Source organism: Pongo pygmaeus, chromosome 10 (genome assembly GCF_028885625.2).
Source record: "Pongo pygmaeus isolate AG05252 chromosome 10, NHGRI_mPonPyg2-v2.0_pri, whole genome shotgun sequence".
NCBI classification, from domain to species: Eukaryota; Metazoa; Chordata; class Mammalia; order Primates; family Hominidae; genus Pongo; species Pongo pygmaeus.
The window spans coordinates 68,344,884-68,921,599 of record NC_072383.2 but is presented as its reverse complement, the minus strand read 5'-3'; the positions used below and the strand labels follow the sequence as shown (position 1 = coordinate 68,921,599).

At 38.3% G+C, this 576,716-nt stretch overlaps 3 protein-coding genes and 2 pseudogenes across 5 annotated transcripts; 4 read left to right on the top strand and 1 right to left on the bottom strand.

Annotated features, from left to right (window-relative positions):
- Positions 1-112,968: 112,968 nt before the first annotated feature.
- Positions 112,969-115,461, top strand: LOC129010280 (NADH dehydrogenase [ubiquinone] 1 alpha subcomplex subunit 2-like). Its single transcript, XM_054444300.2, has 2 exons — positions 112,969-113,060; positions 115,001-115,461. Exon 2 carries the CDS (start codon positions 115,048-115,050, stop codon positions 115,345-115,347), a length of 300 nt encoding a protein of 99 aa, XP_054300275.1. The 5' UTR covers positions 112,969-113,060; positions 115,001-115,047; the 3' UTR covers positions 115,348-115,461.
- Positions 115,462-126,332: 10,871 nt separating this feature from the next.
- Positions 126,333-399,746, top strand: PTPRR (protein tyrosine phosphatase receptor type R). Of its 2 annotated transcripts, none has more exons than XM_054445132.1 (14): positions 126,333-126,738; positions 153,839-154,137; positions 274,778-274,891; positions 277,861-278,016; positions 285,131-285,241; positions 293,381-293,649; positions 342,141-342,327; positions 345,117-345,201; positions 359,937-360,016; positions 360,456-360,593; positions 375,338-375,448; positions 376,843-377,000; positions 381,078-381,191; positions 398,544-399,746. In XM_054445132.1, exons 1-14 carry the CDS (start codon positions 126,681-126,683, stop codon positions 398,635-398,637), a joined length of 1,974 nt encoding a protein of 657 aa, XP_054301107.1. In that variant the 5' UTR covers positions 126,333-126,680; the 3' UTR covers positions 398,638-399,746. The 2 variants fall into 2 exon arrangements, with proteins under 2 accessions (XP_054301107.1, XP_063502573.1); XM_063646503.1 differs by lacking the exon at positions 126,333-126,738 and adding an exon at positions 138,385-138,479.
- On the top strand, positions 323,523-323,603 carry LOC129011119 (U2 spliceosomal RNA; annotated as a pseudogene).
- LOC129010634 (fumarylacetoacetate hydrolase domain-containing protein 2B-like) lies at positions 365,103-366,046 on the bottom strand (annotated as a pseudogene).
- A 637-nt stretch (positions 399,747-400,383) lies between the features above and the next one.
- PTPRB (protein tyrosine phosphatase receptor type B) lies at positions 400,384-517,689 on the top strand. 2 transcript variants are annotated; one of them, XM_054445024.2, is made up of 34 exons: positions 400,384-400,486; positions 401,773-402,168; positions 414,756-415,012; positions 428,380-428,650; positions 441,400-441,678; positions 443,003-443,260; positions 445,184-445,447; positions 447,488-447,757; positions 450,452-450,712; positions 456,394-456,657; positions 461,020-461,283; positions 465,570-465,833; positions 466,369-466,632; positions 467,720-467,983; positions 471,310-471,579; positions 474,880-475,143; positions 477,051-477,314; positions 478,361-478,642; positions 481,871-482,149; positions 482,711-482,860; positions 485,027-485,270; positions 493,332-493,438; positions 497,001-497,100; positions 497,937-498,020; positions 498,115-498,132; positions 498,255-498,336; positions 498,940-499,030; positions 499,723-499,799; positions 501,782-501,916; positions 502,953-503,075; positions 503,262-503,425; positions 505,743-505,878; positions 513,158-513,278; positions 516,219-517,689. In XM_054445024.2, exons 1-34 carry the CDS (start codon positions 400,432-400,434, stop codon positions 516,239-516,241), a joined length of 6,645 nt encoding a protein of 2,214 aa, XP_054300999.1. In that variant the 5' UTR covers positions 400,384-400,431; the 3' UTR covers positions 516,242-517,689. The 2 variants fall into 2 exon arrangements, with proteins under 2 accessions (XP_054300999.1, XP_054301000.1); XM_054445025.2 differs by lacking the exons at positions 400,384-400,486; positions 401,773-402,168; positions 414,756-415,012 and adding an exon at positions 427,387-427,959.
- Positions 517,690-576,716: the final 59,027 nt, after the last annotated feature.

The following is a 576,716-nucleotide window of genomic DNA, read 5'->3' as shown; positions in this document are numbered from 1 at the left end:
ACACACATAGGCTCAAAATAAAAGGATGGAGGAAGATCTACCAAGCAAATGGAAAACAAAAAAAGGCAGGGGTTGCAATGCTAGTCTCGGATAAAACAGACTTTAAACCAACAAAGATCAAAAGAGACAAAGAAGGCCATTACATAATGGTAAAGGGATCAATTCAACAAGAAGAGCTAACTATCCTAAATATATATGCACCCAATACAGGAGCACCCAGATTCATAAAGCAAGTCCTGAGTGACCTACAAAGAGACTTAGACTCCCACAAGATAATAATGGGAGACTTTAACACCCCACTGTCTACATTAGACAGATTAACGAGACAGAAAGTTAACAAGGATACCCAGGAATTGAACTCAGCTCTGCACCAAGTGGACCTAATAGACATCTACAGAACTCTCCACCCCAAATCAACAGAATATACATTTTTTTCAGCACCACACCACACCTATTCCAAAATTGACCACATAGTTGGAAGTAAAGCTCTCCTCAGCAAATGTAAAAGAACAGAAATTATAACAAACTGTCTCTCAGACCACAGTGCAATCAAACTAGAACTCAGGATTAAGAAACTCACTCAAAACCGCTCAACTACATGGAAACTGAACAACCTGCTCCTGAATGACTACTGGGTACATAACGAAATGAAGGCAGAAATAAAGATGTTCTTTGAAACCAACGAGAACCAAGATACAACCTACCAGAATCTCAGGGACACATTCAAAGCAGTGTGTAGATGGAAATTTATAGCATTAAATGCCCACAAGAGAAAGCAGGAAAGATCCAAAATTGACACCCTAACATCACAATTAAAAGAACTAGAAAAGCAAGAGCAAACACATTCAAAAGCTAGCAGAAGGCAAGAAATAACTAAAATCAGAGCAGAACTGAAGGATATAGAGACATAAAAAACCCTTCAAAAAATTAATGAATCCAGGAGCTGGTTTTTTGAAAGGATCAACAAAATTGATAGACCGCTAGCAAGACTAATAAAGAAGAAAAGAGAGAAGAATCAAATAGATGCAATAAAAAATTATAAAGGGGATATCACCACCGATCCCACAGAAATACAAACTACCATCAGAGAATATGACAAATACCTCTATGCAAATAAACTAGAAAATCTAGAAGAAATGGATAAATTCCTCGACACATACACTCTCCCAAGACTAAACCAGGAAGAAATTGAATCTCTGAATAGACCAATAAAACAGGCTCTGAAATTGTGGCAATAATCAATAGCTTACCAACCAAAAAGAGTCCAGGACCAGATGGATTCACAGGCGAATTCTACCAGAGGTACAAGGAGGAGCTGGTACCATTCCTTCTGAAACTATTCCAATCAATAGAAAAAGAGAGAATCCTCCCTAACTCATTTTATGAGGCCAGCATCATCCTGATACCAAAACCTGGCAGAGACACAACCAAAAAAGAGAATTTCAGACCAATATCCTTGATGAACATAGATGCAAAAATCCTCAATAAAATACTGACAAACCGAATCCAGCACATCCAAAAGCTTATCCACCATGATCAAGTTGGCTTCATCCCTGGGATGCAAGGCTGGTTCAATATACGCAAATCAATAAATGTAATCCAGCATATAAACAGAATCAAAGACAAAAACCACATGATTATCTCAATAGATGCAGAAAAGACCTTTGACAAAATTCAACAACCCTTCATGCTAAAAACTCTCAATAAATTAGGTATTGATGGGACGTATCTCAAAATAATAAGAGCTATCTATGACAAACCCACAGCCAATATCATACTGAATGGGCAAAAACTGAAAGCATTCCCTTTGAAAACTGGCACAAGACAGGGATGCCCTCTCTCACCACTCCTATTCAACATAGTGTTGGAAGTTCTGGCCAGGGCAATTGGGCAGGAGAAGGAAATAAAGGGTATTCAATTAGGAAAAGAGGAAGTCAAATTGTCCTTGTTTGCAGATGACATGATTGTATGTCTAGAAAACCTCATTGTCTCAGCCCAAAATCTCCTTAAGCTGATAAGCAACTTCAGCAAAGTCTCAGGATACAAAATTAATGTACAAAAATCACAAGCATTCTTATACACCAATAACAGACAAACAGAGAGCCAAATCATGAGTGAACTCCCATTCACAATTGCTTCAAAGAGAATCAAATACCTAGGAATCCAACTTACAAGGGACGTGAAGGACCTCTTCAAGGAGAACTACAAACCACTGCTCAATGAAATAAAAGAGGATACAAACAAATGGAAGAACATTCCATGCTCATGGGTAGGAAGAATCAATATCGTGAAAATGGCCATACTGCCCAAGGCAATTTATAGTTCAATGCCATCCCCATCAAGCTACCAATGACTTTCTTCACAGAATTGGAAAAAACTACTTTAAAGTTCATATGAAACCAAAAAATAGCCCGCATCACCAAGTCAATCCTAAGCCAGAAGAACAAAGCTGGAGGCATCACACTACCTGACTTCAAACTATACTACAAGGCTACAGTAACCAAAACAGCATGGTACTGGTACCAAAACAGAGATATAGATCAATGGAACAGAACAGAGCCCTCAGAAATAACACCGCATATCTACAACTATCTGATCTTTGACAAACCTGAGAAAAACAAGCAATGGGGAAAGGATTCCCTATTTAATATATGGTGCTGGGAAAACTGGCTAGCCATATGTAGAAAGCTGAAACTGGATCCCTTCCTTACACCTTATACAAAAATTAATTCACAATGGATTAAAGACTTAAACATTAGACCTAAAACCATAAAAACCCTAGAAGAAAACCTAGGCATTACCATTCAGGACATAGGCATGGGCAAGGACTTCGTGTCTAAAACACCAAAAGCAATGGCAACAAAAGCCAAAATTGACAAATGGGATCTAATTAAACTCAAGAGCTTCTGCACAGCAAAAGAAACTACCATCAGAGTGAACAGGCAACCTACAAAAAAGGAGAAAATTTTTGCAACCTACTCATCTGACAAAGGGCTAATATCCAGAATCTACAATGAACTCCAACAAATTTACAAGAAAAAAACAAACAACCCCATCAAAAAGTGGGCAAAGGATATGAACAGACACTTCTCAAAAGAAGACATTTATGCAGCCAAAAAACACATGAAAAAATGCTCACCATCACTGGCCATCAGAGAAATGCAAATCAAAACCACAATGAGATACCATCTCACACCAGTTAGAATGGCGATCATTAAAAAGTCAGGAAACAACAGGTGCTGGAGAGGATGTGGAGAAATAGGAACACTTTTACACTGTTGGTGGGACTGTAAACTAGTTCAACCATTGTGGAAGTCAGTGTGGTGATTCCTCAGGGATCTAGAACTAGAAATACCATTTGACCCAGCCATCCCATTACTGGGTATAAAGGAGTATAAATCATGCTGCTATAAAGACACATGCACACGTATGTTTATTGCAGCACTATTCACAATAGCAAAGACTTGGAACCAACCCACGTGTCCAACAATGATAGACTGGATTAAGAAAATGTGGCACATATACACCATGGAATACTATGCAGCCATAAAAAATGATGAGTTCATGTCCTTTGTAGGGACATGGATGAAACTGGAAATCATCATTCTCAGTAAACTATCGCAAGGACAAAAAACCAAACACCACATGTTCTCACTCATAGGTGGGAATTGAACAATGAGAACACATGGACACAGGAAGGGGAACATCACACTCTGGGGACTGTTGTGGGGTGGGGGGAGGGGGGAGTGAGGAGGGATAGCTTTAGGAGATATACCTAATGCTAAATGATGAGTTAATGGGTGCAGCACAGCAGCATGGCACAGGTATACATATGTAACTAACCTGCACATTGTGCACATGTACCCTAAAACTTAAAGTATAATAAAAAAAAAATTTTAGCCTTTAAAAGTAAAGCCTTTATATAGCTGTGATGACAATTCTTAACTTTCATTCTGAGAATCATTTAGAGATCATTTAGTTTGTTGGATGGTATGGAAATGAGATGTAATCCATAAAGCACTTTGAATTCCTTAGGAGATTTCAATTAAATCAAAGGGTGCTAATCTTTTATAATACAATCTTCTTCTATATTGACCCTAGAATACATTTTCTCAAATTACTTAGTGTTGAATTTATTTAGATATCTGGTCAGGGAAGGCCCTGAAAGTTTTAAGTAGAGGGATTCCCTTGGAAAATTTTCTCATCAAAATTCTTATTTTGATACGAGACTATTTTACCTATTCAGAAAACATAGAAACTCCAGGATCTATGAAAAGTGGATAAACACTTATTTTTTAATGTTTCTGAATTGTATTACAGAACGTATTAAGGAAAGCTTTTTGCCTGTATGAGCACATTGTCAACAAGAAGCTAGAAGCCAAGTTTCAGTTGCAGTGTAAATTGAACTGCACACAACTTAGCTTCTTAAGTGGCATCTCTAGAGAGAAGTACACACAGCTTCCCAACTTGAAACAACTGAGAAAAATGAGAAGCATGATTTTGGGGAAGTTGAAAACCTTGATGCCCTGTGTTCTGGCTCAGGCTGTTTGCAGGGCCCGCTGTCTTTCACCCATAATCCTGGGGTGCCCTAGAGTATTTTCCAAGCCTCAGTAGCTCCTAATGGTTACAGTGACCCTAGCCCAGCGGTTGCAAACACAAAAGCACACAAGTACCAAGCAAAAGATGGAAATGAGTGAAGTGGGCCTGGGGCGGGGGCTGTAGTAAACAGGCAGCACACCCTTACAAAAGGAGACTTTTCTCAGCTCCCAAGCAGAATCCACACAGACCCAACATTGTTAGAGATTCCATTCTTTAATTTCAAAAGAAACACAAGATCCAGGATTTTTTAGATGATCTCTTATATTTTTAAATATTCTATTGTTGTTCAAGTATTTTTTAGAAACAAACAGCAGACTAGATCTGGACTGTGAGCTGATGCTGTGACTTCTTCCTTAAATGAAATAATTAAACCCAGGAGGAGACTTCTAAACAGTTCACTTCTGTACTCAGTGATTCATTATCCCACATTTTAAGGCTTTGCCCATCTTTCTGGCTTATGAGGAATCACAACAAAAACCTAGAGACTATTCTAAGGCTACATGTAGAATGTATGCAAGAGCATCATGGTCTTAAACACTCCTGATCATTAGAGATCATCTACACACCGTGTAAGAGGAAAGATCAGTTAATGTGGTTTTGTGTTCTCCAGCTAAGATCTCACTGCAGATTCTATTAACATCAACCCTACAACACTTTCTCTGCTTTAATGAGAAGAGAATATCAACAGGATGAACAAACCATAAGGAGTCCCTTTAAAAAGGGACCACCCAAAGAGAGGCTGAATTAAAGTCTAGGTAATACAAACCATCACTTGTGGGAAATGAAAAGTACTTGAGCAATGACTAATGTTTCTAATATCAGACACATTTGATCTCCCTCCCTTCCCCAAAAATAAAATTGTCTCATTTCAGGTGATTATCTATTGCTTGTGAATGTAAGAGTTATTCATTTAGAAACTGAACACATTTATTTCAGCATGCAGCTACGGTCAACCCAGAGTTAACTGGATCATCTCTTCTCACTTTTATGATTATGCATCTGGCTTACCTGGATCTTATAAACATAAACTGTATGATGCAAAGTAAGATATATACATATATACAAATATGTGTATGTGTGTGTACACATATGTATTTTAACAACTGATTACTGAGCTTTATGCTAAGTGGTAGAAATTAAAAAGATGATTCTAATAATCCCTGCTGTCAAAACTATACAGTGTAATACGGTAGATAGAAATATAAGCAATTGAATTAAGTATAAGGCATTACTGCTGTGATAATGGTATTTGCCAGTCTATCAGCAACTCCTGCTGATTCTACTCCAATGTATATCTAAAAATCTATCCACATTTATCCATTGCTACCACCATTACCCTCATCCAAGAAACTGTTATCTCTCCTGAACTATTGCCAAAAACTTTTATCTGCTTCTCATACTTCCCCTCCAGACACCACCATCCCATTCCAATTCATAGAAACTAAAGTGATTAAAAAACAATAAGAAAGCCCTGTAGGTCCTGGCCATTGCTTATCTCTCCATCCTCATTTAATAAAATTAACCAACTCCGTCTGGGCTTCTGTTATTTCTCACAAGGAGCTAAGCACTTCCTCACTCAGAACCCTGGTGCCTGCTGTTTTCCCTGAAGGGAAGCTCTCCAGTGGTTTACGTGTCACCTCCTTAGAAAGGTGTCGGTGACCACAAGTTCTCCACTTGAAATTCCATTTCTACTTTGCTTTTAATCTTTATTATAATGTGTCCTTATATTTGTTTGTTTCGTTGGTTTTTTTTTTTTGTCTGTCTGCCCAGTAGATTTTATAAAATCACATCTTTGGCTGGGTGCAATGGCTCACGCCTGTAATCCCAGCACTTTGGGAGGCCAAGGCGGGCGGATCACGAGGTCAGGAGATTGAGACCATCCTGGCCAACATGATGAAACCCCGTCTCTACTAAAAAACAAAAAAATTAGCTGGGCGTGGTGGTGGGCGCCTGTAGTCCCAGCTACTTGGGAGGCTGAGGCAGGAGAATGGCATGAACCTGGGAGGCAGAGCTTGCAGTGAGCTGAGATCGCACCACTGCACTCCAGCCTGGGCAACAGAGCAAGACTCCGTCTCAAAAAAAAAATAAATAAATAAATAAATAAATAAAATCAACATCTTTGTCTGTCTTGGTCTCTGTTGTACTCTCAACATCTACCAGAGTGCTTGGTATACACGACAGACATCAATAATATTTTGTTCTAAGATTGAAGGGAAAAACAAAGCCTTATGGAGGGCAATTAATTATTTCAGGATTGAAGAAAGAGGGGAATATTGTTTGTCATTGTATTAGTTTCCTAGAGCTGCTGTTCTAAAAAGTACTATAAACTGTGTAGCTTAAAACTTAATTTATTCTCTCACTGCTCTGGAGGCTAGAAGTCTAAAATAAAGGGGTATCTGCAGGGTTAGTTTCTTTTGAAGGGCTCAGAAGGAGAACATGTTCCACACCTCTCTCCTCGCTTCTTGTGGTTGCTGGCAATTCTTGGTATTCCCAGACTGTGGCAGCATTAATTTCAATTTGTGCCTCCCTTGTCAAGTAACATTCTTCCTGTGTGGCTGGCTGTCTCTGTCCCCAGCACTACAGCTGAGGCAGCCCCTGCCCTCCTAGGGCTCCAAGTCTCTGGTACGTTGGAGCAGTTTCATCTTCTAGAAGCACCACAAGTGATGTGACATCCCACTCCCAGGGATTCAGAGGCTCTGGCTGACCTATGTGGCAGTGCTTTCTCGGACCAATCAGATGCAGTGCCTCGAATCCAAGGTAATCAGAGCCTTGGCTGAGCTGTGCTACACTGTGAAATACCATCTCACACCTGTTAAGACGGCTATTATCAAAAAGTCAAAAGATAGCCAATGTTGATGAGGGTGTAAAGAAAAGGGAACTCTTGTATACTGTTGGTGTGAATGTAGATTGAACTCTTGTACATTGTTGGTGGGAATTGTAGAATTTCCATAAGGGTACAGCTCTTATGGAAAACAGTATGGAGGTTTCCAAAGAAATTAAAAACAGAACTACCATATCACCTAGCAATTCTTCCTCTGGTCATATATCCAAAGGAACTGAAATCACCACCTTGTTAAGATATCTGTACTTCCATGTTTATTGTAGCATTATTCACAATAGCCAAAATATGGAAACAATATAAGTATTCATTGATGGATGAATGGATAAAAATACTATGGTACATATGTACAATGGATGTTATTCAGCCGTAAACAAGAATGAGATATTACCATTTGCTACAATATAGATGAGCCTGGAGAACATTATGCTAAGTGAAATAAGCCAGACATAGAAAAAAAATTGCATTATCTCATTTATATGTGGAATCTAAAAATATACATAGATAAAGAACAAAACAGTGGTTAACAGCAATGGGCATGAGGTGGGGAGGAAATAGGGAGATGTAGTCAGAGGATGGAAAGTAGCCGATAATGTACGATGAACAAGTCTAGAGACTAAATGAACATGAGGATGATAGGTAATAAAATTACACTGTATATGGGATTCATGCTACATGAGTAGATTTTGGTTGCTCTTGAAAAAAAAAGGGTCACTATCGTAAGATGATGGACACGTGAATCTGCTTCACTGTAGTAACCTTTTAACTATCTGTATGTACCCCATATCATGTTGTATACCTTAAATATAGACAGTAACATTTGTTTTTAAAAAGCACAAATTTCCCTCTTTTTATTAGGGCATGGATCATTGGATTAGGGCCCAAATGAATCCAGTATGACCTCATTTTAACTTGATTACATCTGTAGCGACCCTATTTCCAAATAAGATTATGTTCACAGGTACCAGAGAATTAGCACTTGAACATAACTTTTGGGTGAACACAATTCAACCCATAAGAGTCATCTACCTCTCAGAGAATGTGACATTAGAGTAGTGTCTGGAAGAGTGAATACAAGTTGGAGCGAGAGAAGTGGGAAGGTGTGTGGTTAGAGGAATAAGCAGGACAGGGCATTTAGCATAAAAAGACATGTAAGATCGGATAGCAGTTGGCTGGGGGCAGACTTGAATGCTATATAAAGGGGGTCTGGATTTTATCCTATTGTCTTAGTCTGTTCAGGTTGCCACAACAAAATACCATAGATTGGGTGGCTTGAATATAGATATTTATTTTATCACAGATCCGAGGACTGGAAGTCCAAGATTAAGGTGCCAGCAGGATCAGTATCTGGCAAAGCCTTTCTCCTCAGATTGCAGACAGCCACCTACACTGTGTCCTCACATAGCGCAGAGAGAGAATGCTGATATCTCTTTCTATAAGGACACCATCCCTATCAGATTAGGGCCCAGCCCTTTAGACCTCATTAACCTTTATCACCTCCTCACAGGCTCTATTTCCAGGTAAGGCATACACGTTTATGAATTTCAGAATTTCTCTACTTTCCGTGTTATATAAGTAGGACTGTACCCCAATTTCCCTAACTCCTATTTTTTATTTCTCAACTCAGATTTTCACTATTAGTTCTTTCTAAAACCCTGGCCTGTTTGATTGGTTCCTTATTCCCCAACAAGTCCTTCTCAGTCATGTCTTCTAGGAGGTTAGGTTCTGTCCTTCAAACCACCAATCACAATTCAGAATTGATTGTGATCCAATTATCCCTGCCTAATTTTCTTGTAGTAATGTTGTATGGCTCCTCTCTGCTGTCACTTACCCATTACATTCTTTTTTCTTGGTCCCAGCATCTGCCTGTATCACTTTTGGCCTTGCTAAACCATTTTGCCTTTGTACATTCAACTCTCTGGCTGTTCCCACAAAAGTGAGCTTCCTCCAATATACTTCCTGCCCATTCTCAGCTTTCTCCTAACTGGCCTTTGATTCTGAAATCTTGGCTGGTTTTTTCACTACCCAATTTTTCTTTGTGTTGGAACTTGCTAACTTAGGCAGCCGAGTTAGAGTCAATTTAGATAACCAACCCTCCCCCTCTTTGCCCTGTATATTTGGTTACCTCAGCATTCTTTCCGCAATGCTTCTGCATCAGAGTGAATATTCGTCCTTTCAAAACAGTGTAATTTGTGTAACTTTCAAGTTCATATCATCATATTGATATAAAAATTCCTTCTAGACATGAAAAGCCTGAACTGAATGTTTGGCCCTGTAAGTTCTTCTGCCTGGCTGATCCTGATTGGCCAGTAAATTTCAAAATAAAACCTCATTTATCATAGGGCACCTCTCTTTCCACTGCCCTGGTGAGTGTTTCTAGTCTGTAAGAACATGAGAGAGGGGCTTCTCTCCCTTCATACTTCTCATGGCCAGCTCTTTTACCTCTCGCTGTGTGTTCAGGACCTTTCCTGAAGGTACTATTGTTTCCAAGTATCATTTTAAGGCTTTAGAGACGTAAGAGTTTTTTCCATAGAAAACATATGGAGGCTTCCTTTAGAAATGTGATTAGTTATACTCCCATAAGACAGCCTAAAGATAACAGGAAAATTGTAATTTGTGAAATGGTGACTTCACATATGAAAATATGTAAACATAGTTAACTACTCAGACTTCATCCAAATTGTTTTGGTTTTGGAAGTTCCATCAAAATTTATAGTTAATTTGTGAATGTGTGTGTGTGTGTGTGTGTATGTGTGTGTGTACACACACATATATATCTTATAGACTATATCCTGTAAGCAGTTCATTGTGTACTAATATAGAAAATAATTTGGATTTTAATATGCATATTAAACTACTTAAATATAAACTTTGTGTATTAGTCTTCAGAGAAGAAAATAAAAGTTTCTTCTGGAAGAGTAAGACACTGGATGGTGAAAAACAATATTTTACAGAGCAGATTGAATTATAAGTCAAAAGTACTCAGCGAACAAGTTCAGTTATTTCAAATATATCAAATATCAAAACATAACTTTCAAATAAAAAATACTATTAACATTAATGTCTCAATTTTTATGTGGCTTGTTACTGTTACTTTATGTGGCTTATTCTTTTCCCTTTGTGCTTTCCAAAATCTGTAGTTATTCCATTCCAATATTCTTTGCTATATTTACATATAAAGTATAAGTCAATAGCTTTGAATACATTAAAATCAGATTGAAAATGATGTTTCATCACTGAGAAAAATCTATATATATTTTACATATAAAATATCAATTTATAGGTATGATTAGGAAAATTAGGAAGAACTCTTTAGTTTTTTATCCTACAAAATTAGTGGAAAAAATCATAATCCCATTATGGAAGTCTTGTCTGAATACCACTGCCTATGGTCAGTGTGCTTCTGGTAAGTTGGTGATTTCCCCAATGGTTGCTTCATGTTTGCCATTCATAAAGTGAATTGGGACCCATAAGATATTGGTGCTGGCGTTGATAAATGATCTTTTCCTCTTAGACTCTGCTAGATCCAGTTTTGTATTGACTGTCATTATTAGGTTTTAGAAGCTTAATCTGATACATAGTCCTTGAAATATAGAAATAGTCTTTATGTTACAAAATTATTTGCCATAGAGTTCCTCTTACAACAGTAAGCTTCCCCTATGGCTCCACTTCCAGCTGGGCCAGGATCTGGTCTGCATTTGAAAGGATTATATTTGTGGCTGTTCTTTTTTCATTCATCTCTCAGAAGCTATTGTTGCAAATCAGAAGAGAGAAGCCCCAACTTTCCTCTGATGGTCCCTCCATGCACAGGGCAGCTTTGCTCAAAGAACTAGGAATCCTCATAGACTCCGCCTTTACATAGTAGGCTGCCCATACAGGTTTCTAGAATATGGGACTAAGGTGAGTCTGTCCCTATTCTTGGAAAAAGTACCAGAAGCTCAGGCCTTTGTCCAGATCCAAATCCTGAGTTCCCTGAATCTTGGGTTCAACCACGGAATCCTCTCAATTTGATGTCTAGATCTCAGAATCCATCCACTTTTCTTCAACCTTACTGCAACCAGCCTAGCTCAGGTCACTGTCATCTCTTGCCCATATAACTGTCAGAGCTTCCTACTATTACCTCAGCCTTCAGTCTCGCCTCCCACAAATTTACTGTCTATATTTCAGTGTTGCTGAAAAGCAGACAATTTAGATGCTTCCTTTTGCCACCAGTATAAAGCCCAAACTCCTCAACATGGTATAATTTTTCATGTTTTCAACTTATTTGTATTTCTTTGTATTCTCTCTTAACTCTAAACCTTTGGGTATTCTGCCCTTGGCCTGGGAAGCTGTTCTTGGCTCTCCCTCTGTCTCTTCCATTGCCTTCCCTCCTTACTTCCTGAGAAACCATCTTGGCTGCTGAGTTGAAACCATCCTTTAGACCTAAGTCTTAATGCCATGTGCTCTGGAAATCTTCTCTGACTTCCAAAACTGAGTTATGTGCCCTGATTGTGTGCTCCCACAATACACAGCACTCTGTGTGTAATGGGCTATTTATTTATTACCTTCCCAGCTAGACCATAGGTTCCTTAAAGACGAGTTCAGTACTGCATCCTCAGCACCTATTTTGCCTAGCACATAACAGGTATTCACTTTTTTGTTAAAGGAATATTGCTTTGTGCCCACTTACCTTTTGACCTTGATTTCACTTCTACATTTCATTGACTCCTAGATATTTGGGCTTCTCTCCTCCATGCTACCTTGTGCCCCCATTAAATTTGACATCTAGTCTGACTTTTCTTATTTTGATCTTGGCAGTTGCTGTCTCTTGGATATGGTTTATATCAGCCCTCTGGCTCTCTCTGCTTTGATTGCTTTGGAGAACTTCCCTCACCCTGGTACTGCCTGCCAGCTGATGTTGCTTCTGAGCCTGTGTGTGTAAGGGGGATAGAAGGGGGATGGAGATTGGGTATTTTGTTCCTAATTATCTATTTATTACAGTATCACTATGAAAAGGTAAGCAAACTTAACTTTTCTTTTGACAGCTAGCGAGCTACCCTGGAGTCTAAAACTGTCATCTTAATTCATCATGCCACAGTCACGTTTTTCTCACTAGGTGACTGTGAGTGGTAACTCTGCTAGAGTTTTCTTACTGCTCTCAGCCCATTAACTAAAAGCACTGTGTCTCCAATCAGCTACCTACCTTAAACCCTTAGCTAGCCCTTGTCTTTATTCAGCAAGCCTTAGGAAGACACAGGGAGAAACAACTGTTTCCTCAACAGCCTCTATCTTCTTTTTTCCAAGTTCTAACACAAGAGGTAGAGACAAAAATGTTTTGCCAAATCCTTCCCAAACCGCCAAGATTTTCCTCCCAAGAAATGAGAGTGACTAAATTTCTCTCTTCTCTGCTTCCTGTTCTGTTAGAATGTCCTTGTTTTGTTTTGTTTTTGTTTTGTTTTTCTGAGATGGAGCTTCACTCTGTCACCCAGGCTGGAGTGCAGTGGCTTGATCTCAGCTCACTGTAAACTCCGCCTCCCCAGTTCAAGAGATTCTCCTGCCTCAGCCTCCCATATAGCTGGGATTACAGGCCTGCACTACCCCACCCAACTAATTTTTGTATTTTTAGCAGAGACAGGGTTTCACAATGTTGACCAGGCTGGTCTCGAGCTCCTGACCTCAAGTGATCTGCCAGTTTCAGCCTCCCGGAGTGCTGGGATTACAGGCGTGAGCCACCATGCCCAGCCCTGTTCTTGTTAGAGTGTTTTCTGCTCCTAAAGAGTGACTTTGTTAACTTTGATTTGGGCTTCCTGTTGAGACAGTTACCCCCATCAGTTTAAGGCATTTTATAACATTCTATGCATTCTTGCTTCCGGGACATTGAATGATTTTTCCTTTTGGAAACTGAATGGCTCGAACAGTACCGTATCTTATAATAGCATCAACCTCTGCACTCCCCTCAGAGAGGTCTCCCAATTTAAAGAAAAAATCATGGAAATGTCTTTGTTCATTTGTGACAAAAATTGATGTTTTCCTGGTAGTCAGAAGCAGGGCATGAATTTTTTGTTCTAAACATCCAATGAACAAGTTTATGAGTTCATCAGAGCCCTGTAGAAGAAAACTTCCTAAATTATCCTCAAATGAGAATGGTGATTTTGATTTTTAGAAAAATTGAAATAGATTTATTTCTACCTATAGGACTTGATATCTAAGAATATCTAAGCAACACTGTACAATTGAGCCAGAGTAACCTCAGTTAACTTTTTCATAATAGTTCCACTAATCTGCAAAAATACTAGGTGTAATATTAATGGAGATGACTTTGCTTGACTAAGGTAGCTTTATGGCTGGGAGAAAGGAAGTGACCAGAGATCCAGAGACGTGCTGCCCAATGGAGATAATGCAATCCATATATATAATCTTTATATTTATTTATTTATCTTATTTTATTTTTTGAGACAGTCTTGTTCTGTCTCCCAGGCTGGAGTGCAGTGGTGCAATCTCGGCTCACTGCAACCTCCGCCTTTCAGGTTCAAGCAATTCTCATACCTCAGCCTCCAGAGTAGCTGGGACTACAGGCACCTACCACCACACTCAGCTAATTTTGTTTTTGGGTTTTTTTGTTTTTGTTTTATATTTTTAGTAGAGACAGAGTTTCACCATGTTAGCCAGGCTGGTCTTGAACTCCTGACCTCAAGCAATCCACCCACTGCAGCCTCTCAAAGTGCTAGGATTACAGGCGTGAGCCACGGCACCTGACCCACATATAAAATCTGAAAGTTTCTAGTAGCCGTATTTTACAAAGTAAACAGGTGAAATTAATTTAACAATAGTTTCTTTAATCAAACATGCCCCAAATATTTCAATATGTAATTAATTAAATATTATAAGTGAGGGAGTTCTTTGGTGCTAAATCTTTAATATTCAGTGTGTAGTTTACACTTACAACCCATTTCAATTCTGAATAGCCACATTTCAAGTACTAAACATCACAGATGGCTACCACCTACCACACTGGATAACACAGATCTAGAGCCTGAAGAATGTTGCTGTCTCGGGTAATATCAGAGTGGCTATAAAATGCAAACTGAGGATTATAGTTATCCTCACTATGATCCTTACCATGCCTCTCATAAAGTCCTCCAGTACTTAGATGCCAACTCGGGGGAAAAAAAAGGTTGGCATTCGTAATACAAGTAAGATTAAGTTATCTCCACTTCACAGAATAGGGGCTTAATGTACAAATTAAGTTTCGTTATGAATAAATTAGAAATTTGTATTTCTTATACTCTTCAGTTTGTGGTCTGAGTTCTCCACCTGTTGTATTTACCTCAGAGTGGTTTAGATTATTAAATAGGTAACTGTATATAACAATATGGTATAATTTATGTGTCTTAGAAAGAACTCAATAGTCTACCATTTCTTAAATTGATTCAAATCCAGAGATGACCAAGGCCGTCCTATCACTCTTAGGACCAACAAACTTTCACAGCTGGATATCTCAAGATTTCAGGATGTGGGCACAGTGGTCATTAGATGAGAAGGTATAAAGGAATAAATTGACTAACAAGTCATATGACATTCTGAGAAACTGACATCTCTACATCATCTATGAAGAACAACACTTAAAATTGGCAACATATGGATACTAAGGAGTGCATTAAGTATAGGTGTATAGATTGGTCTATTCATTTATAAACAGACTAAACAAAAATGCAGAAAAAAACATATTTAGAGCAAAGTGTTTAAATTGTCTTAAAAGAGAGAAAAGCATCCTAATCACAGGAAACATCCAGGATCATGCTTTTTACTATATTTGCAGGCACGTGTTTATTTTGTTCTTGTTTAGATCAAACTTGAGTGGAATCCTGCCATTTATTTTGTCAGCAATGTTTAAGTTTAGCCAGTAGGAAAAGGACATTGGAAGCACAAGCTAAGAAGGAAAGATATGTAGCTGACATTAACCATACATATAAGAAACTATAATTTATATATAGAATATAATTATATATGGAATATAATTATCCACAATTACGACAGAAAAATACTATGGAAATATCTTATAAAGAAGATTAGGGTTTTTGGAGAAAAGATTTGGGTATTTCTTTGTATAATATTGTATGGCAATAAAATCCAGGTAACCTGCCTGAAGACACCTAGCATCACAGTTAGGATATAGGTATGATTATTATAACAAAGACTCAAAATAGCAGTAGTATAAACAATATAAAAATATGTTTATTTCTTATGAAAATATTTAAGAGTAAGTATTCTAGGGCAGACATGATGGCTCCCTGTGTCAGAGTTATGAATCTCTTTATCTTGCTTCCAGTGACATCCTTAGACTAGAGCTAGAATGGCCCCTCCCCTTAGCCCTGTCTTTGAGGGTTTTGCCTTGTCCCTTCTCCAGATGTGTGCATTTTCCACAGAGCAAGAAATCTTCAAAACCAAGGATGTACGCCCATGTGGAACCTGTTTGTCTCCCCACCACAGTCTAGACCAAGTGCTAGGTACTCGCAATTCAGTATACCCAGTTTAAGTGGACCTGAGTCTGCTTCCAGGGCCCAAGCATACCTCTACCCCAGAATGGTCTGTGTTACTGGTCTGTACTCCCTTAGGCTCAAGGCAAGGGGTGGCTAAGTGGCAACTGTTCATATGAAACAGATCTGTGAGCTGGGATGGATATACATGCCATGAGGTCCCTTGCAGTGCAGCATGGAGCTATATTTGGGTGAGAACAGTCATGGGCCAGGAGCCAGTGCTAGGTGGGTATTCCTGCACTCACCATATTCTGGTGCATTATTCAAAGGACTTCAAGGATTTTACACTTTAACTTGGCATACAAGATTATTTGATATTTGTCAAGATAGGAGGTTAGGACATATTATATTTACTAGTTTTCTCACAGATGTATAATTTTTAAATATTTGTGTCTCTGGTATTTGGTCTTCCATCTGAACTCTAATTCCCAGACCCTAAAAATATTATTGGTGGGCCTGCTTGAGGTTCTATAGTTTTCAGCCTAGAATTGATACTTCATGGACATAAATGTTTCCTTTAGCTCCACTCATCACATCTGCGTTTTGGCCAATAGGAGGGAAAAAAGGAGGATATAGAGGTTCCTTTAAGGACATAATCTAGAAAAAAAACAAAAACAAATCACAACTTTTGGGATGTATAGATTTTTACTGGGCATCCCATATTCTCAGCTGAAAGTTCTGTAACTGAGGAAAAAGCAGAGAATAAATATTGGGGAAGACAATGAGCAATCTAACATATTCTGTCTCTTTCCAAACGAGTCAATCTCAGAGTTCAATTCAGTTACAGAATCAACTACAAAGTCTAGGGTCATAGGTCATGCGTGGTCCTCTCCATTAGGAAGATGAAGCTTATTATGGTCCAGGAATATGACAATTAAAAAAAATCTGTTTCTTCCTCTTCACACCCAAACTTAATAAAAATGGTAGAGGAAGAACAGAACATCCAAATGCGCAGTTGAAATAGGGAAGAGTGGGAAACCCAAGAACAGTCACTGGTTTTTAGTAATCATCATGTCTTGCTGAGGAGGATATTGCAAACTGTCTGGCAGCTTGATTAGTTCATTTGGAAATGCTGATTCTACTCTCTGAGGAACTTATTTCTCCATTTGCTCTGTGGCCCTTCTGAGACGTTCTTCCTTGTCCATTTTCCTCCATAGTAACTTTAGGAAGTGCTGGAGAGTATGTTGCTCTTGGGAAATGTATAGCTTTGGAGGTTTGGGCTGCTTTGTAGGTCCAACTGACACAGGTTTTTTTCATACTAGAAGTGTGTTTTGTGGGGGGTAATGTATTTTTCCCAAAATCTTAGTTGGCTTATAGTCTACTGGCTTCCAGCTGGTTTCATAACTAAGTAGCCAAAGATATTCTCTAGTCAGACTTCTTACATTTGGAGACCTTTTCTTTTTTAACTGGACTTGTGCCTTTGCCCATTCCCATTTTATTAGTAGCCTATCTGAGGCCATCCAGAACAATAGCATTGATTGGGAAAGGGCCAACAATAATCTGATCATTGCTTCTGGACTAGCCTTACTGACTAGCAGAGAGTACTTATGGTGAGATTTATGAGAGAAGCCTGGATACAGTTTTAGTTTCCGCTAAGCCTTCATCTTTAGAGCTATATCTTAGCCCCATTTCAGTTTTGGAAGAAGTAATTAACTTTTTCAGTGTTGCGTATTTCTAAATTACTAGATTCTTTGTCCAGTAGATTTCAGGCTACATGCAGAGAAAAACTACCTTATTCCCTTCGATCTATGCTCACAAACCTTCTAGTTCTAGCTTGAGTCCTTCTTTTCTCTAGGACTTTTCCAAAAGCTTCAACAGGCTGCCACACCAGCCTTCTGATTTTTGTTTGTTTGTTTTTCCAGTAATCTCCTAGAGTCGCAGGCTACACTCATATATGTTCTGTCTTCTGAGGCATCAGAGGTAACAATTTTTCTAAACATGTTTCCAAAATACTGATAGAATCACCATTTTCTAGCTTCTAATATCTGTGTCTTTTCTACCTACTGTCCAACTATTAACCCAGGAAGTTATATTCTGTTGTGGCAATCCTAATCCTTTTTTTTTTTTTTTTTTTTTTTTTTGAGACAGGGTCTCACTCTGTCTCCCAGGCTGGAGTGCAGCTGTGATCTTGGCTCGCTGCAAACTCTGCCTCCCAGGCCCAAAGCCATCCTCTGTCTCAGCCTCCTGAGTAGCTGGGACCATAGGCATGCGTCACTATGGCCAGCTAAGTTTTGTATTTTTTGTAGAGATCGGGTTTTTCCATGTTGTCCAGGCTGGTCTCAAACTCCTAGGCTCAAGAAATTCACATGCCTCAGCCTCTCAAAAGTGCTGGGATTACAGGTGTGAGCTGGCAACACAAATTCTAGTATCAAATTCAAAATTAATTAGGCTGTAGATACAATTGTTGTTATACAGTTCTGAAATAACAGTAGTTTAAACAAAATGGTTTATTTCTGGCTCACATGGCAGCCCAGGTGAAAGGCATCCAGTGTAGGAAAGGCAGCTCTGTGGACAATTTCCACCTTGTGGATTACGATGATTTCTTCAGCTCTAGTCATCATATCCACATTACAGCCGCTGGAAACGGGAAACTATTAAGGGGAATGCACACTGCTTTCTCTTAAATGCATGACTTACTTTCATAAGTAAACAATAACTGATTTTTTATCAACAATAATATGGCTTATGCTCATGTTGCATTAGCCAGGACTTAATCACATAACCGCACCTCATTGCAAGGAAGGCTGCAAAATAAAGTCTTTAGCTGGACAGCCATGATTCCATTGTAACTATGGATGGGAGAAGTTGAAAAGACAGCATTGCCATTCATCTTCTTTACACACATTGAGTGGCCTTCATACTCACTTCATAACGATTCCCTTCTTAGGAACTGAATAGGCAAGGCTGAACTTATGTGATGTTCATACATTCCAGTATAGCAGAACATTTTTGAAGAACTTCTGTTTAGTTTGGCAAAGAAAATTAGCCTACTGGAAGGAACAGTGTGTATTTCTTGGTCTTGAAGATTTCATAATATTTCCATAGACCACAAAACTAATATGACAACTATGAACAGAATATTGGAAATGACAAAGGCCAAAAGAGTGTCTCCCAAATAAACATTTATTTTTTACTCTTCCTTTCTAGACTTGCTTTCTAGAAACAGCCCTCTTCTTTTTTATTTCTGTGTAGTGTGGTCTTTTATTGATAACACAGAAAGAACATAGCATTAAAGTCTGGATTCAAATATTTTTATTGTAGTCAATGTGGCAGTGATAATTTTCACCTAGGCAAATACTATTAGACCTGACAAGGTTTAGGTGTCACAACTATTCAGCAAAGTGTATTCATCTCCTTATATTATGAATTAAATAGTAGTGTTTGAACACTAAAGCTTATTAATTTCACTATGCATAAACCTAGGCCTGACTGCTAGCCCAGTTGTAAATACAAAGTAGTGGTAAGTGCACAGTCTTTGGGTCAGACAGACTATGGTTCAAATGGGACTCTGTTATGTATGTCTTAGCCATTCACTTACATAAAGAAGGGGAAGCATCCTTTTTCTTATCTCTTGAAATTTCGTATTCATGATTTCATCTTCAACTATCAATTTTTAGTATATATCTCTAGCTCAGATATTTCTCCTAACCCTTTTCCTCCTACATTTCTAATCACTCAGAGAGTTAGGGATAATCATTGAACTTACCAAGGATATTAGGTGACTAAATGAGATCATATGTAAAAATCGCATGACAGTCAAAGGATAACTATTACTATTGTGTTCATGTGGGATGAACAAATTGATGCCTATCATTTATATTATACCTCATAAGACACAGTACAAGGTTTTGTGTGTGTGTGTGTGTGTGTGTGTGTGCGTGTATCTGTAATATTATAATAAAAATCATTCAAATTAACACAGATACACTAGGACATTTTTCTTTAAAAAGAACCTATAATTGAAAAATACCACTCTGCCTAGCCTAGACTTTTGCTTATTTCCTGTACAATACTTTGCATATAATAGGTAGAGCTAATAAATGTTTGGAATTTGTTTAAATGAATTTATTAACGTTCAGATTTTAAAATAAATTTACCTTAAGACTTGCTACCATTAATAAGTTAACATGTTAATACATTAATAGTAATAATATTACTATCTGTATGTCAATCACCATTAAGTACACAACATACATTTCTCATTTAATCTTCACAATTATACTCAATGGGAGCTCTTATTGTTATGTTACAGATTAATACACTGGTGCTCAGACAGGTTAGTTCACTTACACACAAGCACATGGCAAGTAACTGAGAGAGGCAGTAGAGCTCAGGCTGGTTGACTCCAAAGTTAATTTTTACCCAAAATATTGTATATAAAATTTAAAATATGCATGAAAATAGCAAAATGGTGGTATAATAGTAGTATTTACATCAATAACACAATGTTAGAACTTGAAAAACATTATCCTCCAACCAGCCTGAGAGCCAGTATTTATGGTCTTGCTCTCTGAAGCAAAGTATACGTGTAGAAATGTAGAATTCACCTGCAGTAGGAAGTGTCAATCAAAATTGTCAAATGTATCTTACTGATGCTTTTTGGCTTCTTGCATTTTCAGTTTCATTTGGTTCTAAGAGTAGGAGAACAAAAGAGGAAAAGGAGATTCAAAGAACTAGAGTTCTGATACACATAATTCTTTTATTCCCCATGCCAAGCTTCAAAGGAAAATATTCTCCAGTTCCATCCTTCCTTGACTAACATATACAGAGAAATGATAAGTCATCAGAATGATCAAATGCACTAGAGAGATTCTGTGTACAACAAAACAGCAGCTACAGCATCTCGGCAGATCAATGCTATTATAAAGGAGATTTTTCAGTTTACATTTTTAGCTATCGTTTAGGAAGGTGGTCATAAAAATGGTACTGGACTCTTCGAAAAAAAACCTTCTCATTAGAATGTAATGGGACTGTTTAAATTATTCAGAAATGGTAGCCTGGATAGGGTCACTGTTTTGGCAGTGTATTGTTTTTCGATTGCTGTAGAACAAATTATTAGAAACTTAGCAGCCTAAAACAACATGCATTTAACATCTCAAAGCTTCTGTAGGTCAGACATCTGAGCATGACATACCCGGGTCCTCTGCTCTGTGTCTCACAAGGCTGCAATTGAGGTGTTGACTGGAGCTGCAACCTCATCTGAGGCTCAGAGTCCTCTTCCAAGCTTCTGTAAGGGTTGTTAGGATTCAGTTTCCTACAGTTGAAGGACTGAGGGCCTCAGTTTCTAGAGGCCATTCTAGAAAACCCTCAAAAATGTAAACTACTTAACAGTGAGAGAAAGCAGATTAGTGATTTTCCAGGGAAGGAGGCAGGGGAAGGAGGAATGGGTTACCAAGATGCAAGAGAACAATTTCAAGAGAATAGATTTGTTAATTATCTTGAGCATGGTGAGGGTTTCATGGGTGTATTAAAATTCAACAAGTTATACAGTTTAAATATATGTAGCTTATTGTACGTCAATTATATACCAATAGCTTTTTAAAAACAAATATAATGGAAAGTGACCAATGTGCAGCATATACTCAAGTCTTCTGTGATAAAGAACAGAGACCTCAGCTTGTCACAGTGGAAACTAAATTAGGTGGCAGGACAAGTTGGCTGAGAATTCTTCAGTATCTATTTTTGAGCACCTGCTACATGCCTTGTTCTACGTCAAGCATTTTGTATGTATTGTGTTATAATATTGTCCTGATAACTCTGTGATACAGTAACTTTGGGTGGCTTAGGTCACTCTTTCCATTAGATAAGTGTTTTAAGACGCTACACACAGGCCAGGCACGGTGGCTCACACCTGTAATCCCAGCACTTTGGGAGGCCGAGGCAGGCAGATCACGAGGTCAGGAGATGGAGACCATCCTGGCTAACACAGTGAAACCCCATCACTACTAAAAATACAAAAAAAAAAAAGCCAGGCATGGTGGCAGGCGCCTGTAGTCCCAGCTACTCGGGAGGCTGAGGCAGGAGAATGGCATGAACCCAGGAGGTGGAGGTTGCAGTGAGCCGAGATCACACCACTGCACTCCAGCCTGGGCAACAGAGCGAGACTCCGTCTCAAAAAAAGAAAAAAAAAAGACACTACATACAAAAACATTAACAACTTTTTGCTCCAATTTGAAATCCAGTGTTCTGAGAGATGCCACACACAGCAGGGGCCTCTGATTTCTAGAATACTACCAGATGTAATTACCTGGATTTGTAATCCAAATCTTCCTTCATAAAAGATATATATACGCATAGGTCTGAAATGAGCAATCCTAACATAAGATTTAGAAATATCCAATAGCTATATAACTACAATTTTCAGAGTCATGGAATGATACATAGATATATATATGGGTTTCTCTGGTTCTGAAAGTACAGAATTTAGGGAAGAGAAAGGGATAAATTTTTAATTCCCCTGATATTAATGAACAACAAAATTTATAGCCAGTAGAAGGTACTTTAGGAAATGTATAAGTTAGCCTAACATTTTGCTACCACTATTTAGCCCAATGGGTGGAAAGGTCAGTGCTGTTAACTGGAAGGGAAAACCATGTTGAGATTGGGTTGTGGAAAGATGTCAAGATCTGAGATAATATTGAGCCTGGAGCAGTGAATTCCCAAATGTGTAAATAAGATGTGTAAATAAGGAGGAATATCAGAATTGGAAGAGCACTTTCAAAGCACTGCTGTAATGCTAAAATGGAATGGTTAGAAGGAGAAGGTAGTGTCATCATTATGTCTTAATCAGGCCTAGAAACTTGTCAGAATAAAATCAGATGAGTGAGGTGATCCATGACTCTGAAAACTGTGGTTATATAGCTATTGGACATTTCTAAACTTTATGTTAGGATTGCTCATTTCAGACATATGTGCATATATATATGCACGCACACAGACACAAAGTAGTATGGTTTATGGAACTTCTCTGATCGATTATGCACATGAACAGCAGACACAATGGGAAGATTCAGGAAACTGGCTATTGATCACACATACCAGTCTAATCCAACCATGAAGTGGAGCATAACATGAGTGAAGATATGTCAGGGACTTCAGGAAGGCTTAGGAAGGCTGGCTCTTTAAAAATTGTTTCATGTTTCACATGTCATACATCTTAACTTCATTTGGAAGCTCTGCTCACTATTAAATAAAAAAAGTCTCTGAAAAAGTTAATATGTGTAGGTTCAGAACATTTTGAGAGTTGAGGAAAAGCTAGTAATGGGGAAAGAATTATTTGGTTTCACAAATTTGTGAAGAAAGTTTACATTAATTTTTAGGAATAATTATAATTTGCAATTATAGTTATATAATTATATAATTACAACTTGGTTATAATTATAATTATAGTTTTATAGTCTTTATAAAATTATAATGTTTTCTGTCGATAAATCCTTGAGATTTAGTACTTACATTGCTTTTTGGTCTTCACTTCCAATGAAATATTTTTATGCCATAGGAAAATTGTTAATATAGAAATGTATGCAATTTTAGATTATTTCACTGGATACTTAGGAACATACTTATTATTAATAAAGAAAGGGTCTTAGAAGTAAGCGACATTTCAATTGCCATATCATTAGGCAAAGTCACACAATTGCAAATTATCTAAATCCAGAAAGTAATAATTGGAATCTAATGCAAAACTAGATCTCCACCAAAATAAATAAAGGCAAACAAGCAGCTTTTGGAGTGAATGATGGAAATATACCTTCGATGCCGCAGAACACCTTTTGTCTAGAGAGACTTGGCCCAGCAACGCAGTCTGGGACTTTGCAAGTATGTTGCAAAATACTTGTTAGACTTTTGAACAGACTCCAAATCCCTCTTGGGATCAAATTCCTGTTGTTTCAGATTCCATTATTTTTTGTGGTATAAATTTGTATCAAATCAACAAATAAAATATATGAATATATATATAAAATAAACAATTGTTATTCAAATTGGGCACAGGCCCAGGTTCCAAAATTTAATTTAGTTAATACAGAGTGATAAAAGAAGCTGCTAATGGTTGTAGCTTGGTTTTAGGGGACAAAGTTTATATGAGGAGAGCTGCTTTCTTTTTTTCTTACTTTTCTGGGAGCAAGTGGTCTTTTTACTTGTTTGATATTAGTCATCGTAAATTTAGAAAACCTTGATTATTTTGCTTGGTTCTCACCTGAGAGTTTTTATTATTTTCATGTATTTGGGATCTTCTAAAAAAAAAAAAAACAATAAAAAAAGAAGAGATGCCAGAATGACCTACACATACCCTGTAAGATAACAACATCAATCCACCTACCTGGACCAAGCAATATATTGTGTTGCCTCTTTGTCTTTGCATATCTTACTCCCTGTGATTAGGACAACCTTCCCTTGTTAACTTAGACATGGACTCCTTAGAAAATATGATGCAGTTATGGACTCTTTTCTCATTAAAAAGAAAAAAAAAACATACGCAGAATTTTGCATAAAGTGCCCTGACTTAGACACAGTTCTCTACAAAGTTGTCCTGACATGTCCAGACATTGATAGGGTGTCCTCGTTTGTCACTGTATTTATTGGACCATCTTCAGTATGCTGAACTCCTAGGTGATGAGGGCTTTCCCTTATTCAGGTTTCATTTCCAGGACAGTTAGTAAATATTTGTTGAATTCGTTGAATGAATTGATTCCTTGAGGTTCAGCAATTGAGGCTCAATTTGTCTTCAATTATAAATATTTAAGATCAAATTCAAAGACTTGGCACAGAGAGGCATCTCAACAAATGTTGAATGAGGGCTACAACCTCTTAATTGCCTGAATGAATGTATGGTACATTATAGTGCAAAAAAAAGGTTTTCATTGTGTTAATTTCATAATTAAGCCAAGTTTTACACATACACACACACACACACACACAATCTCTCTCTCACTCTCTCTCTCAATAGAATTGAACAATATAAGGAAGCCACTAAAACATCCAGTTGTGCATATTTAATATGTTGATGCTCTGAAATTGTGATTAAGGCTCCTACTTAAGGACAAAGATGTCTTAATCATTCCTCCAATCTCCATCATTCTGAGGAGTGTCAAGAATTTCATCCAGATAGTCCTAGGTTTGCTATAAAATTGCTGAATTGGTCTTATTACCTTCTAGATATAATGCCAGCACCAACCCTCACTCTAGGATAATCGAAGAACAGAAAGAGAAAAGAGAAGTTTACAAGTTCTATGTCTGCATAACAAATGGCTTAATGGCCAACATTAATTGCTTAAGAAAACGTGAACATATTATCTCAGAGATTCCTTGGGTACAGTTCAGCTGAGTTCTCTGCTTGGAGTCTCACAACGCTGAAATCCAGGTTTCAGCAAGACCATATCGTCATTTGGAGGCTCAGCTAGGAAAAGATTTGCTTCTAAGCTTCCTCAGGAGATTTGTCAAATTCATTTCCCTGAACTGGTAGCATTGAGGTCCCCCTTGTTTTGCTAGCTATTGGCGTGGAATTGCTGTCAGCTTCTAGAGGTCATTCTGAGGTCTTGGCTACGTGGTCCCTGCCATGCCCTCTTATACATCCAATCTTTCTGCCTTCATGAAGGGAGGGCCAGTTCCTTTTAAGTGCTAAACTGATTAGATTGGGCCCATATAGACATCTCCCTTTTGATTAACTCAAAATCCATAATTGATTCAAAGAGTGATATATAATCAGATTCTCAAGTTCTGCCCACTCAAGGACAGAACTTTACACAGGGCATGTACACCGATGGGCAGGAATCTTGACGGCTATCTGAGAATTCTATCACAAAGTATGTTATAAGAGATGTTTATAGAGCTCTGCGAATATAGTAAGAGGTCACCTGAGATGAGGAGACATGAATCCCATTCTTCACTGCAGTCCTGTCCTAGTGGCCCCAATGGACAAGAGCAGAGCATGGTAGGGGAGTTCCAGGGAAGGTTTGATGCCCATTCTTTGAAGTTTGTTGGTATATGTAAAACTCATTATTGGTGCCAGCACATTTTCTGCAAAGGAAGAAGACTTGAAGGAATATCTGGCAGCAGAGAGGCAATAACACATGGTAGTTTGGTGTGCCTTAGGAGAGGATAGAGGGTCATCTCATCCCAGTTCTCAAAGCTCTCAGGGAGAGGGGAAAGGGAGATGCCCCACTCTAAGGGAGGTTGGGACATGGACTACTTAAGAGAGACTAAACAGAGACAAAAAGGCCCCTTTTTGAGGGATCCCAGTGGCTAAGGTGGCTGACTGAAAACCTTCCCAAGAAAGCATGCACAGCATCTGTGTGGAGACATTATATCAGAAGAGCAGACAGAATCAATCTGAGTCGTATTGAGACCTTGGTTACCTTCTCACCAGCAGCAGGTAATCTATTACCCCAAAAGATCTCTGCCTGCCCTATGTCTTCTCCCAATCCCCCAAATCAGGGGGAAGTGAGCTTTGAAATAGGACAGGGAAGGAAGTAACTAGAATGAGACCATTCCTTCTCCCCACTCCAAGTATTTCAAGCCACAGGGCTGGACAACTGGGGAGAGAAAAGAGGTGAAGGGAGGAAAGGGAACAAATGAGAAAGCCAATATGAGATCAGAGTCTTAAACAAGCCTGAACTTTTAGTGAGAGGTATGGCACATTTCCAAGAGGTGCTTCAGGAAGAAGGAAGTGACATTTGACAAAGCAACAGGAGAAAAATAAAAATATTTCATGTTTATAACCCATGTTGAACTACTCAATAAACCAATTATACATATATTTAAATTTCCCCCAGCTTCCAACTTTTGTATGCTCAAAGCAAATTTTCCCCCATGACTTTCAAATTTCCAGAAAACAAATTATATCCCTAAGTCACATATTAGAGTGAATTAGATCCAGATATGTTTTCTGAGATCAAGTTTTGATAAGGAAGGATAGAATGAAATCCGTGCACAGAATATATCAGTGGGATGGCAAAAAAGGAATGCCACTGAAATTGCTAATTAGGGAAACAAGCTGAAAAGTATTTCTAGATGGAAAATAATACACAGTTTGAAGTGTTCACCTGCTATAGAGAGGACATTAAAATGAGTTCCTGATATTTGTTTCTGATTGCAGCTATGATCTCATGTTCTGCTCAGCATTTAAAAATAATGTGAAGATACCTCATGTGAAAATACAAAGACATTTCACAAGAACTCAAAAAGCCAAAAAACCATGACAACATAGCTGATTTTGTACATCCCCCTCTAAAACAAGTTGACTCACCATGAGGTAAAAAAGTAGTTCCTATGATACTCAATCATCTGAATATAATTGTATTGAATGTAAGGTGCCTGCAAAACTTAATGATAAAAGAGAATTGTACTAATTGTTATTCTTGGATTACTGATCCAACTGACATTCATTCCATTTTGAATTCCCATAGTAAATATAAAACAGTAGGTATGTATGTGTGTGTATGTATATCTGTGTATGTGTACGTATTTGTAAATCAACATAGCACGTTAACCCTAGAATCTGACTTCAGAAAGGTTATGTTCAACTCTAGGCAAACAGTAATAAGATCAAATTAGGATCACAAGAAACTAATCTCTTAAAATTTAACAAACAGTACTAGGTTTAACAGTAAATATCACATCCATGTGCTGGAGAAAAACACATGTTCCACAGAAGGAATAGTAGGCGATAAAGAACTAACTTAATTTGCTAGTTTAGCACATGGATAGTCAGTACAATAAACAGAACATTTGAACACTAAAATAACTTTTAAGACACAGCACCATTAAAATCAAATGTTATTAAAGTTCTTGATTTTAAGACAATTTAATGTAAAATTTCGATCTTTTACAACAAATACTTTAAAGTATTTGAAATTATTACTTTAGAGATAATAACTACCTTGCTTGGAAGTCCAGTGTGCTACGTATTTCATGTATGTGCAATCAATTATACACTGTACTGACATAAAATAAGTACAGTAGACAGCAAGCCACTAAGGAACCGTGAGCCCTTGACTACCCATTGACAACACAGTGGAGGCCAAATGGCATGCATTATGCATGATTTTAAAATGTGATTAGCCATGTAAGATTTGTTCTCTTTTAAGTGCAGATGTATCTTTTTATAAAAGAAACTTAGCTATCTTAGGCTGTTGTTTAGGTTATGGACTTTTTCTATTTTGGATAGTTGAGAAATTGTTAAAAGCGTATGTCATATATATATGCATATATATAAACATACATCCAAAAGCAGGCCCTAAGTTAAGCACTGGGTGCAGGTATTCATGAGATGTGATGGCAGGAAGCACAAGTGTAGGAGTAAAGAAAGTGGGACAGGAAAGGGAATAAAGCCAAAGAGTGTGTTAATGAGCATGTTGCCACTGTGGGCAGAAAGAGCTCAGTCTCGCTGGAGACGTTTTCAGAAACTACGTGAAACACTTCAAACTTTACCCTCCAGAGGAGAGAAAAGGAAGCTTGGACATTTATCCACCCGCCTCCAAACCCCACACTGGTTGAGAGTGGCCCCAGGATATTAACTTCTCCACACTTGCAATGCAGAGAAGAGAGACTGGGATGCTGGAGATGGGAAGCTGTCATCTTGGCCCCAGAGATTTTTTGGGGTGGGGGAAGGCTGGGAAGAATGTATTTACATTTCTTTGAGTCACCCTGGCCCTGAGTTTCTGCTTCCACGGTTCTGTACTGCTTCACCCCCTGTAGGCCCTGCTTACCATCCCCAGCCGGTTATTCCCCACACACTTTCTGTGCAAGGAATTGTATGTAGCAGACTGTATGACAGGTTCAGGATAACAGAGCCTGGAGAACCGAAACAACTTAAAACTGATTATCTGCATCTCTGTTCTTAAAAGGCAGGTGGCAATTTTCTTCTCCCCACAGGGCTTCTCGCTGGAATCTCTTGACCATGGTTTCCCACCATGAACTTTAGCCTTCTGTCTCTCCTCTAAAATCCCTTTCTTTACTGATTCATCATTCCCAGGGTTGAACATTCTTAAGATTTCTTGTGCAGAGTAGTTTGACTTCATGGCTTGCTGCCTCCTTCCGCTGTTCACAGGACTTCACCTTCTATACCAAAGAGTTAACAATGTTATTTTCTTAACAAAAGCCATTCTCACCCTAAGAGTAAATTTAGCTGTTACTGTTAACAAATTTTAAAATTATTTTTACCCTGCTACATATGGAAGGTTGTACATAATAAACTATCTTAATGATGCGGTGGGTTCTGATAGCATAATTTATTAATTATATTGCTTCAAGCTTGATTCATTTAGTTCTTATTTCCCTACCATAGTCTGTGTTGGAATGTCTACCTCTTGCTTCAAAGTTCTGACCACTGATGTTTTTTAGGTTTCTTTTGTTTACTCGGGGAATCAATGTGTAATGCTTTGTGCTACAAGTTCCCTGCCCACAGTGTAACTGGTTGTTAACTTTTCTCCTCTTCCATGTTTTTGTGAAGGATTGGGGTTCTTATTGCAGAAAGGAGTTTCTCTGGCTGTAGTTTAAACTGAAACAGCCCTCGTTCTCCTGCTCACCAATTTGATCTTCCTTTCACCTTCTGGGTAATACTATGGCACTTGCTATGTAATGCCATTAAAAGCTCTCCAGGCCACAGAAGCTCTAAACATTACTGTTAATCACTTTACAACTGACATCATGTGCATTCCAACGGCACCAGTTGACTTCCTTTTATAATTATCAGAGGATACATGAGAAATGCTGAAGTTTGAGAAAGACTTGTATTTCAAGCTCCAAATCCTCTACCCCAAGCTGAGATGAGCAGTTAATTTTGGTAAGCCTTTGGGGAAATCAACAGCTCTGGAAGTTTTGATATTGACATTATCACTCCCTTACCATGAGGGAGTTTGACTAATGGCTTATCCAAGACTGGAAATTGGAGAAGAAAAAAGTAAAGGCAAGATTCTCTCCAGTCGCCACTCTCATCCTCAATCCCCAGGCCAAGATGCAATGTTTACGCAATTATCTTCTTATGAGAAAGATAAAATCTGATGAAAATACAATTTTAAACAAGTGCTAGGCCTGCCTTTTCTTCTTAGCCTAATTTGTAATTGTTCGCAATTATTTTCTAAAAGCTTCATGCAATTCAACATTCAATTTAAAAAGCAACATCTAATAAGCCATTAAGCCAGGTTATATGATTTTAAGACAGCACAAATTTACTTGCTGGGGATTAGGTATCTATGCAGAGAGGCTTGTTCATTCTCAGTCATCTCCCAAATTATAATTCTATCATTATTATTTTCCAAATATTTGGCATTCTGCAGACTGGCTGGGAGGTCTAGTTATTGCTCTTTGTGTCAACTCCTCAGTTTCTCTTATGGCCAAATGCAGATAAAACTCCCACGCAGTCTAACATCATTGCAGTGACTCATAACTAGCAATTCTTGTTTTAAAGCACTTACCAATTAGAAGGATTTTATACAAATTACAGTTTATTTTAGAAAAGAAATAAGCTAGCATATGGAAAATATTGGATACGATGGTAAGATATATACCATACCACCTGCTTTGTCTAAAAATCTCTCAAATAAAGAAATGCAAATTTAAAGTGATTATTCCCTAAAACTAAACACACAAAAAGACTTGATTAGCTATTTGTCTATCTATTAGAAAGTAATCACCTCTTAATGCTTGCAAAAATAAACAAGAAAAACCTGCTTATACTATGTCACAGACATACAGGCTCAGAGAATAAGGAGAAACTACAAAGCAGGAGAAACAAATCCACTTTCCCTTTTCTCTTCCTCCCGCCCCACCATGCCCACCCAGGGTGATTGGTTACAGCTGAAATGTATGGGCTACTTATGCCAAGTCTACGAGCTCAACTGAAGGAGATGATGATGTTAATAATACTTCACATTTGTATAGCATCTTATGGCTTCCAAAGGGCTTTCACGTAGACTGTTTCATTTAGAGAAAAGCTTTGCACAGATGTTTTGTGGACTTGCAAGCATTAAAATTGCTTCCCATTAAGTTTGTCTAATATTTCAAGTTCTGTTTCACTCTCTTATTTTATCCTAAATCTGGTTCACAAAGAGATTTTATTATGCTAATATAAAGTGACAGTCATTGTCCCATGATTGAAGCTCTTCCTCAAATGCAATCATAGAGAGTTTGAGTTAGAAAGAACTTTGGAGGACTTGTATTCTACCCATTTGATTTTGTAGATGTAATACCGAAGTTTAGAGAGACTTCATGAACGACCCAGGGCCAGGCTTGGTTTTCTGCCTTGCAATATAGAAGATTTGCTGTTATCCCCTAAAGGATGCCCTTCTGACTCTTGTCTATGTGGGGGAGAATAAAAACTTCAGGAAGAAAATGATGAAGCAAACCAAGCTCTAAGCAGTACAGTGTTTTTGAAACGTTTATTTTTATCCTTCCAGTGTTTTAGAAATTTTTTTTCCAAAGGAGATTCATTGAATATTTAAAGTAGGTACACTCCTTTTACTTTTTGTCCAAAATTACCAAATGTCTTTTTCATTTTTTTCATTAAACCAAAGATCTTTATATTCCTAATCAAATGCTATTTTCGCTTTTTTCTCATTAAATTCTTATAAAAAATATGTTTTGTTTGTTTTTTGTTTTAAAGCAAGGCAAGTATTTTTAGCCACATTTATTATTATTATTATTATTATACTTTAGGTTTTAGGGTACATGTGCGCAATGTGCAGGTAAGTTACATATGTATACATGTGCCATGCTGGTGCGCTGCCCCCACCAACTCGTCATCTAGCATTAGGTATATCTCCCAATGCTATCCCTCCCCCCTCCCCCCACCCCGCAACAGTCCCCGGAGTGTGATGTTCCCCTTCCTGTGTCCATGTGTTCTCATTGTTCAATTCCTACCTATGAGTGAGAATATGCGGTGTTTGGTTTTTTGTTCTTGCGATAGTTTACTGAGAATGATGATTTCCAATTTCATCCATGTCCCTACAAAGGACATGAACTCATCATTTTTTATGGCTGCGTAGTATTCCATGGTGTATATGTGCCACATTTTCTTAATCCAGTCTATCATTGTTGGACATTTGGGTTTGTTCCAAGTCTTTGCTATTGTGAATAATGCCGCAATAAACATAAGTGTGCATGTGTCTTTATAGCAGCATGATTTATAGTCCTTTGGGTATATACCCAGTAATGGGATGGCTGGGTCGAATGGAATTTCTAGTTCTAGATCCCTGAGGAATCGCCACACTGACTTCCACAATGGTTGACTAGTTTAAAGTCCCACCAACAGTGTAAAAGTGTTCCTATTTCTCCACATCCTCTCCAGCACCTGTTGTTTCCTAACTTTTTAATGATTGCCATTCTAACTGGTGTGAGATGGTATCTCATTGTGGTTTTGATTTGCATTTCTCTGATGGTCAGTGATGATGAGCATTTTTTCATGTGTTTTTTGTTTTTAGCCACATTTTAAAGAAATCTCATACTCAAAGAAGATACATGAACTGTACAAGGTCACATAGCTGATTAGTGAAATTCATAAGAATAGAAACCACTTTGTATGATTTTAAGTACAGTTTTTGTTTTGTGTTTTGTTTTCTATAACTCATTACTCCTGGCCCTGAAATAGAGTTGAAGATCATCAGATTTTCCTCAAGTTATATTTTTGACATCTTCCTAAATGGCTTGTATAAGGTAATCAATATATGCATTAAATTGGATTCAAATTGAAGTTTGTAATATGCACACTTATTTGTAAAAATACCTGACTGTAACATTATAAGTTTCTTTTTAATATTATTCCTTATTTCTAGAATTTCTAAAATGAGGTTGGGTGCAAGAATTTTGTATAACATGAATGTATTAAATTCTAAACCAAAGATTTTACATTTATATTAGACATGGAGTCATAGTGTTGTAAAAGACCCTAACTGGAAAGCGGGTTTCTAGCATTTAGTATGTATCTATCATATGCCATATCTTATTTCCTCAGTGTAAATAACCATAGCAAACCTGAGCGGTCCCTAATCTTATCTCCTTTTTTAATGATAAGGAAACTGAGGCTCAGAAAACTGAAATAACTTGCCCAGAGTCCCATCTCTACATGATTCCAAAGTTCATGCTCTCTTGGCAGTATTTCTCATCTTTCTCAAAAAAAAAAGTATTTCTCATCTTTCACAAAGAAGCACATCTCAACACATATAGAGAATTATTTCACTCAATTCTGAGAAAAAAAAAAAAAAACTTGCTTTTGGCTGGATAGACCTGTAAAGATGTCTCTTTAGTTACATTCCTACTCATTTTGTGCCAACAAAATACAACATATTCTAGAATACATGGCTAATATTACACAGTGGTCTCTTTCAGACTAATAGGATTAATCTTATTTTTAATTGAGTTATAAAAAGCATCCTTTTCCTAATGGTTAATTTGTCTTTATTAAATTATATTATTAAGTATGAGTTAATAAGAACAAATTAACCATTATTATATAAGCATATATGCTTATGTATTAGCATATTTATTAATAAGTTAATTTCTTAAAGAAATAAAACTTGCATTTTGTAGGTTGCCTGTTCAATCTGATGGTAGTTTCTTTTGCTGTGCAGAAGCTCTTTAGTTTAATTAGATCCCATTTGTCAATTTTGGCTTTTGTTGCCATTGCTTTTGGTATTTTAGACATGAAGTCCTTGCCCATGCCTATGCCCTGAATGGTATTGCCTAGGTTTTCTTCTAGGGTTTTTATGGTTTTAGGCCTAACATGTAAGTCTTTAATCCATCTTGAATTAATTTTTCTATAAGGTGTAAGGGAGGGATCCAGTTTCAGCTTTCCACACTGACAAAGGGCTAATATCCAGAATCTACAATGAACTCCAACAAATTTACAAGAAAAAAACAAACAACCCCATCAAAAAGTGGGCAAAGGATATGAACAGACACTTCTCAAAAGAAGACATTTATGCAGCCAAAAAACACATGAAAAAATGCTCATCATCACTGGCCATCAGAGAAATGCAAATCAAAACAACAATGAGATACCATCTCACACCAGTTAGAATGGCAATCATTAAAAAGTCAGGAAACAACAGGTGCTGGAGAGGATGTGGAGAAATAGGAACACTTTTACACTGTTGGTGGGACTTTAAACTAGTCAACCATTGTGGAAGTCAGTGTGGCGATTCCTCAGGGATCTAGAACTAGAAATACCATTTGACCCAGCCATCCCATTACTGGGTATATACCCAAAGGACTATAAATCAGGCTGCTATAAAGACACATGCACACGTATGTTGATTGCGGCACTATTCACAATAGCAAAGACTTGGAACCAACCCACATGTCCAACAACGATAGACTGGATTAAGAAAATGTGGCACATATACACCATGGAATACTATGCAGCCATAAAAAATGATGAGTTCATGTCCTTTGTAGGGACATGGATGAAACTGGAAACCATCATTCTCAGCAAACTATCGCCAGGACAAAAAACCAAACACCGCATATTCTCACTCATAGGTGGGAATTGAACAATGAGAACACATGGACACAGGAAGGGGAACATCACACTCCGGGGACTGTTGTGGGGTGGGAGGAGGGGGGAGGGATAGCATTAGGAGATATACCTAATGCTAAGTGACGAGTTAATGGGTGCAGCACACCAACATGGCACATGTATACATATGTAACTAACCTGCATATTGTGCACATGTACCCTAAAACTTAAAGTATAATAATAATAAAATAAAAAAAAGAAAACTTGCATTTTGCGCTGAGTTTACTGTCATTTAAATCATGACATAGAAGTTCACTGTTCAAAAAAATCAGTGAACATTATGACAAATAGCTGAAGATATACATCATCAGACACAATTATATTTGTTATTGCATCTTTAAGTTTAACCTCTGAAGGTTAGCACTGTTATTGCCTGTATGTGCTTTCATAGACATATAATATGAATTATTTTCTTTTAAAAATGTGTGTAAACATTTTGACACGTGTATAATACAGCATATGCACAGAAAAATACATTTAAATATACAGAATACTGGATTATTATGAAGTGAGCTTTAGTACAATGAATAAATGAGATTAGACATAAATACTGACAGCATTCCTGAAGCCCCGTCCCTATGTATTCATTGCCTGTTCTTTTGAGGATTTCTTCTTTCAGTTGATATTACATTGGTTAATTCCACCTCTGTTATTATATATTGCTCCAGTTGCTCATTTTTATTGCTTTATTTTATTCATTTGTTTGAAATCTTACCATGTTTATTTATCCACTCCACTGTTGATGGCTATTTGGATTATTTCTAGTTTGTTGCTATTACAAGTCAATGCTGCATAAATATTCTTGCACATTCTTCTGACACACATATAATTACATTTCTCTAGAGTATATGCCCAGGAGTAGAATTTCTGGGCTGTGGGATATGTGTATGTTTCAATTTAATAGGTGATGTTCCCAGTTTTTTAAAAACAGTTTTATCAATTTATATATCTGCCAATCATAAATCATAATTCCTGTTACTCTATAGTTTTTAAAATACTTGGTACTTGTTATTCTCTCAGACTTTAAATGTTTTTTTAGTCTGGGGAATATGTGCAGTAGTTGGCATTTTCTTTTAGTTTCAACTTACTGTTTTCCAGAAAGTTATTAAGGTTTGACATTTTGTCATATGTTTGTTGGTCATTAGGATTTTTCTATTTGGTGTTATGCCTGTTCATATTTTCCCTCCATTATCATGTTTAATCTTATTTTTCTTATTGATTTTCAGAAGCTCTCTATTCACTGTATAAATCCCTTATCAGTTATATAGTTTGAAAATGGTACCTCCCCTTCTGTGGCTTTTAAAAATTCTCCTATTGATGTCTTTTGAAAAATATAATGTAGCTGAACTCTTTTAATGAGACCAACATGCCCTAAATACCAACCTTTACAAGAACATTACAAAAAACCAAACTATGAGCCAATTTCTCTCAAGCACACAGATGCCAAAATTCTAAACAAAATACTAGCAAATAAAATTCTGTGATACATATATGAAAATCTACATGAATTTATGTTTGTATATGTGTATACACACATACATACATATATCAGACCATGTTAAGATGTTTTTCCCCAGAGACAATGGTAGTTTAGCATTTTTAAAAGATAAATTAATGTAATTCACCACATTAACAGAGGAAAGAAAAAAAATCATAGTCACCTTGATGCAAAAAATTAATTTGGCATAATTCAACACTCATTCAACAAACAAGAAATAGAAGGAAACTTCATTAATTTCATAATAGAAATCTACAAAATAACATGAGCAGACATCATAATTAATAGCAAAATACTAAAAGGTTTCCTCATGAAACAGAAAACAGAATGCCTACTATGATAATTTCTATGCAACAATGTAAAGGAAGTCCTTGTCAATTCAGTAAGGAATATAAAAATAAATAAAATGAATAAAAATTAGAGAAAGAAATACAACTGCTGTTATTCATGGATGAAATATTGGTATACATAGAAAATACAAAAATAACTAAAGACAAATTATCAGAATTAATATGTGAATACAAAGTCAATATATAAAATCTATTAAATTTTCACATACTAGAAACAAATGGAAAACACAATTTTTGAAAAAGTGAAATTATTATAGTAGTATTATGAAACAAAAAATATCAAGAAATTAATTTAACTTATCTAGATTATAAGCTTAAAACTATAAAACATTATTGAGATTTACTAGACTCAAGGTATTAGATCTTTATGTAAGTTTATGCTCAAAACCAAGCCATTTTTTCAATTTTTATTTCTTTTAAGTGAAACTCAACTATATGCAAGATGTTGTAGGCAACATGAAGATGAATAAAGCTTAGTTTTTTTTGGCCCAGAGGGAAATCAAACTACACTTAAATGCTAAATTAGAAAACATTATAATTATAGTAACACAAATAAAGTTCTGTAAAGTATTCAGAAGATAATGTTAATTCCTGCTGGTAGGATCAAGGAAGGTTTTACTGATGAAATGTAAAATATCCTGATTTTTTTTCTTGTTGTTAAATTGTAAATCTCTTCCAGCTAGAAGCCTTTTGTTTCTTCTCTTGAATGAGATGATGAATGTCTAGCAGCTATTTCAGTGCCTTACACAACATAGATACTTAAAAAAATGCCTCTCTATCCTCTGGTCAGAACCAAAGTTAGTTCTGGCTGTAGTAGGGAGACTTTCCACCTGCTGAAAACTTCTATGATATAATAAAAAACCATCTACCCTTCAAGCCAATTTAATATAGTTTTTCTTTACCTGGAACATCTCTTCCCCTTCATTCCCCTCTCACCTTCTATACATACCTGTGTGTAACAAGAATCCTCATCTTCCAGTTGGGAAATAACTAATATTTGTTGACAGCTTGTATGCACCAGGACCAGTTCTAAATGTCTTACATATATTATCTCAGTATTTGTTAAATGTGATGGAATCAAATTCTGTCATATATGCTCACCCCAAAATGTGCTTCTACTAGAGTGGATAGCATGGCACAAAACTGAGATTAATAATTTAGGCTCTGGAATCAAACTGCCTGAGTTCAAATCTCATCTCTAACACATACTAGACATGTGTCTGTGAACAAATGAACTTACTGTTTTTTGTTTTGTTCTGTTTTTTACTCTTCAGTTTTCTCATTTGTAAGGTGGATATGATAATGGCATTATTGTGGACTGTGGTGGATGGTATTTTCCTAAAATGCTTAGAATAATATCCCCCATCCTTCATGTTCTTCTTACAGTGTGATTTTTGCTACTCCATCTCCAAGAAGTGGAATATATACTCTTTCTCCTTGACCCTGGGAAGAACTCTGACTGTCTCCCCAAAAAGGAATGACAGAAGTGGAGGTAGGTGACTTCCAAGGATAGCTCATAAGACTGTGCAGCTCCTGCCTGGCTTTCTTTTAAGATGCTCACTCTTGGAACTCAGCCACCATAAAGAATCCCAGACATATAGGTCAGCAGACAGCTCCAAACGAAGTCCCAGACAATAGCCACTATTAAATGTCAGCCATATAAGTGGGGGAGCCTTTGAGATGACTACAGCCCAGGCACTGTCTACTCCAACTGCTTAAGAAACCCTGGGTAATAACTGCCCAGCTAAGCCAAGTCAACCCCCTAAACCATGAGACATAATAGTAAAGCAATTGCTGTTGTTCTAAGCCACTAAATTTTGAAATATCTTATCAGGAAGCAATAGATAATTGATACAGGTCAGCTCAGATTTTTGGCTACAACAGCTAGAAGTGGCTTTATGCAGCCTGGACTCCCTCACAGCATGGTGGCTGGATTTTAAGAGAACATATTCTAACAGTTCCAGGTGAAAGCTGCATTATCCCTATGATCTAGTCTTGGAAGTTGCATTGTGTCACTTTCACTGTAGTCACAGATTCACTCAGATTTAAGGAAAGGGAACACAGATCCTGCCTCTCAATGGAATGGAGATGGGTGTAAACATCATGTTATAAGAGCATGTAGGATGAGAAATTCTGTTGTAGCTGTCCTGAGAAATACAATCTTTACGTGGAACATAAATAAATTGATCTACAGCCGCTTTTAGAATAATGCCTGGCAGCATTTAATAAATGCTAGTTATTATTCTTATTGTTCCAAAAGTATAATGTAGGACTAATGGTGTAAAAGGAAAAGCAATTGGGGAATAATTAAGTCAACGAGTAATTAAAACAAGAATAAATGTGGACTGTCCCAGGCATCCTAGGATACAATTTCCCTATGTTTGGCCCTATTCCATGTCTTGATCCCCTTTCATCCTCCATAGGAGTATCATTGTTATAAAATTCATTGTTATGAAGTTCATGTGCATCCATCTAGAATGTTGCTCTGTATTTACATTTGTAAAATTATACAGTTTTGTTTTTCATTGTATTTTTCCCAAAATATTGTATTGTAGTATACTCATTTGTGATCTACTTTTCATTGTTTTGATTTTTGTCCTTTTTGTTTCTACCTAACCATGACTTAAGAGACTTGTCATGTTAGTATATGAAAAAATCTACTTCATTCTTTAGTTCCCATCCTTATAATAGTGGCTATTCAATTTGATTCCAATTTTTATTCTACAAACAAATCTAAGGTTCACACATTTCCAATTTTAACAGAGCTTGCCAAGTTGTCCACCAAGATGGCTGTGCCAATTTGCACTGCCCTTTCTGTGCAAAGAGCACACATTGCTCTAATTCCTTGTTGACAGTTGATATTATTAAACTTTTGCATTGGCCTCTCTGTGAGATTAAAATATGGTAAAACTTTTCTAACTGTTAGTAAAGTAGGACATAGTTTATAGATTATGCCATAACTTGTTACTTATTTATAACTGGGAAAAAATTTACTGCTTTTTGAAAATGAGATATTTTAAAAGTATAATACATATCTAATCTGTTTTTGTTTGTGTAATGGAAAGCTATTAATTTTTGTATGTTAATATTCTGCCTGGCCCACCTTGCTGACTCCTGTATTAGTTCACATACTTCCAAGTAAATGTCTTTATCTGTTCTTTTTCAATCTATATACATATATAGTTATTTTTATTCCAATCCATATACAATTTATTTATTGATTTGGATATTTCCACCTACAGAGTGTTGAATTTTAGTTTTATTCATTTCTATTCATCTAAATTTTCTACAATAAGCCATTATTGCTCTTACAGTCAGAAAAAAAATCGATGTCATTTTTAAAGAATAATACCTTCTTTAAAATATTAAAATGCTTTTTAATGTCTTTTCATCTTTCTTAAGTATCCCAAACTTTTAAGAAAATTGTCTTGGAGAAGATAATTAAATATTGAACTTAGAAAATATAAGTCAGTGTTTTCTACTAATTTATCTAAATAACCATTGTCATATTTTAGTTCTTTTATTAATTCTTTGTAAAAATATTAAACTTTAATATTTGTTCTGAGTCTATTTAAAGTTACTTTGTAAAGTTTTATTTTCCCCATATTTACTTTTGATTTTGAATACTATCGACTTATAGCTCCAACTAGATTCTGAAGATGTTCATGATACTGCTCCTAACTCAGATTTAACTAGTCAAGCTAACTTTTCTTGAAACTATCAGCAGCATTGAAGAACCATTATATTTGCTTGAAGTTTGGTCTTATTTATTTGCCTTTGCATTACTCTACCTAATTGCTCCCTTGTGTGTTTCATTTCAACCATTAAGTTCAGTGATTTACTTTAGCAAATTGTTTATGGAGAGTTATCAATTTCTTTCCCCAAATTTCCACATTTACTCTGGTTTATTTTCTTGTCATTGTGTATGAATGTATATGGGTGTGTGTCTGTCTGCTTGTATATGATATACATAAATGTATATGTAAACATAGTTTAACTTATACACACACATACATTACTGTATATCAGTTTTTCTCAAATGGGCTCTCATGACTTCTCAGAGAACATCTGGAATCATTTACTGTAACAGTGTTTCCAAATATGTTGTGATATGTATTTTAAGTGCAGAACTAATATTTCACCTTTAATTAAAAAGAATATGCTCAAAATATTACAATAACACAATAATGTCTATGGATATTTCAGTAGGTACAAGCTATTGCTGACAATCCTTGCCTCCTTCATTACTGGTGACATTATTCTCTGACATAAGGTCATTTGATAGTTGTGTCTATGAGAATGAGGTTCATGGATATAGTTTACTTGTAGTGCGTATTGTCCCTGTTGTATGATTTGGGGCATGTATAGAAGGAAAGGAAATAAAATGTGACTAGACCATTAACGTGTAAGAATTCTCTGTCCTTCTCTTTTTGGGTGTTGCCTGTATCATCCTATGCAGTGGTGGGGTATTTGCTCTCTCTAAAGTAGTTGAATCTACAAAGTCCAAACCCAATAAAATAATTATTTCCTATGGGTAATCATGACTGATATTGAGAGCTGCTTTCAGCTAGAAGTGCTATTTCGGCTTAGGCCAAACAAAATGACATCTTTCCAAATACTACCCTTGAAAATAAAAATCTGCAAAATAGCTAAAAGAGAATTGTAACGTTCCCAGCACAAAGAAAAGATAAATGCTTGAGGTGGTAGATATCCCAATGACGCTGACTTGATCATTACACTTTGGATATACGTATCAAAGTATCACATGTACCCCCAAAAATGTGCAACTATGATATGCCAATAAAAATACAAAAAAAAATATTAATTTTAAAAAGAAAATAAAAATCTGCATGAAATAAACTGAAACTATTAATAAATGTTAGTAGCAATTAAGAGCCATTGCAGTTTGTTTTCCCTGAAAAAATAGCTTCTGTTTTTAACAAATTCAGTTCAGCTAAGCAATTATAACCTAAGTGGATTATTACCATTGGGGAAAAAGTTACTTCAAATATTTGGGGACTATTTCAAATCACTTTCTCTCATTTAGTATATTATTTAACTATTTTTATACATGTAATGATCATTCATGGGAGTACATTTCTGTAGTGTCTTTTAGAAAAGATTAATTCTCAAAAGTGGGAAAATTTTTTATCAGTAAAAAATTCACCAGACTTAAATTGATTTTTTCTCAATCTCTCTCAGCACAGAGACATTAATAAAGTTGGCTCAATGAAGTGGGTTGGATATTTTGATTACTAACTCAAACTATCAAGACAGTAAACAACATAGGTTGTTCCATGTTGAATAGAAGATTACGAGTACAATTTTCAACAAAGTTTGTGTGCTACTTTTTAATATAGAATCGCAGGCATTGATTTTTATTTACATGATTAACACAGATTAAGAACTGAAAGCATGTTATTGCAATCTCTGGGACTAATTGGGGCAGAAAGTTGTTATTGATCAAATACCACATGAATGTATTGAAAGAATATGTCCATTTTAAGATTGTGGCCAATTAAATATAATGAAATAGCAAACTGAAAGTAAAAAATTGAGTCAATCGAAGGATTTGAGTTCACTCCCCACTGAATTGCCTGGTTGGTGTGGTGTCATATAAACAGAGTGTTAGTTTATTCCTTTGTGCTGATGGGGTTGACATAAGTAAAACTTAATTTCAAGATGTAAGAAAGACTACAAGTTTCTTTGACAGGTATTGGAAGTTCTTCAGTTCCTCATCTCTTTCTGGGCTGTTGAATCAGTTACTCTGTGGTTTTGACTCACTGACAGTTGGAAGAAATTTGAGAAGAAGTTCTTCAGGCTGTCATTTCTTCTCCATTAGAGCTAATCTTTGCTGCATTGTTGGCAATATCACTTGGCTTAAGACTATGGTGAAGCTAAAAATGAATTTCATTTGTTCCCAGACTGCATAACACTATTGCATTTATAGGGTTGTTGGGAAAACTATGCAGGTTCTATTGGAGTTAGAGTTGTGCTGTTTAAATAGAAATGTTTTCTGATTTTTTTTAAATGATGAGAAAACTTTAGAGGCTTTTGGGGAGTTGAATTTTAGTCAAAGAACCTGACCCAAAATATTTTGCTATTGTAAAAAGAAAGGAGATTTTTCTTTGCCCTTAAAAATCACATTTTCCTGTGTGTTCTGTAGTCTGCTTTATTGCCAAGAACTTTTCACAGTTTGATCATTAAAAATGTAGGACAACAAATGCATCCCACACACTGGCCCAAGCAATGTCTTGGATGCAGTAGTGTTTCCTTGTTAAGAAAGAAGAGTTAAAGTAACTTGTGAAAGGTGGAAATGGCTTGGCCATTCATTGTTATTAGGAGATCTTCAGTTGGCTGATGGGTTCATGAGCACAATATGCTGTGTTAAGTTTCTGGAAAGTGCATTCACGGAGCAGCACTGATCAGTGAGTACTCAGAGGTCGACTGGGTGTACACTTAACTCAGTCTCAGTTAATCTCACTCGGACTGGGTCTTCTATTTAACACCAACCCAACTCATGTTAATTTTGTGGCTGACAAACAATGAAAAATAAAATGGCTTCATTACCTCTGAATTTATGGATTCTTTGCTCTATATATAGTTCTAGATTCTTTAACTGAAAGGGTCATGAAAATCTAATTTACTCATGTAGTGTTGAATAAACAAACATGGAGGTTGTGACTTGCTCAAGGTCACACAACTAGAAGCAGAATGAGGACAATTCCAACATAAAGGGCTTTTCATCATCAAAGAGTGGAGCCAAAAAGTGAGGTCTCTTTCCAAAGTAAGCCCTTTTCCTTTTCTAACAATGGTCTGATATGTCAAGAAGAGAGCATGTTTGGTTATCAACCTGGAATCATCCGTATATGTTTGTTTTGAAAACGGTAACACCATGTGTTAGATCACTCATCTGCCCACATGATCACACTACAATTCATTGGGAACTTAGAACAGATAAGACATTTACTGGAAAGAAAAGTCATCTTCTACTCGGCTCTTAAATAAATCCATTTATCTGTAGCACTGCATTTCATATCTGCCCATATTTTCTCTTTATGTTAGCGGAAACTAAAGCTAAACAAGATTTGAAAGCTTTAAAATACATCAGTTAAACTGATAAGACTAATGACTGACATAAGTAGCTAAATGACATGGTTAAATGGTCATGATATAAGCCATGAATATCAAATTGCCCGGCACCATCTTTTTTTGGAGTGGTTCAGATCCAAAGAAGGAATCCTGAAAAGGACATAGGAATGAAAAGACTGAATATGGACAGGAGAGTGTTTAAACAAAAGAGATTTTTTCCCATTTAAATTAATATGTATTTGTTGATTTTTTAAAAAAATTAATTTTATTTTCCTTTTAAGTTCTGGGATATATGTGCAGGATGTACAGGTTTCTTACATAGGTAAATGTGTACCATGATGTTTTTCTGCACCTGTCAACCCATCACTTAGGTATTAAGCCCTGCGTGCATTAGCTATTTATCCTGATGCTCTCCCTCCCACTCCTCCCTGACAGGTCCCAGTGTGTGTTTTTCGCCTCCCTGTGTCCATTTGTTCTCATTGTTCAACTCCCATTACTAGTTATATGCCCAAATGAATATAAATCATTCCATAATAAAGATACACGCACGTGTATATTATAGCACTATTCACAATAGCAAAGACACGGAACCCAAATGCCCATCAATAATAGACTGGATAAAGAAAATGTATATATACACCAAGGAATACTGTGCAGTCATAAAAAGGAATGAGATCATGTCCTTTGCAGGGATATGGATGGAGCTGGATGCCATTATCCTCAGCAATGAACACAGGAACAGAAAACCAAACACTTCATGTTCTCAGTTATAACCAAAAAGAATTTTTATTCTCTACCCTGGAAAGCCAAATGATATGGGCAAGGGCAGATAGCTTCAAAGAAAGAATCAGGTGTTTAGAGATCTGCATTTTGTATTGGCTGGAATTCGAAGATTGGATATTAGGGGAACCTGCCTAGAAGAAGGGCTTGAGGGAATTTTCATCATCCTGTTTGGGGAGGTTGACCAACCCTATGTGCAAATCCCTCCCTATAGGCAGTCTTAAGGCCACAAGGAAGTTAGCCTCATTCCAAATGCAGCAAGAAAAGACAAAAGAAAACATTTGATACTGAAAACAATTTTAGAAACCAAGAGAGGGAGACAAAAAGGGAGAGGGAAACAGATATCAGTATCAACTGTGGAACTTAACATCAAAAATTGAAGCCCCAAATTGGATGACCTTGACTCTTGAAACTCTATCTGTGACCTCAGTTTGAGACTTGTTTATAAAAATAGAATGTGTCCTTTTAAAAAAACAAAGGGACACATATTTAGAAAACTTCTTTCTGTCTCCAGGGATCTTCCATGATTAGATATATTCTGGACTAAAGAAAGCTACAAAGTTCTTACCTGAGAGTTTAAAAATATAATCCCTTTATCAAAACAGTCAGAAACTATCACCCAAACTCTCGGCTTTTTAATATTATGACAGGTCAAAAAAATTCTTTGTAAAATCTGCTGCATTAAATCTGCTAAATTGTTCAGGCATGTAGTCAATAACAAAGCAAATGGAAAAAAAGAGACATTCATTACAAAAGACTATTAGTTCTTCCTTGATTTAAGGAAATGAGTTTGACTAACCAACTCCAGCTTGCCAAGTTCTTTATTTAAAAGGCTACCATGTAACAGAAAACTGACTTGGCATACTGATCAAGCTGGTGTTCTGGGTTCAATCATTTTGTGGGTCAGTTAGCTGTGTTGTACTTTAAATTCTGGCTAAGCATTTCCCCTATGTATACTTCGGTTGGAGACAGAAAGTAGAATAATATGTAAAAGAATCAAAGCCATCCCTACTACCGGAAAAGCAAATAGATGCCCTCAAAATGTACATCATACATTGGTTGATGGTTTGTTGGCAGCATTGTCTTTCTGCAGAAAGATTAGCAAAAATAAAATGACCTATCAAAACATTAAAATAAAATTTTATTTAGATTTTTTAAAAAATAGAACATAAATCTAGATTATATATACCATAGCTTGTGGAAGCACCCACAGGAAGATATATTAGATTCAGTGCAACATTTTTTTTTTTTAGATGGAGTCTCACTCTGTCACCTAGATTGGAGTACAGAGCAGCCATTTTGGCTCACTGCAAGCCCTGCCTCCCGGGTTCAAGTGATTCTCCTGCCTCAGCCTGTAGCTGGGACTACAGGCATCCACCACCACACCTGGCTAATTTTTGTATTTTTATTAAAGGTGGGGTTTCATCATGTCGCCCAGGCTGACTCCTGACCTCAAGTGATCCACCCGCCACAGCCTCCCAAAGTGCTGGGATTACAGGCATAAGCCACCGTGTCAGGCAGCAACACATTTTTAATGTTGCCACATGAGCAATGGGAGATAATGTTTATAGCTTCTTTATTGTTTGTAGAGCCTATAAGTTGGCTTTAATCAAGCAGTGGCTTCCCCCCAAATTTTTTTTTATTATTCTATGACTTCTTAAATGCATGCATATACACTTTAAATTCAAATTCAAAATAGGTTCTTGGATGAAAAATTTTATACATTTTTGTGTAATTGTGTAAGTAACAGTTGCCTAAAGATAGAATGTAAAACTTCTTACAAGTGGAACAGACATCCAGGTATAGATTTACCTCTAGAGCTGCAGTTAACTACTACACTTGCTTCCCTAAGGGATTACTAAGCATATTAGTTTACTAGTCTATGAAGCATTTGCCCGGAATGGTCAACGTATATGGAACCTCTTAGGTCTGTGTTGAAATATGTATGGAATTACAGCACTTTGAAAATGTTGTGATTGATCCACAGCTCAATGGGCCATGAGGGAGAGTCACATTCAGAATGATTAATGTAAGACAGAGCAAAACTCAGGAAGTGCCAGAAAGGAGAGAAACTACTTGTTCCTCCAGGGCAGCCATTTTCTCTGGTTCTCCTGTAAAACTGAGTAAAGCAAATTAAATCCCCTCAGCTTCCCAAAGTTGGGATCTAACGAGTGACACAGCGTTCTATCCAACTGTGCTGCTGTGCACATCTTTGTATAATTTCTGACTTAAGCTAATGCCAATATCCAGAAGGCCTGGATCCATTTCCAGGGGCAGGTGGGAAGGGGAGGGACAGACACTTCAAACCTGAAATACTAACCCCTGAACATTTTCAGATGGACTTTGGCATAAGGTTTATTGAGAAAGGAAAGGCAGCCTTCATTATCGACAGAATGTACTATTTGCAGGTCATTGGCTGAATGCTGCTGAACTATTGACTGAATAACTGAATGCCAAATCAAGTTTTGTTGCTATAACAACCAAACTAACTGGCCCGTAAAAGGTTGATTCAGGTTAGTAATTCAATCCGTTATCCAAAGTATGATTGTTTTGACTGTCTCAACAACCAGTTCCTCCAGGAGACTGTGGAATTGGTGCCTCAGGTCTCAGAATGTTCAGCAAGGACATATCAAGGCCCTTAGTTTCTTTTTGGAGTGTGAGATGGCGCAAAAGCAAAACAATGGATGGATTTGCTTTTTATTTCTGATCTCCAATTGCAGCATTTGGCATTTTGGGGACAATTCAAAAGTAGAATGAATACTTTTTGTTAGTTTTAAAACAAGTAAAAAAAAAAAAAAAAAAAGAACCGATGACTAAGGAACTTCATCTGCTTCCCTTACACTTGAAAAGGTTGCATTTATTTCCAAATGTCAGAGCTACTAGAAGAAACATAAAAAGTGAGCATGGAAGTGACAATGCTTAAACCTGCTAGTGATCAGAGAAATACAAATTAAAATGATAATAAGGAGAATGTGAGACTGGACCAGAAGACCAACAAACTACCACAGCTGCCAAGCAAGTGTATTTGTAAATCTATAGAGATGTTTTGAAAAACTATTTGGAAATAAATGTTAATAACCAGAAAAATATTACTTGTATCTCTGAAAAATTTTTATTCTAAGGAAACAGTTCATAAGAAGAAAAAGGTTTTATATATTTGCACAAAAGTTTATGGTTGTGTGGTTAGTCCATGCTTTTAAAATGGGGAAGTGTCTAAAATGTTCAAACTTAGGGAAACAAATAACATCACAGTGCTTAATAGAAGATTACTAAACAGCCGGGAAGAATCATGGATATGGAGACTATGGGGCAATGTGAAAAATGTTAAGTGAAAAAAGCACACAACATCTCTATATACTCTATGATTACAATATGTACTACTTGTTTATATATGGGCAAGCAATGGAGTGGAACAGAAAGAACAAAACCAGTTGTGTTTGAGTGGAGAAAATTTGAGGCAATACAGATTGAGTCATAAATGTATATGTGAACAAGTGTATCTCTTTTAAAATTGCTAAATATGTTATTATAATATAGTTATAACATAAATGAACCAAAAATGTTCTATTCTAAGCTCCTAAGCATTTTGAATTTGAAACATGGGGAATAGTGAGAAACAAAGACCTAAAAATATTTTTTAAAGCTATATTTTCACTTTTTCAATACAATTGCTCTTATTTAATTCTGTTGCCTTTTTTGAAATTACAAAAGCAATGTATAAGCACAAAAATACACAAAAAACAGAAAATATACACAAAAAAAGCAAAAAGAACAATCATTAATTCACCTTCCACACTCTTTCTTACTTTATTCCAATCTTCCTTTTTTTTTCCTTTGTAAAAATGAGATCCTACCATGATCTAATTTGGTGACTTTATGTGAAGTAATGTGAATTTTTAAAGCAAACTTCTATCATTAAATAGATTACTTCCTTTTTCTACAACCTATTGTCAGCTAGTAGAAGCTACCATTTTTTGATTTGGGCAATGTGCCAGTTGCTGTGCTATTAGTTGTGGGGCAAATACCAAGTAGGTGACAAGAGAGAGATCTTAGTCCCACTTTTACAGAAATGAGAAGGCTGAGACCCAGGGAAGCAATTTACTCAAAATTACATAACCAGTATTTGGCAAGTGACAGGGCTTGGAATCCAAAGTAGTTCTCTCTGACGGGAGAAAACGTGCTTTTCAACACTAAAGTGTCTACAGTAAACAGTGCCGCACTTACAGCAGAGCCACCGCAGACCCAAGAAAAGGATCAAGCCTCAGCCCTCCTTCTCCCAATCCCCCGCCCCATGTTTTGTAAATCCTTGTCTAGTGACTGGGATTGGCCAAGCAAGCAGTGCCCCAGGGCGAGGACACCAGCCTAGACCTAATCTCCTTTTTACCCCAGCTTTGGTGCCCTCTCCTACACTCTACCAGAGGAGTTTCAAGCAGATGGCCTGAGGGGCTCCTGTATTCACAATTTGAGGTTATCTCTTAGATAGGCCCTGGTTGTAGAAGAGTGACTGACTCTAGTGTCCTCCTGCTGGCCAGAGCAGTCTTTCTTTCACAGGACTGTAGGGGGTGCCAATAATAACACTGGGGTATTAACTTGCATTCCTCTAGAAAGCCACTCTGATCCTGAGATTTACTATTTTGTATTATATTAATTTTAGAGAATTTTATTATTCTAACATCTAACATATGACATGAATAGTCGCCCAAAACAGCAGTTGAGCTCCTCTTGCCCTTCATTGTATAATCCTCCTTTTACCTCCTAAGAGCCACCTGGCATGTCTTGACCCAGGCTTCTCCAAAAGTGGCCACTTCTCCCATTTATCTTCACCTTGCCGTCCAAAGAAAACAACCAACCACTCTCTTCTAACCAGGCAGGCCTGGGCTAGAGTCCTAATCCTATCTCATACCAGCCATACCAGTCCCATTCCAACTCTCTATTTCCTTGTCTGTAACATGATAACATCAACATCTAATTCATGGAGTTTGTAAAAATTAATGGTTTTATACCTTGCCTCACACACATAGGTGCTCAGAAAAATGGTAAATATATACATACACTTTATTTACTTTTCCACCTGAAAAGAAACTAACATTTAGCCATTCTCAATCCTGCCATCTCTATATGCTAGAATTTCCAGGCCTTCTTTATTCTCTGACCTACTTGCCATGCACATTCCTAACCTTGAGTGCTCGCCACCATCTGCTTTTCATGTTTCAACTCCAGAACTGCTAACTACAGTATTATGCTGGTAGTTACTAATTCATGCTTCATAATCTGGGCTTTCTGACCTCAGCCTGCTTGGATCTCATTGCAGTGTTTTATTTCTTTCTTACTAGATTAAAATCCTCATAGTAACTTTCCAAATTTTTCATACTTTTGAAGATCCCAATTGCATGCCCACCTTCCTTACTCTCAACAGGAAATCTGGCTTCCTGTTACAAAGAAAATCACCACCGTATTTTAAAAGACCATGGCAATATAAAGATTATTATAGTAATCTCTCTAAAGCATTCCTTTTAAAACTATAATTTCCTTCCTAAAAACTGTTCAGTGTCTATCCCAATATGCATAGAAAGATCCTGATCACAATTTGTGTAAGTTTTATTTCCCCTTTATAAGCCCTAAATTTTCACTAATCTGAACAAGAACCCCAAATGCCTTCTTATTTCACCTTTGCACCTACGCTATGACCATTTCTTTCTTTCATTTTAAAATGTCATTCTCCTCTCCTTTTATAAACCAAAATTCTGCCCATCCTTCAGATCTTAATTAAAATTCCATATGCTCAAAACTTTCTATGATTATTCCAGCTTACTTTTGTATTTTAAAACATATGGCTCTTTGTTCTACTTTTAGGGTGCATTCCGCTTTTTATTAGGTCATTTGTCTACATTTTGTCCCTCCGCAGAGAGTATAAGCTCCTTAAGAGAATGCAACCAGGAGTTACACACGTTTTATAGATTCTTAGGAAGTCCTTGTTGAAGTAGTTCATAGGCAACGAAGAGGGCAGGTTTAGAGAACCCCATCAGCTCTTTTCCTCTCTCTGTCTTTGAAGTTTCTTTGAAGTTAAAGAAACCTCTACCCAGAGAAAAGCTCCCCAGGGAGACAGGTCAAATGAGGATCAGGTCCTGTGTGCTCCAGTGGGAATCTTTGGAACTAAGGAGACAAAGCAGAGAGGGAAGAGCGTACACTTTGAATGTGGTCCATAGGGCTTTGCTGTCTCCTATTACTAACAGATGTCAATGACCCTATAACTTTCTTTGGCGCTGAGGAGTCATTTCAATCCCAACCTTCAGGTTTAGCAGATTTTAACTTTGGCAAGGAAAGTTCCCTCTGCCTGGAACTTGATATGCAGTGATCTCAGCTTCTGTGTCTTTACAAAATGAGAAATATAAATGTACTTGCCAATATGTACTCATAGCATGCCCTTTTCCTTACAGACCTTGAGTTTAATACAGAAAGAATAGAGAACCAGAAGGGCAAACAAAATAAGCATTGGCTCAAAATGTGCGTGCGTGTGTGTGTGTGTGTGTGTGTCACCCTCAATACCACGAGCAGCTAGGGAACAGGAATTTTTGCCTTTTCATTAGACCTCATCTTATGCATGGAGACCCTTTGAAACTAATATAGTCTTCTACTACTAAGTTGGGCTAACCTTTCAATAAAAGTAAGGCTTATGGATTTTTAAGCAAAATGCTATAAAATGTTGGGTCCCTCGTTGCATATCTTTTAGACGTAACATTAATCATAAATGTTTTCTCAAGAAGCTTATCTCTATATAAAAGGGAGGCAAATCTGTGTATGTCTCTTATAAGTATCCCATTTACAACCAGAAATATGCCCCCTTACTCCTCTTTCTATGAAACAGTGACCTCTGCTGCTCAGTGGGGCTGATCCTGGGGGCTGTTCTAAGACTGCCAATTTCTTTTGCTCTTTAGCCTTCAGAGCCAGAGGCAGAGGTACAGTCACAATCCGTCTTTCACTTCCCCATCTTGCTGAGGCCCCTCCATAATACAGTCATGTTTGAATATCTCTACAAATTGGATTCTCCTCTTTCTGAATTAGTTTATTCTACAACAATTCTATTATAAAAATCCTTCCTCATATGGAACCCGAACTTGCTTCCTTTTAACACATGACCCTCTCTTAGCTCTGTGGTTACGGTAACAGACAAGTAAAATTCCTCTTTCACATGACATCTTTGAAGGCAGAAAGATGTTATATTCCTTCACAGGGTTTTATTTTTCCATCTGAACAGCCTTACTTCCTTCAGCCCATGTGGATATTATTTCAAGCCCCTCTCTATATTCTTTCTATTCTCTGCATGTGTTTCTATTGATTCACATACATCAGGAAAAGAAAAAGTGTGCATGCCACAAAAGTCCAACAATTGTATAAATCATTTACTTCATTCTTAGTATACCCATCGCAATGTGTAAGTGAGGGGAATTTGAAGAGAACAAATCTGGGTTCAATCCTGGCTCCCCTGCGTGAGCCGTGGGTCATATGCAAATCATTCAACTACTCTATACTTTTATTTTCTCCACTGCAAAATAAACATGATAATAATAACTACCTAGTAGGTTTGTTCCAGGGCTTACATAGAATTCAACAAGGCATTGTGCTAAGAGTACTTAGCAGAGTTCCTCACAGCTAGCTACTCAATAAGTATTCAATAAAAGAAGCCTTTTTGTTATTTGCTGCTGGACTAGATAAACAAATATGAAAAAAGTTAAGGAGAAATGGGAATTGAGAAGAGATAGAAATAGAGTGTACATGTTTTAAAAATAGAGAATGCACATGTTTTAAATTAACTATAAAACGTAAAGTTTCTTAAAGTCCAGGCCAATTTTATGCATATTTCTATGGGCTGAGCTCATATCCAGTGTCTGGCATATAAAGGGAGATTGGTAAGTATTTGTTGGATGAATGAACTTCAAATAGATCAAAATATACTATATTGAAATGAAGGAAAACATCATGAAGTTAGTCTTACAGTGACATTTCCTGTATGAAACATAATACAATATAAAAAGCTCAAATACAGCAGATGGTGAGCAATGCCTAAGTTGTATGGTAGATTTAGTAACCTGAAAGAAGCTTTTCTTTCCGCAGTTTTTATTCATTTGGGAACTGTTGGCTCCCAGTTATATGCATATATTAAATTGTCTTCTACATAAAATTATCAACAAGCATTTATTTTTAGTGACCATCTATATTTAAGCATAGGTGCTAAGAATACAAAGTATAAATTATCATTTCTTCTCTAAGAGTTAACAATGGTTCATGAGGAATTAGCAGTACAGTTGAGCAAATAATAAGGGCAAAAAATGATCACTAAAAATACAAAGAACTAAAATAATGATATAGTCAGTAGTAGTCAAACCGTTCTGGCAAATATCTCACATTATACCTAATAATCAATGGAACCATTTTCTTTTATACGTGATTCAAGCCAGCCAGACTTGGAGGTTTATTGTTTCCACTCTAAGTGAAATGCCTAAAGAAGGAAAGGCATATGGGGAAACCTGAGAGTAATTGAATGAATCAAAACTCATTCAATTTATACTATAGTTACTGAAGACATGGCACTCAAGAGAAGTAAAGTTCTTCAGTGGTATTAAGTAAGCATGCTGGGTACTGGAGTGTGCTGAGGTCTTAGTTAAAGGAATTGTATTTTCTTGTTGACCATGTTTTCAGTATAACCTCTCTTTCTTTGGTTTCATCGTTTGCATAATGGAGAGAGGAATAACTGTGTTGTTTAAATAACAGAACTGTCATGAAAATAATAGGAAATAGTAGAAGGACCTTTGAAAATCTTGCTATGCAAATGGAGGTTCATATCACTATTGTGATATCCTGCCTGTCTAAAAAGGTCATGCCTGAGTAGGTTTACTCTCACACCTCTCCCATGAGTCATCTTCACAAAAAAAAAAAAAAAAAAAAAAAATCCATAGTCTTATTTTTTAATGACCTTAAATAAAGACCTACTGAATGGATCTGTACACCAAAAATAGATGTTCATTGTGGCAAATTGTTTGTTCAGCCTTAATATTTGATGCAGATTCTCATAAAATCAATTTGGCTGCAGTAATCAATATTGATTATAAAAGTTGCTAAAATGAATAATTTGGATGGGGGATGTGAAAATTTACTTGTGCCACTACCTTTCCCAGCCTCTGGTAATCATCCTTTTCCTCTCTATCACCACGAGTTTAATTGTTTTGATTTTTAGATCCCACAAATAAGTGAGAACATGTGATGCTTGTCTTTCTGTGCCTGGTTTATTTCACTTAACATAATGACCTCCAGTTCCATTTATGTCACCGCAAATAACAAAATTTCATTATTTTTTATGGTTAAATAGTATTTTATTATGTATATATACCACATTTTCTCTATCCATTCATCTATTGATGGACACTTAGATTGATTCTGTATCTTGGCTATTGTGAATATTGCTGCAATAAACATGGGAAGGCAGATATCTGTTAGACATACCGATTTCATTTCCTTTGGATATATACCCAGTAATGGAATTGATGGATCATAGGGTAGTTCTATTTTTAGTTTTTTGCGGAACTTCTATACTGTTTTCCATAATGGGTATACTAACTTACATTCCCACCAACAGTGAATAAGAGCTCTTTGGTCAGGGGCAGTGGCTCAAATCTGTAATCCTAACACTTTGGGAAACTAAGGTGGAAGGATTGCTTGAGCCCAAGAGTTTGAGACCAGCCTGGGCAACTAGCAAGACCATATCTCAAAAAAGAAAAAAAATAGAATTCCTTTTTATCCATATCCTCACCAGCATTTGCTATTTTGTGTCTTTTTGATAATAGCCATTCTAACTGGGATGAGATGATATCTTATTGTAGTTTGATTTGCATTTCCCTAATGATTAGTGATGTTGAGCATGTTTTCATATGCCTCTTACCGTTTGTATGTCTTCTTTGAGAGAGTCTATTCAGCTCATTTGCTCATTTTTTACCAAATTATTCATTTTGTGGGCTTTGTGTGTTTGTGTGTTGAGTTGTTTGAAATCTTTGTAAAATTTGGATATTAATTCCTGTCCAATAAATAGTTAGTCAAATAAATAGTTAGTGAATATTTTCTCCTACTCTGCAGATTGTCTCTTCACTCTGTTTCCTTTGCTGTACAGAAGATTTTTGGTTTGATGTGATTCCATTTGTCTATTTTTGCTTTAGTTGCCTGTGTTTTTCCAGTCTTTTCCATAAAATCTTTGCCCAGACTAGTGTAATAAAGCATTTCTTCTATGTTTTTCTTCTAGTAGTTTCATAGTTTCAGGTCTTACAGTTAAGTCTCAAATTTTGAGTTAAATTTTGTATATGGTGAAAGATAGGGGTCTAGTTTTATTTTGCCGCATAAGGATATCCAGTTTTCCTAGCACCATTAATTGAAGAGACTGTTCCTTTCCAATGAATGTTCTTGGTGCTTTCGTTGAAAATCAGTTGGCTGTAAATATGTGGGTTTATTTTCGGATTCTGTATTCTGTTCCCTTGGTCTATGTGCCTGTTTTTATGCCAGCACCATCTGGTTTTGGTTACTATAGCTTTGTAATATGTTTTGAAATACATCAATTTGATGCCTCCAGCTTTGTCCTTTTTGTTCAGGATTGTTTTGGCTATTCAGGATCTTCTGTGGTTCTACACACATTTTAGAATTTTAAAATTTTTTCTGTAAAGAATGTCATTGATATTTTGATAGGGATTGCATTGAAACTGTATATTGCTTTGAATAGTATGGTCATTTTCACAATATTATCATGAAATTCATAATCATAAATTTCTTTCAATTCATGAACATGGGATGTCTTTCTACGTTTTTGTTTCTTTGGTTTCTTTCATCAGTGTGTTTTATAGTATTATTGTAGAATTTTTTTTAACTTCTTTGATTAATTTTATTACTAGGTATATTTTTGTAGCTATTGTAAATGCTTCCTTGACTTCTTTTTTGCTAGTTCATTATTGGTGTGTTGGAATGCTACTGATCTTTGTGTGTTGATTTTGTATCTTGAAACTTTATTGAATTAATTTATCAGCTGTAAGAGTTTTTGGAGCAGCTTTTAGGGATTTCTATATAAGGGTTTTCTTACATGTAAGGTTATGTTATATTATCTGCAAATAGGAACAATTTGATTTCCTCCTTTCCTACTTGGATGCTCTTTATTTTCTTCTCATGCCTAATTGCTCTGGCTAAGACTCCCAGTACTATGTTGAATAAAGGTGATGAAAGTGGGCATCCTTGTCTTGCTCTAGATCTTAGAGAAAAAGTTTACAACTTTTCCCAATCTGTATGATGTTAGTTGTGGGTTCGCTGTTTCTGGCCTTTATTGTATTGAGGTGCATTTCTTCTATACATAACTGGTTGAGAGTTGTTAATATAAAGGATGTTGACTTTTATCAACTGTTTTTTCTGCATCTATTTCAACTATTATATTCTTTTTGTCCTTCATTCTGTTGATGTAATGTATCATTTTTATGAATTTGCATAGGTTGAAGCATTCTTGCATTTCTGGGATAAATTCCATTTGATCATGGTAAACAACCTTTTTAATGTGCTGCTAGAATTGGTTTGCTAGTATTTTGTTGAGAATTTTTGCATCTGTGTTTGCCAGGTATGTTGGCCTATAGTTTTCTCTTTTTTTGTTGTGTCCTTGGCTAATTTTGGTATCAGGATGATAATGACTTTGTAGAACGAATTTGAAAGAATTACCTCCTCTTCAATTTTCTGGAAGAGTTTGAGAAGAAGTCATATTAGTTCTTTAAATAGTTGGTATAATTCAGCAGTGAGGCCATTGAGATTATTTTTTAATGAGAACATTTTCATTGCAGATTCAATCTCATTACTCATAATTGGTCTGTTCAGGTTTTCTATTTCCTCTAGGTTTAATCTTGGTAGGTTGTATGTGTCCAGGAATATATCCACTTCCAGTAGCTTTTCCAATTCTGTGGTGTATAGTTGTTCCCAGCTGTCTCTAATGATCCTTTGTTTTTCTGTGGTGTCAGTTCTAATATTTTCTTTTTCATATCTGATTTCACTTACTTACTTGGGTATTTTTTTCTATTGATTAGTCTAGCTAATGGTTTGCTGATTTTCTTTACCTTTTAAAATAAGAACTTTTAATTTCATTGATCTTTTGTAATTTGTTGTCTTGATTTTGTTTATTTCAATTCTGATCCTTAGTATTTCTTTTTTTCTTTTAATTTTGGATTTGGTTTGTTTTTGCTTTTCCAATTTCTTGAGATGCACCATTAGGTTGTTTATTTGAAATATTTCTACTTTTTTGATATAGACTTTTTTTTTGCTATAAACTTCCTCCTTAATATTGTTTTTGCTGTATCCCACAGGTTTTAGTATGAGGTGTTTCTATTTTTGTTTATTTCAAGAAATTTCTTAATCTTCTCCTTAATTTCTTCATTGACCCATTGGTCATTAATTTCTTCATGACCCATTGGTCATATATATAAATGGAGTATGTTGTTTAATTTCCATGTATTTGTATAATTTCCAAAGTTTCTCTTATTATTCATTTCTAGTTTTAGTTCATTGTGGTCAGAAAAGGTGCTTGATATGATTTCCACTTATTTGAATTTGTTGAGACTTGTTTTGCACACTAAGATATGGTCTATTCTGGAGAAGGTTCCATGTGCTGATGAAAAAAATATGTATTCTGCATCTGTTAGGTGAAATGTTCTGCAAATGTCTACTAGGTCCATTTGGTCTAAAGTGCAGTTTAAATCCCATGTTTTTTGTTTATGTTCTGTCTATATAATCTTTCTAGTATTGAGAGTAGGATGTTGAAGTTCCCAACTATTATTGTATTAGAGTCTATCTCTCTCTTTAGATCTAATATTTTATTTAGATGCCTGGGTACTCTGATATTGGGTGCTCATGTAATTGTTATATACTCACTGAATTAATCCCTTTGTCATTTATAATGACCTTTATCTCTTTCTACAGTTTTTTACTTGAAGCCTGTTTGTTTCTGATATAGGTATATCAACCACTGCTCAATTTTGTTTTCTATTTGTGTGAAATGTCTTTTTTCATTCCTTCACTTTCAGTCTATAGGTGTCTTTACAGGTAAAGTGATTTTTCTGTAGGCTGCATATAAATGGGTTATTTTTAAAATCCATTCAGCCAGTCTGTATCTTTTAAGTGGAAATTTAATCCATGTACATTCAGGTTATTATTGACAGATGAAGACTTACTCCTGTCATTCTCTTAATTGTTTTTGGTTGTTCATGTGTATTCCTTGCTCCTTTCTTCCTCCCTATTGTTTGTCATTGCATTTTGGTGGTTTTCTTTAGGGATAAGGTTTAATTCTTTCTTTTCTCTTTCCTTTTTGTGTATCTGCTCCACGAGTGAGTTTTATGCTTTTGTATTTTTTCATGATAATAATATCATCTTTTTACTTCCAGTTGTAGGACTCCCTTAAGAATTTCTTGTAAGACTGATCTAGTGGTAATGAATTCCTTTACTTTTTGCTATCTGGAATAGACAATGGATTTTTTAAAAGAAGGTATGTCTTTATCTCAAAAGATAATTAGTAAAGGCAAAATAAATCTTCCTTCTGCTCAAATCTCTTGTCTGTTAGGCAACATCCTATTCCAGAGAAAAAATGAAATATATATAAATTTATAACCATATGCTGCACACTTTTCTATACAAGTATTCAAAAGAAGTAAGCTAACTGGTTGTGGTGGCTCTTGCCTATAATCTTAACATTTTTGGAGGCTGAGATGGGAGACTTGCTTAAGCCAGGAATCCAAGACCAGCCTGAGCAATATTGCAAGACCCTGTCTCTATTAAAAAATATATGTATATGTATATATTAGCTAGTCATGGTGGTGCATGCCTGTGGTCCTAGCTACTCATGGTGGCACATGCATGTAGTCTTAGCTGAGGTGGGAGGCTCATTTGAGTCCATCCAGGAGTTCAAGATTCCCATGAGCTATGATCACACCCCTGAACTGTAGCCTGGGCAACAAGTGAGACCCTGTCTCAAAATAAATAAATAAATAAATAAATAGAAAGAAGAGGAAGGAAACCATTGTAACAGCTGGAGGCGTTGTTTCTATGTGTTCTATGTGTACCCTTAGCACTAATTTTCTATTTCTTCTTAAGCATATATCATACCTTTCTTTAACTGTCACCTAATTTTCTACCACTAGATCTTAAGCTGTTTGAATTTAATGACTGCTTAATTGATTGTTGTATTCATATGCCAAGTATAGTGCACAGTATATAGAAGGTCCTTAATAAATTTTTTAGCTTGAAATGTGTGTGAGTGAATGAATAAAGTCTATTACATAATTAAGCAAAAATTTTGAGAAGATGAAATTTTATATTTCAATGTGACTTGCAGTATCACTTTCGATAACCTGGCCTTATAGTTTGATAAGGCAGAAGATATTGGAGAACAAGTGGAGTTGTTTTTAAAATGTGATGTGATATTTATGCAACATGTTGCAACAGAAATTTTCAACATCAACCAAAACGTTAAATATTTTTAGTTTCTCAGCTGATATGGTCCATGAAAACTCAGACTGTGTGCTTTGATTTGCTCACTTAGATAAATAAAACAGGTCTTTTTCCATTGAAACACATAGAACTAGACAAAAATTTCATTTCTGAAGAAAAAGAAAATGACCTGACCACCTTCCCTTTCTCCTCATCTGCTTTTTCAAGATCTTCCACATGGCAAACTTTACATGCACCAATCACAATTAAAATTGTGGAATTTTAAAATGTCTGTTACAGTTTATTTCAGCCTCTCTTTGCTTGAAAGACAATTATTCAAATGGGGGATAAAAAGTAAAGTGAAATGCAGATGAACAGTCAAAATCTAAATATTCATTTTAATCAAATGATCTGGATAATTTATTGGGCAAGTGGCAGTAGCACTAAAATATTAGAGAAGTAAGACCTTGAATTTTGGAGTACCATTTCTTTAGTTATAGCAACAATTAGACATTTTTATCTTTAGAAATTGAATTGTCAAAGGTAAACTGAAATTTGCATGATCATCTGGTCATTGGTAGAAATGATCTTATTACATATCTAGGAGCTATTTTATCAAGATCACCATGAACATTTTGCAGTTTTGCTAACTTAGAAAGGCTTTTATAAGTGCGTTTAAGTAGGCAGAAGCATTAAAACAAAAATAAATGTATTAGCAAAAGGAGAGAAAGAATAAAATATGAAAATTTTGGAAGAAAATATGTAGGTGTTTTAAGTCCATCTTCAAAAAAGAACATGTGAGATCACTAGTGATTAGCAAACACCTTGCCATTGTAGCCATTACCAAAAAACAGCTGAAAGATTACTTGAGGAAAATTGAAAACGTACATTTCAGCAACCACAGATATTAGGATTTTGAGGGTTATTTTGATGATTAACTATTGGCCAAGAAAATAAAAGTCATGAGGCAAATGACAAGCTAAATGAATGTCTAAAATTGGCTGATGCCTTAGAAGTCAAACAGAAACCAGAGAAAATAGGTTTAAGGAAATAATCACTATCTCAAAAGGGGAATTGTGTAATATTAGAATGACCATCAAACAAAGAACTTCAATCCTCCTCTGAATACGATGGAAAAAAAGAAATAAGGGCCCAAGGATCTTCTTTACTTTCAGCTATGTAATTTGTAAACAAGAAACCTTGATTTTATGTTTAATGTTGTCAACATTAATGGACAGCACTGATGATGTATTAATACATAAAAAATTGGGTATGGAAAATTGGACACATCGAAGACCCATGAAGAAAATTGAAAAGGGATCTCTTTTTAGAAAAAAAAAAATCTATTTGTGAGTTTCTAACCTCTGGAGCCTTCATGGAAGATGAGCAAGGTGTATGTTTCAAGAATATCATTCTAAAGGATTACAAATGCATTTTAAAAATGCCTTAAATGTAGCACAAAGGGTGGTAATGAAATCTTCATTACTATTGTGTAATAAGTTTTACTGGAAATGGCTCAGGCTTCAGAACTAGGTACCTACAGTTTACTTGCTGCTCATTATTGTACAAATTGTACAAATAACCTATATGAACCTCAACTTCCTCATTTGTAAAATGGGGATGATAACAGTATTTGCTTATATCGTTCTATCAGAAACTAATATGTGTGGAGTGACTAGTTCATCTAGTTAGCACTAAGCATTGCAGGGAAATAAACTTTATAAAGAGTTTGACATTATAGTTTTAAAACAAACTTTGACACTTTATATACTTAAATGAGACTATTCTAGTTAAAACATGTGTCAGGAAAGTTATGGAATCTGACCAAGGTGTTATGAAGAGACCCTTTACCCAGTTGGAAGGTTGGAGTCAACATAGAATAGTTGGGGGTAGTTAATAGAATAGATCTATATTACCATAACATCCCAATGAATTACATTCTTCAGTCAACTGGTTACGTGTCTACGTTTTCACACTCTAAGTAATAACTTCTCAAGCTACTTAATATTCCAAAGAATATGACTTTGAAACATGGATCCAGTCTTACAGGAGAATAGCACAGATGTCTAAGAGAAAATAGCTATTCTTATAAAGAGTATCTTCTTAATACATTTCAGAGTTTCTGCTATTAAAAGAGAGATGCTTGGTTTTTTTCCATCTAGTGTGTTGTATTAATGACTGGTAGACATTTTTCTACTATCATCCTGATACAATATGAATAATCAACAGGCATAGAAGTTAGTTTCACTGAAAGAAAAGGAATCCAAATTGTAAGGAGAATGGTACTATTATAATATTTATTTTCTATTGAATATGAGAACAAAATATTATAATATGAAAAAAATTACCATTGTATCTTGCTGCTGTAGAGAGAATTATTTGAGAATCTGTCTGCATTTGCTCAAAAGCATTTTCAGAGCATTACACAGTGATCTTTATGGAACACAGAAGTGAGTGGCAATAGCCTGCTATCCCATGATTTGATATTCCCACTGTTATGAACTGCTGCTCATCCCTTTCTTATAAGCAGAAGGGGATATCGGGAGTAGTCATCTCTCCAAAGATTACAATCTCAATAATACCCAGCCCACACAACCCTAGCTATATGTAAGTTCTGAAGAATAAATACCCTGTTGAACCCACACATCAGGGATCTTCTGCAAGAAAATCTAATGAAAAAGAAAGTGTTGATTATCCTTTTAGTATTAAGCCAATATCTTCAGTCATCTGTTTACAAATAGCATTGGCTGGGAGGCTATGTCTTTTAGAAAAGGAGTTGTTTCGAATGAGAGTGTCAGACAGCATCATGTCTTATGGTTTAATGGTTCAACTTGGCCTCCTCTTGTATGACTCAAATCAAAGAAAATATTAGTAATACTGTGTTGTATACTTGAAATTTGCTAAGAGGTGATCTTAAGTATTCTCACCACACACAAAAAATCATAGTGATAAGAGGTGATTGATATGTTAATTAGTTTGATTATGGTGATCATTTCACAACATGCTATACACCTTTAATATATACAATTTTTATTTGTCAACTGTACTGCAATAAAGCTGGAAAAATTAATAAATACATTACTCTACCGGACTGACCAAAAAAAGGAAAGAAAATGTTAATTCAGTTTTCATCTTGGTCAATTTCACAACCACTAGAAACAGACTTTATTTAGTGCTTATAATATGGCTCATCTTAAAGTAAGTTTGTGTATTTGGACTAAATTCTTAATCTTTGCCAGGAAAATATGATTATATCAGATATAAAACAACTTAGCCTCTCCAAAGAAGAGACTAAAGCTAGGATAAACCTAGAATCAACCACAGTTCTCAGAGTCAATTTGGAGAAGGTACATTCCCCATAGAAAGATAACCATGTTAAGCGTTGACCACAGATGACTGGGAAAACTGTTGGCATCACATGAACTTATGAGTCTTAATAAATCTAGCTTCGCTAATGTGGAAAAAAAATCAGGCACTGGCTATCTCAGAACTTTATACTAATTAAAGAGTTCTAGGATGAGTTCTAGTATAGACAGGAAAGAGAACAGATGCATATTAATGCAGGAGATGTCAATCTTATGTAAAATACTATTTTTCCCCACATGGGCAGACTTTTATACATAGACCAGCATTTATTCATTAATTTATTTATTCATCCATCAAATATTCATTGACTTCCTATCATATGCCTAGCTCCATGCTGCGTTACGGAGACGCAGAGATACTCATTTTTGTATAATGCCTATGCTTAAAAGCTTATAGGTAGGGGCAATAAAGACTCTATTGTATTATACTTGATTATAGTGTATCATACCAAGTACAGGAAAAAAATGTGTAAGAGAGGGTCTCATATAAAAAACCCTTTTTAGTAAGTCATTTTGTGGGTCTCAACTCACCCACAATAAAAACCGATTGTATCAAATAATCTATCTGTTCTTTTCTCTCAGATCTCAAAATTTCATGTTTTATACCTCTATAGTGACCTTTAAAACTTCCTAAAAGGCCATTTTAAACTGTAAAAATTATTTGTTCTGATGTTTTAATCATAAAAATCCCTCTTTTTTTCCAATGTTAGGTAACATTTTGCAAAGCATTCCTCTGTACTTTGTTATAAAGTCTGTTTCTTGTATTAGCATAATTTTTAATTTTAGTTTAATGCTTGTCTTAAATTATTTATTTCAATTTTTAATTTTTTAATAAAGTTGATGCTTGTATTATTATTTTAAAGCATTCTTTCAGTTTTAAAATTAAAGATGATCAGGGAAATGCAAATTAAAACCACAGTGAGATACTACCTTACCCCAATAAGAACTGCCATTGTTGAAAAGTCAAAAGCACAGATATGATGCAAAGGGAACACTTATACACTGGTGGGAATGTTAGTTGGTAGGAATGTTAGTTAGTACAACCTCTATGGAAAGCAGTATGGAAATTTCTCAAAGAACTAAAAGTAGATCTAACATTTGATCCAGCAATCCTACTACTGGATATCTACCCAAAGGAATATAAACCGTAATATCGGAAACAGCTGCATTCATATGTTTTTTTCCCAGCCCAAGTCATAATTCCAAAGGTATGAAATCAACCTAAGTAGCCATCGACTGGTGAGTGGGTAACTACAATGTCATGGATTTATATCATGGAATACTACTCAGCCATAAAAAAGAACAAAATAATGTATTTTACAGCAACTTGGATGGACCTGGAGGCCATTATCCTAAGTGAAATAACTCAGGAATGGAAAATCAAGTACCACATCTTCTCACTTATAAGTCAGAGATAAGTTATGAGTGTACAAAGGCATACAGAGTGGTATAATGAGCATTGGAGACTCAGAAGGGATGAGGGTAGGAGGATGGTAAGGGATGAAAAAATCATCTATTGGGTATAATGTATTCTACTAGGGTGATGGGCACACTAAAAGCCCAGATTTCATCACTACACAATTCATCCATGTCACCCTAAATCCCATCCATTTGTACCACAAATCTATTGAAATAAAAAAAAACTTTTAAAAAATAAATAAAATTAAAGATGAAGAATGTGTAGAAATCAGTTCTTTGCCACAATTAACCTGGTTTTTAAGGGTGGCTTCATTAGATAGCTATTTCATTTCATTTTAGTTGAGATTACATCTACTCCAGACACTATAATAGGCTTTGTTGTACAGCAATGAACAAGAAGATGATGTTTTATAATGAATTTTATACACTTCATTTTGTTGTTGTTGTTGTTGAGATAGAGTTTAGCTCTTGTTGCCCAGGCTGTAGTGCAATGGCATGATCTCGGCTCACTGCAACTTCCACCTCCCAGGTTCAAGAGATTCTCCTGCCTCAGCCTCCCGAGTAGCTGGGATTACAGGAATGTGCCACCACACCCAGCTTATTTTTATTTTATTTTTTTGGTAGAGACGGGGTTTCGCTAAGTTGGCCAGGATGGTCTTGAACTCCTGACCTCAGGTGATCCACCCGCCTCGGTCTCCCAAAGTGCTGGGATTACAGGCGTGAGCCACTGCACCTGGCCTATACACTTCATATTAAAGCGTCCTAAAAGATTTTCTCCACTGAAGAGATTCTTGACTCTAAGGTGAGTCATTGTATGTAGGCAAATATGTAAATAGACAAATAGTATAACACGACCACACACCCTGTTGAGAACCAGCTGTGTGCCAGATAACTGTCCTACTATGGACCCTCAAACCAACCACACACATAAACAAATCGCCAAGAGTGCTGAAACATTTTCTCATGGATTTTTCAGCTACCTTCAGAACTTACCCAAATTGACACCAATTTGCCTGTTCTGTCTCACTGCTCTCTGCACTCATCTGTCTAAGTCTCAGATTCCCATTTGGCTCTCAATCTTGGCTTCTCATGCTTGGCTCAGGTTCCCTAGCTGCTTGTAGACAAAATTTCCTGGCTCAAAATTTCCTGGTCTCTCCCCCTTAGAGACTATTCTGGTATTTGCTCTGTGGCCTAAGCGTCATAAGCCAAGGATAAAAGACACTACTGACATCTGCTGTTGTCCCAGAATATAAAGACCACCAAAGCCAGTCCTCCAAAAGAAGCTAGACACCAAATATATCTGAGTCACCTTTGTTCCAGTACATACAAGGCTGTATTACTTGGGTTCTTATCATCTTCTTACCAATCATTCTTTTACTTGGCACATTGTGACCTAAAATACAGCACTGCTTGTCATCCCCCTAAATGCCTCCTGTGCTTTTGTACTTCTGAGCTTTTGTATATTGAAATGTTTTCTAGAACTTGTTTTAATTCTAGGAATTCCTTCAAATCAGCAAAGTCATGTCAGGTGTCATTTCCTCTTGGAAGCATTCTGACATTCCATGCGGAGTGAGAGAAACTCTCATCTGTGACCACACCTTAGTTAATTCACTCTTCAGTAATTGTATCACTTTCTCAGCTGTTTTCCAAATATACTGAGAGTTCCATATTGTCTTAGGCAGCATCTTGTTCACCCCTGAATCCCTGGTGCCCGGAATAAAACTTGGAATGAAGGACATGCATCATTAAGTGTGGACTGAGCATGTGAATATATTCATAACAATGGCTGCTTGACTGTTAATGTCATTGTTTATGGGTCAGTGTCAGGTTCAGAAATAGTTTCATCTTTTTCATTTGTAATTACATTGTATTCTCCTGCTGCTGTTTGCTTTTCTCAGGTTATTATTAGGAATAAATATTTATGTGAATTTTTTCCCTGTGGTGCTTGGGGATATCTGTTAAACTTATCTTGGCATTTGTCCCTTCTGGTGGGACACCAGCAGTCATTTAGTCAACACATTTTTAAGTGTGGGAAGTATTGTATAGGGTATCCCAAGCACTGTATCTTCATTGTTTAACTTACTGTTTATTATGAAAACACTTTCTTTCTACCACCTTACTTCCTTATATCTTTCATCAGAGCCCTTCAAATTCAGTACAGTCTTCATTGCTGGAGATTTATCACAAACTTCTGAAATTAGCCATCTTTAAATTAACTTGAAGTTTCTCAAGTTTATTCAGGTGGCAAAACTGTAAGAATGATGCATGCTGAGGTATTGAACTCCCATTTAAAGGAGAAGAAATTTTACTAAAAGAAAACATGGCTATATTATGTGTGTACAGTATAAAAATCACAGCACCGAATGCACGTATCTTTGCAAAAGAAGCAAGTTGGTCAACACGATATAATTACTGAAGTTATTCTTTGCTTAATTCTCTCTATTTGCTGTGAAAAAACAGAATAGAAACATTCCATGATACGATTCCTCAAGGATCTAAAACTAGAAATATCATTTGACCCAGCCATCCCGTTACTGGGTATGTACCCAAAGGATTATAAACCATGCTGCTATAAAGGCACATGCACACGTATGTTTATTGTGGCGCTATTCACAATAGCAAAGACTTGGAACCAACCCAAATGTCCATCAATGATAGACAGGATTAAGAAAATATGGCACATATGTACTATGGAATACTATGCAGCCATAAAAAAGGATGAGTTCATGCCCTTTGTAGGGACATGGATGAAGCTGGAAACAATCATTCTCAGCAAACTATCGCAAGGACAGAAAACCAAACACCACATGTTCTCACTCATAGGTGGGAATTGAACAATGAGAACGCTTGGACACAGGAAGGGGAACATCACACACTGGGACCTGTCGTGGGGTGGGGGAGGGGGGAGGGGGGAGGGATAACATTAGGAGAAATACCTAATGTAAATGACGAGTTAATGGGTGCAGCACACCAACATGGCACATGTATACATATGTAACAAACCTGCACGTTGTGCACATGTACCCTAGAACTTAAAGTATAATTTAAGAAAAGAAAAAAAGAAATATTCCACAATAGTACATTTCAGACTGTGCAATTATGCCATGTCTTGAAAAGTGGTTTTCAAACCATGTTTCTGTAGAACATGTGTATTTCTCCACTAAATTAAATAGCAGCAATGTTTTTCCTAATTTATAGCTAAATTTAATAAATATCATTTAGTCCATTTCCTGTTTTTCTCTCTTAATATTTTTCACTCAAATTCTTTATATGTTCACCTGCTAGTAGATGGCAAAATTAATTTACAAGTAGTGATGAATGTCAATGCAAACCCTCCAATAACAATAATAATAATCACACTTAGTCATCACTTTTACATGTGCCAAGCACTATGTAAGAGCTTTACATATACTATATAATTTAGTTTTCCCAATAACACTAGAGAATATTATTTCCATTTTGCAGTGAGGAAATTGAGGTTACAGAAGATAAATAACTTACCTAATGCCTCTTAGAGTCTATAATTCTTTATTACTCTTCTGCTTAGCTTTTCTGTTGTCTTCTGGGAACATATTGAAGTAGGTAGAAGATAATATTCTTACCAAAACTCTTTGTGATGTTTGTGGGATTGAGAAGGTTAATCCAGAACTTGTAGGCCTATGTTCCACAGAGCTTTTGCTGTGTTTCTAGTTTTGATAGTGAGTGGGTCTCTTTTTTTCCCATTTGTTTGGTTTTTTGCAACATATAAATTGAACTTGAATACTTCAAACAATGGTCTGCTGCCACAAGGGTTCTGTCATGTTAGCAAGGTTTTCCCAGTTAATTCTCAGTTTAGCTGCCTTCTTTCAAGTTTTATATCCATCACTGGTAGGATGCTAACTTGAGTTGTTTTGTTCTAACACATGTGGCTTGAGTGAAAAGGAAGTACAGTTAGTACTATATTCATTGGGACTGAATTCAGGGGCTATGATATTTTCCCTCTTCCAGAGAGAAATATAATTCTCTGAATTTATAGCCACCAGATACTTTTATGAAACATGAAATTTTGTACATCATTTAGATAAATTATTAAGTTTTGTGCAGATCTATCACATGATTTGAGATGCTTTCCAGCATATCTGGGTTCAGAAGTCAATGAATGGATTATACTTATCAACACAGGTCATTCTTCATCTGTGACAGACAGTGTATGGAAAGTAGATTCACGTTAATTTTTAATAAGATTCACAAATAACATCCCTTTAGGGAACAGAAAAGGATAAAGATGTGCAGGGTTTACTTTAAAATACATTAAAAAACCCACATCAAATATACATCAAGGCAAATATCAAAGTACTCACAGGTATAGTTCAAATGATGGTACACAAGCGCATCAATTTGCTTAAAATGTGTCCGCAGAGCTGTCACTCGGCACACACAGCTCACTGTCTGTGGCATCCCATTAATGCTCAGCTGGTACAGCCTCTTTGGTAAGAGCACCTCCACAGGCCTGCTCCCTGCCTTCTCAGCATGATGTGGAAGGTCGTGGTTCTGAACAAATGCTCGTGCACCTCCTCTATTCTGTAAGGCATTATGGTTCAGAGCACACTTAGTGGCTTAACAACTGGCTCACATCCTTTTCAAAAAGATATTAATGAGAAAGTACTATATGATGACAAGGTACAACACAGAAGAACATTACTAAAACACTACTACTAGAAATACCATTTGACCCAGCCATCCCATTACTGGACATATACCCAAAGGATTATAAATCATGCTGCTGTAAAGACACGTGCACACGTATGTTTATTGTGGCACTATTCACAATAGCAAAGACTTGGAACCAACCCAAATGTCCATCAATGATAGACTGGATCAAGAAAATGTGGCACATATACACTATGGAATACTATGTAGCCATAAAAAATGATGAGTTCACGTCCTTTGTAGGGACATGGATGAAGCTGGAAACCATCATTCTCAGCAAACTATCGCAAGGACAGAAAACCAAATACCGCATGTTCTCACTCATAGGTGGGAATTGAACAATGAGAACACTTGGACACAGGGTGGGGAACATCACACACCGGGCCCTATTGGGGGTGGGGGGAGGGGGGAGGGATAACATTAGGAGATATACCTAATGTAAATGACATGTTAACAGGTGCAGCACACCAACATGGCACATGTATACATATGTAACAAACCTGCGCTTTGTGCACATGTACCCTAGAACTTAAAGTATTATAATAAAAAAATTTTTTTAAAAGAAAGAAAAAATAGTAATGCTTGTCTTATGGTGTTGGACAGTGTTGGCCTCTCATGCCTTTTGATACAACCAGGTCTTGAAACTTATCTTGTCATCTTATCTTTATGACAGGTAGAGCCTCCCTTATCTGCTCCCCTGTCTTTGATAATCCTCAGACTTCAATATCTAGCCCATTGCTTTTTTCTTGTCACACACAGCTATTGGGTTATGTAATTCTTTCTGATGTCTCTGTCTTCCAGCTATATACATTTGTCTTCAGTTATGACTTCTACACTGTGATTCAGACATATAAATCTAAATACATTGGGACACCTGCACTTCACAGTACTCAAATTCAGTATAACAAAAACAGTATCCATTATCTCCACACCTTCCACACTGATTCTTCTAGTTGGTGGTCTCATCTTCTCCAGGAAAATGGAAATCATTCTTGACTTATCCCTCTCCTACATATCTTTTATCCAATTCATCACCACGTCATGCCAACTTTATCTCCCAGATGTTCTAGCATGTACTCCCTTCCTATTCTTCTCCATAATTACTTTTTACTAACCAAGTTGAGGCCTTGATCATTTGGCTACAGAATTTCAGTTGCTTACTATCTATTTTCTCTTACTTCAGTATTGCTCCAATCTCATAATCAATTTTCTAAACACCAACCAAAGGGGTCTCTCTACAACATATACCTGGTCTTCCTATCACTCTAGTCCTTGAAACACTTAGAGACTTCCTATTAACATTGAGATGATTTAATTTAAGTTCCTTAGGGTAGCACATAAATACCTTTATGTCCTGACATAGTTTGCCTTTTAACCTCACCCTCAATCTTATATTTTATACTTTAATAAATATATTACTTTTTTAGGTTTTGTGTCATTCGTTCACTTTAATTGAAGAGAGACATGCATATTTCTTCTGTTGGCTAACTTACTCATCCTTCAAGGTGTCATTTTTGTCTGGGATACGTACATTGATCCAAAGATGGACTAAGTGCTACTCTGTACTTATAAAATACCCATTGTATATCCATGTCATTTTTCTTACTTACAGTATTATATGCCATCTTATCCACAAATATATAAGCTCTTTGGGACCTACCTCCCTATTTTATTCTTTTATTTCTCTCTTCTACCCCTAGTGCCTAGCATAGTACCCGACACGTAGTGAGTGCTCAGCAAGTGTTTCCTGATCTGAACTGAGAGATATTTTGAACATTGCTAAGGATACATGGAGGAGCATGACTTGAATTTTGAGTTCCTCATGACTATATCTTATTATCCAATTTGAAAAGTGTTTAGTATTCCAGGCATGGAAGCTCAAACCTGTAATCCCAGAATTTATGGAGGCTGAGGCAGGCAGATTGCTTGAGCTCAGGGGTTCAAGACGAGCCTGGCAAATATGGTGAAAACACATCTCTACTAAAAATACAAAAATTAGCCAGGTGTGGTGGCAGGCACCTGTAATCTCAGATACTCAGGTGGCTGAGGCACAAGAATCACTGGAACCTGGGAGGCAGAGGTTGCAGTGAGCCAAGATCATGCCACTGCACTCCAGCCTGGGTGAGAGAGCAAGTCTCTGTTTCAAAAAAAAAAGAAAATTGTTTAGTAAATTCATTTCTGATGCTTTCAAGGTTAGGATATAGGAGGAGGTTAAGATAGTTTTGTTTGTTTGTTTTTTGTTTGAGACAGAGTCTCTCTCTGCCGCCCAGACTGGAGTGCAGTGGCGCGATCTCGGCTCACTGCAACCTCTGCCTCCCAGGTTCTAAGGGATTCTCCGGCCTCAGCCTCCCGAGTAGCTGGGATTACAGGTGTGCACCACCACGCCCAGCTAATTTTTGTATTTTTAGTACAGACGGGGTTTCACCATGTTGGCCAGGTTGGTCTCGAACTCCTGACATCAGGTGATCCACCCGCCTCGGCCTCCCAATGTGCTGAAATTACAGGCATAAACCACGGCTCCCTGCTTTGTCCCAGGGACTTGGGGCTTTTATCTATAAGTCCCTGACTGGGGCTGCTGCCTTTTTTTCAGAAATGCCCTGCCCAGAGAGAAGGAACCTAGAGAGGCAGTCTGGGTGCAGCGACCTCGCTGAGCTACAGTGGGCTCCGCCAAGTTTGAACTTCTTGATGGCTTTGTTTGAGATGTTACATTTAATGTCACAGTGAACGTACACCCTGTGATATTATTTGTAATATCCTAGGGGGGTGTTATACTTAATGTCACAGTGGGTGTGCACCAGGTGTATACACCCTGTGACATTATTCATAATATTCTAGGAAAATGTTACTCCTAATGTCACAATGGGTGTACACCATGTTTGTGCACCCTGTGATCTTACTTGTAATATCCTAGGGGGATGTTACTCCTAATGTCACAGTGGGTGTACACTATGTGTATACTCTCTGTGATATTATTTGTAATATCCTAGGGGGATGTTACTCCTAATGTCACAGTTAGTGTACACCATGTGTGTTCACCCTGTGGTATTATTTGTAAAATCCTGGTGGGATGTTACTCCTAATTTCACAGTAACTGAATGCCATGTGTGTTATAGGGGGACGTTACTTCTAATGTCACAGTGGATGTACACCATATGTGTACACCCTGTGATAATATTCATAATATTTGGGGGGGATTTTACTCCTAATATCACAGTGGTCATACAGCCTGTGTGTACAAACTGTGATATTATTCATAATATCCTAGGGAGATATTACTCCAAATATCACAGTGGGTATACAACCTGTGTGTGTGCAAACTGTGATATTATTCATAATATCCTAGGGGATATTGTGCCTAATGTCACAGTGTGTGTACACCCTGTGATATTATTTGTAATATCCTAGGGGAATGTTACTCCTAGTGTCACAGGTGATGTATAATCTGTGATATTATTCATAATATTCTAGGGTGATGTTACTCCTAATGTCACAGTGGGTGTACATTCTGTAATGTTATTCTTGATATCCTAGGTTGATGTCACTCCTAATGTCACAGAGGGTGTACACCCTGTGATACTACTGGTAATATCCTAGGGAGATACTACTCCTAATGACACAATGGGTGTACACCCTGTGATATTATTCATAATATCCTAGGGTGAGGCTCCCAATGTCACAGGGGTTGTACTCCCTGGGATATTATTTGTAATATCCTTGGATTATATTACTTATAATGTCACGGGGATGTACACCTTGTGATATTACTCGTAATTTTCTAGAAGTTTGTTACTTTTAATATCCTGGTAGGTAGAGGATGATATACACCCAATATCACATGAGGTGCACACCACTTTTATGATATTGTTCATAATATCCAGGAAGATAAAGGATGCTATCATTCCCAAAATCACAGGAAGTATAACCCCCTTGGTGATATTCTTCCTAATATCAAGGGAGGGGGAGTACGATATTATTCCCAATATCACATGAGGTGTACAACGCCCTGATATATTATTTCTAATATCCACGTGTGGAGACGATCATATTATTTCAATATTGCAGTGGGTGTACAAATCCCCTATAATATTGTTCCTAATGTCCAGGGGGAAAGAGGGTGATATTATTCCCAATATCGCAAGTGCTGTACACCACTCGTGATATTGTACTAAATCCACGGGAAAAAGGATGAGATTATTCTCAATATGGCAGGAAATGTACACTCTCTGTGATATTGTTCCTAATATTTAGAGGGGAAGAATATAATTTAATTCCCATTATAGCAGAGGGGTTTACCTCGCATGTCATATTGTCCCCAATGTCCAGGGGTGGGGAGAATGATATTACTTCCAATATTGCAGAGGGTGTACACCTTCCCTGTGATATTGTTCCTAATATCCAGGTAAGAAAAGGATGATATTACTCCCAATATCGCAGGGGGTCTATACCCCTTCTGTGATATTGTTTTTAATATCCAGGAAGGAGATTATGATGCTACACTCAATACCGCAGGGGGTGAACACCTCCCCTGTGATATTGTTCCTAATATCAATGAGGGGAGAGCATATTATTCCCAACATCGCAGGAAGAGTCCACCCTCTTTGTGATATTGTTCCTAATATCCAGGGAGAGGATGACATTACTCCCAGTATTGCAGGGGGTGTACAATACCCCTATAATATTATTCCTAATATCCAGCGGGAGAGAAGATTATAGTACTCCTCATATTGCGAGGTGTATTCACCCTCCCTGTGATATTGTTCCTAATATCCAGGATTAAGGGGATGATATTACTCCCAATACCACAGTGGATGTACACTTCCCCTGTGATATTGTTCCTAATATCCATAGGTATAAAAGATGATATTACTCCCAATGTCATAGGGACTGTGTACCCCTCCTGTGATATTGTTTCTAATATTCAAGTGGGGGAGAGGATGATATTACTCACAATATTGCAGGAGACGTACACCCTCGCTGTGATGTTTTTTCTAATATCCAGGGTGATAGAGGATAATATTACTCCCAATATTGCAGGGCGTGTACACCTCCCCTGTGATATTCTTCCTCATATCCAGAAGGGAAAAGGGTGATATTATTCCCAATATTGTAGCAACTGTATAACCCCCTGTGATATTGTTTCTAAATCCAGGGGGTGAGAAGATAATATTACTCTCAACATCGCGGGAGGTGTACACACCCCCTGTGATATTGTTCCTAATATTTAGTGAGGGAACATATGATATTACTCCCAACATCGCAGGGGATGTACACCCCCACTGTGATATTGTTCCTAATATCTGGGAGGTAGAGGATAATATTACTCCCAATATCGCAGGAGGTGTAGACTCCTTCTGTGATATTGCTTCTAATATCCAGGAGGGAGAGGATGATATTACTCTCAATATCACAGGGTGTTTACTGTGATATCATTCTTAGTATCTAAAGGGAGAGAGGATGATATTACTCCCAATATTGCAGCAGGTGTACACCCCCCATGTAATATTGTTTCTAAACTTAGGGGGTGAGAAGATGATATTGCTCCCAATATCGCACAGGGTGTACACTCCCCCTGTGATATTGTTCCTAATATTTAGTGAGGGAAAGGATGATATTACTCTCAATATCACACAAGGCGTTACACATCCACTGTGTTACTGTTCCTAATATCTGGGGAGGGGAGAGGATTATATTACTCCCAATATTGCAGTGGGTGTACACCCCTCCCTGTGATATTGTTTCTAATACCCACAAGGGGAAAGGATGGTATTACTTTTAATATCGCATAGGGTGTACACCCTTCATGTAATATTGTTCCTAATATCCAGGGGGAAAGAGAATATTACTCCCATTATCGCAGGGGATGCACACTACCCCCCTACCTGTGATTTTTTTCTGTATACAGAAAGGGAGAGGCTGATATTCCTCCCAATATGGCAGGGGGTGTACACCCCCTGTGTAATATTGTTCCTAATATCCAGGGGAGAGAGGATAATATTACTCATAATATCACAGGGGTTGTACACCCCCCACAGTGATGTTGTTCCTAATATCCAAAAAGGAGAGGATGATATTACTCCCAACATGGAAAGGTATGTACACACCCCTTGTGATGTTGTTCATAATACACAGGGGGAAAGAGGATAATATTGCTCCCAATATCGCAGCTGGTGTACATCCTCCCTGTGATATTGCTCCTAATATCTAGATGAAGAAAATATCGCAGGAAGTATACACTATCTCTTTAATATTGTTTCTAGTATTCAGGGCAGGGAGAAGAAGATATTACTCCCAATATTGCAGGGTGTGTACACTCCCCCTGTGATATTATTGCTAATATCCAGGTGGGAAGTGAATGATATTACTCCCAATATCACAAGGCGTGTACACCCATCCTGTGATATTGTTTCTAATGTTTAGGTAAAGAGAGGATGATATTATTTTCACTATCACAGGGGGTGTACACCCCACCTGTGATGTTGTTTTTAATATCCAGGGAAGGACAGGATGACATTACTCTCAATATCACAGAAGGTGTACACCCTAACACTGATATTGTTTTCAGTATCCAGGGAGGGAGAGGATGATATTACTCCCAATATCGCTGAGTGTGTACACACCCCCTGTAATATTGTTCCTAATATCAAGGGAGAAAAAGGATGATATTACTCTCAATATCCCAGCGTGTGTACACCCCCCCATGATATTGTTTTTAATATCCAGAAGGGGAGAGGTTAATATTACTCCCAATGTCGCAGTGCATGTATACCCACCCTGTGATACTGTTCCTAATATCCAGGGGAGGAGAGGATGATGTTACTCTCAATATCTCAGGAACTGTATGCTCCCCCTGTGATATTGTTCTTAATATCTAGAAGGAAAGAAGATGATGTTACTCCCAATATCGTAGAGGGTATACACCCCCCACTTTGATATTGTTCCTAATATTCAGGAAGGGAGAGGATGATATCATTTCTATTATCGCAAAGGGCATACTCCACTTCTGTGACATTGTTTCTAATGTTTCAAGGGTGAGGATGATATTACTCCCAATATCGCAGGGGGTGTACACCCCCACTGTGATATTGTTCCTAATATACAGCAGGTTAGAAAATAATACTCTCAGTATCACAGGGGGTGTACACTCTTCCTGTGATATTGTTCCTAATATCCAGGTGGGTAGAGGATGATATTACTCCCAATATCGCAGGAGGTGAACACCTCCACATGATATTGTTTCTAATATCCAGAAGAGAATAAAATTATGTTATTTCTAATATTGCAGGGAGTGTATACCCTCCCTGTGATATTGTTCGTAAAATAAAAGGAGAAGAGAGGATGATATTACTCTCAATATCGAAGGGGTTCTAAACCTCTGTGATATTGTTTCTAATATCCAGGAGTGAGACTATTACTTCTAATATTCCAAGGGGTGTACGCCTTTCCTGTGATTTTGTTCCTAATATTCAGGAGAGAAGAGGATACTATTCCAAGTACCACAAAAAGTGTAAACCTCCGTGATGATATGGATCCTAATATCCAGGTGTGAGGATGATATTACTAACAATATCGCAAAAGGTATAAACTACCCTTTGATATTGTTCCTAATATTTAGGCAGGGAGAGGATAATATACTTCCATTATCGCAGGGGGTGTACATCAATTTTGTGATATTGTTCCTAATATCCAGGGGAAAGGGTTTGATGTTCATCACAAAACCGCTAGGGAAGTACACCCATGCTGTGATATTATTTCTAATTTCCAGAAAGGTAAAGGATAATATTACCCCCAATATCGCAGGGCTTCCCCCCTCCCAATAATATTGTGCCTAATATGGCGGGGGGGAAGGATGATATTACTCCCATTATCGCAGGGGGTGTACACCACCTCTGTGATATTGCTCCTAATATCGACAGGGCAAAAGGATGATACTACTCCCCATATCACAGGAAATGTACACCTCCCCTGTGATATTGTTTGTCAGATCCATTGGGGGAGAGGATGATATCACTTGCAATATCGCAGAAGTTGTACATTCTCCTGTGATATGGATCATAATATCCAAGGGAAAAGAGTATATTACTCCCAATATCACGGGAGATGTACACCTCTTGTGTAATATTGTTCCTAATATTCAGGGAGGAGAGAATGTTATTACTGCCAATATCGCAGGAAATGTACACACCCCCTATGATATTATTTCTACTATTCAGGGAGGGAGAGGATGATATTACTCCCAATATCTCAGGGGGTGTATACTTCTTTGTGATATTGTTTATAATATGCAGGAAGGGAGATAATACTGCTGCAAACAGAGTAAATACCATGTGTGTACATTCCCCGTGATAAGGTTCATAATATCCATCGGGGGAGAAGGTCATATGGTTCGCAATATCCAGGGGGGAAAAGGTGATATTACTCCCCATATCGTGGGGGGGTGTACATCCCCCACCCATGATATGGTTCGTAATATCTTGTGGGGAGAGGGTGATATTACTTCCCGTATCGCAGGGGGCATACACCCTCCTCTGATATAGTTTGTAATATCTTGGGGGGAGAGGGTGATATTACTCCCCATATCGCAGGGGACATACACCCCCGCTGTGATATGGTTCATAATAGTCAGGAGGGGAGAGGGTGATATTACTCCCCATATCGCGGGGGATGTACACCCCTTGTGTACACACCACACGTGTACACACCGTGTGTGTACACCCCCGTGATATTACTTGTGATACCTGGCGAGATGTTACATTTAATGTCACAGTTGGTATACACCCTGTGATATTATTGGTAATATTCTAGGAGGATGATCTACCTAATGACACTGCATGTACACCATGTGTGTACGCCCTGTGATATTATTCATAATGTTATAGGAAAATATTATTCCTATTGTCACAGTGGGTGTACACCATATGTTTTCAAGCCGTGGTATTATTCATAAAATCCTAGGCAGATGTTATTCCTAATTTCACATAAGTGTACAACCTGTGTGTATGCCCTGTGATATTATTCGTTTAATTATAGGGAGATGTTACCTCTAATGTCACAGTGGGTGTAAACCATATGTGTACACCCTGTAATAATATTCATTGTATTTCAGGGGGATTTAATCCTAATATCACAGCGGTTGTACAGCCTGTGTGTACAACCTGTTATATTATTCATAATATTCTAGGGAGACATTCCTTCTAATATCACAGTGGGTGTCAGACCCTGTGATATTATTTGTACTATCCTAGGGAGATGTACACAGTGGGTGTACTACCTGTGATATTAGCAGTAATATTCCAGGGGGGATATTATGCCCTATTTCACAGTGTGTGTACACCTTGTGATATTCTTGGTAATATCATAGGAAAATGTTTCTCCTAATGTCACAGGTGATGTATAACCAGTGATATTATTCGTTATTTTCTAGGGTGATGTTACTACTAATGTCACAGGGGGTGTACATTCTGTGATATGATTCTTAATATCCTAGATGGATGTTAATTTTGATGTCAAAGAGCGTGTACACCCTGTGATATTACTGGCAATATCCTAGGGGGATGTTACTCTTAATGTTACAATGGGTGTACACCCTGTGATATTATTCGTAATAATTGGGGTGATGTTACTCCCAATGCCAAAGGAGTTGTACTTCCTTGGATATTATTTGTAATATCTTTGAGTGATATTACTTATAATGTCACAGGGGGTGTACTCCTTTTGATATTACTTGTGATTTTCTAGAAGTTTGTTACTTTTAATGGCACGGGGGTGCACAGCTTGTGATATTATTTGTAATATTCTAAAAAGATATTACTTCAAATATAACAGTGGGTGTACATACATCGGGTACACTTTGTGATATTATTCATAATATTTTAGGAAGCTATAACTCTTAATATCACAGTGGGCATATACCATGTGTGTATACACACACCATGTGTGTACACCCACTGTGATATTCATAATATCCTAGGTAGTTATTACTTCTGATATCACAGTGGGTGTACACCTTGTGATATTTTCATAGTATTTTAGGGAGATATTACTTTTAATAACACAGTGAGTGTACACCATGTGTGTATACTCTGTGACATTATTCATAACGTCCAAGGGAGATATTACTCCTAATATCACAATGGGTGTACATTCTGTGATATTATTTGTAATATTCTAGGACTATATTACTCCTAATATTATAGTGAGTGTACACACTGTGATATTACTTGTAATATTCTAGGGGGATGTTACTCCTAATTTCACAGTGAATGTCCATCCTGTGATATTTTTGGTAATATCCTAGGCGGGGTGTTACTTTTAATGTCACTGGGGATGTACACCCTTTGATATTATTCATAATATTCTAGGGATATTACCCCTAATGTCAAAGGGGGTATGCACCCTGTGATATTATTTGTAATATCCTAGGGGCATTTTACTCCTAATGTGTACACTCTGTGATATTATTCGTAATATCCTAGGAGAATGTTACTACTAATGTCACAATAGCTGTACACCCTGTTTTATTATTCATAATCCTATAGGGATGTGACTTCTAATATCACGGGGGTGTACTCCCTGTGGTATTATTCATAATATGTTATGGGGATGTTTCTCCTAATGTGTACACCCTGTGATATTATTTGTAATATCCTAGGAGAATGTTACTACTAATGTCACAATGGTTGTACACCCTGTTATATTATTCATAATCCTATAGGGATGTGACTTCTAATATCACGGGGGTGTACTCCCTGTGGTATTATTCATAATATGTTATGGGGATGTTACTCCTAATGTGTACACCCTGTGATATTATTTGTAATATCCTAGGAGAATGTTACTACTAATGTCACAATGGTTGTACACCCTGTTATATTATTCATAATCCTATAGGGATGTTACTTCTAATATCACGGGGGTGTACTCCTTGTGGTATTATTCATAATATGTTACGGGGATGTTTCTCCTAATGTCACAGGGGGTGTACATTTTGCGATATTATTCATAATATCCTAAAATATGTTACTCCTCATGTCACAGGGGGTGTACACCCTGTGATATTATTTGTAATACCTTAGGGGGATGTCACTTTGAATGTCACAGAGGATATACACCCTGAGATATTATTCATAATATCCTAAAGTGATGTTAGTGCTAATGTCACAGGGGGTATACCCCATGTGGTAAACCACCAGGGATATTACACACAGGGGGTATACCCCATGTGTGTAAACACACCGTGTGTGTACACCCTGTGATATTAATCGTAATATTATAGGGGGATGTCAGTTCTAATGTGACAGTGAGTGTACACCACGTGTGTACACCCTGTGATATTATTCGTATTATAATAGGGGGATGTTACTTCTAATGTCACAGTGGGTTTACACCCTGTGATATTATTTGTAATATCCCGGGGAGATATTACTCCTAATATCACAGTGGGTGTACACGCTGTGTGTACACACTGAAATATTATTTGTAACATCTTAGGCAGATATTACTCCTGATATAACAGAGGATGTCAACCCTGGGATATTATTTGTAATATTCTGGAGAGACATTACTCTTAATATTACAGTGGGTGTACAACTTTGTATATTATTTGTAATATCTTGCGGAGATATTACTACTGATATCATGGTGAATTGACACCCTGGGATATTATTTATAATATCCTGGGGAGATATTACTCCTAATGTCACAGTGGGTATATAATCTGGGATATTATTTGTAATATCCTTGAAGGATATTACTTCTAATATCCCAGTGGGTGTACACTCAAATATATTATTGGTAATATCCTAGGAAGATATTACTCTTTATACCACAGTGGGTGTTCACCCTGAGATATTGTTCATAATATCCTGGGGAGATATTACTTTTTATATCACAGCTGGTGTACACCCTGGGATATTATTCATAATATCCTGGGGAGATATTACTTTTTTTTATTATTATACTTTAAGTTCTAGGGTACATGTGCACAACCTGCAGGTTTGTTACATACGTATACATGCACCATGTTGGTGTACTGCACCCATTAACTCGTCATTCACATTAGGTATATCTCCTAATGCTATCCCTCCCCACTCCCCCAACCCCATGACAGGCCCCAGTGTGTGATGTTCTCCTTCCTGTGTCCAAGTGTTCTCATCGTTCAATTCCCACCTATGAGTGAGAACATGGGGTGTTTGATTTTTTTGTCCTTGCGATAGTTTGCTGAGAATGATGGTTTCCAGCTTCATCCATGTCCCTACAAAGTATTCCTCATATCACAGTGGATATACACCGTATGGGTACACCCTGGGATATTATTTGTAATATCCTGATATGATTCCTAATATCACAGTCAGTTTACACCACGTGTGTATACCCTGGGATGTTGTTCGTAATATCTGGGGGAGATATTATTCTCCTAATATTACATTGGATGTACACCATGTGCATACACCTTGGATATTATTTGTAATATCCTGGGGAGATATAACTTTTCTAATACCACAATGGTTGTACAACATTTGTGTACAATCTAGGATATTATTCATTATATCCTGCAGAGATATTACTCTCCTAATATCACAGAAGGTGCACATTATGTATTTACACCCTGAAATATTATTCATAATATTTTGGGGAGATGTTACTCTCCTAATATCGCAGTGGGTTTACACCTTGTTTGTACATCCTAGGATATTATTCATAATATCCTGGGGAGATATGACTCTCCTAATATCAAAGTAGGTGTTCACCATGTTTGTACACCCTGGAATATTATTCATAATATCCTTGGGAAATATTACTCTCCTAATATCACAGTGGGTTTACACCATGTGTGTACACTCTGGGATATTATTTGTAATATCATAGGGAGATATTACACTCCTAATATAGAAGTGAGTGTACACCATGTGTATACAACCTGGGATATTATTAAAAATATTCTGGGGAGATATACATCTCCTAATATCACAGTGTGTGTATAACATGTGAGTACACCCTGGGATATTATTTGTAATATTCTGGAGAGGTATTACCCTCCTAATATCACAGTGTGTGATATTGCAGCCAATGTCGCAGAGGGTGTACACCCTTTCTTTAATATTGTTCTTAATATCCGGGGGGGGAGAAGATAATATTACCCCAATATTTCAGGTGTTGTACACCCCCCTCGTAATATTTTGTTCCTAATATCTAGGGGGAGAAAGAATTATATTACTCAAGATATCACAGGGGTTGTACGTTCCCAGTGATATTGTTCCTAATATCCTGGGGGGAGTGGATGATATTACTCCCAATATATCAGGGGGTGTACATCCCCCTTGTGATATTGTTCCTAATATCCACGAGGGGAGAGGATGATATTACTCCCAATAGCGCAGTTGGTGTACACCACTTCTGTGATATTGTTCCTAATATCTAAGAGAGGAGAGAATAATACTACTTTCAGTATCACAATAGGTGTACACTTTCCTTGGGATATTGTTCCTAATATCCAGGAGAAGAGACAATGATATTACTGTCAATAGCGCAGAAAATGTACACTCCCCCTGTGATATTGTTCCTAATGTTAAAGAGGAGAGAGAATAATATTACACCCAAGATCACAAGGGGTGTACAACCCCTGTGACATTGTATCTAATACCCAGGTGGGGAGAGGATTGTATAACTCAAAACATCACAGAGTGTGTACACCCCTCCTGTGATATTGTTCCTAATATCCAGGTGGAGAGATGATGTTACTCCCAATATTGCAGAAGGTAGACACCCCCCCGTGATATTGTTTCTAATATTCAGAAAGTGAAAATATATTACTCCCAATATATCCAGGAGTGTACACACCCCCTTTGATATTGTTTCAATATCTGGTTGGAAAGAAAATGATATTACTCCAAAATTTTCATGGGGTGTACACCACTCCTGTGACATTGTTTCTAATATCCAGGTAGGGAGAGGATGATATTACATCTAGTTTTGCAGGGGGTGTACACCCCTGCAGTGATATTGTTCCTGATCTTCAGGGGTTAGAGGATGATCTTACTCTTAGTATCACAGGGGCTGTACGCCACTCCTGTGATATTGTTCCTGACATCTTGGGTGGGAGACATTGTTATTACTCCCAATATTGCAGGGGGTGTACACCCACCCTGTGATATTGTTCCTAATTTCCAGGAAGGGAGATAATAATATTACTTTCAATATCTCAGGGGGTGTAGACCCCTCCTGTGATATTGTTCCAATATCCATGAAGGGGGGATGATATTACTCCCAATCGCAGGGGGTATACACCTTTTCTGTGATATTGTTTCTAATGTCAAGGGGTGAGATGATAATATTACTTCCAAAATTGCAGGGAGTGTACCACCCCCCATGATATCGTTCCTAATATCCAAATGGGTCAGGCTGATATTGCTCTCTATAAGATAGAAGATATACACCCACCCTGTGATATTGTTCCTAATATCCAGAGGGGGAGAGGATGATATTACGGTCAATATTGTAGACAGTGTACACCCCCGCTGTGACATTGTTCCTAATATCCAGAGGCTGATATTACTCCCAATATCTCAGAAAGTTTACACCACCCCTGTGATATTGTTTTTAATATTTAGGGAATGAGGATGATATTACTCCCAATATTGCAGGGGGTATACAAACGCCCTGTGTTTTACTTTTTTTAATACCCGGGGGGGATAGGATGATATTACTCCCAATATCGCAGAGGATGTACACCCCCCGTGTGATTTTTTTTAATATTCAGGGAGAAAGAGGATATTACTCTCAATATTGCAGGGGAAGTACACCGCTTTGTGATATTGTTCCTAATATCCAGGGGTGGAGAGGATGATATTACTTCCAGTATCGCAGGGAATGTACACCGCCACCCCCTATGATATCATTCCTAATATTCATGGTTGAGAGGATAATATTACTTCTCGTACGCAAGGGGTGTACACCCACTCCCCTTGATATGGTTCCTACTGTCCAGGGCAGAAGATGATATTACTTCCAATATTGCAGAAGGTGTACACCCCCCCGTAATACTATTTTTAATATTTAGGAGAGGTGATGATATGACTCCCAATATTTCAGATGGTGTACGCCCCTTCCATGATATTGTTCTTACTTTCCAGTGGGGGGAAGATGAAATTACTCCCAGTATCTCAGGGGGTGTACACCCCTCTGTGATATTTTTCTAATATTCAGGGGCAGAGAGGATGATATTACTCCCAATATCACAGGGGGTATGCAACACCTGTGATGTTGTTTCCGACATCCAGGTGGGGAGAGAATTCTATTACTCAAAACATCACAGGGGTGTGCAACCCTCCTGTAATATTGTTCCTAATATCCAGGTTGAAAGAAGACGATATTACTTACAATGTCACAGTGGGTAGACACCCCCCCCCACTGTGATATTGTTCCTAATATCCAGGAAAAGAGAAGATGATATTACTCCCAATATATCAGGGAATGCACACCGCCCCCCTTTGATATTGTTCCTAATATACTAGGGGAAAGAAAGTGATATTACTACCAACATGGCATGGGATGTACACCTCCCCTGTGATATTGTTCCTAACATCCGGGTGGCGGGGAGAAGATGATAATAAACTTAATTTCATAGGAAATGTACACCCTCAGGTGTACAGTATCTCCTCCCTGGAGAGGATGATATTACTTTCAATATCGCATGGATTGTGCACCCACCCTGTGACAATCTTCCTAATATTCATGGGGGGAGAGAATATTACTCCCAATACCGCATGGGGTGTACAGCCACCCTGTGATATTGTTTCTAATATTCAGGGGTAAAGAATATAATATCGCCGGGGTGTACACTCCCCACGGGATATTGTTTCTAATATCCAGGTGGGTCCAGGATGATATTACTCCCAGTATCGTAGGAAGTATACACCCCCGCTGTGATTATTTCTGAATTTCCAAGCGGGGAGAGATTGATATTACTCCCAAAACCTCAGGGGGTGTACACCCCATCAGTGTTATAGTTTTTAGTATCCAGGGGCTCAGAGGATGATATTACTCCCAATATCGCAGTAGGTGTACAACCCCCTGTGATTTTTTTTTAATATCCAAAGAGGGAAAGGATGATATTACTCCCAATGTCGCTGGAAGTGTATATCTCCTCTGTGATATTGTTCCTAATATCCAGAGACTGAGAGGATGTTATTACCCCAAATATGGCACGGGATGTACATCCCTTATGATATTCCTAATATGCAAGGAGAGAGAGGATGATATTACTCCCAATATCACAGGAGTATACACTCCCCCTGAGATATTGTTCCTAATATGCAGAGAGGGGAAAAATTTTGTTACATTCAATTTTCACGGGGGGTGGACACCCTCCATGTGATATTATTCCTAATATCCAGGGAGGTCAGGATGACATTACTCCCAATATCACAGGGACTGTGCACCCCACCTGTGATATTGTTCCAAATATCCAAGGGGGGAAAGGATGAACTTACTCCCAGTATCGCAGGGGGTATACATCACTTCTGTAATATTGTTTCTAATATTCTGGCTGATGGAGGATGATATTACTCCAAATATCTTAGGGGTGCAATGGGCCCTGCATAATATTGTTTCTAATATCCAGAAGGGGAGAGGATTATATTACTCCCAATATCGAAGGGAGTGTACACCCAACCTGTAATATTGTTTTTTGATATCCAGGTGTGGAAAGGATGATTTTACTCTCAATATTGCAGGGGTGAAAACCCTCCCTGTGATATTGTCCCTAATATCCAACTGGGGAGAGGATAATATTGATCCCAATATTGCAAGGGGTGTACACCTTCCCTGTGATATTGTTCCTAATATCCGGGGGTGGGGGCAGACAGAGTGATATTACTCCCAATATCTCAGGGATGTACAAAACCCCTGTGATCTTGTTCCTAATAACCAGGTGAAGTAAAGGATATTATTCACAAATTTCGCAGGGGGTGTACACCCCCTCTGGGATATTGTTTCTAATATCCTTGTAGGTAGAATATGATATTACTCCAAATGTCTCAGGGGGTGTACACACCCCCTGTGATATGGTTTCTAATATATAGGGAGAAAGAGGATGGCATTATTCTCAATATTGCAGGTGATGTAAACCCTGACTGTGATATTGTTTCTTATATCCAGGCAGGGAGAGGGTGATATTACTGCCAATATCACAGGGAGTGTACACCCACCCTGTGGTATTGTTTCTAATATCCAGTGGGGTAGAGAATGCCATTTACTCCCAATATTCCAGGGGCTGTACATCTCCCCTGTGATATTTTTTCTAATATCCATAAGGGAGAGGATGATATTACTCTCAATATTGCAGGGGGTGTATACCCCCTCTATAACATTGCTCATAATATCCAGCCGGGGGAAAGAAAATATTACTCCCAATGTCACAAAGGGTGTACACCATCCCCCCTGCAATATTGTTCCTAATATCCAGGGTGGGAGAGGATGATATTACTCCCAAAGTCACAGGGAATATACATACCCTCTGTGATATTTTTCCTAATATCCAGGGGGTAGAGGATGATATTACTCTAAATATCTCAGAAGTGGTAGACCTCCCCTGTAACATTGTTTCTAATATCCAAAAGGAGAGAGAATTATATTACTCCCAATATCCCAGGGGGTGTACACCGCCCCCCGCCATAATATTGTTTTCAATATCCAGGTGAAGAGTGGATATTACTCCAAATATCTCAGGGGGTGTACAACCCCATGTATATTGTTCATAATACCCAGGGGGAAGAGGATGTTTTACTTCCAATATAGCAGGGGGTGTACACCCCTCTGTTATATTGTTCCTAACATTCAAGAAGGGAAAGGATGATCTTACTTGCAATATCGCAGGGGGTGTTCATCCCCCTTGTTATATTGTTCCCGTTATTCAGTGGGGAAGAAGTTGATACTACTCCCAATATTGCAGGAGATGTACACCCCCGCTGTGATATTGTTACTAATATCTAGGAGGGGAGAGGGTGATATTACTCCCCATATCGTGAAAAGTGAACACTCCCCTGTTATCTAGTTCTTAATAAGCAGGAGGGGTGGGGGTGACATTACTCCCCATATCAGGGTGTATATACAACCCCCTGTGATCTGGTTAGTAATATCCATGGGGGGAGAGGATGATATTATGCCCAATATTGCACGGAGTGCACACCCCTTTTATGATATCATTCTTAATATCCAGAAAGGGAGAGGATGCTATTATTCCCAATATTGCAGGAAGTGTAACCCCCTCTGTGATATTGTTCCTAATATCAAGTGGGGAGGAGTATGATAGTATTTCCAATATCACAGGAAGTGTACAGCACCCTGATATGTTATTTCTAATATCCACATGGGGAGAGAATCATATTACTTTCAATATCACAGTGGGTGTACACCTCCCATGTGATACTGTTCCTAATATCCAGGAGGAAAGAGGGTGATATTACTCCCAATATTGCAGGTGCTGTACACCACCCATGTGATATTGTACCTAACATCCATGGGAAAAAGGATAATATTACTCTCAATATCACAGGAAATGTATACCCCCCTGTGATATTGTTCCTAATATTTAAGGGGGGAGCGTATAATATAACTCCCATTATCGCAGTGGTGTTCATCTCCCATGTGATATTTATTGTCCCTAATATCCAGGGGGCAGGGAGAATATTACTCCCAATATTGCAGGGAGTGTATACCTTCCCTGTGATATTGTTCCCAATATCCGGGTAAGAAGAGGATGATATTACTCCCAGTATCACAGGTGGTCTACACCCCTTCTGTGATATTGTTTTTAATATCCATGAAAGAGATTACGATACTACACCTCATATTGCAGGGGGTGAACACCTCCTCTGTGATACTGTTCCTAATATCAATGAAGGGAGAGGATATTATTCCCAATTTCACAGGAAGTGTCTACCCCCCTTGTGATATTGTTCCTAATATCCAGGGAGATAAAGGGTAACATTACTCCCAATATTGCAGGGGGTGTACACCCCCCCATGATATGGTTTTCAATATCTAGGCGGGTACAAGATAGCATTACTTTTAATATTGCAGGTGGTGTACACCCTTGCTGTGATATTTTTTCTAATATCCAGGGTGATAGAGAATAATATTACTCCCAGTATCGCTGGGGGTGTACACCTCCCCTGTGGTATTCTTCCTCATATCCAGAGGGGAAGAGGATGATATTACACCTTCTGTGATATTGTTCCTAATATTTAGTGAGGGAACGTATGATATTACTCCCAATATCTCAGGGGATATACAACCCCACTGTGATATTGTTTTTAATATCCAGAGGGAAAGGATGATATTACTCTTAATATCACAGGGTGTTTACACCCCCACTGTGATATTGTTCCTAGTATCAAGGCAGGGAGAAGATGATACTACTCCCAATATCACAGCAGGTGTATACCCACTATGTAATATTGTTTCTAACCCCAGGGGATGAGAAGATGATATTACTCTCAATATTGCACAGGGTGTACCCACCCCCCCGTGATATTGTTTCTAATATTTAGTGAGGGAAAGGATGATATTACACTCAATATCACACGAGGAGTACACATTCACTCTAGTATTGTTCCTAATATCTGGGGTGGGAGAGGATGATATTACTCCCAATATTGCCGTGGGTGTACACCTCTCTCTGTGATATTGTTTCTAATAACCAGAAGGGGAAAGGATGATATTCCTTTCAATACATCATAGGGTGTACACCTTCCCCTGCGATATTGATCCTAATATCCAGGGTAAAAGAGCATGATATTACTCCCACTATAGCAGGGGCTGTACACCCCCGCAGTGATATTTTTCCTTATATGCAAAAAAAGAGAGGCTGATTTTACTCCCAATATGGCAGGGGGTATACATCCCCAGTGTGATATTGTTCCTAATATCCAGGGCGGAAGAGGGTGATATTATTCCCCATATCGCAGGGGGTGTACACACCCCTGTGATACAGTTTGTAATATCCACGGTGAGGAGAGGGTGATATTACTCCCCATACCGCGGGGGGTGTACACTTCCCTATGATATGGTTCATAATATCCGGCGGGGGAGAGGTTGACTTTACTCCGCCTATCGCGTGGGTGTACACTCCCCTTTGATATGGTTCCTAATATCCACGGTGGGGAGAGGGTGATATTACTCCCACTATCGCGGAGGATGTGCATTCCTCCTTCATATGGTTCATAATGTCCACGGGAGGGAGAGGGTGAAATTACTTTCCCTATCGCGGGGGTATACACACCCCTGTGATGTGGTTCCTAATATCCACGGGGGAGACAGGGTGATATTACTCCCCATATCGCGGGGGTTGTCCACCCCCCTGTGGTATGGTTCCCAATATTCACGGAGGGGAGAGTTTGATATTACTCCCCATATCACGGGAGGTGTATACCCCACTGTGATATGGTTCCTAATATCCACGGGGTGAGAGGGTGATATTTCTCCCCATATCACAGGGGTTGTACACCCACCCTGTGATATTGTTTCTAATATCCACAAGGAAATAGAATATTACTTCCAATATCGGTTGAAGTGTACACCCACCCCATGATATGGTTACTAATATCCAGGCGGGGAGAGGATAATATTACATCCATTATTGCCAGGGGTGTAAATCCCCCCTGTGATATTGTTCCTAATTTTGAGGGGTGTAGAGGATATTACTCCCAATATCTCAGGGGTTGTATACTTTTGCTGTGATATTGTTTCTAATATCCATGAAGCAGACGATAATATTACTCACAATATCACAGGTGGTGTACACTCCCCAGTGATATAATTTCTAATATCCAGGGAATTGGAGGATGATTTTACTCCCAATATCATAGTGGGTCTACACCCCCAGGTGAATTTTTTTTTAATATCCAAGGAGGGAGAGGATGATGTTACTCCCAATATCGCTAAGGGTGTACACCCGTTTTGTTATATTGTTCCTAATATCCAGAATGCAAGAGGATGATATTACTTTCAATATTGCAGGGGGTGTACACCTCGCCCTATGATATTGTTCCTAATATTCAGGGTTGGATAGAATAATATTACTCCTAATATCGCAGGAGTTGTACACTTCTCTGAGATATTGTTCCTAATAATGCCGGAGAGGAGAGGATTTTTTTACATCCAATATCGCAGAGGGTGGATACTCCCCCTGTGATATTGTTTCTAATATCCGGGGGGTACAGGATGACATTACTCCCAATATCTCAGGGACTGTACACCCCACATGTGATATTGTTCTTAATATCCAGGAAGGAAAAGAGTAATACTACTTCCAATATCTCAGGGGGTGTATGCCACTCCTGTGATATCATTCCGAATATCTATGAGGGAAAGGATGGTATTACTCCCAATGTCGCAGATAGTGTACACATTTCCTGTGATATACTTTCTAATGTCCAGGGGGAGACAGGATGATATTACTTCCAAAATAGCAGGGGATGTACACCCCTCCTGTGATGTTGTTCCTAATATCCAAATGGGTCAGGCTGATATTACTCCCAATATCACAGAATGTGTTCACCCACCCTGTGATATTGTTAATATCCAGGGGTGGAGAGGATTATATTACTGCCAGTGTCGCTGAAGGTGTACACCCACAATGTGATATTGTTCCTAATACCCAAACGTGGAGAGACTGATAGTATTCCCAATATTGCAGGGATGTACAATACCCCTGTGATATTGTTCCTAATATTTAGGGGGAAACAGGATGATATTACTTTCAATAATGCAGGGGGTGTACACCTGTCCTGTGATATTGTTTCTAACATCCAAAGGGGGAGAATATGATATTACTCCCAATATCGCCGGGGGTGTACAACCCCCCCGTGATGTTTTTCCTAATATTCAGGGAGGAAGAGGATGTTATTACTCTCAATATTGCAGGGGATGTACACCATTCCGTGATATTGCTCCCAATATCAAGGAGATGTATAGTCCCCCCTGTGATATCGTTCTTAATATTCAGGGGTGAGAGGATAATATTGCTTCTCATATCACAGGGAATCTACAAACCCCCTGTAATACGGTTCCTAATGTCCAGGGCAGAAGAGGATATTATTCCCAATATCGGAGAGGGTGTAAACTACCCTGTAACATTGTTTTTAATATTTAGAAGGAGAGACTATGATATGACTCCCAATATGTCAGGGGGTGTACACCCCTTCCATGATATTGTTCTTAATTTCTAGTGGGGAAGAGGGTGACATTACTCCCAGTGTCACAGGGGCTGCACACCCTTCTGTAATATTTTTCATAATATTCAAGGGTGGAGAGGATGATATTACTTCTAATATCACAGGCGGTGTACACCCCCCTGTGATATTTTTCTAATATTCAGGGGTCAAGAGAATGATATTACTCCCAAAATCGCAGGGGGAGTACAACTCCTGTGATATTGTTTCTAATATCCAGGTATGGAGAGAATGACATTTCTCAAAATATCACAGGGTTGTACACCTGTCTTGTAATATTGTTCCCAATATCCAGGTTGAGAGAAGATGATATTTCTCACAATATCGCAATGGGTAAGTGCCCCTTCTGTGATATTGTTCCTAATATCCAGGGGAGGATAATAGGATATTATTCCCAATATATATGAGGGACTGTACACCCCCCTTTGATATTGTTCTTAATATTGTGGGGAAAGAAAATGATATTACTCCAAATATGGCATAGGATATACACCTCCCCTGTGATATTGTTCCTAATATTCAGGGGTGGGAGAAGGTATTAAACCCAATTTCACAGAAAGTGTACACCCCAGCAGTGATATTGTTCCTAATCTCCAGGGGGGAGAGGATGATATTACTTTCAAAATTGCAGGGGTTTATGCCCTCCCTGTGATATTGTTCGTAATATTCCCGGGGGGAGAGAATATTACTCTCAATATCGCATTGCGTGTACACTCACCCTGTGATATTGTTCCTAATATTCAGGGGTAAGATGATAATATCACACCCAATATCACCGGAGATGTGCACCTCCCCTGTGATATTGTTCCTAATATCCAGGTGGGTGCAGGATGATATTACTCTCAATACTTCAGGGGTTGTATATTCCCGCCTTAAAATTTTTTTTTTTAATTTCCAAGAGAGGAGTTATACTACTTCCAATATCGCAGTGGGTGTACACCCCGCCCCCCATAGTAATACAGTTCTAATATCCAGGGGGGTCAGAGGATGATATTACTCTTAATATCGCAGCAGGTGTGCAACCCCCTGTGATTTTTTCCTAATATTTAAGGAGAGAAAGGATGATATTACTCCCAATATCGCTGGAAGTGTACACCCTCTCTGTGATATTGTTCCTAATATCTAGAGCCTAAGAGTATGATATTACCCCCAATATCGCACGGGGCATACACACGTAATATTGACCCTTATATCCAAGGGAAGAGAGGATGATATTACTCCCAGTATCGCAGAGGGTATATACACCCTCTGACATTTTGTTCCTAATATGCAGGGGGCGGAATAATTTTGTTACATTCAATATCACAAGGGGTGGACAACCCCCTTGTGATTTTTTCCTAATATCCAGGGGGTCAGGATGACATTAATCCCTATATTGCAAGGACTGTACACCCCACCTGTGATATTGTTCCTAATATCCAAGGAGAGACAGGAGGATATTACTTACAATATTGCAGGGGGTGTACACCTCCCCTGTGACATTGTTTCTAATATTCCGGCTGGGAGAGGATGATATCACTCCAAATATCTTAGGGGTATACACGACCTGCGTGATGTTGTTTCTAATATCCAGAAGGGGAGAAGATGATATTGCTCCCAATATCGAAGAATATATATACCCACCCTGTAATATTGTTTTTAACATCCAGGGGTGGAAAGGATGATATTACCCCCAATATCGCAGTGGGGGCACACCTCCCCTATGATACTGTTTCAAATATCCAACTGGGGAGAGGATAATACTGATCCCAATATTGCAAAAAGTGTACACCTTCCCTATGATATTCTCCTAATATCCAGGAGGGGGGAGCGTGATATTACTCCCAATATCGCAGGGATGTGCACCTCCCCCTTCTGTGATATTGTTCCTAACATCCTGGTGGGGTAAAGGATGATATTACTCCCAAATTTGAAGGGGGGCGTACACCCCTCCTGTCATATTATTTCTAATATTCTGGTAGGTAGGGGATATTACTCCAATATCTCACCCTGTGATATTGTTCCTAAATATACAGGGGGAAAGAGGGTGATATTACTCCCAATATCGCTGGCAGTGTAAAACCTGTCTGTGATATTCTTTCTTATATTTGGGCGGGGAGAGGATGATATTACTGCCAAAATCACAGGGGGTGTACACTCACTCTATGATATTTTTTCTAATATTTAGAAAGGGAGAGAATGACATTACTCCCAGTATTCCAGGGCGTGTACACCTCACCTGTGATATTGTTCCTAATATCCAGAAGGGAGAGGATGATATTACTCTCAATATCGCAGGGGGTGTATACCCGCTTTGTGATATTGTTCCTAATATCCAGGAGGGATGAAGACTATATTACTCCCAAGGTCACAAAGTGTGTACAACCCCCTGGTGATATTGTTCCTACTATTCAGGTGGGAGAGGATGATATTACTCCCAAAATCGTGGGGGATGTACACACCTTCTGTGATATTTTTACTAATATCCGGGGGGGAGAGGATGATATTACTCCCAATATCGCAGAAGGTGTAGATCTCCCCTCTGACATTGTTTCTAATATTGAAGGGGGGAGAGGATTATATTATTCCCAATATCCCAGGGGTGTACACCCCCATAATAGTGTTTTTAATATCCATGTGAAGAGAGGATATTACTCCAAATATCTCAGGGGGTTTACACCCCCCATATATTGTTTTTAATATCCGGGGGGGAGAGGATACTATTACTTCCAATATCACAGGGGAGGTACACCCTCTCTGTGATATTGTTCCTAATATTCAGGAAGAGAGAGGATAATATTACTTGCAATATCGTGGGGGGCATACATTCCCTTGTGATATTGTTATTAATATTCAGTGGGGAAGATTATGATATTACTCCCATCATCGCAGGGGATGTACACCCTCAGTGTGATATTGTTCTTAATATCCATGGGGGCAGAGGGTGATATTACTCCCCATATCGCGGGGTGTGTACACCCCGCTGTGATCTGGTTCATAATATCCGATGTGGGGAGAGGATGATATTACACCCAATATCGCATGGGGTGCACACCCCTTTTGTGATATTGTTCATAATATCCACAAAGGGAGAGGATAATATTATTCTCAATATTGCATGAAGTGTACACCCCTCCTGTGATATAGTTCCTAATATCAAGGCGGGAGGAGTATGATATTATTTCCAATATCGCAGTGGGTGTACATCCCCCGATATATTATTCCTAATATCCACGTTGAGAGAGGATGATATTACTTTCAATATCGCAGTGAGTGTACACCCCACATGTGATATTGTTCCTAATATCCAGGAAGAAAGAGAATGATACTACTTCCAATATCTCAGGGGGTGTACACCCCTCCTGTGATATTGTTTCAAATATCCATGAGGGAGAGGATGGTATTACCCCCAATATCGCAGGGGGTGTACACATTTTCTGTGATATTCCTCCTTATGTCCGAGGTAAAGAGCATAATATTACTTCCAAAATCACAGGGGGTGTACATTCTCCCTGTGATATTGTTCCCAGTATCCAAATGGGTCAGGCTAATATAACTCCCAATATCGCAGAAGATTTACACCCACCCTGTGATATTGTTCCTAATATCCAGGGAGGAAGAGGATGATATTACTGCCAATATCTCAGACTATGTACACACACCCCCACCGTGATATTGTTCCTAATAGTTAAACGCAGAGAGGCTGATAGTATTCCCAATATCACAGGGGGTGTACGCAACCTCTGTTATATTGTTTCTAATATTTAGGGTGAAAGAGGATAATATTACTTTCAATAATGCAGGGAGTGTATACTCGCCCTGTGATATTGTTCCTAATATCTGGCGGTGGTAGAAGATGATATTATTCCCAGTATCTCAGGGGGTGTACCCTCCCTGAGTGATTATTTTTTAATATTCAGTAAGAAAGAGGATGATATTACTCTCAATATTGCAAGGGGTGTAAACACCTCCGTAATATTGTTTCTAATATCCATTAGGGGACAGAATGACATTACTTTCAATATCGCAGGGAATGTACATCCCACCTGTGATATTATTCCTAATATCCAGGAAGGGAGAGAATGATATTACTTCCAGTATCTCAGGGGTGTACACTCCTCCTGTGATATTGTTCCCAATATCCATGAGGGAGAGGATGATATTGCTCCTAATATCGCAGGAGGTGTGCAGCTTTTCTGTGATATTGTTCCTAATGTCCAGGGTGGGATAGGATGATATTACTTCCAAAATCGCAGGGGCTGTACACCCCCCATGTGATAGTGTTGCTAATATCTAGGTGGGTGCAGGATGATATTACTCCCAATATTGCTGGAGGTGTACACCCCCGCTGTAATTTTTTTAATTTCCAAAGGAGGAGAAAATATTACTTTCAATATCGCAGGGGGTGTACACCCCCACAGTAATATAGTTTCTAATATCCAGGGAGTCAGGAAGTGATATTACTCCCAATATCACAGTAGGTGTACAACCCTCTGTGATTTTTTTCTAATATCCAAGGAGGAAGAAAATGATATTACTTTTAATATCGCTGGAAGTGTACACCTCCTCTGTGATATTGTTCCTAATATCCAGAGCCTGAGAGGAAGATATTACTCCCAATATTGCATGGGGTGTACACCCCCCTGAAATATTGCTTCTAATATCCAACGGGAGAGAGGATGATATTACTCCCAATATCGCAGGGAGCTGTACACTCTCTCGGTGGTATTGTTTCTAATATGCAGGGAGGGGAAGGATTTTGTTACATTCAATATTGCAGGGGTGGACATTCCCCTCTTGATATTGTTCCTAATATCCAGAGAGGTCAGGATGAAATTACTCCCAATATAGCAGGGACAGTACACCCCACCTGTGATATTGTTACTAATATCCAAGGGAGGAGAGGATGATACTACTTCCAATATCCCAGGGGGTGTACACCCCTCCTGTAATATTGTTTCTTACATTAAGGTGGGGAGAGGATGATATTACTTCCAATATCCCAGGGGGTGTACACCCCTCCTGTAGTATTGTTTCTTACATTTAGGCGGGGAGAGGATGATATTACTCCAAATGTCTTAGGAGTGTACACGCCCTGCATGATACTGTTTCCAACATCCAGAAGAGAAGAGTATGATATTACATATGATAAAACAATATTACACCCACCCTGTAATATTGTTTTAACATCCAGGGGTGGAAAGGATGTTATTACTCCCAATATCGCAGGGGGTGAACACCTGCCCTGTGATATTGTTCCTAATATCCAACTGGAGAGAGGATAATACTCATCCCAATATCGCAAGGGGTGTACACCTTCCCTGTGATATTGTTCCTAATATCCAGGGGGAAGAGAGTGATATTACTCCCAATATCTCAGGGACATACACCTCCCTTCGTGATATCATTCCTAATGTTCAGGTGGGGTAAAGGATGATATTATTTCCAAATTCTCAGGGGGTGTACAGGTCCCCTGTGATATTGTTTTTAATATCCTGGGAAGTAGAGGAAGATATTACTCCAAACATCTCAGGGGTGTACACTCCCCTCTGTAATATTCTTCCTAATATCCTGGGGAAAAGAAAATGATATTACTCTCAATATCGCATGCAGTGTACAACTCCTCTGTGATATTATTCCTAATATCTGGGGTGGGGGGTAGATGATGATATTACACCCAGTTTCACAGAAAGTGTACACCCCTCAGTGATATTGTTCCTAATCTCCAGGGAGGAGAGGATGATATTACTTTCAGTATCGCAGGGGGTGTACACCTACCCTGTGCTGTTGTTCGTAATATTCACGGAGGAGAGAATATTACTCCCAATATCGCATGAGGTATACACCCACCCTGTGATATTGCTACTAATACCCAGTGGCAAAGAGGATAATGTCACACCCAATATCGCGGCAAGTGTACACCCCGGCTGTGATTTTTTTTAATTTCCAAAGGGAAAGAGAATTATATTACTTTAATATCGCAAGGGGTGTACAAACCCCAGTGATATAGTTTCTAACATCCAGGGAGTCAGGAAATGATGCTACTTCCAATATCGCAGCAGGTGTAAAACCCCCTGAGACTTTTTCCTGATATCCAAGGAGGGAGAAAATGATATTGCTTTCAATATCGCTGTAAGTGTATACCCCCTCTGTGATATATTTCTCAATACCAGAGCATGAGAGGATGATATTACCCCCAGTATTGCACGAGGTGTACACTCCCCTGTGATATTCTTCCTAATATCCAAGGGGAGAGAGGATGATATTACTTCCAGTATCACGAAGGGTGTACACTCTCTCTGAGATATTGTTCTTAATATGCAGGGAGGGGAAGGCTTTTGTTACATTCAATATCGCAGGGGAGGCACAACCCCCAGGTGATATTTTTCCTAATATCCAGGGGTGTCAGGATGACATTACTCCCAATATTGCAGGGACTGTACACTTCACCTGTGATATTGTTCCTAATATTTAATGGGGCAGAGGATGATATTACCCCCAATATCGCAGGGGGTGTACACTTGCGGGGAGTATATTCAGGCGGGGAGAGGATAATATTACTCCAAACATCTTAGGGTTGTACACACATCCTGTGTGATATTGTTTCTAATATCCCGAAGAGGAGAGGATGCTATTACTCCCAATACCGAAGGGGATGTACACCGAGTCTGTAACATTATTTTTAATATCCAGGGACAGAAAGGATAATATTACTTCCAATATCGTGGGGGATCTACACACCCCTGTAACATTGTTTTTAATATCCAACTGGGGAGAGGATAATATTGATCCCAATGATGGAAGGGGTGTATGTCTTCCCTATGATATTGTTCCTAATATCCAGGGGTGGAGATAGTGATATTATTTCCAATATCAAAAGGATGTACACCCCCCCGTGATATTGTTCCTAATAACCAGGTGAAGTAAAGGATGATATTACTCCCAAATTTCGCAGGGTGTGTACACTCCCCCTGTGATATTGTTCCTAATATACAGGGGGAAAGAGGATGATATTACTCCCAATATCGCAAGCAGTGTAAACTCCGCCTGTGATATTGTTTCTTATATCCGGGCAGGGGGAAGATGATATTATTGCCAATATCACAGGGGGTGGACACCCACCCTGTGACTGAATGGGTGAATGGGTGAATGGGACAGAATGACATTATTCCCAATATTCCAGGGGTTGCACGCCCCCCCCCCCCCGCCCCGGTGATATTGTTCCTAATATCCAGGGTGGGACAGGATGATATTACTCCCAATATCACAGGGGTTATATACCCACTCTGTGATATTGTTCCTAATATCCAGGTGAGGAGAAGATGATATTACTCTCAATATCGCAGGGGTGTAGACCTCTCCTGTGACATTGTTTCTAATATGCAAGAAGGGAAAGGATGATATTACTCCCAATATCCCAGGAAGTGTACTCTTCCCCCCAGTAATATAGTTTTTAATATCCAGGAGAAGAGAAGACATTACTCTAAATATCTCAGGGGGTGTACCCCTCAAAGTACATTGTTTCTAATATCCAAGGAGGAGAGGATGATATTACTTCCAATATCCCAGGGTTGGTACCCCTCTCTGTGATACTGTTCCTAATATTCAGGAAGGGAAAGAATGATATTACTTGCAATATCGCAGGGGGTGTACATCCACTGCTGTGATATTGTTCCTAATATCCAGGAAGGGAGAGGGTGATATTACTCCCCATAACGCAGAAGTGTACACCCACCTGTTATCTGGTTTGTAATATGCAGGAGGAGTGGGGGTGACTTTACTCCCTATATCGCCCATATCGAGGAGTGTGTACACCCCCCTGTGATCTGGTTCATAATATCCAGGGGGGAGAGGATGATAATTACACCCAATATTGCACGGGGTCACAACCCTTCTGTGATATTGTTCTTAATATCCAGGAAGGGAGAGGATATTATTCCCAATATCACAGAAAGTGTACACTCCCACTGTGATATTGTTCCTCATATCAAGTTGGGGAGAGTTTGATATTACTCCCAATATCCCAGGGGCTGTACAACCCCCTGAAGTATTATTCCTAATATCCACATGGGGAGAGGATGATATTGCTTTCAATATCACATTGGGTGTACACCTCTTCTGTGATATTGTTCCTAATATCCAGGGGAAAAGAGGATGATATCCTCCCAATATCGCAGGGGCTGTATACCACCCATGTGATATTGTACATAACATCCATGGGAAAGAGGATATTACTCTCCATATCGCAGGAATTGTACCCCCCTCCCCGTAATATTGTTCCTAATATTTAGGGAGGAGGATAGTATAATATAATTCCCATTATCACAAGGGGTGTTCACTTCCGATGTGATATTGTTCCTAATACCCAGGGATCTGGGAGAATGATATTACTTTCAGTATCGCAGCAGGTGTACACCTTCCCTGTGGTATTGTTCCTAATATCCAGAAAAGAGGATGATATTACTCCGAATATCGCATGGCATCTGCGCCCCTTCTGTGATATTGTTTTTAATATTCAGGAAGAGATTATGATACTACACCTCATATCGCAGGGGGTGAACTCCTCCCCTGTGATATTGTTCCTAATATTAAGGAGAGGAGAGAATATTATTCCTAATATTGCAGGAAGTGTCCACCCTCCTTGTGATATTGTTCCTAATATCCAGGGAGGAAGAGGATGACATTGCTCCCAATATCACAGGGGGTGCACCCCCCTATGATATTGTTTTCAGTATCTAGGTGGGTAGAAGACAATATGACTTTTGATATTGCAGGGGGTGTACATCCCCCTTATGATATTGTTTCTAATATCCAGGGTGGGGAGAGGATTATATCACCCCCAATACCACAGCGGATGTACATCCCTTCTGTAATATTGTCTCTAATATCCAAGTGGGGGGAATGTGATATTACTCCCAATATTGCAGGAGGTAGACATCACTCCTGTGATATTATTCCTAATATCCAGAGGGGGAGAGGATGATATTACTTCTAAGATCACGGAGGGTGTTCGCCCACCCACATAATATTGTTTCTAATATTCATGGGTGAGGGGATGATATTACTTTCAATATCGCAGTGGGTGTACACCCCTCTGTAATATTGTTTCTAATATCCAGGACTAAAAAAGGTGATATTACTCTCAATATCGTAGGGGCTGTATACCCCTCCTATGATATTGTTCCTAATATCTGGGGGGGGAGAGGATGATAATACTCCAATATTGCAGAGGATGTACACCCCTACTGTGATTTTTTCTAATATCCAGGGTGAGAGGATAATATTACTCTCAATATCGCTGGGGGTGTACACCTCTCCTGTGATATTGTTCCTAATATCCAGAAAGGAAGAGGATAATATTACTCTCAATATGGTAACAGCTGTGCAAGCCACTGTGATCCTGTTTCTAAATCCAGGGAGTGAGAAGATGATATTACTCCCAATATCGCAGTGGGTGTGTACATGGTATTTAGTACACTAATATTTAGTGAGAAAACATGTATTACTCCTAATATTGCATGAGATATACAGCCCCACTGTGATATTGTTCCTAATATCCAGTGGGGGAGAGGATAATATTACTTTCAATATCGCAGGGGGTGTACACCCCTTCTGTGATGTTGTTTCTAATATCCAGGGAGAGAGGATGATATTACTCCCAATATCACAAGGTGTTTACACCCTCACTGTGATATTGTTCCTAATGTCAAGGTGGGGAGAGGATGATATTACTCCCAATATTGCAGCAGGTGGACACGCTTCATGTAATGTTGCTTCTAAATCCAGGGGGTAAGAAGATGATATTACTCCCAATATTGCACAGGGTGTACACCCTCCCCGTGATATTGTTCCTAATATTTAGCGAGGGAAAGGATGATATTACACTCAATATCGCACGAGACGTACACATCCACTGTGGTATTGTTCCTAATATCTAGGGGGAGAGAGGATGATTTTACTCCCAATATTGTAAAAGATGTACACCCCCCTGTGATATTGTTTCTAATATCCAGAAGGAGAAAGGATGATATTACTTTCAATATCGCATGGGGTGTATACTCCTCCTGTGATATTGTTCCTAATATGCAGGGTAAAAGAGCATGATATTACTCCCACTATCGCAGGGGCTGTATACCCCCTTGATATTTTTCCTTATATCCATAAAAGGAGAGGCTGACATTACTCCCAATATCGCAGGGCGTGTACAACCCCCACCGTGATATTGTTCCTAATATCCAGGAGGGTGAGAGGATAATATTACTCCCAGTATTGAAGGATGTGTACACACCCCATGTCATATCGTTCATAATATCCCATGGGAGAGAGCATGATATTGCTACCAATATGGCAGCTGGTGTACATCCTCCCTTTAATATTGTTTTAATATCCGGGGGAGAGAAGAATATATTACTTCCAATATCTCAGGGGGTGTACACTTTCTCTGTAATATTGTTTTTAGTATTCAGGGTGGTAGAAAATGATATTACTCCAATATTGCAGGGGGTATACACTCCTCCTGTGATATTTTTGCTAATATCTGGGGGGAAGAGGATGATATTACTTTCAATATTGAAGAGAGTGTACACCCATCCTGTGATATTGTTTCTGATATCCAGGTAAAGAGAGGATAATATTACTGTGAATATCGCTGGGGGTGTACACCCCCCCCGTGATATTGTTTTTTATATCTAGAAGAGGAGAGATTGATATTACTCCCAATATTGCAGTGGGTGTATACTCACCCTGTGATATTGTTCCTAATATCCAGATGGGGAGAGCATGATGTTACTCCCAATATCGCAGGAAGTGCACATTCGCCCTGTGATATTGTTCCTAGTATCCAGGGGAGACAAGATGATGTTACTCCTAATATGGCAGGGGGTTTATATTGCCCCTGTGATATTGTTCCTAATCTCCAGGAAGGGAGAGAATATTACTCCTAATATCGCAGGGGGTGTACATCCTCCATGTGATATTGTTTCTAATGTTTCAGGGGTGAGGATGATATTACTCCCAATATCGCAGGGGGTTTACACCCCCCTGTGGTATTGTTCCTAATATCCAGGGGGGTAGAGGATGATGTTACTTCCAGTATCGCAAGGGGTGTACACCCCCCCTGTGATATTGTTCCTAATGTCCAGGGGGGTAGAGGAAGATGTTACTTCCAGTATCACAGGGGATGTACACCCCACAGTGACATTGTCTCTAATATCAAGAAGAGGATAAAATGATGTTACTTTTAATATCGCGGGGAGTGTATCCCCTACCCTGTGATGTTCATAAAATCCGGGGAGGGGAGAGGATGATATTACTCTCAATATCACAGGGGTTCTACAACCCTCTGTGATATTGTTTCTAACATCCAGCAGGAAAATTATTATATTACTCCTAATATTCCAGGGGGTGTGCACGTCTCCTGGGATATAGTTGCTAATATCTACAAGGGAAGAGGATAGTATTTCAAGTATCTCAGGAAGCTTACACCACCCTCATGATATTGGTCCTAATATCCAGGCATGAGAATGATATTGCTCTCAATATCTCAGGGGGTGTACACCCCCTTTGTGATATTGTTCCTAATATTTAGGCGGGGAGAGGATAAAATTACTTCCATTATTGCAGGGGTTGTACACTCCCCTTGTGATATTGTTTCTAATATCCAGGGGGGAGAGTTTGATGTCAATTGCAATACCGCTGGTGGTGTACACACACACTGTGATATTGTTCCTAATATCCAGGAGGGGGAAAAATAATATTAACTCCCAATATCGCAGGGCGTGTACACCACCACTGTGATATTGTTCCTAATATCCAGTGGGGGAGAGGATGATATTACTCCCAATATCGCAGAGAATGTACATCTCCCCTGTGATATTGTTTCTAATATCCAGTGCGAGAGAGGATGATATTACTCGCAATATTGCAGGGGATGTACACCTCCCATGTGATATTGTTCCTAATATTCAGGAGGAAAGAGCTTATTACTCCCAATATCGCAGGGGGTGTACACCTCTCATGTGATATTGTTCCTAATATCCAGGGAGGAGAAGGATGTTATTACTCCCAATATAGCAGGGAATCTACACGCCCCCTGTGATATTGTTTCTATTTTACAGGGAGGGAGAGGATAATATTACTCCCAATATCGCAGGGGATGTATAGCCTCTTGTGATATTGTTTGTAATATCCAGGAAGGGCTATAATATTATTTTCAATATAGTAAAAACCCTGTATGTACACCCCCCTGTGATGTGGTTTGTAATATCCAGGGGAGAAGAGAGTCATATTACTCTTCATACTCCGGGGGGTGTACACACCCCACCCCCGAGATATGGTTTGTAATATCCACGGGGAGGGAGGGTGATATTACTCCCCCTGTTCTGGGGGGAAGTACACTTCTTCCCTGATATGGTTCGTAATATCCGGGGGGGAGAGGGTGATATTACTCCCCTGATCATGGAGGGGTGTACCCCTCCCTCACCATATGGTTCGTAATATCCATGATCTATGGGGGTAGAGGGTGATATTATTCCCCATATCGCGGTGGGGGGGAGGGAGGGTTGTACACCTCCCCTGCAATATGGTTCATATTCTCCAGGGGGGAAGAGGATAATATTACTCCCCCTATAGTGGGGGGTGTACACATCCCCTGCGATATGGTTCATAATATCTAGGGGGTGGAGAGAGTGATATTACTCCTTCTATCTCAGGGGGTGTATGCCTCCCTCCCCTGCGATATTGTTCATAATATACAGGGGGTGAGAGGGTGATATTACTCCCCATATCGCAGGAGTGTACACCCCCCTGTGATATCTACCTTTGAATTAGGAGTAACATTTTCCTAGAATATTTCGAATAATTTCATAGGGTGTACACCTACTGTGACATTAGGAGTAACATCTCCCTATGATATTACGAATAATATCACAAGGTGTACACTCACTGTGACATTAGGAGTAACATCTCATTAGGATATTAGGAATCATATCACTGGGTGTACACTCACTGTGACATTAGGAGTAACATCTCTGTAGGATATTACAAATAATATAACTGTATACACACCCAGTGTGATATTAGGAGTAATATGTCCCTTAGATATTATGATTAATATTGGTTAATAATTATGATAATAATTAATATGATATTCACAATATTCTAGGAAGATGTTATTCCTAGTTTCACAGTGTGTGTATAACATGTGTGTACACCCTGTGGTATTATTCATAGTATCCTAGAAAAATGTTACTCCTAATGTCACAGTGGGTGTACACACTATGCGGATATGTAGAATATTATTCATAATATCCTAGGGGAATGTTACATGAATATACACCCTGTGATATTATCTGTAATATCCTAGGAGAATGTTACTCTTAATGTCACAGTGGGTTTACATTATGTTTGTACACCCTGTGTTGTTATTATTAATAATTTAATAGGGAGATGTTACTCCAAATGTCACAGTGAGTGTACACAATGTGGTGGTACTCCCAGTGATACTATCCATAATGTCGTACACACCACGTGTGTACACCCACTGATATTATTCATAATATTCTGGGGGAATGTTACTCCTAATGTCACGTGGCATTACACCCTCTGTGTACACCCTTTGATGTTATTCATAATATCCTAAGGGTATTTGACATTACACCTAATGTCAAAGTGGGTGTACACCATGTGTGTACACCTTGTGATACTATTTGCAATATCCTAGGGGGATGTTATATTTAATGTCACACTAAGGGTGCACAATGTGTGTACATCCTGTGATATTCATACTATCCTAGGGGGATGTTACTCCTAATGTCACAGTGAGTGTTCACCATGTGTGTACACCGTTTGAAATTATTTTTAATATCTTAAGGACATGTTACTCCTAATGTCACAGTAGGTGTATACCATGCCTGTACACCCTGTATTATTATTTGTAATAGCCTATGAAGATGTTACTCTTAATGTTAAAGTGAGTGTACACTATTTGTGTATGCCCAGTGATATTATTCATAATATCCTAGAAAGATGTTAATCCTAATGTCACAGTGAGTGTACACCATGTGTGTACACCCCGTGATATTATTTGTAATATGCTAGGGGGATGTAACTCCTAATGTGACAATGGGTGTACACCATGTGTGTACACTCTTTGATATTATTTGTAATATGCTAGGGGGATGTTACAGCTAATGTTACAGTGTGTGTACACCATGTGTGAACAACCTATTATATTATTTATAATATCTTAGGAAAATGTTATGCCTAATGTCACATGGGGTTTCACCCCATGATATTATTCATAATATCCTAGAGAAATGTTACTCCCACTGTCACAAGGGGTTTTCTTCCAGTGATATCATTCATAGTATCCTAGAGGGATGTTACTCCTGATGTCACAGGGGTTTTACAACCTGAGATATTATTCTTAATAGCCTAGGGTGATGTTACACCTAATGTCACGGGGTGTACATCTTGTGATATTATTCACAATATCTTCAGGAGATGTTACTCCTAATATTACCAATGGTGTACACCCTGTGATATTATTCATAATATCCTAGGGAGATGTTACTTTTAATGTCACAAGGGATGTGCACCCTCCAATATTACTAGTAATATTTTTGTGGGATGTTTCTCCTAATATCACTGGAGTGCACACCCTGTGATACTATTTGTAATATCCTAGGGAGATGTTACTCCTAATGTCACAGGAGGAGAGCACCATGTGTGTACATTCCCTGTGATATTATTTGTAATATCTTAGGGGGATGTTATTTTAATGTCACAGGGAGTGTACACCATGTGTGTACACCTTCTATGATATTATTCATAATATTCTAGGGGGATGTTACTCCTAATGTAACTTGGGGTGTACACCATGTGCATATACCTTCTGTGATATTATCTGTAATAACTTGTGGGATTTTACTTTTATTGTCACAGGATTGGTATAGCATGTGTATTCACCCCCTAGGGAAATGTTACTCCTAATGTCACAGGAGGAGAACACCATGTGTGTACATTCCCTGTGATATTATTTGTAATATCCCAGGGGGCTGTTACTCCTAATGTCACAGTAAGTGTACGCCATGTGTGTACACTACCTGTGATATTATTCTTAATATTCTACAGTGATGTTACTCCTAATGTCACAGGGGGTGTACACCATGTGTGTAAATTGCCAGTGATGTTATTTGTAATATCCTATGGGGATGTTACTCCTAATATCACAGGGTTGTACACCATGTGTGTACACCCCCTGTCATATTATTTGTGACATCCTAGTGGGATGTTATTCCTGATGACACAGGGTATGTCCACCATGTATGAACAACCCCTGTGATATTATTCATAATATCCTAAAGTGATGTTACTGCTAATGTCACAGGTGGTGTGGCCATGTGTGTAAACCACCAGTGATATTATTCATAATGTCCTAGGGAAATGTTACTTGTAATTTCACAGTTGGTTACAGGATGTGAGTACAACCTGTGATATTATTCGTAATATTTTAGGGGGATGTTAATGTCACAGTGAGTGTACACCATGTGTGTAGACGCTGTGATATTATTCGTAATATCCTTTGGGAATGTTACTCCTAATGTCACAGTGAGCGTACACCATGTGTGTACACTCTGTGATGTTAATCGTAATATTCTAGTGGGATGTTAGTTCTAATGTCACAGTGGGTGTACACCATGTGTGTCCACCCTGTGTTATTATTCATAATATCCTAGGGGGATTCTACTCCTAATGTCACAATGGGTGTACACCATCTGTGTAGGTTCTGTGATATTATTCGTAATATTTTAGAGGGATGTTACTCCTAATATCACAGGGGCTGTACACAATGTATGTACATTTTGTGACGTTATTTGTAATATCCCAGTGAGATATAACTCCTAAAATCACAGTGAATGTAGACCCTGTGATATTATTTATAATATCCTAGGAAGATATTACTTTTAATATCACAGTGGGTGTACACCCTGTGATAATAATTGTAGTATCCTAGGGAGATATTACTTCTAATGTCACAATGGATGTACACTCTGTGATATTATTTGTAATATCCTAGGGAGACATTACTTCTAATAACACAGTGAGTGTACACTCTGTGATATTATTCATAATATTCTAGGAAAAAATTACTCCTAATATCCCAGTGGGTATACATTCTGTGATATCATTCATAATATCCTATGGAGATATTACTCCTAATATCTCAGTAGGTGTACACCCTGTGATATTATTCATAATATCCTAGGGAGAAATTGCCCCAATATCACAGTGGGTGTACATTCTGTGGTATTATTTGTAATATCATGGGGAGATATTACTCTTAATATCACAGTGTGTTTACACCCACTGTGATATTATTCTTAATATCTTAGGGAGATATTACTGCTAATATCACAGTGGTGTATACCCTGTGATATTAGGAATAATATTCTAGGGAGATATTACTCCTAATATCCCAGTGGGTTTGCACACTTGATATTATTTGTAATATTCTAGGGAGGTATTACTCCTAATATAACAGTGGGTGTACACGTTGTGTGTACACCCTGGAATATTATTCATAATATCTTAGGCAGAAATTACTCCTAATATCACAGTGAATGTCAACCCTGGGATATTATTTGTAATATCCTGAGGAGACATTACTCTTAATATTACAGTAGGTGTACACCTTGGGATATTATTCATAATATCTTGGGGAGATATTACTTACTGATATCACGGTGAATGTATACCCTAGGATATTAGTCGTAATATCCTGTGGAGATATTACTTCTAATATCACAGTGGGTGTACACTCAAATATATTATTGGTAATATCCTGGGGAGATATTATTCCAAATACCACAGTGGGTGTACACCCTGAGATATTGTTCATAATATCTTGGGGAGATCTTACTCTTATATCACTGTGGGTGTACACCATGAGTGTACACCCTGGTATATTATTCATAATATCCTGGGGTGATATTACTCCTAATATCACAGTTGGTGTACACCATGTGGGTACACCCTGGAATATTATTCATGATATCTTGGGGAGATATTAGTCTCCTAATATCACAGTAAGTTTACATCATGTGTGTACACCCTGGGATATTGTTGGTAATATCAGGGGGAGATATTATTCTTCTAATATTACACTGGATGTACACCACGTGCGTACACCCTGAATATTATTTGTAATATCCTGCAGATATGTTACTTTTCTTTTCTTTCTTCCTTTTTTTTTTTTTTTTTGAGACAGTCTCGCTCTGTTGCCCAGGCTGGAGTGCAGTGGCGCAATCTCAGCTCACTGCAAGTTCCGTCTCCCAGGTTCACGCCATTCTCCTGCCTCAGCCTCCCGAGTAGCTGGGACTACAGGTGCCCACCACCACACCTGGCCAATTTTTTGTATTTTTAGTAGAGATGGGGTTTCACCATGTTAGCCAGGATGATTGCGATCTCCTGACTGCGTGATCCTCCCGCCTTCGCCTCCCAAAGTGCTGGGATTACAGGTGTGAGCCACCACACCCCGCTGAGACGTCATTTTTCTAATACCACAACGGGCGTACAACATTTGTGTACAAACTGGGATATTATTCGTAATATCTTGCAGAGATATTACTCTCCTTTTTTTTAAATTATACTTTAAGTTATGGGGTACATGTGCAGAACGTGCAAATTTGTTAAATAGGTATTAATGTGCCACAGTGGTTTGCTGTGCCCATCAACCCGTCATCTACGTTAGGTGCTATCCCTCCCCTAGTTCCCCACCCTCTGACAGGCCCTGGTGTGTGATGTTCCCCTCCCTGTGTCCATGTGTTCTAATTGTTCAACTGCCATTTATGAGTGAGAACATGTGGTGTTTGGTTTTCTGTTTTTATGTTAGTTTGCTGAGAAGGATGGTTTCCAGCTTCATCCATGTCCCTGTAAAGGACATGAACTCATCATTTTTTATGTCTGCATAGTATTCCATGGTGTATATGTGCCACATTTTCTCTATCCATGCTATCATTGATGGGTATTTGGGTTGGTTCCAAGTCTTTGCTATTGTAAACAGTGCCGCAATAAACATACATGTGCATGTGTCTTTATAGCAGCATGATTTATAATCCTTTGGGTATATACCCAGTAATGGGATTGCTGGGTCATATGGTATTTCTAGTTCTAGTCCCTTGAGGAATCACCACACTGTCTTCCTCAATGGTTGAAGTAATTTACACTCCCACCAACAGTGTAAAAGTGTTCCTATTTCTCCACATCCTCTCCAGCATCTGTTGTTTCCTGACTTTTTAACGATCGCCATTCTATCTAGCATGACATGGTATCTCATTATGGTTTTTATTTGCATTTCTCTAATGACTAGTGATAATGAGCTTTTTTCTTCATATGTTTGTTGGCTGCATGAATGTCTTCTTTTGAGAAGTGTCTGTTCATATCCTTCGCCCACTTTTCAATGGGGTTGTTTGTTTTTTTCTCATAAATTTGTTTAAGTTCTTTGTAGATTCTGGATATTAGCCCTTTGTCAGATGGATAGATTGCAAAAATTTTCTCCCATTCTGTAGGTTGCCTGCTCAGTCTGATGACAGTTTCTTTTGCTGTGCAGAAGCTCTTTAGTTTAATTAGATCCCAACTGACAATTTTGGCTTTTGTTGCTATTGCTTTTGGTGTTTTATTCCTCCCCTTTATCCAGAAGAAAAAACAAATTTTGTTATCCTCCAGCTATCCCAATAGTTCTTTCCTTTCATTCACAGTCAAGTTGTATAAATGAAATGTATCTATGAATTTTGTGCATAATATTAAGGTAGTTGAATTGAAATCGTATAAAAAATCAGTTATCAGGAAATACTGCGACCTGTCTCTAGAGAATTTTCCGAAATTTGTCCTATTTACCTGAGTTTCAGGAAAAGAATACCTTTATACTCCTCTTTTGACAATAATTCTGGTGTAGAATGAGAGAAAAAAGAGAAATATCCACACTTCATTGGTATCTTGTCAGTATCATTGTGTTTTCTACTTCTAGTTAAATTTTGTTGGATTGTGGTTTTCTAAAACTTGGTAAAACTTTATACCAGAAAAATCCCAAAGTATCATAGGGCATTAGGTCATTTTAGGCACCTTGCGTCTAATCAATGAGAATGTATGAAACCAACAAAGCATTGAAGATCTCCAATTTTAAGGATTTCAGATGTTGAGCCAAAAATCGTTAACACAAATATCAAAATGAAAATTTTTTGTTTACTCATTGCCAAGTTATTTAACCAAAACTCAGTAGAAAGCTTTCAGCAAAAATCTTCAAGCAATGTCTGACAAGAGGAGCAAATGTCTGCCTGTGAAGCACTCCTAAGTGACCTGCATATTCGTTTCTTGCATACATCAGATTACCAGTGGCTCCCAATGATGATTACCAAGCAAAAGGGGTTCCCTGCCCAATATCCTGGAAGCCATACTATGAAACCAGGTTTTAGAGAAAAGAAAAGCTTCTTATTGCAAGTCAACTAGCAAGGAGACAGGAGTACAGCTCAAATCTGTCTCCCTGTGCTGGCTTGATGGGAGTAATTTCATTAGAAAACATGTAGTGGGTGGATTCTGAGATTAGTAGATGACTGGTGGAAGGAAAGGAGAGGTCTGGAACATCTCTGGGAATGCACAGTCATCTCTTTTTGCTACCTCATGGATTGTATGTGTAAATTCAAGTGGAGTTAGTATAAAATATGCGGTGTGAATTCAGGCTGTGATGTCAGCAAGTTCATTCTGCATAAACTCCAGTTGGTCATATTGGTTCCAAATGATTTCAGCCAGTTTTGTTCTCTTACAAGTGGAGGGAGTGTCTGTGTGTCAGCAAGTTGTTTCTTTTTTTATCTGCCATCCTGCAAACTCGAGGATTTGTTAGTCATCAGTGTCTTTAATTCTTTGGAGCACGGTTTCATGACCATGTATAATAAGCTTGAAAGCAGAGTTCATAATACTTTTGATGTAAGAGGATTACACTGCTTTGAAAAATCCTTATGAGAGTAGGGTGACATTGTTGTTAATCCATGTCTTCTTGTTTATTGGGGCAAGTCTTAGTGACAAGTAGCACACATATTTATGAAATAGCTGATCAAAAAAAATGGTGTGCTTCTGGTGGTAGAAAAAAGAAAAATAAACTGGCCAGGATACACATTGAGTGAAGGGTATCAATTAATCATGTTCTTTATCGACCAAAAAGAAACAACACTTCTGTTACATTTTCTAAGCATGAAATTCAATTTATATTAAAAAAAAAAGCAGAGATGTGCTTTATTTGGCTGTGACGTCAGCAAGCAAAATTATTGAGGAAATACAATTTATTGTTGACCTTCTCTATCCCCCAAATGAACCTTCACAGTTATCCAGTCTAGAGTTTGAAAAGGCCTTTGACTTCTTCCAGCCAAGCAAACGTAACTATTATTGCAGTAGCAACTAATTTTGAGAAGCCATTTTGGACTATTAAATAAGTAGAACTAGAAGTAGAACCTATTAAATAACCAGATTCGCTTTCACAGATCTGTTTGATGTATTGACAGAGCTCTTGAGGACAATTCAAGAAAAAAAATCATGGTCCTGATTCAGCTTCCTGATACTGAGTAAATTGTACCTAACTTCTTGCTAGTGGTTATGTAACAATGCACTGTTGACAATATGAGATTACCAGGGTGATCTCACTAACTTGCGTTTTATATATTACATTTTTGTAGAACAACATGTGGATACAAGAAAAATACCTCATTTTTAGATTATAGAGGGTTTTTTAAGCAAAAGTTATAATCACCAACAGCATTATTATTGTTATTGCTATTGCTCACCGCCTGATGTATTAGAAGCCAATATGTCACCGGGATTTTAAGAAAAGAAAAGCTTTGTATTGCTAGTTGACTGACAAAGAGACAAGAGTCCAGCTCAAACCTGTCTCCTTGTGTTGGCTTTATGGCTGTAATTTTATTAGAAAAGGTTTACAGGGTGAATTCTGGGATTAGTAGGTGATTGGCAGAAGGAAAGGGGAGGTCTGGAAAGTCATAAGAAATGTGCAGTTACCTCTTCATCCCTCTTCATCGGACCTTTGTGTAAATTTGGAGGAAGTTGGTATAAAACAAACTGGAAGTTTAGGCTATAACATCAGCAAGCTCATTCTGTGTAAACTCCAATCGGTCATATCGGTTCCAACCAATTTCAGCTAGTCTAGTTATCTCACAGGCAGAGAGTTTTAGCATTTTAGCAAGTTGGGTTTTTTTAATCTGCTATGCTGCAGGCTCAAGAACTGTTGATAGTTACTGGCTTCTTTAACTCTTTGGAATGCTGTTTCATTTGTATCTTTTCTACCAAGTGTCAACGGCTGTTACGGCAAGTACATACAATGCTACTGCTTCAGAGTGTTCCAGAAAGAAGAACCACATAATAAAGAAGGCAACGATAGTACTCTCATTCTGATGAAATGGTGGGCTAAACAAACTTCTCCTTAAGTTTTCCAGACAAAAATACCTAGAAGTGATAAATAAATTATGACCGTTACGTTTAAAGTATAGTCAAATTCAAAATAAATAATGCAATATCCCTACGTGACAAAAAGTCATCAGAGAAATGAAAGTCAGGGAAATCAACACAAATTGGCACAGAGGCAGGGAGAAGAGGTGTAGAATAGTGGAATGGATGGTAGTGGCGGTACAGAGTAGGGGAAAATTAGGGAGGTTACCATATTGTGTAATAGCTAGGGTCCTGGATTTTAATTCTCAACAGACACAGATCATAAACCTGAAGTAAAATGGGGGAAAATGAAAGACCTCTACATACATTCGGAAGCATCAAAGGATTGACATAGAAACAAAAAATTCTGAGTGAAGATTCAGGTTTGCAAAATAGAAGCCAATGCTTTCACAGATACAAACCAAAACCACTAATCAAAAGATACCAAAAAATGGACTTGGTACTGGAAAGAAGATAAAAGTAGGTAGATTGTATTACAGAGGAGAGGTGGCATTTTGAAGGGAATGGCATGGAATGAGTTACTCATTTTTGTGGCATTTAGCCAGAGGGCATGCCAGAGTTAGCACATGGTAGTATAGCTCAACTGCATTAAGAAACAGGCTGGGCACGGTGGCTCATGCCTGTAATCCCAGCACTTTGGGAGGCCGAGGTGGGCGGATCACGAGGTCAGGAGATTGAGACCATCCTGGCTAACATAGTGAAACCCCCTCTCTACTAAAAATATAAAAAATTAGCTGGGCATGGTGGTGGGCGCCTATAGTCCCAGCTACTAGGGAGGCTGAGGCAGGAGAATGGCGTGAACCCGGAAGTCGGAAGTTGCAGTGCGCCGAAATCGCGCCACCGTACTCTAGCCTGGGCACAGAACGAGACTCCGTCTCAAAAGAAAGAAAGAAAGAGAGAGGAAGGAAGGAGGGAAGGAGGGAGGGAAGGAGGGAGGGAAGGAGGGAGGGAGGGAGGGAGGAAGGAAGGAAGGGAAGGAAGGGAAAGAAAGAAACCTGCAGCTCTTCTGAAACAAAGAACTAGGGGATGTCATTTGGGGAAACTTCTGCTGAAAATCAAGAAAGGACCCCATAAAAGGGAAAGGAAGAAAAACAGGGGGCCCAAACAATATATATAAATTCTGCTCAAAAATCTGTCTAAAAACCAAACCACAATGGGTGGAAACAGATTCCAGCTAAGTATAATGGACCTCTCTAATTCTATGTAAGAACCTGTAAAAGGCCCATGCTGATCGTATAGCTATACATTCATTTTACATACAGCAAAAATTTCCTTTATAAATGAAAAGGAAGTAAGAACATTCTTGGATAAAAGGAGACTGTGAGAATTAATTATCAACAGACTTGCTCTAAAAGAAATGCGAAAGGAAATTCGTTGGGGTAAAGGAAAATGACGTCAGAGGTTAATGTGAGACATTAAGAATGAGGGACAAAGATAAATAGTTTATATCTGGGTAAATATAAAGGACCATATTTTCTTAAGTTATCCAAAATATGTATGAATGTTGAAAGCAAATGTATCACATTGTCTGATGGGTTTTCAATGTATGTAGATATAATATATTTGAGAATTAGGACAGGATTAAGGAATCTATATGGATGTAATTGTAACTCATCTACATGTTACTTAAAGTAACAAAATAATAATTCTAAGTAGACTGTGAAAGAGGTATGCATATTTCACTCCCTAGGACAACCACCAAAGAAATCATACAAAGAGATCATATATAGCCAAAAAGTCAATAGATAAATTTAAATGAAATATTAAAAATAAACTTAATAATACAAAAGGAGGAAGGGAATGAGGTACAGAGGAACACAAAAAGAGAGGATGAACAGAAATCAAATAATAAAATGATAGTGTTATGTGCAATCATATAAATATTTATATTAAATGTAAATAGTGTGAACAAAGCAGTCAAAACATAGAAATTATCAGATTGTATCTTAAAAATTTTTTTAAAGACCAGACTATATGTTGCCCACAAGAAACCCACAATAAAAATAAAGACATTGATAGGTTCAAAGAAAGAAAAAAGAAACAAATAACAGAAAGATACACGGAAAATTCTCAAATACTTGAAAATTAACATATCCTAAACCACCTATAAGTTGAAGAGAATATTATGTAAAAAGTTTGAAATTAATTTGAATTGAGTGAAAACACAAATTACAAATTGTTGGAAAACAGCTGAAGCAATGATTATATGGAAACTTATAGCACTACATGCTTATTTTTTTTTAAAAAAGGTCATGAATCAAGAATCTAGGCTTCTACCTTAAGAAACTAGAAAAAAGGAATAAGTTAAATAAAAAAACAAATAGAAAAAGGGCTCTAATAAAAACAAAAGCAGGAATATTTGAAATAAAAAAGAGTAGAGAAAAATCAATAAAACCAAAATCCTGTTTTTAAAAAAGATACACAAACCTGAAAAAAACTCTGTAGAGATGAATGATTAATAAATATTACTATATTAAAATTAAGAACTATTGGCCAGGCACGGTGGCTCACACCTGTAATCCCAGCACTTTGGGAGGCCAAGGCGGGCAGATCATGAGGTCAGGAGTTCAAGACCAGTCTGACCAACATGGTGAAATCCGTCTCTAATAAAAATACAAAAATTAGCCGGGTGTGGTGGCTTGCGCCTGTAATCCCAGCTACTCATGATGCTGAGGCAAGAGAATTGCTTGAACCCGGGAGGCAGAGGCTGCAATGAGCTGAGATTATGCCATTGCACTCCAGCCTGGGTGACAGAGCGAGACTCCATCTCAAAAAAAAAAAAAAAAAAAATTAAGAACTATTAATCAAATCACATAATAAAACAAAAAATACAATGACAGACGATTTTAGCAACATAAATGGAAATTAAAACTTTAGTATCTAAATTCTAAAATATACAACTTCCCAAAACTAACTAGAAAAGCGAAAACAGTGAAAATAGGCAAAAGATATAAAAAGGAAATTCACAGAATAGGAAATGTTAATAGCTATTCAAGATTTATAAGCATGCTCTCGTTACTAGCCCAAAAAAAGACGTTTTAAAAATAAGATACCATTTTATATGCATTGACTTTGCAAAGTAATTAGAAAGTCTAATATGTATAAGCGGGTAAAGCTATATGATACTCTTTTACATTGTTTAGAATACAAACTGGAAGACCTGGAATTAGCGACTTCGGTATTAGCAAGGATGGCGGCGGCCGCAGCGAGTCGAGGAATCAGGGCAAAGCTGGGCCTGCGTGAGATTCGCATCCACTTATGTCAGCGCTCGTCCGGCAGCCAGGGTGTCAGGGACTTCATTGAGAAACGCTACGTGGAGCGGAAGAAGGCGAATGCCGACCTACCCAGCCTAATCTGCGAATGCTACGATGTGCAGCCCAAGCTCTGGGCCTGCTACGCATTTGGCCAAGAGAAGAATGTCCGTTTGTACAACTGCAGTGCTGATCAGGTAACCAGAGCCCTGGAGAACGTGCTAAGTGGTAAAGCCTGAAGCCTCCACTGAGGATTAAGAGCAACAGCCCCAGAGCCTGGGCTCTGCTGGACTTAGTATAATGTGAAAAAAAATGTGTTCTCCTATTCCTCATAAAGCTTGTGCTGTAAAATACTTTCTCAGGGTGTTCTTGTCCTCACCTACCCTCTACCCCTTACTGTGTAACCACTGAGGCAAAGTAGCTTAATATAAAAATAAAACTTTATTCTGTCTCATCAAAAAAAAAAAAAAAAAAGAATACAAACTGGTACTGAGACTATATAGAGCAATGTCGAGGTTTGTGTTTAAGATAAAGATGGTTATAGCCTATGAGGAAACAATTTAACTTTTATGTGTGTACCTTAGAGAAACTATGTTAAATATACTTGGAAAACATGCAAAAAGTATTAAAATAAAAAATACTGTTTCTAATAGGGACAAAAGTAGAAACAATTGAGCTTTATGGAACATAATTCTAATTAGTAAATTTTAAAATTAAAAAAATGCTGCATATTGTTTATGGATACCCAAATAAAGTTTAAAGATATGATTAGGAATGATGAACTACAAAATCATAATAGTTGTTACATTCAGAGGTTAAGAGAATAGGGGTGAGAGGGTAGCTGTATCATTAGGTTTTCTTGTTTGTTTTTAAATTAAAAAAAAAAAAGATCCAGTAATCCCACTACTGGGCATCTACCCAGAGGAAAAGTCATTATATAAAAAAGATATTTGCATATGCATGTTTATAGCAGCACAATTCACCATTGCAAAAATGTGGAATCAACTGAAATACCCATCAATCAACAAGTGAATAAAGAAACTGTGATATATATATATCAATCAATTATATATATAAATCATATATGTATGTAATTGTAAGTCATCTACATTTTACTTAAAGTAACAAAATAATATTTCTAAGTAGACTGTGAAAGAGGTATGCATATTTCACTCCCTAGGACAACCACTAAAGAAATGATACAAAGAGATCATATATAGCTGAAAGGTCAATAGATAAATTTAAAAAACTTAAGAACTATTAATCAAAACATGTACTAAAACAAAAAATACAATGACAGAATATTTTAGCAACATAAATGGAAATTAAAAGTTTAGTATCTAAATTCTAGAATATATAATTTCCAAAAACTAACTAGAAAAGTGAAAATAAGCAAAAGATATGAAAAGGAAATTCCATCTCATATTTATATCATCATATATATCTCATATTTTATATATATATATATATATTTCCCACTACTGGTAGATACCCAGTAGTGAGATTTTAACTTAAAAACAAACAAGAAAACCTAAAAAGGGGGAAAAAAAATATATATATATATGTACATATATATATATGATGGAATACTACTCAGCCATAAAAAGAAATGAATTAATGGCATTTGTGGCAACCTGAATGGTATTGGAGACTACTATTCTAAGTGAAGTAACTCAGGAATGGAAAACCAAACACAGTATTTCTCATTCATATGTAGAAGCTAAGGTATGGGGATGCAAAGACATCAGAATGGCACAGTGGACTTTGGGGACTCACGGGGAAAGGGTAGGAAGGAGGTGAAGGATAGAAGACTACAAATAGGGTTCAGTGTATACTGCTTGGGTGATGGATGCACCCAAATCTCAAAAATCGCCGCTAAAGAACTTACTTATGTATCAAATACCACTTGTTCCCCAAAAACCTATAGAAATAAAAAATATGTTAAAAAGATGAGAAGCAAAGAAAAACAAATTTTAAAAATAAAAGAAATAGCACAATTACTTATAACTCTTGTTTATACAATTCATGTTATAGTACTTTTTACACAATGGTATTTTTTGTAATTATATCAGTGTTAGTCAACTGAGTTATCCAGGGATCATGAAAAAGAGAAATGAAGACTCCTTATTCAAACTCTGCTTTTAGCCATCAGTCTTAAAATAGGCAGGTTCCTGATTGGAAGGCACACATTTAGATTATCCTTAATTTGCTGGGGATTGAGGTATGACTCAGAATCCCTGATGTCCCCTTCTTGATGCCTGGCTTTGACACTTTAGATAATTTCTTTTAATGGGGTGATGGTTTCACCAGAGCCAGATTAGAACTGCCATGTTGGAAATATATTATAAATATATAATAATTTTCATTATTTTGTACAGTAAGTGAGCATTATCTGAATGTCTTTCCTTGCTCTCCTGAAGCAATTCACCTTAACTGAGGAAGAGGTTGAAAAAATAAGCCAATGATAGAATGCTATGGCATGATGCTCTGCAACAATTAAAAATATGATTGTGAACAAACTTAAATGACATGGAATTATGTCTCACAGTATTATTAGGTAAAGAAATAGTTTCCAAATTCATAGCATGATCCCAATGATGTAAAAATAATGTTAAAACTAACAATAGTTATAGGTACATGCATGCGAAGACACACACATCCCCAAGATGAGGGTAGAGGAAAACCAGCTATGCCAAAGCATTAGCTGTATTTATCACCAGTTGGTAGAATCCACAGATCACATTCTATTTTGTTTTTTCTCTATTGTCTATTGTGCAATAGACACAATATTACAAAATTTTGTAATTTAGAATGTTCAATTTCGGTCTGAAGAGAATTAATTTAGATGAAGGAAAACTTCAGAAATATCATCCTGGTTTTTGCCTACTTCCTAGAAACAGTGAGGTAAAATTGGACTTCTATATATTATGTTTATGACTGATTCAAATAAAATTTCATTTTATTTCCAGTTTTAGAGCTGAATTTGGTTTTGAAAGGAGTTCATTTTCTAATCTCTATGATACAAACCTAATATGCGATTTTAGTTTAAGTTTGGAAGTCAAATTTGAGGGTAGATATCTTTCCTAAAGTAAAGTACTTCGAAGATTAGAGGTTCCAAATGACACCTTTGTAAGAGAAATGGTTTATATTTTCTATTTCTATTAACAGTAAGGTAGTTTTTTGTTTTGTTTGTTTGTTTGTTCTTGTTTTGTTTTTGAGACAGAGTCTCACTCTGTCGCCCAGGCTGGAGAGCAGTGGCGTGATCTTGGCTCACTGCAACCTCCACCTCCCGGGTTCACCCCATTCTCCTGCCTCAGCCTCCGAAGTAGCTGAGACTACAGGCGCCCGCCACCACGCCCGGCTACATTTTTTTTTTTAGTAGAGATGGGGTTTCACCGTGTTAGCCAGGATGGTCTTGATCTCCTGACCTCGTGATCCGCCCACCTCGGCCTCCCAAAGTGTTGGGATTACAGGCGTGAGCCACCGCGCCCGGCCACAGTAAGGTAGTATTTTGATGGGCACCTATCACATTAAATTGAATAAAAAAGGAATTTTATTTAAAAATAAAATGAAGTTACCTTCTATTTCATCCAAAAATAAGAAAGTATCAAAATGATTTGCTTAAGCCATCCTAAGAAGCAAGGAATTTGTCAAACTGTTTTCCTCCAGCATTTGGACAATAACTAACCCAAATATTCTGATGTCATTTGCCACACAGGAGGCTGAGAAAACAAAAATGCTTGCTAAGGCATTTTTCTCATTCTTTTCCTGCTCATATTTCTTCCTTTTTTTTTTTTTTTAAGACAGAATCTCACTCTGTCACCAAGTTTGGAGTGCAGTGGTATGATCTCAGCTCACTGCAACCTCTGCCTCCCAGATTCAAGCAATTCTCCTGCCTCAGCCTCCCAGGTAGCTGGAATTATAGGCATGCGCCACCACACCCGGCTGATTTTTGTATTTTTAGTAGAGACGGTTTCACCCTGTTAGCTAGTCTGGTCTCAAACTCCTGACCTCAGGTGATCCATCCACCTCTGCCTCCCAAAGCGCTGGGATTACACGTGTGAGCCACCACGCCCAGTCTCATTTCCTACTTATATTTCTCATTCATATTATGTTAGCTTGACTTTTTGCTAGTGGTTTTAGTATAAGGGCAGCTCACAAAGTTTCTCTTTGTTTCTCAAAATGAATAAAATATCAGAATATGCACCCACATTTCTAAATCAATAAGGTGTTTATTTTACACCAAAAACATGGAATAAAGAGCAGAATTCTTAGTTGGTACATCAGTTGGCTATGGGTAGTCCCAACTTCTGAATCTTGTTAATGGCTTTGCTATCTCACAGTTGTATTTGAAATCAGTGAAACATGAATCAATGAAAATCTCTGGTGTAAAAATATTCATTTAAACTAATTTGGCAATTTGCCAACTGGATTTCTCTTTATATATTTTATATATTTACAGGCATGCTGAAAATTATTTCTGATACTGTGGGGTTTTTTTTCAGATTGGTTAAGATATCTATGGAATCATGAGAGTCTTTGCTATAGCTATTCCCTCAGCCTGGGAAGTTCTTTAACCAGGTTTCTGCTCAGCTAATTTCAACTTCCAAGTCTTTCTCAATGCTCGCTTTCTCCACTTAAAGACCCTACTTCATTCTGCAAACTCCTTGCCCTCATATTCTTCTCCCACCCCACCCCCACCTGCCTAATTCCCCTTACTTTGATCTACTTTTTCTGTTTCTCATAGCAGTCATCAACTTCCATCATACTATGTAATTTACTTATTTCTTATATTTACTATTAAAGGTACATTTCACTTACAATTTAAGCTAAAGCAAAAATGTTTGTCTATTTTGTTCAACAATATATCCCAAGTACTTAATATACTTCCTGATGCATCATAGGTACTCAATATATAGTTTAATTATTTGAAATCAAACAACATATCAACGAAATGTCAGCAGATGATTCCACTATTTTTGGATTGTATGCGATATAGTATATCCTACCGTAAGGTGACTTCAAATGACTTGACTTCACTGAACATAGGCACCAGTGTTGCCCTATCACATATGGTTTCTGATGAATGAGTCGAACTTAAGACCATAAACAACTGCTTCATTGTCTGGGTGTATTAGTGGTTGTGTTATAGTCAATGGACATTTTTAGTAAGATTTCCTCTAACTCTTCATGGTACAGAGGTGCAGGTGTCTAACAAGAACAAAAAATTTTTTCTGAAATGCTTGCAACCACAAACTATAGACTAATAAACCACTCCATTCTCTATTATAGCCATCCAGCAGCAAGAATGAGTGAAAGAAATATTTTTTAAAAGTTTAAACTTTTATTTAATATCATTATTATTATTATTATTATTATTATTATTATTATTATTATTATTTTGAGATAGAGTCTTGCTCTGTTGCCCAGGCTGGAATTCAATGGTGCTATCTCAGCTCACTGCAACCTCCACCTCATAGGTTCAAGGGATTCTCCCACCTCAGCCTCCCGAGTAGCTGGGATTACAGGCATCCACCATCATGCCCGGCTAATTTTTGAATTTTCATAGAAACGAGGTTTCACCATGTTGGCCAGGCCAGGGCAGGTTTTCGACTCCTGACCTCAGGTGATCCGCCTGCCTTGGCCTCCCAAAGTGCTGGGATTACAGGTGTGAGCTACCATGCCCGGCCTTAAACTTTTAGTTTTAAAGAATGAAGAGTCAACACTGGGGTCTGTTGTGGGGCGGAGGGACCAGGGAGGGATAGCTTTGGAGATATACCTAATGTAAATGATGAGTTAATGGGTGCAGCACACCAACATGGCACATGTATACATATGTAACAAACCTGCACGTTGTGAACATGTACCCTAGAACTGAAAGTATAAAATATATATATATATATATATATATATATATAAAAAAGAATGAAGAGTCAGTGAGGGAGGCATTAAGGCCTATATTTGGGAGATGTTCTTTTAAATCATCTTGTAGTTATGTGAGAAAATAATGTACAGAAATGAGAGCAAGATTAAATGATCTAATCAACCCATAGTTACAATCCCAGGATATACTTAGTGTCCCAGGCTATTGTGTGAACAAGTTGTTCCAAAGTGGCCTCATTCAACGAAATCTAAAAGAATGGCCAAGCATTGCAGAAAATTTATTTGAATGCTCAAAGTAGATAGTCTAAGCCATAACAGAGGGCTGTCACATCTGTGTGCTGCTTAGGATGATGGATAGTATAAGTGCAGCCTGATTAGTGTCTTGGGATAAACAGAGAGCTAATGCAGGAGAGTCAGAGGTTTTTAAATAAATCTATTACTGACATCTTGGATGAATCTGACCTTTGCAGTGCCAGAATAGATGACAATACAATACATTGGTACCAAGGGCTAGCTCCAAGGAAACTTTATTCTTCGTTTTGAATAAAATTTTAATGATGAACCAATAGCAGAATCTATAGGTATATATAGCCTTTCTGCTTTTCATATTTTGTGTTTTACTACAATAGCATAATTCACATATGCACAGAAAAGTATATCTGCCTTGTTTTAGGTACCTAATTTTTTTCCTTAGGATACATATTGCTGCCTTTGTGTGTGTGTATCAAATGCTTTAATTTAACACAAAGCTATAAAATGTAATTGTTGTTATTCATCTTGAAGTCTGTGTCTTGGGATAAGAACACTGTTTTCAATTTAAGTATTAAAATAAGTTCTGTCATTAAGCAGGGATGTTGTACAATACAGCTGATAACAGCATAGTGCTAGGGGTCACCATACCTGAGTTCTAATCCCAGCTTCACCACTTACCAACTGGATAGCTATAGGCAAATTACTAACTTCATTGAGCTTCAGTTTTCTCGTCTATTACAAAAAAAAAAAAAAATACTTCACAGAGCTCTTGTGAGAGTTCAATGTGATAATATATATTTTTTAGAATTTTAGTGCTTTTCCTCCCCTATTCTTATTGCCCCTTGCTATTTCATTGTTTTCTTCACTGTATGCTTATGAAAAAGGGTAGATCATTCTTCTTGTTATGGTTGGGAAAATACTAAAAAATAATAATGGTGAATTTATATACCTGAACATGATATTTTCATCTGTGAATTTCCAATTCATTCCTTTTCATCCTGAGCTATATTCCACTCTGAATATAGCTTAATTCACATCAATTATTTACTTTGTAAAAAGAAATTATTTTTCTTCTTTTCTCCTCTTATAAAAGATAGCTCTCAGACAAAAGGAAATAGACTTTGGGATTGATAAAGTGGCTGCATAAAGGATGGGAAAGGGCAAGCACAGAACAAATCTTAATGAGGTGTTGATCACTGTTACCTATTGTTCCCTTAGATGTTCAGAAGTTTCTTGAATCCATTTTGCTGCTTTGTATCTCTGCCACTGGCTCACACAATTCCATGGCCTTTCTCTTTATGTAGAGCAGTTAGAACCTACTTATCCAGCCAGACTCAGTTCATTTCCTGTTGCCCACCAGTTTCTTGCCTGCTGCCCATCCCCTCCTCTGTTCCCACCCTCTATAGAAGAAATCATTTCCTCCATTCTTCTCCATTCTATCTTAAGCATCTTTCTAACACAGTTCCTCTAAGCATGATTTTACTTGCTGTCTTTGTTCACTAGATGCTAGGGCCCAGAGTCCACTGCCACAAGCAGTGTCTCTCATTCTCCTGGAGACAATCTCCTATGAGTGTTCCTCACCACAGAGCTTTACTGTGGGGCCAGGTATCTCATGCCCAGCCCTGATCTAATCATCTAATTCTAGTGAGCAACCTACAACTGAGTGTGTGTGTGTGTGTGTGTGTGTGTGTTATTAGAGGTAGTATAATATAGTGGTTTGGTATCAAATTATCAGATGTACATCTTAATTCTATCAATTTACTTTTTAACTGATTACTTACTACTTGATTTTGGGCAAGTTACTTCTCCATGCCTCAACTGTCTTATCTCTAAAATGAGATCATTATAGCACCCTTTTGTAGAAATATTATAATGTTTAAATAGGACATCCAAATGCTTAGAATAGAGCCTGGAATACAGGAAGCACAGTCAGTGTTAGCCATAATTATACTTAAATAATAGTAATCTAAATAACTTAAGTAGGAGATCCTTATAATCAATGGATCTGATTTCTCAATTTAAAGTGTCTTAAGGAAAGATGGCTGACATGAATAATTTTCATCCATTTATAGAGAAGTAAATATGGATGCTCATAATGATTAAATCCTTTTTGAAGGCAGGCTCTGAAAGGCTTCTTTCTCGCATAAATTTTCTCTAAGACTCACCTCATAAGAAAAGGAAATTATACATCTTATGTGGAGGAAAAGTCCATATGATATTTTTTATTTATCTTGTAAAATGTAAGTGATTCTAATATGACATAGCTCTGTACGCCACTACTAATTTTTATAGTTCTCTCATAGTAATTTCCATGCTTATTTGAATTAGAGCTAACTTTTTAAAACCCTGATGCAGTGTTTTAACCAAGCTTTTTTTCCAAAACACCAAGTCACCTTCACTAGCATTAGATCACAGTTAAGGAAAAACAGCACCTATCGACTCAGAATATTTCTGTATGAGTTAGGTGGTTGACTATTTCACTAATTGGCTAATTCACTCGTTGCTGTTTGACTTCATGAACAGCAATGAATGAATTAGCCAATTAGTGAAAAAGTGAACTGAAGTCATTACAAGTATGATATTAGATTGACTCACATAGGAATATGATCTTTTTTGTTACTTTATCATTTGTAAGTAAATTAATAATGAATGTCTAGTCACCAAAATTACAGCCCACTTAGGGTTAGTTTTACCATGCTGAACTAACTATTCTAATGATATATCCAGCCAAATTGGAAATTTGAAAATTTTGCTGCTAAAGGAATTTTCATGCATAGTTTAACAATTCAGCTACCTGCAGCCCTGCACAAAATACATTGCCAGCAGGATGCTTTTTGGCAAAGTCATAGTCAATTATAATAATGGAAATTTTAAATGCCCCACCAATAAATATTGGAATTATCTGTGGAAAAGGAAGGGGTTCAGAACATTACTGCAGCATTGTTTCATTACCATAAGTAAGTACATTTTATTCTTGGAGACCTATGTAAGTTTGATAATTAGTTATTTTAGGAAACAAGAAAATAAGAAAAATAGACCTATTGTAAGTGGGATACAATTATTTTTCCCTAACCTCCAGCCCTGCAGCAGTTCTAGTACCAGATGTTAGATGAGAAGAGTTATTCTTCTAAGCTTTACAGACTGCTAAATAAATTATCTCAAAGTTTGATTCAGTAAGAATTTCAAAGAGTTAATTGTCAGTATTGAACTTTATCAACTATCATTTTCATTTATTCATTTTTGAGTATCTATTTTGCAGGAGGCATTGCTCTAGGGAGTTGGAACATATCAATAAATAAAGTCATCAAAGTTCTTCAGCATTGGAGCTCAAATTCCATTTGGGGCAGGGGAGTAGGGAAATAGATACTAAACAATAGATTTTATAAGTAATTATTTTGGTTTGTTAGAGAGTGATATGGGAAAAGCAAACTGGAGGACAGTGAATCAGGAATAGGCGAAGAGGTTGCAGCTTAGAGTGGTTTGGGCTGAAATGATAATGCCACAGAAATGGAGTGTGCCACACGCATGGGGGAGTAGGGGGTGGAGCACGTTGCTAGAGAGGGGCTCCATATGTCTCTATTTTCAGCAGAGAAGGCTTGTCAAGATATTAAAAATACATCTCATTGTCCCCTTCTCCCACTTGTTGGAGTGCTTCCTGGTCTTGTTCTCAGAGCTGAAGGTAACATAAATCATAAAAGAAATAAATGGTACCGCCTGGGCTCTCTGATCTTATAAGGTCCCACCTAATTCAAGCTCTGGTGGATAGCCTATTTCCCATTAGTTGTCTCAATTCACAGAGGATGGAGAAAGAAAGCACTGAATGAGATGTGCAGCTCAACTCAATGGGCTCTTGTTAGCCCCAATTATTTGGCTAGGACAACTTTATTCAATTTAATGGAATACAAAACTCAGCAGTTCTTACGGAGACTTCAATGTGCTGTAAAACAAACCACAGATAAATGAACTGTCTGAAAGAATAATATGAGGCACTGCTAAACAAGTGTTGTGGAAGAGAAAGATCACTGTAATCTAGAGTTAGTTAGAGTTAGGGCTTTCTGGAAAGGTGAGACCAACATTACACCTTTGAAAACTCTAGTGTGGTGGTGGTGAAAGTGGAGGAAAATAGGAAAGAGGTAACAGTGTCCATGAAGACACAGAGGCAGAAAGGGCAGTGGCCCTGGGATAGTTAAAAGAGAGAAGTCTAGCTGAGGTACTTCATGACTTGACTAGCAGCAATTAGCCATGACTAATAAGGCTTTCCACACTCCAAAGACTTAGATGGGGGGACAAAAAACCATCTACATTAGGCAGACTGTGGTAGCCTCCCTAGAGACACAGAGCTGGGCCTGATGAGTCCAGGCACTGAAGTGATCTATTATCTTTCACCTTAAAGAGTAAAAGGGAAACTAAAGTTAATTACCTCCATGAAACAAAAAGATGCCTTCTTTTGCTTCAATTACACGGATATATTCTACTAGTCTAAAAGTATCGTCTCACTCCTTTCTGTCACTGTGAGGACTTGAGTCAGAAGAAAGTTTAAATACAGTCATTGAGCTGGAAAGAGTGGAAAGAGAAGCAAAGAGGGGGAAGCTGTAGGAAGGACGAAGTCACCCCCGAGTTACATGGTTACTGCTTACACCAAGCAAGCTGCCTTGGGAACGCTTCCCCCAAGCAGCCAGAATGCTCAGCAGTGGAAGACACCTCTATTCCTGTAGGCGAGTCCTGGGAAGCTGGTCAATCTGCAAATGCCAATTCCCAGCAGTGAGCTCAGTCCACGTGTAAATCAAGATTTGGGGAAAGAGTAGGGTGGGTGGCATGGTTGACGCTGTCATCAGCTCCCTCCTCTGACTCCTCTGGTCATGCCCCCATCTACTCTCACTCAGCTACACCCCACCTTCGGATTTGTGATGGACGCTGGGTACCTAGTAACCACAGCAAGCGCCTCCCCCGCACTTCCCCCTTCCCCCCCCCCCCACCCCCAACCACCACCCCAGCGATGGAGCCTACTCTGCTCCAAGCCGCCGCTAAGACCCGGAGAAGCGGAATTTCACTTTGAAACTCCCTTGCCTCTTGAGGGCCGGTGCTGGGCATGCTCAGTAGCCGCGGCGCTGCTGCTGGGCTGCTGGGCTGGCGCGGAGTCCACCCTGCCGTCTCCGCCTTGGCTTCTGGGCGTCCAGAAGGCCAGGCATTTGCCGCCTCTGAGCGCTTCTGTTCCCCTTACCCGCAACCTCCTACTCCTCTTCCTCTCTCCCTCTCTTAGGGAGGTTGAAGCTGGTGCTGGTTTCTGTCGGCGCCACAGACTGACTGCTCTGCAAACCCCAGCCGAGGACCTGAATCCCGGAGACTAGAAGACCCTTGGCGGTGGCTCTTTCTAATAACACTTTACCTGAAGTGGGGTCGTGGTGGAGTTTCTTCTCCACCTCTCAATGCAAACACTATGCGGAGAGCAGTCGGCTTCCCTGCGCTGTGCCTGCTCCTTAATCTTCACGCTGCAGGTAAGGGGTTGCCAGGCTTAGAGCCGGAGCTGTGCATGAGATGGGAAACTGCACATGCTTAAGGACTCTAGGAAAAGCTTGCCTTGCGAAGAAAGCCTTTCTAAAAAGGTAAAGCAGGACAGTACCTGACAGGGAAGGGGTGAGGGAGTCGTGCACCTGTTGGAAAACTGAGGCCGAAAACTTAACCTAAAATTAGCTCTTGATTTTTATTTACCTTATACGAAAATAGTGAACATTTTCAATATGAATACAGGTTTGCTCCCCCCTTCGCCTCCCCTCCGTCTAGATTCCCTGCTCTTGTTTCTAGGCTATGCACTTAACTGTCAATTTTTCAGGAGAGGGACAAGACATCCTGCTGGATGTAACCTTTTCTACTGCAGCGGCTACTACATTCATAAGGTCTCTTGGTCTAGCGAGCGCTCATAGGAAGGCATTGGCTGTAACCTGATGGACCACATCTCCGCCCAAAAGATCGAAATATATGGTCCACATTAGTGATGCTGCACCAGGCTCTTTTGGCCCCTGCTCTTGTCACTCGAATTTTCTAAACCAATAAGAGGAAGGAAAGGTTTCAAATAGAATCCTCTTGTCTCTTTCAGCACCATGGCTAGCGCCCGCTGGCACTTTAAAAAACAAAAACAAAAAACAATTACAGTTCCAAAGCTGACAACCCTGGGTTAGGCACTGCCCCTCGGACAGATTTAATAAGGTGTAATCAAGAGTAACAGTGAGACTGCTCCCAAATATAAATAGATTTGAGGCACCAGAATCAATATCAAGTCTCGTGTGGAAGCAAACCTTGGGAAGTACCTGGGAGATATTATACGTGGTGTCCCTGCTTTTTGCATACATAGCACCTCTATTTAATGCAGAGAGACTTGCTAGGCTGAATTCCTTATCATTGTCACACACACATGAACCAAAATAAAATATGGCTGGGAGATTTTAGAAACCCTACTGTGACAGCAGTTTTCCATGCAGTAGTCCTGTAACAACCAGAGACTAGGCATTTTCCCTGAGTGTGCTTCTCATCCAATCACACATATCCATTCATTCCTTCAAGCAACATTTGCTGAGTGTATACTATGTTCTAGGGGTAATGAGTAAAAATAATTGTTCTGAAATTACAATCCTTGCAGTATCTTTTTTAAGAGTGGGTGAATTTTATTCTCTGTGTACAATAGTGGGAGTGAAATATGGTACTTTCTTATTCCAGCTAATGCTATTATTTAAATGTATCATGAATCTTTTGAGCAAATAATGCATAGGATTATTAAAACTATTATTAAATACACATGTTAATTGTTATAATTATGATGTTATATTGGGGGGTTTTCAATAGTTCTTTGGTACATTTTGAAAACCAGAAAATAGCTATGACTTGATTATTAAATGATTTGCAAACAGCTGTAGTGAATTATTTCATTACCACATACAATTCTTCAATGCTGAAATGTGGGATGAAAACATACACATTGGGTTGAGTTTTATTTATAATATTGCTTAATAATAGACTGATAAAAACCTGCATTACAGAAAAATCTCAATTCTTACTAAGGTAGCAATGATTTAGCTGGTCTGCCAACAATATCAGTGTAGTCATTTTTTCAAAACTAACATATAAAAAAGTTTAAAGATCACATTTGATACATCTTGAGTAATTATACCTTAAAAGTTATAAATAAACTGAAGCATGTGAAAAACATGTCTTGATTTACTGTAGATGAATATTTGGGATGAGAAAAATGAGGATTTTTGCTCATCAGATGAGAAACCTAGAAGCCTGTAGCCCTAGATTATACCTGGAGCTCTGCCAAAGGGTATATTACCAAAGCCAATCCAATCCATCTCTACTTCAACTTTTTAATTTGCAAAACAAATATAAAAAGTAAGATTAATCAACCAATTTTAATTTAATAAGAAAATGCATTTAAGGGCATTTTTATATTTCAATTGCACGATGCTAAATATTCATTGTATTCATATTTAATACAGTGAAATATATTGGTGTTTTATCACAGCAGATTGCAAGTTTAATATTATAGTTCTCTTGCCAATTTCATTTTAAATGCATTTTAATTTGAAACAGCAATTTGTGGGTCACAAGCTGCCATCAGATTAAGATTTATCACAGTTATCTAATAACATTGTTAGGGCTTTTCATCAGAACTAAAACAAACACAGCTCCTTGGTCTAAGCTTCTATACATTTGGAGATTAAGAAAATAAGTGGACGGGATGACAAAGATCAAGAAATCACTAATATCTCTACTTGTTGAAGGTGTGAATTTGTTACTTTTATGGAAGACTTTTCTGTCAGAACAGAGGCTGACTTCATAAAGAAGGGAAATGAATTCTATACATTCAGGCCTCTTTAACTGTGAAGCTAATTGATCCATTTTTGTTATGCACGGGGTATCAGCAACTGCTTTATTCTGGTGGAACTGATGACATCTTATAATGCTTTAGAGATGGGAGGAATGGGCTAATGGGATGTAAGTGTTCTTTTTAGCTATACTAGGAACTGTTGCCTTCAATATAACCATGCCTGTAATGATAAGTAGCAAACTGCTTTCAACTTGAGTGCCATCTTCCATTATTTTGGTTATGGTTGCCTAAGACACCGTCAGGGGAAAAAAGAAGATTATGACTCGGATTCTGGCTAGGGAGAAGTACTGTGGTCTATAATAGCTGTGGGAGAAAAATGAGGAGTGGGTACAGTGCTGTGTAAGTGGCATCTCTGGGTAAATTCACACTAAAGGATTACTAAGCATGGTTCTTGTTAAAGAAGCTGGACACAACTCTACCCATGGCAGCCGATTTTTACAGATCACCTAACAAGGAAGTTGTGGTTATTGTCCATCCAACTGCTCATTTTACAGGTGAGAAAATGAAGATCTAGAGTATTAAAGTGGTAGTTAATAGCATAGTCAGGATAAAAGCCCAGGTTTGCAGACCCGTGGTTGCATACTATATAAAATTATACACTGGTTCTACAATAGGTGAGGCCACCATTTATTAAGTTAGTGGTGCAAAATACTTTTTACCTAACTGTCCTTATTCTTTACTCTTTCGTTAACCAGTTTAATATATAAACTCCAGTTGAAAATACCACTTCAGGAATATTCAAGAAGGCAATTAAAAGCCACCACAATAATATGAATGGTAAAAAAATATTATGTGGAAGATCCACAGAGCTTATTTTCTTCAGCATTTCTCCTCTTCAAAGGAGAGGAATATGCTTCTTTGTCCAAAGAAGCATATTCCATTTGTGGAGATATTATTTATAGGGTTGTATTTTAGTTGCAAAAGAGTACATTTTTGAGATATATTAAAAATTCTCATGTGAAAGCTTTCTTTTTCCTAGGGAATGTTTTGCTAACAAAATACAGAAACCGATTTCAATCCATTGATTTCTCTTTGAGTTCTGGGAAAGGTTCTTTCAAATTTCCGTGTTGTTCTTACTATCAGCCTTTTTGAATGGCACAAAGACTACCTTCAATGTATCTCCTGAAACTATCTCTTCACTCTCAGAGAAGTGCATAGTCAATTTCTCTAGTCTCTGAGAAGAAAGGTATTCTATGATGGTGCCAAGAAGATCTGGGAGGTGATTTGCAGAAGTACCACCCTCAAAAGAAAGGATAGACTAACAGGTAAATGATACATTTTAAGATTTTAAGATGTTCCTTAGAACTCCAGAATTCATTTCTCCTGTTGAAAATCACTCAATATAGACCTTACAATGGTCTAGAGTCTCTCTCCACATTATTTCTATGATATTATCTCTCACTACTTTCTTCTTTTTTTACCTCTCTCCAGCCATATTTATCCTTCTGTTTCTAGAAGATGCCAGGAACTCACCTTTTCATACTGTTTTGCTTTTTTCTTTCTCCAGGTATCTCCATAGCTTAATCCCACAATAATTTTAGGACTTTAATTAAATATTACCTTCTTAATGGGGTTATCCTATTTCATATTTCATTTTCCCTTCCCCACATCACCCAGATAAAAATTCTAACACCATTTCCCTGCTTTTCTTTCCCCAGAGGTCTTCACCACCTAACATACAATATATTTTACTTTTGTTTATTGTAGTTTCCCCTCTCTGTATTAAAATGTAAGCCCGTTTAGGGCACATATTTTTGCCTGTTTTGTTTATTGTTGCATGTATTGGAGGTCCTGGGCTACCTAGTACCTGGGGGCAGTTCCTGACATAAAATCTTTCTAAAGATTAAATAAATATGTTAAATAAATAACATAATACAGTGATATTTCTGATCTCTTCTTTTTGCATTTAATATCTTCTTAACACCCACAAAAAACACACATAGTCCACTTAGCCACTTCCAGAATGGACTTAAACAGAGCTCATTTGTCCAAAACTCATGTTGCCTCACATGCCCCCAAAACACACTATCTCTAACAGATTTTGCTGTCATTGTGAACTGAAGGGCAATAAAGGGTGGGTTTGTGTTAGACCAGAACTACTAATCAACTCAGTGAAAAAAGTCTTTCAAACTGATTGCCAGATATTGTGCAGCCCAAATGCTTTGCTGATTGGCTACATTTTCACTTCTCAGTGAAATGCCTTGTACATGTAGGAATGGCTACAGGCATCAGCTGATTTACAAACAGAGAGTCTAATACACTAGGAAAAACTGATTTGCTTCTTTGGTACTTAAAAGACATAGGAATATGTATATTGGAGATGACATATTTCTAGCACCTCCAGTAGAATAGCACCTCGCATATTCCATTGAAAATCACATCCTGCCTAACACCCTGTAAAAATTCTGGGATGCATTATGCGCATTCAGCCTTTTCTTCTTTATTTCTCACCTACTTCTCTATCAACTTCAGCCCTCATCCTATCATCCTATGGTTGAGCATAATTCAAAAGGTTATTATGATGTACGTTCTTGTTGTCAATGCATTTCTATAGTACTTGTCTATTTTGACCCCTTTCTGAATTTTAAAATTTTTCCTCACTTGACTTCCACAGACAGTCATTACTTCCTAGCTTCCCTCTTATCTCTCCAGCCATTTCTCAATTTGTACTTTTAGATCTTCTGCTGTGTATTATTTAATAGTTAGTGCTCTCTACAGCTTGTCATTGATTTTTTGTTATTTTCCTCTGTATACAGTCTCCCTGGATAATTTTACTCAGACTCGCACGTCAAAGATTCCAAAATCCACATTTCCACCTCAGTTATCTCCCCTGAACTCTGGTTCTATATTTAAAATTACCTAGAAGTCATTGTATATTCCATAGTAATCTTTTTGTTTTTGTTGTTGTTGTTGTTATTGTTGTTGTTATTAGAGACAGGGCCTCACTCTGTCGCCCACGCTTGAGTGCAGCGGTGCAATCATGGCTCCCTGCAGCCTCAACCTCCTGGGCTCAAGTAATCCTCCTGCCTCAACCTCAGAGAGTGCTGGGATTATAGGTGTGAGCCACAGTACCTGGCCCCACAATAATCTTATATACAACTGTTTTTACTCAACACTTCTCAACACAATTACTCTGATAAATATTCTCTAACATTGTGAATAACACCAGGATTCCTCACAATGACCCAGGTCTGAAAGGAATAATTGATCCTAGATCATCCGTTTGCTGCTTTCGTCTTAAAGGTTTCCAGCTCTTCTCATAAGATGTTCTCCACTCTCCATGATCACGTCACTGCCTTGAGACAGATTCTTATTTCTCACATAATATCTTGTGATGACCTCCTATCAAATTTGTTCTTTATAATAATGTCGGAGGTGAAACTCTTAAAAGCATACCTGATCATATTCTTTCTCCATAAAATTCTTTAATACAGCTATCTCCTTTTCTTTTAGAATAAACTCTAAACTCATTAGCAAGGCAAAGTCTTTTGCGATGAGGTCTTCTCATCATGCCCTCCTTTGCACACTAATATCACACTAAGACAAAATTTCCGTTGGTTTGCCATGTCTTGAATCATTTCACTTACTGTTCTATTTCTCTTAAATACCAATTATCTGCTCCTTTTCTTAGATGACTCTTTCTCCAACTTTAAATGTTGATCAGGCATAGCCCACTTTGAGAATCTTCTTTTTTTTGGATGCCTCACCTCATTCAAGTAGCTCTCCTACATTTCCCTTTTCAGTCCTGTATATTCCCCATCAATGTACTTAACCTGTATACTGAAGTTTTTTGAGAACAATAACACAATTGCAGCTTTATTTCTATATACTTATTCCCTAGAACTATGCTTGTTACCTAATATGGCATCAGTAAGTGTTCAATGAATGAATACATACATTAAGTGTATTTGGTAAAATGAATTATGATAAATTAATTTACATTGACCAAGAGATTATATCTCATCTTCATGACCATAAAGAAGATAATTGACTTTACTACTGTTACCTGAATGCAATTTACACTTATTGACAACAAGTAAATGGAGATGGAACAGAAAAGTTTCTATGTAAATACAGTCCATAAGATAAGTTTGTGTCCCATGGGCATGATGCTATTTGTAGTGTACTTGTGTGCTGAACTCTTTCTAGATGGATAGACATTCTTGCATGATTTTCCAGTACTACTTAAGAACAGAATGAGATTTTTTTTTTTTGACTTTAAAGAGCTCAAAGAGTTAGATAAACAACATAGCATGATAGTTGTCCACTACAGAATGGACCTGGAACTCCTAACCCTGATTACTGATTGGTTATTATCTACCTATAGCAAATACAAGACATTTACACATTCAAAATCAGGTGGGAGTGTGAGACAGTGGCTTCAATAAATCAAGATCAAAAATTATTCAACCCTCCTTTTCTCTCTGAAATAAAAACCAAATCATCACACAAAATGACTGAATATTTGAGTGGTTGTATACATTTTTTCTCTCATTTTATGTGTATACGGTCTTTATAGAACCATAAAGTTTTTGAATTCCACATGTTTTTTCTTATAGAAGACATTCTTACACCTGAAGAATGGAGACTATTTTGTGAATTATTTAAAAATCGCTTTATGTGAGATGATCAGATCACAAATCAAAAGCCCATTCATTGCCATTAGTATTAGAGATAACATGGATGTTATATTTTATGGTAAGTTTATTGTTAAATCTTAAAAGTTGTTCTGTGAGTCAAATTCAAAAGCTAGTGAAAGCCATTTTTTCCTTTAAAAGGGGATTTGAAAGATTCTACTTGGCCCATGAGTGCATTTTTCATCTTCAAGGCATTTACAAATGCTGACACACTTAGAGTAGCGTTGATGTTTCCCAACATAAAGGATGTTAGTAGTTTCGAAAAAGAAAGATGTAATGCTAAAATATTATTTTAAGATCAAATATCCTAATGCTTATGTACCATATAATGTAACTATAAGTGCCTACTATAGTAATGATATTTACCACAAAAAGACAATTAGCAGGTTTATATTGTAAACATTAGCACTTTCCATTTAAATCATTTTTATTTATAATGACTGCATAAACTTTCCTCATAATCAAATCTCATTTGATTTTAATATGTTAAGATGTTGATGTCCACTAAAATTGCAGCCACATGGACCAACAACAAAGCAAAACTATTGTTTATATTATGCAGCAGTCTAGAACTTAGCAAATGCCAAGTTCATTGGGGACATGAATTATTTTTTCCTATTTCTATTTTATTTTTTATTTCCTTTCTTTTCAGATCTAAAGCAATGTCCATTTTCTGGCTTAAATGAGAAGACTGGCCTCAGGCAGTCCTAAACTACTGATTCTTTGGAAAGGAGCACTTAATGAGCACAGAGTAAAAGCATCTCACAGTGATTCACTGGCCTGTACAGCAATATGGACAGACCAAGACTCTACAACTATTTCACTGTACTAATGATCCAATTCCTGAGGCATACTGGAGAGAAAAGGAAGCAATAAGTGCACAGAATCAGTTCACCACTGGATGACTTTCACTTATCTGGGAAAAATGATTAAACATAATATCATAGTGAGTTAGTTAGGTTGAAAGACCATCAATCCGTTAATGTAAATCTATGGCTTTCAATCATAAGCAATTTAGTTTCTTTGTCTTCTTGACTCAAGGTAGTATTTTTAAAATTCTCCCTGAAGAAAATAAAGTAGCTTAAACAGAAGAAAGGAGAAAATTTAAACAAGGGGAAATATCATGTTTCTAGATAACTTTTTAGCAGAATTCCATAGTAGTTGAGAGTTAAGTGGGATAATATATCCAAACTTGCAGTCTTAGAGAGTGCCATAGAAGTGTTAGGCATTATGTGATTAGACTAAGGAGATGATAAATGGTTAATTTATACCTTGGAGGAATTTCTTATTCTTTTTATGTTTATGCCAGTACTGGGTAAGCATACACACCTAGATAAATTCTGGATTCTGAGTGTTTTTTTTTTTCAGTTGAGCCTTTTCTTGATAGTTTTCATCTGTATGCTATAGGCAGGAGCCTGACCATATGTGCAGGTTTGTAGTGGACTATGAAGCTCTAAAACATCTACCTCCCTGCAGATATCTCTCCCAATGCCTTTTCTAAAAGTTTCATCTAAACATGAATTCTAGCATCATGTCCTCAGCAAGTTCTACTTAAATGAATGTGAAATACAAATTTGTCTTGGATATGCCTGATTGTGACTGAAAATGTGTAACATTTACATAAACATCATAAATCTGAAGTGTCTTGTTCCTGCTGCACTGCCTTGCTTAGCAGGTAGTCTAGACTTGTCCTAGGATACATCTTCCTAATTAATCCCTCTAGGGACCCACAAAGGGTGAAAAGCTCAAGCATGGACCAGGGATGCTGCTCATAGGTCTATAGGCTTCTCATCTGTTGTCTACTCCTCTGGCCATCCTTCTTCTCTACTGACCAACTGATACTCTCCTATTTACCATCTGTAGCCCATGGAATTTCTAGACCATGGGGCTGCAGGTCCATGTTGGAAGGACCTGCAGACACCAGCCAAGACAGGGGTGTTTGAATGTAAAGGGATAGAAGGAGGGGCATTGATATGGGAAGAACATAATGGAAAAGGTCACATGCAGCCACAACCTATTCGTGGAACTACTCACCACTCCCCTAAAACCCACGCTACTCAGCTGACCCTGCTTTTCTAGGACTCTTCTCACTGCTGATTTTACCTCAGGTGACCTATTATTTATAGCTCCAGTTTGACTCCATTGGAGACCCATAGTTCACAAGAAAACTCAGAATTCAGTTATAGAAACTTTTTCATGATGCTTCCCTTCTCTATGCAAATCCAGAGACACATCTGGCAGCTGTTTCAGTGCCTCTGAACATTTCATGACATTTAAGAAGCTCACTAGGGCAATTCTCATGAGTCCTCATAAGCCTGGTCTCCTTGGGCATTTGGGCATGGCTCTTGGCATTGCTGGGCACCTCTGTATCTCTAGAGCATCAGGATTTCCCATCAGGCATTCATTGGTTACTTTTGATTGTTTTATTTCCTCAAACTGGGAATGCCTGATATTTAGAAGGCTTAAATTATAAATTTTATCATGTTATTTGTAACTCCTAAATCTGAGCATTAACTGAAGCTACAGAAATATAATAAAAAGTCTTCCTCTCAAGGCAAGCATTGGATTTCATATGGAAGAGGCAAATAGATTTCCTTTTAAGACAGGAAGGAGATAACAAATGAGTATTTCCTAAATCCCTCTGATGTGCTAAACTCTACCCAAGGTGCTTTTGTAAGATAATTGTCTTACCTTTTAGGATTGAAAAATGTTTTGAAATGGCATGCTTATACTTCAGAAACAACAAAAATATGCCTTAACTCATGTAGTACAATAAAAACAAACAAAAAAAAAAATTGGGGCTCTAGGATCTGACTACCTGAGTTCGAATCCCATCTTCTCCCATTTAAAAAACTAATGTATAAGGCCCTGCAGCATGGAACCTGGAACACTGAATATATTCTATATTCAATATTAGTAGTTGTAGGAGTTGTATTAACATGTGAAAACTTTCATTGGTGCTGTATTTCCTATAGCTGAAATATAAGACCAATGAAAAGAAAATATAAAAAGAAAAATGGTGCACATTGACTATTGACCTATTAAAACAAATCACTCTAAAACCTTCGTTTGTGAAGAGTGTATACTATGAAAATCAAATAAGCATGTCCCAATTTTTAAAATACTAGTAAAACCTTCACCTTATAAATTTTTAAATGCTCATAATTAGCAAGTTCATGTTGAAGAAACAAAATGCTGCTTTCAAAACAAGTATATAAGAGAAAAAAAACCTCTAACCGCCAGAGGCACTGCCACCATGGGCAACCTTTCTTCTGACAAAGTATCTGTCAGTCTCAGGGATTGGGTAGGACATGTGGTATCATCACTCCTGCTACCCTGCTCTACAGACTATATGAATCCACAACATCCAACAAAGGCCAAAACACTCCACTTCTAATGCTGACTTTCAGTCTTAGAGAAATATGTATTAGACAGGGAAAGTTTGACATCCTACAATGAGTTTATGTGAAGGGGGCCCTGATTAACAGAGGCTTTGCTTATACTAATGTTTTGTTCCTTTGAGTGGAGACTTGAAGAAGTTTTTCTATCCTGATGGAGAGATTCAGTTCAGATTAAGTGACAGGTGTACCTTTTTTTTTGTAAAGTTTGATGAAAAGCTTTGTTCTGGAAAGGAGTGCCAGCATGAAATGTGTCCTTGACTATAGGTACATTCTGAGGCAGATCAATTTTAGAAAAAAGCTGAGGATCTGGACAGTGATTCTTCATGCCTGTGCACAATTTGCATACTCCGATTTGAAAATCCTGTCCACATATCTTTGATGTGTGTGTGGTGGGGGAGGGTATTCACTTTATGAAATCAAACAGAGTTCTCACACATGCAATTAGGGAATCAGGTGTCCTGTCTCCCCTTAGGTTAAGTTTTGCCGAGTCTGCAGCAAATTCCCAGTGGGTGCAGGATCAATTCTTGCCAGTCCAGGCCTGTCTTGTGCCTCTGGTACCCAACACCTCACCCTGCAGCATCAGCTCTCACTGCTGGCAGCGCCCCTCACGTCCTCCCTCCACCAGCCCTTCATGTCTTGAAGTTTACACTTGGGAACTGTGTTTCTAATCTGAGCTTCAATCTCCAATTTTCTCTTTCTTCTCCACCCTCAGCTAAACTGGGTAGTTCCTTCTTCCTATTCCAGGAGAGATCTCTTCTCAGAAAGGAGGTGCCACACTGATCTACTTCAGATAAGAATAGCTGTTAATTATATGGCCCTTCCTTAATTTTCATTTTTCAAAGAATCATTAGAAAGCAGAGCCTTAGCCCAGTGCCATTAATTTCAAATGGTGGATGAAGGAGCAAGAACAAGATGGAATAGCAGTGTTGAAAGGGTCTACCAAGTGCCCCTCAAATCCCAAAACACAGGCAAGGGAGACCAGGACAGGGATCTCTTCAAGTGGCCAACTACAGACATCTTTCCCCATTGATACAGTTTGGCTGTGTCCTCACCCAAATCTCATCTTGAATTGTAGTTCTCATAATCCCCACCTGTTGTGGGAGGGACCAGGTGGAGATAATCGAATCATGGGGCGGTTTCCCTATCCTGTTCTTGTGGTAGTGAGTTAGTTCTCACGAGATCTGATGGTTTTATAAGGGACTTCCCCCCTTCGCTGGGCACTCATTCGCTCACCTGCTGCCCTGTGAAAAGGGATGTGTTTGCTTCCCCTTCTGCCGATTGTAAGTTTTCTGAGGCCTTCCCAGCCGTGCGGAACTGTGAGTCAATTACACCTCTTTTTCTTTATAAGTTACCCAGTCTCTGGTATGTCTTTATTAACAGCGTGAGAATGGACTAATACACCCACTTTCCTCTTACCCTAATATATGAGCATTTGTATCTCTGTAGTATCATTACTATGGTGAGATTTTAATATTTATGTGTTCTAATGTTCATTTTGCTATGTTTTAATATAATTCCTAATCTGCTATGAGAATTATTCTTAAAACAGACACTTTTTTTTCCTTTGTCTTGAAATTGGAGCCCAGTTTTTAAGTTGTCTGGAGAACTCTGCTATGAAAACAATGGAGATAGTTTCTAATCTTTATTTGAAAACAATTATATTTTAGCTGTTTGTATAACAATGAACAACGTATAAATTAGTTTCTAAATGTACTACTTCATTATTCAGTGAGTGCATACGGAACTGAATTCCTGTGATTTCTGCAGTCTTAGCTTTCTAGCCATATGAGCATTTTTCTGCCTTTTCCCAGAGGGTGTAGTTTGATAGTCCTCTCTTAATGGCTGTATAACATTTAACATATAGTAGCATTCACTCCTGTCAACCTCTCCTCCCAGTATCCTTTGACTCAATACTTCAGAAACTGGGGGACATCTGATTGCTATACCTCAGCTGGCACACATTTCACTTTTTCCAGCAGAGTCTGAGGCCCAAGGTCTTAATGCTCATTCTTTCTTCATGACTTACGTCTAGTCACATTGTCCCAAGGTACTGTTTTAATTGTATTATGTTCCACTCTGTAATAGATATTTATCAAATGAAAAATAGCTCTATTAAAGCTGGGCAAAAATCAGGAAACATGAACCCCTTTCGTTGCAATTTTACCACCAGCAAATAGCAGACAATGGATTTTTCCTGAAACGGCTGTCAATTCTGTGACTCCCAAATAGAGGTTTACACTGTTCAGCTCAAGTTTCAATGGATAAACAGGGAGAAGTAAGGGATATCCAGAGTATTTATGCTGGGCTGAGAGTGGAAGGAGGAGCCACTTTTCCTAATAGAATATTTTGGGAAATGTGAAAAAACATGTGAGGAAACTTCACAAGGTGATTAAAATCATCCCTTACTCTAATGGGATTCAGGTGCTTCTCTTAAACAGAAGCGATCAGAGCTAGCACTATAAAAACAGAACAATTACTTTGCTATTGGTTTCTTTATTTTTATTATAGATGTATTGGACACATCACTGGTCAAATATGTGGAGAGTTTAAATAATATTAAAGAATGTCACAACACTTCCTGGTAGAATTATATTTTCATATCTTAGTAGCCAGTGCATAGACTGGATCTTAGAAAAACCAGACCTGGAAGGACGTGTTAAAATTTTATTTTAGTTTTCTTTAAGGCTAGTCAATTGAAGGAGTAGGAGTGGAGAAGGAACAAAGAAATCTGCAACTGGTTGTGATCAATTAGTTGTAAACACCACTGCACTGGGACCAGCCTTGGAAGTGTTCTTTTAATGGAAAGTTTATCCAAGTGTTTTTTGGGTCCATGTTTATAATTTTGGCAAATTTAATTATTGTCATCTTATAGAAACTGATTTTTAAAAAAAAAAAACTTTTTATAACAAAATGGCTGGTTTAAGGATAAATATTTTTGTCAAATTGGTTATTTGGTGGCAGGATACAAAACAAAACAATATGTGTACATACAAATATATACATACATATGCATATATTGTTGGAACATAACTAGGGCACAGAAACTGAATTCTATAAAACTGGATTTGTATATAGCATGTGTTATATTTTGGGAGGTTATCCTAACTAACATTGGTTGTCATATTTTGGGAAGGCTGTAATGTTTATCAGTGGGGTTTAGTGTTATTACTGTTGACACTTTTAACTGGAGATTAGTATTCTGGTTATCTCTTGTTACCATTACCAATAGAATGATATAACAACTAAATAATAGATTTAATATTAGCCTCCTTACATCCCAGAGTAGAATTTCTGAAAATCCCTGCTTCTATAAGTTCCCAAAGGGTCTTTTATACTATTTATGGAAAAACTTATTTCTTTAAAAAAAAATCAGGACCATGGAAAATCTAACTGAATCGTGGCTTCTTTTTTACTGAAATATATTTCTAATCTAGTTGTAGATATGCAAGAACCACCTACATTTTCTGATAAGAAAACTGAGGCTTATTGGGGTGAGCTAACATAGATGAGAAGAGAGAAGTTGGGAGGTCATTTAAATTACAATATAGGTCCCTCCTTTATTTCTTAATTCTTTCCTCTTAATAAAAAGCATGTTTCTTTCCTTTCTCAATACTAAATAGGCATCTTTCCCAAAAGAACTTTTATTGCTACAATTATGTATTTTTAATTTTCCTGAGAGGCATTAACAAATCAAATAAATGGGAGCCTAATCATTTCTCATGCATAAATTCTCAAGGGAAGCCCTTGATGCTATCCATTTATCTCTCCTTTCTAGAGAAGAAGGTGTTAACATTCCTAACAAAACAATGATTGTTTCAAAAAATTATCACACAGTAAAAGCCTTTTTTGATTGTTCACTTTTTCAAGTCTCTTTAGAGACCACTGTTTTATTCTTTCCTTTTACAAGTTATTGACATTGACTTAAGTACTTGCAATGCAAGGATTTATTCTGAGAGAGCGTACACAAGGCCATCCTACCTTATGCATTCAGGAATAACCAACAGTGAATTAGAAATAATGAATCATAATGTAGTCTAACTAAACACTGTAATTTCATTCATTTCTCTTTCCTTCGTTAAAGATCTCTTCAGAGGCTACCAAGGTCATACCCAGAATGAAATTTCAATTGTGCAATTTTATGACCATCAAATCTCACTGGTTATTTTCATGTAAATGTTGTTTTTATGATAAAAGTTCTTTTATTTTAAATGTAGATTAGTATCTTTGACAAGCTACTTACTATAAACATTCTGTAAGAGACACTCTATCCCTCACAGGTAGGGAAAACTGTCACTGAACTCTCAATGAAGACAAGAAATCCTACCACGTATTTCATATCAACTTTATTTATAATAACTCTTTCAATTCCTCTCCATTCTCCTGAAACCTTCCATTTTTTCTCCCTAGTCCTCACTCTCTTATGAGATGACTTCATCTCCTTCTACACAGAAAATATAGACACCATCGAAAGATAATTTTCTCAACTTCCAACACCAAACCCATTAACATCCCTAATCTCCCTCCCTTCTACCTATAATGAAATAAATACCTTCCTCAAATCCAAGGCTCATTCCTCTGCCTGTACTCTGGGTCCTCTCTTCTCCTATCTTCTGGGGGAGTTCAGTCTACTAATTATTCCAGCTGCTTTCTCTTATATCTGATCACTCCTTTCAGCTGGCTCCTTCTCCTTGAGGATTAAATGTGCCAAAATCTCTACTTTCTTAAAAAGAAACCAAAAACACATCCCTCAACCCTATCTTTCCTTCCTGGTAACACATAGTCACTCTCTTATTACACCCAAACTTGATTTTTCCACTTATTTTGTTTCTACTTTATCTCCTACTCAGTCCTCATTTCAATTAAATTTAGCTTTCTGTCCCTTCCCAACACACTGAAACTACTTTTTATAAATTCATCGATGATATTTCTTCTGAAAAAGACTTAAATTTAGTGATGAGAAAAGATGTTTGATATAGTTATGCTTGAGAAAAGTAGCTTGCAAAACATAGTATAACCCATTGACTTTTTTGGTGTATAGTTCTATGAATTTTCACACATGTATAGATTCATGTCATCACAACCACAATCTGGATACAGAACAGTTCGCTCACCACAAAAAACTTCCTACTATCTTTTTGTCTCCAACTCCTACACCCAAAAAACCACTGATCTGTATTTCATAACTTTTTTTTTGTCTTTTGAGAATGTCATATAATGGAAAAATACAGTGACTTTTTGAGACTGGCTTCTTCCACTCAACTTAATGCCTTTTATATTCAAGTTGTGTGGACCAATAGCTCATTTCTTTTTACTGATGAGTGGTATTACATTGTTTAGATGTATCATAGTTTTTTTATCTGTCCACCCATTGAAGGACATTTGAGTTGTTTCCATTTGGGGGCAATTATGAATAGACTTGCTAATAAAATTTGTTTACAGACATTTGTGGGAATATACATTTTTATTTCTCTAGGGTAAGAATGTAGAAGTGAAATTGCTATATCATATGGTAAGTATGTGTTTAACTTTACAAGAAACTGTCAAACCATTTTCCAGAGTGCCTTTGCCATTTTGCATTCTCACCTGCAAGGTCTGAGACTTCCAGTTGCTCCAGATCCTCTCTAGTATTATTAGTACATTTCATTTTAGCAATTCTAATATCATATCACAATTTTTAATATGCATTTTCCTATTGGCTAATAGAAATGGACATACTTTCATTTGCTAATTTGCCATTCATGTATCCTCTTTAATAAAGTGTTTGTTCAAGTCTTTAGCCCATTTTTAAACTGGTTTGTTTTCTAATTGTTGAGTTTTGAGAGTTCTTTATACATTCCAGTTACAAACCTTTTGTTGGATATGTGATTTGTAGTTATTTTTCTCCCACTCTCTAGCTAGCTTTCTCCCTTTCTTAACAGTATCTTTCACAGAGCAAATTTTTTTTTATTCTGATGCCATCCAGATTATCTTTTTCTCTGTGGATTGTAATTTTGATGTCATGTCCAAGAGACCTTTGCCTAACCTTAGGTAATAAAGATTTTATTCTATGTTTTCTTCTAAAAGTTCTATAGTTTGTACGTTACACATTTAGATCTGTGAACCTTTTTAGTTAATTTTATATAAGGTGTGAAGTTTAGGTAAATGTTCATTTTGTTACATATGGATGTCTAATACTTTAAATGTAATTTTGAAAAGACTGTCCTTTATTGTTCACCTTTATCAAAAATCAAATGGTAATACTTTCTCTGAATTCAGTTTTAAATTTTATTTAGTAGTTATTTTATTTTTTATTTACATTATTTTTAATTGACAGATCATAATTATATGTATGGGATAAAATGTGATGTTTTTATATATGTATACAGGGTAGAATGATTAAATTAAGACAACGTATTTATCACCTCACTTGTTTAGCACTTTTGTGGTGAGACATTTCAAATTTATGCTCTTAGATATTTTGAAATACACAATAAACTATTGACTATAGTCACCCTGCTGTGCAATAGATCTCAAAATTTATTTTTCCTGCCTATTTTAAACTTTATATCCTTTAACCAAAAACTCCTCATTCCTTCCCCATTCCCTGTCCCAGCCTTTGGTAACCATCTTTCTACTCTCTACTTTTCTAGATTCCACATATAAGTGAGATCATATGATATTTGTCTTTCTGTGCCCACCTTATTTCACTCAGCATAATGTCCTCTAGGTTTATCCATGTTGTCACAAAGGTTAGGATTTCCTTCTTTTTATAAGACTGAGTAGTATTACATTATATGTACATGCTACCTTTTCTCTTTTTCCCATAGGTTATTGGGGGTACAGGGGGTGTTTGGTTACATGGGTAAGTTCTTTAGTGCTGATTTGTGAGATTTTTGGTGCACCCATCACCCAAGCAGTATGTACTGCACTCTATTTGTTAGACTTTCATCCCTTGCCCCCCTCCCACTCTTCTCCCTGGTCCCCAAAGTCCCTTGTATCATTCTTATGGCTTTGCATCCTCATAGCTTAGCTCCCACATATCAGTGAGAACATATGATGTTTGGTTTTCCATTCCTGAAGTTACTTCACTTAGAATAAAAGTCTCCAATACCATCCAGGTTGCTGCGAATGCCATGAATTCATTCCTTCTTATGGCTGAGTAGTATTCCATTGTGTGTATATTTAGATATAGCTATACATATATATAGACATATATATAATATATCTCAGTATCTCATATAGACACAGATCTCAGTCTCTCTACCCAGTCGTTGATTGACGGGCATTTGGGTTGGTTCCACGGTTTTGCAATTGCGAATTGTGCTGCTATAAACATGTGTTTGCAAGTATCTTTTTCGTATAACGACTTCTTTTCCTCTGAGTGGATACCCAGTAGTGGGATTGCTGAATCAAACAGTAGTTCTACTTTTAGTTCTTTAAGGATCTCCACACTGTTTTCCATAGTGGCTGTACTAGTTTACATTCCCACCAGCAGTGTAGAAGTGTTCCCTGATCACTGCATCCATGCCAACATCTACTGTTTTCTGATTTTTTTATTATGGCCATTCTTGCAGGGGTAAGGTGGTATTGCATTGTGGTTTTGATTTGTATTTCCCTGGTCATTAGTGATGTTGAACATTTTTTCATATGTTGGTTGGCCATTTGTATACCTTCTTTTGAGAATTGTCTATTCATGTCCTTAGCCCACTTTTTAAATGGGATTGTTTGTTTTGTTCTTGCTGATTTGTTTGAGTTTGTGTAGATTCTGAGTATTAGTCCTTTGTCAGATGTATTACAGGAAATGGTACAGAGGTTCCTTAAAAAACTAAAAATAGAATAGATTGTGAAGATTTTCTCCCACTCTGTGGGTTATCTGTTTACTCTGCTGTCCTTTTGCCATGCAAAAGCTTAATTAAATTAATTAATAATTAAATTAATGATTAAGTCCCAACTATTTATCTTTGTTTTTATTGCATTTGCTTTTGGGTTATTGGCCATGAAATCCTTGCCTAAGACGATATCTAGAAGGGTTTTTCCAATATTCTAGGATTTTTAGAGTTTTAGGTCTCAGATCTAAGTCTTTAATCCATCTTGAGTTGATTTTTGTATAAAGTGAGAGATGAGGATCCAGTTTCATTCTTCTACATGTGGCTAGCCAATTATCCGAGCACCACTTTTTGCAAAGGATATCCTTTCCCCACTTTATATTTTTGTTTGCTTTATCGAAGATCATTTGGCTCTAAGTAGTTGGGTTTATTTCCAGGTTCTGTATTCTGTTCCATTGGTCTATGTGCCTATTTTTATAGCAGTACCATGCTCTTTTACCCATTCGTCTATTGATGGACACTTAAGTTATTTTCATATCTTGGCTATTGTGAATAATGCTTCAGTGAACGTGGGAGTGCAGACATCTCTTTGACAATTCATTTTAATCCGGGGGAGATATACACCCAGAATTGGGATTGCTGGAACATATGGTAGTTCTATTTTTAGTTTTTTGAAGAACCGCCATACCATTTCCCATAATGACTGTACAGGTTGAGGATCCCTAATTCAAAAATTCAAAACCCTAAATTCTCCAAAATAGAGAACTTTTTGAATACCAACATGATGCTCAAAGGAAATGCTTGTTGGAATATTTTGAATTTTGGGCCTTTTAATCAGGGATGCTCAATTAGTATATATTCTGCAAATATTCTGAAATCAAAAAAAATCCGAAATTCAAAACGTATCTGGTCCCAAGCATTTTGAAAAAGAAATTACCTGTACTCATTTACATTCCCACCAACAATGTGCAAGAGTTCCCCTTTCTTCCCATCCTGGCCAACACTTAAGTTTCATCTTTTTTGATAAACCCATTCTAACAGGTATGTGGTGTTACCTCATTGTGGCTTTAATTTGCATTTTCCTAATGGTTAGTGATGCTGAGCATATTTTCATTTACCTATTGGAAATTTGTAAGTCATCTTTTCAGAAATATCTGTTCAAATCTTTTGCCCATTTTTTAACTAGGTTAATTGTTTTGGTATTACATTGTTTGAGTTCCTTATGTATTTTTGATATTAACTCCTTATCAGATGTGTGGTTTGCAAATATTTTCTCCCATTCTGTGGGTTATCACTTGACTTTGTTAATTGTTTCCTTTGCTGTGCAGAAGCTTTTTAGTTTGATGCAATCCCATTTGTCTATTTTTGCTTTAGTTGGCTGTGCTTTGGGGTCATATTTAAAAAAAAAATCATTGCCCAGACTAATGTTGTGGAGGTTTTTGCCTATCTTTTCTTCTAGTATTATTGTTTTGAATTTTATATGGAAATCTTTAATTCATTTTTGTATATGGTATGATATATGAATCCGATTTCATGCTTCTGCATGAAATCTCTATTTTGCACCATTGATCTATTTGTCTATTTCTTTGCCAACACTACACTACCTCAATGACTATAGCTTTATAGTAAGTTTTAGAATTGAGCAGTATTTTTAAACTTTATTATTTTATCAAAGTTGTTTTAGCTTTCTATTTATTTTGCCTTTCTATGTAAATTTTAGAATCAGCGTATCTATATCTACAAAAAATTCTAGTGATATTTTATTGTAATTGGAGATGATTGACACCTTCATTATGTAGAGTCTTCTAATTCATGAACATAGTATATTTGTTGTTTATTTAGGTCGTCTCTGATTTTTGTTCAACATTTTATAGTTTTCAGTATATATATATATATATATCTTGCACATGTTCTGTTAGATTTATACCTAAGTATTTTATTTTGGGGTCAGTTTTTGTTTTTTTTTTTACTTTTAGTTTTCAATTATACATTGCTAACTTATACAAATGCCATTTCGTTTTGTAGGTTGCCTTTATATTTTGTGACCTTGCTAAACTGACCTGTCAGTTCTAGGAAGATTTTGGTAAATTCCTTGGGATTTTTTATATAGACAATCATGTCATCTGCACATAGAACAGTTTTATGTCTTTTGCTCCTTTTCTTTGTCTCATTGCACTGACTAGGACTCTTAATACAATGTTATATAGCAATGGTGTGGGTGCCTTGTTCTTGTCTTAGAAGGGGAGGATTCAGTTTTTCACTATTAAGCATAATGTTTGCTGTGGGGTTTGGTTGCAGGTACCTTTTATCAGGTTGAGAACATTCTCTTCTATTTCTAGGTTACTTAATTTTTTCTTACTATGAATAGACATGAATTTTGTCAAATAGTTTTTTCCACCAATTAGTATGACTATTATTTTTCCTCTTTAGACTCTCAATAGAGTGGGTTACGTAGATTATTTTTCAAATATTGAAGCAGCCCTACATTCCCAGGAAAATCAGCCCCATTTGGTAGTAGCATATGTCTTTTTATATATTTCTGCATTCAATTTGCTAATATTTTGTTGAGGACTTTTACATTTGTGTTCATGAGCAGTATTGGTCTATAGTATTTTTTTTTAGGATTGTCTCTATCTGCTTCTGTTATCAGGGTAATTTTGGCTTCATCAAATGATTTTGGTGAATGTTCCCCCTTCTATTTTCTGGGAGAAATTATATAGATTTGATGTTATCTTTTTCTTTAAATGTTTGGTAGACATTTTCAATTATGCCATTTGGTCCTGAAGATTTTTATTGAGAAAAGGTTTAAGTAGAAATTTCATTTCTTTTATAATTTTAGTACAATTTAGATTATTTCATCTTTGAGTTTCAATAGTTTGTGGTTTTCAAGGAATTGATCCTTTTACCTAAATTGTTGAATTTATGTGTAGAGGATTGTTATTTTCCTTTTCATACGTTTTTACATTTGCTGAGTCTGTAATGATATACCTCCTTTCATTTCTGATATTAGAAATTTGTTTCTCTCTTTCTCTGTCAGTCTTGCTAGAGTTTTATCAACTTTACTAATCTTTTCAAATAACTAGCTTTTGTTTCACTCATTTTTCTCTCTTGTTTTTGTATTTTCAATGTAATGATTTCTACTTTTAACATTTTAATTTCTTTACATTTATTTTACTCTTTTTTCTTGTTTCTTAAAGTGGAAGCTTGTATTTTTTATTTGAGACCTTTGATTTGAGACCATTTAATAGTATAATTTTTTCTCTAAGCACTGTTTCAACTGCATCCCACAAATCATGATATGTTACATATATATTTTTTATAGGTTAAGGATTTGTAAAATATATATATTTATTGAATATATAATATGTAAAAATTATTTAAAGTATATCAAGGAGTTGAAAAAAGACTAAATGATGATGAAAAGAAAAACATAAACTGTAAAAAAAGATATAAATAAGAGAACAACTAAAATAAAATGAGATGTCTTTTTAAAAGTGCATATATTAACTAGTTAATGCATTGGGTTCACATTTATAGAAGTATCACTTTGAATTAGAAATTTGAAGACAAGCAAAACTTCATAATCCCTATACTCATTTACTAGGTTGGCTTTTTTTTTTTAAAGGTTTCTCTAATTGCTTTAATTCAGGTTATCTACATAGATTTCTACATAGGGATTCTCTTTATTATTATTATTATTATTATTATTATTATTATTATTATACTTTAAGTTTTAAGATACATGTGCACAACGTGCAGGTTTGTTACATATGTACACATGTGCCATGCTGGTGTGCTGCACCCATTAACTCATCATTTAGCATTAGGTATATCTCCTAATGCTATCCCTTCCCCCTCCGCCCACCCTACAACAGTCCCCAGTGTATGATGTTCCCCTTCCTGTGTCCATGTGTTCTCATTGTTCAATTCCTACCTATGAGTGAGAACACGTGGTGTTTGGTTTTTTGTTCTTTGATGGTTTGCTGAGAATGATGGTTTCCAGCTTCATCCATGTCCCTACAAAGGACATGAACTCATCATTTTTTATGGCTGCATAGTATTCCATGGTGTATATGTGCCACATTTTCTTAATCCTGTCTATCATTGTTGGACATTTGGGTTGCTTCCAAGTCTTTGCTATTGTGAATAGTGCCGCAATCAACATACGTGTGCATGTGTCTTTATAGCAGCATGATTTATAATCCTTTGGGTATATACCCAGTAATGGGATGGCTGGGTTAAATGGTATTTCTAGTTCTAGATCCCTGAGGAATCACCACACTGACCTCCACAATGGTTGAACTAGTTTACTGTCCCACCAACAGTGTAAAAGTGTTCCTATTTCTCCACATCCTCTCCAGCACCTGTTGTTTCCTGACTTTTTAATGATTGCCATTCTAACTGGTGTGAGATGGTATCTCATTGTGGTTTTGATTTGCATTTCTCTGATGGCCAGTGATGATGAGCATTTCTTCATGTGTTTTTTGACTGCATAAATATCTTCTTTTGAGAAGTGTCTGTTCATATCCTTCGCCCACTTTTTGATGGGGTTGTTTGTTTTTTTCCTGTAAATTTATTTGAGTTCATTGTAGATTCTGGATATTAGCCCTTTGTCAGATGAGTAGGTTGCAAAAATTTCCTCCCATTCTGTAGGTTGCCTGTTCACTCTGATGGTAGTTTCTTTTGCTGTGCAGAAGCTCTTTAGTTTAATTAGATCCCAAATTGTCAATTTTGGCTTTTGTTGCCATTGCTTTGGGTGTTTTAGACATGAAGTCCTCCCGCATTGCCAAATCAATCCTAAGCCAAAAGAACAAAGCTGGAGGCATCACACTACCTGACTTCAAACTATACTACAAGGCTACGGTAACCAAAACAGCATGATACTGGTACCAAAACAGAGATATAGACCAATGGAACAGAACAGAGCACTCAGAAATAATGCTGCATATCTACAACTATCTGATCTTTGACAAACCTGACAAAAACAAGCAATGGGGAAAGGATTCCCTATTTAATAAATGGTGCTGGGAAAACTGGCTAGCCATATGTAGAAAGCTGAAACTGAATGCCTTCCTTACACCTTATACAAAAATTAATTGAAGATGGATTAAAGATTTACATGTTAGACTTAAAACCATAAAAACCCTAGAAGAAAACCTAGGCAATACCATTCAGGATATGTTATATTTTTATTTTAGTTCAGTTCAAAATATGTTCTAATTTGTCTTGTGACTTTCTCTTTGGCCCATGGATACTTAGAAATGTGTTTTTTTAATTTCCAAATTTTGGAAATATTCTTCTTTTCTTTCTGTTACTGATTCCTAGTTTAATTCCTTCATGGTCAAAGAGTATACTTTGTATAATTTCAGTTTTCAACATGTGTTATTTTATGGCCCAGTATATGATCTGTCTTGATGAATACCCCATAAGCACGTGAAAAGATGTGTATTCTGGTGTTTTGGGTTGTGTGTTCTATAAACACCTATTAAATCCAGTTGGTTGATGGTGGTGTTCTTTTACAACCTTGCCTTTGCTTCTTTTCTGTCTCCTCATTCTACTTACTATTGAGAGGGAACAGTTAAAATCTTCAATGATAATTGTGAATTTTCCCATTTCTCCTTTCATTTTTGTCAGCTTTGCTCCATGAATTTTAAGCTCATTTTTGATGCATATATATTTAGGAATATTATGTATTCTTATGTACATTGCATCATATGTCCATCATTATGTAATGTCCCTCTTTATCCTCGGGAATTTCTTTGTGCTGAATTGATATTAATATAGTCACTCCAGCTTGCTTTTGATTAGGTTTTCATGATATGTTTTTCACTCTTTCACTTTAAATGTGTCATATCATTATATTTGAAATGAGTTTCTTGCACTTCTACACCTGCATCTGAGTCCCGGGTCAGGTATTGATAGGAGAGAGAGGGAAAAGAGCTATGATTGTTGGCTGCTTTAGAATTACGACTTCACTAATAGATAACTTGGCTTCTCAATCTTCACTTTTCCAAAATTTTTACTTGAGTATATTCATAAAGCTGAAGTGAAGGAGGAAATAGAGAGGTAGCATTTGAGGATAGAAAATACAAAACTAATTCCAGACACTAGGTCAGTGATCCTCAAACATCAGAATTTGAACATAAGAATTCTATTATAAATCCAGATTCCTAGGCTACATCTATAGAGATTATGCTTTGGTAGTTCTAGTCTGGGGTCTAAGAAACTGTATCATCATGTCCCAGGTAGCTCTGATACAGAGAATCTAAGGACAGCATTATGAAATTTTTTTCTTACCTAATGATTGTGGTAGGACACCTAATATTACACTGCTATCTTAGAACTCCTTACTCAGGAACAAGGCAGGACTAAGTTCATTCACACAGACAAGTGGATAAGGTTGAGAAATTTTCATTGTGTTTCAATTGTGCTTCAACTTAGATTTTGTCCCTTTTTCAGTAGGCCAATTTTAGCACACATTTATTAACTGGACTTTTCTATTTAGATAAAGTGGCTCTGAAAAGACTTGGTGTGATTGATAATATATAAAAAGAAAGATTGAAGATATTTGTGTAATTTATTCAGTTTGTCAGTTATTTCTCCTCTTTTAAGAAATCTACTTTCTCCAGTCTTCTAAGTTGCTTTTTTCTTTTTATTTATTGTTTATAGAGAATCCAGAGTAGAGGAATTGCTGGTTTTTATAGCCTCTGCTTTCCATCAAGCCTTGTATGACCAACATATACGTCTTGCATCTTCAGCAACTCTGTTTCACCAATATTCCTTCAACTTTCATGTGGGGTTATAAAGATAGGTTATTTTCTTAGCCCAAGTGCTTTATTCCATGATATAATAGATAGTATGAGAATCATCTTCTGTTACCAGTAGCTTTATCTTTTTAGACCACTTGAGTTATATTTTATGTGGATCCTGAAATAGTAATGGAAACTAATCATCATGTCTTCAGTTCTGAGCATGCTAAATCGACCATAACTTTTTTTAAACAATCAAGCCACCCATAGTTTGCCAAAGATGATGATTGGACAATGATGACCTTTAAATAATTGTACATTTTATTTCTCCATATTAAATGAGTTCCTCAGATTTGGAAATGAAACTATCATTAAGAACATATGTAGTATGATGGAATTCAGAACAGGATACCTCAATGTTGTTATTCTTATCACTGTTTTATTAATGGAAAATGGTGCTAAAATGTTTTAGATGTATATGAACTTTCTGACCACAAGGTGTTTATTTAGTATTTTACTGAAAAGTAATTTACTAAATAATACTGTAGTGTCCTAGAAGAGTTTCTACATTTCTGAAAGGAGAGTAATTTTCTTCTTTCCCTCTGAAAAACTATCTAATATCACTACAATGAAGTGATTCCTTTGGGGTTAAGAAATAAAATAACATACTACTTTCATCCTAGTTTACTTTTCTAATACCACTGATTTAGAGATGATTCTGTGCTTTGGGAAAGGTATATTGTATGCATAAATGAACTTGAGTCTCTCACCTAATAGCATGAGGACTAGATCTGCCATGATAATGCTATTGAATTTGGGCACGTAAATAGGTGAAATTTGCAAGAAAAACAAAACAAAGTGCAGATGCTTGCATGACTTGGGAAGTAAAAGATAAATATAGTAGGAGATTGGAGAAGAATTCTTGTAAAAAGAGGTAAGTAATTTTCTAAGGACAGCACTTGTTACCATAGGCATTTCCAGGGAAAATCTGGGGTACAATTGCTAGGGACTATGTTATATAACAGATCTCATGTTCACTTTTCTAATTGGTATTTGACCTAGTAATATACTTTTTCATTCATATGTATTATCTATTTCCTCCTGTGGCCAGTAGCAAACAGGAGAAGCCGTTATTCAATGCAATGAATATTTATCTAACAGAAGAAATAAAGATAAATGTATTTATTACTAAATACAATTGCTCTAACAAAAATACTTAAAATAATAGCAGGTAAAACAATAGAAAATTGTTTTTCTCTCCTCGAAAAATTGGAGTGGGAACTGTGAGGTTGGTATGGTAGTTTCACTTTCATCAGGGATCAGAATATTTTGTCTTAGTGCTCTACCATCTTTGACACATGGTTTCTACCTCATGCTCCTACCAGACCATCTGCATTTCAGCCAGCACAAAGGAGGAAATGTAGAAAGGAAGGCCATATCACATCTCTGCTAACATCTGTTTACTCACATTCCAATAGCTATAACTTGATCAAATGGCAATGCTTAGTTGCAGGGAAGACTGAGAGAAATGTAGTCTCTATCTAGATGGCCATATTACTTACACAAGTAAGGAGACGATGGATATTGTTCGGACTACTGAAAGTTGCTACCACAATAAGTACACTCAGATTTCTTACCTCAGTGAGCTTAAATACTCTGTAAGCGTGAAGAAAACTGTTCATTGTAATACAAGCAATAAGTATGAAATAAGAATTGTAGGAAATGCTTATATTTAAGGAAAGCTTAAATATGATAAAAAATATTTATAATTTCAGCAGCAGATAGGACATCCAGGAATAGAAGCCCAACTAGGTATTGAAACTATGGGTGTAGATAAAGGAGGAAATTTCTTAGTAAAAGTGGCATCAGAATATCTGAAAAATAGAACTTTTTCAAAGTACACCCACTTTTATCCACCTAAAGTCTTTGAGAGGCCTTCATACCACCAGGTGTATACTATTAGTTGAGGATCATGAAGCAGAGAAAGAAAGATGGAGACTAACCTAAATCCTTCACAAGTCTTAAAGTCTCTCAAGAAAGGGTAAGTATCTTCATCAGATATTTCTACCTCTCTTACTGAATAGGGTCTTTGATATTGTTTCTGCTTCTTCCCTCTTTCAGGGTGCTTTTCAGGAAACAATGATCATTTTTTGGCAATTAATCAGAAGAAGAGTGGGAAGCCGGTGTTCATTTATCAGCATTCACAAGACATTGAGAAGAGCCTGGATATAGCCCCACAAAAAATCTACAGACATAGTTACCATTCCTCTTCCGAAGCTCAAGTAAGCAAACACCACCAGATTGTCAATTCAGCATTTCCTAGACCTGCATATGACCCGTCTCTCAATCTGCTGGCCATGGATGGTCAAGATCTTGAAGTGGAAAATCTCCCAATCCCAGCAGCAAATGTAATTGTGGTGGTAAGTAGTATGTTAAACTGATGCTGAGGCTGATGTTGATGTTTTCCTGTCATTGATGCTTGAAAAAAGAAAAACACTGATTGTGAATAGTTATCAATGAATCCCATCGGGTATGTATCACAGCACTTATTCTGTGATACTTCTAATTTGTTACTTGACTATTGTCGGTTTTCTTCCTCTTATGAAATCAGAAAACTTGTCTGTATCCTCCGCTCATAGCAGAATGCATGGTACATGGTAGATGCTTAATAAATATTTGAATAAAAGATTACTTTAGGAAGGCCTTATAATTATAGTTGATTATATCTTATACGGAGCCTCCTACCTTCTGTGAGAATCTGTTTTAAGCAGATAGGCCTTAGTCTCAGCCTGTGTAAATAAATAATACTTACTGAAGATCCTCTGGTCACTTGACTCAAATTACAATAAATGAGACAACTGAAAGGGAGAGATGTGGTAGAGGGAGAGTAGTTTTCTGTCACTGGAGCAAACAAAATGAGTTGGGAGTAATTGATAGATAACATTTCTGATATTACTGAATAAGCACCATTCTTTATTAATAAAAGTGATATAATGATCCCGTTGCTTATGTTCTTAAAGTTCCCTTGCTTGTATAACCCAGGTCAGAGGTTTCCAAATTGTGGAGGTTATCATAGTTTAAATACATACTGAGGTTGACACCCTATTTGGACTATAGTCACTCTCTGGTTTAACATCATTATAGAAGGATCCACATTGGAACTACAAATCAGTAGTTAAATGGTTGTTATTGCATCTCTGCTCCAAAATATAATCAAATGAGTTGATTTGTGAGGCCAAGATAATTCAATGAAACCATGTTTGCATTTTGGCAACTTCTCTACGCACCAAATGTAATTAAATTTAACAAGCTTCTTTTTTTTCTTTATTTTTTTAAACCTACTACATATAGTATACTTTACTTAGTATTGAGAATCAAAGTTCCATTCGTCAATATTTTCAACTAGCATACACTGAGTATTTATTATGATCTAGTTTCCCCTTGGGATATCTGGAAATAGAGACAAATGAAATACAGTCTCTTGTTTTGCTTGGAAAATGTCCAGAGGGAAATATCAATAATTCAATAAAAATCATAAGCTAAGAACACAAGATGAACTCTTGTTAAGAGAAAATATGTGGGTCACTTGGCATCCTGAAATACTTGAACAAGTTTTCTGCATTTACATGAGTAGCAGATGTTCTGAAGGTGAAAGTCATGTACTCTGTCTATTCAGTGAAGATAAATGATGTTAATGATGTCTCTGTATCTGGAGATGCTCCTGTTAATGCTAGGGCTCATGGGAGATATTTCCTTAGTGACCATCATATACCCATAGTCATCAACTCTTCGAGTCACTGTGAATTACAGTTCAAGAGGCTTGTTCTATCTTGTAATGTCTAGTTAATTTAATATTATGGACAATAAAAGGCATCAATGAGGAATTCTGTCAGGTCATTTCACTTTCAGCTTATTTGTGGTTTGGAGATTGATGAAGAAGCTGTGCTTTTCCTTTTGGGTGATGATTACATAGAGGCAATAGGCAATTTTGCTGCATTAGCTTTCCCTAGCCTCTAACCATGCTGTGGCTGTGGTAGCTGGCAATGCCAATTGCCAGTCCTAATGTTTCCTGTAATTCACTTAGATTACTTATGCACCTGATGATTTAGCAGCAAAACTGGGGAGGCAGGGTTATTTTTAAAATAAATCAACAATGTTTAGCTTCCTCAAAAAGCAAAGGGGTGATGCAATTAAATGTCAGCTGATTTGAAGATCCATTCCATACAGAAAATGGATGTATGGATGGAGCAGGAAGCAAGGGATATATTCTGGGGCAGCATAATGACTTTAATGGAATAATTGATGTGTGTTTGTGCTTATCATGTGTATACGTGTATAAAACATATATATCAATGCAGACCTTCCTGTTTGAGGGATATTGCAGTGGTACTAAGAATTATTTTGAGACTTAATTTATACTCAAATAGACCGTGTTCATGACTATCAGTATCTTGAACTAGAGAAATTATAGGCATTTTTTTTCCAGCCAGGGTGAAAAGCTACACTCAACCTCTAAAATTTATATGTAACTTCTAAGACTTCCTAGCTCAGAAGGAAGGATCAAGCATTTTTCCTCCAATACTTTTCTCTTTCTTGTTTCAACTATCATTGGCAATGAATTTTAGAATGCTACCTTTAAAAAGGACATGAAAGTTGTGTCTCTTCTTCCTTCCTGATTCCCAATTGCCACCGCAAAGCATTTCATAAGAGCATTTGTCCACAAATGAATTTTTTTCCTCTTTCTTCTTTTTATTAGTAATCAGGAAAATTTATAGTTTATTTGTTACAAGGAGAGTACAGCACAATTAGAATGTTTATCCCAAATAATGCTAACTATGTTCCGGAACTCAATGAAGAAGCTGTTATTCGGATTTCTGTGCAAGTACAATGTAGAGAAGATACTGAATGCCTCAAGGTCAGTGCTATGGTAAGAGGAAAAAAATACCGCTTTAGATAAAAGTATGCTGTAAAATCCATAGCTCTTGTCACCGGATCCTCAGGATATTTGTCAGGACGCAAGGCCACAACACCAGGAAGGAGGGAACTCAGAGGTGCAAGTGAAAATGGTGGAATGGTAGCAACTACAGGCCATTTCAGTTCAGCATAGGCTGCTGAGTGAAGAATGTTCTAGCCTGGACAGAATCTGAGCAAACTGAGGACTAGTAAGGCTTGGGAATATAAGGGGTGGTTTTTGACGTCAGTGAAAGGGCATGGAAATGGGAAGATTATGATTTACTCTGTGAGATGGACTCGTGGGTAAGAAAAATAAAGGAGAAGAAGATGGAGGAGAAGAAAGAGGAAGAGGAGCAGCAGAAGGAAAGGAGACAAGGAAGAAGGGAAAAAGAAGGGGGGGGGTAGGGAGGAGAGGATACAGAGGCAGTTTTTAGGGAAGCAGGAAGCATTCTGTGAGCACATGGGAAGATGGTGGTGAGTTTCCAGGGGCTTGCGATCATCTCCTTGAGATCCTAGAATCCTAAAATTTCTTGTCTTGCTCACTACTCACCCAGATCAACACATAGACAGACATTCTATTGTTTCTGTGACACAGAACATTCTTTGCAAATACTTTTTATCAGGTATTTGACTTAGAAAGCTATTAAAGCAAAAAACATGTGATATCTACGGGTTTTAATTACATTCTAAACTCGGGTTTATGGCATACCTCAGCTTTGTTCCGCTGTTGACTACCTTTTGGATTCATCTTATAGGTAAAGTGATAATCTCTAGATATTATGTGAAGGGCTTTGAAAGTCTGGCTTTCTCATTGCTTTGCCACAGTAAAGAAATTTTGTAGCATTTACTGTGTGATGTGGATAAATAACTGTTGGATACTTTTTCAATAGACAAATTGGTTTAATTATAATTTTATATTTGTGTAGTGGATTACCCAAAGGATGGGCTTAGTCTATGTACATATCAACAGAATTCAGCCATGTCATAGAAGATGTATTGGTGAGGAATATTTTGTTGCAAGTGATGACAAATCCAACCCAAACTGGAGAAAATTTATTGGTTCAAATACCAACACTTTTGTAGTACATTTAGCTTTAGAATATGGTTCAATCAACATTTAACATTTCTCCTGACATAAGAGAAAGTTAAGATCCCTGGGATATGTCTTAAAATTCAGACTGTTTGCCATTGAGCACTCTGCTTTAGTACAACCTATTGGATTCATTATATTTTGACCCCAAAAAGTCTCAAATCTGTGAAAAACTACAGTAGCCTGTATACTTCTTGACAGTGATTACTTACGTAGTAGGGACAATAGGTCTGTGTTGAGCTGTGGAGAAGCAGATGTCTAGGCTTATTCTTGAGCTAAGTGACTTGCTCATGGTGGGCAAACTCAAAAAAAGCATGGTTCGAACACATGCTTTGGGAAATTTTTTGAATTAATATGTGTTAAGGGCATATGGGATCAAAATAGTAAATATAATACCAAGTCCAAAATACTAAATTGGTGAAACACACAAGCCTACTATAATGTGAGGTGTGACTCAGATGTGCTTCAATATAGTTCCAGAACACCTGTCGCAAGTTCCTAGATGGGATGCATATAAAGCCCTAAGAGAATAAATCTGATTTTAAAAGTTGCAACACAAGGAGGTTGGTTAAACAACTACTGAAAGTATATGCATGCAAATTTACAAATGGAAAAGGAGAAATCATAGAGCAATCTGAGTCTATATGAGAAATTAAAGAATGATAAGGGAGGCATCACAAGTGAGTGGGAAAAGATTATTGACTACGTGAGATTGGCACAATTGAATAGCTTTTTTGCAAAAGATATCATGATAGTGATAAGTAAATTATTTTTTGCTAAGCATAAAACATTGATAGTATGCTAAGAACTATGCAAGTATTTTCTCATATAATTGTTACAGCAAGCCTGTGGCAACAACAAAACTATTATCTCTGATTCTTTGCTTTTCTTTCTCTCGTAAATTATTGGAACATGCTGCTAACTAGTCACTGTATCCACTCTTTCCCATTTTTGTTATGGTGATCTGCAGAAAGTTTGAATCAGATCATATCACACCACACACACACACACAGACACACACACACATACACACATTCACGACTGCCTTCTCATTGCCATTGAACTAAAATTCAAACATTTCCCCATGGCCCACATCCTACATCACCTGGGATCCAAGATTCCCAGAACTCTTGCCTAAGGATTCTGATTCCATAGTTCTAGGATGGATCCCAGGAATCAATGCATTCAGGAAGCATTCTGGAGGATACTTGGGTTTTCAGAGGTTTGGGAAGCATAGCACACCACCTGGCCTATTCCTGTGTCTCTGAGTCCATCTCCTACCACACCACCTCTCCTTGACTCCTTGCAAACTGCTCTGGCCTTCTCTCTTCCTCAGGACAGCGAGCCTATTCCTGCCTGAATCAGGAATTTTACCCTTGCTGTTCTACCTAGAATAACACACTTCCTGCAAATCTTTTGTCTAGCACATAATGAAGGCTCATTAATTATTTTTAAATTAATAAATGTCAAATAACAGAATGCAGTTGTTTTGGACAATGAGATGATGAAAGATTTCTTATTGCATTTTTTTACTTCAACCTGTAGTAAATTTCCTACTTTTTTCTTCACCTTATTACTTAATTTTTTTTTCAGACGGAGTCTCGCTCTGTTGTCCAGGCTGCAGTGCAGTGGCGTGATCTTGGCTGACTGCAACCTTCGAATCCTGGGTTCAAGCAATTCTCCTGCCTCAGCCTCTCAAGTAGCTGGGACTACAGGCATGCACCACCACACCCAGCTAAATTTTTTGTATTTTTAGTAGAGGCGGGGTTTCACCATGTTGGCCCAGCTGGTCTCAAACTCCTGACCTCAAGTGATCTACCTGCCTCGGCCTCCCAAAGTGCTGGGATTACAGGCATGAGCCACTGCGCCTGGCCCCTACTTAAATTTTTAACAGACAGCTTGGATAGTTTTCAGGAACAAATTTCAAAAGTAGAAATGTAAAACCAAAAAGAAAATAAACATTGGAGATACCATCTCACACCAGTTAGAATGGCAATCACTAAAAAGTCAGGAAACAACAGGTGCTGGAGAGGATGTGGAGAAATAGGAACACTTTTACACTGTTGGTGGGACTGTAAACTAGTTCAACCCTTGTGGAAGTCAGTGTGGCGATTCCTCAGGGATCTAGAACTAGAAATTCCATTCGACCCAGCCATCCCATTACTGGGTATATACCCAAAGGACTATAAATCATGCTGCTATAAAGACACATGCACACGTATGTTTATTGCCACATTATTCACAATAGCAAAGACTTGGAACCAACCCAAATGTCCAACAATGATAGACTGGATTAAGAAAATGTGGCACATATACACCATGGAATACTATGCAGCCATAAAAAATGATGAGTTCACGTCCTTTGTAGGGACATGGATGAAATTGGAAATCATCATTCTCAGTAAACTATCGCAAGAACAAAAAACCAAACACCGCATATTCTCACTCATAGGTGGGAATTGAACAATGAGAACACATGGACACAGGAAGGGGAACATCACACTCTGAGGACTGCTGTGGGGTGGGGGGAGGGGGGAGGGATAGCATTGGGAGATATACCTAATGCTAGATGACGAGTTGGTGGGTGCAGCGCACCAGCATGGCACATGTATACATATGTAACTTACCTGCACATTGCGCACATGTACCATAAAACCTAAAGTATAATAATAATAATAATAATAAAAGAAAAAAAAAAAAGAATGAAAACTCAGCTAAATGCTGATTATTTTTATTTTAAAGACCCTCTAGAACTGATACCATAGTTGACATAAACTTTTTCTCTCAATTCCGTACTCTCAAGACATTTAAAACATTGATATAAGGATGTTTTGTATGTCAAAATCACAGTTCAACTAATTGTGATGTAATATGCCTTTTATATATATTCATTTATCACTTCAGAATAATTTCATAATTATTAAATCAGCTTTACTGTATAAAAAAAATAAATAAAAAAATAAATAAAAAAGAAAATAAACATTGGGAACATAGGCCATCACTGAAAGAAGGAGGGCGCTGTCTTACACCTAGCCAGAGTGACACTGTTTAAAACTACAGCTTCCAAAGACATTTATGTCCACCTGCCTGCATTATTTTTCTTCACAGTACTTATGAAGCGCTTCTAGCTAATATCTTTTATGTCTCTTTCTTCTCGAGTTATAATGTATGTTCCACAAGGTTGAGATTTTTCTATTTTGTTCCTGCTGTATTTCCAGTGACCACAATGATATAGGGGCTCATAATTATTTATTTGATGAAAGAATGAGTTGATGCCAAAAGAAACACAATTCAAAAGCTTGTAATTAAATAAATAGTACATCTCATTATCAAGAAAATATGATTGAATATGCAATTTTAACACTTAGTTACCTATTATATGATCTCGTTTTACATTTTCTCTTCCCACCTAGAGTGGAAATTCCATTAAAAGTATACTTGTTTTATATCTATAACCTTTCAATAGCAAATGCAAAATAGCTAGTCAATGAATATTGATGATTGCTTAATCTATTCCCAGGATTCAAAATCATTTGAGTTGACTTAAAGGATCCACAATAGCCATTTCACAGATACTAATAAAAAATAAAATACAGCTTTTAGTTAGATTTTATTTTTAAGAAAGTCTAGAAAAAGAAATTCAATGATCTACTCCAGAAGTTTGGTTGAACTTTTGTTCTTCTCTTAATGCTTCCTATTAAATTATAAGATCTTATATAATCACCTTCTTATATAATCGCCAGACTTGCATTGCAGAAAGCTTCATGCTTAGATTTCCCCAGCTATTACTGTATCCTTGCAAAATAGTCTTGAAGTAGAAATTCCGTTCTTGAGCTTGGCATCCTGACAGTCATAACTGTCACCATCTGTTGCTTTTCCCCATTTCTAGCTATTAAAGCAGCAAGGAGGATGCTGGAATGCACTCTGGAAAAGCTAGAGGCTAAGCCTCAGCAATGTCTGTGTGAGGTTACAAACCTGGACCACTCAGTGCATCTGCTTGTTGGGATCATACACATTCAATATTAGGATGATTCAAGTCTTAAGAGAGCTAGTGTAATTGATTGTCATTACTAAAGATAGGCCTTGCTCTCCAGGTGCAATGAATGAGCAGGGAATAACTTAGTAATATTTTTGTCCTGATTCCAAAAATTATGCGTTTTCATACAGTTGTAGAATATTTAGAAAGTTCAGATAAGGAAAAGGGGAAATAAAAACCACCCATAACCAGCCAGGCGTGGTGGCTTACGCATGTAATCCCAACACTTTGGGAGGCCAAGGCGGGCGGATCACCAGGTCAGGAGATCGAGACCATCCTGGCTAACACGGTGAAACTCCATCTCTACTAAAAACACAAAAAATTGGCCAGGCATGGGGGTGGGTGCCTATAGTCCCAGCTACTCAGGAGGCTGAGGCAGGAGAATGGCATGAACGCAGGAGGCGGAGCTTGCAGTGAGCTGAGATTGTGCCACTGCACTCCAGCCTGGGCGACAGAGCAAGACTCCATCTCAAAAAAAAAAAAAAAAACAAAAAAAAACCTTAACTGTTAAATAATCAAGGTAATCTTGTTCTCTATATATATTCTTTTCTATGTACAGGTATGCATGTATTTTTTACAAAAGTATGAAATCTGCATATATGTGCTTTATAATTTTTTAGTTTATATGTTTACATTATGGATGGCTTTCCAAGTCATTAACTATCTTTGTACAGCATCACTTTTAACAGCTGCTAAAAATTTCATTGTATAGTAGATTTCACCGTTTTATATATTGACTTATATTCCCAATACAGTCATTGATTTAAGGCCACTCATCCTGAGAAGGAGAAATAAATGATGACTATATCAAATATAGTATTATTTTCTAAGCAACTGCCCAATTAATATTACTGAGAGAATTTGGTGAGCTTATCTCAGGGAAAGCTACTTTCTTTATAAATTTTTCATATAATTGTAATATAGGATCTAATTTTTTTCATTTGGGCAAATTATGTACGTTTCATAGATCTTAGACCTTAAATCTTAAGTAAGGTGAAATATTTAAAATAGCCGAAGGAGTAAACAGAACAAAAAAAGAGAATGTTCTGATTAGAAGATACAAAACATTCTATTTCATAACTTATCTTTGAGGAAGAAGGACAGTGCTGTTCCTCTTTATGTTGGAGCCTGAAAAGCTTTTTTTTTTTTTTTTTTTTTTTTGAGACAGAGTCTTGCTCTGTTGCCCAGGCTGGAGTGCAGTGGCACGATCTCGGCTCACTGCAAGCTCCGCTTCTCGGGTTCACGCCATCTCCTGGCCTCGGCCTCGGCCTCCAGAGTAACTGGGACTACAGGCTCCCGCCACTACGCCCAGGTAATTTTTTTTTGTATTTTTTAGTAGAGATGGGGTTTCACCGTGTTAGCCAGGATGGTCTCGATCTCCTGACCTCGTGATCCGCCCGCCTCGGCCTCCCAAAGTGCTGGGATTATAGGCGTGAGCCACCGCGCCTGGCGAAAAACCTTTTTTAATCCAAAATTTCCACAATAATGTCAAAAAATGGGATCTGCAGATAAACAAAAATAGTATCTTTTCTCTGGAGCAAATATTTACTTGGAGCTTTCAGTTCTCTCTAAAATTGCCTTTGGTTTTCCAGTTGTTAAGAACTGTTCTCCCGTGTGTCTTTTATTAATGACTTTGTCCCCTTTTCTTTCTTTCCTTCTTTGTCTATTTATCTGTAATCATAAGTGCCTGTAAATCATGCTTACTACCTTGTTACTATGCAATAGTTCAGTTAAAAATCTCACTGCTAATGGATGATTATACTGGGCTTTCGGGGCATTTGGCCCTGCTCCTGAGTGATGGGATTGGCACCACTTAGCAAAATGCTTAAGTTTCTCACTGTGATCCCTATGACTCACACGGTAGAAACGTGTTTCTTTCTCTTGCTTTAGGAAAAATACAAAAGCTAAAAGTCCCTAGAAGGTTCTCTCCCTGGACAAAGTTAAGAAGCTTAACTCCCAGTGCTAGTCTACAATTGGAATGTGAGTCTAGAGTTCAGACAGGTCACAGCCAAAGCTTTAGACCTGGGAGATATCCACAGACCCACGCATGGCAGTTAACACTGTTTGAGTGGGTGAGAGAATGCAGACAGAGGGAAATAATAGAATAGAATAAGCGATCACTGTGGCAGAAGTGGAAAGAGGACCAACACGGAGAAGGAACAGATGGCAATGTAGGAGCTTCATTGTATAAATTCTTCTGGCAATCTTGACCACTCAAAAGATTTCAGCCAAATATTAGATTTTCATGACAATTGAAGTCTGCTTCCTAACTAATCCTTTCATTTTTTTTCCTGGGAGGGTATAAGACCCCAGATCTGGCTGTGACATTATTAAGACATGTGAAATAAAACTCAGTATTTTAATAAAGTAACACGGTATCTACTGACATTTTTAAAAACTCAAAAAATGAAAAGCACGGGGCTTTTCATTTAACTTAGTATAGTCCTTGGCACACAACAGTTCTTAAATACTTGAACCAAAAAGAAAGAAATTATCTGCAGGTTAAAGGAGAGAACTGGGGGGGAATGTGGAGAAATTATCAAAATAAGCCAAGGTCCTAGCTTAAGCTGTGTGAAGATATTGTTATTGTTAAGATATTATCCACACTCAGGTAATCTTTCGGCTTACTAGAGAAGTGGTAAGACTGGGGAAAACATTGAAAGTAATTCAAAAATAGCTATAGCATAATAGAATGGCTCAAATCCTTGCTGTTTCCCCTCTAATTTTTATGTGACTTAAGTCTGTGTTTCATTATCTTTTTTATTGTTGTTTTTTGAGATGGAGTTTTGTTCTTGTCACCCAGGCTGGAGTGCAATGGTGCGATCTCAGCTCACTGCAACCTCCACCTTCTGGGTTCAAGCGATTCTCCTGCCTCAGCCTCCCCAGTAGCTGGGTTTACAGGCACCCGCCACCAGGTTCAGCTAATTTTTGTATTTTTAGTAGAAACAGGGTTTCACTATGTTGGCCAGGCTGGTCTTGAACTCCTGCCACCAGCCTTGGACTCCCAAAGTGCTGGGATTACAGGCGTGAGCCACTTTACCAAGCCTTCATTATGTTTTAAATGGGAGGATTAAAATTACCAACTTCATAGAGGTGTATAGATTAAATGTTAAAGCACATTGAATACTCTTACATGTCACCTAGTGCATAGTGAACACTCAATAAGTAGTAACTATAGGAAGAGAAATGTTATTGCTATTTTATAGGCAAAGTACAGATCAAAGTAACTCGTTAATATAACTGGGACTCAAACCAGCAGCAGAATAGGTGAGGATCTGGAGCTTACAAACACTTGAGGATATGAAGCCTCTTTGGATCAGTGTTGGCAACAAGTGATATAAGTCTAAACATTAGAAAATGCCGATCAAGGAAGACCAGCAAGAGGTTTCAGATGAAGATTTTGGCAAATTTAAAAAAAATGGGTCTTATTCAATTATCATATTCCCAGTCACTATGGGATAATAAAGTTTTTATAAATAAATGTAAACACAGAGGCAAACTCTTGCGTCTTGCTGGACTGGCCTCCTTGACTCTTATTTCTTGTTTCTCACTTTTCTCCAAAGTGTTTAGTATGATAAGGGCGGGTCTCCTGGTGATGTTTTAGTCTAGAGTGTTCTTGGTGTTCTATATCCTCTGGGAAGCCAGGGGGGGTGGGTAGCAGTCACAGTAGTGACTTAGGATACAGATTCTGACCATCACTACCTCCTATTTATCCTACCTAGTGATGGGGTGCAAAGAATCTTGGAATCAGCAATAACAAGTAAAGGAATAGTTCCAAAAGGAAATACCTCCAGGGCTAAGCCAGTGTAAATATTTAATGACAAAGCTTCTAGATTTGGAGATCTCTTCACTTTCTCTTGCGCAGGATTAGATTTCAATTTGCTTCTTGGAGTTTGGAAAGAAAGATGTTGATGTAGGGGATTCAGTGGTCCAGCCACGGGATGACAGAATAAAAACCTTTAACCAGGTTGAAGAAGATTGGTAATAGAGTTATCGGTATGAAACTAAACAAGAAATCCAACAGAGTAACGCAAATGCTGTGTCACAATAGTGTCACAATAAACACCCAATACTTCAGAAGAGAAAACAAATATATGAAATGTTCAACTCTCCACCTTTTAATTAAAAAGAAAATATCCTTTCCTTATGCTTATTATAAGAGAACTATTTCAAATATATTTGCTTCTTCTCGCTGTTGAATTATTCATTGTGTCAGAATGACTTCAGAAATACAAACATGCATGTTGTCACCATAGCTATTTATCATTGTCCTTTCATAAAGAAGATTGGTCAGAATCTTCTACTTAAGACATTTTCTAAATTTTGTTTTTGAAGGATGAAAATATAATCCAGCCAATATTCATATCTCAAGTTGTTTCTTTCCTTACTAGATGACGTATTTGAACCCTTTGAGTCTAGCAAAGTCAAGAGAACATTACCAACTTTAGATATCTTTCCATTTGACCTAGATTTTCACATGGTTTAGGCTTTTGACTGAAACAAGAAGTTAGCAGCAAATAACTTCCAATAAAAAGGCCCATTTTTGAGGGGATAGGCCAAATGTTCACAAACAATTTCTACAATTGTGGGAAGAGGTGGGTGGGTGGGGTGTGTGTGTGTGTGTGTGTGTGTGTGTGTGAGATGTTTGCCCTCCTCTCTGAAAATGATAGCCAGGTGATGCAAATTCCAAGACAGCCTGAAGGACTTAGAGAATACTGAGAATAATACATGTTAGGATGACCAGGGTGAGGAATCTGTCTTACTGCTAAGTTTCCCCTAATTATTTCATGCTCCTATTGCTGACCTAGTGAAGCTGCATTATTTAAGAATTTGTTTATTTTTCCTGCCTGAGAACATGGCAACTAGAATTATGGTTTTTAACCTGAGCAAGTACATGTTGTTTCTACGTGCCTTGAGCCATCAAGTTCATTTCTGTTTCTTTTTTTTGAAGCTGGTCTGTTTTTAAATAGGAAATTTTAGGCAGCGTATAGCAAAATCTACTTGAATGGGCTGCTAGGCAAATTCTTTGGATATAGGCTTTAAAAAATCAGCAGTCATTGTGTGTGAGAAAATGAATTAAAAAAATTTGTTTCATGTATTACAAGTGATGATGTCATCTGTATGTTAAGTATCTTTTAAAATAAAAAATCAAATTGATAAAATCAAGTCTATGCCAAGCTGGATTATTAAAAATAGCCAAGTTAAAGGAAACAATACATTCTGGTGAGGAGCATAAATAAGTCATGGAGACTTGAGAATCTGTAAGTAATATCTCTGAGGAACTAGAAATAAGTAAGGACAATGGGCTTCTCAGATGTGTAAAGATTTCTAATGGACACTGAATTCTTGCTCCTTGAAACATTCATTCGCTCAAAAAAGTTATTGAATTTCTACTGAACTCTAAGCAGTGCAGTAGACTCTAGGGATACAACAGGGAACAAGATAAGATCATTGCAGCTGTGTAGTTTATATTCTAATTGAAGAAAGACAACAAAACAAGTAAACAAATGAACATGATAATTTTGGATAGTGCTAAGTGCAATGACGGAAACAAAACAAAGCCATGTGGCAGGGAGAAAATAGTGGGGACTACCTTACACTGGATATTGAAGGATTCTATTAGATATTCAGAGATACTTTGAGAGTAAATCAAGGTATACTTAGAAGCTGTGTGGTAGAATAACTATGGAGTCAGTAGAACTGTGTTAGGATCCCAAATTAGGCATTTACTAATTAATTGTGTTTCCTTCAATGACTAAGTTAGCATCTTGTATTTCAGTTTCCTTGTTTATAAAAAAAGTGATACTCATAATACCCACCCTATGGAATTATGGAAATTGAATGAGATAAGGTATTGGAAGCACTTAGCATCACTCTTGACACATACTAAGATCCTTATAAAAACTGACTGTTACATTTTTCACTGTTCCATATAATGTTAATAGTATCTTTCTGGCCTCAGTACCAAGAATACTTGTATTTCTCCTAAGCCATTGGTTGGCTGGTGATTATATCTTTTAAATGCTGAGAATCATGATTATTTTATTTCCTTTGACTGCTAAAAAGCTGAGGGCCAAAATTGTTGTTTACATCTAACAAATACAGAGACCTTTACTGAATGCCTTGTTTATTTTGTGAACTAACCTCATTCTTGGCTGGATGTTTTCTTCACTCATTTTTCCTGTAATTTAATTTTTTTATTTCCTTACTTTTTATTCAATTATATTTTGTATTATGCGTGCTTTTGCAAGCTGCCACAAATCTTTTCTGTAAGATTTCTATTCTGTCTAAACAAATAGTCACTACACCAAAATAGCAATCAGTGTGGACAAGTTGAGTCTGAATACAACACAGCAAGAACTCCCCTTACAGGGAGAAATTGTTTATCCATTGAGCATGGAAAAAAAAGAAACTATATTTATTAAGATAGAATTACAATATACATAATGATCTGTTTGGCTCATTGCTCAGCAGGCCCCAACATCAGTCCAGTCTTAAATGTTGGGGACCAATTCTCCTTCCTAATGTGAGCAGCTTGAGGCAGTGGTAACAGAATGGTTTTGGAAGTAGACATGACGGGTTCATGTGCTTGTTCTACTGCCGACTGCCTTTGAGATCATGGGAAAAATCAATGAACATTTCTGAGTCTTTGTTTCTTCTTTTTTTTTTTTCTAACAATAGGATCTGTACACTTCTATTCTTCAAATTGTTTATCAACATTAAAAATAAAAAGGGAGGTAACTACAAAAGGATACCTTGCTTTACAATATAATGTGCCATCAGTTTGTTTTACATATCGTTTTTTTCTTTTTAATTATACTTTAAGTTCTAGGGTACATGTGTACAACGTGCAGGTTTGTTACATATGTATACATGTGCCATGTTGGTGTGCTGCACCCATTAACTCGTCATTTACATTAGGTATATCTCCTGATGCTTTCCCTCCCCACTCCCCACACCCCACAACAGGCCCCAGTGTGTGATGTTCCCCTTCCTGTGTCCAAGTGTTCTCATAGTTCAATTCCCACCTATGAGTGAGAACATGTGGTGTTTGGTTTTTTGTTCTTTCGATCGTTTGCTGAGAATGATGGTTTCCAGCTTCATCCATGTCCCTACAAAGGACATGAACTCATCATTTTTTATGGCTGCGTAGTATTCCATGGTGTATATGTGCCACATTTTCTTAATCCTGTCTATCATTGTTGGACATCTGGGTTGCTTCCAAGTCTTTGCTATTGTGAATAGTGCCACAATAAACATACGTGTGTATGTGCCTTTATAGCAGCATGACTTATAATCCTTTGGGTATATACCCAGTAATAGGATGGCTGGGTCAAATGGTATTTCTAGTTCTAGATCCTTGAGGAATTGCCACACTGTCTTCCACAATGGTTGAACTAGTTTACATTCCCACCAACAGTATAAAAGTGTTCCTATTTCTCCACATCCTCTCCAGCACCTGTTGTTTCCTGACTTTTTAATGATTGCCATTCTAACTGGTGTGAGATGGTATCTCATTGTGGTTTTGATTTGCATTGCTCTGATGGCCAGTGATGACGAGCATTTTTTCATGTGTCTTTTGGCTGCATAAATGTCTTGTTTTCAGAAGTGTCTGTTCATATCCTTTGCCCACTTTTTGATGGGGTTGTTTGTATTTTTCTTGTAAATTTGTTTGAGCTCTTTGTAGATTCTGGATATTAGCCCTTTGTCAGATGAGTAGGTTGCAAAAATTTTCTCCCATTCTGTAGGTTGCCTGTTCACTCTGATGGTAGTTTCTTTTGCTGTGCAGAAGCTCTTTAGTTTAATTAGATCCCATTTGTCAATTTTGGCTTTTGTTGCCATTGCTTTTGGTGTTTTAGACATGAAGTCCTCGCCCATGCCTATGTCCTGAATGGTATTGCCTAGGTTTTCTTCTAGGGTTCTTATGGTTTCAGGTCTAACATTGAAGTCTTTAATCCATCTTGAATTAATTTTTGTATAAGGTGTAAGTAAGGATCCAGTTTCAGCTTTCTACATATGGCTAGCCAGTTTTCCCAGCACCATTTATTAAATAGGGAATCCTTTCCCCATTGCTTGTTTTTGTCAGGTTTGTCAAAGATCAGATGGTTGTAGATGTGTGGTATTATTTCTGAGGGTTCTGTTCTGTTCCATTGGTCTATATCTCTGTTTTGGTACCAGTATCATGATGTTTTGGTTACTGTAGCCTTGTAGTGTAGTTTGAAGTCAGGTAGCATGATGCCTCCAGCTTTGTTCTTTTGGCTTAGAATGGACTTGGCAATGTGGGCTCTGTTTTGGTTCCATATGAACTTTAAAATGGTTTTTTCCAATTCTGTGAAGAAAGTCATTGGTAGCTTGATGGGGATGGCATTGAATCTGTAAATTACCTTGGGCAGTATGGCCATTTTCACGATATTGATTCTTCCTATCCATGACCATGGAATGTTCTTCCATTTGTTTGTATCCTCTTTTATTTCATTGAGCAGTGGTTTGTAGTTCTCCTTGAAGAGGTCCTTCACATCCCTTGTAAGTTGGATTCCTAGGTATTTTATTCTCTTTGAAGCAATTGTGAATGGGCATGTTAATGGTAATTGTAATACCTGACCTGGATACTCATTTGATTCTTTCTGGCATCAGTGAATGTGTTCTGTAAAGCACATTGAATTGTGATTTTGTCAGTTATCATGGTTGTGGTATTGGTGGGGATGATCATGATGATAATTGACAGGGTTTTCATTCTGTTGCTGATCTACTCTGATTTTGGAGTAAATCTTAGAACTTGTAATGGGCTTCTTGCCTTGGACAAATTTAGGAGGTACCCTTCACACTTCAGTTTAAGTAAATGGCATTCCCTGGAGCTGTGCATCACACAGCCTACACAGCCACATGTGCTGGCCTTACCGAAGCCCTACTTACATTCCATTTCTAGTTACCTCATCTTCCCTGCCTGAGTGTCTGCTTTGTTGAGCCAACTGGCACTTCAGTTCCTCCGAGACTGGAAACCTGCCTTCTTACTAGTTTTGACTTTGAACTTTGGATCTCACAGCCAGCCCACTTCTACCTGCTGGTAGCTTTTCATGTCACCATGGTCCACCTTCTTGTGAGACACCCAACTGCTACTCTTATCTGCTGAGAGTCCAAACATCTTTTCCATCAGCCAGAATGTGCTACCTAACACTTGCCATATGTTTACCTCTTATCACCTACTTCTAGATCTGACTCATTCATTTCACCTAAATTTTTTTTAATTAAATAATGTAGCGATTTTCCTTTGAGTTCTTAACATTAGCTATATTATCAGCAACTTCTGTTAGAAAGAAGACTATTTTTTTAAAAAGATGTTATTAATCCAAATGCAAAATAACTCCCAATTTATTAGGGAAGATCAAGTAATAAAGATGCCATACACTTAAACACACACTCTAGGTCATTGAAGCTTACACTTGCAATCATGTAGGGATGTAAATCTTTTTAATTTATATTTCCTTTAAATACATACATAAATTTGTATTGTTCTGAAAATTGGGTCATACTTACTCTGCAAGTGGCTTTTCTTAATAATATGTCATAGATATAACTCAGTCTTTAGATATAAAGTCAAATTATTTCTTCTAAATAGCTGCATAATTTTCACGTTTGTATATACCCTACTTTCTGAAACTATTCTTCTGAGTCAATGTACATCTATTTCATTTACAGTGTTCAGTCTTTGTGTATGTGTTTTATGTTTGCCACACAAAATTGCTACAATAATCATCTTTTATAGAAATCTTTGGAGAAAGAGGAACATGTCTATGTATGTGTATAAATGATACATATTTATGTATATATTATATATACATACATGTTTACACATTTACATATATATGTCAATTGGATAGATTTTCAAAAGAAAGATTATTTAGTCCGAGTATTTTAATTAATAAATTACCAAATTATTATTTTTTGAAAAGTTGTAGCAATTTACCTTCCCACCAGCAATGTGCATAAAGGTGCCTGATTTACTCATAGTCTCACCAGGAGTAGTTCATTGTTGTTCTTTTTAATTTTTGCTGACCAGGGAAGTGAAAACTGTACCTCATTATTGCTTTCCTTTGCATCTCCCTGACTATAGAAAAGGACAACATCTTTCATATGTATCAGTTACTTGGAATTCCTCTCATGCAAATTGTTTAATCTTATCTGGTATATTGGGTTATCTCTTTCTCAACAGTTTGTAGCAGCTCTTTGTTTATTGGAACATAATCCATTTGTCTGCCATATGGGTTACAGATATTTCTTCCTACATAATCACTTTCCTTTTTTATGGCGTCTTTTTTTAAAAAATTGTTTTGTGTTCAAACGTTTTTGTCTCTTTCAAAAAACTACCTTTTGTGACCGTGTCTCTTTTTTTTTTCTACTTAGCAATAAATCCCAGTCATTCTTACAAGGCGGATTTAACTTATTTATCATTCTCTAGTTTCTTTATATGTAGATAAACTTATGCATGTATACTTCTACATAGGTAAGAAATCATTGACTTCATTTTTGTTGCAACCATTTTTGTTTGACATTTATTGGCTTCCTTCCCCTCTCCTCCATTCTTTTACCCACTTCATTGTCTTCTATTAAACCTCCATATCTCCTGGTCCATCATGCTAAGAACCCAATATGTATATGTATTCTTCCATTTATTTTCTTCATGTTTAAATAATCATACACTCATACATGCACAATCACACAAAAATATGTACATTTATACCTACACATATCCATATAGAAATTGTGTTGTTTTGTATTCTACCAACGTGGTCTAATATTACAGACACTTCTCTGCTTTATTTTTCCTTTCTGTCTCAGTGATATCCATGGAAAACTTTCCTACTCAATGGTCATGATTCTAACTGATTCTTTTTAATGGTGCATATTACTTCATGGTATGGTTATACCATAACTTATTCAACCATTCCTCTATGAATGATAATTCACAATGTTTATTCCTTTATTTTTGGCCCTATGAATAATGTTATAAAAAGATCTTTGTACATTTGCTGCTACATGCTAGTGCTTTTATTTCTGTGGAACAGATTTCCAAAAGTGAGGTTGCTATTTTTTTTTTTTTTTTTTTTGCGATGGAGTCTCGCTTTGTCACTGGGCTGGAGTGCAGTGGCCCGATCTCAGCTAACTGCAACCTCCGCCTCCTGGGTTCAAGCGATTCCCCTGCCTCAGGCTCCAGAGTAGCTGGTACTACAGGTGCACGCCACCATGCCCAGCTAATTTTTGTATTTTTAGTGGAGACAGGGTTTCACCATGTTGGCCAGGATGGTCTCGATCTCTTGACCTGGTGATCCACCCACCTTGGCCTCCTCCCAAAGTGCTGGGATTACAGGTGTGAGCCACCGCACCTGGCTGAGGTTGCTTTTTAACAAAAGTTTTATATAACTGAATTGTTTCCCAAAAGATAATGACAATTTGCATTTCCACCAATAATTTCTGGAGTATCCACCATTCATCCCTACCAGAATCACTCTTTGTTTTTGTGACTGAAAGGCATAAATTTATATCTCATTATTATTCTAGTTTCTCAAAGAAGCTACCAAAAATAACTTGCCCTTTCTGTACAACTCCAGATCATTCATCATTCTTTACTGCATCATACAGTCTGTTAGCTTTGTGAGTTTCCTGACCCTCTCTGAATATCTTGGTCACCACCTGTGCCTGACTCCAGTGGTCTCCTTGCCCATGCCACCACTCTACTTATTTGGTTGTCTCTGATACGTTTGAAAAGTTTGGGCATTAAAATCAGGGGACTTTTTTTGTTCAAAATATTTAAACATCAGTCAATAAGACTCTTACTGAAGAGTAAAAGTAACGGGCCAAAAGAGTACTGTTTATGATTTTAACCTGATATTTTAATAATTTTTCAGTTCTTAAAGAAAATTTGCCTTCCAGAAAAGTATCTTAGTTAATAAAGGACAGTTAAAAGGCTTGAGTTCTGCTCTTTAAAGCTGTTGAATACCATTTTTAGTCTAATTAGGGTATTAGTAGCCTCAGAACCCACTTAGCACATAGCAGGAAAACTTTTTAACCTAAAATCATCAGCTTAGAATAGAGTGGCTACCTCCATTATGACATCCTGACAAATTCTATAATGCTGTATGTTTACACTCCCCCACATACTGCTATCACAACACTCACATTCACAAACACTCTGATATTTAGAGTGTCCCAACCACTGCCATGTGGAAACATGTATTTTCTTTTACCCACCCCCCACCGCTCCCCGACATTGTCCCTGGTATATTCTCATGATAAAATTGCAGCCTAGACATAAGACTTCAGGAAAAGATAATAAAGATATCACACAGAAGGAAAAGTAACACATGGTAAGTGTGGTCCTGTACATCCAGCACTCTCCCAGGGAAGCTAGTCTTCATCAGAGTATTCAACATATTTTTGTTCCATAGATTCATCCACAGTGAGAAAATCCCTCAGTTCTCTTAAAGACGTTGCATTGGTCATTTCAATTCTTTTTACTTTTATTGTAGACTCAACAAAGCTGACTTCTGTTTAGAGATGGGCATCTCATCCAGCTTGACTTCAAGGTGAAACTTCATCAATAAAAAGGATTTTAAGAATTCTGGTTCCTCTGCAATTGTTTCTCAGTGTAAATAAAATCCCTAGGCACCTTCATTTCCCAGGCATTTTGACTGGCATGAGTTGATATCTCAGGGTTCCATCATCCCTGGGCACTGACAAGAGGGAGTGAGTCTCAAGGCTCAGTTCCACCTCATGGAGAGCTGGCAGCCTGATCATTTTGCTCCACAGTGGAGTCTTGATCATTTCAGTCACTTGATCTCCAAATTTATACAACTACTCATAGGAGTAGGAGTCTTACCTACCACCTGTCCAACTCACTTACTTTGTGGATAGCGCCAAGAAATATGAGATGGCTTGTTTGAGACAGGAAGCTCATCAGAGACAAAAAGAACCTTGAACTGGATCATCTGAATTCATTTTTTTCTCATAAAAATCAGGAAATTGATATCAGTTCTGTTTCCCTCACAAGGATTTTAGTAATGATCAAATAAATTAAAACACTTTGAAGTATTTATATTATGCACAAATGCTAGATATCATAAAATTGTTTTAAAGTTCATTGTTATATTTCTTCTAGTAGGAACATCAGACATCACTCGATGGATTACAACAGCCATAATTTACTGAGTTACTGTCTATGAATAGGCTTTCTAACAAAGTCATCTCATTTAAGATTGTCATTGTCGCACATTTACCCTTGCCCTGAAAAGGCAAAATGGTTGACTTGATGGATTCTTTTTTTTAGGCAGAGTCTCACTCTGTCACCCAGATCGGAGTGCAGTGCTGCGATCTTAGCTCACTGCAAGCTCCGCATCCTGGGTTCATGCCATTCTCCTGCCTCAGCCTCCCGAGTAGCTGGGACTACAGGTGCCCGCCACCATGCCCGGCTAATTGTTTTGTATTTTTAGTAGAGACGGGGTTTCATCATGTTGGCCAGGATGGTCTCAATCTCCTGACCTCGTGATCCGCCCGCCTTGGCCTCCCAAAGTGCTGGGATTACAGGTGTGAGCCACCGCAACCGGCTGACTTGGTGGATTCTATAAACAAGCAGGAGGATGTTTCTACTTATCTTTCCTTTGAAAAACATTTAAGATGGGCAATATATTGTATGCAAAGCCTCAAACTCAGGAAGACCATTTCCAGTGTCCACATGCTCAATAACCCTGGTTCCTAAAGCCTACTTCATGTGCCATTATGTGATCTTCTATAGAAATAATATGAGTAATTTTACAAGCATGAAATAAAAGTTATATCTAAATGTAAGTTCTATTTACATTTTCAGATGGCATTTTAAAGAATGAACTTTTTTAAAAAAAAAAACCCTAAATGTGGCTACAATCAAATCTGTTTATGAAAATCACCTCTATTTTATAAGAAAAAGATAGTGTAGAGCTAAGAAATAAGATTACTAAATTTATTTCTGTTGTTTGGTGTTCAGACAGATGTTTGTTTTTACAAGAACAGGCTCAAGAGAGCCACTCTGAAGGCCAGTGTTGTTACCTCTCCAAACTCTTCTAGCTGTCTTCACTCATCATTATTATAATCTTTATGGGAATGAGGCCAAGGTGTGTGACCTGAGGTGATAAGAGTTTCCCTGCTCAAAAATAAATACTCAAGCAGTTTGTCACAGCCTAAAATTTCACTATCAGAGAACAATTTACTCTAACAGGAACATTTAATTTCTAGGATATCGGAGGTGATTAAAGTCTTTAATTTTACTTTTAACTGACAAATAATAACCATATATATTTCTGGAATATCATGTGATGTTATATCTCTGTATGCATTGTAGAACTTGATGTTTACCATACTCAAGTACTGAGACAGTCCCCATATAATTTTTCTAAATATTGCCAACAAAGTATTCATTTGTACAGCATGCTTTATTGATCCTGAAATTAGAATATATATTGCTATACCAGGGAAACTGTAGATTCCTACCCTTGTCCTAAGGGAATGAATGAGCCTTCAGATACATGATTTTGCCCTTGGAGAGAAAGAATTATCTAGGTTTGGAATAGTCTCTAAGCAGAGCAAAGTCAGGCCAGGTGCGAGGGGAGATGTGAGCAGTCAGAGTGCAAAGCGCAGGGCGTGCACACCTAAGATGTAGGAGTGGGAGCAAGGGTGATTTGTGGAATGAGCAGCTCTGAAGACAAACTTCTAATCCTATGTATCCCTCAGGCTGAGTTTGCTGCTATTGAAGTTTTAGGCAAAGTACCCATTTGCCAGAGGGGCTACACATCACAGCCTATCAGCTAAAGTTAACCCACAGAGAGTCTGTTAGTCTGTGATGTTTGAATGGAATTGAAGGGGAGTGCCCTCAAGCAGAGCCTACAACCCAATTTGCTACAAGCCTTAACACTGATAGATCCCTCTCTGTTACTCACTGGGCTTCCTTCCTGGCTCCTGAAATCATTTGAGTTTGTGATGCTGGTTTTGGATTTCAAAGTTCACTGAACCTCTATTTCCCAAGTGTTGGTTATATTTTTAGTCTACTCTAAAATGTGTTTGTGCCCATTGCCTGTTTTATTCAAAACCAAGTCTGTGAATTCATGTTGCTTTACATATTCTCTGCTCATGTTGCTTTACATATTGCACAGTATTAATTAATGCAATAATACTGTGGAAATCTTGGTGAAAATGTTACTGTGCATCTTTGCAGAGCCTGAAGACTGCTGAATGCCACAAGCACACAGTCTGAAGCTGCTACAATTGAACTCTTCTTTAACAAGCATCAGCAACACAGTGTACATATTGGGCATGATAGTTGTCAGGATGACTTAGGATGGTGAACTTCTTGAGAAGCCTCTCATTCTTCTGACATTCCAGTGACAGGAGGTTTTATTGTAAGTCTAACATTTTAACAGTGCTGGAAGCATATGTTCATTCACTGTCTTTGGGAGATGAGGACATTGAAATGAGACATAAAGATTTTTGTTGTCATTCCCATTGAGCACTAATTTGCTGAGAATAGGTAGAAAAACTTAATCTTGTGATAATAGCAAATCTGCAGAATAAAGAGTAGCAATAGGGAATAACAAATCAATTTCTTCCATTTATAGGGTTCCTATATTCACGAAGCACCATGGTAGAGGTTTTTCATTCTACTGTCTCATAACTCTGTGTGATATTATTATTCCCCTTTTGCAGATAATGACATCAAGGCTCAGGTAGGCCATCACACAAAGTATCTCATTTATTTTAAAGATGATGTTCTTTCCATCATGTTGCTCTGCATCCTCTTTCATCTGTGGGCTTTGGAAATGGTCTGATCAGAACTGGAGATGATTGGTGGCTACTGTCCTGGGCTCCCAGCAGAATAATTGTTTATGTAGAGAAGGCTGAGGGCCTTCTAATAGACAGTAGGTTCCTTCAGGGCCAAGGAGCTCTTAAAATTCATGGCAAGGGTCCGGTGAAAATATTTCCTCTTTGACTCTCCCCTCCCACAGCCTTCTCGCTGACCAGAAGAGGTTGTCCAACTCTTTGTGAGCTTCTGTATGGCTGTGTTAGATTCCTATGGCTGCTGTAACATATGACTGCAAACATGGTAGCTTCAAGCAATACAAATGTATTATCTTATAGTTCTGGAAGTTACAAGTCCAAAATCACTGTTTTTGGCTAATGTCAAGGTGTCTACAAGGCTAATTTGTTCTGGAGATTCTAGGGGAAAAATTGGTTCCTTGCCTTTTCCACCTTCTATAGACCACTTCATTCCTTGGCTAATGGTCCCCTTATAGCAATGCCCCATCTGACCTCTCCATCAGCCATCACATCTCCTTCTCTCTCTGATTCTGACCCTCCCTCTTGTAAGAACTCTAGTGATTATATTGGGCCTACTAATCCAGGATAATCTCCTATGGCAAGATAAGTAACTTAATCACATCGACAAAGTCCCTTTTACCATGTAAAGTAACATTCACAGGTCCCAAAAATTAAAACACCGACCTCTTTGGGGGCCTATTATTCAGTCTACCACAGTTGCTAACCCTGATGATTTCTCCATGGATAATAATGTCCCACTTTGGGAAACTCAGGACAGCTCCATCAACTTCTAGGACACAGCATCTGGAGTTCCCCTCGTGTGAGTCTCCTCAAAGCAAGATTATGAGTGCCAGGTCAATCTGCACTCTTCACTGTCAAACAGGGCTTGCAATTTATAGACCACAAACTGGACCAGACATATTTTGAGTGACACTCAGTGAGCCTTTTTTCTTAAATTTGGAATTCTATTGTCTAAAAATGCATTTTAAGTTTTTCTTTTTTTAATTTTATTATACTTTAAGTTTTAGGGTACATGCGCACAATGTGCAGGTTTGTTACATATGTATACATGTACCATGTTGGTGTGCTGCACCCATTAACTCATCATTTAGCATTAGATATATCTCCTAATGCTATCCCTCCCCCCTCCCCCTACCCCACAACAGTCTGCAGAGTGTGATGTTCCCCTTCCTGTGTCCATGTGTTCTCATTGTTCAATTCCCACCCATGAGTGAGAACATATGGTGTTTGGTTTTTTTGTCCTTGCAATAGTTTGTTGAGAATGATGGTTTCCAGTTTCATCCATGTCCCTACAAAGGACATGAACTCATCATTTTTTATGGCTGCATAGTATTCCATCTTGTATATGTGCCACATTTTCTTAATCCAGTTTACCGTTGTTGGACATCTGGGTTGCTTCCAAGTCTTTGCTATTGTGAATAGTGCCGCAATCAACATACGTGTGCATGTGTCTTTATAGCCACATGATTTATAATCCTTTGGGTATATACCCAGTAATGGGATCGCTGGGTCATATGGTATTTCTAGTTCTGCATCCCTGAGGAATCGCCACACTGACTTCCACAATGGTTGAACTAGTTTACATTCCCACCAAAAGTGTAAAAGTGTTCCTATTTCTCCACATCCTCTCCAGCACTTGTTGTTTCCTGACTTTTTAATGATGACCATTCTAACTGGTGTGAGATGGTATCTCATTGTGGTTTTGATTTGCATTTCTCTGATGGCCAGTGATGACGAGCATTTTTTCATGTGTCTTTTGGCTGCATAAATGTCTTGTTTTGAGAAGTGTCTGTTCATATCTCCTTTGCCCACTTTTTGATAGGGTTGTTTGTATTTTTCTTGTAAATTTATTTGAGTTCATTGTAGATTCTGGATATTAGCCGTTTGTCAGATGAGTAGGTTGCAAAAATTTTCTCCCATTCTGTAGGTTGCCTGTTCACTCTGATGGTAGTTTCTTTTGCTGTGCAGAAGCTCTTTAGTTTAATTAGATCCCATTTGTCAATTTTGGCTTTTGTTGCCATTGCTTTTGGTGTTTTAGACATGAAGTCCTTGCCCATGCCTATGTCCTGAATGGTATTGCCTAGGTTTTCTTCTAGGGTTCTTATGGTTTCAGGTCTAACATTGAAGTCTTTAATCCATCTTGAATTAATTTTTGTATAAGGTGTAAGGAAGTGTTCCAGTTTCAGCTTTCTACATATGGCTAGCCAGTTTTCCCAGCACCATTTATTAAATAGGGAATCTTTCCTCATTTCTTGTTTTTGTCAGGTTTGTCAAAGATCAGATGGTTGTAGATGTGTGGTATTATTTCTGAGGGCTCTGTTCTGTTCCATTGATCTATATCTCTGTTTTGGTACCAGTACCATGCTGTTATGGTTACTGTAGCCTTGTAGTATAGTTTGAAGTCAGGTAGTGTGATGCCTCTGGCTTTGTTCTTCTGGCTTAAGATTGACTTGGCGATGCAGGCTCTTTTTTGGTTCCATATGAACTTTAAAGTAGTTTTTTCTAATTCTGTGAAGAAAGTCATTGGTAGCTTGATGGGGATGGCATTGAATCTATAAATTACCTTGGGCTGTATGGCCATTTTCACGATATTGATTCTTCCTACCCATGAGCATGGAATGTTCTTCCATTTGTTTGTATCCTCTTTTATTTCGTTGAGCAGTGGTTTGTAACTCTCCTTGAAGAGGTCCTTCACATCCCTTGTAAGTTGGATTCCCAGGTATTTTATTCTCTTTGAAGCAATTGTGAATGGGAGTTCACTCATGAGTTGGCTCTGTGTTTGTCTGTCATTGGTGTATAGGAATGCTTGTGATTTTTGTACATTGATTTTGTATCCTGAGACTTTGCTGAAGTTGCTTATCAGCTTAAGGAGATTTGGGGCTGAGATGATGGGGTTTTCTAGATATACAATCATGTCATCTGCAAACAGGGACAATTTGACTTCCTCTTTTCCTAATTGAATACCCTTGATTTCCTTCTCCTGCCTAATTGCACTGGCCAGAACTTCCAACACTATGTTGAATAGGAGTGGTGAGAGAGGGCATCCCTGTCTTGTGCCAGTTTTCAAAGGGAATGCTTCCAGGTTTTGCCCATTCAGTATGATATTGGCTGTGGGTTTGTCATAGATAGCTCTTATTATTTTGAGATACATCCCATCAATACCTAATTTATTGAGAGTTTTTAGCATGAAGGGTTGTTGAATTTTGTCAAAGGCCTTTTCTGCATCTATTGAGATAATCATATGGTTTTTGTCCTTGGTTCTGTTTATATGCTGGATTACATTTATTGATTTGCATATGGTGAACCAGCCTTGCATCCCAGGGATGAAGCCCACTTGATCATGGTGGATAAGCTTTTTGATGTGCTGCTGGATTCAGTTTGCCAGTATTTTATTGAGGATTTTTGCATCAGTGTTCATCAAGGATATTGGTCTAAAATTCTCTTTTTTGGTTGTGTCTCTGTCAGCCTTTGGTATCAGGATGATGCTGGCCTCATAAAATGAGTTAGGGAGGATTCCCTCTTTTTCTATTGATTGGAATAGTTTCAGAAGGAATGGTACCAGTTCCTCCTTGTACCTCTGGTAGAATTCGGCTGTGAATCCATCTGGTCCTGGACTTTCTTTGGTTGGTAAGCTATTGATTATTGCCACAATTTCAGAGCCTGTTATTTGTCTATTCAGAGAGTCAACTTCTTCCTGGTTTAGTCTTGGGAAGGTGTATGTGTCGAGGAATTTATCCATTTCTTCTAGATTTTCTAGTTTATTTGCGTAGAGGTGTTTGTAGTATTCTCTGGTGGTAGTTTGTATTTCTGTGGGATCGGTGGTGATATCCCCTTTATCATTTTTTATTGCATCTATTTGTTCTCTCTTTTCTTCTTTATTAGTCTTGCTAGCGGTCTATCAATTTTGTTGATCCTTTCAAAAAACAGCTCCTGGATTCATTAATTTTTTGAAGGGTTTTTTGTGTCTCTATTTCCTTCAGTTCTGCTCTGATTTTAGTTATTTCTTGCCTTCTGCTAGCTTTTGAATGTGTTTGCTCTTGCTTTTCTAGTTCTTTTAATTGTGATGTTAGGGTGTCAGTTTTGGATCTTTCCTGCTTTCTCTTGTGGGCATTTGGTGCTATAAATTTCTCTCTACACACTGCTTTGAATGTGTCCCAGAGATTCTGGTATGTTATGTCTTTGTTCTCGTTGGTTTCAAAGAACATCTTTGTTTCTGCCTTCATTTCATTATGTACCCAGTATTTCTTTAAAAAATTAAGAGATCTGGTATAACAGTGTCTTGTTTTGAGGCGGTTGCATCATAGCTTCTCTCTTTAGACAGAATATGTGCTCTCTCAATCACCTTAGATCTTGCCATATTATATCTGGTATGTTCTACTCATTTGTTTGAACTGCTTGGACCCTGTATTAAGTATCTGAGTTTACAATAGTGATTCTAAAACAAAGCATTAACATACATCTTAGAGGACATTTGTTCAGATAATTTTGTCAGGGACTGTAACTTCATATATATTATAAAACTTTGAGTTAATCCGCATGTATTCAGACAAAGCAGAGGATGAGCCTTATCATTCAGTATCATCCTAAGATTTGTAGGTTAGCTGGATCTTCCCTTTGGATATTTCTTTTTTGTGCCTGACTCTCTCAGCCTTTAATCCACCAACACCTAGGCGAGGCATTTCTCATCATCATTTTAGTATCCCTTCCATTTCACTGGAGACAAAATTTTCCACCTGTCCTCTGTCACTTGGAAGGTGACCATCCTTTCCTCTTCCCAAGCTGTCTCATAAGTATATCAGTTCCTTAAAGTTTAGGATCTGCTTTACTTCAAATAAAGACTTTCTTCATCTATATTAGTCTGTTTTCATGGTGCTGATAAAGATATACCTGAGACTGGGTAATTTATAAAGAAAAAGAGGTCTAATGGACTCACAGTTCCACGTGGCTGGGGAGGCCTCACAATCATTCTCAGAAGGCAAAAGGCATGTCTTACATGTCAACAGGCAAGAGAGAAATGAGGGCCAAACAAAAGGAGAAACCCATTATAAAATCATCAGATCTCAGCAGGGCTCAGTGGCTCATGCATGTAATCCCAGCACTTTGGGAGGCCAAGGCAGGTGGATCACAAGGTCAGGAGTTCGAGACCAGCCTAACCAACATGGTAAAACCCCGTGTCTACTAAAAATACAAAAAAAAATAGCCAGGTATGGTGACACATGCCTGTAATCCCAGCTACTCAGGAGGCTAAGGCAGGAGAATCGCCTGAACCCATGAAGTGGAGGTTGCAGTGAGTGGAGATCACACCACTGCACTCCAGCCTGAGAAACAGAGTGAGAGCTCCATCTCAAAAACAACAACAAAATCATCAGATCTTGTGAGACTTATTCACTACCATGGGAACAGTATGAGGGAAACTGCGTCCATGATTCAATTATCTCTCACCAGGTCCCTCCCACAACACATGGTAATTATGGGAGGTATAATTCAAGATGAGATTTGGGTGGGGACACAGCCAAACCATATCATCATCTTTATGTCCAGTCTCAGAGAGTGACTGGCACGTAATGGAATATTAACAAATATGTGTTGAATGAATGAACTGTGATAGTGATGATGGTATTTATAATGATAGCTTACGTTTATGAGAACTTAATTATGCAACTTTGTTTGAAGTAACAATAGCAGTCATGATGGAGACAAATTCATTGTGAGTGCCTGCCTCCCACAGGCCCTGGAAAATCAACCCTATTGATCATGTGACCCTCTCTCCTGACCACAGATTAGGGGACCACAGAAGATTCCTAAGCCAGGGACTCCCTATCTTTGGCTGACCAGAAACCTATGACATGGCCTGTTGCAAAGAACATTCCCAAGAAATAAGCTTAGCATTTCAGAGCTTTTCCCTTTTCATTACCTAAACCAAGAGACAAAGTGGAGGATGCTTGGTCAAATGGGTCATGCTAGGGATTAGGGACTAGTTGCCAGTCTGGTCATGCACAAAAGGAATATGCACAACTAATGCAGTCACTGGGAGATAGAAGAGAATTTCAGTTTCTGATTTTCCAGCTTCCAGATACAATATACGTGAGTCTTGGCTATCTTTGGATGTCTACAAAATTACCCTCTTGTATCCTTACAACTTTCCTCTTCTGCCTTATCTCAGCGAGGCTATCTGTTCTTTATAATTAAAACACTTGCCTGGAACATTACCTTAACCCAGGATCCTAGCATGGCAGTGGAATTTACTAAAGGAGGGCTTGTGGAGTAGTAGCATTGCCAGAGTAAAGATCACAGGCAACCAAGAGTTTCGCTTTGGGCACTACAACTCCCAGAGAGTTGTTCTGAACAGAATGGAGATTCAACGTTTTAAAGTACTGGACATTTTCTAAGATATGAATGTTCCTGAATCCTTAAATTCTGAACACAAAAACAGTGATGGAAATACCCAAGAAATATTTCACCCTGTTATGAAGCAAGATGAAATGATAATTGGTTCATTAGAATTATTGGACTAAAAAGGACGTCAATTAAACAAAAAAAACTATTAAAATTTAATTGACCATTTTAGGAATCAGCTTGCTAAATTTAAAAAGATGACATATTTATATTTATAATATGCTTCCTAGAATGGTTACCTTCAAAGGGGGTATAATCTATATAAAATAACCCCAGCATTAATTTTTCACAAATTAAAAAGCATGCTAGGGGATTAAAGCAGAATAATAGATGTAACATTACATAAAAGTAGGACAGTCATGCATCATTTATGACTTCCTTGCTCATCAGGACTTGGCTTTTTGAATCTTAATTGCAAACTGGTGTGAATAGATTGTTGAAAAAAGTAAATTGGTTATTCTGATAGCAGACAACTTGCATTAGGGAGATAATTTTAGGAGGCTGAGATCCTGGTATATTAAGCATAGTTACATAGTCATGTTTAGTCAAGAGACTTTAATTATAGTCTTCTTCTGGTCAGGGCACATTGTTTATATTTTGTTTGTAATTTGATCAATGCTAGTTAGATACAATGTAAGTTATTACGTATTATAAGTGTCTGTAAAAGCAAAGAGTAGGGTTAGACCTCTAGTAGAGAATAGGGCAATTGGTCGCTTAAAAGACATATTCTACTACAGCCTTAACACTAGTCCATCTGTTCCTCCATCGAGTTTCCTTCTTCCTTTTATGCTTTCTTATCTGTCAATTGCTATGGTAAGCTTGGACATGCTTTAGATTGCAAATGAGAGGCTATTATAAAACATAAGTTGATTGATCTTTTCTTTCTTTTTTGAAAAATTAAGCAACAGGTGGAATGGCTGGTGTACTTCTTTTTTGTTCTGGAATTATTTATTTAATTTCTTTAATTTTTACCCTTTGAATTTTCTAACCACCTTAGTTCCCTCTTTAATAAAAATAATTAAGTCTACCAATCGTTGACCACTTAACTACACTAATTATACTACAACTCTGTAGAAAAGGTACCCTTATCTTCATGCTATGTATGAGGAAACTGAGACTCAAGTAGGTTACCCATAGGTAACTTATCCAGGGCTGCAGAGCTGAAGCTGGAATTTAACCTGGTGGAGACATAGCTTTCAGTAGGCCTTAGAGAATTTGCTCAAACTCTCCTAATTTTTTGCACATTGCTTCACTTTCCTGGGAACTATGAACAACTACTTTACTTTCTCTACTACTAATCATGGACTTTGTCAAACTGGCTGTGCTTTGGTGTGAGAAAGGTCTGGTCATGAGCAATTCTGATATATTTACCTTGTGCCCTCACTCTCTGACCAGATGTCACTCTGTTTAAAATTCTTCCTTAAAAGAGCATGACCATCTGAGCATTTGCTCCATTTCTGAACTCAAGTTTACAGTCTGGTTTTGAAATCCAAACTGTACCCTTTAAGAACTAGATCAGGAAGGTAGTAGCCAATTAAGGCCACCTGTTTGTATCCACAATGTTGTGCTTGGATGAATCCTCATATAAAGAAAGAGATTGATGGCCCTTTAACAATATCATAACTCCCTTAGACAGATGACTGTAATTTGGTATGAGGAGAATGGGTATATCTGCTTACCTGGCCCCAGGACTACACAAAGGTCTCTGTGATCCAACTGTGTTCACTGCAGCCTAGAACACAGCCCCAACTGTGATCAATCCCAGTCATTCCACAAGGCTATGGGAAATTTGCATGGATGCCATTGGAATTAAATCTCCATAAGGATATTTGGAACAGAAAAGCCCATCCTTCTTACGATTTTATAAATTTTACAATCTGACTGATGGCCTCTACATAAGCTTATCCTATTTTTCATATGCCAGGCAGTTCCTCAAGCTCAACTTTACAGCCACCATAACAAAAACGTTTGGGGATTTGAAAAATACTTACCAATTCTAGGAATGGGAAAGACCACATGTGAAACTAATTTTACAGAAACCCATGGCAAGGAAATGATTTAACCATTACATTAACAGATGCCCTCAGAGACTGTGCTATGAGACACTCTGTCTTTCTCCTTAGCTGGCATCTTCTCCCCATGTGAGCATCCCACCTCTCATTCCCTGCTAGGCCAAGAGGACTTTCCTCTATGGAGCTTCTTGAACACTGTTAGTTTATATTAGTCTTGCCCTACTCTAATTCTAGTTTGCAGGAGTTCTTCATTTATTCAACAAATACTTATTGAGCATTTTTATGTTCTAAGTACTGCATTAAATTCTAAGAATTCAAAACAAACAAAAAATCCCTGCTTTTATTCCAATGGAGGAAGACAGACCATAAACAAATGCATGCATACTATTTCCAGCGCTAAGTTCTAGAAAACAATTTAAAATGGCAAAAATAAAAATAAGCAAAGGAATAGAGAGTTATGTGTAGAACTGGTTTATATAAACTGGTCAGGGAAGAGGCTTCAGTTGTTCATACTGCCTAGCACACATATGACACATAATAGGAACTCAAACATCCAGTACATTAAATATTCAGTAAGTGCTTTTTGATCAGATATTTTGTGTCTCAAGTACCTTAATATCACTGACTAGTCTACATTGTATATGTTTTACAGAAGAAGACTGGACCTTACATTTATTTTCAGATTTCTGTAAAACACTACATGGAGCTGGGTCTCAGAATGTTGCTGGTTGATAAATCCAAACCTTATTGTGGGATTTTCACAAGTAAGTGTGAACATACATAAGTAAGGTAGCACATATACATGAAGTACAGGACATGGAGCACCTAGCAAAAGTGTATTTCATACTAATACAGAAGTTTCCACATGTAACTAAGTATCCATACATTAAAGTGAACTTTCTGTCTACCTATATAATTTCCGAAATGTCCATGGGCCTTTTGGGCTATCCTTAATTGAAAGGCAGTCTGAACTCTCTAGGTTCTATTTGAACTGACTTGGTCTGTATCAAATAATGTCACACAGAATTGCATTTAAGAAAGTATTTCTTAAAGGAGTATGTTCATATGTGCTTGTCACTGTGTTGAAAAACTGAAAACATTTTGCACAAGATGTATGTACTTATGCATTCATTTCCTTAGTTTGACTCTATTAAAAGTGATGTTCACACACAAAATGGTATGCTGCCTTGTGGAATCCAAAAGAGATGTATCTGTAGTACTGAAAACTGTCACTGCATCCTTTTGCCAGAAAGTATCCCAGTGTGGATTTTGTGAAAGGGAAGACCTATGAGCTTTATGAAAGGGAAGAGTTTAAACTTAACCCCCAAGGAGGGGAAAAAAAGCAATGACTTGGAGTGGGTACATAATAAAAAGCTTTTAGGATAAGGAAGAAAAAATAGAATTATTTCAATAACAGAAAAGGAAAAAAAAATAAGCTGTGAGTTAAGATCAACCAAAATGTTTTTTGAGCACTTGGTTTGTGGTTATCACTGTAACACCTGTTTGGGGAGGGGCAGAAACATATGAGTTATTTTGCCATTAGAATGATAAATTATTTGGGAGAAAAGATTTCCACACAAGTCCGTGTTTACCCAGTGCCAGGATCTTGGTGTAATGAGTTTTCAGCCTCCCTCTCAGCTGATATATTTGTTTCCTATTTCTTGGAAGAAAGTAAAAAACATCACAATGAAACTCATTCCAATTCCTTTCCTGCTCCTCATATCTATAAACATCTCTAGATCTGTATATTTCCTTTCCTCCTTCCCTGGAGTCCCAGAGAAATGACAATTCTATCCATTATAAATCTTATACCCTCACTAGCTCCATCAATTACCCCCTTCCGTGAGAATCTTCAACCTTCTTCAATAGTATTTTCCTCTCAGTACATAAACATGTGCTTATATCATAAAACGATGATACCATTAACAACAAAAAACTTCTCTTTGGACTCTATGTCAGTAGTTGTCAACCCTGGATACATATTAGAATCACCTGGAGATTGCTGAACAGAAACCTGGGGCCCAATTCAGATGAAGGGGAATAATATCTTTGAGGGGTGCAACCCAAGTATTGATATTGTTTAAAGCTACTCTACTGATTCTAACTCACAGCTAGAGTTGACAAACATTGGCATACATGATTCTGTATCTTATTCTCCTCTCCCCTTAACAACCAGTCATTCATCTGTTAATTTCCACTGAATTTTAAAGAATTCATGAAGGCTAATATAGAATTTATAGGCTATATATATAGGCTAATTTATAGCCTATATATATAGGCTAATATAGCCTATATGGATTTTAACATCTAAAATCTATTTAGATGTCAGAACTGGCAGAAGTTAGTAACAGATTGGATGTCCCAGTATGAAGAACTGGTGCTTAAGAAACCAATGCTCAAGTCTTTGGTGCCATTTATTTAAATAAGAAATACTAGATCCCTTCCTATTAGAGCCAATGTAAAAAAAAAAAAAAAAAAAAAAAAAGAGAGGGCAAAATACTAGAAGAAAATCAGATGAAGTTTAGATACATTGTGTTCAAAATGCCTACAAAGCATATCTAGAAGTATAGGCAGTTATCAGGACTCAACTATATATATAAGCAGTTGCCAGCTAAAACTCATTATGGACTTAGAATGGCACCAATTTAAATATTCTCTCCAGCAACATTGAGTAGCCTTTATAAACATATGGAGAAGGTAAGGAGTTGGACACTCGGCTTCATCTAGGTGGATGGAATGAAAGGTCATGGGGCAAGGTGCTGAAGATATTGAAAAGAGAATGATTGAAATAATAGAAAATAGAATAATAGATCATGGGAGGGAGTTACTTGAAATGCAGAGAAGAAGAAAATAAGACTATCAAATAGAGGATAAAGTGCCCAAACTCTAATAGGAGACCTTATGGTTTTCTTTCCACAAGAGGCATGATCTTGGGTGGATCAGAATAAAGGGAGGTAGGACCTTCAAGAGAAACATTCCACTGCTACAATGGGATGTGCTAAGTGATCCCTGACTCATAGATCACACTTCTCTTATGATTGGAAAAGTTATGACCTGACAATTTAAAACTTCTGCATCTATCCTGTGTCAGTGTCCATCCTACAAGACACAGAGTCCAAGATGGAAATAGATGTGCAAGAGATTTATTGGAGGAAATTCTTGAGAAGGAAAGTGGAGAAAGGGAGCAGAAGTAGGTGGGAAGGGTCATTGGACCATGATGCAGGTCTGACACTTTTGAAAGGGGAGAGGGAAAAAAGAATGAATCAATTAAGAAGAGCCTCACACTGCAGTGCAGCCAGACTGATGAGGAACCAAAGAGCAAAATTTCACCACAAGTGGAGTCTCTCAATGGATAGGAATGGCCTGTCTCTAGTGCCCCTGCTCTACTCAGTCATTGGCTAGAGTGGTGCAGAGAAAATATAATGTCAAGAAACTGGGGCAGATCTTGAAGATGCAGCAGCTGGAGATCATCAGCAACAAGTCCTTTCTTGAAGGGAGATCTGAGCAGCACAACCCCATGGCTGCCACATCCCTAGAGAAATGCCCCAATTTCTGGCTTTATAGGTTCCTCTTCTTGCCCCAGCCTGACTTTTGCCTTGCAGTATATTGTCAAAAACAATATAATTGAGTTATGTTCTTGCCTTCTAAGTTATGCATATATTCTTCTGTCTCCCTAGGGTAAACTTTGTCACCTCAATTAGGCTTTTATGTGTTTCTAAATTCCCCATCACATTCATAGACAGTCTTACAAGCAGCCAACCATATTCACTGTATATAAATTTTAAAAGTCTAGCCAATTTATTTGCCAGTTTTATGGGTCACTTTCTTGTTCTACCATCACTGCCAATATCCACCCTGCAAATATGTTAACATTTTACACTTTCTAATTTTGTGCAAGCTAAAATAATCACTAAAAACTTTATATTGTATTATACAGCCTCAAAGTCAGGCACTTTGAAAGAGTAGTCTATCCTCATTCTCTACTTTCTCAGTTTCCATTAATCCATTACAGTATGGATTCACCTCCATCACTCCAATGAAACGGTATTATAATGGTCCCAATGACCTAATTGACAGTTAAGTGTTCACTTCTTGTGTAGCCGGAGATTTTGACACTGTTGACTCCTCCCTTCTTCATGGCACTATACTCTCCAGCCTTTCCTACTACTTCTCTGTCTGTTCTTTCTCAGCTTTCCAAAATGCTGGTGTTCCTCAGAGGTGTGTCCCAACTCCTTTATTTTGACTGTATGTATTCTCTTTAGTCAATATTTTCATCCAAGATATCAAATATGTATTTACTGATGATTCCCAAAACCTATATCTTCAAATAGACTCCTCTCTAGAGCTCCAGAACCAACCACCATTAATAATCATTTGGTCATTTGACCATTTCACAGACATTTGCCTTTAGATGCTACACAGGTAACTCAAATTTAGTCATTTAAAAATCAAATCACACATATTTGTCCACATCTTCTCTTCTGTTATTTCCTGTATTGGTAAATATATCCACCCAATTGCCTAAAGCATATAGGCATATAGAGTGCCAAGTGACAGTAGATTCTCTCTCTCTCTCCCTCTCTCCCTCTCTCCCTCTCCCTCTCTCCCCCTCTCTCCCTCTCTCCCTCTCCCTCTCTCCCCCTCTCTCCCCCACCCCACTCCTCACCTCTCTCTCTCTTCCTGACTCCCTCTCTATCCTTGCTTTCTAAGTCAAATCAAACACCAACCCTAAATAATTCTAACTGATATACTCTTCACCATCATAACTGCAATTGCAATAATTAAGGACTAATAATTTCCTGCCCTGTTTAGCACAGTGTCCTCCAAGTTGACATCCCTAGCTCTAGGTGTGACCTCTGTTGTCTCTGAAGTGATTTTCACAGACAAATATCGTTATATTACTCATATTCTACAATGGTTCACTATCAAATGGTTCACATGTTGCTTTCTGTGTCCCACAGAGCCTTCAACATCTTACCCCTCAAAATGTGTTCAATGTCATTCCCCTCTGGTCTCACTTTTCTTCTCTGTGCTCCATTTGACCTGAACTACTGGCATAGAAGTCACCATGCTCATTCTGACCTGCCCTTGTGTATCTGCCACTGCATCTGCCAGCCTGGCATTCTCACATCCCAGGCAGATTAGGTGATTTTCTTCAATTCTCCCATTACTTCTTTCACACACCTTCACTGTAGCCAGTACCATTGTCCTGTAGTTGGAACGTCTTTCTCCCCACCATACGTAACACTAATTAGATGCAGGGGTTATATCTTTTCATCAGTATATTTCCAGAGCTTGGTGTAGTGGGTGGCATTTAAGTGCCTAATATTTGTATCTGAATGAATACATGAGTGAGAGTGAGTGAGTGAATTGAGTCCTGAAGATTTTTTTTTTAATTTAAAGTTAGTATGTCTTCTAAGTTGTTCTAAAACAGTCCTTGAAGAGATATAGGAAAAAAAAATATTGTGGAGTAAAAAAATGCTGTGGGTTTTGAGTGACAATTTTCTTCTATTTACTAAAGTGCACAGATTTCATTCCATTACGAGCAACTTCAGAAGATTGTCTCCAACTACCTATAATAGCTTCAATTGTATCGCAGATTCCCAGTGTAAATAGGACATGGCGATGTTGCAAAACATTGTTGTTATATGCAGGTTTTCAAGCAGTGCTTTGTTGTTTAAATGCAATTTGGCCTAAAAGCCTTAAAAAAGAATAACTTTTCTTCACATAGTATGCTAAAGTTTCTGAACAGTTTTCACATGCCATTTTTATTCAGTATTCAAAGTATCTCAGTGAGGTAGTCAGAACAAAAAATGATCATCTTTTTATATATGGTATAGGTCTAAGAGGCTATGAAGCTTGCTCAAGGTTGGCAGTTTCTGTGTGGTGATCCTGGAGCTGGAATTTAGGACTTTTGGCTGCTAAACTCATTTCTTCTCTCTATCCTTGCAGCTTCCTTGGCATTTCTATGTACAGGACAAGTACAGCTCAGCTTGCATTCCTACAATGCCGCTCTTGGCCCTAGTCAGTCTCAAGACCATGGATGTTGTGGGAGTTTTCATTTCCCAAGTGCTTTTCCTTAACAGGCTTCCCTGCTGCCCTAGCTGAAGCTGGAGCTGCCAGCTCTGGTTATTGACACCAGCAAACCCTTTCACTCACCCCATATGATGACTATTCCTTTTGGGTTTATGTCTAAGTTTCAATTATGCGTGGTTCCATCTTCTTGGATGTAAAACATCCATCGCAGTAATTTTCTTAAAAAACAAGGATAAACTGAAATTCCTTAATTCTGCAAAGAGAGCTAGAATATTTATTGTACCATTCATGGAAGAATTCTCCTAGCCCACATTTCTCTGCACCAGACTAAATTCAGCAGCAGATGTGTTTGGTTTGGATTTCACAGTGCTTTAAAAAGCACTTAGAATTTGGAAGACTTTAGGCAAACTATGCACTCTTCAAATTACTGTGGGCCCTATTATGTCATTTGTTTACATTTCTGACCCTAGAAGATATTTGAGTTTGCAACCCCTGCCTGCCGATATTAATATACCACATTGGGTAAAATAGCAGCTAATATTTATCAAGCATCTTCTATGTACCAAGCACTGTCTTCAACATTTTACAAATGTTAGTACATTTAACCCTCACAACAAACCCTTAACAGGTAAACAACTCTTCCTAGTAAGTACTGTTTCATTGTTCCCAAATGAGGAAATCAAAGGACTGAGAAAAAAGGACATTGCCCAGTCACACAGTTTATGGATGGCAGAGCTAGATTCAGACCCGGGCTGTCTAGATCCAGAGCCAACCTCTACCCTCTGGTGCCTGGATGCAATTTCAACTTTTGTGTGATCCATGAAAGGAAACAGAAAATAGATCATTAGCATCAGAGGAGGTCAAAGAATAGTTTTTCTGAATGAAAAGAGAGCTAAGGAGCCTTGGAGTAAATGAACTGAGAATGCCATGTTTGCATGTGCAACACTAAGCATACACCTCTTGGGACACAGAAGACTGTGAGAGCCTTATGAAGATGTGCCTACTGCTTCAGTCACAAAGTTGAAAAGGGCACATGGCATAGAGTGACCTCATGAAGTCGACTGAATGCAGTGTGTCTCGTTGTGGTGCTTTGATTTTGCAAAAATGTAAATTAGTACATTGGCAGGAGCAGCTGGCTTTGCTCTGCATTTTGCTTCTTAGCAATTTTGCTCTTCTTAGCCAGCCCTTAATATTGCTCAGTGACACACAGAAGTTGAATGTGATTCCCAAAAAACTCTTAGCAGTCAAACTAGGGGACTGTTGGTGGTCATGGAAAGAAAAGGGGAGAGAAAGTTATCCTTTCTTCAATATACCCCTTTGAAATAATTATGTTATTCCTTGCTGGCATGCAATTTTAGAATGGGAAAGAAGGGATATGATTCAGATGTTTGTAAGTGTTAAAGTTTGATAGAACACTATTCTAAATCTGGTAATAATAATAATAACGATATTTTGGCTACTTGATTCTCAGAGATTTGTTGTTGAGTCATAAACACACATCTATGACACTTTCTGTATGTCCCACTTTTTGACGTACAGTAAGGGAAAGGTAGAAACAACTCGCCACTTGGCATTTAATCTCCTTATCTTTCCCACTTATTGATCTATAGTAAGTTTTTTCACAAACATATGTGACCAATGTTTTTCATTTTGCGGGAGGCAGAGCGGGGACATGGCTGGCTTACTTGGGTCCCATAGCAAGGCTTAGGGCCCTAGAGCTGCCAGTGCCAAGTAAGAAGTAGTGACCAGAGATGGGATAGAGAGTCGTCATGTCCTGGGATAAGCACAATAGGACCCCAGGGCTTGGTACAAGAAGCAAAAGCATATTTGGGGTCAGGCCAATGTCACATATCAAGTCCGAGACCAAGATTGAGCAATATTGAGTGGAAAGGCCAGAAACCACAGACAAATCCAAAGGAAGACAGCATATGGTTGGGCAAGGGCCAAAGGCAGTATTGCTTAATGGTTAAATGTCCGTGCTTTGGAGTCAGATTTGGATTTCTATTTTTCTTCATATTAATTGTGAGACCTTATGTAGTTTTAATGCAGAATATGTAATGGTCAAGTACTGGATTCTGCAATCTAGTTGTTTACGTTTGAATCCTGTTTTCCCACTACCAGCCATGTGATGACATGAACAGGTTATTTAATTATTAGATGCCGTAAGGCTGGTAATTATAGCAGAACCTTTCTTAAAGTGTGGATGTAAGGATGGAGAGAATTAATATATGAGAAGCCCTTAGCACAGTAATTGCACAGAGTAAACACAAATAATTATTCTCCTCATTATTATAATGATAATCTCTTTTGTGTTCCTGTTTCTCCTCCATAAAATAAAAGTCCTAACACTTGCCTCAGAGGATTGTAGTGAGGAATAAATGAGGTAAAGTGTGGAGGCCCCTGGCCCCTGAATGGTAGTCATGATTATTATAAGGAACATAAGATAGAAATTTGCCACGGTAATCTCCCATGAGGACAGAGCTTCTTTCAAAAGCCCCAAGATCCTGCCCATAAATCATAAGGCATGCACACCCGGCCCAGTGTCTGACAGCAGCTCCTTTCCTGCCTGTCTCATCATGTTAAACGCAATATCAGAGAATTAAAGAATAGAAGGGGGGAGAAAATGTAAAATCCTCAATATGAGCAAGTACGTAGAAGTCCAAAAAAAGAAAATAATTTGCACAATGTCACACTGCTAGTTTGTTACAAAGCTGATCCTTGAACTCAATTAGTTGAACTCCTTTTCTGTTATCTATTCCACCATTCCACACTAATACTGCCTCTTCTAAATTCTCACAATCCATCTGGTGGCTCCTCAGGAGCTGATTTAAGCTCCATGAAGGGGCTTAGCTTAACATCAGTAGAGAATCAGCCTCTCCTGAGAAGGGATTCGATTGCTGTTTGCTCAGTGCTGATTACTCTGATAATAATCAGGGTATAAAAAGAAGTAATATAGTATTAATCAGGAAAACAGTATGCTACCACTGCAGAAACTAGGTCATAGTTGCAGTTAACTATGCCATTTTTAATGCAATTTGATGTCAATTTTCTCTTAGATATTTTTCTTTTGTAATCTTTTCTTTCTTATTTTTTAATTTCTTTCATATAGCATGCAAAGCCAGTTGAGTTGACATTGGTGTTTAATTTAACAATCGTTGAATGAATAATTTGAATAATTGATTTGTCCCTGATTCATTTTTCCAACCCTTTACATCTTCCTAGTTCTCATATTTGCCAAGTGACTTTGGATTTTGACTTGAAAAAAATTTTAAAGCATCTGGTCTCATCAGGTAAATTTAATTTCCTGCACACCCTTCAGCTCCCTTTCCTTCACCCACTCATGCACTCATACACTGTCTGCCTTCCTTCCAGGGCATTCTGTCTTTCATCAAAGGATTTAGTACCACAGCTAACTTTAAAGCCTAAACATGAGTAGTTTTCCCAGAACCGTGGTACTGAAACCTCATGATTAGATACAAAATATTTGAAAAAATAATGAAGAGAAAGTAAAAAAGAGAATTGAAAAAAATGAAATTGTTAATGTACGAAAACATTTAATTCTGCCAACTGGCTTTTTCTTTCTTGTCTATTCTGCACATAATTCCAGCGTGTACTTCTTTTCACATTTCAACATCTCTGACATCAGGATGCATCTAAACATTAATGGCTTCTTGCATTTACAATAGGCATTTTTTATTAGAGTGATATAGAAAATAGATCATTTTATAATGGAGTATGTCTTCAATATGATGAACTATGATGATAGAAATACTAGCAAGTATTGTGTGCCATTCATTTTCATAAATGCCTTATACATGTTAACTTCTTTAACCTTCACAAAACACCTACAGAGTGGATTCTCTTATTCTCTCTGTTTTCAGATTGGAGAAACAAGGAGAGATAGGCAGTGAAAGAGGTTGCTTAAAGTGCCATATCTAAAGTAATGGGGTCAGGATATGAACCCAGGCTCCTTCCCTAGGCTGTGCTCTTAACCTCTACCCAAAACATTTTTCTGGTTTTTCCATATAGGACTTTGGACACTTTTCCCATCTCTTGGTTTGTCTTTTAGAATATTCCATCATCTTCTGTGAAGACACTGGAATATGTATTCTCATTCTCACTTATTTGTGTCTGTGTGTCTGGGTATTTTACCAAAGAGTCATTATTAGAGTCAGGATAAATGCAATATTTAAGAGAACTATCTCTGAAATCAGAAACTAACTGGGTCCAAATACTGGCTTTGACTCTTACTAGCCCTGTCACTTTGGGCAAATTACCTAACCTTAGTTTTCTTTTTCAAAAAATAAGTATTTTTTTAAGTTCACCTCATAGGGTTATCATGAGAATTAAATCAAATGACTTACATATAACATGTTTAGAACAATACCTAAATTTAATGAATACACAACAAATGTTGGCTTATTTATGAAATCACAGTATATGAGACTGAAGTAAAAGGGAAGAGAATGAGGGAAAAAAACAGGAGAAACACTCAGAAGAGTTAGCAATTTATTTATTTTTTTTTCTTTTTTTTTTGTTTTCAATCTTTTTTTCTTTTTATTATTATTATTATTATTATTATTATTATTATTATTATTATTATTATACTTTAGGCTCTATGGTACATGTGCGCAACGTGCAGGTAAGTTACATATGTATACATGTGCCATGCTGGTGCGCTGCTTATTAACTCATTCACGTATTCAACAAAAGATGTACTGAGGTTGTATTGTGTGCAAAGCAACGTAGGGACAGCATCTTCCTTACAGCTAGGTCTGAAGAAGAAAAGGAACTTGCAAAATGCTTTTGTTTTCTGCATTGGGCCTGGCACTGAGTAAAATGCAAGAGAGAGAAGGGTACATCAATTTTGTATTCCCCAAAAGCGTCGAGAGGCACAGAGAGAGGTCTGGGTTTTCAAGGAAGGGTGAAATTATTCCCGGTCACAATGGATTTGAAGAGATTCATCCACCAAATATTTAAGTGCCTACAATATATTGTATTCAGGATATCAAGAATAAAATAATAGTTCTGCTCTCAAAAATGATGCTTCTAATACTTATTTGTAATTTAGATATAGAAATCGGTGATGGGAAAACATCACTAATGAGGTAGGTAGTCATTTTAGTTTAGTAGAGTTGGATTCAGCTTATTATTTCAAGCAACCTGGCTTTAAATTGCTGCCCTATTGATCTTTCTGGAAATAAATACAAAATTACCTTTTTTTTTTTTTTTTTTTGAGATGGAATCTCACTTTGTTGCCCAGGCTGGAGTGCAGTGGTGTGATCTCAGCTCACTGCAACCTCTGTCTCCTGGGTTCAAGCAATTCTCCTACCTCAGCCTCCCGAGTAGCTAGGATTACAGGTACCCGCCACCACGCCCAGCTAATTTTTACATTTTTAGTAGAGACAGGGTTTCACTACGTTGGCCAGGCTGGTCTCAAACTCCTGATCTCAGGCGATCTGCCCACCTTGGCCTCCCAAAGTGCTGGGATTACAGAGGTGAGCTACCGTGCCCAGCCACAAAATTACTTTTTTTTTATAGAGAAATGTATTACTACATTTAAATGTCTAAATTCGAATTAATTTTAATTTTATTAGAATAGAAAAACTGAAATGAATATTTTTGTAAAGACTAAAAACAATTGCATTTATAGTTTAGGCAATTGGATGTCTTTTGGTTTTTGTTTGTCATTCCGTCTACTGAGTAATTTAGCTAAAAATAACAGCTCTTGCTTGGCCAAGAAAGTCACATGTTTGTGTTTTATAAAGACAAGCAAGTTCATCCTCAAATATCCTAATTTGAATTAATTAAGGAAAAATGACTAAAAAGGCATTTATTAAACATATAGCAAGGGGGCAGATGAAACAATCACCATATGCATATCACTTGGTCACGAATAATTTTTGCCCATTGTCAATCACATATTTTTGTAGACTGATAGATTTTCTTTTCATGGAAAAATCAATGGAAATGTCAAAATATGTTGTAAATTATAATATAAAAACAAAACCCCTTTCCTTTTGCTTATTACATCCACCAGATGTCCCTCTGCTCAAATTTGGTGATGTGTTACTACAGAAAGAAGTGCCATGCTATGTTAATGAAAGAAACTGGTAGTTGAGTTGAAAAAATCCACTGTCAATCTCCACTCTTATTTTTGGCAACTACAAAATGACAAAACATTAGCAGCTATGTCTAAACATTCTTTCCAGACTTGGATTCCCTCCAAACCTTTCTTCTTGAGTGGCTATCTGGCCTATTCTTAAGAACTCTCTTTAACAGGAAAACTACTCTTATCCGAAGCAGCCAGTCTACTTCTGGTCAGCTGTGCCTGTTGGAAAATTTTTACTTTGCTAAGAAATTTATCTCTTATATCTACTTCCATGATTCAAATATCTACCTTTGGAAATAGTCATTTCTAATACATTGTTTTCCAAATAATAGTCATCCAAATAATTCAACAGCTAATAAATTCTACCTACATCTTTTCTTCTCCAGGCTAAATTGTATTACCAAAGTTTGCTGATTAGTCAATTTTTTTTGAATAAAGGGCAATTTTCACATAAACAAAAAATTATAAATGGTGATTGGGGATGTGGGCGAGATAAAAAAATTATTTAACTTACATCAAGATGAAGCTATCAGAAATTATCTATATTAAATAATTATTTGTGAAAACTTTAATAATTCCCAATAGAGGTTATTTAATATGTTAATTGTGTTTGGTTGAGTGATACTACACAGAAAGTATCATTAGAAGTTATTTTCCCAGATTCAAATTGTAACTCTAAGCATCTATCACATATTCTACCCCAGTGTTTTGGTGTAGCTATAAGTCATCTAAATTGTGAATGATTGTTTTACATGATTCAAAACATTTTTAGTATAACCAAATGGCATTTAAAGTACATCTGCATTCTTAAATTATTAGATAATTCTCTAATCTGATCATTACAATTTAATATTCATTAATCTGGCTGGATGCGGTTGCTCATGTCTAATCCCAGCACTTTGGGAGGCCAAGGCGGACAGATCACTTGAGGTCAGGAGTTTCAGACCAGCCTGGCCAAAATGGTAGAACCCTGTCACTACCAAAAATAAAAAAATAATTAAAAAAATTAGCTGGGCATGGTGGCATGCACCTCTAGTTTCGACTGCTCTGGAGAATCTCTTGAACACAGGAGGCAGAGGCTACAGTGGGCCAAGATCCACTACTGCACTTCAGCCTGGGTGACAGAGCAAGACTCCATCTCAAAAAAACCACCATTAATTTGTGTGAACACAGATTAACGTATAAATATTCGAAGGGAGTAATACTATGAGAATAAATTTGGTCACAGAACCGGATAACTATTGCAAATGGAGATTATTCAGTGCTAGTATGATTGTCTACACATCAAGTCATTATATTTTATTTTTAGAGTTGTTTGACAGTTGGTTTAGGCCTGTACTGAGTCAATCTGAGCACTAAGGGAATTTTAATGACATTCCTCCCATTATATGTAATATGAGTGGATGGGAATCTCTTGTAATTTATAGTAATGACCCTCAGGACACACTTAGGTTTAGGCAATAGTAGATTATTATCATGCCCCTATGAAATAGTTTTCTCTTCAGAATCTCAGGGAAAAGATGAAGGGGATACCCCGAAAGCAACTGACTACAGGTTATTTTCACTGAAAATCATTATGTTTATGAAAATCAAGTAACACAAATTATATGTTACAACTATTTTTAAGCTGTTCTTTACCAAAAAATAGAACAATACTTCTTAAAAGTGAAAATACAGCCAAATTTCTTTATTGTGTTGAGTCTTTCTGGAACTTCTAAGTGTCCATCTGGTGCTTAGAGCCACAAAATTTTGAAGTTTAAAAATTCTCTCTCTCTAAGCATTAGGGTTGTAGGAGGATTAAATCCAAAGCTCATTATGGACAAATCCCATTAATTGGCATTTTTATTTTGGTGAAGTAGGAACAATAAAAATTTTTTCAACTTGGTTCAAGTGGAGAATGGAGAGGAAGAGTATGGCTCACCCAGTCTTTCCAAAATTTAACCTCACCAAGCAAATTGAAAGAGGTGGCAATTATACATCCACAGCCCCAAAACCTCATATTTTCAGATGTAAATTTATAAGTTTCCTGCAATAATACAGGCAGAAAAAATATTATCAGTCATCTGAAATATCAGAGCCAACTTGACTGACCATATTATAATTTCTATTGGTTTTTAGAGAGGATATGTTGGACCAGATGTTTTGATTATGTTTGTGGTTTGACCATAAATTTCATGCATTGATAATAAATAATAATAGCTAACAATTAATGACCAGCTACTCCAAGCCAGGCAAAGTGCCAAGCACATTACATGTGCTACATTTAAGCCTCACACAACTCCTGTGATATAGGCACCATTGTTATATTGATCTTACAGCTGCATAAACTGTGGCAGAGCAAGGTCTCTTGTCAAAACTTTTGTGCTTAACATCCAAGTTCTCGTGTCAGGCGTTTGTTTTTCACATCCTTCAAAGCAGGAAAGTTAGTCTTCCATCATTGAGTTTCACAAGATGTCAGGCACCAGGATGTACAGTGCCTGGACACATCAGGAAAGATCCTCAAGCCAGGAGTTTACACAGTGGCATGAGAGGGAGGGAAGAGGCAGATACCGTAAGCAATTTCAGTTCAGATAAATATTGCACTGAGACAAGCAGGGGAAGCTGTGGATAGATTGAGGAAAGACAGATGCCTATCTGAGTCCATTTAGGCTGCTACGATGAAATACACTAAACCAGGTAGCTTTTAAGCAACGAAACTTGATTTCTTGATTTCTTAGATTTCTTAGATTTCTTAGATTTCTAGAGGCTGTGAAGTTCATGATCAAGGACCCAGCAGATTTGGCGTCTGGTGAGGGCTCACTCTCTGGTTCATAAGTGGTGTTTTCCCTTTGCATCCTCACATGGTGGAAGGGGGCAAACAAGCCCCCTCTCTCCTGGCTCTTTTGTAAGGGGACTGACTAGTCCCATTCATGAGGGATCTGCCCTCATGATCTAATCAATTCCTAAAGGCCCTACCTCCTAACACTATCATCTTGGGGGTTAGGATTGCAACAAGAATTTTGAGAGGACACAAACATTCACACAATAGCAATGCCTATACACGCTTTCTTCTTCGTAACTAATATAACCATTTCTTAAAATAAACAAGTGAGTCTTAAGTGCCTACCCATGCCAGGTACCTACGTTCAGGGCTCCATACTTCCTCTGGGCCATGTCTGGTGAGATGCCAGTCCTCCTCCAAGATGCTCATAAGCCACATTTTTACAGGTCTCTCTAAAAAGCTTTCTATGAGTTTTCTTTGTATGTAATCTCATAATCTAGTCTTTGAATGAACCTAAAGCTTTTTTCTGGTCCGTAGCTAGTGAAAAGAAGCGTTTTCTTTGCTCATTTCTTTCCATGTTAATTAACCATAACACTATCTTTCAAGCCAACTAACTTGTTTTCTACTTTGTTATTTAGATTCTTCAAATATTTGGTGATTATTATCCCATAATCCTTTAGTTGTTGCTTAGTTGGGTTACATATACTTGTATTTAACTATCCATTTATTTTCCATTCGTGGTCTATCTTTTATTTCATTTTGTTATTTTTAAGTATCGAAATTGCTTTTCTTCTCTTGTCCCACTGAAGCACTGTGATTCATGTTAACACTCTGAAACAATTTGTCATAAATCCAAACTCAGGGCACTTAGGTTCAGGAAAGGCAGGTTTATGATCTTATTCCAGAAGATTATAGAAAAACTAGATCACCAAACATCAGTGGTAGTGACTTCACAGAGAGAAATGTAGAAATTTAGCGAATTGCCCTCCCTTCTTTCTGGATTTTCTAATTTTAACTTCCTAGGTTGCATTCATGCAACCATTTATATAACTACTAGGCACTGGATCTTCTCCTTTCTTAGGCATTTTATCCAATGAAGACTTAAAATTCATGATGCGGTTGAGGTCATTCTTGAAATAATAGACTTTTTAGGTTAATTTAAAATTACGGAGAGCTGGGAGAAGCAAAGGAAGGAAAAGAGAGAGATAGGACTAATTCTGGAAGCATACAGGAATCATCCTAAAAGGATATAAAAAAAGCACTATAAATGTTATTGCTCTAAGCTCATAAAGGAATCCTTTCTAAATGTGTCCTACTGTGACTCCGACTTTTCAGTCTTTACTCTTAGATCATGTACATACATTAAGGCTCTGTCCAGTGCAATCCCTAGTATGGTTCAGTATTATTTCTGTCCTTTTTTTTTTTTTTTGGTTTGTTTTTCTAATCAAGATAAGTCCTTCCAAATATGTTCCCTTTTTTATACTTATGACTTTCTCTTGTTTTAGGGAGATTTTCCTGTGCACACCTATAAGCTTCTTTCTCCCTCCACTTTTGTATTCTGTCAACTCTCACCCACCACTGAAACCTTCCTAGAAGGAAGTGAACAACTGCAACCCACAAGATCTGCATTCACAGTCTTTAGAATGAGCTCCAACTGTCTTCCCTAACTTTCCAAATCTTCCTTTTTCCATGTCCAGTTTAAAGCCAGTCTCCTTTTGGAAACTTTGTTTGATTCTAACAGCCCACATAAATCGTTCCTTATACATTCTTTTTATGTATTTACAAAATATACCTGAGACTTTTACATCCTATGTATTGATTATTCTTTTTGATATTGTTGTTTTGGTCTTACCCTCAACCAAATTCTAATTCCTTAAGAGCATGAAATATGACTTATACTATATTGGTATTTTCATATCATATATCTAGTGCAATGCTAGGCATATATCTCATATATAAATTGTATTGACTTTTTTACTTTCTGTAAATTGGGCACTCTTTCCAGACTTTTTTACTTTCTGTAAATTGGGCACTCTTTCCATAGTACCCAGCTGAAGTCTGTTGGAATTTTGTAAATGACGAACCTTAAATTCAAACTAAAACTATCATATAAGTCAAGTCCAAATATAGTATATATTAACCACAATCATCACACTGTACGTTAGGTCTCCAGAACTTATTCATCCCATAACTGCAAGATTATGCACTTGACCAACATCTTCCCATTTTCCCTACCTCCCAGTCCCTGGAGTAACCACTATTCTACTCTGCTTGTATGAGTTCAACATTACTAGATTCCACATAAAGGTGAGATCACATGTTAAACATATATAATATTATAAACCTTCTTATGTGATGTGATCAAAACTGATCATAGGTTGACTACTTGAATTCAATCACAGTAGGGAATAATAAAAATCATACACCTTTTAGTCTATTTTATTTAGCTTCAAACACATAACCCTTGACCCACCTTTTGCATATGGATGCCCTAGTTAGTGTCATATTGTCTTTCTTGTATAAAACAGGCTCAAAATGTATCATCTCTAATTCATTTTTGGTTTCTTTAAAATGGAGTGAGAACACAAAGATACAATAAGTACCGAGTCCTTCAATAATTTTATAACTTTTCCTAGTCTATTACACTTGTCTTACCTAAATCTATTTCAATAATTTTTTTAAGCTGGTAATGGTGACTCACGCCTGTAATCCCAGCACTTTGAGAGGCCGAGGTGGGTGGATCACCCAAGGTCAGGAGTTTGAGACCAGCCTGGCCAACATGGTGAAACCCTGCCTCTACTGAAAATACAAAAATTAGCTGGGTGTGGTGGCAGACACCTGTAATCCCAGCTACTCGGAAGACTGAGGCAGGAGAATCACTTGAACCTGGGAGGCGGGTGTTGCAGTGAGCCGAGATTGTGTCACTGCACTCCAGCCTGGGCAACAAGAGTGAAACTCTGCCTCAAAAAAAAAAAAAAAAAAATTTCAGCAACATTTATGTCTCAGATCTTTCAAAGCTTTCAACTTAATTTTCATAGAAATAACAATCCACTTTTGGTACTCATATTAGTCATTCTATATAACAGTTCTTAAATTACATCAATTACAATAATAAAGATAATTAGCATAAATAGGTTTGGAAACATCCACTGACTTTTAGTAAACCAGACAACTACTCGGTGCAGAATCATACTGTCTTACTAGGAGTTAATCCCCTTGTCAGCAGGCCTCGGCAAGCTCTGAACTTCACTCCATATATCTTACAGAGCAATTGGAGAGTTCATTAAAGTGCACTTAACTATGAAGATAAGTTACCTTCTATGGTTGTGTAATATTAATATTGTAATTTTAGATGTTTATGTTCAGGTCCAGAGAGCCTTAGCACACAATAAATATTCGATAAATATTAGCCATTTACATTTCATGAGAAAGTTAAATATTTTTAAATGTTTTTAGTTCATAAAGACTTTTGTAGCCTGTTTAATTTGCAATCCACATTTCTGGGGTAAGAGGAACCATAACCAGAGAGCATAAAGACTAACAGTGGTGAGATTGCAGAAGTCAAAGTCTAGTTTATTCCTTCTAGTCATTATTTTAACAAATCAACACATCCTTTTTTTAGTGGCTGCTCTTTGCCAGCCTCTGTTCTCAGTGTGACAAAGTCAAGTATACAAAGACAGACAATTGTCACTTGTCACTTTTTTGTACAAGTATGTCTTTGTTTTTTCATTTTGTGGGTGATTTATTTCAACTCCTGGAGTAAAATACTTTTCCAAACTTGATTAGAACAAGCTTCTTAAGATATCTAAGTAGCATATCTGCACAAAATGTTCTAGAATTATTTCTAGCTCTTCAAATTAAATATGCTGAGAGAACAATGGCGTTATAAGGCAGAAGAACTAGATTTCAAGCAAAACAGTTTTAAATGTCTTGCTCTGGTAGGCCAAAAAATGGTGCCCCAAAAGATATCCATGCCAAATCTCTGGAATCTGTGACTATTATCTTATTTTGGAAGGCAAATGTTTGCAGATGTGATTAAGACTCTTGACGTGAAGAGGTCATACTGAACAATCCTGGAAAGCTCTCAATCCAATGACAAGTGTCTTTCTAAGAGAAAGGCAGAGGTAGATTTGAAACAGACAGAAGACAAGACACAGAGAAGGAGGCAATGTGACCACAGAGGCAAAGGTTAGAGTGAAATGGTCACAAGTCAAACAATGCCAACAGTCGCCAGAAGTTGGAAGAGGCAAAGAACAGATTCTCCATTTTTGGCGGGAGGGAGTGCAGCCCTGCAACATTTTGATTTCAGACTCTGGCCTCCAAAACTGTGTGAGAATAAATTTCCTTTGTTTTAAGCCACCTATTTTGTGGTAACTTCTTACAGCAGCCACAGGAAACCAACATGCATGTCATAAATAAACGTACTAAGTATCTAACAGCTAATCTTTATGCTGGGAACAACCCAAGATGAAGCATAGAGCAGGTATTTGGGATCTCACTAAACAAACAGTTCCAAAAGAACAGTATTTGAGGAATTCAATAATTCTGCAGATCTGATTATACTCATTATAATCTGTTGTGTTGCTTACACAGAACTATAGGGAAAAGGTAAAATATAGTAATCTAAAAAACAAAATTCACAAGTCATGCATAAAAAGTCATAGCAGTTGGTCATACATACATTTTTGTTCCCATAGGAATTGCTTTGTAGGGCTTTTTAAGAGGAACTATGGCTGTAAATTACTTCAGGGAATATATTAACATTGTTATTTGAAAAAACCTTTTGTAAAATTAAATTTGAAGATATGGGACCTGGGGCTGATATTACCTAAAGGAAATTGACAATGCTAATAGACCACCATGGAGATATCAACGGGAAGGCTTATCCACAAGGTATTAGTAAATTGTTTTATAAGTACCATGTGCCCATTCATATATTCCCATTATGAAAATAATAATTGGGTTTTGAATTTACAGTGAAAACTAATACCATGAGAAATTAAAAGAAAAAATAAAGGCTATTGCATTTTGTATTAGAAATCTCTATTAGATTTAGGAAAATGATGTCTTCACTTTTATTCAGCTTAAATAAAATATTGGGACATGTTGAATATTTTTAAAAGTATTATTCTACTAGGCAAAGTCAGACTTAATGTTTACTTTTGTTCTGTAAGTTATTTTCAATTCCTATGAAAAAAGTTTTCTTATTTTACAATATTAAACATCATATTGTGTGCAATCACATCAGTTTTCAGCTATTTTTTATGGACTCTGGAACTCAGAGGGAGTCAGGTTGTGAGACTTAAGTTCTAGAAATAGTAATCATTCTTTTCTGGAAAATCACTCAACAGAGTTGAGAGAACAAGCTGAGAAGTGCAGGATTTCCGGTCTGTGATGCAAATGAAAAAAAATAAGAAATGTGGAAAACTATGCAATACCTCTATGGGAAATTGGAGTGCCCACACTACACTGATAAATTTAAAATCAAATCTTTTCATTTAGCATACCGAGAAGCTGTATTTTACTTTCTTGCTGATTCACAGGTGATTCAGGATAAAGCTGGCTGTTGCTATTTATGCTTTGCAATTTTTTTGTGGGGAGGTAGGGGTAGAGTGGAGTCTGATTCTAATGCCTCTAATGGTAGTATGAGCTGGAATGGAATTTCTGACCATATGGCTTTTCTGGGGCAGGGAAAAGGTTTAGTGCAGGAAATTCTCCTGGACCAACTCAAGATTTAGTTACTGACAGTGCAGAAGAACTTGGTTGCAGGGCTGTTTTATCTCCAAGATAAGCCCAGTTTTAGGAAAAAAAAAAAAAAAAAAAAAAAAACCATAAAAACTCAAGACAGAAAGGCAGATGGTCTTACCACATTGATAATATTGGTCATGAATGGCACGGTGACTTCATAGTATCTCTAGTGAACCTGGCCCCTGTTGTGATAATTTTGTTGGAAGAGACTATTCTGGAATGCCCTTTATCTTACCTCCTTGCAATTCAGTGAGATGTATTAATGTGCTCAAACGGAGACACAAAGATAACTCCTACCCCTCCCCATAGGGTCCCAGACCTTTTGACATAGTGAGAAATTTGCAGTAAATGTGTTCTATGGCTTTCTTAAGATGATTCATTTTTAACCCTCTCATGTGCTTTTATTCCCAGTTGTTCACTCTCTTAAACCTCCGCCCTGTGCTGGGAAAGGTCAAGTTAAAAAATCGATCTAGCTATTATAGAATCAGAAACCCCAAAATTAATCTACTTAGCTCAAAAGTGGCTGTGATGGGCTAAATAATGGCCCCACAAAGATGTCCACATCCTAGTTCCTGGGAACTGCGAATGTGTTACTTTACATGGCAAAGCACTGCAGATGGAACTGTGGTTACTAATCAGCTGACCTTGACATAGAAGCTGATCCTGGATTTCTGGACCCAAAGCAATCACAAGGGACCTTAAAAGTGGGAGAGAAAGACAGGAGAGGACGTCAGAATAATTCAGTGTGAGCAGAGCATAGCATGGCTATTCTGGCTTTGGAGATGGAAGAATGGGGCCACAAGACAAGAAACATGATAACCTGTAGAAGCTGGGATGAGGAAAAAAAACCACTAGATTCCCCCCCGAGAACCTCCAGAAAGGAACGTGGCCCCAGTGATACTTTGATTTTAGCTTAGTAAGACCGTGTCAGATTTCTGACCTACAGAGCTATAAGTTATATCTGTATTAATTAAGCCAATCAGTTTGAGGTAATTCATTATGGCAATGATAGGAAATTAATACAGTGGCAATCAAGAATAATCACAGAATCAGAATCCAGCGGCAGACAGTTACTTAATTCATGTTTTGAAATCCAAAAACATGGTGACATTTATAGGGAAGTAGTCAGGCCAAGAAGAGGGTATTAATGTTTCAGAACAGCATAGGCACTTTGGTTTTGAACAACTAGTAGTTTTATCTGGTTCTAAGAAAGAAATTTTAAACTCAAATAAGAGTACCAACCAGTATCCTGGCTCAACAGGAGGAGAGAAGCAAAGCTCTAAACCTGGCCTGCATGTGAACACAAGCAGCCAGTTACCAAAAGGGGGTGCCCAGAAGCACACAATAGCCAGGTTCTGTTGGATTTATCACAAAGTTGGTAATCCACTAATAATTTCTTTTATTTGCTCTCTATGGGTGTTCTTACACCATTAAAACAAAGGGTAGTTGCAGACCATATGGCTAATGTTTCATAGAATGTTTTATCCTCCTTAACTTTAATTAACTAAATCAATGCTGACACAATTACACTGGATATAATAACAGTTTTTAAATAGTCTGTATAACTTCATAAATGAAGCATATGCTGCAACTACAGAAGAAAATGTTGCAGTTGCACATTTCTAAGATTTTTTCCCTTAATTTTAAGTAATATAAGTCATCTGACTTGTAGTAATGCTGTTCAAATGGTCAATGATGTATTGGACACTTTTCACACACACACACACACACACACACACACATACACACACATATCCACAATAAAGAAGAAAAGACTGAGTTGGGATATTAGCTCAGTGGCTTTACTTCATTTCCCTACAAAAATTTGTCCTGGCAGGCAGACCAGGTAGGTAGGATAGTTCTGATCTATAAGTTTATCCAGAGACCCATGTTGTCTTTCTAGCAGCTCTATTATGTTTCAGGAAATAACCCTTTTCCACATGGCTCAGCATCACAACATTCACATATTAGTTCATAGATAAGAAGTGGACAGCAAACAGCTTCTGTTTGAGATATGCAGGAAGGTGTATGCATGACCTCAATAAACATCTCATTAGTCAGAATTTAGTTACATAGCCATAACAAGCTGCAAGAGACTCAGGGAAGTGTAATCTACAGATTTGTGTCCATATGTTCAGTGGACACTTGGAAGATTCTACTAGTTAACAAAAAATGGAGAGAGGATTAATTAGCAATCTCAGTCCACAGAGCTAGAACAATCCCCATTAGTCAAACCAGATTGGTCCTAGGCCTTTGTAGGTGTATCCTCCCCTGGCTTCTGCTATAATTTTCCTAATTTTGATTCATTTCTAGGTGCCCATTTACTGTCCTTGTACTTCACTCTATGTCTATGTTTGCCCATGGTAGCTTCACTAGCCTTTGCTACCAGCTTATAATCTTTTTCTTCACTATGTTCCTGTGATATCATTTGTATTTATTTTTGTTTCCAGTTATATGCCTCTGCCATATTCTGAATTTAAGTGTTCTTTCCCGGCCAACCAAATAACCTGAAATTCCAAATAGCCCAGATTCTTCTCTTTCACTCCCAAATAGTCTCGATCAATGACCTGTGATGCAAATCATCTTTATGCTGATAGCATACAAGAGCTTTCTCCTTTGTCAAGATGCATTGGGAAAGAATGACGTCAGCAGGTCTTATGTTTTAGTGTTATTGACCTTTAGAGTAGATAAAACTAATGCTAAACAGTTAGTAGCCCTGCTTAAGCAAACTGGATTGCTTTGAGACCAAATCCATGTTAGACTATAAATATGCAACCTCCTTCATGAAAACACATCTATCCTAATGTAGTGAGGTGGGCAAGTCTTGAGGACCCAACCCTCAATAGATTATTTATTGTCAATATCCTTAAGATGCTTTGTGGCATTTGGAAATTTTTGTTTGTTTTGTGAAGAAATGCGGAGAAAATGAGATCCAGTCTTCAAGATCAAAGACAAGACAAGACATTTCAGGTCAATAGCTCTCTCTGTAGTAATGGTCAGCAAAAGAAATGCATAAATTGAACTTAATGGTGGGGAAATCATAATATTCCACTGTAATATTGTGAAATATGTATGTGGTCTTTGTCCTCGTTTCCTGGCATACAACTCATAAGATCCTTAGAATCTTCAGAGTGATAAGTATCTTTTGTATGCTAATGAGTTGACTGAAGGCTGGCAACCTATTGGTAGCTCAGGATCTGGGCTGGTCACCCAGGAAACCAAGGCAGGATTAGAGGATTGGGATTTTCAACCCCAATCTTCAACCTCAAGGAAAGGGAGGGATCTGAAGATTACGCTGATCACCAATGGGTAATGACTTAATCATCATGCCTATGTAATGAAGCCTCCATGAAAACCCAAAAAGGAGTAGGCTTCCAGATAGCTGAACATGTGGAGGTTTCTAGAGGGTGGCAAACCCAGAGAGGGCGGCATACCCAGAGAGGGCATGAAACCTCAGCACTGCTTTCTATATGTCTCACCCTATACATCTTCTCGTCTGTATCCTTTGTAATACCTTTTATAATAAATGAGTAAACATGTTTCCCTGAGTTCCGTGAGCTGCTTTAGAATTGATTTCTTGCTTGATGTGTGGAGGACAACCCCCACACATCTCGTGTCAGAAGCATGTTGTAAGAACGTAGTAGAAGAAATTGTTTGTTTGTTATTACTGTATTCTCAGATCCACTGAATTGATGAATATTTCTTTTCTGTCAGACAAGCTGATTAGTGCTTATCAAGGCAGCCAAATGGTCTCAGCAGCATGAAATATAAAAAATAGAAAAGCACTTACAGATTATATAGCTCAGCATCTTTCGTTTCACTGACTAAAAGCCACATCCAGGGATGTGAGGAAATTTTCAGCTGGGAAAGCCAAAAGTGGAACCAGATGTGGATGCTCAATGCAGTGTACAGTATCTTGGGTTTCTATTGGGCCTACATTTATACCCACAATTTCTTTTATCTCTTCTTGCCTTTTTTTTTAAGCCTTTTGTTCCCAGTTGTATTCTGGCTTCATTGACCTTACCAGACTTCTTATTTGGAGTATTATGCTTTATACATTTGTATACCTTAAATATTTCAAAATATTTTAAATAAGATAATTTTTCTTTAGAGAACTTATAGTTTAGTGATAAAATATATTACATGTATAATCAGCAAGATAAATGTTTACACAGAGGTTTATTCAATTAATTATGTATTGAACACATACTGTTGTTGAGATCAGAATTGTCAATAACGTTCTCTGAATGTGTAGGCCGTGTGAGCCTGTAACTGGGGAACACAGTCTGAGAGGTGAAGAAAAGCTTCCCTGATAAAGTAGCGGCTGGTAAAATCTAAAGGCTGAATAAGAGGTAGCCAAGCAAAGAGCAGGAGTGGGAGTGGAGATCCAGAGACACTTCAGGCTGAAGAAATAGCATGTACCAAGGTCCTGAGGCAGCAAGGAGCATGCACTTTCAAGGTCAGTGTGAGTTGAACAGTGATCCTAATGGAAGAAAGGCAGGAGAGTGATGAGAAGGGGCTAGATTACATGGGGTATGGTTGATCATGTTAAGGTTTTGGACTTTAGTCCTAAACAATTTTTTGATTTGTGGTGATATGTCCGATTTCTGCAGAAGTGCAGTAAAATTATCTAAGCTTCCCAGAGAGGGTAAGGAAAACATTTGTAGAAGGTGTAATGTATGCATTCAGATTTAAAGGAAAAGTAGGGCGTTTCCAGGCAGGCAGATGAAGCAAGAGCACACCAGTCAGAGAAAAAAAAAACACATGTCTTGAGATACTGCCATTAGAATTGTTCCCAGTTCATAAGCAGAGAGGAAAAGATGAGATAACTCTGGTAGACAGGGACCAATTCATACGTGCCATTCAAGGGTGCCTGGATTCTATCCTGTAGGTGATAAGAAACCACTGAGGTTATCTGAGCTAGTGAATGACATCACCAGGTTCAAGTATTAGCGGAGTCCTTCTGCAGCAATGTGGAAGACAGGCTGCAGACAGGATGGCCAGTGCAATGGGCATCCCAATAGGAGAGAGAAGATATTGGCCAAATCTGTGGGAGCAGTAGTGGAAAGGGGAAAAAGGGGACAAGTATGGGGGAGAGCTTGTTAACAGAAGTATGACTTTATGAACCAGAATAGCCACCTCTGCAAAATGTTAGCTAAGTAGGAGTTTGCTGAGCTACTGTTTCGATGAAATAAGTGTACTGGGGAGAGTAAAATAAAAATGAAAATATCTGGGCTCACTTTCCCCAACAATTAATCCACTTACGTTTGTAATGAAATGTTTATTAAAATTGATATTCATTATGACACATCTGAAATTTGAAGAAAAATCAAGAGTTAAGGTTTTACTTTTCTAGCATGAAAGCTTGGAACTAGAAGTTAGTATTTGTCTTCAGTACCTAGAGAGACTCTATTAAAGTAGAGAAACATGTGTGCTCTACCAGTTTTCTTTACCATGTGCTCAACACATTATAGTCAGTTTTTAATCAGTGTTCATGGAATAAATGAGTAGCTTGGCTGGCAGTGTAACAATATCTCATGATGATATTGAATACTCACCTGCCACTTTCTATGTACTTAATAGGTATTCAGGCCATATCTCTCTGCTGAGTCACCATCAGTTATTAAATGGAACATAGAGTACACAGGAATTATACCTGAAACTACTGAAACCCTATTCAAATCCTAATCGTGATCTGCTATAAATAATAATATTATACTATAAGTGAATTTATAGTAATCCCTTAGCACTAATTACAAATTACTAAACACTAATTATAAGTAAGCAATTGCCTGACCTCTCAAATAGCAATTTTAAGTATACAAAGGGCATTTATGCGTATAGTCTCTTTTAATCATAAAAGCAATCTTGAAAGGTAGGCAGAAACCTACAATACCTTCTTAATTAATTATTTTTAATTATTTTCCTCTTACTTTGTTCCTGAATCTGAAAAGTTGAAAAGAGGCACTTATTTATCTCACAAGTTTTTATGGGAGCTATTATCCTATTTTACAGAAGAGAAAGTCCACTTGGGAGAGGTTAAATGTCTTTCTTAAGAGCACACAGTGGTGTAAGAAGGGGTAAGTATCAAACCCAAGTCTTTGATTGTAAGTCAATGCTCTTTTCATTAAATTATCCCCACAACTAAATGTAGACATATTGTTTGACTCTAATGTAACTTTGAGCATCAACTTCCAATAAGAGATGCTAGAAAAATATTCTCTAGCCAGGAAGGCAAATGATCAGTATGCCTTATCTGTAGAATGATAAATACTGCCTCCTAGAATAACAATATGATTTTTCTCCTTAAAAATGATCTTTTTAAGAGAATTACTCTGAAAGATTACCTGGAAGTAACTTCCTTCTACTATTCAATAATTACGTATTGAGTGCCTGCTATGTCCTAGGCATGATTCTAACCATGGAATAAAACAGTTAATAACATTCTCCTCATTTGAACTCTAGTGGTTTGAACCACCAAAATAATGAAATATGAAATATTGAAATGAATATTATGAATATATTTCAACATGAGATAATGAAAGCAATTTCTCTACTGGATGCCAACACCAAACTAATTTGAGAAAGTGAGCCAATTTTGCATTTTGCGCTAACCATGTTATTTGAACAGCCTGACAAGATTGAACAAGAGAGATCTCAAATGTGGAAACTTTCATTTAGGTGGTCTAAGAAATGTGGGGATGTGCAGTGGCAGACAGCTCAGAACATTGTCATTCATGAGGCTTTGCTATACAGATATACAAGCTTGTCACCATAAATATGGAGCAAAAGCACACAGCCCTGTAAAAAATAAAAACTTAAAATGAATAAAACATTTTTTAAAGATTACATAAGCAAAATGTAAATAGATTTATCTCTAGAAATAAGTTTCAGAAATGCTGTATGGTTGCCATATTCTAAAGGTACTATGTGTCCCATAATAACAGCAAAGGTGTCTCTGGTGCCCCAGTGCTAAGCGATATTTTCAGTTAACTGTAGCCCAAGCCCAGGAGGCTGTTATCTATGGCAAAACACAAGGTTCCTGTTCCCTACAAATGTGCCAGGGCAGATTCAGAAATCAATAACTGCCTGAATATCTAGAAAGCCCACTGATAAGAGTCAGAGTCAAGATCATTGTAGGCCCTTTTAAAAGTGTGATAAAATGCCTGGCTGGGGCTGCCTTTTGAAGAAGAATTGCATGGGAGGGAATGAGCAGCCAAAGAAAACTTGAAGTTCTTTATGTATTCAATACATGTCATCTGGGGCCTTTTCAGGGACTATTACAGATGTCACACTTAGATCCACCAGGAGTCTTTCATCAGGTTGCCACATACAAGGTGAGCTTCCCACTTGTCAGCTTCGATCCAAACCATTGCAATATGCAGGCAAGATGAAGCATTGTTTGTACCCACCAATTGAGGCTTATGGTGGGATTTCAGTCTCTGAGGAAGAATAGTGATCAGAGTGAGACTACTATGTCTTCATTAATCTCACAAGTCATCCTCCTCTGTTCTTTACCTTAAATTGTTGTGCTCCAGCTCCCATTCCCAGGCTGTTTCAGATTTGCTCCCATGAGTTCAAGCTCCACTTGGAAGACACTGATGTCTTCCAGCAACTTTTCTCCAGCCCACCTGGCTGTCTAACAAGCACAAAACTAATCAAACACTGAATTCATCACCTCAGTTTTTACCCTCACCCACCACTCCAGCCTACCTGTTCCTGCCCCTCTTGTTACAGTCTCAACAAATGACAGGAGTCAAGACCCACCTTTCCAACCTAGAAATCTGAGTGGCAACCTCTATGCTTTCTTATCCCTCACTACCATATTGAATCCATTGCCATGTCCTGCTTCTTTTCCTCCTACTTATCTCTAAAGTCCATCTCCCCTCAAAGTTCCTGCCTCATATGGTTAGGATATTTGTTCCCTCCAAATCTCATGTTGAAATGTGATCCCCAATGTTGGAGGTGAGGTCTGGTGGGAGGTGTTTGGGTCATGGGGGCAGATTCCTCATGAATGGCTTGGTGCCCTGCCCATGGTAATGAGTTCTTGCTCTGATAGTTCAAAATAGTTCAGATAGTTTCTGAATCTGCCCTGGCACATTTGTAGGGAATAGGAACCTTGTGTTTGTTAGTTGTCTAAAGGAGCCTGGCATCTCCTCCACTCTCTCTTGCTCCCACTCTCACCAAGTAGAATGCCTGCTTCCCCTTCACCTCCCACCATGAGTAGAAGCTTTCTGAGGCCTCACCAAAAGCCCAGTCGATGCTGGTCCATGCTTGTACAGCCTGCAGAACATCAGCCAAATAAATCTCTTTTCTTTATAAATTACCCAGTCTCAGGTATTCCTTTGTAGCCACACAAAATGGACTAACACACTGCCCATGTTCTGTTCTCAACGCGATCCCTGGGACTGTTGTGATATCCTCTTGGTTCCTACCACACCCCAGTTTTCTCCTCTTAGACTGCCTCTTAACCATTCTAATATAAATGTAAATCTAACCATGTCACCTGCAAGTAAGATGCAAGTGAATGTCTAGTCCCATTTCCTGCTATTCCCCACTAAGCACTCACCACCCTATCACATCAAATGACTTGAATTTCTCCAAATGTATCATGTTCTCTCTAGTTCCCTTTACCTGAAATGCCCTTTATCCATAATATTGTAAAATTAAAATAGCATTTAAAAATCAGAAGATTGTACATTTTTAAAAATCTGAATGTTGACCTTCTCTTGGAAAAAAACTGATCTAGCAGCATAGAGCCTGCTTCCCCATACAGCAAAAATTGGGCAGAGCTTTGGGGCAGCAGGCCCAAGCCCTACTCTACTTACATACTTGTCTAGCCACCAAAGGTATTTAAATTTACAATCCCTGACCTAGAGAAATGCAAAAGCTCACAAAATCATTTGTTAATGCATCACAGAGCATCCAGCATATGGAGCGACAGGAACACTATGACATAAATGAATAGTGCTGCTTTAGTGATCAGGAAATTCTTCTCTGTTATTCTTACCTATTCTAGACATTGAGAGTAACAAATTTGCTATGATAAAGTTATATCTATTTAGACCCTGAAAGAGAACACTGAAATGAGGAAAGCGATTTTGTTTCAGAATGTGAACATTAAAACTAGACCTGTTGGTGAGTAAAAATTGGAGCTCCAGGCTTTAATATAATTAGAGTGCTACAAGAAGAACCCCTCAGTTCAAGTGGCAAGCTCTATGTTGGCAGACTTTCTGACCTTAAGAAAGGCTTTAAGATATCTAGGAGGAGTAATGAGGATGAGTCAGAGGCTATAAATATGACTTCAGATAGGAAAGGCTTTCTTAGGAAATGAGAAAGCTTTATGTGGCTACATGCAGGTGAGCCAGAAGGCAGGCCTGAAATGACAGCTTGCCATCTGTCCTCATGTGCTTGCTCTTCAGAACACCAGCCAAAACGAAAATGGTAACACTTGTGTGGGCTGCTCTATTTTGTAGCATTTGTAACAACAGAACACTTCACCCAGAATGAAGCCAGCACATTCCATGGGTGATTAGATGGGTTGGACCCCCGATTTTCTCTGATTATGTCTTCTCCACCTGCTGGCTGATTGAATCACCTTTCAATTTTCTTAACAGCCTGGCTCCTCGTTTACAGAGAATGCCAAAATGATGTTTGAAGAGCTTAATTGAGCCTTTACCTAGGCTATTGATTGATGATTATGACTGCTAGTGTAGTAAGACTGCTGGGTTCAAAATAGTGAAGTAGTACCTTCTGATAAATTGCCAATGAAGTGATTTTAACCTAACTCCTACCACCAAATTCACAAATGAAAATGAATACTCAATTAATCGATTCAACATTTATTCCTTGCAACATGAGTTTTTTTGTTGTTGTTCAATCAAGGAAATGATAGGGGTAAAAGTGTAAACTCTCTTTGTTCAAATTCCTGCTCACTAATGTTCTAAGGAACTCAAGCATGTCATGTAAGCTCTCTGTGCCACAGTTTCCTCATCTATAAAATGGGAATAATAACAGTTCCTTCTTGTGTTGAGTTGTCATGAGGATTTAAAGAGCTAATACAACAAAGTATTTTAAAAATGGCTTGCACATATATTGGCTATTATCAACACTGTATATGTCAGGCATTGTGCTAGGTACTGAATATTCATTGGTAAATAAAATAGGTAGATTCCTTGCCTTCATAGACCTTAGACTAGTGGCTGGCTATAAAAAGTGTAAGATATTTCATAGCTACTTTGATTCAACGATTTCAGGCAGGTCATTTGCATGCATAGAGAACTCAGAGCCCTGATTAGCAGCTGCTCCTTTTTTCTCTGGCAAAGAGATCATATCCCTGCACAAAGATATCCTCCAGCAGAAGCACAAAGTGTTGACAGCCTTGTCAGGTGACTGTCTTTCCGATGCAGAGGTGCTGGTTTGGCAATGGTGTTGTCCATCACTTTTATAGCTTAAAATATAATGAAAGCTGCTTGAGCAACCTTGCTAGATTGTACTATTGTTCATGCATATTAATTGCCCTTTCCTAGAAGAATACTGATGACAGAATTTGCCATGTGACTTTGGTCACAAAATGGTAGTGGATTGACATTTGTCATTTCTAGGCAGGAGCTTTAACAGCCAAGGTACAGCTAACCATATTCTTTTGCCCTGCCTTTTATGTATTTATTTCAAGTATTTATTGAGTGCCTATTGCAGCATGTCAAGGTAGAGCCTCCCTCAGACTGGGGCAGTGAGCAGAACTCCCTGTGGACATGGAGTGCATGAGTGAGAAGTATCCTTTTATTGTAAAGGCTACTAAGACTTTGAGATCATTTTTTAATGCAGCATAATCTATTTTATTTTAACTCACACATCACAAACAGGTAAATCTGGTTGCTTTGATGGCCAGAAAACATCAACAAATACATCAATATTTCTACCCCAGGTCCTAATACTGCCGCAAGAGCACGCTTTTTTGTTTGTTTTATGTCCTTGGTGGATCAGGTCTTGCTGTTCCCTTGGAGGGAATGCAGAGTAGGAGAATGAGCGCTGGACCTGGAGCCAAACTCTAAGACCCACTCTCCCATTATTTAGCTTTATTATATTCAGCAAATCAATTAATCAATTGGAGCCTCAATTTTATTTAGTAAAACAGGAAGAGTAACACCAAAGTATCTGCTCAATGTATCCTAAATTGTTCTTAGGAAGCACCTTATAAAGCTCGATACTAATGTAGAAAATCATTTCTAGTTCTTATAACCTCATAGAAAGTCCTGACTATCCTGCACCTATGAGATCCTCAGCCAACACCATTGACTGACTGACAGACATGACTGCAAAATGCAAGACCAATCTCCTTAGAAAGTTGGTCTGTGAGTGGGAAGTCAAAGTTCTCAACTGGTATATCCTTAATTGAAAAACACTTCTCAGTCCAAAAGTGCCATGCAGAGAGAAGAGACTTGATGATAACTTCCCTTGGTTTTTCAAAGGACACATTTTCTTATGGCAAATACTACTACAATAGTCTTTTAACTGCATTGTCTCAGGGAGAAAAACTTAGATCCCACCATCAATGAACACAGAATTCTGATGTAAAAGTACATAAATAAATGTATTTATTCCCAAGTTGTATTCACAGATGCTTCATCATCTCACACAGTGGTTTGCAATAGCCTGAGCATCTTTCCCAGCCCTAGAAATCCCAGGGCAAAGCAGGATCAGGGTCAGTGAGAATGTCCTTCCTTACTATTCTTCTTCAAATAGACCCCTTTTCAATCTTCCTTCCAGGAAATCTTACTGGATAGCATAATTTATTCTTTCTTTCTTTCTTTCTTTCCTTCTGTCCTCCCTTCCTTCCTTCCTCTTTCCTTCTTTCCTTCTCTCTTTCAATTTTCAAGTATTCATTGAGTGCCTATTATGTGCCAGTCACTGTTCTAGACACTGAGATATGGAATAGATAAGTCACTGCCCACATGGAGCTTACCTGTCTGAGGGGAACTGATGTTTCATGTGTCCATAGCTCCCTATGGATGTCTCCATCACAGTCCACAGTCTCTGTGGACTATATTCATAGGTTTAGAGTACAAGATCCTTGAAAATACGAAAGAAGCATCTCTCATTAGACTTTGTATCCCCAGCACCCTGCCTGTTGCCTGGAATATAGAAGGTTTGCAGTAAATGTTTATTTCAAATGAGTAAATATCAGGAATTAGAAGATCTGGCTTTCATGTTGAGTTCCCCTCCCCACAAATGTGAGAAATAAAGGATTAAGTCACACGACACTATCAACATTAAGCGGTTTATTCTGAGAAATTTATAACAAGACAAGTTGTTTTAGGTACTGTTTTGCATTTGTTGGCAGACATAGAGGAATCAGAGTTTGAATACATTCAGAAAGCTAACCACATTCTTCTAGCTAATAAGAATCGATATGAATCACTGCATATAATGTGCATAAGAAAGTACTACATACTGAGAAATAATCCTAACATGGCCAAGGGTAAGCCTGGGAATGACTATGGCCAGCTGAGTAACCTCTCTGCCTTCCTACAGCCTGCGGTTTATGAGTCTTGTGGAAATGTGCAGAGAGAAAAATGAAGCCAAAATGCATCTAATTCTCTTTCCATTTAAAGATATTTTCTTCTCCCACTTACCCCATTCCCAAGAGAGGGCTACTTAGACATAATCTTTGAATATTGCAGGAGTTAGTATAACTATATGTGGACTGAAGAATGTGTTTTTTCTGTAAGACAATATCAGTTCAGGGGCTGAAGAACCAAAACGACAAGTGAGAAGTTCCCAAAGGACAAAGGAGAGCAGATCAAGGGGCCAGAAAAGGAATGTGGAGACAAATTTCTGAGGCATAGTATGTCCTTAACACTGTGTTTAATTACTAAAGGAGATGAGACAGTTTTATTTATCAAATCTATTTATTAGATACTGTTACAGACTGAATATGTATGTCCCTCAGAATGTCATATGTTGAAACCTAATCCCCAATGTGGGGACTTTGGTAGGTGATCAAGTCACGAGAGCAGAGCCTTCATGACCAGGATTAGTGCCCTTATGAAAGAAATTCTGGGCCAGGCATGGTGGCTCATGCCTGTAATCCCAACACTTTGGGAGGTTGAGGCGGACAGATCACTTCAAGTCAGGAGTTCAAGTGAGACTGGCCAACATGGTGAAACCCGTCTCTACTAAAAACACAAAAAATTAGCCGGGTGTAGTGGTAGGCACCTGTAGTCCCAGCTACTCGGGAGGCTGAGACAGGAGAATTGCTTGAACCCAGGAGGAGGTAGAGGTTGCAGTGAGCCGAGATTGTGCCACACTGCACTCCAGCCTGGGCAACAGAGCAAGACTCCATCTCAAAAAAAAAAAAAAAAAAAAAAAAGGCCGGGTGTGGTGGCAGGCACCTATAATCCCATCTACTCAGGAGGCTGAGCCGGGAGAATTGCTTGAACCTGGAAGGAGAAGGTTGCAGTGAGCTGAGATCATGCCGCTGCCCTCCAGCCTGGGTAACATAGTGAGACTCTGTCAAAAAAAAAAAAAAGAAAAAAGAAAAGATATTCTGGAGAGCTCCCTTACCCCCTCTACTGTGTGAGGACCCAGCAAGAAGACAACTGTCTATGAATGAGGAACTGGGCCTTTACCAAACACTGACTCTACCAGCACTTTGATCTAGAACTTCCAGAACTCTGAGAAATAAATTTCTGTTATTTTTAAGCCACCCAGTCTAGAGTAGTTTATCAGTCCAAAATGACCAAGACAGATACCTACTATTCATTATTAAGTACTTGCTTTGTGCTAGACACTATCCTAGCAGCTGGAGAGACATGGACCCTGCCACACTGTAACTTATATTCTAGTGAGGAAAACAGAAAATAAACAACTAAACCTGTAAATAAGGTGATTATAGATCACGATAAATGCCGTGAAGGTGATATTAGAGGGCCATGCCCAAGAAAGTATCTGGGGAGGGGATAGTGCTAGCTGAGGTTTGGTTGTAAGAAAAGGTGTCCTGTGGAGCTAACATCTGAATCCAAGTCTGAACCATAAGAAGGAGCCCACTGTAAATATCTTCAAGTGGAAGAACATTCTAGGAGGGTGGAAGAGCAAGACCAAAACCCCTGAGGCAGGTGGAGGTTTGGCATGTTCACAGGACAGAAAGCAGGCCAGTGTCACTGGGAGGCAGTGATTAAAGGGTAGAGGAGGAGGGATCAGATCCAATAGAACCTTGAGGATGAGGCAAGGATTTTAGATTTTCTTCTGGAGCTAGTAAAAGTCACTGGAGAGTTTTGGCAGAGTATTGACATTATCTAGAGCAAAGGACTAGTGAACGCCATACATGTTTTGTAGCCACTCCTATCAGAGTATTCATGTCATTAGTTTCTGTTGAATATATTTTCAAATAAAAATCAAAGCACACGGATTGACAAGTTTATGTGTGCTTCTAGGGTGACCAGGACAGAATATTTTAGATTAGAACTGTTTGGGGAAAACCTTGTCTCTAATTGTGCCTAGCTGTATGCATCCTGTCATGGGGCTGGATTCTTGGTTCTATATGATTTATAGCAAGTGTTTCCTAAGTGCTATTGAGTAGCAATTTCAAGGAGTTCCCAGAAGGGGCTGGGAGCAGATAAGGCAGCAGTGCTCATTAGCACAAGTTGTGCTCAGCATGAGCTCCATCTCTGTCACTGGGCTGCAATGAGATGGGTGTAAATGCTCAGCCCTTCCCACCCTCTTCTCACCTTTCCCACTACCACCGTTTCATTTGCACCTCACTGCTTCTCTCCACACCCTATTAGCACTATTCCATTTCCGGATTAATTGGAGGAAAGGTGTTAACAAAATTTCAGCTTTCTTCTCAGTAACAATCTAGGATTTTGATAACACTGATATTTCTCTTGCTTTCCTACCCCTCCCTATCCTCCTTCCTTCTCTCCCTTCTTCCTTCCCTCTCTCCACTCCTCCTTCTCTAGTAGAGGCTCACTCAGAACTCCAGAAAGTCTTATATTAAAAATGTTTAAAATCCCCCGTGATAGAGAAATTTAGTTTTTGAAAAGATCAATAATCAATTTATGTGAATCATGGGATGAAGACTTATAAAAGCTTTAAAATATTTTATAAAAAGAGTTGTGATATGTTTTCTAGCCCAAAAATAGCGGGATTGCTACAATACCAGCTGCAACGTGGGAGCCACTTTGCCTTACGTTGTTATTTTATATCCATTGCTTCTTCCCCCAATTTATTGAAGACTTTTTTCATACCAGGCACAGTGCTAGATACTGAGGGCGATATAAGATGGTAAAGACACACTTCCTTCCCTTTAGAAGTAAACATCCAATGAGGCGACGGGGAGCTCACAAGGGAGCACCGTGCAACAGAGTCTGTAACAAGGATATTAGAGAGGTAACACTGAGGAATGAGTGGGAGAGTAATTCCAACCCAGACCTTGAGGAGGTCTAATAGAGGAAAAGGGATTTGAGAAAAGACCAGATGACTCCATCTCTAAATGCTTTAAGGCAGGCCCAGGCCTCTTTTCTCCGTTAGCACTAAATCCACATTTTGGGTGGTAGAGGGCTGATTCTGGCTCTGTGGGATCAAGAGGTATGTGTTTGGATTTGGATGCAGTTTGCACATGCAGCAAGATTGTGTAGTGATTGTGAGTGGGCACTCTTGAGCCAGGCTGTCTGGATTGCAATCCTGCCTCCGTCACTTACTCTGTAAGTGAATTTTGACAAGTGACTTAACATTTTTTTTTATTTTTTTATTTTTTTATTTTTATTTTTTGAGACAAGAGTCTTGCTCTCTCGCCCAGGCTGGAGTGTAGTGGCACGATCTTGGCTCACTGCAACCTCCACCTCCTGGGTTCAAGCGATTCTCTTGCCTCAGCTTCCCGAGTAGTTGGGACTACGGGCACCCACCACCACGCCTGGCTAATTTTTGTATTTTTAGTACAGACAGGGTTTCACCATATTGGCCAGGCTGGTCTCGAACTCCAGACCTTGTGATCCACCCCCTTCAGCCTCCCAAAGTGCTGGGATTACACGCGTGAGCCAACGCGCCTAGCCTAACTCAAGATTTCTACTCAGCTTTCTTGACTGTACATGGAGCAACAATATTGCCTACCTAGCAAGGTTACTGTGAGGAGTATGTAAAGCACTTAGAATAGTCCATGAAATCTTAATAAGCACTTAAGATGTTCATGATTGTTAATTCTAGCAAGCCCACTGTCAAAGCAGTATGTGAGAGTCAGCTTTGTTTAGTCCCGATGGAATGGTGATTTTTTTCACCTTTACTCTTACACAGATGTCCCTCCGCCCGCACCAACCCCACCCCAGGAAGGCATAGCCAAATATTTGCTCTCTAGCACTGGAAGGATAAGGAAAGCAACAAGAACCAGCAGCTGACACCACCAGACACACTGTGGCTTCTCCCTGTACAGGCAACTACTAAAATCAGGGTCATTCAAGAGAATGTTGATCCATTTGGGAACCAAGCATTGTCTGTAATCCAGGCTGAAATGTAGGTGGGATAGTATTTTCACATGTATGTTAATGCCCTTTTGAGACAATCAAATACAATTTTATTTAATTCCCTTCACAGTAGCCTTTAGCTACCATGGTTTCTTGATGGAGATGATAAATTTTATAGTATGATTATTTCTTACATTTTAAAAAATAATTAAAGGATTGTCCTGCTCAAAATTATGTATTCCTCTGATTGAAAAAATATTTGTTTCTACTTGAGAAGCATTTACCAAAAAAGAAAAAGTATTCGTTAAGTGGTTACTATATGGTAGGTGCCATGCTAGGCTTTAAGGACGTAAGAGCGAATACAATACAGCCCCTCCCTTAAAAGGTTTATAATTACACAACTACAACACAGCATGCTGAGCTGCTGTGTAAGGACTAAGTGATGTCATAAGGACACAGAAGAACAGCGTCTAATCTGGGGCGGCTTCCCGATAAAGTCTGTCTAACATTGGAACCTCCGGCCCAGAGTAGTGTATCAATGCTAAGGGTTCTGTGAACCGTTGTTGAGGAAGGAGGGGTTTCTTTTCCCAGGCTGAGAAGAACCCTGACTCATATCTTCCCCTTGTGTCTCCCTCACTGCCCTGTTGCCGCCACTACTGGCCCCTCCTCAGAGGCTCACTACCCACCACTGTAGCCCCTTAGACAGTTAAAGCGGGGCCCACAGGCCGAGTAGCACATCCCTCTTATAAGACACAGGAGCAGCACCTTTCTATCTAGTTCTGTCCACACTGGCCCTCTCTTGGCTGCTGCTGGCCCTGCCTTCCTGCCTCTGAATCCTCCGTGTGCTCCTAACTCTCTCAGACAAGGACCTGGCCCCTGGCAGGCAGCTGCCACCTCCCTAAGCAAGGTCAGCCCTTTGTTCTCTTCCAGAGATCTAGGCCATCTTTCTTGCTGCCCCACACTGCAGGAACTGTAAGGAAGGGAGAGGGAGCTCCAAGCTAAGCTAAGAGAGTTAGGAGAGAGACATAATAAGTACAAGCTTTTAAAAAAAAAATAAAAAAAATAACCACAGTAACATAAAATAAGTGTAGGGTACGCTAGGAATATAGAGGAGGAGCTGATAATTCTGACACTGTTTCAGAATTCGATTCAGAGCAGTTTTACTTCTAAACACTTTCTCTACTTTCCATGAGATACAGTGGTCAGCTAGGCTGGATGCTTCCATGTCACTTGACAGTAGTGTCCATGTTTCTACAGAGGGGATATTTCTGTCACTGCTCTGCCGTACTGTGGGTCAATGTGTTTCAGGAGCCTGCCATCCTTTCTTTGATCAATCTCTTTTGTTTCACTCTTATTCTAGTTTAACTAAAAGGCAGTCTTAAACTGCCAGGTAATCTTGTAGAACCAGTCATGTTATTTCAGAAAGAAAAACAAGTGTGTGTGTGTGTGTGTGTGTGTGTGTCAGAGAGACAGTGAGAGAGGAGAGAGAGAGAGAACTTTGTGTTGCTGAGGGAAAGGCAAAGAAAGCGAAACTTAAGGGAAAAGGAGGTAAGCCCCCAAAATGTTTGGTGTCACTTGACTTTTTTTTAAATTGGGCTTTAGCGAAAGGGTTCTACCCAAGGATGAGAAATGCACACCCAAAAAAAGGTCTGAAAAAGGATTATGCCCTATGACCTTAATTTTATTAACATTACGCTCTAATCAACCAATAAATTAAGAGATGAGAGGACATTTCAATAAATTATGGTCATATGAAGTCCATGTCTTTTTCCATAGTAGCAACTTTCTAAAGGCTAAAAGAGCATTTTAAAATGCTTTCTGTTGGATGCATTTATTGGCAACCCTGCCTTGATATTGATGGATAGAGTGATTTAATTTCCTTCCTCTGCATTCATTCAAATCCTGCCTGGAAGGTGGGAGGAGTTATTTATATAAATGTGAGCTGGAAGGGAGGCGGCTTCATGGCTTGCCATCTAATTGCATGCAGAATCCTGGCACCTCTTGCTGCTTCCCCACCATGTGTCTGATACCAGAGACACGAAATTATGAATAAATGAATAATTGGCTCAGCCTCTACAGGGCATGACACATGTTTTTCATGAATATTATAATTATTATTTTTTATTTGAGAGAAAATTAAACCTGAGTTCTGGCATTAATTTCCACTGTCTTCCTCTGGCAGCACAAATTATTTGTTTCTACAAATGCAGAAAAACATAGCTCTCTGTGGTATGTTTTGCAAGCCTAATCCATTTTCTAGGGAAATCCTTTCTGTCTGCTGTTGTTACCATTCACTTGTATGGATTCCAATTGATAATTCCAGACTGTTCAGGTTTTATACCACTTTCTGTGTTCTCTGTTCTCCATGTTAGGTTAAAGTGTCATATGTTCAATACAGCCTTTCCTTTACATTTTCTGCAACACCCAACACCATGCCTTATATACAGTGATGTCCATTAAATGCTTATTAAATAAGTAAGAACTTCCTGGAATGTTAAGGTTGATCTTTCTACCAGCATTTGAAATTCTACACATTAACCACAGAAATCAAACATGTCAACAAATACTTCCCTCACTTAATAAATACATAGGTTTCGGCTGGACATGGTGGCTCACGCCTATAATCCCAGCACTTTGGGAGGCTGAGGCAGGCGGATCACGAGGTCAGGAGATCGAGATCATCCTGGCTAACACAGTGAAACCCCGTCTCTACTAAAAATACAAAAAATTAGCAAGGCGTGGTGGTGGGCGCCTGTAGTCCCAGCTACTCGGGAGGCTGAGGCAGGAGAATGGCGTGAACCCAGGAGGCGGAGCTTGCAGTGGTGAGCCGAGATCGCAGCACTGCACTCCAGCCTGGGGGACAGAGTAAGACTTCGTCTCAAAAAAATAAATACATACATACATACATACATACATACATAGGTATCTCCCCACGTTCTCCCTCACAGAGTAAGCTCCAGCTGCCCTAGCCTTTCTGCTAGTTCTTAAGCACACCAAACTTATTCCTGTCTGAGGTCAAGGCAATAAAAGAGTGATCGCAGCCGGGCACGGTGGCTCACGCCTGTAATCCCAGCACTTTGGGAGGCCGGAGTGGGCAGATCACAAGGTCAGGAGTTCGAGACCAACCTGGCCAACATGGTTAAACCTCATCTCTACTAAAAATACAAAAAAATTAGCTGGGCGTGGTGGTGAGTGCCTGTAATCCCAGCTACTCAGGAGGCTGAGGCAGGATAATCACTTGAACCCGGGAGGCGGAAGTTTCAGTGAGCCAAGATTGTGCTACTGCACTTCAGCCTGAGGGACAGAGTGAAACTCTGTCTCAAAAAAAAAAAAAAGATTGATCCCTTTCAACATATTTTGCATTTATATGGGCAATGTTGACAAATGTATCTCTTGAAAGAAGCACATCTCCTTTCTTAGAGGACATCGTCCTATATGGACAACTGGTCTAGTATTTTTTCTTCATTAATGTTTTTGCATTCACATTTACTTTGGAGAGCTAAAGAAAAATTTATTTTGACCCTTGTTAAAACAGTAAGAAAAACTTTATTCAGGACTACTGCATTTGATGTCAAGACAATTGTGAAAGATGAGAGAAATTGTGCTTAACTCTGAGTACAACAAAGAGAGTTGAGGACTTACAGCCAGCAAGGAGAGTGAAGGGTCAGTGAATAGGAAATTACTAACAGGAGATAGGAAAAGTGCAGTGGTGTGATTCTTGCTAAAATAACAGGACTCTTGCTGAAGACAGGCTAAGGACTCAAACGTAAAGAATGAAGAACTTGATCAGAAAGTGAAGGTGATAAGATACCAAGTAGGGATTCTCTCTAAACTGGCTTAACAGGATTCTTGCTGAAACTCCTCTTGCCTGGCCAAAGGCAGAGCCCAAGGATGAGACCTCATTGAAAAAACAGCGGCCGGGCACGGTGGCTCATGCCTATAATCCCAGCACTTTGGGAGGCCGAGATGGGAAGATCACGAGGTCAGGAGATCGAGACCATCCTGGCTAACATGGTGAAACTCTGTCTCTACTAAAAATACAAAAAATTAGCCAGGCGTGGTGGCGGGCACCTGTAGTCCCAACTACTTGGGAGTCTGAGGCAGGAGAATGGCGTGAACTCGGGAGGCAGAGCTTGCAGTGAGCCAAGATCGTGCTACTGCACTCCAGCCTGGGCGACAGAGCGAGACTTCGTCTCACAAAAAAAAAAAAAAAAAAAGAAAACAAAAAAGAGCTCAGGGGAGCCTGTCTGAAGTTTTATCAAAAAGAGAGTCTCTGTTAGGAATCACTCTCAGTCTTTTCCCAGCCTATTGAGTATCATTTTCTGCCAAGACAATAGAACAGAGTGGTGTCTAGTGATTATTTTTAAGCAAGTCATTATTATGGTTTAAATTATAAATGCCAAGCCTTGTTGTTGATATATGCATAAATATACTCACCCCTCCATACATTTCTGGGCACAGCCAGTATACTTTCATAAAAGATGTGGCATTTCTCTCACATTATTTCAACCTATTTCTAATATTCTTTACCCCAAATATAAATATAGCTTTTTATTCTTTCTTTAAATTTTTTGGCTTAAGGTTTCAAAAAATAGTTGATCTTTTCTCACATTTCATAAAATTAGATTGTCATAATTGAAGAACTTCTCTTCAGAGCTGTAGTTTAGACTGAACACAGAAAATATCTTTACATTATTCTATGATATAGAAAGTGTACACATTTATATTACTGGGCAATTTAATCTAATGCCATTGTACAAATAGATTTGACCAAAAACAATGCATAAAGAGGCAATGTGTATTCTCGGCCATCCTCCCTTTCTGAGTCTCTGTATTCTGTTCCTTCCAGGATTCCACCCAATTCTTCCATTCTATGTCCAAATTACCCTTGATCTTCCCAAACTGCTTTTTCTTTAAAATCCTCTTCTAGATATCCTGAAGACCAAAACACCTGAATAAAGAGATTTCCATGAGAGAATAGTGACTTACTGGTCTACATCTTATGAGACATTTTCATTCTATAGTAGTCTCAGGAAATTAAAATAAATTGAAGTGAAAATTTTGAGCAGATGGAATCTTCCAGCAACCCCTCAAATTACAGCTCATTGATTTGTAATTTTGACTCCACTTCTAACCCTGACCATAAATAACTTTGCAAAAGATATGAAGCCCATAAACGCACAATTTGACCATACCTCTATGGGCCAATGTCTATTTTTCCTCTTTATTCTTTTTTGTTTGTTTGTTTGTTTTGAGACAGAGTCTCACTCTGTCACCCAGGCTGGAGTGCAGTGGTGCAATCTCAGCTCAGTGCAACCTGCGCCTCCGCCTCAGAGTAGCTGGGACTACAGGCATGCGCCACCACACCTGGCTAATTTTTGTATTTTTAGTAGAGATGGGGTTTCACCATGTCGACTAGTCTGGTCTCAAACTCCCGATCTCAAGTGATCTGCCCACCTTGGCCTCACAAAATGCTGGAATTACAGGTGTGAGCCACCACACCTGGCCTTCTCTTTATTCTTTACCCTATTTTACTCTTCCTCTTCTGTGGAAGATTGTGACCTCCTTGTAGACAGGGTTCATGCTTCTTCATTTGTGTACAGGTTTGTAGAATTCAATCAAATTACAAGCTTGGATAAGGCTCTTATCTTTGCTTTTATTCAAAAGTAGAGATAAGACAAAAAAATCTAAAATTGATCTTTGGCTTACCATGATTTTTTTTGGAATAGATACCTGTGAAGTGAGTTTTTAAATCATCATTTATTTTTTCTGAAAATATCTTTAATATAAATATCTTAAAATTGATTGAATATCTGTTACATTTAAAGTGATTTGACACAGATTTTTGGTATTCTATAAGATAAAATGAAACAGGCCTCTAAGGCAACATGACAACTATGAGCCAACCATGACTTAAATCACTGTAAGATATAAAGAAACTTCATAATTTTCAATCATATTAGCCTCATTCTACATAACTCCTTTCAAGATTCTCAAGTTCAATCTTCTTCTGCAATGATCTCAAATAATTTTCAAATACTATTAGATTCTAAATAATTTCAAGCTCTCTGAAAAGTGTGAGAATAATGCTGTCATATTCCCATAGTACGCTTATATTCATCTAGATTCCCCATTGTTAATATTTTACATTGGTGTTATCAGCTACCTATCCTTCTCTCTCTTCTTTCTCTCTCAATAAATAGTTGATAGATGACAGATAGAGAGAGAAGCACATATCTGTGTGTATGTCCTGTCTCACAAATTTATTTATTTATTTATTTATTTATTTTTATTTTTATTTTTATTTTTTTGAGACGGAGTTTCGCTCTGTCACCCAGGCTGGAGTGCAATGGCATGATCTTGGCTCACTGCAACCTCCGCATTTCAAGAGATTGAACTGCCTCAATCCTGGGTTCAGGAGATTCTCCTGCCTCAGCCTCCTGAGTAGCTAGGATTACAGGCAGGCACCACCACACCCAGCGAATTTTTGTATTTTTAGTAGAGATGGGGTTTCACCATGTTGGTCAGGCTGGTTTCGAGCTCCTGACCTCATGATCTGACCTCCTTGGCCTCCCAAACTGCTGGGATTACAGGCGTGAGCCGCTGCGCCTGGCCAACCAAATTTACTTTCTAGTATGTGGTAGAAAGGCAATAAAGTTATAAACTAATTTTAAAAAGAAAATTTCAGAAAGCTATTAAAGCTATAAATGGTTTAGATCAAATAAACTGAGTGACACCTTAAGTTATATGTGCATGTGCCTGTGGGTCTGTATCAAATGTATCTCTTATTGACAAACATATCTCTTGAAATATTCACATCTTCTTTTTTAGAGGATATGGCATTGTCTGAACAACAGCCTGGTGTTCTTCAAAACAATCATTTTGAACCGGCATTTCCTTTGGAATCACTCTCAATCTTTTCTCAGCCTGTTGAGCATGACTGTGTATAAAAGTAATAGAGTGGTGCCTAATAGTTAGCTCTTGAGCAGATCATTCAACATGGTTTAAGTTGTGAATTTTGACTCAAAAATAGATGAAAATTAACTACTTGAGAATATGTTACAGATATTATGGCTCTTTACCTCTAAATAGTTCAGTGTATGGTTCCTAAGAACAAGACCATTCTCTTTTATATCCATAAAACAATTATTAAAATAAGGAAAATAACATTGATACAATACTATTACTTAATATACAGACCTTATCCATTGGCATCTTTCTCTATCCTATCTTTTGCAGCAACAAAAAGGAAAAAGTCTGCAAATATTTGATTTTTACTTAATTTTTCATATATTTTAAGCTCTTTAAGTAACTTAAAACTTTTAAAACACATTAAAGTGTTTGTGGGCTGCCATGTATCAAACTTTAACATATGTATTACTTTTTAAAAATAGTTTAAAGTGACCTTAAAGTGTCTTCTGCTACCTTATTGAATTAAAAAGTATAACACATAATAGTATTCATTCATTTGTTCACCCATCCATTTAGCAGTACTAGTAGTGTTGGAGATATATATAGCACTGAGACAGGATGAGACATTAACAGGATGAGATGACCTGTTAATAGACTGTGATCATTCTATAAATATTGCAGAATTCATAGAAATAAACCTAGAAGCTGAGGCTGATAAAATACTACAACTGTCCATAATCATTCACTTAAAATCGAATCATCTTCATCAATTTCTGGATGATTTTGTTAAAATCAAACATTATAATTTAGAAGTTGAAAAACATGGTTTCTATTTTAAAATATTTTAAATAAACACTGTTTTTCTCTTGTTATTGAGATTTTACATAAGATTTTGTATTAAAAAAAGATTCTGTTTCTAATAATGCTTAAAAATAACTTGTCTACACCTGTGGTTTCTGGATGTTTTTGGTCACACACCACATATGTTTAAAAAAAAAATTTATATCTCTAATGCATATGTGCTGGTTTATTTATAAAAGTATTACTAGTATACTAGTATTACAGGTTTATTATAAAACTTACTAAAAATAAAATTTTAAAGAGCCAAATAAAAATAAATATAAATAAATTTTGAATGATTTTTTTTCACTTCAATGAGTTATCTTGAACAATCCTTGGGGTTCTTGCACTGTGCTTTCCTTGGGCCAGGACTTATCTTCAAGGCTGAACTATTTTATGTTTTATTATCTATTCCAGGTTATTGTTTTATGGTGGTGACTACTACTATAGTACATAGACCTGTTTAAAGGTCATATTTTTCTTGAGGAATGTGCATTCATTTTCATATTTGCATGTACTCCTAGGTAAGGATCATTTTCCTGGGGTGTACTCATTTATTTCATATTTGTTGGTAAATATTTGTGCACCACAGTGTGACTGTTACATTTTTTGCTGGTCATAAAGTTTTAGATAAGACACTTCAGGAAACATTTGTGCTAAAGGTAAAGAATAATGAATTAAAGAGGTGACTAAATGGAAAACTATTTTTACCGTAAACAATGCCACTCCCTCAGTCCTCCTGGAGGATGATTTCACACATTAAGAAGATGTAGATAACTCAGGAAAGAGCATTTCTTCTAAATTAGTTGTAATTTCACGTTCATCACAATATGTGACAAGGAAATAGGGAAAAAACAGCTAAAAGCTATATATGTGTCTGTCAAACACTTGTAAAATTGTTTAGGCCATAGCACTTGGAAGTTAACTAGATTATCCGCTGTCTGAAGCCAGTGTTGGTGCTCTTCATTTTTATGTGTCCTAATGTGCTTTTGTAGAAATAAGAGCTCAAATGTGTGTTAAATGAATGTTAGTGGGTTAATCAATGAATGAGACTTTACATCATTTTCCAACTTCAAAACAGATAATTTCAGTCAGAAGTAACAACCTAAATGCTTAACACATAGAAGCTACCAGAAGTTTTATATTCTCTTTGAAGTCTCCATTTTCATGATGCTAAATCTGTCCCCCCAAGTAGTCTCATACATCCATACTTTCCTCACCCTCCTTATATTAACGGTAAACTCAATTATGACAGTCTGACTTCTGACATTTTAAAACCGTTCGGTATATCAGGTGCTGTATTATGGTTTTCTTTACATTTCTACATTAGGTTCATTGAACTTCTTGCATATGTGGTTATAAGACTTTTATTAAATTTAGAGATTTTTCATCCATTATGTCTTAAAATATACTTAAGAACTCCCCCCCACCAATTTATTAGGCCACTTAAGCTTGTCCCACAACTAACTGAGGCTTTGTTCATATTCTTTTTCAATCTTTTTTCTGTTTCATTTTGGATAGTTTCTATTGCTGTGTCTTCAAGCTTACCAATCCCTTCTTTTACAGTGTCTAATCAGCTGTTAATCCTGTCCCCTGCATTTTTTATTCTAGACATTGCAATTTTTTTTCTAGAAGTGACACCTGGGATTTTTTTTTTTTTTTTTTGGTATCTTATCTCTCCTTAGAATGTTCAGACTTTCTTCTACTTATTAAGTGTATGGAGTGTAGTTGTAATCACTGTTTTAATGCCCTTATCAACAAATTCTATCATCTGTATCATTTCTAGTCTGTTTTCTATTTTTTTATTTTTTCTGCATTATTGGTTTTATTTTCCTAATTCTTTGCATATCTGAGACTTTTTATTGAATTCCAAACATTGGGAATTGTACCTTGTTGGGTGCCAAATATTTTTATGCCTTCAAATATTTGGAGCTTTGTTAAAATTTTTAATTATGTTTCCAAGTAATTGAGTTACTTAAAATGAATTTAATTCTTTTGAGACTTACATTAAACTTTGTTAGGTGGAACCAGAGCGGTTTACTCTAAAGCTGAGTTGTCAAACTATAGCCTAGAAGCTACCTACATTCAGCCTACAGTTTGTTTTCATGTCTTGAAGGCATCTCTAAGCACTGTGAAACACAGAGACAAAGCCAAAGCTAGGCCAGCCCCCTCTACTCCCAGAGCCTGCTAGCCTGCTAGCAGCCATACCTCGCTGCTGTTCAGGATCTCCACTATAAGCTGGGGACCTCTCTGTTGGCAACTGCCAAACAACATGCAGTAGAAATCTCAATCTGGGAGTCGGAAATTTAGCAAGCCAACTACCCTTTAGATGCTTGTCTTCCCTGTTAAGACAGCCAGGTTCTCTGGGAGGAGAGAAAGGGGCACCGGGATCTAGGTGTTACTGGGCAGAGAACAAAATCGCCCAAGGTGACAACCCTTACCCTCCCACACAATCTTAAGGGCAGGCCCTCCCCCTTAATTAAGGCTGGTTACTTTCATCCCAAGAATATTCCCAGAGGACAATTAGGACAAGGCATTCCCAAAACAGGGACAGCCCGCCCCCCTAGGTCAAATGAGGAAGAGGGAGAAAAAGAGTTTTCTCTCTTGTTATGCAAGCACCTACAAAATAAATTTGCTTTTGCCTCTTAGACTATAAAGCCTAAAATTAGATAAGCTTTTATAGAAAAAATGTATGGACACTGATCTAGGGCTAATTTTGCCTAAGTCATTCTGAATACTCTGTCAGTACCCTGTATATGATAAGGCTTTGATACTCTGGCTGGTGGAAACAGGAATTATCCCCATTCCTGTGTGAACTCTGAGGACTAAGTAGTGTTCTTTTCTGGTTGGTTTTATTCCCCCTGCCTCAGGAAGCTTCCTCCCATCCTTGTGCTGATCAGGACTCACCTGAAAACTCCAGGAAAACCCTGTAGAGCAAGCGATCTTTCTATGTAGGTCTCTCTTTTCCATACAGCACTCTGCTCTCTGGTACTCTGCCCTGAGAATTCTAGCCTCCTTGGCCTCCTTGAATTCTGAACTTGGGGAGATGTCTGGCCTCTCTTCAGGCAGGAAGCTGAGGTGCTGGTGACACTCATCCCACTTATTTCCTCCTCTCAAGGATCACTGTCCTGTGCTGCCTGTTGTCCAATGTCTGAAAACTTTTGCTTTACATATTTGGTCTAGTTTTATACTCATTTAAGGCAGAAGAGTCACTAACTCAGTTCTTGTTACTCTTTGACACCTGCAAGTGGAATTCCTAACTTCTCACATTTCAAGAAACACAGTATGCACAGTATTTAGAAAATTGTTGAGTTCAAAGGAGATGAATATATGATTTCAAAGGGAAATTTCTAACGGGTTTAAGTTCTATTTTGTCAAAAAAGTAAAACATCCACGTTGAGATGCAGAGAATTTTTAGAAGGCTTCCCAAAGGACCTGTAAAAGGTCAATGCAAAAGTTATCCTCTTTTTTAAGAAGGCTTTGCGAAGATGGTAGAGTTTTCATTTAATCTTAACATTTTACTATACATTGCATATCAACATTTTGAAGAAAATTAGGTAAAAGGTGTAGCATCTCATTTAGCCAATGTCCATGTACAAGATGATGAATGTATGTGCTTGGGCAAAAAGATGAAAAGCTTAGTTCCTGCTGCATGTATTAAAAAGTTAAGCGATCACATATTATACAAGAGAGAGTTTGGAGAAAGTGGTTTCCAATCATGATTTTGAGACAATCCAAAGTGTAGCAAATTATGTCAGAGAGTTCTAAAATTCTTTCTCTCAGATTTGAAAACTTAAAACTAATTTGATACTCAAAATTGATTTTCAGAAAGCAGAATAGCTCAAGTAGCAAGCAATTAAACTGGGGGCTGATTTTATGGCTCCAGAAAGCCAGGGGTACAATTTTCCTGTTGCTGATTCTATTCAGTGAAATTTTTAATCTGTCTGTGATTTATGAAAATGGAAACCTATCTACAAGAATAAAATACATTTAGCTCTAGTTTTATCCATAAGGAGGGCATTTTTCTGAAGAGTGTGCTTTTCTTACCTCTAAGATGATATCCTTTTGACAGATAAACACATCGAACTGCTTCTCAAGCTACCAACGGAGTTCAGTGTGACAGATTGCCAAGGGAAAAGAAAGCTTATTTTCTTCTTGTCATTAATAGTTAATTGTTATTGCAGTTTCTCAGATGGGAAATGTGGGTTAGGGAAATCATATCCATCCTTTCTAAAAGTGCTGCAGTATTATTAGAGGTGATCACATGGCAGAAAATAAACCTATTCCTTGAGGAATTAAATGGAGTGGGCATGTGGATTTTTCTCTCTCCCTCCTTTAAAGCACTTTCATGAGGAGTCCACCTGGGAGAGTAAATCAGTGTTAATGTTTCATGAAAGCTCTCATGTTCTGGAAGAATTTGCATTTCGGCACCTCTGAAACTTGCCCTTTTGGGTGTCACGTGGCTGCCCATGGTAATGATTCATGCATTACTGAGGTGCTTCTTTCACCCACTCTACTGCCAGTGTCTCTTGTGCAATTATATTGCCATTTACAACAGCATCTTATAGAACTGTGGACTCACTTTTCTAATCTAACACCTCTGAGATCTTGTAGCTAATTTTTTCTAATCTAAAAAAAGTGATCAATAAGGATCAACTGATAGAAAAGCAGAATTTTAAACTGTTCTTGCATAGCAGAAAGACTGAGGGATGACTTTGACAATCCCTACCAACTGACCAATGCCTCTTTTAAGGAGTTCTTGATTAAAGTAAAGTGAGCTGAAAAGCTAAAATAAGGTAATATAAAAACATGAAAATCTTTTTGTGACTATCAGTCAATGCTAGATGAAATCATTAAAATTTTGCTTAATTGGCTGCTTTGGAATCAGGCAAAGTCTGTACAAGAAAACACAATGAATAATGTTCTAGCAGTAGAGTTGGGCCTTATGTCCACTGCTTAGAGCTATTTGACCTTGGGCCAGTCACTGACCTCTCTGCCCTTCATCTGTTGCTTCCTCGTTGGTAGTGTGGACATGGTAATAGATCTTACTGCATCAGGGTGTGGGAACAATTTAATGAACTAGTACGTGCAAAAGATTCAATAAATGTTGACATTGTTAACAATCATAAATATCCAACACAACCTACATTTGCTTCAGATACCTGCAAATATACAATGAAAGTGGCCTGAAGCCCAGCGTTGCCTGAGTTGATGGTCTAAGATTTCTGCTGTGTTTTGCATGGAGGCCTGCCTCTACCTAATGGTGTTCACTTAGAAGCATTTATTTTAAGAGCTATAGCATTTGCTTTTGAACGTTTTGCAGGCAGTTTTTTCTCAGAAAACCGCCAAAGCATTCTTAAAAATGCATACTTTCACCTATTTAACCAGCCAGACTATAAATATCATGTCTGTCTTCATTTGCTTTTAAAGCTGCCCGAAGAATTTCACATTTGGGAGCATGTTTACTGAACTGTCATAAAATCCACATAAAATGTAGATAAGAATGTCATATTTTGTAGGCACCTGTCAGTTCATAATAATGTCCTGTGAAATTATTATTCCAGAACAGTACCTTTTCCTTGTCTGTTTTGCATTGGTTGAGAAACTGCAGTGGCATCCATCAAATGCAAACATCTAACATTTACACTGAAGTTGCTCTTTTTTTCATCTTGTGTTTTTATTGATGTGAGGTTTTATTACAGGGAATCTACATCCTACGGTCCTCACTGTCTCCGAGAAATCACAAAGATACCTAAGGGCACACTGACTTTTTGTTAAACGCTTCACTGCACATTCACTAACATGCATTTCTCTTTAGGAGAATAATCAGTTAAATCAAATCCTAGTTAATGCTGACAAGATGTGCAGTCATAGAATTGCCATAGCGCATTTCAATTAGGTTTGCTTTTCTTACATATGAGGTCTTAAAGGTAATTGGCTCAGAGAGCTTTTGTCTTTCTGTGAAAGATAGACATATAATCATGCTATTTTGTTAAGGAGAAAGAAATAGGCATGGCACTGAGATTGCTATTGTCATTTAAAATTCTAGGTACATTTCTCACTAGGGCATTCTCATTCTAGTTGAGAAACTACTTAACTTCCAAACAATTTATCAGAGAAATGTTTTTTCAGTAAGCACCTCCAGGCAACTTAAGGTTTTGGTATGATTTTCATATTTATTATACATAACAGTAACATCGTTGCATTAATTCAGTATTCAAGAAAATGATCTTTTAAAACTGATAATCAAATAACTGTTAAAAGTTAAATGATGAATCTCAAAGAGATTAATGCATTGACCTTTCGCCACTAATTTTTGTGTGTACCTAGAAAATGAGGGAAAAGTCCTCTGTAAAAGTAATGATATTATGTCTGCGTTCTTAAAGAATAAATGTTTTTAATATTACTACCTAACGTTAGGAAACACACACTGAGCTGTTCTACCACTTGACATTTTATGCCTGACTTCTGCAAAGCAAATTCTAGGGACTGTATGTGCTTTGAGTCATCCCATTCAACTGCACCAATTGCTTATTAATTTTAGCTGAGGTTTTTTTGGGGACAGAGCTACCGAAAATAACGTCAGGGTAGATCTTTAGGGCTTCACAAACCATCTGATGCTTACCTGGTGGTATTTATAAGGGAATGGTCCAAATGAGGAGTGATAAATAGTGAAACATGATGACAGCACTAGAAAAGTCCAGCTGTATTTACATGACTGCTGGTGATTGTTTATTCTTTCCTTGTGGGATATCTTATGAAAACAAATTACTAATATGCTTTCCATTTCAAAGTTCATCTAAATAAGGTGGAAACTGGCTCAGCAACATTCTGAGTTCAACTTTGTCCAAAATTAGATAATATATCAACAAGGGAAATGTTAAAATCTAAAAGAAATGTTTCACAGTATATCATTTTTTAAAAGTACTACTTTACGTAATGTTTATTTAGTGGTCATGTTTAGTTTCTCTCTCACACTTTTATTTGAATTGTTCGTATTGATAGATGAAACCATATTCAATCAATTTAGCATTTATTGAGGATCTGTACTCAAGGTTCATCAACAAAAAATAAATACAAAGATGAAGATACTTAAAACTTTCCATCAAGGAATTTAAAATATACTGAACTAAAATTTAGAATCCAGTGGTAAAAATGGACAAATACATTGTATCTGGTGGGGTGGGGGGAGAAGATATTGGTTAGAAGATACAAAATTTAGTGAAGAGAAATAAGTTCAAGCTATCTATTGTACGACATGATGACTATAGTTCTTAATAATGCATATTTTTAAAAGATGGGCAAGTAGATTACATTTATTAGAAATGCATTCAGCAGCAAAAACCAACAAATTCAGTTAAGAGGCTAACGCAATGAATAATTTTAACTTCTCACATATAAGAAATCTACACATGAGCAATCCTGAGTAGATGCAGTAGTTCAACAATGTCCCATCCCTTTACTTCTCCATCCTTTGCATTTGCCTTCTGGCTTTGTACTTTCTACCTCATGGTTGTAAAATAGCTGCACATGTCTAAGCATCATGTCAGTGTTTAAGGAAGGAAGGAGAAAGAGACAAAGAGCTCCCTTCTACTGCCTGTCTTTCTTATAACGAAACATAAACTTTCCTATTAAGTTCCTTGCAGACATCTCAGAACTGTGCCATGTGACCACACCTAGCTGTAAGGAAGGCTGCAGAAGTGAGTATTTAGTTTTTCCAACCCTTCTGGTGGGAAACGGCAAGAGAAAAGAAGGGACTTGAGAATTTCTGTGGGGTCAATCTCCCAATACTATCCCCACATATAACAACTAAATCAAACAGAAAGAAATCAGTTGTAGGACAGGAAAAGAGCAATTTCTCATTTAGAGTAAGATCACGGAAGTAGCACTTAGGTTAGGGATTTTAGGATAAGTAAGATTTGGTAAAGGAATTGGGAACTACATTTCCGAACAGGATAAACAATGGAAAGGCAATAGGGGTAAAAATGGCACGGCATGTCTGAGGAAGAGGCAAATGGTAGTATGATATGTCTGGATCTAAGAGAATGTACGAGTGTGCTTATAAGGAAGTTATGTGCTGTGAATTTACAAAGAGATTTTGAGGTTCATTCATAGAGGACCTTTATTGCTTTGACAAATGGCTTAACTTTCAGTAGTTTCCCAGAACTTACAAAATCAAACTCAAACTCCATAGCCCAGCAATCAAGGTTCTTGATGATTTGGACCTAACCTGCATTACTTGTTCATTCTTTCCAACCACTCTATCTTGTATATATGCCAATATCTATGGTCAAACTGTGTATCTTATCACCTATTAAGCCCAAACAAGACTTTCCTGTAGCCACACAATGTCTCCTACTGTGGGTTCTATTGAAATGCTGAAATGTTCTCTCTCTCTCTAGAGTCTGTCTAGAGTAATGACTCAGAGCCAGTTCAAGGTTGCTTTCATTTGAAATGATTTCCAAACAGGCAGCCAATATACGTAGCATTTGGATGCAAGCGAATGGATCTAATGCTCTAGTTTCTCCCTGTTTCCTCCTGAAGACACATCTGTAATTGGTTGGTTGGTCAACTCAGACCTGTGAGGGTAAGAAATCTACCAGATCAACGCCTTTTATACCACTTGGCCAGGGGGCAGACCACATCAGAACTTAAAGGTCTGTATATTACATATAAAGAACTTTATGCTTTGGCACAATTATATTCCACATTCTGTTTCTGGCCAAGACCCACACATGCTATATGAAAACATAATTTTTCTAATATTAGAACTATATATATATATATATACACACACACATAGCCTAGTGGTTAAGAACATAGGCTCTGGAGTCAAACTGCCACAGTTTAAATTTCAATTCCACAACTTACAACCTATATAATCTTGAGCAATGCATCCCAATTTCCTCATCCTTACAATGGGAACAACAGTATTATCTACCACATTTGGTTGTTGTGAGGATTAAATGAGACAACTCATGTTTAATAAACAGCTGATGGAAATTCATATTTTACAACCTCCCTGAAGGGCAACTTGGCAAAATTATAAAAAGTTCCAGCTGAAACAGGAGGATCACTTGAGACCAGGAGTTTACAACCAGCCTGGGCAACATAGGCAGACCCTATCTCTGCACAAGTTTAAAAAATAAAAAAGGAACCCACCATGGTGGTGCCCACTTGTGGTCACAGCCACTTGGGAGGATGAGGTGGGAGGATCGCTTAAGCCCAGGAGCCCAGGATCATAGCTCACTCCAGGCTTCAGTGAGCTATGATCATATCACTGCACTCCAGCCTGGGCCACAGAATGAGATCCTGTCCCGAAAATAATAATAAATAATTATATATATACATATACATATATACATAAACTCCCTCAAAAATCATAGATTTTGACTAATTCCATAAATTCTAAGAAAGCACTGCAAGAAGTACAAAAAGGATGTTACAGGATGAAATAGAAACAGCATAAATGTCCATCAATAAGAACTAATTAAATAAGTTTTAAAATATTTATACAATGCTAAGATAAACCTATACTTTTGATTTAGAAAATGACATCAAATATTAAGTGACAACAAAAGAATAACATCATAGAAAATAAAAGGCTATTCCTGTGAAAGAAAAATTAATGATATAAAGGATATATATTATCTTGTTCGTGTGTGACAAAATAAGCATGGGGAGAGATACATAAAATATTAATTGCTATCTTTTAGTGAATATACGGACATGATCTTTATTTCTTTATACTGTTTTTTCAAATTTTCACAATGGGCAATCTGGAAACTAAAAGCTTTCTTTTTGTAGCAATGATCATCTTGAAATTTGAGTTTCTACAAACACCAGTGCAGTGACCCTTGGTTTACAGTATGCTTGCACGTTCATGAAGGCTGTCAACAGTCTGTCTTTCCATGTGAAGTCAATGGGTAGTGTGGTGGAAGCCAGGAACCAGGAAACAGACTGATTCTAATCCCATTTCTGTCATTAACTTCCTGTGTGGCCCTGAGCAAACCTTCTTAAATTGTATTGAGTCATATGGATATTGGTATAGTATTTCTATGAAGATGTAGGTGAGTTTACTTCTTATTTAATTAGCTAGCATCAGGAGTCTTCTTTTTTTTTCTGTCACCCAGGCTGGAATGCAGTGGTGTAATCATGGCTCACTGCAGCTGCAGCATCAACCTCCCAGGCTCAAGTGATCCTCCCACCTCAGCCTCCCAAGTAGCTGGGACTACAGGTGTATGCCACCATGGCTGCCTAATTTTTGTATATTTTTTGGTAGAGACAGGGTTTTGCCATGTTGCCAAGGCTGGTCTCAAACTCCTGACTCAAGCAATCTACTCATATTGGCCTCCCAAAGTGCTGGGATCACAGGAGTGAGCCACTGCACCCGGCCCAGAGGTCTTCAAATGGTAAAGAAAATAGCCAGCTAACCAACCTAACTATAACAAGCATACAAGAAATAAAGACTCAAATTTAAAGTTAACCTTAACACACACACACACACACACATATACACATACACAGAGTCAGGAACAGGTGAAACAAGAGAGGCATTGAGGGCACAAAATTTAAGAAGACACTCTCAAGGTCACGCAAACAGACTATCTTATTTGAATTCCATTTGTAAACCCCCAAAATGCCAAATGCTTGCACTCCCCTAACAGTAGGTATCTCCTTAAATTTTTCATCCTATGTGCCTCTTATCCTAGACCCGCCATCCACCTGAATACATAAATACACACACACCTGCACATGCACGTTACACACACCCATGCAGGCATATATACAAGCACACATGCATGCACACCTTAGGGGCAGTAAAGAAGAACAATTGCAAATAATTTTTGAGAATGATGATCAATTCTGTTTCATCATCAAATAGATACAAATGGCCTAATCATGCTTAGAAAGAAGAAACTGACCTGCTTTCTGATAGGTAGTAAAGAATGGTAGAGAATCTCTTTCCTCGGGCATTATATTTTCCTTATTTTACTTCTGCATGACTTCCTTCTGTTTCTCCATGGACATTATTGTCTTGGCATGATCCTAGAATTCTCATAGTAGAACCTATGGGAACTGTATGGGAAGCCACCAGAGCACCTATCCAGTGGTCCAGTGAGATCTTCCAACCGATCTTTTTACCACAAGCTTCAAGTTGTTACATGTTTGTGAAGTACTTGATGGCCTCTTATCTACTTGAATTTGCATACTGCTTCTTCTTGGTGTTTCCACTTAGATTTAGTATTCAACTCTGGACATCTTGACTTGGTATTGACAAACCCAAAGAGTGCTTCTTTTGGTGATTGCCCTGCAATTTTATTTCTGTGATCTGCAGGTGCTAACTCCCTATACTCAGAACTGGCCCCTGGACTCTACTGGCCAGGAGAAGGTTTTAAAGAAATGAAATTCTGTAAAAATTTGAAATTTGGAATTACTGTATTATGCCCCCAGGAGTGCTTCAGAGATTAGGGGCACAATCCAGCAATTTGGCTCCTGAGCTGATGGCAACTGCTTCAGTGACAAAATCTTCACATACCCTGAATCAAAAATTTACTTTTCTAAGATATGGTAAATATTCTTTCTAAATTTGGGTTTTGAAGATAAAATTAACAGATAGCCTTATCAAATTGGCTTCTATTCTATGTGGGCATGTAATATAAACCAAATCTACATGATAATATTTTGCCCAAATACTCATTCTCATGAGTTAAAGTAGGTAACTTTGACATATGTAGACCAAAAGTTACATTCACATTGACATTTCAGGCCTAACTTTTCTTAAATCAGCAATTTCCAAAGCACCATACTGGAAGAAATTTTATTCAATACTGAAAGTAATTACTTATTTATGGTCTCACAGAATCATATATTGAAAAGCTGCATCTCAAGATATAGACACCAATTATAAATGATGGAAACAAAGAGGAAGAATCTGTGGCATAGACATCTGAAAACCTGGGTTGGAAGCCCAGGTCTTCCAATAGCTTCATGACCCCAGATGGGAAACTAACTTACTCTAAATTTTGTTAAATGCATTTATAAATTTAGAGAGATAAGACAATATAATCTCTAAAAATCTCAGCACTTTAATGTGACTTGTTTCTTAATTATTATCTAACAGATGTTTGCAAAAAGTACAACAGTACATTTGGAGGTAAATGACAAAATCACTGCCCTGTCATTGCCATTAATATTTAAAGCCATTTTAATGGTTGTATCTTGTGCCTAATTCCCATAACCATATATTGATTAAAATCTGACAAAATATGACTTCTGCTATGTAAGTCTTCTCAATATAATTTGCTCATCATTGCCTGATAGAGTAAATGAGACAGTATTTCATGAATCATGAAAAGACATCTGTGAAAATATTACTCTTTATGAAGTTGTATTAATTTAACAAATTATGTTTGCAAAGACAGCTGTTTTAAGCCGGTGCTGTTTGTATTTTATAAATAATTCAATAATTCTTTTAGTATTATTTATTTTATTTCAATGAGAACGCCGTATGATCTAACATTTTTTCTTTGCTATCAGGCAAAGGAGCTAAAGTAGAGGGTGACAATTATTTATACTGTACAATCATTCTGTTCAGCAATGTGAGCTAAAGACAAACTGATTCTTACAGGTTTCCAATAAATATTCTCTCAATTTGGTGGCCACAACCTACTCAGCGACACCCCTGCACCATCTGTTTTTACCCTCCTATTTATAGGATGAAAGCCAAAACTTTTCGTAAGGAGGATGTGGGAGAAAGAAGAGTTCAATCATAATATCTTAGGAAAAGCTGTTTATTCTGGATTGCCAGTAATATTAGATGGATCTATTAGTCTGGATTTTCCAAAGAAACAAAACCAATGGGAGATAGGGAGGGAGGGAGGGAGGAAAGGAGATAGATAGCTATAGATAGATAGATAGATTTATTATAAGGAGTGGCTCACGTGGTTATGGAGGTTGAGAAGTCCCAAGGTCTGCAGTCAGCTAGCTGGGGATCCAGGAGAACCAATAGTATAGTTCCAGTCTGAGTCCAAAAGCCTGAAAACCAGGAAAGCTGATGATACAAGTTTAAGTTGTAATCCAATGACATGAGAACTAAGAAAGGCAATGGTGTAAGTTCGAATCTGAATCCAAGTACAAGAGCGGGAGAAAACCAGTGTCCCAACTCAGTCAGGCAGAGAAAGTAAATTATTTCTCACTTGGAGGAGGGTGAGTCTTTTGTTGTATTCAGGCTTTCAACAGATTGGAAGAGGCCCACCCACAATGGGGAGGCAATCCGATTTACTCATTTTTCAATTCAAAGGTTAATGTCATCCAGAAACACCCTCACAGTCACACCCAGAATAATGTTTAACCAAATATCTGGGTGCCCCATAACTGGTACCCCATAGCCCAGCCAAGGTGATACATAAAATTAACCATCACAATGGACTTTAAGAAGGTAGAGCCCAACTCCATCTGTTTCCAACTAAGAATGCTGAACACCAGATATATAAAGGAACTGCCTAGTTTGTACAATTAGAGGAAGATTCAGGATCATAACCTAAGTCTTTATATTTTATTATAGATCTTTTTACTCTATTTAACTCTCATTCTATGCTACAGTAGTTCTTTTTAAAAATTGTTATTAAAACTAATTTAAATATTATCTTCTCCATGTTAATGAATACCACACCATGTGTGGTGGGGTTTGGGGGGAGAAGGTGCATGACTTAATAGACATGTGGCCTTAGGAAAAGTCATTAATACTTTTTTGTGTGTGTGAGATGGAGTTTCGCTCTTGTCTCCCAGGCTGGAGTGCAATAGCGCGATCTCGGCTCACTGCAGCCTCCGCCTCCCGGGTTCAAGCGATTCTGCTGCCTCACCCTCCTGAATAGCTGGGATTACAGGCACGTGCCACCGCACCCGGCTAATATTTGTATTTTTAGTGGAGACGGGGTTTCACCATGTTGGCCAGACTGAACTTGGACTCCTGACCCAAGGTGATCCACCCGCCTCAGCCTCCCACAGTGCTGGGATTACAGGCATGAGCCACCACGCCTGGCCTCATTAATACTTTTGAGCCTCAGTTACCTCATTAGTAAATGAAAAAAATACCTACTTTATGAGTTTGCTGTAAAGATTAATTGGGTCAATGTGTTAAGTGTATTTGCAGTGACTGGGACATAGCAAGTGCTACCTAAGTGTTAGCTCTTTTTATTATTCTTGATATGAAATTTTATATATTCAAGTTTCTGCTTATTGCTCCTCTTAGACCCATCCTTTTTTGCCCTAATCACTGGCCTAGTGTGTCAGCAGGTTCCTGTTTCTCTTTGATACCATATCGCATTTTGTAAGTACTCATGGACTTCCACATCAAGCTCTATAACCTCAGCACAAAAAAAAAAAAAAAAAAAGAGAACAGTATGTCTAAAATGCAGTGGGTAAGGGGGAAAGGGTTTAGACAAGTTTCAAGAGACAGGAAGCGGCTTGATCATGCACCCCAGGTGTTTTAGTATGCCTATTTTTTGCTAGCTTTTGGTATTTTGTTTTAGCGAAATAGCCAAACTAATGTATGTGCCCACGTTCATTACAGTCTCAAGCGCCTTCCAACATTGGTTGTCACATTCCCAGATGCTGGCTGCACCTCCAGGTAAATAGGTAGACTGAACATCAAAGAGACCAGAACTGTCTAGGCTGTCATGTATTTTAACCATATCTTTGTGACTATTGGCTTCTGAATCACTGTTACAATATGATTAATATTTATGATGAGCGGCTAATTAAAAGGGCTGGCTGAGAAGCCTACCTGCTGCTGCTCTCTCAGATTCTGCCCCATGACCTGCCCTGCTGCGTGACAAAGTGTTTGCGGCATGGATTATTGTGGGTGCTGTAAATTTAAAAAACAGGGCTTGGACTGGGCTTATTTTATAAAAATTCATCTCTTCTTTGAAATTATTTGCACATCAAACATTTAGAGTGCTCTTCTTTTTCTCATCACCAAAGATATTTTCTGACGTTTATTTCCAAGAAAGAGTTGACCTTTTGTTACTTAATGGAAATTTGATAAGAAAACACACACATATCTATGTGAAAATATATGTCCATAGGGTAAAAAAAATCAGTGCTGTAACATCTTTAATGACAAAGAAATATAAATATTACATCTGAACACTGCTTGTTAGAAGTACATATTAATTTCTGTCATGGCTCTTAATTTCTTTGAAATGTCATCTTGCCAAAGCTCAATATACAAAGATGAAGCTTTATTTTAGAGGAAATAAACATGTGATTCTGGGAGCTCAACTGAAAATTTTAACAACTGAGGAATCAAGAACAATGTACTTAAGTAATTATAAAATAATACATTGAGGTATGTCTAGATTTAAGAGTGTTTAATATAAGTACATATAACATACACGTGGTATGTGTATATGGTATACATATCCAACACATATAGACATAGACTTATCCTACATGGCTAAATGGTGTACTTTAAGCTATAGGTACTCTGGACTGTTTTTTGAGGATAAAAATTAATGTGTACAGGTATGCTCAGGGAGGTAAGTGGATCTTAGACTTGTCTTTCTCTGATTGACGGGTTTGGTGCCCTTAAAAGATTGCTTATGGAGCCCCTTATACTTCTTCTACCAAGGTCCTTAGACTACTTTTTGTTATTTACAATTTCTTTACACTTTTTATTATTTTCTGTTTGCCTGCATTTATTTATCCAACAAAAATCTATTGAGCACCTAGTTATGTACCAGGAACTAGGATAGGTACTAGGTTAAACAAGGCAAAGTGGCTTACTCCTCAAAGAGCTAACATTGAGACAACAAATAAGCCCACACAAATGGGGTTATTAGAGACTATAATAAGGTCTATGTAAGATACATACCAGATACTGAGATAGAGAATGTGATGAGGGTGGGGGTGGGGTGCTTCTTTAGATAAAATGATTAGAGCAGCCTCCATGAAGATGGACATTTAAGCCAAGATCTGATGAATCAGAGTAAGCAGCATTTCAAGATTTTGCAGATCACATTATGAACAGAAGGAAGAGCCAGGACAAGGGTTTGCAAAACAGAAACTAGGCCAGTGTGGCTGGGGCACTGGAAAGAAAGACGAGGCCAGTGAAGTGAGCCGGAGACTTAGATATGCAGGGCTTTGTAAACCAGGGTGAGCTGTGGAGCCTGTTGTAAAAGCAGTGGAAAAGACACCTTAAAGAGTTTCTGCACGGAATAGATAAAATAGATTTGATCTAATGTATATTTTTAAAATATTTCTCTTGATGTTATATGAAGAATGGATTGGAAAGGGACAAGAATGGAAGCAGGGATGCTATAATAGTATCCCAAGACATAGATGACAGTAGTTGAATTTGGTGCTGACAGTGGAGACAGATAAAAATGGGAAGATTTTCTTGTATATTTGGAAGTAGAACTAACAGATCTGAGGATGGAGTGGGTGTGGTGAGGGAAGAACATGATTCACAGGTACTTCCCAGGTTTCTACTTGTATAATTGAATGATTAGTAGTTCCACTTACTAAAATGGGAATGTTAGAATAACAGGTTTAAAAATAATCAGACTCTCAATTTTGGGCACCTTGAATTTGAGGTTCCTTTTAGACATCCCAATTGAGATATCAGGTAGTAGTTAAATATAAAAGTCTGTGGAACTCAGAGGAAAGACTCTGGCTGAAGACAGAGACATTTGGAAAATATCAGCACATAGAATGTGTAAAACATGGGACTGAATAAAATTTCCTAGGGAAAGAGTATACAAAATGGGAAGAGTAGAAAATAGAAAGTGTCCAGGCAGGAACCCTAAGCCTCATCAGCATTAAGAAGTTGAGTGGGGTGGGGGGAGGTGGGAGGGATAGTTTTAGGAGATATACCTAATGCTAAATGACAAGTTAATGGGTGCAGCACACCAGCATGGCACACGTATACATATGTAACTAACCTGCACATTGTGCACATGTACCCTAAAACTTAAAGTATAATAATAATAAAATTTTAAAAAAAAAGAAGTTGAGTAGAAGAAGAGGAGCCAGTGAAGGAGATGAGAAAGAACACCACTGGCGTTGGATAAAACCCCGGAATATACAATGCCACAGAAGCTAAGAGAAGAAAGTTTCAAGACAAGAGTACTCAATGGTGCCAAAATGATCCTGAGAACTAGATAAGGACACACAGTGTCTACTGGACGTGGCAGTATGGAGGTCATTGGTGAGACCATTGACATGACTGGTTTCTTTCCGTTGTTGAGATAATGTCAGATGAGAGTGATCGAAGAGCAGAATAGAGATGACAATGAGGCAGAAACTGTAGATGATTTGCTTGAAAATATTTTATGTGGAAACAAAGAAATGGGACAATGGGTAGAGAGAGATGTGGAATCTATAAAGGTTTAATTTTCAAGGTAGCTTATATGTATTTATAAGCTTATAGGAATAACCCAGTAGTGATGGAGAAACTGATGATGTAGAAAATGAAAAGGGAAGAAAATTATTGAGAACACAGTTGCGGATGGGAGCATAAGTCAAGGGATTTTGCCTTTGGTAAGAGCAGAAAGCTTTCACAGGATTGTGAGGGCAGAGATGAGGCCTTCATAACTACTGTATGCCCAACATTCCTTGGCATATATTAGAAACTCAATAAATATTTGTTGAGTGAATCAAGTAAACATTCATTCCAAGCCAGGGAAACAAAACAACATCCAAAGAGAGAGCTTGAAAGAGCAAAGCGTAGTCAAAAGCAAAGAGAAGGATACAACTTATCCATACTCCTTCATCAGTTATTGCTTATTTTATAATGTGTTTAGACAATTTTTTTTAGACAGAGTCTCACTCTGTCACCCAGGCTGGAGTACAGTGGCGCAGTCTCGGCTCACAGCAACCTCTGCCTCCTGGGTTCGAGGGATTCTCCTGCCTCAGTCTTCTGAGCAGTTGGGATTACAGGCGCACGCCATCATGCCTGCCTAATTTAGTGGAGACAGGGTTTCATCATATTGATCAGGCTGGTCTCGAACTCCTGACCTGATAATCCACCTGTCTCAGCCTCCCAAAGTGCTGGGATTACAGGCATGAGCCACTGCGCCCGGCCTTAGTTAAAATTTTTTTAAAATCACACTGGATTTTTTTTTAAATATACAGATACAGCCAATGTGACATTTCATTAATTTCCTTTTCATGGTTTACTTTATGTCTATTGCGATCCCCTAAAAACATAAATTCTCAATGGAAGAGATGTGTTTTCTACCTTGGTAATTCATTTTCAGACACAGGGCAGGGATCTAATACATTTGTTGAGAAGCATGTAATTTTCCTTAGCTTCCATGATTATCTTTAGCACTGATGAAAGTACTGATTATGTTAAACCAAAACACGTATTTATAAATCACATATCTATTTTGTCTTAAAGGTGCTAATTGGCACTTGGTAAGATTTAATTCACAGTCATAGAGTCAATGTTTGTTTACAAGGCTAGGGAAACCATAATGTTAAAAAAAAAAAAAGTGTATATTCTGATGAGGGACACACAAACTCATTTTACTCACTTTTATTGTGCCTATGTCAGGGTAGTCAAATGAAATGGAAGACAGATTATCTGTTATGAAAATCTGCTAAATACGGCCAGGCGTGGTGACTCATGCCTATAATCCCAGCACTTTGGGAGGCCAAGGCAGGTGGATCACCTGAGGTCAGGAGTTCAAGACCAGCCTGCCCAACATAGTGAAACCCCGTCTCTACTAAAAATATAAAAATTAGTCGGACTTCGTGGCAAGCACCTGTAGTCCTGGCTACTCAGCAGGCTGAGGCAGGAGAATCACTTGAACCCTGGAGGCAGAGCTTGCAGTGAGCCAAGATCGCACCACTGCACTCCAGCCTGAGTGACAGGGCAAGACTCTGTGTCAAAAAAAAAAAAAACCTGCTAAACACATTTTGAATATATAGGACCCAATAAAATGTTTTTGACAGTTTGTTATTTAGCAATTGCCTTCCTCAAAATACATGACAGTGAGCAGGACTCCAAAATCAACACCGTAAAGTATGCACATCAAATAAGATGCATTTGATAACCAAGCATATTTAAGATTTTTGTTTACTTTTTGTATCAAGAATGATTCTAACAATGACAATAAATCTTAAAATTTTGTTGCTAGCTTTGGGGTAAAGAGAATAATAAATTTTGTGGTACTCATATATTTCTCTAGTTTGCAATACAAATAGAAATGATATTTATACACACTCTAATGGACTGTATGAATAATAAATGATGCGGCTATATTTTTGTCACGGTAATAAAAAGTCAAAAATAATATACTCAGAAGAATTCTTATGAGTTAATAACAAACAGTGAATTTATTCTCACACATTCAGTGGATGAGGATTTATCTTATTTTAGGGTTACTATGAAATTTTCATTTGTGGCTTTCTGGAACATCATCAAAGGTTGATCACATTTCTTATTATTCTGTTTTGAAGCTATTCCAACATCCTATTTACTTGAACTTGCTTGAGTCTTCAAAGAATATTATAGTTATATTTAGAAAGAATGTCACCTTAGGAAATAGGAGATGTAATTTAATATAAGTTGGGTGTGTAACAAAAGAGCCCCTGAGAAAGGGTCATTTGAACTGAGACCTGAATTTTGAGAAATAGTAAGCCAGGTGAAAAATGACAAGGAGAATATGTTAGCATATGTGGCATCCCAAAAGGATTTAAAAATATATATATATTGCCTTAGCCATACTAGCATGGCAATAAGACTTGCATTATAACAGAGATTATAATCTCCCTACCCTCTCTCTTACCACACCCCTACACATCAACTATCACTAGATCTCTAGCCCTTCTCAATTGTCCCACCCTGAATCTCTAGAAGACATCCACTTTCTGTCATAAGAAGGGCTCTTTTAGTTTTGCATGACATATGCAGAAGTGAAGTTTTCTGCTCTTACTCTCCAGGTCACCTTCTATGGGGTCTCCTGTGCATAGGAAATTGCCATAGTTGTTGGCAGTGGTAGTATCTGCCTGTGGGTATGTCAAGGTTTCCAGGATTGATCCTGATGTCGTTGATATCTGCACCAAGGACACTGTTCTCTGATTGCTGCTGGGGTTCAAGATCCTGTGTCATTGAGGACCCATGTGTATTGATTAGCTGTCAGAGGCCCTCTGGGCTGAAGCTCTGCACTAAATACCACCAAAGGAAAGGGAATCTTCTCTTGTGTCTTTTTCTCCATTTGTGTGTGTTCCTTAGTTATATATTTGCTCAAAATGTCGTAGTGGCTTTGTTTGGTTTTGTTTTTATTTCAGGCTTCATTTCCCCAGAGTTCTGACACAAGTTTTGATCTACATTCCTCTTCCCTCCCCTCCATTTCACTCCAATTTATTGTCCTTAAATTCCTCTTTTGAGACCTAGCCCTCATGTCACTTAGCACAAATTCCATTCCAATAAGTTCTTAGTCATTCATGTAAATAGACACATCATTATTTCTAGCTCATAGGCCTTCTGGTTATGCCAGATTTTCCTGAATCCCCAGGTGCACACACCATTATTTCTAGCAATGGCCATTCTCATATTAGGTCTGTATTTTTGGCAACTGAGTTAAGCAACAAACACCTTTTATAAAATATATTTATAATGTGATTACATGTACATTTTAAAAATTTCACATATGATTCCAGAATTTTCATCTGTTGTCTATGGGGGGGATTCTAGAGACAAAGTATCTGGCTTAACTAGCTACCATCTTCTCCCTCATTTCTTCAAACATTGTTAAATAGTTCATTAGTAAAGAAATGTGGTTAGCTTGTGGTATATGAGGGAACTTCAAAAAGTTCATGGAAAATGGAATTAAAAGATAAAAATAAGAAATATAAACCTTATTTCTCAACATAAGCTCCATTTTAAGTTCAAGACACTTTGGTAGACAATGATACCAGCCATTTAGTCCATCCCTAAAGAACTGAGGGTCCTGGGAATTTAACTATGTCAGTACAGTATTTTTTTACATTATTAACTGAAGAAAAATTTGTGCCCTTTAAATATATTTTAAGATTAGGAAACCAAAATAAGTGAGAAGGAGCCAAATCAGAACTGTAAGTTGGATGCCTAATGATTTCCCATCAAACCTCTCACAAAATCACCCTCATTTGATGGAAGAATGAGCAGGAACATTGTTGTGGTGAAGAAGGGCTCTCTGGTGAAGCTTTCCCAGGTGTTTTTCTAGTAATGCTTTGGCTAACTTTCTCACAACACTCTCATAATAGGTAGATGTCATTGTTCTCTGGCCCTCCAGAAAGTCAACAAACAAAATGTCTTGAGCATCCCAAAAGATTGTTGCCATGACTTTCACTCTTGACTGATCTACTTTTGCTTTGACTGGACCACTTCAACCTCTTGGTAGCCATTGTTTTGATTATGCTTTGTCTCCAAGATTGTACAAGATTAAAAATGATAAAGCCATGTTTAATCTCCTGTTACAATTCTTCATCTAAATGCTTCAGGATTTTGATCCCACTTATTTAGAATCTCCATTGAAAACTCTGCTCTGATCTGAGCATGATTCTGACACCCAGCATGTTGAAACTTTGCTCAACTTTAATTTTTCAGTCAGAATTGTGTAACCTGAACCAATTGAGATGGCAATAGTATTTGCTGTTTTTTCTGCTGTTAATCATTGTCCCTCTTCAATTAGGACACAAATAAGATAAAAATTTTCCTTGCAAATTGATATGATGATCTGCACTGCAGGCTTCACATTCAACATTGTTTCATCCCTTCTTAAAACGAGTTATCTATTGGTAAACTGCTGATCTCTTTGGTACATTGTCTCAATAAACTTTTAGTAGATCATTAATGATTTCACTATTCTTCTATCCAAACTTCACCATAAATTTGGTTTTTGTCTTTCCTTAAATGGAAAGAATTCTACTAAAATTCTTCAATTTTGGAAGAATTAATGTTGCTCTGACAGGGGCTCTTTTCAAACTTAGATCTCATTCTTCTTAGTGCCTCAAAGTAGATCCTGTTCAGACATGTTACAACAAGTTCATTTGAGTTTACTTTGTGCAAAAAAAAAAAATTTAAATTGATGCATCTTTTTTTCGTAATATGCATTTTCCATGAAGATTTTGAAGACCTCTCATATAACAGAAGTCAGCATGGGTACAAAATTTAGTGTTTTTCTTAATAGCTATCCCCTATATGAGAATTTTAAAATTATTTGAAACTTAAAGGTTTTAAACTATCTTTAAAATAATTACATCTTATTGTCCATATTTTTAAAATAAGCTAATTGCAAGATATGTTTGAAATTTACATCACTTATGAGATGCCACTATTAGTAAATTATGACATAGATATGAGACATGACAGAGAAGTTCACCAAGAGACAACCATACTAAGCAGAATGGGTCCAACCTTTACTTGTCACCTGAAGAATAGCCACATGACATAGTTGAAAAATTAAATATGGGGTAAGAAGGCCTAATTCTGCTACTTATTAGTTGTCATTTAACCATTTTGAATTTCATCTGTGAAAACCTCTGCCCAACTTAATAATAACAAAACTATCTTATGGTAACATTTATTGAGTACATATTAGGTTCTAGGCAATATCCTACACATCTTAGAAGCTTTCTCAATCAATCCCCTTAACAACCTCTGACGTAGTAGACCATTATCTTCTCTTTCAGATGAAGAAACTGACCTTGTGAGAGGTTAAGTAACTAGCCTAGGTTTATCCAGCTGAGTTGAAGAGTTATGCTTCAGATCCAGACAGTCTGACTTTGAATCATAGCACTTAACTGGTGTGCTATACCTAATGGGAGATGATGTCCAAATGTGGGGAGTGGTATGAACTCTGAAATCACTGTGGTTTTTTCCTCTGAGATATGTGGTTGAAGCAAGTTGTTTCTCAAAAATAGCCACTGCATTCTCTGTAACTGTCAACTGCAATCATTTTCCAGATACACATGGTAATTTTGTATTTTAAAAATATCTGAAATTAGCTCAACAAAATATTTTATTCAAATTCCATCACCCACAACTATTTTACATTTTTTTGTATCTTACAAAACCATTACATATTATAGACTTTAACATATATATGTAGTTGTAATTACCATATACACATATTTGCATTATTTTTATTTTACCTAATATTATAGACCTGCTTTATTCATTCATCCAAGAGTTATTTGTTGAGCTTCTGCCACAAGCCAAGCATTATTTAGGCTCTGTGGATCATCAGTAAGCAAAACAGCCAAAATCCTTGCTCTTTTGAAGGATACCTTCTAATAGGAACAGAATATAATACATCAATGATGAGAAGTGCTAAGGAAAAAAATAATAAAGGAAGGTAAGCAGGCAGATGGTGACAGGAAAGGTGGTATTCTAAAAGAGTCTGATAGTGGAGGCGTCTCTGAAAAGGTAATGTTTCAGTAGAGACCTGAATGAAGGGAGGGAGTTAGCCCTGCATATATCTCAGGGAGAGGATTTCTAACAGTGAGACAGTTTTTAAAAAGGCTCTGAGGCTGGCAGGGGCTTGGTGTGTTTGAAAAGCAGCAAGGAGACTAGAATAAATGAAGTGGAAGACAAAGAAGAGTGCTGGAAGATGGGGAGGTGCTATTAGATCAAATAGGACCATGTTAGATTCTAATTTTATTCTGAATGAGTTAGAAGCCTTCAGAGGGTTTTTTAAAAAGTACTGACATGATCTAATTTATGGTTTCAAAAATTACTCCAGGTTTTTGCAGAAAATAAACTATAAAAGCAGAGTGGAAGCAGGGAGACCTGCTTTGGCAGTGGCTTTGGTCCATGATAGATGTGGCTTTGGCCCATGATAGATGTGGAGGTGGTAGAAGTGGTCTTGTTCTGAATATTGTTCATAGGTAATGCTAACTGGTCTTACCAACTCTGGAGGGTGAGAGAAAGAAGACAGACAAAAATGGTGGCTGGTTTTTTGTTTTTGTTTTTGTTTTTTGTCTCTTGTTTTTGAGATGGAGTCTCCTTCTGTCACCCAGGCTGGAATGCAGTGGTGCTATCTTGGCTCACTGCAACCTCCGCCTCCTGGGATGGCTGATTTTTTAACCTGAGCACATGAAAGACTGAAGTTGCTAGTTACGGAACGGAAGAGAATTGACAGAGGAACAGATGTAGGGTAGAGGTGAGTAGAGTAGGAATCAGGAGTTCAGTGTGGACAAGATCCAGTTGGTTATCTAAGTGGGTATGTCAAGGATGCAATTGGATGCATGAGTCTTGAGTTCTAAGGGAGAGATCCTACTAAATTTGAGACTATAGAGGAAAAGAAGAGACTAAGAATTGAGCATTGGGCTGTCCATTGTATAGAGGTGAGGAAGATGAGGACAAATAAGCAAAGGGAACTTGAAAAGGAATGGCCAATGAGAAGCAAAACTAAGAAAGTGTGGCACCCTGGAAGCCTAGGCAGGAAAGGGTATCAGGGCAGAGGAAGGAATCATTTGTGTTAAGGAGGAAGATCAACAGGAGGAATATTAAGGATTGAACACTGGATGTAGCAATCCTGGTTTAGTTTAACAGGAGCTGATACAGGGAGAATGGGAGGTGGAAAGAGGAATTAGAAACAATAAATATGGGCAACTCTTTTGAGACCTTTTGTTTATCAAGGAGATTAAAAAAAAGGAATGGTAGCTGGATAACAGGATATTTGGATTTGTTCAGCTTTTGTTTTAATATGAGAAATATTATAACACATTTGAATATAAATTAGAAAAATCTAGTAGAAAGGGTGAACTAATGATGCAGGAATGAGAGGGAGAATTAGACAACAATTATCTCCTGTTGATGTAACATTATTTATCAACTTTTTACTGTTGATGTTCATTTAAGTTGCTTCTGATTTTTTACTATTATGTTGCAAAGAAAATATTTGTGCCTACTTATTTTTTATTCATTGAGATCATTTTCTTAAGATAAATTTGCAGATGGGGAATTACTGGATTAAAGATTATGAACATTTTTAATACTCTTAACACTGCCCTATTGCCTTAAAATCAATTCCATGTGGCCAGTAATGTAAAAATGATTGTTTTATTGCAACCTTGCTAGAGTTATGCCATATAACTTGAGTCCATAATTCATGGAATTCCTAGTGTTTCAACTACCCTTTTTCTATCAGACTATTAGCTTCTAAAAGACAGAGATAATGTCTTAATTTTTTTTGCTGCCATCTATTTTTTAGACCAAATATTTCTCTAATAATAATAATTACAAGTTATCTGAAATCCCTCGGGGTTCAATCATAATGGTATGCATATGGTATGGTGAGAAGAAAAAAGTCATCAGTTTTGGAATCAGACCAGCTAGAATTTGAATCCCAGATTCGTTACTTTGCCTCTGATTGAGTCACTTTAATTTGCCAATCAATATAAAAATTAATAATAACCCCTTTTTCTAAGTCATGCTGACTGCTAAAATAAGATATCTGTAAAGACCCTAGCACCAAGTAAGAAAATTTTGGTGGAAATAGTGGAACTTTGAAAAGAAATTTATGTTTATTATGAAAATAACTTATGAGCATTTAATATTTTTATTTTATTTTATTATTATTATACTTTAAGTTTTAGGGTACATGTGCACAACGTGAAGGTTTGTTACATATGTATACATGTGCCATGTTGGTCAGGAAGATAAAAACATTCCTCATGCAACACACCTTGTCCACAGCCCATAAAGTTCTCATCTTACAGTTTTGCTAATTCCCATGGAAAAAAAAAATCCCCATGAATTTCAATTCTAGTAAACTGTTGAAACAGCAAGCACCTGGGATATCTCTTGGGAAAGCACAGGCTGCTACAGTAGACCTGGGATCCGCAGTGTCTCTAGAAATAGTACCAGGTGGTTACCTCCAGGTGACTAAATGAGGCTTCATCTCAGCACACAAGCTTAGAAAGCTTTACGATTAGTCCTGCTTCCTATGGTAAGGAAATAACACAAAGAAGAGTGCAAATGGAAGTCGACTTCATCACAACATGCAGTCAATTTCCAAACAGGTAAGATAATCTCTCATGATAGGCAGAGGGTCCTCGGTGTAATGTTGAGAGCTTAGGAGGGTAAATATTAATATTTATGTCTATATCTGTTCATGTAAATGTAGATAAATGAGTCAGCATAGAACTTCTGTGATATCTAGGGAAATATCTTTAGCCTAAAAGTCTGAAATTAAAAGAAAATGCTATGCAGTCATTCAAAATATCTTAACAGTAAAGATCCTACAATAATCATAAGGAGTTTCTTGTAAAGTTCATAATCATCCTAAGGAGAGTAGAAGTATAAATATGTTCACTTGAACAGAACTCAAAAGTTCTTAAAAGACATTGAGTAGAGCAGATATTTTCTTTGTTTTGTTTAGTGTGGTTCCCACACTGACATCAGGGAAAAGATGACTACAACTAGAAACGAAAATTGAGAGAGGGTTATAGTGGGTTAATTCACTAAATCTAGACATTTTTATAATAAAGACATCTCAGGTACCCTGTGTTTATGTGCAGACTTCACTAAAAGACTAGTCAGTATCTTCTGTTATAATTGCATGTGGGGTCCAGTGAGTGAAAGTCAGTGCTATGAGACATCATCAGCTAAATTCCCAGCTGGGGAACTCAGCTTTGTTGTTTTTTATCAGTAAACCAAGAACCTTACTCTTTAATGTTGGCTTAAATATGGCTGTTATTTAAAATGATGTATAAATTTATTAGTTAATCTGTATAGAAAGTGCTATCCTCAGGTGAAAAACCTTGCCCACTGCTTATTTCACTTAACTTTATTTCAAAAAGTATGTATTTAGTTTCCATTGTGTTCTAGGCATTGTACGAAGTTCTGGACAACAAAGATTAAAAATAAGAATTTAGTTTGAGTATTTAAAAACAATATAATGGTTCTAGTGTTGATACAAAGTCATAGATAATTTTAATTTTATCTGTGGTCCTTGATGATGAATAACAATGTCAAAAACTAATGCATCTGGTGTTTACATCCATCTTAATAATAAAATTGGATTAACTTTCTGTCTGATTCAATATTGCAGAAAACAGTCATCAAGATGGCCCAAATAAATTATTTGATTCAAGAAGTCAAGCTCTGTTTCCCACAAAATATAGGGCTGCCAAATTTGATTTTATTTTTTTAAGTGCATCTCTGGTGTGAGACATGAGTAGGTAATAATGCCAAATGATGGCTTGGCAAGAATTTCCAAGCGGGATTTAGGGCTTAGCAGCAAGATTTTAGACTAAAGGGAAAGGAAAGTTTTTAGTGATTTTCTTTTAATGTTTATTGCTTATATAGCTTTTAATATGAGGAGGACTAACCTGTTTAAATCTTTCATTTAAAAGAAATTAAGCTTTAAAGAAGATGTGGCTTCTTAGTCTTGTACACCAAAATATCTTGCCCTACAGCATTCATAGTCTTCAAGTTAATTTTAAAAATTGCTATTGCAAATTACTCAGTTGATAATTGATGCTGGATTGTATTGTATCAAATTAGCCATGTCTGTATTTGGCTGTCACAAAAAGGAATAAGCTATAAATAGTTTCCCTTGTTTTTCTGATCAACATATGTACTTCTAACAATTTAATAATTAGATCAGACATAGTGCAATCCTAATAAATACTATGACCTCAATCTTCCTAAAAGAAAAAAAAAGAATCTTATTGTGGTAACTGAGAAATAATAACAGGATGAAATAGGCAGAGTCATGTCGTGCATTAAAGTTATGCTGCAGACAACATCACTCAGAATCTTTCTTTTCTAGAAATGAGATGGTTCTCAAGGTGCTAATCACTAAAATAACACATTGTGGAAAATTATATGCTTATTGTTATTTTGCCATATCCTTCTTCAGTTGAAAGGACCACAAAAATACTAGCTAAAACTTATTCCACACTCTGCCTTTATTCATTTTAACTATGCAGAAAATTATTAATTCCCCCGTGACAGAAAAAATCAAGATTACTAAGAAAAAAGTTGAAAGACATTAAATCATAGAGTTTTTATTTGCATGTTAAAAGCACATGCCAATAAACCTCATTTCATTTTACCGTGTTTCTTGGAGAATTGTATAGTTCACCAGAAGTGAAAACACAGAATCCTATTACAGCCATTGAAGTGAAACATAAACTACTTCATGGAGGGAATAAAAATAAAAGTAAATGTATAACACCCTTCCACAGAGCATTAGACTTCAAACTACTCTTGTGATCAGACTGATGTTTCAGAGCTTGTGTGGTCTCTGTGCCCCTTCAGAGCTTAAGCTTTTGCATGTGATCAGTTGAAAGTCCCAAAGGAATCTATTCCTATTGAGTGAATACAAGCACACAAAAGGTACCCATCTCCTTATTTCACCCACATCTGAAATAAAGCTCCAATGACCTGTAAGGACTTTTAATTTCTTAATTTTTTAAAAAAAGAATAGTATTTATATATTCAATGGCTCAGGAAAGTATCAGTTTATGACTAGAATGCAAAGTCGTTGGGGGCTGAAGGATTATTATTTCGCCCATGGATATCTACTTCTAAGCATCCCTAAATGCCGCTTCGAAGTAATCATAGTCTCAATTCTTACTGAACACTGTAGTGAGAAGCCTCTGTCCTTTCAGAAAAGCTCCATGAATGAAGAAGTCAGGGCTGTGATGATTAGAGTTTTGTTATTTTGATGGGGCTGGATGTAGAAACCTGAATTTTTCTGACCTCGTTTTTCAGACATTTGCCTGAGTGTTGAGCTTTTGGCCACACAGGGTTTCTGCCTGACCCTGATTCCGGTCATTTTCAACTCGAGCTTTGGCTGCTGGGTTCTGCCATCAGCATGAGAAATACTGAAGGAAGGGGAGGGGAGGCTGAGAGAGAACAAGGAACAAGAATAACTGGGAAAAATAACATCCCAATAAAAGATAGAAAACATAATCAGGGGAGTGGAAGGTGGAAAGTTCTGTTGACTCAGACATATAATAATGAGAATTGAATACTCTGTTAAAAGCAAGTAACTCGCTATTATGTTTGTTTACTGTACCCAGGATAATATCTATTTGTGGTTAAATCGTGATTTTTCTCCTGTCTCTAAAGAACTTTGCATTAAATCTGTTTTCTTCTATTTCATCCATAGACCTGTCTGTAACTTTTATAGAAATATTTTTACAAGCATAAATGGACATGAAGTCACAAGGCATAGAAATGATACTATCATAAAAAGTATATAGAGTATTATTTTATATTTTATGGAAGCTTTATCTCCTCCAGTGAATTTGTACTTGGAAGAGTGGAGACCTTCACCATTTCATAATTTTTAAAAACAGCTTTTAAGGATGGGGGCTTACTCAAAATTGTATAGAATTTAAAGTTTCCAGAACAATATACAAAAGTTCTTCATGTAATTTCTAAATTTTAGGTCTTTGCAGGTGAAAGAAAAGTTTTTATCACAAGAATGTTATTAGGGGATGTGAAAGGGGACACTAATTAAGAGGTAATATTAAAACAAAGGACAGAGATTAATGAAATGAAGGAAAAACTAGGTTATAAAAAGCATTTCAAATGAGTAGGATAAGGGATTCTATTCTAAATCATTAAATTTGGCTTTGTTTCAATGTTAATATTTAATTGGTAGTGGTAAAAATGAAGAAAAGAAAGATGAATATGAATTTAATTAGATGTCCTTAAAGAGTCTTCTACACGATTTAGGATTTGAGTTGCATGTTCACAGAAGCCGTAATGTGAAGGGACAGGATGGAGAATGAATGGAAGCAGAGATTTTGAATTCAATAACTGTTCTTAAAATGTGCCGTTTTGACCTTCAACCTCGAATTATATATTCTCTCCAGAAACAAATGATAGCATTTCAGCAACACCAAATTGTTTTGACCATTGCTTTTTCCTGGGGCCTAGAGTTTCTGATTGACTTTTGGTGAAAGCTCCTTGCTTTCACCAAAGTGTAATAATCAATAACTGTAAACACTGCAAATCCAATCAGGCCACTTTTTAATGTTGATATTATTACTATCCTGGTTACTATGTTCAAGACCTTCATTTCATCAACAAAGTTGTTACTCCACTTCCCCTTGTACTGAATATCCAAAGAAGCAAGTCAATAAACTAATCATTTTCAACATTGATGTGTAGTAAACACGTATCTTTAAGCCTAGTTTACTGTTACTTTTTATCTGCCACTTCTAGCTGTTTTATAGCTAATAGTGATGGCAGCGGCGGCCATCTGGTGCGGCTGCTGCCATCACGCCGGCCGCTGCAGGGAGGGTACTGGGAGGAGGCAGACAGAACCCCCAGCAGCAGCCCGCTGCCCTGGGAGCCGCCCAATGGGGCGGGGCTAGGTTGTGCTCCGGACAAGGGGGAGCTCTGGCTAGCCCCTGAGCTCCCGGGCCTCAGGGGGAGCTCTGGAGAGACAAGGAGAGCTTTCGGCAGCATCGACCCAACCCCGCTACTAGCCCAGGCCCAGCAAGGACCTGGAGCCCCCACCACCCCATGCTGCCAGGGGGCATGGCCAGGTGCCTTGCTCCATGGAGCCTGCGGAACCGGGATAAGCGGGAGCCCTGCCCCTTCCAAGTTGGCAGGTGGGAGCTCCCCAGGTGCAACTGCAGGTGTCCAGGCCACCGCTGCAACCTGGGTACCCCTGAGCTCTCCGGAGTCGGGAGTAGGCAGAAGCCCCGCCCTCCTGGGCCAGGCTGCAGCTGCCCAAGTCAGGGCTGCTGATCTAGGCCTCCCGCTCCACTGAGCAAGCAGGAACCCTGCTCCCTCTGCCCTCAGCTGCAGCCACCCAAACCGGGGTTGCAGACCCAGGCATCCCTGCATTCTTACCTTTGCAAGCTTGGAGTGCCTGTCTCTGTTGCCTGGCTTCTCCCTACTCCGGGCACCCGCTCTAATCTGGGAGCAGGGTTGGGGCTGAGCCCAGGTTCTGTCACAGCCCCAGCTGTGTGCACAGGCTCAGGGTAGTGCTGACGTGCCAACCCCCCCACCTCTCCCACCCCCCCACCTCTCCCACCCCCCCACTCCACACACACAGCCTTAGACCCTCCAGACTTTGGGTGCCAAAAAGAAGGGAAGCTAAAAGGGGACTGAGGGCAGCTGGGTGCTGACCTGCAGGTGTCTCTTGGTGCCAGCAGCCTGGGCACCATGGATAGCCATGGGAGGCAAACAGGCTTCTGGGCAGAAAAGGGCAGGTCTCCAGTAAAGCCTAGGGGCAGGGGCTGCCAGTCCTGCAGACCCAGAGTGGGAGCTCATGGTGCTTTTTCTTGGGCCCATCCATGGCTGCCCATGAACCAGTCAGCATGCACTTCCCCACCCTCTGAGGCCCATAAAGGCCTCAGCCAGAGCAGGCAGAGGGTGAAGAGATGAAGAGGGAGAGGGGACAACCAGCTGCAGACAGGAGCTATCCTCTCTGCTGAAAGTAGGAGGACAGAACGATCAGCTACAGAGAGGAGCTACCCTCTCTGCTGAGAGTTTCAGAGACCTGGGGAGATGGGACTACCAGCTGCAGAGAGGAACAATTTTCTCCAGGGCCTCCTCTCTGCTGAGAGCAGTAGATGTCTGGACGACCAATAGCAGAGAGGAGCTACCCTCTCCAGGGCGTCCTCTCTGCTGAGAGCTGAACACTCCACAGATGACCAGCCTACAGAGAAGAGCTATCAACAGTGGGTCTCCTCTGAGCTGTTCTAACACTTAACAAAGCTTGTCTTTGTCTTGTTCACCTTTCACTTGTATGCATACCTCATTCTTCGTGAATGCAGGACAAGAACTCAGGCAAAGGTGCCACCAGCCACAGAGGTTTCTGGCCAGAAAATGGGACCCCAAAGATCCCTTATCAATAGCTCATGTAGGGCCCACATTAAAGACTATGAAAGGGATGCAGTTACCATTCCCATGTGCCAGGTGAAGAAACTGAGCCTCATTTTCTTCAGCTGAGAAGAAATTTGACCAAGGCCACTCAACCCAGATTTGAACCCAAGTCTGCCTTACTAACCCCTATCTTAACTATTATTTGATAATGTGGCAGTTTTTTATTTATTTTTTTTTTTATTATACTTTAAGTTCTAGGGTACATGTTCACAACGTGTTACATATGTATACATGTGCCATGTTGGTGTGCTGCACCCATTAACTCGTCATTTATATTAGGTATATCTCCTAATGCTATCCCTCCACACTCCCCCCACCCCACAACAGGCCCCGGTGTGTGATGTTCCCCTTCCTGTGTCCAAGTGTTCTCATTGTTCAATTCCTACTATGAGTGAGAATGTGCGGTGTTTGGTTTTTCGTCCTTGTGATAGTTTGCTGAGAATGATGGTTTCCAGTTTCATCCATGTCCCTACAAAGGACATGAACTCATCCTTTTTTATGGCTGCATAGTATTCCATGGTGTATATGTGCCACATTTTCTTAATCCAGTCTATCATTATTGGACATTTGGGCTGGTTCCAACTCTTTGCTATTGTGAATAGTGCCGCAATAAACATATGTGTGCATGTGTCTTTATAGCAGCATGATTTATAATCCTTTGGGTATATACCCAGTAATGGGATGGCTGGGTCAAATGGTATCTCTAGTTCTAGATCCTTGAGGAATCGAATGTGGCAGTTTTTGATTGGTATTCGCTCACCTACCTGCAACATCTGAACACACAAACACATTTATTTTGTTAAGCTGTGCTCAGGCTCCCTAGCAATTGAGAAAACAGGCAAGCACTTTTAAATGTGTTAACACAAAATTCAAGAAGCTCCTGAATATTGTCTTTGTCTGCAAGGTCTTACCCTTTTTAAACAAGAAATTTGGGTATCTTTTCTCACTCACTATCAATACCCATTTAGCTCTTTGTTAATTGTTTTAATTAGCTTATCAATTGATCATAACAACAACTGAGCAAGGATATGAAAAACTCATGAAGTTGGTATTGCAACTGTTTATGAAATGTCTCAACGTATTATTCTTACCAATACTGTTAGTATTGTTACTTCATGTGTTAAAAGGAGTAGCTCCTCAGTAATGCAGGGAGCTTAAGAAGGAAGAGTAAGTCATCTAAGACACTATTGCTATAGTATAAAGGTCATAGTTATTTAAAACTATGGGGAAAAAATATATTCTCTCTGTTTACCATCCTGTCTTTACCCTTTGTTCTGACCAAAATTGGTATTGGTGTTCTGCCTATTTCTTCATTATACCTCACTCCTTCACCTCTTAAAAGGGTCAATATACTAACAACATACTAATTTTAGTTTACTAAGACCAAATTGTATCAACCCTTAAAAACTCACTCAATAACGCTTTGGCATAAAAAAGTCTGCAGTTGTACAGAATGCACCTATATGGCTGCACAGGGAACTTGCACTTTTCATGTGAGTTGCAGTGAGGATCACATGTCTTCCCAATGCACCTTGAACCACATTTTGAGAATCAGGACTTGAAGGCTTCCAATTATCTACTCATTAACACATCAAACAGCCTTTTTCTGTTCACATTTTTCTTAACCTCCAGCAGTATCTGGCTCTGTTGAGAAACCTCTTTTGGAAACTCTCTACTCCTGACTTCTTCCATAACACCATTTACCATGATGTTTCTCTGACCTGTCTACAAGCAGAGATATCTGTGCTGAAATAAGGCTACCTAGCAAGAAAAGTTGTAAAGTTGTCAGCTCATTTTTTTGTCTGACTTTTTGGTGCCATATGTTGGTGTTTTAGTGGACCAAGACATAACAGCTCTCTCTCCTGCCTGAAAAAGATGGAGGAACTGGGCCTACAGAGATCAAAATGTCAATTATATTGCTGATAGAGCTGCTGAATTTGTGACTTCAAAGCACGAAAGTGATATTCTTTTATGACTGCATCTCCTTCAAGCAAATTTTCTCACCAGTGACAGGCGGCAATGGTAAACCACAGCACTCTCCCGCAGGGACAATGCCTTTGGGGCTTACTTTACCACTTGCAAAGAACAGACCAGATTATATGGTCTTTACAGGCAGGCAGAACCCTAAAGGAAAGCACAGACCTACACATGCCCCGCTATCTTATTCCAAATGCACCAGTTACACAAGTCACTTTCTTTCTCCTAGGGAGACTGACAAGAGGAAGAATCCAGGAATATTATTATATTAAAACTGCTACCACACAGAATACAACATCAGGACTGAGGAATAAAGCATTTCCTCCCAATATCGTGTAAAGGGGAAAGCCATAGAAATGTGGTAGTTATAGCATCACATGAAAATGGATAAATATTTGTATGATATGTGTGGGTATATATATGCATATGTACATTATATGATATAATATAACCTATGTATCAGAAAAAAACCTAACACTAAAAATACCACAACCTTATCCCAGGGTGATGGGATACATGATCATCCCAAAATAAATAATACTTATTTCTTTTTTCTAATTCATTATATTTTATAAATTTTCTATCATATGCATTAACTTATATAATTAGAAAGGTAAATTTTAAAACTCTCAAATTACCAAGAAATGGGCACTAACACTGGATACATTTGAATTTAATTTACAGCCAATATAGCATAAAATATATATTGATATTGCCTACTAAAAGTGAGTTTCAGCCAGGTGCAGTGGCTCACGCCTGTAATCCCAGAACTTTGGGAGGCCAAGGCAGGTGGATCACAAGGTCAAGAGATCAAGACCATCCTGGCCAACACGGTGAAACCCCGTCTCTACTAAAAATACAAAAACTAGCTGAGCATGGTGGCGGGCACCTGTAGTCCCAGCTACTCAGGAGGCTGAGGCAGGAGAATCACTTGAACCCAGTAGGCGGAGGTTGCAGTGAGCCAAGATTGCACCACTGCACTCCAGCCTGGCAACAGAGTGAGACTCTGTCTTAAAAAAAAAAAAAAAAAAAAAGTGAGTTTCAAAAAGTTGATGAGACTAACTTTTGATTTTGCTCCCTCTTAAATGTTATAGTAATCAAAGTATCAGAGACATGTTAATTCTAAATTGAATACAAATTATGCTAAATCAATTCTGTGTGTTTTTTAATGATTAGGTATTACAGGTAAACTAAATTGAACATACCTTCCTCAAGCATGAGGCCTGGGTTTGTTACCCTTTCCAAGCCTATCATATACCTCAGATTCTTTCACTTGGTAACTGCAGTGTTGGTTATCATGATTCATGTGTTCCTTCATTTTACAAGGATTTATTAAATACCTACTATGTGCCGGGCACTGTTTTGGGTCTTGAGGAGACAGCAGAGAACCAGACTGACATGGCCCCGCACCAATGGAGCCCACATTTTGTAAAGTAAGAATATACAATAAACAAGTAAACAAGAAACTGTCAGATAGTGATAAATCCTATGAGGAAAAGAAAGCAGGGTGATCTGATAGAGAGTGGTCAGGCTGGGAAGGCCTCTCTGAGGAAGTGATGTTAAGACCGAGCTGAACAACCAGAAGGAGCCACTACCCAATAATGTTGAACACTTCCCCAGGCAGCAGGCAGGTGCATGCCAAGCCCATAAGGTAAAAATGAGCATAGCTGGCTTGAGGAACTGGAAAAAGGACAGAGTGGCTTGAAAAAGTCTATGAGATGAAGCTCCCAGTTAATAGGAGCCAGATAAAGCAGGGCCTTGCGAGCCCACATGATGGAATTTAACTCTAAACAGGATAAAAAGTTATTGCAGGATTTTAAGAGAGAAACAGAAGCTGAACTCCTGAAAGAAAAAAAAAGATTTAAAAATGATTGGAGGGTTGGGCACTGTGGCTCACGCCTGTAAACCCAGCACTTTGGGAGGCCGAGGTGGGCAGATCACCTGAGGTCAGGAGTTCGAGACCAGCCGACCAATGTGGTGAAACCCTGTCTCTACTAAAAATACAAAAAAAATTAGCTGGGTGTGGTGGTGCATGCCTGTAATCCCAGCTACTTGGGAGGCTGAGGTGGGAGAATCACTTGAACCTGGGAGGTGGAGGCTGCAGTGAGCCAAGATCACGCCACTGCACTCCAGCCTAGGCAAGAAGAGTGGAAACTCCGTCTAAAAAACAAACAAAAACAAAAATGAAGGCAAAAGACCAAGAAACTATAAACACAAGTTTTGTGTCATCTCCTGTCTGATATAACATATCTTGTCTACAACAATCACAAAGAATAAATTGGCAGAATTCAGAAGTTAAATGATGGTAGTAAAAAAAACCATTAGAGAAATTGAAATCACATTTAGAACAAAAGAAATAGAAAAGATTCTGCTGAAAAAATATGAGGACAGAGTGCAGACCTCAGAGAATTTTAGCTGAATAAAAACATACAAGTGGTTAGAGAAAATAAGCACATAAAATAATGTGCTGAGATAGAAAGATGAAGAATATATAGTTGCATAATTAGTGTCTTTGAAGATGAGACCAAAACGTTTAGACGAAAAATCATTCAAATGTATAATAGGAGAAAATATTACTGAAATAGGCTCTGGAATCTGTAGACTATAAGGGCATACCACATTACAGGCACTATCAACCCAGAGAAATATCCTGGTGAAGTTTTCTAACTTTAAAGATAAAGACTTCTATGAGATGAGGGGCGGGAAAGGCAAGACAGACTAGCCTCAGGCCAGAGTATTTTTCACAGCAACTCTCAGTGCCGGAAGGCATTGGAAAATAGCAGCAGAGTTCAAAGAGAAAAAAACATAGACATAAAGATTGAATCAGGGGTTTAATATCCAGCCAAGCTGTTATTTATTGTTAAAAGCACCATAAATATATTCACAAATATATAACGCCTCAGGAAATAGAGCACTCGTGAGCCTCACTTGAAAGAAGCAATTTGATATGAAACCCAACTGAAAAACAGATAAATCAAAATATAGAATTCAAGAATGGTGACATCCTTCTAAAAATAAAAGACTGGTCATGAGCATTGAATCCATTTGAATATATAACTATCACTATAGAGCTGTAGAAATTATGGTTTCAGCATATATTCATTGGCATAAACAGTGCTAACACATACCCATATCTTAGTGGCTTAACACAATAAAAATTTGTTTTTAACTCATGTCACTATTTAATGTGGGTTTCTGAGTGGGACCCTCTTCTCCATGCAGTGATCTGGGGGCTCAGATGTCTTCCTTTGTGTAGCTCTGCCATTTTTAATGCAGTTTTAGGGTGACCCTGGACCCATCCAGCTTGTAGACAGAAGGAAGAGAGAAAGACAGGGTGGAGAAGGCATCCTCATTGTTAACTGCATAAGACTGAAGGTATCACTTTACTTATCTTGATCATGGAGAATTCTGGGTAGTCTCTAATACACAGAATATAATGTCAATATCATTAGATATAACAATATGGAAATAATATAATTGCAAAAACTGGGAGGTTATGAGAATTGGTGGGAAGAGTGGCATATTATCTTTCATGGCAGAAGTTAATAAATACTTCCTAAATTTTATAAATCAAGAAATAACGACTTAAACAGATTTTCATGCCTTATTTTATGTTATAAATATAGACATGGGAAGAAAAAATGTAGAATAACAACTATAAAACAGACAATATACCAAAAGACAGAAAACTAAGGAAGAATAAAAACAAAAAAAATAAATAAAGCAATAAAACACATCTAAATCTGTTGAAATAACAGAAGTGAATGGAATAAACTAATCTGTTAAAAATAAGAAATAAGAATCAAAGCATGATATTTGATGATTGTATATATTATAAATATAGAACTCTATCTCAGATATATTAGTGAAAATAGCAAGTTGTGGAACAAAATGTATAGTTCAATCCTATTTGTATTTAATAGTAATATATATTATGTATGATATATACATATTGTTTTATACCACGTACACATAGAAAATATTTGGAAGTATACACAAGATATGGTTAGCAGGGTTACTTCTGGGGATTAGGATGAAGGGCTAGGAAGGGGAAGCATATTTTTCACTTTTTACCATATATCTATCTGTACCTTAAATTTTGTTGTAATAAGCATGACATTTTTATAAAAATGTAAACCAAAAATCCCAAAGTCCAACACAGTACTACTGGAAAACTGAAAGGAACAACAAAAGAAGGGGGAGAAGTCAGGGAAGGCTGGCAGAATGGTCTTTGCCAACCATGAATCTTGAATTGGAATCTTTAACTCTTCTACCGGGAGTTAAAGATTCCAGGTAGCAAAAAGGCTGAGTCTCCAAGGAGAAGAGCGAGCCCCTAGCACTGATCCCCATGTGCACTGGCAATGTGAAAAGGACATGGCATGTTTAATAAACCTTAGGGATGCCTGGAGTATGACGTGTATAGTGGAAAGGTGTAAGAGGTTAAGACTGGAAGGACAGGGCAAATTTGGTGAATGGAGGAGTTAAGATCATTCATTAGAAAATGAGATTTTTTCAGAGTATTTTGAACAGAATAGTAGCTTGATTGGGATAGCATTCTACAGAGATAACTATGATGTCCATATGGGGAATTAATTAGAGACCACAGAAAACTGGCAACCCATTAGGATTCTAGTCAAATAGTCCAGTTAGTCATGATGATGATCTGAACTAAAATGATGGAAATATAGATAAAGAAAATATGGGTTCAACATTCAAGGACTATTTAGCAGGTAGAATAGACAGAACTTGACTATTCATTGGATGTCATGGTGGTGGTGGTATGAAGAATAAGGAAAGAAGAGAAGAGTCGGGATGATACCCAAATATGATAGCTCATTCCATTACGTGAATGTAGAAAGAGAAGCAAATTTGATTGTGGATAGGAAGAAGGAGAAAGGTAAGTTCAGTTTGAGTAATGTTGAGTTTGAAGTGTAAGTGGGACATTCAGGAAAAGGGAAGCAGGTGTAAGACCCTGAGAAAGGTGGAAATGTGTAATATAGAAATAAAAATAATCTGTAACTAATAGCAGAGGACAAATGCAGAGAATTGTGAGAAGGGAAGGGGTGAAAGTATAAAATGTCTCTAACAGGTCAGGGTTCTCTACTCAGTTCAAAGGCATATACAGAGAACCTTTTGCTTTTATTCCTGGAAATCTCTTGCCATTCCAGCTCCTTGGCCAAGAATGGAGTTAAAGATTCCAGGTTAAAAAAAAAGGGTTGGGGGGCACATTTGAGTTAGAAAGAAGTGGGTGGATTTCTTCTAGCAAGCTTTTGGTCCAAAAGGAAGCTTTAGTCCTTTTGTGGCTGTTGGGAATTGAGACAGCACTTCTCTAAGGAGCCTTGAGGCATCTCTTAGGGAGAAAGATGGACATTTGTCCTTTGCCCACTAACTGGACCACTGGGTGTGGTCCTGACTCTTACTGGGTATGACCAAATGAAAGTCCAGGCTGCCTAATAACTTCAGGAGGGGACTAACTGCCTCCCTGCCAGGCAAAAATAATTCAATTATCCTTTACAAAATAAATAGCTAAAAGCTAATCACATACTTATAATTCAAACATAATGCTGGTACCTGAAAGTGCTACATTTCATCAATCCTATCATCTCAACTTGTACCTAAGGCCCATAGGCTTTAACTGCTTTGGTGGACAGTCTGGGAACCAAAGAAAGAAAGTCTTGTCATAAAGTAGTATTTCCTTTGTGGAGGGGAACAGTAGTGGGGAACTGACAAAGGAATCTAACAAGACAGAGGCCTGGTATATTTAAATATAGGTAGAATTGGAAGTCTTTGAATTTTGTATTTTTTTTCTGTATGTTTATACATTTGTAATAACGATAAAAATACTCAATTGTTCTTATGTAGTAACTATTTGAAATTATTTACTGTTGTAAAGTGGCTTACCAGTTGCATTTGAAAGAACATTTTAATCTCTTTGAAATTAAAATATTAAATCATTTGTATGTTAAATGTTAAAAATGACCAAATGGGTTTAAAATCCAAACAAAAATATATCACAGAATGTTGTACAGCAACTTGAAAGCTGTTGCCTTGTTACTGCTGTGAAAATTTATATCCTGTCATACTTGTTACGGTTTCACATAATAGGATGAGGAGAGGCTGTGCATTTCTAGCATCTATCCAGAGAGAAGGAGGTAGCATATGTCTTCTAACTATATAAAGTCATATATTTTTTATTTTGTCTGAAATAAAATTCTCATTTTTATCTAGAATCCTTTCTTTTTTTTCAAATTGCACTCATATATAATGCCTGGAACATATTAGGCCTTCAAATACATAGATATCTGTTTGTACTATATTTTAGCATCACTATTTTTATGGGGAATAGTCAGAAATCTGTGCATGCTCTACAAAATCAATCCAGCTTTTCGCAGGCAAGCAGAGAACTGAGGAAAATCATTCAAATGTTTTGATGCAGTGAACCAGATGATTTCAATTTCAACTAATTACTTCAACTCACTTCTTCACTATAGTTGGGTAGTCTAAATTTCTGTTTCAAATGTACAGCTTTTGTACAGCTTTCATATTTTTGCAAAGTTGCCTTTTTCAGTGATTTTTAAATCTTTAGTTCCCATTTCACTTCCCATTTACCATTTCAGTCTGAGACTGTAATACTGTTTCCACAGTTACAAGCCTCAAGTTAATCATTCCCCTGGGAATTCAGTTCTCCAGTGTGTACACAACCCCCTTGAGGGGGCTTGTGGGTTCCCAGCGTAGACAATTGGCTCCAAATCCTGCCTCTGGGGATTCAGGCACACTGTGTGCCAGCTCACCCTGCCTGACAAACACTGCTGGTGAGACAGAGGTTACTCATCACCACTTGAGAAAACTAAGGAAGCCATCTTTGGCCTTGCAAGGGAAGGGTAGCAGACAGAGTCTCCAATACAGTGTCTCATCTTAAATGGCAGCTTCTGCAGTCTAGCAGAGATGAAAACAGGCCATGGATGAAAGGAAGCCTGTTTCTCAGGATGACCAGGTGTGCTGAGTTTTTCTGGTCTCCCAGGTATGCCAGGTAGATGCGTATACTGTGCTTAACAGTATAATGCTATTTTCCTGATCACTGCATTTCCAAATCCTACTTGTCCTTTAAGGTTGGCTTCAAGTCTTACTTTCTGCATTAAAATATTCTGTTATATATTGGATACATATTTAGGCTATTAAAAATACAGAAAATAATGTAGTAAACATTTGTGTACTATTAGATGCTTTTTATTTAATAAAAAAGTATTACTCTCTGGAAGAAGATAACATTCTGTTGAGAGAGAAGTCACTTTCTTCAGGTCTAGTAGGAATTGCTTTCTGTGACATGCTGAGAAGTTAACCTGGAACAGAAAGATCTATTTCAAATTGTGTCTGGATTCATGTACCTCTTTTTTTTTTTTTTTTTTTGCCTCACCAAGACTTTACCACTGCTTTTACCCATGATATTCTCCATCTGCCAGGCCACCTCTGGAATAGAATTATGCTTCTGATAGACCTTCCCAGCCTCCTAAACAGCTCTCCAACCAGGAATGAACACCCAGGGAACCAGTTGAACTTCCTACTTGTATTGACTCAGAGCCTAAAAGAAAACAGAAGAAAATGTGCAAAATTACTAAGGTTCTTGGTCAATTCTCTGGCTACAAGTTAGCAGCTTCTTTCCTCAGAATTCTGACTTTCTCCTTGTTAAAGGTGGAACTGCATCCCACCTCACCACCATCCCAGAATTCATATGTTGAAGTTCTAGCCTTCCAGTACCTAAGAATGTGACCTTATCTGGAAATAAGGTTGTTGTAGGTGTAACAAAAGTTAACATGAGGTCTTATTGGAGTAGGGTGGGCTCCTAATCCAATATAACGGAGGCCCTTATAAAAAGGGAAAATTTGGACACAGACACTCAGAGGGAAGATGATGTGAAGACACAGGGAGGAGACAGCCAAGTGATGACAGATGCAAAGATTAGAGTGATATATCTGTAAGCCAAGGAATCCCAAGGATTGCTGGCAAACACCAGAAGCTAGAAGAAGCAAGGAAGGATTCTCTCCTACAAATTTAAGAGGGAACATGGCCCCGCTGACACTTTGATTCAGACTTCTAGCCTCTAGTATGACAAGACAAGAAATTTCTGTTGTTTTAAGCTTTAAAAAAATAAAGTGAGATAAATTTTAATAAATTTTAAAGTGTTACTGATTGTGTTTGATATAGCTTTCTATATACTCCAACATCATTCTTATTTCTCCTCCCCAGAAGCAAATTGTTGCCTATTATTGGGCTCTCTTAGGTAGTTTTTTTCAATGATTCTGCCATTTTCTGGATCTTAATTTTTCACAAGGAGTCCAGTTCCAGGTACCTAAATTAACCAAATCTTAGGGCCCCTGCCTCTATGCAAGCATTGAGAGACCCTAAGGTAGAAATGCAGGCTGGAGCTTTAGCTGGACCCATCATCTTGACTGGGAACCCTATACCTCTTTTGACCTCCCAAATTCTCTCTGATTCCTATAGCATTGAGCATTTAATCCAGTTTCCAATCACTTATTTATTACCTACTTGCAGGTACAAAATAGAGGATATATTATGGTATTTCCTTATGAGACTATAAATCCTTGAAACAGTATTAATCTCTTTTTAAATCAAGCTGAGGGAAGTTCCCCTAAAGAGTTCCTACTCTATAGGAGATTGCACATGTAAACCAATCTCGTTATTAGAGAAGTGTGTACTCAGAAGTATGCCTAGCTTTATGGAACGGGTGATGTTGCAGCCATTCAACAGTTATTGATAGCCTACTATGTTCAAATTAGTAAATTAAGTATTATAAGAATAAAAGAAATGCATAAAGATTTGGTTTCCCTACCTTAAGTATCTCTCAAATGATTAATGATGCATTTTTGAAAATACATATAGTAAACTACTTCATGGTTTCAGTGTAGAAATCATGCTGGGGCTTCAATGAGAGTTATTATTACTATTATGATAATTATGATATTATCATAATTTGATTTGATTTTAGGAATTTTTTAATATTTAGATTTTTTCCTAAGCAAACCTGAAAGCTGAGTGTTTGCCCAAACAACTGAATAAGAATTGTTTATCTTAGACCAAATCATCAGTACCACTGGCATTTTTACCAGAGTTTGAGAATGTATTCTTGCACCTCATTCTTTTGCCTTGCACTGGCAGCAAATCACTATGTATAGAAACTGCCAAGACAGGCCTTATGGAAATTACACAGCATCTTTCTCTCTGTGACTTGTATGAACACAAATTGAAGATGGATAACTGAAATACACTTGGCCACAGATTCCATTCTGTCATCTGGAACTAAACTAAAGCAAAATTATTCAAGGCACATTTCAATGAAATTCTTTATGAATTGACCATTCATTTGTGCTTTTTATTATAACTAGAAAAATTGCATTATTATATCATATACCATCTTTTTTAAAAAAAATCAACTTTTATTTTACATTCGGGGTACATGTGCAGGTTTGCCACATGGGAACACTGTATCGTAACCTGAGATTTAGGGTGCAGATGATCCCATCACCCAGGCAGTGAGCACAGCACACATTAAGCAGTCCCTCACCCCCTTCCCTCCCTCTCTCCTCTAGCAGTCTCCAGTGTCCATTGCTCTCATCTTTATGTCCATGGGTACTCAATGTTCAGCTCCCACTTGTGAGAACATGCAGTATATGGTTTCCTGTTTCTGCATTACTTTGCTTGGGATAATGGCCTCTGGCTGCAGCCATGCTGCTGCAAAGGACATAATTTAATTCTTTTTATGGCTGCATAATGTTCCATGGTGTATATAATATATCTTTTTAACTAACACCATTTAAAATTTCACATGTGATGTTCCTATAATTTTATTTCTATCAAAAATGCAATAAAGCATTATTAGTGTAAACTTAGCAGAGTCACAGAAACTGTGGTCAGTCATGAGTCAAGAACCAAATGTCCTGAACCAAAGACTTATTAATACTATAATTTGGATTTATTTTTGTCCTTATTTTCTAGACACTGCAAATGGATGTAAACAAGCTGAACATAACCTTGCTTCGGATCTTCCGCCAAGGAGTGGCTGCAGCTTTAGGACTCTTACCCCAGCAAGTGCACATCAATCGCCTCATTGTAAGATACCCATATTTCGCATTCCCAAAATTCAAGCTGTGTGTGTATGGTTTTTTTAATCACTCAAGGGCTCATGCTATAGTTGTATTGCACATCATGTTTTTGCAAATAAAATTTTATGAAACAATCCATATCCACTCATCTACCCATTGCCCATTGTGGCTTTTATATTACAGTGGTAGAGTTCAGTAGTTGCAAAAGATTGGCTCATGAAGCCTAAACTATTTATCATCTGGCCCTTTATAGCGGAAGTGTGTTAACTCTGTCATAGTTCAAGGCTAGGTCCTGTGGTAAGTATGAAAGAGCCCAAAAAACTTGCCTTACCAACCTGACACTACTCTGAAAATATTCTCCATTAGACTGAAAGCTTCTATATCAGGTAAGGCAGTTTCCAGACATTATTGATATACTTTCAAGTATATCAATAGAACAATGGACATTGAATGGACAAGGCAGGGCATTTTAAATAAAGAATAAAGAACTGACCCTGAGGACTGCAGCCCAGATGGAATGCAGGAATTGGTAGTCCAGGAAAACCAAGAGAAAACTTGAATGGGCATCTGAGTGGGTAAAGTAAAAAAAAAAAAAAAAGTAAACCCAAAGGATCTGTTGTATAGGGCCCAGTCTAGGCCTGTATGTCAATCACCCACATCCATTATTTCCTCTCTTTCCTCGGTGTTTGGGAAACCGGATTTCATGCAACTATATGTTCCCATCTGCACTGGAAAGTGGGCGTGAGCAAAGGCCAAAAAAAAGCAAATTCAGATCAGATGACTCTCTTTGTAAAAAGCTAGTCACCTCAGTTTTATGTGAAAAGGAACTTTGGGATCACGGTACAGGTTTTAAATTGTTCTTAATGTCCACTGCAATGGGAGTCCAAGCAAGGACTCCATGTTCCCCTGGCCTTAAATTGCTGTGCTTCTGCTGCATGGAACTCGGCTTTCTACTGCATCCATCTGCATTCGCTATGGAGGGAATTTGCTTTTTGTTTCGGTTTGGGGTTTATGTTTCTTTTTATTTTTTCTGTGTGTAGAGAGTGAGTTGTTTCATTTCTTCATAAAAATTTGTATTCTGTGAATCAACAATGTTCTAAAAGTAAACAAGCTTTTAAAAAGTTTTAACTCATACCACAGAAGAAGAAATACAACATTCCCCTGAATGAGTGAAGGTTACCCAGTGGCTCACGCCTGTAATCCCAGAACTTTGGGAGGCCAGGAGGGTGGATCGCTGGAGGTCAGGAGTTCGAGACCAGCCTGGCCAACATGGTAAAACCCCATCTCTACTACTAAAAATACAAAAAATTGGCCGGTCATGGTGGCAGGCATCTGTAATCCCAGCTACTCAGGAGGCTGAGGCAGGAGGCTGAGGCAGGAGAATCACTTGAACCCAGGAGGGGGAAGTTGCAGTGAGCAGAGATCACACCATTGCACTCCAGCCTGGTCAACAAGAGCGAAACTCCATCTCAAAAAAAAAAAAAAAAAAAAAGTCTTGAATCTAGATCTAGATTTTGTATATATACACAATATATACATATAAAAATATATATGCATCAACCAGTGCATATATATTTTGCTAAGATATATAGAGAGATGATATAGACATAGATATCTTAGATATACTTTTATACATATTAGGTTTAATGAGCATAATAGCTGTTTGCAAGGGTGAAGAAGGGATTTGCCAGACTGAGGAAGGGATATGCTTATCATATCCTCAGAGAATGTTAGTAGCATGGTTCAAAGTAGTTATTATAATAGCTAGAGTTACAATACCTGACATAGCAAAGCATGATGATTAACAGCATGTGTTTTGGAGACAGACAAAACCATACTGCATTTCCAGTGTGGCCATATTCCATGTATGTGAATGTGAGCAAGCCTCTTATGTTTTATTTGTAAAATAGAGATAACCATAATACCTATCACTTAGGGGTGTTTTGAGCAATAAATGAGATAAGAGATTTAAGGTAAATAGCATGTTAGGCACAACACAAGTGCTCTGTACCTACTGTAGTTGTTATTAGGTCACCAACTATTTCAATTGTTATAAACGTTTCACATCAGTATTTAGTTATTGTCTGTTGTTCTCTGCAAACATGAAAAAACTCTTACTGGCTTGCTAGTAGTAAACTGATACTTCATTTTATACCCAGCTAAAATTCTGATAAAGCACATTAAAAGAAAACTTTCTAGCATGAGAGCGGTCCATGTGTCAGAAAGAAAGCTAAAAATAATTTCCTTCTATTAGTGTGTTGTGTAAGTTGTAAAAGATAATATTATCAATCACCATGGTTTTGTCTGCTCTGTGTGTGTGTGTGTGTGTGTATAATATCAGACATTTATGGTAAGAAATTCTCTGACTCCATTTCAGCTAATGAGGTAATACTAATAGGAAAAGTATCATGACATCACTACACAAGATATGCATTTCCATCAAATGACCAATTTTAAATGTGTGACGTATTTGAGGTGAAGAACAGAATCAGGAAAAGGACTTCAAAGCTCATCTGGCACCATCTTCTTTAGCCAAGCCTTCACATTAACACAAGTTATAAAAATAATAGAGAGAGTGGTGATGTCTAATATGTAATTTTACTATTACTTTGGACTTTAATTCATTTGATTTTAAAATGCTTCTTTAAACATAATTACTCGGGGAACATCTGAACAATCTACATCAAAAAATTACAATATGGAATAGTAAAGAATCAGCATGCAAGCATTCAATGAAATATAAAATTACAAATCTTGGGGGGTGGCAACTAATTGCAAGAAAGCTATTTGAAGATTTTAGACTTTGGACTGGTAACATTAAGTCTATCAGAGAATAACTAATAAATGTAATCTCCACAAAGCCTTTTAGGATTCTAGAATTCTGGCTTCCTTTAATGTTTCTAAAGGACAGGTAAAAATATTATCCAAAGTTGTTTAAAACGTCTATAATGAATACAAATATTCTGCTTTTATTAGGGAAAGAAGAACAGTATTGAACTCTTTGTGTCTCCCATAAACCGAAAAACAGGAATTTCTGATGCTCTGCCCTCTGAGGAAGTTCTTCGTTCACTTAATATCAATGTTTTGCATCAAAGTTTATCCCAGTTTGGAATTACACAAGTCTCTCCTGAGGTATGTTGTTGCACGAAACAATTCATTTAAAAATATGAACAGTTAGCATGCTATGGTAATTCAACCCCAAGAGGCTTTGAGATGAAAGTTATTGTATGTTATTTGATAATAAAAATTTCCCTGAGTGTCAGAATTCTCTGATCTTTACATTGTATATGTTTACTTCTTAAGGAAATGCATTTTCACATTAAGGTTTTCACTTTTTGGCATTTTTCTTCTTCAAACCTTTGTGGCCTTATAACTTATTTTGACTTTTCCAGTAAATTTTCTAGAAGAAAGAAGATTTAGATGTATTTTGTCAATTGATCGCTTGAAACTGATATGTCAAATAAACAAAAATACATTTGAACCTTTCTTTCTCTATAGGTGCACCCCTCCTCATTGTCTTCATTGTCAAAATGGTCACCAGATATTCGCCTTTTCCCATAACTTTGAAATTAATTGGAAATGTGATTTTTCTTTTGCTGAAGAAACTATAGTTTTTTTTTTAAGAACTTAAGTCTTAAGAACTATAGATGTTTCTTCATAGTATTTTCCAGATTTGTCACTTTTAAAAAATTTCCTCTACCACCTCCACCATCTCACTCCTGAATGGATTTAATTTCCTTTCCAATTCTATTACTCCGTCCCACTCTAACAAACCTACTGGAAGGATCATCATCCTAAATATGTGTAATTCAATTCATGGAATCATGAAATTAAACTGGAGGGAATATGTGTAACACCTTGTAGATACAGAAAGTATGGCCCATAGAAATTAAGTGACTCCCTCAAGGTGACACAACAAGAGAGGCATAAAGCACCACCCAAGATCTAGATGTCTTTTTTTACTATGTTGCCCAGGCTGGTCTTGAATGCCTGGCCTCAAGCAATCCTCCCACCTTGGCCTCCCAAAGTGCTGGGATTACAGATGTGACTGAGCCATCTTTCCTGTCCAAAATCTAGATATCCTGATCCCTTGTCTATTCACCTTTACAGTAAATCACACTGCCTCTCATTTTAGTATCACAGGTGTGGTATAAAAAGCTCTGGGTGGGCATGGTGGCTTGTGTTTGTAATCCTAACTACTGGGGAGGCTGAGGCAGCAGGATCACTTGAGCCCAGATGGAGTTTGTATCCCAAAGCCACACGTAAAATGTGTGTGACCATGGGCAGGCCATTTAATCTCTGTGAGGTTGTCTGCCTTTGCATGGTATCAACCTCCCTGAGCCTTAGTGTCTTCAAATCCAAAATGGGTATAGCACTTATAAACTTGAAATATGGATTGAATTTTTAAAGTATATGTAGAAATTCTCACACAGCCTAGGTAGCAGACAAATGTAATTTGAATGCAGGATGAACTGGCACAATGAGAATATATGTCATCATTGAACCATGACTGTCACAACCACCCCCAACTGGTCTTCCTGCATTTGGTTTTGCGCCTCTCTCTGTTCTCTTTCCAAACACACCCAATGTGTTTTCTTTCCTGCCACCAAAGTAATCTTTCTCAACATAAATTTGGCCATGCCCTCCTAATTTCATGATTCTTCTTTGGCTTTCAAAATACTACGGAATGAAGTCTAGATTTCTTAATATGGTATATGGTCCTTTGTATGCTGGGCTTTATAATTGTTGAACAACACTTTCCTAGTTTACATTTCAGCAATTCTAAACTCGATAGATCTATGATACACCATACTCTCTCCTTTCTCCATGCTTTTGTATATATTGTTTCATCTACATACCTTTCATTTCTTTTTTTTTTTTTTTTTTTAAGACAGAGTCTTGCTCTGTCTCCCAGGCTGGAGTGCAGTGGTGCATCTCGGCTCACTGCAAGCTCTGCCTCCCGGGTTCACGCCATTCTCCTGCCTCAACCTTCTGAGTAGCTGGGACTACAGGTGCCTGCCACCACGCCTAGCTAATTTTTTGTATTTTTAGTAGAGACGGGGTTTCACCATGCATACCTTTCATTTCTTAAGATCAGTCTACTGTGTAGCAAAGTATCTCTTGTGCCTCCACAGACGAAGATGCTCCTTACCCTGTGTTCCCGTCAAGCTTAAAACAAAAACTCCTTATCCCATATTAGTCTTTAGGCTCATCTCTACACTGTGGGTTTTTTGAGAGCTTGTGACATGTCATTTGATCTGTGTCTTCATTGCCTTCATTTAGTGCCTGGCATGCAATGGGCACACAACAAAACTGAGTCAACAAATAGTCATGCTGGGCGCGGTGGCTCAAGCCTGTAATCCCAGCACTTTGGGAGGTCAAGAGGAGAGGAGTGGTTGAGGCCAGGAGTTTGAGACCAACCTGAGCAACATAGCAAGACTCTGACTTTACAAAAAAAGTTGAAAATTTGCTGGGCATGGTGGTGTGTAACTGTGGTCCCAGCTACTTGGGAAGCTGAGGCAGGAGGATCGCCTGAGCCCAAGAATTTAAGGTTGTAATGAGCTATGATGAGGCCACTGCACTCCAGCCTGGGTGGAGTCCCAAAACAAACAGACAACAACAGCAAATAGCCAAGTACTTTGTTAGCTAATATCTAAAGCCAGAAAAATAAACAAGAAAACAAATAATAAATGATGCTTGTTCTCAATGAATTTATGCACTAATAGGGCAAATACGACACAAACAGGCAATAAGAATATAGTACTATAAATAAAGTCACTACACTGCGCCATGGGAGCCTTGGAGAAGAGACCCCTTATGCTTTAGAGAGGCCAAAGGAGAGGGTCAGCAGGAGGTGAACCACCGGGCCTCTCCCAGCCCTGCCCACGTCTGAATCTGAAGCAGTTCCACTTCTGCACAAAGCCAAATCCCATTCCCACAGTCCAGGCCCTTCACGGACTGACTGGTACACATCTTGCCTAGGATAATTCTTTAAATTTTAGAAAGACCATTGGATAAATGTATCCTGCTTCCCATAAGCTTTTAGAGAATCATAGAAACAGCCTTCCCTGTTGCTTTATTCTGAGTTTAAAAGCCATTCTGAAGGCTTTAAGAATAGAGCAACTTACCGAGTCACTCAGATTTGCAAACCAAAAGAAGCTCCCCATACAAAAAGAGCTGGCTTAAAGCAAGTACCTGGGCATCCTCCAATATACCCCAGTCCAGTGAAGGTGAGGTACTTAGCTTAATGGCCTCTCACAGAGCTACTAGCTCACAATAGACTACATTTGAATAAGGAAAGTGTATTTGATGATAAATGTGATAGATTCTCATAAAATTGTTGGAATCTAGAAATCTAGAATTTAGAAAATATGCATTACAGAAGATGAGGAAGTATTTGAATCAGAAATAAGGAGCATATCATGAAGGACAGAGGGATTATTTGAACCTTTTGTTTGAGTACTCCTAGAAGGGGCCAGGCATTACCCTTTGACCTTTGACCAGAATCTCTAAATGCAGAAACAGAGAAAAGCTGTCTGTAGTGAGCAGGCACCCCAGTGGGGAGGTGCTTGGTATTAGATACAACCTAAAGAAGCCCGCAAAAATATTGATTGATAGTTGCTTAAAACTGGTGAATGCTATTCTGTGAGTTTTCTTACATCTTTATTCATTTTTTCTGTGGTTAATCTTTTATAACAACTTATACCTCAACCCATTTTTTCACATTTTAATCTTAAAATTATAACATGGCAACATATTCATTAACAGAAAAAAAGGATCACTGGTATTTTGGCTTTTCATCCTTTGCATGAATTATAGAACATCGTGAATGATGTCTCAAAGCATCTATTCCTAAACTTACGTTAATTACTTTCATGGAAGGATATAGTTTTTTATGGTTTTTTCATATGCTTGATTTTTTAAATTGAAAATGACTCTTGAGAAACAAAAAAAAAAACAACTAGAAAACTGTTTTTGTTTAGTTATTTGTTTTCATTTGTAATCTGTTTCTTAAAGAAAAAGACATTATTTCTTTTATATATTTGTATATGATATCTAGAACATTATAGGCACTCATACAGATAAAACTAGACCTCCTCTTGCCTAATAAGTAAAATCCCAGGAAAATAAAATTAAATGTTTTTACAAAATGAATTAAATACCTATTAAAATGGTAAGTTCTGTGTTGACATTTTTAAAAATGATTCAGGAATTTTTTGTTGTTCAATTGCAAATTACTCCAGTTTCCAAATCTTATATTTCAAAGGAGAAAGTGACCTCCTTTAAATAAAAGTCCAATGTGCTGACTGATACCTTCATGAAATATTTACAAAGAAAAAAAGCCATTATATATAAATGTAAACAATAATGTGTGAGTTTAATGATTATTCCTTCAAACTAGGAACACTAGCAGTAGTCTAGTCTAAATTAGTGTAGACCTAGCCATACAGTGCTGAGGAGCCATACAATCAATATTAACCTGTATTCGACCATTCAGAACAATTGCTCACATCGTGCACAGTACAGTGGAAGCTTGGCATTTATCCAACAAAGCCATATTGTTATAGGATACATCTCATTTATCTGCCAAGTCAATCAAATTAACCAGATACTTTGTAACATTTGCACTTCATTCTTATTCTGTGCGCTTCCCCTCTCTTAAAGATGTGTATCTCCTAGATCCTCTGTATCTCTGAATCATCTCTCCTAGCATTTGGGACCTCCTTCTGCATCTGAGATCAGAATTGATTAAAATATTTAAAAAGAAAGAAAGGACAAAAGAAAGAAGAATGAGCTATAGTGCATCAAATTATTAAACAGGATATAGAGAAGCCATTGTTAACTATACAGAAAACTGCCCAAATTTTAAATAATAAAACAAAACCCATCAGCTTCTTTCACTGCAACTAAGTTAAAGGGCAAAGCAATGTAACTATGAAATAATAAAACATAAAGATGATATAGTGGCATTGGCTTGACCCAACAACAGAGCCTCTGAATTATTCACCCCTTGGCCCCTGACAAAATATAAAAAGCATGGGGTTAACCCTATGCAAAGGTTAGATTGAAGATTCTTGTGAATTATAGTCTTTTGATTTGTGAGCTCTTAACTACAAAATTTCCATTTATTACCCTGCCCTTATCAAGTTTTTCAGATCTCTGTACAAATATAGTAGTGTTCAGCAGGAGTAGCATGACTCAGAAAGAAATCTATTTACCAAGAAAGTGCAGTGACTAAGTTCTAGGAGTTTAAAACGTGTCTTTCTAACTGGGAGTGGGGGATGGGAGGGTGGGAGTTAATTCTTTCATCCTTACTGCTTCAGTTGAAAAAGAAAACAAAATAGGTTTGTCTTAAGCAGAAAGGAACATGTTGATATTCTAGGAGTTGTAGAACTATAGCAAGAAAAAAAAATGAACCAAATCGGGTTAGGAACACAAAATCTCTTTCCACCCACCTAACCACCCCTTTTTATCCAAATTTTACATGGGCTTAAGCTCAACTCCCTATACTTAAATTTGACAAATTTATGCTGCCTACTTGAAGGCTTAACTAGTTTGCTTTTATAGCAAACAATGGATGCTATTTTGTTGCCTGTAAAAAATTCATTTCCATATTTATACCTGATTTCTGCAAGAGTTTTCTTTTCTATTAGTTTCCAGCTATGCTTATAGAGACATTGGAATTTAAAAAAAAAGATATGGCTGACGTCAAAGAGGTGAAAGAAAATTTGTCACTTGAACCCAAAGTTGTTTTGCAGCAGGATACTTGGTTTCTAATCATTTTATCAATCAAGTGTTTTCAGATTCTCCATCGATTTGTCATTTATATATCTTTAAAATACATATCTAAATCATTTCTTGTATCTATGCATCTATGTCTTAGAAAGTAGGCCAGATACTATTATACTATAATTAGTGAGCACATTGATGTTTTACAAGTAAAGGAAATAGAATCCTGATTACTTTAGCATTTAATAAAGGCTTTCTCCAAATAATTTTTGTAATCACAATTGAACTCAAAAATCTTTTCTGTTCAGCCTTGCTTATCTTCCCACCAAAACACACTTGCATTCCAGAATGAAAGTTCTCATAAAATATTTTTCAAGGTAAATTTTTTGTCTGATTTATAAATGTTGGATATATTTTATTTTTTAAAAGCCTTAAAAATAAATTAGCAATGATTTCAAAGTTCAGACACCTACAAGACACGTTTTACTCCAGGCCTTCTTAATCACTGGAAACAATATCCAAGGACAGATATGTACTCTCACTAAAGGGAATAAAAAGGCAACCTTCAACAAAATGAAATTTTAGATGAGTTAAAGCATTTCACTTGATTTAGCCTTTACATGTTTTTTCTAATCATGGACTATTTGGTTTCAAGTTAGTTTCGTTAACTATAAATCTATACTGTCACTAAATTATACAACTTAATTTCATTCTAAGAATGGATTTTAGTCAATGTGCTTCTTTAAAAAAATTAATGAAAGAGTCATGCACACTTTATTCATGCTTCTTTTCTGCTCTTCCACCCCCAAAGTGGAACAAAAATGATACAAATAAAAATAAACCTGTGTATTCTACCTTTTATTACCAAATAATTCTGAACTTTTTAATGTTCACTATTACTTTAGAAAAATATGTGATATTCTAACAACATATATTGTTGAGATGATATTTTAGTCAGGTTTTGACAGCAGAGACTCTATTTAAAAAAAAAAAAAAAGAAAGATGTGATTAAAAGAAAGAAGGAAATAATGCTGGCATTGTTGCTGTATTTATTAATGCACCACAAGCTTTTGTTTGCACTTGTTTCACTTTTGTTTAAAAGTAAAGAACGATAGTATAGCACGTAATCCAAGGTGCTGATGTTGTGGGAGGGGACCTAAAACAGAGTAAGGAAATCAGAAACAATTTCCTCCACACAGAAAAGAACAGAACTCTCTTACCTATGAACCAGGTAGTTTCCAAGAGAGACGCTGAGGGATATTTAGAAAGCCTGGGACCTGCGGATGCCATGTCAGGCACGCTTTCTCCTGTATAGGAGACTAAATAATCTCTTGATATATAAGGATGGCAGTCTGTTGTCTTAGAACAGTTTGAGAAGCAGCTCTGGCAGCGGGGGGTGTAGGTGTGTTGCACTACACTGAATGGAATAAGGCTAAAAATATGTTTAGTGTCTGATAAGAACGCCAGTTTTCTCAAGCTCTCATTTAACGTCGGACTTTCTGTTTTGCTTTTAAAGAAAAATGTTTTACAAGGGCAACATGAAGCGGACAAAATCTGGAGCAAAGAAGGATTTTATGCTGTTGTCATTTTTCTCAGCATCTTTGTTATTATAGTAACGTGTTTGATGGTAAGTTTGCTTCTTTGTATATTTTATCCTTTGCTGAGCCCACTGCTTGATATTAGTGGGTACATTGCCATTCAAATGAATGTTAAAATGCTTCGGAGCAGAAGCAAGACTATGATCCTGTTAGATTAGGAGTATTTCATATCTGACATCAGAGCGATTGCTAAAGGAGAGCTTATGGAATTAAGGATGCTGACCTGAATAATAAGGCTGTAATTGCAATGCAGTTTTTAGTAACTTGATCAACTCTGAGAATGAAGCTTTAGAAAGTGATTTACTGAGGTCCCTGAAGCCCTCAAAGTCAGTAAAGTCTCACGGGCACACTTTGGGTTTACTTTATTTCTCCTTTTATATCATCTTTATGGAACTCAGGAAAAAATTTAAAAAGAACTATGTCTTTGAGACAAGATTACTCCCTAAGGAATGGTTGATTTCCTTATTTTTAAAAGACCTTGAAACCATTCTATGAAAAGGAGATGATTACACCCTCAAAGGCTAAGTTAGTTAGACTACTAATTCATTTTTAAGGTGGATAAATAGTACAAAAGTATAAATGTATATGCTGGAATAGCTCGGTAAGTAATAACGTGTAGCCTTTAAAAGCATATTTCTAATTTAAAAAATAGAACCCAAAACAAACTTAACCCACTAAATTAAGCAGTACTATTTGGCATTGAATGAATTAACGGTATCTTTAGGGTAGAATAAGATGTTTCTACTCATTTGAAAATTTCAAGATGTAATATAATATTTAGAGTTTACAAATAGGTTTTAATGTCCTTTTTCCCTGTGAGCTATATTCTTTTTAATTTTGTACATTTAAATAAATACTTCTTCCTTAGTTTTTAAGTGCCCCCCAAAAGACATTATGTTACTTATTTCTCTCCACAATCAACAATGTTGCTAAGTGTTTTATTGGATTTTGTTTATTTCTGCTTCCCCTACTGGGAAGGGGTTACTGTTAGAAAGATTGGGGCTCCGTCTGGAAAGACAGAGGCTGCATGGGCTAAACTTAGAGGATATAAAACAAGCACAGTCTTAAACAGGGTGAAGATAAGCATGTTTTCTAGAGTTTAAAATATGTGAAGTAACAAGAGTACCCTAAATCTTCCATCATAATGAATTCAGAGGTAGCTCCTATGGGTCAAGCATTAAGAAAAAAAAAAAAAAATCTAAGAATTGTGACTCAATAAACGAATAATTTAGAATTGAGTAAAAACTGATTTTTATATTTCACATGGCAGAGATTAAAAGGAAAGAATTTTAATGAGAGAAAGTTGGAGATTTTTGGAAATTATGGCAGAGTCTTCTGGGCATCTCTGTTTTAAAGGACGTAGTTCTTTGTTATGGTTAATTGCACTTTAATAATACGCGATTCTTCTTTCCTTCCTACCGGAAATCTCAAGTGCTGTTCCCTCTCTTGTCAGTCACAATTAGGGTGTTTTTCTGCTTTGCAGATGAGAAAGGATAAGAGGAGGGGGAGAATAGAAAGGAATTGAAAGTGATAAAAGTGGAAAATATTCAGGTGATCAATGGATGTGATTCAGAAGAGCAAAGGCAAGGATAAAAGAAAGGAAGTGGGAAAGCAGATTCGTGCCCAGCCTTTGAGTACTAAAGGGCAGCAGAAACAGAGCAGAGCTTGCTATTAACATATAGAATGTGTTTCAGATTCTGCATTTCTAACTCAGGGCGTGCTCATGTACTGAATGTAACTAGATAAATGCCTATGTTGGTCTTGTGGCAAAAGGACCTATAGTAGTCACACCCTCAACCACTTGGGGCCAGAGGATGACTCTCCTTTCCCAATATTTGCAAAACATCAATGTAAAAGTCAGAAACTTAGGGAAGTCGACTCCAACGTTATTAGAACAAATCAAGAAAGGAGCATTTCAGAAGTATAGGTGATTGCTCTCTATTGGGTTAGCAGGTGGATTCATCTATTCATTCAATCAACAGATTCCTGCAGAATATTCTCTGTGGGCCTATTTGTTGCTGGTGCTGTGGGCAAAGGAGAAAACAAGACAGATAAGATCCCTATTTTCTTGAAGTCTTTACTCTAGAGGGAGACATAGAAAATAATTAAGTTAATTTTAAAAAATCAAATGGTGAACGTGCTATGTGATTCCAACTATATGACATTCAGGAAAAGTCAAGCCTATAGAGATAGTGAGAATATCAGTGGTTGCCAGAGATTTCAGAGAAAGGGAACGATTAGGTGGAGGACAGCAGATTTTAGAGCAGTGAAACTATTCTATTTTCTGTAATGATGAATACATGACATGAATTTGTCAAAACCTGTACAATGTATGAAGAGTGAGCTCTGATCTACACTATCTACACTATGGACTTTAATAATAATACATCAATGTTGGTTCATCAATTACAACAAATGAATTACACCAATGCAAGATATTAATAGGGGAAAATGAAGAGGTAGGGAAGAAAGGTATATGAGAACTTGGTATTTTCTGCTCAGTTTTTCTGTAAACCTAAAACTACTCTAAAAAATAGTATATTAATTTTAAAAATCAAATATTGATAAGTGCTATGAAGAAGAAACCATAATAACGAGTGAGTGGAGCAGAGCAACCTGAGATGTTTGAGACCTACGGGTGAATATGTGAGTAAAGGACCCCCAGGCAGAGGGTACTGTGAGTGCAATTAGAATAAGCTTAGCCTGTTCAGGCTCGAGGGGAAGAATATTTTAGGCAGAGCCTTGATGTGATCTGCTGTGTGTGTTTAAAAGATCACATTTTCTTCTGGTAGAAAGTGGTGGTGGACAGAGGGTGGGGCGAATTGTGGAAGGAGGAGGATCTTTCTGGAGGCTTCTGCAATATCGCAGTGAAGAAGATGCTGGTGGCATAGAACAGGGGTGGGTGGTGGGGATGGAGAGAAGTGAAGGATTGAGATCTATTTGAAAGTAGAACCAACAAAACTTGCTGTGTCCCAATTCTCAGCAATGGGGGTAAAATTAAGGATGACTCCTAGGTTATTTGGCTTCCCTGCCTGTGTGGAAATGTTCTCATTTCCTGGGAGCGGGACACGTTGGGAATGGAGATGAGCATGTTCAGATAGTTCTTAAACAAATGAAAGAAATAATTAGATGGATTTCAAACACTATCTTAAATTTTAATTTGAAGGAGTCACTTTTAAAAGTAACAGGGGGACCAAGTGCAGTGGTTCACGCCTGTAATCCCCACACTTGGGAGGCAGAGGCAGGGGAATTGCATAAGCCCAGGGATCTAAAACCAGCCTAGGCAACACAGTGAGACCCTGTCTTTACAAAAAAAAAGGGTTTAAAAAATTATCCAGGCTGATGGCACATGCCTGTAGTCCCAGCTACTGAGGAGACTGAAGGGGAGGAGCACTTGAACCCAGGGGTTTGAGGTTACAGTGAGCTATGATCATACCACTTTACTCCAGCCTCGGCTACAGATTCTCTGCCTCTGAAAAATATATAAATAAAAACAAATTCTGAAAAGTAACAGAGGAACAGGCAGCACACAGACAGGAAGTTCATATTCACAAGAAAAGAAGTACTACCTAATAGGATTAGCACAAAGCCAAGTTTATCTGATGGAACTTACCACAGAGGAGTCAAGAGTTCATGTTTAGGGACATGTCAAAGTGATTATCTAAAATAAGCTCATCTTTCTAAGTGTTCAAATTATTTTGATAATAAGCTAGATTTAAAGTAAGTGTTTCACATGCATTTCTCAGTGATACTTGTACTATCACTTTCGTGATTCTGAAACACATGTATTCCAACTCTGTTTCCCATAGTTTTGTTGATTCCATGACAAAGGAAAGATATAACTCAGAATTTTCCCCCTGGCATTGATTATATTTATAAAAAATCAAGTGCTTCCATTTGCATTGGCATTCCTACATGCCATAGAAATGAAAAGCATGAGTTTTATTATAAAATTATATAGGTAAATTGCTGTAATGGAAGGTTGTATGTGCTATGTAACAACAACATAAGACTTGGCAACATTTTTGAAAAGTGGCATATTGTTTACTTTCCTTAAAATACAAAAAAAAAAAAAATGTTGCCAGGCATAAAATTAGACAGGCATGACATTTTCAAATATGTGACTTATTTAGCACCTCACAAATGTGAATGTGCAGTGGGTGGAGCGACAAATAGAAAAATACAGTTTTCCAAGAAAAAACGTGTGGGCAACTTCCAATCCATTCAGTCTGTTTTAGATGAAAGAAATTTACTAAGAGGAATTAGTTCTTAAACTTGAACAAATAATAGAAAGAACACCATTTATCATCTAAATTAGACATCCAAATGTCCTTACAGGTTTATTAACAAGTACAAAGACATTTATGAAATGTAGCTAGAGATGTCTACAGGCCAGATTGCTTCTGGAAAGCAGTTTTAGAAATCACATGAAAATAGTTGTTTGGATCAATAAAAAACACTGGCATGTTAGACCCATAGGAGAGTCATCCATATGGGAGGGAAAGAGTTTCTCTAGTTGTAGTCTGGTAGCTGCAGCAAGAAATCCTACATTGAACCACCTGCTATAGCCTTAACATCATGTAATAAATACTTGTCAAAGGTGGACATAATTTTCTCATTTGTTATATATAATCCCTTGGGACGAAGGGAACTAGGACCAGATTCCTAACTGGAATGATTGGTTAAGTAGGCATATATCTCAAATTAATTCTCAATTTTTTTCTGTATTAAGAAGAATACAACTGTCTTAATAGTAATAACAATAAAAATTAGTTTCTTCCATTTATTGCACACTTATTGGTACTAAACTGGTACTAAATTTACTGCAGTACTAAACGCCTAATGTATTTTAGTTTCCTAATTTTACTTATGAGAAAACTAAGATTCAGAAAAAATAAATGACTTGACCAAGAACATGCAATGGGTGAGTATGGGGGTGGCAGAGTAGGAAGTGGTAAAAATTCAAACCCAAGTCTATCTAAATTGAAAGTCGGGGTTCTTTACCATAATTCCATTTGTTTTCATAAAGGAGTCAAACTGTGGTTGTTGTTTTTTGTTGTTGTTGTTGTTTTTTAGTCTTATCACTCTGTCTTGTGAACATATATTTCTGGCCACAAATAACTCCAGTAGTAGCAGATGCGAATGGCTGTATTTATCAGAGCCATTCTACCCAGATGGAACTGGTAAATGTGTGCCACATTATACCTCTGTGCTGTGGGCACACCTCTATTTTTGCACTTAGTACTTTGTACTGAACATAATTTTTACACATTTATCTTTTCTGGAATCCTATGAATTCCCAGAAGACAGAGTTCTGTGTTACTTTTGCATCTACAATATCTTGTTTATGTAATGAAGTAGGGATTGACTCAGGATTATTAAATTAAAAGAGTGAATGAACTCTTTCAGAACTAATTGTAAAATACTGTAAAGAACAAATGTTAAAGACTAGTGGTTGGTGGCATCGTTTTGAAATCTGAACACATTGTAATCCAAACAGAGTGTTTTGTGTTACTCATGAGATTTTTGAATGAAAATTTTAAGCTGCAAAAAAACTTCATCGAATTTTTTTAGCTTCCTCCCATTTCTGTGTTCCTCTGGTTTTTTTTGTTCCCACTGTTATTTTCTTTCTCTTGCTATAGTTTGAGTTTTACAGCTCCTCTCATTCAATAATCTGTTCTCTTTTCCTTTTTTAAATTATTACATGACTTTATTCCAGTCCAAGAGTCAAACAAGCTCTTGGAGATGAAGGCAAAATGTTGACTTGCCATTGCTACGGTAAGCTTTTAGGTCGAGTTTTTCAACAAAGTGAATTCCCATAGAGAAATATGAATATGCTATATTCCAGATCTCAATCTGTGCAGAGAAACATCTCTGACACACTTTTCCAGATGCTTTTGGAAAGAGGTTTCAAAGAAGGACATGAGAATTTGGGGGAAACAATAGAGTTGAATGATCACATGCCTGGAAGTCAGAAAACTCGGATTCTAGGTTTTCTTTCCAAACCTCCATAACTCATCCAACAGCTCAGGACTTAAATGTGAAATGAGGAGATTACACCACAAAAATTTTATGATCCCTTACACCAGGGTTTTACCAACAACACTACTGACATTTTGGAGTTACTATTTCTGTTGGCGGGGGTGTGTGGGGAGCCTTTCCAATGCATTGTAAAGGTAGTTAGCCTCTGCCTACCAGATGCCAGTAGCACCCTTTCCCTTCTCCTTCCCCCACATCCTGAAAATATGACAACCAAAAATACCTCCAGACACTGCCAAACGTTTCCTGAGGGCAAAATCCCTGCCAGTTGAGAATCACTGCCTTATAGCTTAATTTCATGACAACTACCCTATTGCCAAGTAGCAATCCCTTCCATTTTTTCCATATTTTTTCAGACAGCCCAATCTCTTGAGTATTTTTAAACACTATCTTATATACATCACACATTCTCCAGGTTCTACTTTTCGCTAATTAAAGATGTAGAAATCAGTTTGTACACATACTACATGGAGACAGGTTGCAAAGTTGACCTGTAACCAGACATGAAGTAAACAGATGACTGATTGGAAAATATGTTACAAAGGTTTCTCATCAAAAACATAAGCTCATGAATGGTAAGGAAGGACTTTGGACTAGACTTTGTTTTACACTAATATAAATCATAAAATCAACCTTTCAAGAATAATTGAGAAGGTCAAGATTTCCTTGGCTTTCCCATTTTCATTGTTCATTCATATTTCTCCAAAATCCAAGTGTAAACAGGCAAGCAAATGTTCTGATATGCATATTATATTTAGATGTGAAGAGCTTAAAATATATAATATATGCCTTATCTTCTAAGTGTATTTTTGTAAAGGTACAGATATATTTGTTTCTTCATTTGGGAAAATAACTTTCTTGCAACTAAAACAATATTTTAAATTCTGTTGCATCATTGTTTAGTAATTAAATGTTTAGCTGAACACAATAAGCCTAAAATATATGTATCATCTGATTCATACTGTTCTAGTGCAGGTTTTGTTTTTATACCGTGAGGGTCATGGAAACTGAAGAGAAGCAGTAAGTTAAAAACCTTAGACACTATGCACATGATAAAGGCATTCATCTTCAGTCTTTTCCATCCTATAGCTTAAAGAAAACACATTACACTTGCTTGAAAGTAATTATTATAAAGGTGAGAAGACCTTTTACTTAATGTCAGACGTCTTTTCTTTCTCATTCATGTGATTAATATTTGTCATGTGAATATTCCAAATCCACCCTTTTTTCAAAATTTAAGCTTTAACTTTACCCTACCAGAGTCAATGAATACCATCAGTATAAAAGTTTCCAGATTACAAGGAGGTAGACTGACATAAAAAACAATAAAATGTCTTTCTTTTCTTAGGAGTTCAATGTTTAATATGCATTTCTAGTTCTATCTCGTAGGTGCATAGTCTTTTTCCCTTAAGGGAGAGCTTGAGGTTGCAGTGAGCTGTGATCACAGCACTGCACTTTCGCTTGGGCAACAGAGCCAGATCCTGTATCGAAATAAAATAAAATAAAATTAAATTAAATTAAAATTAAAATGTAAGAGGGCAAAGTGGTAAGAATAAAAATTCTGGTTGTCCAAATTATTCTTTCATAGGTACCCTAAATTTAATTTGTCAAGTATTTACCAGATACTCAAGTTGATATATGACTAATGCAGAGATTTACCAACATAAGAAACTGTGGTTTATGGCATAACTATTATTTTATTAATATTTGCAGGACTACTTTTTTCTACCAAGCCATGTTGGATGCATATCTCCATTTCTATAAATGTCATAGACCTGTGTTTTACGGTTATTCCTTCTATAAGCCTACCATTTCCCCATGTGACCAAACTAACATCTGGCATTTTTTATAAAATTGGTTAAATTTACTTTTGAATATATCTTTGTGGAACAGATTCATGTGCACAATTATTTGATACGCATGTGCAGCATAACTGGAAATACCAAGAATACTGTCTTGAGAAAAATCTCAATACCACGAAACTGAGAAATCATCTTCTAGAGGGCTTTGTTTACTTTATCGTTCAGCCTTTATTTTGGTTTGTCTGCCCAGGGTGGGGTGGAGGAGATCATACTCTGTTGTTTAGTGTGAGAAAATGTGACAGGAGTTTTTTATATCTCCTTCTATAGATTCTTTACAGATTAAAAGAAAGGTTTCAGCTTTCCTTAAGACAAGATAAAGAGAAAAACCAGGAGATTCACCTATCGCCCATCACATTACAGCCAGCACTGTCTGAGGCAAAGACAGTCCACAGCATGGTCCAACCTGAGCAGGCCCCAAAGGTACTGAATGTTGTCGTGGACCCTCAAGGCCGAGGTGCTCCTGAGATCAAAGCTACCACCGCTACCTCTGTCTGCCCTTCCCCTTTCAAAATGAAGCCCATAGGACTTCAAGAGAGGTAAGAGCTTGTTCTGTATACCCTACGTGTGGCTTTTTATAAAAAGAGTATTCATCAACTAAAAAAGAAAGAACTAGTAATGATTGACATAATTGGGTAGAGTTGTTCACCACTAAATGGACAGTCAGATGAAGTAGTGTTTCTTGTCTCCCAAAGGAATCCAACTGTGTTAGATAAAATCTGTTAGATATGTATGTCTGATTCTGTTAAGCTTGTCTAGATTCAAGATGGTGTAGATCCAAGCAAAGTTCATCTTCAACTACAAGACAATTTCTAGCTTATTGAGGTTCACTGACCTCACAAGATGCTATCTTGTTTAATTGTCATGAAACTCTGGTAGGTAGAAGACTGAGAATGAACTCAGAGTGTTTCCTGCAAAAGCCCACATTGTCTGGAGTCAGGCAGGAGCCGATGCCACGGATTAATTTTTTTTTAAAGTTTTAGCTCTGCATTTTTTAACCACAATAAACATTCAGTATCAAGATCCATGACATTGGATGGGCGCAGTGGCTCACGCCTATAATCCAAGTACTTTGGGAGGCTGAGGTGGGCGGATCACTTGAGCCAGGAGTTCAAGACCAGCCTGGCCAATATGGCAAAACCCCATCTCTACTAAAAATGCAAAAGTTAGCCAGGTGAGGTGGCGCATGCCTGTAATCCCAGCTACTTGGAAGGCTGGGATGTGAGAATTGCTTGAACCTGGGAGGCAGACGTTGCCGTGAGCCGAGATAGCATCACTACACTTCAGCCTTGGCAACAGAGTGAAACTCTATCTAAAGAAAAAAAAAATCCGTGACATTATTTTTGTTGCCTTACCTTTTTTGTGATGTATTATACATGTGATTCACTTTATACTGATACATTTCCATTGAAAGCAAATCCAATGTAAGAAAACTTGGATTTGCGAAATACATAAATGAAAGACTAATTCTTTGCCTCTCAAAAATATTAAGTAAAGCTTTCCCATGGTGTTTCTTAAAATAAAAAGCTTTAATTTTATATTTAAAATATGACTTGTAGTGTATCCAACTTTGAACACCAAGATAGTGGGAGAGTAAGTTCTCAAAGTAATATCCCAGGTTCATTCTCCTCTTATTTTACTATGTCTCCATTTTCTAACCCCATATATTTTGTTGCCTGAGGTTTTTAAATCACATATATAAATTTTGAATATATTTCCCATGATATATCACAATGCCCTATGCAAATAGTTATGGTTTACACACACAAACACACCCTTCAAAAAATATAGCTTGGGGTTTTAAGAACTGCAGAGTACAAAATTGATCCTTCATAATTATTTGAAAGTATTGCCAAGGAACAATGGATGACATAAAAATAAAGGAATGTGTTTATCTCTAAAGGTCCTTAAACACTGAACCCTTTGACTCCACAACAGGAAGAAAATAGAGATTGATCAAGTCATTCTTTCCACCTCCTCCCCTAAAATACCTGTGGTTTCTTGACGGGCAATGTGGGTCTCCATGTGACATTCACTTACATAGCTATCACTAAATTGCTTTTTGTGATTCAGTGTGGAAAGGTAGACAAAATGGAACTTTCTCCCTAAGGCTAACTGGGAGTCAGGAGAACTGGATTCCAGACCCAGCCCTGCCATTCCTGGGTTTAGTGGCCTCACCTGAGTCATTCACTCATCTGGACCTCATTTTCTTCTAAAAGATGAAGAGGTTTAACTTGATTTTTTAGCTCTTTCTGTTTTTTTTTACTCTGGTTATCCATATTATTTTTGTGCTTTTATGTTTGCTTCAAAGAGGAACTTTGAAGCAGAGACCTGAGCATCAGTGATGAACGAAGGGCTGGTGGCAAGAAAGGTCTGCAGGCAATAACAGGCCATGTCATCTATAGTAGAATGAAGGGTCATAATAAAACTGATTAAAAGTCAGACAAATTTTTATTATCATCATGCACTACCAATTCTAAGCAAGGTTGGTATAAAATTGCCTAGGGAAGTAGCCATTCCCAGCATCCTGCCCTCTGTAGACCACTGCTGGACATGTTGGTCTACATGTTGGTTTAAAGGAGTATAAGGTTAAATATTCACTTATTCATTACATTAAAGTGAATCTTTGAGAAGGGCAAATACAAGGACGGAATCATACCCATCTCTGGTCCACCTGGGGGATTCTAGCAGAGCAAGTGTGTAATCAGTGTTAAATAGATTCTCTGTCCCCTTATCTACAACTTCACTGCATCCCACACTTCACCTCCTACTTTCTTCCACCTCAGAGCAGGAGAAGACTATTCTCTCCACAAGGGCTCCAGGTCATTCCCCTCAACCCTAGTAACTTCATCAGTTTTCCTCCTCTACCTTCAACTGTACCTTCTTTGCTAATGCTGTTCCCTCAGCATACAAATAGGTTCTTTTTTGTATTAAAGAAACTCCCTTAATCCAATGCCTCCTCTGGTTATTGTTTTTCCTTCCTTTCTCAAATACATGTCTTAAAAGAACAGAGTGTACTTGCTGCCTCATTGTTCTTCTCCCACCTTTCATTCTCATTGCTTCTTTCACATCCTCGATTATCAAGTTAATTATCAATGGTCTCACTACCAAATCCAAAGCACATGTTTCATTTCCCGTCTAGCACTAATAACTATCTCCTTTTTAAACCTCTCTCCTCCTTTGGCCTCAAATATATCATTTTTCTGTTTCTTGCGTGGCTACCTTCGGTCTTCTCCAGATTCCCTTCTCTTGTTAACCTCAGAGTTTCGTTCTGTGTCCTCTTCTCTCCTCCCTGAGTCACCCAACCATGGCCACTTCTTATCTTACTACCTTTTGGCGATTCCTGAAAAAGTACCTTTAGCTCAATCTACCTTTCTGTTGAAATCCAGACCCATATTTTAGCTCTGAACTCTGTGTCGCTACTCTGACCTTTCTTAAACACTACCAACTTAAAACATTCAGAAATGGAACTCAAGACCTTCCTCATCAAATCATTTCTCTTCTTTTTAAATTGTGAGTCTCTGAAACCAGTAATATCCTCAGCTCCTCCGTGTTGTTTTTCCCCCTCCCCATATAGCCGAACATTATGAAGACCTGGCACCTTCTCCCAGCTGTTCCCTCCATCCAACCCCAATCCCACGGAGAACTCAGGATCTCCCTAATTCTAGCCAGTCTCCTCCTGGTCCCCACCTCAAGTTCTGTTTTTTTCCAGTCCACTCTCTAGACCTCTCAAACAGTGGTTTTCTAAATTATATTTGAGTGTTTTTCTCTTTATAAAATTCCTCAGTGTTTCCACACTGCCTTCAGGAAGAAACTGATAACTTCTACTTATGAAATATGAAGCCCTTTCTGATCTGGCCTTTGGCAGCCTATGTTCACCCCTATTTCCTGCTAAACATCCCCTTGGATTCATCCCGCTACTTGGACATTTTTCCAGGTACCATGCCATTCTCTTTTAAGCCTAAGAATTAATACTTGCCTAGAACCTGTCCTTTTCCCTACTCCTCCTTGCCCTTGAAAATTACCACCAATATAGTGGGCATGAATCTGGGTCTACAAATCAAAACAAGAAATGCAATTTTATTTTTCTGTAACTCAACCTAAGCTCTTTTGCTAGATGCTGTTTCACCTAAATGGTAGAAACTCAATCTCAGCCCTTTTCTGATTCACCTAACCTACTTCTGGTTTCTTAGGGTTTCCTCTACGTTTTAAGGAGACTTTCTCAACATGAAGAGTAAGGCCCCCATCTGCCTTGATGTCATCTGTGCACATTGTCGTCTGCTAAAATGCCCATTTTCTCTCTGGTTCTCATAAGTATTCCCAGGACAGTTGCCACCATGTTGTTCCCTGTTGCTATTCAGGCAGCCCCTTCATTTCCAGCAGTTGCTTTCTCCTTTTCTCTCTCTCTCCTTCTTTTTCAGTTGTATCCAAACCACTCTTAGATGCCCAAGAATCATCTCACTGTTCTACCCCAAATGGAGGCATAGGAAAACCTGGGCATATCTAAGACATGATCCCCCAGAAACACTTTCCAGCCATTTCTCATGGCTCTACCAAGGATCACAGTCCTCCTATTGAGGTTCCCCCACTTCCCAGGGCTCAGCGGTGAAGGATCCAGGGTCTCACCTGCACCCACAAAGCAGCCGCTGTAACACTTCACCCTCCCCTGAGCCCACAGGCATTTTCTTAGGCTTTGGGAGTAGAAAAGCCTACTCTGGCTTATTTCATATTCTACCTTATCTGACATCCACACCCCGAGATGCCACCTTCCACCAAAGACCTGGCCTTTAGAACACAAAGCCCATGACAGGACTCAAATTTCCCTGCTTTCTGCTCTCAGATTTCTTCAAATGCAATAAAACACCAAAAGACCCTGGCAGCCCAAATACAGCAAAGGTCCAAAGGTGAAAGTGGGAGTAGGAATACAGGGAGAGGCATTTATGCATCACTTCCTCTTGGAAGCCAATTTGAGGCTCCCTCTACCTCCTCCTTCTTCCTCCAGCCCAGTACTGATTCAGCTACCTCTCTTCTGTATGGAAGTTCCCCCCTGCTTTAGTTCCATAACCCAGTGTGCATACAGTATTTATAGCACTTCTTTGTTGCCTTTAAGTTCTGGTTTACTAATCTGTTGTAGCCAATAGACTCTAAGCTTCTTGAGGACACATATATGATTGAATTGTCTCCTTATCTCTTACATATAGAACATAATTTCTGGAAACCAGGAGCTCCTGGAGATAAATGCCTGAATGAGTGAATTAACCCATTAATGACTCTTTTTTATGACTAACCTCAGGTTAACTCCCAGTAGTTACTGGGAAACACTTTGCCTATTCCACCATCCCTTCCTGTTCTATTCTCACTCCCATTTTTCTACCACAGTTCCCTGCCAAGATGGCATAATGAAGAGTTTTAAGAGTGACCAAATTTGAAGAATGGACAGTGTTCCATGCAGTCAGAAAAAATTTCTGGCAGTCTTAAGCCTTAAAATTTAATTTATATATATGTGTTCTAATGGTGCCTTTAAAATAGTCTCATGTTTAATAGCTCTCCATCTTTTGATCCTGGAGTGAGGTAATAATCTTCGACTTGTTGCATAAAAGTATGGCTTCATTAAAATCACCAGGAGACTATAAAGGCTGCATTATAAGTCACTTGTCCCAATCTTTTGGATCATGTCATATAAATTTCTCATCCCTGATTGGGAGAATCTATCACTTTGATAACATTAATCATAAAATATAAGTCTAAAATTAAAAGATAAGTCAAATAAGATCTAGAGACTAAATGGATTGCTTAACTGAGTATAAAGAATACACTCTGAAATTACGAAGATTAAAGAATCTTATAAAAAGAGGAACATATTACCCAGGCATGGTGGTGCACACCTGTAGTCCCAGCTACTTAGGAGGCTGAGGTGGGAGGATCACTTGAGCCTGGGAAGCAGAGGTTGCAGTGAACTGAGATTGAGCCACTGCACTCCAGCCTGGGTGACGGAGTGAGACCCTGTCTCAAAAAGAAAAAAAAAAATGAGAAATATAGCAATTCAGTCTTCTTTTCTCCCTTTTTCCAACTAATCACAAAATCATATTGATTCTTGCTCCTCCAACTTTCTCATTATTGATTATCTCTTTCTGTAATCATCACCTTGGACCCAGCTCTCATTACTTCATGATTAAATTGTTGTGTCATATAATTATACAAATGATATTAGGACTAATATATGTAATATGTTTCATATATATTATTTTATTTCATCTTATCTGCCTGCATCTAATTCTCTTTCCCCCTTCAATAGTCTTCAGGTTTATCTTGCTATAACAATCTTTCATTATCATACTTTGCTGTGCAAAAATCCCCATTTGGCTCCATTTGCTTACAGAATAAGGCATAGACCATCTTGTTGGGCCTCAGAGGTCCTATACCATCTGGCCCTGATCATTTGCTCCAAAATCCATTTGCTACTACATCCCAAAATAAACCTATTCCATGCTCTCTGTTTCCATCCCCATCCCCCTCTGTGTGCTGTGCTCCTGTCCACATTTGCATTTCTGTTTGCCTGGTCCTTCCTCTTCCCTCGGCCTACCGATCTCTAGTCTCCAGAGCCCAACACAAAACTTACCCCCTACCACTGGCCATGTAACCTATTTGTGCCCACAGTGATTTATAACACCTATAAATTCTCATATATACCACTCCTCTGGCAATGATTTTAATTGAACAATCATTCAGAAAGGGACTTGAACTGGTTTTTAAGCGGTTTGTCTTACGTTTTCAGCAGATGACAAGAATTTTAAGAACAGGTACTATGGCTCAAGATACTCTGTGTCTCCTGTGGTTCCTGTAAATCCTGGTACATAGTAAACACTCAAAAATATTATGGAGTTAATTAATGTTGCTTCGCATCTGAAGATCTCATCTATTTCTAAAGAATCTTCCATAAGAACCAATAGCTTAATGATAAACTATAGGCCTGAGTCTCAGCTAATACTACCCCGACACTTATTAAATAAGTGGCTCAACAGATTAATTAAGTCCTCTGTAGTATAGTTTTCCCAATCTATAAAATAATATCTGCTCCACCTTCAAAGGATACTACAAAATTAACAATCAATACAAAATGGCATGGTGTCTTTGAGAAGGAAAAGGGAATCTAATATTCTTTTTGTTTTGTTCTCTGATTCCATTTCACAAGCCTACACTAGGTCAGTTATACTTTTGAACTCAGGAGTTGAAGCTCATTTTCTACTGAACTGCTACAGTTGAGCCTGTCATATAACATTATATTTTTAACTGTCAATTGACATAGTTTTGCTCATCCTATTTGTAAATATACAGTTACATGTAATTTATAAGTACATACTTATAAATTGGACATTAAATGTTATCTAATAAATAACAGTATCAAATTAATCAATTCTGGTCTAACAAATGCATTCATTTCCCGTGGTGAGTCCAGGTATAAATTCAAATGCTTGCTCTGTAACTACTACATATATAAGTTGGAACCTGTTTATTCACCTGTATTGAGGAGCATAGCGTGTGCCTTGCACAGCTCTTGGGACAGTTAAGCTACATGACAAATGTCACGTGGCTGGCACAGTGTGAGGCCACAGTTAGTTCATGTTCCCTCTCGTCTTTTGTCCCATCCTTGCCCTCCCAAAATGCTCCACTGATCACTCTAAGGGAAACTGTGTACATGCTGAGTTCCAAATTCCCATTAAATGAGGAATCACATTCAAACTCTAGAAAGTACATTTTCTAGAACTTATGAATCTGAAAGATTCTGCACATTTTCCCTTTGGGCTACTATATGACTAATGGCCAATTTTATGGAAAGGAAATCAACAGACAAATTGGATATGTTCACATTATTTCCTCATTTTTCTCACTTGATTTTCTATTACGAGTAAACACTGTGCAAGGAGAGATAGAGAACTGTCCAGGAAGGAAGGGTGGCACATTGTAATGTAGCACTCTCCATCCTGACTTCATTTCTCAGTGATCAGTTGGTGGGCCATCAGGACTATGATATTAATGGGGTGTTTTTTTCTATCAAAACGGAAGTCTCAGCAGGCCCCCAAGGGTTGCTGATATCCAACGAACCAACATTCACTAACTTTTCTTAAGCTGTACCATAATAGGGTATACATGTTATGATTTACAATAAATACTGTGCAAATGATATAACACCCAGGATTGTGAGTCTAAAGGTTTCCTTAGGGTTGCTGAGCTTGGGAGATTTTTATCAGAACTAGAAATTTGTCTGCAATGGTGGAAGCAAAGAAAAGACAGTCCATGCCATGAAAACGTTGACCATTCTATATTCAAACTCAAAGACTTTGTGTATTACAATTTCCTCATGGCAAGGCAGAATGTCCTGATGTCTCTGCCTTGCTTTCCCTAGTAGAGGTACATTTTGATGCTTAAAGATTTTAACTTGGAGAATCTTTAATCACTCCTCCACTGATCTCTTTTTGGGACATATGAGTAAAGAGAAGGGAATAGAATTAATATGACTGCATATCAGAGCATAAAGTTTAAAAAATACCCTGGAAGTTAAAATCTATATTCATGGCTGTAGATGGTGGCTTACGCCTGTAATCCCAGCATTTTGGGAGGTTAAGGCAGGAGAAACACTTGAAGCCAGGAGTTTGAGACCAACCTGGGCAACATAGTGAGACCCCGTCTCTACAAAAATTTTTTAACAAATTAGCCAGGCATGATGGTGTTTACCTGTACTCCCAGCTACTTAGGAGGCTGAGGCAGGAGGATATCCTGAACCTGGGAGCTCAAGGTTGCAGTGAGTGTGTCGCACCACTGTACTCCAGCCTGGGCAACAGAGCGAGACTTTGTCTCGAAAGATAGATAGATAGATAGATAGACAGATATTCATTAAATAGACCCATCATTGAAAATGGATCCAACTCTCTCATTTTCTGTCAAATAAAAATGGGGCCCAGAACCTTTCTCTTAGGTCTTTGGTGAGGTTCTGTAAAAGCACAGCCTGAGACAACGGCTCTTGTCCAAATGATGTATTGAGAAGATGCTCTCAGGGGAAGCCTATTAGGAAAGCAGGGCAAGCAGAACAGAGAAGAGGACAAGCAAAGAGGTGGTGGTAGCAGCCATCTACCCTCAGCCTGATTACACAGGGATCTCTGAGCATGAGTGGCCCCTCATGGACAGTTGTCTCACCTTGAGGTGAGGGGGCTGAGCCACTGCACCCTCATGCCAGCCAACCACTGACTCCAGGTCACCCAGGGGTGGTGGAGGCATAACTTCCTAGGCACCTCTGGCTCAGCAACACCCATCAGCTGAGGGGGCTGCTCCAGCGAAGTGGCAGCTGGGCACCACTAACAGGCTACCCTCCCAGCAGTGGGGGAGGGGAGGATGGGGCACCAGCCAGAGAAAGGCAACCTGGGTGGGGCACCAACAGCATTACTGTACTTGCCAAAGGTCGCAGCAGAGCTAAGTTTACACTCCAGGTTCCTTTGATCTTCCCAGGCCATTATACACGTACCACACGGCCTCCTTCAAATAAACACCATTCATTCTATTGGAACCTATGACCCAGCCCCATTGAACACAGTCTATCAACCATGACTCAGTTGCTCAGCCTGACAACATGAGGGCTTATAAATATAACATATAGCAAACACGTAGAAGTAAATTCCAGTTTAACTGCAAATAACATCAATAAAAATAACAACTCAGTATGCCCTGTTGACCCTTTACATGCATTATCTCATTTCACCATCCCAAGGGACTTTTTATCCCCTCCTTCGAGTGGAAACTCATGCTCAGAGAGTATAAGTTATGGCCCTAATAACTTAATAGTAAGTCACTAGGATTGTGAGGGTGACAAATAGAATGCAAACCCAAGCAGTATTGCTCCAGAGGCTGTATTCCTAATTAATAATAAATTGTCATGCTTTGGGGGTTGGAGGAGGCGTACACACCTATAATCTATGGGAAATAAATTTTAAAATAAACTACAAATCAGTATATTTAGCAAGCAGGTATATTATGGAGTGTCACACTGTTTTTCCTCTTAGCAAATTTTATGCTTGGCTTTCAGAATATTTTTCAGATTTTAAATGAAGCAAAGTGCAATTTCATGAGGTGGATTCAAAACACCCATGACAGATAACCATTTCACTGCCACTCTAGAAGCACATTGTCTGTCTCAGTTTTTTCCTTAACCTGGTTGTTGCCATTCTGGAGGCCTGGTGGTAATCTGACATAAAGGACCAAGAGGAAGGTGAACACGAATAGAGCAAAGAAGCCAAAGTGAGAGGGCTATAAGGCAATAATTCAGAAAATTCAAGTCAGAAAAGGATGGAGGGGTCTCCATATTGTTCAAACATCCTGGATAATAACTCGTCCACTTCACTGTGTGTGTGATTGTCAGTGGAGGTGGCAGGAACAGCAGAGAAACACATGGTCATGCCTGCCACCAAGCTGCTGCCCATGCTGCTGTAATAGAAGGATGCAGAGTCACAGCTGATGGGTTGGGCACTAACCTGCCACCTGCCAACCACTGTGCTTATGTATGATCTCAGACAACCTTCAAAACATCCTGGAGGCAGGCAGTATTTCTATGCCCATCTTGCAGTTATGCTAACAGAGAGACTTAGATAAGTAATATGCTCAATGTCACAAAGAAATAAAAATCTAGCCAAAGATACAATCTTGACAACCTGCTTACAAAGTCTGCACATAACTACCATGTCCTACCTTTTTCTAGATGATACAGATGACAAAACTTTAATCTTCTGATATGGTTTGGCTATGTCCCCACCCAAATCTCACCTTGAACCATAGCTCCCATAATCCCCACATGTCATGGGAGGGACCCAGTGGAAGGTAACTGAATCATGGGGGCAGGTTTTTCCCATGCTGTTCTCATGACAGTGAATAAGTCTCATGAGATCTGATGGTTTTATAAAGGGCAGGTCCCTTGCACATGCTCTCTTGCCTGCTGCCATGTAAGACATGCCTTTGCTCCTCCTTCACCTTCTGCCACGATTGTGGGGCCTCCCCATCCATGTGGAACTGCGAATCCATTAAACCTCTTCTTTTTTATAAATTACCTCAATCTCGGGTATGTCTTTATTAACAGTGTGAGAACGGATTAATACACCTTCTAACATTTTTATAAAATATTTTCATATTCTTATACTTGTATGGGGATGTCCAGAGCTGAAGGAGGCACTGGAAACATGCACAAGCCCTTCATGAACAGTGAGCATCAAGCTGTTCTCTTTATTTGTCAGATTTTATGTAGGTAGATTGGAATTCTGGAGGGTTAGGAACAAAATTTTCACAGGGTTTTTTATTCTAAAAAAATAAAAGACCCCACAGGAATGAAGAAAAAGGACGCAAAAGTTTTGAAACCTGCCTGAAAATTAATGGTACGTCATGAGACAAAAATGTAATCTTGTTAAGTGAAAGAAATGACAGTGGATACAACCCAGGGAGAGTAAAACAGGAGCCAACATATATTATTTAAGAATTAAAAGTAGAGGAGCTTTGCCTAAAAAGGTAAAAATTGGCCACGACTCATTGGAAAGCACAGGCCTGGCATAATTTCTCTCCAAGCAGACCTTGAAATGTTTAAGCCATTGTAGCCTAATGAGTCCCAAGAGTGTAGACCTGGCAGTGGCTCTAAGAGGAATCACAGTAATTCCTCCTTTCCTCTCCTTGCCTTCCCTTTCTCTACTTGTGGTCCCTGGCAGAGCAGCAGGAATAAGTCCCACTGAGTCCTCTAACTGCTGTATCTGCCCCAAGACCACCCCTCTCACAGGCTGCTTCACCCTGAGGTTCAAGCAGAAAGGACTTCTCAGCCTTTCCATCCCTGACCCCCATCAATCCTTCAACATCCATTAGCTTGCAACCCCATCCAGCACACTGCTTCCAGCTTTACAGGGTACTCTCCATTTGCACTCATACCATAGGGGACAAAATCTAACTACCCTGGAAACTCTTTTGGCAATTAAGTAGGGTATGCATTTCTATAAAGTTCTTTTTGTCTTGACCCTAAAGAAGAGATGATTGTGGTACAATTTCTTGAGATTCGTATTCTCTGATTCCTCTACATGTGATTAAATTAGAGTTTCACTTTGGAGGGTACGAAATGCAGTGCTTTTTAAAATGAGATTTTTTATTTTTGCTAGGGGACCATGTTCCAGATCTTGATGTACAGGTTGACAGAATTAGGTGAAATGGCCTGTTTTGAAGAAGCGTTTTAATCAGGGCAGGCACAGATAATTCCCAGGGTAAGCTTTGCTTCCTATTTTAAGAGCGATCAGTTCTGAATCTTAGATACTGTGTCAGGAGGTTTTTCCTTGCAGCCAGAGACTTTTGCCTTAGGAGTTGTTGGAAATGTGTCATAAAGCTATATAGTTCAGGGTCCCACTATGTGCATTTTATGAACTGCCCAAACATTGTTTTCCTGGGAAGTGAAGCACCACTCTCCTCTCATCAGATTCACCCAGATATTAGCACATGACCTCTAGAGCAGAACAATGAAGAATCACAAGTTACTCATGACCGGCAACTTGAACAAAATTATTTTTCAACTGATGTGGGTTTTTTCTGTAACATAAAATATACACTTCAATTTATTTATATAAATATAAAACTATCTTTTTCTGTAAATCTTATAAAAACCATTTTAAAGTGTCATTCCCATTTAGCAATGCAGCATGATTATCTGGGTACAATCTAAAATAAACATGGAGAGAGCGCTGTTCTCAGACACATTCTGATAGATGAAGCTCATGATTGGAGGACGTGGAATTAGTTCCCTCTAGTGGAGAACTTCATATTGACACAGTTGTTAGCCCCTTGTCTCACGGAAGGAAAAGAAAGGTGAAATCTTTTTTTTCCTTTTTTTTTTGCCATAATTTTTCTTTTTTTCTTTTTTTTTTTTTGTTGTTGTTGTTTGTTTGTTTGTATGTTTTTTTATGACAGTGTCCTCTCTGGTGGGTAAGGCATAATCTTTTTTTGGTAGATACCTTAGAAAACAGGTCTCAGTGTAGTGATGAAACAGCTGTAACTTGAGAATTGACAAATTCTTGTGAACACTTTTAAATATGATATACTTTCTAACGATGCTTGGCATCCAATCATTTTCATTTCTCATTATTTTAAGTAGTTTTAACAACAATGTATCAAATGAAATTATTGTTCCCTAATAATGTCTTATAGTGTATACATTTGTTTATTTAAGGAAACCTTTTTTTCCAAATCATGGATTAAAACACAGCCCTCAAGGATTCTCCCCTTTTCCAGGCCCTCCCCATCCCACCTGCCTTACTTTTGATTTCCTGCCTTTTCCCTCTCAGCTTTGATTTCCCTCAAGGCGGTGTCTGTAGCACAATACCTACCACCTGGTACGTGTTCCATAAATATTTGTTAAATCTCAATATGAAAAAAAGGAACAAGTTCTTAGACACCAAGTTAATTTCATAGGAAGAAATATGTTTTTAAAAAATAAAAATAGATGATGCGCCGGGCATAGTGGCTCATGCCTGTAATCCTAGCACTTTGGGAGGTTGAGGTGGTCAGATCACAAAGTCAGGAGTTTGAGACAAGCCTGGCCAACATGGTGAAACCCCATCTCTACTAAAGACACAAAAATTAGCCAGGCATGGTGACGTGCGCCTGTAATCCCAGCTACTTGGGAGGCTGAGGCAGTATAATTGCTTGAACCCAGGATGCGGAGGTCGCAGTGAGCTGAGATCATGCCACTGCACTCCAGCCTGGGCAACAGAGCAAGACTCTGCCTCGGAGGAAAACAAACAAAAAAAATGGATGCTCACCACCACCTCGCCCTTGCCCTACAGAAGCCTGTGGTGCTGGCAGGTTGCCTGGCCTCATTAGACACCGAGAGGGAGCCCCTTGGAGCTGTGCTCCCTGCATGTCCTTGGCAATGTCACGCTGCACCTGGGGCTCTGAGGGGAGCTCCTAAAACCCTCACGGTCCCTGCTGTGAATATGATCTCCTGAATCATTTGTTTTACTCTTGTTATGTTGGCTCCTAACTTAGCATGTTGTTACCAAATCCCTATTCAGAGGACTATTCTTTTCCTGACAGAATCCTTAGTCTACTTAAGGTTTCTAAGAAAAAAAGTTGGAATTTTAAACCCACCTTAATCAAAAATAAGAGTAAAAATGATGAACGACTAAAGGATCTATGAGAATGAATACATTCAAAGTATGGCAGAGGCCCACTTTGCCTGAAGGAACATACCTCAGATGTGGATCCTTCATCTTGTCAGTCTCCAGCAGATGGTCAGGACTACTCAAACACCTGTCCATTTTTCCAGGCAGCTTTTTTTTTCATTGCCCAAGGTAGCTTTTCCAAATCAGTGTTGCTGTCCTTAAATTCTCTTCTTCCATCCAATATATAGAAAAATACAGAATCTAGGAATAAACCATCCTAAATTACCTCTTCTCTTGTTCCCTGACCCCATCAATAACTCACACATATGTGTGTAGGCACACGTGCACACAGTAGGATCTCCTGAGAGCTTATTCGTTTTTGTTTTCCTACTTCCTAATACCACACACATAATAGGGGTTCTCTAAAAATTGACTGAATGATACAGAGTTAGCCTTACTCATGGGAGTTAGCCATATTCGTCTGTTTCAGCTCTAAAACATCCAGTTGTTTCTAGAAAGCCCAGAGAAAGGGAGAAATTCTCACTTGCCACCTCCTTCACGGGTGCTTAAATTATCCAACCACCCTATGTGGCCAATTGGTTTTTAAGGTCTGTGGTTGTGGCCCCTCTGCTCCTTTTTAATGAATAAACTTTGTAAACTTTAAGAGACTGTATCCTGAACCTGTTAATACAGCATAAATATGCATCAAGACACTTAAGAAAATACCCTACAATTGAGTGGTTCCATATTAGTGAAAGAATGGTCTAGAAATCTAGAGAGAGGTCTCAGACGAGGCGATTGCAAGTTTCTCCAGGTGAGGCAATAATTCCTCATCTTTGAACATTGTGTAGAGGGGTGACTGTCCTTACCATTGCTTTCCTATTTGTACATGTTCAAACTCCAACATTTTTTTTTTTCATTTCTGGGGAGGGATTTTTCTTCCATCCAAATTTTTGATCCAGGTAATGATTATAATCTTGACCAATGGTTTAGCTTTCCATCACAGTTTCATAGAAGAGAGTTGTTTATTTCACTTTAAAGTATATTTTCTTTCTTTTCCTTCCTCTCTCTCTCCTTCCTCCTTCCTTCCTCTCTCTCTCCTTCCTCCTGCCTTCCTCTCTCTCTCCTTCCTCCTGCCTTCCTCTCCTTCCTCCTGCCTTCCTCCCTCTCCTTCCTCCTTCCTTCCTCCCTCTCTCCTTCCTCCTTCCTTCCTCTCTCTCTCCTTCCTCCTTCCTTCCTCTCTCTCTCCTTCCTCCTTCCTTCCTCTCTCTCTCCTTCCTCCTTCCTTCCTCTCTCTCTCCTTCCTCCTTCCTTCCTCTCTCTCTCCTTCCTCCTTCCTTCCTCTCTCTCTCCTTCCTCCTTCCTTCCTCTCTCTCTCCTTCCTCCTTCCTTCCTCTCTCTCTCCTTCCTCCTTCCTTCCTCTCTCCTTCCTCCTTCCTTCCTCTCTCTCACCTTCCTCCTTCCTTCCTCTCTCTCACCTTCCTCATTCCTTCCTCTCTCCTTCCACCTCACTTCCTATCTTTCCTTCCTTCTGTCTCTCTCTCTCCTTCGTTCTCTGTCTCTCTCTCCTTCCTCCCTCCTCTCTCTCTGTTTCTTTCTATCTTCTTCCTCCTTCCTTCCGCTCTCTCTCATTCTCTCTCCTTCCTCTCTCTGTCTCTCTCTCTCTCTCTCTCCCAAGCTGGAGTGCCGTGGCATGATCCTAGCTCACTGTAACTTCAAACTCCTGGGCTCAAGCCATCCTCTCGCCCCAGCCTCCTAAGTAAATAGGACTATAAGCACATACCACCATGTCCAGTTAATTCTTTTATTTTCTGTAGAGATGGGAGTCTCACTAGCTGATCTCCAACTCCTGGTCTCAAGTGATCCTCTTGTCTCAGCCTCCCAAAGTGCTGGAATTACACGCATGAGCCACTGTGCCTGGCCTCTGATTTCTACCTTTTTTTTTTTTAATTCATTTATTCTTTTGAGACAGGGTCTTGCTCTGTTGCCCAGGCTGGAGCACAGTGGCATGATCTCAGCTCACTGCAACCTCCTCCTCCAGGGTCCAAGCTATTCTCCTGCCTCAGTCTCCCAAGTAGCTGGGGTTACAGGTGCCCGTCACCATGCCCGGCTAATTTTTGTATTTTTAGTAGAGACGGGGTTTCACCATGTTGGCCAGGCTGGTCTTGAACTCCTAACCTGAGGTGATCCACCCACCTTGGCCTCCCAAAGTGTTGGGATTACAGGAGTGAGCCACCAACCCAGGCCTTCTAATTTAAATATGTTCTTCCATATATGACCTGCAGGTGGCAGAGTGAAACAATACTATACTGTAAAAGTAAAAATCGGGGCTTATGTGTGACAGAAATTCTCATTAGAACTTACACCCTCTAGGGTGATACTAGTGAAATCTGGTGTGGGCAGGGTGTCTCACAAAATCTTTAACATAATGTCAATAATAGTCTGCTTGGAATTATTGTTTTTTCATTGTTTTTTTGTCATCCACTAGTTGTATCCCCCCAAGAGGATAAAAATATCAAATGACATTAGAATGTCAAAATCCTCAAAATAGAAATAATTTGAGTAAAATAGAAATAATTTGAGTAAAATAATTAAAACATGGCTTGAACATGATTATTGGACTCCATGTTTTTTTCTTAAATCATTATGATTCTTCATAAGAAAGTAAACTGTGTAATTCAGTAAACTAAATTGTAAGCTGCTTGGAGGTAAGGATGCCTCTTTTTTATTGCCATGTCCATGTATTTGTATTGCCTATTAAGGTGCCTGGTGTACATTAGACCTTAATAAATGCTTAATTTCTTCCTTCGTTCCCACTCACTGTTGGTAACAGTGGTTATGGTGGGCATAGTTATAATCTGGAAGTAAGTGTTAATATTTTAGAACTGGGGGCCTCTCAAAAGGCCAAAAATATAGCATTTTACAGTTGGGAGAAACCTTAGAGTAGTGGTCCCCAAAACTAATTTAACATAGTCCTCTAGGGAAACTTTGTAATATTTCTAGATATTCCTATCTAAACAGACTTTCCAGATGGAAAATATTCTAGAGTCCAATCCAAATTCAGCCTCAACAGCTCTGGTCCAGGGTTGGGGAAAGATGATAGATAGATAGATAGATAGATAGATAGATAGATAGATAGATAGATACAGAGATATATACAAATAGATCATCTCTACATGTAATCTGTATAAAGATCTATATATACACACATATGCAAACATGTATAACATATTTAAAGATATACATTAAATGCATGTGTTTAAATACATTTAAGTTTAAATGCATATATTTAAATGTCTATGGTGTATTTGAATATATTTATATTAGTATGTAATTCTATAATCTATATTTAAATTATTCCTATTTGGGAACTGTAATCTCAGTCTCCCTGGTCCAGGTCACAAGGATGTTCCCATAACTCTACAGCTGTTGCAGAGCCTCTGATGTGAAAGCAGTGGCCATAACCCTTACTGGAAGCAGAGTTCTAGAACTGAAGCAACTCGTGGATTGCAAACCTGGAAGCTTTTCTAATGATTTTCTAAAATCAGTTTCATTTTTGGCCCCATAGTATTCTAACAGCTCTTACCTAGTCTATTATACTGGGTTGCTATAGCCGTATTCATTACTAAAATTGTTAGGATCACAGGCTATTGGTGCCAGAAGGCATCCTCTTTAGTGTTGTGTGGACAAGGAATGGCGATAAAGAAGTTAACTAATTAGTTTACAAAGAACTTTGAGAATTGAAGGAAGCCATCTGTTAGTACAGGTTGAATATCCCTAATCCAAAAATCCAAAATCCAAAGTGCTCCAAAATTCAAAACTTATTGAACATTGACATGATGCTCAAAGGAAAGGATCACTGTAGAATTTCAGATTTTGAACCTTCGGATTAGGGGTGCTCAACTGGCATATATATATTTTTTTTTCAGATTTTGGAATATTTGCCATATATATGTATATGCCATATATATATATATATATATATATATATATCTCATTGAAGAACCCAGTACAGGTTGAGTATCCCTGTATCCCTTATCCAAAATGCTTGGGACCAGAAGTGTTTCAGATTTTGGATTTTTTTTTTTTTTCAGATTTTGGAATATTTGCCATATATATATATAGAGAGAGAGAGAGAGAGATCAGAGAAGGGGCCTGGGCCCTTCTCTGATGCCTCAATGAGCTGAGCTCCGCATATATATATATATATACATATATACACACACATATATATACATATATATACATATATACATATATACATATATACATATATGCATAAAATACATATATACACATATATACATATATACACATACACATATATACATATATACACATATATACGTATATACACACATATATACACATATATACGTATATATACACATATATACGTATATATGTGTATATATGTGCATATGTGTATATGTGTGTATATATATGTGTATATATGTGTATATATGGCAAATATTCCAAAATCTGAAAAAAAAAATCCAAAATCTGAAACACTTCTGGTCCCAAGCATTTCGGATAAGGGATACAGGGATACTCAACCTGTATTGGGTTATTCAACGATAGAACTGTAGCTGGATTCATGGCCAGCTGTGGATTATTTCACATTTTGATAAATCAGTACTTTTCAATTATGCTTCATGGGGCCTTAGGGAAGAGGTAGGCTAGTGGGGCCTGGGCCCTTCTCTGATGCCTCAATGAGCTGAGCTCTGCATGCACCTCTTCTGATTATTAGACTTACAGGTATGATCTTATTTTCTTTCTTAACCAAGAGCCCCCAGCTTTGAAAAGAGTTTGATTACCACTGATACAGTTGTTTACTCAGACAGTCTGCTCGGGCTAAACACGTTCAAATGAAATCAAAGACCTAAGGATGAATGTAGATCATGTGATGTTCAAGTACGTGTGTTTTTCTCACGTTTTGGCCATTCTGTGCCCAGTTTGGATGTGTTTTTCTATGAGACTCCGGGTCTGAGTCCTCTATTGGTGCAGTGATGTAGCTAGGCAGTATTCTCTGCCACCTATCATTCCCCTCAATGTATCCAAGACATCTTTAGAGTTTCCCAGGGCTGTTCATAACTAATATAAATTTTTCAATTCTTTCTAGAAAATACTCTCAGACACACTTTTTACTGGCCACTTGGAAGACCTGATCACAATACAAAAGTATCTGATAGCTTCTTTTATGAATTTTTCTTTGATAATTTTTTAACAAATTAACTCATAAGTTCTGTACATTTATGCTTAGAAGTTAATTCTGGTTTTTTAAATTCTTATAACCCATTTTAAAGGCTGTGTTTTACCTTGTCTTTATAATTAAGGTTTTCAATCAATCCATTTTCTGGAAACTACTATAGTTTCCCAGAGAAAGCAATAGTTGTTTAGCAAAAACCTCTGTCCATGAGGACATTTGAATTAATAAGTGCCTGAGTGTTTTAATTTGCTGAGAGAGAAAAAAAAATCAGGACTAGGAACGAAAACTTAGTTCCATCCAATTAGGATCCTTCCATGACAGGAAAAAACCCTTAAAATTTGTGAGACAGTTTCAAGATTTCTTCTTCCACTATACCGAAGTCTGACAATATATGCTGTACATGATCAAATACACAATAATGAATATGTGACTTATGTTTAATACTAGGTAGGAATTTTAACATACATGTTCTTTCTTCCAAATTCCAAAAGCTTAGTCCACCTTCCCCCTCCTCTCCCCTAGCCATCCCCTGCATAAATATACAAATCTTAGAAATATCGGAGAGAAAGAAATGGGAATAAGTAGGAAGAAATGCATTTTGTAAATGCAGCCAGGCATGGTGGCTCCTGCCTGTAATCCCAGCACTCTGGGAGGTCGAGGCTGGTGAATCACATGAGGCCAGGTGTTCAAGACCTTTTAGCAGAGACATGGTGAAATCTCATCTCTACTAAAAATACAAAAATAAGCCTGGCATAATGGCATACACCTGTAATCCCAGCTACTTGGGAGGCTGAGATGTGAGAATCATTTGAACTCAGGAGGTGGAAGTTGCAGTGAGCTATGATCGTGCCACTGCACTCCAGCCTAGGTGACAGAGTGAGACTCTGTCTCAAAAAAAAAAAAAATTAAATGCATACTATCCCGTGATGATATTGATAACAGATAACATTTATCAAGCACTTACTACATTCCAGGCACTGTTATAAATACTTTACATATATAACTCATAAGAGTCAAAACTACCCTATCATTATTATCCCTGTTTTACAGAAAGGAAAACCATCACTGCAGGAGGTTATGTCACTTGTTCAAGGGCATCCAATTGGCCATGAGAGGTGTGCAAGAAATATAGAATACAGGTGGCCTGGCTCCAGACCCCAAATTGTCAACCACTGTACATACATTTCTAGGGCATTAAATTTCTACCCAAATTTTAAGCCTGATTTTGCCCTAAAAACTGGGCATGTGATAGGTTTTTGTTGCATTAAATTAGATTTTTGGTATAATTTTCTTGAATTAAGTTGACTAAAATATATACATATGTATATATTTTACAAGTGTAATGTAAAATGTTTTACAAAAACATAAAGCAGACTGCAAAAAAAAGCATCATTCTTTACTGGGTTTTAGCTTGGATCTTCTGGGTAATGTCATACAAAGAAGATGTTGAAAAATATCACTTGTGATCATCATCTATCTATGATGTGTACATTATAAGCAATAGTATTGACAATGATTTTACTATTTAGGGTTCAACAGGCACAGTAATGTCCCTCCTTAGCGAAGAGAGACACATCATTGAATTTACCTTCAACCAGGGCTGTGCATTCATCCTAGAATTTGACAGAGTCTAGAAATATTGGCCTGTATGTCTCAGAGAGCCAGATATTTAACTCTTTGACGTTTAAAATTTTGTAACACTTGGTAAAGGTAAAAAATAAATAGACAAAGGGATGTTTTACCATTATTCTAAAGAAATAACCAATTCTAAATTTTTTTTATTCTTTTCCCCAATTTTCTCTGTTCTATTAAAACCATTTGTACCACAAGGACAATTGTCAGTGTACAACAACTCACCTAAGCTGGCTCTTGGTACTTTTTCCCCCTAATAATCAGTCCCCAAATCAATAACTGGAGAATCTGAATTTTTCCACGTGCTAAATTCTTTACTGACAGAAGTACAAGAACTTAATACATTGGGGAGGTGGAGGGACTTCTATTTCCTGGCTAAAATATAGCTGCTTTTCCTAGATTTAGTGGATAATTTTATTCCATTGTGCTTTATTTATTCTTAGTAGAACTTGTGGGATTGTTTTCAGGATAATGTCAGGGTAATTGTTCACAATTGAGCTATGGGCCAACCCAAGGGCATTCTCCTGAGAATAGTTTGGCTGAAACATACAAAAGATCTCTCCTCTTATCAAAAATATTTCTTCTTAAACATAAAGATAAGTGAGGAAAAGTTTGACATGAGATAAAAATAACAAAATCAGTCAGTGACTAAATGTCTTGTATGCTCTTAGTACATAGCTAGATGGCAAATAAATCATGTCTCCCAGCCCTGTCTCTTCATGCTTATTTTATAATAGGAGGATATAATATAAGATGCCCTTCTCATACTGGCGCAGGGTGCACTCAACACCCTTTCTTTCTCAGGAAGGTGGAATAGGCCATGAGGCAATACAAAATACTGATGAATATGAGATTTCAATATTTCTCCAGCCCTTATTAATATTTTTAATTTTAAATGAACTGTGTAAATAACACATTTTATAGAAATTTTGAAAGAATATTTAAGCAAAAACAAAAATAGATTATTTCCTAGCCAGTTGCACCACCAAAATAGCCACCATTAACATTATATAAATATATATATGTGTGTATGTGTGTGTGTGTATATATATATATCTCTCTCCAGACTTACCTACACATACATATATATACACACACTACACCTCTAGTAACTGCTAATAATAGTAACAGCAATGATAGCAATTGCAGCAGGAACAAGCACCAACAGTACTTGTAACAGTAGCAGTAGCAGTGGTAACTACCAATAGTGGTCAATAATAGCAACAACCTAAGAATATATCACTACAATGGCCAGAAACACAGAGGAAGCTGCAACAAGGGTAGCAGTAGCACTGAAGGTGTCTTGGTAGCAGAAACAGCAGCAATAGCAGTGCAGTAGTAATAAAAAACATTAATAATACCAGTTAAGAGTTACATTGTTACATTTATTACATATCAAGTCCTGTTGTGTTTCACACATATTGTCTCAATTAAGCCTCATAGAATTCCAATGAAGCACGTGCACAAGTTGTATCCCCATTTTACAGATTAGAAAACTGGTGCACATACAGGTTAAGTTGCCCAAGGTGACACAGTCTTAAGGGGCAGAACCTGAATTTGAACCCCAGGCAGTCTGGCTCCATAATCCACTCTTAACCACTATACTGGTAGTGACAGCAGAAGTAGCATGAATTCTAAAATTCAGTATGAGGAGTATTTTGCAATTTATATGTACTTATAAAATGAATACATTTTGGGAGTGATTCTGAAATTGGAAGAATAGAATGAAAGGATATGAAGTAACTTCAAAAACCTCTCATAACCAAAATGGTCATTTTTTACAACTTCCAACTTAGACTATCAAAGAAAGCATATTTTGCAAACATTTTGCTCTCCTATTTCATTCTTCCTCAAAAATCTGTATCTATTTTTTGTGTGTTTGTCTAATTTTGGGGAGTCTCTCACTGTGAATTTTTAAACATAAAGAGCAAATTGCCATGCTCCTTAATTTATAGACATGCCTCTACATATTTAGGTGCTGAACAAGTATCTGTAAATAAATGAATAAAGCAATAAAAAATAAAACTTCAGATTCACACTAAAAGCAAATAAAATTGAGTTGGGCCATGCACATACCACTCCAATAAGAGCGTTATTTAATGCTAATGCAAAAGCAGCTAAGGAAATAAGAAAAATCTTTAAAAAAAAAAACAAAAAGGTAAATTTGTTGATGCTTTGGTTGGTTCTCTTTTGCTTCCTGTAATCCCACATTTTGAAAGTTTTATTTGCAACCTATATTTGTAATATTTAATCTGTGTGTACACTTGAGACTGTCCTTATAAAAAGGATTCTTTCTGCCTCTTAAAAGCTATAATTCAAGATAAAGTGAAAACCAAGTTGCTATAATGCATAAATAAGATTTTATCTTTTGAAAAATGAGAAAATATTGAGTCCTGGGCAAAATTTATGACCTCTAACATAAATTTGAACTGTGTCCTTTCTAATGATTTCAGTTTGCCAGAAGTGGCAAAATTAGAAAAATTAAGTTTACATACAAAATAGCTTAAAAGGGAAAAAAAAAAGCCCTCAAAAAGTTCTCTTGGAACTTTTCTGTTTAGGGTTTCAAGCTGAAATTTTGGTGATGTGCCTTGATTTAATTTCCAAGTCTCTTATCTGTAGTTTATTCTTGTTACTGCAGTTGCTACTGGTTTTTAACTTGTACACAGGAAACCAGTGCCAATCAATTTTGTTCCCAAGGTGACAGGAAACCCTGGTTGGTCAGATGTTGATTGTGCTTGCTGTTCATGCTCCACCCATCATATTTTCTTCCCTTTTGGCTGAACTTGAGACAAATTAATCAGTGGTCGACATCTGGCAGACAGTTTTGGTGTCTTCTCAGTGATTTGTTGACCCGCACATCTAAACAGTAAAAATTCAGTGCGTAAAACTTGTAGGCACTAAATATAAATGCTGCCAAGAATCTTTTTCAGGGACTTGCGTGGAAAGCCCATCTTTTGGCTTTTTACTTGAAAATGTGAATTTTCTTGAGTAATGAAACATCTGTTCAATAAATATTTCACCTTCTTTATGACAGCGGGTGGCTTACCTCACTCTATTGTAAATTCCAGATATGAACTGTGAAACAGGGGGCAAGGAAGGGCTCAGAGAATGTTAAGCTTTTTAACAGGCCTCTGCTGCTTGTAATTAATCTTTAGCCACCTGCATATTTTCTTCATAATGAGTCTTATCCCAAATAAACATATCCCTTGTCTCTGAACACTCTGAGAGAAAATGTTGGTACCCAGAATCTGACAAATAAGATAACTTATAAATAAAAGCTAAGCATAAAGTCAAGCCAGATGACCTCTGCGTCCCTCCAAGTGAAGCTTCTTTGGAGTCTCCTCTTTCAAACTCATGGTTTATGACTCTTAAAAAGAAAAATTACAGACTGTTTACTAGCCTTGCGAACTCTTTTCAGAAATCATTTGTTTTAAAGAGAGTGGTACTAAAATATAGGTCTAGTGTTATCAGGTCTAATGACAGGAGAGACCGTGAGAAACATACAAGAAATGTTATCTCTATATAGGAAGATGAAGGAAGGTAACAATGCAGGAAGGTGAGATTCAGATAAACCTAAAAAGGGCAGGTATGTTGGACCGGATAGGCTTTTCCTGTTCCTAAAATGTCTTGTGCTCCTACACAGGAAAAGCATTCTTATTCACCGGAGGCATTTGCAAGTCCTAGGCACAAGACCCAAAAAGACCCTGGGTTCTGGTAGTAAGAAAGCAGGAAAGGAGTGGGTGGGAAAGGAAGCGTCCATGGGGGGCCCATAGCCAGGACAGATTTTTCAAAGGGTAAAAAAGCCTTTAGCCATTTATTCATCTATGCCTCCCTCATTTTGAAAACTCTGCTACTTTGTTCTTATTTCTTAATACAATACTTCCAATGCCAAAATTTGGATACATTTTAAATTGGGGTCAATTTGGGCTGTAGAGTAATGAATTGGTCAGCATGTTCATGCTCTTTGAGAGTCTGCTGCCCTCACTGACCTGCCGGTTCCAATAATCATCCAACTATCCTCCCAACAATTCCTTTCTTGGACACATTAGCAGGGCGAATTTCAATCCACTTTGTTTACTTGTTCACTGCAGTATCTTCCATAGAAAAGCTAGGCCTGTGAAATAAAGATTAAACGGGCTAGAAAAGTTTGCGATGTTATGTATCCTAACCACTTTGCAGAATTCATAATTCCAGTTTTGCCTAGTAGAAAAAAAGCCCAAGATCATAAATATTTCTAAGCAGTCAGGGAAACTTTGCATTTGCCAAGGCCCTGTAAGAAAGCTGATGGTGAACCCAAACAGAATCCTGCCAAATACCTAAAATGTGTTTGAAATATATTTTATAATTCCTCCCCCACAATAGTCCACCTTTTGATTTGTGTGATAATCTATTTGGACAGGAGCTATCCACCATGTGCCTGCTCTTCTTTCCACCTGTTGTTCCATCAGCCGAGGAAAGGGTTGTGCCCAAGGGAGGTGGCTGTCCATTGTTATTCACAATAGCGGTGCCCCTCATGAAATGCTCTGCCAGGATAGATAAATAACCTATTCTTAGACAGAAGTTTTATATATGTGCAACGTTGACTGACTCAGACTCTAATCAAAACTGTTCTCTTGGTTCTCCTCAGTATATTTCTAACTCCTCAGTATATTTCCAACCTATTTCTAACTGGAAAACTTTAGGATATTTGGCAGTACCATGTGTAAGTAAGAGCTTTTGCAGGACTTCCAAGCAAGAGAAGTAACAATGGGTATATGCCTCCAACACATTTCTTTTAGAGGAATATGGCACGAGTGTTTTTGTGGATTATCTGGTTTATATAACATATGCATTTTAAATAACTAAACCTGTGTTGACATGCTTATACTAGAAAGCATTGCTGTTAAGGAGCACCTGTATATAGGAAAACCCTATTCAGTGAAGAACCAAATCTGAGCTTTAATCTGAAACCAAATAGAAAAAGTTGTTGGAATCGAAGATGAGGGAGTGGGGGGAAATAAGATTATGTATCAGGCATATTCAAATATAGGATAATATCCTAGGGCCTAGTGATAGTACCAATAAGAAAAATGTACCTGAGCCGGGTGTGGTGGCTCACGCCTGTAAGTCCCAGCACTTTGGGAGGCCGAGGCAGGCGGATCACTTGAGACCGGTTCAAGACCAGCCTGGGCAACATGGAGAAACCCTGTCTACTAAAAATACAAAAATTAGCCTTTGCAATTTTCTGGAGACTGAGGCAGGAGAACCGCTTGAACCCGGGAGGTGGAGGTTGCAGTGAGCTGAGGTCATGCCACTGCACTCCAGCCTGGGCGACAGAGCAAGACCCTGTCTCAAAAAAAAAAAAAAAAATTACCAGGGTAACAGAACAATACCTCTATATAGAGAGGAAAAAACTGCAAAAGACTTGGTAAGTCTATGCCTATACCTAACATTTGTGGAGCAGCTGCTATGTGCCAGGTACTATACAAGATGCATCACAGATATATAAAATCATTTCCTCCTCATATCCACCTCAGGTGGGTAAATTATATCATCTCAACTTTAATGACAAGGAAACGGAGACACAGGCATTCAAGTACATTTCCATGGTGGCAGAGTACATTACTGCAGAGATAGGATTTGAGCCCAGATAGTGTGCCCCCAGATCTCACGCTTGTTCCTATTTCCTGCTTCCCCTAATGACCAAGGCACCCTAGGATTTTTCTTTTTCCACCTTCTCCATGTTCATAATTGGACTATATTAAATTTTTTCGTGGAGGAATGGAAGCATTCTAAAATAAAATAATCTCTTCAGCCTAACACTCACAGACCAATTCCACTTTGAGAAGAGCGATGGTTGCGCCTTGCACCCTCCAGGTGGCGCTTGTGCGCCACTCACAGACAAGAGAGGTTTTCAGGGTCGTCGGCAGGGTGGGCTCTTGGTTTTGTTCAAAGGACATTTGAGCATTGTTTCTCTGTCCTCAACAATCCTACTTGAGACACTTGTTGCCATTGTAAGATTTAAAGGCAAATCAGATAAACAAAGAAAGGGCCATGTACCAATCCTAAAGCTGTCGGAGAGCAGCCGAAGCCTCCCTTCTCAGAGGTCTGTTATTGGCATCCAGACAAGACGCGCAGTCACTATGGGTTCAGACCGCAGATGCTCTTAGCAGGGGTTTCCAGCCAGGCGCCCGTGGCCCTCTGGAAGGTTCTCATTTGGTATCCATCGGAAGGCCTTTTATCGCTTGTTAGTAATGATACAGATTTGTTTTAGAGGCAAGCAATTCTTTCAGCGTTTAAGCCTTTGCAATTTTCATTATTTAAAAAAAAAAATGATTTTTTTGCCCTTTTGCTCCCCTTCCTAACAAAGGAAATTGTTAGGAACTATATTACTAATGTAATTTAGTCAAGGGGTTGTCAAGGAGTTCCATTAGGATTTGGATTGAAAAGGGATTTCTAGGATAAAGCACCGTTTTGCTGTAGATATGATCTTCAGGAAAGGATGGGGCCGGGCAGCCTCGTGAAGTTTGCATTCGTGAACTTTGGGTTCCCGTAATCCTACGGCATGCCTTATCGAGGGCAGTCTAGGAGCGAATTGGCAGTAGGTTAGAAAGCATGATTAGAAGAGGGAAAGCTGAAATGGCCTTCATGTCAGCTGTTTTCCTCCACAGGATACTGGGTGATTCCTGTCCTAACCAGATACTGATTACTTAAAGCTTAGCCCAAGAGTTCTTGTCAAAAATGATTTCCGTAGCATATTTTGACTTGCTGAGGTCTGAAGAACTTTGGGAATTTGTTAGGTGTGGATCTGAACTCCAGGAACTGGTCAGTAGTATTCAGTTAATGAACTCTATCCGTTTGAACAGAACGTCTTAAGCACCTCGTTTTTATCTCATTCACACCTCTCCGAATGTCCTCATCTGACACAGAGAATTATTGATGGAAAATGTGCACATTGATAATTCAGACATATGAAAGCAAAAAAAAGTCCAAAGGACTTATCTTCAAATTGTTTTACACAATATTTCAAGCATATGCAAATTGGTATAAATGTTTCAATCTGTAAATTTATGTATTCTTCTAGTATTTCCCCAGTATAATTGAATCCTTGTTTTGTAAATGTTTCACCTCGTCTACAATATACACACTCAAAATATTTAAATTGTTGAAAACTATTTTTAGCATGAATACATTTTCTTCACATAAAATACAAAGGATTAATGTAGCATCTAACTCTTTAAAACATTCCACCAAATATTCAACCCTGAATGGTAAGACACAAAAAAGGTGTGTATTTGTGTTTAAAACAGTGGACCCGACCGGCACAGTGGCTCACGCCTGTAATCCCAGCATTTTGGGAGGCTAGGCAGGCGGATCACGAGGTCAGGAGTTTGAGACCAGCCTGGCCATCATGGTGAAACCCCGTCTCTACTAAAAATACAAAAAATTAGCTGAGCGTGGTGGCACACGCCTGTAATCCCAGCTACTGGGGAGGCTGAGGCAGGAGAATCGCTTGAACCCAGGAGGCAGCGACTGCAGTGAGCCGAGATCGTGCTATTGCACTCCAGCCTCAGCAACAGAGCAAGACTCCATCTCAAGAAAAAAAAAAAAAAAAAAGTGGACCATGAGGTATTTATTTTAAATCTCTCTTAGAAGTATAGATTCCAGTGTTAAATCTGTACAATACTTTGTTGTCTCAAATGTTCAGCAGACAAGAAGCAATTCCAATTCTATAAAAAATATAATATTTAAAGCAAAGTAATGGGTTTTCTAAAAGTCATTTTATCCTGATTCAGACAGTTAATATTTGAGAGACTTTTCAAATACCGTGGCTGTATAGGATTTTTAAAAAGAAGATTGTATTTTTCTTTTCTTAGCATAGATGCCTATTCATGCCAGAAATCAATAAGCATTATTACAGGAAAATTACTGACCAATTATCAGGTTTTATATGATAATTGTTTAATATGTAATAAAAGCAAATACTATTTTCCTTGGGAATCAATGCAAAACATTATGATAAACAGAAGAAATAATTCATTTCTAGTCAGTTTGTAAACTCTCTTTGTATTTCATTCTTATTTTCCTTTTCACACCTACAAATCCCTGCCATGCATACAGGAAATGCCCGGATGCATGGAAGAAATTAAAATTAGGTCAATTATGTTCCATCTTGTTAGGTTAGCCAGGTATTCTGTAGATATGGGACATGTTCTGTATTTAACAATTTTGTCCTGTGTCTTGTATTGACTTTGTCAGGATGTGCTGCATGTCCTGTACTAAGCTTTTTTTTTATTAAATTATAAAAATGTGATAGAGCTATTTTTCAAAATCTAACTGGGGCAAGTCTCGTGTTTGTGTTTGCTCAATTTGGTGACCCCATCCCTTGTAATCCTTTGTTAGAGTCTTTCAGTAGTTAGATTCATTTGTGTATTTCTTGAGTTCATTCTCATCAGAAATGATCATTTTCAGAATGAAATGTCACTGGTATAGCTTAGGACAGCTTAATATGCTAAGATGACGGAGTTAGTTGGTATTAGAAGTTATTCTAACCTAACATTCTCTCCTTATTTAAAAAGAATGTTAGTGCTCAATGTTTTTAAAGATTTTCTGTGTTCATTATTATGTCATTCACAGAAACGTATATTGGAGATATAATAAAAATGTCATTATTGAGTATCTCAGAAATTAAGAGTTGTCCAGATAAATATTATGATTTTTATATTAAAAGATCTCTGATGAAAAGAAATAATGAATTAACTCATAAAACAATACCTGAGGAAGAATAGTTTGTTAGAGAAACAAGGAATATTCTTGTAGCCATTGTTTAAACGTCTGTTTTTACATATTCTTCACTGCCATATGCCTGAAAGAAATGTTGAATATAGTAAGTTTAGAATATATTAATTTTGTCTTTATGGTTATAGTAGTGGTTTGGATGATATATTCTTGTAGTGAGAACTTAATGATTACCAGTTGCATATCTATAGGGAAGATTGAAGTGTCTTCTGTGATGCACAAAATGATTTTATTTTATGGGGCAGGGACTTGCTCTGTCCCCAGGCTAGAGTGCAGTGACACAATTATAGCTCACTGCAGCCTTGAACTCCTGGGCTCAAGTGATCCTTCCTGCCTCAGCCTCCCAAGTAGCTGGTATTACAGCCATGAGCCACCACACCCAGCAAAATGCTATTTTAAATAATCTTTGATGAATAGTGCTTATAGCTGATATGGTAAATACCATAGGTCCTAGGTGCTTACTGTCTTATATATCCAAAGTGGTTGAAAAAAGTTACCATTACCTATGTAAGTCTAAATAATTGAGAGAGTGGTCTCAAAGTGGGGCGTGTGCATCCCAAGAAATGTGTAAAATGATCCATTAGGGTGTAAAAATTATATATTACAAAAAAGTATATTTATCTTGCCCATCGCTTCTCGGCCTTTTGGCTAAGATCAAGTGTAGTATTTATCTTGCCCTTTCCTACTTCAAATTTTGTAAATATCTCATAATTTGCATAATACATAAGTATAATAGTACATGTATATAATTTACAAATACATAAATTTCATTAGAGGTGGACTTTTTTTTTTTTAACTTAGAAGACAGACAATAGAAAAAAATTGAAAATTACTAACAATTTTACCCAAAAATGGGAGATAAAGTTAGAGTACATATATAGTGGACCCAATCTGAGTGTTTTCTAGCATGTCTAGAATTCCAATATTTTAATGATTTTATCCTGTTATAAACACTTAGAAGCTGATAGATAAAAGAGGTAAAGAGGCTGCTTTATGTAACATTGCGGGAAGTCAGGGACCCCAAACGGAGGGACCGGCTGAAGCCATGGCAGAAGAATGTGGATTGTGAAGATTTCATGGACATTTATTAGTTCCCCAAATTAATACTTTTATAATTTCTTATGCCTGTCTTTACTGCAGTCTCTAAACATAAATTGTGAAGATTTCATGGACACTTATCACTTCCCCAATCAGTACCCTTGTGATTTCCTATGCCTGTCTTTACTTTAATCTCTTAATCCTGTCAGCTGAGAAGGATGTATGTCGCCTCAGGACCCTGTGATAATTGCATTAACTGCACAAATTGTAGAGCATGTGTGTTTGAACAATATGAAATCTGGGCACCTTGAAAAAAGAACAGGATAACAGCAATGTTTAGGGAACAAGAAAGAGAACCTTAAACTGTGACCACCGGTGAGCCGGGCGGAGCAGAGCCATATTTCTCCTCTTTCAAAAGCAAATGGGAGAAATATCGCTGAATTCTTTTTCTCAGCAAGGAACATCCCTGGGAAAGAGAATATGTGCCTGGGGGTGGGTCTCTGAACTGGCCCCCCTGGACATGGCCGTCTTTTATGGTCTGTAGACTGTAGGGGTGAAATAGACCCCAGTCTCCCATTGCACTCCCAGGCTTATTAGGAAGAAGAAATTCCCACCTAATAAATTTTGGTCAGACCGGTTGGTCTCAAAACCCTGTCTCCTGATAAGATGTTATCAGTGACAATGGTGCCCGAAACTTCATTAGCAATTTTAATTTTGCCCCGGTCCTGTGGTCCTGTGATCTCACCCTGGGCCTCCATTTGCCTTGTGATATCTTATTACCTTGTGAAGTACTTGATGTCTGTGACCCACACCCTATTCGTATACTCCCTCCCCTTTTGAAACTCCCTAATAAAAACTTGCTGGTTTTACGGCTTGTGGAGCATCACGGAACCTACCGACATGTGATGTCTCCCCCGGATGCCCAGCTTTAAAATTTCTCTCTTTTGTTCTCTGTCCCTTTATTTCTCAAACCAGCTGACACTTAGGGAAAATAGAAAAGAACCTACATGACTATCGGGGCAGGTTCCCTGATATTGTAATGTCTTAAATCACACCAAAAAAATTACTTTTGGCATACTCAATATATAGGAGAAACTTTTTTTGGAGACAGGGTCTCACTCTGTCACCGAGGCTGGAGTGCAGTAGCGTGATCACAGCTCACTGTAGCCTCAACTTCCCTAGGCTCCAGCAATCCTCCACTCAGCCTCCCAGGTGGCTGGAACTACAGGCACACACCACCACACCCAGCTAATTTTTGTATTTTTTGTGGAGATGGGCTTTTGCCATGTTCCCTTGGCTGGTCTCAAACTCCTGGGCTCATGCAATCTGCCCGCCTCAGCCTCCCAAAGTGCTAGGAGTAAAGGTGAGAGCCACTGCACCTGGTCTATAGGAGTAACTTATATTATGTTCGTACAGATACATTTGCATGAATAAACAAATATATAGTAGAAAACTCTATGGCAACATTTTTGGTAATAGCAAAAAGAATTGGAAATAAATATCTATATATATATAAAATTGTGTATTTAATTATGAAATCCACATTGTTGTTCTAATAAGACAAATTTTCCAATATAAAATGTAAAGTAGGGAAAAAGTTGCAAAACTATATGAAATTGTATGATCCAATTTATATTTGTCTTTGTAAGTGCGTGGGCAATTGAAAGAAGGGTACGTAACCCAAATTGTGGTGAGCTGTGAGAAGTAGAGCCAGAAAATCAGGAGGCGGGGAGAACTAGGGGAAGAGGCCTTTCTTTTTCATTTGCTTCCTTCTGCATTATTTGAAAACTTTAGTATAAGTGTGTATTAATTTTATAATTAAGTTAACATTTTAATAATTAAAACAAGGTATTTTCTTTGAATTAATAGATATTTATATCATAGATATGTCTATTCAACATAAAATGAAGTGGGACTAGAACAGTAACCACATTATTTGAATAATAACGTAGGCAGACACAGTCATGAAGACCACAGAGATACCTTCAGGTATCTACTTCAGAATAACTAGGTAGTGCCAAAACTTCACTTTTAGTCTATGCTATGTCTCCATAACTGATTGGATAAGACCTACTACATTAGGAGGGTTGCTCTGCTTCACTCCGTCTTCCAATGTAAATGTTACTCTCATCCAAAACACGCTCAGAGAAACACCCACAATAAGGTTTGACCAAATACCCAGGCAACCCATGGCCCACTCAACTTGGCATATAAAATTAATCATCACAAGTACTATCAAAAAGTGAAAAGACAATTCAGAGAATGGGAAGGCATATATGTGATAAGGGTCTAGTGTCCAGAATATATACATAGTTTTACAACACAAAATAAAAAGACAACCCAAATTAAAAATGGGCCAAGGATTTCATTAGGCATTTATCCACAGAATATATATAAATGTCCAGTAAGCCAAAGAAAACATGCTCAACATTGTTAGTCATTAGGGAAATGTAACCAAAGCCACAATGAGATACACCTACTAGGATGGCTAGTATTAAAAAAAAAAAGGACAACGGCAAGTATTAGCAAGAATGTGGAGAAACTGGAAATCTCAGACATTGCAGATGGAAACACAAAATGGTGCAGCCACTTTGGAAAAGAATTTGGTAGTTTCTCAAAAAGTTAAATGTAGTTACCATATAACCCAGAAATTCCATTTCTAGGTGTATACCCAAAAGAAATGAAAACATATGTTCATGCAAAACTTAAACACAAATGTTCATAGCAAAATAATTCATACTAGCCAAAAGTAGAAATAACCCAAATGTCTATCAACTGATGAATGAATACACAAAATGTGGGTGTATCCATACAATGGACTATATTGTGCCAGGAAAAGGAATGTAGTACTGATAGATGCTACAACATGGATGAACCGTGAAAACATTTATGCTAAGTAAAAGAAGTCAGACAAGACACAAGAGGCCGTATGTTGTATGATTCCATTTATACAAAATGTCCAAAGCAGGTAAATCTACAGATACAGCACGTATATTAGTGGTTTCTAGAGCCTGGAGAGAGAGAGAAATATAGAGTAACTGCTAGTGAGCAGGGAGAATTTTTTTTTTTGGGGGGGGGGTGAGGAAAATGCTTTAAAATTGATTGTGGTGATGCTTATACAACTAAGTGACTATAATAAAAACCATCGAATTGTACACTTTGGAAATGTGAATTTTATTGTACATAAGTTGTATCTCAATAAAAAAGAGGAGGGAGTATACATAACTTTAGTTTTCTATCATAAATGTTACCCGTTAATATTATAAAAAATTGGCTGGGAATTGCTTCTGGGCATTTTTTCATTTTGTTTGATTTGGTTAAAGCATGCTAATTTAGAACACTTTTATTTCTGGAAAAGCAAAGGGATATATTTCTTATAGCAAGCATAAAAACGTCCTTTACATGACAAATTTCAGTTCACTCTTTAAAATGTGTATATTTTGCATTCCAGAAATACTTATTTTTTACCAGTCTATCTGCTCCTTGGGCATAATATAGATAATAAAACACAGTATCAAAAATAAAAACTCTTTACTTCATCTGGTATGCCTAATATCTGCACTTGGGTGAATGGCTATTTGATTTTCAGGGTTATCTTGCAATTATTTTATCTGACACTGGATGAGAAAGGACCCAGAAAAAAATGAATTATTATGAATGGCATCAAATCAACAAATCCCAGTTACTTACGGGGAGAGGTTTATTTTAACTATTGGCAACTGTGTTATATAATTTATATTTAGGCATTCATCCATGTACTAGGCATCACTGATAACACGATTGTGTGTTTATACTGGCAAGAATCTGATCACAGTGATCAAATCAAGTGCATTCTCTTCATTTAATTCTAATACAGCCCTTCCAGGTAATTGGCGCCTTCCTTCCTTCCACCTGAAGACTGATGATACTTTAAATATAATCTGTGGCCACAGAGTAACCCAGCAAAGTCATTGACTCTCCACTGGCCAAAAGGAAGCAACTCCCTACTCTGAAATTCCAAGGTGAAAGGCCAGTGACTTGTAGGGAGCAAAGGTCATCCTGGTTTATTTGCAAAGCACCTAACTGACCAAAGCCCACGATTACATGGTGGGTGGTACACTTTTAAATGAACACTGAACAAACACAGAGATGTATATTTAAATAACTTACTGTTCTTGGGTAAACATTTGGAGAAACTCTGGAGAGAGTAGATTTTCATAATTTTGATTGAGAGTTCATTTTAGGTAAAGGCAGACCTTGATGTGCCCTGGTTAATGACTTAAGATATTTGCTTTTTATATCAAATGACTGAGATGGAATCTAGAATCTTTCAGATAGATATTAAAGGGTACTTTTAAAAATATATAATCCTTGGCATAAATGTAAAAATTTTCTTTGTGAATATTTAACTTTATAAATGTTTTTTTCCAACGACTAAAAACAAATTTAAGGATTTGGAATTAAAATAAAGGGCTCTTTTTTAACTTCTATGTTAAGTTCAGGGGTACATGTGCAGGTTTGTTACATAGGTAAACTTGTGTCATGGGGGTTTGTTGTACACATTCTTTTTTTTTTTTTAATTTATTATTATTATTATTATTATTATACTTTACGTTTTATGGTACATGTGTGCAATGTGCAGGTAAGTTACATATGTATACATGTGCCATGCTGGTGTGCTGCACCCACTAACTCGTCATCTAGCATTAGGTATATCTCCCAGTGCTATCCCTCCCCCCTCCCCCCACCCCACAACAGTCCCCGAAGTGTGATGTTCCCCTTCCTGTGTCCATGTGTTCTCATTGTTCAATTCCCACCTATGAGTGAGATTATGTGGTGTTTGGTTTTTTGTTCTTGTGATAGTTTACTGAGAATGATGATTTCCAATTTCATCCATGTCCCTACAAAGGACATGAACTCATCATTTTTTATGGCTGCATAGTATTCCATGGTGTATACGTGCCACATTTTCTTAATCCAGTCTATCATTGTTGGACATTTGGGTTGGTTCCAAGTCTTTGCTATTGTGAATAATACTGCAGTAAACATAAGTGTGCATGTGTCTTTATAGCCGCATGATTGATAGTCCTTTGGGTATATACCCAGTAATGGGATGGCTGGGTCGAATGGAATTTCTAGTTCTAGATCCCTGAGGAATCGCCACACTGACTTCCACAAGGGTTGAACTAGTTTACAGTCCCACCAACAGTGTAAAAGTGTTCCTATTTCTCCACATCCTCTCCAGCACCTGTTGTTTCCTGACTTTTTAATGGTTGCCATTCTAACTGGTGTGAGATGGTATCTCATTGTGGTTTTGATTTGCATTTCTCTGATGGCCAGTGATGGTGAGCATTTTTTCATGTGTTTTTTGGCTGCATAAATGTCTTTTGAGAAGTGTCTGTTCATGTCCTTCGCCCACTTTTTGATGGGGTTGTTTTTTTCTTGTAAATTTGTTGGAGTTCATTGTAGATTCTGGATATTAGCCCTTTGTCAGATGAGTAGGTTGCAAAAATTTTCTCCCATTTTGTAGGTTGCCTGTTCACTCTGATGGTAGTTTCCTTTGCTGTGCAGAAGCTCTTTAGTTTAATTAGATCCCATTTGTCAATTTTGGCTTTTGTTGCCATTGCTTTTGGTGTTTTAGACATGAAGTCCTTGCCCATGCCTATGTCCTGAATGGTAATGCCTAGGTTTTCTTCTAGGGTTTTTATGGTTTTAGGTCTAACATTTAAGTCTTTAATCCATCTTGAATTGATTTTTGTATAAGGTGTAAGGAAGGGATCCAGTTTCAGCTTTCTACATATGGCTAGCCAGTTTTCCCAGCACCATTTATTAAATAGGGAATCCTTTCCCCATTTCTTGTTTTTCTCAGGTTTGTCAAAGATCAGATAGTTGTAGATATGTGGCATTATTTCTGAGGGCTCTGTTCTGTTCCATTGATCTATATCTCTGTTTTGGTACCAGTACCATGCTGTTTTGGTTACTGTAGCCTTGTAGTATAGTTTGAAGTCAGGTAGTGTGATGCCTCCAGCTTTGTTCTTTTGGCTTAGGATTGACTTGGCGATGCGGGCTCTTTTTTGGTTCCATATGAACTTTAAAGTAGTTATTTCCAATTCTGTGAAGAAAGTCATTGGTAGCTTGATGGGGATGGCATTGAATCTGTAAATTACCTTGGGAAGGATGGCCATTTTCACAATATTGATTCTTCCTACCCATGAGCATGGAATGTTCTTCCATTTGTTTGTATCCTCTTTTATTTCCTTGAGCAGTGGTTTGTAGTTCTCCTTGAAGAGGTCCTTCACATCCCTTGTAAGTTGGATTCCTAGGTATTTTATTCTCTTTGAAGCAATTGTGAATGGGAGTTCACTCATGATTTGGCTCTCTGTCTGTTATTGATGTATAAGAATCCTTGTGATTTTTGTACATTGATTTTGTATCCTGAGACTTTGCTGAAGTTGCTTATCAGCTTAAGGAGATTTTGGGCTGAGACAATGGGGTTTTCTAGATATACTATCATGTCATCTGCAAACAGGGACAATTTGACTTCCTCTTTTCCTAATTGAATACCCTTGATTTCCTTCTCTTGCCTAATTGCCCTGGCCAGAACTTCCAACACTGTGTTGAATAGAAGTGGTGAGAGAGGGCATCCCTGTCTTGTGCCAGTTTTCAAAGGGAACGCTTCCAGTTTTTGCCCATTCAGTATGATATTGGCTGTGGGTTTGTCATAGATAGCTCTTATTATTTTGACATACGTCCCATCAATACCTAATTTATTGAGAGTTTTTAGCATGAAGGGTTGTTGAATTTTGTCAAAGGCCTTTTCTGCATCTGTTGAGATAATCATGTGGTTTTTGTCTTTGGTTCTGTTTATATGCTGGATTACATTTATTGATTTGTGTATATTGAACCAGCCTTGCATCCCAGGGATGAAGCCCACTTGATCATGGTGGATAAGCTTTTTGATGTGCTGCTGGATTCTGTTTGCCAGTATTTTATTGAGGATTTTTGCATCAATGTTCATCAAGGATGTTGGTCTAAAATTCTCTTTTTTGGTTGTGTCTCTGCCAGGCTTTGGTATCAGGATGATGCTGGCCTCATAAAATGAGTTAGGGAGGATTCCCTCTTTTTCTATTGATTGGAATAGTTTCAGAAGGAATGGTACCAGCTCCTCCTTGTACCTCTGGTAGAATTCGGCTGTGAACCCATCTGGTCCTGGACTTTTTTTGGTTGGTAAGCTATTGATTATTGCCACAATTTCAGCTCCTGTTATTGGTCTATTCAGAGATTCAACTTCTTCCTGGTTTAGTCTTGGGAGGGTGTATGTGTCCAGGAATTTATCCATTTCTTCTAGATTTTCTAGTTTATTTGCGTAGAGGTATTTGTAATATTCTCTGATGGTAGTTTGTATTTCTGTGGGATCGGTGGTGATATCCCCTTTATCATTTTCTTATTGCATCTATTTGATTCTTCTCTCTTTTTTTCTTTATTAATCTTGCTAGCGGTCTATCAATTTTGTTGATCCTTTCAAAAAACCAGCTCCTGGATTCACTTATTTTTTGAAGGGTTTTTTGTGTCTCTATTTCCTTCAGTTCTGCTCTGATTTTAGTTATTTCTTGCCTTCTGCTAGCTTTTGAATGTGTTTGCTCTTGCTTGTCTAGTTCTTTTAATTGTGATGTTAGGGTGTCAATTTTGGATCTTTCCTGCTTTCTCTTGTGGGCATTTAGTGCTATAAATTTCCCTCTACACACTGCTTTGAATGCATCCCAGAGATTCTGGTATGTTGTGTCTTGGTTCTCGTTGGTTTCAAAGAACATCTTTATTTCTGCCTTCATTTCATTATGTACTCAGTAGTCATTCAGGAGCAGGTTGTTCAGTTTCCACGTAGTTGAGCGGTTTTGAGTGAGATTCTTAATCCTGAGTTCTAGCTTGATTGCACTGTGATCTGAGAGATAGTTTGTTATAATTTCTGTTCTTTTATATTTATTGAGGAGAGCTTTACTTCCAAGTATATGGTCAATTTTGGAATAGGTGTGGTGTGATGCTCATCACCCAGGTTAATACCTACTACCCCTTAGTTATCCTACTACCCCTAAATATAAATAAATATACTAAATAATCCTACTACCCCTTAGTTATTTTTCCTGATCCTCTCCCGCTTCCCACTCTCTACCCTCTGATAGGCCCCAGTGTGTGTTTTTCCCCTCTACATATTCATGTGTTCTCATTATTTAGCACCCACTTATAAGGGAGAATATACAGTGTTTGGTTTTCTGTTCCTGTGTTAGTTTGCTAAGGCTAATGGCCTCCAGCCCCATCCATGTCCCTGCAAAGGACATAATCTTGTTCTTTTTTTATGGCTGCACAGTATTACATGGTGTATATGTAGCACATTTTCTTTATCCAGTCCATCATTACTGGGCATTTAGGTTGATTCCATGTCTTTGCTGTTGTGAATAGTGCTGCAATGAACATATGTGTGAATGTGTCTTTATAATAGAGCAATTTATATTCCTTTGGGTATATGGGATTGCTGGGTCGAATAATATTTCTGTCTATAGGTCTTTAAGGAATTGCCACCCTGTCTTTCACAATGGTTGAATTAATTTACACTCCCACCAACAGTGTATAAGCATTCCTTTTTCTCCACAACCTCGCCAGCCTATGTCATTTTTTGACTTTTTAATAGTAGCCATTCTAACTGGTGTGAGAGGTATCTCATTATGGTTTTGATTTGCATTTCTCTAATTATCAGTGCTGTTGAGATTTTTTTCATATGATTGTTGACTGCATTTATATCTTCTTTTGGAAAGTGTCTGTTCATGTCCTTTGATCACCTTTTAATGAGTTTTTTTTCTTGTAAATTTGTTTAAGTTCCTTGTAGATGCTGGATATTGGACCTTTGTCTGATGCAGAGTTGGCAAAAATTTTCCCCCATTCTGTAGGTTGTCTGTTATACTCTGTTGATAGTTTCTTTTGCTGTGCAGAAGCTCTTTAGTTTAATTAAATCCCATTTGTCAATTTTTCCTTTTGTTGAAATCATTTTTGACATCTTCATCATGAAATGCCTATGTCCTTTCCTATGGCTTGAATGGTATTGTCTGGATTTTCTTACAGGATTTTTATAGTTTGGGTTTTTACATTTAAGCCTTTAAGCCATCTTGAGTTAATTTTTGTATATGATATAAGGAAGGGGTCCAGTTTTAATTTTCTGCATATGGCTAGCCAGTTCTCCCAGCACCATTTATTGAATAGGGAATACTTTCCCATTGCTTGTTTTTGTCAGGTTTGTTGAAGATCAAATAGTTGTAGGCATGCAGCCTTATTTCTGGCATCTCTTTTCCGTTCCATTGGTCTCTGTGTCTGTTTTTGTCTCAGTACTGTGCTGTTTTGGTTACTGTAGCCCTGTAGTATAGTTCGAAGTCAGGTAGCATCATGCCTCCAGCTTTGTTCTTTTTGCTTAGGATTGTCTTGGCTATTCGGGCTCCTTTTTGGTTCCATATGAATTTTAAAATAGTTTTTCTAGTTCTGTGAATAATCTTTCTCAAAAATTGTTGTGACAATTAAATGAGATAATTCAGGTGAGCCATTTCTTACAAACTTGGCTTAATTAATATTAAGTGCCATCATTGAATCTATAAATTGTTTTGGGTAGTATCGCCATTTTAATAATATTAATTCTTCCTATACATGAACATGGAATGTTTTTCCATTTGTTTGTATCATCTCTGATTTACTTGAGCAGTGTTTTGCAGTTCTCCTTGTAGAAGTCTTTCATCTCCCTAGTTAGCTGTATTCCTAGGTATTTTATTCTTTTTGTGGCAATTGTGAATGGGAGTTCATTCCTGATTTGCCTCTTGGCTTGACTGTTGTTGGTGTATAGGAATGCTAGTGATTTTTGCACATTGCACATTGATTTTGTATCCTGAAACTTTGCTGAAGTTGTTTATTCACTTCAGAAGCTTCTGGGCTGAAACTATGGGTTTTCTAGATATAGGATCATGTCATCTGCAAACAGGATCATGTCATCTGCAAACAGGGATAGTTTACTTCCTCTTTTCCTATTTGAATGCTCTTTATTTCTTCCTCTTGCCTGATTTCTCTGGCCAGGACATCCAATACTATGTTGACTACAAGTGGTGAAAGCGTTCTTCTCTTGTGCTGGTTTTCAAGGGGAATGCTTCCAGCTTTTGCCCATTCAAGTATGCTGTTGGCTGTGGGTTTGTCATATATGGCTCTTAGTATTTTGAGGTATGCTCCTTTAGTACCTAGTTTATTAAGAGTTTTTAACATGAATGGATGTTGAATTTTATCCTTTTCTGTATCTATTGAGATAGTCATGTGGTTTTGTCTTTAGTTCTGCTTATGTGATGAATTACATTTATTGATTTGTATATGTTGAACCAACCTTGCATCCCAGGATAAAGCCTACTTGATCATGGTGGGTAAGCTTTTTGATGTGCTGCTGCATTTTGTTTGCCAGTATTTTATTGAGGATTAGTGCATCAATGTTCATCAAGGATACTGGCCAGAAGTTTTCTTTTTTTATTGAATCTCTGCCAGGTTTTGGTATCAGGACAATAGGTGTCATTTCTGGTCTTACAAATAAATGAATATATTTAATTTATTTGTAATGGTCAGGATTAAAAGGGTTCTTTGGTAGTTGATTGCATAAAGAGACAGGGGGTTATTCATTGTATTGTGCTACTTAGAAAATGCCGTGTGTGTGTGTGTGTGTGTGTGTGTGTATTTGTATTTATATTTAAATTAGCTGAAATTCAAAGAAGACTTCTCATTTCACAAGGAATGGCTTAGTCATTGAGATTTATGAATTTTTTTAGCATCTTTTTCTTAAATAATTATATAAACTAGGAAAAATTAACTTAGCAACTAAAAATAGAACTACCATCATTTTGTTATTTTGTTCAAAGGGAAACAGCCTCCTCACCATGAGTGACAGTCCGAACAATACCAAATGCCAAAAAAAAGGAGTAAAAATTAATCATCCTTGGTTACAAAACAAAGCAGTACATTTTCTTCCTTTTTCTGAATAAAATTAACATAGGATGTAACTTTAGGATGTTAATGCTCAGACTTTATTGATGCTTAAACAAGATTCAAGCTGAATCACAACTGTAACATTTACCTACATAAGCTTGGCTTCTCTACTCCAAATTTTCAAACTCCTGTTTAACATGGTCCTCCCAATTCCTGTATTTTCAGAGGACTGGAAAAACCGTCAAAGCACAGTAATTACATATAGCATCCCTCTAACCAATTCATTTGCAACTATTCATCCACACAGATGCTAAAAGTGTTGCTCTCCATGTGTTCATGACTGGGTACAAGAGGAGAACTGAAGTCAAAGCCTTTGGCCTCAATGTGTTCACACTTTACTGCAAATCATTTCTAGTGAATATGATATATATTGGATACATATTGGGAAAATTGCTAAGAAGTCTCAGAGGAAAGAGCCCCTGGCATTTGGAGGATTGAACCTGAAAATGTTGGGGCAAGCTCATTTGAGGCATAGAGAACAGAGCTGCAGGTAGATTGTCTGCCTGGGACACAGGTCTGGATAAGAATGTGACAGGAGATGAGGATGGAGAAATACACAGTAGATAGATTAGGAAGCATCTTACGTCAAAAGGGTAGCTACTTGTGGGTTTTATCATATTTTCAGTGCTCAGACATTCCAGTGAAATCTGGAAAAAATATATTGAACTAGGAGATTTTAGAGTTAGGAAGCCTTGCTAAGGAACAACTGCAAAGGTCTGAATCAAAGATGAAGAGAATTTGAGCTACATCAATATCAGCGAGCTCCAAGAGTCTGTCTTCATGCCTCTTCCACATTGCGCGTGCCCACTGACTTCTCCAAACTCAGGAGATTTTGAGTTAGTTTTTAAGACTTCTTGACTGAAAAGTAATTAGGGAAATGCACAAACATTGAAGTACAAGGATGTTTGTTACAGTTTTGTTTATAATGGTGAAAAAATTGAAAATGACTTAATGTCCAAAAATAAAATATTGGTTAAATTACTATGACAACATCTCAATAATGGGATACTATCAAATGTTTGAAAACAGTGTTTAAAAAAAGTGAGGACATGAAAAGACATTCATGATATAGTTAGTTTTTTTAAAAAGTAAATCATATGCAATGGTTCTGTGCCTATTTCCTTTTTTTAAAAGTAAATCATAAAAGAATATATTGAATAAAAATCTAGATTTTTGTCATACATATAAGGACTTGAAGGACATATACAAAAAATGTTCTTAGCAGTTACTCTAAATATTGGTATTATGAAATTTGTAAAATCTCTAGCTTTAGTTAACATGCATTATTTTTGAATCATGAAAACATTGTTAACTTTGAAGACATTAGGTATAAATGTTAAGGACTTGAAGTATGAAAAATAGTCCCAACTTAGACTACCATTGATTTTGCATGTGTAATACTGTGGCTAACTCTTAATCACTAACCAATTTTCTCAACTTTACCCCCCTCAAATGTTCATCAGTGTGTACTCATGTAGCTCCCACATAGCTGTGTAAATAGAGAGTGAGGCAAAAATCACCATGTTATTATTAATTATGATAATAATTCATATATGTTTATTATATCCCAGACATTAGGGTGGAAATATTCACATATTCCTACTTATTTATCTTTTATGGTGTGAGTCAAGTTTGTGAGTTTTATTATTATTCCCATTTGCAGATTATGCAGTCTAAGATCCAAGTTGCTTAAGCGAAATGCAGAACAATGATTAAACGCATTTTCCAAGGTCAATATTTCAAGAGTAATGTGACAAGTTCAATATATCTGGTTCTTTTAAATGATTGTTTTGATTTTTTTTTGTAAAATAAGGATGTAGTAAATTTTGCCTTGTCCTATACACATATAAAAGGTCAGACATCTTTTTATGAATTCAAAACTTTTATAGATTCAATCAAAAGGCATAGCAACATTCTACCTAGTGAGGTGTAGGTCCTTTCAGGTAGGAAAATGAATCATTTCCCACACTAAAAATGTTCTCTATGTTAAAAGATTTTCTTTTTACTTCAGGGTGAAATTCATTTATCATCTTCCTGGGTTCATGCCTGGCATCTTTTGTATTTGTTATTATTTCTTCCCTTCAGGATTTCCTTTGGGAAATTTTATTATGGATGGTCACAATACCTACTCATTTATTTCAGTTCTCGAAATTGGTAACACTCCATTTATGTCACAATTTAACTTTCCTAGTGTTCTGTGTTTATTTCTGTTTTATCCTGTCATCTTTCAAGTGATCCAGAAAGAGGGTTGGTACTATGTATAATTTATTGGAAGATAAAGAGATGGAAACAGCATACTAATATTAAATGCCGTTAACCCTGGAACTTAAAAGTCATAGAATTGGGAGTTGCAAAGAACTGCCAATGCCACTCAGTCCACACAAAGTAAAAGAAGTCCATCTCTCCATTTCTCCACTTTTGTCTCCTTTGTTATTCAAATGAGCAAAAACTTGTTTTTTTTTTCCTTTTTCATTCTGTTTAAGTAGAGTTATTCTAGAAAACTAAATATGTAGAAAAATTGAATGTGCAAAATTAAATAAGTTGTGGGTGAGAGGGTTTAAGGTCACCTTTTATGATCAAGCCAAGATTGTCAGATTCGTGGCCACTATAACAAACAAGGATGAATAGTTGGACTAAAGGATTCAAGATGACATTTTCAGTTCTGAAGAGAACATCAACGTTAAAGTTCTTGCTTCTCATCACATAAGATTTGACGTGTACACTAATGAAGATAACTCCAGACAAATTGTATATACTTTTTACAGAACCAAAAAAAAAGATCTCGGAAGTCAAATCTGTTTGCTTTCATTCTGTACTAAATTCTTCTTATAATCTTTAAAATCCATATTTTTCTGTTCTCATTTCAAGTATTTCAAGATAAGCAGCTGCCACCATTTCCCACTGAAACTTAATTTCATAATCCAACAGTTTCAAAAGTACACCTTCCGGGACTACAAGAAAAAATGATCATTTGTTTCATTTTGTCCTCTTCCTTCCATTTCCATTCTTTATTGGTTGCTAAATGAGGTATACTGCTTGAGGTCTCACTGTTCTCAGTGACCAAAGTATTGCAAAAAAAGTAGCGTGTCTGAGAATTAGAGCCCGTAGACATGATACTAGAAATTTTAGCCCTTTCTTCCTAAATTCAACTTCTAAAATCTAGCATTATGGTCCTCAACTACCAGGAAAATAAATGCCTGGTTTCTGAGTTATTCCAACACTCAGTTGTAATGTTACTATATTTTTAGCTACGTTTTCTTCCCACCTCTAAGTCATTAGAAACTGATGTCATTAGAATTGAACAATTTTGACCCAAAGTTGTTTATATTCTCTTGCTGAAATGAATGTGTCGCCCTGGCCCATAATATTTATACATATTTTCCTTTTTAGTTAATTATAATTAGCATGCTGTTTATTGCATTCCTTTTACCTTTCCCTAAGACTTTGCTTTTTCCTTCAATTGTTTGCATCGGTATCTTTTGAATTTCCTCCCTCTTATTTATTTTTTGGCATAAATAATAATTGGTGCTGCAGCAGGAGCTTGATAAAGCTTTTTATTATGTTCCCTTTTGTCCAACAGCAATCATGAGGCATTAAAAAGGCTAAACAGTTTGCCCACAGTTCCAAGACAAAATAAAAGTAAAGCTTTCAGTAGAGTTTGTTTTCTTTCCACATTCCTTTTTTATTAAAGGTATAGTTCTCCTATTATTTATGTTGATTTTTTTTCTAAATTCTGTCGATTTTTTTCGTACGTCTTTATTAGAATTTTCCCACAAGTTTATATGTTTATCTTGTTTTTGAAATGTCTTTCTGACTGTAATACATAAATGGTTATTATTTAAGTCAGCATGAAAATGCTTCCACAGCTCTCTGCTTACCACAGAATCCTTAGAAAATTAACTCAGTAAATCAAATAGACCTTAGACACGGGATGTCGAAGGCTTCTAATCTCCCAGGTTTAGGCAGCGTATACTGTGGGAAGTCAAAACAGAAGTTGATATACCCTGATGATGTTCTGGATCCCCTTTTATCTGGCTTTTTTTTTTCATTTTTTATTTATTTATTTATTTATTTTGACATGAGGTCTCACTCTGTTACCCAACCTGGAGTACAACAGTGGTGCAATCTTACCTCACTGCAGCCTCGAACTCCTGGGCTCAAGCAATCTTCTGGCCTCATCCTCCCGAATAGCTGAGACTACAGGCAAGCACCACAACACCTAGCTATTTTATTTTTTGTAGAGGCAGGGTCTTGCTATGTTGCCCCAGCCAGTCTCAAACTCCTGGCCTCAAGTGATCCTCCTGCCTCAGTCTCCCAAAGTGCTGGGATTACAGGTGTGAGCCAACATCCTTGGACTATTTTTGGGCTTTTTATAGTCTTATAGTGTCTATGACTGTTGCTTCTCTCTCATCTCTCTTACATAGGCCTGCTCCCCAATTTCAAAATGCATTTTTATACAAGAGAACTCTAGCTCAAACTGCTTCTATGCTGCTCTTCAAAGTTGTATTAATTTATTCTCCTACACTTTTTTTCCTACCAGGTTCTTTAACTCTCTACCAAAAACTCACCTATTAAACATTTGCTTTCAAAGCCCAACTTAAATGACTTCTACCACATGAATCTGCTCTGACCACTCCAGATGGAAGAGATCTCACCATCTATAGCATAAGCATCACTCCATTGACAGAGGGCAGACAATTTTGTCTCTTGAGGCTGAAAATTTGACCGAATGGCATTGTGATTTTAAAGGGCATATGACTAGCCATCCCTTAAGCAGCCTCTCTCAACTTCATACTAAAATATCTATGAAGCCTGCAAAAGCTGAATTCTCACAAATGCCCTAAATATTAAGACCAATCGGCAAACTATTACCAGAATCCGTAAGGATTTTCTATCAATTTGAAGTCCAGAACTGAACTGAAAAACTTTAAAAACTACTTTCCCACTAAAAATAGATTAAATTCTTGGTCCATGAGTAGAACCATTCTTTGCTCTTCTTCAACTATTTGCCTCCTACTCAGAAGCACAGGAACCCTATCAACCACCACCAAAAACCAAAAAAGAAAAAGTGGAGTGGGAAAAATATCCCTCTATTAGGTAGGCAGTATTTTATGAGCATCTAGAATAAATGCTACTCCCTAATCCCTGACCCAGTGATCCAAAAGAGTTAAGAATAATAATAGGATGAGAAAAAGTTTTCAGAAACATACCCCCCAAAATATATAGGCATATCAATATTCATTTTTTAAAGCCAGATGTGAAGGCAAATATAAAATTAACAGGAAAGAAAGTAATACTGGTAACATTTACAGTGAAGATATGACTATGAATCCCTTCAAATAACACAATGGCTGCAATGTACAAGGCAAAAACTGTTAGAAGGAAAAATAACAAGCATAATTATTGTGGAAGACTCACATACATATCTCAGGCTTTGACAAATCCAGTAGAAAAAAAAAAGGAAGGAACGAATAGGTTGGAATACAGTAATATCTTCAATAAAATAATAGGATAATAAGGTGATATATATGTATATATGTGCAGATAGATACTTATGAACATATACAGATAATCAAACTAGTTGCCAGCAAAACATCTGTGAAATATTTAGAAAATGATGTAGTGTTTATCTCAAAAAAAATGAAGTAGTTTCAACCATTAAAAGGCCAGCCATTCTCTAATTTCCATAACTATAACTGGAAATTATAAGGAAAATAAATGTCTAAACATACAGATATCCATCAAATTAAAGTAGAAATTAAAATCTCAATTGCAAACCAGTTAGAAATTAACAAAAATGACATTACATATCAAATCATAGAATGACAACAAAAATGCAACCAGAGGCAGATTCATTAGAGAAGAAAACTGATAGATTTTCGTTAATGGATTTTGTTGTTGTTGTTGTATATTCCAGTAATTTTCCACTGTTTGAAATTAAGCTCAAGCCACTCTAATTTAATTTCTTAATGTCGCATTCCGGAGTAAGTATTAAAATACCAGAGGGAATAATTTGCTGGGCCTAGCATCTACTCTTACTATCTTTTCTCTCACATATTTTGGCCTGTTGTTCCCTGCTCTCTACTTCCTTGAGCCGCCAAATGCTTGGCACCATATTTGATGTGACACACACCTACGGCCCCTTTAAATGTAACAGTTTTTGTAAACACCATCTCTTACTTCAATCCTCAGTCTCTCACATGCTATTTTATAGTTACCCCTTGGTCCACACAGCTAATATTACTTGTAAAAGGCATCCTTACTTTCTACTCAGGACTCAGGGTCTGTGTAAGTTGTAAGAGCATCCCCTTGCCCCCCAACGGGAGAAGGAGAATTATGAGAGGAAGATAAATTGTAACTCATTTTAAGGGTCTCTGATTTCTATGGCCCCTTATAAGTTTACCACAAAGTTAAATGACTTCATATGTCAATTCACATATGCATGCCTACATATACACATAAATAGAGGATACAGAAGCCATCTTTTTTTGTTTTTATCTATTGTTTTATTTATTTATTTTAGAGCCAAGGTCTCTCTCTGCTGCCCAGGCTGGAGTGCAGTGGCACCATCACGGCTCACTGCAGCCTCAACCCCCCGGGGCTCAAATGATTCTCTCACCTCAGCCTCCCTAGTAGCTGAGACTACAAGTGTGGGTCACCACATCCAGCTACTTTTTGTATGTTTTGTAGAGACAGGGTTTCACCATGTTGCCCAGGTTGGTCTTGAACTCCTGAACTCAGGCAATCCACCCACCTCAGCCTCCCAAAGTGCTGGGATTGCAGTCATGAACTACCTCATCTGGCCCCAGAAGCCATTTTTTAGGGATTCACTCAGAAGATATAGATATAGATATAGCTTTTCCTAATTTTTTTTACTTTTCCTTAATTTTTCACTTAATATTGTTAGCCAACCTATGATTTCTGTAATAAGTATATGCATCCATAAATTATAGCATATTTTCTCAATTTAGAGTTCTTTCCAACAACAAAATTGTTATTTTCCTGTAAAGGAACTATGGGTAGTTGCTATGGCCAACTGTGATACTAAAAGAGAAAATATAGTTGGTTGTTATTTCTGTAAAAGTTCTCACTGAATTGTGTGCATGTACAGAAAGACAAGTTTTTGCAATCAAAATAATTATGTTGTGTTTAAACATAACATTCTTCTCCAATGTAGACGAGGGTCCAACGTATCTCTTACATTGGACATGAGTAGCTTGGGGAACGTTGAACCCTTTGTGTCTATACCAACACCACGGGAAAAGGTAGCAATGGAGTATCTGCAGTCAGCCAGCCGAATTCTCACAAGGTCTCAGCTGAGGGACGTCGTGGCAAGGTCACATTTACTCCAAAGTGAATTCATGGTGAGCCTTCTATTTATTGTTCACTCTTCAGTCAGTATTTTGATACACGGGGTGCTAGAGACACATGGAAACAATACTGTCCTATACTTAAGCAGCCTACAGTAAACAAATGGCAAAGTGAAATGGTTTTAGATTCACTCTCAGTCTCATCCACTATTGATAAGTATTAAAATTGGAATGTAAGAGCTAAATTAAGGCAGAATATGCAGGAATTGGCCAGGCAAAGAAGTGGTATAGGGAGCTGGGCAGAGAAGGGGCATTCCAGGACAAAGAATAGCCTTGCTGTCACTGTCTGGGGAATTAAACTGTTCAGTTTAACTGGAACATTGAAATCAAGGTGGGAAGTGGCAAAAGTTGAGCCTCAGAAGTATAAAAGAAACACAAGCCTTAATATATGTTTAGGAGCTTGGACTTTATCTTATGTTTTAGATAGATCATTCTATTTGCAGTGGAGTAGGCACTAAAAGGAAGCAGTTTGGAGGCTCTAGCATTAATCCTGTGGAACTGTGTTGGTCGCCTAAACTAATACAGTAGAAGGGAAAATGGAAAGAATCTGTAGGAATCTACAAGAAGTGGGATTAATTGAATGAGGCAGCCAAAAGTAATGGAAAAGTCAGGGATTGATATTCATGTTTTTGGCTTGGCCAACAGGGTGCATATGGTGCCCTTTAACGAAATAAGGAACACAGGAGGAAGACCAAGTGTGGGCTAAAAAGAATGATGAATTCAGTTTTAGACATACCAGTGTGGCTAGTGAAAGCTTAAAGCATGATAACATATATCAACTCAGAGAACATGAAGTCAGATTAAACCTTCTTAGGTCTAATTGTTGCCCAGGGGGAATATTGACTTTATTGATCACCTCTTGCATCTTAAGCCATATTGGTTGAGTACAATAAATTGATTATTAGTTCAGGCATTTGCAGCCATCCTAATGGTGACAGATTCAGCAATGGGTTGGATCTACTATTAGCCCCATCAACTATTATTAAGTGTCCAAAGTAAAATACAAACATGAAAATCAGACTCTGTGGTGTATCATATTTTACATGTGAAGAAAATGAGACCTGTAGGAATGAAAGAACAAGTCAGTGGTCATACAGCTAGCCAAAGGCACACCTAGAGCTTTTTTTTCTAGAACTGCAGACAGCTCTTTGTTTATGAAATAAGACCTTACCATAGCCCACTTCCCTGAAAGGAAATTGAAGGCCAAGAAGGAGGATGCAGGAGAAAGAGAATGCTGGAAGATGACAGACTGTCAGTGTGTGTCAGAAAACAGAAGGTGAGAAGAAGAAGGGGAGGAATAAAGATACTACCTTTGTGGCTTTGCCCAAAGACACTGACATGCTTGAAATTACCAAACATGAACATGTGTTTTCCATTGAATATTCAACAATTTTCTTTATTTTTATAACTGGGAACAAACAGGTTAAAACATTTAGTTGGAGCAGAGAATAGGGATAAATATCACGGATAGCTAGCATAATGCAAGTAAAGGAAAAATTATTTAAAAAGCAAGTAAGTTGGGGCCAGGTGTGGTGGCTCATGCTTGTAATCCCAGCTACTCAAGAAGCTGAGATGGGAGGATGCCTTGAGCCCAGGAGTTTGAGGTTTCAGTGAGCTATGATTGTGCCACTGCACACTGACCTAGGTGACAGAGTGAGACCCCATCTCTAAAAATAAATTAATTAATAAAAAATAGCTGTTTCTCTCTGTAGACCAAGCCTGAAATTCATAGTATAGTCCAGCTTTTCTAAAATTTTCAGATTGACTGAAAACTAGGATAATTTGAATGAATTTAAAGATGATTTCTTTTATTTCAATGAATATTAGACTGTTAAGTTAAATTTTCTACTGGAGAAAGTTTAAGTAGTAAAAATATTTTATTTGATCAAATAATATTTATCAGTCATTAAACAACATAAAAGTTATTTTGTTCACATTAATCTTATCAAAGTTAGAGAACATACTATTTTGTATAATCAAATCCTTAAACAAACATTTGTTTGGACCCTTTTGAAAACTTTGGCTTGTTGCTTTATTTGTCCTGGTTAGCTACAGATGCACACCTTTTTAGATCTAATGCACTTACATACAGCCACTCTTTTCCTATTGTTCCCTGTCCAATCACTTGAGGCACATAATGTATACTCTGACAAAATAAGAATATTAATGTTCTTGTTAAGTGGGAGAAACAGTGTTTGAATGCCCTTCACTAAAAACATTGCATTTACAACTTAAAATGGAACAGTCCAATTATAAACCATTTCTTAATGCAAAAAAAAGTCATGTCATCACTTGAATTAACAAAAAACCCCTTTATATTTACCATTTTGGGAAAGAGGTTTTAATAATCCTAAAAGAGTCACTATTAGTGTGAAAAGATAATCTATTATAGTAAAATTTTTGGTACTAAAGTTATGTAAAAACTGGAATATATTTGAATACATTGTTTTTTTTAAAAAAATTCACTTTTTAGCATCTGTCTAATCATTCCAGCAATTATGTCACAACAGGATTCTTAAAATCTAACCAGTGTTATATGTCTCCTTACTGACTACCTATTAAGCAATATTTTCTAACACACAGAGCTGTTTCTTAGAAGTCAGCTTGTCCGGATGCAGCTGGTATGTTTAGGAAAGGAAGGGTGTTGGTCCACCAGAGGTGCTAGGTCTGTTGTTTTTAAGTGGCTTTGAAGTCCAGTAGAACTCTGGATCACATGGCCCCCTGTGAAGATTTTCTTTGTGGCAGTATTAGATACACTAATTTGATATTATTTATTTTTGCAGGAAATACCAATGAACTTTGTGGATCCCAAAGAAATTGATATCCCGCGTCATGGAACTAAAAATCGCTATAAGACCATTTTGCCAAGTAAGCTTCTTGATTTTATAATTTGCATTGTATGGAGGGCAAGGGGAGGGATAGCCATTGGGAGAAATACCTAATGTAGATGATGGGTTGATGGGTGCAACAAAAGCAAACCACAATGGCACATGTACACCTATGTAACAAACCTGCACATTCTTTACATGTATCCCAGAACTTAAAGTATAAATAATAATAATAATTTATATTGTAAAGCACAGGACAAGTCTTCCTATTAACCCTTACCTCAGCATTTCCAATTCTTACAACACCCACTTCATATCAAATTTGGAATTACAAACACATGTCAAGACTAATAATCATTAAAGTTATCTGAAGTTAATGATTTTACTTTTTTACTCTTATTATAATGTCCAGGTCACAATTCCAATAGACACATATTCTAAAATTTTGTTGTGGCACACATTATGGCTACCTGCTTTTTGTCAAGGGTCAAACAATTCAATGGGAAAAGGAGAGTCTCTTCAACAAATGGAGCAGAAACAACCAGATATCCACATGAAAAAAAATGAAGTTGAAGACAAAAATTGACACAAAATGGACCAGAGACCTACACATAAGAGCTAGAATTACAAAACTCATAAAGGAAAACAGCTGTAAATCTTTATGACCTTGAATTAGTCAGTGGTTTCTTAGATAAGCCAACAAAAGCACAAACAGCAACAACAAAAAAATTGAACTTCATTAATATTAAAAATTTTGTGCTTCAAAGGATATCTTCAATGAAGTGAAAAGACAACTGATAGAATGGAAGAAAATAAATATTTGCAAATCATGTATCTAATAAGAGACGTGTAGCTACAACACACAAATCTTACAACTCAATAATAAAAACACAAACAACCCAAAAAATGGACAAAAGATTTCAATGGATATTTCTCCCTAGAAGATGTACAAATGACCAACAAGCATATTAAAAGATGTTTAACATCACTAGCCATCAGCGAAATCAAAACTACAACAAGATAGTACTTTATATCCATGAGGATAACTATAATTTAAAAAATAGACAATAAAAAATGCTGGCAAGGATGTAGAGAATTGTAAACTTAACACTACAGTTTTAAGTACAGATACAGCTACTTAGGAAAACAGTTTGGCAGTTCCTTAAAAGATAAAACTGAGTTGCTATATGACCTGGACACTCTACTTCTAGGTAAATATTACCTAAAAGAAATGAAACGTGTTCACACAAAAATGATACAAAAATATTTATTACAGCATTATTCATAATAGCCAAAGAGTGGCAACCATCAGCTGAGAAATGGATAGATAAAATGTAGTATAGTCACACAATAGAATCAATAAAAAGGAACAAGGTACTGATGAACCTTGAATGAACCTTGAAAACATCATGCTAAGTGAAAGAAGCCAGACACAAAAGACCTCATATTTTGTAGTCCATTTATATGAAATGTCCAGATAGCCAAATCTATACAGACAGAAAATATCTTAGTGGTTGCTTAGCATTAGGGGATATGGAGAATGACTGCTAAAGGACTTGTATTTATTTTGGGGCTAATTGAATGTTATAAAATTGATTTACAGTGATTGTTGCACAGCTCTGTGAAAATTAAAAAAAAAAATGCTGCGATGGCACATGAAATGGGGGGATTGTATGGAATGTGAATTATTTCTCAATAAAACTATTACCAAAAAAATGTTGCTGTGCATGACGATGACCTGGAGTCCTTGTTAGTCCTGTGCCCAACCCCAGGGATTTTGTTTAAGTAGATCTGCTGTTGAGCACAGAAAACTACTTTTAGCAAACACCTAGGTGATTCCAATCCAGATGAAACCAGGACCCACTTTGAGAACCGCTACTATATGTGAAACTAGATTGAGCTTCATGGAATTTATTAACATCAGGCAATGACCTGAATGCCAAGGACCAGTAAGAAATAAGAAACAGTCTATAAAATCAAGGAGGTCACAGACTAGAAACGAGTCATATAAATGGTAATTATGCTCAGTGCATAGGCCAGAATAAAGATACTGCCCAAGCAGTGTAGGAGTTCAGAGAGGACCGAGTAATTAATTCTGTCCAGAGAAATTAGGCAAAAAAAAAAAAAAAAAGGAGAGGAAGTAATATTTTCTATGACTAAACAAACAGATATAGTTGGAGTTTTGGCAAAATCAGTAAACATCTCACGACAAAGCTCAGGAAAGATGGAGCCACAAAGTCTTTTTAAGTTTTGACATTGAAATAGTAATCTTCATAATTTAGTTCATTAATTCATTCTTAAGACACCAAATTCTTTATATTCATAGTAATGGTGATGTAATAAAATAAAGTAATTAAACAATTACTGTTAATACTGTCTTTGGCCTTCCCCTTCTGGTGGAATTGGAAATACATTGTTAAACTATAACATATTTTTAACTGCTCTATATAGTTAAATTTATTTACCTAAGGTAGAGTCACCATTGAAGGTTATTTTATGACTATACTTGGCCAAAGGGGATGAAGGTGCTGCGTGTTCGAATTTGTGTTCTCTCTCTCCCTCTCTCTCTCTCTCTCTCTCTCTCTCTGTTAAAATTTTTGTCTAAAATAAACCAAACATAAGTAATAAGGGAATATACCTCCATCACAATTATATACCCAAACCATCATCTAATTTTAGAAGGATTTGGAAATTATTAGCATTAGTTCAAAGTTCAGCCTTCTCCATTTCCTGCCCAGATGATATCAGACAACTGCTTCATAGTCCTGTGTCAGTTTTTCCGTTCACAGAACTGGGTGGACCTCTGGATTCAGGGCACCTGTGCTGACAGCTGATGTTGAAAATGATGGATTTTCTGTTGAAAATGTCTGCAGCCTGAATGCCCCACCCACTACCCCCTGTTGCACAAAATATAATTTAGGAAATATAGCTTAGAAAAGCCACGCTATTGGGTGAAAGCATCCAAAAAGCCTGGAATGAACACACAAAGATGTTCTTTATGGATTTAGACTGTAATATGAGATAAACTTGAAATATTACATAAAATGATGATTATTAAATGATCAAGAATTTAAACATTATGATTGTTTTTAGTTTTAACCTACACTAAACTCTTCTTAGTTCTAAAAGCTTGACAACTTGTACATAATAGCAGCATTATACAATTCTGAGAATGCCTTGCAACAGATATATGGATGGGCAAGAATCAATTATGAATAAATCAATTTATAATTATAAATTAAATTATAGTCATTTCTCTAAGGACAGTGTTATCTTGGCTCAGATTAAAATGCTAAAGTCAAGTTTATATCAAATTATTTTGCAATGTAAACAAATATTACTGATAAAAATATGTCTACATCCTAAATCACAAAAGTAGTAGGAAAAAACAATCATACATCAATAGAAAATTATTAGACAGTAAAATATAATACTGTAATAATCATCATCAATAGAAAATTATTAGCACACAATAAAATATAATATTGTAATAATAAGTTTAAATTTTTTATTTTTACTTTAGATTCAGGGGGTACCTGTGCAGGTTTGTTACAAGGGTATATTGTGTGATGCTGCTGTTTGGGCTTCTTCTGACCCCATGACACCCAGAGTGAACACAGTACCCAAAAGGGAGATTTTCAGCCCTTCTCCCTTTCCCTCCCTCCCTTTATTTGGAGTCCCAGTTACTATTGTTTTCATCTTTATGTCTGTGTGTATCCAGAATTTAGCTCTCACTTATAAATGAGAACATGCAATATTTGTTTTTCTGTTCCTGTGTTAATTTGCTTAGAATAATGGCCTCCAGCTGCATCCATGTTGCTGCAAAGGACATGATTTTGTTCTTTTTTATGACTTCATAGTGTTCCATAGTGTATGTGTACCACATTTTCTTTATCCAATCCACTGTTGATGGGCATCTAGGTTGTTTCCATGTCTTTGTTATTGTGAATAGTGCTGCACTATAATAATAAATTTTATGCATATTTCTTTTGTGCAGTCAATGTATTGATACAAATATAAGATAATATAGATACACTTAAAGAATGCCATTTACTCAGGTCATCATTTTATATTTAAAATTTTAACATCTAATATGTTTCCTACTTAAATTATGTTTCCTTTTTTATTATATGAAGTACCTAGCACAGAGTAGATATGCAAATAAGTGAACCACTCATTAAAGCAACAAGTTTTGTAGCTAAAGCAAGATATTGGAATTAGATTTGATTTCCTACCCCAACAAAAACATTTACAATTTTTGGCAGGATATTTAATCTCCCTATGCCATCCTTTATTCCCAAAAGTAGTGATAACGATACTCTCCTACAAGGCTACTGAGAAAATTAAATGAAAGTATGTGTAAAATGTCTGTCAAAGTTCCAACTAATAGTAAGCCCTCAGCTAATGTTAATTTCTCTTTCCCTCCCTATCTAATTGAAGATGAATCCATTTCTAACCTCAGAACCAATTCCAGGAAATAGGGGTACCATCTGTGTATAGAGAAGTTTACAGTTTTAAAAGCAAAGTACTCAAGAGCCCCATTTTCATTCGTTTATAACAGTAGTGATGAAAATGATGATGATTATACATTTTTTGTTTAATTCTTGGCATTTTTTTTAGTCCAAGCTATATATTACAAGAGTTTTTCTTGGAAACCTACATTTCCCCATACTCAGTTATATGTTGTATTCTTGCATTTGTAAAAGGAAGTAGTTGGAGCCACACACAGTGGCTCATGTCCTGGAGTTTGAGACCAGCCTGGGCAATATAATAAGACTCCATTTCCACACACAAAAAAAGTTTAATTACTAGCCTGGGCAACATGGCAAAACCTTGTCTCTACCAAAAAATACAAAATGTAGCCAGGCATGGTGGTGCACTTGTGTAGTCCCAGCTACTTGGGAGGCTGAGGCAGGAGGATCACTTGATCCCGGGAGGTTGAGGTCGCAGTGAGCTGTGATCGCATCTGGGAGTAGCCACTGCAATTTAGCCTGGGCAACAAAGTGAGACTCCCCTCTCTGAATTTTTAATAAAAAAGGCTTTGGAAACTTCTAAATACTTGGAAAATACTGTAAGTTACTAATTACCAACATAATTTAGCTTGACAGGGAAACTGTCTCTAAGCAGTTTTTAGCTTTACCAGTAAATCGTATACATCATAGGCATTATAAAAACTGAAGGAAGCAGGCCTCTTTTCAAGCCTGAATGGTGTAGGATGTTTATGGAAACTTCTAACAATCAGTGGATACTGAAAGGCATGAAAGATTTCTTGTCCTCTTTGCTAAGAAAAGAAAAAAAAAATCTAGAAAGTCAAAAACAGGGCTTTAACTCTTTCTAATAGAAATTAATTCTGACATTAAACCCTCTGTGAGCCACAATGGGTGCAGCACACCAGCATGGCACATGTATACATATGTAACAAACCTGCACGTTGTGCACATGTACCCTAAAACTTAAAGTATAATAATAATAAAATTTTTAAAAAAAGAAATCACAAAGGATACAAAAGTTAATTAAATACAGCCTTTGCCCTCTAGGGGCTCACCACACTCCACTGAGGGCAGGCAGAAATTTAAGCACTTAAAATACAAGATGATAAATACTAAAATAAAACTCAGGGGACCCAAGCAAAGAAGAGAATGCCTAATTCTGCCTGGGAAGGTCAGGGAGAACTTCAGAAAGACAGTATTTTCTGAATTGAGCCCTGAGGAATGAGGAAGACTTTACCATGCAGAGAAGGCAAAGGAAACAATATGTGCAAAAGCATAAAATCTGCAAGAACATAGAACATTTGGGAGATTGCCCTAGGTCCATGGAGCTAGATTATATGATACACATGGGAAAGCAGCTGTTGGTGAGGCCTTGGGATGATCATTAAGGATCTGCTGTATCTTGCTAAGTACCCCTCTTGGCATTCATCTTCTAGGCCTGCACTGTCAAGTAGAGCAACCAGAACCCACTTTTGGCTAGGTCAGTTTACACTTAAATGAATTAAAATTAAATAAAATTAAAACTTTAGTTTCTCAGTTTTTACTAGCCACATTTCAAGTGCTTGAAAGCTAGAGGCTACATTTTTGGACAGCACAGATAGATAATATTTTCATCACCTCAGAAAATTCTATTGATCAGGGCTGCTCTAAGCTGAATTATCAATAAGTATATAAATACAATACTTAAGTATGTAAATACAGTAGGTATAATAAAATTGAGTCCAACGGACAAATAGGATTATATACAATACCTTCTTGGAAATTCACAGGGTCCATTAACATACTGAAGACCCTGAGAAGTCCTGCAGTAAAAAGAATATGGTTCACATTTGTTTAACCCAGTGTTTCCCATATTTATTTGGGTACTAACCTCTTTTTGTAAAAGATGACTTAATTTATAAGTCATATAGTATAATTCTATTTGTTATAGAGGTAACGATTTACAGGTAATAAATATTTTGGGAAATACTGCTCTGGGCAACTGGGAAGTATGGATGACATTTAGACAATGGAATCATGTGATCAGATTTTGTTTTACAGAGCACCTTGACAGCTATGAGGAGGATGGATTGGAAAAAAGCAAGATTGAAGGCAGGGAGACCAGGAGATGCTTGAGTCCTAGTCCAAGAAGACAGCCATGCAAACAGAGAGGCAAGGCAGACCCCAGCGTATTTTAGGAGACAGAACAGGCAGAATATGCTAACATTCAAATGCACAGAAACTCTACATGGATTGTAGAGCCGTGGCAGCACACCTAACCTAAACAATAGCAGAAAGCTGTCAGGAACACATGAAGGGCATGAGGAGTTTCACAAACCTGTGGTCTATTCAGAAGGAAATAATAAATAGAAAAAGCTGAACTATAAATGAGGAGACCGGGCTGGTCTGAAGTATGTATTTGAGAGCCCTCAGGATGTGCGTAATAAAGTCACAGGAATGAATGAGTCACTCAACAAGGCAGTATCAAGTGAGGATAAAAGAGGGTCAAGTTGAATCCTAGAATTAGCAACATGAAAAGGGGCAGATTAAATGAGCAGGAGATTGGAAAGAGGCCACCGAAGAGGGAGCAGGAAAACCAGAACGTTGTGTCCCAGAATCTAAGGGAAGAGAAAACTCGAAAAAAGGATATACAGTCAACAGTTTTTGAATGCTTCAGAGAGGACATGAACAAAAATACCACAACGGGATCAATGGGCTTAACAACAAGAGGGTCAGTGGTGACCTTAGCAAGGGCAGTCTCTGCACAGTGCTAGGGTTAGGATAGATCACAGTGTACATGAGGATTGAGTTGCAGATGAGCATGGAGAAAGTGTGTGTATAATAAACTCTTTCAGAAGTTTGCCTGTCTAAAAGAGAAAAGCAATAGAATAATTGCTAGAGAAGGATACATAGAACTGACCTTTTTTAAAAAAACAGAAGAGATCTTTAAATCAGTGCAGTAGACATTCACTGAAGGTCTGCTATGCGAGACACTAGATCTTATAAAGATGGTGAAAAATCCCCATCCCTGCCTTCAAAAAGCTCAGAGTGTACCAGGTCAAAGAAATCATAAAGAGATGAATTAGTAATATTAATGTAGGCAAATGATGGTAAAAATAATTTCCACATTTTCCATAGCACTTTAGTCCACAAAGAGTCTTTCAACTCTTGATGGAAAGTGATTTTAGAATTTAAGACAATGTTGCTAGCACTAAACGAATCTAACCAATATCAGATATTTGTGCTGTCAGTGAACAAACTGCTACATATGCTAACTAAAGACAACTTCTTCCAAATAGTGAAAAAGACTTCTGTCCAGGCCATGTGTTTGTGTTGTAGGTCAGAAGAAAGGAAATCAGTGCAATAAGCAATTTAGGGCTATCCAGACTGAACTAATCACTGCGTGCATTCTAATGGCAATGTTATGAGGCCTGAGGACTTAGTTTTAGACTAAGATGATGATTACCTTTTGTTATGTTGCTAAAACGTTATTTTTTAATAGATCGTGATAATTATTGGACGTGAGAACTCCAACTCTAAGAAACCCTGAATTTGACTTCTGAATATATACAAACCCCAGATGTTTGGGATGTACCTATTCTATTAATGCCTCCCCAGGCAGAACTGATTTTGTGATAATACTATTCTTTTCTGAAATATTTTTGCCAGAAAACTTATATATACTATTAAACACAACCCAAATAACAGTGGTTTAAATAATTTAAAAATGTATTTCCCTCTCAAGTATACCTGCCAGGATTGATATGGCAGCTTTGCCATGTTATACCTCCAGACTCATCTCTCTGGTTACCTCATCATCCCTAGGGTATTACCTTTGCATGGTCTAAGATCCTGATCACCATGACCACATCCCAGGCAGCAAGATGGAATCAGAAGTGGTAGAAGGAGAACGTCGCTCCTCACTTTAATTTCATGATCTAAAAGTCACGTGCATCACTTCCTCTCACCTGCTATAAGTGAAAACTTAGTCACATGGCCGCAACTAATGCAAGGGGTGGTAAGAAGGGAAGTCTTAAGCTGTGCATCCTACCAAGTTCTCAGCCAGAATTGGGACCTTATTGCTAAAGAAAGACAGGGATGGTGACTACTAGGAGACGACTAGCTCTTAAAATACATATTTGGCTATGCGTTTCTGTGCCATGCATACTATTGTGTGCTCCAGCTATTGACAGCAAAAATGCCAGACAGCACTGAGCATGCTTGGCAAGAAGCTTTAAGGGCACTGTAGAGCCAAAGGCTCCCAGTAGGGAACCTCCTCCATGAGATTCTTGGTGGAGTGTGTTCAATAAGTGTTGTTTGCTCCACTGTGGCTTCTCCTCCTTGTTTGTTATTTTGTGATCTGCCAAGAGTTTTGATCAATAGGATTGATGGAAGATATGTATAAATAATGGAATAATTTCACTCTCAATGTTAAAATTCAGCTCCACGGGTGTTCGAGACCCCTTGGAGGAAAAAGATAAGGTAACAAAAAGCAGTCTAGCAGAAGTCTTTCTACATTACGAAGGGTGTAATAGATTTTATGCAGACTGAGAGGTTTTACCAACAAGGGTAGATTTAGTTTTTTGGAAGGGAGGGGAGCTAAAGCTTATGTTATTTGGAGATTACTCTTTAGGTTTTATTTTATTTTTAATTGAAAATAACAGTTGTATATATTTATGGGGTACAATGTGATGTTTTGATACATGTATACATTGTGGAATGATCAAATCATGCTAATATTAATGTATCCATTACCTCAAATATTTATTGTTTTTTTGTGGTGAGAACATTTAAAATCCCATAATTTCAGCTATTTTGAAATATATAATATTATCATAAATGATAGTCACCATGCTCTATAATAGATCACCAGAACCTATTTCTCCTAACTGAAATTTTGTATCCTTTGACCACCATCTCCCCTTTCCCCATTCACCCCACATCCCTAGCCTCTGGTAACCACCATTCTACTCTATTTCTATGAGTTCAACTTTTTTAGATTCTACACACATAAAGAAGATCATGTCTGTCTGTGCCTGGCCTATTTCATTTAGCATAATGTCTGTGAAGTCTATCTATGTTGTCACAAATGACAGAATTTCCTGCTTTTTAAAGGCCAAATAGAACTCCACTATGTATATAGACCATATTTTTAACATCCATTCATCTGTTGATGGACACTCCAGTTGTTTTCAAACCTTGGCTATTGTAAATAGTGCTGCAAGAACATAGGAGTGCAGATATGCCTTCAACATACTGACTTCAGTTCCTTTGGATATATACTCAGAAGTGGAATTGCTGGATCATATGGTAGTTCGTTCACAGTTTTTGAGGAATCTCCATACTGTTTTCCAAAATGGCTATGCTAATTTACATTCTCACCAACAGCCTACCAGGGCTCCCTTTCCTTCACAACCTTGCCAACATTTATCTTTTATCTTTTTGATAATACCCCTTCTAACAGGTATGAAGTGATATTGTGGTTTTAATTTACGTTTCTCTGATGATTCGAGATGTGGAACATTTTTTCATAGATCTGTTGGACATTTGTATGTCTTGTTTTTAGAAACATCTATTCAAATCTTTATCCCTTTTTTAATATGATTATTTTCTTGTTATTGAGTAGTTTGAGTTCCTGATATATTTTGGATATTAGCCCCTTCATAAGGTATGATTTATAAATATTTTCTCCCAATCTGTGGATTTGCTGTGCAGAAGCTTTTTAGTTTGATGCAATCCCCTGTGTCTATTTTTGCTTTCATTGTGCTTTCAGGGTCATATCCAAGAAATTTTTACCCACATCAATGTCATGGAACTTTGCCCTGGAAGGCACTCTTAAAAAATGAATACAACATTATGAAACAAAATAAGATACGAGGTTCTTATTGAAAATGGCTCATGCAAGTGAGGGTCAGTCTGCCCCTGACCAACAATTGTAGGAAATGTAGAGATAGATCTGTTAAGACTCTAGGAGATTTGGGGGAAAATGAAGTGCTTTTGAAAGTTTGGTGCTAGCTTCCATCTCCATAGGGTCTACATTTTGAAAGCTCTGAAGGACAAGACTGAGATTGGACTTGTTTCCAGGATGCTTTAAAGAGGGTAGTTTGCTTCAGTACCAGTAGCCCCAACATATCTCTTCAGGAGGAATTTTGATAAGTTCAAGGCCCATGTCCCAAGAGACTTCCATGCTGATGAGCATAGGACCACAATTCCTTGTTCACAGTTAGCTTATATCCTGATTCAAATACTCCTTACCTGTTCCACTGTAAGTTCCTCTGTAGTCATCCTACTTCCCTTAGGTCACCCAAAAGGACATGCTAGAATCTTTTGCAAAGTGTTTTGGTTCAAACTGAATGAAAGCCTGCCTCTATCAACAGGATTCTTGGATGCCACCTAAGGGTCTTCCAATTGATTTCCAGAATTTATTGACATCTTCTAGACTTCTATTGCTTCCATATGGCAGGATCAGGAGCTATTTTACCTGTGGCTTATAAGATCAGATAAGCATCTTTGGTCTTCACAAGTCAATCTAAAGCTTTAAGCAGAATGGGACTTCCTCTTGATGAAAACAGATCCCTTATAGCTCAAATCTACTTTATCCATCCTTGGATAGAAGTTCTTATTATTTGTTTTATATATATATATATATATATATATACACACACACACACACACACACACACACACATCAACATATATATTTATATATAACAACATATATAACATATAACATGTTATGTATGACATATAACATGTTATGTATGACATATAACATGTTATGTATGACATATATAACATGTTATGTATGACATATATAACATGTTATGTATGACATATATAACATGTTATGTATGACATATATAACATGTTATGTATGACATATATAACATGTTATGTATGACATATGACATATATAACCTATGACATATGACATATATAACATGTATAATATGTAACATACTATAACATATATAACATAATATAACATATATATCTTTATTTCAAATATCCTAGTGACAAATGAGCAAAATTTTACTATATATTTTCAACATCATCTTTGATAATGGCCTTGTTAATTTCTAAGTTTGGTAATCTGGTTTCAACTCTCTGCTTCATTTCTTACTGTGTGACCTTGGGTGAGTTACTTAACCTCTCTGTGCTGCAATTTCCTAATCTAAATAAAGAGACTGTTAACAGTACGTACTTTATAGAATTGTAATGATTAAGTGACCTAATGCATAAAATGCTGTTAGCTGCTCTACCTGACACATATAGGAGTCACCAATGAGTGCAATGACAATAACAGTGATCATGATGTCATTCCAGAGTTTCGTGACTGACTCCTTATTGGTCCCTATATTACCTATTTATTGCTATGGAACAAATTACCCCAAAATTTAGTGGCTTAAAACAATACACATTTATATCTCACAATTTCTGTGTGCTGGGAATTGGGGAGTGGCTTAGTTGAGTGTCTGGCTCAAGGTCTTTCATGAGATTTCAATTGAGTTGTTGGCCATGCCTTCAGTCAGCTGAACACTTGGCTGGCACTGACGGATCTGCTTCCAAGAGGGCTCATTCATATGCTATTAGCTGGAGGCCTCAGTTCCCCACTATTTCTCTCTTCATTGGGCTGCTTGAGTGCCCTCAAAATATGGCTGTTAGCTTCCTCCAGAGCAAGTAACTCAAGAAAGAGAGCAAGGAGGAAACCAATACCTTTTATGACCAAGTCACACACTATCCCTATTGCCATATTCTATTTATTGGAAGCAAGTCTTTAATTTCTGCCCACATTCAAGATGAGGGGAATTAGTCTCTACTACATTATTTTAGGAGGAGTGTCAGATAATTGGATGACTACATTTTTAAACCATCACTGTCCTCATGGGCTGGTTAGTCTTTTTCTGAAACTAATTATGGCCTTTATTATCTTTAACCCCAGTTATATATAAAGTGAAATTTAAAACAAATGTTGGCTTGCCAAGTCCTGTTAAATTTTTAATTATTTTTAACTCCCATTTAAATATATTCCGTGTAACTTTCTTCCTCTAGTACTTCCTACCTCACCTCCTCTTTGATTGTCTCAGTTTGGGTAGGGAATGTAAGAGATTGTGTTTACCCAGAAGATGCTCAATGATTGTGTGTTACTAAAAAAATATGGGAATGGAAGAAGTTTTTCTTTGCTGCACCCCTATTTTTACACCACACTCCACTGAGAAGGGAAGCTAAAAAGCATTGAATTTGCTGTTTTTTAAGAAAGTAACTAAGCAACCACTAGGATATAACATTTTGTATTTTAATTGTCAGTTTACATGGCTATCTTTGCATGAGAGCAGCAGCACAGCATAGTGGCTAATGGTACTCTAGTGTTAGTGTGGATTCAAAGCCTGAATCCATTACCTACTTCTTGGCTGTGTACCTTTGGGCAAATTATTTAACCTATCTCAGTTTCCTATCTGAAAAATGGGGAAGGAGTCTTACCCATTATCTTAGGTACTTTTATTAAAGTTACATGAAAATTAAATGACATAATATCTGTAAAGCATTGAGAACAGACTCTGACATCTAATAAACAATAAATGTATATTTGTTATTATTTTTTAAATTAATTTTATTATTATTATACTCTAAGTTTTAGGGTACATGTGCACAATGCGCAGGTTAGTCACATATGTATACATGTGCCATGCTGGTGTGCTGCACCCATTAACTCATCATTTAGCATTAGGTATATCTCCTAAAGCTATCCCTCCACCCTCCCCCCACCCCACAACAGTCCCCAGAGTGTGATGTTCCCCTTCCTGTGTCCATGTGTTCTCATTGTTCAATTCCCACCTATGAATGCTCACCATCACTGGCCATCAGAGAAATGCAAATCAAAACCACAATGAGATACCATCTCACACCAGTTAGAATGGCAATCATTAAAAAGTCAGGAAACAACAGGTGCTGGAGAGGATGTGGAGAAATAGGAACACTTTTACACTGTTGGTGGGACTGTAAACTAGTTCAACCATTGTGGAAGTCAGTGTGGTGATTCCTCAGGGATCTAGAACTAGAAATACCATTTGACCAAGCCATCCCATTACTGGGTATATACCCAAAGGACTATAAATCATGCTGCTATAAAGGCACATGCACACTTATGTTTATTGTGGCACTATTCACAATAGCAAAGACTTGGAACCAACCTGAACGTCCAACAATGGTAGACTGGATTAAGAAAATGTGGCATATATACACGATGGAATGCTATGCAGCCATAAAAAATGATGAGTTCATGTCGTTTGTAGGGACATGGATGAAGCTGGAAATCATCATTCTCAGCAAACTATCGCAAGAACAAAAAACCAAACACCGCATGTTGTTTGTTATTTTATGAGCAGACTGAAAACTCACTGAAATGAATCATACTTTTTTGTTTTGTTTTGTTTTGTTTCATTTTTGTTTTTGAGACAGGGTCTCCCTCTGTTGTCCAGGCTGGAGTGCAGTGGCACAATCTCGGCTCACTGCAACCTTGGCCTTTCGGGTTCAAGCAATTCTCATGCCTCAGCCTCCCAAGTAGCTGGAACCACAGACATGAGCCACCATGCCAGGCTAATTTTTTTTTTTTTGAGATGAAGTCTTACTATGTTGCCTAGGCTTGAACACCCAGGCTCAAGGGATCCTCCTGCCTCAGCCTCCCAAAGTGCTGATATTACAGCATAAGCCACTGTGCCCAGGCTTGAAATGAATCATGTTTATCTTTATCTTTGCAACCTCCCTCTTCCCCTGGCTTGCCTGTCCTCACACAGATAGCACGTAACAGATTATTAATCTCATCCATCTCGGAAGATCAGGAGATCTGGCCAGGACATAATGGTCAGACAAGGTGAGGTTGAGACCTGAGGGTCTAAATGAGATGAGATAGTAAAATACAAATAATTGATAGAGTATAGCCTGATTTACCTCCATAGGGAAAGGAGAGAGACGGGAGTGAGGAGACCTGGTACAAATTCCAAATCCAAAGTATAAGAGTGGGAGCATAAATGAGAAATGAGGTCGAGAACCAGAACAGATGAGAAATGGCCTGAAATATAAACTCATCATCTCAGGCTTATGGATGAGCTTTATGTCAGGAGTGAAGATGAGCCCAAATGTCCCTCAATAAACACATATGGATCAAGCAATGGACACCAAAGACAAACATTGACATGCACCAGATAATCAATACATAACAGGTTTCTACTTACTGGTTATTGGCATTTTAAGGAACTTTAAAAAGAGTAAATCTGTTTAATATATTCTTTTTTGTTTTCTTCATTAGATCCCCTCAGCAGAGTGTGTTTAAGACCAAGAAATGTAACTGATTCATTGAGCACCTACATTAATGCTAATTATATTAGGGTAAGTAAATAAGTACAAATTTCTTTCTGGTGACTTACTATTTGGAATTGTTGGTTTTATTTTGTTTTTCCTAGAGTAGATTAAGCGTGCTTTAACCTGATTACCAGCAAGATTTCGTTTTGTTTGGTTTTTTATCTTAGTCATAATCAACATTGTTAATGGGTCTTTCATGATGACTATCCTTTTACTATGAGTCTCTGGCAACAGTGCTCTATATGGGCACTCTGCTGGGGACTGGGCATTACAACCCTCAATACCATGTGCTATCCTTAACTTGCTACCAAAATACCCATGGAAATTGTTGTACTAGAATCAGTGAAGCCGTAACCTATGTTGCTTTTGTGCTAGCCCAGCTATTTCATTGAAGATCTTTCACCTAAACTTTCACTGCAAGGCATGAACTTAAAAACCAATATTTTTGTCTCTTTACTCCAACTAGGGCTACAGTGGCAAGGAGAAAGCCTTCATTGCCACGCAGGGCCCCATGATCAACACCGTGGATGATTTCTGGCAGATGGTTTGGCAGGAAGACAGCCCTGTGATTGTTATGATCACAAAACTCAAAGAAAAAAATGAGGTATGATCTTTAATCAAGTTCCGAATGTTATACATGTTCTGTTGCTATAGAAGAGATATTGTATAAGTAAAATTGCCATGGACTTAGATTTAAGATGGAAACTTTGAGACATTTAAAGGCTAAGTCACTTAATACATCCCAAATATAATAACTGCTATTTTCCTATGAATGTTAACTTTCTTTCAGACAAGTCAATATACTTGTCATACACATATCTAATTTGTACCCACAAAAGAAATAAGGGGCCATGAATTATCATCCTAATTTATAAGCAGGTAAATAAAACCTGATTCATTCACACCCGAGTCATTTTTGAACACCTACTATGTGACAGGTACTACTGCAGTCATTGGGGATACAATAGTAAACAAAACACACAAAGATCCCTCCCTTGGTAGATTTTAACTTTCTAGTGGGAGAAGACAGACAAACAACACTACACATAATAAACTTATAAATAGTGTAATATATGAGAAGAGATTAAATGCTATAGGAAAGAAAGTAGAGCAGGCTAAGTGGAATGGGTATACCAGGCAGTAAGGAGGGGGTGATGGGGAATTGCAGATTGCATTTAATAATGCAAAGAGGGTGGGCGAGGTGAGCCTCATTAAGAAAACGAGATTTGAGGGCAGTTACAGAAACCAATCAACTTTCTCAGTATCTTCATAATAAGAAATCCAAGAAAGACAGAATTTGATTTCATTTCCATACTAGTAGTCTTTTCTAAGGATTTAGCTTGCAGAATACTTATTCTGTATTTTGCATTATAAAAATACAATTGTAATATTCCTGAGGGCTGATATCCGAGGTACCGCTTACATTTTAGGACAACTGACTGGGATTATTTACAGTCTAATTTTAATCAGCATTTCAGTGTTTGTTTCCTTGTCAAAAATATTGTACCAGGGCTTCACCATGACAGTAAGAATTTAAGAAAACTGAGCATTCCTTTATAAGCCTTTGGTGATTATAATCCTTGAGGACAGCATAATCCTGCTGCCAATGGACATCATCTAGGCTCACAAAACAGCAATTTATATGTGTTTTAAAGTTTGTTATTTTTTTATATTTTTGCTACAATAGATAAAACTTTTTTTCCTGAAATATATTCTGGAAAAATAGTATATTTTTGTCCAGTGGGTGAAGTTATATACTCAATTCACTACATGGCTTAGTAACTAAACACACTTCTATGAATCTGATATTAAAGCCTGAGGTGGCATTATAAAAATAACCCCTAATATTCTCAGCTGTTTCCCACACAGTGTCAATCTATCAACATATTAAGCCACTGACAATTCCTTCACAGTTGTTTAATATGCATGACATTTTTATGATAGAAAAGATTTTTCAAGTTTAAGAGGTGTATTCTCTGTATGTATACATTTGTGCATTCCTACATAGAACTTATGTAACACAGCAGACTAGATAACCTGAAAAACCTCCCACTACAAAACCAGTTATACTGTGCAAAATATGAAACAGCGTGCAAAGAAGAGCTTTGAAAAAAAGTAAAGGAAATCCCAGTGCTTAATAAAAAGAGACTAAAAGGCATAAAACCAGAAAATTAAACATATTGTAATGGTAATACAAGAACTAGAGACAAAGCCTGATCTTGCAGGAGCCAGGTGTTGGAACTGAGACCTTACATAAAGTGAGCACCTTCAAAGGTAACACCTCCAGTAAAAAAGTGAACCACAAAAATAAATCTGCCTGCTAACATAGGATGATGCTAAGAAATTCGCCTAAGTCTGGCCTTCTTATGGTATAAACAAAAAGGCTCTCTTGAGTATTTAAAGCTGAGAAATCACAGAATTCAAAAATCAAGAAACACCAAGTGAAGTCATTAACATAAAAAGTAATACTAGGTTGTTAAAGCCCTATGATACTTTACAGAAACGAAGGCAAAAACTTTCTGATGCACATACTCTCAGCATATACCTCACATATTTCCATAGAAAAGCCCAGCCAGGGCAAAGCAAGAGAGCCCACTAGAGAAGCCGAATGCTCATACTTCCCACCAAAAAAAAAGAGCCAAAACAACAAATCAGGATAAACTTTTACCTAATTGGGAGATAGGAAAAAATCCAAATCATACTAAATATAAACAAATAACTTGCAAATTAAATATCAGTGATTACCAAACTGATAAAATAAATAAATTCAGTTAAATGCTGCCTACAAGAGGACACAGAAATGTTAAAATGGAAAGGATGGAAAAAAATACACCAAACTAATACTAATCAAAAATCAAGTCAGATAAAACTGACTCTCAAAAGAATAATTCTCAAAAGAATATTCTCAAAAGAATAATTACTGGAGAGGTTACCAGAGATAAAGAATGTCAGACGAAAATGACTTTCAAATCGAAACAATCATTATCAGAGAGCTTACTAGAGATAAGGAATGTCAATCTATAACACTAAAATGTGAAATTCACAAGTAAGATTCTAAATATAGAAATGCATAATATACATAACCTCTCCCCAAAATATCTGAAGAATTAATGGGCAGAATTAAAGAAGGAATTGATAAATCACCATCACACTGGGAGAAAACCCAACAAAAACCAGATATTAGTATTTATTAAGCAGACAAAAAATAAAAATATAGAAAAAGTTTATACATAACCTTTATTCAAATTAACAAGCTTAGTTTAAGAAAGATATATAGAACCTTCCAATCAATACTCTCATAATATAAATTTTCAAAGTATGAGATCTTATGAAAAGTGACCAACTATGACTATATAGCAAGTCTTCGCAAATTTCCAGGAATAACTATACATATATGCTTCGATTACAGTGCATTAAGTTAGAAATAAAAAGCAGAAAGATAAGATTAAAAATACACTTTGACACTTAAAAAAGTTTTAACACACACACAATTCATGGATGAAAATGAATTTATAATAAAACTGTAAATTACCTACAATTCAGGGATGATGAAAATATTACACATCAAATCTTGTGAGATGCTGCTAAAAATGCTCATAGAAGGAAGTTTATAGGCATGAATATGACATTATAAAAGAATTTGTGATCTAAGCAACAGACTTAAGTTAGTAAAAGAACTATAAATGAACAGGAAAGAAAAAAGGAAGGAATAATGAAGAATAAATGTTAATTAAACATAAAACAAAGATAAAAGGATTGATGAGGGCAGGCATGGTGGCTCATTTCTGTAATCCCAGCACTTTGGTGGCTAAGGCAGGAAGATTGCTTGAGGCCAGGAGTTTGAGACCGGCCTAGACAATGTAATGAGACTTATATCTCAACAAAAAATTTAAAAATTAGCCAGGTGTGGTGGTACACACCTGTTGTCTTAGCTACTCAGAAGGCTGAGGCGAAAGGATCCCTGGAGCCCAGAAGATTGAGGTTGCAGTGAGTTATGATTGGGCTACTCTGCACTTCAGCCTGGCCAACAAAATGAGACCCTGCCTTAAAAAAATTGTTTTTAAAGGATTGATGTAAACAAAAGTCAATTTTTTGAAGTCTAATAAAATAGGCAAAACTAGCAGAATTAAAGGAAATGCAAACAAAAACATTAAAAATGACTATAATTAAAGCAGAGATTTAAATAAAAGAGGACACTATGAACAACCTCATGCAGTATTTAGCACCATTTCATAGATCTGAGCAAAGTGCCTTACCCCTGCCCACTTTGGTTTGAATTTTCTGAGTAAATTGTCATAAAATAAATATTATTTCAAAGTGCATTCATGCCCTTACAAATTTCTTATTATTTGTATTTCTTCTTCTATTACAAATAAAATCTTATCAAATCAACATAGCACCATAATTTATGAAACTATTTGTAAATATAAGTATGTAAATGTTTTAAAACAAATAATATTTTCCCCAGAAAAATTACTTACTTATTACATGCAATTTAGTGTTGCATAGGTACTAAGGATTAACACTTGGCAAATGATATGTGAAACAATATCTCACAAGGATTACAGAATAGATTGTAATAACTGTGTAAGATACATTATGATGTTTGTTCTTTTGAGCATTTCAATCTTTGAATCTTGTAATGTATGTTTATCTGTGTTCACTCTTACAGAAAAAGTCAGGAATGTGCCTTTAGTGCTTTACCTCATTCTTGAATCAGGGTTTTAGGAAGGCAGAAACTAAGATTGCTGGTTAGGCAGAAGACATTTCCTAGAGGGTGTGTAATATGTGACATATTTTAAAGAAATCCAATAGGGATGATGTGAGCAATTATTAATATGCCAAAGCCCCAGCAGACAGTTGCTCTCATCCTCCTTCTCCAAGACCAAGGATGTCATTGTACCAGAACTGCTGTATAAGTCAAATATATATTTCTTTTTTTTTGCTTTGGCCCAACGTATTTATTGAAGAGAGCTCTGTCCTTCTCCCTTCTACCTAGAAGAGGAGGCTTGCAGCCTGGCACCTGCCCACACCTGGCATTCGACCTTTCCCTGGGCTAGGCTGAGTGGGAGCAGATGCCCCCATCCTATGACCAGGGCCTGTGCAGGAGCCATCACACCACCTTGCTGATGATGACACCTAATTCTTCAATTTCACACTGGACTTCATCTCCCTTCTTGAGAAAGACAGGAGGTTTCCTGAATACACCGACACCTGGGGAGGTCCCAGTCAGGATGACATCCCCTGGGTAAAAGGTGACAAACTGGGAGACCCAGGCTATCCGCTCCTCTGTCTTGACCACTATCTGGTTGGTGTTGTTGCTCTGGACCACTTCCCCATTCACTTGGCAGCAGATCTTTAAGATGTGTGCATCTGCTACACTGTCCTTGGTCACCAAGGCAGGGCCCAGAGGGCAGAACGTGTCGAAGGCTTTTCCCAGCAGCCACTGTTTCCCATTATGTCTCATCTGCCAGTCATGAGCACTCACGTTATGAGCCACAGTGAAGCCAGCCACATGGGCCATGGCATCTGTGGCTTTGATGTGCTTGCCTTTCTTTCCAATGACCACGGCTGCTCCACTTCCCAGTCTACCTCCTGGCTCTCTGATGAGAGGACCATCTCATCATAGAGCTCCACAATGGAGTTGGCAAACTTGCTGAAGATGAAAGGTTCCGTGGGCACGGGCACATTCTATTCTTTGCAGTGGTCCACACAATTCATGCCCACACACACCACCTTATCTGGCCACGTGGCTGGAGCCAGGGAGGTTACTTTTAACCATGGTAGGACTGGCAACTGGGCACCCAAGGCTCTTCTTGCCACTGAGAGGGTGACCTCTCCCTGCTCTAGGAACTGTGTCGTCATTTTGCGGAGCATAGAGTCAAAGGCATTGAGGTTGATAACCCTTCCACCATTCCCCATCTCTGGGCCCAAGTGAGGCCCCACCAGGTGGGGTGCCTGGAACTGGACTAGTCTCATGTCTCTGGAGGGTTGAAAGGGCCACTTCTGAGCCTGCAGCAGAGCTGTGAGCAACCTCCTTCTACCAGAGACCAGCATCAGAGCCTGGCGGTGGTGGCTGGTCCTCCTGCGCTGGGTTAGTGCTTGTGGGGCCGGAGGTCAAGGACAGCAGGCGCCTGAGCGCTGGCACCAATGACCGCAGCTAGCCAGGGAACTGCGTGCAGCAGCCTCAAATATGTATTTCAGAGTGATACAGAGTTGGTTTACCTATGATGCTCAGAGCTCTCCATTCAGTATCTGCAAGGGGATAAAGCATATCTTGTTCTTTCTTTCTCAAGTGCAATAATTGTCCTCAGAGATAACCTGTTGTTACCATTCTCAGATTTCAGTCTTTACAGGACAGCCAAATGGATCTGTGGAAAGCTAGAATTTTTTTTTAACAATTCCTACACCAATGGGTGGTTGAAGTTTTCATTTTTTTCTTTGGCCACATAGTTCAGAAATTGGAGAAATGATTTTTGTTTGTGTGTTACAATTTTTAGCCTCCTGTCTTTTTTAATGTCTGAGATATACCTTCTGGGGATATCTAAGTCAAACATTTATGTTATATGTCTTCTATGTGTAATCTGCTTTGTGCTTTTTTCCCCTGCAGCCAGTCATAATCCCAAATATTACAATAAAAATTTTGTTATTTTTTATTATTCATTACTCTTTAAAATAAAAATTTCTTTCTGTCTAGACTCTCTAAAGACGTAAATATAATACAATACAGGAAACGCTGATGTTTTACAGATCAAAATAATACTGAGAAGTCTGGCACAAAAGAAATACACAGTAGACTTCACACTACCAGGAAAATTCTGTTTACCAAAAATGTGCCAACTTTCAATTGTGTTAAGCGTCATTGTTTGGAAAAGACAAAAATCATTTCCTCCAAAAAACATATGGAGATGGAGTTATCTTTAGAAATTCCCAGGCTTTATAGTTTCATGAAACTTTCTACTTTCTAGCAAATAAATAAATGAATAATTGCCATCTCTTATTTAGTAACTCCAATATTCTCATGACCTCAATGTTTTAAAATGAAAATAAATTAAAAATGAAAATATACATAGCTGAAAAAACAGTTAAGCTGCAATTAAAGAGATTTTATTGCTGGTAAGTTTGAGTTCCTTCATTTAGATAAATCTCAAGAAAAAGGGAATTCCTCTTCAGAGAAGGAAACATTGAAACGACAGTGTTCAAATTCCATTACTGGAGAAGACATAGTGGCTTAAACCTATAAAACTGGAACTGGAAGAGCAATCCAAAATGGCAAGTAGTTTTTGCACACTTTCAGGGAAACAAAGTCCCCATACTACTTCTGGATGTTACTTACTGCACTTCTCTCCCCTTTCAGAAAAGAAGGGAAGTAGGTGTACATGTTGGCCATATTGCATACACAGTGGAAGATGTTTTCTAGCCACTACCATTTATTGAATATATGTGCTAAGCACAATTTGAACATACATAAATTCAGTTTATTTTACTCTAACTCTACAAAGTGGGTTTTACTATTCCTATATTATAAATGAGAAAACCGAAGCTCAGAGAGAATGAGAGCCTCGAAGTTAGTGAGTGATGGAGTCCAAATTTCAATCCAGGCTTGTTTAATTCCAAAGCCCAGGCACTTAATCATTGCCCCAACATTATAAGGAGCCAAATAAAGAATTAAGACATTAGAAGGCAAGCAACCCACTTTTGGTCCCAAAGAGCAATAAGACCCTGAACATATCTTTCATGAAGTGAAGGAATCACTGGATAATTTGGCCTAACATACTGCTCTCAGTTTAACACAGCTGTACTCTTTCTCTACATTTACGTGCATCTTTCATCTGAGTTAACCTACTTAAGTACTCTAAGCCCCATTTTTCCCATTGACTTATTCAGTACTTTGCAAACAGTTCAATCTCAAAAAGCCACAAAAGAGCCATATATTAATTTTTTCCTTCTTTCATTCTCTTCCCTTTTCTATCTGCTAAAATTATAGAAAATATTCATTTTAATTACACATTTGGCCAGAAAGCTCATATGATACCTATGGGTCTGAAAAGTGAGTAGGTGCCCAAGGGGGAGACCTTTAAAAGATGTTCCATTGTAATCCCAGCACTTCAGAAAACCAAGGTGAAAGGATCACTTGAGGCCAGGAATTCGAGACCAGCCTGGGCAACATAAGGATACCTTGTCTCTACAAATGAAATTTTTTTTAAATTAGCCATTGCCATGATAGGAATAAATAAACAAGCCAGGCATGGTGGTGTACACATGTAGCCCCAGCTACTTGGAAGGCAGAGACCAGGGGATCGCTTGAGCCCAGGAGTTTGAGGATGCAGTAAGCTATGATCGTGCCACTGCACTCCAGCCTGGGTGACAGTGTGCAAGCTTGTGTATGTGTATATATATATAGCATATATATATATATATGGCTTGTGTATATATGTATATATAGCTTGTATATATGTATATATATAGCTCGTATATATATATATACGCACACACACACACACACATATAGATTGTGTATATATATATAGCATATATATATATAATAGCTTTGGAAGATATATTTAAGCGTTCCAGCAGTAGAAACCACAGTGCTTAGTTTCTCATCGAATGGGAGTAAGTGAGAGCTTGACTTCGGGATTTCTGGTTTGGGAGGTTGAGTGGATGTGATATCAGTTTCATCTTTAACCTGTTTGATAAATGTTGGAGCCTTCTGGCTGGTAAAGTCTTTTAAGTCTATTAAGCAGTTAGAAATAAGGGTACTCTGGAGAAATGTACAGGTGAGAGATAGAGTTCAGACAGGTAGTGGTTGAAGTCATGAGAAGGTACAGCATTGGTGTAAAGACAATAAAAGAGGGTATTGTGTTATGTTGTATATTCTGCTTTTAACATTATGAGTATTCTCCATGTCATTAATAATTCATCAAAATGTTATCTTAAATTACTAGAATTTCATTGTGTGGATGTGCTAAAATGTAATCATTTCCTTATTGATAGGTACTTAAATTGTTTCCAATTTATTGTCCACAAAAACCTTAAGACCTCATTAAGTCAAATTGCAGCTACCATATATGTCTTTGATTAATTAAATACATTCCAAGAAAGTTTTTTTGGAAATATAAATATTGACTAAGCAACTAAGCACAGCCCATGTTTGCCTTTACAAAAGAGTTTCTTTATTTAAATTTTTATTTTTAATTTTGTGGGTATGTAGTAAGTGTACATATTAATGGAGTACATTGCCTTAAATTTCATTATAAAATCAGATGTGCATTCATTTGGATAGAAAGATTGGCTACTCAATAGATATGTAAATTTTACTTTAAGATAAAGTGGACTTTATTAAATTATATGTTTGAGGAGAAAATAAATTATTCTGGTAAGATACTAATAAGAAAATGTTAATTATGCCATGTTAAATTCTAAATGCATAAAATGAAAATATATCTTCTTTATCATTTATAATTAGCTAAAAAAATAGAGTAAAAGGTAATCTAGAAGGTTCAACAAATATACATGGAAAGCTTTGAAATTGGACTGTTGGATCTTCTGAAGAACAAAAATTTATGGAGCACTAACAGTGTGCTTGAAAATTAATCCTTATAGTAAACATATTTGTAAACCCCATTACAAATGAGAACACTGAGGCACAGGAAGGCAACTTGCCCAAAGCCAAACAGCTGACTCCCAAGCTGCTGCTGCTGCTGCTGCTGCTGCTCCTCCTCCTCTTCTTCGTCCTTATCCTCCTCCTCCTCCTCTTCCTTATCCTCCTCTCCTCCTCTTCCTTCTCTTCCTCCTTCTTACCATTACACTATGCTGCTGCCTGGAATCCACTTATGGTGGGAAAGGATGGTCTACAGTGCAAGAAGTGATTGCATCCAGAAAGTGGTGTGTATGATTGCTTACATTCAAGGTTAGAAATCTTTAACCATTCTCTTTAGGAAGAGGAGATAGACAAGACGTTTTGATCAGGTTTTAAAAAAAATGTCGAATCGGTTTATTCAAACTAGTGGACAATTTGAAAGTGTGGACTAGGATTATGATGGGGAAGTCATCCTCAATTTGCAGATCACTGTGGAGTAGACTAAAGGATTCATGCTTTGAAACTGAATGAAAAGAAACGAGCAAACCAAGTCCCATAACCAGAGGGTCTATCCAAACAAAGTCAGAGAAGGTATTATTGTGGGAGTCCAACCTAGCAAGCAAGCAGGAGAGAGTCCCTTTCTGGTATTCAGCTTTCCTTTAGAGGATCAGAATTAGATATTATGAATGCTGTCACTGGGCAACTGGATTCATGAGCATAAATTGGAGTCACAAGATAAATTAGGATCTCATGCAGGACTTTGCTTATGAAACACAAATCCATTCAAGATGGATTCAACAGGGAGCAAAGAGACCAAAGCCACCACAAGCATGACCAAGGCCACCTAGCCTCTGATTTAGGGCCATCACGTTGGTGGAGAGGCAACCTGGCCACCACTGTCCAGCAGTGACAGGCAGCCTAATTTCATTTCATGGGTAACCAGGGGGTTGATGGCTATGCTGCCCAAGCAATTAAGGGTGGCTAGAAATTCAGATGCTGATTGCGCCCAAACAAAATTACTCTCCTGTCCTTCCAGGCATGCTTATATTCCAAATCTAACTTTGCACCTTAATGTTTAATCCACAGTGTTATGTTCAAACTGCATTAGCCTGCTTTACTTCCAACTATAGTTAGAAGCCCTCTTGTTTAACACAGTTAATCAGCCAGGCATGGTGGCTCATGCCTGTAATCCCAGCACTTTGGGAGGGCAAGGCGGGAGGATCACGACGTCAGGAGATCGAGACCATCCTGGCTAACACAGTGAAACTCCGTCTCTACTAAAAAATACAAAAAATTAGCCAGGCATGGTGGTGGGTGCCTGTAGTCCCAGCTACTCAGGAGGCTGAGGCAGGAGAATGGGGTGAACCTGGGAGGCGGAGCTTGCCGTGAGCCAAGATCGTGCCACTGCACTCCAGCCTGAGCGACAGAGCGAGACTCCGTCTCAAAAAAAAAAAAAACAGAAAAACAGTTAATCAAAAATGGTCAATGTGAGAATCATAAAAAAAAGTAATTTATTTTATCTTAAAACATGTACATTTGTTCATATTCAAATGTGTTTGTTTATTATGGGGTTCAGTCTTAGGAGTGTTGGTCTGAAGATGGAGTTCTAGATCACATAGTTTATGTCAATCACATTGTTTATATATTATCAAAATTTTCTATTTTAGTTTATTTAAAATGAAAGAGAAAACAGAAAAGCCTATGAAACAATATAAATGCAGTTTTCTATTTAGATTTTTTAACTTAGAGACAAATTTCTGTCATTGTCTCACCTGTCCCTGATTTGACTGTAGTTTTCTTTACTGGTTTACTTTTTTCACCAGTGAAAAACTTACTCATTCAATTATCTCATAAAACTTTTTTATCTTTTAAACCTCATATTTTATTGATTTCTGTAATATGTAATTAAATTACCGGACTTCAATAATGAGTACACCTGCCATAAAGGTGTTTTGGTATAAAAACAACTTGAGGAACATAGAGATCAAAAGATGGTAACAGAAGTACTGAGCTCAGTAGGAGAGTGAACCAAGACTATGCAAGGTTGCATGTGCCTCAACATATTTGACAGAGGAAGCAGGTCATTGGTCAATGCTGTGGTTAAGTAGCGTTGGTTAAGAGTCAGTGTGGAAATCAAAGATGGAAAGTTTCATTCATAAAGTGATATTTTCTTGGAAAATTCTAGCCCCCCAAGGCAATTTTCCCCTACCAAAACACCTGAGCCTTTGTGTCCTCATCTGAAAAATAATTTAAATAATACCTGCTACCCACCCTACCTACTTCAAAGGATTGTGGAAGGGGCTAAATGATATGATGTTGGTGAAGGTACTTAAATCTCTGAGCCTATGTCAGTAATATTCCATCGGAGCACCAGGAATAAAAGTAGCTATAGTAATAATAATTCTAGACAGTCTGACCCAATCTATCCCTCTCATGTATTAATATAACCCAAATGAAGCTAAGTATGAAGATTTTATTTACTTAGAGCCACATTCTATGTGATGATACATATCTTTAGCTTATAGAGCAATATCTCTGATATTTAAATATATAGAAACTAAAAAGAAAATAACTTAAAAATAGGTTTTTTTTTTTCAGGCAACTAAACAACTAGCTAGACCGCCTCCTCAAATAGCCCTAACTTGGTGGGGGCCAGAAGGAGAATCAAAGAAAGAAAAAAAGATCACGAAAATATGAGCTTGCAGCCAGGCGCAGTGGCTCATGCCTGTAATCCCAGGACTTTGGGAGGCCGAGGTGGGCAGATCACCTGAGGTCAGGAGTTCAAGACCAGTCTGGCCAACATGGTGAAACCCCGTCTCTACTAAAAATACAAAAATTAGCTGGGCGTGATGGTGCACACCTGTAATCTCAGCTACTTGGGAGGCTGAGGCAGGAGAATCGCTTGAACCCGGGAGGTGGAGGTTGCAGTAAGCTGACATTGTGCCACTGCACTCCAACCTGAGTGATAGAATGAGACTCCATCACAAAAAAAAAAAAAAAAAAAAAAAAAGAATTTGCATTGCTTTGTGTTACATCCTACTTTTGCTGTAAACCACCAATTACAAAGAACTGGTTAATGTCCAGAATCTTTTCAGTCAGAGTTTGATAATAACTTGTTTGCACAAGAGACACAGTCCTCTGGAAACCTATTTTTTTCTTCCAAATTATGGATTCTTAGAATTAATAGATAATTTTACTGAAAGGATAAGCCTATCTAGCAAAAGAATAGTGATGATTTGGGGTTATATTCTGCTAAATAGCATGCTATTTTGAATTACCTACAATTAGTGTGGTTTCACAGTATTATCTGTAAGACAGCATTTTTCTCCCTTGCCTTTTCTGTCTCTTTTATCTCATTGTTAGCACCACAATAAAGAAACCCTAAAAAGCTGTACAGGAAAATAATTTGAACATGAACTTGTACTCTCAGAAACAACTGCATTTGCAGCTCTCCCCCACCTCATATTCAAAAGTACCCACACTTATTTGGTCTCTTTTTCTGTCATCTAAATGAGGGAAAAATGTATTCAGTGTGTAAAAATAAGCTATTGTATCTCAGAAAGGAGATGGGATGCTAATTAAGGGTTGTTTGAATGAACAAGTCACATTGCATTGTCTACTGGGAGCTGACTGCCAATTGCTTTTTTGGTCACGAGTCAAAAAAAACATTCAAGAGGGCCCCCGGCAAGCTTGGGAGAGAAGCGAGCAGCATTTCCATTTATCAAGTAGGTGCAGAAGCTTGTTCAAGTATTAAGAGTCAGGGTGCAGGCGACAAGCTCCTGCTTTGCAGCTTTTCTTACTGGTTTTGACAGCCACCTTCCTAAAGAGGGGCCTGCTGCTCAGGTCTGATCGTGGACAATGGGGCACGTACGCCAGACTGCTGGACTACTGAATGAATGCCTCTTTCTTTGTTCAATACCTTTTTCAAGATTCTTTGTCATTCTTCTTGGACTCATCGGGAGGCATGGGTTTTAAGATACACAGTAGCTCGGGTCTTACAGCGAAATAATTGACGCTTCATTGAAAGAAACCAGGCAAATTGGTTAGTATGATTACCTTTAACAAAGTGGGAAAATTTTAGACATTTGGCAACTCATAGATTTCGAGAGAAATGAGTTGCTCTACTTTAAAAAGGTTTCTTCTCTTAATGTTAACATTTAAGTCAGCCAGAGTAAGTCTTTTGGTCTGATAGCCTGAGAGTCTCAGGTGGCATGTAAATAAACTGAAACAATTTACTTCATTTGGAAAAAGGGTCAAAATGTAGAGGATGTAAATGTGTTTTTATTGTAATGGATGAAAGAAACCGATTCTGCTAGGTGAAGTGACTTCCTTTGCTGTGCTAGCTTGTAGAGTAGTGGTACTTAGCATAATAGAGCCCTGGAGGTGTATTTCTGATACTTTATGTGACTTTTCCTTCAGTTCTATAATTTTGTGAGTCTTTTGCTGCTCTTTTAAATCTATAAGTATTTAAATTTTTATCAAGTCTATTCATATGCCTTTGACAAATATGAAGAAACAAGTGTCCTGGGTATTAAAAGGTCCTCATTGAAGGCAACAAATGAAAGAATTTCTATGTAAACGTGTATATGGTTGGGAGAAAATAAGTGCTATTTAAACATTTCTAAAATTATCATTGCTTCCAAGAGCACTCAAAATAAAACATAAACATTTGTCATTTTACATTCTTTATCATCAAAATTTGTGGTAAAAAAATAGTTATTTTACAGTTGTTTAAAAAGCAAAATGAGATTATATGTATGCTTGAATCTCATTTGGCAATTTTTATTTAATAATGGTAACTGGCTATAATAATACCAAAATAATATTTAATGCATGAAGATCTAATCACTTTGGGCCAAAAATCTATCACCCAGTAGTTTTAAAATAACAACAGCAATAATAACATGTTGTAAGTGCTTATTCTATGCCTGGCTTTATCCTAAGTACTTTCCAGATAGCCAATAATAAAGAAACTATAACCAAAGGGGTTAAGTATCTTGTTCGTGGATTCACAGGTAATGAATGGTAGAACCAAAATTTGGACTCAGGCTCTGAGTTCAAAGCCTGTGCCTTAACCACCATGCTATGTTGCCTTGCTTGCAGTATAATTATTATCATTCTTTTAAAGCTCCTCAGGAGGATCCATTATAAAAATATTTTTAACATAATTTTTGTAAATTAGTTCCATAAGTGAAAAAAACTGTTGGTCCGGGAAAATATAATACCATAGTTGTATTAATGATCATTACATCTGCCTTACATATAAGGGAAACTTGGTTGTATGCCATCTAACATATTAGATATTCTCATTAGACATAAGTTTGTTGAAGCAGGAAAATGTAACTTTCCTCAATTACGGTGGGAAAACATTCTTTTTATTTCTAGTCAGCACATGATAAATTCTAATATTTGGATCTTCATTTCTTAATTCTTAAATTTCTTAACTTCTTAATTAGTTCTTAATTTCTCTGAGGAGTTTTGGGTAATTCTGCCTTTTTTTGTATGGAGTCAGCAGTGACAGTGTTTAATAGGCACATATAAAATTGATACTTTAAAAAAACTGTTGAGATATAATTTATATACCATAAAATCTAGCTGTTTAAGATTTACAATTCAATGGTTTTAGTATATTTACAAAACTATAAAAATTGATATTTGATATTTTAAAATTAATGATATAAAACTCTTGAGATGCTTGAATAAAAAGTACTCCAAGGCTAATAAAAGCCATTAATATTTGCTGTATTCTCTTTCTCTTCCTCCAGAAATGTGTGCTATACTGGCCAGAAAAGAGAGGGATATATGGGAAAGTTGAGGTTCTGGTTATCAGTGTAAATGAATGTGATAACTACACCATTCGAAACCTTGTCTTAAAGGTAAGATTATGTAGCTATAGCCATCTACAAAGTAGATGATGTTAGAGGATTACATTTCTACTTTGAAATTACTTAAGTACTACAAATGCAATTTAAGCAAATTAAATAATGTTAAGATCAAAGAGAAACTATAATCATTCCCTCATGTATTTTTTGTTGTCAACTACTATTAATATGCAGTGTAATTAAATCAATGTAAGTAGACATTAAGAAAATTCATTATGTAGGATGTTGTGATCCTCTAATTTGCATTAATAAAATATCTCTGATTTAACCTTTTGAAAGCTTTTAACTAAAGGCTGTGCTGGAGAATTTACCATGATTTTTTTTAATGTCATTTTGGTCTAAGCAGCTTTAAGTAAGGCCTGGAAGCTGTGAAACAGAAAATCTGCATTTGTGGGTGGCAGTGGGAAGCAAGACAAGCCTGAAGTGTTGATGAGATCTTCAGAAGTGTGGAGTTACAGTAATTTATAGGGACTTTCCCCAGACGAGATTATGTCATAGGAAAACTATCTTATTTAACTCATGGGCAGCAGATGCTGAGAAATGTTACCATGGTATTATTTTTGCTTCTGGAGAATAATCACCCAAAAATTTCGATCTTATCTGCAGCCTCACTGCTGGGACAGAATCATCACAAAGAGGAAGAAAACAGGGGCAGAGCTACAGTGATGGCTTTTATTGGGAAGTTTGGAATAGGAAGGCATTTACCAAAACCTGTTTTTCAACACATGTTCTGGAGTGCCGGGGAAGTTTGGAATAGGAAGGCATTTACCAAAACTTGTTTTTCAACACATGTTCTGGAGTGCCAGGTTCATGCCACACCCTCACCTGTGCTGGGTTTCCAGATGATGTGTGTGGGCCCTCACCCAAAGTGTTTCCAATAGAGGGATCTCAGGTAGCTTCTTTATTGCTGTGATTCCTCACTCCTATTAAATACTGGAGTTTTGGATGAGTGTAGAGGTATTAGCATGACTGATATGAAATTGTGTTCTATTGATTAATATGTTTATAATAACTTGTCAGGAATGCTCATAGAGCAGGAAACAAAATATATCATTCTTTCTTGGCTACATTTTCACCTACCATCTTGTTTATTATAATAAATTATAAGTATATATTTAGCATATGTTACATATATGATCTATATTATAGCTATTGGTAGAGATATAAATCTCAACAAAGGTAAGACTTTCTCACTTTGTGAACAGGTTACTGACAGTAAAGTCTTCTCAAAGTAAAAGGGCACTCTTCAAAAATCTTCTAAATTTTTTTCCCACCTAGAAATAAATTGCCAGCAAGATGGGGGTGATAAAAGGCATTCAGTATTGTGGTTTGGATAACTTTTAGTTCCACAAGTGAATGAGGCATTTGGTGGCTGTTGCTATTTTCAGCAAGGAAGCCACACCCAACATGTGAAGCATTACTGGTACACCTCATGGCCTGATCACAAGACTCCAGACAGTGCCCAGCCCCTCCTACAGCTCATGCTGGATGTAGAAGAAGACAGACTTGCTTCCCAGGGCCGAGGGCCTGTGGTTGTCCACTGCAGGTAAGACGTGAATGGTCCTTTCTGTCTAAGCAATGGCCCATTCTTTGTAAAGTCACAGAGCAGGTGCAAGTGGGTTTTGCTTCCTGGATGTGACTTTGTTGGCAAATTAAATACTTATTGAAATTGGTTAAGTCTCTAATATTTGAGTCTTAATCAAGATTATGCTGACAGAAATGAAGTCGTGCCTTTAGGTCATTTTTCACAAACAACAATTACACAGTGGGCGAAATACAAGTTCGTAATAAATGGCTCAGTGAACAGGAGACCTTATTCAGCAGTTATCTGCTTTGAAACTTATATTAATTCATTTAGTCTCATCAGTCTTGTACACACCAGGAATTAAGATGCATTTTTTGAAATTATCAGTGGCTTTTTTGTTGTTTCAACATGACATGTGAACTCTGCTTGGCTTGTATCTTTGTAACATTACTATTTCAAGTTTGGCGAAAACCAATTATTTTAAGAGTTATCTCCGGAAAAACAGGTTGAAACAAATTTATGAAATGAGAATTGAGCAAGTCACCAAAGGAAAACAAAGTGCTGTTACCAGAACTTGGAGCACTAGAGGCCAGGCCAACAACAGCAGCAGGGTCTGTGCTGGTTCCTGTTCCTGATTTCTAGTTCAAAGCTTTCCTTTGAAACTGATACCTCCTTCCCCCAATTTTCCTTTTAATGTAACCAAACTGAAGCGAGCATTTTTAAAGTAATTTATATGAACAACTATTTATTTATTTATTTATTTATTTATTTATTGTGAGACAGAGTCTCACTCTATCGCCCAGGCTGGAGTGCAGTGGCAGGATCTCGGCTCACTGCAACATCTGCCTCCTTGGCTCAAGTGATTCCCCTGCCTCAGCCTCTGAAGTAGCTGGAATTACAGGTGTGCACCACCACGCCTGGTTAATTTTTATATTTTTAGTAGAGACGGGGGTTTCACCATGTTGGCCAGGCTGGTCTCGAACTCCTGACTTCAAACGTGATCCACCTGTCTTGGCCTCCCAAAGTGCTGGGATTACAAGTGTGAGCTACCATACCCAGCCAGCCATTTATTCTTCATGCTTTCTCAAAATAATTTGGGTTGCTTTGTTTAACTGCATAGGTCTCTTAAGTCAGCTTTTGATGATATATTTAATAAATATATTATTTTAGAGTATAATTTTAGCCTCGTTTTTTGAGACTGTGTGGTTTAATTAAGAGTAAAGTTTACTATGTGTCTGTTTATCCAAAGGTAGATAATACTGGCTTTATCCTAAACTTAACTTGGAGCCAAAAAAACAAAAACAAAAAAACAGCCTAACTGACTATGTGTTAGGGCTGGAACTGTCCCCCACCCAAAGTCATTAAACACTCAGGATATCTAAAATGAACTAGTCACTTCCCCTATAAAACCAGCTCCCCTTCTGATTACTATTTCTGAGAATGAGACTATCTTTTTTCCAGTCACTCAGCATCCCATGTTGACAGTTATCTCTGGCCCTCCTTTTAACTCCAACCTCAGTATCTAATCAGTCACTAGATTGGCTTTCCCTTCAAAGCTTCTCCCATAATCACCATTTCCTGTCCAGCCACCATAGTTCAGGCCCTTCTGACCTCATCCATGTATTTTAGAAGTAGCTGGTAAAATGCACACACATACCGCATTCCCCCATGCTCTCACCGCCACCATGGCCTACCTGTGCCCTTTCTCCGTCTTACCTTACATGGAGTCTCTACTCAAAGCTTGTCAATGGGCCAGGTGCAGTAGCTCACACTTGCAATCGTAGCACTTTGGGAGGCCGAGGCAGGCGGATCACTTGAGGTCAGGAGTTCAAGACCAGCCTAGCCAATATGATGAAATGCCCTCTCTACTAAAAATACAAAAATTAGCCAGGCGTGGTGGAACGTGCCTGTACTCCTAGCTACTTGGGAGGCGGAGGCAGGAGAATCGCTTGAACCGAGGAGGCAGAGGTTGTAGTGAGTCAAGATCCCGCCGCTGTATTTCAGCAGCCTGGGCGACAGAGCAAGACTCTGTCTTAAAAAAAAAAAAAAAAAAACTAGAGCAAAAGTCCCTAACCTTGAACCTATGCATAAACCGCAGAGGTCAGTGAACTCTTTGAAATTATTTGGACACATTTGAGTATGTAAACTTATGCGAATTTTTCTGAAGAGTGGAAGCTTATAGTCTTCATCAAATTCTTACTTAAAAAAAAAAAAGGATGAATTTCAAACCACTTAGCCTTCCATATAAGATCCCAGGGTACCGCTCTCTTTATTTCCCATAGTTCCACTAAAGTAACTTTCTCTTCAAGACAAGCTATTCTACTTATTGTTGCAAATCATATTTGCTGTTTCTCATTAATTCTTTCCTTCTTTCATTGTATATCATTGTCGTACCTAGAATATTCTCTCTCAATTATAACAGCCAAAATACCTGCCATTCATGGGGCACAGTTCCAATCCTATTTCTTCAATGAAATGAACTTTCTGTGGACACTTCAGCTAAAAGAGAGCCACTCCTCTGAATTCCTCTGCACTCACATTCAACAGGAAACAATTGCCAAATGTGAGAAATAGGTGCTATTTGAGTGCCAAGAGGGGAGCAATTATTTCCAACCATGGGAGCTGAAGAAAACCTCTAAAAATTGGAGTAATGCTGAACTGAGCCTTTTGAAATAATCAGTGTTGTGGTTTTAAAAGAAGGGAGGGCATTTCTGACCAAGAAAACATTGTTAACACAGAAAAATTGGAAAACCAAAAGCCCAAACAATTTACGTAAGTGAAAATCGTGGCACATGAGAGGGAAGACAGCAAAGTACATACGGCTTGAAACAGATTTTGCAAGGTCGTGAATACCATGGTAGGGAGGTTAGACATTATGCTATAACTAATGGAGCCATCTACAGGTTTTGAGTAGGGAATGATATAATTAAGTCCCCATTTCAGAAAGATGAACCTAGCAGCTGTGTGAATTTGTCCAGGAAAAGACTTGAGACTTGGAAACTATAATGAGATCACTGCTAATCATGAAAAAAGGAGATGTTGAAAACGTGAGTACAGTCTATAGAAAGGAAAGCATGAATCCCACAGGCTCAGCAGAGATGGAAAATAGAAGAAGTGGTAACAGACTGGATGTGGGAGGTGAGAAAGGGAGAGGTGTAAAAGATGGTTCCAAGACTTCTAGTCTGGAAAACTTGTGGCGGACTGGTAAGGCCATTGAGGGAAAAGATAATTAATTCTGTTTTAGAAAATTGAATTTAGATACATTGAACTGAAGCAAGTCCAAAATAGTAAGGAGGAGATGGAATGACAATCTAGAGTTTAGGAAATTTAGGGAGTCTAGATGTAGATTTGAAAGAATCTTTTACATAGAGACTGTTAGTGGTTAAAACTGCAGACACAGACAGAGAGAGCACGTGTGCTTGTGAGGTTGATTTTATGGACATATCGTCTAAGGCAGTTGAATGTATAAACCCAACAGGACAGACAGCATTTCTGTTCAATTATCATGTCTATACAAATCTCTTGGAAATATGTGCCTCTAGCTGCACCCTCTCCTAAAATGAATCCAATCTTCAATTGCTCAGTCATTCACTAGACTTCTCAACATCAGTATGTCCAAGGCCAAACTCCCCTTCCCTGCCTTCTTCAAATTCACCCTATTCCAGGATGCACTTGGCCTCAGGGCATCACCATTCTTCTTTCTCTCCAGGGCTAGTCATCTTTGACTTTTTGCTTTTCTCCCTCTTCAGCTCCAGTCCTTCAGATTCACACTGGTGATGTGTCTAAATCTTCCCCTTCCTTTCTACTGCCTGTATCTTGCCTACGTGTAGACCTTAATTATTTTTTATTTTTTCTAGAACAATTATAATGCCTTTTTACTGTTCCCCTCACTCATCACTTCCCTCCACCCCTCTCATCCTACTACTTATAATTAAATGTAAAAATATATTTTAAGCACTTAGCACAGGGCCAGGTTTATAATACTCAATACGTGAATACTACTTTTAACTGTGGTTTCAGATTTAAAAGTACCCTTGTAAAAGAATGTTTCTTATCTTTGTCATTTTCCCCCACTTTTTAAATTTCTTTTCTTTTCAGTGCAGGAATAGGTAGAACAGGGTGTTTTATTGCTACATCCATTGGCTGTCAACAGTTGAAAGAAGAAGGAGTTGTGGATGCACTAAGCATTGTCTGCCAGCTTCGTATGGATAGGTGAGTGTAACAGAGGCTTGCCTTCAGAGCACTGTTTTCATTCACAGCCTGATCTCATCAGCCTGACTTCATACATAAACATCTCAGGCTCCAAGGTCCTAAATCTCTGTACAGATGTTTGTAAAATGCTTAAGTATATGCATTATATTAAAAAGCCTTTTTTTCTCTCTTTTTTGAGACAAAGTCTTGCTCTGTCACCCAGGCTGGAGTACAGTGATGCAATCTCAGCTCCCAGCAGCCTCAAATTCCTGGGCTCAAGCAATCCTTGCACCTCAGCCCCCACATGTAGCTAGGACAACAGGTGTGTGCCATGCCTGGCTAATTTTTTTAGTTTTTTGTAGAGATGGGGTCTTGTTATATTACTCAGGTTGTTCTTGAACTCCTGACCGCAAGCGAATCTCCCACTTGGGCTTCCCAAAGTGCTGAGATTACAGGCATGAGCCACCATGCCTGGCCTGAAGTTATTTATTTATTTATTATTTTTTTGAGACAGGGTCTCACTTTGTCACCCAAGCTGGAGTGCAGTGGTGTGATTATGGCTCACTACAGCCTAGACTTCCTGGGCTCATGTGGTCCTCCTACCTCATCCCCCCAAGTAGCTGGGACTATAGGTGAGTACCACTACACATGGCTAATTTTTGTAATTTTTTTTTTTGTAGAGACAGGGTCTCACTATGTTGCCCAGGTTGGTCTAGAATGCCTGGGCTCAAGGGATCCGCCTTCCTTGGCCTCCCAAAGTGCTGGGATTACAGGTGAAAGCCACTGCATCTGTCTCCCAAAGTTGTTTTTTAATCTTTTTATTAAATTGTGACATAATGCACATGCCAAAATTTATCATCCTAACCATTTGTAAGTGGACAATTTATTAGGGTTAAGTACATTCACTTTGTTGTACAACCAATCTCTGGAATTCTTTTCATGTTGAAAAACTCAGCATCCATTAAAAAACTCCCCATTCCTCCCTCAGCCCAACTGGTAACTGCCATTCTATTTTCTGTCTCTGTAAGTTTAAATGCTCTAGGCACGTTTTATGTAAGTGGAGTCATATAGTATTTGTCTGTTTATGGCTGGCTTATTTCACTTAGCATAATAATATCCTCAAGGTTCATCTATGTTGTAGTATGTGTCAGAATTTCCTTCCTTTTTAAGGCTGAATAATATTCCATTTTAGGACACATATTTTGTTTATCCATTCTTCAATTGATGAAGACTTCAGTTGCTTCCATATTTTGACTGTTGTGAATACTGCTGCTATGAACATGCATATGCAAATATCTGTTCAAGACCCTGTTTTCAATTCTTTTGAGTATATACCCAAAAAGTGGGATTGATGGATCATACGGAATTCTATTTTTAATTTTTTGAGGAAACCATCATAGTGTTTTCTGCAGTGGCTGCACCATTTTACATTCCCACCAACAACACAGGAGGGTTCCAGTTTCTCCACATCTTCACCAACACTTCATTTTCTGCTTTGCTTTTTTTAATAGTAGCCATCCTTATGAGGGTGAGATGGAAGAGTCATTTTTATAGAGAAATGGTTTGATCACCCTTGTTATAATCTCCATTTGTTTTGAAAACAAGATAAACAAGAAACTTCTCTTCTTCCTTGCTCCACAACTGAGCCTGCCTGGGTAAATGGACGATTGAGTTAGTGATGGACAAAGTGAACAGATGCTGCTTCAGAGAAGGCACAAAATGATGAGCAGCAGGCGTCTCTGCTCAGTAATTCAGTGTACTACAGTGGAACAAGAGTTTTGTTGGCTAGGTATGGTGGCTCTCGCCTGTAATCTCAGCACTTTGGCAGGCCGAAGCAGGAGGATCCCTTGAGTTCAGGAGTTTGCGACCAGCCTGAGCAACAAAGTGAGACCCTGTCTCTAAAAACAAACAACAAACAACAAATGTTTACTAATCACCTCATATGCCTTAGGCATTGGTCTAGATGCTGCAAATACAGCATTAAACAAGAATTTTCTGCTGTCTTAGAATTTATATGCTAGCAGAAAAAGATAATAAACAAGCAAAATACACCAAGATAATTTCAGACAGAAATAAATGCTGTGAAATAATAAAACAAAGAGGGACACAGGCATTGATTCCCTTGAGCTTTAGCCCTATGACCTGGAGTTTTCTAAAAAGATAAAATTATACACTAACCTTTCTTTTTTTCCTGGAGACAGAGTCTCGCTCTGTTGCCCAAGCTGGAGTGCAGTGGCGTGATCATGGCCCACTGCAGCCTCGACCTCCTGGGAGTACAAGCGTGTGCCACACTCAGCTGAGTTTTGTATTATTTGTAGAGATGGGGCTTTGCCATGTTGCCCAGGCCAGTCTCGAACTCCTGGACTCAAACAATCCTCACATCTTGGCCTCCCAAAGTGCCGGGATTGTAGGTATGAGCCACCGTGCCAGGCCATATAATTACCTTTCGAGATTTTTTTCAACAAATATGCTTTGAGCACTATGTGCTATGTCCTGGGATTTCAATAAAAAAGACAAGAAGATTATTCTGAAAAATGAGATAATATATGTAAAGCACTTGGAATAGAGTCTGGCACATAGTAAGCCCTCAATAAATGTTTGTTATGTTATTATCATCTTTATTATTAAAATTATCTGTGAAGTTTCTCTTACCTCTAAAAAAATAAACATTCAAATTTCCCTATCCAGATTAGTTTTTCCCTTCCCATCCATAACACTTTTGTCTCCTTTTTAAACAGTAGCCTCTAAGTCTTTCTGTGTCTTCCCTCTTTGTTTTCTACTATGTTTCTTTCTTTCTTTATTATTTTCTCTTTCTGTTAGCATGTAAACTCTAGAAGCAGTTCATCATGGCGATTAACATTCTGGGCTCTGGAAACAGATTGCCTGCCTGAGTTTACATCCCGGATTCCACCATTTTTTTGGTTGTATGGCCTTGGGCAAGTTACTGCTCTTCTCCATGCCTCAGTTTTCTCATTTGGAAAATTGGAATAATAGTAGTACATATTTCCTATTGTTATTGTAAGGTATATGAAAAGATATGACCTATGTGAAATGCCTGGTGTGTAGTAAGCATTCAATCAAGTTTCCACAGTTGTTATCACTATACATAGCAAGGAACCTAACATGTGCCTGTAAACTGGAAATAGTAATGTATACCTCACAGGACTTCAGCCACATTTAAATGACATTAAACCTGAAATGTATTTAGTAGAACACTCAGCCTACATTGCTTATCCTCTCTTTACCCCCCAACCCCACTTCCCTCTTACCACACCCCACATGTAACTGCTTCCAAAAATATTTTCTTTTTGTACATAAAAAAGATCAGTTCCAATTATCCCTTCTCCTCTTATAATTGCTGTCTTAATCTCCTGATATTCCTTTGCCTTCCATCCTGTGTAGTCCACCTCAGCTGGAATAGGATCAGTTGCTTCACTTCAAATTTTGGGGCCTGTCTTCACACAGGAAAGGGACCCTAACTCTGAGGGGGAGAAGCAGCACTCAGTCAGCCAGAGCTGCTCCCACATTGACTTTCATCTGTCCTGATTTGTGCTTCTGTAAACAAGGCTGCCACCTGAGACCCCAAATCACCTGGGGACTCCAGTTCATACCTTGGAGTCCTGTGTTCTTGTTTAGTGCCAGAACTCCATGAATGCCAAACACATGCGTGGATCTAAAGTGACTCCAAACCAAGCTGGCCTCCAACAACACCTGTTCTGATCCTATTTGGAAGAACGTGCTGAAAAATAGGCTTGGTTTGCTCTTTTTCTTGGCTCTTGTTATGTTACCATTAATTCTTGCCTGCTCACCCTCCCATCTCCCACCTCCCCTGCCCGCTTTCATAGCCTGACCTCCACCTTGGATTCCACTTCCCAGTCACATTCCCCTTTCAGGTCTAACAAATTGTCCTCTAGTTTTGAATGGAATTACAAATGCATTTTTTTAAAACACATCACAATGCCTCCTCTATCTGCTCCTTCCTTCCTAAAGCAAATGGTCAGAAACTTTAGCCTTGGCCTTCCGTCACCACCAAGGTCTTCCCACAGGTCTTGTCTTTTCACTTCTGATAGGATCTTGAAAACACATCCAACTTCTCTGCTGATCTGAAGCCTATAGGCACCCAACCCCCTTGAGTTTGAATGACTGCCAATATATGCATCAAAATCATTCTGATTTCTTCATCAAGACCCTTTCTGCATTCTTTCTGAGCAGCTGTTTCTGTTGTTTATGAAACAGATCCTCTCCTTGAACCTTCCTTTGAAAGGTCTTTCCTCCAGCCTCCTTCCTTCACAGGATCAACATACGTTTTCCTTTTCTTGTCTCTTCCTTCTGTTGTACGCTCTTCTAGTTGTTATGAAAAGCAGAACAGAAAACCTATCCCTTTCGTTTCAGCTCGTCTTACTTCTTTTTCTCCCCCATCATTCTTGCCTCTTGTTCCAGTCCTTCAGCTTTTTCCTATCATACCTCATTTTAAAAATTCCAATTTGTGGCTAACTGCTGTCATTTGCCATGTTTTTGGCTCATGCCAGTAAAGGGAAAACTGGTCTCAGCCAATCCAAATGTCTACCGTTATGTACTTGCAGCATATCTTTCTTCATCACTTATTCAAACCTTGTCCCCAAATTCCAATTTTCCTGGCCATCCTTACCTTCGGCTCTGAACCTGTCCAGAGATTCCAGAATGCACTATGTATTTAATACATACAGAATGTACTATGTATTTAATACATACAGAATGTATTTAATCATGGACTCTTCACCATTGTCTTCAAAGCACATGACTTATTTAACTCCCAAAATAAACCCAAGTGAAGAAAAAGAAGCATCTTGGCCTAATTTTTTTTTTTTTAATGAGGAACCAAAGAATTCGAGATAGCGAGTAACTTGTCCAAAGTCAAGTAGCTTGGGAAGTAACAAAATGGACTTATTGGAATCTGGGACATTTACCTGATCTCTAATTATTTCTCTGATTTTTATCAATCTTATAGAAAAGTAAATAGGCTTTTGGAATATGTTTATTGTAAAACTTCTTGACAAAAACATATCTCTTTGATAATACTCTGCTATTTTAAACAAATGAGCCCAGGAGTTTGAGGCCACCCACCCTGGGCAACATAGCAAAACTCCACCTCTTAAAAACAAAATGCAATGACAACAGGATACCGTAATTTTTAAAACAGTTTTTAGTATAAATGAGAGCTCCTTTATGAATAGATGGAGTGATGTTTTCAGCAACTGCCTTAAGAGTAAAATTTGAGGGACAAAAAATTGCTGCTTCTTAAAATATCTATCTATGGAGGATGCTAAAATGTATAGCAAATGTCTAAAGTACTGCTGCTAGTAAAGAGCTAATCTTGGATGGATTCTTTTAAAAGAATCATCTTTTTCTAAAGTTTATTGAACCTGGGGATGGGAGATGGTGTAACACTGTATGTCTTCTATGCTATTAACGCTTCAATCTAAACGAAGTGATCTGTTCTTTTCAGTGTGGTAGCTGGAAAGAATGTAACTCCTGGCATTAGGAATACATTCAGAACTTGGGTTTTGGTGAAGGGAAATTGAAGAGGGCTTCAGATTCTGGACACGCCATGGTGAGGTCCTTCAATCAAGGAGGCTGTTAGACAAGCTCATGGCTTGTATTGGGAAAGCAATGGGCGCTAAGACAGAGCCGAAGAGCGCTCCAAGGGACACTTTGGGCAGGACCAGCTACATAATTTGTAAGGCCCAGTATAAAATGAAAATGTGGCATTAAAAAGTATCAAATACTTCAAGACAGTGATAGCAAAGCATTAACCCAAGTTCAGGGTCCTTCTCAGCACGAGAAGGTGAGAGATGTATGACTGCACAGGTCACGATCCCTTGAAGCTAACTCTGTCTTAGGATATTTTTAGAATGGAATGAGTGTTTGTATTAGTTTGGTGCCAAAGTAATTGGGGTTTTTGCTATTATAATTATTTTTGCACCAACCTAATAGATGGGCCTGCATCCTGTGTTCTGTGGAACAGGCATCTGAGACCTCTGCTCAGAGTGGTGCTCCTGAATCCTGCATACATTCATTCATTCAACAGGCATCACTAGACATCTGCTACTAAGCATGAATCAGGCACCTGGGTGTAGAAAAATGGGTGTCTTAACCAGCTTTCCCAGTTTCCCAGATTGTCCTTCTCAGGACATAGTTTAATTAACAATTATTTACTGAGAGCCTCCTAAGCCAAACCCTCTTGGTGGCATTCAGGCACAAAGTAGGTTCTTGACTAAGTTCGGGGAAAAGATGTTATATATATATATACATCTTTTGATTTTTTTTTTTTTTGAGTTGAAATTTATTTCTTGTCACCCAGGCTGGAGTGCAGTGGCACGATCTGGGCCCACTGCAACCTCCACCTCCTGGGTTCAAGCGATTATCCTGCCTCAGCCTCCCGAGTTGCTGGGATTGCTCCCGGCTAATTTTTGTATTTTTAGTAGAGGCAGGGTTTCACCATGTTGGCCAGGCTGGTCTCGAACTCCTGACCTCAGGTGATCCACCTGCCTCGGGCTGCCAAAGTGCTGGGACTGCAGGCATGAGCCATGGCACCCAGCCCTACACGATATTTCTTCGAAGGCTTCCCCACTCGGAGATTCACAATAAGCATTAATGCATTAAAAAATCTAAAATCTCCCAATGTAGAAACTCCTTTAATTTTATTTAAGCACTCTTTCACATTTATTTGGCCACAGACGAATTTCCTCAAGAACCATCTAAATAAGAGGGAAAGAAGTTGTAATAATAAAGATAAGCTGTTCTTTCAAGAAGCTTTGTGGTGAAGAGAAGACTAGAGATAGGATAGTAATTTAAGCCTGAACCTGGACCACTAAAAAGAGGAAAGAGACCAGGCATGGTGTCTCAGGCCTGCAGTCCCAGACTTTGGGAGGATGAGGCAGGCAGATCACTTGAGGTCAGGAGTTCAAAACCAGCCTGGCCAACATGGTGAAACCCCATCTCTACTAATAACACAAAAATTAGCCAGGCATGGTGGTGCACACCTGTAGTCCCAGCTACTCAGGAGGCTGAGGCAGGAGAATTGCTGGAACCCGGGAGGCAGAGTTGTGGTGAGCCAACTTCATGCCACTGTACTCCAGCCTGGGTGAGAGAGTGAGACTCAAAAAAAACAAAGGTGGTGGGAAAGGAAGGGTGGAACCAACTAATTAAAAGCAGCTAACTAAGTGTAATAAGAGAGAGAAAAGACAGAGCCAATATATCAGAAGGCTGATATTTTGTATTCGGCAGAATACAAGCTTCACAGGCCTTTCTCTATCCTTTTCTACTCTTTTTAACAACCTCCAACCACTAGCAATGAAGTCTGCACACTGTGCATCTTATTCTTATAATCTACCCCTCTCCACTTGTAGCTGCCTCCTCTGAGGAGTCCAGGTATGGCTAACAGCAAAGAAAAAGACAAGGCAGTGATTTGGATACTTGAAATGGGGCTCATTTCATGACCCATCAGTCAAGAGCTTGAACACTGGATAGGATTAAAATTTTGATTTCCACCACCACCACCACCCCCAAAATTACAATGCCTGGTCATTGTAATTTAACATGACAAGAACAAGCAATTTCTACTCAAGTTAAAAATCTGCATTTTAGTAATAAATTCAAATGGTCTGGTTCAGAGACGAATGTGTTATGCTGAATGGATATTTCCAGTATAACAACAATGACAGAACCATTTGGTGGATTCTTCATTCTCTGGCAAGACATTATTTTTATTGGCTTTGTGACAACTTCTATTAATAGATGCTCAGTTCTCATTGCAGATTCATGAGTCTGTGATTCTCCTTTTACTAATACTTTTGAGCATATTTTGAACTAAAATAAGATTTCTTTTTTGTTTCCAAGTAGGAGGTCAAATTCAGTGCAAGGCACCCACGAATGTTTTATTTAGAAGGGCATTAATGGATCATCCCCTCATTCCCACTGCATTCGCTTTTAATTAAAAGATGAAGTGGGTGGTATGGCAGTTTCAACTGAACACTGTCTGGTAAGACTAGCAAAAGAATGAGGTGCCAGACATCTCTGGACCAGATGTCAAGGAGCTTGGTGCGTGGCTCTGCTCCCTAATTTTGTATGTGACAATTTGTCCACTCTAGGCCTCTCTGTCTACATAGTAAAAGGAGATGTGGGGCGTAACAGTGATCTCCAGCCTTTTCTGGTATAAAAACCAGAAATATCTTACTATCAAGAGTAAGATATTTCATGGACCTCCACCTGATTGTTGTATTTTAATGCTTGCAAGTTAATATTCATTGTATGACTCACAACAAAGCTTAAGTGGATGTCAGGACTCCTCCAACAAGATGCTTTTCCATCCTGGAATTCAGTGATTGCCGAGTGACCAACTGGCTTTCTGAGATCCCTCTCAGCTCTTGCTTTCTTTGAGTCTTTGAAGCTTTGTTTATGTGGAGAACAACGGGATAGCAGTAATAGTCATAACATTTGCCAAACATCTCCTAGGAAAAGGGTGGGTTTTTTTAAAAATCTAGCCTCAGGAATATATTGCCCAAAGTTTTCATTCTAAAGGAAGAATCCAAAACCAAAAAAGGGGACATCTCCAAGGCCACATGACCAATTTTGAAGTTTTTATAAAACACTCTGAACTGAACTTTCAATTTTGCCCAAATTAGATTGACTAAATTCTGGATTTTGGGGGTTCTGCTGTTGTTTTCTGGAGTGGGAGGCCTAAGTGGGTTACACTCAAGATGAAGAGAGAGGAAGTTCACATTCTAATCCTGCCTTCAGGAATGACCCTGAACTAGTTGCTATATAAACCAGGGAAAATTGTTTATCTCTGATTATTTTAGTTTAGATTACTTATTATTAATATCTGAATATGATAAGTACAATGAACTTTCTGTTGGCCAGCATTGTTGCAAAAGAGATATTTTGCTCAATCACATTTTCCTATTAACAGGAGATTACCGTAAATGTATAGGTCAATTTTTTAAAATTATAGTTGAAAAAAAGATCCATAACATTAGTACTAAACTGAACATAGTATAATCATTTTTTATTACTTAGAAAGCCCTTCCATATAATACTTAAACCTTCTAATCTCAAATATCACTAAATTGTTCAACTATACCACCTAGTTAAAAATACCAGTTGCTATAAAGCTAAGCCAACCAGCTTCACTGCGTGTAGCTCTTGCTAAAAAGATTCATCAGACAGTGCTTCACATGCACATAGATATTACAGAATTATGACTAAGGATCAATTTGTGACCATCAGAAGACATCTAAGCAGGCAGGAAAGGAACATGTTCCATTGCAGATTGACCTCAGATAACTTTTTCCTCATCGTTTTTCTTTTAATCCCATTGGCAATTGGACACTGGAAGAATTTTAAAACAGAACCTGGGAAGTGAAACATATAAAATAATATCTTATTCCAAGGCCTTTATTTTTCCTCTTTTTTTTTCTTCCTGAGTAACAGGAAATTATCTGTCTAATCCTTCTTTTTAAGAGTCAAGGATGGAATTTGTAGTTGCCTGTACATCCTTACCTTAGAGGGCTTAAACTGGAATGACATCCAAAGGCCTCACTTGTGGCTTCCCACACAGGATAAAAAGATGCTTCCAATGTGCGTCATATCATTGTTTAAATGTTTTGATTAGTCACTTCAGTTCAATGATTTTCTTTTCTTTTTTTTTTAACTACAGCCATCTCAGAAGAATATATATGCCATCAATTTCCAAGGCTAATATATGTCCCCAACATATTTTTTGTTTCCAAAACCTGGTTGAAATAATTTCAAAACTAAAGTTTCTGCTTGTTGGTCTAAGTTTTATCAACTGTAACCTTACATTTATCCATATTTCTCTGCATTTCCAAATAATCACAAAGATTCCTCTAATTAATGAACTTCAAAGATCTCATTTGAAGATCAGGAATTCAACATTTTGGTTTGCTTATTTTAAGGACACTTGGAGATAAAGCCCTAGAAATTGGTGTGGATTTACTTGACATTATAATTCCTAAGATCATAACAAGAGGTCTACTTTGTAAAACATATTATGCCGACTGAATCTTCCAAGTGGTTGCCAGGACATTTTCCTTCTTCCCAGCTTGGAGTTAATTAGGTGTTAACTTGAGTGTTCAGAAGAAAACGGCTAATTTTCAGAGGAAGAAAAATGGAATTCAAAATATGTTAGACTCATCAATTGAATTATCATTTGATATATGCTGATTTTTATGACCTACAAATACTTTAGAACACATCTATTTTGGAGAAGGTGTCTATGTTCAAAATACCTGGTCAGAATTGGCCAAATTTACATTTAAGTTCTCTCTTCTTGATATGACATCTGTGTAAAGACATGGGAAATCCTCTTTCCAAGGGGCCAGACACACCTTACAGCTGACCCCGGCTAAGCACAGCAGACAGTAGCCTCACTTGACTCATGCCCAAGCTCTCAGAAGTTTACCCAGGAGGCACATTAACGTCCACACCTTTTGTTCTAAATTTACTGTACCAAACTTTACCAAAAGAATTCCAGATTTGAAAATAATAAAAAGCAAAGGAGCATAAGTTTCATTGTTAGTCCAGAAGTGAGTCATCACTGCAGAATTTCTTCTGTCTACTGATTAGACCGGATACGGGCTGGGCGGTACAACAGGAAAGGCTGTTGCTCTCTGTATGTGTGAGTGAATAGTCACAAAAGGTCAAAATTTTAACATGTTAAAAGCCAAATCTCTCTCCTGGGCATCTGGAGAGGTTTTTTCAAAACACCCTCCCAGTAGCAAAGGGAAAAATACTACATTTTTTTTTTCCCTTTCTAACCTGAGTTTACCCCCAGCTGACACAGCTACGTGCTGTTCTGCATGGAGACTGAGACGACACTGATCTTTGTATTTGGCAGGGCTAATGTGATATGAGATTATCTGACATTTATAGGAGGGTAGTATATCTGAATCCTCTCTGGCCTGGCCAAACACAGCGTTCATAGTCTGTGGGCACAAAGAAATCCAAGCCACGTGGCTAACACCACTTTTGCAATAAAGGCAATGACTTTCTTCCACAGCATGGAATGGGGCATCATTAGGATGAACAAATAATTTATCATCCAAACCAAGGTACTTCTGAGAGTGAAAGGTGACCCAACTGATAATGACACCAGGACAACACCAATGAAGGACAACTCTTCCAAACATGGTTACCCTAGGTGTCATATTAACTAAGAATAAGAAAAATAATACACAGCATTTATTTAGTACTCACTGAAGGGCAGTTACTGTGCCAAGCATTTTGTGGATTCTCTCATTTAAACCTTGTAAAACTTGAGACCTTATTAGATAAATACCTAAATACCTTATTAGCCAGGCCAGTGGTTTTCAAACTTCTTTGTGAACAATGGAAAACTTTTTGCAGGCAGAATCTTCCACAGAACACCAACACGGAAAACCAATAAAAAACACAACTTCCCTGGTCAAAGCTGGGATTGGCATCTAGTCCTAATGACCCCTCCTCCTCCTCTGCCCTGCCCAGGGTCTTCAGGCACCTTTGTAGAACCCTGGGCTTCTGGGGATTCTGTGAATAGCCTTCAGCCAGACATTGATATGCTCTGATTCACTTAATCCTCACAACCCGATGGCGTTTGTCATTTATGTCATTTTACAAGTGAGAAAAGCCAGGTTGGGAAGGACTAAATGACTTGTCTAAAATCATTTAGCTAAGTAAGTTAAAAAACAAGGATTCAAACCTGAATCTGTCAGACTCCAAGCCTACTATTTTCCACTACATCATCTGCCTCCACTGTGCCTGTCTTCTAGGCTGGTCAATATTTAGAAAGATATTTGGAACTTAATGGGCAAACTAATGTCCTCTGCCAGATTTGCTCTTGGTTCTCCAGGGTCTTTGGGGGCCTTACTCCAGAGCCTCCTAACCAGTCCTGTTTGACCAGATGGTACCAAAGAGTAACAATAACAATAATAATAGTTGACATTTATGGTATTGATATGTGCTTGGCTATGTGCTAAACATGTTAAGTGATTGTCCCATTTATTTCTCACAACAATGCTATAAAGTAGGAACTATAGTTTTTATTGTCGCATCATTTGCAGATGAAAAAACTGAGCACTGCAGAGATTATGTAGTTGGGTAAAATATCTAGTAAGTGGTGGAGACAGAATTTGTCTTGACAACAGTGTATGCTGTCTCTTTCCTTCTTAACACATTCTGGTCCCCCGGTAATGAACTTGGCACCATTCTCTCAGCTAGCTGGGGTTCCCTTGACATTTTTATTTGACCTTACTCTTTTTTGGTAAACTAACTCCTGCTCAGCAGTGGGTATTTTCACTTAATGTATTATACCTCCTGGGAAAACAAATGTGTACTGGAAAAGAAATATCTGACGCACAATAAAATTTTAAAGAGTTGATTTAGTAAGAAGCCAGTCATACATTGGGAAACACCAGACCAAAAGAGGTTTAGTGTTCCGATGACAAAACGCCAGAGGCAAGTATTTATTGGGAAAGTGCAGAAACAAAGAATTTATTTGGTTGGTTTGCAATTACATAATTGCCTTTTTTCAGGTACTGTATTGGAAAGTCCTTAGTGACATAACAATATGTGAGTTGGATGCTTATGATTGGCTGGGGTTATGTTTTAGTTCTAACATAAGCATTTATCAGATATGAACCCGAGTTAAGTTTCACTTCTGTTTGCAATTTAAGGTGCATGCATATTGGTGCGCACCTGTAGTCCCAGCTACTTGGGAGGCTAAGGAGATCACTTGACCTGGGAGGTTGAGGCTGCAGTGAGCCAAGATCCAGCCAGGATGACACAGTGAGACCCTGCCCCAAAAAGAAAAAGAAAAAAAAAAGTAAGAAAAAGAGCACCCCTGTTTCTTACCTCCCAGAAGCACTTTGTATTGGGAACTTTATATCAGTAATATAGATCCAGATTTCAGCAAATCCATGAAACCTATCTGACTTAAGAGCTTCCTGGAGTCAAGTCAGAGCTCTCCTGAGGATGAATAACTATAGAGCTCTCTTGAGAGTTCCATAGTTAACCAAGCTTTATACATTTATTCCATAAATACATTTTGTATACAGACACTGTACTAGCTTCTTAGGTGTTTCTTTTTTTGCTATGACCAGCCTATCTAAAAAACTGCATTTGCCAGGCATGGTGGCTCATGCCTGTAATCCCAGAACTTTGGGAGGCTGAGGTGGATGGATTGCCTGAGCCTAGGAGTTCAAGACCAGCTTGGGCAACATAGCAAAACCCTCTCTCTCTAAAAAAAAAAAAAAAAAAAAAAAAAAAAAACACACACACACACACACGCGCACACACACACAGAAAAAATTAGCTCAGTATGGTGGCATGCACCTGTCATCCCAGCTACTTGGGAGGCCGAGGTGGAGGTGGGAGAATCACCTGAGCCTGGGAGGCCAAGGCTGCAGTGAGCTGTGATTGCATGACTACACTCCAGCCTGGGCAACAAAGCAAGACCCTGTATGAAAAATAAGAAGAAAGAAGACTCTGTTGACCTTTGTAAGAATGGATTACCTGTTATAGAGCAAATGCTATCCTCCCGCCTCAACCTCCTGGGTAGTTGGGACCACAGGCATACACTACCATGTCCAGCTAATTTTTCTTTTAAATTGTAGACAGGGTCTAACTATGTTGCCCAGGCTGGTCTCGAGCTCCTGGGCTCAAGTGATCCTCCCACTTTGGGCTCAGGTGATCCATCCAGCACTCCCAAAGTGCTGGGGTTACAGGCATGAGCCACTGCACCCAGCCAACAGACTATTCTATATATCAATATATGCAATAGGACATTTATTTAATATTTTCAAAGATGATTATGATGAGTTCCTGAATTTGAACCAGCCTCCAGTGAATGCATCCTGGAATACCTTTTGCTTTCTTTTAGCCTAGAGTTTATCTGTTTTCACATGACATGAAAATAGCATGACCTGGGTAATTCATTTGACAAGTATTTACCTAGGACTTGTAAGTGCTTTTTATTCTTACAAGTATAAGAAGACCATGCCATTATGCTTGTAGGTCTTTAAAGGACCTACAACCTAGTTGGAAATAATTTTAGAATGGGATTAGATAGTATATATCATGATATCAACTAACTCATATTAAAGACCCTACTTTGTCTCTTTTTCTATTTTTTAATAATGCCTTAGATAAAAAGATATAAGGGATCCTTGTTAAATACCTGGGAGACACAACGCTGGGAGTGAGAAATGGAAGACTAACATATTGATGATAGATAGCGATCCAGTAAACAAGAGCATTGTGCTGAAACTAACAAGTTGAAATTAACAAGAATAAATAGAAAGCCTTGCATTTAGTTTCAAAAATCCAGTAGCATAATTACAGGATGGGAGAAAGCTGTAATGTCCACATTCAAAAAAAGTCTTGTTGACTTTTTATTTAATCTACACCATCAGTTAGTATCTTAAAATACTACTTAGCACCAGGAACCTTGTAGGCACTGGGGACCTCACCACCTGATGCACCTGCAAACACAAATCTATTGGTCTCTAATGTGCAGCTGGAGGAGAAAATAAGCCTGCTTCATAGATCTCATCAGGAGGAGACACAACACTCTAGAAGGTCATATTTGATAAAATAGCCTGTAGAATAGGGAGACTAGAGTGGTGAATGACAGAGAAACCAGGCTGTACAGAAATACTGAGTGACCACAGGATGTTTAGTCTAAAGAATAAAAGATTATAGGACTTTGATGGCTATTTTCCAGCCTTTGGAGAGCTGTTGTGTGACTACAGGGGAGCCTTAAGGCTTCTTTTGGGTTATTTCAGTTGGACCAATGCGGCGAAAGTTAGAAAGGACAGATTCATGTTGATGTCTTAAAAGTTTTCCTGCCAACCTTGGAAAAGGCTGCCTCTAAAATTGCAAGATTTCTAAAAAAGCTATAGTGTCAGTGATTAGAATGGATGATCTCTAAGAATTCCTCTGATGCCAGTTTTTTTCATTTTTATTTTCCAAATTAAGTGGGAGGTAAGAGAACTTTTCATATACCTTCCTGAAGCCTTCAGACCTGCAGGAATTTTGCCAGCCCACAATTAATGAGTAAGCTTCTCCATCTTCCCCACTTTCACTGGCTAAAACAACCTTGACTTAGTGAACAGAATGTCATAGTAAATATACTCCAACCATTAAATTACACCACTGACCCACTTAGGGTGAAACGGTTATTAAATTCTAAACTGTGTCTCCATTCATTCACCAGTTGGACATGTAAATACCAGTGCTGACCAGAACATATAAGAAGGGGAAAATCTTGCCTCAAAGTGAGGTAAATGGTGAGAGGAAGTTGACAGACCAGAGCCTAAGAGGTGGAGCACATAGAAGCTTCCACATACTGTCTGCAGCTCAAGGGGGAGTAATGGTGCCCTGAGCTGTGCAAATGCCAGAGGAAGGGAGGCACCTCTCAGCTCCCTGGAGCTACCCTAATATTTACTGTGGTGGTGTCTCCCAAGCTTCACAGTTCAAGCCAGCATCTTCGGAACACCTGCTATGATTTTAGGTGAGCCCAGATGTCATCACACAGCTAAGAAGAGAAACCATTAGCACATTCTCAGCTGGCCATTCTGTTGTTCACTTCTGACCAAGGAATACTTTGCCCAGAAGGTTGCCTTCAATGCAACAAAATGTATAGTTCTAGGGGAGGAAGACCAATTAAATACTTCTGTCAATAAGTTTCTGTCACCAAAAACTGTGAATTTACCTCTTATTTTTTGCCAAATACATCATTTCGACATCATGTTAATTTTCCTGGGGAATCACTGTTTAGTTTAAAACAGGGAAGTTTTACTGCTTTAATATTGACATAGATTGACAAATAAACATAGATAGAAGCCCAGTTTTTATTATTACCATTAACTAGAAGTCTTGTTACAGTGAGACAAGATATCTCGTTTTTAAGTTGAAGTGCCTAAATAATCTGAAAGTTATTTTGAATGATACTAACAGCCACTTGGAAAAATCTGGTTAAAACATAGAGTTAAACTAAAAGATAAGATTAGTTGTATGATTGCAGAGTTACAGAGACTTTACAAGACTTTAAATAGTTACCGATAGTGATGCTTTTATACAGTGAGCAGGAATAGTAACATATTAATGTCTGGTAACTTTGTCAAGCTAAAAAATCATAATTATAGGGCTGGACACTGTGGTTCATGCCTGTGATTCCATCACTTTGGGAACCCGAGACAAGAGGATCACTTGAGTCCAGGAGACCAGCCTGGGCAACATAGTGAGGCCTTGTCTCTACAAGAAAAAAAAAATTAAAAAATTGTCCAGGTGTGGTGGTGCCTGTGGTCCCAGCTACGCCAGAGGCTGAGGTGGGAGAATTGCTTGATCCCAGGAAGTTGAGGCTGCACTGAGCTGTGATCATGCCACTGCACTACAGCCTAAGCAATTAAGGAGACCTTTTCTCAAAAACTAAAATTAAAAAAGGATCATAATTATGAAGGGGGAAAATGTGATATAGGTATTACGTATATAAAAACACAAGGAGAAGCACCATCATTTCTCGTGAAGTCAAGTGCCTTCTATGAATCCATTGACGAGGAGGGTGCTGGGCAGCTGGTGATGATAATGGTGATAACCAAGAGGAAAATGTCAGAGCAGAGCCAATTCCCTTTTTCCAGCTCATTTAAGGACCCACCCACTATTGTGTTTAGACACCCAGTACACCAAAAGGCTAAGGTTGCTTCTGTACAACATATTCAAATAAACCATTCCAAGGTAGACTTCATTTTACTTGTAGAAAGAGCAACACTTTGCAGATGAGTTTTGTTTCATTTGTCTCCGTCAATCAATTTTAAGCCAAATGTATAAACCATTTTAACAAGAGATGAATCATGAGGCACCTGAGAAGTAATACAAATACACCAGCTACAATGAATTTATTTAATCTTCACAGCAGTAGTTACTCTTACTATCCTGCTTTAACAGAGGAAGAAACTAAAGTGCAAAGGGATTCGAGGAATTTGTCCAAGATCATACAGCTAAGAATTGGCAGAGGAGGGATTTGAACTCACCTTGGCTGGTGTCAAATCCAAGTACTGATCATTAGGCTGTACCACCTCCCCAGTAATGTTACATAGGTAAAAATTAATCACATGCCTAGTGTGTGCCGGGGACTATGTTAAGCCCTTTATATACATTAGCATGTTAACTTTGATAGTTGAGACATTTGGACACAGGTAAGAGGGATAACAAAAGAACCACTAGGTCAACTGTTCTATGTGTCTTTGGCATAACACCCTAGCTTGGATGTAATCTCTGTGTTGCTTGAAATTGCAAGATTTTAGCAAAATGAGTTATTTTATGATTTCTTCCTTGCAGAGGTGGAATGGTGCAAACCAGTGAGCAGTATGAATTTGTGCACCATGCTCTGTGCCTGTATGAGAGCAGACTTTCAGCAGAGACTGTCCAGTGAGTCATTGAAGACTTGTCAGACCATCAATCTCTTGGGGTGATTAATCAAATTACCCACCCAAGGCTTCTAGAAGGAGCTTCCTGCAATGGAAGGAAGTAGAAGCTCTGAAGCCCATGTATGGCATGGATTGTGGAAGACTGGGCAACATATTTAAGATTTCCAGCTCCTTGTGTATATGAATGCATTTGTAAGCATCCCCCAAATTATTCTGAAGGTTTTTTGATGATGGAGGTATGATAGGTTTATCACACAGCCTAAGGCAGATTTTGTTTTGTCTGTACTGACTCTATCTGCCACACAGAATGTATGTATGTAATATTCAGTAATAAATGTCATCAGGTGATGACTGGATGAGCTGCTGAAGACATTCGTATTATGTGTTAGATGCTTTAATGTTTGCAAAATCTGTCTTGTGAATGGACTGTCAGCTGTTAAACTGTTCCTGTTTTGAAGTGCTATTACCTTTCTCAGTTACCAGAATCTTGCTGCTAAAGTTGCAAGTGATTGATAATGGATTTTTAACAAATAAGTCTTTGTTTTTGAAAAACAAAAATCAAAAACAGTAACTATTTTATATGGAAATGTGTCTTGATAATATTACCTATTAAATGTGTATTTATAGTACCTCCTATCAAACAATTACAGAGCACAATGATTGTCATTGGGTATATATGTATTTACTCTCTATTATTGGGCATAGAGGTGGCTTCTGCTCCAGAACTCTATCCACTGTATTTCTACATCGTGAGTCATTTTACTTTAAAAGGGAAAAACAAATTTGTAGCAACTATGAAGTATCAAGAGTTTTAACTACTTGTCTCTCTTTTGCTAAGAAGGGATTTTTGAATATGCTATCTACCTGGAATCTCTCTCTCAACAAAAGGTATATGCCTTCAGGAATGATATAACCTGTCCCATTTTTGAGGTTCCTTATAAGGACATTTCCATGTATGTCCTTACATTTCTGAAAGGTTTCAATCTTCAAGAGACAAAAAAAATTAAAATAACTATCCTCAGCAAACACTAGCTGTTCTGCTCATATATGAATTTTTAATGCAGCAATGTTGACTTTGTTTCATACTGCCAATAAACTTAATACTAAACACTGAGTAAAGCATATTCTTTTTTTCTTTTTTTTTTTCTATTTGGAAAGATGCCATCCTCTGTTTGGGGAAGACCAAAGTAGATAATGTGATGGGTTTAATTTTAGTGTCTGCATCTCCCCAGTGAAGATGACGATCTCAAAATGTAATATTGTCATCACTTGGGAGATAATGATCTAGAAGTGCCATCATTATGTGGTTTTCCTCAATAGACTTGCAGCGTATCATTATACAAACAGTACATGTTTATGTCTTTATATCACTTGTCATAGACCCTCATCAATTACATGGCTTATGTTTATTCAGCAGAATCACATCACCTGAAGAGATGTAAATGTTTCAGGAACATTCAATTATCTGAGATTACAATTCCTTTCTTTCTTCTTGAGGTTAAGAAGTAGTCACATGCCAAAGGAAAGGTAGGTGAGGTCTTAATGAGATTTACTCTGCTCTTGAAGGCTGGAATATTTTCTACATAAAAAAAGAGAGGTAATCATAATCCCTTCTTTCTAAGGAAACAGACAAAAGGACACTGGTGTAAAACTTCCCCAAACAATTCAATAGGAGGAAGTGCTCGTCACTGACTTTTCCCCCCACCATGAAGGCACATTTCCTTCCTAGTCTTTGCTTCTCTTATCTGGGAGAATTTTTTTTTCCCCCAAGCGAAGCATGAACAGTTGCTAAGTGGAAAATGGAGGCTGAATTTTACATGGTGATTCTTACCTGCTTGATCTTCAGGAACTCAGGTGAGTGGGTCTGCCTCAGTTTCCTGAGGCATTTCTTCTAGATCTAGCCAAGGAGTCTCTGGTCTTTGAAAAGTGTCTGAAATAAGGTAGAAGGGGCCAGGTCTCCATGGCAGTTTAGCCAAAGACGATGAAAAGCGGGAATGAAAGGAGCCAGCTATGCCCATACTGTTGAGATTTCTCTCCAAAAGAAAATAAATGCTCTCCTCTCATCCTCCAAATGCTTCGGGCAGCCCCGAAATGTGAAATGACACATTTAGAGCAGAGCATAAAGAACCCCGAGGAAAAGTTTGTATTATTATATAACAGTCTGTGGCTTTCCCCAAGCCTTTTTCCAACCCGGTTATAGTTTTCTTTTCTTTTCTGTTGAAGAAAGAAAATTGAAGGAATATGATTAAAGGGGGTGAGGAAATGTAGTGTGTTTTATTTGGAAGTTGTCATTTGGGAGGGCTGAACATTTTCATGAGCGAGCTGGGCAATTTAAGTAAAACCTCATTGAAAATGGTTTCTGAGCCAGAGTATCTTGCTCTTTAATACTGATGTTTAGCAATTTGATGTTTAATTTTCTTACGTTGGAACATGATGATTTTTAGAAAATCTATTCGTATTTGAGAGAAAACTGTAGATATTGTCATAAAATAGAGAAATTCTCCTCTCCACGACTAAAGGAAATTTAGTTTGTGATAATCAATACTTTCATTGGCTGCAATTAGCCAGGAGGTTGTGCTTGGAGAAGTGGGAAAATTTGTTTTATTTTTTGATAAATGTATGCAATTTTAAAAAATTGTTATTCAAACTATGAAATTTGTATATAAATACTTACTGCAATGTGAATTTAAAGACTGGAAAAGGGGTTACTTTTTTAAGGTAAGGGAGGAAGCTTATATCGAATATGTCAAATAGTTAAAAAGGGAGCTAAGTGTTTCATAACTTCAGCATATCTAACTAATTGGGCTAAAATATACTATATACTTTGGATGGTTTTGTTTCTTTCCAAGCTTCCTTTCATTTTCCAATAAGAGGTGTGTTTTTTTCCCCTAAAGCATGTGAAAATCTAAAAAAAAAAAAAGATGGGGAGTTAAGTGTAACATATTGACATTTTACATCGTCAGCTTTGGAATTTTAAATCACATGTGTTGAATATGAGAATATTCACTTGAAATGATAGCAATAACAAAATATAAGTAAAACTAGTGATTTTATTTAGCTCATTTGTGGGTGGGTTCTTCCGTTTTCTAATGGGCCTCATAATTTGCTACATAGTGCTTTATGAGCTTTTCATCTTCCAGAAGGGTTTCAGATTGTCCATGTCCAGAAACAACAGTGTCTTTTCAAAAATGAGAAAGTGGTCGTGGGCTCATGCAATAGGACCATCCAGAACCAGCAGTGGATGTGGACTGAGGATGAAAAGCTCCTTCATGTTAAATCTGCACTGTGCTTGGCCATCTCCAACTCCTCTCGCGGCCCCTCCCGCTCAGCCATCTTGGATTGCTGTTCCCAGGCACCCCGATGGACCTGCTATGATCAGGAAGGCTTCCTTGAGGTGGAAAATGCCTCTCTCTTTCTCCAGAAACAAGGCTCCAGAGTAGTGGTCAAGAAGGCCAGGAAATACTTCCATAGCTGGATGAAAATAGATGTCAACAAGGAGGGAAAACTGGTCAATGAAAGCCTCTGTTTAAAAAAAGGTGAGCTATTCCTTTCAGAATGAATCCTGAAAGTCTTTCTACTAAATTATCTTGGAGTTTTGTTTGTTTGTTTGTTTGTTTTACATTTAAGGGAAGTCCACATGCCCCAAGGTATTTCCTATGGAAGATTCATAAGCTAATGGAGGTGGATGGTGCCGTGCCCAATGATGGAAAACTTCATGACCCTCATTAAAATAAGCCCAAATTTTTCTATTGCTTTTTCTTCCTTCCCTTCTTGTCTTGCTTCTTTTATTAATTCAACAACTATTTCATGAGCCTCTCTTCTCTGCCAGTTAAGCACTGTTAGATGTAGGAATATGGATGTAGGCATATACACAGCACATATATGTAATGACTAAAGTCAGTAATCAGGAAATTATTAGATTTTATTGACAGACACTTCTATTTGCTGATTATAATAAATTATTAGAACATCAGAATGGTGCTTGATAAGACTGGAAGATAGTTGTGTTTTTGCAAATCTCTTGTATTGCTGTTTAGGGATAGATATCTTTTGGAGGTAACACACTTTTGAAATGTTAAGAATCAATGGGCAGCCACAGATTTTTCTAATTTATTGACCATTAATGGATATAACCCAGATAATGGACACATGTAAAAAACATGTTATACACATGTGCAAGCTCCTGGTGCAGGACACAGTTCAGTCCTGAGCTAGGAATTTTTGCTTGTGGAATATATAGGCAGTTTAATCTTCTCTTGAAGTTAATCATGAAATTCTGTATTTACTCTTCTATTAGAGGTTTGCTTTAGGAAGTCATGAAAGATAAAACTGATGAATCACAATATATTAGGTACCAATGAACCTTACAAAGCATGGGAAAAGTTATCAAGAAATGAAGCACCTCACTAAGAAGACAAATTTGTCAGGGTTAAGTAAATTGTCCCAGATAAATTAGCAGCATATCTATGATTAGAGCCTAAGTTTTTTAACTCTTTGTTCAGTGTACATTTCACTATACCAGAGGTTCCCAAATGCTTGACCTCAGACTTGCCCCATGGCTTGCATAAGAATCACCTGGGGTAGAAAAGGGAGGGCTTACTAAAAATACACATTCCCGTAGCTAATGCATCCTGGGCTTAATTTCTAGGTGATGGGTTGATAGGTGCAACAAAGCACCACGGCACACGTTTACCTATGTAACAAATCTGCACACCCTGCACATGTACCCCGAAACTAAAAATAAAAATTAAAAAAATACACATTCCCAGGATTCTTTCCCACCATTTTTTCCTCTACAACCACCTCCAAGATTCTGTTTCAGGAAATCTGGATTTGTGCATAATACTTGATATTTATTAATCACCAGAAAATTTTGATCCATAATCCAATATGGAGATCAGCATCCACTGTATTGTTAAGTCTTTTCCTTAGGTGTTGATTTTTGAGGCTTATATTAGTCTTTCCACCATGGTAATCTTTGGACAATTTTTTCTCACTTATTTATTCTGTAAGTTAAAACAAGCATTTAACTAGATGCCAGTTGAATGTGTTATGCTTTTCTACAATAAGTGGTATGCTTTGCTACAATAAAAGTTGAGAGTTATAGTTTCTGTTCTTATATCATTTCTGCCTATGAGAATAAGATAAAAAACCTATTTGAAAATTCAACTTTATCAGAAAATATTCAGCATATAGCACCAATTTGTACAATACATTTCCTGTGGTTCATCTATCAAGGCCTCTCCTAAATAATATAGAAACATTATAACTGTTCCATTTTTACTGTTTTACACAAGAAGTGAGATTCATCCCCAAACCCCAATCAAACCTTATTTAACATAAGATTACTTAGTTGGAACTTTAAAGAAAAGTAGATATGGACTCAGTGGTGAGTTATTCAAGATAAAAGATAATTCATAGAAAAACTACCTCCTATGGCCCTCATGCAAATATGTCTAGTAATAGACTTCAAAAATAAGGTAACTAGAATAAGCCATTTGCAATTAACCACTGAACAATGCTATATTCAAAAAATGCCTGATAATATGTGTTGGGGAAAGAAATTAATTTCTAGAAAAAGCAGAAGTTAAAATTTGCACAATTGTGGTACAAAAACACCCTGAAATTTGAGTACACATAAGTATAACACATACTTTTGCTTTAACACAATTATAAGCTAACAGATACATTTTTCTGCTCCATCTTAAATATGCCATGATGGGGTTTTTTGTTTTTGTTTTTGTTTTTTCTTTGGTTTTTGTTTTTAGAAACAAAGTCTTGCTCTGTTGCCCAGGCAGGAGAGCCATGGTGTGATCATAGCTCAATGTAGCCTCCAACTCTCGGGCTCAAGTGATCCTCCTACCTCAGCCTCCTGAAATACTGGGATTACAGGCATGAATCACCATGCCCAGCCTTGATAAAACATTACGAATGATACTTGGAGACCTATATCATGAGAGCTCACTGACTTGCTAGAGTAGCTACTGTGAAAAATTAACCGAATTGCATTCATATGTTTGCAATGAGTGATTCCAAATCATTGTTTAAGTTGATAACTAAGTATTATAATCTACAGCAGCACAAATACACGTGTTGTTCATCTATGGGATGTGAATTTTTTTGTGTGTTCTTCTGTAAAAGAAAGCAGACCTATGAAGGTAAAAATCTAAGCCACATGTTTCATATTTGTTTCATAAAAGACACATTAATGATTGTATTCAAGTTTCCAGGTAGTATTTATTTAACACCTACTATGTGCCAGAGCTTGTGCTAGCACTAAGGTACCCTGTGCTAGTACTAAGGTACCCTCCACAAGTGATTTTTAACCCAAGCTGCATATTAGACTCACATGGCAGCTTTTAACTAATACTGGAGTACCAAACCTGAGCTTTATCCTCTAAGCTGACTAAATCAGGTATTGTATTTTTAAAGTACTTCCTAGGTGATTCTGATGTGCAGCCAAGGTTGAAAATCATTAAATACATCTTATTCCTTAGAGTAGTGGAGAAATCAGATAAGTAAATAAATAGGTCATTACAATAGAATGTAGAGAGAAGAAAGTACTTTCCTTTCCAATATATGTCCTTGCCAGTATGTCACATTAAGCACTCATTCCTTTTTTTTTTTTTTAATTATACTTTAAGTTCTAGGGTACATGTGCACAACGTGCAGGTTTGTTACATAGATATACATGAGCCATGTTGGTGTGCTGCACTCATCAACTCGTCATTTACACTAGGCATTTCTCCCAGTGCTATCCCTCCCCCAGTCCCCCACCCGCCGACAAGCCCCAGTGTGTGATGCCCCCTGCCCTATGTCCAAGTGTTGTCATTGTTCAATTCCCACCTATGAGTGGTACATGCGGTGTTTGGTTTTCTGTCCTTGTGCTAGTTTGCTGAGAATGATGGTTTCCAGCTTCATCCATGTCCCTGCAAAGGACATGAACTCATCATTTTTTATGGCTGCAATAGTATTCCATGGTATATATGTGCCACATTTTCTTAATCCAGTCTATCATTGATGGACATTTGGGTTGGTTCCAAGTCTTTGCTATTGTGAATAGTGCCACAATAAACATACGTGTGCATGTGTCTTTATAGTAGCATGATTTATAATCCTTTGGGTATATACCCAGGAATGGGATTACTGGGTCAAATGGTATTTCTAGTTCTAGATCCTTGAGGAATCACCACACTGTCTTCCACAATGGTTGAACTAGTTTACACTCCCACCAACAGTGTAAGTGTTCCTATTTCTCCATATCCTCTCCAGTATCTGTTGTTTCCTGACTTTTTAATGATTGCCATTCTAACTGCCATGAGATGGTATCCCATTGTGGTTTTGATTTGCATTTCTCTGATGACCAGTGATGATAAGCATTTTTTCCTGTGTCTGTTGGCTACATAAATGTCTTCTTTTGAGAAGTGTCTGTTCATATCCTTTGCCCACTTTTTGATGGGGTTGTTTGTTTGTTTCTTGTAAATTTGTTTAAGTTCTTTGTAGATTCTGGATATTAGACATTTGTCAGATGGGTAGATTGCAAAAATTTTCTCCCATTCTGTAGGTTGCCTGTTCACTCTGATGGTAGTTTCTTCTGCTGTGCAGAAGCTCTTTAGTTTAATTAGATCCCATTTGTCAATTCTGGCTTTTGTTGCCATTGCTTTTGCTGTTTTAGACATGAAGTGTTTGCCCATGCCTGTGTCCTGAATGGTATTGCCTAGGTTTTCTTCTAGGGTTTTTGTGGTTTTAGGTCTAACATTTAAGTCTTTAATCCATCTTGAATGAATTTTTGTATAAGGTGTAAGGAAGGGATCCAGTTTCAGCTTTCTACATATGGCTAGCCAGTTTTCCCAGCACCATTTATTAAATAGGGAATCCTTTCCCCATTTCTTGTTTTTGTCAGGTTTGTCAAAGATCAGATGGTTGTAGATGTGTGGCATTATTTCTGAGGGCTCTATTCTGTTCCATTGGTCTATATCTCTGTTTTGGTACCAGTACCATGCTGTTTTGGTTACTGTAGACTTGTAGTATAGTTTGAAGTCAGGTAGCGTGATGCCTCCAGCTTTGTTCTTTTGGCTTAGGATTGACTTGGCGATGCAGGCTCTTTTTTGGTTCCATATGAACTTTAAAGTAGTTTTTTCCAATTCTGTGAAGAAAGTCATTGGTAGCTTGATGGGGATGGCATTGAATCTATAAATTACCTTGGGCAGTATGGTCATTTTCATGATATTGATTCTTCCTATCCATGAGCATGGAATGTTCTTCCATGTGTTTGTGTCCTCTTTTATTTCATTGAGCAGTGGTTTGTAGTTCTTCTTGAAGAGGTCCTTCACATCCCTTGTAAGTTGGATTCCTAGGTATTTTATTCTCTTTGAAGCAATTGTGAATGGGAGTTCATTCATGATTTGGCTCTCTGTTTGTCTGTTATTGGTGTGTAGTAATGCTTGTGATTTTTGCACATTTATTTTGTATCCTGAGACTTTGCTGAAGTTACTTAACAGCTTAAGGAGATCCAAAATTTCAGCCCAAAGCTGAGACTATGGGGTTTTCTAAATATACAATCATGTCATCTGCAAACAGGGACAATTTGACTTCCTCTTTTCCTAATCGAATACCCTTTATTTCTTTCTCTTGCCTGATTGCCCTGTCCAGAACTCCCAACACTATGTTGAATAGGAGTGGTGAGAGAGGGCATCCTTGTCTTGTGCCAGTTTTCAAAGGGAATGCTTCCAGTTTTTGCCCATTCAGTATGATATTGGCTGTGGGCTTGTCATAAATAGCTCTTATTATTTTGAGATCTGTTCCATCAGTACCTAGTTTATTGAGAGTTTTTAGCATGAAGGGCTGTTGGATTTTGTCGAAGGCCTTTTGTGCATCTATTGAGATAATCATGTGGTTTTTGTTGTTGGTTCTGTTTATTTGATGGATTACATTTATTGATTTGCATATGTTGAACCAGCCTTGCATCCCAGGGATGAAGCTGACTTGGTTGTGGTGGATAAGCTTTTTGATATGCTGCTGGATTCAGTTTGCCAGTAATTTATTGAGGATTTTTGCATCGATGTTCATCAGGGATATTGGTCTAAAATTCTCTTTTTTTTGTTGTGTCTCTGCCAGGCTTTGGTATCAGGATGGGAATTCCCTCTTTTTGTGTTGATTGGAATAGTTTCAGAAGGAATGGTACAAGCTCCTCTTTGTACCTCTGGTAGAATTCGGCTGTGAATCCATCTGGTCCTGGACTTTTTTTGGTTAGTAGGCTATTAATTATTGCCTCAATTTCAGAACCTGTTATTGGTCTATTCAGAGATTCCACTTCTTCCTGGTTTAGTCTTGGACAAATTATGAGTCCAGGAATGTATCCCTTTCTTCTAGATTTTCTGTTTTATTTGCATAGAGGTGTTTATAATATTCTCTGATGGTAGTTTGTATTTCTGTGGGATTGGTGGTGATATCGCCTTTATCATTTTTTATTGCATCTATTTGATTCTTCTCTGTTTTCTTCTTTATTAGTCTAGCTAGCAGTCTTATCTAGTTTGTTGATCTTTTCAAAATAACAGCTCCTGGATTCATTGATATTTTGAAGGGTTTTTTGTGTCTCTATCTCTTTCAGTTCTGCTCTGATCTTAGTTATTTCTTACCTTCTGCTAGCTTTTGAATTGGTTTGCTGTTGTTTCTCTAGTTCTTTTAATTGTGATGTTAGGTTGTCAATTTTAGATCTTTCATGCTTTCTCTTGTGGGCATTTAGTGCTATAAATTTCCCTCTGTATGCTGCTTTAAATGTGTCCCGGAGATTCTGTACGTTAAGAACATCTTTATTTCTGCCTTCATTTTGTTATTTACCCAGTAGTCATTCAGGAGCAGGTTGTTTAGTTACCATGTAGTTGTGCGGTTTTGAGTGAGTTTTTTAATCCTGAGTTTTAATTTGATTGCACTGTGGTCTGAGAGACAGTTTGTTGTGATTTATGTTCTTTTACATTTGCTGAGGAGTACGCACTCATTCTTTAAAAAAATATTTCAAGGGTAATTTTAAAGTTGCATATTTTTAAACAGTCTTTTGGGGGCACACAAGAGTTTATCGTATTAATAGTTTAGCTATCACCATTATTACTAACTACTTCTTCCTGACTAAATTAATAAATGTTTCAACTTTGTGCAAAGTGTTTACTATCAGAACAGTAAAGGAAAAAGGAATAATAAAGCTTTAAGGACTACTTTCAGGAATGCCATGAATAGTTAGTGTATGGCATCATGAATTATTGCTTTTGTCTTCTGTGCAATCCAAGTGTAATTCTTAAACTCACCAAGCAATCAAATGTTACAGTTGACCAGGCACAGTGGCTCATGCCTATAACCCCAGCACTCTGGGAGGCCAAGGTGGGAGGATTGCTTGATGCCAGGAGTTCAAGACCAGCCTGGGCAATACAGCAAGACGCAATCTCTAAAAGAAAAAGAAGTTACAGTTGCATCTATTCCAGCAAGAAATAGTACTGGCCCCAAGCAGACAACAAAGCTTACAGTGGCCCAATTATTGAAGTTTTATGAATCTATCAGATGGGGAAAATTTCCGTTCATATCTGTACGGAAACAGGGAAATTTACCCAAAGGAAATTATTGGTTTGCTAGTAGATCTAAGCAAATATTCCTTGCCAGGGGGAAATTAAAACATTATAAACTCAAAACTGGTTTCAAAAACATTCACGCAAATCCGTTGGCAGATAGGCCATGTCTGTGTCATTCCAGAACTTTCAGGTGAAGGGTGCAGAACTCCATCCATGGTTTAGATAACTTTTCGAAGGAATGTCAAGTCTCCTTACATTTATAAAAATCTAGTCAATTGTCTAAAATTGTTATTTTTCACTCAGACATTTCATTCTGTGAAGAAAGTAACACCGAATATAGAATGTCAGCCAACAAATCAGCATTTATTCATTTATTCACCACTCAATTCAGATTCATTCATTCAAATCTCACTTTTATCTGAGGGCAGGAATTTTCTTTTTTAATTCCAAGGGCAGCCCTGGAAAGCAGGCAAATATTTGTAGGCAAATTTTCAAGTGTCCCTGATATGGCTGAGCCGGTAAAATCCCTAAAAGAGATTTTGCTGATGAACTAAACCATATTGTTGGCAGGCTTGATATAACTGCTGGTTAAAGTAATTGTTTAGTTGTAGTGATTTGGGAGAGGGAATAAAATGTGTGAACATTGTAAAAGATAAGCAATCATATACACCCTTAGGAAAAAAGTTTTCGTAGAAGTTGTTGGCTTTAATGGCTGGCAGAAGTACTTGTGAATACAAAGAGCTTGTGGGGAAAAACAAAACAAAACAGAAAGTGCCTTTTGTGTATACAAACCCTACTTGGACTAAATTGGCTGTCACAGTCATTTTAGGGTTTTTCTTCTTGCATCATTGTAACAACATGGGCCTTGTAGTGGACCATTTTTAAACATAATGTCTGAAAATAATGTTATCAATGCTTATTGATATACGATTTATATGATCATTGAAGATAGCAGGTATAGCGTCCAGCGTTCCCCAACCATATTCAGCCTGTGACATGTCACTGAACTTATCAGGGCACACGCAGGGCTATGTATGACTTTCATGGGCCCTGGGTTCTTTTGCCTCTGTGGTCCCTTTCCTCTGCTGAAAAAAAGAAAAGTAAAATAATAGATTTTTATGTAACCTAAAATTGTCATTTTTCCTAATCTATGAAAAAGTTAAAACATTTTCTTTGACTATAAAGTTTCTTTTTTATTTTCAAACAAATTAAATCATTGTGTTGCCCTAAAATTATCATGGGCCCTAATCACTGTGCCTATTGTGTCTAATGGACAAGTCAGTCCTGCGCACGCCAAGTTATTCACCCCCTTTCCAGCTCCGCTTTCCCTGACTCTGTTTAGTCTCTGGTTCAACACCTCTCTCCTATAGCCTGATAGCCCTGAACTTTGGAGCCATTCTTCCTTCTCCACCCAGGATGCCTTCCTTCCACCCTACTCTTTCAGTCTTTTCTCCTAAAGAAAACATAGGGTATCAGGTAAAACAGGCACATCTTCATAATGCTATGCATAGTAGAATTGTTGAGTAATAGTTGGCTATTGAAACATATTTCTTTGATTTAGTTAGCCTTTCAATTATTTTTTTAATCTAATTTTTTCCCTGTGCTATACTTTAATGTTGTACTATGCTATGTCTTGTATCAATTTCCATTTATTAATTTTACTTTCTAATCATGGGTCTTTTAAAAGTAATTTAGATTTGTATTTTAGGTGTACTCTTTATTTCACTAATTATATTTTCTGAAATGTTAATTATTCTTTTAACCATTTCCAATAATTATTTAGTCCATTATCATTCCCATCTATTCCGGTCAAATCTTATTTAATGCACACACACACCGAAGAGGAACCCGCAGATACAAACAGCCAACTAGATAGATTAGGTAGGTAGGTAGGTAGATAGATAGATAGATAGATAGATAGATAGATTAGATAGATATCATCCTTTTCTAAAGTATCTCCTGTTTCATTTGGTATCTTTTTTCCAGATGATTTGCTCACTGTTAAAAAGGCACATTATATTTGGCATCTTCCTACAGAATAGAAAGTACCAGTATAGTTAAAATCTTCTATTCCAAAAATGAGTTTCATTCCAGTTATTTTGTCTTCGACATGCTTAAAAGTTATTTGTATCATTTAAAGAAGGGAAACTTACACAAAATATTATCTTTATTATCTTTATAAAAAAATTTTTTCTATTATTATTTCTGAGCCATAGATGAATTTATGAGATAAAATAGACATTGCTCTTTTAAAACTGAATTTGAAAGATGGTCTTGATATTATGCAGTCATTACAAATCACTTTGTAAGGTGATAGTACCCTCTAAAAAGAGCTTTATGCAACTTAAATGCTAAAACTTTTTAGATTGATCAAGAACGGTCGACTTTACCTTGAATTGTGTTCTGGGAGAAATTGTGTTATAGTAGGGAAACAATGTGGTAACAATGGCACAATAAAGCTTTCAAAAATAGCTTTCACATATTGTTCCATTGTATAAGAAGTTTTCCTTGCATTTGTCAAAACATCTTGCTATTTCATGAACTGTGAAACATATATACATTTTTTAAGAACACCCAAAGAATTCATGGATAACAAAATAGCCAAAGATCTACTATTTCAAATAAAATTTCACAGCACCTGTTTCAACAAAGAGTTCAGGAGATAAAAAAAAAAAAAAAAAAACCTTAATCATCTTATATATTTCTATAATGGATTTTCTTTCTTCCCATCCATTTTATAATCCTTCAGTAACCACATAAGAAATGATTCAAATTTCTTTTTGGTTCATATTATGTATATGACTAAAACCATATACGTACATGTATATTAGGAATCACCTGAGAAACTTGTTATAAAAGCAGGTTTCAGGTCCCACACCAAGTCTGCTAAATAACAGTTTCCAAGGGGAGGACCAAGGCTTCAATATTCTAACAAGCTCCCAATATGATTCTGATGGCTACAAAGTTTGCAAACCACTGCTCTAAATTTGACAAAACTTGGAAGTTGAATGTTAAGACTAAATCTTCTTTCTTGCTTCTTAAATAGCACAAGTTAAAAACACAGACACAAAATGAAAGGGTACTGGACCTGAATATTCTGTAGTTTCTTTCTTTGGAAAAAAGGTGGTGGTCTAAAATGGAAAATGAACTTGTTTGGTACGGGATGCTTTAAAAATATATTTAGAAGTTTAATTAAAGATAATGACATAAGACTGAAATTTTTTCCATAAGATAGTCCAAAGCTACGTGCAATGGTAATAACCTATGTTATTTGCAGAGAAATTTCAAGAGTGTTTTGAAAAATTATCTATTTTTGGGAAAGTCCAGTTTTATCCACTGAATTATGTAAGCTGACTAATTTTTTAAAAAGTTCTTAGGATAAAAACTTACCAACAGCTCTTTAGTGAAGAAGAGTAAGCATAGGTTGACATACTAAGACATGTAATTACACGCTAGATATTTAGAAGCTTGTTTTTGTCCTAACCCCACGGTCAAAATGTTTTTTTTTTTGAGGGTCTAAGAGCTAAAATTGTCATATGTAGCAGTCAACTCAGAGGATCAGGATCGACCAAAGCTCAAAACAACCAAAATGCTAATCTCCATATGCAGAAATGTTCACATCCCTACAATAGACAAACGTCTACTTAAGGGAACGTTCAAACACCTAACTTAAGCAAGACTGCAGAATTAAGATTGTTTCTTGGAGTTTGTTGTAAAGGAATCTCACTAATAGTATAATTGAGTTTGTCATGTAGAAAACACCCCAAGGATGAATAAATCTGATCTATGTCCAGAGTGGCTAACCTGGGCACAAAGGCAGTAATAGTGGCACAAGATTTAGAAAGGCAAACACAAACAGAAACTAAGGGGAATGTCCAAAAATCAATCAAAGCTGAGATCTAGTAGATGTACAAGTAGGATTGCCAGATAATATACACAGCACTCGGTTACATTTGAATATCAGATAAGTAACAAATAATCTTTAGTATGTTACTAATACATAGTATGTTATCATCTTTGTATTATTGTATATTTGGGATACACTAAATATACTGAATTATACCAAAACTTAGTTGGCTATTTATCTAAAATTATTTTTATTTGCTAAATCCATCAACCTTATGTACAGGGTACTTTGCACAACCCTTTGTATCTCAAGGAAAGGATGCTTTATAGCCAAGGTTATTTTATTAACTTTCAGAAGAACTGCTGATATTTATATCTTGATAAATTATAAAAATACCTTTTCCAGCTTAATCTTCTTTTTGTGCCCTCATCTCCCTCCTCTTTACATACATTATCATGTGAAATGCACTAATCACTTGAAATTGGAATGGAAAGGAATGAGACTCAAAAGAGGGCTAAGTAAGGCAGACCAGAACAGGGAAAATAGGACGATAAATAGCTTATTTAGGAGACCTCACCTGGCAGATAGTAGTTGTTTAATAAACAGTTGTTTGAATAAATAACCAGTAAATGAGTAGTTAAAAATAAAATCCTCGCTCTCCCAGTCTTTTAGCCAGAAACTCTTCAAAGGCACGGTTATCCGATTATACAAGGTTTTGTGGGGTTTTCTATCCCATAAAACTCTAGTGCACTATGGAGTTGATGGAAACATCTAAACATGCCATCTCAAACCATAATTTACAGAACTTATCAGTGCTTCAAGTGTGCTCTAGGGTCTTGCTACACAGTGCAGCCCAAAAACCAGCGACATCAGCATCACCTGAGAGCTTGTTAGAAAGGCTGGCTCTGACCATCTCTAGTGCATCAGAATTTGCACATTAGCAAGATCCCCAGGAGATGGAGAGCACATTTTAAAATTATGGCTAAGTGAACCTAATTCATGAACCAGTATGTTTTTTTTAATATGGGCAATTCAGCCTTGCAAAACAAAGCTATAAATTAATCCCACCAGCTCATAAATTATAAGTCAATTCTCTGTTCTTCCAGAAGATAGATAGCTTAGAAAATACAACAGTCTCATCATTTGTAACTCACACAGTTGGATTAGAAACAGTTTGCACTGTGGCTAACGAAGTGTCATTACTTTCCAAGGAATTGTCAATCTTTGTGGTGAAGTTAGGCAAGTCATTAATGGTGATTCTCAACCGGGTATTTTGTTTAACACCCGCTTTGAGAAGCTGATAAAAGCTATGACAGTACCCCACAGAAGAAAAGTATACATCCACATATACATAGAATTTTGCACAGTTTTTGGAGACTCATGGATTCCCCTGAAGCCAATTCAGTGACCCCCCTAAATTCTCATAGAATAGGTTTAATTCTCTTTTCTACACAGCGCTGGGTTTTTCTTTGGTAGCACGGTTTCTACAACTTTCCTTCCAGATTATAAAATTGACAGATGGATAAAGGATGGGTGAATTGGACAGGACAAATGAACATTGTCACACACTCAAAGTATATTTGCTTTTTCATATAACTGAAGCTTATCCACATGCCCATTATTGAAGAGGCCCTCTTTTGCTAAGTAAAATTGATTTTATGTGAAGAATTCATAAAACATGAGAATAATCTTTGCAACTATCTTTTCTTTACCTCAGCTGGCCTGGGAGCAGAAGTTTCAGTGAGGAGCACTAGAAACATGGCTCCACCCCAGATTCCCACTACCTTTAATGCAGTTCCAGATAGCCTGGAACGCCTTATTAGGAATACCACAGAGGCCTTCATCAGAAATGCTGCAGAAAACTACAGCCAAAACAGCAGCGAGAGGCAGCATCCCAATCTGCACGTGACTGGAATTACAGACACATCATGGGTTTTGTCGACTACTCAGCCCTTCTCCAGCACCACTGAAGAGGTAAAAGGAGGGGATGTGTGGAGTGTGGTCTGTGCACGTCTCCTGAGGCTCATTGCTTGAAAAGACTTGCTTTGCTAAAAATGCCACTGCTGCAGTAGGGGATTAGGCACTCTCACTCTGTGTCCTGGCTGCTAATTGTACAGGAAAGCATTTTGCATAATGAAAATCTTTGAAATTGACTCAAAATTTCTATATCTTTATGAGATGCAGATAATTAGGCTGCCATGGCATAACTGTATGTTGGCCATATTTTCTGAACCAAAGTCAGAGTTCACGGTGTTACACATGTCCTGAAACCAGAAAATAGAAATTGAAATCAGTGCCCTGCAGGCAACCCTGCGTATATGTCATAATTATTTATGCTCTAAAGGAAGGGAGAGAGTCTAAAGCAATGGCAGATTCAAGAATCACTGTTATTGATTCAGGAGCACAGTGAAAGATAAAAGTCACATACCACTTCCACATCAATACCCTTGAATCACCTCCACAAGGTGACATTAGTCAAATGACTGAGAAGCAGGGTGGCACCATCACAGGAGTCTGTTCAAATAGTGATTCTGCTTCAGGTGTTCATCTCTTTGGTTTTGCTTTCCTTGCAGAGTTTTAGTCCACCATTTAGGCAATACGTGTAATTATAGCACATCAAAAAAGCTAAGGTTCCACTGGCAGACTTCAGCTTTTTCCTAATAAACAACCCAAATCATTTATAGAAGTCATATGACTTCACATCCATTTTTAGCATTCTGGTATCTTTTGCATTGTGCAGAATTTCACATTGCATATGGTTCCCGGCTGGTGAGCACATGTTTCATTATTGATCACAAAACAAATATAGCCAGTACATTGAATAACTCATGGGACTTTATTTTTGTCTCTACTTCGCCTTTACTATAAATCTTTCCTGTGACCTAGTTCTTCCTTCACTTCTGAATAGAAGTTAGAAAAGCCCCATTACTTTTCTGGACACTCTTTATATCACTTTAAAACTCAATACTTACTCTCAGTTCATTAACAAAAATACCAACTCCAGGAAATAACATGAACTCTAAATTTGACTCAAATGTTAGCTTCTCCTCTTCCATCACCCCACCCAGTTTGGGCTTAAAGCAGGGAAAGGGAAACATGTCCAAATTCTCTCACTCTCCACCAAGCTTTTCACCCACCTCTCCTAGCCTGATAATTATGGTTTCAGATCTGTCTGGGCGTGGAAAATGGGAAAGGAAGACAGGAAATGGAAGCAAGAGTATTATGACTTAAGGATACCATCATCAACTGGCACTGTGCTCTCCCTAAATCTCCAGCTCTCAAACCCTTTCAACCACTGACATGAGTGAGAGATTCACCACTTACTTTTTTTAAACTAAACTTTTTAAAAAATTTTGTTTAAATTCAGTTAAAGTTACAATTACAGTAGTAATTTTCTTACATGCATAGATTGCATAGTGGCAAAGTCAGGGTTTTGGGGGTATCCATCACCCAAATAACATACATTGTACCCACTAAGTAATTTCTCATTATCCACCCTCTTCCAACCCCCTCATCCTGAGTTTTCATTGTCTACCAATCCACATTCTATGTCCATGTGTACACATTATTTAGCTCTCACTTAGAACATTCAGTGTTTATGTGTGACTTAGTTCACTTAAGATAATGGCCTCCAGTTGCATCCATGTTGATGCGAAAGACATGATTTCATCCTTTTTCGTGGCTGAATAGTATCATCGCTTACTTTTGAAAATGAATGTTTCTTGGAGTAGCACCTCCTCATTGTGGCTGAATGTGCCTAGCCAAAACTTCCATTCTAACATCAGTTTACAAGAGATTTTATTTATATCATAGCTTAAATATACGTAACGGTACAGAAAAAAAATTAAGTGTGTCAAATAAGAAAAATATTGAATAAAAACTATTATAAACATTTATCTGCCTGAACACTAAAGGGTTGTCTTTTAGCAAAAAGAACAGTCTCCCATTTTTGCCTAGCTTTAACCATTGTGAAACACAGAGAGAAGTCCAAGGGGTAGGTAGGCTCTGCTGCAGTCAAGAGTCTGGGACAACCAGTTCCAGAGCTCTGCAGACACAATACCCAGTGGGCCAACCCAGCACTGTGTTACAGAGCTCACGTGATCCAGCCCCAGACCTGGGCTTGCAGCTTTGGATCATGTAGCCTTTTTCTAGAGTGAGATTCACTGTAGTGTTTATATGAGCTCCCAGGTAGGGCATCAGAATGGTTATGCATCCAACTATGTCATGTTCCAGTTTTTTTCTTGAAGCTTAAGCAAAGTTTTAACTATGTCCTGGTAAGCTAATGTGTAAAAGCTATGCTCTTTCAAAAGACAGTTTCTACAATTGCAGCTCTCATGACTCTAATGCCTTAGACTGGGCATCCCTGCGAGGTTGTTATTTGATTTAGCAAGAGCTTTAACTTTATAACAGTCCATTATAAACAGCTGTGGTTAGATACTTTGAAAAGTAAAAATGAGTCACTTGGAATATAAATTGCCTGTCCTTTGAAAGTAATTTCAAAAGGTACTCTGTCTCGACAGAGGATGCCTAGAAAAGTATAAGAAAGGAGTAAAATCATTTGACTTAATTACTTGGAATTGTGTAAAAATAAAATCTCTACGTGTCCATTGTTTTCCTTATCAGACAGCATCTGGTTTGTGATGACTGATGGGTTAGGGTTAGGGTTCACTTGCATGACTAGCTGTCAGTGCTGGGTGTAGGCTGGGGAGTCTAGGTTCTCCTCCACATGGCCTCTTATCCGCCAGTAGGCTACACCAGCTTCCTTTTCATGTTGGTTTAGGGCAGCCTCACCAGAAGTCAAAGGTGGAAGCTACAAGCCTTTTGCAGCCCAGGCTCTGGAACCATGCAACATCACTTCTGCCATATTCTATTGATCAAAGCAACTCTCAAACCAGGCTAGATTCAGGGAGTGTAGAAATAGATTCCATCTCTTGATGGGAAGAGCTGCAAAGTCACATTGTAAAGGAGCGTGCATATTGAGTAGGAGGAATCTGTGACCATTAAACAATCTACCATAGTATCATCATTATCATTATCATCATCATCATCATCATCATCACCACCACCACCACCACTATCTCTGTTTTATAGATACCCAGCTGAAACTTAAAGATGAAATTGCCCAAGATTAAATGACTAGGGAATAACAGAGCAAGAAGGGTACACACACACACACACACACACACACACACCCCACACACTCCCCTAAACATCTAGTCACATATTCTCTTACATAGTGTGCCTGATAATAAAGGTAAATGCCAAGGAGGACATGATTTGAAATCTAGCAATCACTCTTCTCTAATGCTACTGCAAGATTATCCTATGTTGGCTATTGAGGATCAGAGTATTCCCTGCCCTTCTCCTTTTCTCTCTCTCTCTTCTCACATCCTTACCTGCCAGTGTGAGGGGTCTGACTTTGGAAGTTTGTATACTTGGGCTGGTACTTGACCTCAAAACTCTGTGGTGCTCTCTCTCTTCTAGCCCCCAACCCTGAGCAGTAAATGAATTAACACATATCATAGGCCTAGAGTAGTGCCTGAACGATAGTAAAATAGTGTTTAATTAATGTTAGCTGCCGTTGTTGTTATTGTCACCTTTATAAATAGTATTATGTGGATTGCGTGTCTTCACAAGGACAAAATCGGTAGAACAGGAAACTTGTCTATGGTATGAGTCAGGAAATACTTTGATCAATTGTTCTCCAAGTACGGACCCTAGTCCCAGAACTTATTAGAAATGCAACCACTTGGACCCTATTCTAGACCTAATAAATCAGAAGCTGGGGCTCTGTGTCAGAGAAACCTGGCTTAAATCCTAGTGCTGATATCTACTAGTTACTCAAGTCCCACTCATTTCTTCTTTAACATAAGGATAATTATGGGTACTCACTCTGCCTCATAAGACAGGATTAAATTCTGATTAAGTAAAATGTTTTTGAATACTGGCTAGGCCTGATGCAGTGGTTTACACCTGTAATTCCAGCACTCTGGGAGGCCGAGGCGAGCAGATCACTCAAGCCCAGGAGTTTGAGACCAGCCTGGGCAACAGGGCAAAACCCTGTCTCTACAAGAAAAAATAAAAAACTACCCAGACATGGTGGTGCGTGATTGTGATCCCAGCTACTGGGGAGGCTAAGGCAGAAGGATCCTTTGAGCCCAGGAGGCCAGGGCTGCAGTGAGCTGTGATCATGCCCCTGCACTCCAGCCTGGATGACAGAATGAGACCCTGTTTCAAAACAAACAAACAAAAAACAAACAAGAACACTGGCTACACATGATAAATATTCAATAGTTTTAGCTATTAATACTAGCTTCTCCTTGTTCCTGCTTCATCATTCCTACCTTGCCTTCTTCACAGGGTGGTAAAAACCAGATGAGTCAACATATTATGTGAAAACACTTTGAAAGGGATAAAATGCAGAACATGCATTAGAAATGTTACTGGCTGGTTCTGCCACTGCTAAATATCTCTAAATCTTTCCCTGCCCACTCACCCTCGCTCCGGCCTGGGAGACGGATTGCATTTCCTCAGTTCATGAATAGCCATTGTGGTACTGGTCTGGGCTTTCACAGTTTTGTGTTTCCTTCTATTTGGCCTTCAAAGAGATCACAGCCCAGTGTGAGTCTCCAGATAAATGAGGAGGCAAATGCAGAAAACACCCCACCCCTGCAAATGCAGAAAACTCCACCCCCTGCAAGTCTGGGATAACCTCCTATATTGGGTCACTTAAAGTATGCAGGGGAGACACCCCGCTGCTACCACTGTTCTGTAGCCAGAACTAAAGATGGGAAAAAATTCCCCTTCACTGAGGCAAATGCCTGGAGGAAGGAGGGCAAAGAAGTAGTGGGGCAGAAAAAGCAAACCATCCTCTGATCACTCATCATGACTCCTAGATTGACTAGTGTGAATGGATACAATATAAACAGACTCTGAGACTGCTGATGCTACAAAAAAGGCCACTTGGGGAATAACATATTGTGGGGAGGATACGTTTCAAAAGACCTTAATTTATAATTAGCATCATTCAAGCCTAATTCTAACATGGACTACAGTTTTCTTAATTTGCCAGTTAAAATGGACCACCATGTGCCAATAGCATAAAGATGGTCTACAATTCACTGGACCCCACCAGCCTGAAAATCTCAAGGATTTTTATCTCTTTCGTTTTCTTTTAGTGATAGGCGATTTGCATTGTTTTCCATTTTGTGCACAAAAACACCATGTTGCTATTTTGCGAACATATAGTTAACCCTTGAACAACATGGTTTTGAACTGTGCAGGTCCATTTATACGGGGCTTTCTTTCAACCAAATGCAAATGAAAAATACATTATTGCTGGAATTTGAAACTCAGGTATACAGAGGACCAACTTTTGTATATGCAGGTTTTGCAAGGCCAACTATTTTACTTGAGTATGTGGAGATTTGGTTATACATAAGGGTCCTGGAGTCAATCCACCCCCATACTGGGGGATGACTGTATAATCATATGCACATAAAATACAACCACGAACAGAACACATGCATTGAAATGGGCCCTTTAACCTGACAGTATTTCTCTGCCACATTGGTCTCCCTGGGCAGACGAGTTCTACCCTAGATGAGAGTTGATGCAGTGGGGAGAGAGAATGGCAATGGGAAAGCAAAATGAGATCAAAAGAGAAGCCAGGACATGCTGATTGAGAGGGGAAGCTTGTGGTGCTTACCATTGGTTATACATATATCAGAATCACATGGGAAGCTTTTGAAAGATACACATTCTAAGATTCCACCTCAGACCTATATCAGGATTTACTGAGGTAGGACCTCAGCACCTATTGTGTGAAAATCTGCCAGAGTGGTTCTAATGTGCAATCAGGTTTGCAATCCATTGGAGAATAACTGAATAATCAGCCTGTTAAGCAAAACACTAAAGCAGAAAAAAAGGAGGAAGTGTTGTTGGGGATATACAACCTAAATCTAATCACAAGGACATCAGATAAATTCAGATGGAGAAAGATGCTATGGCAATAACCAACCTGTACATTTGAAAAGGCCAATGTCAGAATGGTCATTTTAAAAGACTGAGGAATTGTTCCGCATTAAAGAATATTAAGAGGCTGGATGCAGTGGCTCACACCTGTAATCCTAGCACTTTGGGAGGCCGAGGCAGGAGGATCACATGAGCCCAGGAGTTTGAGACTAGCCTGGGCAATGTGGGGAGATCCCATCTCTATAAAATAAATAATTTAAAAAATTTAAAAAGAAGATTAAGACACTGACAACTAGATGCAATACAGGATCCTTGGGGCTGGATCTAGAGAGAAAACAAGCAAAAAAAGGATATTATTGAGATCATTGACAAAATTGAAATAGACTGCGGATTTAAGTATATCCATTTTGAATTTCCTGAATTTGATAACTTTATTGAGATTGCACACTTAATTCAGGATATATGCAGCCTATTCCCTCCACCCATAACTTCTGTGGGTGACTGTTTTTGTTTTCCTTTTCTTTAAAGCCAATGTTATCATAAGCCATGCTTTATTTGTCTGCTATCCTAGGGTTTGGTAATAAATGTTTGCTAGCTCCTAAATCCATAGTGTACAGCAGCTACACCCATACAGACTGCCCCATTGCAAGCATTACTGCCTCAACTGGGTTCATCTGGGAGTAGACTCCCTTCCAAGGGTGGGGTGGCAGGAACTGTGGTGTGAAAGAAGATGCAGCAGAAGTGCCTGGGTGGAAGAGTGGCTCACTTGCACTCACATCTGGTTATAAGTTGTTTGGCTGTTTGTAGTTACAAAGCTATAACAAAAGCTATGTAAAGCCCATTTCCTTCAAATTAAAACAAAATAAAAAGTAGGGGAGGCGAAGAGGCTGATAAATGGGTGTGGGGGAAAAAAATACCAGGAAGCCTTAGAGATGTGTTCTAGAGAGACAGTGGAGCCTGCTGTTAGAGACGTAACCGGCACTCCCACCCCTCCCTTGCGGTATTTTAAAAAAATCTTGGCTGGTCCAACAGACTGAGCAGCTGTTAAATGTCTTTGGGTGTTGATCTACTGAAGAGTTTCTTGGGTATGATTTTAGGTACGAGATTGGAAGCAATGATAATTTATGGTCATTTGGATGTTCTCAGAAAGACGAGTTCTCAGTCATGAACTTTGTCATTCTCTAATTTTACCGAGTGCTCAGCATTCATTATTTATTTTAATGTTATTCATAGAATATTATTATTACTAATAATCATGGAACTTAATATTTATTGAGCCCTTTAGACAGGAACTGTACTATATATATGACATGCACCTTCTCATTTAATCCTTACAACCGCCCTCTCCTAATGCTTCTATTATTTCCATTTTCCTGGAGACCTATGATCTAGGAAGTTTAGCTAGAAAAATTCCTTGAAAAATAAGTATTTCAGACTGTCTCTCTAAACACAAAATAGGATGGTCATGGTTTTTGGCTTTAAACTCCTTATCAAAATAACATTCCTCTACATTTTAATGTATCACACCTGCTGCAGGTTAAAATTGTATTCGCTTTTGCCAGAATTTACTATTGAGCCGGTTCTAAGTAAAACTCAGAAAAGGATTTGCCGTCTTGTAGTTGTTTTTTTTTTTTTTTTTTTTTTTTTTTTTTTTTAACAGCTACTGGGAACATTTTACTGAATTTTTTTTTCTTTTATTATTATATTATTATTATTATACTTTAGGTTTTATGGTACATGTGCGCAATGTGCAGGTAAGTTACATATGTATACATGTGCCATGCTGGTGCGCTGCACCCACCAACTCGTCATCTAGCATTAGGTATATCTCCCAGTGCTATCCCTCCCCCCTCCCCCCACCCCACAACAGTCCCCAGAGTGTGATGTTCCCCTTCCTGTGTCCATGTGTTCTCGTTGTTATGTCCAACAATGATAGACTGGATTAAGAAAATGTAGTTGTTTTTAACTGACACATTTCCCTGATTGCTATGCTTTCTTCTAATAAATACCTGGGGGGAAGCCTGGAGTGAGATTTGCATAACAAAAGTACCTCCTAGGAGGAAAGGTATCAAACTGGCCTTATATCTAACATGTATTAAGTTTGCTACATATTGATCCTTTTTGCTTAAGTATTCAGTTATTATTATTTTTTTTTTTTTGAGATGGAGTCTCACTCTGTCACCCAGGCTGGAATGCAGTGGTGCGATCTTACTTAATTTTTAATGAGTTATATATATCAAAATATGCATATTATATATTATAAAGGTCACCAATTCACTTAAATAATACATTCTAAAATTGTTCTTCTAAGTCATCTATGTAGTTTTCTTATAAGCAAAGAGTTCAGTAAAATTTATTTAAAAAAATTTAAAACCAAGATCTCATTAACTCTCCTGAATGTAAAATGATATCAAGTACAGGGTTTAGAGTATAATCTGAGACTTTGTTCAGAATTTGAATAGCTCCTTCTCATGAACTAGTACTGGAGGGCCTATTAAAATGCAGAGGGCTCCATTATTGAGCTCCATCCCCAGCATTTCTGATTCCTAGGTCTGTGTTGAGGCCAGTAAGTTTACATTTCTAGCAAGTTCTCAGTTGACGATAATTTGAGAGCTACACTTTGAGAACCACTGTTGTAACGGGTACTGCCTCCCTCCTCCTTCTCCTTTTCCTCCTTTCATCTTCCCTCTCTTCACTTTTCCCACCTTTTTCTCTTTGTCTTCAAAATCAATCTTCTCTTCTTTTTCATTCCTTTGCTCTTCCCTCTTTTTTCTCTTCTCTTTCCCCTCTTCCCTTCCAGGATAGTATTTAAGATTCTAAACATTCATTCTAAACATGGTCCAGCAGGACCAACAGGACCATGTTTAGAAGGACTTGTTTAGGATATTTATTCATGTAACAATATTTACTAAGCTGCCATGAAGATTCAACAATGAGACTCTTTGAAAATCCCTGTGCAAGAAGAGCAGGACAGACAAAGATTCTGCTCTAACAGAATCCACCATACTACCAGGAAAGGCAGACAGCACACAAATACATAAATGATTAGATTATTACCAAAAGTCATTGCTCTGAATTAAACAAATGGCCACTGAGATGAAGAATAATAAAGAGATAATTTTTCCTTGTGAGGTCAGAAAGGGACTGGCCCCTTAGAGTGTATTGCAGCTGAAACCTAAAGGACGAGAGAAAGATTGCCAAACAGAGATTCTGGGGAGGAGTGGCTGAAGAAGAGGAAATGACAGGCACAAGAGCTCTAGGGCAAGTCAGTTCCATAGGCAGGGGAGGGGGAGCAGAGCCTCCAAAACCTATACCAAAGCCTGGCACACAATAGGTGGCTAGTCAATGTTTGCTGAATGAAAGTAAATGAATTATCAGACCGAAGTAAGTGCAGAATAGGAGGCAAGCAGGAGGGAGGAAAGAAATGGGCAGAGGCCAGGTAATGAGGGGCCAGAGTAAGGACCATGACCTTTAAGGTCATGGGTGATGGGAGTGTGGATTAACCTAACCAGTCTACTCTGCCCTCCCCTCATCCATCCAACACCACTGCCCCCTCATCCCCATGTCCAGTTCAAACCCCTGTCCAAAGTAACCGTTCTCAAACAGTGGCTCCCAGACCCCCTGATGACCCATTGTATTATTCAACATCTATGTTCATAATGTGACAAGATTCATGCTTTTAGCCATGAACTCATAATTAATATTTTTTTTTTTGAGAGAAGGTTTTCACTCTGTTGCCGAGGCTGGAGTGCAGTGGCACAATCTGGGCTTACTGCAACCTCTGCCTCCTGGGGTTAAGCAACCCTCCTGCTGCAGCCTCCTGAGTAGCTGGGATTACAGGCACGCACCACCGCACCCAGCTAATTTTTGTATTTTTTGTAGAGACAGGATTTCTCCATCTTACCCAGGCTGGTCTCAAACTCCTGGACTCAAGTGATCTACCTGCCTCAGCCTCCCAAAGTGCTATGATTACAGGTGTGAGCCACCGCACCTGGCCAATTAATGTTTTTAAATTGCTATGACTTTTTTTTTTTTTTTTTTTAAAGACAACTGCTTGTTCACTCATGTCTAATCAAAAGCAGCCCCACCCTTCCCATGTAGTCTGGGAAAGGTTTCCTGGTGGCAAGGAAGAAAGCTTGTCCCCTGAAATGGTACAGAGTGGCTGATTCCAAATTTCTGGAATGCAACTTCTAATTCAAATAGTGTCCTTATGTAGGACAAGTAGGCTCAAGAGAAGTTGAGGAATTCCAAACAAAGATGAGAACAAAAACCAAAATGAACCAATTTATTTATACTTTGTCCAGTAGTTTCAAATAAACTCCTCATAGAAAAGATGATATCTGGAAGCTTTTTTCAGTCCTATACTTGCTTGAATATATTACAGTTTTCTTGGATTTCTCATGTTAAGTTTTGTACTTTTAAAAGGAAAAATGTAATCAGTAAAAGCCTGAGTTTAAACTCTTCCTCTTGTTTCATAGTATGCCATGTTTATGGGTTATTTAGGACTTACTAATCATTTGGGAGCTCTGCTGTCAGCCTTAAGGTTCTGCTGGCACATTAAAGTTTGCAAAGGTAGTTTAATGTAGTTGTGATATTATTTATTCATAATAGCTGTGTGGTGTATTTAGAGTAGGTATTATTCCAGTGTTACAGTTGAGGAAACTACATTGTTATCTAAATACAGCAAGAGAAGAAAAACATAATGTTGCAAAGGAATAAAACTGGAAAAAGGCTCCTGTAAAGGCTGAGGGCAGCCACAGCCTGTAAGAAGGCTTGCAGTATCTGTGGAGAGCAGGAGGGGACCCCTGCCACTAATGAGGCTGACAGGTATGCCAGGCTGTGAAGAGCCACTGAACTTGGGCACAAAATACAGAGTAAAAGTTCTTTACTCTACAGGTGACCTAGGCAGAGAAATAGGGAGTTTTTTTGTTCCCAGAAATACACAGATGTTCTAGGTTTGACCTTCTTTGAGTGTTTGTTAACTTGAAAGGATTTGAAATCTCTGCTCTGGCTGTAGATTAAAAGTCCATAGAATCTCTCGAGGGGAAGAAACTTCATTTTTTCATTAAGAGGTATTTTTAAAAGCATGTTTTCTAAAAGAATTGAAGCAGGCCAGGCATGATGGCACATGCCTGTAATCCCAGCACTGTGGGAGGCCGAGGCGGGTCGATCACTTGAGGTCAGGAGTTCGAGGCCAGCCTGGTCAACATGGTGAAACCCTGTCTCTATGTCTCTATTAAAAATACCAAAAAAAAAAATTAGCTGGGTGTAGTGGCACACGCCTTTAATCCCAGCTACATGGGAGGCTGAGGCTCAAGAATTGCTTGAACCCGGGAGGCAGAGGTTGCAGTGAGCTGAAATCGCACCACTGCACTCCAACCTGGGTGACAGAGTGAGACTCTGACTCAAAAATAAATAAATAAATAGAATTGAAACAATTTTCACTTGTTTCTTTTTTCTTGTTTTAACTTTCCTCAAAGTAGACACAGTAGATACAGTAGACAATAACATAGCTTTATGTATAGCCTATTTGAAAAAGAAAGGAATATGCCATCCTTCCCGCTGATTTGAAAATTAGAATGTGGAATCTCATTTCTTTTGGCAGTTGTTAGGGATGGTGCTCCAAAAAAGCAATCAAAAATTATAAAACTTGTTGCAATATTTTGCTTTTATCACTTGTGTACTATTAAATATTTTTGCTCTTTAGTTATTGGGAGCTTTTCTAAAATCAGTTTTCAGATAAATAATCGTTTGGGTACTGAAGCAGTTGCTAAAGGGCATACAGTTAGGGCTGAACACTGAATAAATACCAGTTTTTTTTAACTTGTGGAGAGCTGACTATCAACAGTAGTTTCCACAAATGAGAGTTTACATGGCTTTCTTCTTTTGGCTGGACAATTAGGGATGAAATGGCTTTAACTACTGGATGATAAAATTGTTCGCTGTGGATTGAACACTTGGTAGTGATTATATTTGTCGTTAGCACTATTTACATAAGAATTAGGGAGGATGCAAACCTATACAAAAGAAAAGGGAAAGTGATTGGGAGAAAAGAATGGTCAAGCTGACAATCCTTTTGGGGTCTTTTTCTCTTGCTAGTGTCAGGGGATGCCACCGGGACAAATGAATGCTTTGAAGTGAGAAGGGCAAAAGCTGTCTAATAAAAGACTTCAGGAAAGAGTGCAGGCGACCTGGGGAAATAAGCTGCGGTCAAGTTTAATCCTGGGAAAAGCGGTCCTGGAGAAAGCAGATGAGGAAGATAGGAAGGAAGATAGGGAGGGGGAGACGCTGGGTGTGGAGGGAGGAAGGGGGCGGGGGTGGGGGCCTGGAAAGTGACAGGGAGCAGGCACTAATTGTGGCTAAGGCGACTGGGTCGAGGACCACAGAGTGGGGAAAAGGGAGAGTACAGGAGGAGGAGGAGGCAGAGCCCCGCGGAGCCGGACCGGACCCCTGGCCGGGAAGGTAGCGGCGCGGGGCAGCGGGGGCAGCTTGGCCCACATCGGGCCCCTTGGCAGCCTCAGGCGTTGGCTCCTCGGGGCTCCCTCCCTCGCCGGCGCATTGTTCCTTTGCCGGGAGACGAGGAAATTGCCTTTTGATTGCGGAAGTCAGCGGACGGGGCTGGGGCGAGGCAGCGCGGGTCAGAATGGCAGCGTGGGAAGGGCGGCGCGCTGCCTGTCCCTGCTGCCCCTCGCGTCCGCAGCCCGCCCGGGGCGGCAGGAGCAGCAGCAGCAGCGGTGGCCGCAGTGGCCCCTGCGCGTCGCCAGCCCCGAGGGAAGCGCGCTGCGCCCGCGGGGCTCGCTGAGCGCGCGCAACAGGTGACCCCCTGCCCCGGCCCTCGGGCCGTCCCACGTCCAGCCCCCTCGGTCTCGTCTGGATCTTAACCACTGAGCGCAATGCTGAGCCATGGAGCCGGGTTGGCCTTGTGGATCACACTGAGCCTGCTGCAGGTGAGTGGCCCGAGAAGGGGTCAGAGCTGATGCGCCCCCTCCCCGCCGAAAACCAAATTCCCACTCCACTTTCTCGTCTATCGGGTTGTGCTTTGGAGAGGGAGGTGGCAAAATTTCTTCTTCTGCCTTGGGAAGAATGATCCTCTGGTGAGCCCCCAACCCAGAATGACAGCTTATCCGGCTGTCAAAGCAAAAAGCCACCTTCTCTCTCCAGCTGCTCTCAAGGGACAGCAGCTAGGGAGAAAGTTGCCATCCACCTCCCCCGCAAGCCTCTTCTCTGGCCAGAGGGCAAAAGGACTGGCTGAGGCTAGGGACAAAGGATAAGTAGCGGGGAAAGGGTGGCTTGAGGAGCTTGCTGTGGATATGTCCCTGGGCAGTCCAGACTGTGGACTTGAACTGTTGTGTCTGATTCCTTTGCAGACTGGACTGGCGGAGCCAGAGAGATGTAACTTCACCCTGGCGGAGTCCAAGGCCTCCAGCCATTCCGTGTCTATCCAGTGGAGAATTTTGGGCTCACCCTGTAACTTTAGCCTCATCTATAGCAGTGACACTCTGGGGGCCGCGTTGTGCCCTCCCTTTCGGATAGACAACACCACATACGGATGTAATCTTCAAGATTTACAAGCAGGAACCATCTATAACTTCAAGATTATTTCTCTGGATGAAGAGAGAACTGTGGTCTTGCAAACAGGTAAAGGATGACAGGTGCAATTGGATGGCCAAGCCACTCGGGGTTGGGCCCTGCCTTTTCAAGCTCGTGTTTCATTTGAGTTCCAGGGATACAAAAAATGAAGGTAAAAATACCTGTGAAGATAAATATTGACAGAAATGTCTGGTTTCCTCAGATCTAGCCAGAAGCAGCTTGGTGGACTTTCAGAGACTCCCTTAGTGCTGAAAACAGCCAACTAGCCGCTGAAAGGGTCGGGGTGGGGTGCACGGCGGTCAGCAAAGAGAAACTTTGGGCTGCGGAGGGAATTTTTTAAAGTGATGTGGTTTAAGCTTCCATTGCATTAAACTGTCAAACCCTGGAATAATTTTAAGTAAATGTTTTTAGAATAAATAATAGAAGTACAATATTAGGGATATGCCTTTCGTCAACTTAGTTTTATTTTTAGAACTGTACATAAAATCTGCAGGAATAGAATGGAGCCATTCATCAGGGAAAATTAGAAAAGTCTCTTGAAATGAGGACATGAAAATTGTTTTGTATCTCTTGAGTAATAACCCAAACAGCATAGTATCAGAGAATGTCCTTTGATTACTTTACAGCAATTATTTTCCTTACACTTTTGCTGAATCCCTCTATGTGGATATGTTCAGAGTTTGCCTTTCTTGCCTCAGTTTTCTTATCTGTAAAATGGGAGTGTTAGACTAGGTCATTCAAGTCCAAGTTCTTACCAAGTGCTTAACACTTAGGTATGGGCTGTCATGTACATTACCTCATTTAATCCTCAGAGCTACCCTCAGACATGCTCTAAATTCTTTAACAATTTTCATGTTTTCTGACTTCATTAGTCTTCATTATCTCTATTTGTTGCAATAGTGAATCCTTACCTTCATCCAGAGATTCAAATTTATGTTAAAATTTTAAAAGTCAAATTTAGAAATGTGTTGCCCTTACTATTCTTTCACATTTCAACCTGAAACCGGATCATTTCTTTTGCTACAGTTCTTTAAAGAGATGTGAGAACGTTCAGCTCTAAATGCAGGTGCAGCAGTTTCAGAGAATTTAACTGGGCTCATGTAGTGAGTCAACTAGATATTAATTATCTTTTTTTCAGAGAAAAAAAATCAAAATGCCCAATTACATCACTTAACTTACTTCAGATGAAACTTTTAGATAATATCTGAGATTTGCAGCATCTTAAGTTGAAAACAGAAATCACTTGTTAAGAATCTGGTGGTTTCTCTGACTGGGCGCAGTGGCTCACACCTGTAATCACAGCACTTTGGGAGGCTGAGGCAGGTGGATCATGAGGTCAGGAGTTCAAGACTACCCTGGTCAACATGGCAAAACCTCGTCTCTACTAAAAATAAAACAAATAAATAAAAAATTAGCTGGGCGTGGTGGCAGGTGCCTGTAATCCCAGCTACTTGGGAGGCTGAGGCAGAGAATTGCTTGAGCCTAGGAGGCAGAGAGGCCAGATTGTGCCACTGCACTCCAGCCTGGGCAACAGAGGAGACTCTGTCTCAAAAAAAAAAAAAAAAAAGAAAAGAAAAATGAATCTGGTGGTTTCTAATATGGAATCAGAGAGCCTGAAATAGACCACATAATTAGAACATTTTACAAAAGTTGAAAGGATGGGTTTTTAGTCCAAATGTTGTCGGTTTCTTAATATTACAGGATAGTTCTTATAAATACTCATATTGCTAATACTGTGAAATACATAACATAGAACTTACAGATGTGTTAATTACGTTTGGAAAGGCATCTGGCCAACTAGTGTATGTGTTCAGTGGAGCACAGCAATTTGTAAAAGCAGGCTGAGCTTTCAGAAGTTTGTTGGAGAAAAGATTAAGACCTTCAAGAAGCCAGAATATGGTTGTTTAAACCAGAGGATTTACTTTTTGGAAAAACAGTAATGGAAAAGGACTCACTGTGGGTGTAACTAGTCAGAATAGGCTTTGAGTTTAATTATGCAAGTAGGTATTTCAAGTCCAGAGGCATTTCTGAAATGTAAGAAATACTTGCATTTTATTGACCATGTTGAGTAAAACAAGACTTCATCAGCATCCACAATGTGCTAGCATTCAGGCTTCTCACCATTTTTCTTAAAGAGACACACTTTACTTGTCTACAAATATTATGAGCTTCATGATAAATGTGAAGCATGAAAGTTGCAGGTGGTATTTGCATAATGATAAATTTCCCACATTTATTTGTATGATGGTTGTTTAGTTTTAAATTATTTTTTAAATAAGATATTTTAAAAATTGTTTCAGGGAGGAATTTTTTAGTTGGTTGTTATTTATTTGTCAGTAGTTCTTTACACATTTTAAGGACATATGTGAATTTTTCACTTAGTTAATACAAAGTACTAGTATTCCCCTATGTTAATTGCTGGGCTATAGAGATGAAATGCATAAATCATATTTTACTGTTATTAAAGCAATGCCAACTAGTATAATATTCAGACTCAAACTTCAAACAAAAAAGTAATTGAAAATATCTGTGCTTTCTTTATTCTATCGTGCCTGTCTTATCAGTCTAAAACAAAATAGAATGAGAGTAAGACATGATTTGGATAGAAATATAGTTGTTGCTTAGATGATCTCTATATCATTCCAAATGTGACTTGCCTGATTATTTTTCCTGATAAACTGTCTAAAATAGCTCATTATTTTCATATCATGTAGACATGACCTTAAGGACAAAAAAATTGAATTAAATAGGCAATATTTCAGCAATAGTCATTTTCCATTCCAGATTTAAAATCAGAATCGAAGAACATAATGGATTTAAACCCAGTTCAGTGCACATGTATCAAACATAATACTGTTGGGAACTATGCCAGGTAGTGATTAGTAAGCTCATAAAGGTGACTAACAAAAAGTGGTTCCTGACCTTGTTGTCTCGTGCAGAGGTGAGAGACGGTTAGGATGAAAGTGGCAACAGAGCTTTATCTCATCTTTTCTGGATGAGGACTTTACTCTGCCTCATGTATGCCGTGCTTTCATAACCATAGAGGACAAGATATTTGGCAATTCTCAGGTTTATTTGGTCACTAAACGGTCAACGCAACAAGAATATCCTTTGAAAGCCAAAGTATTTAGTGTGAATTCACCAGAAATCAGACAATGAACATACCAGATATGGAATAAGTTGGCATTTTTTTTTCACTTCTTGTAGATCTCTTCTTAAACTTGGCACTTTTGAAGACTGTACTCAGAGTCTAGAGCAGAGGTTGCAAACTATCTAGAGGTTGTAGCCTCTAGAGATAGCTAGGTGTCTAAATAATAACTATGTTGTGTTTGGCTCAGGTAGTGTTTGTGAAAACATCCAGATTATTTCACCAGCATTAAAAATTGAAAATTCACATTAAAACCCAAATGTATGGATTCTCTTAAAATTTTGGAAGATTTGGCAAAACCGTGCCTAAAACTCTCTGGAGCTGACTTGTGTCTTCTCCTTTTAGATACAGTCACTCCACATACAACTCACTGGAATACCACTTCATTTATTTCCTTACCTGAATGCATTCTAAAGACATTTGAATTTGTGACTTCTACTTTGTGGTTTTCATTTGAAAATTTTAGGGAGCATTTATTTGTCTGACAATAAGAAGTAGGTTTTCAGTACTTAAATGGCATCTAATACATGGTAGGTGTTCCATAAATACTGATTAAATGGATGGATAGATGGATGAATGGAAAGATGGATGAATGGTGGATCTGGGCATGGATGATGAATAGAAGAGATAGATAGATAGATAGATAGATAGATAGATAGATAGATAGACCAATGTATAGATACAGATAAGCACGTAGATGTGAATGAATGAAATTAATATTTTAGTGAGAGAATGTACATATACTAAAAATATATTCTATTCTCATTGGATTATGGGTAGATTACAGAGCCCAGGGAAGAGGTGTAGTGGTAGAAAACTTTACCTGTAGAAATAATATTTTAAAAGTATTTTCCCTCTTGTTAAGTCAGTTTCAGCTACTTATTAATCAGCCTAGAAAAATAAAAAACAAAACCTCTCAAATGATTTTAATTATTTTAATATGGCAAACTTGTCTTTAATAAAAAACATTTTAGGAACTTTAATTGTTGAATCACCATATCAGCTATTATTTCCACTTCTTATTGTATTGGTTTACTAGGAGTGTTTTAACAAAATACCCCTGACTGGGTGGCTAGACAACAGAAATTTATTTTCTCACAATCTTGGAGGCTAGAAGTCCAAGGTGAGGGTGTCTGCAGGTTTAGTTTCTTCTGAGGCCTCTCCTTGGCTTGCAAATGGCACCTTTTTGCATGTCCTCATATAGTGGTCCCTTTGTTTCTGTTGTCTGTCTGTTAATGTCTTCTCATAAGGACACCAGTCATATTGGCTTAGGGCCCACTCTAATGGCCCCATTTTAACTTAATCACCTCTTTAAAGGCCATATTTCCACATACAGTCACATACTGAGGTACTGGGGTTTAGGGTTTCAACATATAAATTTGGTGGGGACACAATTCATCCCCTAATACTTTTATAGTTTTAAACATAAGCCATCATTTCTTAATATCTGTAGGTTACCTGCATCAAAATATCTTGCAGAGCTGGTTATGAAAACATATTCTTGGTTTCTACCCCACATGGAAAGAATTAGAATTTAGAAGGAATAGAGCTGAGGGAATCTGCATTTTAAACAAATATCAGAGTGAATCAATGCACACAAGTTCAAGAACGGTTGACATAATTTTTCTATTATTTGTTGGCATTAAGATTTTGATACGATTCTTATTAATGCATGATCAAATCTATAATGCCTAGGAGTATTTATTATCTTTCCCAGGAAGAGAAGAGTACTCTAGTATTTGTTTTGTGCTTCTTTAAAATTTTATTTTATTTTTTTAATTTTTTTCAGACAGGATCTTGCTCTGTTACCCAGGCTGGAGTGCAGTGGCACAATCATAGTTCACTGCAGCCTTGACCTCCCAGGCTCAGGCAATTCTCCTGCCTCAGCCTCCTGAGTGGCTGGGACTACAGGTACCCAATACCACACCCAGCTAGTTTTTAAAATTATTTGTAGAGATGGGGTCTCCCTATGTTGCTCAGGCTGGTTTTGAGCCTCTGTGGCCAGCCTGTTTTGTGCTTTTATAGCATATAAAAGACTACCACATATTATGTTTAATTGGTAACAGTATGAAATACATATTATACTGACCATCTATAGCTTAATTTTATTCTCAGGGCAACCCTGTGGAGGGGGTATTGTGAAAGGGCAGTTTGCATAGAGACTAAGAGTTGAGTTTTGAAGGTAGACTCCTCTACCGCTTACTAGCCACGTTATTTTGGGCAAGTTATTTAACCCTTCCAGGTCTGTTTCCAAACCTACAAAATGGGGATAGTATAATAATAACTCATGGGGTTGTTATGAGGTTTTCATTGGTTCATACATAAAATCTAGAAAAGCTTTTCTCACATATGAAGTGTGTAGTGAGTTTACTATTATTACTTCCAGGTCGGAGATGAGATTGGTCTTCATAAGAATTAACTGACAATGTTTACGAATTCACACAGCTAACATACAATAGAGTCAGAACTTGAACTCTGGTTTACTGGCTCCAACTCCAGTATTCTTTCCACTACTCTGCAAAAAGTATATTATTTTTAAGTTGGCATTAGCTTTTTCAAATTACCACGTGTTACTTTATTATTTTTCAAGTCAACTTTTAAAGAGGACCAAATGTCTTATAAAATCTTTTAAATATATATATACTTAGCATACACAAAAATAGAATAATGGTTAAATATGTTTTAGTGTGAAGCAATTGTGAGTCACTATTGATCTTTGATTGTGTTGAGCTTTTGGTGATGACTTCAGTATTTTGCAATCAGCCATTTACAGTTCATTTATTTCAGGAATTTTAAGGTCAAGTTGAGCTACCTATATGGAATGAACCAGCCCAGTTTTCTGAAATTGGTCTTCCTTTATGTGCCTAGAAATATTTCTCTATTAGTCTGACTTCTGTTGGTAGGCATGGCACTTTGCACATTAGCTAGGAAGAAATAAAATCTAATTTGTCTGGACAGAACGAAAAAACAAAGGAAAACTGTTTGCCTTCCATTCCTAGATGCCAGTTTGCTGGAATCTCCCTGGGAATAAAAGATAATATTATACTTTTCTGACCTGGTAGGAGAAACAAATCCCATTCTATATGTATGAATGTATATAAATTAAGATGCATATATACCCCTAAACATATAATATGAAACTAAAATGAACACAGTAAGTATATATCTAGGTTTGCAGGGATTTTTGTTTTTGATATTGTGTTTTCTTCCTTTTATATGGAAAAACTCAGTACCTAAAAAGGTAAAAAAGGATGGTATAATGAACTACCATGTACTCATCACCTCCCTTCAATAATTACCAATTCATGACCAACCTTGTTTCATCTATATCCCCACCCACTCCCCCACTGCATATCATTTTGATACAATCCAAGTCGTGATTATTTCATTTCATTTGTAAATATTTCAGTCTACATCTCTGAGTGATAACCACAATATAATTATCACGTCTAACATTAACAATAATGCCCTAATACCTAGATGTCCAGGTTTGGAAGTACATATCAAGTGACAGCTCATGAATTTCTACATAAGAAGGCTTTTGGACAGTAATCTGATTAGAAGAGGGGGCCGGGGGACTTCTCTGTATATTGCATTTATATAGCATTTTAGATAATATTGAAAAAGCCTCAGTTATTGATATTAAATAATTGGGCTGGAACTACTGAAGAATATCATGGGGATGAGGGTGCATTAGTCTCGTCTGGGAGCCCTCAGTGCTGACATGGTTCTCTAATATTCACTAAAACTGAGCTTCTCATTTTAGATCTAGTGTATATAGATGTTACATTAAATGCACAGCAACCTGATGTGTTAGCATAATATAATGCATCATCTTTAAAGTAAGCCAGAAAACTGACTATTGTCAAACAGCAATAATAACAAAGTAAAAGAAATTACCTCTCAGCCAGATGCGGTGGCTTATGCCTGTAATCCCAGCACTTTGGGAGGCCGAGGCGGGCGGATCACAAGGTCAGGATATCAAGACCATCCTGGCTAACACGGTGAAACCCCGTCTCTACTAAAAATACAAAAAAAATTAGCCGGGCGTGGTGGCGGGCGCCTGTAGTCCCAGCTACTCGGGAGCCTGAGGCAGGAGAATGGCAGGAACCCAGGAGGCGGAGCTTGCAGTGAGCCGAGATCGTTCCACTGCACTCCAGCCTGGGCAACAGAGCGAGACTCCGTCTCAAAAAAAAAAAAAAAAAAAAGAAAAGAAAAGAAATTACCTCTCTAGAAATGTATTTAATTAACTGGAGGTTGTGCACAATTCTTTTCCATTTTGTTTTTCTTCTCATTTTCAAAAACCTGCACCAAAGGATGGTTTGGTTTTTTGCCCCATCCCCACCCTGATTTTTACAAGTAATCCTCCAATTATTTCATATGAATAGTGGATGTTTACTCATTTTATGTAAAATGCTACATAAATGCAGTTCCAGTCAAGTCTCCTAACCACTCTGCCTGTAACTAGATTGGTATCCCAATTTCTGTAAAGATGCTGTTCTTTGGTTGGCAGGCAGGGATAAAATCCAGTTTGAGAAGAACTCGAGTGCCTAGAAAGAAACTTAGACTTTATCCTGAAATAGAAACTCATGAAAAGTTTTTGATGCTTCAAGGGGAATGAGGATGACAGATGGGGCAGATGTACAAAGAGATTATTTGGCAATCATGGAGGAAAGACGGAAAATAAGGAAGAGGCAGGGGGTGGTGGCTCACATGCAATCCCAGCACTTTGGGAGGCTAAGGTGGAAGGATCATGTGAGCTCAGGAGTTTGAGACCAGCTGGGGCAACATGGCGAAACCCTATCTCTACAAAATTATACAAAAATTAGGCTGGGCACGCTAGCTCATGCTTGTAATCCCAGCACTTTGGGAGGCTGAGGCGGGTGGATCACGAGATCAGGAGTTCGAGACCAGCCTGGCCAACACAATGAAACCCTATCTCTACTAAAAATATAAAAATTAGCTGGGCGTGGTTGTGGGCGCCTGTAATCCCAGCTACTCGGGAGGCTGAGGCAGGAGAATCACTTGAACCCAGGAGGTGGAGGTTGCAGTGAGCCGAGATCGTGCCACTGCACTCCAGCCTCAGCGACAGAGCTAGACTCCAATTCAAAAAAAAAAAAAAAATACAAAAATTAGCTGGGCATGGTGGTGTGCACCTGTGGTCCCGGCTACTTGGGAGGCTGAGGTGGGAGAATCACTTGAGCCCAGGAGGTTGAAACTGCAGTGAGCCATGATCACGTCACTGGACTCCAGCCCGGGTGACAGAGCAAGGCCCTGTCTCAAAAGAAAATAAGAAAGACACTTAGAAGGCTTTCAAAGTAATCCAACACAAAATGAAGGGACTCCAGGTAAAGACAATAAAATAAGGAAAAAAGGGAACAGGCAAGAAAAATATTATTTTCAAAAAGGGAATTTCATGATCACAGAATTAGATTTAGCTGTCATTACTGTTGTTACTCATTTTGACTATGCTACAATAGCAAACCAACATCTGAAAAATTCTACAAATATGCCTATCATTTTCCATAGACACCTATTTTTATTTTTTGTCATTATACTGAATATGCAATTCATGACATCATTTCCCACGCTAGGACAGCTAAGGTGTGATAGAAAGAAAACACGATTTAGAGACAGGTATTGGAAGCTCAACTGTCCTACCTGTTCCTGTACAACATGAGTGAGTCATTTAATGTCTCTGAGCCCCTATTGCAACTGAGAAAGCATGTTGTAAATTATCAGGTCCTATACAGATGTAATGTGGTACTGTTATGCCTTTAAGAAAAGCTTTTGGCACCAACCCATGGATTGGCTGCCTTTTTTGTTATAAGGTTGAATTTATTTCTATAGCAAATACAATCACTTCTAATTCTAAAGAGTCTAGAAATTTCTGTATCAATGAATACTAATGTTTTAATGACCATACTGTGACAAAAACAAGAAGCAAATATTATTTGTGCTATAAATATAGCTTGCTTTCTTTCTAAATAACATTAAACAAACAAACAAACAAAAAAGACAGGGTCTTTCTATGTTGCCCAGGCTAGAGTGCAGTAGCTATTCACAGGCACTATTATGACGCACTACAGCCTGCAATACCTGGACTCAAGCAACCCTCCTGCCTCAGCCTCCTGAGTAACCGGAACTAAGGGCACACATCATCACACTTGGCTTCCTAAGTCACATTTCAAAAAAAAAAAAGGAAAAAAGAATTCATTTTGGTTCAGGAATTTTGCCATACTTTGTCTTTTCCTGTGAGAACAGAAAAATTGTATTGATGTCAAGCCTGCTTATGGAATTCTGGGGCTTTCTGGTGCTGGTAGATTTATTCAGTATATAAAATGAATATTATAGAACTTACTGTTGTTATTCATTTTGACTATGCATTTGTCATTCCATATTTCAGGTCTGTTGGGAACCAAGAAGTACAAAGTGCTTTAAATTTATGGCTAATGATAAATATTGATATATTAAAATTATTTTTTGATTTCATTTATTATTAGTTCTCATATTTTGTAATACTTCACTGGTTACTATGTGTATGAGTGTGATGAGTGGAAAAACCAGAGGCTATATAAATGCACACATCTGTGCATTGATACCTTTAACCATTCGCATAAATTATATAAGTCAAGTAGGATTTCCTAATTATGTATGATCTGTCATATGATCAGAAGATTATAGGTACATGACTAAATTTTCAAGTAGCATTAAAAATTTTCTCTGTCTCCATATATATGTATACATATATGTAGTACATACACACACAGACATTTTATATGAAATGTGCACCCCTGATAGAAGTATCTAATAAAATTTTGAAAACTTTTTAAAACCATCAGAGTTTTTATTGGGCTTAGATTTAAAGGGAGTCTGAAAACTATTTAGTTTCTGCAGCATGCATAGCAATAGTGGACAACTGCCAGAAAAGGGCTTTATCACAGTATAAATGGGGTTTTAAGTGTTTGTTTCCAGTGCAGGTTCTCGCAGCCCAGGCACTTCCCAGTCTCATTGTTCCTTTGTTCTAGCGGATGTACAAAGGATTGACTGTTTTGTTTTCTGCCTCAGAAAGATTAGATAAAGTCTGCATTTCTGAACTTCACGCTCTAGACACGCAACCTTAAAATTTATTTCTATATCTTACATTTTGTGGATTATATATGTTTAGATTCTACTGATCATGACATTATTTTTTAAAATTTTTATCTGGCTTGATAGTACATGTAGACGACAGTATTGATTCCTTTTGAACTATCACTAGAAGCAGCTGTCCCTCTCATCCTTGTCCTTAAAATGCCACTTCAGCAAAAGTATGTTATCTCAATTGGGTACGACAGCATCGTTCTTGAGTTTCACTGGCTATTAGAATCTCATAGTCTCCTCTATATCTTGTTAGTTCTCAAAACTGCCTTGGAATATAAGTATTATTATTGTACTCCCCAGACAGATAGGACAGTGGAGGCTTAGACAGGTTAAATAGCTTGCCCAAAGTCTCATGACTTTGTTAGAGCTGAGATTTGAATTTAATTCTGACTCCAAAGCCCATGCTGTCTGCCATTACATTTCACTGCTTCTGTGGCAATATTTTCACCTAATTATAGGAATAATAATAATAATAACAGCTAACATTGACCATTTACTACATGCCAGACACAGTTCTAACTACTTTTTATATAATATTCAATGTAATCTTCATAACAATTCTACTAAAAAGATATTATTATCAGGATTGCACAAATGAGGAAACTGAGGCACAGGGAGGTTAAGGAATTGCCCAAAGCGCACAGCTACAAATAGGAGAGCCCAATTCAAGCCCAGGCTGTCAAACTCTAGAACATATGTTCTTCAGGTGAACCAAAGGGCCGTGCTGTGGTGTGAACCATGCAACCTTGTCTTCCAAGCTTGCCTGTGTTTCGGGCACTCTGTTAATTTTTGTCATAGTTACTGCTGCCTCAGCTTGCTTGTCAGCTAACATTTATGTTATTATTAATTATTGATGTTATAAATGTGGCATATATAATTTTGCAGTATGATGTACTTAGCATAAATCATAGCAAAAAACATAGAAACATTAGATTTCATAGGCTCTATTAAGCCTATGGTGTCTATTGGTCAGCCATACATAGTCTTATGAGTTGTCCGTTTATAACTGCCTTTTGAATATAGAGTAAGGCTATCTTATTTATTTTATATGTTAATTACAAGTGAACATCATCTTAAAACATATAAGAAGGTTATATCTTCTAATAAGGGCTAGAATTCCTGGTGTTATATTGTGAGCACAATATAGTCTACCAGGAAGTAGTGAAGTTTCTATAGCCATGCCATTATAATATCTGACCTGACCCTTCAATATTGGTCTCCAATATCTTGATCCCACTTTCTAGACCAAGAACCATGTTGGATTTCTGAAGATTTCTCATAAAGATGTCTCTCAATAGTTCTACTCTCAGCACTCAGGGTAGGGGTAGCCCCTTATTTCTTAGACTTTACTGCCCGCTGTACCAAAAGAATGGCTTCTCACTAAATATCATTGATTTAGTTCCTAACCCTGATATGCTTTTTATTCTATTCAAGTTCAATGGTGGAGATTCAACATAGGCAAAGCAGGTCTTCTCAGACTGATCCTTGGCTTTGAGAGTTTAAATAAGGTGAACAGCTGGGTGCAAGATTTGTTCATTCCTACTTACTCTGGGTGCTCTGGCAGCACCAAAGTGCCCCAAAACTGAGATTTTAAAAATCTAGGGATATAGGTGGCCAGATGTGGTGGCTCACGCCTGTAATCCCAGCACTTTGGGAGGCTGAGGCGGGCAGATCACCTGAAGTCAAGAGTTCGAGACCAGCCTGGCCAACATGGTGAAACCCTGTCTCTATTAAAAATACAAAAAAAAAATTATCCGGACACAGTGGCATGTGCCTGTAATCCCAGCTACTCGGGAGGCTGAGGCAGGAGAACTGCTTGAACCCGGGAGGCGGAGGTTGCAGTGAGCCGAGATCGTGCCACTGCACTCCAGCCTGTGTGACAAGGGCGAGACTCCATCTTAAAAAAAAAAAAAAAATCTAGTGATATAGGGAATCCCAGCTACTGGGAGAATCCATTTTGGTAAGCAAACTTATCCTAGGTTTATAATCAGATGTGTATCTTTTGTGGTTGTCTAATATCTAAAAACCACCCAAAGTTACATATACTAGACACCAACAATCTACAACCTAGGAAGAAGTTCAGTGTATATCTCAAATTATTTCTTAATATCTGTATTTTCTGTTGAGGTCTTTAGTATTTATCCAGGCATAACCTGGATGTTTGTCAATGTTTGAAAAATTTGCTAAACTGCAAGCCAAAGAAAATATAACTTTGCCTGGACTTTCAAGATCAGAGCTACCTTAACAACAAAAAAAGTTTTAGTAGAAAAAGGAATTCATATGACTTGTAGCTAAATGGGTGTTTTTTTTTTTTTTAAGAAAGTGAAAGGGTAGGTTTGGAAGTGAAGCAAAATGCCAATTTATTTCACAAATAACAGATTTTTGAGAAAAATGAACCTGGACTGCAGTAAAATAAGCAGTTATTTGCAAAAGTCTTCAAGCCATGTTCTTTATTTTTTTTCTTTTTCTTTCTTTTTTTTTTTTTTTTTTTTGTATTGCCTTGCAGATCCTTTACCTCCTGCTAGGTTTGGAGTCAGTAAAGAGAAGACGACTTCAACCAGCTTGCATGTTTGGTGGACTCCTTCTTCCGGAAAAGTCACCTCATATGAGGTGCAATTATTTGATGAAAATAACCAAAAGATACAGAGGGTTCAAATTCAAGAAAGTACTTCATGGAATGAATACACTTTTTTCAATCTCACTGCTGGTAGTAAATACAATATTACCATCACAGCTGTTTCTGGAGGAAAACGTTCTTCTTCAGTTTATACCAATGGATCAACAGGTAAGACCTGTTTATTTTATAGCTGAGTAGTTAATAGGATACTTTTCAAGTTATACTTTTTTCAAGGAATAGGAGTAAGATTGCTACTCCAGAGCAAAGTTAATTAATTAGCAATTAGTTAAATTTTTAAAAAGAGCTTGTGGGATACAGTGGACAGACTGGACTGAAAATAGGATGCGTGACTATGCTGGCAACTTGTTGAGTGGTTTTGAAGAAGTCATGGGACTTCTGTGGAATTGGAGTTTTCTCCAATTTGGAATAGATACTCCCTAATGGCCCTCCTAACTCAAATCCAAAGCAAGAAGACTTTCTGCCCCATTTTCTAAGTTTGTGCCATAAAACTTATTTTTTAGATGTTTTTATTCTTTGTATACTGTTCTCATAACATCAAGTCGTAATGTTTCCTAAATATTCCTATGTTTGAAACAAGTCTTTGTTTCTTCAATGTGGTGAAAAATAAGCCAGCTGTGCACCCACATATTATGATATACATGGCACATCACTACCTCCTTCCATAAAGTACATGTCTTTCATGTCATTTGCTCTCCCCTCATTTTCTCTCTTTTTAAAATATTTTTATAATACTTTAAGTTCTGGGATATTTATGCTTTAAGTTCTGGGATACATGTGCAGAACATGCAGGTTTGTTACATAGGTATACACGTGCCATGGTAGTTTGCTGCACCCATCAACCCGTCATCTACATTAGATATTTTTCCTAATGCTATCCCTTCCCTATCCCCCTCACCCCCCAACAGGTCCCGGTGTATGATGTTCCCCTCCCTGTGTCCATGTGTTCTCATTGTTCAGCTCCCATTTATGAGTGAGAACATGCAGTGTTTGGTTTTCTGTTCCTGTGTTAGTTTGCTGAAAATGGTGGTTTCCAGCTTCATCCATGTCCCTGCAAAGGACATGAACTCATCCTTTTTTATGGCTGCCTAGTATTCCATGGTGTATATGTGCCACATTTTCTCTCTCTTTTTTAAATCTTCCTCTCCATTTTTCTTCTTCTATAGTTCTTTCCTTCCTCTCTTCCACTTACTGCTGTGCAATGTTATATACTTCACTGGCAAAAGCTACCTTAATACCTATTAAGTGGGGGAGGCAGACAAGTAAATTATGATGTAACTTGAGGCTTCAGACTTTGAAAAGAGCACTAATCAAAGTTCCAGTGAAATTTCCAGAATCCTGTTATTTACTATGCTATTACCAAGTTAAGATGTACAGAGGAACATAAATGAATGTGTGACTTCTAATTAAATGTGTCTATGTCTCCTGTAAGGGAATTATGAATGACATTTGGACATGTATTTTATCCTACTAGTGCCATCTCCAGTGAAAGATATTGGTATTTCCACAAAAGCCAATTCTCTCCTGATTTCCTGGTCCCATGGTTCTGGGAATGTGGAACGATACCGGCTGATGCTAATGGATAAAGGGATCCTAGTTCATGGTGGTGTTGTGGACAAACATGCTACTTCCTATGCTTTTCACGGGCTGACCCCTGGCTACCTCTACAACCTCACTGTTGTGACTGAGGCCGCAGGGCTGCAAAACTACAGGTGGAAACTAGTCAGGACAGGTAAGTTCCCCCTAGCTAGCTGAAGAAGAATAAAGTGAAATCAAAGGAATGTTTAATAAATCAAGTTTATTATATGAATAACAGTAATATAGGACAAATTGAAACTCTTATAAGGTATAGAAGACCCATATCTACTTTTCTATTCAGAAAAAGAAGGATTCTCTTTCATTCTAAAGTTTAGGCTAGCCCTTGGCAACATTTTGAAGTAGGCAAAGTTAATTACTGACATGGACTTAGCTTCTCTTCTTCTCTTTTTAATACTCCATCTCCTTGCTAAGGATTCCTACTTCCTTTTCTTAACCAGGCATCCACTGTCTTTACGACATCACTCACAGTGAACCAGAGTTACTTTCTCCATGCTATACATAGCCCTACTCCTGTGTGACAGTCATTTCCAAAATTTTCTATCTAACCACATGACCTGGGACCCAATACCACAGGACCTATTCCCACAGCCTACCCTAGACTAATAAATGAATCTATGCTAAGTATTAATGAGTAATTTATACAAACTTTCATTCATTCAGCCAATAGTTATTGAATGTAAGCTAGATGCTGGGCGTTACTGATATAATATCCAAGAGAGACAAAGTCTTTGCCCTCACAGCGCTTACATTTTAGTAGAATCTAATGCTTCTAGCAAGTCTAATGTGTGAATTAAATCTCCTCCCTTGGTAAGTTATCTAATTTTAAGAGAAACTCTAATATATGTAGCGCCTTAGACATTAGTTTCTGGAACTATAGGAGGCTGGTGGGAAAGATATTTGAGGATACCAGTACATTTACATACCTTTTATAGCACACCTCAAATATATGTAGATATTCCTGGCCAAAAATGTTCTATATATCTTAAAAGTTATTTATGTACATCAAGAGCAAATTGCATTCCTGACTGCCTTATGCAAAATCAGAGTGCTATGCCCATTCTTTTTTTTTTTTTTTTTTTTTGAGACAGAGTTTTGCTCTTGTTGGCTGGGCTGGAGTGCAATGGTGCGATCTCAGCTCACTGCAACCACCTCGGCCTCCCAGGTTCAAGTGATTCTCTTGCTTCAGCCTCCCGAGTAGCTAAGATTGCAGGCGCCTGCCACCACGCACAGCTAATTTTTGTATTTTCCTAGAGACGGGGTTTCACCATGTTGGCCAGGCTGGTCTTGAACTCCTGACTTCAGGTGATTCACCCGCCTTGGCCTCCCAAAGTGTTGGGATTACAGGCATGAGCCACTGCTCCCGGCCGCCCATTCTTTTAAGGAAACTTCATTAATTTATATTCTAGAAAGAGTATTCACCAAAGGGTATCTCCTTCTCAGTCATTTTCCTTTGATGAAGTAGTAACACAACTCATTAACTTTATCATGATTTAATATAAAAATTAAAGTAGTTTTATCACATAAAATTTTGTAATCACCAATCAATTTGATCGATCTATTTACTATGTACTCAATATTATTGAATATTAATATATAAAGGCAATAAGAAATGAGGCAGATGGCAGACCTCTTTGTGCATTCCACTTAAAGAATTTCTGAACTGGAAAGGACCATTGTAGGTCTTTGACCTAGCCTCATTTGCCAAAAAGAAACACCATAAGGCTCAGTGAAGTAGAAAGAGCTGTCCAGAGTTTCCCAGCTGACTAATGGCCCAGTCTGAACCAGAATCCAGGCTTCTGCCTGCCAAGGTTTTGGGCTTGCCACTAGGCATATAGCTTACCTTTGGTTTTACAACATTACTTTTTGCCTCTTTAAAACTTTTTTTTATTTTTTATTTTTTCACCATCTGAAGAGGATAATGTTTGCCTCTTGAAGTGCTTGTTTTCTCCAGAGCAAGGAATGTGGCTTGCAGAAATAAAATTACAGGTCAAAATTTGGCCATAGGACTGGTGAGAGATCCTGAGTAAAAGTCTCCTTTCTGTTCTTTCCTAATTAGCCCCCATGGAAGTCTCAAATCTGAAGGTGACAAATGATGGCAGTTTGACCTCTCTAAAAGTCAAGTGGCAAAGACCTCCTGGAAATGTGGATTCTTACAATATCACCCTGTCTCACAAAGGGACCATCAAGGAATCCAGAGTATTAGCACCTTGGGTTACTGAAACTCACTTTAAAGAGTTAGTCCCCGGACGACTTTATCAAGTTACTGTCAGCTGTGTCTCTGGTGAACTGTCTGCTCAGAAGATGGCAATGGGCAGAACATGTGAGTCTTGGGCTCCAGAATGTTCCTTGGTTGCTCAAATCACTCTCTGATCCACCTTAAAATAGGACAAAATAAGTTAGCAGGAAAACTCCTTTCCCAATCTGAGAAGCGGAGCCTATGTAACTGAAGGTGTCTGGAGTATGGCCCATTCTTCTCAGTCACTTAGGCAACCGAGTTTGGATTTCTGAATGATCTGCATGTTGTTTCTGTCTTATGCTTTTTCATGTCACATCACTTAAGTAGCATAAATGCATTAGCATTGATACCAGTATATAAAACGTTTCTGATTCATTCTTACAGTGAGAACCAGTTAGCATTTAACCATGTTTTCCATACATTATTTTATTAATTTATGTCCTCAAACACTTATCTATCCAGTGCCTTATATGTGTAAATTACTGTACTATTGTTAAAACGAATAAGACATGCTACTTGCCTTTAAGGCAGGATCCAGCAAACCACCCCATCTGGTGCCAAATCTGGTCTGTGGCCTGATTTTGTTTAGCCCTCAAGCTAAGAGTGGTTTTTACATGTTTAAAGGTTGTACAAACAAATAAACAAACAAGAAAAAGATGAGGCAGAGACCATATGTGTCCTGCAAAACCTGAAATATTTACTACGTGATCCTTACAGAAAAAATTGTCCAACTCCTGCTTTAGAAAACTTTCATTTTAGTCACACAGACGTGGAATGCACACATGTACAAAAATAAAAATAGTACATTTTAATAATAGTGACTGTATTGATATTTGCATGTATCAGGCACTGACTAAATAATTTATACCCATTATTTCATTTAGTTCTCACAACAAAACTGTGAGAGATGTCCTGTTATTATTACCATTATACAGATAATTCAAAGAGGTCAAATAATTTGTCCATAGTCATCCAGCCAGTAAGTGGTGGAGCTAGAATTTAAACCAGGCTATTTGATTCCAAAGTCCATTCTCTCTGCTATTAGAGATCTGAAGTAAGAGCTATATGGTCAAAAAGGAAAGATAAAATTTTCCTTCAAAAGAGCAGTAAAAACTTGGAGGAAATGGGGGCAGGGTGCAGTGGCTCATGCCAATAATCCCAGCACTTTAGGAGGCTGAGGTGGAGGGTTGCTTGAGCCCAGGAGTTTGAGACCAACCTCGGCAACATAATGAGACCTCGTCTCTACAAAAAAAAAAAAAAAAAAAATTAATTAGCTGGGCATGGTGATATGTGCCTGTGGTCCTAGCTACTCAGGAGGCTGAGCTGGGAGGATTGCTTGAGCCCTGTGGCTGAGCCATGATTGCATCACTTCACCCCAGCCTAGCAATAGAGTGTGACCCTGTCTCAAAAAAAAAAAAAAAAAACTTGGAGGAAATAGAAATGGTCTTTGATAAGGACCTAAAAAATGTAACGTTTGTGACAAAGAGGGAAAAGAGGGAAGAGCTTTTGGGGTGAAGGGGACAAAATAAGCAAAGTCTCAGAGGCAGAAGGGCCCAGGAGACTTGCAGGTCTACAGAACATACAACTGGAGGCCAGCTTTCCAAAGGGTAGGGAAGGAGAGAGGATGGCTTCAGAAAGTAGTCTCAGTTAAGACTGGAAGGATATGGGGTCTGAACTGAAAGAGCCAAAAATGTAAGCAGAGGGCTTGACATTTTATTCTGCAGATTATAGAGAGACCTTGAATGTTTTTAAGCCAAAAGAAAAAAAAAAAGAGCTTAATCTTACAAGAACATTAATCTTTTTAGTTGGAAAAGAAAGGAATGCCTCATGATCATGACATCCAATATCTCTTCCAAAGGATGCCACATATCACTAGATTATTAACACTATAACAGAAGATTACATTACTGGTATTACTAAAATGATTTTAGCAGACATTTCTTGTGTGTCAAATGTCTCCGAAATAAAGAACACTCATTTGCAATCCACAGACATCAAGAGGGGATAGAAGTGTTTTGAACTGTAGATATTGTGTCTCCTATCTACTGTTGCCCAAGAAAAGTAAATGAATATCCTTACTTTTGGTCTGTAATATCTCCTTTTTGACATCATTTCACCATTTAGTTCCAGACAAAGTTGCAAACCTGGAGGCAAACAATAATGGCAGGATGAGGTCTCTTGTAGTGAGCTGGTCGCCCCCTGCTGGAGACTGGGAGCAGTATCGGATCCTACTCTTCAATGATTCTGTGGTGCTGCTCAACATCACTGTGGGAAAGGAAGAAACACAGTATGTCATGGATGACATGGGGTTCGTACCGGGAAGACAGTATGAGGTGGAAGTCATTGTTGAGAGTGGAAATTTGAAGAATTCTGAGCGTTGCCAAGGCAGGACAGGTAGGCAAATATGAAGATGTTAATACCAATGGAAGAGTAATTTGTTCCCTCTCCCAGGTAACCCAGGTAACTGCCATAACTGCTAATATCATACCCTGGTGTTTTCTGAATTTGAGATATTAAGGACTTTAAGGCTACCATGGGGTTTCTAACACCTAATTTGTCAAATTAGAACATTTAAAATCACTTCCACTAGTAACTCCATTATTTCATGAAAGAAAGCCATTTTAAACACCAAAAGAGTAAGATGGATACATTCTGAAAATAAAGACTAACCCTTCCCACAAAAGAAGAACCTTTTGCTAGTGATCAGCATTAGGGAACCATTGCCTTGACCTCATGTTGACTAATGTGGGGATTTCAGGTACCAAGGAAGAGTGATTAAAGTGGAGAGGGATATATCTGGATTTTAGGGAAGGGAAGAATAAGGCTACTGAAATGAGAAAACAGGCTCAAAGAGGTTATAACTTGCCCAAAGCTTTGCAATATAATCGTGACAGCAAGAATACCAAGACTCATGTTTCAGTATCCTCATACTGTCAAATACTTGTACTTATATTGTCAAATAAGAGAGTTGTACTTCCAAGTTCAACATTTCCTTGATAATCCTTGTAATGTGAAATACTCCATATTTAGAGTGAAATTCAAATACCTTCTCTCTTAGTTCGCCTGATAATAGGGAAATAACTACATGGATTCACTGTTCTTCTTAGAACAATGTCAAAGAAAAGGATCATGACACCCATTTAGCTTGCCAACTGTGTCTTGCAGTAATCTCCTCATCTTCCAAATATTAATATCCACTGGATGATGATCAAAGACCTACAGCAGCTTAAACTAAGCGACTTTTAGTATTTCACAGGACAAGCGTCTCCGTCGTCTCCAATATTTTATCACTCACCTCAAATAACTTGGAAATGTAAGATCACGGAACATTAGGGGCTCTCAGCATGTCAGCATAATTCTCAGGAGAACATTTATTTGTTTATTATTTTTACATTTTGAGACAGAGTCTTGCTCTGTCTCCCAGGCCTAGGCTGGAGTGCAGTGGTACAATCTCGGCTCGCTGCAACCCCCACCTCCTAGGTTCAAGCAATTCTTGTGCCTCAGCCTCCCAAGTATCTGGGATTACAGGCATGTGCCACCAGACTCAGCTAATTTTTGTACTTTTAGTAGAGACAGGATTTTACCATGTTGGCCAGGCTGGTCTCAAACTGGCCTCAAGCAGTCTGCCTACCTTGGCCTCCCAAAGTGCTAGGATCACAGGCATAAGCCACGGCACCAGGCCAAACTTTTGTTTTTCTTTTTCTTTCTTTTTTATTTTTGAGATAGAGTTTCACTCTTGTTGCCCAGGCTGGAGTGCAATGGCACGATCTTGGCTCACTGCAACCTCTGCCTCCCAGGTTCAAACGATTCTCCTGCCTCAGCCTCCCAAGTAGCTAGGATCACAGGCATGCGCCACCACACCTGGCTAATTTTGCATTTTTAGTAGAGACGGGGTTTCACCATATTGGCCAGGCTGGTTTCAAACTCTGGACCTCAGGTGACCCACCCGCCTCGACCTCCCAAAGTGCTGGGATTACTGGTGTGAGCCACTGCACTCGGCCCAAACTTTTCTTAAACTGTGTCTCCAGTTTACCTTATTCAGGTAACTTGAAGTAGGCCTCGATGTAAATAATCAAATTATTTCTCTATACTGAAGAAGGAAGATGGAGAGTTAGGGACTCAATTAGAATGGATTTATAGAAAATTTATGGATGCAAAATTTACAATAAAATTTTTAATACTTGATTCTTTCATAATTTAAGGCAGCAACACTTTATTCTTTTCTTTTTTTTTTTTTTTTTTTTTTTTTTTTGAGATGGAGTCTTGCTCTGTTGCCTAGGCTGGAGTGCAGTGGCACCATCTCAGCTCACTGCAACTGCAACCTCCACCTCCCCCGTTTAAGCAATTCTTATGCCTCAGCCTCCTGCTGAGACTACAGATGTGAGCCACCACGCCTGGCTAATTTTTGTATTTTTAGTAGAGATGGAGTTTTGCCATATTGGCCAGGGTGGTCTCAAACTCCTGACCTCAAGTGATCCACCGGCCTCGGCCTCTCAAAGTTCTGGGATTACAGACGTGGGCCACCGCGCCCGACCAACAGTTTATTCTTAATGTCTCCTAGAAATTGTAATAATAAAACCTTTTAAAGGAATCAATTTTGAGACAAGTCCTCAATTAGATGCTATTATTGCCAGCCAACTTGCCCTTCTGTGAACACATCAGTGTCCGCCACCTCAGAAATGAGGGAAAGTTGCACTTGGTCTCCTCAACCTATGGGGGTAACAGATACTCCTAACTCCACCTAAATACTCAAACAGGAACTTTTCTTTGTGATTTTGTGAATGACAAGATTGGAGTAAATATTTTTGTATTACAGAATTCATATAAAAAGATAAACTCAAAGTATTATATAGTCAAAAATCAATGACTCTTCTGGCAAGATGTTTTCTCATTGAGTCTCTGTTTCTGGTTACATTACATGGACAAAGTTTTTTGTGATAAGATTTTGTTTTAATGCTCAGAGACATTCATAAAACAAATGTTGAACTGAAACACTCTTAAGGATGGAAGAGGAGAACTCTCAAAAGTATACTCTGTGAATGTGCCTCAGTCCATCAATGACCCAAGTCTCCATTGCTTTTTCCTCAGTCCCGCTGGCTGTCCTCCAGCTTCGTGTCAAACATGCCAATGAAACCTCACTGAGCATCATGTGGCAGGCCCCTGTAGCAGAATGGGAGGAATACATCATTTCCCTAGCTGACAGAGACCTCTTACTGATCCACAAGTCACTCTCCAAAGATGCTAAAGAATTCACTTTTACTGACCTGGTGCCTGGACGAAAATACATGGCTACAGTCACCAGTATTAGTGGAGACTTAAAAAATTCCTCTTCAGTAAAAGGAAGAACAGGTTGTAACCTTTATAAATTTTACATTTTAAAGTGTTCTGTCTGCTGAATTACTATTTAACATGCAATTTACAACTATTCATTAACTGCCTATTATGTACTGGGCATTGTTTTATGGAACCTTTGTATTGTGTTTGTTTTCTATTTTACCAATTTCAATTCTTATCTTTATGAGTTCCTTCTTTTTACTTTGCTTGGATTTAGTTTGCTAAACTTGAAAAAGAGTAAAGAACAACCGTTTCAAGGAGTTTTGCTGTAAAGGAGAGCAGAGAAATAGGGCAGCATCTAGAAGAGGAACTATGGTTGGAAGGAGGATGATTTTTTAAAGGCAGAAGAAATAACAGCATGTTTTATGCTGGAGGAAATGATCTAGAAGATATAGAAGGGAAATCATGATGATGTAAAGTGAGAGGGAAGAATTGCTGCAGTTATTCCATAAGTAGGCAAGAGGTATTGGGATCTAGAGCACAAGTGAAGGAACTGGCTTTAGAAAGGAGCATGGGGAATCTAACCTCAATGTCAGCTGGCGTATTAGTCTGTTTTCACACTACTATAAAGATCCTACCCAAGACTGGGTAATTCATAAAGGAAAGAGGTTTAATTGACTCACAGTTCCACATGGCTAGGGAGGCCTCAGGAAACTTACAATCATAGTGGAAGTTCAGTTAGAATGGCGATCATTAAAAAGTCAAGAAACAACAGGTGCTGGAGAGGATGTGGAGAGATACAAACACTTTTACACTGTTGGTGGGACTGTAAACTAGTTCAACCATTGTGGAAGACAGTCTGGCGATTCCTCAAGGATCTAGAACTAGAAATACCATTTGACCCAGCCATCCCATTACTAGGTATATACCCAAAAGATTATAAATCATGCTGCTATAAAGACACATGCACACGTATGTTTATTGCAGCACTATTCACAATAGCAAAGACTTGGAACCAACCCAAATGTCCATCAATGATAGACTGGATTAGGAAAATGTGACACATATTACACCATGGAATACTATGCAGCCATAAAAAAGGATGAGTTCATGTCCTTGGTAAGGACGTGGATGAAGCTGGAAACCATCATTCTGAGCAAACTATCCCAAGGACAGAAAACCAAACACCACATGTTGTCACTCATAGGTGGGAATTGAACAATGAGAACACTTGGACACAGGGTGGGGAACATCACACACCAGGGCCTGTTGTGGGGTGGGGGGAGGGTGAAGGGATAGCATTAGGAGATATATCTAATGTAAATGACAAGTTAATGGGTGCAGCACACCAACATGGCACATGTATACCTATGTAACAAAACTGCATGTTGTGCACATGTACCCTAGAACTTAAAGTATAATAAAATTAATTAATTAATTAATTTTTAAAAATCATGGTGGAAGGTGAAGGGGAAGCAGGCACCTTCTTCACAAGGTGGCAGGAGGGGAAGTGATGGAGATCAAAGGGGAAAGAGCCCCTTATAAAACCATCAGATCTTGTGAGAAATCACTCACTAACACAAGAACAGCATGGGGGAAACCGCTCCCATGATCCAGTCACCTCTCTCCTTGGACACATGGGGATTACAATTCGAGATGAGATTTGGGTGGGAACACAGAGCCAAACCATATCAGCTAGGAAAGAGAGAGTATGTGGGTGCAGATGCCAATAGGTGGATCATTGTAGGGTGAGCAGTTATCTTCTAATTGCTTTCATTTTTTCAGTGTAATTGGAAGCAAAGTCATCAAGATTTCCCTTTTTAGTTGGATGCCGTGGCTCACATCTGTAATCCCAGCACTTTGGGAGGCCGAGATGGGCAGATCTTGAGGCCAGGAATTCAAGACCAGCCTGGCCAACATGGCAAGATACTCTCGCTACTAAAAATACAAAAATTAGCTGGGAGTGGTGGCACATACCTGTAATCCCAGATACTCGGGAGGCTGAGGCATAAGAATCACTTAAACCCAGGAGGTGGAGGTTGCATGAGTCGAGATCCTGCCACTGCACACTAGCCTAGGTGATAGAGCGAGAACCTGCCTCAAAAAAAAAAAAAAAAGAAATTTCCTTTTTCAATGTATATACTATTGTCCTGTATCTTATTTTTCTCTCCTCTTTTGATCCCACAAAAATATAATTATTGCTTTATATAGTCAACATCTGTTTAGATTTACCTACCAATTTACTACCTTTTTTCTCATTTTTTCCACCTGCATCTGAGATGTTTTATCTGGGATTATTTTCCTTTATCCTGGAGAACGTTATTCAAATTTCTTCATTGAGAGTTTCTAGGGACAAACTCTCTCAAATTTTGTTTTTGCTGGGCATATTTGTATATAGCTCTCATCTTTATATAGCTCTTGGTCTTGAAAGATATTTTCCTTAAGTTCCAACTCTGTGTTTAAAGTTATTTTCTCTCAGCACATAGAAGATATTATTCTAGTCTTTCTGGGATTTATTGTTGCGCTGAGTCAGCTGTCAGTCTGATTTTTATTTCTCTATGAGTCTGTTTGCTATGACTGCTTTTTTGCCTTTGGGGTTCAGTTGTTTCACAATAATGATCAAGGTGTAGATACATGTCTTTTTGTTTCTCTTGCTTAAGATTGATTGGTATTTTCTACAATCCTGGAAATTCTCAGCTATTAACTCTCCGATATTACCTCTTGCCCCTTCTCCATTCCCCTCTCTGTCATCTTCTGGTATTCTAGAACACATATATATGAACACATCAATATATTTCATGTTTTCCATGTGTTTTCTCTCTGAACTACAGTATAGGTAACTTTCTCATATCTTTGATTCATTTCATTAATTCTTTCTTCAGCTTTGTCTAATCTATTTTAAAATCTACCCACTGTGTTTTAAATTTTAATTGTTATGTTCACTTTTAAGCATTCTCTTTGGCTCTCTTTCAAATTTATGTTGTGCTCTGTTGCTCTTTAGTTATATTTTCATTCCCCTCCTGTATTGTTATATGCAAATTAACAATGTTTATTTTCCATCCTATGTCTGATAATTATAATAGCTGAAATCTTCAGGAGTTAAGTTCTGTTGTCTTTTGATTTTCCTGCCTTTTGTTTATGTTGCTTTATTTCTTTAAATGTATGTGATTTCTTTTTACTGTAAGCTCATTTTCCCTAGAATTTTATTCTGTGGAAATTATTTAAGGCCATGTTTGAAGGTGAGTTTCAGAAAGAATTCTCATTTGATTCTTTCAGGTGCACAAGACTACTATCAAACCAGACCTACTTTAATCTAAATTGTCAACTTTAGGTTTTTTGATCACCTGGGTTTTGTAAATTCAGGTTGCAAACACATTGAAACTATCTTAAGGTTATGAATTCTCAGAGGAAATTGTTTTCTCCATCCAGTATTAAGGAGGCTGAAGTTGTATGGGGAGTAAAGGGAGACTATTTATTTCACTTATACTTAGAATGTAGCCTTTCCAATGTTATGCAAGGTCACCTATGAGTTTCTTCAGCCTGGAAAAATCTACACTTTACCTCCTTTCTCCAATATCCTGCAGTGCTATAAAATCAAAGCTTACATTTGCATTTGAAAGGTGCTCTCAACACAATAGTTTGCTTTATGATCCAATTACCTCTCTATCCTTTACTTTTTGGCCTTTGAGAATCCCTTACATTCCTGAGAAGTCATTCATTTACATTTTCATATTTTATCCAATATGCATAGTTGTGTTTATTAGAAGGATTTTCATGGTATCTAGCCTATCATACTGCCAGAAAAGGAAGTCCAAGTCATTGTTTTAGACCTAAGGTCATTTTTATCATCCCCACCACCCATATTGCTGGGTCATATGGTAAATGCATGTTTAACTTTGTAGAAAACTGCCAAACTGCTTTCCAAAGTTTTGTAAAATTTTGCATTCCCACCAGCAATGTATGAAATTTCCACTTCCTCCACATTCTCAGCATGTAGTACATGGTATTAGCAGTTTGTTTTAAAATTTAGCCATTCTAATGGAATAGCCATTATAATAAGATAATGATATCTCATGTGGTTTTAATTTGCCTTTTTCTAATGTCTAATGGCTTTGAGAATCCTTTCACAAGCTTATTTGTCACCCATTTATCTTCTTTGGGGAAGTTTTTGTTCAAATATTTTGCCGGATTTTAAAATAGGATTGTTTGTTTGTCCTTGGTCAAAATGTTTTCTGTTGGTTTTTCATTTTGATGTCTAATTGATCAAATTTTTTCTTTCATAAATCATGCTGTGGTGTCATATCTAAAAATATCTGCCTAAATCAAGGTCACAAAGGTTTTCTCCTAGAAGTTTATAGTTTTCGGTTTTAAATGTAGGTCTGCGACCCATTTTGAGTTAATTTTTATATATGATGTGAGATATGGGTGAAGGTTTTTTTCTTTGCATATAGACATCTGATAATTCTACCTCTATGTATTGAAAAGACTATCTTTTCTCCATGAAATTGCCTTTGGATCTCTAAAAAATCCATTGATAGCATATTTGTTCTTCTATTTCTGGGCTCTCAATTCTGTTCTATCAATCTATGTTTCTGTCTGCCCTTTGCCAGTATTATCCTGTCTTGATTACAAGATTTTTAGTGAAATCAGGTGGTGTTAGTCCTCTAACTTTATTCATCTTTTTCAAAATTGCTTTGGCCACTGTAGCTGTTTGCCTTTCATATAAAATTCAGAATTATAATTGAATCTTTAGAATTGAATCTGATCCATATACAGTAGGATTTTTTTAATGAACACTTTTGTATCTTAATCCAGAAGTCAATGAACTTTGAGAAAGAGGGGTGCCAAGTTTCCCTTTGATTATTATAATTCAGGAAAGAGGCACAAAGAAGAATGTATGTTGACCAAGTGCCAACTTCAAGATCTGTGTATAAGATTTGTTAAACGATAAGTTGGAAGAAATAAATGTTGTTAATTAGGAAAAGGACACAGGCTTAGGGGTTAGACAAATCCAGCTTTCGGTTCCAGGTTGGCTATTTGTTAGTACTGTGATATAGGCTAAATTACTTACATTTTATGATCCTTGGTTTCCTTGTTAATAAATGGAATAATAAAATCAACTTTATAGAGTTCTGAATGGGTGTCAAATAGTGTAACCTTTATGAGACATATAGCTCATAACTGGCACATACTAGGCATTCAGTAGTTGTTGTTATTATCATTATTGTTTTTTAATATATATTATAATTTATATTAGTATCACATGTTCATGTATAATAACAGCCCCTTTAAGAATGTGCCGGTATAGAACTAACCAGTTTGCTAGACCATAATCACCAGACTGAAGGGAATTCCCAATACCACCCCATAACAATCATTGGCTCAGGTAGATTAGATAGCTTTGAATTCTCATGGGGTAAGGACAGATAAAATCACATTAACTAAGCAGTTTTCAAAAATAGCAGCCTTCATTATCTAAAATTTAAAATCAAAACCACTTAATAAGCATGCATCATCTCATCTTTGGATCTTAAATAATTTTGATTCCCTATATAAGCAGCTTTTTCAAAGTACTAGAGCCTCTCTAGAGGAGTAGTTCTCCATATGCCACAGGAACTAGAACTGAGAGTCTATAGCAACAACACAAAAATTATTTTTAGCACTTTCAAGTCTGTCTCCATTTTTTGACTCATTTTTCTTACACTTTCTTAAGGTGACTAAGTGTCATTTGTTTTTTCTTCTGTCTACTGTTTTAGTGCCTGCCCAAGTGACTGACCTGCGTGTGGCCAACCAAGGAATGACCAGTCTGTCTACTAACTGGACCCAGGCACAAGGAGACATAGAATTTTACCAAGTCTTACTGATCCATGAAAATGTGGTCATTAAAAATGAAAGCATCTCCAGTGAGAACAGCAGTTACAGCTTCCACTCTCTCAAGTCCGGCAGCCTGTACTCCGTGGTGGTAACAACAGTGAGTGGAGGGATCTCTTCCCGACAAGTGGTGGTGGAGGGAAGAACAGGTAAGAAGTAGAGATATGTGTCTGTGACTTACTAAGATCTGAGTACATGAGACCCCTAATCAGAATATTATAGAAATATCCTAAAATCAGACTCATCCCTGGCCTTTATAAAAGCTAAGTTTCATAAAAGCTAGCCATCCAGAAGGTATATGGAATGGAAATTGGGCGATGGGTGATGGCAAGAGAGAATAAATTCTGAAATTTTTTTTTTTTTTTTTTTTTGAGACGGAATTTCGCTCTGGTTGCTCTGGCTGGAGTGCAATGGCGTGATCTCGGCTCACCGCAACCTCCGCCTCCTGGGTTCAGCAATTCTCGTGCCTCAGCCTCCCAAGTAGCTGGGATTACAGGCATGTGCCACCACGTCCTGCTAACTTTGTATTTTTAGTAGAGTTTCTCCATGTTGGTCAGGCTGCTCTTGAACTCCCGACCTCAGGTGATCCACCCGCCTCGGCCTCCCAAAGTGCTGGGATTACAGGCGTGAGCCACCATGCCTGGCTGAATACTTTAACATCTCCAATGAACATGTAAAAGCTCCTCACTCGATGCCTAGACTTATACCCTATTCAGTTGATTTCCTTTGAAATGTTTATGTCCCAGTTAAGGTAAACAATAATGGATAAAAAACAAAACAAACCTCCCAAAGAAAGCATCTTTCAGTCTTTTATATTCTTGGTTTGCAAGACATAAAAAGAAAATGATCTCCAATTAATATGGTCAGAGGTGGAGTTGATCTAATTTTCAGGTCTCATATATTTTCATAAGCAACGTTAAACAAGTGCTTAATATGCTATCTAAACAATTTTTCTTGACCTTAAGAGCTCCCTGTTAGAAAGCTAAGTAAACAAATAAGTGTCATTATGGTCATGTGTGTTAGGGAGCCATGGCACCAAGGAAGGAGATAGAATTTTCTATGTAATACAATGAAAGAACATAAAAAATTAATATATATGATATATAAAATGTATGTTCATTTCTTAGAAAGAAAAAAATTATATAAACCCAATAGAAGCTTTGATAATTATTAGTGGGACCTTGTCTACTTAATTTTATATAATTATTGTAAGTTGGATTTCAGGCTTCTCCTTCTGCATCCTCAACACTCAAAGTCTGTTTATCAGCTGCAGGCATCATAGATGCATCTCTTTCCAAAATCATGAATCTCACCTACTTAATGAACCCAGAGGACATTAACTTCATTAACTCTCCCAGAAGAACAACGAAGTCACTGAGAAGATGTTTCATAGTCTTGGTAGAAATTCACTGGTGTACGCCCATTACCCTCATTCTATGACAGCTGACATTGTCACCTGCATCTTTCTTTTTTTTTTTTTTTTTTTTTTTTGAGACACAGTCTCATTTTGTTGCCAGGCTGGAGTGCAGTGGCACGATCTTGGCTCACTGCAACCTCCGACTCCCTGGTTCGAGCGATTCTCCTGCCTCAGTCTCCCGTGTAGCTGGGATTACAGGCACGTACCACCATGCCCAGCTAATTTTTGTACTTTTAGTAGAAACAGGGTTTCACCTTGTTGGCCAGGATGGTCTTGATCTCCTGACCTCATGATCCACCCGCCTCGGCCTCCCAAAGAGCTGGGATTACAGGTGTGAGCCACTGCGCCCGGCCCGTCACCTGCTTCTTTCTCCCTGATATTTTCTTTCCTTTCTTTTAATGGTTCTTGGCACCATCCATTGGTATAGCATACTTGGGGGTAGGGAGCTGAAAAGCTTTAGCATGGAAATCAGGAGGCCTAGGTTTTGGTCCTAGCTCTGCCATTAACTTATTTCCCTAAGCTTCTGTGTTTTAATCCATGCACAATAATTCACTCCTACCCTGGGTGTCAGAATAGGGCAGGAGAAATAATAAAGCTGAGGAGAGGAGTTGAGGATGACCTTGTATTCATTTCCCAGTGATTTGCAGTTATATCAGTCACATTAGACTGATTTAATTCGTGCTTAGACACTGTATAATGTGGGTGTTCATGATTGGATGCCTCTATTGGTTGGGATCCAGTCTTCTACCATCGGTGGCTCTTCTTTGCTGTAGGTCCTCAGAGCTCTCCCCATTTCTCCAGAAAATGGAGGTGGGGGAGGGGTACAACTCATCAGACTGGGGAGTAGACATTTCACTTCTACCCACATTCCACTGGCCAGAACTCAGTTACATGGCCACATCTGACTGCCTGGGAGCCTTAGAAATGCAGTCTAGCTGTGTGTCAAGAGGAAAAGGAAATGGTCGGGGAACCGTATTCTGCCACACAGGTTGATTCTCATTTTGTATACCACAAGGATTGTCCAACTTATTGTGAGCTACTAAAATAGTCTAGTCTGTGCTATCTCTTGAAATAACTGTGCACTTTAAATAAGTGGGACTTATAATTATTTTTATACCTATATTTTAATTAGAATAAAGGTACAAGCATTTGACCCATATTATATAATAGAAGCATTCAAAAAAGGGACAAGAAATTCTTTGAAGAATGGTCATAAAGTTTTGAGGAGAGAATCAAATATGAATAAATATGAGCATGAGTTATTTTACTCAAACATATGAAGAGTGCACATTATCATGATAAAAGAGGAAAATGGGAGACTCCTGTAGAAGCACAATAATAGGGATTTTGAAAGGTGCCTCTTTTAGTAAATTTTGTACACAGTCAATTATAAAGAATTCAGTGGCTAAGGCCTTGATAATCCTTCTCATCTCCTCAAATTACTGAAATATTAGTCAATATTGAAATAATTTTGAAAGGTATTCTTATATTTCACCTGTTTCCACTGAGTTAAAACATATAAATAAACCCTCCCAGCCCAGATAAGAAGGCAGAATATTTAAAATTAAAGATATTAGATATACTTAACAAATCTAATTCTAATCTGGGAAAATGCTCATCCTAAAGGAAAAACAAATTTTGTATCTATTTTTTCTTAAACATGTGAATCATATTTCTGTGAAAACTTTTGATAATTGTCTTTTCTAATAAAATGTTGGTAGTTGCAAATATTTCCAGCAGTTTTTAAAAACAAGCATAACGAGTTGCTTTTGAGAGCAACTAAAGGATGTGTGGATGGTTGGATGGCAGAAGAAAGGAAGGAAAGAAAGAAAAAAGGAAGAAAAGAAGGAAAGAAAAGGAAGGAAGGAAGAGATGTACCAATATATAAATCTTCTGGCTAAAAAGTTCAACTTTATATCTAGGAAATGTCCATATATGTGGATCAACATTACCAGAGTTGTTCACTAGAATGCCGTTTATAATTTTTAGTGATGGATAAGTGCTTTTAAGTATAAGGTATGCTTTGGAGCTTAATTCACAGAGTCCAAGCATATTACATTAGAAGGATTCTCAGAAGTCATCTAGCCAAATCCTGTCCATTATAAGTGATGGACTGATATTGACAATCATATGAAACTGTTTAGTTAAGTTAATCAACTAATGATTAAAACAGTAGTGCAGTTCATATATACTGTAATATTTTAACCCTACATTCATTTATGGCGGTACTATTTAATGGGCACCTATTTCTGATATGTGGTTCAACTTTTACTCAATACTGCAATTACTAATTTGCTGACTATACATCCAACCAGAGAACTTCTTGAAGACATTCATGCCTTTTTCATTTTTGTATACCTGGCAAATAGTAGGTTCTCAGTAAACATTTGTGACACTAATCCCCAATTCATATAAGCAAATTATTATAGTTGCCATCAGAAAACCCATTATCGCCATAGTATTTCTCTCTGCCCTTTTTTGGTCCAGCTTCCAGACTTCTTACTTCCAAGATAGGTTTTTAGGCTTATTTCTTACCACTAGAGGGCAGGAAATGCTTTGCAAAGGGAAAACGGTCCCTCTGGTTGTGTTAGCTATTACTTCCCAGGAATAAATAACTTCATCACAAGAAAATTGAAGCTATCCCAGTTTAAGGTCTTTAGAAAAGCTATCGTATTCTTCCCCTTTCCACTCAAACATTTTTGCTTTATTGGTAAGTTTGGTTCAAGTTGATTCATTTGGATTGTTGAAATATTTGTTCCCTTTCTTACAGAGAACCTTCTAAAACATTCTATAAAGATGCCTCCACTTGAAATGCTTTACAAACAGCAACCCCATAAAAATGCAGTACTGGCATCCTTGTATTTACGAGGCATCCCAAAGGCCTCCGGACATTTTTATTTTGATTAGTCTTCTGATGTAAGAACACTCAGCTTCTGGAAGCTGAGTGAAATCCACACACTTCCTTGACCTCTTATGTAATCAGATTAGATCTCCTGAGTGAGTCCACGGTTTGTGCTGACTGCAATAGACGACTCAGACTTTTGACTGTGTTTTTCTTTTTGAATCCCCCCCCCCCCACCTTTCAAAATCACAGTCCCTTCCAGTGTGAGTGGAGTAACGGTGAACAATTCCGGTCGTAATGACTACCTCAGCGTTTCCTGGCTGCCGGCGCCCGGAGATGTGGATAACTATGAGGTAACATTGTCTCATGACGGCAAGGTGGTTCAGTCCCTTGTCATTGCCAAGTCTGTCAGAGAATGTTCCTTCAGCTCCCTCACCCCAGGCCGCCTCTACACCGTGACTATAACTACAAGGAGTGGCAAGTGTGAAAATCACTCCTTCAGCCAAGAGCGGACAGGTAAGGCTGTATGAAGGTTCAGGGCTCCGTAAGAACCAATTCACATGTGGCTCAGGGCACCACAGAGCTGTAGCAATTCTGTAATGATGGGATGAAAGGCCCTTGACATCACAAAACTGTTATGGAGTCTTCGTATTTTAACCCAAGAAACTCCTTATGTGAGCAGACCCTGTGTGACTAGAATTTATATTATATTCAAATAGTGTAAAAAGTATTCCCGTTTATGGAGTACTTTTTGGTTGCTAGGGCCTGGCTTTATATATCTTGACTATAACTAACCCTTGTGAACTCCTTATTGAGGTAGTCATTGTTATTATTCTCATTTTACAGATCAGGAAACCAAGGTTCAGGGAGGTCAAGTAACTTGCCCAACTGTTTACCTTGTTAAACAGCCAGTATGTTTCAGATCCTGGTTTTAAACCCAGTTCTGAATGACTCCAGTGCCTACAAAGTTCTCCATCCTAAAATCCATCCTGAAATGTCTGTTGGTCAAAACCACTATTCATCCTTTTTCACACAAGGTGAAAATGTGAACCTTTATGGTTCTGGGACTAGGGAGCAAAAATCTTAGCAAAGGAAACGAATGTTCAGTCCAGTGTGCTGGAAAGAATTAAATTTAAATAGCTACCATTTTCCCAATATATTTATGCTTTCTGGGGTTTATACCTGAGATTTCTGCTTAAGGTTGGCATTGATACATTGTCAAATGTTTCCTACTAAGCCATGGGTTGATTTCTGTATTTTAAAATGTCAGTTTTTCCATGAGGTTCTGAGACAATTGTCCTTATCCTGTTACCTAGCACAGGACCTGGGGCTTAGTAGGCACTCAGTAAATACTTGGCAAAGGAATAATCAGATATCACTTAGATCAGGGGTTCCACCTGGGAGTCCATGGTTCATGGGAGACTTTAGGAATGTAGTAACCCCTGAAATTGTTTATGAGGTTGCTGGGGATAGGAAAGGTATATGCATTTCTTTGAGAAGAAACAGTCCATGGCTTTTATCAGATTCTTATGGTTTCTGTGACCCCCAAAAAGCTAAGAACCTCTGATTTATATTGTTACAGGATGCTGGCATTGAAGGGGTCCTTAGAATGATCTAATCCTATTTCCTCATTTGGATATAAAGGAAGCCCCAGAGAAGGAGTGTGGCTTCTCCAGGGTTGCAGGGCTGACTGGTAGTGGAGCTCAGCCTAGCTCCAGTGCTGTCCGTTCCATCATGCTGTATCCGAGAGCACTAGTCAGGGATATAAAGAGATTATCCCTACCCTTGAATAATTTTAAGCCTAATTACACTGACAATCATGATAATGACTTAGATCTGAAAAGCAGATTTCTATTTACAAAGCAGTCTTATGTCAGGGTCTCATATTGATCAACTTGGAGCCTAAAAATCACCAGAAATTGAAGGATGTGTTACCTAACTACCAACCCCTTGCTTCCTACCAATGTCAATTCATGATGATTTCCTATCCGTATGACTTTAATATTGCAAAGTCTTTTGCTGAGATTGTTTTAAAATGCAAGAAAGTGATTCTTTATTCAGTGCATCCTCTTGACTCCTTGACCAGCATGAACTTGGACTTGGTGCATGACTAATGGAGGCAAATCATTGACCCCGACAAATCAGTTTAACTGGAGAGTCATGTCTGAGTTGTTCTCTTGATGATTTTGGCTGATTATCTTAATGCCCTTTTCCATTTCTGATGCTCCTGTTCTACATTTTGGGTGAAAATACCAATATTTCTAATTCTGTATCACATCATCTCACCGTGTAGCAAGGCAGGTCTCCACAAATTACCCCGTTCCAACCTGGAGAGCTCCTTATTGACTTAACATGATATTCAGCCAGGATTTTCTTCCCGTAATAGTTGCTTTGCCTTCAGCAAATTGCCTGGATCATTGACCTTTCTTAGCCCATGCATAAAATGCCACTTCATAATTTCCTCTCCTTAACTCTGTGATGACTGTATTCTAACAACACTGTAATTGGTTTTAGGTAAATATCTTGGAGAAAGCATATCTGTCCTTGCTCCATATCTGTCGTGAGCTATATTCTAAACACTAATCAACAAACACAAGGCAACAAAGGATGCTAATGCAACTTGTAGGTGTAAGAAAATGGAGCTTCTATGCCAAAATACTGAAATTTCTGGATCATTTCATGATCTGAGAAAAAGTAGAGGAGAAAAATTGGACACAGCCTTAGCATGTGGTCAGATCAGAAACCCCTAATATATACCAAATACAGACAGCGGCTGTACAGGCCTAGAGGACATGCTAGTATTGGGACAAGAGTTCATGCCTCTTTTTCAATGCTCCTCCTCATTAATATGTATAATGTCCAGTAACCATGAAATAGTAATGAATCTGTGGCCTACTGTTGAATTAAAATTCAGCCCCAAATGGAAAAATGAAATCTCCTTAATATCATGCTCTAAATACAGAATTGCCTTATTCCACAGTGTTCCTAAGTAACATGCGTATATTTATTTACTGGTTGGGGAGGGGACCACAGATATACAGAATGGTTTTGTTTATATATTAGTAAGAACCTCACATGCACAAAATTGTATTAATCATAATTCTCGGTTCAAGAAACCATGCATCCCCAGCACTTTGGGAGGCTGAGGCGGGAGAATCATGAGGTCAGGAGTTCGAGACCAGCCTGGCCAACATGGTGAAACCCCATCTCTACTAAAAATACAAAAAATTAGCTAGGCGTAGTGGCAGGCACCTGTAATCCCAGCTACTCGGGAGGCTGAGGCAGGAGAATCGCCTGAACCAGAAGGCGGAGGTTCCAGTGAGCCAAGATCGCACCACTGCACTCCAGCCCGGGCAACAGAGTGAGATTCTGTCTCAAAAAAAAAAAAAAAAAAAAGAAGAAAAGAAAAAAGAAACCATGCATCAACTGCCACCTTTACGTTTTAGGCATCTAGTTAGTAATTTTTAATAATTTAACATGTACACAAGAAACCAACCACTACCTAAAATAAAAGCTAGGACCTTGACAATAACCTACATCGAAGTATGTGGTCCCCACCTCACGAATTCACTCAAAGGTAGCCAACATCTTGACTCCTATGTTCACCTCTCCCTTGCTTTCCATCTTGCATAGTTTTATTGCATTTATATACAGGCCTAAAATTATGGGTTTTAAAATTTTTTGTTGTTTTTAACATTATTTAAAAAGGTATTTTTAATGCAGTATTTAATATCTTAGGGACTTAGATGTTTTGCTTATACAGATAAGATTCATCCATATTTTATGTTTTGATGTTAAGGACAAGAAATCCATATTTTTGTGTTTTGAGTTAAGGAATTAATTATAACTTATATAATATTTCACTGTGTGTGTGTATGTGTGTATATGTATATATTCATTATCCAGTATCCTGTACATATTCTTCTACACTTGGTTTTTATATAGTTTTTTAATTTTGCCAGTCAAATGGATGTAAAACAGTATTTCACTGTGGTTTTGACTTGCATTTCCTTGATCACCAATGATGTGGAAAATCTCTTCATTTATTATGCAAATAACCATATGTGTTTCTTCTTCCATTTTTCTTTTTCTTTTTCTTTTTTTTTTTTTTTTTATGAGATGGAGTCTTGCTCCATCACCCAGGCTGGAGTGCAGGGGCATGATGTGATCTCGGCTCACTGCAACCTGTGCCTCCTGGGTTCAAGTGATTCTTCCATCTCAGCCTCCCGAGTAGCTGGAACTACAGGTGTGCACCACCATGCCCAGCTAATTTTTGTATTTTTTAGTAGAGACGGGGTTTCACCATGTTGGCCAGGCTGTTCTCAAACTTCTGACCTCAACTGATCTGCCCGCCTCAGCCTCCCAAAGTGTTAGGATTACAGGGGTGAGCCACCACGCATAGCCTCATTTTTTTGAGGGGGGTGGGTTGGGGGATTGCTTATATTCCTCTTAGTAACTTTTGAGTCAGCAAGGTATGTTGGAATTATCTATATCATTTACCATCACTCATATTAATCATCAGCCATCATGTTTAATGTTCCATCTTATACATGACATTTTGTGCAGGCAAACAGCAGGCTTAGAATGAGTTCATCAGCTTCTGTTAAAAGATCCATTTAATCACTCCACATAGTGTAACAATCTTTCCCCTCCAGAAATTTGTAACCTAAGTTCTAAGATTTTTCTTTTAAATACACACAATAATAATCTACTCTGTATTTTTATTGTCCCAGCTTGTCATCTGTGATCAATTACTCACTCAGAATTAATAAATATTTAGTTATTCTCTGTTTCCTTTTCAGTGCCTGACAAAGTCCAAGGAGTCAGTGTTAGCAACTCAGCCAGGAGTGACTATTTAAGGGTATCCTGGGTGCATGCCACTGGAGACTTTGATCACTATGAAGTCACCATTAAAAACAAAAACAACTTCATTCAAACCAAAAGCGTTCCCAAGTCAGAAAACGAATGTGTATTTGTTCAGCTAGTCCCTGGACGGTTGTACAGTGTCACTGTTACCACAAAAAGTGGGCAATATGAAGCCAGTGAACAAGGGAATGGGAGAACAAGTAAGTAGAACGATTGCAAAATCTGACAGTAGGTTGGACTTGAAAGTCTCTGAGTAATTTATCTGAACCTTGAATTTTTTCTGCTTATTCATTAGTACATTACATTCCCAGTAAGTCTCACTTGGCACTAACATCATTCAGCCAAGCCATGGCCTATAATTACAGAATATTTATTGGTAGATAAAAGCAAACATAGTGAGGGAGCAAGAAGGCTAAATGTCCCATTTTTTTTCCCTGTCTTCCTGCATCATGGCATTTAGATTCTAGACTTCTTGTTTTATCTTATGATTGAGATCATAACTCATTTTATAATTATGTTCTACCAATGCTGATCATGTAACATTTATGTCAGGAAAAAATCACAATGTTAATAGTTGCTTCCAGTTTTTCTTATTTAATTATGCATGAAGTAGTGCTAGTGGTTTATTTGGGGAAGGGAGATGTTGCCAGTTCCTTGAATGTGATTCATAAATTATTATGTAGGTAAACTCTGATCAGTTCCTTTCCTGAAATGTCTTCTCATTTTTCTCCCTAGTTCCAGAGCCTGTTAAGGATCTAACATTGCGGAACAGGAGCACTGAGGACTTGCATGTGACTTGGTCAGGAGCTAATGGGGATGTCGACCAGTATGAGATCCAGCTGCTCTTCAATGACATGAAAGTATTTCCTCCTTTTTACCTTGTAAATACCGCAACCGAGTATCGATTTACTTCCCTAACACCAGGCCGCCAATACAAAATTCTTGTCTTGACGATTAGTGGGGATGTACAGCAGTCAGCCTTCATTGAGGGCTTCACAGGTAATGTGAAATACTGTTCTTGAACCTGAATAGATGCAGTGGTGCATTTAGCTTTTGGGTAGTCCAGGTATTTCGATTGAGGATTTGGAGGGGTAAAAGGGAGATAGCAAGAAGGGACAAAGTCATCTTGATAGTGACAATGATGTCCAACCTGGATGAATGAAAATGAAGTATGATGTCAGCAGAGAGTCGGGGGGGCGGGGGTTGGAGGGTGCTTTCAGAGAAATAGCAATGAACTGATGTGATCAGCTGGTGCTTGTGAGGCACACAGATTAAGAATTAAGTGTTACTTGGGTATCATTTCTTTAGAACTCTTTTAGGAGTGTTGCCATAGTAGTTAACATGTACTGACAGTTCACCATGAACCAGACCCACAGCAAAGCATTTTATGTCTACATCTTGTTCAGTCTTCACAATGCTTTGGAAGGCCAAGTCAGGAGGATAGCTTGAGCCCAGGAGTTCAAGCACAGCCTGGGCAACATGACAAAACCCTGTCTCTACAAAAAATACAAAAAAATTAGCCGGGCATGGTGGTGCGTGCCTGTAGTCCCAGCTACTGGGGAGGCTGAGGTGGGAGAATCACCTGAGCCCAGGAGGTATAGGATGCAGTGAGTCGTAATCATGCCATTGCAATCCAGCCTGGACAACAGAGCGAGACCCTACCTCAAAAATAAAATTAAATTAAAAAAGAATCAATCTTCACAACTCTATGGGCTGGTTAGTATTATCATCACTGCTGTTTTTCCTAATGAAGAAACTGAAACTTACAGAGGTCAAGTAATTTGCCTGTAGTCCCACAGCTAGTGAGTGAGAAAACCAAAACTTGGACCAAGGCACCCTAACTAGCCCCTCGCTATATAATTAGCATTCCTCATTTCCACTCGCCGGCCTTGACTTCCCCCTAAGCTTTCCCCCGTCAACTTCAGTTCACACAGAAAAATCAGAGAAAAGTGGCAAATTGTTACTTTCTTTTTCATGTGAGTTCTCTCAGTGGGTGCCAAAACATCAGAAGCATTCAAAACTTTGTTTGAAAATTTCAACAGTTCATTCTCTAAGTGATGACTTTTAAATTTATTTTCTTTTTTAGTTCCTAGTGCTGTCAAAAATATTCACATTTCTCCCGATGGAGCAACAGATAGCCTGACGGTGAACTGGACTCCTGGTGGGGGAGACGTTGATTCCTACACGGTGTCGGCATTCAGGCACAGTCAAAAGGTTGACTCTCAGACTATTCCCAAGCACATCTTTGAGCACACGTTCCACAGACTGGAGGCCGGGGTGCAGTACCAGATCATGATTGCCTCAGTCAGCGGATCCCTGAAGAATCAGATAAATGTGGTTGGGAGGACAGGTAAGCATCCACCTGGAGAAGGGCTAGATTGTAGAATGCCTCATGGTTCTCCAAAATGGGACAGTGAATGGGCTCAGCTATTCACAAATCCAGATTTAAAACCACCAAAGTTTGTACAATTCAATGGTTTCAAGAGCCTTACTCGTTTATTCTTTGCATTTTTCTCTTAATAGAGATCTTCAAAACAAATGAAAGGGAATCAGAAACCAAATCATTTGAACACATTTTTATACTTGCTAAAGGATAATAAAATTTTCAATTTTAACAAGCAGGCTGGGCACGGTGACACACACCTGTAATCCCAGCACCCTGGAAGGCCAAGGCAGGTAGATTGCTTGAGTTCAGGAGTTCGAGACTAGCCTGGGCAACATAGCTAAACCCCATTTCTTAAAAATATAAAAAATTAGCCAGGCGTGGTGGTGCACACCTGTAGTCCCAGCTGCTTGGGAAGCTGAGGTGGAAGAATCACCTCAGCCCGGGAGGTCAAGGCTGCAGTGAGCTGTGATCGTGCCACTGCACTCCAGCCTGGGCAACCAGAGTGAGACCCTGTCCCAATAAATAAGTAAGTAAATAAGTAAGTAAGTAAGTAAGTAAGTAAATAAATAAATAAATAAATAAATAAATAAATTTTAATAAGGAGACTTCCATAATTATGCATTTTTCAAAAGTTCTACCTTTTAAGAAAGAGTACACATCTGTGCCATCTACTTTACCTGGTAGAGCTAAAAAAAAAACAAGTATCAAATGTATGAATAATATATCTGTTTATATCAATATCACTATTCATGTATTATTTTTGAAAGATCTCTAGCCATACTATAGTTCTCTTACAGATGAGGAAAGTACGGCTCAGAAAGCTTATGAAACAGTATCAAGGATACATATATAATAAGACCTAAAGCTAAAGTCTAGGTCTGTCTGGCCCCAAACCTCATGCCCTCTCCACTGTGACACAATACTTCTTAGATGTCTCCCATTCTCATGACCACTTATTTAGTTGTGGGGTCTGGGGCTTCTATACCATGCCCTACTATGCCTCTATTTCATATCTATATTTATATCTATATCTGCATATCTTTAACGCTATGACAAATCCTGTGTTAGAAAGTGGGCGTTCGGGCCGGGCGCAGTAGCTCACGCCTGTAATCCCAGCACTTTGGGAGGCCAAGATGGGTGGATCACAAGGTCAGGAGATCGAGACCATCCTGGCTAACACGGTGAAACCCCGTCTCTACTAAAAATACAAAAAATTAGCCAAGCATGGTGGCAGACGCCTGTAGTCCCAGCTACTCAGGAGGCTGAGGCAGGAGAATGGCGTGAACCCGGGAGGCGGAGCTTGCAGTGAGCCGAGATCATGCCACTGCACTCCAGCCTGGGCGACAGAGCAAGACTCTGCCTCAAAAAAAAAAAAAGAAGGCATTCGGCTGGGTGCAGTGGCTCATGCCTGTAATCCCAGCACTTGGGAAGGCTGAGGCGGGTGGATCATGAGGTCAAGAGATTGAGACCATCCTGGCCAACATGGTGAAACCCCGTCTCTACTAAAAATACAAAAAAAAATTTAGCCGGGCATGGTGGCGCGCACCTGTAGTCCCAGCTACTCGGGAGGCTGAGGCAGGAGAATCACTTGAACCTGGGAGGCGGACGTTGCAGTGAGCCACTGCACTCCAGCTTGGTGACAGAGTGAGACTCTGTCTCAAAAAAAAGAAAGTGGGCATTCAGTAGCAAGGCAGAGCCCCTAACCTCAAGAATCTTATAATCTAGTGAAGGAGATAGAAAAGTAAAAAGGCAATTACAGTAAAACGTGGTAAGTGCTAAGAAAAAAGTGGTTATGAGATGTTAGAGGAGCAAACAAGAAGAGTCAGGGAAGGCTTTCAGGAGGAAGTAGTATTTAAAGAAAGACTAAGGAGTCATCCAGGTGAAATGTAAGTTGACTTGGTTCCAACAGAGAAAACAAAGCCCTGGAGGTGAGAGAAAGGATGGCACATTTGGGGACCTACACCTTATTTAGTACACTAGAATAAAGGCCGGGCACAGTGGCTCATGCCTGTAATCCCAGCATTTTGGGAAGCCAAGGTGAGTGGATAGCCTGAGTCCAGGAGTTCGAGACCAGCCTGGGCAACATGGCAAAACCCCATCTCTACCAAAAGTATAAAAAACAAAAGTATACTAGAATAAAAAATGTGAGCCATGTGGCCAGCTAAGTAGAGAGACCAAATCACGAAGAGCTTTGTTTGCCTGTGAAGGTGTTTGGAATTATGGAGAGCCACTGTAGGGCCATTAGCATGGGAGTGCTATGAAAATATGCTAGATAGAGTCTGCAGATTGAAAGAGTAGGAGGTAAGGACACAAGTGACTGGTCAATAGGCAGTTGCAATAATGTATGGTCTCATTTATACTTGCTAAAGGATATGATGTGGTCCTGAGGTAGTGGCAGTATGCAGAGAGTGGCTAGATTCAAGAGATAGAAGATTTAGGATACAGAAATAAAACTCGTATTTGATTATATGTACAAGGGTGAGAGTGACAACTGAAGTTTCTGACTTGAACCAAGAGATAGAAACAAAAAACAATGAGAACACTGGGGAAGGGAGATAAGGAGTCCAGTTTGGACATCTTGAGTGTTGGATGTCTGTGGTACATTCAGGGAGAGATGTAATTTGCAAAAGCGGGAGAGATGTAATTTGCAAAAGCAGGAGAAACATCTGAACTGAAAGTTTAAATTTGGGAGTTGTCACCTTATGGGTGACACTTCAAACCATGGACATAGATGAAATCTGAGAAGATTATGTAGAATGAGAAAATAAATGAACCTAGGACAGAAAATATTATTATAATAACAATAATACTATTTTGCCTTTCACCTCAGGAGCAATAGAACAGATACTAGTATATACTACTGCTGAAGTCAAGGCTTAAAGTTTTGACCTTAGTTAATGTTAGTAATAAAAGTCTAAACAGGAGACATAATTCAACTATCAAACCCACATTCACTGAATACGAACTTGCTCAGCATTCTTCACTTTCTAGATTTATAGGTATGCACCACTCTGCATATTTATCAGGGCCATTTTCGCTAACTTTTCTATCTGAGATCCTATTTAAATTCAGAGAAAAAATGGAGAATCAAAGTAGTTGAACAGACAGGTTAGGCCAAGAAATCCTTTCTCCTCTTTTCTCCATAAGACCACACAGAAAGTGTCAATGCCACACAAATAAAGCAAACGCATCATCTTCTACCTGCAGTTGATTCAGGAGTTTTTCTCAATTGATGACTTTACCCTAAGTGATAAAATCTGTGTTTTGTTGCTCCACTTGTCTCTCTGCAGTTCCAGCATCTGTCCAAGGAGTAACTGCAGACAATGCATACAGCAGTCATTCCTTAATAGTAAGTTGGCAAAAAGCTGCTGGTGTGGCAGAAAGATATGATATCCTGCTTCTAACTGAAAATGGAATCCTTCTGCGCAACACATCAGAGCCAGCCACCGCTAAGCAACACAAATTTGAAGATCTAACACCAGGCAAAAATTACAAGATTCAGATCCTAACTGTCAGCGGAGGCCTCTTTAGCAAGGAAGCCCAGACTGAAGGCCGAACAGGTAATTAGCACAGCATAATGTTTTGTAGCACATATTGCCAATGTCTGCTATTGTGTAAGAACCACAGGGTGAGAGGGATGAAGCAACATTGGGAGATGATTATCTATCTCTTGACACGCTGGGAAGATTCACCCTGATTTGCTACTTCCATGTCAGTTGCCCTATCCACACAGGACTCAGCCCACCACACTCTGATTCTGATTTTTCATTAATATTGGTGCTATTAGCTTCCTATTGCTGCTGTAATAAACTATCACAATCTTAGTGGCTTGAAACCACCCAAATTTATTATTTTCTAGTTCTCAAGGTTAGAATCTGAAAATGGTTTTTGGGGACTGAAATCAAGACATCAGGGCTGTGTTTCTTGTAGAGACTTTAGGGGGAGAATCCACTCCTTGCCTTTTTCAGCTTCTGAGGCCGCCCACATTCCTTGGCTCGTGTCCCCCTCCCAACAGTGACATTGCTCCAATCTCTGCATGGGACCTTACATCTCTTTCTCTGCTCTCCTGCCTCCCTCTTCCATCTTTTAAGGACTCTTGTGATTACCTTGGTCACCAACCGGACAATCCAGGATAATTCCTTCGTCTCAAGATCCTTAATTTAATCACATCTACAAAGCCCTTTTTGCCACAGAAGGTAACATATTCACAGGTTCTGGGGGTTAGGACATGGACATCTTTGGGGCCATTATTCAGACAACCACATTGGCCTAATTGATTGATAACTTATTTATTAAGTACATAGGTCTGAAGGCGGGGATGGTTATGTTGACAGGGACATAAAGATGAATCAGGCATGCTTCTCGTCCTTAAAGAGCTGACTGACGAGACAGACACATGGACAAATAATGGCAATGCATTGTGATAAAGAGTACATATAAGAGAGGGATGTCTGGCATTCGGGGAAGCATGGAGGTCAGGTAGAATTGAGACATCTTCATAAAAGTGACATTTCAGTACTGCCTTGAAGGATGAAGAAATTCTCCTTATGGAGAGAAGGTAGAATACTTTGTACAGACAGTCTGTCCTGTGCAAAGGCCAAGAGGTATGAACAGGAGAAAGGAGAAATTGTGGGTGGCTAAAATGTGTGTTGCATGATGGAAAGGTGAGGCTGAAAGCCAGATTGGAGCCAAATTAGAGGGTGCCTGGTAGCCTTCCTCAGGAGTTTATCTTTTTATCTTAAAGCAATACAAAACTTTTAGCCAGAGAGTAATTGTTTTGTAATAAAAGATGTATCTTTAAAAGATAAATCAGATAGCAATGGGGGAATGGATTGAATGGAAATGAACCAGAGGTGAGGAGATCCACCTATTAATTCATTTATTATTGAGTACCTTTATAGGCTAGGCACTGTTCTAACTGCTGGATATACAGAAGTGAATAAAAAACTCCCACGGTCATTATGTTTATAGTCTAGTGGGGAAGAAAGTCAATAAATAAGTAAAAGATGTAGGAGGTTGGGTGGTAATAAAGACCAAGAAGGAAATTAAGTTAGGAAGGTGGGATAACAAGAGTTGGGGCTTACAATTTTATCTATCTATTTATTGTTATTATTTTATTTTTATTTATTTATTTATTTATTTTTTTGGAGACAGAACCTCGCTCTGGCACCCAGGCTGGAGTGCAGTGGCACAATCTCAATTCACTGCAAAGCCCTCTGCCTCCTGGGCTCAAACGATCCTCTCATCTCAGCCTCCCAAGTAGTTGGGACTTCAGGCATGTGCCAACACACCCAGCTAATTTTTGTATTTTCTTGTAGAGACAGGGTTTCTCCACGTTGCCTAGGCTGGTCTCGCACTCCTGGGCTCAAGAAATCCACCTGCCTCAGCCTCCCAAAGTGTTGGGATTACAGGCATGAGCCACCACGCCTGGTCAAGGGGATTACAATTTTTTTTTTTTTTTTTTTTTTTTGAGATGGAGTCTCCCTCTGTTGCCCAAGCTGGAGTGCAGTGGTGTGATCTTAGCTCACCACAACCTCCACCTCCTGAGTTCAAGCAATTCTGCCTCAGCCTCCCGAGTAGAGTAGCTGGGACTACAATATGCACCACTACACCCGGCTAATTTTTATATTTTTAGTAGAGATGGGGTTTCGCCATGTTGGCCAGGCTGGTCTTGAACTCCTGACCTCAGGTGATCCACCCTCCTCAGCTTCCCAAAGTGCTGGGATTACAGGCATGAGCCACTGCACCTGGCCGGGACTTACAATTTTAGATAGTACAGTACCCAAAGACTTCATTGAGGCAGTGACATTTGAGTAAAAATCTGAAAGAAATGAGAAAGTCATGCAAATATTTGGATATTTATCAACGCAAAGACCCTGAGTGGGTGTGTGTCTGACCTGTTGGAGGAACAGTAAAGAAGCACATATGGCTGGAACAGAGTGAGCGAGAATGAGTGGGGGGGATGCAGTTGGACAGGTAATGGGGGTCATGACATGACTGCAGTCATAGGATGATAAGGACCAATAGCTGAATGAATGCAGGGGCCCTGGTGAAGAATAGTGGGTATAGTCAAGAAATATTTTTGCATTAGCTTAAGTGGCACTTGGGGGCTGAGTGGATTACAGAGGAAGGAACAGAAGATTCCAGAGTTTCCACCTGGGATGTCTGGTAGAAGATGATGCCATTAATTGAGATAAGCAGGAGGAGAGAGGGTCAGGCAAAAATCCAGAGTTCAGCTGTGTATTGAGTTTGAGATGCCTGAGTGACTTGCAGAGAGAAGGGACCATAGGCATTTGGAAATATGGATTTGAGCTCAGAAGAGAAGTGAGCTGGACATAAAAAGATCTGGACCAGAATACTAGTTAAATCCATAAATTGAATGAGACTGATTGCTCAGCTAGGGCTATGGAATATGAAGGAAACAAAGGACGGATCCATGGGAAATAACACCTTGTAAGGGCCTGACAAAAGGAGAGGAGAAAGCAAAGAGAGCCTGAGAAAGAGCATTTGGGGTGGAGGAAAGAGAACTCAGGCAAAATCAAGGCAGATGTCCTGTTCTGTTTCTACTGGCATCTTAAGGCTTCTGAGGAATCAGGCAGCATCTGTGCCAGCAGTTTGCAAGGAGGCGGTTTCTAGCAGCACTTGACCTTGCCAAGAGGTAGCACAGAAGTCCAAAAGGGTTTGCAAAATTCTAACAAGAAGCTTTTTGTAAAGTGCTTTTGGCTTTTCCTATTGTTTCTGTTTCCCATATCACTGAATCCAACTTCCTCTTTCTGTTTGCTTTTCCCTTTCTTTCCCACCTGCTCTCTTCTCCTCACTGCATTTCCCTCCCTCATTCTCTTGCTCCTCGACTTTTCCAGTCCCAGCAGCTGTCACTGACCTGAGGATCACAGAGAACTCCACCAGGCACCTGTCCTTCCGCTGGACCGCCTCAGAGGGGGAGCTCAGCTGGTACAACATCTTTTTGTACAACCCAGATGGGAATCTCCAGGAGAGAGCTCAAGTTGACCCACAAGTCCAGAGCTTCTCTTTCCAGAACTTGCTACAAGGCAGAATGTACAAGATGGTGATTGTGACTCACAGTGGGGAGCTGTCTAATGAGTCTTTCATATTTGGTAGAACAGGTAAGACCAAGACCCAAGCAGTAATGAATCGCGGGGGAATTGTCCCGGTATTCACTGGTTTTCCTTGGTTGGTCCTTAGTTTCCTATTCTATGCAGGATGTAGCTTTATATGACATTTGTGACTTTCAGGCTGTTTGACCCTAAATCTCACCTTTGATTATATATAACTAATTTGTGGCCAGTTTTTGCACTGGCTTCTGCTCTTTTGCCTCCACTTATTTACTTTCTAGGGCTTGGTAAAAAATGAATGTGGTTCCTCCTCTTGCCATCAAACTGTACAAGAGGGCTGTAACCCATCATAGTTTAATTTGAGCTACACCCTTCAGCTTTCTAACAAGAAATAGATGGAGAGGAGAGCAGGAGCAGAGAAGGCCAACCACAAATATAACAAACAGGCAGTGACTGCTGTGAATTAGAAACATAGCACTAGATGAAGTGAAAACACAGAGTTCCAGGAAAGTGAGAGACATCTCTCTGGGCTGCAAACAAAAAACAGAATCTACCCTTTTCCCATAGTTTGAGTCCTTTATCTCCTATTCAAAAAAAATTTTTTTTTTTTGGGACGAGTTCTCGCTCTGTTGCCCAGGCTGGAGTGCAGTGATGCCATCATGGCTCCCTGCAGCCTTGACCACCTGGGCTCAAGTGATCCTCTTGCTTCAGCCTGCCGAGTAGCTGGGACTACAGGCACATGACACCATGCATGGCAAACTTTTAATTTTTTAATTTTTATTTTTTGTAGAGATGGGGGCCTCCCTGTATTGCCCAGGCTGGTCTTGAACTCCTGGGCTAAAGCAATCCTCTGCCTTGACCTCCCAAAGTGCTGTAATTAGAGGCATGAGCCACCACGCTCAGCCTACCTATTCAATTCTTTTTTCTCATTTGACAATAGTTTTAGGTGCTCTTCGGTGCCAGGCACATGGCCCACTGCTGTAATGTGACAGTGAACAAGACAGTCAAGGGCCCTGCCCTCAGAGAACTCTGTAATAGCGGGGAGGGAAGAGGACAAGGACAGATCATCAAAGGGAGATGATCTGGGAATGCCTTAAATTCTATGAAAAAAATGATGTGTCATGATAGTGACTTGGCAGGACAAGCAACTGCTTTAGATAGGAGAAGCCATTTCAGCAGAGACCTAAAGGTGAGGGGAGCCATGTGGGAACATATTCCAAGGGCACCCAACAAAAGTTCTGTTTGTCTTTTGAAAGGAGTGAAAAAGAGCAGCGATAAGCCTCAACCACAAATAGAATTGCCTAGATGTCATCATTTCTGAGGCAACCCACCCTTTGCACATCTTTCCTTACCTGCTCATTAATGCTTAAAGGTCCCCCAATGTGGCAACAGTCTTCATTCTCCAAAAAATAGCAAAGCTATTGGGATGGGTGGCAGCATGACTAATCTATACAATGATAGGAGTGACTGTTAACACTTCTCTCCCTAAATGAAATTGTACCAATGCAGATTTTACAAGAAAGAGCACAAGAGAACTGAGAACCTAAAGTAGGGTAGAGAGGATGTAAAGAGACCCAGAGAGGGTTGTTATGGGATGGTGGCTGCAATGAGATAGGCCACACTGGGAGGAGCTGGAACCTTGTATATACATTTTCTGGGCCTTTTTTATAAGCTAAATGACAACGATTTATTCATCATTTATGAAGATTTCATTTTACGTGCTTATCAGGGTCCATGTGGCAAGCATCTAGAAGTCACCACCTGTTTTGTTTTGTTTTAATTTACACCATATCTCTAGTCCATATGCCCTTAAAGTTAAATGGCCTGAAATGTAGGCAAGATCTGACTACAATATGTACAACTCACCCACACGCCCAACATAGCATATACTGTCACCTGTGGGCCAAAATGCCTGTGTTTCTGTTTTGTTCTCAGTAAGAATTTTTCTTCTGTTTAAGTCCCAGCCTCTGTGAGTCATCTCAGGGGGTTCAATCGGAACATGACAGACAGCCTTTGGTTCAGCTGGAGTCCAGCCTCTGGGGACTTTGACTTTTATGAGCTGATTCTCTATAATCCCAATGGCACAAAGAAGGAAAACTGGAAAGACAAGGACCTGACAGAGTGGCGGTTTCACAGCCTTGTTCCTGGAAGGAAGTACACGCTGTGGGTGGTAACTCACAGTGGAGATCTCAGCAATAAAGTCACAGCAGAGAGCAGAACAGGTGAGAAGCCCAGGTGCCAATGGCCAAGGGATGGTGGGAAGTAGCTTCCAGAGACACATTTTGATTCTGATTTTAATGACAAGAGATAAAGCCAATAATGATATACCCTGTGCTAGCCCCTGACCTTAGGAAGGGACTGTGGTACAACAGATAAAGGAAAAGGCTTTGGTCCAAAAGAACTAAGTCCTTAGCTTAGCTCTATGAATCTGGGCAAGTCATTGAGCACCTCTAGGCTTATGATAAAAAACTTATGATAAAAAAATCATAAGTTTTCTTATCTGCAAAGTGGGGATAATCATATACATCATCACTGTGTGGCTATCACCAGTGCTTCCTAATTGTTTTTATGTCATAGGCACACATAGATGTTTGTGTGCCACCCTGGGGTTAATCAACAAGGCTATCTGCAACTGGACATAATTGTCTGTGGACGTCAGCCCCGTACCCCAAAATCTGATGGAATTAATACCTTCACACACTTGTAACCCATTCAGGGCACACTCATGCTCCACAGCACCATGGTAAGGAAGATCTGGCTATGAATATTTAAGAAAAGGTATATGAGGCTGGGTGCCGTGGCTCACGCCTATAATCCCATTACTTTGGGAGGCCGAGGTGGGCAGATCACTTGAGGTCTGGAGTTCGAGGCCAGCCTGGTCAACAAGAGGGAACCCTGTCTCTACTAAAAATACAACAATTAGCCAGGCATAGTGGTGGGCACCTGTAATCCCAGCTACTTGGGAGGCTGAGGTGCCTGTAATCCCAGCTACCTGGGAGGCGGAGGTTACAGTGAGCCAACTGCACTTCAGCCTGGGTGGCAAGAGCAAAACTCTGTCTCAAAAAAAAAAAAGTACATAAAGTGCTTGAGGATAGTGCCTTACACATAATAAACACTATTAATGAAAGCTCCTGCTACTGTATTATTATCATATTATCTCTTCCTACAAAGTACATTAAAAGTGTGTCTGATGTTGCTCAGCTATCTTATTTGTATGTGTTATGGCATAGATGTGATTATGTGATTTTTCACTTTCTCCTGCACTCAGCTCCAAGTCCTCCCAGTCTTATGTCATTTGCTGACATTGCAAACACATCCTTGGCCATCACGTGGAAGGGGCCCCCAGACTGGACAGACTACAACGACTTTGAGCTGCAGTGGTTGCCCAGGGATGCACTTACTGTCTTCAACCCCTACAACAACAGAAAATCAGAAGGACGCATTGTGTATGGTCTTCGTCCAGGGAGATCCTATCAGTTCAGTGTCAAGACTGTCAGTGGTGATTCCTGGAAAACTTACAGCAAACCAATTTTTGGATCTGTGAGGACAAGTATGACATGTTTTGCTACTCTTATTTCTCAAATGGAGTAATAGGAAGTATATGTTCAACATCTTACTCAAATAGGGCTTGGATTAAATCCATATTTTTACATGGGATTGGTCTGGATTTGAATTCAGGCAGAAATCTATGTAGATTTGTTCATTCATTCAACATTAACAACAAGGGACAATAAAGAAATAATCTCTCTCTGCCCTCATGGGGCTTACAATTAGGTAGGACGTACTATTTGTAAATAGACATTATATTTTGGGTGCGATGAGGGAAGTAAATGGTACTATAGAGACACTGGTTGGGTAATCTGACCCAATACAAGAGAACTTCTTGGAAAAGGAAACATCCAAATAGAAACCTAAAGAAAGAAATTTACCACGTAGAGGTAGGGGAAGAAGTGGAGAATATTCCAGGTAGAGAGAATAAAATATTCCAAGATCAGAGAGGAGGGAGAGTACAAGATCTACTAATAGGGGAAAAGAAAGAAGTTGATTTGACCACAGCATAAAAGGTGAGGATTAAGGGAATCAGATCATAAAATGTTTTGTATTCCATGGTAACTACTTTGATCTTTATTTTGAACCAACTGGAGCCACTCAATTTCAGCAGAGATACCATAATCATTATTTACACTTTAGAAAGTTACTCTGGGTACAGTGTAGAGAATAGATTGAAAGAGGCAAAACTAGAAGCAGAGGGATCATAGTTAGCACATACTGCTGTATGTCCCTGAGATAAAAATACTTCGACAACGAAGCATATACCAGTTTCTTCCCAAAGGCATTTTGGGATAGATACTATCACCCTCAAAGAAAGAGAGATTTTCAATGTAGGGACTTTAATCCAAATATTTGTGTTTCAATAATACCCAGTATAAGTAGCTTCCGGGATCAGATCAGATAGTTATTGGTTGTTGATAAAATACATAGTTGAAAGTTAGAAATTTAAGCAAGTAGTTGTTTTATTTTTTAATAAGCAATAATACTATAACAAGTATAACTTTTATGCCACATTGTATCCAAAGAGCAGTTATTTGTGGGTCAAGAGAAACATGTGAAAAAGAACTAAGAGTTTTAGTTTATGGCAAGCTCAGGATGAGTTTTCCGTGGCTGACCGTGGGCTGTGTTCATGAAATCTGCTAAGCAGAACACCCTGCACTGGTTACCAAATCCAGGGCAGGACTCTAAACACTTCTGCCCATTGCATCTGGTATTAGAGTAGCCAGGGAAACACAACGCAAACACTGGATGGAACAAAGCTTTACTTACATAGAGAGGAGACAGAGTAAGATCAGCCTCAACAGTATGCATCGGTCCCCCACGGCCAGCTGCAGTAGTTGCCCAGAGATGCACTTGCTGTCTTCAACCCTGACAATAACAGAAAACAGAAGGGCGCATTGTGTATGGTCTCTTCCAGCAGCCAATGGAGGGCAGTTGGCTAAGTGTACCCCTCTTGGGCCACAGCAGAAGGACCCTGTCCTGTCTCCTCAGAGGACAACTATAGCATTGGTGTTCGCCATCTGCCATGTGACACACATGCTTAAGCAGAACAAAAGAGCATACATTGAGCTTGCAACAGGGAATGATACTCCCACACAAGGCAATGAGCCCAGCACAGGCTGTGTAGGCTCTCGATCTCTTCGTAAGAAAGTATCTTAAGCTCAAGGGCCACTTCTTACACAGCCAAATGGGGGTTGATAGACTATGCACATGAGACTGCCTTTTCCAACAGCCTTGCAGGTGCTCAGTTTAAGAGCTCATACAACTCTGTTAGAGGCTGGGCTTATAAATCACAACTGGACTGTTGTATTCAGTCCTGGGTGCTAGAATTTAAGGGAGGCTTTCACCAAAAGGGGGAGTGCCCAAGAGGACAAAAACTGCCATGAAGAGGGACTCAGTGCTGTGTTTCATGAGGAATGATTATGGTGGAACTTGTTTTTTTGTTTTGTTTTGTTTTGTTTTGTTTTCTTCGAGGCTTGTATTTATTAGGATCGGGTGAAGCTATGGGTAACAGAAAATCCAAAATAGCAGAAGTTTAAATAGAACAGAAGTTTATAATTTTCATGTAAAATCATTCCAGTACTCAATTTCTCACAAATATGCTTCAACCACAATGAATGATTTGCAGTTCTCAATTTTCTGCCATCCCACTCCCGGCATCTCATCCTTTGGTACCTGGGTTTGTGGTTTTTCTCTACGTAGAATGCCTCTTTCTTGATACCTTGGCAGAGTGTCACCTCTGCCTTACAGCTTTTACTAACTCCTGCTGATCACTAATAGCCAGCAGCTGAAAGCTGTGTGTCACCCCGCCCCCTCCCCCCCCATAGCACCTTCTCTCACCATTTCTTCTGGTATGTTTTCCTTTCTACCTTGTGTTATGGCTATTTTGGACTCATTTCCATTCCTAGAGGTTAGAGCTAACGTCTTATTTACCTCTGTACTGTTCATAATCCCCAGAAGAGCACCTGGCACATAGCAGGTACTTGTTTCTCTCAACACGTGAAAGAAGTGTTCACTCCACTCTCTTTCTGCTTGCATGGCTTCAGAGGAGGACAAAATTCTTAACTTTGCTTCTCTATATGTAAGTTGTTTTTCCCCCTCGGGCTTCTTTCAGGAATTTTTCTTTATCTTTGATTTTCTGTAGTGTGAAAACGATATGCCTAGGCATAGTTTTTTTGGCATATATCCTCCTTGGTGTTTTCTGAGCTTCCTGGATCTGTGGTTGGTGTCTAACATTTATTTGTGGGAAATTCTTAGTCATTCTTGTTTCAGATATTCCTTCTGTTCCTTTCTTTCTTCTTCTGGTATTCCCATTTTGTGTAGGATACACCTTTTGTGGTTGTTCCATGGTCCTTGGATATTCTGTTCTGCTTTTCAGTCTTTGTTTTCTTTGCTTTTTCCATTTGGGAGGTCTCTATTGATACATCCTCAGGCTCAGAGACAGTCCTCAGCCATGTCTAACTACTAATAAGCCCATCAAGGCATTCTTTAACTGTTACTCAGACTAGTCCACACTTGTCTTCCAGCTTTTCCTACCCCAGCCTTGGTTCCCTGGGAGATTTATGCTCATGTGTCTCTGCTGGGTGAGCCACAACACTCTGTATTTGCCTGTCTGTCCCTCCTAAACCTAGATCTCAGAGCTAGTTGGATCCAAAGGAGCTGGAAAAAAAAAAAAAAAAAATTCTCCCTGAGTTCTGAAAAGTGTTGGCTCCTCTGTTTCCTTTAGAACCTGACAAGATACAAAACCTGCATTGCCGGCCTCAGAACTCCACAGCCATTGCCTGTTCTTGGATCCCTCCTGATTCTGACTTTGATGGTTATAGTATTGAATGCCGGAAAATGGACACCCAAGAAGTTGAGTTTTCCAGAAAGCTGGAGAAAGAAAAATCTCTGCTCAACATCATGATGCTAGTGCCCCATAAGAGGTACCTGGTGTCCATCAAAGTGCAGTCGGCCGGCATGACCAGCGAGGTGGTTGAAGACAGCACTATCACAATGATAGACCGTAAGTGTCCCTGGAGGTGTGCACAGAGCCTCTTGTCACTGGAGTGAAGGGGCTGTGCACCCTTCTCTATCATATCCATCACTGCTATTCACTTGCATACACTTCACTTTTGCATAAGCCTATCTGATTGCCACCTGGAGAGGGGGACTTAAAAGGCTCCAAGAAATGGAAACATTTCTCTGGGTAAAGTACCCTGACAGCAAACAAGTTAGATGGTCTTAAAGTACCTGAATGAGTTAGTATTTAAATATATCACTTTGCCTCATACAGTTAGAGCTATAATGGAGCTCTTAAGCAATTTGAAGCTACAACTTCAGGAAATTCTGCTGAAGAGCTACCTCTTTCATTATGTTTCATGTGCCACTGGCAAATCACTTCCTCTGCCTGTTTTCCTTCAGGAGAGGGGGAGAGTTTCTTGATTACAGCATTAAACACAGGCACACGCTCACACACACACAGTCTGATGCAGGAGAGCAGAATCCTTCATTTCACTAACTGTTGTTTATGCTGTGAAAGCAGAGTTGTGACCCCTCTTGGTTCCTTCCCCACCTCTTTTTCCAGGCCCCCCTCCTCCACCCCCACACATTCGTGTGAATGAAAAGGATGTGCTAATTAGCAAATCTTCCATCAACTTTACTGTCAACTGCAGCTGGTTCAGCGACACCAATGGAGCTGTGAAATACTTCACAGTGGTGGTGAGAGAGGCTGATGGTAAGTTATGAGTTAACTCCACTCTGAGACACAGAATTGTTTTCTCAGAGGTCATGTGGGAGATCTTTCTGTGAAAAAGTTCAAGAAACTTAAGTAGAAAATGTAATTTTTGTATCATTCACCCCTATCTCTGCTGGATACAGGGAGATGTAAGAAAAAGCTGCTCAAAGGCTCTTTGGGCAGTAAAGCCTGTTATCCTCTGGGTTTAATTATTAAATAGAAGAGTAATGATAATAGCAACCACAACGATAATAACAATAACCATCATTTATTGAGCCCTTACTATGTGCCGTGCACTATTGGAAGTGCATTGCATGTAATATTCAGTCCTCTTCATTACTGGGTCAGTCTTGTTCACTACTCTTCTGTTCTACCATTAAACATTAATATGCCTCAACTGTCTTCACCCCTCCCTGTCTCAAATGCCTCAACTGATCATGCTTGCAAACCACCCACCAAGTCACAAAAATAACCAAAAGCTTAAAAGAAGAAAAAGATGTTCATGAGAAACATTCTTCCCTTCTCCACTGAATTTTGAATAGTATGTTTCATTCTCTAGTTTCCTAAATTATTCAATATCTACCTAATTCCTACAGATAAGAACAAAGTCTAGGGAACAGTTATCACAACATCACATACAACCACTCAGTATGAGCTTTCAAGCTTATATCAGCATTTGTCAAACCACCTGTAAGAGTGTTGTATTTGGGGCACACCTGTCCATGTATGTATTTGCCATTGAGGTCTTGTGTGTTATTTCTCCAGAAGAGATGCTTGTGCCTGGAATGACATTAATATAGTTTACCTTTCTTATATATTTTTATACTGTTTAAGGTGCTGCATGAGTTTCTTAAGCATCTCTGATAATTCTGACCCATTTGTGGGTAAGGGGAAAACTTGAAACCTGACAAACTGTGAGGCAGTTTCTAGGCCAATGGGTATTTTAGGCTCACAGTATCTAACAGTCTATGTGCTTTCACAGTTTATTTAATTGTACTAAATCTGGTTATGCACAATTAATTAAATAATTTCAAGGGTCAGTGGTGTGTCCCAGATTTCCTCACACCACATAATTGAAGATAAATTGGTGAACTGTGGAAAGACTTTAGACTTAATTAGACTGCAATGAAGACAGTGTTTTGCTACATGAATATAAGACAGTAACCAAAAAAGTCACGCCCCAGAAAGTAGCCTTGTGTTCCCCAGCCAGATAGGCTTGCCATTATTGATGTCCATGGAGATGGGCTGTGATTTCCAGGTTAGCTAAGATAACAATCCATCTCATATAAATGCCATTTATAGTGTACATACTCATGCTAAAGACAACATTTCTTTTTAACTACTGCCAACAAAATATTTCTAAGACCCACTTATGAGCAAATTTTATTAAACAAGAATCCGGGATGCTATGATAAACCTCACTGCACCACTTCTTGAAGCTCATTGTAAATAGTATCTGATCTCTATAGCATTTATCTTTCTACTTACGCTTTTCTCCAGCCAACATCAAAAGTGGTTTGCAGTGCCAAAACACACAGCAGGCTGGGTGGACGGGGGAAGAGTTCTGGGAAGTGCTCTGAGTAAGGGGCCAAATTTGGATGGGGATTAAACTGTACTCAAGATAACAGATCCACACGCAGAGCAATAATCAAACTGGGCATGGCATGTGGAGCGTGCCTTGTGGGATGACTACTCTGGCCTAGGACATAATTTCTCTTATCTTTTTCCTATTTCCCAGGTCATAGGGGTTTCCTTATTAGCTCAACTACAATGGTTATTGGCAAGATAAAGAGTTTGTCAAGTGGGTTCACTCACAATGGGAGTTGTCCAACACTCTGGAGTTGTGAGACATGCTATCATTTACTGCAATGAGCTACCCTCATTTTATTTCCTAGGAAAATGATGCCGTGTGTGCGTGTGTGTGTGTGTGTGTGTGTATGTGTGTGTGTATTTTATATACACACTATTTATGTATTTTGGAAAAAGTGAATTAAAATTAACTTTATTAGGAGAATTTCACATCGTTCTTTGAGATTGCAGAATCTGTCCTTTGGAAATGGCTAGAGATAGTGGATGAGGAGGCAGCCTTAGAAACCTAATTTAAAATCACTGAAATCACCTAAGTCACAAGAAAGGCAGTCCTTAACTGTGGGTTTTCTCCTCCAGGCAGTGATGAGCTGAAGCCAGAACAGCAGCACCCTCTCCCTTCCTACCTGGAATACAGGCACAACGCCTCCATTCGGGTGTATCAGACTAATTATTTTGCCAGCAAATGTGCCGAAAATCCTAACAGCAACTCCAAGAGTTTTAACATTAAGCTTGGAGCAGAGATGGAGAGCCTAGGTGGAAAATGCGATCCCACTCAGCAAAAATTCTGTGATGGACCACTGAAGCCACACACTGCCTACAGGTTAGATGTATTACCACTGTTTTGCTAGAAGGGACATGCTACATTACTAGGCACTCAGCTCTCTGAGCATCTGATGCATGTGAGCTTCCATAGATTAATAACCTACGTTACAAGAGTACTCTGCATTTTACTGGGTAATTTATGAAAGTTGGATTCCTGCCTCCACTTGCAGGTAATGTGTCAAAAGGGACTTCAGCACTATGCAAAAGCTCCAATTCATTAAGGGAAGAACTGAAGGTTCTTAATAGATTGTTCTTTCTTCTACAACTTTTTTTTTTTTTGAGACAGAGTCTTACTCTGTTTTCCAGACTGGAGTTCAGTGGTGCCATCTCGGCTCACTGCAACCTCTGCCTCCCCGGTTCAAGCAATTCTCTTGCCTCAGCCTCCCAAGTAGCTGGGATGACAAGTGCACGCCACCACACCTGGCTAATTCTTGCATTTTTAGTAGAGACGGGGTTTCACCATGTTGGCCAGGCTGGTCTCCAACTCCTGGCCTCAAGTGATCCGCCTGCCTCGGCCTCCCAAAGTGCTGGGATTACAGGTGTGAGCCACCATGCCTGGCCCTTCTACAACTTTTTAAATATGAGTCCAATACTTTACCTTGCTCATTATTGTAAAAATGTCCAAATAAAATGACTGAGTTTAGGGAGATCCAAAAACAATATGAAGTTATATCTTCTACCTATAATGCGAACTGAAATTATACTCACTTGTTTACCTTCTAAGGCATCTACAGATGGAAGCGCTCTTTGCTCCAGACAGAACTCTGGAAGGCAAAGACCCCTGAATGAATGGGAACACCCTTTTTTCCCCATGGAGATGACTAATGAAAAGGAGCAGCTGTTTGGCTTTGGCTCCACGAAACATCACTGCATTCACTAGGCCCTTCTGCCCTAGGAATTGGCAGTGCTCTTGTTCTGCACTGTGTTTTCAGAAAGCAGGTACAAGCAGAAGTATATAGCATCCCAATCAGCATCCTCAAGAGAAAGGGAACCTAGGCTACTGTCTTGGATATAGAGCTACTGACATCCAACATTATTACTTCTGCAGAGGATGTACCTTCTCTGTTGGGTGTTGGAAGAGCTGGTACCTAACCAATATGGCAGTAAATTAGGTTCTCCATGGGCCAGCGTTCATTCTGCTTTGTTGATGCTGAGATCTTATTGGTTCTCACATATTTGAAGTATCACTCCTAGGTCTCAGCAGAAAAAAACTCTCCTGCCAGTTCCAAAAGGAGACTATGACATAGCGTTACATCCGAGAGAGTTCTTAGCCCCTCCCTCACATCAAAAAAAGTCAGACAGATGTTTTTTCTAAAACAAAGCACTCATTTTTGGCAGGAACTCTGTAAAGCTACCTTTACCCAGGATGCACCAGACACTTACTGTTACCTCCCTGGCAAGGTCAGCACCTCCAGATTAAACACACACAAACCTTTTAGTCATACTTCAGAAAGACACCATATGAGCCTACCTAAAGGAAACAAGATTTCAGAAGAACAAGGGAGAAACATGAAAGATCAGAAAACCAGGATTCATCAGTTCCCGTAAGAATCAAGAGATGCGGCCGGGCATGGAAGCTCACGCCTGTAATCCCAGCACTTTGGGAGGCCGAGGTGGGCGAATCACTTGAGGTCAGGAGTTCGAGACTAGCCTGGCCAACATGGTAAAACTCCGTCTCTACTAAAAACACAGAAGTTAGCCAGGCATGGTGGTGCACACCTGTAATCCCAGCTACTCGGGAAGCTGAGGGAGGAGAATTGCTTGAACCCTGGATGTGGAGGTTGCAGTGAGCTGAGGTCATGCCACTGTACTCTAGCCTGGGTGACAGAGCAAGACTCCATCTAAAAAAGAAAAGAGCAAAAAAAAAAAAAAAAAAGATTCAAGAGATTCCTCAGCTCCTTGGTTACCTGGGCTCAAGGAAACTTGAGCAAAAGTCACCTAAGGGCTATTTTCTTTTTGAGTTGGAAAATTGAGGCTGATTTAGTTTGTTTACTTATGGAAAGGGAAGGGGTGAAGATAACTCACTGCTAAATTTCAAGGAGAGTAAGAAGCTATAAAAAATTTGTGTCTGGACCAGAGCCCACCAATCTCCCAGCGCCCATAGTAGCTGCAGAGGTCTTTGGAAGAGCCCCTGCATTTGAGTTCCAGCTCTGCCACTTTTTAACTGTGTAAGCAGTATTTCAATTCTCTAATCCTCATTTTCCTCACCTGCAAAGCTCCATAAGGTTGTCCTAAGTAGTTGTCCAGAGTATGTGACAGATCAAACCTAGTCATGTCCCTTCTAAATTAAGGTTTTCCCATAGTTCCCATTCACTTACCAGAGCAAGAGCAGATTCCAGCACAGGGCACACTAAGCCCTGCTTTCTCCTGCCTGCCTTAACAGCCTTGTCTCCAACCATATTTGCTCCAAGTACCCACTGTTCTCTTGCTACTCCTCACTCCTCAGAGTTCCTGAATGTGACATGGTTCTTTTATACCCCTGAGCCTTTGCATAATCTTTTCACTCTCAGATGCTTTCCGCTCTTATCTGGCTGGCAAATTCTCCATACACTTCAAAAGCCAGCTCAACCCTCAACCACCCACACTATCCTGTCAACCCACAGCTGGGCAGTTGGGTGCTCCATCAGCTCCATGTCCACGTCCACATCACCGTCTCCGTACATTCCTCTAATCCTACATTTACAGTGGCTTTTAACCCTTTATCAAATTACCTGCCCTCTTCACTAGACTGCAAGAACTCACAGTCAAACAGGGAGACAGATGTGTCACTGGTTACAAAACAATATGGCAAGTTCCTGGCACAAAAGATGTGCTTGTGAAATGTTTATGAACAAATATGGGAATGAGCAAAGATGCTCTAAGGAAGTAACACATTGGTGTTATGGCTTCATCATCTCTGCGTACATATTGGTTTTTTAGAACACACGTTTCCTATATTTCTCCAATATATATGTTTACTTCAGTCCTGTTAAAAGCATGCCAGACAGATAATGCTTGATGGGAGGAGTTGTCGTCTCCCAAAGCACATCAGAGAACCACATGCAAATCAGCCTCTTGTGTGGTGGCTGCCGAACTCAGTCCAATCAGAATTCTGCCTGTCTCAAGACAATCATCACCACGGTGACCCTCCTTGTTGTTAGGCATCCTTTTTTCCAAAGGGAATAGGTGGACAGGAAATAGCACGGAAAAAGAATAATTAGGATTGAGAAATGGGAAATGCTAGGTTTAGCTGATACGCAAGTTTATTATGTCAACAGATATAATGTGTTTCATTCATTGTTGGGTTCCTATGAGTCATATGTATTATTCCATTGTTCCATATGGAAAGAGAAAGGGCAGATCATTATGGTGAGAGAGAGTTGGAAGGTTAGGAAAGCGCTGGTCTGGTTTTGTTTTTATTCTAAATAGAAGAACAGTGTGACCATAGTAAGGTGGTCAGCTTCTCCTGACCTCGTTTTCTTCAAAGGAAGGAAATTGAACCACATGATCTCTAACTTTCTGCTATAGAATTCTGATTCTGGACACATTTAAAGTGGAAAAAATTCTATCAGATATTTGTTCGTTAAAAATAGTGTCTTGTTATTGTGTCATATTCATAATTATCTTTCTATAATATATTCAGCACGTTTTATTGCCTTCTCTGGCAATACGCGTTGTTGGGTGATAGATAAATAAGGTGGAGCCACTGCCTTCAAGAAGCTTACAATGTGGAGACAGAAAGAAGCCACATCTGCAAAATAGAGGCAGAAATGTTGAAGGACATAAGGAATAAAGGAAAATAAATTCTGTGAAGGTTCAGAAGGCTTCTCAAAGGATGTATTAAAACAAAATAAATAAAACATAGGAAAGGATTTAGAAATACCCAGATAGGGACAGAAGGAGATTCAATGTGGAAGGAATAGTGGGAGTCAAAGTGTGGAGGTTTAAATACACAAATTGTTTAGAGAAGAACAAACAGTCCAGTTTCAAACAGAGGGTGAATAAAAAGGAGTAGACTGGGATGATAGGACAAGAGAGGACTGTGGGTGGGTGCTAAGTGCTGGACTGGGGAAAGTAGTTGTGATATTCATTTTTGGAAAAGTTTTAAGGGAAGAGTGCCTGATAACCCATTAATTTTAAACTGAACCTATACTAGGTAATTATCTCCTTCCTAAAAGTCCTTTTTATCTGCATCCATTCAGTACTTTGTGTTTACACTTGTGATTTCAGAGCAGACCATGTCAAGGTTGTTATAGCCAATGCTTTTATTTTACAGATGAGGCATAAAGAACTTTAGGGACCATTCAAGTAGCCAGCAACGGAGTAAGAGTGAGAACTAGACTTCAGATCCTCTTGTTCCTAGCCCAGGCTTTTTTCATCCTTCCTACAAAAGTCATGGCCTGTGTGTGTGTGTGTGTGTGTGTGTGTGTGTGTGTGTGAGAGAGAGAGTCTTGCTGTGTTGCCCAGGCTGGAGTGCAGTGGCGTGATCTCAGCTCACTGCAACCTCCACTTTTTGGATTCAAGCGATTCTCATGCCTCAGCCTCCCAAGCAGCTGGGACTACAGGCATGTGTCACCACGGGCCTGGCTAATTTTTGTATTTTTAATAGAGATGGGGTTTCACCATGTTGGCCAGGCTGGCCTCAAATTCTTGGCCTCATGTGATCTGCCTGCCTTGGCCTCCCAAATTGCTGGAATTACAGGCATGAGCCACTGTGCCCAGCCAGAAGTCATTGCTTTTAACCAAAAATTAAGCCATGAGGAAATAAGAAAAGAGATCTGCACTAGGAGCCAGAAATATGAAGTTCAGTTTTCGTTCATCATCTTTCTGTGTGATCTTCGAGAAGACATGGACTCTCTCCTAGCTTCAGGTTCCAAACCTCTGAAGTAATATAATAAACTTCTTTATTATATTGGAGAGGTTGAACATGATCAAACAGAAACATGTTTGAAAAAGTCCTTATGGCTGGGCGCGATGGCTCACACTTGTAATCCCAGCACTTTGGGAGGCCAAGACAGGCAGTTAGCTTGAGCCCAGCAGTTCAAGACCAGCCTGGGCAACATGGCAAAACCCCATCTGTAATAAAAATACAAAAATTAGCTGGCCATGGTAGTGTGCACTTGTAATCCCAGCTACTCAAGAGGCTGGGGTTGGAAGATCACTTGAGCTCAGGAAGTGGAGGTTGCAGTGTGCATTCCAACCTGGTGACAGAGCAAGATCCTGTCTCAAAAAAAAAAAAAAAAAAAGAAAAAGGAAAGAAAAGAAAGAAAAAGAAAGAAAAAGAAAAAAAGTCTTTCCACACTTATAAATAAGAAACTCTTATCAGAGAGACACTGAATTTCCAAATGTATAATAAATTAGCAACATATTTGCCAAGGCATTGGTGTTATAGTGGTTAGCGTAGCTGCCTTCCAAAATTAGCAAAACACACCAACTCCTCACCTTCCCCTTTAATGTGTGGTGACTGCTTGTTTCCCTTTGTGGACCTTTCTCAATATACTTCCATTAACAGGCTGTTATTCCTGGAAGAACACCTTTTGACTTGGAATGGATCTTTTGGAGATGGAAGTTATAGATGTGATTTATCAATATCATCTTGATGTTCGTTTTACAGGATTAGACTCGGATCTGGGCATGAGTTAGAAGAAGGGGGAGCAGGGTCAGAACAATTTGCCATGGCCTAGTACTGCTTCAGCATTATCACAGGACATGCCCAGATACCTTTGGGTTCAAGAAATATAGATTAAAACAAAAAACCAAAAAAAGGAGTACTTCTCGTCACTTTCATAGAATTGAAATTAACACTAGCAAAAGTTTTCCCATATAAATCAAGCCTAATACTCCATCAGTTCAATAAGAGAATCTTCACAATAGGAGGGACTCAAGAAGTCACCCAAGCCAATCTTTAACTTAGTGCTGCGATGCCCTCCTCCAGCTTCCCTGGGACTGCTGCTCCTCCAGCCTCTACTTGAATCCCACTCCCATCCTCCAACCCCCAGTGACTGGGAGCTCTCAACCTAGGAGGCAGCTCATATTCTAATGTTAGAAAACAGCTTAATGTTCCTGAACTCCTCCTTCCTTATAAATTCAGCCTACAGAGCCTAATTCTTCCTTCAAGAAGAAAAATAATCATGTTGTTTTCCTCTTCTACCTGGCAGCCTTCCTTAAATCTGAAGCTAACTATATTATGTCCCTTGAAGTCTTCTCTATCATTGTTCAGGTCAGTCACCTCAAATGATCTCTAATTCATCCTAAAATATGCCCCCAGAAATTGAGTGCAGCTCTCCAGACTGGGCTGACTTATGCAGAGAGCACGAAACTTAGGTCCTATGATAGGGATCACAGGCTTCTCATTCAAGCAGAGGTTACAAATCTGTGTGTATGTAGCTGCATCTTGCTTGTTTATTGAATTTAGGACCAGCTGATTTTCAGGCACTATCCCACATAGACATGTGGACAGCCACCTCAACAACTCTCCTGCTCAGGTGACTGGAATAGCTCCAGTGTCAGCTGGATAGTTCTAAATCAATGCCTCACTGTCCCTCTAAATCGAGTATATCCCAAGCAAAGCGTATCCTCCTTCACCAGTCTGTCATTTTTTTTTTTTTTTTTTGGAAATGGAGTCCTGCTTTGTCACCCAGGCTGGAGTGCAGTGGCATGATCTTGGCTCACTGCAGCCTCCACCTCCCATGTTCAAGTGATTCTCCTGCCTCAGCCTCCCAAGTAGCCAGGATTACAGGTGCCCGCCACCACACCCGGCTAATTTTTGTGTTTTTAGTAGAGATGGGGTTTTGCCATGTTGGCCAGGCTGGTCTCGAACTCCTGACCTCAGGTGATCCGCCTGCCTCGGCCTCCCAAAGTGCTGGGATTACAAGCGTGAGCCACCGCTCCCAGCCTGTCTCCTTATTTCTATCAATGATCCCACTGTTCTCTTGAGTGACATGAGCTCAAGTCTTAGGCCATCCTTGATTCCTCCCTGCTTCTCTTCAGTCTGGGCCCCACCTAGTTCCTCCTCTCAGTGCCTTTCACAGTCTTCTTTCCATTCTCATTGCCAGGGCTCCTGGCCAGGGCCCTGTGTCCTTGGCCTGACTATCCCAACAGTCTCTTCACTGAGCTCTCTGCTCCCAGCCACCTCACCTCCTATGCCCACGCACACTGTTCCTCCATATTCTACCATTGTGTATATGCTTTCTTATTTTGCTATTTGCCTGATTCCTTTATATTTTGTCTTTCAAGTTTCCAAGACTAGTGACCATACATCTCTTTTTAACTTCAGCGATTTATAAAGAAGGCCTTTAACAAATATTTCCTGTTGACAATAAATATGATATTAGAATATTTTTAGATAAAATGATCTTTAGAAAATAGTGCCAAAAGATGAGATATGTAAGTTAAAATAACAACAACAACAATAGTATTGATATTTGGGCCACTTGACTTCTCTAATGGGCATCTCAGAATTACTTCCTCCACAACTGATATGTCTGGATCTTCCCAAACCCCCCAGTCTACTTCTCCATAGTTTTCCCTCATGTTAGTAGATGACACCTCCATTCTTCCAGTTGTTCCCCAGCCAGAACATGTGGAATCATCCATACTCTATATTCATCAGCAAATCTTTTAGTTCCTCCTTCGATATATCCAACACTTCTCACTCACTGCCTTCATCACTACCATTCTGAATAAAGCAGTCCCACATGCTTATTCCCATTGCTTTCCATCTTCCTTACCCTGCTCTTTTCTTTTTCATAGCACACATCTCATCTGATTTATTATATTTGTGTGTTTATTGTCTGACTTCCTCCATGAGAATGTAACCTCTGGAATGGCAGGGACTTTGTTTTGTTCCTTGCAAAGTCCCAGCTCCTAGAACAGTGATTGGCGTGTGGCAGGGGCTCAATAAATATTTATGAATAAATTGATGAATGAATGCATGAACCCAGGTCTAGCTGATTCCATAACTCATATTCTACCCTGCTACACACTGACCAGGAACCCACCCTATTTCTCCTTGAACACATTTTTCAGCTACTGTGTTCAACAACTAATTTATATTTAAATAAATCGGTTTTCTTTTCAGAATCAGCATTCGAGCTTTTACACAGCTCTTTGATGAGGACCTGAAGGAATTCACAAAGCCACTCTATTCAGACACATTTTTTTCTTTACCCATCACTACTGAATCAGGTAAGGCTAACCTTTACATCATGTTCTACCAACTGCCATGTCACCTACAAGAGCCTCTAATGGGGAGATATTGGCTGATGGTGGGGGGAACATTTATTTTCATTTGGAACTTAATCTTTATGTGACCAAAAATTGATGTGGATCAAAGGGATTGTACAACTTCTCTAGAAGAATGGATTGAAAGGGGGTTAATCTAAAAAGAAGGTGGAAGTACAGTATCTTTTTCTATTAAAAATGAATTATTTTCTAAATAGTGAATGAAAACCATTAAAATCAAGAGTTTTCACAGGCCAAAATATAAGTTACTGCAAAACGCTTTCAGTTAAAAGTGAGAATGTATATATGCATATACACAGAAATGCTCCGGAAAAAAAGACTAAAAGAAAAAAACACCAAGGTATTAATGATGTCTATCTCAAAGTAATGGAACTACAGGTGATTTTTCTTCCTATTGCTTATTATGTGTTGACTTTGTAGTATTAAAAACCATTAATATAAAAGACTATACATAACAATTTCTGAAAGAGACTTCTCTAGTGTGTTAGAGGGAAAGCCTGAGTAATAATAGTGGCTAGTATTTACTGTTCACCTTCTCTATGGAGACACAGTTTTAAGCATTTTACATGGAATAACTTGTCCAATTCTCATGACAGTCTTTTGAGGCAGATGCTATTATCATCCCCATTTTAAAGATGAGGACATGAGGCACCAAGAGATTAAGTAATTTGCCCAAGATGGTGCAGCTGAAATTCTGGCACCTTCTGCCCAAGCGTACAATCTCTGCACTGCCCTGTCTCTGAATACTTCCACCAGGCTGAGAATAACATCATTTCATCACCTTCTTTCTCAACACCATCGTCTGTGTAGCCTTTTCCTGTAACCAGTGTTCTGCAGTGCTTGATCTCTAGGTCTGGGAAGTTCTTTACAGCTAAAACTGTCTCTCGTGCTGCATGACAAAAGATGACTCAGCCTCACAAACATTCCAATCTATTTATGCCAAATATAGGGATAATCTCCCAATTTCAAGCCAGAGGGGGATGAGAACACAGTTAAGAGGATTTAGATGTCTTTACTTATAATTTAATGCAGGGACTTTGTAAACACAATTCTTTCCTTTTTGAAATATTGTTACATGACAAAAATTGCATGTAGTCCAGTACAGGAAGATAGTAAACGTATATTCAAAAAAGGATATTAACCACATTCAAGGAAAGATGATTGTGTTGATTTGATGAGTCTTGAAAAGCAACATGGAACAAACAAATCTAAGGTCTTAAAATGCAACTTCAAAAATGGGCCACTTCATAGACCTAAATTTAAGGGATAACACAGTAACACTTTTACAAGAAAACATAGGTGTAAATCTTTGTAACCTTGGATTAGAAAATAGCTTTTTAGATATGACACCAAAAGCATAAGCTACAAAAGAAAAAATGGATACTTTGGATTCAATCAAAATTAAAAACTTGTGCTTCAAAGGACACTATCAGCAAAGTAAAAAGACAACCTACAGAATAGGGAGAAAATATTTATTTTCCAAATCACATATCTGATAAGGGCTGAGTAGCACATAAAAAACTCTTACCTCACAATTTAATAATAAAAACACAAATTACACTACATATATAGTGTAATATATATTTTTTTCTCTTTTTTGAGACAGTCTCACTGTGTTGCCCAGGCTGGAGTGCAGTGGTGCGATCTCGGCTTGCTGCAAGCTCTGCCTCCCAGGTTCACGCCATTCTCCTGCCTCAGCCTCCTAAGTAGCAGCGACTACAGGTGCCTGCCACCATGCCCGGCTAATTTTTTATATTTTTAGTAGAGACAGGGTTTCATCGTGTTAGCCAGGATGTTCTCGATCTCCTGACCTCGTGATCCACCTGTCTCGGCCTCCCAAAGTGCTGGGATTACAGGTGTGAGCCACCACGCCAGGCCATATATATATATATATATGGCCTTGCTCTGTCACCCAGGCTGTAGTGCGGTGATGCCACCTTGGCTCACTGCCACCTCCACCTCCCAGGTTCAAGCAATTCTCCTGCCTCAGCCTCCCCAGTAGCTGGGACTACAGGCATGCGCCACCACACCCGGCTAATTTTTGTATTTTTAGTAGAGACAAGGTTTCACCATGTTGGCCAGGCTGGTCTCGAACTCCTGGCCTCGTGATCTGCCTGCCTCAGCCTCCCAAAATGCTGGGATTACAGGCATGAGCCACCGTGCCCAGCCAAATTACACAATATTTAAATGGCAAAGGCTCTGAATAGACATTTCTCCAAAGAAGATATACAGTTGACTAATAAGCACATGAAAAGATGCTCAACTTCATGAGTCATTAGGGAAATGCAAATCAAAATCACAAGAAGATACCACTTCACACCCAGTACCATGGCTATAATCAAAAAGACAGTAACAAGAGTTAGTGAGGATATGAAGAAATCAGAACCTTCCATACACTGCTTATGAGAATGTAAAATGGTGTCGCTGCTTTGAAAAACAGTTTATAGAAATATTAAACCTAGAGTTACCATACGACCCAGCAATTTCACTCCTCAGTATATACCCAGGAGAAATGAAAACATATGTCCACATAGAAACTTGTACATGAATGTTCACAGCAGCATTATTCATAATCACCAAAAAGTAGAAGCAATTTAAATGTCCATCAATGGATAAACAAAATGTGATATATCCATACAACGGACTATTATTCAACCATAAAAAGGAATGAAATCTTGGTATATGCTATAACATGGATGAACCTTGAAAACGTTAGGCTAAATGAAAGGAGCCAGTCACAAAAGATCACAGATTTATGATTTCATTTCTATGAAACATCCAGAATAGGCAAATCCACAGACACAGAAAGTAGATTAGTGGTTGCCAGGGATCGCGGGGAGGGAGGAATGGGACTGACTGCTAATAGGTATGCGGTTTCTTTTGAGGGTGATGAAAATGTTTTAAAATTGATTGTGGTGACATTTGCAAAACTCTGACTATACTAAAGACCATTGAATTGTACAATTTAGATGGGTGAGTTGCATGCTATGTGAATGATATTTCAATAAAGCTATTTTAAAAATGAGGCCACTCTTACCTCTTCATCAACTCCCAGTAGCGGTACCATACCAGATAATAAAAATAAGACTTCTTAAAATAGCTCCAAGCAATCCACTGGATTTTCCAAAGCCCCAGATGCTGTGTAACATGTTTTATATAAATGAAATTGCATTTTTATCTTGGTGGCAAACTTATGGCCTTTATCTTAGGTGCCCCAAGCTTTATATACAAGTGCAAAGTCCAAAATTCCTCTATAAGCTATACACCATTAACTTCAAAAGTATACAGTGACACCTGGCCTCACTGCTACAGGGTGGGAGCCAGCCTTTCATCTTCTTAGGTGCATACTCATAGCCTTTGGAAAGTAAATGCCTCATCATAGGCATCACTTGAATTCTATTTGTAATAACATTACTTGGGAGATATGGCTTCAATAGCTTTCTTACTGGTTCCCTAGCACTAATTTTCCCACCTGCGTTTGTTGTTTCTATCTGGATTATTGTAGAGCCCTTGTTTGGAGCTATTGAAGGTGTGAGTGCTGGTCTGTTTTTAATTGGCATGCTAGTGGCTGTTGTTGCCTTATTGATCTGCAGACAGAAAGTGAGGTAAGTACAAAGATCCTTTTGGTGATTGGACCCACAACTTTAAAAATGCAACTGAAAATTCCCTTTAGGCTGAAAACTAAGAAGAGAAAATAATTTAATTTTTCCAGGTTAAATTGTCACTGTTTTCTCAATAAAAACAAGTCAAACTCTAAAGCCATGACTCACTTTTCTCAGCTCTTTTATATCCCATTGATGAATTCAGCCCTTACCAAAGGACTGAGGGGCCATCTATAGCTTTATTTAAAGATGAAGTGACTCCTTTTGCACAGGAAAAAAATATTTGTGTGTGTGTGTGGTTCATATCCTCATGAAGACAGAGATGTTTGCAAATTGCATGCCCAAGTGCTTTTCTGAAATATCCTGAAAAGTGTGGTTGACATCACCATTTTGTAGTTCATATCTGCCATCCTAATTTAAGAAGGGACCAAAAAGAACCAAATAGCATGTGGCCCCAAGTGTCGTGCCTTCTTCTCTTAGTGAATTTTTTTTTTCTTAATTTGGCACATGTTCCTCTTTATTGAAGTCGTGTCTGGCATCTGAAATTTACTGGATTTTTTTTAAGCAAAGTTTTATTGAGAATGTGGGAAGTGATTATAACCTGTAGCCAAAAACCAGGAGACAAATCTTCAGTTTTTGCAGAGATCCGTTTCTGGGTGGGAATGATCTACTTTAATCTCTTTCCTTTCCCTCCCTCAGAGATGTTGGCTGAGTGCAAATCTATATGAATACTGAAAAATCCATATTTGCACAAACATCCACAGCCTTACCATAAATGGAAAAATTTGTTCAAGCCAAGTATCATAATCAGAATAAAAGTTATCTCCCTTATGTTTCAGCCATGGTCGAGAAAGACCCTCTGCCCGTCTGAGCATTCGTAGGGATCGACCATTATCCGTCCACTTAAACCTGGGCCAGAAAGGGTAAGCACCACATTTGCCTTCATATAATTTGTTGAAAGATGGTATTATGTGAAATTTGCTAACAAAGTCTTCTTCTTTTGGCTTCCCTTCACAGTAACCGGAAAACTTCTTGGTAAGAGAGAGAACACATTAATTACTATATTATCTGCCTTTGAAATATGAGTCAGAATAGTTATGGCACTTTCCCTTTTCTGCAGTAACTCTCTTTTCTTTTTGTTTCATTTTTAATTACAGTCCAATAAAAATAAATCAGTTTGAAGGGCATTTCATGAAGCTACAGGCTGACTCCAACTACCTTCTATCCAAGGAATACGAGGTACAACTCAGGCAGAATGAAGCTTCAGCATCCCTAGTTCTTAGCAGAATTTCCTTCCTAATGTTTACTGTGTAATCATAGGCTGATTGAGCTCAGAAGTTAGGCTGCTTAGAATCTCAGCTGAGCACTCTTTTATGCCTAAACTATGCCCCGAATAGAATATGGCATCTAATCTTAGAGGCCAGCTTGAGCTCCAGAATAACACAGCAAACCAAGGGCTACCTGGATCAGATAGTAAGGAAGAATTAACAAATCTCAAATGCAGACCTAATGCTGTCAGATATTCAGCCTGGCCATTTGCTTGGCTGGAAGATGCCGCGGTTTCGCAAAAAGCACGTAGCTTTTGGATTTGATTCTCAGGCTTGCCACGTGGGTGACCTGGGGCACATCAGTTATCCTGTCTGAGCCTCACCTGTAAAATAGTGAGAACACCTCCCTTGTGGGGCTGTTGTGGGGATCAGGGCTAATGCATGCTGAATACTAGGCATTCATAAACAATAGCTAGTGTATATATTTTCATATTATTATGTAACTCCAGGACTGTATGATTTGCTTTATTCTATTTCATATTCTCCACTTACAAACTCATGTTTGACCTAACAGGAGTTAAAAGACGTGGGCCGAAACCAGTCATGTGACATTGCACTCTTGCCGGAGAATAGAGGGAAAAATCGATACAACAATATATTGCCCTGTAAGTTTTGTGTCAAAATTTGTAATACTGTCTTCCTCTAGCCATTTCTGCATTTTTCTCCAAAAATGAAATGAGGCTAAAGAAATATAATGTAGCTCGATATGGACAATCTCAAGCTCTGAAAGCCTTTAATAAGAAATAGCTTGTATATTCCTGCACTTCCCTCCAGAGGGTTAATAGCCAGTTTAAATTCTGATTATGAAAGTCCTCTTATGCTGTTGACATTTCCCCATGTGATCCTACTGCTTCTCTTTGGAGGCTAAGCAGTAAATGGGGTTAACAGCAAGGGCTCTGACATCAAGCAGACCTGGGTTTGCTTAGCAAAGTCTTTGGTTAGCAATTTCTACTTAAATTTCCTTACCCCATTAGGTAAAGCAATAGAAGGTAGGTTTTCTGGATTGTATTCATTCCAGCAGTGAAAGGGAGCTGGCCACTCCATCAGGCAAATGTGGTAATGTTGGAAAGGGAAGCACAGATGGGGCTTCATGTTGTCTCCTGTGTCTGACTGGTTATAGGCCACCTATGCAACGTGGGGCAAGTTAGTTATCCTGTCTGAGCCTCATCTGCAAAATGGAGATAAGATCACTTCCCATCTGTGGCTGTTGTGGGGATCAGAGCTAAGGCACATCACACACATCACATAAACTGTAGAAAAGTCACTCCAAGACTCAGCAGCAAATCTCTCCTTCCAGATGATGCCACGCGAGTGAAGCTCTCCAATGTAGATGATGATCCTTGCTCTGACTACATCAATGCCAGCTACATCCCTGTAAGTGACCCACTAGGCCATAGTGTTCGGGATGAGGCTTTGGTGGGTGGCTACACTGGAGATGCCACTCCTCCATGTTCCCGTTATTCTTAGGTCTGGAAACACCTGTAGATTTCAGAAGAGCATGTCTGAATGCCATAAAATAATGGGGTATCCAATTCAGTTCCTGCTACGCCACATTTTTCACAATGGCTATAGTCAAATGAAATTATGAGCCCAGGATGCATTTTCATAGGTCATCTACTCTGTGCAGTCCTTAACCAAGATGAGAGCTTCCTAAGGAAGATGGACCGACCTCCCGTGCTAAAGCTGCCTAGCTAGAAAAGCTGATTCCATGTTATTTGGAATCTTCACAACCACAGACACAACTCAAAGGTTATATCAAATCTTTGGGCTCTGGTTTTGGTTAGCATCTTGCCACCTTCCTACAGCATACTACAGTGGAAAAAGCTTTCAGGTCAAACAAATCTAGGTTTGAATCCCACTTCTGCCCCTTGTTGACTCTGTGACCTTGGGCACATTATGTCACCTTTTTGGGCCTCCATTTTCTTTTCCAAAAACTGAGGATAATAATATTTACCTCAAGCAACCATCCATTCACTCAATAAACACTTAGAAATTAAGTGCTAACTGAGCTGTTTACAGGCATGGGATAAGAAGGAATCCTGACCCTAAAGGAACTCTCAGAAGAGTTGAAGGAAGAAAAGGCAACAGCATGGGAAACCTGCCACAGCAGTGCCTCTCCTACGTTGAAAGATGTCTGTGTCATCTGAGGATCTTGTGAAAAGGCAGATTCTGATCCGGCAGGGCCTGGGAGTCTGTATTTCTTTTTTTTTTTTTTTTTTTTTTTTTTTTTTTGAGATGGTCTTGCTCTGTCACCCAGGCTGGAGTGCAGTGGCATGATCTCGGCTCACTGCAAGCTCCGCCTCCCGGGTTCATGCCATTCTACTGCCTCAGCCTCCCAAGTAGCTGAGACTACAGGCACCTGCCACCACGCCCGGCTAATATTTTTTGTATTTTTAGTAGAGACGGGGTATCACCGTGTTAGCCAGGATGGTCTCAATCTCCTGACCTCATGATCCACCCGCCTTGGCCTCCCAAAGTGCTGGGATTACAGGCGTGAGCTACTGCGCCCGGCCGACTCTGCATTTCTGACAAGCCTCTTGGTGATTTCAGGGCTGCTGGTCTGCGAACCGCACTCAGTAGTGAGAGGCTAGAGATTGCCATGGGGCATCTTGGAGGAGAATATCCCCCAGCAGAGAGAAAGATAAAAGAAGGCTCAGCCAAGCAGGCACCATGCTGAGGATAAGTAAGGATTGGTCAGATGAGAGGCAGTGTTTGGGTGGGCGGGGGTGGCAGAGGTGACATAATGTGGAGACCCTGAGGAAAGACAAAGAGAAAGAGCTTCGACTAGAATTGACAAGGAATTGCTGTCATTGCTGGAGTGCAGAAGGAGTAGATGAAAATATCCCGCTCTTGGACTGTGGTTTGGATTAAATAAGTCCTGACCCGCGACACATTAGATGGTAGATGCTCAGTCAACAGTGGTTTCTCTTCCATGATGCTTCCTGTGGATGACATATCTTACCAAATTATTCTGACATTGATTATCCAAAATGACTAACACTCTTCTACATTAAATAGGGAAAGAGCCTGAGCACAGTCCCTCAAACAGTCTACACAAATACCCCCCAACACACACATATAATTGAGGGTGAAGTGTTTTCTAGATCATTGCCTGAGTCCCCCATTTGCTTTCAGAATAGACCCAGGCAAGTAAAAGGGAATGTGGCTCTTAACACTAGTTCAATGTTCTGACCTTTGTCCTTCCTGCTCCCAAGCCTTGACACTTGTGTTAGTATCTTTTTCTGAAGTCAGAGACTTGGCAGAGACCTCCCTATCATCTAATCTGAAGAACTCTTTGTTTATAGTTCTGAAGAGGCCCATTGTTTCTGACTCTCCATATTGTAAATTCATTGCAGGGCAACAACTTCAGAAGAGAATACATTGTCACTCAGGGACCGCTTCCTGGCACCAAGGATGACTTCTGGAAAATGGTGTGGGAACAAAACGTTCACAACATCGTCATGGTGACCCAATGTGTTGAGAAGGGCCGAGTGAGTAAACAGCCTTCCTGACATCCAAGCTTTGCTTTCTGCCACCTGGATAGAATTCTGCCCCATCATCAAAGTGAAACCCCACAAAACCAAGTAGGGATCATGTGAGAGCATCGTTAGTGACTTATGCCACTCTGTTCAAAAGACTCTAATAGTAAACCCAAGTGATGCCTGATTCTGATTCTGGGTCTGAAGTTCCAGTCAAAGCTGTTTCCATTTGAGGACTGGGATTATCGGCAGTGCCCATTACACCAAAAATTACCTGGCCACTTGGCTACTCCATTCTTCAGTGTATGGCTGGGGGAGAGACTCTGCCAGAGTCACTGGACCTGCCCCTCATCCCAGGAAAGGAGAAGTGAGTTGTGGACTGTGTTGGCAGACACAAAGTAAAATAATAATCCAGACAAATCAACCAAACCCCCTTGTAATGCACTTATCATCCTCTACTTTATATGGTTATTTTGAGGATTAAAAGAGAGATTACGTATAAAGTGCCAAGTATCTGCGCTCAGTAAATATATGCTTACAATCCTCTTCCCCTTGTCTGTATACATGTAAAGGCGAGCTTACCTAAATGTTCTAACTTCTCAAAGATCTCTTAGCACATGGCCCACGTTAGGACAGTGACATAAAACTATGAACGAAGAAGGGCCAGGAAGACAGTGCCTTCCTCTACCCAACTAGATATTTCTTTAGAAAGAACAGTAAATTGTGAACCACAGTTTACCTGCTAGTGGAACTGAAATGCTGAGGGGGGAAAAAAAAAACTCAAGCCATATATCACTGGGCCTAAAAAATGAGTGAACCCAAAGGTTGGAGTCAGGGGTGTTCCTTGTACGGGCTCTCCCCTTCACTTGGAGCAGCACCTCAGCTTCAGCACTGGCCATGAGAAGGTTAATATAAAGTAGATGGTCAAATTGCTTTAGCAGCCGATCCTGAATTCCTAACTCAGGAAGACATTTAGAGGAGGGAAACCCCAGGTTCACAAAGGAGTCACTTTTCCGGACTCACGTTTTTTCTGTCTGTCCTGTTCTAGGTAAAGTGTGACCATTACTGGCCAGCGGACCAGGATTCCCTCTACTATGGGGACCTCATCCTGCAGATGCTCTCAGAGTCCGTCCTGCCCGAGTGGACCATCCGGGAGTTTAAGATATGCAGTGTATGTTAGCTTGCTTGACTTCATTTAACAACCGAGCTTGGGGAGATGAACGAGATCTGTGAACCCCACTTTTGCTGGTTCTTCTCTTGTAGTTTCAGCCCACAGGAATTTCTCCATGGCTCAGCTGTCAAGTTTGAAGGTTTGCATTGGACAGTTCCTCTTTTATCCTGCTCTCTGCTCTTACAGGAGGAACAGCTTGATGCACACAGACTCATCCGCCACTTTCACTATACGGTGTGGCCAGACCATGGAGTCCCGGAAACCACCCAGTCTCTGATCCAGTTTGTGAGAACTGTCAGGGACTACATCAACAGAAGCCCGGGTGCTGGGCCCACTGTGGTGCACTGCAGGTACTAGGAAACCTAGCAGCCAATAAAATGGCAGCCATAAGGGGGTTGTGCCTGGGAGTCTGGAAAAATACGTAAGCATGGGGACCAACCAGCCTGCCTCGCCCCCAGAGGGTTTTGTAACGTTCCTCCTCTTCTGCCAACGTCATTTCTCTTCCCTGACTTCTCCTTTTCCACTTTCTTCCCCTGTAGCCTCTCTCTCACCCTCACTCTCCAGCCTTCTCTCTCCCTCTTGCTTTTTTCCTACTTTCTGAAATGCAAAGTCCTGATGGGAATTCCATGCTTTCCATCATCAGGCATATCACCTTCAATCTAAGTTCCCAATAACTCCCTTCACATTCTAGCCAGGACAGTGAGCACACAAGCTTATTCTTGCCTCTGGCCATTCTTCCATTTTGGAATGGCTTTATCTGTCTTCTCCACCTAAGTCCTACCTATCCTTCAAGATTTATTTTCTAATCTTCCCTCCACGTCTAGTAGCATGTCTTTGTCTATTTGTGCTGCTAAAACAAAATACCACAGACTGGATAATAAATAATAGAAATTTATCTGTCATAGTCTAGAGGCTGGGAAGTCCAAAATCAAGGCACTGGCAGGTTCAGTGTCTGTTGAGAGCTTAGTCTCTGCTTCCAAGATGGTGCCTTGTTACTGTGTCCTCCAGAGCAGACAAAGGCTGTGTCCTCACGTGGAGGGAGGGATGGAAGGACAAAAGAACCTAGCTAGTTCCCTCCAACTGTTTCACAAGGCACCAGTCCCGTTCACGAGGGCAGAGCCCTCCTCCACCTCTTAATACTGTTGCATTGAAGATTAAGTTTCAACATGAATTTTTGGAGGGGACACAAACATTCAAACCACAGCACAGCAATTGCCATCTGTAGCACTTAATTTTTTCTCTTAAATTTCTGTTCTCTTGATTTCTCTTTGCTTCAGTCTCTCCAGAAAATCAGCCTAACAAGTGAAATCTCTCTCTCTCTCTCTGGGGAGCCTGGTATTTAGCTAATTAATGTTTGCAGCAACACTGATAGCCCTAACTGAATGGCACTAATAAATATGGAGCAGGGAACTGCAGCAGTAAGAGAAATGCCAAGTGTACTCATCTCCTCCCTGTCAGCCCAGCACCCTAGGAGCCCTGCTTTCCTATGTCCTTGGAACCTTGACACTTAATAGGAAGGTGAGGCACTCACCTCAGAGCTTTCTGCTTTTTGAAAAATGGCAGGCATTTTTGTCCAGGACCACTGGAGAACTGTTATCTTATAAATGTGTGTATCAATCAAAAATCCCCAGATGACACAACCATTTTGGGGAGGAATTTGGCAATCCCTAGTGCAGTTGAAGGTGTTCATGCCCATGACCAACCCAAGAGTTCTGCTTCTAGGTGTCGACCCCTGAGAAATCTCCACATATATTCATGTTCATTGCCAACACACGTTTTAATAGAGAAAAATTTAAAATGATCTCACTGCCACGGGATTAGCAGAGGTTTATGAAGAGAACTAAAAGAAATTAGATCAGCTGGGTGTGGTATATCCTGCCTCTAATCCCAGCACTTTGGAGGCCAAAGTGGAAGGATCACTTGAGGCCAGGAGTTCAAGACCAAGCTGGGCAACTATTAGGGAGACCTTATCTCTACAAATCTTTTTTTTTTTAATTAGCTGAGAGTAGTTAGTTACACGTGCCTGTGGTCCCAGCTACTCAGGAGGCTGAGGTGAGAGGACTGCTTGAACCTGGGAGGTCGAGGCTGCCGTGAGCTATGCTTGTGCCACTGCACTCCAGCCTGGGCAACAGAGCAAGACCCTGTGAAGGAAGGAAAGAGGGAGGGAGGAAGGAGAGAGAGAGAAAGAAGAAGGAAGGAAAAAAGAAGAGGAAGGAGAAGATCTATACGTAGCAATATAGATAAATCTGAAAACATAATATTGAGTAGGAAAGTTGACAAAAAGATACCTAAAGCATGTCTGTTACCATTTCAGTAGATTTTTGAAACATAGATGTTGTTTATAGATTTACCTGTATGTAGGAAAAGTATTAAAAACATGCATGGAAATGATACACAGTAAGTGCAGAGCAGTACTTATCCCTGGCAGAGTGGAGGAGGGACAGGAAGGGAGTGGAAAGAGATAGAAGGCTGTGGGGGGGTGGGGTTGGGGGACTCTGGGTTAAACTTATTTAAGAGAAAAAGAAAGAGCACATTGAGAGAAAGAAATATTCCTATCTTCTCCCATAACTGGGAAGGGAAAAAAAAGATTGTGCCAGAGTCTCTAGATGCAATCTTGAAAGGCAAATTTAATAAAAAGGCTCGATCTTCCTTTGCCATCTCTTCTAGTGCTGGTGTGGGTAGGACTGGAACCTTTATTGCATTGGACCGAATCCTCCAGCAGTTAGACTCCAAAGACTCTGTGGACATTTATGGAGCAGTGCACGACCTAAGACTTCACAGGGTTCACATGGTCCAGACTGAGGTAAGAGTTATAGACTGAAAGTTACAGGCCACCCTCCTCCCCACTATATTCCCACAAAAAAATATCCAAGACTTTAATCTGACAAGGGGAAATAACTATGACACATTAGGAAGAGAAAAAAAGAACTGAATATAGATATTTTCTAAGACTTGTTATTTTAAAACAAATCTCACTGGTCTTGAAGGTGACCATCTTGGGGATCATTTTAAGATAGGCTGGCAGATGAGCATAAGAACTTCACTTAGGAAAGAAGATCCCAATCTCTTCTCTCCCCCAGCCCCACTCCCTCCACCTACACCCCCATTTCGGGAGACCCCAAGGGAGTATATGTAGATGTTAAAGACCACGTGCTTCCATTTGTGCAGCACTTTTGACATTTGCAGGGCACTTTTGAACATGTTATCTCAATAAATTTTCACAATAACCAAGCGAGACATATTATATTCCACTTCCAGACTAGAAAATGAAGGTCCAAAAGCTTAAAGGGCTTTGCACAAAGCCCACAGCCATGAAGTGGCTGAGGTGGCTTGGGCACTATTCTAGAGAAACCTGGGCCCTTGAGTGTGCTATAAGCATACTAGCCTCAGAGTCAGATCTCTTCCTCAATAGAGACCAAGCATTCACGCCTCTGCATCAATGCCTTCTAAGGCTCAAGTTCTCTTACCCTCGTGTTTCACAAGTTTTTCTCCAAGTAACTATGCAAAATCCTCTGTATTTGAAAAAAAAAAAAAAAAAAAAAATCCATGGTTGGAAAAGTAAAAAGTTCTACACGCTTCTGTGTCCCCTCTTAGAGCCACAGTACCCATGGACAATGCACAGACAGCAATGCTCCATAAAAAGAGAGTTTCCTGCAGCCAAGGCCCCGTTTGAGCTTTATTGAATCCACTAATCCCAAAACCACTTTGACCCCTGAATTCTTTTCTTGTGCAGCACATATTAATAAATATCCTGCATTCAAGCCAGTAAAAATTGAACCAGAGAAATGAAAATAAAAATTAAAAATATCCTGCAGAACTCACATTTGGCAAAACAATGGCATCATTGCCTCCTGCAGGCAGGAACCTCTGCCACCACTATTGTCCTGGGCTGGGAGTACTTTCATTATAACAATGATTCCACCGTATTTGGAATGTTTTATTATGAAATTGTTTTAAAAAAAATATACAAAACATGGCTGGGTCCAGTAGCTCATGCCTGTAATCCCAGTGCTTTAGGAGGCCCGGGGGTGGGGGGCAGATCACTTGAGGCCAGGAGTTTGACACCAGCCTAGGCCACATAGTAAGAGCCCATCTCCACAGAAAATTTTTAAAAAGAAAATACACAAAACTAGGAAAAATAGTATAGTGAGTTTCCATGTACCCAAACCCCAGCTTCTACAATTATCAGTATTCTGTGTTCTCTTCCCATCTGTATCCCACATTTAATGTTCCCCTACCCCATGACATTCCCCCACTGAAATATTTTAAAGCAAATCCCACTTACCATATTATCTCATCCTTAAATACACATATACATATATACATGTGTACATGTGTGTATGTATATATGTATGTGTGTAATACATGTCATATTGTATGTGTACGTGTGTATATGTATACACCTATATGTGTACATTTGTATGCATATATGTGATATTACATATATTGCATATATACATATGTATGGGTATATATGTGTGTGTACATGTGAACATGTATACATATATATGTATATTTGAGATAAAGACTCTTTAAAATTATGACCACAATGTCATTATCACATCTATGTCTTAACCATAATTCCTAAATATCACCTAATAGCCAGTCAGTATTTAAATATCCCTAATTATCTCAAAAAATTACTTTTTGTAAAAAAACTATATTTGGTTTTCATTAGAATCCAGAGTTTACATATTTCATTTGGTTGAAGTGTCTCTGAAATCTTTTAATCTATAATCCTCCCTCCCATTTGTTTTCCATGATATTTATTTGTTAAATAAGCCAGCTCATTTGTTCGGTAGATTTTCCCACATTCTAGATGTGGCTGATTGCTTTTTCATGGTGGTAATATATTCCTCTACTCCCCATGGATTTTGTCAGCTGGTGGTTAGATCTAGAGGCCTGATTAAACTCAATGCTTCGTGGGTGGTGCTGAGGGCTTTCTGTTGCATGACATCAGAAGGCAGATCGCCATGTCTGTCTCTCTTTCAGCGCTGAGGAAACTGACAGTGAGTTCAGGCAGCGTCAGCCTGAACCCTTCGTTATCCCCATCAACCTTTCACTTAATGGTTTTAGCAGCCACTGATGACCTCTGCCTAGCTCTGTTATTTCATCAAAGGTTGCAGAATTATATTACCCTGTGTCATAATTATTATCCTTCAGCTTTCTCCACAAGACTATGCATTCCTAGAGGGTGGGAACCTGTTTTCCTCCTCTATATCCTCAATATTTTTTAATCTTTTAAATGAATGAACAAATATCCTACAATTATGTTGCTAAAAAGTCAGCATTAATATTTTGTTAGTTTATTGTCACTTTCACAAACTCAAACTCAAATTAATTTGTAACTTGGGGAAGAGGAGGTTATCATATTGTAAATAGTCTCAAACTGTATTTGTGTGCTCTAGTAATTGTCAAAGGATTCTTGGGCCATGTATCACCTCCATACACCTGCCCCAAACTCATGATACATTTTGGCAACTAGGAGGGACTCTACTGTCAATATCACTGGCTGACTTTCAGAGCAGAGGTAACACAATGTTCCTCTTCCTCCTTCTCCTTAGAAATAACTCCATCTTTTCCCTATTCTGTTCTCCTTTTCTTCCTGCCTCACTGAGGATACTGTGGCTTAGTTCCTCAGCTTGCCTTCTTAATGTTTGAGTTCCCCAAGGTTTTGTCCTCAAGGCACCACCCTTTCTCTCAGTCTTCATTCTTTGTGATATTCTCCATTCCCGTACATGCTCATGTTACCCAAATCTAATCTCCTGCCTCCGCATACATGTAAATGCCTGCCTACCAGATGGATCCCCCAAAAGGCTTACAGCCATCTAACTTCAAAAAGATCAAAGCCAAACTCATTCTCTTTCTTTCTTTCAAAAAACAAAACAACAACAAAAACCTTCCTCCTGCTTTTGCACCTTCCAGTTTCATTTAATAGTATTGCCATCCGTGTGTTTGCCCAAGCCAGAGAGCTGACCTATATTTTTTAAGGGATGCGGTCTCATTATGTTGCCCAGACTGGACTCACTCAAACTCTGTGCTCAAACAGTCTTCTACAGGTGTGCACCATCACGCCTGGCATGCTTACATGCATGGATATGTGCATTTATTTATTATTTCTATTTTTTGTTTGTTTATTTACGTGGTGAGACAAGATCTCACTATGTTGACAAGGCTAGACTCAAACTCCTGGGCTCAATGGAGTGGATTTCTTTTCCTCCAGTTCCCACATCCAAGCAGTCACGAAGTCCTTTCCTTCCCTTGGAGCTAGCCCCTCATCCCACTGCCACTGCCCTTGCACAGCCCTTTATCAACTCTCATTAGCCCTGCTAATGAGTAGCCTCCTAGTGGGTCTCCTGCCTTCAGCTCTGCCCTAATGATCCTTCACCACCACTACCACCATCAAAGTTGCCTTGCTGACTCTGCCAGCTCCCTGCAGAAAAATCGTGAAAAGCTCACCACTGCTCGTAAAATGAAGTTCAAACCTCACCCTGGGTACAAGCCTCTTTATAAGCTGGCCCCAACTTACTCCTCCAGCTTCATGTCATCGTACTAGCCACCACCAGTGTTTAGGGTCTGCCAAATTAAGGAAGGTTTACCCACCTGGGCCAGAATCCCCTTTCAGTCTTTCCATCATAATGAAATAAACATTGCAGTAAGATAAAATTTTCTCTCTCCCTTTTTTCTCAAACAAAATTCCAGATGCTATCCAGGTATTAGGTTGGTGCAAAAGTAATCGCGGTTTTTGCCATTACTTTTCATGGCATTAATTGCATTTTAATGGCATTTAATTACATTACTTTTAATGGCCAAAAACCGTGATTACTTTTGCATCAACCTAGTATCATCTGCCTTGCTTTAAGCCTCTGCTGAAGTTGAGTTGTTTCTACAGGCTCAGAATCCCTGGTGCTAGAGCTGGCATTTGGTAATGGGAGTGGGTGCAGAGGGGTGTGATCTGTGGCTGAGCCCCTGTGGGTGACTATTTTAGCAAAAGACAGAGGACATTTGGACCCCTTGTATTATTTTTCTGGGTCCATGGTGACAGTGAACTTCAACTTACCTCTGTCTTTATTTGAGATACAAAGGGATGCAGGTCTTCACAGGTTTTCAAACAGCAAGCATTTCTAAACAAAGAGGCATTGGTCAGGGGATTTGTGAGCGTCCCTTCTTCTTTTATGCTGCTTTGAGGGAAATTTGCAGCCTGACCCTGAGAGACACATTCAGGGAGCAATAACCTGTTAAAGAACAATAGATGATAGTCACAGTCTCAATCTCAATCTCATTTGCTTCTCCTGGGAGGGAAACACTGAGATGTTGTAGGACTAAGGACCTCAGGTTCCATTTGGGGCACTGTTCGAGGGGTTCCCCGTGACCCACGCAACCAGCATTTTAGCTGCATTAGACTTCTCATGGTTTCCAGAATATATGTGAAATTTTATGTTATGTTGCCTTACTTCTTTGCTTGAATTCTTATAAATATCACCTTTTCTCTTTAGCTTGATAGTTTCCTCCCCTGAAAGTGAACCTAATGGCTTTCTCTCCTGTATGAAACCTTATACACAATTGTATCTTACATTTATCATCTTATAGGTATTTGTTCACTAAATACTAAGCCATGCACTCAGGGATCATAAAAAGACTGTAATACTATAAATAATATCTAATAAATACTCCAAATATTGATGAAATTGGATGGAACTGAATGTGTCAACACTAAGCCAAGCCTTCACCAGTTAACAAAAAATTATCTTTTGTGATCTGAGATTCATATATTTTGTCTACTTTTCATTAAGAATAAAATGAGAAGCACATTAACAATCCCACCGTTTTAGTAGTAATCATTTTCAAAGGGATGTTCTATTGGGAAAAGAAGAATTTATATTTAAGGCAAGGCAAACTAATGGATATTAACTTGTTTCAAAGCCCATGGTGAATCATTGTTAAAGAATTTATTACTAGGCCATAGCACAGATGTACTAGAGTTCATTCACAGCTTACCTCTAAGGTCCCAAAGTAATGTAATATCCCAGTAGAACTGAAAAGATGAATTATGCTTTGGGTGGGAGGAAACAGGGAGGTGTCAGCCTATAATTTGGTGGATCCTTTTTAAGGTAGCAAAAAGAGACTGCTTTATACTAACAACCATTCTCAGATTGTACCTTTCTCAGATTTTCAAGATTGAGATTGCATATAACATTCATAATAAATGACAAAGGTCTGTGAGCAGAAAAGCAGAGAATAGTTATCAATATTATTGCAGGCCTCACTTCTTATTGATTTGTTTAAAATGTCCTTTTCTAGGCTGGGTACAGTGGCACACACCTGTAATCCTAGCACTGTGGGAGGCCAAGGCAGGAGGATGGCTTGAGGCCAGGAGTTTCAGACCAGCCTGGGCAACAGAGCAAGACCCTGCCTCTAAAAAAAATTTGTTTACATTTATCCAGGCCTGATGGTCCATACCTATAATCCCAGCTACTCAGGAGACTGAGGTGTGAGAATCACTTAAGACCAGGAGTTCAAAGCTGCAGTGAGCTATGATTGTGTCACTGTACTCCAGCTTAGGCGACAGAACAAGACTCTGTCTCTTAAAAAATAAATTAATTAATTAATTTAATTAGATGTTCTTATCTATTGATTATACCAGACCTACCTTATATAGTCCCAAGGATAGCTGGCCAGGCTAGGTTCCAATCAGGGACAATATCTAGTGCCAACCCATACAAATAAGTACCTGTTTACTTGGAAAAATTGTTTGTTAGTGAGGAAAGAGCTAATTGTTCTACTTTGTATCTCAAACCTCTAAAATACTTTAAGACTGACTACACTGATTGCCTTAAACACAAGATCTGGAAATATTTTTCAATATCTGTCTGTCTGACATCAATCTATATCCTTTAATAGACAAAGGATGTTAGCTATAAGAGACCTTTGCCTCCTTGTTTAGTAAGTGGGGAAACTGGGATCCCCAGAAGCCTGATGGCTCAGCCTGGCCTGGCTGGAGGCTGCTGAGAGCCCAGTCTCCTTCACTGCTCACAACTCCCTCTGAGCAGTTGCTCAGCAAGGGAAGTTATCAGCAAGGGAAGGTTCTGCAGAAATCAATTTCCTTATGAGAGAACTCAGGGAGTATAAGGAAGGGGGCCCAATGCACAAGCTTGGCTGCCTGTGGCTGAGACACAGTGGCAGTGGAGGTCTTCATGGTCACCAAAGCACTGACTCTTCTATATCTATTTATATTTCAAAAGTAGTAAATTCTCAAATAGCCAACAGATGGGTCTGTCCTCGCTATGTAACCCTTGTAGTTCTCTGCAGTTAGCCAACATCTTTGAGATTCTTCCACATGGCAGACCCAGATGCTGAGAGAACAGAGGTGGATAAGACACTGACCTTGCACTCAAAGAACAGTCCAGCGGGGCTTATTGTACACACCTCCTTTTTTTCACTATCTTCCTAGAATAAAGGGAACAAACCAGCAGAGTATGCAGTGAAATGATTTTCTCACTCAGTAATGCAATGAAATTGGGATTCATCTAAGAAAACTGGTGTAGTGAAAAAGACATGAACTTTGAGGTCACATCTCCAAGATGAAACCCTAGGGCCCCATTTCTTAGCTGTGTAACCTTGGAGAAGTTACTTTAGAGTCTCAGTTTATACTGATAATTGTATTTACTTCACAACATTGTTGAAATCATTAAATGAGGTAATTTATGTAAGCTACATAGGAGTGTCTGGCATTCGTTCATCTACTGAATTTGTGAAGGACCTACTATGTACTAGACACAGTTGTAGGCTCTCACAGAATATTTTTATTTTTATATATATATACATATATATACACACACACACACATATATATATATATATATAAAGAATGAAAAATACCACCTCTCTGCCCATTACCATTGTTCTCTTTTCAGTGGTAATAAAAGACAGTCACTCTTTTATTTACCAGAGACCATTAGTGAAGTGGTGATCAAGAAATTTGCTAACTATATAATCTCATCATTGTCAACAGTTTGTGAGTCTCTCATCTTTCTTATGCATGAGAACAGGCCCTCCTCTGACCTGTTTCTGCTTTTCCACAGTGTCAGTATGTCTACCTACATCAGTGTGTAAGAGATGTCCTCAGAGCAAGAAAGCTACGGAGTGAACAAGAAAACCCCTTGTTTCCAATCTATGAAAATGTGAATCCAGAGTATCACAGAGGTAGGCACTTACTTCACTCACTTCCCCAAGTTCCTTCATCAAGATATGGTCAATCTGGCCAGGCATAGAGGTTTACACCTGTAATCCCAGCACTTTGGGAGGCTGAGGCAGGAGGATCACTTGAGCCTAAGAGTTTGAAACCAGCCTGGGCAACATAGGGAGATCCCATCTCTACAAAAAACTAAAAAAAAAAAAAAAAAAAAAAAAAAAATAGCCAGACATCATGGTGCATGCCCGTAGTCCCAGTTACTTAGGAGGCTGAGGGGGAGGATTGCTTGAGCTTGGGAGGTCAAGGCTACAGTGAGCTGAGATCGTACCCCTGCACTCCAGCCTGGGTGACAAAGCAAGATCTTGTCTCAAAGAAAAAAGAAAGAAAAGAAAAAGATTCTAGCTGAGTGCAGTGGCTCATGCCTGTAATACCAGCACTTTGGGAGGCTAAGGTGGGCAGATCACCTCGAGACCAGCCCGGCCAACATGATGAAACCCCATCTCTACGAAAAATACAAAAGAGCCAGGCATGGTGGCTCACGCCTGTAATCCCAGCTACTCAGGAGGCTGAGGCAGAACTGGAACTGCTTGAACCTGGGAGGTAGAAGTTGCAGTGGGCTGAGATCCCACCACTGCACTCCAGACTGGGCAATAAGAGCGAGACTCTGTCTCAAAAAAAAAGAAAAGAAGAGGAGAGGGGAGGGGAGAAGAAAAGAGAAAAAAGAAAAAAGAAAAAGATTCTGGAAACCATTAATAACCTAAAGCTCTTCCAATGTACACCACCCATTTCTTCTCCTACCCATAAAGAGTGGCAACGGAGAAGAGAGGGAGGGTGGGGAGGGGGTTCCTGCAGCTGAGCAGCAGTTTCACAAGGTATCTCTTCCAGCCTAGCTGAGGATGCCTGCTATGAAGGACTCTGCTTAACCTTTCTTTTCCAAGCAATAAGCTTCACTACTGGGGAAGATGCTTTGAAATCACAACTAGCTCAAATTGTAAAATCCCTTTGGAAAAGAATCTGGCAATCAAGGTATCAGGGTCCTTCATACATTCTTATCTTGTGACCCTGTATTTCTCCTACCACACTATATACAAAAAAAAAAAAAAAAAAATTATGCATGAAGCTTTTCGTAGCTAAAAGTTTGACAAGCCTGGGCAGCAAAGTGAGACCCCTTCTCTACAATAAATTTAAAAATTAACCAGGCATGGTGTGCACCTGTAGTCCCAGCTACTTGGGAGGCTGAGGCAGGAGAATCACTTGAGCCCAGGAGTTGAAGGCTGCAGTGAGCTGTAATTGTGCCACTGCACTCCACCTGGGTGATAGAGCAAGACTGTATCTCAAAAAACAAACAGGTTGGGCATAGTGGCTCACACCTCTAATCCCAGCACTTTGGGAGGCCAAGGCAGGTGATCAACTGAGGTCAGGAGCTCAAGACCAGCCTGGCCAACATGGCGAAACCCCATCTCTACTAAAAATACAAAAATTAGCCGGGCGTGGTGATGTGTGCCTGTAGTTCCAGCTACTTGGGAGGCTGAGGCAGGAGAATTGCTTGAACCCGAGAGGCAAAGGTTGCAGTGAGCCAAAATCATGCCACTGCACTCCAGCCTGGGCTACAAAGCAAGACTCCATCTCAAAAAAAAAAAAAAGAAAAAAGAAAAAACAAACAAAAGAATGCTATTTTTGAGGATGTTATAATAGCATGGGTATTTATTATAAAGAAAAGCAGGATGTAAAACAAAAACAATGCATAAGGAAAAAGACGGGAGAAAATATATTATTTTTCCTTCTATTTTTTGTATTTTATAAATGTTCTAGAATAAGCACATAACACTTTTCAAATGGGAAATTCAATAGAAAAAAAACACAAACCTTACAAGGCACAGTTTTGGTCAAGCAATAATTAAATGATGAGAAGGGTCCTCATGCCTCGTCTTACTCTGGGCCATCGTGAAGACCTAAGTTATCACATAGGCAAATTGCAAATGTGAAAGAGGATTGTATTAGTTATGTATTACTGCCTAACAAGTTACTCCAACATTTAGCAGTTTAAATCAGCAATTATTATCTCACTGGTGGCTCTGGCCCAGAGTCTTTCAGGAGGTTGCAGTCAAGACTTAGACTGGGGCTGGAGGACTCGCTTCATAATGGCTTGTTCACATGGCTGTGGGCAGATGCAGCCACACTTCCTTGCCATGTGGACTGGTATCTCTCTATAAATCAGATAATCTTTCTTTGACAAACATTATTTCATACCCTCTTATCTCCATTCTAAATGATCTTCAACAGGTAGTGTCTCCTAACCTTTTACTTGGTTCTCTCTACCACCCAGCCTAGCCAGTATGTTAATGAGTTAGCAACCTGTAAAGCACATAAAGAGCTGCTATTTCAAGGAGTCCTTTGTAAATCAGATAATTCTTTTGTATTATAAATAATTACAAATTACACCCTAATTTATCTGTATAGTAAATTAAGGTTTTTGCATGGGAGATTCCTTAAGAGGCTTCAGTATGAGCAAGTTCTGAGGGATCTTGGAGGTTCCTTTGTCTTGTTTTGACTTAAGAATCTGTTTTTAGAGTAATCTTGAGCACTCCTGAAGGACGCTAACTATGGTATAGAAAAGGATAGCCACCAGGTACCCGAAGGCTAAGATTCAGGTCCGAACTCTTGAACTAACTAGCTGTAACAAGCTGTGTAACCCTGAGTAAGTTACTCTGCCTCTCTGGGCCTATGGCTTCATCCATAAAAACAGAGGTGATGGGCTAGAATCACTAGTCCAAGTCTAATAATCTGTGTTTCTAAATGGAATTACCTGGTCCCAATAGGAATGGTCTCATCTTAAACTAGGTTGAGCTACGTGTTTCTGCTAGTTTTTCACATTAGTAATTTTCATAAACAGAGCAAACAATTATGACACACCCCGTGGCAGTCTCTAATTACAGTGTTCTTCCTTTCAGATCCAGTCTATTCAAGGCATTGAGAATGTACCTGAAGAGCTCCTGGATAAAAATTATTCACTGTGTGATCTGTTTTTAAAAACTTGCTTCATGCCCTACAGAGGTGCCAGCTATTTCTGTTGATACTATGTATAATTTATTAATCTGGAGAATGTTTAAAATTTTATATAATTTAAAGGTAACAGATATTATTGTACATAGTTGTATTTTGTAGTTTCTTCTGTAAATATGTATTTTTCATAATGTTTAATATTAAGCTTTATATAATACTATTTTTCCACACTAAAGTGTTCATGACTTGTTCTACATAAACTAATTCAACCTGTATGACAGGACTACTGGTAAAATGCATATGGAGGTGGTGGCAGAGACAATCCTTCAGGCCATGTTTTCTACCTGTTTTGATATTCACTGGACAGGATAAAGGGCAGGGCTAGAGAGAGCAAATACCTTGGCTAGATTTGCTGCATTGCTGTCCCATGAATCTCGAGAGCCAACAGGCATGTCCTAACTAACTTGCTATTAGGACAAATGTGACAGTCAAAAAGAGGATTAAAATGTGACAGTCAAAAAAAGGATTAGAGGGAGGGAGAAAAAAGAATTAAGCAGTACCAAAGCTGAACTAGATGGTTGTGTCTGAACTAGTTGCTCTCTCTCCTTTCTCCTTCCAGGGATTCAAGCCAAAGTGGTCAGCTCAGGGATCATGTAACTTGCAGTGCAAGCCCAGGATGGTAGGATGCAGGGTTAAGGGTTCTGATAGAGAATGATTCCAAACAGAAGTGATGAATTCCTTTTGTTAATAAATAAGATGCCAGCTGTACCCAGACTGGAAACATAACATGCAAAGCACTATCTATAGTGATTGATTAGAGATCCTTTCATTGCATTCATGGTGTGAAGTATGAACACACACACCCATACTGTAATGTATTTATACACACTAGTTTCTGTCTCATTTTCAGTGGTCTCCATTCCTAGAAAAGTCACATTTATCCATTCCTACTTGATTTCCCATTAAAAGAATATTATGGTGGCAGATTGTGCCCCTGATTAAAAGGCTTAATGCCAACATTTTCATAGAAATGACTATAAACATCATATATAGTAAATTTAAAAACAATAGCAAAAACAAAAACAGTGGTCTTCAGTAAAATTTTCAAAACTTTTTTTAGTAAATCAATGAAGTCAAAATGTCAAGTAGTCACCCAAAGTTGCATTTAATAACAAAAGGCACTACATACTGTACCAAGTTTATCTTCAATATTTGTGCCTTACTTTGACTATAACAAATTCCAGTGAGTCAGAAAGTGAGTATTTCCTTCATCAAGGTCCAGTTCCGAGAGCATTCCTGGGAAAAATTTGAAAGGCGTTTGTATGGAATCTTCATAGATACCTGAGAAGATGAGCTGGAGATGTTTGCCTTTTTCACACTACAAATTTTTCTGTAATAAACTTGGGAATTAGAGGTCAAGTTTGTTGATGGCATAACTCCTTTGCATAAAGAGTGCATTTCTTTTCAAAGTATATATTTATTTTTGTAACCTACCATAAAGTCCATAAGTGAATACAATGAATGTAATTGACATAATAATTGAAAATCATTGACTACACCTAAAATAGTTCTTTATAATTAAATAACTCTATACCCAATCTGGAAATTTTTCCAAGGTTATTTGAAGTTTACAAAAATGTGAAGCATAATCATAAATTTCAAAGATTCACAGTTTCATTGTGCTCAATGCCCTTGTGAAATGACAGTCTTAAGCTCTGATTCTGTATCAAGGAACTAAGTGAATCTTCTGGAAATGAAAAGGAACAACATATGTGTAAGTGCAGTAGATGTACTACCAGCAAGAAAATAGAGGTCAGAGATTTACAACGTGTGGCATCTATTAGAAATCACCTTTCCTACATTGAAAAGAAAAAGCAAGAGAAAAAGCAGAATTTTACACTAATGTTGCTTGATGCAAAGCACATTAATGCTTGGAAGGATACATTCATTTTCGACTTTTCATTCACTCAGAAAACTTTTAGTAAGTATCTGCAACCTGCTAGGCACTGTTCCAGAATCTACACATTTCTACTAACATAAAGAGAATCCTCATAAAGTTAGGACTGTTGTTACTACCTTCAATTGCGCTTGAAAGAGAGCCTCATCAAGGGAATGGGATAACTGAGCCAGTCTAGGACAGTGGTCACCTTCCACAGGCCACACACTGGAAAGTGCTAATGCTACTTCAATAGCAAGCCTCTGGATCTAGAAGAGAGAGCAATTAATTTCACAAACCAGGAGTTAACCCATAAAAAAACCTGTACATCTGTAATAGCAAATAACACTCACGTACTCTGGCAACATCTAGGGTAGTATCAGAATTATGTAAATGGACATGACAGGGAAAAATTGTAGGTTTTTTTAGTCTAATTCAACCCAGGAAATGTTTATTCCTACCCTATACCCAATTTTAAACCTTCTTAGCAACAAATATTTCACTATTCGCTCCTACTCCCGGGAAGACTAAATACATAATTGATTTATTTATTAAATTTAGGAGAAAAAAAAGTTTTCCTTGACATTGAGCTCTATTGGATTTATTTTCATTTAATTGCATCATGTGTTATGTCTTGGTAAACACTCCATTTCCTGTCTTGGTGGGCATCCTGTCTGTGCACCTGTGCAGTACACTTTAATCATCAAGGCTTCGAAGTGCTTTTGAGCTATCAAATCTTAGAAGAGTCCCATCTAGCATCCTAAGAATTATTTTTCCAAGTTTGTTATAATTAACTCCTTTAATCTCATCTCATTAAATCAATTTTGTATTATCATTCTGTTGTTCTCTGGAAAGCAGCCAATTGTTCAGCTCTTGAATCAGAGTTTTCAAAGACTCACCTCTCTTACCTGGGCTTGCACATATTTGTCCTAAGTAATTCTCTATCCCTTAAACCTCTGAGTCCCTCTGTTTTATTACTTGCCCCACTCCTCCTACTTGAATATGTTTGTTTTCCCAGATGAATGTGATTTTTATCTACTGTTCATATTATCTTTTATACCCATGAGTATAATTTCATAGTCCTTTCAGGTTCCACATCATCGAAGAGATGATCATAATTTCACTTTATTTTTGAAATGGAGTCTTGCTCTGTCACCCAGGCTGGAGTGCAGTGGTGCAATCTCAGCTCACTGCAGCCTCCGCCTCCCAGGTTCAAGTGATTCTGCCTTAGCCTCCCAAGTAGCTGGAATTAGAGGTGCCTGCCACCATGTCTGGCTAATTTTTGTGTTTTTAGTAGAGATGGGGTTTCACCATGTTGGCCAGGCTGGTCTTGAACTCATGACCTTAGGTGATCCACCCACCTCAACCTCCCAAAGTGCTGGGATTACAGGAGTAAGCCACCCGCACCTGGCCAATTTCACTTTTAAATACTAAAAGGCACACAGCACACAGACATTTTCGGGGCAGTTTTCTTTGGGGGGGTCTTTGATAAATTTTGTAATCACCTCTCGGAAGAAAGCCCAAAATGACATGTGAAAATAATATTAAACCATTTAGCAGATGTCCAGCAATATCAAAATAGACCTCATAGGCTACCCTTCACATGCTGATTCTCTTGCCTTGGTGTCTAAGGATCAAGTTTCTTATGTTAAACATTTTCCTTACCTTTTGCAATAATATTATTGGCCACGTACTAAATTCTCATTCACTTAGCTTTCTAAGAATTCTTTGAGGTTGGAATCCTGAAATCATAAAGCTACCAGCTAAAGCACAACAGCAGTGGTAGTATCTGAGCCCAAACTCTGAGACGCTCTAGAGTTTTAGTTTACAAACATGAGCCAGACCAAACCTGACCTGGTGAAAATCAACAGGTAATAAACTGCTTGTATATGATAGCAGTTCAAGGGCTTTCTGGGTTCCATTTCATTGAGGAAATGAAAATATTATAACTGATTAGCCAAGACAGAGTGGCAATAAGGAATGACTGATCCTCCTCCAAGTTGCAGTGAGCAAGCCCTCAAGCCTACCTCATTCCTGAAGAGTTGAAGGAGAAAATGCCGTGCTAATTTTCTGCCCTGTTATTTTTAACCTGAAATTTAGAATTACATCAGGTATTCAAAGAATGTTCCCTATCAAAAGAAAAATCTGTAAACAATGACTGCAAAAAGCAAGTGAAATGATGCAAAGCGAAAATATTTGCAAAAGAGAATCTAACCAGACATCATCATGAAGATAAAATGGCATCTCTTCTGTGTGGCCTGGGTGTGCTTGGACAATCTTGTCATACGTTTCTATTAGGACATGTTGCCCTTTTGAGGATTCACTCTATGTTGGCCAGATGGTTTAACTGATTAAACAATTGAATCAATTTATTTTGCTTTCTGAATTGACCAGATATTTAACTAAATGTACTGGGTTTGGCATTTTAGACACACTGCCTTAGATTCTTATAGTACATGATGACTTTGAAAATGTTTGGCCATTTTAGTTAAAATGCAGGGTAACATTTGATGCAGCCATGATAACAGGAAAAATCTGTTCTGTTCTAAAAATGTTTCTAGCAATAGAAGTATTTCTGGCTAAGAGAATACTCTTGACTTGTAGGGAGGCTCCCTCGGAATAAATGTATGCAACACAAATAAGGCATTTTATTCTTTAAAAGATTGTCTATATAAGATACACTTATTAAATAAAGAAATTGTTGGTGAATGCTCTGAAAATAGAGGCTTATGTAATGGAAATAAGAGATTAACAGGTTTACCAAAGATTATTTTTATAACCTCTATGCCAATTCACATGATCTTATATAAGACACCAAAATAAGTTATTCAAAACTGTGAATAATGTCAGACAAATGCAATGTGTCCCTTCTAGAACAGTCACAAAAAGAATTGGTTATAGCTGTTTTAATAAATAATATCCTCACCCCAAGAACAAGCTTTCAGTTACACTGAGATGTTCTAATAGCTGTGTGCATAGATAAGCACCTCCATCAAGAAAGGAACACATGAAATTGTGGCTTTAAGAGTTTGTGGCAGAGTTGGACAGCATTCCATCTGCAGGTTAGTAGGAAAGCCTGTACCAGCCTTTGTGGAATGTTCTAGTCTGCCACATTGACAAGAGGGTGCACCAGTGCTCTACTGGAAGAGTATTTCTGGTTTTCTATGCAGGACTACTGGGCTTATAAATTCTTCAAGAACAAGGACCAAGTCTTTAATCTCATCTCAACTCCTACCCTTGTGGAAATTAGTGCACGGCTCATAGACATTCTACACACACTTCTTGAAATTGCTCCTGGCCTGATATTTTGGATGTTAGGTAGTCAGTGTCCAATAATACTGTTGTCCATGTGGGTTAATCTAGCCGTTCCTTCATTTGTGTGAAGCATAAATAATGTAAGTAAATACAGCAACTGAACTTTTTATGTTCTATAATAGAGCACTTTTATGTTTTTAATATCATTTATTATTTCTCTGAAATCCAGTTAAGATGGCAGATGATTCTATTTTTTCATATTATAGCATCTACCCACAATATTTCTAACTAACTGTATTTGAACAAAGAACTTCCTTAGTCTTTCAATTTAAATTATGTATTTGCTTAATATATTTTTATATTTGTAACTGTGGTAAAAAAAAAATCTGTATAGCATCTTGCATACATTCTCACTAGTACAGGAATAAAACTGCAGTTTGTTGAAGGAGAGTGCTCTGTCTTCTATTCACCTGCTCCTCATTTATCAATTTTTGTCATCTGTCTGTTCAGGAGAAAGGCCAAAAGTGACTGCTTTAAAATGAGAAAAATCTTCCAGGACATTATCATGAAGAACATAGTTGTCTTAACCTTTAGTCCTGTAAGTACCGAGTTGGTTACCTACAGTATTCTGCACATATAATAGACTCTCCAGCTGACCATCTCCAACTAAATTCCTGTTTTCAGTTCTTTACTTCATTAATAACCAAAATGTCATCTGTTACCAACAGTGTTGGTGTACTCTCAGAGGTACTGTCCTAGCTAGATCGCCACTGAGCCCTTCAGAGACACTTCACATATTTGCGGACAGTGTGACATTTGGTAAAGAGACGCCATGCCTATTTCCAGAGTTATGAGTTTGCCCTTTTGCCTTTTTCATATTTTAGTGGAAAGATCACTGTCCTTCACAACTCCAATATTTCATTTTTCTATAACTTGTTCACAGAAACCTTTATTTTTAAAAAAAATGTACAGTAGCAGATTTACAAATAAAATCATTAAATCAAAGCAATCCTTCCTTTTAAAACAGTTTCTGGACTCAAAGAAGTAGGTTAACAAAATAAATTGATCTATGAAGCTAGATTTTTTTTTCCAAAGTAGCCATTTGACAGAATTTATTCTTAAAGAGAGTATTGCAATTTGAACTAATTACTTGGTAATTTTGCTGATATATCTTCCATAATCATAAAATACTAGAGCTTGAAGGGCCAACTTGGGACCAAGAATGTAGGAAACCAAGACACAAGTTTAAAAGCAATACAGCAAATAAAATAAAAATATAAAAATAAAAATAATACAGCAAAATAAGACAATGCTGAAATCAAACCTGGTTTTCCTATTACTCAGGGGGAGGACCTGTTCATATGTAAATACAGACAAATAAAAATGCTGCTCATTGCCAGCACAGTGGCTCACACTTGTAATCCCAGTGCTTTGGGAGGCTGAAGTATGAGGATCACTCAAGGCCAGGAGTTTAAGAAAGCTGCTCAGAAGCCAATGTACACAATAACTATTTCCAACACTAAGGAAGAACTGTCAGTGGAACCTTTAATGTTTTGCATGGTTAATCCTCTTTCATTGGTATCTCATATGTCTGGAAACATCCATGTATTAAACAAATCTCAGGCTGTATTTAAGAGTCAAACCTGAACAAAAGTCATCACAATCTTAAATCTGAAATAATATTACATATAAAAGGAAAAGGCAGGATTTTTCTAACACAACATTATTATAAAATATTATTGAAATTAATTGTATCAAATCTTCTAGAATCCAGAAGAGTTTCTACAGCTAGATTTTCAGAGAACTGGCAAGACTTTTGATGCTGCTGATGAAAGGAGCATTCATAATAGAAGAGTAAAAATTAACTGGTAGAATCCAATAAGAGAAAACCATGCAGGGATGGTTCTTTATAGAAGTTAACCAACATTTACCTACTCACCAAAGGAGGTAACAAACCCCAAAGGCCGTGCTCACTAAAATATCTCCCAATCCAGTATTTTCCAAGGAAAAGTTTACTATTATAATAGAGAACTGTTGATATGAATGAAGCTTGCTTTTTTTCTAGGATTTGTTGTGACAATAACTTCTCCTTTGACCAAAACTTTAGTTAGGTTCCTCAGTGTCCTCTGCCTAACTAGGCCCATCCTTGGGCTTCCCTCTCTGTCCTTGTAGACTCCAGTTTAAAGTCAGGTTAGTGAAAATCCCCCAACCTAGGTACCTGACCACCCTTGATATCTTATCACCCTGGCCTGCCTTCAGCAGGAATTCCCTTTACCCCTGATGTTTCCTCCTCTTAGTGAGTTTTCATTCACTGACCTCCCACCCTGCTCCTGCTTTAAATAGTAAAGTTTAACTTTCCTTTTTAATTTAATCCCCACTTGTCCTTGCTGAAGTTGAAGATGAGTCCAATTTCTCTCCCCTACTGCAAAACCCCACTGCAGACATCCTTATACTTACTACTATGGCCACTCTTAAATAAAGCCTGCCTTGCTGTCTTTAACAAGTGTCATGAATAATTTTTCTTCAACAATTTTAATGATGCAACAACCTTTGTGTAAATTATCTTAATATAAAAGTACTTTCCTTTTTGGCCCCTGGAAGAAACTTGGCATCTATTTACATCTTAAGAAAGAATTGGCAATGAAATATGTTTCCTACCTCTATTATCCTGCTGCAAACCATTGGTGTCCAAGAAGTTTCTGTATCTTAGGGCTTGCCAAAGAGTTACAGTAAACAACAACACAAAAAAAATCACAGAAGCTGACAATACAACCATAGAAACAAAGTGCAATAAGACTGGAGAAGTTCAGAAGCCAGGGAGTATTTCTAAGTCTACGCTTTAATCAGATAATACTATTTGTAAGACATATAAACATTTTAAGACTTTTTTTTTCCTAAAGAACTTTGCAATGACCACTAACTTAGTCGACACCCAAGTTGACGTTTCTCCCTGACTCAGAACAGACAGCAGGGGAGGAAACAACTGTCTACCTGCAAAGAATAACACATCAGCAATAAAGAAAGATGAGCCAGGACAGAGGGGAAACAAAACGAATGGTCCTACCTTGTTCAGGCTTTAGTGGAGGACTATGAGGAGAAGACAACTGGGGAGTAAAATTAAAGGTGAGAGTCAGGTCTGAAAGAACTATTAGGAGTCTTAGACCTCTTGTAATAGCAGAGGATTTTCAAATTCAACCCAAGAGAAAGACATTCCAAGACCTGTTTAAGGGGACCAGAAGTTCAACCTCTAGGATGGTCATTAAAAGCTGTAATGACCTGTAATTTAAAGCAAGGGTCCCCAACCCCGAGGCCACAGATAGGTACTGGTCTGTGGCCTGTTAGGAATCCAGGTTGCACAGCAGGAGGTGAGCAATGGGTGAGAGAGCATTACCGCCTGAGCTCCACCTCCTGTCAGATAAGCAGTGGCATTAGATTCTCAAAGGACTGTGAACCCTGTTATGAACTGCATATGTGAGGGATCTAGGCTGAGCACTCCTTATGAGAACCTAGCACCTGATGATCTGAGGTGGAACAGTTTCATCCCGAAACCATCCCCCTCCTTCCACCACCCCCCAAGTCCATGGAAAAATTTTCTTCCACAAAACTGGTCCCTGGTGCCAAAAAGGTTGGGGACCACTGATTTAGACAGAGCTTTTTACTTTTAAATGGCACCCAAGGTACTTGGCGAAATAATCTGTACAGCAAAATCCTGTGACACGAGATTACCTGGATAACAAACCTGAACCAAAAATAAGTTTAAAAATAATAATAAGGCCGGGCACGGTGGCTCACACCTGTAATCCCAGAACTTTGGGAGGATGAGGTGGGTGGATCATGAGGTCAGGAGATTAAGACCATCCTGACCAACATGGTGAAACCCCATCTCTACTAAAAATACAAAAATCAGCTGGGCATGGTGGTGGGTGCCTGTAGTCCCAGCTACTCGGGAGGCTGAGGCAGGAGAACCACTTGAAACCAGGAGTCGGAGGTTGCAGTGAGCCAAGATCGTGGCACTGCACTCCAGCCTGGGCAACAGAGCAGGACTCTGTCTAAAATAAATAGCAATAATAATAATAAAAAATAAAAGGCATCTGAGGCTATTTTTGAGTGCCTTCAACTTCCATACAATACAGATTAATATCCTCACTTTACAAATACAGAGGTAGACGCACAGAAAAGACTGGATAGTGGCCCAAAATTTAGCAGAATAGGAACAATGGCTAATGCACATCATGCACTAATTGTGTGCCAAATGTTCTATATGTCTCATCGAATTCATCTCTTTATACAACTCTTGTTATTATATCTATTTGGAGAGAAAGAAATTGAAGCTTAAAAAGACAAGGTAGGCCAGGTGCGGTGGCTCACGCCTGTAATCCCAGCACTTTGGGAGGCTGAGGCAGGTGGATCACTAGGTCAGGAGATCGAGACCATCCTGGCGAACATGGTGAAACCCTGTCTCTACTAAAAATACAAAAAAGTAGCTGGACGTGGTGGCATGCGCCTGTAATCCCAGCTACTTGGGAGGCTGAGGTAGGAGAATCACTTGAATCTGGGAGGCAGAGGTTGCAGTGAGACGAGATCCCGCCACTGCACTCCAGCCTGGGCAACAGAGTGAGACTCCATCTCAAAAAAAAAAAAGACAAGGTAATTTTCCCAAGGCCATCCAGTATTAAAGCTCAGCTTCCAATATGAATCCTTCTGATTTCAAAATGTGACCTCTTAACCTCTATTCCCATGTAGCTCAAAGTTTGGTTCCCAGACCAGCAGCATCAGCATCACCTGGGATGTTGTTAGAAATGCATATTCTTAGACAGCACTCTCCAGTCCTACTGAATATGAAAATCTGGGGATGGGGCCCAGCAATCTGTGTTTTATTAACAAGACCTCCAAGGTGATTCTGATACATGGTATTCAGTATTGAGTTTGGGCAACCTCCCTGCTTTGTAGATTCTCATCTGTCAAATTTAACTCTTTGAACATGCCCTGTTTGACAAAAAGGAATAGTAACATGTAATATTTTTGAGCCCTAGCACATAATAAGCACTTAATAATCATTAGCAACTAGTATTACTACATGTCAGGTTTTATTCTGAACTGCTTTACCTGCATTATCTCATTTAATTCTTTTAAAACTAAATAAGGTGGAGATTATCATTCCCATTGTAGGAGTGAAAAGAGCTTCTTCTTTGTCCTCTGAAGATGTGCTGAAAATCAACTGACAAAAGGCAAATTAATAGGAGAAAAGGCATACAAATTATTAACATGCTTGAGGGAAAAATTGCAGTGATTGCTCAATAACCTAGTATGGTATAGAAGCTTATATATCCTTTTTCATAGAAAAGAAGATAGGGAATGTAGACAATACTTTTGAGGCACAATAAACCATTAGGGAGAATGAATGGACCTGGGAAGTTGAAGTAGTCATTACAGGGGCAGAGCTGCACAGAAACAAAGATTGTCTTTTTTTTTTTTTTTTTTTTGAAACAGAGCCTCGCTCTGTCACTCAGGCTGGAGCGCAGTGGTGCAATCTTGGCTCACTGCAACCTCCACCTCCCGGGTTCAAGCAATTCTCCTGCCTCAGCCTCCTGAGTAGCTGAGATTACAGGCATGCACCACCATTGGCAATTTTTGTATTTTTAGTAGAGACAGGGTTTCACAATGTTGGCCAGGTTGGTCTCAAACTCCTGATCTCAGGTGATCTGCTCACCTGGGCCTCCGAAAATGCTAGGATTACAGGCTTGAGCCATTGCGCCAGACAAAAGATTGTCTTATTATGCACATGAAGTCCCTCAGTTAATCTCTTGGAGCAGCACTCTGTCTAGGCATGGTGATGACTCCTAGTCTCTTTTCTCCAGTGGTTGATCTCTGGAGAGATCCTTAGGGAGGGGGATTAAGACCACAGAATTTCTTTTAGAAAGCTTTCTTGATCAGATAAGGAAATTCCAAAGAGTCCCTCCCCGAGCTTGGGGTTGTAGGGGAAGGGGAGAAACACGGTTAAACCTTGATTCTGAAGCAGCTTCTAAGAACTCTCAGCACCAGCCTTTGAGGTATCATTCTCTGAGCCAACATAATTCTCCATAAATGAAGAAACAGAGGCATACAGAAAGTAAGTAATTTTGCCCTAGGACATGTCAACCTAAAGAAAAAACAGATGAAATTAACATAAGGAGAGAGTTTATTTGGGCCAAGTTTGAAGACTGAAACCCAGAAGCATGGACTCAAGTTGCCCTAAATATATGTCCCAACTTTACAGCAGTTACAAGTGGGCTTTTAAAAGAAAAAAGAACAGGCATGCAGAAGACACAGCCAAGGAAAAAGAAAAAAAGAAAGAAAAAAGAAATAAGAAGAGGCACTTCCTTGGTTGTTTACCAAGAAATGACAATAACATAAACTACTGATTTGCTATACATCGTTCTTTGTATCAAAAATCCCAGGAACATGAAGATAATGGGTGAGGCAGCTAGTCAGAAAACCACAGGTAAGAAAAGAAAGAATAATATGCCTTTGAGCAATCGCATTTAGGCATGGAATGGGTGCATGACTGAAGTCTCATACTCATGTCTCCCTGGGCCTGACACATTTTGCAAAGTTCACATAGTTCAGACTTATCTGAGCTATTTTTTATTCTCACTTGCCCCTTTTGATTAAAATTTTTCTCTTCCAAAAGCATTGAAGATTAACATTTTAGATATAAGTCTGACAAACTTTACTAGGAAAGTTCATTTCCAGGTAATCTCATTCCACAGAGACAGAAAAAGGAGAGACACTATGGCTTACCATCTTCATGAGGTCTCAAGGTCAAACTGATTGGCAACTCCAAGGAACACAGCAATGTTCTTTTTTCTTTTTTATTTTTTAGACGAAGTTTCACTCTGTCACCCAGGCTAGAGTGCAGTGGCGCAATCTTGGCTCACTGCAAGCTCCCCCTCCCGGGTTCACGCCATTCTCCTGCCTCAGCCTCCTGAGTAGCTGGGACTACAGGCACCAGCCACCACGCCCAGCTAATTTTTTGTATTTTTTTAGTAGAGACGGGGTTTCACCATGTTAGCCAGGATGGTCTCGATCTCCTGACCTCGTGATCCGCCCACCTCGGCCTCCCAAAGTGCTGAGACTACAGGCGTGAGCCACCGCGCCCGGCACAGCAATGTTCTTAACCAGGCCATCTGCTTACAAAGGAGCTGCAGCACGTTGCATCAGTTCTAAGGATCTTGCTATCATGATTAGTTTTTTTGTTGTTGACTTTAAACATCTAGAAATACAAAGCATGATCAATTTCAGAATCAAAAGTATGATGCAAATAGGACAATTATTAACAAAACAACTGAAATGCAGATCCAAAAAGGGTTCCTATTACTGAAGGTAACCAAAAATATATTTCATTTATTTCCTGTCCTGACATGAAGAGCAAGGTATTGAAAACCTTTGGTAATGAAGATGTCCACTCAAGTGGGGCTGCTGGATATGGTTCATTCCAGTGTGGTAGGAAGGAGTTCTTTTATTTTATGGATTTTTCCAATAAATAAAATCTCCAGATTGGAGACCATATTTGATGTTGTTATCACCTAATTGGATTCCTGCCAACTGCGCAGAAGCAGCCAAAACACTAAGCCAGCAAGTGTTGCGGCAGAGAAAGAATTTAATTATTATAAGGCAACTGAGTGAGAAAGACACTCAAGGAGATGCTTCTCAAATCCACCTCCCCAAGAATTCAAAAGCTAGGATTTTTAAGGATGGTTTGGCAGGCAGGGAGTGCTAGGGAATGTGTGCTACTGAGTAGTTGGAGATGAAATCATAGAGTATCAAAACTATCTTCACGCACTGAGTCAGTTCTTGGGTTGAGGTCATGGGTCACTTGTCTGGTTGGTGTCAGCTGGTCCATTTGGATGCAAAGTCTGAAAAAATATCTCAGAGACCAGTCTTAGGTTTCATAATAGGGCTTGTGAATGCAGTTACTATAGAAAAGCAATCTAGGGAACAGTGGCAGGTTACTGTTTAACTAAGCCTAGAGCTTAGCAGAAAGGTTTGCAGGAAGTGAGATCCCCAGTGGTCAAAGCTTCTTGACCCCTTCACCAGTTCAACTTCTGGAAGCCATCAAGGAGACCTAAATGACCTAAAGATAATTGTTCTTTAAGAGAAAAACAAGTTCATTAATCTTGTGGGCAGCATGCCTGGTGGGGCAGGAATAGGAAGATAATTAATTACTAGTAACTATAATTTATTAAAATGACTATATACAAGGAATTAGACATAGAGGGAGAAAAGGTCAAAGAAAGGAAGATAAGTATAACAAACATCTAATGATTTACCTATGTCTCTGTCTTAACAAAATCCAGGCCAATACCATAATTCTAATCTTGCACCTTTTATTAATTTTATGATGGCAGTTTCAATGTCTTCATCTCCTTGGAACTTTTTGTCAAAAGAATCCATAATTAATTTAGAATTTTTAGAGAGACACTTATAAGGCCTTGGCAATAATGAAGAATACCATAGGAGAGCTGGTTCATAGACTCCTTCAGCTAGGTGCAAGGGGCATCTGTTACCATTTCAAAGGGAGAAAGCTGTTGTTTTCCAAACGGGGTAGAATGTAAGTTAAGCAAATAAAAGAGCTGTAGGCCCAATAGTCTAAATGTTTCTGTAAGCCTTACCGATTGTTGTTTTTATTATTCTGTTTCCTCCTTCCACCAGTCTAGAAGACTGAGGGTAGTACGCACAATGGAAATGCTAATTCATCCAATCTCAATCAGCTTTGGCCACACAAGATAAGATATCTGTAAGCCTTTTACAATCTCCTACAATTTTTCCCATTCTCTTTCTTTCACCAACTTTCTATATTCATCCAGTTTTATCTATTATTTTTTAAAATCTCTTCAACTTAACCTTTAAAAACTTCAGGACAAAATTACTTTTCCTTTAACAAAAACCAGTCTCTCATGCCTTCTTTATAACATTCTTTATCAAAAATGGATCCTACTTTTCCTTATACACTCTGTATACAGAACTGTTTCTCTTCTATCTAGTAGTTTAACTACAATTTTAACTCTTAATAGCCTTAATTTCTAGTGAAGAACCTAGACATAATTTTCAACTGTTTTATATCAGCATTTGTAGATAAAAATCACTTCATAATTTTTAGAAAGATGTTTCTTTGATTATTTATTAACAGATCTAAATATATTTAGCTTTCCTACACTATATAAAAATAAGATGCTGAAGTATATAAACAAACCTATATTTAACAATTAATATTCTAGTATTTTAACTTACCTAGAAATGACTCAGACATTTTATGATTATTTGTTACTTAATTTAACACGACTGTAAGATTAGGTTACTGAAAATATTTTTGAAACAATAAAAAGTTCATTTATTCCATTTACATTTATCTAACGTATTCATTTTTAACAATTATGCTTGAACTGTCTATTAAACAAAGGTAGCCATCATCTCAAGTTATTTCTTTCTTAATAATTTTGACAACTTGCAAATGTTAGGCAGTAACCACTTAAGCAAAAACCCTAAAGTTAAATACGTGGGTATTTTGTTGATCAGAAGACAAAGCTATTTTCATTAACAATATTAAACTACGCTTATTTGCCAAAGATATACCCAAGTCATGTGAACTAAAAGGCATTTGAGTTACTTTCTATTTTCCTGATAAAATATTTGATGTAAGTGGTTAGTTGTTGTTATTCTTCTTCTTTTTCTTCGCCTTCCTCCTCCTCCTCCTTTTTTTTTTTTTCTGAGACAGAGTCTCACTCTGTCACCCAGGGGCATTATCTCAATGAACTGCAAGCTCTGCCTCCAGGGTTCACACCATTCTCCTGCCTCAGCCTCCTGAGTAGCTGGGACTACAGGTGCTCACCGCCACGCCCGGCTAATTTTTTGCGTTTTTAGTAGAGATGGGTTTCACCGTGTTAGCCAGGATGGTCTCGATCTCCTGACCTCGTGATCTGCCTGCCTCAGCCTCCCAAAGTGCTGGGATTACAGGCGTGAGCCATCGCGCCCAGCCCTTCTTCTTTTTGAAACAGGGTCTCACTCTGTCACCAAGGCTGGAGTGCAGTGGAGCAAACATAGCTTACTGCAGCCTTGACCTCCCTAGCTCAAGTGATCCTCCCACCTCAGTTTCCCATGTAGCTGGGACCGCAGGCATGCACTATCATGCCAGGCTAATTTTTTTATTTTTTGTAGAGATGGGGTCCCACCTTGTTGCCCAGGCAAGTCCTGAACTCCTGATCTCAAGCAACTTTCCCACATTGGCCTTCTAAAGTTCTGGGATTACAGGCATGAGTCACTGTGCCCAGCCAACAGTACTACTTTTTCTTTATGCAATTAATTAGAGCTTTTTAAATATATATTTTGGCAGTTAAATATCACATACATATAAGATACATAAACACATAAACATACAGACATACAGATAGAAGCAGATCATTTGCTTTTTTTTTTTTTTTTTTTTTTGGGTGATAGTCTTGCTCTATCACCCAAGCTGGAGTGCAGTGGTACAGTCTCGGCTCACTGCAACTTCCACCTCCAGGCTCCTGGTTGAAGCAATTCTCATGCCTCAGCCTCTTGAGTAGCTGGGATTACAGGTATGCATTACCATGCCCAGCTAATTTTTTTATTTTTAGTAGAGACGGGGTTTCGCCATATTGGGCAGTCTGGTCTCGACCTCCTGGCCTCAAGTGATCTGCCCACCTCAGCCTCCCAAAGTGCTGGGATTACAGGTGTAAGCCACTGTCCCTGACCCATATAGCTTTTATAAGATTCTTCATTGCCAGTTTTCATATAGTTTCTCTCTTGTCTTTAGACTATCAATCTCTTGGTTACCTGTTCCATTGCCCTAAATAATTGTTAGCTAGGCAACTGTAAATTTGTACCTCCAAGGATGCGACTCTTAAGTGACAGGCAGAAAATTTACATCTCAAAGGCACAGAACTTAGATCTAAATATCATTTTTGCCAAGATAAAGAAGGGCATAGGTAAAAGCTCAGTTAAGACAAGATTGCCAGGAAAAGTATCTCAAACAAAAGTAAGGTTTCTTATGTAAACTTCAAGTCACTGTCTTTCTCATTAAAAACCACTAAATGGGGGGTTGGAGCCAAGATGGCTGACTAGAAGCAGCAGCAATTGGAGGCTCTCATTGAAAAGAGCCATAATAACGAATGAATCCTGCACCAGCAACCAAGGTATCCAGGTTCTCTCATCAGAACTCACTAAGTGGCTGGCGTGATCCATGGAGAGAAAGGGAGAGCGGTGTGGTGCTGCAGCCCACCTGAGGGCCACACGGGGCAGGGGAGCCCCCACCCACCAACCAAGGGAGGCAGTGAGTGAGCGTGCTACCCAGCCAAGGAAACTGTGCTTTTTCCACAGAACTGTGCAACCTGTGGTCAGAAAATCCCATTCACGAACCCACACCACCAAGGCCTAGGGTCCAAACCCCAGAGCTGCACAGATACTCAACAGCCTCTCAGAATCTGCTTAAGCCTGCTGAGTTCCCAGGGGGAGAGGCAACCAGTACCACAGCTGCAGCTGCCTGCTGTCTAAGCCATTTGAGCTCCTTGCGTGAGGGTCAGCAGCCAGCGCTAACTGCCTAAAACGCTAAGCTGCATGGGCAGGGGAAGGATGGCAGCCATCTCTATAGCTCCAGGCCATGCTTTTCCACTGCCAGAGCCAGGGAGACCAGACGGCTTGGTCCCAAGGTTTCCCCCATAGCCCAAAACACCAGCTGTGTCAGACTGTGGCCAGAGCCCCTCTTTAGGCCTGACCCTGACCCATCCTTCCTCACTGGGTAAGGCCTCCCTGCAGGGAAGCCTGCAGGGAGGGAGTTCCTGTAGGAACTCCAACAATTCCATCCAGAGACTCAAGGACAGAACCCTGATCTCTATGGGCCTGAGCCCCTAGAAGGAGGGGTGGCCACACCTCTGCAGACCAGGAGACTTAGCCTTTCCTCCTGGAAGTTCTGAGGAATCCAGGCAGCCAGATGAGTGGGTTTCCCCGCAGCAAAGCACACCTCCTCTACCAAGGGATGAAGTGCTTCATTAAATGAGTCCTGTTTCCCATGCCAACCAACTGGGTGAGACCTTCCAACAGGGGTTGTCAGACACCCTATACAGGAGTGATCCTACTGGCATCAGGTTAGCTCCCCTTGAGGTCAGAGATCCCAGAAGAAGGAGCAGGTACCCACCTTTGCTGTTCTCCAGCCTCCTTGAGTGACATCTCCAGGCACAGGGGCAAAGCAGATGAATAGGGCCTGAAGTGAACCCCCAGCAAATAGAGCAGCCCTACAAAAGAGGGACCTGACTGTTGAAAGAAAAACAAACAGAAAGTAACAACAGCATCAAAAACAAACAAAGTCCCCAAAAAAAACACCATCCAAAGGTCAGCAACCTCAAATATCAAAACTAGACAAACTCATGAAGACGAGAAAGAATCTACTAAAAAGACTAAACCAGGAAGAAGTCGAATCCTTCAATAGACCAATAACAAGTTTTGAAATTGAGACAATAATTAACAGCCTACCAACCAAAAATGAAAAAATAGATGGATTCACAGCCAAATTCTACTAGAGGTACAAAGAGGAGCTGATACTATTCCTTTAGAAACTGTTCCAAACAATAGAGAAGGAGGGACTCCTCCCTAACTCATTTTATGAAGCTAGGATCATCCTGATACCAAAACCTGGCAGAGACACAACAAAAAAAGAAAACTTCAGGCCAATGTTCCTTAAGAAAATAGATGTGAAAAGCCTCAATAAAATAATGGCAAACCAAATCCAGCAGCACATCAAAAAACTTATCCACAACAATCAAGTTGGCTTCATCCCTGGGATTCAAGCCTAGTTCAACATATGCAAATCAATGAACATAATCTATCATACAAACAGAACCAAAGAAAAAAATGACATGATTATTTCAATAGATACAGAAGAGACCTTTGATAAAATTCAACATCCCTTCATGTTAAAAACTCTCAATAAACCAAGTATTGATGGAACATATCTCAAAATAATAAGAGTTATTTATGAAAAACACACAGCCAATATCATATTGAATGGGGAAAAGCTGCAAGCAATGGCTTTGAAAACTGGTACAATACAAGGATGCCCTCTCTCACCACTCATATTCAACATAGTATTGGAAGTTCTGGCCAGGGCAATCAGGCAAGAGAAATAAATAAAGCGTATTCAAATAGGAAAAGAGGAAGTCAAATTGTCTCTGTTTGCAGACAACATGATTCTATATTTAGAAAACCCCATCATCTTGGCTCAAAAACTCCTTAAGCTGTTAACTTCAGCAAAGTCTCAGGATACAAAATCAATATGCAAAATTCACAAGCATTTCTTTACACCAACAACAAAAGAGCTATGAGCCAAATCATAAAGGAACTCCCACTCACAACTGCAACAAAGAGAAGGAAATATATAGGAATACAACTAACAAGGAATGTGAAGGACCTCTTCAAGGAAAACTACAAACCACTGCTCAAGGAAATAAGGAGGATACAAACAAATGGAAAAACATTCCATGCTCATGGATAGGAAGAATCGATATCGTGAAAATGGTCATACTGCCCAAAATAATTTATAGATTCAATGCTATTCCCATCAAGCTACCATTGACATTCTTCACAGATTTAGAAAAAACTACTTTAAATTTCATATGGAACCAAAAAGACCCCATATAGCCAAGAAAATCTTAAGCAAAAAGAACAAAGCTGGAGGCATCATGCTACCTGACCTCAAAATATACTATAAGGCTATGGTGACCAAAACAGCATGGTACTGGTGCCAAAACTGACATATAGACCAATGGAACAGAATAGAGACCTTAGAAATAACACCACACATCTACACAACCATCTGGTCTTTGACAAACCTAACAAAAACAAGCAAAGAGGAAAGGATCTTCTATTCAATAAATGGTGCTGGGAAAACTGGCTGGCCATATGCAGAAAAATAAAACCAGACCCCTCCTTACACCTTATACAAAAATTAACTCAAGATGGATTACAGACTTACATGTAAAACCCAAAACCATAAAAACCCTAGAAGAAAACCTAGGCAGTAACACTCAGGACATAGGCAGGGCAAAGACTTCAAGATGAAAACGCCAAAAGCAATTGTAACAAAAGCCAAAATTGAGAAATTGGATCTAATTAACCTAAAGAGCTTCTGCACAGCAAAAGAAACTAGCATCAGAGTGAACAGGCAACCTACAGAATGGGAGAACATTTTTGCAATCTACCCATCTGACAAAGGTCTAATATCCAGAATTTACAAGGAACATAAATTTACAAGAAAAAAACAACCCCATCGAAAAGTGGAGAAAGGATACGAACAGACACTTCTCAAAAGAAGACATTTATGTGGCCAATGAACATATAAAAAAAAAAAAGCTCCTCATCACTAATCATTAGAGAAATGCAAATCAAAACCACCATGAGATACTATCTCACACTAGTCTGAATGGTGATTATTAAAAAGTCAGGAGTCCAGGCGCAGTGGCTCACGCCTGTAATCCCAGCACTTTGGGAGGCCGAGGCAGGTGGATCACAAGGTCAGGATATCAAGACCATCCTGGCTAACACGGTGAAACCCCGTCTCTACTGAAAATACAAAAAATTAGCTGGGTGCGGTGGCGGGCGCATTTAGTCCCAGCTACTCTGGAGGCTGAGGCAGGAGAATGGCATGAAGCCAGGAGGCGGGGCTTGCAGTGAGCCGAGATCACGCCACTGCACTCCAGCCTGGGTGAAAGAGCGAGACTCTGTCTCACAAAAAAAAAAAAAAAAAAAAAAGTCAGGAAATAATAGATGCTGGTGAGGCTGTGGATAAATTGGAACATTTTACACTGCTGATGGAAATATAAATCAGCTCAACCATCGTGGAAGACAATATGGCAATTCCTCAGGGATCTAGGATCAGAAATACCAATTGACCCAGCAACCCCATTACTGAGTATATACCCAAAGGAATATAAATCATTCTACTATAAAGACATATGCACACATATGTTTATTGCAGCACCGTTCACAATAGCAAAGACTTGGAACCAAACCAAATGCCCATCAATGATAGACTGGATAAAGAAAATGTGGTACATATACATCATGAATAGTATGCAGCCATAAAAAGGAATGAGATCCTGTCCTTTGCAGGGACATCAATGAATATGGAAGCCATCATCCTTAGCAAACTAACACAGGAACAGAAAACCAAACACAGCATGTTCTCACTCATAGATGGGAGTTGAATAATGAGAACACATGGACACAGGGAGGAGAACAACACACACCAGGTCCTGTTGGGGGATGGGGGGCAAGGGAAGGGGACTTAGAGGATGGGTCAATAGGTGCAGCAAACCACCATGGCACAAGTAGCTATGTAACAAACCTGCATGTTCTGCACATATATCCCAAACTTAAAGTAAAACAAAGCACTAAATGTTTCAAGGGGTTTAGGTTCAGAAAAGAAGATACCTTTACAAATAAATATTTCTTTTATCGATGGAAATTTATTTCAAAGAGTCTCAAACTAGCCAGCTAAATTTCATAAAGTTGTATTAAAAACAAGAAAATGTAGTATTTTTTTCTCTTTATAATTTCAACTTTTATTTTAGATTCAGGGGGTACATTTGCAGGTTTGTTACATGAGTGTATTGCTTGATGTTCAGGTTTGGGGTACAAACGATCCAGTCTCTCAGGTAGTGAGTATAGTACCCAAAGTTAGTTTTTCAACCCTTGACTCCCCTCTCTCCCTCCCCCATCTAATAATCCCCAGTGTCTGGTTTGTTGTTGTTGATGTTGTTGTTTGATACAGAGTCTACAGAACGTGATTTTGTTCTGTTTTATGGCTGCCTAGTGTTCCATGGTGTATATGTACATTTCCACATCAATCCACTGTTGATGGGCACCTAGATCAATTCCACATCTTTGCTATTGAGAACTATGCTGTGATAAACATAAGAGTGTATGTGTCTCTTTGGTGAAACTGTCAGAGGTGTTGTAACCAGAGCAACTCCATCTTAAATAGTAGCTGGGTAAAATGAGGCTGAAACCTACTGACCTACATTTCCAGACAATTATGCATTCTAAGTCACAGAATGAGATAGGAGGTCAGCACAAGATACAGGTCATAAAGACTTTGCTGATAAACAAGCTGCAGTAAAGAAGCTGGCCATAACCCACCAAAACCAAGATGGTGACAAAAATGACCTCTTGTGGTCCTCACTGCTGCAGTCCCACCAGCACCACCATGACAGGTTATAAATGACATAACAATGTCAGGAAGTTACCCTACATGGTCTAAAAAGGGGAGGCATGAACAATCCACCCCTTGTTTAGCATATAATCAAGAAACATAAATATGGGCAACTAGCAGCCCTCAGGGCTGCACTGCCTAATGGAGTAGCCATACTTAGTAATTGCTCTCCTCTACTTTCTTAATAAACATGCTTTCAGTGTGGTGGCTCATGCCTGTAATCCCAGCACTTTGGAAGGCCGAGGCAGGTGGATCGCCTGAGGTCAGGAGTTTGAGACCAGCCTGGCCAACATGGTGGAACCCCGTCTCTACTAAAAATACAAAAATTAGGCCAGGCGTGGTGGCTCATGCCTGTAATCCCAACACTTTGGGAGGCCAAGGTGGCTGAATCACAAGGTCAGGAGCTCGAGACCAGCCTGGCCAACATTGTGAAACCCCATCTCTACTAAAAAAATACAAAAATTAGCTGGGCATGGTGGTACATGCCTGTAGTCCCAGCTACTTAGGAGACTGAGGCAGGAGAACTGCTTGAACCCAGGAGGTGGAGGTTGCAGTGAGCCAAGATCGTGCCACTGCACTCCAGCTTGGGTGACAGAGTGAGACTTCATCTCAAAAACAAAATACAAAAATACAAAAATTAGCCAGTCATGGTGGCAGGTACCTGTAATCCCAGCTACTTGAGAGGCTGAGGCAGGAAAATCGCTTGAACCCTGGAGGTGGAGGTTGCAGTGAGCAGAGATTGTGACACTGCACTCCAGAACGGGTGATGGAGTAAGACTCTGTCTCATAAATAAAATAAAATAAAATAAACATGTTTTCACTATACTTGATGGACTCACCCTGAATTCTTTCTTGTATGAGATCCAAGAAACCTCTCTTGGAATCTGGACTGGGACCCTTTTGTGGTAACATCTTTCTGGCAACCATGGAAAGGATTAGAATGAGGAAACCCTTGACCCAAAGGCTAACTTTGGGTAAGTGATAGGGTCCAGTAACATCTTCGTGGTGAACCCTGAAGGGACCATACTGAGGAGACCCCCTACCCAAAGGAAAATCGTCTGCATGCAACACCAATTGGCTGACTCTGGGTAAGTGGGGTGCATTTAACCAGATAAAGGATGGGATTGGGTTAGAGGCCCAACATAGAGGAGTTAAGAGTCTCTCCTAAGACTGTGCGGGTTAAAGACTCCTCTCAATAAAAGGCAAGGATGCTTGACCAAACATGGGTTTGAGGCACAACTTAGGAAGGTTAGAGTCCCTCCTAAGATTTAGGGGATTAGAGGCCCCTCCAGGTAAAGTCCATGTTGCCTAAGAACGAGTTTGGCACTATGGGATATTAACTATTCTGTTTGAGATAATCTGCCTTGCACTCTTTGCTGACAGCTATGGGTGACAGAATTAGGCACATATAGGACCATGGGACACAGGAAGCTTTTTCCTTCCCAAAAAAAGGAAATTTGACAGCTGATAAGACTGCTGGAAAATATCCCTCTCTGACCAACAAGCAGCTGCCTGAACTTTTGAGCAATGGGTGAGTCTTTCTCTGGCTTCCCTGAGCTCTTCACCTTCCCTATCTTACATCAGGCAAATGCTTCTCTCTCTCTCTGTCTCTATCTCATCTTTCTCTAGCCTCCCTGAGCTCTTCACCTTCCTCATGTTACATCAGGCAATGCTTTCCTCTCTTTCTCTCTCTCTCTCTGTGCAAACCAGTTGAATGAATGGTTAAAAAAAAATCACTGTTTATCTCCTCTGTAAAGTTTTGATTAATGGAAAAAAGGATTTGTGAGGCTGGTCTTAAGCTGTAGTGAATCTGGTGTGCTTTGTGGGTCTTTCTGTTTTGTTCTGTCATAAAGAGGGGTACCTTAGGACAGAATGCGGGCCTAGGACCTCATAAGTCTGCTGTTAAAGATGGCCCAGCAAATTGGTCAGTTATAAACTTTGCTGAAGGACCCTGGAAAAAAAAAAAATTGGATGAGGTTTCTCTCTTGTCTTGTTTGTCCTTGGGAGCTTGACCTTATAACCATGTGGCCGTACTTTCTCTTTTCACATTGGTAGCCTGGGTTCAGAGTTCAATCCCTAGCTTAGGGGATGAGCATATCTGACTGATATTTGGGTGACCTTTACCATCTTTTGAGTCTCTTCTTTTCCGTAAACTGTCTTGAATTTCCTTTCTCAGAGCATGTGTGAGGTTATTTTTGTTGCAGTTCAAAAACCAGAAATATCAACTGTTTGGCCTAGCTAAAATGGGGTAATAAAAAATTTAAAAGGATTTTTTTTAGAGTGCTATGATTAAAAGTCAGTTTAACTAAAAGTTGATATCCAAGCTCTAATAGCTTGGGACTCCTTAGGAAAAACAGAGATGGAACCATAGACCCTGTTTCCGGGAAAAATACCTGTTTTCCTCATGGAGCCCAAGGAATTAAAAGTGGATAGATTCCTCTTAAAATCTAAGCCTATGTTCTGTTTTGCATTACATTATCTGATGTTTTTGACTTTTGAGGGTATCAGAAATTACTTCACATAATAAGAGAAATGTGGTGTGTAATAACTAGGTAGGCAACATACTTTGGAGAAGGGCTAATTCAATCTTTTTGGGATCAAGGATCTGATATAAAAATGGAGTCCTTAATTTCTGGAGGTCTGTTTTGCCTTCCAGCTGTGTCTGCTTATTAGGCCTTAGAAACTGCATGCTTTAAAGAGAACTTAAAAACCGGTGAATGACATTGCTGGCAAAATAATTGAGTAGGAACAGCTCCAGTCTGCAGCTCCCAGCAAGATCGATGCAGAAGGTGATGATTTCTGCATTTCCAACTGAGGTACCCAGTTCATCTTATTGAGGCTGGTTGGACAGCGGGTGCAGCCCATGGAGGGCGAGCCAAAGCAGGGTGGGGTGCTGCCTCACCCAAGAAGTGCAAAGGGTCGAAGAATTCCCTGCCCTAGCCAAGGGAAGCCATGAGGGACTGTGAACGGTGCACTCTGGCCTAGATACTGTGCTTTCCCCATGGTCTTTGCAACCTGCAGACCAGGAGATTCCCTCCAGTGCCTATGCCACCAGGGCCCTGGGTTTCAAGCACAAAACTGAGCAGTTGTTTGAGCAGACACCAAACTAGCTGCAGGAGTTTTTTTTCATACCCCAGTGGCTCTTGGACTGCCAGTGAGACAAAACCATTCACTCCCCTGGAAAGCGGGCTGAAGCCAGGGAGCCAAGTGCGGATCCCAACAAGCTCAGATTCACTGGCTTGAAATTCTCACCACCAGCACAGCAGTCAGAAGGCAAGCTGGGACACTCAAACTTGGTGGAGGGAAGAGTGTCCACAATTCTGAGACTTGAGTAGGCAGTTTAACCCTCACAGTGTAAACAAAGCCACCAGGAAGTTCAAACTGGGTGGAGCAAGGCCACTGTGGAAAGACTGCCCTTTAGACTCCCCCTCTCTGGGCAAGGCATCTCTGAAAAAAAGGCAGCAGTCCCAGGCAGCGGCTTAGAGATAAAACACCAATCTCCCTGAGACAGAGCACCTGGGGGAAGGGGTGGCTGTGGGCACAGCTTCAGTAAACTTAAACACTCCTGCCTGATGGCTCTGAAGAGAGCAGTGGATCTCCCAGCACAGCGTTTGAGCTCTGCTAAGAGTCAGACTGCCTCCTCCAAGCAGGTCCCTGACCCCCATGTTGCCTGACTGGGAGACACCTCCCAGTAGGGGCCAACAGACACCTCAAACAAAAGAGCTCCGGCTGGCATCTGGTGGGTGTCCCTCTGGGAAGAAGCTTCCAGAGGAAGGAACAGGCAGCAATCTTTGTTGTTCTGCAGCCTCTGCTAGTGATACCCAGGCAAACAGAGTCTGGAGTGGAACTCCAGCAAACAGCAGCAAACCTGCAGCAGAGGGGCCAGACTGTTAGAAGGATTGTTAGAAGGAAAACTAACAAAGAGAAAGGAATAACATCAACATCAACAAAAGGATGTCCACTCAGAGACCCCATCCAAAGGTCACCAACATCAAAGACCAAAGGTAGATAAATCCATGAAGATGGAGAGAAACCAGTGCAAAAAGACTGAAAATTCCCAAAACCAGAATGCCTCTTCTCCTTCCTAGGATCACAACTCCTTGCCAACAACGGAACAAAACTGGACGGAGAATGAGTTTGATAAATTGACAGAAGTAGGCTTCAGAAGGTGGGTAATAACAAACTCCTCCGAGCTAAAGGAGCATGTTCTAACCCAATGCAAGGAAGCTAAGAACCTTGAAAAAAGATTAAATAAATTGATAACTAGAATAACCAGTTTAGAGAAGAGAATAAATGACTTGATGGAGCTGAAAAACACAGCATGAGAACTTCGTGAAGTATACACAAGTGTCAATAGCCAAATCAATCAAGCGGAAGAAAGGATATCAGAGACTGAAGATCAAATTAATGAAATAAAGTGTGAAGACAAGATTAGAGAAAAAAGAATGAAAAGAAAAGAAAAAAGCCTCCAAGAAATATGGGACTATGTGAAAAGACCAAATCTACATTTGCTTGGTGTACCTGAAAAGTGATGGGGAGAATGGAAGCAAGTTGGAAAATACTCTTCAGGATATTATCCAGGAGAACTTCCCTAACCTACCAAGACAGGCCAAAATTCAAATTCGGGAAATACAGAGAACACTACAAAGATACTCCTAGATAAGGGTAACCCCAAGACACACAATCATCAGATTCACCAAAGTTGAAATAAAGGAAAAAAGGTTAAGTGCAGCCAGAGAGAAAGGTCGGGTTACCCACAAAGGGAAGCCCATCAGACTAAACAGCAGATCTCTCTGCAGAAATCCTACGAGCCAGAAAACAGTGGGGGCCAATAGTTAACATGCTTAAAGAAAAGAATTTTCTACCCAGAATTTCATATCCAGCCAAACTAAACTTCATAAGCAAAGGAAAAATAAAATCCTTTACAGACAAGCAAATACTAAGAGATTTTGTAACCACCAGGCCTGCCGTACAAGAGTTCTTGAAGGAAGCACTAAACATGGAAAGGAACAACCGGTACCAGCCACTGCAAAAACGTACCAAATTGTAAAGGCCATTGACATGATGAAGAAACTGCATTAACTAATGGGCAAAATAACCAGCTAGCGTCATAATCACAGGATCAAATTTACACATAACAATATTAACCTTAAATGTAAATGGTCTAAATGCCGCAATTAAAAGACACAGACAGGAAAACTGGATAAAAAGTCAAGACCCATCAATGTAGTGTATTCAGGAAACCCATCTCACGTGCAAAGATGCACATAGGCTCAAAATAAAGGAATGGAGAAATATTTACCAAGCAAATGGGAAGCAAAAAAAAAAAAAACAGGGTTGCAATCCTAGTCTCTGATAAAACAGGCTTTAAACCAACAAAGATCAAAAGAGACAAAGAAGGGCATTACATAATGGTAAAGGGATCAATGCAACAAGAAGAGCTAACTATCCTAAATATATATGCACCCAGTACAGGAGCAACCAGGTTAATAAAGCAAGTTCTTAGAGACCTACAAAGAGACTTAGACTCCCACACAATAATAGTGGGAGACTTTAACACCCCACTGTCAATATTAGACAGATCCAAGAGACAGAAAATTGACAAGGATATTCAGGACTCGAACTTAGCTCTGGACCAAGCAGAACTAATAGACATCTACAGAACTCTCCACCCCAAATCAACAGAATATACATTCTTCTCAGCACAACATCGGACTTATTCTAAAAGTGACCACATAATTCTAAGTAAAACACTCCTCAGCAAAGGCAAAAGAATGGAAATCATGACGAACAGTCTCTCGGACCACAGTGCAATCAAATTAGAACTCAGGATTAAGAAATTCACTCAAAACCACACAACTACATGGAAACTAAACAACCTGCTCCTGAGTGACTAGTGGGTAAATATCGAAATTAAGGCAGAATTAAAGAAGTTCTTTGAAACCAATGACAACAAAGACACAATGAAACAAAGATGATCTTTGAAACCAATGAGAACAAAAACAACATACCAGAATCTCTGGGACACATTTAAAGCAGTGTTTAGATGGAAACTTACAGCAATAAATGCCCACAAGAGAAAGCAGGAAAGATCTAAAATTGACACTCTACCATCACAATTAAAAGAACTAGAGAAGCAAGAGCAAACAGATTCAAAAGCTAGTAGAAGACAATAAATTACTAAGATCAGAGCAGAACTGAAGGAGATAGAGACAGGAAAACTTCTTCAAAAAAATCAATGAATCCAGGAGCTGGTATTTTGAAAAGATCAACAAAATAGACCACTGGCCAGACTAATAAAGAAGAAAAGAGAGAAGAATCAAATAGATGCAATAAAAAACGATAAAGGGGATATTACCACCAATTCCACAGAAATACAAACTACCATCAGAGAATACTATAAACACCTCTATGCAAATAAACTAGAAAATCTAGAAAAAAATGGATAAATTCCTGGACATGTACACCCTCCCAAGTCTAAACCAGGAAGAAGTCGAATCCCTGAATAGACCAATAACAAGTTCTGAAATTAAGGCAGTAATTGATAGCCTACCAACCAAAAAAAGTCCAGGACCAGACAGATTCACAGCCGAATTCTACCAGAAGTATGAAGAGGATTTGGTACCATTCCTTCTGAAACTATTCCAATCAATAGAAAAAGAGGGAATTCTCCCTAACTCATTTTATGAGGCCAGCATCATCCTGATACCAAAACCTGTTAGAGACACAACAAAAAAAGAAAATTTCAGGCCAATATCCCTGATGAACATTGATAGCCCTTCATGCTAAAAACTCTCAATGAACTAGGTATTAATGGAACATATCTCAAAATAATAAGAATTATTTATGGCAAACCCATAGTCAATATCGTACTGAATAGGCAAGAATGAAAAGCATTCCCTTTGAAAACCGGCACAAGACAAGGATACCCTCTCTCACCACTCCTATTCAACATAGTATTGAAAGTTCTGACAAGGGCAAATAGGCAAGAGAAAGAAATAAAGGGTATTCAAATAGGAAAAGAGGAAGTCAAAGTGTCTGTTTGCAGATGACATGATTCTATATTTAGAAAACCCCATCAACTCAGCCCAAAATCTCCTGAAGCTGATAAGCGACTTGAAAAAAGTCTCAGGATAAAAAATCAATGTGCAAAAATCACAGGCATTCCTATACACCAATAAGACAAACAGGGAGACAAATAATGAGTGAACGCCCATTCACAATTGCTACAAAGAGAATAAAATACCTAGGAATACAATTTACAAGGATGTGAAGGACCTCTTCAAGGAGAACTACAAATCGCTGCTCAAGGAAATAAGAGAGGACACAAACAAGTGGAAAAACATTCCATGCTCATGATAAGAAGAACTGATATTGTGAAAATGGTCATAATGCCCAAAATAATTTATAGATTCAATGCTATTCCCATCAAACTACCATTGACATTCTTCGTAGATTTAGAAAAAAACTACTTTAAATTTGATATGGAACCAAAAAAGGGCCTGCATAACCAAAACAATCCTAAGCAAAACAAAACAAAACAAACAAACAAACAAAAAAACAAAGCTGGAGGCATCACACTACCTGACTTCAAGCTATACTACAAGGCTCCAGTAACCAAAATAGCATGGTACTGGTACCAAAACAGATATATAGACAAACGGATCAGAAAAGAGACCTCAGAAATAACACCACACATCTACAACCATCTGATCTTCGACAAACCTGATAAAAACAAGCAACAGGGAATGGATTCCCTATTTAATAAATGGTGCTCAGAAAACTGGCCAACTATATGCAGAAAACTGAGACTGGACCCCTTCCTTACACCTTATACAAAAATTAACTCAAGATGGATTAAAGACTTAAATGTAAAACACAAAACCATAAAAATTCTAGAAGAAAACCTAGGCAATAATATTCAGGACATAGGCATGGGCAAAGACTTCATGAGTAAAACACCAAAAGCAATGGCAACAAAAGCGAAAATTGACAAATGACATCTAATCAAACTAAAGAACTTCTGGCCGGGCACGGTGGCTCACGCCTGTAATCCCAGCACTTTGGGAGGCCGGGTGGGCAGATCACAAGGTTAGAAGATCAGGACCATCCTGGCTAACACGGTGAAACCCAGCCTCTACTAATAATACATTTAAAAAATTAGCCGGGCGTGGTAGCGGGCGCCTGTAGTCCCAGCTACTCGTGAGGCTGAGGCAGGAGAATGGCGTGAACCCAGGAGGCAGAGCTTGCAGTGAGCCAAGATCGTGCCACTGCACTCCAGCCTGGGTGACAGAGTGAGACTCCATCTCAAAAAACAAAAACAAAAACAAAAAACAAACAAACAAACAAAAAAACTTCTGCACAGCAAAAGAAACTATCATCAGAGTGAACAGGCAACCTACAAAACGGGAGAAAATTTTTGTAATTTATCCATCTAACAAAGGGCTAATACCCAGAATCTACAAAGAACTTAAACACATTTACAAGAAAAAAACAACCCCATCAAAAAGTGGGTGAAGGATATGAACGGACACTTCTCAAAAGAAGACATTTATGCAGCCAACAAACATATGAAAAAAAGCTCATCATCACTGGTCATCAGAGAAATGCAAATCAAAACCACAATGAGATACCATCTCACACCAGTTAGAAAGGGGATCATTAAAAATTCAGGAAATAACAGATGCTGGAGAGGATGTGGAGAAATAGGAACACTTTTACACTGTTGGTGGGACTGTAAATTAGTTCAACCTTTGTGGAAGACAGCATGGCGATTCCTCAGGGATCTAGAACCAGAAATACCATTTGACTCAGGAATCCCATTACTGGATATATACCCAAAGGATTAGAAATCATGCTACTATTAAGACACATGCACATGTATGTTTATTGTAGCACTATTCACAATAGCAAAGACTTGGAACCAACCCAAACGCCCATCAATGATAGACTGGATAAAGAAAATGTGGCACCTATACACCATGGAATACTATGCAGCCATAAAAAAGGATGACTTCATGTCCTTTGCAGGGACATGAATGAAGCTGGAAACAATCATTCTCAGCAAACTAACACAAGAACAGAAAACCAAACACCACATGTCTCACTCATAAGTGGGAGCTGAACAATGAGAACACACGGACACAGGGAGGGGAACGTCACACACCGGGGCCTGTTCAGGGGGTGGGGAGCTAGGAGAGGGATAGCATTAGGAGAAATACCTAATGTAGATAACGGGTTGATGGGTCCAACAAACCACCATGGCACATGTATACCTACATAACAAACCTGCACATTCTGCACATGTACCACAGAACTTAAAAAAAAAAAAAAACTGGTGAATGAAAAACCTTGTAACTGTAGGATCTTCTGTGTATTTATATATGTTTTGTGTGGGATATATAAAAGCTTTAATTGGTTCAAAATTATTAAGTGCTCAAATCAAATATTTGGCAGAAAAGTAAAAACTGTAATGCCTTTTAGTTTATGTGACTTAAGTAATTTTTGGGAAACAAAGACAGTTTTACATGCAAGGTGTGCAAGGAAAGAGAAACGTGCTTTTGGTAAAAGATTATAAGAAGGCATGGGAATGTCTTCCATGTCTTTTTTTTTTTTTGGGCCTAGATTAAAAGGTTAAAGGATTGTTTTAAGTTAGATAAAGTAGAGCTGAAGGTTTAAGCAAGTTGTGGAAGGTTTGTAAGAAAAAAATGGTTAAAAAAAATCTATGTGTGAACATACTGGCTAAAGTTAAAGAGGTATTATTCAGTTTTTCCATATATTGAACATTGGAATTAAAACACAACAGGTTTTCTCTCAGAGCACTGATCTCTTTCACAAAAATTGTAAAGGGTTATAAAAAGTTAATAAAAATCTTACCATACAGTCAGATATTAAAATTGGATAAATTTGTCTATAAGGTTTTACTAAGAATTGGATTTGACATTAATAATACACTAATGTAAAGATGAAATTTGTTTTATTTAGTATAAAATCATATAGGAAGCATTGTCAAATATGAAACGGTATTTGGCTTTCTTTGGGCTGTATTTGTATAAATATGTTATAGGTATGTGTTCCAAAATTATAAGAATCTCCTACAATTCTGATATGGCTTAGTGTATGTTATTAATAATTGAGTTATATAAAATTGTTGTATACCGCAGAAGCAAAATTTCCTTGTCAATTACGGCTTTAATAGTAGCTGTCCTAAGACTTTTTGTAATCTCTTCCATAGACAATTGTCTTTTTTGGTCCTCTTTAGAAGGTAGTTTATAATAAACTATAAGACTCTAACAGGTGTTCTTGAATGCAGGTTTCTGACAACTTTGGAGATTGTGACATTAGAATAGAGGAAAACTTTTCAGGACTCTCATGGAGATCTGAAATGTTCATGAATAGCAAAACAGGAGTTAACTGCATGGACTGAACTAATAGAAGACTGAAGTAATCTTTTTGACTTTGTTTAAAAACATTGTTGATCCTTTGTTTTGTTTTTCAGAGTTAAAGAAACTGTTCTTCTGAGCTATTTACAGCTTTTAACGATTGAGTAAAGTATACTCCTGTGAACAAAATTAGGGGCATATTTGTTTCTCTCTACATGATTTCTCCAAAATTGGGAAACTATTTGTGCATATTCTTAACTTATAGTTATTTGCACAAGTGCAATAAGAATGCTTTCATTCATAACAGGACACAATTGAGTAAACTGGTTTTTTTATCAAAGCTTCGACTGTAATGGCATACTTTTATTTAAGGACTCAAATTTCATTTGTAAAGCCAATGAAAGCCCCTTGGGAAAACTGGCCTCATACCTTGTCTATGCAGTCCCTGTGCAGGTTTCTAACCTATAGTAAGTAAAGAATGTCACTTTCTGACAGGTCCAGGAGCCCCAAGTTATCTTGGGGCCTCAAGAGGAGAGAAATTTACCCAAGTTATAGGTATTTGAGGGTACAAATCCATGGCTGGGATCAGCTTCAAAAACATCTTCTATGAGATTCCTTATGGAACAGAGTTCCACCAAAGCCAATTTTAAAAGAGCCTATGTAAAAAAATATATATATATATATTCTTGCTGCACTTTATACAAATGATCAGGTGAACTATCATAAATCAAATTGGTCTTACCATGATTTGTCTTTAGTGAAAATGGGAGACTAGAGAGAAAAAAAATTGTTTCAAAAACTGTACCATACTTGGTATTAGATTCTAGTTTTCTTCTGCAATTAAACCAACCCTGCTTATTCCTGTGAACCAATCAGTGATCTCTGGCTGCTACTCAGAATAAACAAGAGGGATTGGTAATGTAAAAATCTGGATCAATATTCTAATTCTGGGCATGTATTGGAATCAGCTAGCAACCCCATAGCAGCTTGGTTTCCAACAGTTACGCAGTTCATGGAAAACCTTCTAATTTCATTTACTTGGGATAATTTTGCTTATTTTGCTTTACTGTTGTGGAACATCTTGCTGTTGTACTCTTTGTGTATGAATACAGGATAAGCTTACTCAATGTTTTCTTAAATTAAATACATACTAATCTTCCAGATATCACTTTTTGTTAGTACTTGGAATTACGAATGGTCCTTAGCATACTGATGCTTTCTGACAGAGCTCCTCTCTCCCCTGAATGCAGGAGACCCTAATAGTTAGGCAGGAATATCATCACCCCTATTCAGCATGAAGAAGTTATAGGTGATGGATCTTTGTCCTTCTGCAACTCTTAGGATTAACAGTTCTCTTATAAAAGGGAGGGGGTAAATGTCAGAGGCGTTGGAACCAGAGAAACTCCATCTTGAATAGGAGCTGAGATAAATGAGGCTGAAATCTACTGGGCTATTATTCCCAGATGGTTAGGCATTCTAAGTCACAGAATAAGACAGGAGGTCAGCTCAAGATATAGGTCATAAAGACTTTACTGATAAAACAGGTTGCAGTAAAGTAGCTGGCCAAAATCCATGAAAACCAAGATGGTGATCAGAGTGACCTCTGGTTGTCCTCACTGCTACACTCCCACCAGCACTATGACAGTTTACAAATACCATGGCAATGTCAGGAAGTTACCCCATATGGTCTAAAAATGGGAGGTATGGATAATCCACCCCTTGTTTAGCATATAATCAAGAACTAACCATAAATATGGGCAACCAGCAGCTCTCGCGGCTGCTCTGCCTATTAAGTAGCTATTCTTTTACTCTTTTACTTTCTTAATAAATTTGCTTTCACTTTATTCTATGGACTCACCCTGAATTCTTTCTTGCACGAGATCCAAGAACCCTCTTTTGGGGTCTGGATTGGGACCCCCTTCTGGTAACAGAATGATGTATTTTCTTTTGGATATATATCCAGTAATGGGATTCCTGAATCAAATGGTAGTTGTTTTAAGTTATTTGAGAAACCTCCAAACTGCTTTCCACAGGAACTGAACTAATTTACATTCCCACCAACAGTTTATAAGCATTCTCTTTTTGCCAGAGCTTGGCCAACATCTGTTGTTTTTTGATTTTTCACTAATAGCCATTCTGACTGGTGTGGCATGGTATCTCATTGTGGTTTTGATTTGCATTTCTCTGATGATTAGTGATGTGGAGCATTTTTTCATGTATTTGTTGGCCGCTTGTATGTCATATTTTGAGAAGTGTCTGTTCATGTCTCTTGCCCACTTTTTAATAGACTTATTTGCTTATGTTACTTATAGCTTGTGGATATTAAATCTTTGCAGAATGCATAGTTTGCAAATAGTTTCTCCCATTCTGTAGGTTGTCTGTTTACTCTGTTAATAGTTTCTTTTGCTATGCAGAAGCTTTTTAGTTTAATTAGCTCCCACCTGTCAATTTTTGTTTTCATTGCAACTGTTTTTGCAGCCTCAGTCATAAATTCTTTCCCAAGGCCAATGTACAGAATGGTATTTCCTAGGTTTTCTTCTAGGATTCTTATAGTTTGAGGATCTTACATTTAAATCTTTAATTCATCTTGAGTTAATTTTTGTACATGGTGAAATGTAGTGGTCCAGTTTCATTCTTTTGCATATAGCTTATAGCTTGCCAGCTATCCCAGTGTAGAAAGTTGTATTTTGGAGACTGATTTAGTTTGATAGTTGGTTTTTTCAGCTTAGCTTGTTTCTTAATTGGATCACTGGCTTTAGGGTGGAGCCATTTAATGAATAGCACAAAAAAAAATTTGCTGTTTTTAGAGCTTAATATCTAATATATGAGAAGCAGACACAACCGGAAGGCAGAGCATCTAGATCTTTAAAAATTAAGGATTTCACATGTACATTGAATTCTGGGTCCCCAAAATAGGGAAATGCCATGGGACTTGCCCATGCAACAGTTCTATAGTGCTCCTCACTACAACGGTATTCCCCCAAGGCTGGTGGGAAATCCAATACCAACCAGTCTACTCTGTAATAACTCAACCCCTATAAGAGTCTTACCTCTTTTTGGCAAGTATTTCCACAGCCTTGAATTGTTCAAACCACTTTTCTTATCTAAAAGTGCAAATAAATAGCTTTCTGCAGTAATAACCACCCATTGCAACCACAGTTGGCCTATTAGCAGCAGCAAAGCCATATGGGTCTGCAACAACCTCAATTCTTGCCTCCTCAGAAGAATTTGACTGAGGGGCATGATGCAGAAGGAGAAACTGAGGCAAGTTTTAGAGCAGGAGTTAAGGTTTATTAATAAGCTTTACAGCAGGAAAGAAAGGAAGTAAAGTATACTTGGAAGAGGGCCAGGTGGGTGACTTGAGAGATAAAGTGTGCTGTTTGATCTTTTGACATGGGGTTTTATTTGCTGGCCTACTTCTAGGGTCTTGCATTACCTTCTACCCTGATTTTTCCCTTGGGGTGGCTGTCCACATGCACAGTGGCCTGCTAGCACTTGGGAGGGGAGCATGCACAGTGTGTTTACTGGAGTTATATGCATGCTAACTTGAGGTGTTCTTCCCTTACTACTCAAATGTCCCTGAGAGGTCACGTACCAGTTAAATTCTGCCATTTTGCCTCTTAATGCACATGCTTCAGCCCACTTGCCCAACTACTGAGATTTTATCAGGAAGCTGCTGATCACCAGTTTCAGGTATTTTCTATCTATTGGGAGACTGCTTTTCCGTGGTGTTGTCTATGACCAATTATTATTTTAGAGAGACAGTTAGCAACTTCCTGACCACCACCTGATGGTCACCTGTCATTCCTGGTGATGGGAATCCCTCTCCTGCCCTGCTCATGTATGACTAGCTACCTACTGTAACAGGCCACTTTCAAAACTATAAATCTCACTAGTGACTTGCCAACCATTGCACTCAAAGGTCAAGTTCCTTCTCAAAGTACAAAGCAATCTCTGGAAACACAAAAGCCAAAGAGATTAGGAAATCAATGCAAAAGAGAGAAGGACTGTAGATCTGAGAGAAGCCTGCCCATGACTTTTTTTTTTCTAATGCCCTCATTTTAACAGAATTGCCCATGACTCAAGACTCCCAAAAAGGGGTTATGAATGATGCTTTTTCTGTGTGTTCCTCAAGGGGTCTTGGGGTTGCTAGAAACCTCCTATGTAGTACTGAAGATGGCAAGGAAAAGGAGAAGCCAAGTGGAAAGAAATGGAAGATCTTTGGGAGGCCAAGGCAGGCGGATCACGAGATCAAGAGATCGAGATCATCCTGGCCAACATAGTGAAACCCTGTCTCTACTAAAAATACAGAAATTAGCTGGGCATGGCAGCATGCACTGTAGTCCCAGCTACGCAGGAGGCTGAGGCAGGAGAATCACTTGAACCCGGGAGGCAGAGGATGCAGTGAGCCGAGATCGTGCCACTGAACTCCAGCCATGTGACAGAGCAAGACTCGGAGAAAAAAAAAAATGAAAAAGAAAAAGAAACAAAGATCAAGTTTTACAGGAACCAATTTGGGGAGATTTTAAGCTTTCTCAAAGGCTAGTCAAGTTTCACATTTTTCTAAGCAAAATCATGCCAACAGGAAAGGAAGCAAATAGAGGGACCAAACATATTTAAAGAGAGGCTTCAGTTGGCTGAAAAACATTCCCAGAAATAAGACCTAAAAGAGAAAAAGCAAAAAGGCTTTTTTTTTTTTTTAATTACAGCATGAATATCAGCTTTTGATTATGGTGATTTCTGACCATAGAGCTCTTTTTTTTTTTAAAAAAAAAAAAAAAAAAAACTTTTCAAATCTCTTTTTATCAGACTTCGGCCAAGACAAACAGAAAATAGGTTTTCTATTTAATTTGTCCAGTTCTAAGACCAAGTTTTCCAATTATGTGCACAAATGAAACATTTTAGACATTTCAAAGAAGACCCATTTAACCACTGCTACTTACGACTATCCCAGGTTATATGGGTTCATTTTCCTAGACATTTATAAGAGGACATCACATAAGTTTTGTACATAAAACCAGCTGATGTTTCTAAAGAAGATTTCATTTAAAAAAAGTGTTCTGATTTTGAAGCTTGATTTCCCATTATTTAGGAATTTTTTAAAAGTGACCAAGGGCAGAAATGTGTTTTGGGTCAAAGTATGCTGCTTATGAGTGTCACTACACAAGGTGTCACCCAAGTGTCATGAGTCTCTCTCTTATGTGTCTCAGACCACCTCTAACTGCCAGGTGTTAGTAGGATGCTCAAGGTACAGAAGTGACCAGTTCCTTATTTATACTCTTTAGATTGGGCAAGAGTCCCTAAAATATTCTCCTGCTGAGGAATGCCTTATGAGGCCACTTCACATCCTGGGCAATGTCCTGACACCTCTGCAAAGTCTCTAGTCACCTGGAGCACCCAAATGGGTCAGAGGGAACAATTGCCTTTTCTCTTAATGGCAACAGAACCCACCCTCATGCACCTTTTGGTCTGAAACTAGCAGAAATTGGTCAAAAATGAAAACATAAAGTCTGAATTACAAACAATATAAAGCAGCTGCAAGTTTAAAACCATGCTTTGTAATTTTAGACCAAAAGAAGTAAAATCACTGGTGCCAGATGCCGATACTATAACCCAAATCTTTTATAAGTCAGAGGCAGAGAAAGTAGAAGTCCTCTGCAGACCTCCTTGTCTAACTGTGACCCCAAACCTCTTGTCCTGAGGCAGAGGCAGAGAAGGCAGTTCTCTGCAGAGATCTTTACCTGAATCTCCTGTCCAAAGACTGAGACTAAGCCCTCACTCCTAAAGGAAAGAAATGGTTTGAAAACCAACCTAAATAAAATCTAGACCTCAACTAAATATAAAAGGAAGGTCTGTATCTGGGAGCACTCACCTTTTTGCATCCAGTCAAACCTCTAGAGTTAGAGGAACACATTAGGTTCATGCTGATACTGGGTGCTGAGCCTGAGAGGGAACATCAGGTGGTAATGAGGAGGTCACTGTGAGTCCTGTCCATTTTCTCCAGATAATGCTGACGGAAAGGAAAATGCTGAGGCAAAATTAATGTAAGTTGAGAGTCTCTTTGAGCCAACTTCAAGAACTGTAACCCAGGAAGATAGATTCAAGCTGCCCTTAATATATGCTCTGATTTTACAGCAGTTACAAGTGGGTTTTTGAAGGAAAAAAAGAAGAGGCAGTTTCTAAGTTGTTTACCAGGAATTTGAAACTGGCACATTTTTCCCACAAAACTAATATTTATGTTGTTTTTTTTTAAAAAAAAAATACATAGAAATTGACCATCCCTGGTCTTAAAACTTGAAACTTATATTTGTCCCATATGAGTTCCTTTTTCAGGAAACTGAACCTCAAAAGCAAGGAACTGAAATTCATCATATCATCACATCCAAACAATGAGATGCCAGACACCTCATCCATCATGAATATTTCCTTACCCCTCCCTAATTCCTGTTTGCCTCTCTTCCGCACTATATAAACCCCCCAGTTTTCATCAGTCAGGAAGATGGATTCTCTGCAGCTATAGCATACAACTAAAGCCTTCTTCCCTGGCAATACTCATCTCAGTGATTGGCATTCTGTGCAATGAGCAGCAGGTTTGGTCTAGACCAAACCCCTGGCATTTTGGTAATAAATGTACATTAAAGTAACATAAGCTATTGATTGGCTTTACATTCTCCTTTGCATCAAAAATCTCGGGAACATGAAAATAATGGGTGAGTTTGCTAGTCAGGAAACTACAGGGAAGAAAAGAAGAACAAAATGTCTTTAAACAATTGCCTCTGGGCATGGGTGCTGGGTGCATGACTGAAGTCTCATACTCATGTCTTTCTATGCCTGATAAATTTAGCATACCTCACAGTTCACACTGCTCTGAGCTGTTTTCTTTTTTCTCTGTCACATAGCTACCAAATGCCAGAGGCTTACTTTGAATATGGACAATATAATTCTAGAACCTATGTTCTTAACCACTTCCTTGTGTTTCATGGGGTAGAGAAAAGACAGATTAAGTGCTTAAGTGCTACAGCTTAAATTCAATTTAATTTTAGGCTTCCAGCTTTCAATTTAGTTTTTCAGATTCACATGTGCTGCAAATCACTTCCTTCATCCTATCCAACTCTGGCTAAGAAAAATCTCATGTGTCCATTAGCCCTGATGTTGACATCCCTCTCAGCATTTTAGACTAATGTGATAGCATAGTCACCTACTCTAAATTCAATCTCATATTTTCCCTCTGGGGCCCAGGAATATGCTGCTAGACCATTCTTAGAATGATAATAAATGATTAGAGCACAGGGACAATGATTATCCCATGTAGAACTAGCATGTTAACTCAGAATGGGAGACATAAAACGAAGCACTCCACAAATAAGGTGGAAGAAATGGGCCCTAACATTTAGCTCCCAACTCAAGAGATTCTAATAACTTGAGTATATAAAAGTCAGGCCCAAATGATTGCTGAGCCATTGGAGAAAAGGAGAGGAGAAACAGGTTTCTTCAACATTGTTCAGAATATGCAAGACAAGAAATTAAGCATTACCCAAGCCATGAAGAGCAAGAATAAGGATGGGAAGCCCAGGGTCCCAAAGCTGCCATTGCCACTCTATCCCTCAACCCAGCCATGAGCAAGGAAGGTGGGATGAAATGCTCACTCTTCACTTCCATTTAAGAGAACATTGATACATTGGTCAGAGGTCCAGCAAAAGATACATGGCATATCGAAATGGAGTAATGAGGAGAACTCAGCAAGGGAACCATCGGCAATGTACTAGGTAGCCTTCCCAGATCCACTGGTATGTCCCTGGACAGGTCTTCTTTGAGCAGCTTCTCAGGGCCCCAGCACTCAAGGCCGTGCAAGCACTTTGCTAGGCAGTATAGCACAAGGAGAAAAGCACAGGATTGAAGGTAGAGTGGTAGATTCTAGACCCAGTCATACTCTAAAACCCAGGACCCATCCTGGGGTTGACAGGCAGTGGGAAAAGGGAAGGTTATTAGCCCAGGCCTCACCCTCACAAAGTGCTGTGAATACAGCCCTTCAATTTATCTACAAATAAAGTTAAATTCAGAGTCACAAAGATGCAGACAGTAATGGGAAATGAAGACATGCTCCATATAACTTTAAACTCAGTCCCATAATTAAATCAATCTACCGATAATGCATTATAAAGAAATTTTACAAAATAAATCCTTTATTTTGTAAATTACACAATTTTTGTAACCCTGATTACACGCCTTTTTTACTTTAAAATTTATTTTTTACCATACCAGAAGACTAAAAAAAAAAAAAATTAAATTTTAAAAAAGGCAGTGACCCTTTCTTTGCCTCTAAGACCTGCTGCTGACCTGTTCCCTAACTTATCTCCATAAACTTCCCACTCCCTGGCATTATCTCTGTACCTACAGGACATTTCTCATGTCCATGGCACATTTCATTGAAATTATTTGTTCTGTTTTCCCTGCTAGACTGTGAGCTGCTTGAGAGCAGGGTTTTCAAGGCACCAAGCAAACAAATTTGGATTGATTCCATATATAATAGTTATAATAATAATATACAATACTAATGGAAACATTTCAAAAGTATCCAGCATCACTCATTGCCTTTATATACATTTTAACGGACTAATCCCTCCAAGAATCCTATGAGATAGGAAACTAAGACTTACAGAGGTCACTAGCAATAAATGGCAAAGCCAGAATTCAGACCTAGGCAATCTGGCTTCAGAGCAAGTGTGCTCAGATTGTATACTAGTAGTTCTAAAACTTTAATGTGCATCAGAATTACCTGGAGGGCTTACTATTAAAATAAAAATGGTTGGGCCCCATTCATAGTTTCTAAATCAATAGATTTACAATATACCCTGATGTTATTAAAAATAATCAACCAAAATATTTAAAGTTATTTCATGAAATTATTTGATAAAGATTTAATCTTATTAAATAGATAACCACGTATCAGGGAAAAAACATTCACACTTTTTAAAAGCAATCAATCTGGGATGCAGGAAAAATAGTAGTAAGAGGAAAGTTTATGCAATGAATACCCACTTCAAAAAATTACAAAGATCCCAAACTATTAGTCTGTTATCTCACTGCTGATAAAGACATACCCAAGACTGGGCAATTTACAAAAGAAAGAGGTTTGTTAGGCTTACAGTTCCACCTACATGTGGACACCCCACAATCATGGTGGAAGGCAAGGAGGAGCAAGTCGTGTCTTACATGAATGGCGGCAGGCAGAGAGAGCTTGTGTAGGGAAACTCCCATTTTTGAAACCATCAGCTCTTGTGTGACTTATTCACTATCACGAGAACAGCACGGAAAAGACCAGCCCCCATGAGTCAATTACCACCAACCAGGTCCCTTTCGCAACATGTGGGAATTCAAGATGTTAGATCACTAATGATCTAACATCACATTTAGAAGAAATAGAAAAACAAGAACAAACTAACTGTATTAGTCTGTTCTAACACTGCTATAAAGAACTACCTGAGACTGGGTAATTTATAAAGAAAAGAGGCGCTTAATTGACTCACAGTTCCACTGGCCATACAGGAGAAATGGCTTAGGGAGGCCTTAGGAAACTTACAATCATGGCAGAAGGGCGAAGGAGAAGCAAACATATCTTCACCTGGTGGCAAGACAGGGAGAGTGAAGGGGGAAGTGTTACACACTTTTAAACAACCAGATCACATGAGAACACACTCACTGTCACAGGAACAGCTATGGGGAAATCTGCCCCCATGATCCAATCACCTCCCACCAGATCCCTCCCCCAATGGTGAGAATTAGTTTGACATGAGATTTGGGTGGGGACATAGAGCCAAACCATATCACTAACCCCCAAAGCTAGTAGAATAAAATAAATAACTAAAATCAGAGGAGAACTGAATAAAACTGAGACCCCCAAATCCATAAAATAATCTACAAAACAAAAAATTGGTTTTTCAAAAGGATAAACAACAGTGATAGACCACTAGCTAGATAAACAAGGAAAAAAGAGAGAACATCCAAATAAGCATAGTCAGAAATGACAAAGATGACACTACAACCAATACCAAGGAAATACAAAAGATTCTCAGAGAATATTATGAACACCTCTCTGCACCCAAACTAGAAAATAGATAAATTCTGGGAAACACAAAACCTCACAAGATTAAATCAGTAAGAAATTGAAACCCTGAACAGACCAATATTTAGTTACAAAATTGAATCAGTAATTTAAAAAAACCCTACCAGCTAAAAAGGTCCTAGACCAGATGGATTCACAACCGAATTCTACCAGACATACAAAGAACAGCTGGCACCAATCCTACTGCAACTACTCCAAAAAATTGAGGAAGAAGGACTCCTCCCTAACTCATTTTATGAAGCCAGCATCACTCAGATACCAAAACCTGGCAGAGACACAATGAAAAAAAGAAAAACTTCAGGTAAATATCCCTTATGAACATAGATGCAAAACTCCTCAACAAAATACTAGAAATCAAATCCAGCAGCACATCAAAAAGCTTATCCACCATGATCAAGTAGGCTTCATTCCTGGGATGCAAGTTTGGTTCAACACATGCAAATCAATAAATGTGATTTCACCACATAAACAGAATTAAAAACAAAAGTCATATGATCATCTCAATAGATGCAGAAAATTCCTTCAATAAAATCCCACACCCCTTTATGTTAAAAATCCTTAACAAACTAAGAGTTGAAGGAGCATGCCTTAAAATAATAAGAGACATCTATGACAAACCCATAGCAAACATCATACTGAAAAAGAAGAATCAGGAAGCATTTCCCTTGGGAACTGGAACAAGACAAGGATGTTCACTTTTACCACTTCTATTCAACATAGTACTGGAAGTCCTAGGCAAAGCAAACAGGCAAGAGAAAGAAATAAAAGGCATGCAAAGAGGAAGAGAGAAAGTCAAACTCTCTCTCTTCAGACTATATAATTCTATACCTAGAAAACCCAGTAGACATCACCAAAAGCCTCCTGGAACTGATAAATTACTTTAGTAACATTTCAGGACACAAAATCAATGTACAAAAATCACTAGCATTTCTATACACCAATAACATTCAAGCTGAGGGCCAAATCAAGAATGCAATCCCATTTACAATAGCCACCAAAAAAATCATCTAGGAATACATCTAACCAAGGAGGTGAAAGATCTCTACAAGGAAAATGACAAAACACTGCTGAAAGAAATCACTGATGACACAAACAAATGGAAACACCATGCTCATGGACTGAAAAAGTTAGTATCACTAAAGTGGCTCTACCGGCCAAAGTAATCTTTGGATTCAACACAATTCCTATCAAATTACCAACATTATTTTTCACAGAATGAGGAAAAAAATGATTCTAAATTCCATATGTAACCAAAAAAAAGGGCCCAAATTGCCAAAGCAATCCTAAGCAAAAAGAACAAAGCCACAGGCATCACATTACCCAATTTCAAACTATACTATAAGGCTACAGTAACCAAAACAGCAGAGTACTGGCACAAAAACAAACAAATAGATCAATGGAACAGAACAGAGAACCCAGAAATAAAGCTGCATATCTACAGCCATCTGATCTTTGACAAAGTCAACAAAAACAAACAATGGAGAAAGGATTCACTATTTAATAAATGGCACTGGGATAGCTAGCTGACCATATGCAGAAGAATGAAACTGGACTCATACCTTTCACCATACATATAAATTAACTCAAGATGAATTAAAGATTTAAATGTAAGACCTCAAACTATAAGAACCCTAGAAGAAAACCTAGGAAATACCATTCTGTACATTGGCCTTGGGAAAGAATTTATGACTGAGTCCTCAAAAGCAACTGCTACAAAAACAAAAACTGACAAGTGGGATCTTATTAAACTACAGAGCTTCTGAAAAGCAAAAGAAACTATCAACAGAGTAAACAGACAACCTATAGAATGGGAGAAAATATTTGCAAACTATGTATCCTACAAAGATTTAATATCAAGAATCTATAAGGATCTTGTATTAGTTTGTTTTCACACTACTATAAAGAACTACTTGAGACTGGGTAATTTATGAAGAAAAGAGGTTTAATTGACTCAGAGTTCCACAGACTTAACCGAAACCATGACTGGGAGGCCTCAGGAAGCTTACAACTGTTGCAGGACTTTTCCTTAGTTCAGCTAAAGATGGGGTTCTTGTCCATCCCACAGCCACAAAAATTTAGGCTTGCAGATGGTTTAAAGAGTGAGTAAAGCAGGGTTTTATTGGGTGAAAAGAGGAAAAAAAGCAGGGAAACAAGGACTCTTGCAAGGCCAGAGTCCCTCTGCTAGAGCGCTTCCCACCCACCTTTCGAATCCCAGCTTCCACACAGGAAGAGGAGGGACCAGGCTCCTCCTCACTGCAAAGGGCGTGAACTTCCTGAGGCTCCACCTCAGTGGGCAGGCTGGTTAGAGTTTCTTCAGGGACCCCTTCCCACCTGACTGTCTCATTACCCCTTCTATAAGAAGTACATCTAACTGCCAGTAGATTAAGGATAAGGACGAAGACCAATCTTAACTGCTTCCTGCTGACAGGGGGCAATATTTTGGGGAAACAGCAGTCAGACCTCCCTCAGAGTTCTATCTAAGGGTTCCTGGCAAAAGGGGTTATTGTTGGAGGCTCCGGTTGCATGACCATTTGGAGCCTGATGGCCTGAAGGCAAGAACAGACAAACCGGGTTATTAAAAACAACTACCAGAACAAAACAAGGGGAGGGGTAAGGACAGCTCAAAAATTCTGAGGCCTTTTACCAGTTTGCACAGGGAAAGGGAGGCCAAAAGCCTGACACGAAAAAAAAATTTACCTTTTTACCAGCATGTTGGGCTTCTGGGTTCCTTTCCCCTAAGCTCAATTCTAAGCCAACCAATTTAAGGTCTGGGAAATTAACTCTTTTCAGTTTGGAGGATGCATCTGAGGGAAGCATCCCATAGTACAAAGACAATTTCTTATCAATGAAGAGAGAATCGAGAGGAAGAAAGGAAAAGGAAGCCACTTTTAAAAGAAGTCCCAAGGGTTCAGGATGCATTTGAAAGGGATACAGACTGAAGGAGAATGGCTACCCACCTAGAAAGAGGAGAGCAGGCATACCTGGTCCTCTTCTCTTCCTAGCAGATACCCAGAGTAAGAGAGAGAGGGAAAAGCATCCTCTTTCTGTCATCCATGCTTGCATCCCTGAGTCCCAGCGACTGTGGCAGACACCACCATGAGTGCCAAAGTGGCTTAAACCCATGAAGGAGGGGGGGCTAGAGAATGGAATTATCCACTCTCACTTATGTCTCTTTCCCACCTACTGTCAGTAGCCCTGGAGTTCCCTAGACCTCATTTATGCCATGGATACTAATGTGGCCTTTATCAATGCAACAGGAAGCTTGGGGTTGGCTTAATCAGTAGGAATTAGCCACGCTTACCTGCGCTGTGCCTTTTAACTTCTGTTGCTCTCTGCCTCTGGATCCCTTAGATCCAGTTTTCTTTTCTTTTTTTTTTTTTTTATTATTCTAAGGTACATGTGTACAATGTAAAGGTTTGTTACATATGTATACGTGTGCCATGGTGGTGTGCTGTACTCATTAACTCATCATTTACATTAGGTATATCTCCTAATGCTATCCCTACCCCCTACCCCCACCCCACGACAGGCCCCAGTGTGTGATGTTCCCCTTCCTGTGTCCAAGCATTCTCATTGTTCAATTCCCACCTATGAGTGAGAACATGTGGTGTTTGGTTTTTTGTCCTTATGATAGTATGCTGAGAATGATGGTTTCTCAGCTTCATCCATGTCCCTACAAAGGACATGAACTCATCCTTTTTTATGGCTGCATGGTATTCCATGGTGTATATGTGCCACATTTTCTTAATCCAGTCTATCATTGATGGACAACTGCATTGGTTCCAAGTCTTTGCTACTGTGAATAGTGCCACAATAAACATAAGTGTGCATGCATCTTCATAGCAGCATGATTTATAATCCTTTGGGTATAGATCCAGTAATGGGATGTCTGGGTCAAATGGTATTTCTAGTTCTAGATCCTTGAGGAATCGCCACACTGTCTTCCACAATGGTTGAACTGGTTTACAGTCCCACCAACAGTGTAAAAGTGTTCCTATTTCTCCACATCCTCTCCAGCACCTGTTGTTTCCTGACTTCTTAATGATCGCCATTCCAACTGGTGTGAGATGGTATCCCACTGTGGTTTTGATTTGCATTTCTCTGATGGCCAGTGATGATCAGCATTGTTTCATGTGTCTGTTGGCTGCATAAATGTCTTCTTTTGAGAAGTGTCTGTTCATGTCCTTTGCCCACTTTTTGATGCGGTTGTTTGTTTTTTTCTTGTAAATTTGTTTGAGTTCATTGTAGATTCTGGATATTAGCCTTTTGTCAAATGAGTAGATTGCAAAAATTTTCCCCCATTCTGTAGGTTGCCTGTTCACTCTGATGGTAGTTTCTTTTGCTGTGCAGAAGCTCCTTAGTTTAATTAGATCCCATTTGTCAATTTTGGCTTTTGTTGCCATTGCTTTTGGTGTTTTAGACATGAAGTCCTTGCCCATGCCTATGTCCTGAATGGTATTGCCTAGGTTTTCTTCTACAGTTTTTATGGTTTCAGGTCTAACATTTAAGTCTTTAATCCATCTTGAATTAATTTTTGTATAAGGTGTAAGGAAGGGATCCAGTTTCAGCTTTCATACATATGGCTAGCCAGTTTTCCCAGCACCATTTATTAAATAGGGAATCCTTTCCCCATTGCTTGTTTTTGTCAGGTTTGTCAAAGATCAGATGATTGTAGATGTGTGGTATTATTTCTGAGGGTTCTGTTCTGTTCCATTGGTCTGTATCTCTGTTTTGGTACCAGTACCATGCTGTTTTGGTTACTGTAGGCTTGTAGTATAGTTTGAAGTCAGGTAGCATGATGCCTCCAACTTTGTTCTTCTGGCTTAGGATTCTCTTGGCAATGCAGGCTCTTTTTTGGTTCCATATGAACTTTAAAGTAGATGGAGGAAGATCTACCAAGCAAATGGAAAACAAAAAAAGGCAGAGGTTGCAATCCTAGTCTCGGATAAAACAAACTTTAAACCAACAAAGATCAAAAGAGACAAAGAAGGCCATTACATAATGGTAAAGGGATCAATTCAACAAGAAGAGCTAACTATCCTAAATATATATGCACCCAATACAGGAGAACCCAGATTCATAAAGCAAGTCCTTAGAGACCTACAAAGAGACTTAGACTCCCACACAATGATAATGGGACACTTTAACAGCCCACTGTCAACATTAGACAGATCAACAAGACAGAAAGTTAATAAGGATATCCAGGAATTGAACTCAGCTCTGCACCAAGCAGACCTAATGGACATCTACAGAACTCTCCACCCCAAATCAACAGAATATACATTCCTCTTAGCACCACATCGCACTTATTCCAAAATTGACCACATAGTTGGAAGTAAAGCACTCCTCAGCAAATGTAAAAGAACAGAAATTATAACAAACTGTCTCTCAGACCACAGTGCAATCAAACTAGAACTCAGGATTAAGAAACTCACTCAAAACCACTCAACTACATGGAAACTGAACAACCTGCTCCTGAATGACTACTGCGTACATAATGAAATGAAGGCAACAATAAAGATGTTCTTTGAAACCAATGAGAACAAAGACACAACATACTAGAATCTCTGGGACACATTTAAAGCAGTGTGTAGAGGGAAATTTATAGCAATAAAAGCCCACAAGAGAAAGCAGGAAAGGTCTAAAATTGACAACCTAACATCACAATTAAAAGAACTAGAGAAGCAAGAGCAAACACATTCAAAAGCTAGCAGAAGGCAAGAAATAACTAAGATCAGAGCAGAACTGAAGGAGATAGAGACACAAAAACCCTTCAAAAAATCAATGAATCCAGGAGCTGGTTTTTTGAAAAGATCAACAAAATTGACAGACCGCTAGCAAGACTAATAAAGAAAAAAAGAGAAGAATCAAATAGACGCAATAAAAAATGATAAAGGGGATATCGCCACCGATCCCACAGAAATACAAACTACCATCAGAGAATACTATAAACACTTCTATGCAAATAAACTAGAAAATCTAGAAGAAATGGAAAAATTCCTGGACACATACACCCTCCCAAGACTAAACCACAAAGAAGTTGAATCCCTGAATAGACCAATAACAGGCTCTGAAATTGAGGCAATAATTAACAGCCTACCAACCATAAAAAGTCCAGGACCAGACGGATTCACAGCCGAATTCTACCAGAGGTACAAGGAGGAGCTGGTACCATTCCTTCTGAAACTATTCCAATCAATAGAAAAAGAGGGAATCCTCCCTAGCTGATTTTATGAGGCTAGCATCATCCTGATACCAAAGCCTGGCAGAGACACAACAAAAAAAGAGAATTTTAGACCAACATCCTTGATGAACATCGATGCAAAAATCCTCAATAAAATACAGGCAAACCGAATCCAGCAGCACATCAAAAAGCTTATCCACCATGAAAAAACAAGTGGGTTTCATCCCTGGGATGCAAGGCTGGTTCAACATACACAAATCAATACATGTAATCCAGCATATAAACAGAACCAAAGACAAAAACCATATGATTATCTCAATAGATGCAGAAAAGGCCTCTGACAAAATTCAAGAGCCCTTCATGCTAAAAACTCTCAATAAATTAGGTATTGATGGGACGGATCTCAAAATAATAAGAGCTATTTATGACAAACCCACAGCCAATATCATACTGAATGGGCAAAAATTGGAAGCATTTCCTTTGAAAACTGGCACAAGACAGGGATGCCCTCTCTCACCACTCCTATTCAACATACTGTTGGAAGTTCTGGCCAGGGCAATCAGGCAGGAGAAAGAAATAAAGGGTATTCAATTAGGAAAAGAGGAAGTCAAATTGTCCCTATTTGCAGATGACATGATTATATATTTAGAAAACCCCATCGTCTCAGCCCAAAATCTCCTTCAGCTGATAGGCAACTTCAGCAAAGTCTCAGGATACAAAATCAATGTGCAAAAATCACAAGCATTCTTATACACCAATAACAGAGAGCCAAATCATGAGTGAACTCCCATTCACAATTACTACAAAGAGAATAAAATACCTAGGAATACAACTTACAAGGGATGTGAAGGACCTCTTCAAGGAGAACTACAAACCACTGCTCTATGAAATAAAAGAGGACACAAACAAATGGAAGAACATTCCATGCTCATTGATAGGAAGAATCAATATCGTGAAAATGGCCATATTGCCCACGGTAATTTATAGATTCAATGCCATCCCCATCAAGCTACAGAATTAGATCCAGTTTTCCTTCTAGGACTTTGACCCAAAGCTTAGAATTGAGTCTGAGACAAAAATGTATCTCAGGGGGGTTGCATGGACTCCTTATCACAAGCCAAATGCTAAGGTGAAGCTGTGGAATTGAGTCCTCTTCCAACAAGGGAGAGGAAAGGATGTCTTGTGACACACCCAGATAACTTGTAGCTATAGTTATGCTTGCTAGCATTTGGGTACACGATGCTTGACTTTTATTAGTTCCCTGGGTCTTACTTTCCCAAAAGGAACCTCCGAGTAATGGGCATCCTGTTTATTCCCACAGTCTTGCAGGATTTGCAGGATAATTGCTCAGAACTAGAATACTGATCCAGATTTTTACATTACCCATCCCTTTTGTTCTTTCTGAGCAGCAGCCAGAGATTGCTGATTGGTTCACAGGAACAAATAGGGTTACTCTAAAATGCAGGTGAAAACCTTAAAACAACTAGTGAGTTTAGAATTTAATGATAAATATGTGATGTTTTGAAACATGATTTCTCCCTCTCCAGTCCTCATGTTTGTTATAAAAAAATTATAATAGCACTGAGTGGTTTGCAAAATAGACTTTAGTCTTATACTTGGCCTGATTATTTGCATAAAGTGCAGCAAGAATAACTATTTCTACATAAGCCTTTTGGATTGGCTTTGATGGAAGTTTATTCCACAGAAAATCTCACATAAGACCTTTTAAAGTTGAGCCCAACTATGGGTTTGTATCCTCGAACACCTGTGAGTTGGGTGATCCTTTCCTCTTAAGGTCCCAAGATAAACTTGGAGCTCCTGGACCTGTTAGAAAGTGACATTCTTTACTGACCACAGGTCAGGAACCATGTACAGGGACTGTGTAGACAACGGTAGGAGTCCAGTTTTTCCATGGGGCTTTTATTGGCTCTGCAAGTCGAGCTTGACCCCTTAAAGGGAAGCATACCCTTCCAGTCAAAGCCTTGGTAAAATAACTACTTTCTCTAATTGTATACTGTTGCAAAAGAAAAATGGATTTTTATTGCAGTGATGCAAACAACTATATTGCCATAAGAATACCCACAGATAGTTTCCAAATTCTAGAGGAATAGGCAGAGACAAACAAACATGCTTCAAATTGTGTTCATAGCAGCATATCTTATAAAATTATTAAACGTTCTAAATAGTTCAAAATAAGTTTCCTTGACTCTGCAAAACAAAACATGGGTTAACAATATTCCAAGCAAAAGCAAAAATGTTGCTTCAGGTTCCTGAGTTCAGTCCATTTAGTTAACTCTTGTTTTGCTTGATATTTGTGAGCATTTCAGCTCTTCATGAGTCCTGTACATTTTGCTGTATTCCAATGTCATAATATCCAAAGTTATCAGAAGACTGTATTTGAGAGCACCTGTCAAAGTCCTACAGCTAATTATAAGCTATCTTTTGAAAATGATTAAAAGAAGACAACAACTGCCTGTGAATAGCAAAATGTCCAGAGTAGTTACAGTCAGAAACACAAATGACAAAGAAGTTTGGTTATCTCTGTGGTGTACAATAACATAACAACCTTAATTATAGTTGATAGCATATACTCAGACATTAGAATTTTAGAAATCCCATACCATTTTAGAACATATGTTAGTATTATTTACCAAGATATAACCTAAAGCAGATTGACCATCATTTTGGCAATCCCATGTACCTAAACATGTCAAATAATCCTGTTTACCTCTCTTTTCTGGACACTTCAGGAGCCCTCTGAAGTATTCAAAAAGCCAGGTGCCAGGGAAGACAATTTTGAAACTGAAGTTTGATTTGGGGAAACCTGTTAAATATGTTTAAAGCACTTAAATAGAGCTCCAGATTACCATAAACTATTTATTTTGCCAAAATGACACAGAAATTTTAAGGAAGCAAAAAAACCTTTTATAATCCTTTACAAATTTTGCCAAAGAGCAGATTAGCACCTTAGGAAAACCATGTTATACTTTTATTTCAATGCTCAATTTACAGAAAAACCATATAATACCCTTTTTTGAATTTAGTCTGTATGTTCACACAGAGAACCTCTTCTGCAAGATTAATTTCCACAATTCTTCCACTACTTATTTGAACCTTCAGCTTTTTCCTAATATAACTCAAAGCAATCATTTAACCCTAGGCAAGAGTTTACATTTCCATGCCTTCTTACATATAACATTTTACAAAAAAAAAAAAAAATGCATTTTACTTTTCTTACACAGCTTGCACGTAAATCTATTTCTAGTAGTTTCAATTAACTTCTAGCAATTTTTAATTTTAACGTAAAAATTGGTTAGTTGTATTAATTGTGTGCTAAGTGTAGCCAAGGTTTGCCTTCTTTATTAAGGGTATGGTTAGGTCCCTATGTCCCCAGGCCTTACCAATTGTGAAACCGTCAAGTCAAATAGTTCTCAAAACCCAAAAAGCAGTTCACAACCTCAAAACTCTTAGCAAACCTTGCATGTGACCTGCATTTTACCAATAGTCTTTAGGGCTGTTTTTATTTGTCAAAAATTAAAGTTACATGAACTGAAAGGCTCCACAGCTTTTTACTTCCCTTTAAAAAGGGAAGCACTTGTCTTCAGGCCAAATTAATCAGAGCTCTTTTTAAACATTACACGCAACACACACACAGACAGGAGAAAGCCCAGTCGCTAGGCAGGGTTCTTTAAGAGACAGGGTTAAGAAAACAAGCAGATTGGCCGGGCGCGGTGGCTCCCACCTGTAATCCCAGCACTTTGGGAGGCCGAGGCAGGTGGATCAGCTGAGGTTGGGACTTTGCAACCAGTCTGACCAACATGGAGAAACCCCGTCTCTGCTAAAAATACAAAATTAGCCAGGCCTGGTGGTGCATGCCTGTAATCCCAGCTACTCGGGAGGCTGAGGCAGGAGAATCACTTGAACCCAGGAGGCGGAGGTTGTGGTGAGCCGAGATCGCGCCATTGCACTCCAGCCTGGGCAATAAGAGTGTCTCAAAAATAAATAAATAAATAAATAAATAAATAAAACATGCAGATAAGAAACCAGAGAGGGCTCATCCCGTAAGGCAGGGTTGCTAAACAAAGCCTTGCCAAGCTGTTACTGGCCATGCCCCCAGGATGTAAAGCAAGGTGGAGGCTTGTAGCAAAAACCATATAGACATGCAAAACACACCAGATTGGCCACAGCCCAAGACTAGCCCCACAAATCTTTTTTCACAATTAAAGGTTTACAAAAAATTTAAACAGTGATAGTTTGGGGGCCTGGCCTAGTAAATGGTGGGAAAAAAACTTTAAAGGTTAACTGTTGACAGAGTGGAGAAGGGGAAAGAAAAGAAACAGTTTTAAAATGCCTAGGGAAGAATCTCTTACTCTTAGGCAAGTGGTTCCTCCACCAGGAGAAAAGCTTAATTACTGTCAGATGGAGTAAAACCCCTTGGCTGGGAAAGAAGGCTCCAGCAGTTCTGTGGGGTGGGCACTGCCAACCAGCTATACTGGACCCTTGGTCCATGTGTCTCAGCCCCTGGAGGTAAGGGAGAGGTAAGGGAGGTAAGGGAGAAGGGAGCTTCTGTTCCTCAGTCGGTCCCAAAAAAGGAAGGAGAAGGCCATGAAAAGGCCCAGGAGTGAAGAGGGGTGGGGTGGGGACATGGTTTCCCCCACCTTCAGAAGTTTGAGGATGAAAAGGCTTAGAAGCAACAGTGAGAGGTTTTGAGTTCCCATTTCACTTACCACTTCTGGAGCCCCCCAGGGTGTGTGCCAAAAATGTTGCAGAACTTTTCCTTATTTCAGCTAAAGATGGGGTTCTTGTCCTTCCCACAGCCACAAAAATTTAGGCTCACAGACGACTTAAAGGGAAGTAAAGCAGGGTTTTACTGGGTGAAAAGCAAAAAAAAAAGGGGGAAACAGGGACTCTCGCAAGGCCAGAGTCCCTCTACTAGAGCACTTCCTGCCAGGCTATTTGAATCCCAGGTTCCAAACAGGAAGAGGAGGGGCCAGGCTCCTCCCTGCTGCAAAGGGTGTGAACCTGCCAGGGCTCCACCTCAGTGGGCCGGCAGGTTGGAGTTTCTGCAGGGACCCTCACTCACCTGGCTGCCTCACAATTAAGGTGGAAGGCGAAGTTGGGAAGCAAGCACCTTTTTCACATGGTGGCAGGAAAGAGAGAGACATCTCTAAAACAAAATTTAAAAATTAGCTGAAAATGGTGATGCCTTCCTATGCCTTCCATCCTATGGTCCTAGTCCTGTCCTTCGGATTGTGTTATGGGTTAAGCCAAATATCCCAAAAGTTCATATGTTAAAGTCCTGGCCCCCAGCACCTCAGAATGTGACCTTATTTGAGAAGAGGATTATTGTAGATGTAACTAATTAAGATGAGGTCACCCTGAAGTAGAGTGAGCTCCTAATCCAATGTGTCTGGTGTCCTTATAAGAAGGGGAAAATTGGACACAGACATGCACACAGGGAAAACACCATGTGAACATGAAGACAGAGATCAAGTGTTGCATCTACAAGCCAAGGAACACAAAGATTGCCAATAAACTGCCAGAAGCTAGGGTAGAAGCATAGAATAGATTCTTCCCTCAGAGCCCTCAGAAGGAACCACCCTGATGACACCTTGATCTCAGACTTCTAGCCTCCAGGACTGACGGACAATACACTCCTGTTGTTTTAAGCCACTCACTTTGCAGTAGTTTGTTAAGGCAGCCCTAGCAAACTAATATAGATTGTTATTAATAATAATAAATGCTCATAAATTCTTACTCAAAGATAAGTAAGAACTCTAGAATGTACTTTTCCTCTGTACAATGCTATGAGTAGGTACTATTTTTATCCTCATTATATTTTAGTATCCTCATGTGGCAGGCAGAATAATGGGCCGCCAAAGATGTTCTCATCCTAACCCTTGGAACCTGTGACTATTTAGATTACATTGCAAAGGAGGACCAATACTGCAGATAAAATTAAGGCTGGTACTCAGCTGGCCCTGAGATAGAGAGATTATCCTGGATTATCTGTGTGTGTCCCAAAGGAGCACAGGCCAAGCATAAAAAGACTAAAACTTAGATTTGCCCTACTGTGATTTGCCTTTGGTAGAAACGAGGAACTGGAGAGAAAAACTATGTTTCAAAAGAAAACCATAGCTGGGTGTAGTGGCTCACACCTGTAATCCCAGCATTTTGGGAGGTCGAGGTGGGAGGATCACTTGAGGCCAGAAGTTCAAGACCCAGCCTAAGGAACACAGTGAGACCCTGTCTTTACAAAAATAAAAAAAAGTACTAGCCAGATATCCTGGCATGTGCCCATCGTCTCCAGCTACTCAGGAGGCAGAGGTGGCAGAATCACTTGTGCCCAGGAGGTCAAGACTACAGTGAGCCATGATCACACCATTGCACTCTAGCCTGGGCAATAGAGTAAGACCCTGTCTCTGAAAAAAAAAAAAAAAAAAGAAAAAAGAAAACTATAGTATGTAAGAGTTAAAGAAAGAGGAAAGGAACACAAAACACAGCTGGCAGTTAAAGACAGGTTTACTTTAGATCAAACCTCAGAGGTGCCCCCGGCCCATTTCGGTCAGAAGCCCTTTCTCTTGCAGACTAAGAGTATATATTGGTTTTAGCGTGAGGGGGCTTATGAATGTTTATGTGTGTGGAAAAGTTTATGGTGGAGTCTTTCTGGGAGGAGGGGAGGTTATCTTAGGACAGACATCTAAGCCTGGAGCGGGGTTATCTCAGGGCTAGCATCTTCCAGGCCAGAGCAGAGTTTATCTCTGGGCTGGCATGTCTCTGGTCAGGGAGGAGTTTGGAATGTTTCTGGTTGGAGATGTTATTTGTGGTTTATGGTCATGCTGACCTTAGCCATTAGGCTGATACCCTTTGGATTTAGGTGGTTTTTTATTAAGGTGAACTTTAGAATGAGGGGCTTGTCCAAGATGGCGATGCTCCTGCTCTGTCATAGTACACCTGTAATTAGGTTCTAGCCTTTCCATTGTTTTAAAGTTTTTATTATTTGCCCACAATTTGGACTAAATTCTAAATTCCTTCCTTGCTACAAGTCTCCAAACTAATGTTTTCAAAATTTCCTCCCCTTTTACTGATTTGAAATCACTAGAAATTAAATCTTCTTTTCTTGAAGCCCTGCAGACTGAAGCTAGACAACCTGATATAAACTTCAGGAGAAATCACCACAGCAACTTATATATAAACGGCCTTCATGCCTTTTGGTGTATGAATTATTCCAAAAGTTGACTTGAACACCTGATTCAAACTATAATCCAGGGAATATCTGTCAGATTGCCACTATAATCTGAATATGCTTCACAGACTCTGGAGCAGTCTATAAACTAGAAAAGCTAGTTTATAGAAAACTTAGTTTATAGACTACTCCAGACATTAACCTTTGTTTTTATTCTGTTTCCATAGAAATGCCTTTTTATTAAAGATGTTTGCCTGCATTATATATAGAGGCTTAGCCCATCTGCAATGCCATCTCCTGAAATGGGACACAGCTGTTTAACTGAACTGATCTATTCTCAGGACTAAGAGACTGATTCAGGCAGATATGGGACAATATATTTAAATTTGCTCTTTTCTGCTTATCCCAATTTGTTTTTTTCCCCCTCCTTTTCCTACATCTTGCTACTCAACTACTAATCTGATTTCTCACGTCACAGCCACCAACTCAGCTTTTAATGCGTGAAACTTGCAAGGAAGTTCCAGACAGGTGGAATAAAGGAGCACAAGGAACTTTAGTCCAAAATATGATCACTTGGTATAATGAGTATTTTGAATTAAAGGCTCTTAGAGATCAATACACATGGTAAGAGACGTTTCCCCTATCTACATAAAGACCAGAAGGACACGCCAAGGAGAACAATAGTTTTGTTTTTTTTCTTCCCTTCCTTTCTATCTCATTATCTATTGCAGAAAGGATGACCATGAATGTAGCCACACCTCAACAGACCCTTTCACAAAATAATGTCTGTCTCTCAGGCTCACAAAAATTCCAAAGAGAACTAATTTACAAGTGAACCTCTGTTCTCTAATCCATTCATTTTCCTCAGAAAGATTTACTGCCCCTCAACAGAATTCCTCTTTTCCTCCCTCCCATAATGTGTTTTGCCAGGATCCAAGCCCCCATTCTTTCTGTAACCTCAAGATGCTATTTAGGCTTCTGAACCCAGTTGAGGGATAGGAACCATTCTGTGATTCTCCCTCATGGTCATGTGAATGAATTTGTATGTCTTTTCTCTAATTTATCTGCTCTTTGTGAGTTAATTTTTCTGTGAACCTTCGGAGGATGGAGGGGAAGTTACAGCTGAATGTAATCACTAGAGTCCTTATACACTGAAGAGGGAGGCAGAAGATAGTGAACCAGAAAGATAGCAGTGTGAGAAGAACTTGGCCCAACTTTGCTGGCTTTGAAGATAGAGGAATGGGGAAATGAGCCAAGGACTGCAGGTGGCCTCTAGAAGCTGGAAAAAGCAAGGAGATGGATTCTTTCCTAGAGCCTCCAGAAGGAATGCAGCCCTGCTGACATTGAAACAGACCCAGTAGTCACACAGACAGTTTTTTAAAATAAACATAGAAATTGACACTTTTAGTTTTAAATCTTGAAACTTACATTTGTTTTATCTGAGTTCCTTCCTCAAAAAAGGAACCGTAGGCCTCTCAAAAAGTATCAAAGAGTGAAACTCACAAGTCACAACATCCAGACGAGACACTAAGCCCCTCATTCATCAAGATTTCTTTCTTACCCCTCCTGAGTTCCTGTTTTCCCCTACACAGTTACATTTCTCCCCTGCTATAAAAATCTCTAATTTTAGTCACTTAGGGAGATGGATTTGACACTGATCTCCCATCTGCTCGGCTGCAGCACCCAATGAAAGCCTTCTTCCTTGGCAATACTCATTGTCTCAGTCATCGGCTTTCTGTGTGGCAAGCAGCAGGACTTACACCAAACCCCTGGTGTTTTAGTAACAGATTTTGGTTTCCTATCCAACAATGCATTGCTTGTGACTCAGCTGCCATGGGCCAGGAGGCCCAGAAGCCCTGCTAAGCAGCTGCCCACCCAATTTTGGCTGGAGGTGAGTTTCTGTTTCTCTCTGGCCCTGCTGCTGCTGGCCCCAGTTGCATTCCTGATTACCCAGGAAGAACTGCCTTTGAAATTTGGCATCTGCACCTGGATAGGTGAGTGTTCTTTGTGTGCCCAGGCAGCAGGGTCTATTCCTCTCAATTCGGGAAGTTTTTTCAGTAATTTTCATTTGCAGGTTGAACAAGCCCAACTGACATGAGGAAAGCACCCTGGCTATTTCAGTATAAACACTCTTGGGGTCTTGTTTGTAATTGTGTTGTTATGTGTGTGTCCAGGCAAGTGAGTATCTTCTGTGCATACCAGACAGAGAGACTGGCTCCTCTCAATTGAGAAATTCTGAAGGAATTTCTGTTTGTAGGTTGATCAAGCTCAACCAATGAAGAGATGAAGCACCCTAACTGTTTCAGTTTGGACACTTTTGGGGCTTGTTTGTTGCTGCAGCAGTTGGATTGTGTTTTAGTGATTGATTTTGTGTGTGTCCATATAGCCATGGGAAATTTGAATTAGATAAACTGATATTATTTTGTAATACTGTTTACCCCCAATATTCTTTGGAATCTGGAGTTTGATGTTGAATGGGAAAGTGGGATGGAGTTCTGCATACTCAGGCTTTTACGCTGCTGCTCTACAAAAGGAACCTATCACTTTTTGATGCTTTTGGTCACAGTTCTGTCACTAGAATCCTAGCAATTAGATATATGCAAGGAGTAACCTAATCACTTTAATACAATAGTTTGAAGTGCTTCAGGCAATAACTACTGGACACCAAATCACAGTGTTTTAATTTGTGGCATGTTAGCATGATAGGACTTTCTGTTGTATAAATATCCTATTAACTAATCCTTGTGCTGTTAAGTTACAGGACTTTGACTCCTGGGATTGAAAAAGGTACTGCCTCCTGCTAAATCTTGAGCATTGACATCAGTCGAAGTCTCGTCTTCAGTCCCAGGAGAAGGTGACAATCAAAATAAACTGCTTTAGTGAAATACAGATCCAGATATTAACACTATTCAATCTCTCTAGGCCCAGGGACTATTGTGGAAGAGGTGGGCACATGAGATTGTAAGGGCCAACTCTGAGGGATAAGATTTATTCAGAATTTTTATATAAATTAAACATTAATATCAAAAGCACACTAATGCAAGGCCAGCATCTGGGCCTGTGTGTTGGAATAACAGGGTTTTCTTGGATCATTGATATGCTATTTAATAGGGTATAGAAAGATTATGGAAATCTTACCTTATGGTCAAACTGATAACATTAGATAGATTTGCTTATAAAGTTTTATTAACATTTAACATTAGTAATACACCATACAAAGCTAAAATTTGATTTTGTCTTCGGAACAAAATTTTCAGGCAAGAGATAATAAAATATTGTGTTTACCTTTTGAATAAAACTACAGAAGAATGAAAAAGGGGAGGGCAAAAGACAGATTTAGTTGGCTTCATATTGTCTTTATTAGGTCTTATTGTTTTGGAAATTAAGTCTTCTTCTCTATTAAAGTATGAATATTCTTGTTTTAGCATTTTGCTAAATGAATGACTATTTTATAGTCACCTATAATCCTATTTTGTGATATCAAGTGTCTTAAACATTTGATAGGTGGCAGACTTTCCAAGAGCAAAATTTCAAGTTCTAAATTCAGTCGTTTTGACCTCAAAATAACTTTTTCAAATAGTAGGTTCACTGAAGTCCAAGAGGGACTTATTAGCCTTATTAGGCTTATTTATTATGTTAGAATTATGCAGGAAGCATTGTCAAAATCTTAGGTGGTGTTTAGCTTTTTTGTGTTACATTTATATAGATGTGTTGTTAATAAGTGTTCCAGGATTGTTTGAGATTCCCAAAATTCTGATATGTTTTAATATTTCTTGTCAGTAATTATTATGATTATTATGTTAAATTTTTGTGTACCATAGAAATAACCAAATTTCTTTATCAATTGTGTCTTTAACTATTGCTGTCCTAAGACTTTGTCATCCACAATTGTTGTTTTGCATGGATTCTTCTCAAAAATTGACATAATCAGCTACAGTCCCTTGCTTCTTTGGGGCTTCATGAAAAGGACTCCTTCCTTCCTGAAAAGGACTCTTTTCTGATAAATTTGGAGATTGTGCCACTGGATTAGAGAGAAAACTTCTAGGATTCTAATTAAAGGCTGATAGAAACATTTATAAAGATTTCTAACCCAATATGAAGCAGATCAGGAGTTGATTTCATAGTGCATCAGTCTGTTCTTGTTCTGCCCTAAAGAAATACCTGAGAATGGGTAATTTATAAAGAAAAGAGGCTTAAGTGGCCCATAGTTCCACAAACTGTACAGAAAGCTTGGCTGGGGAGGCCTCAGGAAACCTACAATCATGGTGGAAGGCAGAGGGGAAGCAGGCATGTCTTACGTGGCTAGAGCAGGGGGAAGAGAGGGAGTGGGGAGGTTTAAACAACCAGATTTCATGATAACTCACTAATTATCATGAGAACAACACCAAAGGGGAAAATCTTCTCCATGATCCAATTACCAATTACCTCCCATCAGGCCCCACCTCCACTGTTGCGGATTTGACATGATATTTGGGTGGGAGCACAGACCCAAACCATATCATTCTCTACTGGCCCCTCCCAAATCTCATGTTCTTCTTACATTTCAAAATATAATCATGGCTTCCCAACAGCCCCCCAAAGTCTTTTTTAACCTTGTGATGCTATAGAACCCCCAAAGTCTTAACTCATTTCAGCGTTAACTCAAAAGTACAAAGTCCAAATTCTCATCTGAGACAGGGCAAGTCCCTTCTGCCTATGAGCCTGTAAAATAAAAAACAAGTTAGTTACTCCCAAGATACAATGGGGGTGTAGGCATTGAGTAAATACTCCTATTCCAAAGGGGAAAAATCAGCCAAAAGAAAGGGGCTATAGGCCCCATGCAAGTCTGAAACCTAGCAGGGCAGTGATTAAATTTTAAATCTCCAAAATCTCCCTTGATTCCATGTCTCACATACTGGCCACAGTGATGCAAGGTGTGGGATCCTAAGGCTTTGGGCACATGGACTGAATGAATGGAGGACTGAAATAACTTTTTACAGCTCTTTGTTTGTTTGTTTGTTTGTTTGAAACATCACTGATGGCTGGGCACAGTGGCTCATGCCTGTAATCCCAGCACTTTGGGAGGCCGAGGCAGGCAAATCACGAGGTCAGGAGATCAAGACCATCCTGGCTCATATGG

What these genes read in the sequence shown, in the direction of transcription:
- LOC129010280 (XM_054444300.2), top strand. Translation starts at nt 115,048, where the DNA reads ATGGCGGCGGCCGCAGCGAGTCGAGGAATCAGGGCAAAGCTGGGCCTG.
- PTPRR (XM_054445132.1), top strand. Translation starts at nt 126,681, where the DNA reads ATGCGGAGAGCAGTCGGCTTCCCTGCGCTGTGCCTGCTCCTTAATCTT. An exon ending in CAGCAAATGTAATTGTGGTG is followed by an intron (nt 154,138 to 274,777) that starts GTAAGTAGTATG and finishes CTTATTTTCTAG; the next exon opens with ACACTGCAAATGGATGTAAA. An exon ending in TGCACATCAATCGCCTCATT is followed by an intron (nt 274,892 to 277,860) that starts GTAAGATACCCA and finishes TGCTTTTATTAG; the next exon opens with GGAAAGAAGAACAGTATTGA.
- PTPRB (XM_054445024.2), top strand. Translation starts at nt 400,432, where the DNA reads ATGGAGGCTGAATTTTACATGGTGATTCTTACCTGCTTGATCTTCAGG. An exon ending in AACTGTGGTCTTGCAAACAG is followed by an intron (nt 428,651 to 441,399) that starts GTAAAGGATGAC and finishes ATTGCCTTGCAG; the next exon opens with ATCCTTTACCTCCTGCTAGG. An exon ending in GGTGGTGGAGGGAAGAACAG is followed by an intron (nt 456,658 to 461,019) that starts GTAAGAAGTAGA and finishes TCAAAATCACAG; the next exon opens with TCCCTTCCAGTGTGAGTGGA.